The 576,716-nt window shown below is 37.0% G+C and overlaps 22 protein-coding genes across 41 annotated transcripts; 10 read left to right on the forward strand and 12 right to left on the reverse strand.

The window, feature by feature from the left end:
* Positions 1-38,218: 38,218 nt before the first annotated feature.
* On the reverse strand, positions 38,219-54,448 carry ppm1a (protein phosphatase, Mg2+/Mn2+ dependent 1A). 3 transcript variants are annotated; one of them, XM_005801101.2, is made up of 6 exons: positions 54,078-54,447; positions 50,295-51,148; positions 50,078-50,195; positions 46,913-47,024; positions 46,736-46,793; positions 38,219-39,947 (listed from the first exon to the last, which is right to left on the reverse strand). In XM_005801101.2, exons 2-6 carry the CDS (start codon positions 51,129-51,131, stop codon positions 39,918-39,920), a joined length of 1,155 nt encoding a protein of 384 aa, XP_005801158.1. In that variant the 5' UTR covers positions 51,132-51,148; positions 54,078-54,447; the 3' UTR covers positions 38,219-39,917. The 3 variants fall into 3 exon arrangements, with proteins under 3 accessions (XP_005801158.1, XP_023208626.1, XP_023208625.1); XM_023352858.1 differs by lacking the exon at positions 38,219-39,947 and adding an exon at positions 46,401-46,615 and having other exon boundaries at positions 54,078-54,448; XM_023352857.1 differs by lacking the exon at positions 38,219-39,947 and adding an exon at positions 46,401-46,644 and having other exon boundaries at positions 54,078-54,448.
* Positions 54,449-60,927: 6,479 nt separating this feature from the next.
* dhrs7 (dehydrogenase/reductase 7) lies at positions 60,928-66,714 on the forward strand. Its single transcript, XM_005801102.3, has 7 exons — positions 60,928-61,220; positions 62,063-62,215; positions 62,312-62,418; positions 63,108-63,347; positions 64,034-64,156; positions 64,233-64,448; positions 66,432-66,714. The coding sequence occupies exons 1-7, from the start codon at positions 61,091-61,093 to the stop codon at positions 66,471-66,473; spliced, it is 1,011 nt and encodes a 336-aa protein (XP_005801159.1). The 5' UTR covers positions 60,928-61,090; the 3' UTR covers positions 66,474-66,714.
* A 1,519-nt stretch (positions 66,715-68,233) lies between these two features.
* Positions 68,234-83,673, reverse strand: pcnx4 (pecanex homolog 4). Of its 2 annotated transcripts, XM_023353259.1 has the most exons (12): positions 83,534-83,673; positions 80,978-81,758; positions 79,396-79,575; positions 77,355-77,893; positions 77,162-77,262; positions 76,194-76,316; positions 75,689-76,049; positions 74,404-74,415; positions 72,604-72,707; positions 70,175-71,268; positions 69,025-69,211; positions 68,234-68,635 (listed from the first exon to the last, which is right to left on the reverse strand). In XM_023353259.1, exons 2-12 carry the CDS (start codon positions 81,676-81,678, stop codon positions 68,384-68,386), a joined length of 3,654 nt encoding a protein of 1,217 aa, XP_023209027.1. In that variant the 5' UTR covers positions 81,679-81,758; positions 83,534-83,673; the 3' UTR covers positions 68,234-68,383. The 2 variants fall into 2 exon arrangements, with proteins under 2 accessions (XP_023209027.1, XP_005801191.2); XM_005801134.3 differs by lacking the exon at positions 74,404-74,415 and having other exon boundaries at positions 68,384-68,635.
* Positions 83,674-93,035: 9,362 nt separating this feature from the next.
* LOC102227854 (leucine-rich repeat-containing protein 9-like) lies at positions 93,036-131,383 on the reverse strand. 4 transcript variants are annotated; one of them, XM_023352281.1, is made up of 32 exons: positions 131,320-131,383; positions 131,073-131,136; positions 129,444-129,662; positions 128,050-128,190; positions 127,895-127,958; positions 127,730-127,800; positions 124,123-124,305; positions 123,083-123,238; positions 121,824-122,026; positions 120,663-120,794; positions 120,044-120,223; positions 119,837-119,951; positions 118,453-118,588; positions 118,242-118,373; positions 118,037-118,164; positions 117,208-117,384; positions 117,008-117,127; positions 115,513-115,704; positions 115,284-115,409; positions 114,171-114,311; positions 107,847-108,024; positions 107,542-107,762; positions 106,533-106,655; positions 106,318-106,448; positions 106,127-106,232; positions 105,278-105,417; positions 104,241-104,377; positions 102,221-102,438; positions 100,340-100,408; positions 97,445-97,570; positions 94,245-94,431; positions 93,036-93,229 (listed from the first exon to the last, which is right to left on the reverse strand). In XM_023352281.1, exons 2-32 carry the CDS (start codon positions 131,130-131,132, stop codon positions 93,069-93,071), a joined length of 4,473 nt encoding a protein of 1,490 aa, XP_023208049.1. In that variant the 5' UTR covers positions 131,133-131,136; positions 131,320-131,383; the 3' UTR covers positions 93,036-93,068. The 4 variants fall into 4 exon arrangements, with proteins under 4 accessions (XP_023208049.1, XP_023208048.1, XP_023208050.1 ...); XM_023352280.1 differs by having other exon boundaries at positions 94,245-94,434; XM_023352282.1 differs by lacking the exon at positions 93,036-93,229 and having other exon boundaries at positions 94,342-94,431; positions 102,271-102,438.
* A 1,667-nt stretch (positions 131,384-133,050) lies between these two features.
* Positions 133,051-162,298, forward strand: rtn1 (reticulon 1). Of its 3 annotated transcripts, XM_023352778.1 has the most exons (9): positions 133,051-133,578; positions 145,080-145,715; positions 146,585-147,244; positions 157,999-158,206; positions 158,286-158,424; positions 158,499-158,568; positions 160,035-160,081; positions 160,150-160,208; positions 161,461-162,298. In XM_023352778.1, the coding sequence occupies exons 1-9, from the start codon at positions 133,365-133,367 to the stop codon at positions 161,501-161,503; spliced, it is 2,076 nt and encodes a 691-aa protein (XP_023208546.1). In that variant the 5' UTR covers positions 133,051-133,364; the 3' UTR covers positions 161,504-162,298. The 3 variants fall into 3 exon arrangements, with proteins under 3 accessions (XP_023208546.1, XP_005814952.1, XP_005814953.1); XM_005814895.2 differs by lacking the exons at positions 133,051-133,578; positions 145,080-145,715; positions 146,585-147,244 and adding an exon at positions 151,173-151,450; XM_005814896.2 differs by lacking the exons at positions 133,051-133,578; positions 145,080-145,715; positions 146,585-147,244 and adding an exon at positions 155,308-155,412.
* Positions 162,299-162,493: 195 nt separating this feature from the next.
* On the reverse strand, positions 162,494-198,850 carry tdrd9 (tudor domain containing 9). Its single transcript, XM_023352449.1, has 35 exons — positions 198,673-198,850; positions 189,006-189,076; positions 188,602-188,672; positions 187,249-187,470; positions 184,884-185,006; positions 184,412-184,492; positions 183,140-183,304; positions 182,945-183,048; positions 182,747-182,863; positions 182,531-182,615; positions 182,238-182,295; positions 182,037-182,141; positions 180,706-180,803; positions 180,491-180,622; positions 179,636-179,798; positions 178,010-178,073; positions 176,033-176,096; positions 175,908-175,952; positions 175,683-175,736; positions 174,005-174,121; positions 173,801-173,908; positions 172,964-173,064; positions 172,709-172,879; positions 171,406-171,517; positions 171,081-171,296; positions 170,587-170,676; positions 170,250-170,507; positions 167,658-167,825; positions 166,628-166,698; positions 166,447-166,556; positions 164,920-165,016; positions 164,694-164,832; positions 163,607-163,725; positions 163,460-163,532; positions 162,494-162,772 (listed from the first exon to the last, which is right to left on the reverse strand). The coding sequence occupies exons 1-35, from the start codon at positions 198,786-198,788 to the stop codon at positions 162,674-162,676; spliced, it is 3,987 nt and encodes a 1,328-aa protein (XP_023208217.1). The 5' UTR covers positions 198,789-198,850; the 3' UTR covers positions 162,494-162,673.
* On the forward strand, positions 191,275-196,466 carry rd3l (retinal degeneration 3-like). Its single transcript, XM_005816485.2, has 3 exons — positions 191,275-191,722; positions 192,871-193,200; positions 195,766-196,466. The coding sequence occupies exons 2-3, from the start codon at positions 192,899-192,901 to the stop codon at positions 196,097-196,099; spliced, it is 636 nt and encodes a 211-aa protein (XP_005816542.1). The 5' UTR covers positions 191,275-191,722; positions 192,871-192,898; the 3' UTR covers positions 196,100-196,466.
* An 883-nt stretch (positions 198,851-199,733) lies between the features above and the next one.
* kif15 (kinesin family member 15) lies at positions 199,734-218,514 on the reverse strand. Its single transcript, XM_023352260.1, has 35 exons — positions 218,339-218,514; positions 218,076-218,106; positions 217,165-217,351; positions 217,008-217,084; positions 216,869-216,906; positions 216,692-216,789; positions 216,263-216,442; positions 215,334-215,543; positions 215,126-215,251; positions 214,075-214,197; positions 213,855-213,990; positions 212,792-212,883; positions 212,509-212,718; positions 212,253-212,430; positions 211,850-211,991; positions 210,684-210,825; positions 209,559-209,726; positions 209,355-209,483; positions 209,175-209,280; positions 208,145-208,310; positions 207,922-208,072; positions 206,809-206,894; positions 206,637-206,715; positions 206,466-206,552; positions 206,280-206,384; positions 206,062-206,184; positions 204,968-205,114; positions 204,789-204,881; positions 203,478-203,642; positions 203,236-203,339; positions 203,089-203,155; positions 201,959-201,996; positions 201,726-201,858; positions 200,247-200,378; positions 199,734-200,160 (listed from the first exon to the last, which is right to left on the reverse strand). Exons 1-35 carry the CDS (start codon positions 218,355-218,357, stop codon positions 200,086-200,088), a joined length of 4,143 nt encoding a protein of 1,380 aa, XP_023208028.1. The 5' UTR covers positions 218,358-218,514; the 3' UTR covers positions 199,734-200,085.
* Positions 218,515-219,470: 956 nt separating this feature from the next.
* On the forward strand, positions 219,471-229,637 carry tacc3 (transforming acidic coiled-coil containing protein 3). The gene is made up of 17 exons (XM_023352286.1): positions 219,471-219,588; positions 220,726-220,888; positions 221,032-221,159; positions 221,687-221,724; positions 221,808-222,708; positions 223,084-223,126; positions 223,214-223,343; positions 223,426-223,484; positions 223,561-223,691; positions 225,959-226,037; positions 226,123-226,242; positions 226,339-226,406; positions 227,069-227,112; positions 227,222-227,382; positions 227,468-227,574; positions 228,262-228,382; positions 228,470-229,637. The coding sequence occupies exons 2-17, from the start codon at positions 220,727-220,729 to the stop codon at positions 228,533-228,535; spliced, it is 2,358 nt and encodes a 785-aa protein (XP_023208054.1). The 5' UTR covers positions 219,471-219,588; position 220,726; the 3' UTR covers positions 228,536-229,637.
* A 1,456-nt stretch (positions 229,638-231,093) lies between these two features.
* LOC102228622 (fibroblast growth factor receptor like 1) lies at positions 231,094-278,129 on the reverse strand. Its single transcript, XM_014469545.2, has 7 exons — positions 277,870-278,129; positions 277,106-277,195; positions 247,298-247,570; positions 237,097-237,165; positions 236,328-236,612; positions 233,243-233,596; positions 231,094-232,116 (listed from the first exon to the last, which is right to left on the reverse strand). Exons 2-7 carry the CDS (start codon positions 277,188-277,190, stop codon positions 231,710-231,712), a joined length of 1,473 nt encoding a protein of 490 aa, XP_014325031.1. The 5' UTR covers positions 277,191-277,195; positions 277,870-278,129; the 3' UTR covers positions 231,094-231,709.
* Positions 278,130-282,656: 4,527 nt separating this feature from the next.
* zfyve28 (zinc finger FYVE-type containing 28) lies at positions 282,657-312,447 on the reverse strand. 3 transcript variants are annotated; one of them, XM_005801139.2, is made up of 15 exons: positions 312,105-312,447; positions 296,559-296,699; positions 294,284-294,421; positions 293,988-294,190; positions 291,895-291,984; positions 291,727-291,816; positions 291,547-291,648; positions 289,544-290,157; positions 287,667-288,489; positions 286,716-286,811; positions 285,788-285,951; positions 285,590-285,706; positions 284,744-284,845; positions 284,533-284,636; positions 282,657-283,501 (listed from the first exon to the last, which is right to left on the reverse strand). In XM_005801139.2, the coding sequence occupies exons 1-15, from the start codon at positions 312,138-312,140 to the stop codon at positions 283,370-283,372; spliced, it is 2,952 nt and encodes a 983-aa protein (XP_005801196.2). In that variant the 5' UTR covers positions 312,141-312,447; the 3' UTR covers positions 282,657-283,369. The 3 variants fall into 3 exon arrangements, with proteins under 3 accessions (XP_005801196.2, XP_023209144.1, XP_023209145.1); XM_023353376.1 differs by having other exon boundaries at positions 284,744-284,848; XM_023353377.1 differs by lacking the exon at positions 286,716-286,811 and having other exon boundaries at positions 284,744-284,848.
* A 2,399-nt stretch (positions 312,448-314,846) lies between these two features.
* On the forward strand, positions 314,847-324,086 carry cfap99 (cilia and flagella associated protein 99). 2 transcript variants are annotated; one of them, XM_023352473.1, is made up of 15 exons: positions 314,847-315,076; positions 315,556-315,700; positions 316,051-316,145; positions 316,220-316,326; positions 317,162-317,321; positions 317,854-317,934; positions 318,282-318,341; positions 319,027-319,113; positions 319,200-319,288; positions 320,557-320,761; positions 321,385-321,526; positions 321,614-321,765; positions 321,832-322,037; positions 323,052-323,229; positions 323,303-324,086. In XM_023352473.1, exons 1-15 carry the CDS (start codon positions 314,873-314,875, stop codon positions 323,372-323,374), a joined length of 1,983 nt encoding a protein of 660 aa, XP_023208241.1. In that variant the 5' UTR covers positions 314,847-314,872; the 3' UTR covers positions 323,375-324,086. The 2 variants fall into 2 exon arrangements, with proteins under 2 accessions (XP_023208241.1, XP_023208240.1); XM_023352472.1 differs by having other exon boundaries at positions 323,052-324,086.
* Positions 324,087-324,703: 617 nt separating this feature from the next.
* LOC111612135 (sushi, von Willebrand factor type A, EGF and pentraxin domain-containing protein 1-like) lies at positions 324,704-334,008 on the forward strand. Its single transcript, XM_023352161.1, has 9 exons — positions 324,704-324,937; positions 326,689-326,862; positions 328,193-328,331; positions 328,410-328,498; positions 328,697-328,760; positions 330,211-330,299; positions 330,390-330,502; positions 331,587-331,743; positions 332,757-334,008. The coding sequence occupies exons 1-9, from the start codon at positions 324,751-324,753 to the stop codon at positions 332,912-332,914; spliced, it is 1,170 nt and encodes a 389-aa protein (XP_023207929.1). The 5' UTR covers positions 324,704-324,750; the 3' UTR covers positions 332,915-334,008.
* Positions 334,009-340,485: 6,477 nt separating this feature from the next.
* Positions 340,486-342,590, forward strand: mrpl35 (mitochondrial ribosomal protein L35). The gene is made up of 4 exons (XM_005801103.3): positions 340,486-340,589; positions 340,780-340,945; positions 342,095-342,239; positions 342,324-342,590. Exons 1-4 carry the CDS (start codon positions 340,559-340,561, stop codon positions 342,513-342,515), a joined length of 534 nt encoding a protein of 177 aa, XP_005801160.1. The 5' UTR covers positions 340,486-340,558; the 3' UTR covers positions 342,516-342,590.
* A 2,202-nt stretch (positions 342,591-344,792) lies between these two features.
* Positions 344,793-357,561, reverse strand: LOC102219642 (receptor expression-enhancing protein 1). 2 transcript variants are annotated; one of them, XM_023352265.1, is made up of 8 exons: positions 357,379-357,561; positions 354,108-354,180; positions 353,947-354,023; positions 352,491-352,611; positions 352,032-352,145; positions 350,775-350,934; positions 348,990-349,210; positions 344,793-345,817 (listed from the first exon to the last, which is right to left on the reverse strand). In XM_023352265.1, the coding sequence occupies exons 1-8, from the start codon at positions 357,543-357,545 to the stop codon at positions 345,746-345,748; spliced, it is 1,005 nt and encodes a 334-aa protein (XP_023208033.1). In that variant the 5' UTR covers positions 357,546-357,561; the 3' UTR covers positions 344,793-345,745. The 2 variants fall into 2 exon arrangements, with proteins under 2 accessions (XP_023208033.1, XP_023208034.1); XM_023352266.1 differs by having other exon boundaries at positions 349,002-349,210; positions 357,379-357,560.
* Positions 357,562-360,907: 3,346 nt separating this feature from the next.
* chmp3 (charged multivesicular body protein 3) lies at positions 360,908-364,726 on the reverse strand. The gene is made up of 6 exons (XM_005801105.2): positions 364,557-364,726; positions 364,080-364,140; positions 362,608-362,787; positions 362,408-362,529; positions 362,215-362,329; positions 360,908-361,192 (listed from the first exon to the last, which is right to left on the reverse strand). The coding sequence occupies exons 1-6, from the start codon at positions 364,599-364,601 to the stop codon at positions 361,050-361,052; spliced, it is 666 nt and encodes a 221-aa protein (XP_005801162.1). The 5' UTR covers positions 364,602-364,726; the 3' UTR covers positions 360,908-361,049.
* Positions 364,727-366,271: 1,545 nt separating this feature from the next.
* hspa4l (heat shock protein family A (Hsp70) member 4 like) lies at positions 366,272-382,329 on the forward strand. Its single transcript, XM_005801107.3, has 19 exons — positions 366,272-366,646; positions 368,276-368,333; positions 369,067-369,207; positions 369,296-369,418; positions 369,875-369,974; positions 370,979-371,112; positions 371,193-371,437; positions 372,465-372,541; positions 372,623-372,774; positions 372,864-372,970; positions 373,616-373,749; positions 374,725-374,921; positions 375,860-375,934; positions 377,614-377,757; positions 379,557-379,682; positions 379,760-379,867; positions 380,363-380,482; positions 380,556-380,717; positions 381,348-382,329. The coding sequence occupies exons 1-19, from the start codon at positions 366,540-366,542 to the stop codon at positions 381,516-381,518; spliced, it is 2,481 nt and encodes an 826-aa protein (XP_005801164.1). The 5' UTR covers positions 366,272-366,539; the 3' UTR covers positions 381,519-382,329.
* Positions 382,330-382,694: 365 nt separating this feature from the next.
* On the forward strand, positions 382,695-392,713 carry plk4 (polo like kinase 4). Its single transcript, XM_005801141.2, has 15 exons — positions 382,695-382,914; positions 383,865-383,960; positions 384,235-384,330; positions 385,081-385,195; positions 385,986-386,916; positions 386,998-387,086; positions 387,804-388,060; positions 388,531-388,635; positions 388,716-388,818; positions 389,631-389,780; positions 389,852-390,080; positions 391,046-391,148; positions 391,221-391,358; positions 391,445-391,551; positions 392,370-392,713. The coding sequence occupies exons 1-15, from the start codon at positions 382,885-382,887 to the stop codon at positions 392,479-392,481; spliced, it is 2,661 nt and encodes an 886-aa protein (XP_005801198.1). The 5' UTR covers positions 382,695-382,884; the 3' UTR covers positions 392,482-392,713.
* Positions 392,714-395,105: 2,392 nt separating this feature from the next.
* On the reverse strand, positions 395,106-434,416 carry itpk1 (inositol-tetrakisphosphate 1-kinase). Of its 2 annotated transcripts, none has more exons than XM_023353079.1 (11): positions 434,196-434,416; positions 433,646-433,811; positions 428,609-428,633; positions 417,264-417,389; positions 412,043-412,160; positions 404,008-404,106; positions 403,883-403,923; positions 401,621-401,831; positions 399,452-399,519; positions 398,145-398,307; positions 395,106-396,827 (listed from the first exon to the last, which is right to left on the reverse strand). In XM_023353079.1, the coding sequence occupies exons 2-11, from the start codon at positions 433,738-433,740 to the stop codon at positions 396,556-396,558; spliced, it is 1,218 nt and encodes a 405-aa protein (XP_023208847.1). In that variant the 5' UTR covers positions 433,741-433,811; positions 434,196-434,416; the 3' UTR covers positions 395,106-396,555. The 2 variants fall into 2 exon arrangements, with proteins under 2 accessions (XP_023208847.1, XP_005801165.1); XM_005801108.2 differs by having other exon boundaries at positions 401,666-401,831; positions 434,196-434,415.
* Positions 434,417-441,931: 7,515 nt separating this feature from the next.
* On the reverse strand, positions 441,932-470,592 carry btbd7 (BTB domain containing 7). The gene is made up of 11 exons (XM_023353146.1): positions 470,256-470,592; positions 463,957-464,162; positions 458,493-459,635; positions 449,845-450,053; positions 449,042-449,117; positions 447,897-448,057; positions 447,038-447,181; positions 446,116-446,305; positions 445,835-446,013; positions 444,400-444,804; positions 441,932-443,686 (listed from the first exon to the last, which is right to left on the reverse strand). The coding sequence occupies exons 2-11, from the start codon at positions 464,036-464,038 to the stop codon at positions 442,934-442,936; spliced, it is 3,342 nt and encodes a 1,113-aa protein (XP_023208914.1). The 5' UTR covers positions 464,039-464,162; positions 470,256-470,592; the 3' UTR covers positions 441,932-442,933.
* A 5,244-nt stretch (positions 470,593-475,836) lies between these two features.
* unc79 (unc-79 homolog, NALCN channel complex subunit) lies at positions 475,837-537,768 on the forward strand. Of its 7 annotated transcripts, none has more exons than XM_023352961.1 (51): positions 475,837-476,192; positions 480,219-480,339; positions 485,706-486,019; positions 488,117-488,287; positions 489,189-489,284; positions 489,374-489,429; positions 490,358-490,487; positions 490,574-490,638; positions 493,689-493,777; positions 494,118-494,158; positions 495,310-495,335; positions 498,111-498,340; positions 498,432-498,603; positions 499,979-500,209; positions 501,199-501,389; positions 502,753-502,876; positions 504,139-504,279; positions 505,346-505,561; positions 507,373-507,600; positions 509,136-509,277; positions 510,417-510,496; positions 510,571-510,719; positions 511,752-511,909; positions 514,360-514,541; positions 514,895-515,096; positions 515,172-515,354; positions 516,929-516,997; positions 518,243-518,580; positions 518,672-518,854; positions 519,544-519,706; positions 520,619-520,768; positions 521,500-522,720; positions 523,564-523,665; positions 524,423-524,539; positions 525,633-525,735; positions 525,821-525,961; positions 526,063-526,101; positions 526,168-526,280; positions 526,459-526,544; positions 526,824-526,997; positions 527,703-527,771; positions 527,853-527,963; positions 529,732-529,836; positions 530,177-530,254; positions 530,363-530,452; positions 530,543-530,718; positions 533,656-533,839; positions 534,519-534,722; positions 534,804-534,881; positions 535,747-535,788; positions 537,070-537,258. In XM_023352961.1, the coding sequence occupies exons 1-51, from the start codon at positions 476,171-476,173 to the stop codon at positions 537,256-537,258; spliced, it is 8,085 nt and encodes a 2,694-aa protein (XP_023208729.1). In that variant the 5' UTR covers positions 475,837-476,170. The 7 variants fall into 7 exon arrangements, with proteins under 7 accessions (XP_023208729.1, XP_023208730.1, XP_023208733.1 ...); XM_023352962.1 differs by having other exon boundaries at positions 475,838-476,192; positions 495,307-495,335; positions 518,291-518,580; XM_023352965.1 differs by having other exon boundaries at positions 475,838-476,192; positions 485,865-486,019; positions 495,307-495,335.
* Positions 537,769-547,960: 10,192 nt separating this feature from the next.
* On the reverse strand, positions 547,961-573,919 carry prima1 (proline rich membrane anchor 1). Its single transcript, XM_014469547.2, has 4 exons — positions 572,892-573,919; positions 568,742-568,883; positions 562,608-562,740; positions 547,961-549,132 (listed from the first exon to the last, which is right to left on the reverse strand). Exons 1-4 carry the CDS (start codon positions 573,174-573,176, stop codon positions 549,033-549,035), a joined length of 660 nt encoding a protein of 219 aa, XP_014325033.1. The 5' UTR covers positions 573,177-573,919; the 3' UTR covers positions 547,961-549,032.
* Between the last annotated feature and the right edge of the window lie 2,797 nt (positions 573,920-576,716).

A 576,716-nucleotide genomic window follows, 5' to 3' on the forward strand; every position in this document is an offset into this window, starting at 1 on the left:
AAATTAATATTAGTTTCGGCTTAATTTCTGCTCTCAATATGTTATTTTTTCAGAAAAAGGCCTCTTTCTGAGCAAACTCCGGTTAACAATTAATTGATCACTAAATTAGTTGACTACAATTAATCATTTCAGCCATAAGCATGCAGCTCGATTGCAAAATCTGCCAAAAACAAGCCAGCGGAAGTAAAAACAGGTGAAATATCCTTTATGATGAGGAAATGTGTTTAAAAGGAGCACCAACACTAACGTGGGAGTTGCCTTCACTGTGAAGGGCAGGAGCTGGGCACATAGCCTGTATTTTCTGGACTCCTAATGTCTGTCATCTGTGCTTTATTGATGGCTTATGTCAAATGCCATGCTGACAGAGCTCATTAGGATGAAGGGAATCGTCTAGGTAGAGGCAGGAGAAGGCAGAGCTGATCTCTGTGTGCGTAATGCTCACCACTGTACCTAGAGGGTGATGCCTCTGACAGCAGGGAGCTGAGAGGGCTTTGTGTGAGCCGGGGTGAGGGAGAAATGTGCATGTGTGTTGATGTCATTGCTCGAGTTAACGGGTGTCACCGAGCAGGTCCCCGCTTGATGTCGGGACTCCAAACACAACTGACAGGCTGACAGTCATATCTCTTTCGCCACTCGCACATGCTCAAATATTTATCCGCACACGGCCCGTCTCGGAGACTTCGGCAGGCTTGTGCTGCAAGGACAAGGCCCAGCGGAGCCTTCAGAGACCTTCAGAAGATTGAGTCAAATGGTTTCCTCGCAACTTCCTGTTCTTCTGCAGCCTGAACATTGCTTTCCAACGCAATTCCATTCGATTCTAATCTCTCTTCTCTGCTCCGCTGGGGCTTTCTACCATTTGATTTTTTTTAAATACTTTTTTTTTTTCAAAATGTTTTTTAGTTTGATTTCTTGTTTTTCTTTAGGTCTGTATCCTCTTTCTCTTTCTCCTCTCTCTCTCTCTCTCTGAGATCTAGGAGAGGAGGTGCACACAGGCTTGATTGACAGCAGTAAGACCCTCCTCCTGTCTCTGATTGGTTGTTTAAGCACTGAGCACTCGGAGAAGGTAGAGGAGGTCGACTTTTCCCCCAGATTTCCTGTCTCAATTCAAATCCAAATTCAAATTTACTTTATTAATCCCAAGGGGAAATTAGATATTATACTCGTATTACACTGACACGGCAGTTTTAATAAATAAATATGAAAACAAATATAAAAGTTATATACAGTTTAACATGCACTGGTAGGTAATTCCATTAACATTTCATACAGGTTTTGTATATATTTATCGAAGTGGATTTTTCCGGTAGAATTTCAGCCAATCAGTGAACAGAAGAGAAGTTGCGACGTAATGACGTCGATTTTCTGCGCTGTTTTAGAATTGTAGCCTATTTGTGGTTTTAGCCGTTGAAGCCAACAAAGCCGTTCAGACCGCGTTAGCCCCGCTTCCAGATATTGAATTAACATTAACGGCCATGTTGTTCGGATCGGCGCTTCCCGCTGTTCTCAGTGGAGAGCGGTTGTTTACAGCGAAGCCAACTTCCGCTTAGCTTAGCATCGATCCGGCGCATTGCATACGTAACGGCTAAACGTTAGCGATCGGGTAAACAAGAGCTGCGCCGATCACGCAGAACGAAATATGACATCCAAACACACAGATAAGTCATTGTGTATGCAGCCGAGGCGCCGCTTTCGCTTTTTATATGTTAGAAAAACATTTTACACATCATCATTCAGTGATTATCCTCTGATAGCTGGCAGGCTGGGGGTCTGATACTGCTCTAAACAGCTGAATCCATATTCGCTTTGGCCAACGGCATCGCTGATGAGCTCAGACTGTTATGTGACATCTTAATATACTGATTAAAAATGCATGTTTGGAGGGTGAGCAGAGAGGTGCTCCCGGTGCTCCTGCCAGGGAAGATTAAATCAGTCTACTTAACAGGCATGCTGGGGATTGGGGTCAGTGTAAATGAGAAAGCTGGAAGAAAACACAGAACACGGCGAAATTATGATATCTGAGTAGAGAATGCATTATCTAAAACAAATCTGTGCTGAATTAGAGAGACAGTTTCAGCCGAGTAACACAAAAAAACAACAAATCAGTCTGATCCAGAGGTTGGAGTCAGTCATGAATGGGAGATAAGTGCATCGAAAACCCATGAAGAATTGGATCCAAGGCCGTCAGCATCCAGTTTGATCAACATGCTGCCAAATAGTTTGGCAGAGCAGAATCCATCAGCAGCAGGGAGGCTGATTAGGGGAAAGTCATAAAAACCGGTGGGTGAATTGAGATCTGGGAGGTAGCATGGTGGCGTTCCAAAGAGACGCAGCTGTTAATCCAATCATCCCAGAACCAAAGTCCACACAGGAACCAAGCTGAGCTAATTAATGGTGCTGCTTTGTTTGTGCCAGACACACACACTCACACACACACTCACACACACACACACACACACACACACCTTCACATCCACAGGTGGAGGAAAACAAACAGAGCAGGGAGGGGAAAACATCCCAAAATGTCTTCCTTTTAACCTCAAACCCAAACAAACAAAACAAATGAGATCTTTTTACTGTCTCAGTGAAATAACCTTTAATTAATCTTAAAATATAACATATTTTGGCTCAATAGGTCATATATTTTATTAATTTATTTATAATTTAGATGCTTGAAGCTTTACGAAAGAGCAATATTTGTTTATTTTTGTTTGTCTCAATTGCAGAGCATCTAAGGATTAAACTTTCAAACACTTCAGCAGGGTTTCCCTCAGTGTATCATAAGCCTGGCGGGCCACCAGGCTTTACTTGTGCCCCCACCAGACTTAGCATTGTTAATTTAGTAGTTTTTTTGTATGATTGCCTTTTTTTTTAAAGACTTTATAGTTGGTGTTTAGGTATTAATCTTTCAGCCTTCCAAAAATGCATAACTACTGAATGATATTTTTAAATTTCCTGTCAACTTTAAACATTTTTAAACTCAAAAAAGCGGCAGATGGCTGGATGACTGCCGTAGCGCCCTGAGAACCGGGCTAAGCAAGTTTTCTGGGGGAAACTTTGACTTCAGGGTATGATAACATCGTGCATTTGAGGGGAGCTACGATTTTGTTTACAAGTTTACAAACCCTCCTTTGTCAGGTATGGAAAAAAAAAAACCTTTGCTTTCCTCCTTCATTTGGACACAAATTTTATGCAATTCAACAGAAAAACAAACTGATTTATTCAGGGGAAACATGAAACATAAAATCTACAATAAGTGTCAACCTACTTGATCTTTTGGACTGCACATGATTTCACTCGTCCTAACAAAAATCCTATTTTCACTTATTATGATGCTATCATATCTATCATAGGTACCTATCATACCTTTTTGTTGATTTTCTATTGTTTTTCTTGAAATTGCAGCAATGAAATTAAATTTTGGTTTCATCAGATCATCACTCATTGTCCCACATAACAGGAGAATGAGAAAAAATGTGCAAAAGCAAATAAATTATTTGAAATCTTACAGTATTTAGAAGTGATTAGCTTCTTATCAGCTGGTTTATTAAAAATGTTTCTATTTGCTAAAGTAGTGAAGAGAGAAATGATTGGTAAAAGCAGAGACCTTCACAGAAAAAAAAACCTCAAAGTTGCAAAATATACTTTTGTTAGTGATTACAGTTTTCTAAACTTCTGAATGTTCCAGTGAGACTCAACTGGAAAGTGGAAATAACATAATTTCACCTGAAATCAGATACGATTTCTGACAAAGTGGTCAAAAAAATAATCAGAAAAGTTATCGAAGAGCAACAACCAACCAGAGCCAAGAGGCGGGTCTTAGTGCTGTCAATCATGCGCTTTGTGGCCCTTGTTTTCTGCTGCGCTGCAGCTGGCAGAGCCTGTCAGGAATGCTAATGCTAGTTAGCATAGCCATGCACTTTGCTCAATCAAAAACAACCAATCAGAGCCAGGAGGAGGGTCTTAGCACTGTCAATCAAGCTCATGTACTCACTGCTCAATGTGCTTATAGTGGAGAAACAGCTTACTGTTACGGGAATACGTTTATCCGTCGTCATCCTTCTGACATTAAGGTGGAGGAGATTGCTCTTTTTACGACGTAACAATTTTAGCAAATGTTTAAAAAACATATTTTTAAATAAAAATCACTGCTCCTTTAAAGGGTTTTATAAAAAACCTGGATTTCTGTATAAAGCTCAGTGTAATCAGATAATGTTAAGATTTCTGACTCACGTTCGGACGCACAGTCCTGAAATTATGAGAATGATCATCTATACTAAGCTAAAAAGGAACATCTCAGCAGCTTTTGCATGCAGTGTTTTTCTTCTTTTTGTACGTTGGTGGGTTGCTGACAGTTTGCAGCGGCGCTCCAATTGCTTTCAGAAACACTGACTGTCACGACCTTGTGCTAAATAATACAGCTTTACAGAGAGCAAGGGAATTTTCCTGCGAGCACAGGTGTGCTCCGATAGTCTCATAAGCCCGCAGGCGGCACAAAGAAAGAAAGATACTTCCATGGTGAAAAGGAACGGGGGAGGCACAAAAGTGCAGACGAGGATCAACAATGGCTCCTTCCTCGGGGAGGATTCGGTTTTGACCTTCAGGCGCAGCTTCAAATGAACGCGACTCCCGAGGAGGAAATCAAAAATCCCGATGACCCTGAATCCCTCCACCCTTCTCCATTGAATGGAAAATGTGATGTTTGAAAAACACGAAACACGTTTTCAGACGAGCAGAGAGACAAAAAGTGGGCCGGTGAGGCCTCCCAAGCAGCGTCAGCACCAGCAGCGACACTCACTTCTCTTTATGCATTCAAATCTGTGAGTACAAAAGCGCTATAAACACCTGAAATAATAATAATAATAAAAAAAAGAAACTGAATGATGTGACTGGGACTCAGTATCTTTCATTGACCATTTAATTGCACAATTTGATATTTATGTAATAAATTTGCTTAATGGAAACAAGTTTCAGAAAAATTCTCGTTTTTTTTGTTTTTTTTTGTTTAAGTTTTGGCACCAGTAAGAGGTGGATTATTTCATTGTAATCAAAACTGGTTTATTTAATAAAACTGCAATGGAAACACTTTTTCTGCATGATCAACAACCAGAAGTTGCCACTTGTGAAAACCGCAAAGAAGAAGACGGGAAGTTGTAGAAGGATCAAGCGCTGCATGTTTTTAATGACTTATTGCATAAATAAACTTGTTCCCCTGTGATTTGAATTACTTTTCTTATTTAATGAAAACATAGCAATTGCAAAAATGTGTTTTTTCTACAAATTAAGAGAAATATTGACAAAGTTTTGGCTGCTAAATTGAATGTGAAGCTTCTGCTTTAAGTTGTTCTTGAATGATGGACTTCTTCCTGCATCTGCACCCTTTACTGAAGTCTCAATCAATCAATCAATCAATCAATCAATCAATCAATCAATCAATCAATCAATCAATCAATCAATCAATCAATCAATCAATCAGTCTAGTCACTCAATTCACAAAATTTATCATTAATTCACAAACACAACAACGAGTGAAAAGGAAGCAGAAAGACAAAATAAATCTTGTATAAATCTGCTCCTTTCTCAGTAACAACAAAATAAACTGTCCAAGCTGTATACATTAAATAAACAATATAATTTGCAAAATAATATATTATTCTCATTATTTACTCATTATAATTTAAGACGTAAACATTTGTTTCTTCTAAAGTGTTTTGAATTGATTCATAGTCCAGCATTTTTTAGCTCCTTGTCCAAATTATTCCATAATTTTACTCCGTAATTCACTTTTGTTTTAAAATACTACGGACAGCTTTACTTTTTAAATAATACTTTCTTCTGTTATTTCTATTACATGAGCTGCAAAAAACATAAAATCTTACCAAGTATTTTTGATCCACGTTCTAGTGCAAATATCTTTGTACACTAGAAATAAGACAAAACTAACTTACAAAACTGATATATTTTTTAGCAAGATATTATTATTGATGGAAAAGTTCTAGTTCAACTGGCAGATTATTTCACTTATAACAACATTTTCCCATGTTATACGTGAAATAATCTGCCAGTGGAATTATAGAGCTTTTTAAATCAGTTTTAATGAATTACTGATTTACAAAAAAAGCTCCTATATTTTGCTAAAAATTTAAGCGCAGGTTAGTTTTATCTCATTTCAAGTGTAGTAAGATATTTGCACTAGAAACTGGACCAAAAATACTTGGTAAGATTTTTAATTTTTGCAGTGTAGTTCTAAAACATTATATACTTTTATGTAGTTTTTGTTTTTTGCATTTCAAATGAGATTTTCAATTAAGTTTATGATCCAAAACAAAATCCTAAAAATTTTACTTCCAACCTCAATAAAATTGGGGGGGGGGGGGGGAATCTTTTTCTTGTTTTGTTTCTTGTTTTTAAATCTGGTCGCTGTGCCTTTCACCCCCTAACCTGATGCCGACCTGGGCATCTGCCCAAGTTGTGCAAAAACGTCTGAGGAAGTGTAATCCGTGCAGCTTCTTAATCCGGTTCACTGCAGGGGTCATCTTGACACGCAGTGATGGGTTGACAAGCTAAGTGGCCAAACTGCTGAGTCAGGAGTTAGACGGGGTACTTACACTGCAAAAAAACAACTAAATATTACCAATTATTTCTGAACTAGTAGTGCAGATATGTTAGTACACTTGAAGTAAGACAAAAGTAACTTTTCACCAAGAAATAGGAGTTTCTTTTAAGTCAATATTAAGTTTTAGTTCCATTGAGAGATTATTTTACTGATAACATGGAAAAAATGTCTTGTTCTGCTAGCGTAACTACCACTTTTTCATCAATATTAAGGAATTACTTACTTAAAATAAGCTTTTATATGTTGCCTAAAACTTACTTTTAATAATAGAAAATACTTCGTAAGATTTTGCGTTTTTGCAGTGTAAGTCAAAAATTCCTTAATATTAAAAAAGGTTTTGGTTCAACATGCAGATTTTTCTCTTATTTTTCCCATGTTATAAGTGAAATGATGCCAGTAGAACAGATACTTTTAAAACAAGCTCATACGTCTTACTGAAAAGTCACTTGTAAGTTAAAACTCTCTTATTACAAGTGTAGAAAAATACTTACACTAGAACACGTGTCAAACTCAAGGCCCGTGGGCCAAATGTGGCCCGCCGCAGCTTTTTATGTGGCCCTCTGCAAAAAATCTGCAAAACTCACTCAAAGTTCACAAAATAATTCACACAAAATCAACAGATACCCACATTTTTTTCTGATTTTTATTGAACATTTTTCTCTAAATTGGTCAAAAGCTTTAGTTTAAATGATTGCTTCCTCGTGTTTCTTAATAAAACTACAACTTGAAGTCAAGTTATAGTCCATGACTGATACAGCAATTAAAAAAAGTCACGTTTAACATCACATGTTAGGACAAATATCACAAAAATTCCTTACAAATATTTAAATTAGAGCCACAAAATCTATGATTTGATTTTGATTGCTAAAAAACAAAAACAATTGCATAGTCCTGTATGGACTGATCAGTGTGAAAAGATGTTCAATATGATTTAATTTTAAGAAACACTTACTGAATGATGAAACCAACAGCTATTTCTTGATATTTTAACAGTTGAATTGGTTGTATCAACAATCTGGCACAACTGTCTCTTCAAGAACATTTAGGTTTTTGATTTGGCCCAAAATGAAAATCAAACCCAAGAGTCTAAACCCAAATACTTGGTGTAATTTTGTGTTTCTGCAGTGAACTGGCCGAGGAGCGGAGCCGCAGGAAGTGTTTTCTCACGAAACCTCAATGAATCCATCAGGAATAAAACACCAAATCTCCACACTTCACATTGAGATAATGAAGATTTTCGCTTTCATACATCTAAGGCTGAAAATCATGGAGTCTCAATGCAATACGACGCGCTGCAGGCTCAGAAAAATCCTGCCTGTCCTTGTGTGTCACTTACCAGCCACGGGAAAAGATTTTTTTCCATAATTTTGCTGATAGCGCAAAGTGTCTCCATGAGGCTAATGCTTTATGTCAGATTCTATACAAACTGCTGGCATATTAGAACAAGCGGATCCACCTTTACTTCCCCCTTAAAAAGGCTTCTCCTCCTGCCTGCAACACTTAGCAGCAGTGAGGTTTTTAAAGCATCAGCGCAGTTGAAAAGCTGATGACTGAGTTCTGAGTAGAAATCCTCCAGCGTTTCTCACTGGTTTTGTCTATTTTCCCCCCCTCGTTTTATTATCAACACTTCAACGAGGAGGTGAATTGATGAGAAGAGCGACGAAGGGAGGGTTACACGCAGAATAAAATAATTTTTTTTAAAAACAGAGAAGGAGTGCCAGGCTGGAAAACTGGCATGCTGCAGTTGTATGTCAGTCACCTAGCAACAAGTTCTCCCTCCCTCCACCAAATCACTTACCCCCCGCTTTCCCCGTCTCCCGCTGAGCTCTCTAATTCAACAAATCTGCTCCAAATGTATGGCTGCGCCTCCAACAAAACGCATTCTGGGCTGTGGGCCTCCGCTGAACGCGGCACTCAGCTGCCCATTGACCAGAGGGGCCTTTCTCTGCACACACTAAAGAGCGGTGGACAAAGACCCTGAAAGCAGGGGCAGCTCCACAGAGAAAACATTTGCTTGTAATTGTGTTTGACTGCATAATGAAAATGATGTTCTTTTTTAATTTGGGCTTGTTAAGGCCACACTATTTTCCTCTGGTCACCTGACTATTGTAAAGAAGCAGCCCTTCACTTGGCCTGCAGGCCGACCAGGGGGGAAAATATTGAAAATGCTCCAAAGACCTCGCCTCTCTTTACTTTAACCCCTCTTGTGTTTGAAGTGTTCTCTGGTAAAAAACATAAATATGTGGACTCTGTTCATTACAGGATGGGATTGAGTCCCCCCTCCTTTTTTTATTTTGCAGAGAAAGATAATGACAACACACACACACACACACACACCCGCTCAGCCGGAGCTGTGAGAAGGTTAGCATTCCTGCTCCTTCTTCAGTGAAGCAGACCATTAGTGGACCCAAAACAGAGCTTCAATGGCCACATTCACATCCAGCGATTATTTTGCACTTTTTAGCCCCCCATTTCCTGTTTCATCGGCGTGTTTATCCACATTCACGTCTCACTCGGCAAAGGTCGCGGGCTTCAGGTGAATGTTTAATCCTGCAAGGCTGCACTGTGACACTTTTTAAGAAAAAAACTGGGTTATATCTGGTTTTCCTTCATGTCGCTCTCCTTTAATATTCCAATCCTGTAGCATCCGATTCATGTCAGAAACTGATGCACCTCTGAACCACCACTGGTTTCCATTAATCCACCTATGGACGCCTATTCAGTGATTTAATCAGTTAAAGTTGGGCTCTCGTTTTAAGAGTCGTCCCCTGGAAACCCTCTGACAAAGCACAAGTCGTCTGAGAGGTCGCAGGTAAGAAGTAAAAGCTCCGACCGACTTGGACTAACGTTTAAGTTTTTGTGTGCCCAGGAGGCCTGAGTGTCAGGGTTAACCCCGATGGTTACCCCCACCTTTTCTCTTCTTCTCTTCTCTTTCAGATGAAAAGATCTGTTTAAGTTGTTAAACTTCACAGCAGTCAGAGAACTGAGAGAAACCAGGTATGAACAACCAGGTGATGATCAGCTCTCCTGATCATCACCAAACAAAGTCAAATATGAGTTTTAACCAAATTAGATTCAACATTTTGGGGCTTTTCTTCAATTGTTGTCCATTTTAAAATGGGAATCAGTTGTTACGTATTGAACAAGTCAGTAACATCTCATCTTTAACATCTGTGCACAAACAGAATTCATTAACATTTGTATTAAGTGTTAAATACATTTGTTTTTAAACAGAAATAAAATTTTCTTGTGCATCGTGCAGTAATTCAAATATATCTCCATCCATCCATTTTCTGTACACCTTTGTCCCTTAAGGGTCAAGAGGTGCTGGTGCCGATCTCCAGGTAACGGTCCGGGCGAGAGGTGGGGTCACCTGGACAGGTCGCCAGTCTGTCACAGGGCTCAAATATATTTCAAATCTCATATTAATATTTATGTGAATATTCTGTAACTTACACGTCTGTAAAATTATTTTTTCAGCAGTTTAAGATGAATCTGAGTGAACAAACCTAATTGTGGAGTTCCTCAAAGCTCCATTCTCGGGTCACATTTATACAACTTATGAAGAATCATAAAATCTTCTTGTATACAGTTGATTTTAAAATGTTGAACATGGGAATCAAGTGTTAAATATTTACCAGGTCAGTACATTTTGATCTTTATCGGCTGTGGTCAAACAGAATTCATTACCTTTTGTATCAAGTGTCCATAAATGTGTCTATTTTCAAACCGGAATCCAATTTTCTTTGTACATCCTGCAGTAATTCATATATATTTCAGTTCTCACATTAATCTGAATTAATCTTAATGCAAATATTTTGTAACTTACACAGCTATTAAGCGATATTTTTTAGTCAGTCTAGTAGGAATCTGAGTGAGTAAACTTAATTTGTGGGGTTCCTCAGGGCTCCATTCTCGAGTCACTTTTATTCAGTTTAGTAGGATTGTAAAATCTTCTTGTATACAATCACATTCAATAAGAAATAACATTACTGAATCAGTCACCAGGTGAAATACATTAAATTCATGTTTTAAAGTCTTTATTTATGTTAAATACAATGATTATCCCCTTACAGTTAATAAAAATATCACATTTGAGATTCAGCTCTTAAATCAGAACAACAAAAATCACTGTTTTAATAATGTAACTTATGTTAAATACCTGTTTAAATGTTATTTACAAAAGGTACTTTTAATCTGCCCCATTGGAACACAAATTTAACTTCCTAAATTCACCTTTTGCTACAATGTGTTATTTCACATATAACAAGACATTTTCTGAACACATTTTCTTTAATCTTGTGTTGTCTTTCCCATTTTGAAGAGCAGCCAAAACATATAAACATTCATTAAAGTAAAAAATAATGTGTAACTCTTCACTTTCCCTTCAGATGATTTTTTTCCAGTAGGTAGATGCTGCTGCAAAAAGATTCATTTAATTTAAGGTTTTTTACACATCTTTACCAGACTGAAGATAAACATGCACTGGGCTGTATTTTAATTCACAAACTCCTGATGAGGAAATATGAAAATATTTACAAAATGCTAAAATCTTAAGCAAGTTTTGCAGTTCAGGATTTTAATATATGACATATGGTTTTGGTTTTATTAGCAGTTAATGACATAAACAAATCAGAGGAGTTACTGTTTGGAGCAGAAGATTCAGTTGTAACCATATAATGGTGAGAAGACAAATAAATGTTTAATTAAATTCATATATTCAGTTCAATTTAATTTATAAAGCCCTAATTCACAATGAAAGCCATGTCAAGGTCATTTTGCAAGAAAAAACAAAGAAACATTCAGTTTCTACACAGAAATGTGACGTAAACCGAGTCTAATTCAGAAAGCAGTTTAAAGGTTATAAAAACAACAAAGTTAATTTTAAAACACAACTGTGCAGTTTAGGTTTTAAAATAATTTTAAGCATAGTTCTGGATTCATTGGCAGCTAATCTGCACCAAGTATTTTATAAGATTTATCAGGAGGTGCAAAATGGATTCTGTTGAAATCAATAAATAAAGTTATTCACTGAAACGGTACTTTTTTTTTTTTTACAATCAATATAAAGAAATTATTTACTTACAGCAAGCTCCTATGTCTTGCTAAAAGTTACTTGTAAGTCAGTCTTATTTTCTTTTAAGTTAAATGAATGGATGAATATATTTTAATAAATAATCTACCAATGGAAGTAGTATTTTTTAGTAATATTAAGGAATTATAGACTTAAAACAAAGCTCTCATGTCTTGCCAAAAGGTTACTTGTGAGTTAGTTTTATCTTATTTTAAGTGTAATAACATGTTTGAACAAGAAACTAGAGTTTGTGTTTTTACAGTGCAGAAAATGATCAGTTTGGGTCCTGCACTGCAAAACCCCAAAGTCTTGAAAATAATTTTTGTCTAGTTTCTAGTACAAATATCTTAGTACACTTAAACTAACTTACAAAAGAAACTTTTCAGCAAGATAAAAAAGATTGTTTTAAGTAATTAATGCCTTAATTTTGATTTTTTTTTTTTTTAAATACCACTTCCACTTGCGGATTGTTTCTTTTATAACATAACATTTTTTCCTATATTATAAGTGAAATAATGTGCCAGTGGAACTAGTAATTTTTCATCAATATTAAGAAATTATTGACTTAAAACAAGCTCCTTTATTTTACTGAAAAGTTACTTGTAAAATTAGTTTTGTCTTATTTAATGTGGACTGAGATATTTCCACCAGAAGCTACAAAAATGCTGGATAAGATTTTGTGTTTTTGCAGTGTATCGTCCCAGTTTGTGCTGCGACGGTGTAAAACGTCGGATGGTGCCAGACTGGAGGGTCTGGGCGTCGCCCTTCCCTCCAAAGATTAACAACTTCCAGCTCCACATCCATGAGGCTCCAAATCTGCCAACAAGTGAGGACGACTGCATGTCCGCCCACGTTTTTAATATAAATTTTATTCTGAGGAACAGAGCGGGTACTTTCATCATAAGACCAAGGTGATCAAAGTGCGGCCCGGGGGCCATTAGTGGCCCTTGGACTGATTTTGTGCGGCCCCCATCTGCAATTAAAAAATTATACAAATTTAGCCCATAGATGCAAATGGAGACTTTTAATGTGTAATCAGGGTCAAAATTGTTACCAACATAATTTTCTTACACAGGAAAATGTAAAGTGCAACACAAAGTATTTGTGTTTTATAACCAAGTTTTAACAGAAAGGAAAATCAAGAGACTTCTGCTGAAAAGCCACCTTCGCTGCACAAAAATCAGCTTTTATTCTTTATTTAACTCGGCTAAATACAGCAAACGCTTTGGAAAAAAGTGACCAAAATCCTGTTCTTATTACTGAAAGTAAATTTATTCAACAGAGCTCAAAAGAAACAGAAAATTAAATTATTTGGTTTCAATACAGCAAACATGCAAAATTATAGTAGTAGTAAATTTTTGCCCAGAAGTTTTCTAGAAAAAACTTGGAAATGACTGAATTTCAAACATACAGTAGAGGATTAGGACCACTGAAAAAAAAAAACAATGAATTCTGCCTTTAATCTCAGAATTATAAATTAAATTCTGAGAACATTTTTCACAATTTTTTCAGAATTTCTGAAAAAAAATGTTCAGTTTTTTCTGAGTTTTTGTTGGAAATTACTCCTTTTTTAACCTACAATGGCTCTAATACACCGTTGTAAAAATTGCTTACATCGGCTACTTTATTTACTTGATTTTAGCTTTTTTTTCTTCTTGGCCCTCCAAGACTTTTGAGTCTACATTTCCTGTCCATGTGGCAGAAAGTTTGGACACCGCGGTCATAAGAACTGATTTCTCTGCTCTTAAGAGGAGCAGAAAAACAAAGATTATTTCTGTGGCGGCTTTTGATGAGATGCAAACGCGGTCCGAGCCTCGAGGCGTGAACATCCAGCTCAGTTTCACGATACAATAAACTCTTTGATGTGGAAATTAGTTGAAGGTTACAAACGACTTTCGCTTCACGAAATGAAATAATTCGATTTTTCCCTTTAACACTGCAAAGGTTTATTCTGAGACAAAACCTGCTTCAAAAACAAATTCATACCAGTAAAAAAACATCTCAAAGGAGGATTTATGTCTGAAATATAAACTTTTATGATATTTTAAATGAATCATTATATTAATTTACAGAAGAAGAGCCTTTGAAGAAGAGAACATGCAGCCAGCTGGAATAATAAGTGGGTTTAGCTCATATTACATTGCAAAAACTCAAATCTTACCAAGTATCACTGGTCTAGTTTGTAGTGCAAATGTCTTAGTTCACTGGCAATAAGGCAAAACTAACTTACAAGTAACTTTTCAGCTTGTTTTAAGTCAGTAATTTCTTAATATTGATGTAAAAGTTCTAGTTTCATTGACAGATTTTCACTTATAACATAGAAAAAATGTCTTACTAAAAGGGAAATAATTTGCCAATAAAACTAGAACTTTTTAATCTATATTAAAGGATTATTTACTTAAAACAAGCTCCTATCTTGCTGAAAAGTTACTTGTAAATTAGAAATAGACAAAAATACTTGGTAAGAGTTTGTGTTTTTGCAGTGTAAATGGCCTAACATAGATTTTATTTTATTTTATTTTTTTAAATTTAGGTCACTGTTATAGGTAGAGTACCCACAAATTGTAAAAGTAGCGCTACTTCAATATATTTTTACTCAAAAGTAAAAAGTAGCCATAAAAAAATTACTCAAGTAAAAACAAAATAGAATTTAGTAAAAAATCTACTCAAGTACTGAGTATCTGATCAAATTATCAATCATTTAATATTTAAAAAATACATGATCAGACTGATCAAAAATATAAAACTAAGTGGAAATTTTTGAATTTTAAGAACCAAAATGACAATAATTCATATACTTAACAAAAAATAACAAAATCAGACCAAAGAATTTTTTTCTAAATCAATTTCTTCCAATGAAAGATTTCCAAAACTTTAACAAAAACTGCAGGCGTGTCTGTCTGGTGAATTTTTGTTCTTCATTCAGTGGGTAGAAATTCCAGAAATTTTACCCAAGAATAAAAAGCGCAGTGTAGTAAAATTACTCCTAAAAGGACATATTTTCAAAAAAAATGTTACTCAAGTAAATGTAATTGAGTAAATGTAACTAGTTACTACCCAACGCTGGTTATATAACTCTGGTTAATGTAACAGAGAACAAAGTTTTTAGTCTCTTGTTGGTGTTTAAATCTCATAATAAAGAAAATTCTGGTCTAACTTTAATTTATTTGTTAGCTCACTTCCAGGCTAGCAGGTTAAAGTTTGCATGAAGCCTTTTGACTCACGTTAGGCCCATAAACGTGGAGTTTGTTCAGGTTCTGATGTCCTACCTTCAGCTTCATCCAGCTTCTCCTCCCCCTCAGTGTTTCCCCTCTTTCCTCCTCCTTGTTGTGTGTTTTCATGATAATTGGCAGCAGTTGAACTGCGAGCCATAAATCAAGAAGTGCAGAGGGTATTAATGAGTTGGACCACCCAGGGGAACTATTTTCCCCGCACTTTCCTCGCGGACAATGCGGGGCTACTTGAGTGCGCCGCGGCCTGAAAACCGTGAATGAACATTCACAAGAGCAGCGCTCCCCTGCTGCCGCGTTTCCACCCGGCTAATGGTCGCAATAAGGACCGATTAAGTATTTATTCTGGAGGAAGCTGAAGCGGTCTGGACAAAAACAGATCATTCTGTTCAAACATGTTTGGGTCACAAGAATGAAGCTGTTGTAGAAAAAGTTAAAAGCTTCATCCAGTGTTTACGACAAAGCCAGATATGTTCATACAGTAAAGATGCTTCATCTGGTTTTCCCCTGATTTATTAGTCTGACAATAAATCAGATTAAAACTTTTTGCTTTACGTCAGCTCAGTTTAACAAGACTGCAAAAACACAAAATATTACGAAGTATTTTTCTCTCGTTTACAGAGAAAATATCTTAGTATACTTGAAATGCGACCAGAGGTAGAGTACCCAAAAATGGTACTGAAGTAAAAGTAGCACTACTTCAACATATTTGCACTCAAGTAAAAGTAAAAAGTAGCCAAGAAATTATTCAAAGGAAGAGTAAAACAGTATTTGGTAAAAGGTACTGAGTAATTGATCAAATTATTAATCATTTAATATGTAAAAATTATCGTCAGATGGACCAAATGTAAAGTTAAGTTGACATTTTGGTATTTTAAGAACAAAAATTGATAAAAGTATCAAAAATTAACAAAATCAGGGTAAATAAATTATTTCCAAATCAGTTTCTTTTAATAAAATAACTTATGAAACTTTAACAAAACTGCAGGTCTGTGTCTGTGTCTGGTGAATTTTTGGTTAAAACATGTTTGTTTTTTCTTCAGTGGGTAGAAAATCCAGAAATTTTACTCAAGTAAGAGTAGAAATACTTCATAAGATTATCCATCCATCCATCTATCCATCCATCCATCCATCCATCCATCCATCCATCCATCCCTTGGAGGGGTCGGGAGTTGCCGGTGCCTCTCCAGTTAACGTTCCGGCGGGGTCACCCTGGACAGGTCGCCAGTCTGTTGCAGGGCAACACAGAAACAAACAGGTCCCACAACCATGCGCACACACACACACACACACACACACACACACACACACACACACACACACACACACACACACACACACACACACACACACACACATACACACCTAGGGAGAATTTAGAGAGACCAATTAACCTGACAGTCATGTTTTTGGACTGTGGGAGGAAGCCGGAGTACCCAGAAAGAACCCACGCATGTACAGGGAGAACATGAAAAATCCATGCAGAAAGACCCCGGGCCGGGAATCGAACCCAGGACCTTCTTGCTGCAAGGCAACAGCTCTACCCACTGTGCAGCCCACTTCATAAGATTACTCAAGTAAAAGTAAAAATACTCCTGAAAATAATTTTTTTCAAAAAAGTTGCTCAAGTAAATGTAACGAGTTGCATTCAGCACCGAATACGACAAAACAAACTCAAGTAACTTTTCATCAACAAATAAGAGTTTAAGTCAATAATCTCTTAATATTAAGGAAAAAGTAAAACTTCCACTGGCAGATTATTTCACTTGTAAAATGGAAATAATGTATTTTTATAAGAGAAATAATCTGCTTCAGGAATTATTTACTTCCATTAAGCTCTTACATCTTTATAAAAAGTTACTTGTAAGTTAGTTTTGTCTGATTTCAAGTGAACTAAGATGTTTGCACAAGAAACTATTTCAAAATACTTGGTAAGATTTTGTGTTTTTGAAGTGTACATATTTATATCCATATATCTCTATATGTCTAGATATCTACACCTATCTATAGCTATATAGCTACATGTTTACATATAGATAAAATAATTCACTGCAGATAACCCTGATGTTTTATTGAATCTTTATTCTTGGAGGTAACGTTTTGTTAACTTAAAGCTCACATCTGAAAGTAAAAACCCAAATTTTTTCCTAAAATCCTTTTAAACATTCCATCCCAAAATGTCTCTCTATAAATAAATGTTTTCTCTCCATTAAAGCCGACCCTCTGCAGCGAAAGTAGGCCTATAATTGTCTTCCATTATGAAACCTCACAACGCTAGACCATTGGCTACTAAAATACCAAGGTTAATCTTGATTAAATGTCTTCCCAGGGCACAAAAAGCATGTTTTACATAAAACATCCTTCAGGGGGGATTGAGGCGCGATGTTAAAAAGATATATAAAATATTGCTGATGGCAAGGCCAAGCATCCCAACTCTGAAATGAAAGGTATCAAAGAGATTAGAGGAAAACCATTACAAATCAACGCGCCGCTAATATGCCCGCGCCTGCCCTATTATCTCCCCTTAATTCCAGTCACACAAGCAAGACAAAGCTGCAACTTTAATCTTTCCTTAAAGTACATTTTAAGATTCCACATGAATACTTATCGGCGCATAGGCAGTACTTTAGCGTTTTCCCCTTTGTGCTCATTGTAAAAGGCAAGTTGAGCCGCTCACAATGGGCAAAGTGCTGTTTTCAGAAGTCAAAATGGACTTCCTACATAAAAACAGGCTGCAAAGGTGAATGTCAACCAGAAATGAATTCACACTGGTCCTTTTCTTACAGCTGACTTTAAGCTTTACTAATCATTTCTCTGTGGTTAAATAGGCTTTTGAAGGGCAGGAGAAGTCCAATTAATTCAGCTGTGGAAATGCTTTTGCACAACCAGCTGTGTCTCTGTCCTCCCAAAGGAAATCCTCCTGCAGGCTGAATGACTTTTGTTCCCTTACACTCACCCCACACTCCAAACGCAGCATCCTTCTGCAGGAGAGAAAAAATATTTCCTCCCACACCTGTTGCTGAATTGTGTTTGCGTGCAGACTGGGAGATAACGCCGGGCTTTATTCAGCCGCCGTTTCCTTCGCTCTGAATGGGGAGCTCCTTTTCACGGAAAAAAAAGACGACAAATTACCGTAATCATCACTTCTTCCAAACAAAATGATTCCTGTTTTTTTTTTTTTTTTTTTGAGGAAGGAAAGTCACAGGATGTTTTAATGACTGCCGCACACTGCAAAAACTCAAAACATTACCAGTTACTTTTAGTCTAGTTCCTACTGCAAATATCTCAGTTCACTTGAAATAAGACAAAACTAACTTACAAGTAACTTTTTAGCATCAAAATGGAGCTTGTTTAAGTCAGTAAATCCTTGAAATTGATTAAAAAAACTTTGACTAGACCACTCCAGAGCATTTTTTCTTGTATTTCTTAAGACACAATCACTGCATTTATGTAATCCTCATTCCACTCTTTGTGTAACTACAAGCACCAATTTCCTGGACCTGTGTTAAATTAGATTAGTCATTTTAAATTTGGTAAATTTTTATCACTTATTTTGCATTAAATATTTTTCTCTGTCATTATCTTATAGAAATCAGTTCTCACAACATGGTTTCTGTCCTTCGTTTCCACATTTTGATGATTATAATTGAAATGTAAAACCAATAAAACATTTAAACCCAGAAACTGACATATCTTTAGGTATTTTCTGTTGTCATTTTGCTGATGTTTTTAAGTGCATGTCTGTTTCTAACACTGTTAATTTGAGTGTCTAGCATATTTATTTATTTGTTCTTTTCAAGGGGTTTCTACAAAACATAAATGTAAACATCAGTAAAAAAAAAAAGGGAAAACAAAATATAAGATTATAGTGGATTACAGATTATAAAAGCCTCTTCCTGTGTTTGTACCTGCTCAGTTCTGGTTGTTTTCCCAGCTCATCTCTTTCTTTAACTTTCTGTTTAATCCAGCCGCTTTTCTAACAATCTGTTAAGTTTATTTTCCAGTTGAATTGAACAGGATAAATGTCGCATTAAAGGTAATAAAAGGTCAAAGTGAGTTTTTCAGGCTCTCAAGTTTTATATCAGGAAAACTCAGCATTATAATAGGGGTGCCTACACCTTTAAGAGTGTCTGCTTCTAACATTTTCGTTCAGCAGAGCTTTAAATTTCTGGTACTGTCAACTCTCCTGCTGAGCAGAACTCACTTTATACTGACAGACTTTATTTTTTATGGTATAAAACACCTTTTTTTTTTCAGAACTGCTTTCTAAAGAAAAAATATCATAGATTAAATGTTTTTAACTATAAATTTATGAAAAACACTTAAATTACAGATTATTTTCATCTCCGGGTTGAAAAGAAATCCACATGTACATGTAATCTGACAATCCATTTCAATACATTTGAGGAAAAGTCACAATTTGTTTTGGTTTTTGCACGGACCATGCTGGAGACACGCCAACAAATGATGTCAAAACTTTTTGCCAAAATTCAAAACTTTTGGTTGTTCAGGAGGCAAAAGTTTTATTATTTCCAACTTAAATGTAAAATAATTATGTTGTGTTCTTTACCTGCTCAGCAATTAATTTAACATGCAATATTGTAATGAGTCAAGGTGAAACTAATTCAAAAAGCATTTTGGAGGTGTAAAAATTTTCTTTTTGGTTTGACCATTTAATCCATTTCCAGCATCAACAAAAAGCATTTTTTCTGCATTTAGCCAACTGTAATCTACCAACATAAGCTTTTCAGTAAAAAGCTATTAGATGTGTGTGATCTTAAGCGTAAAATTAAATAAAAGAAAAACCTTTTGAAGACAGTAGATTAATTTGTTGGTTCAAATCAGTCCTAAAACAGGTGTGTCAAACTCCAGTCCTCGAGGGCCGGTGTCCTGCAACCTTTAGATGTGCCTCTGCTGCACCTGAATAAAATAATTAGGTCATTAAGGCTCTGGAGAACTGATCTACACAAGGAGGAGGTAATTAAACCATTTCATTCCAGAGTTTTGTACCTGTGGCACATCTAAAAACTGCAGGACAGCGGCCCTTGAGGACTGGAGTTTGACACCTGTGTCCTAAAAGCATCATTGTCACAGATTTGTGATCGGCGGCCACACAGGATTATTCCAAGGGCCACAAACAGCCCCCGAGCCACACTTTGGACACCCCTGATGTTGGATGTTTCCGCATGTTTTGAAAATTTTTCACTGGCTGCAAACTAATATTCAGTTCAGCTCAACAGAAACAGAGAAACTGCTCAGCTCAGTTGGTCTGTTCTGCTTTATGCAGTAAATTGCGATGCGCTAAATGAGGACGATGGCTGTTGTGTGAAGTCAGAGAACAGACACAATGGTTGATAATTGCTCAGGCTTCAACCACTTATTGCCACATGTGGTTGAGTGCTTGGAGCTTTTATTCTTGGAAACAAATTTCAACACAAAAAAAGGTCAGTTGTTTCGACACAAGAGTTGATCCTATTAGTTCCCCTGGGAACATAAACGTGGTCTGGAGATATACAGTACAGTGTTACAACATAAAAACTGCAAAAACACAATATTAACAAGTATTTTGATCTAATTTCTGGAGAAAATATTGTCACTGCAAAACACCAAATTTAACAAAGTATTTTTAGTCTAGTATCTAGAGTAAATACCTCAGTATACTTGAACTAAGTCAACTTATTAGTAAGATATAGAAGCGTATTTTAAGTAAATAATTTCCTGATATTGATGAAAATGTTCATCAATACGTTTTATAAAATATCTTGCTATAAATGAAAAGGTTGAACAAGCACTTTTATGTCAACATAAAGGAATTATTTACTTAAAACAAGCTCCTTTATTTTACTGATAAGTAAATTGTAAGTTAGTTTTCAAGTGTACTAATATACTTGCAATCGAAACAAGACTAAAAATACTTGGCAGGATTTTGTGTTTTTGCAGTGTTAGTACACTTAAAATATGACAAAACTAACTTACACGTAACTTTTCATCAAGAAATAGCAGTTTGTTTTATATATAATAATCTAAATAATTCTTTAATAACGATTAAACAATATACAACTTCCACTGGCTGATTATTTCACTTATTATTTCAAGATATTTTCCTCTATTATAAGTGACATAATCTGCCAGTATAAATACTTTTTGTACTTTTTCATCAATAGTAAGTAATTAATGACTTAAAACAAGCTCCTTTGTCTTGCTGAAAAGTTACTGGTAAGTTAGTTTGTCTTATTTCAAGAGTACCAGGAACTAGACAGAAATACAGGGTAAGATTTTGTGTTTTTGCAGCGCAGAGCTGATGCGGTTACAAACAAACATGGTCAAAAAAAAACAAATAAACTGGAAAAACAAGCACCTGCTTTCTTCTTTGAAAACTTTCTCACCAGTCTGTGAAGCACCAAAGAATCGAAGGATGGACCAAGAAAAACATAAACCTGACTCTTCTTCCATCAAACCCCCTGGCATCGAGACACATTTAAAGGCTGACCTAAAGTCTCCTTACATGTAAAACCTCTTGTAATTTATCATCACACACACACACACACACACACACACACACACACACACACACACACACACACACACACACACACACACACACGCACACACACACACACACACACACACACACACACGCACACACACACACACACACACACACACACACACACACGGTGGAAATACTGTGACAGAGGCAACAGCAATGTTCTTAAAGTGGTCCAGTGGAATATGGCAGGAAGAAATAAAAGTGCTGTTGATATTAGTCCTTCATAATTTACATACAGTGTTTGAACCCAAGAGGATAATATTTACAGTTGAAACCAGATTTTATATAAAGATACTTATCTCACCGTGTCACATTAAATCAGGCTTATGAGTCACAATCACCAAAATTACTTAACAGTAATGAGGGATGGAAACGTAACAATGGTGATTGTAACCAAACATTTTGTGATTTCACATCTGATAGTCCATTACACTCGGTTTGATTGGGAACCAAAGTTTCAACATTTGTTTGGTTTTCAGCTGGTGCGATTCGCTTTCAAACCGCACCAAGTCAAATGATTCAAGCTAAACGAAAAATCAGTTCCCCTCCTCGCCTGTTGTGGCGCTGCACCAAGAACCACTGAAGGAAAAGAACTCTGAAGAAGACATGAGCGCAGCTTCCTTCTTCGCAAAAGGTAAGCAAAACAGAGAGGCGTCAGATTTTAGAGGTTACAGAATTTCTCTTTTGTTTTTGGTAAAAAGTACGAGCCATGTCTCCCACTAGCACTAGCTTTGTTTTGTTTGTATTTACCCAGAATACCTTGTGCTGTAGTCCATTTCCTGGTTTTAGAGCAGTCTCTGTTCCGCTTGGTGTCCACATTTGAATTCAAACCGCACCAGAGTTCACTTCAACCGCACCGAGCCCGGGGGTTTTAGGCAGACCAGGATTGTATGAACAGATGAACACGGCGCCTTCAGGTACTGAATTTACAGCCAAAAATTAGTCATGAAACCTTCCAAATTTTAAGAAAGTAATTTTAAAAAACTCATGTACATTTTTTTTTGTTTAGCAATTATTTATTTAATATTTAGTAAAATTTATTTGCTGGACGTAGAAAACTTTCAGTCTGCGAATGTAAATATTTGGTTTCAACTGTAGTTTTGGCTTTAAGCTAACAAGAACAACACTGGCAACAAAAACAGCAAAAAGATCAAAACATGGGCAAAATGACACTTTTAATTATTGAGTATTCTAATGTGCAACTGGGGTAACAGCAAATTAAAATATTTGTTGCCCTTACTTAGTTAATCCTGGGCCTTCAGCAGTTTGAGCCTGGAAAATAGAAATAATGTATTTAACCTGCCTCTCGTTGTCCTTCTCTTTCTATGGGCGATGTTTAACACTTCAAGTTTGAACTCTGCTTTGCAGAAAATGCTCCTGTTTGTTGACCAGAGCTGGTCAGGAATATTAAACTGAGCTTCTTCCTGTTTAGTGGCCTGAAACTTCATATTTCTTCAGTATTTTTCAGGCTCTGCTAAAGTAAAACGGCTGCGTCTTTCAGAAATCTTTTGGACATCTTCCTTCGCTCAGCTGATTCAACCAAAAACAACTCAACTCTTTCTGAGCTTTTGCTTAGTAACACTAAGGTTTTAAAAACCCCATTTTGAAATTAAGCTAAATGTGTAGCAGCTAATTTATCCCATCAAAGCTGCATGTTGTTGCAAGCAACACACAGTAGACGATACACTGAAGTACTGTTAGAGCCAGGGGCTTTACACACACTCCTCATGGAAATTTATATCATTAATATGAGGATTTTAAGCATCTATTAAAACCCTTCTGAATGTAACTGTTGTGTTTCTGTGCAAAGTTTACATTTATTGTGGATTTCTTCCAACTCACAAAGAGTCAATTAACGCTGCACTTCAAAAAAGCACTAATTTACCAACTATTGTTGGTCTAATTTCTAGTACAAATATCTTATTGCACTTAAAATAAGACAAATCTAACTTAGAAATAAGTTTTCCTCAACATAAAGGAGCTTGTTTAAGTCTATTATTCTTTGACATTGATGAAAAAGCGCTAGTTCCACAGGCAGATTATTTAATAAGATACTTTCCTATGGGTTTGTTTTTATCGAACATTAGAAAGTTTTTGATAAACTGAAACATCATGCTGTTTGTTTGACCCTGTGTGGATTAGAGAAAATTCACAATAAATTCAACTTTGTGCACCAGTAACTTGATTAAAGAACAGCTAATTAAAAAATCAAAATAAACAAAACATTAATATGAATGAGGAGTGTATGGAAAGTTCTGACCAGAATTGTGTCTAACTTTGTTAAAGCAGCAAATGCTTGCTTAATGTTTTTGATATTATCTCCCGTTTTAGCTGAAACCACGGAAGAATAGGATGCCAGGGTCCTGAGGGGGAGAAGAGCAGGTGAAGATGAGCTGAAGTGTGTCGACACAGATGGAGGAAGGGAAGGCATCATGCAGGAGCAACGACTCAATCACAACGTATTTGCATGCAGCGGCGCTCAGACTGCATGCAGAGGAAATGAGTAGGATCTGTACACTGCAAAAACACTAAATCTTAGTACACTTCAACTAACTTACAAGTACATTTTCAGCAAGATAGGAGCTTGTGTTAAGTCAATAATTCCTCAATATTGATGACTGCTAGTTCCGTTGGCAGGTTATTTCACTTATAACACCTGAAAAAAATTCTTCTTATAAGTGAAATAATCAACAGTTGAGTTTGTTTTTGCAGTGTAGAAAATTAGTATTTGGGTTCTGCACTGCAAAAACAAAACCTTACCAAGCATTTTGGTCTAGTTTCAAGTAAAAATATCTTAGCACACTTAAACTAACTTACAAATAAGATATACACCTCTGGAAAAAATTAAGAGACCAATTAAAATGATCAGTTTCTCTGATTTTACTTTTTATAGGTATATGATTGAGTGAAATGAACATTGTTCTTTTATTCTATGAACTTTAGTATTGCCTGGAATACTAAACTTCAGGCAAAAATTTTGTATTTATTTGCAGAAAATGAGAAATGGTCAAAATAACAAAAGATGCAGAGCTTTCAGACCGGAAATAACGCAAAGAAAACAAATTTATACTCATTTAGAAACAACAATACTAATGTTTTAACTCAGGTAGAGTTCAGAAATCAATATTTTGTTTTCAATGGATCTGCTCTGGTGGATTATTTCACTTAAAACAAGATGTGAAATAATTTGCCAGTGGAACTAGTACTTACTAATTAGTATTAAAACAGCTCTGTTCTTAGTTTTGTCTTATTTCAAGTGTATTAAGATATTTGTACTAGAAACTAGGCCAAAAATACTTGGTAAGATTTTGGGTTTTTGCAGTGCATAAACTCAGGAGTAGCATCCTGAGACTCTGTGGGGTTTAATTAAAAGTATTAATGGTTTAAGGATCCACAGAGTCCATGTCACAGCAAACCAATGAGAGAGAAGCATGTTAGAAAAGTTTATGAAGGAAACAAGCTAAAGAATGTATCATGATTTTAAGACAAAATGAAAACAATTATGGATTGACAGAAGACAACAGGGAAAGTGAAAAGAAATGCACACAAATTCATTCAGAGGCATCTAAACTTTAAATTGAGTCACTGATTGATGTGAGAAAACATTCAGGATTTGTTTATGTAAACACAGACATTCTAATGGTTTTTGGTTTTAATTGTGATAAAGAACTACAATGGCTGCATGTTGGTACTGCTGCCTTGCAGCAAGAAGGTCCAGGATTAAAAATTTAGGTTCGGGTTTGTTCTGCAAGGAGTTAGCATGTTCTCTCCTGATACTGCAGCTTCCTCCCACAAACACAAAAACTGTTACGTTAAATCATCTCCTAAACTGGTATGAATGTGTGCAACTGTTTCTCTGAGCTTTTGCAGAATGCTTCATTTTATTAACAATGCAAAACACTGACAACTTCAGGTAAACACTGCAAAACCACAAAATCTTGCCAAGTATTTTTGGTCTAGTTTAGTGCAAAAATCTTTGTACACTTGAAATAAGAAAACTAACTTACAAATAACTTTTCAGCAAAATATGGGAGCTTGTTTCAAGTCAGTCGTTCTTTAATATTGATGAAAAAGTTCTAGTTCCACTTAAACAAAACCTTTTTCCCATGTTTTAAATGACGTAATCTGCCAGTGATACAAAAACATTTTTTTCATTGATATTGCAGAATTATTGACTTAAAACAAGCTCCTATATCTTGCTAAGAATTTACTTGTCTTATTCTAAGTGCATTAAGTAAGATATTTGCAATAGAAACTAGACAAAGAAAACACTTGGTAAGATTTTGTGTTTTTGCAGTGAATAAGTTTTTACTTCATTTTTAAAGAAGAATGCATCTAAGAGAACAGACTATCAAACAATAAATGATCAAAAGATCATTACAGAGTGATTTATGGGGCATTTCAAAAGCTTACTGAGTAGAAAAGGATCGTTTACTTTAAAGGACATGCGATTAAAAACGCAGACTTTTGATCCGAGGACCTCTGGGTCATCAGCATTGCATGTTTGGATAATTGCAGGAATATCATCTGCACAACGTCAGCTAAATACAGAGTCACGGTGAAGACCTTTCCTCACAGATCTGATCAAAGAAGTAAAAGGAGGCCAGTTGTCATGCAGAAAGAGGAGGATAAACAACAAAAACTCAGCGCTAAAGAAGCGCAAAGGGCCTCCTGGAAAGTTGACTAGAAGGGAAAAAGTTGCACATGCAACAGGAATAATGGCAGCGTTTGGAGCACATGTGCAAAAACCAAAATCAGAATTCTGAAATAAAAGTCAGAACTATGAGAGTTAGAATTTTTTGTTTGTTTGTTTTGTTTTTTCAGTGTCGTCTGTATACTTGAGTACAGTTTTTGGGAACTGTACACAACTATGTATACGTTTTAAAAGTTTAATTACTAAAATAAATCAACATTTTGATTACATTTTTAAATATTGAATCAGATCTTATGATTATAATCTCAGAATTCTGACTTTTTTCTCCAAATTTTTATTTTTATTTGAGAAAAAAAGTCAAAATTATGAGAAGAAAAAAAAATCAGAATTCTGAAATTAAAGCCATAATTCTGAGTTTAAATTAAACATTCTGAGGGAAAAAAAGTCTAAATTTTGAGGGGGGGGAAAAGTAATAATTCTGAGACTAACATCACAAATCTGAGGGAAAAAATCTGAATTCTAAAATTAAAGTCAAAATTCTGAGAAAAAATTTAGAATTTTCAAAAAAAAATCAGAATTCTGAGATAAAAGCCAGATTTTTTTTTTTTTTTTCAATGGTTCTAATCCTCAATTTTTGGCTACACCCATATAAGTTTCATTTTCTAAAATGTAATTACTGAAATAAACATTTTGATTACATTTTTAAATATTGAATCAAATTTTATGATTATAATCTCAGTATTTTTTCTCAGATTAAAATCAGAATACTTTTTTTCAGTGACCCTAGTCCTTTTCCGTATACTTGAGTGCATTTTTTGGCTAATCTACTCATCTCTGTATGTAACTTTTATTAAAAACAATAATAATACTGAAGCTAGTGAACTTTTGACATTCTATGAATGTAGATAAAAGCAACATGTGCATTTTAATGTCCGTCTTCAATGTTTTTGCTCCCTGGAAGTTCGGACAACCAGTGAGTTATTCTGAGCTCGTTTCTTCTCTCCTTTCCACACAATGAAATATGAAGGGAGAAAAAGAGGCGGATATAGTGGGCAGCTGTCAACAACTTCCACAGCTTCCCGCCACAGCTGATCAATCAGCCCCATATCTGAACCTCAGCAGCGCCGAGCCGCTGGCTACAGCTGACATTAATCCTAAATCTTTGAGTCAGTGCAGAGGAATGACGCGGATGGTGTGACTGAATGCTGATGCAGGCTCTAACAAGCGAAGGTGCTGATGCTAATGAGCGAATCTGTGGCCCTTTAACGAGCTTGCATCATTTGATGTCCTAATTTACAATGAGCTTTGTGTCTCAGGGCTGCAGGATAATGAGCTGGACAGGGATTCCCAGGGCAGCAGCTTGTGTAACCCATCTCATGCTGTGGAGGGGCTCGGCTGCAGCCAGTGCTGGAGAGCAGCAGGGACAAATATTTCATATCAGTGGGAAGGGAAGGGAGGGAGCATGTCAGGCCGGCTTGATATGATTGTTTGTACACACCAATCACACAATCGCTGCGTTCAAGTGAGAAAAGCTTGTGTTCTCTGTGACAAACTGACCTCCGGCAACAAGAGCACTCAGAGAAAGAGGAAACAGAGAAGGGAAGCATGGTGAGCGAGCTTTAAATGAGAGACACGACAACTTGACCTGGATTTGGGGAAGTACAAAAAGCACAGCTGAAAAACAGATTCTCCACCTTTTTCAACTCGGCCCCGAAATAGGGATGCTTCAACACCTAGTTGATTAGATTAAAATTAGTTCTGATTGATTAACAAATAACGTCTGTTTCAACAGAAAACACAATTTTATGCTTATTGAGAGTATTTAACACAACTGATACAAAATAATGTTTTTTTTTATTCAGCACAAAATGAAAAATTAGGCCTTTATGTAGTGGCAAAGACAAGAAAACTCAAGTTTTTTAAGAAAATGGCGGCTTAGACGATTGACAAAATCAATCAACTTTAGATTAACTCGTGAGCAGAGGTGGGTAGAGCACCAAAAATTTTACTCAGATAAGAATAACACTACGTCAACACTACGTCATATTAGTAAGAGTAAAAAGTAGCCATCCAAGAAATTATTCAAGTGTAAAAAAGTATTTAGTAAAACGTCTACTCAAGTACTGAGTAACTGATCAAATTATCAATCATTTAATATTTAAAAATGACATCATCAGATGGACCAAAATATTAAATTAAGTGAAATCTTTGGTATCTTTTGGTAATCTTTTGGTAATCTTTTTCCAAATCAGTTTCTTTCAATATAAAATTTATGACATTTTAACAAATTTTGGTCAAAACATGATTTTTCATTCAGTGGGTCGAAAATCCAGAAATTTGAGTAGAAATACTTCATAATAAAATCACCCAAGTAAAAGAAAAAATACACCTAAAAGTAAATTTTTTCAAAAGAGTTACTCAAGTAACCGTAACAATAATCGATAACTTTTAACCCTTCTCCGAATGAAACAAATCCATCATCTTCACCGAGGAGACCAGGATCCGTCTCCTGATGTTCTCTGAGGCAAATTAACGAATGTGGAGCTCAGTGACCTCGGTGTCGAGACCGTGCACCAGCGCGCCCCCACCTCCTACTGCCGCGTCTGCACGGCTGCATTAGTCAGGCTCAGATGGGTTTTTTTCCGCCATGAGTATCAGAGCATGACATGCGCTCAACAAAGGCAGGCAGATGACGAGCCGGCTCCCATTCGACGCCGGCCTCGCAGTTTGATGTGCGGGAAACATGAGGGCAGCGTGAGTCATTATGGATGCACAGGTGGCCCCGGATCTAATGAGTCACATTCAGTTCTGACATGCAGATGCTTCACTGAGGCATGCAAACGGCTTTACACGGCTTATTTTAGGTGAAAACTGTCATTCTGTCACATTTAAATTAGCTTTAAATCCTGGACTCAAGAAGTAAATGGGTCATACTGACAAAATACAAAATCTTACCAAGTATTTTTGTTTGGTTTCTCGTCCAAACATGTTTGCACCGTTGAAACGAGACAAAAATAAATATATATAGAAGCTTCTTTTAAGTCAGTAATTCTTAATTTATTTTGAGGTACAGTAAAATGAACAGGAATATGAAACAAAACATGTTTTATTTAATTACAGTTGGTAGGTGATATATTAAATTGAGATAAGGGGAATGACTAAATAAATGCTCACTTCTTCCAAAAAAAAGAGTTTTTGCTTGAAAAACTATTTTTTACCAAAAGTATTGGTAAACACATATTACCTTTGTCTTTGAAAATAAACAGTTAAAAATTAGTACTAGTTTCATTGGTAGATTTATTCACTTGACATGGAAAAAATGTTAAGAAAAAATCTGCTAGTGAAACTAGCACTATTTCAACAATATTAAGGAATTACTGACATAAAACATTTATTGCTAAAAAGTTACTTGTAAGTTAGTTTTGTCTCATTTCAAGTATACTAAGATATTTGCATTAAAAATTAGACCAAAACTACTTGGTAAGGTTTGGTGTTTTTGCAGTGCAGCACGATCAGAGTACCAACTTTTAGATGATTAATACGTCAACATTTTGAATCCACTCCACTCTCAGATATGCATTAGTCACACTGAGTGATTCAGCTGTTTCAAGTCACTCACAGCTATTAACTATTAACACTGCCCCCCTCTGGCACATACAGCTGCATCTCGGTAAATTAAAATATCATCAAATTTTTATTTATGTCAGGAATTCACTACGGTGAAACCCATATGTGGATTTGTTACAGGATCTATTTCTGTTCATATTTATGATTATAGCTTACAGCTAATGGAAAATTTGAACAATACACAGAATCATCAAGTGGCTGTATCTAAATATATTATTTGGAAAGTTGAGTGGAAGGAAAACTGTTGTCAAGAAAAAAACCACAAGAAACAGGGTCAATGTTTACGTGTCCTCAAATCTAGAGTCAGGAAATTTTTAGGTTTTTGTTTGTTTGGTTGCTTTAATTAAACTCTAACTCATTTACCCAGAAAGTCCAGTTTGGTTTGAAGAGGTGAAACCACAATCAAACTTTGGTGCGGACCAAAAACGGAAACTCTGGTCTTTGGTTTAATTTCTGGTGCAAATATCTTAGTACACTTGAAATAAGACAAAACTAACTTACGAGTAACTTTTTAGAACTATATAGGAGATTGTTTTAAGTCAATTATTCTTTGATATTGTTGAAAAAGTACTAATTCCACTGGTAGATTATTTATCTTTAAAAATATTTTCAAAAATCTGCGACAAAGTATTAGGACCATATTAACAAAGTAAAAAACAATAAAATCCTAATATTATAAGAATAAAGTCAGAATATTACAACTTTATCCTGGAAATATTCTGAATTTATTCTGGTCCTTTTAGTAAAAATCTGCCAGTGAATCCAGTACTTTTGTTTTTTTAAATCAATGTTAAGAAATTACGGTCTTAAAATAAATTCTTATGTCTTGCTAAAAAGTTATTTGTAAGTTATTTTTGTCTTATTTCAACTGTATTAAGATATTAGCACTGGAAAATAGACCAAAATTATTGCTAAGATTTTGTATTTTTGCAGTGCCTGGATGTTTCTTTCACTTGATGCATCTGAATTTCACTGAAAGCAAAAAAATTCAAGATGTTTTTTTTAAACACTTCATGTGACAACATTCAAGTTGCGTCTAGCCGCTGCGCATTTATTCGCCAGATCAGGGTGTAAATATAACAACCGCCGATCAATTTATCACAGGAAGCACAACAATTCAAATTACACATGATCTATTAAGTGCCTGCCACTGAGCACCATTTGAACATTTGACCTTCTGGCACGGCTCATGACATTATGTTGGCATTTAAAGTAATCCCTCCCCCGGTTCCTAATCCCGGTGGCCGCAGACTGCCCTGACCCTCCCTGGGTTCGCGCCACTTCCATGCTCCCACCACGGCTCACCAGCGGGGAGGTCAAGGAGCCAGACAGTGCTGTGAAAAAATGTTCACCCTCTCACTCATTTTATCTGCTCTTTCATTTTTAAGGAGGAAAAAAAGCAACCTGGTTCAAAAAAACAATTACTCCCTAGACCTGCACTGCAAAAGGACAAAATCTTACCAAGTATTTTTAGTCTAGTTTCTACTGCAAATGTCTTCGTTCACTGGAGAAAAGACAAAACTAACTTACAAGTAACTTTTCATCCAGATAGGGGCTTGTTATAACACAGTAATTACTTAATATAGATGAAAAAACACGAGTCCCACTGGTAGATATTTTCTTTAACAAGACATTTTCCCATGTTTACGTGCCAGTGGATCTGGTGCTTTAGTTCTAGTTCCACTGGCAGATTATTTCACAATCGTTACCTAGCAACGCTAGGCAAGCCCAGCCCGTCACCTGGCAACCCAGTTCTAGTTCCACTGCAGATTATTTCACTTATCAAGCCTTTGCAAGTATTCAATCATTCGAGGCGGAATTGGAGTATTGAACTGCGAAACTGAAACTGTTCTCCTAAATTGTTTTTGCCAGTTTATTCGTGGCTTCTACTTGATCGAGTCGAGCTAATTTGTCTGTGAACGTAACCCACCTGGTTGGCATTTACAAGAGTTGGAAATAGCTAGCTTAGAAACCGACCCATACCTCCTCCCTCTTTACGTGTTGATCAAATTACCACTTTCCCTGAAGTCACACCACATGATTTGTATCACTATGTCATAAACAGCGTTTGTCATTACACCAGAGCAGCATGAAAAGGTACAAAAGACGAGATGCTAATCTGTTTTTTCCATACAAGCTAGGCTACATGACGGTGGGCATTGTTGCTAATAGTTACATGCGTACCTTCTCCATAATGCGATATTTGATATATTTCTAACCATACCTACTTATAAAGTATATGAATGTTAATCTTCTTACTTTATAAAAAGTGCTGAAAATTCGCGGTTACACCGAGGGCTGACAGTCACTATGATTGCTGCTATGTTTCCTCATTAAAAGTTGAACAATAAAATGACAAATTTGGTTTTCACCCTTGCATGTGCAGCTGACCGCGACCACTTTTAATGTGAAATTTACTAAATAAAAGCTACCAGATGCCCGCTTTTTGACAGGTTTACTGGAGCGAATTGGTAGTTTGACGTCCATCATGGCGGAGCGGGCCGAGTTCTGAAACCGTGACGTCACGCGCAAAGGGTCAATAACAAAACTTTTTTCCAATGTATTAGTGAAATAATATGCCAATCGAACTAGAACTTTTAAATCAATATTAAGGAATTACTGACTTGAAACAAGTTCTTTGTTACTTGTAAGTATTAGGAACGTATTCTTCTACATTAGTGGAATATTGATAAAGTTTTGGAATCGCAGTTTCTGTGGTTAACTTGATTTGTCTAGAATGGCGTTGTAAACATTTCCAAACAGATTTCAGGGACTTTTGCTTTTCATCGTTCTTGAATTTCTTTATATCAGGGTATATACGTTGCTTTTCTGAGAATTTTGAATCTAGTTCCTGTTGTCAGCAAATACAAATGACTGATTTTAAGATCTTGCAGAATCAAATTGAACCCAGTAGAACGAGAATCAACCTTACTGTAAATACTGTGTGCATAAACAAGGAATTTTACTTTGGTTTCAAGCTCAAAGTTTGAAAAAATGGGCAGATAATTCAAAACATTTTCACTTGGGAGTTTAAGTTTTGTTTTACAGTCGGATCAAATCATTTGTGAACAGTTTTTTTTTTTATATTAAAATGTAGTTATTTGAAACATTTAATTCAGGGCTGCCCAACATACAGTTCGGGTGCCGTTTGTAGCCTTTTTTAATGATTTCATTAATAGCAGAGATTTACTGATTTTTACTGATTCAAAAAAATAAAAATGCAGACAAATCAGCATTAAAAGGGAAAACTTAAGCAACAACATAAATTATTCATCTCTTTTTAACTACATTTCTTGCATTCATTTGAATTTGATGTTATATAGCATCACAAACGGCTAAAAAGGAGGGTTTAAATTACAAAAGAAAAACTTGGATCAAGTTCTTTTAGCCCAGAATACATCAAGCATAATTTACAGATTAGAGTATGTTTCATTTAAATATTGTGTAGTTTGTTTTAACAATAAAAAGGTTTGGACACTGCAAATTTAAGGGCAACAAAAAAAAAAGCAAAAGGAAGAAATACAAAAGGAGGGAAATATTTTTCACAGCACAAAGCCACAAAGATGTTTTATCAATCATAAACGATAGTTATGAGAAAGACAATTCAACATGGAATCAGAACTAAGCATTTAAATTTCTTGGAGAAAATCCCCAAACATGCCAGATGTTGTATAAATGATCCAATAACTGCATTAAACGACAAGTAAACACAATATGGAAGAACTGCTGCAATCCTTTAACGTCTGAGTGAGAAAATAATCAGTTTGGTTATCTGAATAATACTTCACTTTCAGATGCAGAGAAAGTTCAGACTGTCGTTCTGATCCCCCATTCATCCTTTTGCAGCTGTAGTAATATAGTGCAGCTTTGTCTGAACAACTCATTTATTTACCTGTCACACTCCGAGAAAGTCTCGCTAAAACAAAGGGAAGATAAAGAGTGATGAAATATGAGAGGTACAAGATGACAACCCATTTATTTAGTAATACATTCTGCAAACTAGAAATTTTATTCAAACTTCAATGGCTAAAAAAAATTAAAGAAAGGAAGGAAAAGAAGGAGAAAATTTAAGGAGAAGGGAGAAAAATGCATCTATTCACAAGCAAGGAATGCAATTTGTTCAATCGACAACACAAATAATACAATTTAGTTCAGGGAACAAAGCTTTTTTTTTTAAACATTTTTTTCTGTCATTCCTTTGGAGCTAGAACATAATACAAAATATACAGTTATTGAACTTTGTAAAATCACTCACAGAGGCCTCTGAGAAGCATTTGAATCAACACTGACAATATTTAACTACAGCACTCTAAAGCTATTCTTCTATGTGATCATAAATAGAGCAGGTACATTAATGTATGTATGCACACCTTGAATGCTTTACGAGGTTACCATGTTCAAAACACTTGCATTCGTTAAATGTATGACATCATTTGCATTGGAAATAAAAACAAGCCTCTGACTGGGATCAGATGTGGCGACACGGGCAGAAAGTTGTACCTTGTGACAGATTCAGTACCTTAAAAAATAAAGTAAAAACAAAAACTTTCCAATCTGTAAGCTGTAATGTCAGCAGCAGTATTCATCCTCGTAGTGTTCTTTTTTATTTAATTTTATTTTTTTTATTTGGTGGAGGTGGAAGGGCAACAACTTTACACTGCAAAAACACAAAATGTCACCGAATATTTCTGCTTAGTTTCTAGTGCAAATACGAAACTAACTTAAACTTTTAAGCAAGATGTAAGAGCTTGTTTTAAGTTAATAATTATTTAATAATAATGAAAAAGAACTACACTGCAAAAACACAATATCTTATCAAGTATTTTTATTCAGTTTCTTCTGTCTTAGTACACTTTAAATAAAGACAAAACTAACTTTACAAGTGATTTTTCAGCAAGATAAGAGCTTCTTTCAACATTTAATTCCTTAATTAGGATTTTTATTTTAAAAAAGTAATAGTTCCATCGACAGATTATTTAACTTAAAACCTGAGAAAAATGAAACTATAACAGAAAAAGAAATTCACAAATGGAACTAGTAAATTTAAAAAAAAAAAAATCAACATTAGGGAATTAAATGTTCAGACAAGCTCCTGTATCTTTTTGACAAATTAATTGTAAGTTAGTTTTGTCTTATTTCAAGTGTACTAAGATATTTGCACTAAAAACTAGACAGAAATACTTAGTAAGAGTTTGTGTTTTTCCAGTGCAATACTTAATTCACTTTTAATGCTGGAAAAGTGTCGCCTTATAAGTGAAATAAGTACTTTTTTCTCATCAATATTGAGGAATTATTGACTGAAAACAAACTCCTACATATTGCTAAAAAGTTATTTGTAAATTAGTTTTGTCTTATTTCAAGTGAATTAAGTTATTTGACCTGGAACCTAAACCAAAAATACTTGCGAGATTTTGTGTTTTTGCAGTGTAGGAGGTGAAAGGGGACAACATGAGATTTGGGTAAGGCAAATCGGTGAGCTTATTCATGAGCTGAAAAAAGATCAGCGAAGTGAGGCTCGGGTCACCCAGCAAGGGGACGAAAAACCACCACTAAGGGTCACACAGTAAACGCCACGACACAGGTACATCGATATGTACATGAGGGGCGCGAGCATTTAAAATCTCTCTAGTCTGCTAGGTACTCCTCCATACAAGAATATACAGGATGCATTCCAGGCAACCAAAGGTAACTCTGTAAATAGCTTTATAATTTATTTTATACAATAACAAAATTAGATGATTAGACAGATGATCAGTGCATATGACTACTGTTATTTACTTAGTCGCACAACAATCAGCAACTTTCTGTGGATGTTGCTTTGGCATGCTGCAGCAGACTGCAGAAAAGCGGCCCGCCCACTCAGCCGGGGGTCGGAGGAGGTTTGATGACACGAAAAGAAGCCAAGAGGCATTAAAAATAATTCACACACTGCAAAAACATAAAATCTTAGCAAGTGTTTTTGTAGTTTCCAGTGGAAGTATCTTAACACATCAGACAAAACTAACTTAAGAGTAACTTTTCAGCAAGACATAGGAGCTTGTTTTAAGTAAATAATTCCTTATTATTGGTGGAAAAAATTCTAGTTCCACTGGCAGATTTAATTTATAACACGATAAAATGTCTTGTTTTAAGTGAAATAATCAGCCAGTGAAACTGGAGCTTTTTCCGCCAATAACAAGGAATCATTCACTTAAAACAAATTAATATATCTTGCTGAAAAGTTATTTGTAAGTTGGTTTAAGTGTACTAAGATATTTGCACTAGAACGTAGAGCAAAAATATTCTTGCTAAGTCTTTGTGTTTTTACAGTGTATGACCAGTTTTTCTTTTCTGCACTGCAAAAACACAAAATCTTGGTAAGATTTTGTGCAAATATCTTAGCACATTTAAACAAACTTACAAATAACTTTTCAGACAGATATATGAGCTTGTTTTAAGTCAATTGTTCCCTAATATGTATACATATTTTTGAGTACTATAAATTGTAACAGGACATTATTATTTCAAAGGTGAAAATAGTACTTTTCCATCAATATTAAGGAATAATTGACAAAATAAGCTCTTATATCCATCTGAAAAGTTACTTGTAAGTTAATTTTAGGGTAATAAAATATTTGCACTAGAAACAGACCGAAATTACTTGGTGAAATTTTGTGTTTTTGCAGTGCAGCATCGGGGAGTCCCACATCGTTGTGGCTGATCTGCTGTGTTTTCTTTCCTCACGCTTCCTAAACAATTACATCATCGACTTAAAGCGAACGTCACACAGATGAGCAGGTCTAAAACTCAGGGGAGAGTTGGAGGGGTTTCTCTGTGGGCCAACGACGATGCTCATACACTGCAAAAACACAAAAACTCACCAAGTATTTCAGTCCATTTCTACTGCAAATATTCTAATACACTTAAACTGACTTGAAAGTAACTTTTTAGCTAAATTTATGAGCTTGTTTTAAGTCAATAATTCCTTAATATTGATGAAAAATTACAAGTTCTACTGGCAAACTATTTCACTTTTAACATGATAAAAATATCTTTTTATAAGTAAAATAATCTGTCAGCAGAGCTAGCAGTTTTTCCATCAGTATTAAGGAATTACTATCTTTCTAAAAAGTCACTTATAAGTTAGTTTTGTCTTATTAAAAGTGTGCTAATATATTGACACTAGAAACTAGATCAGAAATACATGAGATTTTGTGTTTTTGCAGTGTAGTTAGCAGAAGCTACCTCAACCACTTTATTTTATTAAATCGAACCCTGAACTATGGCATTTCCCACTTTTAATTAGGTAATCGGGTTTTTAAAAAACAACAAACAGGAACTAAAATGAGCTAAAAGTCGACCAAAACTACCAGTAAGATTATGAGGTATTTCAGTTCATCAGAAACTGTTTGGGATCATTCGTAGTTCATTTAAAAGAACGGCAAAAGGATGAATGGGCATAACACAAATCTTTGCTAAAAACAAAAATAAAATAAAAAATAAAGGTTGCATTAGTAACTTAATAAACTGTTTTAAAAAAAAAAAGCAGGGCACTCCCTAAGTTTGACTTCTGTAAATTATACAAGCAAACATTTGTTCCTAATTATAAAATAATGATGCAGAAGTTGATACCTACCAGGTGTGAAGGCTGGCAGGTGTTAGACATCTAGTGCGCTTAGATACAAGCAATGCAGAGCAAATCAAAAGAGCTGCTTGACCAAAAAAAAAAAAAAAAAAAACAACAAAATACACTTTTATATACAATAGATATCATCTTTGCTCAAACAACTATTTGAGCAAAGATGATATCGAACTATTTTACAGAATGTAGGTACAGTTCTTTACATTTTTGAAGGAGTTAAACACACTGCAGTTCAGCTGTTTTTATCTTTATGTCGCTTTGATTAAATAATTCACTAAATTTTATTAGCAGTTTATAAGCCGACCGGTTCTGTGGAGCTTAACATTCAGTATTTCTGAACTAACTGAACTCTCAGTCTTAAAGTTTAATGCTGCTTCAGACACATTAAACTGATTCTTCTTATCCACACTAGCGCCCCCTGCGGCCACCTAGAGAAAACGTTTTTTCTTTTTTACCAAAAACACCAGAGAGTACCTTTAAAATCCAACGAAAATAAAATTTGAAAATTAAAATGTGTGGTTCTTGTTTACACTGCAGGAGTTCGGTTGTTGTGTTTTTCCTTTTGTCGAATCAGTAAGGTCTTTGGCGGGTATTTTATTTTATTTATTTTTTTGCCACAAAAGCACAATAGGAAAGCAGCTTGAAGTCTGATTTTTAGGATTTAACTACTCACCACAAACAGAAATGTGGTGAAGTAGTTAGGATTGTCTTTTTGTTTTCTTTTAAAGATAAATTAAGGATTATAAATTTAGTAAATTATTACTCTGTTCTACATTAATGAAACATTTACAAAATGATTAGAAGAAAAGCTGATTTCACATTTAGGCTAAATGGCATTTAAAAAAAATACTCAAGCGAAATGATTTATTCCTCAAAAAAATTAGGCCAGAAATATTATATACATACAAAAAAAATCATAACAATGCAAGACAAAAAAGAAAATGGCAGAAATCTGAAATAAAACCATTTCTCTTCAAGAAATACATCTACTGTGTTGTTAAATACATGTTTAGTCAGTGAATTATTTAGTTATTTTCTGGGGGAAATTAGAAATATATATCTATATATATTAAAAAAAAATTTACCCACATAAACAGCAGCAAACTCTCTGCTGTGGTTTATGGTTAAGCAGGACAGATTTAAGTGATGCATTTGTTCTTGGTTCACATAAAGACCAGGAGAAATAAATAGTCTTATTAATATAAGAGCCAATGGTTTCTCTTTTTAAAACATTAATCCTAGAAAATCAGTGCTTAAAACAGTTCAAATCAAATTATCTGACAAGGAAACCACAGAAATTAATTGGCAAAGGCTGTAATAAAGATTAAAAATAATATATGGCACCTATAGTGGTCTACTTGGATGTTTAGGAATTAGTTTTTCTAAATATGACAATATATTTATAAATTCAGGCCAATTTGGGTTAACTTAGTTCATTACAGAATAACAGCATCTATATATTTTTATCCAAAGCTGTTCCGAGTTAAAGCATGGCGGTTTCTGGGGGGCGACTCTTCCCTTAAACTCCAGCTCCATACAAAAATCTACACACACACACACACACACACACACACACACACACACACACACACACACACACACACACACACACACACACACACACACACCTGCAAGCATCTATCCACACAGTCAACACCAGTCGGTAAATGCCTCTTAAAAATGGACAAAAATAACGATTTTTCCACTTCGTTCTGTCAAACTGCCATCATTATTATTATTATTATTAGAGTGTGTACAGAAAACCTGTTATGAAAGTAAAATAATCAAAACAAAACTGATCAGGATATCAACTGTTTGATATAGAGAGCTTACTGTGCTGTCAATTATACAATTTACCCGTTTCTTAAAGGAGCATAGACTAACCGGAGGGGAAAAACAGGAAAGTGTTGCAGAAGAAAGTAAAAAGCAGAGACATTGTGCCTTGCAGACGCTGCGGTAATATTCACTGAATAAACATTTGAATTTCAGAAGAGCAGAAAAAGGCAGATAGTGCATAAAAAGTTATCTTTTTTTCCATTTCTTTCATTTTTTTCCCTCTCTCATTCTTAAACTTAAAATCAAGCTGCATTAAATACAGGCTGTTTGTACAGGACAATTGCACTTCACAAAAACAGAAATATACAAACACACAAGGAAATGTGAATCAAATTAATTACAGCAAAAGAAAATCTTTACTATTCAGGCGGATTATTAAAAAAGAAACAACAACAAAAAAACCTGTGGACTCACTTGTTGTGGATTACTTTAAGAGAAGAATAATAAGGAGGGTGAACATAAAAAGGGAGACAAGATGGTGGGGATCCTGAACTCCAGAGTGGACTGGTGCTGCACTATTCCAGGTTTGTGTGCATGCAACTCTTTCTCCTTCTTTTCCTCCTCCTCCTCCTCCTCCTCCTCCCATGTATTCCCTTCTTAGAAACCAAAAGCTCAGAGTGACGGAGAGACAGACTGCTGAGCTGAGCTGCAGTGGGTCTTGAGAGGATGGTGGTTTGTAAACTCTATGTTGTGTTAGTGGTAGGAAGGTGTGTTACCACATGTCGTCTGTAGATGCCGAGTCCTTGACAAGAGAGGAGAGGAAGGAAAAACCCTTCAGACTTTGGCTGTACACCCTCCAGATCCCCACCGAGACCCGCACAGCTTCCGGCATCAACGGTGCAAAAATAAAACACGTTTCTCCCCTTTCTAACACAAATTTATGTTCATCATTCATCAGGATTAATTTCTTCTAATGAAAATTTTGATTTATTGTTGTCACGATAAATTCCAGTTAATATCTGTATTTTTTCCCCACTGTTTGCTCAAAGAGAGTATGTGAAAATATGATTATTTAGTTTTCTGTCAGGATAACTAATTTTGCTGGACAATAAATTGTAGAAGTTATTGCAAAAAATGATAATATTGTTGTTTTGAGACAATTTTAAAGTAATGTAATAGTAATAATGGCATAATAATGAAAGAACACATTCTTAAAGATGAATAAACTTTAAATTCCAACAAACATTTAACACTGGAACTGGAAGACGTTTTAAATATCCTAAATAAATAAACAAAACAACAACAAAAAACTAATAAACTGAATTATGTAAAAGGTCTAGTTTAGACCAAAACACCAGACTGAAGAATGTTGTCATCCAATTTTTGGTAGAAAGAGAAAAACGATAAATCAGGCAAAAAGAAATTATTGAGTTTGTTTTAATTTATCATGTGATTAACTGATTTATTGTTTATTGTGACGGACCTACGCATTACAAACGGGAATGTTTTTTCATAGCAGAAATTGTGTTTGTGGGGCTTTAAATGCTGCGACACGCAATTACAGCCATACAGTTACCTAAATATTTATAATCCTCGCTTTTATAGTATCACAAAATATTGTGATAAAACGTAATGTCCATGCCGCCCACTGCGGTTACCAGCCATAAACATTATGACAGACTGATAGAGCTGGGTGATTTGGCTTAAAAAAAAATCTAATTTCAACACATTCCGACACTAATAAATTTTTTTCTCGCTTTCTTTTCTAAAACAAAAACTATTTTCAAAAAGTGGCTTTTATTCCAATCATGCACGATGGAGTATTAGAGACAGGCTACGAGATGTTTTGTTTAATTACGAGAATTTACTCACAATATTAGCAGAAAAAAGACACAAGTTTACCAGAAAGTGTCTTAAAATTAAGAGAAAAAGCTTAAGATTTGAGGTTTTGAAGTTCTGCTACTGATAATATTTTCATGCTAATTTGTTAAAAGATTAGTATTTCTGTTGGTATTTCTATTAAGTGTTAACTATTATCTGTAAAACGTATACCAAAGTATAACTTCATAAGATGCTAAACATTTATTTTGAATTTTTTGTTATTTTCCATGTTTGAATTCTCATAAAAGTTCTACTTCATCCTCTTAATTTTACAACTTCAATCTCAAATTATTCCAACTATTGGTGTAAGACTGTATACTTGTAATATTATGATTGTATTCTCGTAAATAAATATAAAATAATATAGTTGTAGAACTGAGCTGAATTCGAAGTTCAAATAAATATTGTCTTTAAATGGGCGGTGTTATGTGTTTTCCAGGCACAAGGAGCCATTTTATAGCATGACTATGTTACCTTTAGTTGTTATGAAAACATATATCAAATATGACTTAACAGAAATATGACTTTGATATGACACACCTTGAAATTAAGCCTCTGTCTGTATAAGAAGCTCAGCATCAGGTAGTCATCACAACATGTCTCCTCTATTTAGCAGCATTTTTACCAGAGTTTAACTGATTAGTAGCTGCTGTAAGGAGCTCTGCAGTTCCACGAGGTGTTTGCTAATTGCTGCTGGCTAGTCTGAAGGAGCTGAGTGTATTTAAGTGTTTTGCTTTTTGGTGAGGGGTGAAAAAAAATTTATTGAAAAAGAAAAAATCATAAAAAAATCTAAAAAAAAGAAAAATACTTCAGGAAAATCAAGAAAGTTGTTGACATATTGTTAGAAGCAGCCCTTATAAGAGCAACAACACACAAAAAAGAGGTTAATTCTTAAGAAATATTCAGTCTCAAAACTTTGGATAATAATAATCAGTTTTATAAGAAGTTAATCTGAATAATAACAAATCTGAGGAACTTTTTTCACAGCTAAACCTGCTAAAATATCCTGCACCTTGTAAAAGGAACCAAATTTATAATGTTTACAGGCTTATAGCTGAAATTTTGCTAACATTTACTTTTATTTCTTCCTGTTAAATTGACATGTTTAGAAAACAATTTCATATAAACCACTAAAATGTTTCAATTATTCACTGTGTTAACATCTCTTTGTGATTGTTGACCAGGAGAATAAAACGCTAGGTTAAATGTAAAAAGATTTAAGCAGCAGTTTTGTTCTTATAACACTAATATATTTCTCTAACAGCTAATGCAAAAATAAACTGCAGCAAAGTAGAGAAACTAGAAATAGAAAATTTTAAAGAATTAGAAAAAAAATAATTTGATGAAGAAGACAAGGATGGGACTTAAACTTAAACACAGATCAGGATTGCCAACAAAGATTTCACCACAAGGAGCGCAGAAAGAAGATTTTCTATTCAACGAAGGAACCAGACAAGATTAACAGGTTAGACCAAAGCATTAGTATTCAGAGGAAAAACAACAAACTGATGGAAAATTCAACAAAAATACCTTGATAACACATTCAGCATGATTCTTACACAATTCTGGTTACTTTTGCTTCAGGAGCAACAAGAAATCCACCAAACGGGGCGAATGTTGCTCACATTTTAACCAGAAAGAAAACATTATCTTTTTAAGCGATCATCTTAGAAGCAGATTAGATTTTGAGGAAGAGGGAGTGGATATCAAAATAGCATTGAAAATACATACAAGTTTTTCAACATGAATAAAACATTTGTTCTGTTAAGTTTCTTAAAGCTTGTGAAGAAGCATCAGCGCTCTTATTGAGGACTGAGCTGTTAAATTACTATTAATTTGACAGATTTAACATAATTTTATCTGGCTCAGCTGTTATTGGTGATCAGAGGGTTAAACATTGAAAAATATAATTTATTTTCCTACAACATTGATTGGTTTCAGGTTTTTCACCGGGTTGGACCAGAACACAAACAGATTCTGTTGACCAATTTAAATGTATATGACACTTTTAGATTAATGTCCTAGAAATTAATCCCCAGAAGTTCTTAGGAAATGCAGATAAAAAAACAAATACACACACAAAGGCATAAAATTTAATGTCTGCTCATAATAAGCAAAAACATTTATTTAGGGTTTAATTCAACCATGTAATAAACTCCACCACCTACAGTGTTTACTGGTCTGCTTGGATTATTTTTTAAGTGTGTGATTCATACAAAGTTTTAGGGTCACTATTCAGTTCAGAAACTATTTTTAACTTAGAAACCATTTTTTCTATTCAGTCGATCAAGAGAGTCTGTCTAAATTATGCGACTGACGAGAAAAGACGATAAACAAATATTACATTTATAAGGTTCCATACTGTATCAAACTGCATCAGTTTATATTTAAATAAAAGTAGGTTTGCGCATAAAATTACGCAACTTAATTTCCAAGTATTAGGCTAGCATGGCTTTAGAAGAAAAAAAAAATCAAATAATTATTTCAAATATAGTTAAGCAGAGTAAAATTGATTCAAATCTCCCAAGACTAGGAATTGCAATTCTCTATATAATATTTTTTCTGCATCTCTAATTGGTTGTGTTGATTTGTTTGTTCAAATTCTTGTATTTAAATACAAAATGTCTGATGTTTGACATCACAGACTTCACAAAGTTGTTTTCTCATTATTATAAGAGTTGCAGAAACCCTCAAACACAAGAACTCGCTGTTTTCAATCTGAACAGCCAAAAAAACCTTTATGATTTTTTTCTGAGTGTAATAAACATTAGAGGAAGGTTATTTTAATTTGTAAATGAGAAAAATCTTGTAATTCCTTCATTTCTGTTGGATTCAAACCTAAAATCAAAATATTTAGAAATTGCTAAATTTTTTAACTATTATTTTATGTCTTAAGAATAAAAGAGATGGAATTGGCTAAAATCGGACAAGAAACCAGGCTAAACATGCAGAAAAACTAGAAATATATATCTACAGAAATCTACATATTTAAATTTTTATTTAACTTTATTCAATTTGTTCACCTAAACAACAAATCGTGGTGTGGTGCACCACGGAGTACCACACAGTCGTATGCTCGAGCCTCTATTGTTACAGTTCATATGTGGCAGGATTTTATTTCAACAATATTATAAATGTGAAGTTTGTATAAAATTGTTTATTCATTCTTTGCCTTTATTTTGTTTAGTCAACAAGCTGTTTCTCCAGACATTTATTGGTGTTTTAAGTTCTGTTATGCTGCTCTTGGCAGTTGGCGGTTACCATAGTAACTGGTAACCGACAGCTCCTCCTGCTTTTTCTGTCACCGTTATTATTAGGTTACGCTCTGTATGTTCTTGACAAGTATCGTATCTTAAAATATATTTTTGGACAAATTTTATAGTGTGCAGTGTTTCAGGAATAAAATTGCTATTTTTAAGTATGTTTTTAAATGTTATTATTGTTAATGTTGCCCATTTCAGCTATAATGATAATAATAATAATTTTTACTTTATTCATCCCAGCAGGGAAATTATTTCGCAGTTACAGCACACGACAGGAGCTGTGTCTGCAGGCAGCCAGCTGAGCCGGCGCCATTTTTTGAAGAAGGACATGTGGCAGAGGTCGTCAGGACCCGCGACGTCCACGGGTCTAAGGCCTCCAAACGTGGGGCGTGCTAACCCGCTGCGCCACCACAGCACGCCCTGTTTTATTATATTATTATATTACTATGTTTTATTATAAAAATGTTAACTCCTTCTAACTTCTATAACCAGATGGTAATACTAGTAGTTGGCAGACCTTAAACATAGAAAGTTTACACGTACATTCCCATAAAGTTAGATTTTTAAACACATTAACGTTTTCATTTCTTAATGAATCATATTCAGATGCATTTACTGATAAAGGATATTTAAAACCAAAAGTTTATGGAAGTTATTTCTTCCATAAAATACCATTACTAAATTACTGCACCAACGAACACAAGGTTAAAGAAAAGCCAAGTAATTAATCCAGAATGGCCTATACAATGCAGAGAGGACTTTAAGGTAAATAATCTATTTGGGATTTCCACAGAGCTCTTATTAACAGACTGTCATGCTTAGATATTACCGATTCTTCTGCTATATTTAAATGTTTTACAGCATTTTTATACATGTACATTATCAAACTCAGAAACCTGTTATGTAATATAATCAAATAGCTCAGGAAAGAAGGCAAAAATTTAACCACACAGTCAGAAAAGGAGGACAGGAATGTGAAAATCACCATCATAAAATGAAGTTTTTTCTCTAATATTGTTCCAGATATGAAAATTAGATTTAATTGAGACTACACATGGCTCAATATTTTTGTTACCCAATAAACGTAACGAAATTATGCAACACAACACATCTGGTTTGACAGGTATTTAAACAAACATTAATTACCACATTTAAAAACATGATCCACTCTAGTGGTGTAACTCGAACCTTAAATACAAATATAATTAATTAATGCTTTGGTTAAATGCTGATTTACAGTGCCGTGAAAAGTATTGAACTTTTACGCATTTTTCTTAGTTGCATTTAAACTGCAAACGTTAGTGTACTTTATTGGGATACAAGCAGAAGTGAAAGAAAAACAATGAATAATTATCAATGTTTTGTTCAACCAATTTTTGCTGCAGGATTTCTGTCCGTTTTTTAGCTCTAGAGACAATAATTTTCTCATTTTGCCACAGATTCTAGGATGTCTAGACTTTGACTGAGCCGTTTAAACTAGGAATGCACCGATTTATTTTTTACACTTTTATACCAATAAAGATATCTGAGATTTGGTGGATATCGGTCTGATGCAGAAAAATAGTGCTGAACAAACTTAAAACATTTTCTTTTTTAAACGTACTGAATTACAAATTTATTTGATAGATTACTGCACAAATAGAGAACACTTAAATAAAAAATAGCTTCACAAGCTTGGTCAAATAAATAAAACCAACGCAAATTTAATTTGTTCAGTCAATGTAAAATAAATGATAAAGAAACTGAAACAATAGCTTAACTATCCTGGTCAAACATGTAAACAAAGAAACCTTTTTTCAAATGGTTCAGAAATATAATGCAAAATAAGTAATAAAGCATGACATCATTCAGAAAAAGCATAGAGTTAGACAGAATAGATCTAATTCAGACATACTGTCACAATACCTGAGTTTTTTTAGATATTGAAGCCGATACAAATATTAATATTGAATCAGAGTATCAATAATTTTAACACATTTATTCAGTTCCCACCTGGGTGCTTCAAGAGGCTTTTAAATCTTGGAAAGTTTATAACCTAAACGTCTTTGGTCTCCATGATGCCATTTGTTCTCTGACAAACCTCTGAAATGAACAAACTATTCTGAAAGTCGTTAGTTGCACAATATTTTATTTAACGATATGTGAGCATAGAGGACTGAATACAAATTTTTATTTTCTTCACATCCATGCACTACTTTGTGCTTTCCAACGCATAAAATCCCAATAAAATTCACCAAGGTTTGTGGTTCAGCGGTTAGGAATGTTTTAAGACACTGTAGATCATCTTGTTGCAGCGTCAATCCATAATCACCCAGCCCATGAATCACTGTGTTTAAAAGAAAAATGTGGATCTTCCTAGATATAAAAGCATGCAACAGATAGACTTTGAGCTTTGCTGGTCACACAATCACAACCATGCAGAGAGCAAAAAGAACTGGATACTTACAGTGTCATCGCTTCGGTACGGGTTAAGTTTGTTGTACACTGCTTCAATAACACTTCGTCTGCAGAAACAAGGGTAAAACAAATCATTTTAAAACAAAAAAATCCTGTTTTTAAGATAATAATTTATTGGATATCATAACAAAAAGCCCAGTTTATCATAGCAGAAGGTATCGCTTACTTGCTGGCCAGCTCTCCACCAGGAGGGAGGTTCGGGATGCTCTCAGACGCTAACGTCCTCATAACGTGGACCAAATCTGGGATGCCTTCATCTCCCTGCTTTTTGATTATCTCTATAAGAAAAACACAGGAATGTGCGATATGGCATAAAATTAATATCACAATATATATTGTGATGGGTGGCATGCAAAAATGATACATATTACGATATAATTTGTATAAAACATACAATAGAAACAGAAAAAAAATCAAACATATTTGTATATATTTTACAAATACAAAAATATTTAACACTTGTTTTTGTGGATGTTATTTGTATTTAATGTTTGTAACTGTTTTGTTTTATGCTGCTGCCTATCACTGACAGGTCCTCCTTAAAAAAAATCTGATTTTAAAGGAGACCTGGCAATGATAGGCAGCAGCATTATCTCAATAGTGACTACCTTGTTAAATCAAAGTTAAATAAATAAGTGAAAAATGTATATCTAGAAACACAGTAGCTATATTGTAATGGATTTTTGTGTCAAATCCTGATTTTTCTTTCCAGTGTTGACTGGAACTTGTAGTTAGCTGCATTGCTGGTATTCAGTGAGCTGCATGCTTCGTTTTAAGGTGGTAAAGCAAACGGCTTGTATGTCCTCTCTTCCACATACTTCACAGATTACATTTTTATGCTCCTGGTCTGATTGTTTAATCCTCCAGCGGTGTTAAGAGACAGGGTCATTTAAACTGCATACATTTTTTAGTCTGTGTGCAATTCAGCAGAGTCGCACTGTGCACTTTTACGAGGTTTTCTTTTTGTGCTTTCAGAAAGACACCATCACCTCGCCCCACGGCGCTTCCCCGCTGTCCGACCGTGACATCTGCCCTGCTCCTCCTGAGTATAAACCGATTTTGCATATCCAATTATTAATATCAAATCACGAAGAGAGAATCTACTTTTTCTTTTTTTTTAATATAGAAAAATCTTCTTACTAAGATTGTTTTAATGCTCTCACATGTTGGCCAAAATGTTTAGGTGTAAATTATTTCCAACTGAAAATGAGATCCAGTCATTCTTACGCAGGGAATTAAGTAAATAAAAAAATGATTCAAAAGATCATAGTAAATCCAAAATGCAAAGAGAATATTGCTTGAGCAATGCGTCGTTTATTACTTTCCTGCTAAAAATAAAGTATGTAATAAAGCAGTTACATTCAGTTTTCCAAGGATACGGTTCACACAGTAGCTAAATGTGACCTAAATCTGATTTTTTCAAGGCTAAATTCAGATCTTTCCACCAAAAGAAATTTTAAAAATCCAATTTATTTTGAATCAAGATATGTTTCCAATTGCATTCAAAGCGTCATGTTGCATTTTATCTGTCTTTTATGCCACTGATGTCAGATAAGTGTCATAATTCTGCACCAGAAGAATCCAGACAAAGTAAATCCAGACGTATATCGTTATTGATTTATTTCTTGACATAGAAAGGGATAAAATGGAGAGAAATTGGTAGGAAATGAGGGTTTGAAGCAGAAAACTGACCTGCAGCTCATTAAAAGTTTGTTTTCACATACAGACTGAACGAGGTGCGGCTACATCTGATGCTAAAGATAAGAGAAGCGGCTTGCTATGCCCCCCTGGCTCTGGTATTTGTGTAATCTATTTGGGTGATCAGTTGGTCACGATCCTTAGCTTTAGAGAAATGGTGTGACGCATTTCCAGTGAAGCTAAAGCAATGCCTTAAATAGTTATAAAAACATTTGTTTTAATAGACGTACATGTTTAAAAGTGCCTCAGAAATCACATTATTAGTATTTAAACGATTTATGCAGGCAATAAGTTAAGATTTCATAAAAATTAAACATTTTTAAAAGATTTAAAGAGGTGGTTCGGTTCAGTCTATGCTAATCCTTAACTGACAATTTTACACATGTACATTTCTAAATATCCTCCTCAACATATAACCATAAATCAAAATGCATAAATTGAACACAGCTTGATGAGAAAGCGAAATAAATACACTGACCTACTGTTAAATCTCAAAAAACATTAAGAAATGATAAATTTTAATTACCATACATTCTCTATTAACAGCAAAGATTTCAGCAAAGGTAATAGAAACAAATGCTGAACCAATTTTTACTCAATGAAGCAGTTTACGTTTATATCAATTTACCGATCGTGTAGAGTCAAAGAGAAAAACTGCAATCCTTTTTTAACTCAGTATGTCTCAAACAAATACAGTAAAATATATGTGGATCAAAATGTTTTCTATATCTGTTAATGCAGGTTTTTCCTCCTAAAAAAATCAGTTTTAGTGTCAGATTAATAAAGATTAATTCCTCCAAATAAAGGAACATTAGGATCAAGTTTTCATCTCTATATTATGAGAAACAAACTTCTCAGGCTGTTAAGACTAAATATTATTAATATCAGAGTTGGGTAGTAACTAGTTACTAACTAGTTTACTTGAGTAACTTTTTGGGAAAAATAACTATTTTTAGGAGTATTTTTACTTTGCTGTACTTTTTACTCTTACTTAAGTAAAATTTCCAGATACAAACAAGTTTTAATCAAAACTTTACATGAATAATTTTTATTTTCATCTCAGAAATACCAAAGTTTCCACATAATTTTATATTTTTGTTTGTCTGATGATATAATTTTAAAACATTTATTGAAGTTTTAATCAGTTGCTCAGTGCTTGAGTAGCCTTTTTATCAAATACTTTTATACTTTTACTTAAGTAACTATTATGGAATATCTCTACTCTTACTTGAATAAAATTTGGGGATTTTCTACTCACTAAGAGTAACTTCACTCAATAAATAAAAATCTTGTTTTAACCTAGACTTCACCAGACACACACCTAAAGTTTTTGTTATTTTTATAAGTTTTATAATTAAACAAAAATAATATTTTGAAAATGTTTATTTTGCCTGATTTTGTTATTATGTTATTCATATGAATTTCTTTCAGTTTGGCCTTTAAAATAGTCAAATTTCCACATAACTTTATATTTTGGTTCTTCTGAGACTTTATTCAAGTTTTAATCAGTTACTCAGTACTTTTTTACTCTTATTTGAGTAATTTCTTGCATGTCCACTTTTTATTTTAGTGCTACTCTTGCTTGAGTTTTGCGTTCCCTCCCTCTGGTTTTTATTATATCAATGTTTCGTACCTTCTACTCTGGCTTCAAGATATTTGTCCAGCTCCGCCTCACGTTTCACAGCTTCTGGAGAAACCTTTGGGGCCCCAGGAAAGCAGATTAACACAACACTCATATTGTCCCGGCTCCCCTGTGGAAAAATACATAAATAATAAAGCAGCAACGTAAATCAAGGATAAACCAGGCAGCGCGTTAACATGTCGGTGCAGGTTTGGCGGACGTGTCATACCTTGTACAAGCAAGTGTCAACAATCTCATTGCTGACTTTTTCAAGATCCTCTGTAACTTCCAGCCTTGACCTCACAAAGTCACAGAGTTCCTCGTTGGCCATGACATCCCAGATGCCATCACAAGCAAGTATAATAAATTCATCTTCCCCCTCGCTTCTTTCTATCGCGTACACTTCAGGCTCTGGGGAAACGAGCTGCTCTGTTGGGCCCTTTCCATGGACACACTTGTAGTCGAAGTCACCCAGGGCTCTAGACACAGCGAGGGAGCCGTTAACTCGCTGGATCATGACCGAGCCGCCGGCGTTCTGGATCCTCTCCTTCTCCAACGGGTTGCTGGGTTTGTGATCCTGTGTGAAGAAGTGCACAGCTCCCCCCCTGCTGAGGAGGCCCCGCGAGTCTCCACAGTTGATAAAGTAGATATGGCTTGGTGAGATCATCACACCTACTGCGGTGGAGCCGCTGCGGTCCACGCCATGCTTCTTCTCCGAGATGGTTCGCATGTGTTCGTCGATCTGTAGGAATCCCGTGCGGATGCCGTTCTTCACGCTCTCCACGCTGGTGGACTCCTGTATGGCGCTTTGGAAGTCTGAGTTGCTAGTGATGTGCTCCAGCAGGTGCTCGCAGCAGTACTTAGCTACCTGAGAGCCAGCGTGCCCGTCGTACACGGCGAAAAACGACCAGGGGTCGAGGCCGTGGGGAAGACCAATCACCGCAGTGTGTGCGTCTTCCATCTCAACCCGCCAACCCTGCATGCTGCTCAGCCCATACCTCAGGTGGTTACCCTCGCCATGGGAATTGTACTTTTCCATCTTTGGTTTGTCCAGAAATGCCCCCATTGTGTCCCTCCAACAACCTGAAAAACAGATTCAGTGAAACGTTGCAAAAGATTAGTGATTTTGTCATCAAAATGTGTTAAAAATGTGCGATTAATCGGGTATTCTGACGATTAATCGCATTAAAAAATTGGCAAATTCTGCAGATTTTTTATCTGACCGCTTAAACATTTTTAAAACGGTATTGGAAATACATTAACAAAATTCAAATAAATAATAAAATAAAGCAAACTGCAACAACATGACACTCCTTTAGTGAATCATCATTTAATAGAAAAATAAAGCATCTACATCTAAAACAATACTTTTACTTTTTTCATAATAATTGAATAGCATAAGGTGCTTGATAAAATATTTGAATCAGGTGAAGCTAAAACAACATCTTAGAGTACTGAGTAGAACATATTTACAGAAAAAGATGCAAAATGTATATTTTTTGCACAGTTTTGGTTTAATTACTGCTCTAAACATGTTATTCTTTCAAAAATAGGTCCTATTCTCCAGTTACCGATTAATTAATTGCTAAATCAGTTGACGGCTATTTCAATAATCGATTAATCACAATTAATCGTTTCAACCCTAACTGGAAAGCATCAAAACTGCTGTCTAAAGAAAACAAAAAACATCTCATATGTTTATGTGTCCACACATTTAACAACATAACCATACAGAAACATCCCGGCAGTGTAGAACATCCAGACTGTTTTTTAAAATGACAGAAAGCTTGCAGTTTGTTTTAATCCTGTGGGTAATCCATACACCACCAAAGACAACATCCAAGGAGCCAGAGAGGAGGACAGATTTTCCTAAAGGCCAGCTTTGCCTAGGTAGCATGGCATTCTCGCAAACAATGTGCCATATGTATGCATAGCTTAGCCGTCATGCTGCAGCTAAGCTATGCATTCCCTTTCTGCAGCTAGAATAAGGCCAGGATAACGCAACATGTTTGACAGAAGCAAAACTTCCAGATGAGAGATTCAACTCTAATCAGCTTGTTTGGACATAATGTTGCTTTCATCATAAATGCTTTTTATCACACAGAAAACCAAAGGTTGAAATGTGTTTCTTAAATTTCATGTGTGAAATGTCTCTTTAACGACATGAAAAGTGTTGCTGTTTTTATTTAGGAGTAAAACTTTAAACTGTTGGCATTTTTTAAGGCCTATTAAACACACCTGATCAACCAAGAGGATTCACATTTTCAATAAAAAAAGAGAAAATTCAGGAGTGAATTTCCAGTTGTCATTTGTACACCAATTATTTTATTAATAACTACCACTGCCTGTGCTATCACCTGAAAAACAGAGCTTTTATTTGAATTAAAGTTTTTAAAATTTCCAAAGACAACAGAAAATAAACTTAAAATATCTGAAATATCTTTTGTAATCCTATTTTCACTCCTGTTAATTTCATAGTTTGATGTTAACCATCTTTGATTTACCTGAAGTAGATTTTATCTTTTTAAAATCAACCAAGTAGTCCGTTAGCTTGGGTTTTCAAACACTCATATTCTAAAAAAAAATGCACTTATTTTATATGTAAACACATGCTTACCGTCTTAGGTAGAATATTCTTTGTTACTGTTTTTAAATGATGCATCTATATTATAGGGTTCAACCTTTTTAATGAGTAAAGGAACTCATATTTTTACCACTAAAAATGCAGAATATTCATCAAAGATCATTTGTAGATGATTTTATGGTAATGTCTCTCAATATTTTTGAACAATATAAATTGTTAGTGATTGTGCATCTCTATTTTTCCCAGGTTTTAATGTAACCTGATGGACATAAATGGCTTAAAATGTTAAACACTCTAATGGCTTCGATTTTTTTTGACTACACTCATGATCTTGGCATCATTTAAGTTATTTCAATGCTTTTTAAAATTTTAAATAATACATTTTCAACTAAAATTGTTCTTAGCATACCACCAATTCACAACAGATGTCATATCAAATTGCTGTACAAGTCAGATTCAATTTATTTCCAAAAAATAGAAAGAATGATTCCAATTGATTCCAAATCAAACTAAATTACATAAATTCAAAAAGTGTAATTGAATTTAGTTCAAAAAGCCAGTTGGTAAAACGTTATTAATCTAAAGAAGCTGATTGACTTTGCAGCAACCTCTCCTCCTGACCAAGTATGTTATGGCAGCAGACGGTTGATTGTTTTGACACACAACTCCTGAAAGCTAACGCCTATAATTAGTTATCGTTCTTGGAAAGAAACTCGATCAGCTGTTCAAATATTAAGTCAAGAGAAATAAAATAGGTATTATGTCTACAGTAGTAGAGTGTAGTTAATGTATGAAGTGAGTTAAAGCAAATAACACGTCTCCGATCCATCTGTGGCAGCAGATTAGCATCTTGAATGTTGAATTCAAAGCTCTGTTCTGTCTAAAAATAGTAGACATGTGTTCACATTTTGACTACTTATTAGGAACGCTGTCGGTGCTGAAAACATTCAAAATCTCACAGAGAAACTAAAGTATTCAAGTTGAATATTGAGGAAATGACAAGCCTCGCTCCACCGGTGATCGACTTAATTTTTAGACAGACATGGGTCCAACCCTGAGGCTAGAGTTTGCTACCTGAGTGACCAGTTTGTTGGTAACAACCTGCTCAAATACCACAGTTCCGCTTGTGGTGGCATGAACTGGTTCCCATACTGGCCCAGTTCAGTCAGGATCAGTTAGGCCCGCTGGATGAAGGGCTAGCCCAGAATCAGATAAACAAACAGCCCTGCCAGTGTGCGGCCCTTGACCCTTGTCCCTCTCCACTAACTCTGACAGGCCTTCTCACCCTGTTGTGCTAACGTAACGTTAAAGCAGACAGAGCCGCCAAAGCTGGCCTAATCTAACGTCGATACGCTAATTTAGCATGGAGTGCTAACTGCCCGGCTATCCCCCAGCAGCTGTCGGCCAAAGAGTAAAAAAATTACTTACCAAGCAGAGAAATTATCAGATGACAACAACGAAATGTGCAATAGGGACCGAGTGTCCGCAGTTACCACCAGAAGGTGTTCAACGACGAAATGTAAGGGTTAGCGGTGGCTAAGCTAGCTAGCCTACAGCTAGCAGTGAACTGTCGTCACTCAACACTCAGTGCATATAAACTCTGGAACTGTGCTCCCTCTTTACGCGCTCCCGTTTTGCATTACATTATCTCAGCTTTTGAGCAAAATAATAAGCTCGGCTCTTGTGTTTCTGAGGGGGAGAATCAGTGTACGGCCAAGCCAGGGAGGGAAGCTGAACCGTCTGCCCCAGCCTCTCCACTTGACAGCTTGACAGCTCGGTAGCTAGCGTTAGCTTGTGAGACGCCACGGGGATAGGACCCGGATGTTCCAGACTGCGTCTATTCGAAAACATGACATCATCATTGCTGTTCTGCTGCAACCCATGTGCACGGAGAGCGTTACACAACGCTACATCTAAACCACAATGTCACACTTTTATATGTATGTGGTGAAAATAGTAATGTAAAAATCAAAATGTATTTAAATCAATGCTTGATTGGTATTACATAGCCTACTCGTGTAGGCAGATTTAACCCTGTGAGTGACGTAACATTACTGTTTTTTAACTGCTGAAGTGCATTTTTCTGAACAAAAAGGTATCATTTGTGCACATCATGGTAGTTTCTATTTCCTTATCTTAACAAATTGCTAATTATTTTGGACATGCAAGTTTGTCTTACACCAAATCAGGAGATGCTGCTGCTGCTGACCCTCCCACTTGTCTGTCTCTAATAGTCAGGTTAAGAGGCAGCAGGAGGGGCTGAACCAGAACCAGGCTGCTGGTCTAAGTATTTCTGATAACATTACTAAAACTGCAAAATAAGATGGCTGTTCAAAGAGCTCTGTATCCAAACAAACTAACGTAAAGCTTAGTGGAAGGAAAAAGTGTGGTAGAAAAATGATTGTATAAAAAAACTACAGCTGTTATTCGTTGCTGTTCTGTTTCCCTGCTGTCTAAAGTAATTTTTTCAGCTGATTTAACCACTTTATTTGGAAATGAAGGTTGGAGAATCTGGAAAAGGAGCGAGGAGCTTCAGGATCTGAGATGCTCGTTCTTCACAGGCTGATCTTACAATTCTTGCAAAAGAAATCTCAAAATGTATTGAATGCATATCCTGTTCCGCCTAATAAATAAACAAAAATGTGGCCATACAGTTTACTGGTCTTTTGTAATATTTTAACATTCTGTTAAACATATTTTGAGTTTTAAAACCACCAAAACAACTTTTTGGATTTTATTACAACAAAAAAAAAATAGAATTTGATTATATTCTAAGTTTTAAAATGTATTTAAGTTGTCTGCAGTTTACGTAGCTATTTTTGTGTAATTAGAAATATGAACTAAATTATAAAAAATTGTAGCATGATAAACTTAGCTTTTTATTAGCTGACTCAAAACCACACAAAGGTGGTTTATGATGCCACTGATTGTGAGATTATGGAGCAGTGGTTTTGACATTATGTTATCTAAATAGCTGAATATGAAAGCTTCATTTAAACTTAAACTCTTAAATAATGCAGCAGCTTTACAAGATCAATAAGATCCCACACACACACAGAGAGAGACAGAGAGAATTCAGGAAACATTCTTGCTCTTCATTGATAAACATTTTAAGATTTTAGAGATTTTTCAGGCATTTTTTGCTGATTTTACAGCATTAGCTTCATTATTATTGGTCAAATTCAACTTAATAATTTCAGACAGTCTAAACATTTTTAACAATGTAACTAATCAATTTTTTTTTTTATGTTGTTCTTGGTGTTAGAACAAAAACATGTAAATGTAGATTTACAATATATTCTGTCCTGTTATGAGAGTCAGTTTGTAATTGTTTTGTTTTGTGTAATCTAATTGATTTATTGGTACTTTAGCACTGTAAATTGATCAGGCTTTTATTTACACATTTCTGATAATTATTGAGTCGGTAAGTGATATATTTCATTAAATTGAGATAACGGGTCGGTTTAAATAAGTGTTCACTAATTATTTAGTTCTTGCTTATGTGTTTATGTACGCACATGTTTTCTGTTGTCTTACTGGTTTCTTGATTTCTTTATTTTTTAAAACCTGCTTGAAATAAAGAAATAAGTAAACAAAATTAATTAATTAAAACCTGAAGACAAATCATCCTTTTTCAAACAAAGCCAATATTTATGATTCCAAGTCAGGGTGGAAAGCCCAGATTATGCATAACTATAACGTAATTTTTTAGTATAATGAGCGAGAAAATAAATTGAAGAACCGTAAAAAAAAATTAATATTAGCATCAATGCAGCATCTCTGCCAACCTTCAGATTAAAAAGTTTGGGTTCAGCTGGAGTCTCTTTGACTCAGTAAAAGCCTGTTTTCCTTCCAATGTGCTGATCTGTCAGAAAGCAACTTGGCGTTGGTCACTTACGTAACCTCTGCTCTGTGGGTGCAGACGAGATTCGCCCTCTTGGTGCTCCTGTCAAACTGAAACCCCGCAGTTCAGCTGAACTTATCTGAACCATAATCTGATCCAAAACAAAAACAAGGACACGCTCTCTCAGAGGTCGCACGAAGCTTAGAGTGTCCATGAAAACACAAAGTCACAATCACAATTTAAATTTCATCATAGAAAGAGAACTGCAGCATTTTTATTACTACCAGTGAAATCTTAATGTGAATTATTTCTGAGTTAGTAAAAATTGTATCTCTTTGTAATGTGTGAAGTCATGGGAAAATTAGGACACTAACAAATATTTCAGACTTACAAAGACTTGTACACAGAAATATTTCCTATTAAAGATAAACTATTATGCAAAATTCATATTTCCCATGTTTTTATACTTCCATTTGGGTCTAAATTGTGTCTAATAACAGCCCAAAAGTTGGTTTGGGCTGTTTCTAAAACATAATGTTTTTAAAACATACCTTCCTTGGAAACAGTAATAAAACAAACCACTTCATTTTACTGGTTTGGGGCAATAAAATTGGTTTATAAGAAATTAAAGTTTTTTGGTGTCTGGAAAATTAGCAGTTTCAAAAACCTCCCAATTGTTGAGTCTCACTAAGCTGTTACCTAGCAACGTCAGCAAAGTCTAGCCCATCACCTAGCAACCCGAGCTGAGCTCCAGAACGTTTGGTCAGCTGGTTTTATTGCTGTATGTGCTGTACAATGGCTGCTGGAAAACACAACAAGTGTTTCGTTGTTGACTTACCATCCAGAAACCACTTGCTGCATTCTTGTTGGTTGTGCAGGAGGCTCCACCTCTGCTTTTCAAAGATGTATGGCTGTATAATTGCGCATCTGTTAGCACCCATTTTCACATATGAGTGTAAATGTTGAATTCCAGCAGCTTATTTGGATATAAAGTGACAAGACGCCCTAAAACAGCTCATTCTGTTTTGTTGAATGTTCTAAACTCTGTGTGCGGAGGAATAAAGATCTCTGCATAAAGAAAATTAATGTCTGATATTTTTTCACAAGTGTATATCCACAAAATCTATGTAATTATTAATTGAAAAGGAAAAATCTGCCACTGCCTCTTTAAACTCAGTGCAGCGTAGAACATCCTGTACATCTCATGTCTTCATAGGGCCGAATAAGTTGGTTTTATTTCTCTTTTCTTTTCTTTTTTTTTTAAATTGAGAGCTCCAGGATGAAGACATTTATTTACTTCTTGGTAATTTTCTGAAGAGGACACAGCGTTAAAAATGTAAATCAGTTCTGTGAGGCTGTAAGATCATTTTAGACATATAGCAGCATGAACATCCTGACTGCCAGGGGACTGTTTGTCCTGAGTGGGACACCACCAGTAACAGGATACGTCCCAGTACATACACTTCAAATAGCATGCTGAGCTGCCCTGATGCACATCATGTGTCTAAAATTAACTAGATTTTTAAAAGAAACTTCTCACTGAACTGTACTCACAGTTTGTGTTTAAAATAGCAGCAGCAGGCCGACATCACCAACCAGATTCGTTACTGTCTTTGGCAGAATCATAATTCAACATGGTGTATTATTTACTACTAAGAGTAGAAGATTAAGAAACACCAGACTCAGCAGTTATGACATGTATTTAGCTGAAACTGTGTAACTTCATTAATAAGTAAGTAAGTAAGTCAAGTTTATTTATAAAGCGCTTTTCACAGACATCAAATCACAAAGCGCTGTACAATATAGATCAACCTTAAAACCATACAAAACATAAAACCAAGATAAGAAACAAAATAAAATCAAGACATAAAAGCCTGGGAAAATGAAAATGTTTTTAGCTGCTTTTTAAAAATCTCCACAGAGTTAGCAAAGCAGAGCTGCAAGGGCAAACTGTTCCACAGCCTTGGGGCCACCGACTGGAAGGCCGGTCCCCTTTAGTTTTTAACCATGTTCCTGGAACGATAAAAAGATTCAGACTTTGAGAACGAAGACCATGAGCTGCAGAATATTTAGTTAAAAGCTGACAAAGATAACCAGGAGCCTGGCCATGTAATGCTCTGTATGTCAGCACAAGAACTTTAAAACGAATTCTAAAATCAACTGGGAGCCAGTGGAATGAATATAGAACCGGAGAGATATGACAGAATTTACTGGTTTGGTGAGAAGTCTGGCTGCTGCGTTCTCTATAAATTGCAGACGTGAAATTGAGGCTTTATCCAGGCAGTTAAAAAGGGCATTGCAGTAGTCTACAGTAGAATGAATGATTTTCTCTAGGTCAACTCTGGAGACCATTTGTCTGATTTTAGAAATGTTTCTTAAATGAAAGAAACAAGAACAGGAAACAACCTTTATGTGTGAGTCTAAACCTAATGATGAATCAAATGTGACACCTAGATTTTTACCTTTGATTTTACTAACGGGCAGAAGGATGCAATTGTCTGGCTGATATTGTTGTGTAAGTGACTGGGAGCAATAATCATAGTTTCTGTCTTACTGGTGTTTAAAACCAGAAAGTTACTGGAGAGCCAATCACTGCAGGACAAACATTGGACGAGGATGGTCATAATAGCTGTTACAACTGATAATGATGCTGTTTGTTGTTTGAAAAAGCAGGAGTCAAACAAGTTAAAAATTGACATTTATGCTACATTTACTGGTTTTAGTGCATTCTTCTTTGAAAAAATGGTAATTCCGGACATTGTTCAGAAAGTCAACATACATTGACTTAAAAAAATATTTGGATTGGTGAAATATATTTAAAAAGTACAGAACTGTTTGACAGATAATAATATGATATAATATATTTCTCTCAATGCGGAGAAGGAAAACTATTTAATATAATATAATATATGTATTTATAATTTATGAATTTGACTATCTCCAGAGACCTGAGAGGACGAATCACTCAAGCAGACAGCAATGAAACATAAGCCTGATTGAATTATTTGAACTATTAGAAATATGTGTTTAAGATTTAATAAGGTTTAAGTTAGCGAATTTACACTTATTTTATGAAACTTTATGTAATAATATTTGAAAAAGAGTAAAAATGTTTGGACTCATCTGCTTTGAAAGGTCAATGTTCTCCTTTCATTTCAATAAAATTTTTTTATTCATTTATAAAGATATAAACACCAGATGAATAACTGAAATGACACAACTCATCATGAATTATGTAAAATGCCAAATGAAATGAAATAATTGCAACTTTTTTATTCTGTTAGTGACATGTAAAATCTGTTAAGTAGAAATTTTAATCTTTAAAATATTCAAACTCTGTATAAATGTTTTATACTTACCAGGAAACAGCAATAAAATAACCACAAACATGCAATCTTTCCTAATAATACACTCATATAATACAGTCATATGATAAATAACCTATTATATTTTTTGTATTGTAAAGGCACATTGATGCTTGAGATTGTGATCCTTTTTATAAGAAATGTTTTACTGAATAGCTGAGAACCATGTCCAGTTTTAATGATAATGCGTAGCCTACAGGCATTTAGGGTGTGGTATGTTGTTGCCATGGATGCATAAACAGTAAGATATAAAATGTTTCCAAATACAATGCCCCAAAATGAAAACTTTTGGCATTTTATAACATTTTTATTATCAGGTTAGATGTTTTTAATTAAGTTTTAATTTGTCTGATTGCATATAGGAAGAAAAAGAAATGAAAATAATTCACATCAACCTTAACATGCCATCCTTAAATCAAAACATGGTGGTGGCAGGATCATGCTGTGGGTATACTTTTCTTCAGAAGAGACAGGAGAGTTGGTTAATATTAATAGGAAGGAGCTAAATGCATAAAAGCATTACCTCCTCAGCATGACATGAAGTGTTAATCATCCATTCATTAAGGTCAAGTGTGTGGCAGAACATGCAGAACCTTGGCCTAGTCAAAGTTCTGATCTAAATCCAACAGAGCATATGTGCTAAGACCTGAAAATGGATGTTCACAGATGTTCTCCACCCATCCAGGTGAATATTTCTGTCTCTATTTGTGCGAAGGAAGAAATCTAACCCACAAATTTTAATTTATTTATCAAGGAATAGTGCATGCTAATTAACATGGGTACATTAAAGCAACCATGTGTGCCAGATTTAGCTACAAGGACTAATTTTCATCTGCTGATTATAGAAAATTAAAGAAAAACAATTGAGATGCACATGGAAGGACATGCGTAACATATAATTTACAGCAAATTACAAGAAATGGTTTATAGTGGTACAAATGAGCAATTATAAAAATAGCTAGTTAGCTGCAGTTCATTTGTAGTTGGTTCACAGAGGCTTAATAAAAATGCTTTCCAGACTTTTCAGATTCATAAAGCACTTTGTGTTAATATATGAAATCCCATTAAAACACATGTTCGTGCCAAGATGTGAAAAAGTTTAATAACTGGCTAGCTAAATAGATCGATCTTAATTTTGAAAATATTACAGTACAGGAAGTGACGTCATTACAGATTATCTTCCTCTCTGCAGTTGTTTTTTTATTCTCCGTGTTGAACTCCTTTCCTGACAAATGGATTGGTGCTTTTGCTCCCTCCTGTGGAGTTTTATTCTTCTGTGTTTGCTCGTCCACGTCGTGTGTTTTATTTTTGGGGACGCAGACTTAACTCTCCAGCTAGCTAGCTTAATAGGACACAAACCAGGTGAGATCCGGTCGCTGGGAACAGTGGGAGCTGTGGGAGGGTTGCGCCTGTTTTGGATCGACACAACAAATGTTGAAGATAAAAAACTGTTTCGCAAAACCAGGAAAGCCAATAAAATCGGCATTTTTCAGAATAACAAATGCACAGTTGTCACGTAACATTTGCTAAAACTTACTTGCGTCCCCGCTATGCTGCCTTTGGAGCGAACAGTTAAACAGGAAGTTGTCCCTTCAAAATAAAGTCATCGCGACTGAAACAGGAAGTTAACCATGGTTAAAACCATTTAAGAGTCTAAGTCATTTGTACGTTGTAGTCAACCAGATTCTGCGAAATCTGGTTGACCACCAGATGTTTATATTTCATATTGAACTGTTGTCAGATTCTGTATAATTATTGATAAAATGTGTAACATGGATAAATCTACTGTTACTTTTTCTTAGTGTTATTGTTTATGTTTTTAATTTTAATGCTCAGTATTTATATAAAAAACATTTTTAAAATACATTTATTTCAAAGAGATAAAGTTAAAACAAAAAATGAAATATTGTTTCCGAAAGATGGAAAAAAAATGGGCCCAAACACTGAACCCTGGGGAACTCCACTGGTTAAACCAGTTGAGTATATTTCATTTATTTACTAGAGCTGTTGATTTTTTGTGATAAACTCTAAAATAAAGACTTAGATACTGAAAAATGTGAACATAACTACAGAGCCACCTTTATCTTTAGGATTTCTTACTTAAATAATAGACTGAGATATGGTAAATAGTTTAAATTTAATTCTTTCTGAATTAAAATGTTATATTTTCCAGATGAAAGTTGTTTTGTTGTTGTTTTTCCCAGAATCCAGGCTGAGAGGGCTGGTGGTCTGGGTCACCGGAGCCTCCAGTGGGATTGGAGAAGAGTTGGCCTATCAGCTGGCGACGTGCGGGTCTCGACTTGTCCTGTCCGCTCGCCGAGAAGACCAACTGAACCGAGTTAAACAAAAATGTCTGGGTGAGTTATTCGGTTTTCAAATAACTTTCCTAAATGTCCAAGAATTTTTATTTAAACTAAAATAACACAAGTTTGGTTTTTCATGTCTTCTTCAAGAGATCTCCAGCCTCAAAGACGAAGATGTTCTTGTTCTTCCTCTTGATTTGTTGGACAGGAAGTCGCATGAGGAAAAAACAAAAACTGTGATTGAATACTTTGGATATGTAAGATCATCAAATTTTTTGCATCCAAAGGAGAAAAGTGTTCTTATCTCCTTTCACAACCAAGAAACTAGTTGAGAATACAAATATTTTACAAGCGGGGTAAGACATTTAAAACTATATTTAAAACTAAACGTAAGAAAGGTTTTAAAAGCATCTATAGCAAGATGTACTTACAGTGTTGCAAAATAAATCCATTTTGATACCACAGAAAAACCTCATCCTAGCGCAAATACTGTTTGTTTGTTTTTTTTATTTATTTTTTATTTTTTAAATTGGGGTGTTTCCATTAAGCAAATTTATTTTCAGAATTTCATGTTTGCATACTTTTATGGTAAACTGAAGCACAGCTAATGTCAATGACAAATAGTTGTGGTCCAAGTACTGACCCCTGAGGAACACCCTTCACTATGTATATCTATACTTAAATGTAAAGCAGTTTATGTGGAGTTTTTAATGTTATTTAACCAAATAGAGATATAATGACAAACATGAAAAAGCAACACTCAGCTTCTATGCACCACAAATCTGGAACAAACATCCAGGAAACTGCAAAACAGCCGAAACACTGAGTTGTTTGTTATACAAATAAACTTGATTGGTTGATTGAGTGAGGACAGGGTCAGTTCCACTGTGTGTGTTTCTGAAAATTAGATTTTAAACTCTCGACATTTCCCAAACCTCCTCCTCAGATTGACGTCCTGATCAACAACGGGGGGCGGAGCCAGCGCTCCCTGTTCCTGGAGACCCGCGTCGAGGTTTACGAGGCCTTGATGGAGCTGAACTTCATCGGCACGGTGTCTCTGACCAAGCAGGTGCTGCCTCACATGACACAGAGAGGCAGAGGGAGCGTGGTGACCGTCAGCAGCGTGGTCGGCCTGGCTGGGGCGCCCCTATCCACAGGATACTCTGCCAGCAAGCACGCGCTGCAGGTGATGGGATTTCAATCTGTCAAACTTTACTGGACGATAAATTGTCCCAGAACTTATCGCAATAATCAATAATATTGTTGGTTACAGACCTTTTTCAAGTAATACAATAGTAATAGTGGCATAATAATGTAAGTTCTGAACTTTGTAGCTGACAGCCATCTTGGTGGGCAGTTGCCATGACAACAATAAGCAAGTCACAAGCTGAGAATTAGCTCTCGCCTTATTCCTATCTAAACATGATAAGTACCTCACATCTATTACTCAGTTACACCTTTTGAGTACTTTACCCTCCTCTGTGTAATACTAAGATAAATATCGGTGATATTTACTGCAGTACTTATTGCCAAACTACCAAAATTAGCTGAGCTAATGTAGCTTTTTTCTGCAAGACATTTTAAATATTCACAATAAATAAACCAAACAGCAGAAATAACAATTAAAATAAACGAATAAGTCTCTGAAAACAAAATTGTCCTTAAAATAAGGCTATTTCAGACAAAATCACCAGACTGAAGACTTTTATCATTCAGTTTTTGGTAGAAAAGAGAAAAACGCTACATCATGCAAGTGAAAATTATTGAGCTCATCTTAATTTATCATGCGATTAACTGATTATTGCCTTGTCATAAATCTAAATTATAATTACCAGCGTAACTAGAACCTGTTTTGTGGCTTTTCGTCCACAGGGTTTCTTTAACTCTCTTCGAACTGAGCTGACAGACTTCCCAAGTATCCTCATCAGCATGGTGTGTCCGGGTCCAGTTCAGTCAGACATCGTCAACAACTCCTTCACTGAAGAACTAAACAAGGTAACACATTTTATTTTCTCTCTATGCCTCCAATTACTTGGCTGTTTCTGCTTTCTCTAACTGTTTTCCTCCCAAGCCTGTGGCCGTAGTCGGCAGCCAGGAGCACAAGATGTCGACGAGTCGCTGTGTGCGTTTGATGCTGGTGGGAATTGCAAACGGTGTGAAGGAAATGTGGATTGCCCAGCAGCCCTTCCTGATGTTTTACTACGCCTGGCAGTACGCACCTACAGTGGCCTGGGCCATGACCAACCAGCTGGGCAGGAAAAGGGTGCAGAACTTCAAAGCTGGTGTGGTACGTTTGTTTTCAACACTGCTAAAACACAAAATCTTACCAAGTAATTTTAGTCTGGTTTCTAGTGCAAATGTCTTAGCATATGTGAAATAAGACAAAACTAACGTCAAAGTACATTTTTGGCAAGATATAGGACCTTGTTTTAAGTCAATTATTCCTCAATATTCACAAAAATGTATTAGTTCCATTAGCAGATTATTTCACTTATAACATGGGAAAAATGTCCTGTTATAGGTGAAATAATCTACCAGTGGAACTAGAACTTTTTCATCAATATTAAGGAATAATTTGTTTAAAACAAGCTCTTACTTATTGCTGAAAAGTTACTTGTAAGTTTGTTTAGTCTGATTTCAATTGCACTAAGAAACTAGACAGAAATACTTAGTAAGATTTTGTGTTTTTGCTGTGAATGTATTGCTCTCCTCATCATTATTCTGCCACCATCGTGCTTCAACATAAGGATGGTGAGTTCAGAGTGATTTTGCTGCCAGACGTACAGGGCCATCCCAAGCCTTTTCGGGGCCCTAAGCAGATTTTTTGGGCCCCCTATACCAACATGTCAACATCAGATGTTTAATCACTCCTAACCTTTTAGGTGTGTAACATGCCTGCCATCATTAGCATTATTTGTAATTAGCTTAACATTGTACCGATGTTACTGTAGCTGTTGATTTTAACCTTACAAGAGTAGCTAACTAAAAAATATTTGGATATTATTTTAGATATTCAAAAGTAACATTAGCTAATCTACAGTATTTGAATTTAGTGCAACAGGTTTGATATCTTATATTTCCACAACAATGGCAGCAGCCAGCAACAGGAAGATATTTACATATTATTTGTCTTAATATAGAAATATTGTTTTTTCTTTACAAACTCAAGACCTTTTTGGTGTAGCAACTCACAACTCTAGACTTACATTTTTTAATTTGGTCATCCTCCGTTTAACTGCCTGCTTTGTATGCATGTTGAGGGATTTCATAAACAAATAAATTGAAAAAAGAAATAATTTTTCCATGTGTTTACATTGTACTGACGTTATTATAGTTGTTGATTTTATATACATATATATTGTACCCTGCCAGGGGGTCTTTTTGTGGGCTCTAGTGTCCCTTATTTTTTGATAGTAGGCTGACAGGAAAGGGGGAAGACATGCAGCAAATATCGCGGGACCGGGAGAACCTGCGACGGCCGCGTCGAGGACTCAAGGCCTCCAAACATGGGTCGCGCTAACCACTACGCCACCACGGCACTCCTCATGGCTGTTGATTATTAACCTTACAAAAATTAACTAAGTTTTATCCTTAACTTTTTGTATGTGTTTATACATAAAATATGTTTGCATTGGCCAAATAAATGTACAGTTTGAGATTTAAAACATAAATTTGCTCAATGGAAGCACATCGATTTGAAAAAACAAACAAAACCAAACAAAAGTAAAGTTCTTCCATTGGATTTCTCTTTAATCTCAGAATTCTGAGAATAAAGTCATAATTCTGACTTTAATCTCAGAATTCTGACTTTAATCTCAGAATTCTGAGATTAAAGTCAGAATTGTTTTTTTTCGGTGGCCCTAATCCTCTTCCGTATATTCACGAGTGATTTTGATTGCTTCTCTTATTTAATGTAAACAACGGAATTGGAGAATTGTGTTTTTCGACATTAGCGGAATATTGAGACGGTTTTGCACAGATTTGTGGTGGAAGCGCAGCTACAATGACGTACCTCTACCAGAAACCCGCAGCTTCAGGAGAGTTTGAGGCGTAATGGGAGGAAAAGGGAAGAAATCTACCAATTGAGAAATATTTTTCAACATTGAAGTCTGTGTATTTAAAGAAATGTGAGGGTCAAGTTTGTGGCCACGGAACAATTACTGGAAATTTAAAAATCTCTCATTCAGTTTTCATCCTTGAATGAGAACCATTCTGATTTTGTTTACCACTGTGCCAAATCGGAGCTGACAGGCGGCCCTTTCTGTTGCAGGACGCGGACTCCGCATACTTCACTAAACCAAAAACCTCCTGAAAGACGACGCATCCTGAAGGGGAAGGACTCTGCCGCATTCCTGACGCTGGCTGTTGTCTACCAGAAAAGATTTAAGGGTGAAGGATAGCTTTTTTGAAAGCTCGGCACTCCTTCCAGCCCAAATGTAATTTCTCTTTTAGATGAAAATGTTTAACCTTGCCTGAAGACCATATAAGTAAGAATGATAATGTACTTGTGCTGACCTTTCCGATGCACAATAAAATCAGTTTTTGTAACCTGATAATGTCTAAAAAAACATTTTTTTGCCAACATTTTATTTTTATGTACATTTACACATATATAAAAATCACTTTGTACAGAAATCTGTGGACACATTCCTTTGAACGCCTGTAAACAGCTGATTGTAAACAAAAACAATAGCACTGACATAAAGAGAGCAAGATATTCCCAAGGCACATCCTTGATATCCTGAACAGAACATTCAAATTATCATCCCTTTTTTTGGTGACATGGAGGTGAAATCAGAAAAATGTGGAAAAAGTTAAATAAAACCAGATGTTTTCCTAAAAAGGAAGCGGATTCTCTTTTCAATTCTAATAGATTGAGATGTGCTGGACTCAGATTTTGGCATCAAATGTTTCTGTAATGCAGCATTATGTAATAATAAATGCAAAATCTAATAAAATTCACATTTTGTAATGTCACATTTTGTGCTGATTATTTAAAAACATTATTTTTCGAAATAATGTAATGTAATAAAGGATTAATCTATTTTTTGATCATACTAATAATTGTACTTCATAAAGCAATCATGTTGTAGATTCAATAACCATTTAAATTGAAACTTTGGTCAATAACTTGGTCATTTAGTTGCGTTTTATCCAGAACTCGCAGTATTAACCTACATGTAAAAACGATCCAATATGCGTTTATTACATTTTGCGTTATATTTAATGCTGTTTTAAAGTTGCGGTATGTCACTTTAACATTTGTTGGAACTGTCACCATGTCATGAGAGATAATCTGTGAAAAGAAAAGATCATCGATCTCCTCCACCTCCTATCTGAGCTGCTACTGACGTCTGAAAAAATGCTCCGCCCTCGACCGAAGACAACCAATCAGAGCCAGGAGGGGGGTCTCAGCACTGTCAGGCCACTTCCTATTGGCTGCCTAATGTGTCAATTGTGGAGAAATAATTTATCATTACAGAGAAATCGTTCACCGTCTTCTACGCTAACGAGCCTAGCATACACATACTCTTCTAGCTGCAGGTAGCAAGGAAGGGATTGTGACTGACAGCATTAAGACCCGCCCCAAGGCTCTGATTGGTTGTTTCCAGTTGCCACTGGGAAAAGGTGGAGGAGATTTTTAGATGACTTGTTTCATGACAGACAGCTTCAACAAATATGTCTACTTTTTATATAAAAGTTACATACTGCAACTTTAAAGATGTTTTATTATATGTTAAATCCCAATTTTATTACATTATTACATAAAGTGGTGCTACAGTTTCTGTTAAAATGATTAAAAACTCCCACTTAAAGCTGCAGTATGTAACTTCTTAAAAAATATATATATATTTACATATTTCCTAAACTTGTAACTATGTCATGACCTTATGAGACAGATAATGTGTTAAAAAAAGAAATTAAGAAATCAAACTCCTATGCTAGAAACTCTGATTGGTTTTCGGTCAACCAATCAGAGCGGCAATAGTAGCTCAGGGAGGAAGTGGAGGAGATGAATGTTTTCACCTATTTTCTGTCTCATAACAACATGGTGACAGTTTCAACAAAAATGTAAAAAACATTATTTATAAAAGTTACATCCTGCAGCTTTAATAAGAAAGATAATGGGTGTCCAAACAGAAAACAATGCACAACTTCAACAGCTGAGAAACAAACTGAGGTGTTTTCTTTTGAAACGAAGGCGCCCTGAGGGACTCCAGGTCAGAGGCAGGGGAAGTGGAGTGGGGCGGAGGAGTAGATGGGGTAACCCAGCGGCGGGTCAGCGGCCTGAACTGTCAAGTTTCGGAGCATGAACGGGTGAGCCTGGATGCTGTACCGCTCCTCATCGTCGTTGGTGGCGTACAGGAGTTCCCAAGAAAGGTTTGCCCACTGACCTCTGACCCCCTCTCCGTTCAGACGGCCGACCTGCACCAGCTGCTCCTGCAGGGACAGGACCCGACCCGTGTAGGTTCCCTGAGGACGGAAGACAGACAGCGTCTCTGAAAACTAAACCCACAATGTGTCCCAGAGCTGGGCGGTAACTAGCTACATTTACTCAGTAACATTTACTGCAGTAACTTTTTGAAAAAAGTACTATTACTTTTACTTGAGTAATTTTATTATAAAGTATTTCTTCTCTTACTTGAGTAAAATTTTGGGATTCTTTTCCCACTGAATGAAAAACAAGTTTTAACCAAAAATTCACCAGACAGACACACCTGCAGTTTTTGTTAAAGTTTCACAAGTTTTTTTATCAAAAGAACTGATTTGGAAATAATTTATTTAGCCTGATTTTTTAAAATTTTGTGTTACTGCTATGAATTATTGTTTTTAACATGATGTAGCAGAGATTGTTCAGTTACCATGGTGAGGTCGTGTCCCAGGGAGAACAGGAAGGGCTTCTCCTGAAGGACGCTGTCGTGCCAGCCTCTTTCCGTCACCAGGCCGATGTACCAGTCCCGTTCATATTCCTCTAAAGTGCTGAACAGTTCCTCTGGGGACTCCATCGGCCCGAGGCTGGCCTGGTCAAAGAGCAGCTTGAAGCTAAACCTGTTGGAAGAGAAAAACAGGCACACATCTCTAACAGGCTGTCAAATCTAAATTTTGGTTATGGAAGATATAATATTTGGAAAATCCTTATTTTTTTCACCACTGTCTTTTGGTTTTAATAGTTCAGGGCAGTCATCTTGTTCTAGCTTCTATTTATTTGAACTTTGAGTTCATGTACAATTAAATTTTTTAATAATAAGACTAAAGTCATAATATTGAACCAGAATATAGTTGTAATATTAGGGGAATTGAGCAGTAATTTTATGAGACCTCCAATACAAAAAACTCAATTAAAATGAGGAATGTTGACACCGCCCTGTTACCTAGCAACCCCAGCTGAGCTCTGCCCATTACCTAGCAACCCCAGCAGAGTTCCAGAACATTTGGTCAGCTGTATCACCCATAAACCTGTTCCCAACCTGTTCAAGGACGCATAATAGGTCACCTTTAAGAGTTTTCTCTGGCAAAACTGCATAATTTTTCTGCTTAGATTATGATTTTATTCTCATAATTAAACAAAAACGTTCATAGTTTCCCCCCAATACTACCAACTTGCAACTCAGAAGGAATTATTGAAATAAAAGTCACTTTTTGATCGACCTGGAGGAGAAGAACAGACAGGAAAATCAAATTTTTGTTTTGAAAATGTTTGGGTAGGCTATGCGAAGTTGTTTTGTCCAGCGGATATACAGAATGTGTGAGCAGCACCTCTTTGTTTGTCTCTATAGGATACTTGAAAAATTGTAACGTTTCCAAATAAAAAGACAGAAATAAAAGCTACTTTTTGAAAATATTTTTTATAATCTGTAGCCTCTTTTTTCAGAAAAGAAAAAAAACAAGAAAGAAAAATTAAATCAGATATTGAATCTGGTAGGAAGATAAAACGGTACATTTTATTTTGAAGCCGTATCTCCCAGCCCTATTCTGGTCCCATTAAAACCAGGTAAAATCAGGAGCTTCTACCTGAAGGCCTGCAGTGTGAGCTGGTAAAGATCTTTACTTGAAGACAGCCAGTCCAGTCCCTCCGTCCACGGCACGTCTCCGCAGTACAGCCTGTAGATGTAACTGGGGCTGGTGAACGCCGACTCCGCCCCCACAGAGATGAGGCAGGACAGCGCCACCTTCACGTGCAGCTCCTTCAGAACCTCGTCCTCCTTCAGGGCTTTGGTCATGTCCTCCAGGGGTTCCCCCTGCGCCGCCAGCCCAAAGCGCCCCAGGCTGAAGCGAAACCATTCCTCCGGGAACAGCTGCCTGAGCGACAGCAGGCGGGACGGGAGCAGCGGCGCCGTCCTCCAAACCGGAGGCAAGTTGAACACCTCCGACTGCGGGCAGCTGAAGTTCAGGTGAGGGCTTTCTCTGAGCACCTCCGGGTTTCGGCCTCTGTCCACCGCAGGCATGCCGATGCTGAGCCCCAGAGGCTGCAGCGGCTGCAGCGCGGACAGCGCCATGTTCTCAAACAGGCTGTCCATCTCAACGGAGCCGGGCAGCGAGGCGCCGGTGTGCAGCGCCGCGTGTCCCCGCTGCGCCTCCGCAGTCACCAACGCCACGGTCCGCCGGGCCGGCTGAGGCCCAAACAGGTCGTCCTCGTCCGACCAGTCCCCGAACGACGTCAAACTGGAGCTGTCCTGTCTGAACCTGAGAGAGGACATGTTGGACTCCACCACGACAGCCTCGGACGGTGGGTTACATGTGGTCTGAGCCAACTGGGAGGACTGGGACTTCATGCCTCCGATGGTCGACCCGACCTCGCTGCTCCACAGCAAACCTTTCTGCCTCTGCACACAGTTCCGCAGCAGCAGCCAGGTCAGCGCCTTCATGAAGTCCTCCTGCAGTTTCCTCAGGTTGTCGTGGGAGTCGATGATGCCGGAGAGGACGTTCCTGGCGTCAGAGTAGACCCGGACCGCCAGCGCGGCGCAGGGCGTCAGCGCGTTGCCCCAGTGCAGGTTGAAGCCCTGGGTGAAGCCGAGCCGCTCCGGGCGCTCGAAGGCGGCCTCGAACACCTCATCCACCCGACGGGCCTCCACCGTGTGGCAGGACGTCTCCTGCAGCTCCAAACCCTGCAGCAAAGAAAAACTCATCTAACCTTAAATTTCAATTCAATGAATCTGTGTACACTGCAAAAACATGAAATCTTACCAAGTATTTTTGAGTAATTTCGAGTGCAAATATCTTAGTACACTTGAAATAAGACAAAATGTTGTCTTCAGTAAGATATATAATCTTGTTTTAAGTTAATTATTAATGGATATTGATGATAAAGTACAAATTCCACTGGCAGAATATTTAACTTTTGACATTTTCCCATTTTATGAATCAAATAATCTGCTAGTCGAACTGGTACTTTTTATCAATATTGACTTAAAACAAGCTCCTATATCTTACTGAAAAGTGACTTTTAATTTAGTTTTGTCTTATTTCAAGTGTACCGAGACATATGCACTGTACTCAGTGTACTCAAATAAGAGTACACTTTCAAGTAACTTTTCAGCAAGATGTGGGAGTTTGTTTTAAGTCAATATTTCTTTAATATTGATGGAAAAGGTACTAGTTCTATTGCCAAATTATTAAACTTATAACAGGACATTTTTTTCATGATACAAATGAAAATGCCATTGGAACTGGTACATTTTCATAATTGTTAAGGAATTATTGACTTAAATCAAGGTCATATATCTTGCTGAAAACTTACGTTCAGGTTTTTGTCTTATTTCAAGTGAACTAAGATATTTTAACAAAAAAACTAGAATAAAATACTTAGTAAGATTTTATGTTTTTGCAGTGCAGCACCAATTCTCAGCCAGATTTAATGCATTTAATGAAATACAATTATGTGAAAAAAAGCTTTTACAGTCAGTGTGTTTTCATAAACACATTTGGATTCTTAAGGAGTTTTCCCACCAGATAGTTTATTAGACTTGGTTCCAAAAAAAATATCCCATTAAGCACCTTTTGCTATGCAATTATTAATTGATTAATGCATAACATGGTCACCAGATCAGCCTTACACTGTAGTAATTCAAGCATATTATTGCATTCTAAGCAATATTTTTTATTTTCCAATTTAAAAATTTATCTATTTATTTATTTGCACCTATTAATGTATTTTTAATAATGTATATAACAATTTAAGTGGTTAAAAGGAAAATGTGCAGAATGTGCCAAATTTTATGTACCCAATTAATCGTCAAAATAATTGATTAATAAAATAATAGTAACAGCTCTAATAAAATAGAGTCAAATTGAGCTCATAATGCAAATTAACAAGAGGTTTTCTAACTAAGGAAGCCCAGGTGAGTCCTTTTTGTCCACACCAAGCATATGGCCACAGTGAAAAGGATTCATTCACTAAACACCTGCAGTGACCATTAAAAGCAGAAAAACCTCTGTGGTACCTTAATGTTAACTGTACAGTAGCCGTATCCTCTCTCCAGGATCATTATCCAAACCATACGGTCCTGGAAACGTCCCAGAAAATGAGAGCCTGGGGCGACAGAACCTACAAACAGAGAGCACATCATGAGTTGCCTGTGAATTGAACGTATGAGGAGGTGTGGCGTGTAATCCAAGGTCAAGAAAGGGGGAACACACAACATGCACTCAGCCTAACTAACAAACAAACGCATCCGTTTCATTTTTCATCAGCTGCTGCTCTATGTGGCGACATTACTGAGCAAACAATCACATCAATAAACACGGAAATCTACACAGAGCTTAAACAATCAATTGGATTAATCATGATTAATCGATTATTGAAATTATTGTCAACTAATTTAATGACAAAACCCAACATATTCAGAGCCGTAATTAAGCCAAAGCTGTATAAAATATGTATATATTTTGCATTTAAATGAAATACACCTTTGTCTTGAAATACTTTCATCTTTTACCCAAATCTCCTCAAATGACAATTTTAGCTTCACGAAATTTATTAAACTTTAGGCAATAAAATTTTCATTTTCTTGAATAACAAAATAATTTAATTGTTTATTTGCACCTTGTAATGTATTTCTAATATCATATTAAAAAACAAATTGTTAAATGAAAAATATGTCAAATGTGGCAAATTATCCGATTAATCGATTAATCATCAGAATGATCAATTACTATAATAGTCAATAGTTGTAGCTCTTGATTGAAACATTAAGCCTAATCTAACCCTTAGCTGTCCATCAGTCTCTCATTTAGATGGTGCAGGACTTTGATTTCTGCAGACAGAAGACAGACATTTATTTCACCACAGACCCACAGCAGAGCAGCAAGGTTAAGGGAGCTTTTGTTTTACTATGACTAGTGCCTGCGTGGCTCAGGGATAATGTTGCGTCCCATAATGACATCTAAGAATAGTTCCAGCAGCTACATCATGATGGAAAGCGACAGACTGAGCAGATTCCTCTTCCTGCTCACTGCTCCATAGCCTCCAGTGTGAGCAAAGCTAAAGGAACAGTACAGACCGCCGTCATTTAACAAGTCGCCATTCTAAATAATACATCACCGCCACAGCTTTAAAGCTCATGCGAAACAATAAGGTGAAATTTTTTGATCACTTTTGAATGGGCATTCCAGAAATATCAGCTTCCTGTTTGTATGTGTATTTTTTCCCCATTTGGGCCGTTCTGATTGAGCGCAGAGTATATCGCCGCAGCAGTGTAGCTCAGCCTCGGAGTATTATGCGGTTAATGTTGCGGAAACATTCGGATGTAATGAATACAGATCAGAGCGGTTTTTTTGGGTCACTTCACAGGAAACTCAGCGCGATGATGTAAGTCCGCATTACCGCCAGTACTTGAAAAGGCTGCTCACAACCGAGTTTCTTTTTGGTATTTAACCATGTGAGATGGGACGCATACGATCCCTGCTCAACCCAGAGGGTGTTAGGTCACTAAAGTATCTAAGAAATTATTTTCTGAACTCTCGTTGAACTGTTTTTTGTGCTACAGTGGAAGGTAAACACTCGGGCTGAAACAATTAATCGGATTATTCGTGATTAATCGATTATTGAAATGATCATTAGCTAATTTAGTAACTGATGAATTGTTGATTGGAATATACAGACTCAAAAAAGGCCTGTTGCTGAATGAGTGACATATTCAGAGCAGTAATGAAGCCAAAACTGTACAAAACTATACACATTTTGCATGTAAGATGAACAAAAACTTATATGTGCTCCTCCAGTGGCACAGTTTTGGATTCACCTGGTACAAATTCTGTAAAAAAAAAAAAAAAAAGAAGTATTAATCAGTTAATCCAAAAAATAACAAATTAAGTCAAGCAGAAAGGGTAGAGCTTTTCACATGTTGATGTCTGAAGTATTTTTTAGCTGCAGATGCATCTTTTGCTACAAATGATCAAGAGCTCACCAAATTAATGAATAAATTAATGTGTTATTGCATTTTAGAGAAAAAAAGTTAATTTTCTTACTAGTAGTAATTGAGTTGTTTATTTGCATCTTTTAAGATATTTCTAATATTGTAGAAAAAAAGAGAAATGAAAAATCTGTAAAAGGAGAATTTTTTATTTTTATCATCAGATTAATCTATAGATTAATTGATAGCTAAAATAATTGTTAGTTGCAGCCCTAGTAAACAACAAAATGGGCCGTGGATTTATGGGACGTGCTGTCGTCTTTGGATTGTTACTATGGCTGCAACTAATGATTATTTCAGTAATGGATTATTCTAGCAGTTATTCTGATGATTATTTTTTTATTTAACCACTTAAGCTTTTTATACAATATTAGAAACACATTAAAAAGATGCAAATAAACAAATAATTCAATTCCTTTTCAAAATAATAAAACAAAATGCATTAACAAATATTCCTTTAGTGTTTTTATCTTAAATGCAAAATATATATGTTTTGGCCAGTTTTGACCGAATTACTGCTCTGAATAATTTTTTTTTTCAGTAAACAACCTTTTTTGAGTCTGTTTACTCCAGTTAATGATTGACTATTAAATTAGTTGACTCATCGTGATTAATCGCTTCGTAACACAATAAAACGATTAATCGACTTGTTAAACTGGGTCGAATTGTTACATTTTTAACTACTAGCAGTTGTATTCTGATAGAAACTGCAAATAAACAAATTAAATTCCTTTTTTAAATAATAAAATTAACATTTTATTACCTAAAATGCAATAACATAGTATTCCTTTATTGTTTTTATCTTAAATTCAACATATATATGTATTTTGTACAGTTTTGTCCTAATTACTGCTCTGAATATGTTCGTTATTTCAGCAAATGCCTTGTTTTTGAGTCTGTACTAAATTATTTTACAATTATTTCAATAATCAATTCATCACGATTAATCGTTTCATTAAAAAAATCAAATGATTAATTGGATTGTTTAATTGGGTTTTGTTGTTACATTTTCAGCTATGTTTGTATTCTGATGCAAATTACATTCTATGAATCAAATTTTAAATACAAAATAATTTTGTAGAAAGAACAGAGAAGGCATGCACGACCCACTAACCGAGTGAACCGCTTGCAAAGGCCGTCGTTAGAGCAGAGGCCAAGCTTCCACTCATCTGCTGGTAGAAGACGGAGTCCGGACAGGGACAGGCCATCCCCACTGGGCCTGGCCAACTGCGCTGTGGCCTGGGAAATCCCACGAGGAAGATGGGCAGGGTGAAAAGGGGCAGCAGGGGGGCAGCGAGCACGGCAGAGAGCGTAACCACAGCCAGCACCAGCGGCCACAGCGAGGCGTTGAGAGCCAGGAGAGTGCCGGCCGACTGACGCCGCTGCTTCTTCTCTGTCCAGGACGTCACCAGGACAGTGAGGGTGAACTTCAGCTTGGCCACGAACTGACCCAGTCTGTCCATCAACAGACCCACCTGGGTTACAAATTTAACACCATCAGGTCTGTAACATAAGCGCCTTCAAATATGTGAATCTGTTATTGCAGCAGCACAATCTCACACTTCGATGTCTCAGACATCGAGGGGAAACGTTAATTTGTTGATTTATGTTGAGCTCACCAGAAGAAGCTGAACTCCAGTTCCTAAGGCGTCCCATCCGGGTAGGGTTTTACTTCCAGCTGCAAGCTGCACTAAGATCACCACCACCATCTGCAAAAGGGCGTCCTCTGAGCTCTGCCACACCTGAAAGGCAAGAACTACCTGTATTCAATGACCCCATCTTCATAATTATGAAAGTAGAGAGAGTGGAAAATAGAAGAGAGCACGTTTTTTTTTCTTTGGCCTCTGAGAATCTGGAAGAAGTTATTAAAGAAATCAGCCATATGAGCTGCTGCTTGCCACGCCTCCAACTCAACGTTTACACTCAAACATGAAAACGGCTCCAAACAGATGCACAATTATACAGCAGTACATCTCTGAAAAGCAGAAGTGGAGCCTCCTGCACAACCAACAACACTGCAAAAACACAAAATTTTACCAAGTATTTTTGGTCTAGTTTCTATTGTAAATATTTTGCCACACTTAAAATAAGACAAAACTAACTTTCCCTACAATTTTAAGGAATTACTGAACTAAACTCCAATATCTTGGTGAAAAGCTATTTGAAAGTTAGTTTTATCTAATTTCAAGTGTGCTAAGATATTTGCACTCAAAACTAGACAAAAATTACTTGGTAAGATTTTGCGTTTTTGCAGTGAAGAATGCAGTAAGCGGTTTCTGAACAGTTTCAAAACACTTGTCTTTTCCAGCAGCCATCGTACAGTAGTAAAACCAGCTGACCAAACGTTCTGGAACTCCGCTGGGGTTGCTGGGTAACGGACACAGCTCAGCTGGGGTTGCTAGGTAACAGGCCCTGTGCGTTTGTGACGTTACATTCGGAAAGTTTTGAAACAACAAATTTTCCAGGTGCAAAAAAAACATTTTATTGCCAGAAAATGACTCTTTTTTTTTTTAAGCATTTAGTTTTTTTTAGAAGCAGCATGGATGTACAAATCAGGCAAAATCTCCCTATTCAGGTGTGTACGTACCACTCTAAAGGCTCGCGTCAATCCCACACTGACGGTGACACTGTGGAGCAACCGCAGAGATTCGTCCATAGACAGAAAAGCAACCATTGCAAACGGAGACACTGAAGTGGGACACAGAGCAGGTTCTGGTCAGTCGCATCTCCATGCAAATGTTCAGCATAAGAAAATGAAAAGCATGCAGCCAGACGCTCACCAAGATAAAGTAGGACTCTTCGGATCGCAGCAACTACGTGTAACCCTCTGCTCTTTTGCTTGAAGCTCTGAACATTGGACATTCCTTTAGGGTACAAGGGATTCAGGAACATCCCTGCAACTACATAAGCTCCCTGGATCTCTCTGAGAGCCCAGCAGAGAGAGAAAAGTATGATGAGGAGGTAGCTAACCAGACCCTGAGGTTCTGTAACCAAGACTTGGGACTGAGCTGAGCCAATGAAGTGATGCAACAGTCCAGCCTCCGCCGTGGCCGCCGCCAGCAGGCTGGAAAACAGAAGCAGCTCCCGGCAGCCGAGGCTCCAGCCGAAGGAAGTGAGAGGGAAAGATGGCGACCCCCCGCTGTGAACTCTGTGGTCCCTGAAGGAGGTTCTCTGGCGCCTGCAGAGCGCGCCGACCTGGCTCAGGTCCAGGCTCAGCAGAAACCCGGCAGAGGTGGAGAAGAGGACAACGCCCAGCGATGACGGGATGAAGTAATTACAAACAGCGACGCCAAAGGACACGGCGCACATGAAGAGCAGCCTGAGGGACACGAGACACGAACCAGAGACAGACCGGTTCTCACATCAGTTCACTGGGACAAATAAACAAAACTAACAAAATGAAAAAAATTCAGTAAAATACAAACTAAACTGTTATCTTTAAACATTATAACTAAAGCTGGCCATAAACAGATTTTATCATTTAATTTAACTTTTTGTTTTTGAACACTGCAAAAACACAAAATCATACCAAGTATTTTTGGTTATGTTATTACACTTGAAATAACCAGATTTGGGTAGTAACTAGTTACATTTACTCGATTACATTTACTTGAGTAACTGCAGTTTGTGTTGAAGTTCTTAAGTTTTTATTGAAAGAAACTGATTTGGAAAATTTTCTTTAGCCTGATTTTGTTCTTTTTTGATACAAATTATTGTCACTGTGGTCCTTAAAATACCAAAGTTTCCATATAACTTTCCATTTTTTCCGTCTGATTATGAAATTTTTAAATATTAAATGACCGATAATGTGATCAGTTACTCAGTACATGAGTAGACTTTTTACCAAATACTTTTATACTCTTACTCGAGTAATTTCTTGGACAGCTACTTTTAACTTTTACGTGAGTAAAAATATGTTGAAGTAGTGCTACTCTTACAGTTTTTGGGTTCTCTACCCGCCTCTGGAAATAAAACAAAACTTACAAGTAACTTTTCATACTAGAAACAAAGTCTTCCAGTAGTCTACCTCAGTCTAGTTCCTGCCTTAGCAGGAAGTAAGACAAAACTAACTTAAAAGTAACTTTTCAGCAAGTTATAGGAGCTTGTTTTAAGTGAATAATTCCTTAGTATTAATAAATATTAAGTTTAACTGTGAGATTATTTCACTTATAACATGGGAAAATGTCTTGTAAGTGAAATAATCTGCCAGAGGAATTAGTACGTTTTTATTAACATTAACTAATTATTTACTTAAACAAGCTAGTACAACTTGCTGAAAAGTTTTATCTTTATGTCTTATTTCAAATGTGATAGGATATTTGCATTTAGACCTAAACCACAAATAATTAGCAAGATTTTGTGCTTTTGCAGTGAAGATTAAACTTTTGGAAAATCTGGATTAATTTTTAAACAATGCAGTCCTCGTGTTTCAATAGTTTAGTTCAACACCATCCTGTTTGTATTACAGCTTCTACTAATTTGGACTTTGAATTTTCTTTGACTGAAGTATAAAGATTTTATTATCAGAATAAAGTCGCCATATTCGGATAATAAAGTAGTAATTTTATGTTTTTTAATTAAAAGGAGGAATGTTATACCTCGATAGAAGATTTTGCAGATAATTCTTAATAGAAATAATCGATCTATCAGGTGTGAAAACGCCCTACATCTCAGTTTGTTCTCCTCTATTTGCAGTGCAATTAAATAACAAACTGATTGGTTTTACCAAAGATAACGATGATGTGATAAACAACAATACACGTCTTCTGTAAGTGACAAACGGTTGTAGGTCATCATGGAGGCATATTGACCAGGATTTACCTGATGTTGCTGGACATGGGTGAGCCTCCCAGGCCAAACACCAGAACCTGCTCCATTCCCCAGAGCAGCAAGGCGTCAAGCGGCGGCAGAACCCCCAGCGCCCAGAGCACCGGCAGGAAGACGAAAACCACGTGTAGAGTCTGGCTGGCCAGCTGGAGCTCAGGAACAGCGTGGGAGAACCTACACGAAATGTTAACATCACTGTGGCTGAAGCGATCAATCAGATTAATCGATTATTGAAATAACTTAAATGATCAATCATTAACAGTCTCAAAAAAAGAACACTTGCTGAAAAAAGGAAACATATTCAGAGCAGTAATTAAGTCAAAACTGTACAAAATAAATGTACATTTTGCATTTAAGAAAAGAAAACATGTCTTTAACTTTTATTTAATAAAAGGGTTTTTTTACATTTTGTTAAAACTGTCACCATGTTTTAACAGTATAATGAGACAGAACTACCTCCTCCCCGAGCTACGATTGCTGTTTGAAGAAAAGTGACGCTCCTGGTTAAAAACAACCAATCGGAGCCCAGGAGGGCTCCAATCGGCTGTCAATCAACCTCGTGAAAGTGCTGCTAAATGTCCTAATGGTACAGAAACAACTTAATGTTCCAGAAAAAACATTTATCCGCCATCATCGGTGGCTATGCTAACTAGCATTAGCATTCATGACAGGCTCTGCTATCAAGAAGACGTTGCAGTGTAGCAGAGAGAAAGTGTGTGTGGGGGGGTGAGCACCACACACAAGCATGATTCATGATTGACAGCGCTAAGACCCTCCTCCTTGTTCTGATTGGTTGTTTCTCGTTAGCATCATCTGTGTCAAACCATACTGTGATGTCATGGTGACAGTTTCATCAAATATGTAAAAACTCTTTTTATAAAAAGTTACATGCTGCAGCTTTAAACATGTTTTAGCCAAAACTCCTCAAGAGGCTTAGTTTTAGTTTCAGCAGGCTCAAATTCACAAAAGGAATGCTACAGTATCGCACTTTAGGCAATAAAATTTATATTTTCTCATTTTAAAAAAGGAATTGAATTGTTTATTTGTATCTTCGACGCATTTATAATATTGTATAAAAAGGCTTAAGTGATCAAATGAAAAATCTGCAGACTGTGCCAAATTTTTTGTCAATTTAATTGATCGATCATCAGAATAATCGATTAGTCAATTATTTTTGATTAATTGATTGATGTGATAATTTTTTCCAATTAATTGTCAGAATAATCAATTGATCTGATAATTTTTTATCTGAAAAATTGTTGGAATAATTGATTAACTGGATAAAAAATATATTTTATCTGATTAATCAATTATTAATCAGAATAATCATTTAGTCGGCAATTGCGATTAATTAATTTATCCAATTAACAAATTAATCTGATCATTTTCCCCCAATTAATTTTCAGAATAACTGAGTAATCTGACAATGTTTTTATCTTATAAATCATCAGAATAATTGATCAATCTGAATTAAAATATATATTTTATTCGATCATTCGTCGGAATAATCGATTAATCTGATAAAATTGGAGGTTTGGAGTTTCCTGAAAATGAAACCCTATGCGTTGTTGCTCACCTGTCAGCCAAATCCACGGCGATGAAGATAAAAACGTAGAGCGGCCGGGTGAGCGGCGTGATCTCGTACGTGTCCTGTGCTTGGAAAGTAGCCGTCTCTGCGGCCGTATTTACGATGAGGGAGTATTCGGCTATACACAGAGTCACCCAGCTGAGGACAAACACGACAAGGGAGGCGCCGGTGCTGCCGTACAGAGCCGTCAGTCGGCCCAGGAACACGTACCACGTCCCGAAGCCGCACAGAACTCCAGCTAGGACCGTGTGCAGAACCACATTCAGGCCGAACCGCTTCCCCGGAGCGATGAATCGCACCGTCTCCGGGCTGATGCATTGGGTGAACTCCACCTCCTCCTCATCAACCAGGTTGTTGGGCGCGCCAAGTCTCTCCACTACTGTGCCGCTCCTCCGTGCAGCGTGCAGCGCCAGCGCCTGAACACCTGCTGCAGCTGCGAACATGAGCATGCCAGAGAGAACGGCGGCATAAAGCTCCTGGAGCAGCTGCAGCTGGCAGAGCAGCGTGCCGACGCCGCCGAACAGCCATGGCGTCAGGAACAAAACCGCTTGGTTGACGTATACGTAAGGCGGGGCACAGTAGCCTAGCTTGAAGCGGGGACCCCCCAACACGGTTTGGGGGAAGCGCTTCCAGAAGAACTCTTGCTTGTACTCGTTAAGAAGGGGCACATCTGGCCCCATTCTGACCATTCCAGAAAGGGTGGCAGGTCATCTCCACGGAAACGGAGGAGGCATCGCTGTCATTATCTCGGCCATGTAGGGCGACTCACCTGGAAAACAAGAAACACTTCAGTCACATTACAGACTAGAGGAGAGGAGAGTATCCAAAAATGTACTAGAGTAGCAGTACTTCAACATATATAAAGTAGCCAAGAAATTACTCAAGTAAGAGTAAAGCAGTATTTGGTAAAAAGTCACATTTTCAATCTCTCAATATAAAAAAAATTACATAATCAGATTTGAGTATTTTAAGGATGAAAATGACAATAATTCATATAAGCAACAAAAAAAACAGGCAAAAGAAAAAAATTCAGTTTCTTTCAATATAAAATTTATGAAACTTTAATAAAAACTGCAGGTGTGTGTCTGTCTGGTGAAGTTTTGATTAAAATATGTTTGTTTTTCACTCAATGGGTAGAAAGTCCAGAAATTTTACTACAGTAAGAGTAGAGATGCTTCATAGTAAAATTACTCAAGTAAAAGTAAGAAGTACAGCCTAGTAAAAATACTCCTAAAAGCAAATTTTTTCAAAAGTGCAATTGAGTAAATGTAATTACTTAATTACAATTACCAATTGACTAGTTAGTTAAAGAGAACTAAAGGTGACTGCTTATGTTCATTAAACAGGTTAGGACAGATCTATGGCCTATACAAATCATGTTCATTACGTTTTTTTCTCTCATTATCTAAAATATTCTTAGATAATGAGATTTCAGAGCTGTTTTAGGGCCTCGTGTCACTTTAAATCCAGATAAGCTTCTGCTGGCCGCTCCCCCAACTCAACGTTTACACTCACACATGAAAATTGCTGCAAACAGATCCACAATTATACAACTGTACGTCTTTGAAAAGCAACAGTGGAGCCTCCATCACAACCAACAAGAATGCAGCACAGAGACCAATCCAGGACATGAGCTACAACTGTACTAGCCGCTCAACCTGGGTTAAGGAGAAAAAAACTGGATGGTCCAGAGGCCTCAACATTTTTCATTTAATTTGGAAATTAAGGCAGCAGAACTTCAAGCTCAAAGTCAGAGAAGGAGTCCAACAATTTGCACAACAAAACAGTAGTGAACTTTGAGTTTCAATCTGCTGGCAAGCTCTATGGAAATACTGGTTTTATTCTCCAATAAGTTTTGGTGCCTGCCCACACTGCAAAAGATCCTCCATGCCACGCCGCATTGATGCAGTAACCGCATAAATGACTCCTGAAGTGTTAAATGATTAAACATGTTTGTCTAATATAATGTTGTAATTCTATTTAAACTATAATGAGCAAAATAACTAAATACAACGTAAAATAAGTCAATATATTAGTTTAATAAATTAGCTTTTCACTGATAACATATCGAAATGCACCTGTACAGGTAATATAAGCTAACCGGGGCTGTTTTTTTTATTACCATGTTGCTAGTGTTTAGAGGATTTGGATCAGAACCGAAATCTAAATAATAAATTTTTTCTAATGTGTTAATTTTTCACATTAAATAAATCTAGAATGATGAATTTAAAAGGTGTGTGAACCTGGTTTGTTCATGTTTCTAACGTTTCTGAGCAAAAACAGCAACTGCTGCTGAGAGACCAGAGCACAACAGAGCAACAAGATGCTCTGATGGGAGTCCGTCTGCTTTAACACATTATTACAAATATAACAACACGGTGACACCAAGCCAGGTTTGTTATTACAGATAAAGTGGTCTCAAAAGACTGAACCTTTGCTAGCTCTGTGGCTGAAATAACGGAGGCAGACAGCGCCTTAATCCGCTAACTTCTCACAGAAATAGCTAAAACACAAAAGGTTTTGAACAATGAGAGATCAACTTACTATCAGGGGGATAAGGACCAACGGCAAAGACCCTGTAGTGATACTTTCCACAAGATAATTATGAGGTTTGAGGGGAAAAACAGCCTGCAGCTCCCAGTATTAACATTAGCTGCTGGCTAGCCATAGCACAGCTAACCGACAGCGGCATGATACGCGGTCAGACTTTGACCAATCACAGTGCAGCTTACAGGAAGGAGAGGACTCTGATTGGTGTAGGATTTTTAATCCCGCCCACAGAGATCTGCCCGTTTATCAACCAAACACAATAAAGACAATCACAAATCAGTTTGATCTCAGCTATAAAATACATTAAAAACACTTCATACAACTAGAAAAAATATACATATATTTTGTTCTAAAATAAAATAAATTAGCAAAGAATCATAAATTTTACATCTCGTTTATTTTGTATTCATATTTAAAGTATTAAATACATAAAATGTTTGAAAAGAGTGAAGATTGTCAACTTTTCATTTTTTAATTATTCATTGAAATAGAACAACAAAAGTGCTGCTATACAACAAATTTACAAATACAGTATTATAAAGGCGCAAGGACTTTCTATAGGAGGGTATAAGGAAGTTTTTTTTAAAGTTTAATTTAAGAAGTGCATTTACATGCTGGAACTAGTCAAAAATATATTAAAGTTAGGCTTAAGATGTAAAAATTTTAAAGCGTACAGTCACAAAAATTTATTAAATGAAAAAACTATATATTTTTATATATATTTTTTATCCCTTCATAAAAGTTTCTTGAAATTGCAGTTGTGATGGTGATGCTGTAGGAAGGATCTCCAGTAGCAGTCAGTCCTGCAGCGAAACTAAAGAAGCCTCTGACTGAAGAAAGTCGTTTGACCTCACAAATGCACATTTAAACCTTTTGGAAAGCTTTCCCACAATGACTGAAGCTATTATAACTGCAAAGAGTGAACAAAAAAATCATATTAAACCCAATTTACATGTGTGTCAGGATGAAGAAACACACTTTTGGTCAAATGTAATAATGAGAAACATTGACATGACGCTCCCTGATTCAGTCTGAATATTCATGTTTGTGTGAAGGAATAACACCAATCAAGAAAAAGGTTATCCCTATTCACAATTATATCAAATGTAGTTACTTGCACCATTGTATTTAAATCCTGATTCTAATACTCTTGGCTCAGAGGTCATTTGTCTGTATTTGTAACGTATTTAATCTAAAAAAAGAGGTGCAAAGAACAAAATATCACCATAAAACAAAACAAAAAAGAGAACAATTTTGATTTAATTGCAGATGTTTCAGAGGTCAGGAGGGTTTTTTTCTGTAAAAAGCAACTCTTTCTGCTCTGTGTGTAAGACAATCCATCAGAAGAAAGATGCTTGTCAGTCCTGACAGCCCTCGTTTAAATCTGTAATCCTCCCAACACTTTAAGAAATATGTTTTCAACACTTAAGTCAAGGAGAAATAATGCAAATGTCATGATTTATAAAAGGCTGTCAGAAAATTGCACAAAAAGCTTATCTGACAAACCAGTGAAGAATGATTTCTGGTAAATTTGCAGAAAAATTGGGTATTTCTCAATTGTTTTCTTTTCCCATAAACTTTTTTCTCCTTTTAAAGAAGCAATACGCTTTGTGGGATTGAAATAATGTGATGAACGGCACACAAGTTCAATCCTACAATAAATGACACGCAAGGTCAGAAATAAAAAGCGGTTAAGATTTTATGCTTCTGTGAGATTTGCTCTCATCCAAAATGTCTACACAAAATAGAAGCATTTTCCCTTTTCATCCTAATTGTCCGTCTCCAGTAGCTCTTTATTCCACAGGAAACAAATTACAGGAAAATGACAAGCGACAGCAATAATTCAATGACACACTTCAAAAGAAGCAATATGGCAAGGCAGGATGTATTTGTGAGAATAAAGGAAAATGAACTTGGGATATAATATGCACCTTTTGAGGACAAAATAATTTAGATTTTGTTGATGACTTGCAGAGGGGCGTTTGGAGCAACTAAACGGCTCCTCTTCACAAACCCTCAAGCAAAACACTTCTGGAGTTTCTGCAAAATAGAGAGCAGCGCTTAGGAGGATGTTGCTTTTATGCATTTAAATTACACTGATTGATTGATAGTTATATAAGCATCAGCTTAAAGGTTTTAGGTGTTGATATGAAAATAGAGTAGACGTAAAAACAATCTGTTCAAAACTCTGTTATAAAAATGTAATAATTTCTTCTATTTTAGTTTGATCAATAGATATAATCCCTCATATTTAATAAGATTCTATTACCGCCGATATCAGACCCAAAATAAATCTGGTAATAAAGAGCAACACAAAGTTTTCACTCTGTAATATACAATTAAAATAAACTAGATGTGAGCTTTTAACACTTTTATGACAATTTATCTCTACTATGTGTGAAAATGCTCAACTGTAAAGAAAAATAAACAGTTAAACAATTATGATTTAAATAAATGGCAATGGAGGGTACCCATTCCTGGAAAGGTGTTCAATGTAAAAATGTAAAATCTTACCAAGTATTCTTGGTTTAATTACTACTGAAAGTATCTTATTACGGTTTAACTTTTCGGCACGATGCAGAAGCTTGTTTTGAGTCAATAATTATTTTCTGAACTCCAAGTCAGCAACAAAACTCTTGTCTATGTCAGCAGCCATTCTACAAAACCAGCTTTAGTTCCACCGGGGTTGCTAGGTAACGGGGCTGGACTCCACTGGGGTTGCTAGGTAACAGCACACTGCCTGTGGAATGTGACTTAACTACTGGGAGGTTTGTGAAACGACTCGTTTTTCAGACACCAGTAAACAGTGGTGGGAAGTAACGAAGTACAAGTACTTCATTACTGTACTTAAGTACAATTTTCGTGTATCTGTACTTTACTTAAGTAGATTTAATAATGGATACTTTCTACTTTTACTCCACTACATTTAACAGTAAGTATCTGTACTTTCTACTTCACTACATTTCTATATAGCGTTTCGTTACTCGTTACATCCAAGACGCATTTCAGTTTTTTGATTTGTTCGTTAGTTTGAAAGTATCCAATGGCGAGAGCAGAATCAGTCCGCTGAACCAATCCAAAGCGGGAAATAACCATTAGGCCCTCCCTCAAGAAGAGCAGCACAGTATGCAGGACCTGCAGAATCATTAACTCCCAGAATGGAGTCCAAGGATAGTCATCCTCCAGAAGACCTGCCCCACCCATGGCCTTATTTAAAAGATTTCTTTGAAATAACTGGGTCAAAAAACGCTTCCTGGAGATTCCAATGCCGCCTTTGCCTTCCCCGAAAGCATGAAATTCTATCTTTCAAAAATTCACCATCAAATTTGAAAAAACTTATTGAGGTAAGTTAAGTTGCTAAACGCTATCGATGTTAAATTAATTTGTGTTAGTGAAGTTTTATGTAATCTTAGCAAGCTTTTTGTTGAACTCGACTGCAGTAAATAAATACGATTACTGTATATTGTTATAAGCTAGCATGAACTTGCAAGTAACAGCATTGCTCATTAAAATGGTACATTACTGATTTATTAAAACTAAATACGATAGGTACACTTAATGACATTATATAAGCCGTTAGGTATTATGGTCGGCAAGTACTTTTACTTTTAATACTTAAGTAGTTTTAAAAGCTTGTACTTTCTTACTTTTACTTAAGTAAAATAATAATGTGGTACTTTGACTTTTACTTGAGTAAATTTTTGTCTGTGTATTTGTACTTTTACTTAAGTACATTGTATGAGTACTTTCTCCACCACTGCCAGTAAATATTACCTTACTACCAAAAAAACAGCTGGGTGACGTTTTTTAAGTGCTTGGGCTATTTTTAGAAACAGTGCAGTCCCAAATGGGAGTATAAAAAAATATAAAAAAAAGGTCCCATTTAAGAAGCTTTGGCTTTTTGTGACACTTTTTGCAGTAGGATGAGGGGGTGTTCAGCTGTATCAATTTATAGTATAATACAAAACTGCAACAAAAATGCTTTTTCCCCATCACATGGGTCACATGATCAACAACTGGATGTTACTACTGGCGGAAAAGATGACAGGAAGTAGTTTGAGGATTATGACACGGCAAGTTTCTTATTTGATGGAAACAATTACAAAATTGTGTTTTTTCAACATCAGCAGGAGATGCGGTTCCATTACAAATGTGAGCAAAACTTTGTCGATATTCCGCTAATATCGAAAAAACACAATTAAATTAGAAACGCAGTTAAAGTCACATGTGAATAAGCTTGTTTATGTGGTAAGTTGTTACCACATAAACATGCAACGCCATTTTCCTCCTATCACTTCCTGATGTCTTCTTCATCATTTCTGCCAGTAGAAAGATCTGGTTGTTGATCGCATGACTCGTGTGATGTTTCCATTGCAATTTTGCGAAATTCACTAATTTCAATACAGCTGGAAAACCACCTCATCCAAGCACAAATATATTATAGCAAAAAACATGTTTTCTTCTAAATTGACATGTTTCCATTGAGCAAATTCATCTTCGTAATTCCAGCTTGTAAATGAAAACAAAACATTTTCTCGTAAAACTGTGCAAAACCTTGTAATTGCGATTACATTGACCATATAACTGCGCAATTTGACATTTAAAAAATAAATCCACTTACTGATAACATGGCAAGTTTGAAAAAAATTGTTTTTGCTAAAACATTTTTGGCGCATGCATGAGGTGGGTTTTTTTTGGCCATATTGAAATTGGTTAATTTCGCAAAACCATAATTGAAATACTTGTTTTGCATCACAAAAGTCATGTGCGATGGGAAAAGTTTAAAAGGACCCAAGCTGCGCAAAACTTCTGCGTTTCCATTGACCATACAATTTCACAAGTTGGAGTTACGAAAATAAATTTAACTTAATAGAAACATAGCAATTTCAGAAAACACTATGATGAGGTGGTTTTTGTTGCCCGTACTGAAATTTGCTTATTTTGCAAAACTCCAATGGAAACATTTTCACAGCTTCACATGATTAACAACCAGATGTTTAAACTGGATCAAACCAGAAAGAAGACGACAGGAAGTGGTGGTAGGATGAAAGTATAACATGTTTTTGAGAGATGACTGCATAAACAAACTTATTTTACTGCATTTCTTATTTAGTAGAAACATCACAATTATAAAATTGTGTTTTTTCGACATTAGTGGGTGGTGTATTAAGGAAGTTTGGTCTGCAATTGTAATGTAAACGAAGCTAGTGATGGCACACCTCTAATTCACTCCTGAACCTGAGTGGAAATACGCCCCACTCAGCAATTATTCAGTCTTAGACTAATGGTGGCTCTGAATCTACAGACACAGCAAATGCACGGCGCTACTGGACCAGCAGTAATGGGCGCCATACAGACCGTGTGTGTGTGTGGTGAAGACTCTACCAGGGAAAAGAGGGGGTGGCATCATCTATAACTGATTCACAACATGCACGAACATCTCTAATTATGAATGTACATCACAAGTGCAGCGAATAACCACTGCCTCCTCTCCGCCTCCCGAGCCATGCTCCATATCAGGCCCATGAAAACATAACCCGTCACATTCCATCCCATTAAACCAGCTACGAGCCATGTGGTCCGCTCACGTGGCGCAGCGAGGGGAAGACACACAGAGCGGTGCATCTGGGTTCACTCAAAGGTGATGAATAATTCAAGTTTTTTATGCTAATGTCATTTTAATGTAAGAAACACTGACAGATATGCAGATCTGCAACATACTCTGGAAAGCGGTAAGTCCACTATAGGCTCCCGCTACCCACAGCATAATTAAAAACAGTTATATTTATGACATCCATGGTGCACATACTGTACACACAAATAAAGCGTAATTATCCCCTGCAATACCTAATGCATTAGAGCACTCACACTGAGCCCCCAAATCTGTGCTCTGAGTCCATCAGCTGCCATTTGATGTCAGGCACAGCAAGGTAATGGCAGTGCACTCACTTGCGAAGTCATTAGCCCCGCTTAATGCTGGGAATTAAAACAAATTAAGTGAAGTTAAGTACATGCATTAGAGAAGCTTGTTTGGGGGAGAGCTTTTCATTTTTCTCCTCTCCAGAACTGGTTCTGGACGCCTAGCAAAGCCAGGAGGAACAAAATGGAAGAGCAAGATCTGCTGCTCCAACTGATGAGTTACCGCTTCAGAGCTGGAGGAGGAAAAAAATCACTGATTAGTGGCGTTACTGGAGCTACAAGGACACCTAGCGGTCATGTTAACGGCACTAATCACGTTAATCCTGCTGAGGATTCAGCTGGCGGCACTTCTGGACCAAACAATTAAAAAATATGGAAACAACTAGACAGAGAATTGTACTCTACACTGCAAAAACACAAAGTCTTGCAGAGGATTTTCGTCTAGTTTCTAGTGAAAATATCTTTTCAGCGGCATAAAGGTGTTTATTTTAAGTCAATAATATTTTAATATTGATAAAAAGTGCTATTTTTTCACTAATAAAATGGAAAAAATGTCTTGGTAAATGAAATAATCTACCAGTGGAACTAATACTTTAAAAAAAAATCTGTATTAAGGAATTACTTACTTAAAACAAGTTTGTATATTTTGCTGAAAAGTTACTTCTAATTTAGAGTTGAATTATTTAAAGTATCTTAATCAAGTTTGGACTTTTTAGTACTGCAGAAACACAAAATCTTACCAAGTAATTTTAGTCTAGTTTTTAGTGGAAATATCTTTTGGTGCGCTCACACCAAATGCGTTACATCAAAAACGCGTCCCGACGCTTCAAGTTGGACGAGTGTGCACTTTGAATGCAGACTCTTGACATTTTGTTCTACACTAGAGTTTCACGTGTCTGGTTTACATTCGAAGTCTATATGGAGGCCTGTTGATGGCGTGTCAGCTCTAGCCGTTACTTTCCTTTGGACGCTCTTGACGCGTCAAACGCTCAAAACGCGTGAAACGCTCAAAACGCTCTACACGGTTCAAATCACGCCACACTAGATGGTCGAAAAGCCCTCGACGCGCCCCCACATTGACTGAATGTAAACCAGACGCGTCTGACGCTCAAAATGCTTTTGGTGTGAATGCACCATTAGTATACTTGAAATAAGACAAAACTAACTTACATGTAACTTTTCAGCAAGATGTAGTAGCTTGTGTTAAGTCAATAAGTTGCTACAGATTTCTTAAAACTTACTTCCAAGTTAGTTTTGTCTTATTGCATGTGTACTAAGATGTTTGTACTGGTAAGAAGACAAAAATTACTTGGTGAGATTTTGTGTTTTTTGCAGTGTGCCCTCCTGCTTTATCAGAAAAGAGTGAAAAATGTCAGAGTGAATTGAATGTATATTTGAAGCATCTATTTGTGAAAGATTTGACAATAAAGTTTACCCAAATTCATTTAGACAAAAACATATTCATTAGTGTTACTACACCCATTTAAACTCTTCATCTTGCTTATAATTTAAAAATAACAAACACTGAAATTATTAATCCGATTAATTGCTTATTTTTTAGTAATTGTGATTAATCGATTATTTCGATTAATTGAGGTAAATTGAAATGGTCAACTAATTCAGTAAATGATTAATCGTTAACTGGAATACGGAGACAAAAAGGGCAATTTTGTAATTAAATTGCTGTAATTAAGTTGTAAGATGTGTACCAAAATATTTGCACTACAAATAAGACCAGAGTAGTTCATAACATTTTATAATTTTGCCTTGCAACATGAATTGGATCGGTTTTTATTGTGCTTTCAAAAGACATTTATTATGAAATGATGCTTTATAGATAAACTATATTGAACTGAATTCCTTTGTTTGATCAATAACTATATTTTCCATTAGATTTATCAATGATGAACAAACAGAAACATCTTTTAGAAATGATTAAATGCGCCCGTCGGTGACATGACTGGGGCTGGCTTTCCGAAAAGAGGCTAACAACATGAAACCGACGATCTCTGAAATCCATTTGGACCTTATTCAAGATTACATCTTCATCTGAGTGACTGCAGATTATTGTCCACAGAGAGGTGTCCTAAAGCTGGATTATCCACTTGTTGGGGATGCGTTTGACCCGATGGATGAAGCCTGCCAGCCTCACATGCTCCTCCATCTGTGGGTGTTTTTTTTTTCTTTTTCTGCAGCTTGTTTGGAGCTGAAATGACACCAATACCTCTCATCCTCAGATTACATGGTTAGTGATCCACATATGTGGGAAAAAATTAAGTCAGAGATTTTGAAGGAAATGTACTGCATGTCAGAGTCCAGTGACCTAATATACCCCCAACTGAAAGCAAGTTATTCATTTCTAATTAGAGCTGGGCGATAAGGCTTAAAATAAAATCTGAGATTTGTTCATACCAGATCTGATTTTAATACTTTTCTTTTTGCTCACTTTTTTTCTAAAAACAGAAATGAGAAAAAATATGATCAAAATGTGTTTTTATTTAATCTGTTAATTGCACGACAGAGAATCTCAGTTAATTTATGAGAATATAGTTATAATATTAGCATAAGAGATGCAATTTCTGCAGAAAAAAAGTCTTAAAACGTGTTTTTAAAGAGAATAAAGTTTTTAGAGTTATCAGGATCGGATGTGACCAACTCTGTTCACGTGACTCTTTCTTCAAAACACTCAGTCGTTTGACAGATTAATTCAAAGTCCTGAAAAAATACAAAATATTACCAAATATTTTATATAGCTTCTTTTGCAAATATCTAAGTAAACAGGAAATATTACAAAAGTAACTGAAAAATAACTTTTTAGCAAGATATAGGAGCTTATTTTAAGTAAATATTTCCTTAATATTGATGAAAAAGTGCTAATTCCACTGAGAGATTATTTGACTTATAACATGGGGAAAATATATTGTTATACTTGAAGAAATCTGCCAATGAAGCTAGTACTTTTGGTACTTTTTCATCAATACTATGTAGTTATTAACTTAAAATAAGCTCCTGTTTTATACTGCAAAGTTACTTGTAAGTTATTTTTGTCTTATTTCAAGTGTATTCAGATATTTGGACTCAAAACTAGACAAAGAAATACTTAGTAAAACATAAGCTGATGCGTTCAAAAAATAAATATTCTTAACTATAATCTTTAAAACAGATACTGAAGTATAACTTTACAAGATGCTCAATTTTAACTATTTCTCATCTTTTGTTTACGACTTTCTTCTGCTAACATGACTTAATTCTTGTAAATTAAAACTAATAATTGTAGCCTAGTGCTAATATTTCATCGTAGAGTTGACCTGAAATTCAAGTCTAAATAAATAGAAACTGTAAAAGATGCCTGTCAAACAAGATAGCCGCCTTGCAGATGGTGACATCACTCTGAACTATGGAAACCCAAGGAGTGCATTGGCGCAAAAAAATAAAAATAAAATCAAATTTGTAAAAAATTAGGATATTCCAAAATGAAATCTTCAAAAACCAAATAGTTGATAAATCAATAAATCTGATTTATCACCCTGTTGCATTACAACGTTCACATGAAAATAAAAACAAAATGCAATCAAACTAAAACCAAACAAGCACAGTTGTTTTTATTGATTCATTCAGTGAACCTGTGGTTCTGGTCCTGTTTGCGACAGGAGGAGCTGCCGTCAGAATTTGGTTCTGCGGTCAGAGCGTTGCTCTTCATTCTCCTGCTGTGTCTCAGATTGGAGTCGGCTTGGCTGCTCCGACCCACATTTGCCATTTTTTGCTTTTGACCTGATTCAGAGATCAAAACATGGTGAGCATTAGAGAGTCAAAGGAAACCGTATCAGCTTACTTAGCTGTGAAAAATATTTGCTCCCTCATGGATTTTTTTTTCTGTTTGTGCTTTCATAGTTGAACAAATTTGAATTTCCCACAAAAAAGAGAGTAAATGCAATGCAAATAACAAAATCGGACCCAGTATTTTAGGTCTAGTTTGTAGTTCACTTAGTTCACTTAAAGTCAAAACTAACTTACAAAAAACTTTTCATCAAAACATACAGTAGAAGCTTGTTTAAAGTTAATAATTCTTTAATACTAATATAAAAAAGTATTTGTTTCATTAGCAGATTATTTCACTTATAATGTGGGGGAAAATTTGTTATAAGTGAAGTAATTTGCTAGTATTTTTTCAGCAATGTTAAGGAACTATTTACTAAAACTAGCTCCTACATCTGGCTGAAATAGTGGAATAAGATATTTGAAGTAGAAACCAGACCAAAATTGTTTGGTAAGATTTTGTGTTTTTTATAGTGTGTAAAAATGAAGTTTTTAAATCATGAGTTTATCACTGGAAAAACATACAAAAAATTACTAACTATTTTGGCCGAGTTTCTAGTGCAAATATCTTAGAAATAAGATAAAAGTAACTTACAAGTTATTATCATTCTTAGTATTTTAGGAAGATATGGGAGATTGTTTTAAGTAAATAATTCCTTAATATTAAAAAATGAACTAGTTCCACTGGCAGATTATTTCACTTATAACAAGACATTGTTCCCATGTTGCAAGTGAAATAATCTGCCAGAGAAAATAGCCTATTTTCATCAATATTAAGGGATTACTGACTTTAAACAAGTTCCTGTGTCTTTCTGACTAGTTACTTGTAAGCTAGTTTTGTCTTATTTAAAAGATATTTTCACTAGAAATTGACCAAAAACATTTAATTTTGTGTTTTAGAAGTTGCACATCCTAACATAATTTGGATCATCTTTTAAAAATGAAGCTTATAATTTTCTTGCACACTCACTCTTCAAGCGGTTTGTGTGATGATTGTCGTCTGCGCTGGTTGGCGGGGTGCAGTGGCCGAGCGTGATGCTGTGTGATCCGCTGTTTATACCCGTTCCCCTCAGAGTGGTGCTGTGCAGCAGAACAGGCACCAGTCCAGAAGGAGAAATATCAGCGGAGGAGAGCTGTGCTCCAGGGTGCTGAGCGTTCTGCTTTGACACAAAATATTTTAAAAACATGTAGCTTTAAATAGAGCTGGACAATAAATCAATTATACATATATATCATGATAGACATGTGATCAATATCAATAGATAATACATCTGATAGAATATTCAATGAATTCTGATCCAGAACCGCACAGCATTCTGGGAGATGTAGGCAGAGGAAAGCCTACAGCTCAGGGGTGTCGAAACTTTATGTCATACGGCGCAAAATTGTCATGTCAAAAGTATTTGACACCATAAAAGCAAGCAAATAAAGTAGCTCGATTTTTTTTCAGAATGTATATTTTTGTAGATATAAAACAGATAAGGTATTTTTATGATAGATTTAAAAAACGGAGACTTTCCAAAAATACAAAAAGAGACTCGGATAGTGAGCTAAATCTCAAAGATTTTCTAAAAAAAAAAAGTCAAAAATTTCCAACTTCTATAATGTGAAAAGTCAGACACTTTTAACATTTGAAACTCGAATATTTCCAATTTTTTTTCTAGAAAATGTACCGGAAAGTTATTTTTAGGGGGAAAATTTACTCCTCTTTTTTTATAATAGCCCTAATAAGCTGTCGTACATTTTGCACATTTGCTGTGTTAACAGAAAATAATCTAGTTTTCAGGTTATTTTTGGCTAGACTGGACAAATTTATTTTCAGTAATAAGAACAGGATTTGGGGCAAATTTTTCAAAAATGTTTGCTATATTTTATGAAGTTTAATAAAAAAAAGTTGACGTCGGTAAAAGTTGCCTTTTGTTTTACCTAAAAATATTTTACCTTTTGTTAAAGCTTTAACTGCTCAACCTCTCTAGGCCAGCTAAGCAAAGTTGGTGGAATCACTTCTCTCACTCTTCAGTTACCTAGCAACTCTCTCACTCTTTGGTTGCCTAGCAACAACCTGTTGAGTAACTGGCACAGAAGCAGTTTAAGGTTCCACCACTGTGTGCCTCACAACTAATTCAAAATAAAAAAATTTCCTGCTTTTTCCTGTGGATAAAACAGGGAAGTTCTGGACTCAGGTTGGCAGTATTTCAGATTTAAAACAAAAATTAATCAATAAATATTGATATTGACTAATATGAAATGCTTATATCATGATATGCAGAGATGGGTAGACTACCCAAAAACAGTAGTCAAATAAAATTAGTGGTACTTCAATATATTTTCACTGAAGAAAGAGTAAAAAGTAGCCGTCCAAGAAATTACTCAAGAGAAAAAAGTTATTTGGTAAGAAGTCTACTCAAGTAAAAATCAAATTATCAATCATTTAATATTTAAAAAATAAATCAGATGGACCAGAATATAAAGTTAAGTGGACATTTTGGTATTTTAAAGTAAAAAATTACAATAATTCATATAACTAACAAAAAATAACAAAATCAGGCAAATTAAATTTTTTTCCATATCAGTTTCTTTCAATAAAAAACTTTAAGAAAAACTGCAGGTGTGTGTTTGTGTGGTAAATTTTTGGCTAAATCATGTTTGCATTTCATTCAGTGAAGTTACTCACAGTGGAGAGAGTATCCAGAAATTGATACTTCATAATAAAATTACTCAAGTAAAAGTAAAAATACCCATAAAAGTACATTTTAAAAAAAGAAGTTACTCAATTAAATGTAATTGAGCAAATGTAACTGGTGATTTGTTTGTCGGCCATATTGTCCAGCCCTGGCTATGGGTTTAAGAATGCAGATCTGAGTTAAAGCATGAGTGAAATTGTATGAAATGATCCTTTAAGTGCCAACAGGGTCAGATTAATGCCTTTAGCTTCACCCATATGCTTTATTTTCTCCTCCACCCACCCATCCGGGAGAGCTTGGCGATTAGATTGCTTGTTGTTCCACATATATAAGCATCTTACAGGGAAATAGTAATTACTGCTCATCAGTAACAACGTTCAGATTCAGCAGCAGCAGCAGCTATAGACAGAGCAGGGAAACTCATTGATGAGCGCCACTAAAAGGACGTGTGGGTATTTTAATGAGGAAACACGGGATCAGCGATCTGTCATTTCCATACCAACGATTAACGAGCAGACAGAGTCACTGTGACCCGGCTAATACTGGCTAAATCCACTGGTGCATTATGGGCCAGGCACATTTCATCTAATCAGCAGGATGATGCTAGCAGGCTGAGGCTGCTTTTAATTCAGAGCTGCATTACGGCCCCCTGCTCCTCATTACGTCAGCAGATCAGCCAAACTCACACAGTACCATCTGGGTTTCCCCCAACATTTGATCTGGACGTTTGTTTGTTGACGTTTTGTTTTCCTCTTCTTCTCTGATTTAGTCTAAGTGAAATAAATGTTCATTTTCACAGCTATGTTGATGATATCTATTGATGTCTATCAATGAGCCAGGAGCAACTTCTGTAGTTCAGCTGTGTTTTCTTCAGCTTAATCAGCAACAGGGTTTCCCCCAGTGTATTATAAGCCTGGCGGGCCATCATGCTTTACTTGGGCCCCCACCAGGCTGAGCATTGTTTATTTATTTAGGTCTTTTTAAAATGTTTGCATTTTTTAAGACTTTATACTTGGTGTTCAGGTATTAATCTTACAATCTTTCAATAACACATAAATATCAAGTGATATTTTAAATTTTCCTGTCAACTTTAAACATTTTTTTAACTTAAAAACACAAGGAGTTGCTGGATGAATGACTGCCCTTGCACCCAACCACTGGGCTTAACAAGTTTTCTGGGGGAAACTTTGAGCAACAAGCAGAAGTTTTAATTAATTATAGAAATAATCGTCAACTAATTTAGTAATCATTTAATCATTACAGACTATATACACATAACTATATACATATATTCCATACATTTTGTCATTTTGATTACTGTATATGGCTTAGAGATAAGGAAAACACCAAATTTAAGTGTTTCAGAAAATTAGAATAATGTGAAAAAATTATAGCACATTCACAGAAAGTCCAGTGGAATGAAAAAGTGTGTACCAGCCACAGAGAAAACCGCAACGTTAAAGAAATACTAGACTTCGTCTCTCACATATTGTTCTTCATGCAGGAGTTCGGCTTTCATCCGTTCCTCCGCAGTGACGGCGACTCCATCCAGCATCTCCACCTGCGTCAGATGCAGAATAACCTCTAATCTGTGCTGAGAGTTTCTGGCAATCTGAGGACAGACAGAAGACGAACACAGACCAGTTTAACCAGTAACAACATACTGAGAACAAACCACCCTTCTATTAACTCAAATAAAAAAAAACAATATGCAACTGAAACCTGACAGATTGCAGCTGCAGATTAAGACATGTGGTGGATACCAAGTATTATTTTTGTCTAGTGTCTAGTGAAAATATCTTACTATGCTTGAAATAAACCAAAACAAACTTACAAGTAACTTTTCAGCAACATAAGTGAACAATTATTTAATATTGATATATTAAAAAGTACTAGTTCCAATGGCAGATTATTTCACTGTTAAGACATTTTTTCCATGTTATTATAAGTGAAATAATCTGCCAGTGAAACTAGTACTTTTTTATATGTCAATATGAAGGAATTATTAACTTAAAACAAGCTCCTATTGTGTACTGAATTGCTACTTCTAAGTTAGTTTTGTTTCATTTCAAGTGTACTAAGAAATTTGTACTAGAAACTAGACGAGAAATACTTTCCAAGTTTCTGAGCTTCTGCCTCACAGAAGGCTGCTCCCTCACTCAGCTCCTTCAGACTAGCCAGCAGCAATTAGCAAACTTCTGGTGGAACAGTGCATCAGCTGAGCTCATTATAGGAGCTACCTCTCAGTGAAACGCTGGTAAAAACATCATGAAAGGGTTAATAATACAGCCACGTTATAATGACTTCCTGAAGGCGGAGCTTCAGAAAGAGCATGAGTTTTTAAAGAGACAAAGGCCCAATTTATTTTAAGCCATATTTGGTAACAGCTGAAGTTAACATAGTTACTTGATTGTGATATAAAATGACACACTGTGCCTTAAAACACATAAAACTGCCCTTTAAAGGAATTATTGACTTAAAACAAGCTCCTATATCTTGCTAAAAAGTTACTTGTAAGTTAATTTTGCCTTATTGCAAGTGTATTTGCACTGGAAAATACAAAAGACACTTGGTAGGACTTTGTGTTTTTGTGGAGTGGGTGCCAATAGCACCCAGCTGACAGATGGGTGCTCAGGGCACCTTCTGGTCGAAGAGCAAACCCGCCTGAACTTCATGTTCCTGTAGGATGCCGCCGCTGCTGCTGCATGCTACCAGACATGCATGGAAAGGAGCAGGGAACGGCGTCTCCTGAGATGATTCTGGCAGCAGCAACGCCCCGTGAGGAGAGAAAGGGAATGGGGTCAAAGCTGGCACAGCTGAGTTTGACCCCGTGGAGAACACCGGACCGGAGCTGCAGACTCCAGATGGGTGATGGTGCCGAAGCATTTGGTCTCTGATGCAAGGCAGTTTGAGGCGCAGCAGACGGCCCATCCTGTAATCACTTAATTTAGAGTGTGGGATTTTGGTCGTGAGAAATCGAGCTTGTAAACCATGTTTTAGATAATTTGTTTGTGAGTCAAAGAGTTCAAAGTAAGGCTGGACGATACGGCTTAAAAATAGAATAAAGGGCGTGCCGTGGTGGCGTAGGGGATAGCGCGACCCTACGCCTACGACCCACGTTTGGAGGCCTTGAGTCTTTGACGCAGCCGTCGCAGGTTCGACTCCCGGACCCGACGATATTTGCCGCATGTCTTCCCCCTCTCCTTCCCCCTTTCCTGTCAGCCTACTGTTACTTAAGGGACACTAGAGCCCACAAAGGACCCCCTGGAGGGGTAAAAAAAAAAAAATAGTAATAACTTTTTTTTTCTCGCTCTCTTATAAAAAATACATTTTAAAAAGTGGCTTTCATTTCAGTGAGTTGTATTACGGAGTGTAATAATTGTGACAGTACAATTATTATTGTTTAATTAAGAGAATATAGTCATAGCATTAGCAGAATAAAGACGCAATTTTACCAGAACTGTCTTAAAATTACGAGAAAAATTCATTTCAATGAGAAAAAAGCTTGGATAATTAATTTTTTGTTATTTTTTGTGTCGATGTTCTCATAAATAGGTCTGTCACAATAACAAATTTTGCTGGATAATAAATTGTCCCAGAAGTTAAACAATATTGTTATGAGACAATTTTCAAGTAATACAATGGTAACAACACAAGAAACATTCTCAAAGATCAATAAACTTTAAATTCTAAGAAATATTTAACACTGGAACTGGAAGACATTTTAAGTATCCAAAATAAAAATAAAAAAACAACAGAAACAACAAATACAATTAATTATAAGGTGTCTGTAATCAAAACTTTTCGTCAGAAAAAGAGCTAGTTGAGACCAAATCACTTTGTTTTATTATCCAGTTTTTGGAAGAAAAAGAGAAAAACAATAAATCATGCAAATGGAAATTATTTACTTTGTTTTAATTCATCATGCGATTAATTAATTTATTGCTTATTGTAACAGGCCTGGTTCTCATAAAATTACAACTTCATTTTCCCTATATTACAACTTTATTCTCGCATTGATTCAACTGTATTACTGTAATATATGACTTTACTCTCGAAATTTAAAAAAAAAGATTTAGACTGGCACTAATAAGCCATCATAGCATTGTAAAAGACGTTTGTTAAACAAGATGGCCGCCCTGGATATGTTGACGTCACTTTGAACTATGGAAACCCAAAGAGTGAATTCATGAAAATTAAATCTAAAACCAACAATTTTGTTAATTGAATTTATCACCCAGTCCTGCCTCAAAGTGTCCTCTGCCCGGCAGATTGTGGATTCATGTCACTAAAAGTTCGTCCCAGTGGAGGAAAAAAAACTCTAGTTCTTCATAAAACCTGATTTGGTTTAATGGACAATCTAAAACTCAGTAAAACTTACAGGATTTCCAGTTATAGAGAGTTCGGTCAGGCAGGGAAGAGCCCCTAATTTGTGGAGTTCTGTGACGTCCTGCGAAAAAGTAAAGAAACAACAACTAAGTTTCTCCTTCACTGCAAAAACACCAAATATTACCAAGTATTTCCATTCTAGTTTCTAGTGAAAATATCTTAGTACACTTGAAATGAGACATAATTAGCTAAGCTAGCTTACATTTTGCATGAAGACATGTCCAGTGGTTTGGTGAAACTAAAACTATTAGTTGACTAGAATGACCATCGTTACATTCAGAGGTAAAAAAGGGAAACTTGCACCCCAGTTGTAAAGTACGGGAGTGGTAGTGTCATGATGTGTAGGAGGAACTGGTGCACTTCACAAAATCAATGACATCAGGGGTAACACTGCAAAAACACAAAATCTTACCAAGTATTTTTGCTTAGTTTCTTGTGCATATATCTTAGTTCACTTGAAATGAATTATATGTTGCTGAAATATTTTCAGCAACATATAAGAGGTTGCTTTAAGTCATTAATTTCTTAATATTGATTCTAAAAACATACTAGTTCCACTTGCTGATTATTTCACGAATAAGACACTTTCCTTATGTTACAAATGAAATAATCTGCAGAGAAACTATTACTTTTTCATCAATGTTAATGAACTGACTTAAAACAAGCTCCTATTTCTTGCTGAAAAGTTACTCATTAGTTATTTTTGTCTTATTTTAGGTGTACTGACATATTTGTATTATAAACTACAGCAAAAATACTTGGTATGATTTCATGTTTTTGCAGTGAACTATTATTCTAAGTTTTTCCTTCGCTGCAAAAAAAGCAAAATCTTACTAAATACTTTTACTGTAGTTTCTTGTATAAATGTCTCAGAACACTTGAAATAAGACAAAAATAACTAACAACTAACTTAAGTTAATAATTTCTTAATATTGATTAGATTATTTCACTTGTAACAAGACAATTTTCTCATGATACAAGTGAAATACTCTGAAAGTGTAACTAGTATTTTTTCATCAATATTAATGATTTGTTGACTTAAAACAAGCTTCTGCATCTTGTTGAAAAGTTAGTTGTCAGTTAGTTTTGTTTTATTTCAAGTGCACTAATATTTTTGCAGTAGAATCTAGGCAGAAATAGTATGAAAGATTTTTGCTGCGTTTTCCACGGCTCCGATTTAACCTCGTCTCCTCTTTGGCTGCAGCCTGCAGTGCCGATAATGGAGTTGTATGTATGCAAGCATGAGGGCAGAACCTTTCAGAATTTAGGAGGATAGAGGATGGAAGAGATTACACGTGTGAGCTCGTGTTAATCTCATGGGAATTTGGGCACGCAGTGCGCCGCGGAGGGGCGGGGGGCCGTCTTTGATTCCCGGCTTTTTGCCGCGACTCGACACCCCCCACGGCGAGCGCCGATGCTCCGGGATGATTGCTGTGTTTTATGTCTTAATTGAATGCAGGAAAACATTAAGGAAGTGAGGGGGAGAAAGAAAGAGGCAACAAAAGTGCAAATCACTCCCCCTGGGTGAGGAGCTGCAGGCTGAGCAGCTGATTACACGTTGTCCTGATTGTTCCTCTCTGCCTTCATACGCACCGCCATGACCTTCAATCAAACTTGATTCTCCTTAATACTACCCCTTGCATACCACAGTGGGTGGTAATGGCTCATGATTACTATACTTTATGCCTACTTTGCAAATGCAGAAAAAAGTAATACTGAATAAAATGCATTCTGAAACATCTGACACATGTAAAGCAATCAGGAAAAAGTTGGTAAATCAAAAGGTGACTGTGACCTTCCTTTGGAAACTCAAGCAATCTCTTTTTAGATTGGATCTGCGGTTTCATTTGAATTCTCCTAAACGACAAAATACCTGCAGCTTGTTCACGTTGAGGAAGAGTTTGTGCAGCTTCGTCAGCGTACCGAAGTGGTTCAGATCCCGGATGCGGTTCTCGGCGAGGCGCAGCTCCTGCAGGGAGTTGTAGCTAATGAACGAGTCCTTGGAAAGCGATTTAATCCGGTTTCTGTCCAACACGAGTTCCTTGAGCCTGTAGAGTTTCTCCAAACCCTCCACTTGCCTGATTTCATTGTCTGAATAATAGAAAAATACATAAAGTGCAGAAAGTAAGGAAGTATTGTGATTACCTTATCTACTAGTGTCACTGAACAAAAGAGAAAAGAAATTAACATTTTTTTCTCAGAATTTTGACTTCAATTTTGGAATTCTGACTTTTATCTCCTAATTCTGAATTCAATCTCCTAATTCTGAATTTAACCTGAGAATTCTGACTTTGTTCTTCAGAATTCCATTGCAGTTTTGTGAAACACATTTATTACATTACAGCTGAAAAACAACTTCAACAACTTTGTATCAAAAAAACATGAGATTTTCTTTCAAAATTGGAGTGTATTTTCCTAGAAACACAGCTAGTGTTACCAACTGAGAAACCAGAACATAATTTAAAGCATGGACATAATTAAACAACAAGATAGTGACTGTGCAAAAATATTATCAATGGGAGAGTTACAAGGCAAAAATCATCCATTTTCTTACACTCTTATCCCATTGGGGTTGGCAAAAACCACTGCTGACCAAAAAGAAAACATTTTACAACTTCCATAAAAAAGTGAAAAGTTTGGGAAGCTATCCAGTGGATTGTTAAGACAAAAGTAGGACTTTTTGAAAGGTGTGTATCATGTTACATGGGTGTAAAACGACCAGAGCACTGCAGAAAAACATCAGATTTCCAAACACGGTGGGAGTAGTGTAATGCTCTGGGACGATTTCCTGTGAATTGTGTTCTCTAGCAGAAAAACCTGATGTAGAATAAGCATAACCTCCAGCGTACTTGTTTCAAGCAGCAGGACAATGTTCAGTTCATCCCTGAAATGCTTAAAATCAAGATTCTGAACCAACTTAGTTAAAGTCTGGACTTCAGTGTAACTGAAATGCTGTTCATGCTTGAAAAAACTCAAGTTCTGGATGTCAGTTGTTGCTCCAACGGTGCCTCAACCAGTTATTAGGTTCTGATTTGGATATATATTTTCATTAATAAATAAAATCATTTAGTTTTTTCTCAAGCTACACTGCAAAAACACAGTCTTACCAAATATCTTTGGTCTAGCTAGTAGAAATATCTTAGTACACTTGAAATAAGAGAAAACTAAATTACAAGTAACTTTTCTGCAAGATATAGAAGCTTGTTTTGAGTAAGTAATTCCTTAAAATTGATGAAAAAGTACTAGTTACACTGTAAACAAAGTCTCTAATTAAAAACATTTTTGCTGCGTATATGGGAGATTAGTTCACTTTTAACATTGGAAAAATGTCTTGTTATAAATGAAATAATCTACCAGTAGAACTAGCACTTTTTCATCTATTTTAAAGAATTAATTCTTTAATTTTAAAGAACTAAAATAGATGAAAAAGTTACTATTTCTTGCTGAAAAATGACTTGTAAGTTAGTTTTGTCTTCTTTTAAGTGTAATAAGATAAGATTTTGTGTTTTCGCAGTGTACCTTTGTCTGACTTTAAAATTCATTTGGCAATCAGAAACATTTAAAAGTGAAAAAGGAGAAAAACTTTAGAGGACACAAATAGTATGAAGAGCTTTGTTAACTGCAGCTGTAAAACAACAAAAACAACTGAAATCACAGAAAAGCTAAAAAGCAAATGTTCCAAGATAAGTCAGAAAATAAGAACGCAAAGGTGGGCAAAGAAAACACATCAACAATCAAAAGCTTTCAAAAGCTGTTGTAAAGAAAGTCAGTCTCTCTTTTCTTTGTGACCCGTCATCCAGCTGGCCTGCGGTCCATGGGAGGTATTGCTCTTTTACAGCTCACCCCGTCCTGACCACTGTGAGCGGGAAGGGGGCAACCTGAGCCATACGTACCTTGGAGGAAGAGCGCTTTAAGATTGGTGAGCCTGCTGAGCTCCAGATTGGCCATATTGGAGATGCCATTGTGACTCAAATGGAGCACCTCCAGGCTCCCCATCAGCGGTTCCAGCCTTCCGCAGGGCCCAGAAAGCCTTAAAGACAGTCACAGAAAACCAGTTAGCAGCTCTGGCCTCATTCTGCCTCCTGCTGCTGCATTCAGCTGCACAGGCCTTACAGGTGCATGAAACTCTCAGCAATCACAGGACAAACAAACAAAGCAGCAACTCTCACAGATCTCCTTGTATATTGATAAAAACAAATTTTTAAATGTTCACATTTTACGTAAAATAAAATTTAAAAGATTACTTTAAATGTTTGATGTTTGTATTAAAATGCATGAAAACCTGCCTGTACTGTGACACATAGCGGCTGCATTGTTTGGTCAGGGCTGCCCTCTAATGGTGTGTAAAAGACAAATAGTTTGTTTCTCGCCGTCTGAACTGCAGAAACACAAAATCCTACCAAGTATGTTTGTCTATTTCCTGGTGAAAATATGTTATGTAATTTCAAATAAGACAAAACTAACTTTCAGGTACATTTTTAGCAATATATAGGAGCTTGTTTTAATTAAATAATTCCAAAATCTAGATTTTTGTTTTTTTGACGTACTGATTCCATTGGCAGATTATTTTACTTACAGTAAAAATGTCTTGTGATAAGTGAAACAATTTTTTCACTTATCAATATAGATTTCTTTAAAATCAATATTGAGGAATAATTGATGTAAAACAAGCTCCTACATCTTGGTGAGAAGTTACTTCTAAATATGTTTTGTTTTATTCCAAGTGTATTAAGATATTTGGTTACAAAACTAGACCAAAAATACTTATGAATGACTTCATATAAGAACAGACGCTGCCTCAATTTTAGGCAACTTTTCATATGTGTTCTTAGCTGATTTGTGATTGTTGACTTTTTTTCAGCAAACCTAAAAGAAAAAGTTGTAAAAATGGTCATATACTTCTTTTAATTTTGCGTTTCTATCATATCACCTGTTAGGTCTGGATGAGTTCTGCTGGCCGTACCCACTGGAGTTGACTTTGCTGTGCAGAATCTGTTTGTTTGACCGAAGAGCTAAAGTCTTCTGCCTCGGCAGAATGGACTTGATGTGGTTGTGGTTTAGATACAGCATCTGTTATAAAAGAGTTAGTAAAAATGTCTTTATTAAATTGTGAAGAGTGTGTATTAAGGATTCAAGCAATTAGATTAATGGTTACTTAGATTAAAATTAGTTCCAATCGATAAACTAATAAATTCTGCTTAGACCTGCTTTCATTGTTGTAGTTTGGCCGCCATCCAGCAGAGGGCGCCGCTGGTCATCCTTAAGTAGAGCCAGTGACGCCTTAGCAAAGATGGTGGCCAAACTAGAACGGGAAAGAGAAACGGTCCAGAGTTCAATCTGGGATACAAAATGCAATTTATGCGGCTCTATTTTGACATTTAAACACTCGACCAACTCCTTAAGTCACCTTCTCATTCAAAAATTACTGATCTGCTACGAATGAGAGGATGTGATGACACAGAAGCGGAGGAGCTAACGCAGAAAAATAGTTTATCTTTTATTTTTCTACACCGCAACTTCAGATGTTCCAGTTTTGTTATATTTGATAAATACTTATAAAAAACAACATAACTTAATGTTTATCCAGTCGGTTTTTACACAAAAACTGTCAGAATATAACAATGTGTTTCTTAAAACACATTGTTTTAAGAAACACATTGACGTCCATTTAAGAAAATGGACGTCCATCAATTATTTGCTTGTCAAACAATAAGATCAATAAACTTTAGACCAACTCACTAATCAGTAACTTGCATACCTAGTCGGTATGCTTTCTTACTTTGACGTTGGGCAGGTAGATAAGGCCTGAAAAGGATGTGAGGTTGTTATGCTCCAAGTTGATGCTGCACAGGTTGGCAAATAAGTCTGGACACAGGTCAACCATCCTGTGGGACGGGGGAAGGCGGTTTGAAAGCTTTATTCATTGTGGGAGTGAATAAAATGTCAAACTCGACTGTTTCAGATTCGTACTTGATGGAGCAGGACTGCAGGCTCAGATGGGTGATTTCTTTGTAGTTTGAGTGACCAAGCTTCTCCACTACAGAGTCAGCGGTCAGTCTTCCCTTGAACATCATCTTTGCACTGTCACACTCGCCTAAATCCTGCAGAAAACACAAACAAAATAATGTATAAAACTTGTTGTAAGGTGTGAGATGATACGGTAGTTGTGGGTTTTTGGAGCTTACCACTGCGGTTCCATCCAGAGCTCTAAGGAACGGTAAATGGAAAACAACGTATATTCGATAGTTTTCCAGTATCTCCGCTATGGGATTCCCATAAAGATCCAGGATGATTAGATTTTCCAAAGCCTAAACGAAAAAAGTGAGTTTAGACATCTCTAATAATTTAATTATTTGAATAGGGATGCAAGTTATAGATTGATGTGTTAGTTGACTAATTATTAATAGATAGGCAATTTTCTTAAAAACCTGCGTTTTCTCTGGTGTCGACTGCACAATGGTGCATTAAGGACATTGTAGATAGAAAAAAGGAGTAAATATCCACCAAAAAACCTCACAAATCTAGAGAAGAATCTCAGAAATGTTCTAGAAAAAACTCAGAAATTTTGCAGCTCCAAAAGTTGAAAATTCTGAAATTATTGTCAGAAATCCTATTTTAAAAAAACAATGAAATGTCTGAGCTCCACCAGTTGATGATTGCAAAACAAAACCCTCATAAATTTTTAGATTGATCTAAAAAAACATTTTTTTTGTTTTTTGGTGGAAATTTGCTCCCATTTTCTATCTACACTGGCCCTTAATACACCTTCGTACTCATCCCATAACAACGGACTACATTTTTCATAATCTGCTGACGCTGCTCCGTCATGCAGCACCTCTGCTGAATTGGCGTTTTGAGGTGAAACCTGTTTGTCGAGTCTTTATATTTATAAAAAAAGGACCGCATAAAGTGCATTTTTCATCTCAAACAGGACTGTCTGGACTTTTGTTTTTTGTTTTGGTATAAAGGCACCGCCATCTTTAATTCCATGTCGACTGTCTGACTCCGTTTAAAGATGACCAGCGGCGCCTTCTGCTGGATGGCAGCTGAAATCCAACATTACAAGAAGGTCTAATAGAAAACGGCTGTTGTTAATCAATTGGAAGTTATTTTAATCTAATAAATTATTAATCAACAGTTAATTGTAGGCGGTTAATTGTCCACATCCCTGTATTTTAAACAATTTTTCCTCACTTTAAGAAAGTAGATGTCTCTCGAAGTGGAAATCTGGTTGCCTCCTGCATAGAGCTCAAGGAGAGAGCGAACGCTCCTGATGCCACTCGTTGAAGTGATGCAGTTATTTTCAACAGAGAGATGAGTCAGAGCGGGCAGCTGGTTCAGAACCGGGCAGTCCAGACTGGAAAGATGGTTCCCATCTATGCTCAGCTTTCTCAGGCATGGAAGTCTTGCTAAGCCTAAATAAACAGGAGGGAAAATAAAAACATATAAGTACAGAGTCTGAGCTGATCAGAGGAAGTGATGTGGAGAGTGGGAGGAACCGTTGAGTGAGCTGATGCTGTTGTTGTTCATGGAGAGCTCCTCTAACTTGAGGCAGGTGTCTAAGCCGCTGAGTTTGGAGATGTTGTTGTCGTTGAAGGAGGCCCACCGCAGGTTCAGCAACTTACTCAGATTAACCAGTTTGAAAAGTCTCTGGTTGTCAAAGTTCAAGGTTGTGATCTGCTCAAAAGTTGATGCCCACAGGCAAATAAAAGGACATATGAAATATAGATATTTATAAAACTAGAAATGTACATAAAGAAACACATTCATCTTTTATTTCTCAATGAAATTAAATCTAACTAAACATTTCTTGTTTTAGCTTAGATAGAATTATCAAAACTATTTCTACTTCCTAAACGACAGAAAACGTAGCAAGAACTTTTTTTCTAGTTTACTTGAATTCAAAAGTTTGTGACTCAAATTAACTCAGATGTGTTGGTTTACCTGTCAGACGTTTGTGGAAGGAAACCCAAAACATTTGACTCAAGTCATACAGTTTAAAAGACAGTTTAATAGACTTCCGGATGGCGGAGAAGCGAGCAACAGCATAAATTTCGAGCTCCCAGACGGTCGAGTTACCCCCGACAAATAATTCATAAAACACCGTTTTTTAATATTTACATGTCATGTCAGGGAGTAACAAGAGGAAGACAAGAGGAATTCAGCAAGAAAGCGCGAAAGAAACTGTTGTTTTATCGAAGGAGGTCTCTGAAGGTAGCAAGCTAGCAGCGGACAAAGCTATGGATGCTATGGGAGCTAACATCCTTGCAGAGCTGAAAGAAGTTCAGACGAACCTTAAAAAACAAATCACTGACCAGTCAGGACTCATAACAAAAGAAATGTCGGAGTTTAGAAAAGAGATGGGGAAACGGCTTGACGACATTGATGCAGACCTGAAAGACGTAAAGAACAAAGTAGAGGAGGCTGAGCAGCGAATAACCGAAGTAGAGGAATTCAACATGGACGTCAAAGACGTACTGAGCCACACGCTGCAGCTACAAGAAGACCTACAAACACGTCTAACAGACCTGGAAGCCCGTTCACGTAGGAACAATATTCGTATTTATGGGGTCACAGAGGGAGAAGAAGGCGACAACTTGCAAAAATTCATAGAGAATTTCATTAAAACTGAACTCTCCCTCACGGACACCACACTGGGCATACAGCGCTGCCACCGGTCACTCGGACCCAAACCGCCGTCCGGCTCCAACCCCAGATCCATCGTGATACATTTTCTGGAGTATACTATGAAGGAACTTGTGGTCCGTTCTGCATGGGGGAAGAAAGTGATACAGCTGAAAGGAAAGCGTGTGTTCTTCGATCAAGATTTCCCCAGTGATATCCTTGCTAAACGTAAAGAATATAATCCCATCAGGAAGATCTTAAAAGAGAAGGGACTTCGCTTCCAGACCATGTACCCATCCAGACTTCGTGTGTTTTATCAGAACGGCACGGTGATTTACAACAGTGCACAGGACGCGTCTGACGACATGAGGAAGAGGAACATGTTTGAAGCGGCGGGTAAACCAACGGAGGACGCCTCCCAGCCCATGCCGGGAGCCTTCTCCCGGGGAGGAGTGGGCGGAACCCAGCGGTGGACCCGGGAAACGCGAGTGAAACACATCCAGGAAAAACTTAGGGCCTTCAAGCGCAACGACAACACCCTGTAACCTTCTTGTGAATTCCTCTGTAAAGTACCAGTATTACGGACGACCGCAGATCTGGGAACAGACATGCTTTCTCCATGGGCGCTGCCATGATGGACGAGAGACGAGGGGCAGCACCGCGAGGAGCCCCCTGGGGTTCCAGGGACTCTCCTCACTACTCTGAAGGTGGAATGGTACTTCACTCTTGGAAGTCACGTATGTTATGTGTTTTGTTGTTTTGCAGACCCCCCCTTGTTCACCAGAGCACCTGGAAAATAATAGGTATTTCTTTTTTTGTAAACTAATGACAGAAGTGAAACAACAATATAAGGTAATTACTCTTAATGTTAACGGCTTACATAATCCCATTAAAAGAGGCAAAGCTCTTGTAAAGATGTAACAAGAAAAGCAAGATATAATTTTTTGGCAAGAAACACATCTTTCTACTGCTGAACATGAAAAATTACGTAAAATGGGGTTTAAAAATGTGTATTTTTCTTCATATGCAAAAAGCAGCTCTAGAGGAGTAGCGATTTTATTGTCCAACAGGTTGAACTTTCGGTTTTCCTCACAAATTAAAGACAAAGAAGGACGGTATATACTGGTCAAAGGATACATAGATCATAAAGAAGTAACCTTACTGAATGTGTATAGACCACCCGGAAATAATACACAACTTATTAAGAAAATTTCTGACATGATCGCAACAGAAGTATCTGGGATATTGATGTGCGGGGGAGACTGGAACGTTCACTTAAATCCTTTTCTGGACTCAACCAGCAAAATTACAAAGGCTCAGACAGAAGCAATATACATTAAAAGAATGCTTAAAGAATTAGGGTTGGTAGATATATGGAGGAACTTGCATCCTCGGGATAAAAAATACACCTTTTTTTCTCACTCTCATCAGATGCATTCAAGATTAGATTATTTCTTTATACAAAATGTTGATAAACATAGAATAATAAACTGTGACATCGGGGTGAGAGATATATCTGACCATGCGGGGTTGTATATGACTCTTCACCTGGATAATGATTGTAAAGAAACCCTGTGGAGGCTTAATAATAGTTTATTGAATGATACTAAATTTGGCAGCTTCGTAGAAAAAGAATTCAAAGACTATATGGACCACAACAACACGGAGGATATTTCTCCCTGTATCTTATGGGATGCAGCAAAGACTGTTTTGAGAGGGAAGTTAATTATGTGGTCCTCCCATAAGAAAAAAGAAAAAGAGAAATGTTTAAAAGATCTTACTATAAAATTAAAATCTTTAGAAATACAGCATATGGAAAATAATAATGACCACACCCTGTTACAAATAAGAGAAACAAAACAAGCCCTAAACTGCTTATATGAAGACCAGTTAGAGAAAAAAACTAAATTTATTAAACAGAATTATTATGAAAATGGACCCAAATCAAAGAAATTTCTGGCCTGGAGAATACGTAAACAACAAACTGATAGATTTATACAAAAAATTAAAAATCCAATAGATAAAATGACACACCACTCTCTAAAAGATATTAAAAAATCTTTTGAATTATACTACACTCAACTATACACACAGCCTCACGCAGTAGACCCGTCCTCAGTGAGAGCATTTCTTGCCTCACTGGATTTACCATCGATAGGAACAGATCAAAATAATAGGCTAACACAACAAATAACTGAGGAGGAGATTAATAAAGCAATTTCAAAAATGAAAGGGAATAAGATGGCAGGTGAGGATGGCTACCCGGCGGAGTGGTATAGACACTTCCGAAAATTATTTACTCCTCTGCTTAGGAGTTGCTTTAATCATATACTTTCTGGAGGGGAAACACCACCATCTTGGAGAAGAGCAGTGATCTCAGTGATTCCTAAGCCAGGTAAAGATAAAACAGAATGTGGTTCATACAGACCAATATCAGTTTTAAACATTGATTACAGGATATTTGCAACAATATTGGCTAAAAGGCTCGAATTCATAATTCCAGAAATTACAGACGCAGACCAGACCGGTTTTGTTCACAACAGACAAACCCATGACAATGTGAGACGGGCTCTTCACCTCATAGACCAAATGAAAAACACAGAATCGATAGCTGTTAGTTTAGATGCAGAAAAGGCGTTTGATTCAGTGAGTTGGGACTATCTTTATTTGACTTTGGAAAGATTTGGCTTTAATAATCAAATTATAGGTTGCTTTCGGTCTCTGTATGAGTCACCCTCTGCCAGGATTAAGGTGAATGGGGATTTATCAGATAAAATACAATTAGGAAGGGGCTGTCGCCAAGGCTGCCCCCTCAGCCCCACGTTGTTTGCGCTTTTTATTGAGCCTCTAGCACAGGCCATCAGAGAGCACAAGGATATTATGGGTGTAGCCATTAAAGGCACAGTGCACAAGATATGCCTCTATGCCGATGACGTGCTCGTATTGCTAACTAACCCGGAAGTCAGCCTACCTAATCTTCTGTCTTTACTCAAGACATTCGGCACTTATTCAGGGTATAAATCCAATCTACAGAAAACACAAGTTCTCTCATTTAATTATCAACCGTCAGTAAAAATTCAGAAAATGTCTAGGTTCAACTGGCACAATACATTTATAAAATATCTGGGAATTAAAATTCCTGTAGAGTTATCTAATCTTTTTGAATGCAACTATATCCCACTGACAGTAGAGATTAGGGCAGATTTACAACGTTGGTCTCTATTACCCATGAATCTACATAATCGAATAGATATAATAAAGATGAACCTTTTACCAAGGATTCTTTATCTTTTTCAAGCCTTGCCTATAAAAGTACCTGACAAACAATTTCGCGATTGGGACAGAACAATCTCAAATTTTATCTGGGCTAACCAAAGACCGAGAATAAAATTCCAGACACTACAGCTGTCAAAAGAAAGGGGTGGATGGGCTTTACCACACCTAGAGGACTATTACAGAGCAGCGCAGATGAAAGTGTTAGTGGGTTGGTGTGACCCAACATGTGAAGCTAAGTGGAAAGAGATAGACCTGTCTTACAGTGATATACCTCTACAATCCTGGCTCGGAGATCGTTATCTTATTAAAAAACATATAGATTCTGACCTAATACCCTTATGGATAAAAGTACCATTGGACATATGGCATAAAATATTAAAGCAAGTAAAGACTGAAAGAAATGCTCGAATTTTAAGATGGCCAGCTTATGATAGAAATTTTCTCCCTGCAAGAATGGATAAGAGATTTACACAGTGGTCACAAAAAGGCATAACAAGTTATTGGAAGATGACAAAGAATAATGAATTAAAAAGTTTTAAACAACTTCAAGATAACTATAACCTGGAAAAATGTGACTTTTTAAGATACCTCCAGTTAAGACACTACTACAATAAAAGTATAAAACATTTGGAGGAGGACGAGAATGGTATACTTAAAATCCTATTAGATTCGAGCAACGGAAGACCTCCCAAAAAAACGGTATCCAAACTATATGCATGTCTACAAACGGAGAGGAAATGTAATACAACATATATTAAGACTAAATGGGAAAAAGAAGCCAAAATAACAATAAATGAAGAGGTTTGGTCAAATATATGCAACTCTGTGATTCACACGTCAAGTTCTGGCCTGTGGAAGGAATTTTCCTGGAAATGTATGGTGCGTGTTTTTGTTACACCTGATATTAAAAGTAAACATTGTAACGATACTGAAAAGGCAAAATGTTGGAGGAACTGTGGGAATGTATCTGCAGGACATTTTCATATTTTTTGGGAATGTATTAAGATTGCACCCTATTGGTCGGAAGTGATAAAAGAAATCAACACTAAAATGGACTTAAATTTATGTTGTGATTTTACTGTGGTTTTCCTGGGTAATTTACCTCAGGAACTGAAGAAGTCTGATAGATATCTTCTACTAATATTATTAGCAGGTGCAAAGAAAGCTATAACTCGCCGGTGGCTTGATGTGGAACCACCGTCATGTTTGGACTGGAAGGACATAATTGAGGAAATTCACGCCATGGAGAGACTGACCTTTTCATTAAGGCTTGCCACTTATAAATACAATAAATACTGGAAGAAATGGATCACTCCTCAGAGCCTGACACCAACTGTATAATTTATGTAATTACCTATTTTCTTATTTTTGTTTTTTCCTTGTTATCACTCAACTGCTCCTGTCAAACTAGCTGCTCTGTAATTTTTTTTTTGTTAGAGGGGGGTCTAACTGTTCAATGTATGTATGTGCGTCTCTAAAACTGCAAAAATAATAAAAATAAAGTTTAAAAAAAAAAAAAAAGAGTTTAATAATCGATTAATTGTGATTAATCAATTATTGAAATTACCAAATGTATCTAAACTTTGAATTCAAATAATTCAAAAAGATTTCTAAAAAATTCACGCCAAGCTTTCTGGCATTTAGCAAAAATAAATAATTTTGGTGATTCTAACTAATCTAAAACAAGAAAAGTTTAGTCTGATTTAACTTCAGACAGTGAGGAAAAAAATTGTCTCTTTTTATTCAAAGTATGTAAATATCTGATTCCAACTGTATATTTTACCCGAGAGGCCAAGCTGAACACAACTTAATGGCTTGGAGGACCAAGAACTGTGGCATCCCACCACTAACTAAACTTGAACTTTTACAGATGCATATTTGGAATAACTGTCTGAAAATGAATTCCTCTTGCTGTATCTTACCTTTGCCATCCAGTCGGACTCCAGTTCTCTGCCGGGACCCCAGGGAGCCGGACCCAAACTGGAAAGGAGCTGAGCAGTCGACAGCAGGCTGAGGCATCGAGGACGTTTGCTGTCGGTACGGGACTGGGCCAGAAGGGCAGCCTAGAAGCATAGCCAGCAAGTCTAAAAACAGTACCGCTCCTTCACGTTTGCTCTCATCATACAGGAACCTTACAGCAACTCGACCAGAGCAATGACAGACTGTTATTTCTGCAGAATAATAATTCTATATCTATAAACACTACACAACTACAAAGAAGAGCTGAAACGATAAATAGGATTAATCGTGATAAATCTATTATTGAAATAATAATCAACTAATCTAGTAATCAACTAATTGTTAACTGGAATATACAGATTCAACAAAGGACAATTGCTAAAATAACATGCTTATAGTAAGTAAATAAGTTGTAGTAGTTAAGTCAAAGCTGTACAAAATAATTTGCATTTTCACAAATAACTCTTTATCTGTAAATATGTTTTACAAAGAACTCTTCAAATGGCAGTTTTAGCTTCATGGCGCATTTAAAAAACATTAAGGTTTTTGAAATGGTTAATTTTCCAGACACCAAATATATATATATATATTACATATTTCCAAAAAAAGTGAAGCTTTAAGTGCTTGAGCTGTTTTTAGGAGTACAGACCCAAATAGAAGTATAAAACATGCAAAATGTGAAATTTGCATAATAGTTCCCCTTTAACCATCATCCTCAGATATAACCAGGTTGCTCAAGATGACTTTTGTTCCCGTAAGAAATAATATCATTTTTAGATTCTTTGTCTGATATTGGAATTAGCCTGGTGATCTGAAACATGTGGGATAAATGGAGGAAAATATCTTTTCACTGCCTACATATAGAAGAACTATCCTCATTGCTGCCATATGTTGAATATGATCTCATTTTATATTGGAACAACTTCCAAGATGTGCATAGAAATCAAAGTTAACGATGAGATTCATGTTGTTTTGAAGTGTTGCAACAAACTAAAGATGTAGCGAAACCTAAATTTGTTTTAAATTGATAAATATTTTGCTGCCCTCACAAAAAAAAAGGGCCACAAAATCTTTACCTGGCTAATTTTGACGTCAGCAACCATGTGACAAGCTTCCCCTGCCTCTTCTTCTGTTACCATCACTCCATTGAGGTGTGTGAGGGTTGCAACACGGAGCAGTACGGTCATTTTGACCGCCTCTGGCTGGAGATAAAAAAAAAAAAACATTCACACATTCTTTAAATCTTGGAGTGCTTTACTTCTCACATGCTGCGTGTGACATTAAGCTTTTCATCCTGCTCTGCACCTTGGTCCACGGATTATATCTGGTGTCCAGTTTCTGTAAAGCAGGAGTGTGTTTCTGCAACACAGCCGTGTCTTCTCGGACTTTGGTCAACTTATTCCAGCTGATGTCGAGCTCTCGGAGCTGCCCTAAACTCTGCAGCCCCTCCAGAGTCACCAGCTCGTTAAAACTAGCATCCAAAACCTCCAGGTTGGGCTGAGGAAACAAGCGACAAGTTTTTATTCGTTCAGCCTCTAGAGTTTCTGGGGTGTTTTCACACATGGTAGTCCAGTAGTCCAGTGATTGGAAACCAAAGTTGCAACATTTGTTACATTTTCAGCTGGTGCAGTTCACTTTCACTCTGTCCAGTCTCCAACAAACCAAACCTTTGGAAAAATCTGTTCCCATCCTCGCCTGTGGTGGCGCTGCACCAAGAACCACTGCAATAAATGACACGAAAACCTCTGAAGTACACATGAGCACAACTTCCTTCTTCAAAGAATGTAAACAAAAAATGGAGTGGCGTGAGATTTTAGCATTTGTAGGATTTCTCTTTTGTGTTTGGTAAAAAAACACGAGTCATTTCTCCTGTAGCGCTAGATTCACACATTTATCTTGTTTGTATTTACCCAGAATGCCCTGCACTGCAATACACTTCCTGCTTTTGGAGCGATCTGCGGTCTGCTTGGCATTCACATATGCATTCGAACCACGCCAGAGTTCACTTCAAACCTAGGTTTCACTCTTTTGGTGTGCATCAGTTCGATCGGTGAAAATTCTGATGCGTTTGGTTCCCCAACTGAACCAGACTTTCTAAACAAACAAACTAGAGGCAAACTAAACAGGGCAGACCTTCACACCAGCCCTGTTTAGTTCACTGTAATCAAACTTTAGTTTGTCTAGAACGTCTGGTTTGTTAGGGGAGCTGTGAATGCCTAACTATGATGTGGACCAAAAAAGTGAACTCTGGTCCAACTACAAACCTTGGTCTCAGTTCGGTTGACGGAGACACACATGCATTTGTAGTTCGAATGCATGTGTAAACGCCAGAGATGGAAAACAATGCAGGGTAAATACATCTTAAAATGCGTGAGGCTAGCCCTTGCAGGAGAAATGCCTTGTGGTCTTTTGCCAAAGACAAAAGAGAAATCCTCCAAACACTAAAATTTGGCGCTAACCCCATTTTTGTTTACATATCATGAAAACGAAAGTTATCCTCATGTCTTCTTCGGAGGTTTCTGTGTCATTTCCTTCAGTGGTTCTTGCCGCAGCTCCACCACAGACGAGGAGGTGAACAGGTTTTTCAATAAGTTTGGATTGTTCAACAGTGTGGTGTGAAAGTGAACCACACCAGCTGAAACTGTAAGAAATGTTGCAATTTTGGTCTCCAATCAAACAGAGTCCACCGAACTATCAGGTGTGACAACCCTCTAAATGTTTCTCATAAAACTGCTGCAATTTGGTCCTTTTGGGTGACCCTAAACACACTATTACATTGATTTTATACGACTATGTTTACCATGTGAGAGATGTCATCAAGGCGTGTGAACTTATTAAAGCTGATGGTGAGATGTCTCAGAGCTGAGAGGCTGGAAATCTCTTTGATTTTACTCAGACTGTTACCATGAAGGTTGAGGACCTGCAGATTCAACACAGCAGTGACGGATCACTGAGAGGGATGTGAAAAGAGCTAAACACCTTCAAACACAGAGGCATTACAGTGATCTGACTGAGGATGTTCGCTCTGGCCACACTCAGCAGGGTTCTCTCATCAAGGCTCAACAGTTTTGGCTGCGGCTTCAGCATGGGATCCATGCTGAGGGCGGCGACGTCCGCGGTGGCGTCTTCAGAAAGAGAAACATCCCTCTGTCCACAGCGGCGCAAGTCTTCTCTGTTCTAATAACCCATCAACATGTTCAGGTACAGAACTGTTGGTCAATGCAGACTTTAACAGTAAAACAAAAGACATACATTTATTTTTATGTATTGCTGAGCTTTAATGACATGTTTGAGCTGAATTTAGTAATCATGCAGCTGATTTGGGCCAAATATATTTTAGACATTTGGGATTTTATAACATGCAACAGCAGAGATGTTCAAAAACAAAATTTGTGCTCTCACGTTTGAATTACTGACCCAAACAGAATAAAAATTATAGATCTTGACATCCACATTATTATTTGATTAATGGACGTTGGCAAATTGCATCTCGACTGCTTTTAGCTAGCTCCATTGGCAGATAAATTCACTTATAACATGACATTTTCCCCATAAGTGTAATCATCTGCCAATGGAACTAGAACTTTTTCATCCATATTAAGGAGTTACTGACTTAAAACAAGCTCCTGTATCTTGCTGAAAAGTTACTTCTAAGTTAGCTTTGTCTTATTTCAAGTGGGCAACGATATTTGCACTAGAAACTAGACAAGAATACTTGGTAAGATTTATTTTGTTTTTGCAGTGTAGAGAGCTTAAATATCCAACCAGAGTGATGCCAGAGGCTTTTCAATTGTACAAAGATAAGTCAGGAAACAAAGACTCAAATTACCGTAGTGATATATTCAAAGTGTATGACGTACTCTGGCAGGATGAGCTCATGGTCAAATACAAACCACTGCCTTCGGTGGTGGGGCCCACCCTCAGCGCTCCGAGGCATTCTCGCTGACTGTGGTCTCTCTAAGGAACAAACACAAAGAGATCCACAGAAACTGACCGGCTGCAAACGTAAACTCTGAGCTGGGTTCAGGGAATACCATCGCTTCCTGCAGAGCTGCCCATGGGGTCCAAGTATTGGTACACAGAGTAGACGTTGGGAAAGCTGTTTCCCAGTTCACCAGGATTAGGCAGGCTGTTACCCACAAACACCTTACAGACAATAACATGGCCTGCAGGGGAACCATAAAACGTCAGCATTTAAAGCACGGAGAGAGGAGGAACCAGGTAATTTAAATAAAACTGTCTCACCGTGTCTGAAAGGGATTTTATCTGACATTTGCTTGGAGTCACATTGGCTGGCCTGCTGCAGCAAAAACTGGATTCTGGGCTGTTCAGAGACAGCTAAACTGTTGGATAAAGAGACAGCAGCCTTTCTTTCTAAACCCTGGAAATACAGAAATACACAATTAATCAACACTAGGCTGAAAAGTAATAATAAAGAAACTGACACTTTGCTTCTTTGCACAAGAGTGTTAAGAAAAGCTTTTATCTATTCTAAGTGGTCATTGATTTGAGCTCTGAAGACATGATCTTTTTATATATTACTATTTTTAAAATAGTAAATCAACTGAAGCAAAATAAATTAATTTACAGTCCCCTATGAAAATATTTGCTCCTTAAAATTCTTCACTTTTATTAGGGTTGAAACGATTAATCTGATTAATCGTGATGAATTGATTAATCGTAAACTCAAAAAAAGGCCATTTGTTGAAAGAACAACAGTTTAATTAAATCTCACATGTTGATATTTAGAAATATTTTATTTTTTAGCAGCAGATGCAGCCTTTGCTACAAATAATCAACTGTTATTCCATTTTAGGCAACAAAATATTTATGATTTAAAAGAGAAATTTAATTATTTGTTAATTTGTATATTTTAATGTACTTCTAATGTTATAGAATGTGCTTTTTTGTCCAATTAATTGATTAATCATCAGAATAATCAATTACTAAAATAATTGATTATTTTAATCAATTTGCTAGTTGAAGCCTTACTTTTTATTGGAATTTTATATGATACATAAAAATGTACTAGAACCATTAGTAAACTTGAAATACAAGAAAACATACAAGTAACTTTTCAGTAAGATATACAGTAGGTGCTTGTTTTAAGTCAATACTTTCTTAATAAAATTGCATGTCAATTGGGTATGATAATTTGTTTTAACTTATTTTCTTTTTTCTTGATTTTGCTTTTGTCTGTTTGAAATAAACAAATAAACAAACAAATAAATAAATAAATATTTATCAAATTAAATACTAGATCCACTGGCAGATTATTTGATTTGTAAAGTTGGAAAAATGCCTTACATGTCAAACAAATATGCCAGTGGAACCATTTTATCAACATTAAGGAATTATTTACTTAAGATAAACTCCTATAATTTTCAGAAAAATTACTTAGTTCTGTATCATTTCAACTCTACTAAGATATTTGCACAAGAAACTGGACAAAAATACTTGATAAAACTTTGGGTTTTTGCTCTGAATACATTAAATTTTGTAGTAGTGACACGGTGCAAAAAAAAATCAATGGTAAAGAACATTTTGATAAAACACTGCATGCTTAATTTTCATAGCAATTAATCTGTATCAAACAAAACCAGTCAGTTGTTTCTAGCAGCTTGCTCACCTTCATTTGGTTTGTGGTTTTGAAACCCTCCTCTAAAATACACAAAGTTTCCTTGATCTCACTTGTTTCAGGGCCAGCTACATAGAATAAATATTCCAGTCGACGTCTGCAGTTCCTGTTTAAAAAAAACATGTTTTTGTTCCACAGCGTGAAGTGTAGACATGCAGAGGCTTTAAAAGGCATTACGCTGTCATTTTCTTTACTCACTGTAAGACGACAACGGATTCTTCTGTGGAAAGAAGGCTGTGAAGTTTGTCTTCAAAGCGAAGCCTCAAAGCGCTATTGTGGATGCGGAAAACCCTGTTAATCTTTATGTCTGCGATCCTAAAGCTCGCGTAATCGGATGGAGAGAAGCGGGAGAGCAGCAGGTTGCGACAGGAAGTGTACCTGTTGGTTTGAAAACATAAAACAAGCTTTTATCTGCTCTGTGCAGCTTTGACCTACTGCAAAAACAAAATCATATTCTAGTCTATCTTGGCCTATATTACTACACTTGAAAAAGGACAAAACAATTTAATACGGCCTTGTATTTAGTAAATAATTCCTTAATGTTGATGAAAAAGTACTACGTTTCACTGGCAGATTATTTCATTTATAATCAGACATTTTCCCCATGGTATAGGGTTAAATAATCTGCCAGTAAACTTTTCCATCGTTATTAAGGAATTGCAGACTTAAAACAAGTCTCAAAAGTTACTTGTCAGCTAATTTAGTCTTATTTCAAGTGTACTAATAAGATATTTGCACTAGAAACTACACCACAATATTTGGTAAGATTTTGTGTTTTTGCAGTGAGAATCTTGTTTATGAAGATCTACACCCATACCATGAGTCTATGGGGCAGCCCTCCTCCAAACGAATATTTCCAACACTTTCCAGCTCCACCAACAAAAACTGAACCAAATAATCTGTCTGCTTTGTGACTTGGATCAGTTCCTGCTCATACCAGGCCTGAACCCTAAGCACACACACAAAAACAGCCATTGTTATTCATGCCTGGAAAAGGTTGCATGTTCTAATCTAAAACGTTCCGGCCCGATAACCACAGCAGTTACGTTTAATTACAACGGTGCGCACTTCTTTGTCTGTATTCCGCTAATGTCGAAAAACTGCGGTGTTCCCATTAAATAAGAAATTAAATAAAATCACAAGTAAAGACGCTTGTAACTGAAAATCATGGCATCTGTAAACATTTACATGAGACTATATCCATAATTGAGCCATGGCGGTGGCGCTCATCATCTATCAGCCATCTTCTTCTTCTTCTGGCAAGCAACGTTTGAATGTCCCTTACCGCCATTAGCCATCAGAGGAGACGTTAGCATCTTATTCAGCCGTTGGCGTGAAAAGCCCCTTATATTTGGGAGCGGCTACCTATGCGGCGTTTTAAAGAAACGCCATTTTAACGTCCGTCCTATTCAATCTCCATTTTGGCCACTTTACAGAAGAGCTATTTTTAGTATGACACACAACTTTTTATGAACGGTGCGATGCCGTGAGAGCTCCGGGAGCCAGCTAGACATTGTCCGGGGGAAAAAAAATCATCTTCCTCCTACTACTTCCTGTCTTCTTCTTCTTCTTCTTCTTCGTGGTTTTCGCCGGTAGTGACATCCTACCTTAAGAAGACGAAATTGACAGAGGATATAGTTTTATTATTATTATTATTTTGTTAATTTTAAAATCTGTGTAATATATAGCAAGTCGGTCCACACTCCATTCCAGTAGATGGCGGTAATGCACGTCTAAATGTGCTTGCCAACGGCTAAGATGGAGAAAGAGAAGAAGTAGTGACATCCTGACGTCACATCATTCGTGTGATGCAAAAAATAATTTCGACACGGCTGAAAAACCACCTCATCCTAGGGTAAAAGCTTTTTACCGAAAAACGTGAGTTTTTTCCCGAAATTGGCGTGTTTCCATTAAGCTAATTCATTTTCGTAATTCCAATTTGCGCAGTGTTTTGTTTGATGGAAACGTAGCCTTTTACTCATCCATCCTCCTGGTCCATCGCTGCAGTCTTTCCCTCAGTGCTTCTATCTTCAGCAGTATTTTGCGCTCCACGCTGTTAACGTCCAGGTTTGCTCCTTTAGTCAGAGCGTCTTCCTTCATGTTTCCTCCTTCCAATTCAGTCTCCATCCTACTGCCAGGACTCTTAGGACTTTGTGGCATCATGGAGAGTTCATGTTCAAGCTAAAAATGACACACAGTGCGGTGAAAATAACTTATTACTATAGTGCTTAAAAATAAAATCTTTTTTTTCCCCACACCAGATCCAATTTACAGTTTTAATCTGGCCAGATTTCTTTTTAAAAAAAGAAATTGCAAATGGCAGCTTTTATTTCACTCATCCCTTATACGGAGAATTAGGGCCGTGCTAATGAAATCGAGAATTTTTGTTAAATTACGAGAAAATAGTCATTATACTAGGAGTAAAGACAATTTTATCAGAACGTATTGAAATTACAAGAAAAAGTCATATTAAAGAGAAAGCTTTGATAAAGTTATCACGATCTAACATATTCAGATCATTTCATGTGGTTCTGTCTTCAAAATATACATTTATTTGCTCAGTCGTTTCAAAATCCTGCTACTGATAATACTTTGATGCTGATTACGTGTTAAAAGATTTCATATTCCCTTATCTGTAAAACCTGTAAAACTCAGAAAATGCTCAGCATTCCTCATTTTATTTTTTTGTTATTTCTCGTGTAGGAATTCTCATAAAAATATGACTTAATTCTCCTAGTGTTATGATTTTATTCTGGTAATATTTTGACTTTGTTCTCATATTATTTTTCAACTCTACTGTTGTACAAATTCATTCTTGAAACATTACGACACGATTCTCATGATTTAAAATGACCTGAATTCAAAATCCAAATATATAGAAACCGTAAAACAAGATGGCCGTCCTGGGCCCTCTGGCGTCTGAACTACGGAAAACCAAGAAATGCATTGGTGAAGAAAAGTCCAGATTTTCCAAAAATTTAATCTTCAAAAACCCAAAAATGTGACAAATTGATAAAATTAATTTAGCACTTATATACAGATTTTGCATTTTTGTGACATATATTTGCTTCAAATCATCATATAAATCGTGATGTGAGACAAATATAACTTGAATAAGAAAGATTTCAGAAATACAAGTGGAAACAGCTCAGATCAGTGGAACCAGATGATTCATTTCAGATGAAGCTGACCTATAGGTAAATAATTATTTAACATTATTTAGCAAGCAGTGCTTACACTTTTGAGGGTGTGACTGAGAGTCCGGATGCATTCCTCAGGCAGCTTCATCAAGCATTTCTTCCTTTCCTGTAGAGCAACCTGGGTCTCTCTCAGGTTCCTTTGAGCAAGGCGAACACGCATGTTGTAGTACATCAGTTTCTTCATAACTGCAGACTTCAGAGGAAAGAGGCAAAAATAAAAAATAACTATAAAATGTGTGTCAATTAAATAAATAAAATGTTTTGCCTCTCATCAGTTGAAGATTATAGCAATAAACACTACATTATATCCCCACAGTGCTGTGACTAATGGTTATTTTGGCAATCGATTAATCTGAAAAGAAATTTGGCATGTTCATCAATTCTTTTATTTAACCACTTAGGACTATTTATATAATATTAGAAATACAAAAGAAATAATTTAATTTCTTTTTCAAACAAGAAAATAAACATCTCATTGCCTAAAATGCAATAATAAAAAAATGCTTTCAACATCAACATTTGAACAGAAACCTTTCTGTTTGACCTAATATCAATACAATGTGGGGCTGATCTGTTACAACTGAATAATAATTGGATACTAAGAGGTTATTAATATAATTTGTTTTGTCCTAAATGCCACTTTTGGAGTTCTGGGTAGAACATATTTACAGACAAAGGTTATTTTAATGCTAAATGTATGAATTTTTTTAAACATTTTTGGATTAAATAATTACTGCTAAGACTGTGTTGTTCTTTAAGCAAATTGCCTTTTCTTAACAATTACCTCAGTTAACAATTAATCAATAAAAAAAAATGAGTTCATAATTATTTCAATAATTAATCACGATTAATCCAATTAATCGTTTCAGATGGGAAACAATCGGTGAATTGTGTTTAATCAACAATGCTCCATCATTCAGTGAGTCTTACATTTTATATATATTTTCTTTGATATGTTCATCTTTAAATTGCCGATGTTTGGTTTCCAGTTTATGGTTTCATCAACCATGTTTACACGCTCAATCGCAACCCCATCAACCCACCAACAGATCGGTTGACGTCTTTCCGTCTTAATACCTCAGCAGCATCCTTGATTTGTTTGCAGGAGACATCCCAGGTGTCTAGTCGCTCCAGGCCCGGCAAGTGATAAAGGATGTGTATACTGTAGTTGCACAGCTGACACACAGGGTTCGAAGCCGAAGTGGGATCGTTCAGAGCTAGCTCTTTCAGACGGGGCAAACGGGCCAGGTGGGTCAGTTCCTGTTGGAGCAGAACACAAAGACCACATAGAAGATGAGACTTTTGTTCTCCATCAGGTTGGTTTGTTCTTAGAGGTGACCTACACAAAACATCTTCCTTACGTTTTTTGCACAAAATAATTTTTAGATGAAGAGATTTTATTCTGTCTAGTTTTTTAGGGCCTCTTCTAAACCAGTTGACCGAACATGCTGGAGTTCTGCTTGGGTTGCTAGGTGTCGTGGAAAATAAACTATTTCCAAGCACTGTTCAGGTAAAATCAGTCAGGTTTATTCATGAATTGTGCACAACTCAGTGAGCTCACAGGACAGTCAATAATGAAGCAAGTCTGAAACGGAAAGCTCTGCCAGGAAGACAACACATGAGTTTTGTACAAAGAGATAAGGGATCCAAAGCCTGGGAAACAGACTGGTTCCCATGCAGCTGGGGAAAAACAACGTCCAACCTTGTGCATGTAACCCAAACAGCTTTAACTTGGTGGGAATATACAGAACTTAGAATAAACATATAGCAATACAACTAGCAGGTGTGACCTAATTGTAATTTTTCCACATCACTAGGTAACGGGCCAGTGCCCATGGGAAATAACTCAACAAAACAATAAATCAGAGTTAGAATTCCTTTTAGTGCCATTGAGCACAAATAAAGCACAACGAAATTTTAAAAATAGTTACTCAGTTGTTCTGTGGTTCAGAACAACTGGGATGTTAAGAATAAATTTATAAGTAAATAAATAAATACAGATCAGTTTTTAGGTGGATTTGCTGTGTTCAGTAAAACAACAACTCTTGGTAAAAACTGTTTTTTAGTCCGTTTGTCCTTGATCTTATACATCCCATAAGTCTGCACCGGAAGTGATCTGCGCCATCTTAGCACACATGCGCAATGGATAGCGGACCCATGGCTTCCAAACCAACAAAAAGAAAATATGTGGACAAGCTTAACCAATGCGCGAAAAAATGATACATTAAAATGGCTGCTGGTATTTAACAAATGTAATTTTAAATACTGTACAAGCATGCTTTTAAAATCAATGTTTTTGATCAATGGAACCAGTATGTAGCCTCTGTTTTGCTGGATGCACACTGGAAACTCAAGTCTAAATATCAGAGAGATACTGTTAGATGCAAAAAGACATTCTTGGAGTCTGCGGTGAAAAAAGATGCCACACTGAGCTGAAAAAAGGTTTGCTTTGACCCCGCAGTTATTAAACTTGTCTCTGCACAGTCAGAGACAATAATTACATTCCTGCAAGCGAAGCTGGAGCAGGAGAAAAGGTGAGTATCGAGAAAAGAGCTGCGGCGTGAAGCCGATCGAATCAGGATCAACAAAAATTTGCGTTCTGTCGAAATGACCTTGTTATGTTAGAAACGACTGTGTGCTTTAAAAGACAACGGTCTATGCAGCTGAATGCAGGTAAAAATGTCAAGAACATGTAAACCTTTAGGAGATTTTAGCTATTTAAGTAAAAGTTCTTTATTTGTGAATCTGTGATTAAAAACCTCACTATTCTGCTCAGCACAATCGGTGCAAAATACCTGAAATATCTGAAAATCTCATCTAACAAAGACCGAAATAGCTCAATAGAAAAGTCTTATTCTGGTTTCTAATAAAACAGAGACATGTAATATATACATATTTGGCTATATAAAAAGAACCTTTTATTCTTCTGTTTTAGAGGTTATTTCACTTCATAACATCTGAAAAAGTAGAGAGTGGCACACCTGTTGGTGGGGACAAATTTAAGTCCAGAATGAAAAAGGAAAAAAAATCTCCTTCATGGCATAGATTCAACAAGTTATTGGAAACATTCCTCAGAGTCTGGTCCATATTGACATGATAGCATCGTGCAGTTGCTGCAGATTTGTTGGCTGTGCATCCATGACATGAATCTCCCGTTCCACCACATCCCAAAGCTGCTCTATTGGATTGAGATCTGGTGACTGTGGAGGCCATTCGAGTTCAGTGAACTTATTGTTCAAGAAACCAGTCTGAGATGATTGGCGCTTTATGACATGGCGCGTTATCCTGCTGGAAGTAGCCATCAGAAGATGGGTACACTGTGGTCATAAAAGGATGGGCATGGTCAGCAACAACACTCAGATGGGCTGTGGCGTTGACACGTTGATCAGTTGGTACTAATGGGCCCAAAGTGAGCCTAGAAAATATCCCCCACACCACTACACCACCACCAGCCTGAACAGTTGATACACAGCAGGATGGATCCATGCTTTCATGCTGTTCATGCGTTGATGCCAAATTCTGATCCTGCCATCCGAAGGTCGCAGCAGAAATCGAGACGCATCAGACCAGACAATGTTTTACCAATCTTCTATTGACCAATTAATGAGCCTGTGCAAATTGTAGCCTCAGTTTCCTGTACTTAGCTGACGGGAGTGGCACCCGGTGTGGTCTTCTGCTGCTGTAGCCCATCCGCCTCAAGGTTCGACGTGCTGTGTGTTCAGAGATGCTCTTCTGCTTAACTCGGTTGTAATGAGTGATTATTTGAGTTATTGTTGCCGTTCTATCAGCTCGAACCAGTCCAGCCAGTCTCCTCTGACCTCTGGCATCAACAAGGCATTTACCCCAAAGAACTGCTGGATCACTGGATATTTTCTCTTTTTCGGCCCATTCTCTATAAACCCTAGAGATGGTTGTGCATGAAAATCCCAGTAGATCAGCAGTTTCTGAAATACTCAGACCAGCCAGTCTGAACATGGCATGGTTGTTGGTGCCAGTCACTTAAATCACCTTTCGTCCCCGTTCTGACGCTTGATTTGAACTGCAGCAGATGTCTTGGCCATGTCTACATGCCTAAATGCATTGAGCTGCTGCCATGTGATTGGCTGATTCCATATTTGCATTAATAAGCAGGTGGACAGGTGGACCTAATAAAGTGACCGATGAAAGATAGCCACACGTTTGCGTGGCTATCTTTTCCATTGACTTCCATTGACATTCATTTCTACACCCTAACCCTAACCCTAACCAAAACTCAATTCACACCTTAGTCCTAAATCTAACCCATGACCAAGAAACAGAGTTTCCCCTTATGGGGACCAGGCTTCGGTCCCCACTAGGAGCAGTGGGTCCCCACAAGGTGGGTCCCCACAAGGTATGTGTCAGGAAAATGGTCCCCACAAGGTATTAGAAACAAACGCATACACACACACACACCCACACACACACACACACATATACAAAGCCTTGCATCTTTACAAATTACTGGGATGCTGAAATTATAAACCACACTCCTCTGCTCTTCCTGCTGAAGAAATTATCTGAAAAATCTAAACTGACCGAGACTCCTGACAAATATTTCGAGATGCCCTTTTGTGAAACCAAGGATTTTAATAAGATTTGAAAAAACAAGTAAGCATACTTTTAGGAGAAAGAATCTGAAGGATGTTTTGGTTTTCAGTCTCACCTTAAAGGAGCTGATCTTGTTCCCGGACAGATTGAGAATCTCAAGGTTGACATTGGGATCAAGGTCGTGGCCTAAAAGAGAGAGAAATGAAACAAGCATTCAATTATTTTATTTCTCTAAAAGCTCCATCAAACGTTATAAAGAGAGAGGATTCAGCAATCCCACCGATCTTTTCAATGGAGTTATCAGAAAGGTTTAGTTCCTTCAGATTCTTCATCGTCTTCAGGCCCTTTGGGGATAAATTACAAAGCAGCCAAACAAAACGGTAAATAAAATGAATAAAATTCAGGCAGACAGAAAACACAATTCATCGTTCCAACCTGAATCTTTGTGATGCAGTTATTATTGAGCCACAGATTCGTCACGTTGACTTGCAGTTCTAAATTCTTTATTTCTTGGATCTGATTATCATACAGGTAGAGTCTTTCCAGCTGGTTACATTTCTGCAGGCCGCATATCTCCTGCAGTAAAGACAAGTTATTATCACTCCATGCTGGTAAAATCTTCTAATTTAAACGTTTCACCAAATAGAAACACCTCTTTACAGGAACACAGACAATTATAATTATGATTATTGGGTTTTGGTCAATTGGTGCTTCAATCATCTCGTCTTTAATTTATATTCATTTGGTTTTGCCCTGTTCTATTCATCCTAATTCGATTAATCGTGATTAATCAATTTTTTAAATAATCGTCAACTAATTTAATAATCAATTAATTGCTAAAAATGTCCATTTGCTGAAAAAACAACATGCTCAGAGAAGTAATTTGGTCAAAACTGCAGAAACATATACTGGCACATTTTGTATTTAAGAATGAATATCGCTGAAATCTGCTTGAGGATATTTCTTCTACAACAAATCTGAAATGTCTTTCTGAGTTTCTTAAATTAGCTTAAATTGATTAAGCTATCAAACAACAAGCACATTTGAAAACATACACTAATTTATCACAATATACATAAATTAATTCTACAACAGATTGTTAGAGCAATACTAATAAAGATAAAATAATACAATTACGAGAATAAAATCATAACAGCAGGAGTCAAAATAATATGAGAATAAAGTTGTAACAATATTACAATAAAGTCACTGTATTACGAGAATAAAGCTGAAATAATACAAGAAAAAAGTCAACATTTTGAGAATAAAGGAGAACAATCGTACAAAAATGAAGACGAAATAATAGGAGAATAAGTCCCAATATTTCAAGATAATATATAGTTTGTAATATGACTTTATTCTCAAATTAATTTGACTTAGTCTCATAATTTTATGACTTTATTCTTGTAATTTTATTTTTCATTAATAGTAAACTTAATACGCCATCTTAATATGGTGTATTAATTATGAAATGAAGTCTAATAATCAAAAATGATGAGACTTCATTTTGGTTTAGCTGCATTTTTTACATCTATCCACCAGACGGCGCCACTTCCTTCAATCGAAACATGCAGCAAAATGCCACACTGCTTCCTGTTACAAAAATACAAGTGTGTTTTGTTATTGATATTGGATAATGGTGGTTTGTGTGTGCATGTGTGTGTAGGTGTGTGTGTGTGCGTTGGGGTGTGTGTGTGTGCGTTGGCGTGTGTGTGTGTGTGTGTGTGTGTGTGTGTGTGTGTGTGTGTGTGTGTGTGTGTGTGTGCGTTGGGGTGTGTGTGTGTGTGTGTGTGTGTGTGCGTTGGGGGGTGTGTGTGTGTACAGCTTACAGTGAGACGGCACTGAACGATCCAGAGCTCCTGGAGCACCGGACACAACTCCAGTCCTTCTATCTGTTTTATGCACTGGCCCACAATGGTGAGCTGGGAGAGATTCGGAAAGCTGGAAAGCCCGATGATCCGGGGTAAACCAGAGAAGAAGATCTCCAGGGACCTGATGCTGTTCCCTTCAGTCACTATTTTTTCAAAGGACAGCCCATTCATCAAGCACTGCCCAGAGAAAACAAACAGATTTACCTTAGCTTTCTTCTTTCAGAGTGGAACGGCTATACAAAAACATACAACTGCAATGTAGAGCTGAAACGATTAATCAGATTAATCGATTGCTGAAAAACATCGTCAACTAATTAAGTAATCGATTATTCGTTAACTGGACGAAACAATTTTTAAAACATCCCAGCTGTAATTAAGCCAAAACTGTACAAAATAATATACATTTTCCAAAAAAAAACCCAACACCCTTACTGTAAATATGTTCTACCTATTGCTATCCAATTATTAATAAGATAATCAAAAAAATCAACAGATTAGGTCTACACTATACTTTTTCACATGTTAAAGTTGTAGATGCATCCTTTGCTACAAATAATCAAGCGTTCCCCAAAGGAATGCTATGTTGTTGCAGTTTAGGCAATAAAATGTTCATTTTCTCATTCAAAAACGGAATTGAAATTTGGGGATTATTTTTAGAAATTTTCAACAAATTTTTGAGTCTCAAAAGTTGAAAATTTGCTAGAAAAAAGCAAATGAAATTTAAGATTGATCTCAGACATTTTTACATCCAAATTTGGAATTATCTGATTCTGAAAAGTAAATAAAAAATCCTAGAAAAAAACAGAAATTTTGAGATTAAATTAAGATATTTTTTTAGAAAAAAACTTGGAAATTTTAGAAATTTTCAGGTTAATCTCAGAAATCCTGCAGAATTGTTTGTTTTTTTTATTTCTAAGTTTGAAAATCAAAAATTTGCTTGAAAACCCCCCCTGATATTTTTAAATTAATTTCAGGTATTTTGGGGGGGGAACTTGGAAACTTCTCAGTTTTAAAAGTCAAAACATTTGCTAGAAAAAAACATATAATTTAACTCAGAAATGTTATGCAAAAAACCTGAAAATTTCTCGATATGAAAAATAAGAAAAAATCCCAGAAATGTATAGATTAATTTCAGAAATTTTTAAGAAAGAAATTGGAAATTTCATCAGTTTCAAAAGCTAAAAGTTATGCTAGGAAAAAAACAATTAATCTAAGAAATGTTATAGAAAAAAATGAAAATTTCTGCACATGAAAAGTGGGAAATTAGCTAGAAAAAATTTTGAAATTTTTAATTTCAGAAATCCTCTAGAAAAAAGTGAAAATTTCTAAGCTTGAAAAGTTGAAAATTTGCTAGAAAAAAAATCTCATTTGAGATAAATTTCCCAAATTTTCAAAAAAAAAATTTTTTTTAACAATTTCAGAGTTTCAAAAGTAAAAAAATTTCTGAGTTTCAAAACTTGCTGTCATGTGGATTAGAGAAAATACACAACTCCAACCTGCGGACCATTTCTTGTTTTGTAAAGTTGATTTTTTTTTTGTTGCGTAATCATTCAGTTCCTGCTCAGTTTGATCTGTTTTCTTACTCACCAGTTTTCTAAGCACCGCCTCCTCCTCAGAGCATTGCTTCTGTTTATTCTTGAGCGACATAACTCTACAAAAGCACAGAACACATCTTATAATGAACTAACAAAAGACACAACGGAGGAAAAGAAAAGCCGAACTAGCAAGTTGATGTTAACTCCACAGGCTAAACCTCCAACGAACACTAATTTTCTCAGCCTTAATTTATGCGCCTCATTTAAGCGAGAGAGGCGCTGGTATAAATAATACACACATGTCCGTCTTTATGGAATAAAATCCGCCCTGTTGTCCATTGAGAGGACCCTTCGCAGCTCGTATCCAGGCACAGCGCGTCTGGTTGCTAAGGGAGACGGCTGAACCTCCTCTGAGCTGCCAGGTGAGGGCGCCACACGGCAAGCTATTTCTCCTGTAAAAAATCGAACATTGAATTATGGCAAGCCATTAGAGTATTTAATCAAATCAAACTAAAATAGTCGCGTTAGAATTCTTCTTTGTTAAAATTTAACTCGTACAACTTAAAATGTGTATTTCAGATTTACTACAGCTGATATTTTACAAGAAATGTTAAGTTCATGGTATTTCAAAATTTATGAAATAGTAGTTGTGTTAACACGTGAGCCAACCGTTCAGATTTAAACAAAAGAGAACACTTAAATACAAAACATTATAAATCATTATTCACACACAATAAAATGTCATTTGGGATGTGAAACCAAGAGACTAAATAAAATACTTCAACTATAAAACTAACTAGTATAGATAAAACATTAAAATTCTTTTAGGGTCTGGTGATAATTAAAATAATAAAGAAAACATATAGAAATTAAACTAATATTATTTAATTGGATACAATTAAAACTGCAGTAGGACAAAAAACCGTTGTTTTTTTTTCTCTTTTTGCCCTTTCACAATTTAGGTATTCCTCAATTTAAAATGCATATTTAGATAACCAAAATATTTTTCTCCCTATCAGATTATAATAGGAAAATGATCAACAAATAATTTTCTTCCATTTCAGAGTGAACTTTATAAATATCTTAGCTTGACTCTTTACAAGGATAAACTCACATTTCAAATTCCCACAATGTATTGATTATTGATTATTGTGTTAAAAAGCATCATAAAATGGGAGTTTAGTCCTTTACTGGATCTGATTGTTTGAATTGCAAAACATTTGGACTAAAACTGAAAGTTACTTTGAGTCAAACGATCTGATTTGTGTTGCAACAGTGGCCCCTGGGTGAAGAGCCATGTAGGAAAGCTAATACTCCTTCAGAGCCATCCAAGAAATTACTCAACTAAGAGTAAAAATGTATTTTGTATTCAAACTGGTCAAATTATCAATCATTTAATATATATATATATTTTAAAATACATAATCAAACGGACCAAAATATAAAGTAAAGTGGAAATTTTGGTATTTTATGGAACAAAATGACTATAATTCATAACAAAAAGTAACAAAATCAGGTAAAAGAAAACATTTTTTTCCAAATAAGTTTCTTTCAATAAAAACAGGTATATAACTTTAACACAAACTGCAGGTGTGTGTTTGTGTTTGGTGAATCTTTGATTAAAATGTGTTTGTTTTTCATTCAGCAGGTAGAAAATCCAGAAATTTTACTCAAGTAAGAGTAGAAATACTTCATCATAAAATCACTGAAGTAAAAATACTTCTAAAAGTACTTTTTGTTTTAAATTACTCAAGTAAATGTAATTGAGTAAATGTAAATAGTTACTACTCAACTTTGTACTCATTATGTGATAAATCAACTTGACATACAGATGCTTAAAAATGCCAAGCACAGTGCTCTTTCAATGTATTTAGGTTATTAACTAATTATTATTTATCAAAGTCAAATTCCAACTGGCTTTCATATTTCCGGGAGGTGATTAAGTGCAGATTATTTCTGCAGCCGATGTGTTTGCTGACAGTCTGTTTATTATGAAGGCGTGAGTTGCTTTCGTGTGTTTATCCCACATGGAGCCAAAGCCTGAGTCTCCGGCATGACGTCAGCGTCGGATCAGTGAACTAAAACAATCAACCTCACTCCCCTGCTCCTGTTCCCAAACCGACCGCAGAGGCTCCGCTACAGAGACCCGGACTCAGCGGACCCGGGTCCAGCAGCTGCGTTGTTGTCATCGACCCCCCGCTCCTCTCCTCTCCTCTCCCCTCCATCCATCCATCCCCCCCTTCCTCCTCCGCAGCTCGGATTGTCGGCGCGACCATCCGGCACCGATACATCCAGCACCGACAGGAGCGGGAACGGCACCGTCTGTCCGACCAGAGGAACCAGCATGTCAGCTGCTCAGCCCGGCGAGGAGCTCGGCTCGGACGGGAGGTGGTTCGGGGACGACCGTGAGCCGAACGGCCTGTTCGGAAACACGGCGGCCAGGTTCGGGGAGCCGAGAGGCGGCGTCGACGCGACGGCCGACCTGGATCACCAACAATTTCATCCTTTCCAGGAGGACGGGAAAAGGCCTTCCGTTGCTATGGAAACTGCATCTACAGGTAAAACTTGTTGTTATGGTATTAGATATAAATATTCAGGCATGTATAAATAGCGGAGGTTTGATTTTGGGTGCCAAAAATAAAAACAAAATGCGTCGCTCTTCCGGTGTAAACAGACAGGAGCCAGTTTGTCAGATCACCAACAGGCGGCCTTTAATTTTACTCTGAAGGTTAAAGGGGACCTTAAACTTTAAACCTTAAAACAAACTAACTAAATTAAAACACTGTTAAGACGTCGATCAGCAAGAAAACGGAAAACAATGGCATCTCAACCAAATCCAGACAAACCCATCATGGCAAAATAAACAATATGGTCCCAATTATTGGTCCAATATAAACAAAACATTAACATATCTCCAATAATAATATTGATATGCAGTCTCAATATTATTGAGACTGCATAAGACTTTATATAATACTTATATAAGACTTTAATTAGTCTGAGTTTATATCGTAATGTAAGCCAAGTTCTGTTTACTGCAGATTTGTGTTTTTGTTTGGGAGACTGAACTCAGTTTGAAGTCTCTCGTCCTCTGCTCTGCTCGGGTTGCTATTTTTAATCCTCCGGTAGCTTTTTATTCGCTTGGTGAGCAGAAGTAGAGCCCTGAACATTTTATTCACGAACCCACTGAAAAATTTATGATTATGCTTTTTAAAAAGAAGAGGTTGGGGGTTTGGTGGGCGTCATCTTGTCCCCTCTCAGGCCCCTTCTGTTGCTGGTCAAAAACCAATGATTAGTTGAATTTTATTTTTAAAGGGGTAGTATTTATTTACTATGTATTTAACATTTTACTATGTTACATTCTGTTATAGTTTAATATATATATTAAACTATAATATATATATATATATATATATATATATATATATATATATATATATATATATATATATATATATAAAGCATATTGTAAAAGAAAATTGAATTCGCAATTTAACGCTTTGAAATTGGTTCTCTATCTCTTAAAAAAAACTCTTTCTGATATTCCCGCCTTCAAACTGACAGTCCTTCATCAAGCAGCTTACGCTATAAGTTATCAGTCATTTCATGATCGTACCGATTGACTCAAAATTAATTAATAAGCGTCTATTTGCTTAAAAACTTGAATTTTCTCTTGTATCAAGAGCTTTAACCGCCTTTCCGTATGGCTAAATTTGTCAGAATATGTTGACGATCGACCCTTGGATGAAATAGCGCGATTACACCGAAAATTAAGAAGCTTGCCAAGTGTTTATATTTCAAAACAGAACAGCATACAGTGCATTTTCCACCCCACAACCACAACGGACTCGACCGTTTCTCTTTCCCGTTCTGGCCGCCATCTTTGTTTCTACATCAACGGCTCCGTTTCAGAATGACCAGCGTCGCCCTCTGATGGATGGCGGCCAAACTACAACAATAAAATAACTCTAATCGATTAGAAAATAGTTTTTTTAAAAATATATATTTTTGATCCAATATACCATTAATCAAACAATTACAAGCAAATTAATTGTCTCCATTCCTAGAACTCATTTTAATAGGAGTTCTTATGATGAGCGCAGCCATAGTTTGTCAGGGAAATTAAACTTTAAATACTGTATTTTTTATTTGTATTTTTAATTAAAGAAAATTTAAAAAACTGAATCCACAGTGAAGTATCTACTAAGCTTTAGTCTTCTGAAAAGTCAACAGAGTGGGTGCTCTGCTCTCCCAGACAGGCTGTGTAGGTGAGCGCAGACAAACACGGTTTATTTTGGTTCCTAAAAGGAAAACAATAGTCTGAGGTTGTTGTTTCTTTTCTCTGAACGGTCAGAGGGGAATAATCTGCTCCGTGTCTTTGTTCTCAGTGAGACAGTTGCATCAGATCCTGCAGGGCGAAGGGGACATGTTCCTCCTAACCAGCTGTAGTTTCCTCTGATCTTTAGAAACACCACATAGTTCCAACAGCCTCCCTACACAGAGCATCATTAAAGTATTATTTCAAAGCCTGGGTATTTTATTTATTTATTTTGACGCTAGAAAAGACACTCAGCCTTATCTGTCTGATGTTGCATCTCTGGATAATCGATCAATGCCTGTCCTAAATCCTCTTCGCAGCAGTGATCTACCTTAGATAGTGCTGACTTCATGTGCACTAAATCGTGTCAGGGCTGAACCTTTTCCTCAGATTGTTATAGTGCAGCATACTACTGTAAAAAAAACTTACAAGAGTAGACACTAACTTAAAAATGTCTATGCTCATCTCTCAGATTTTTCATATTTCCATTAGACACTTGAATTTCAGGATGATGGTGATTTTTCAAGATGGCTGCCATTTTTGAGCCTTTAAAAACAATTACCATAAAATGTTACCCACTTTCATGACTTTGACTAACTTTATGTCACATTATCTGTTTTTGACTTTGGCCATCATATTTGTACAACCTTAAAGTAACAATATGAAGCAAAATCATAAACAAAAGACTTTGCTGTTTGCAAATCTCACACTAATCGTCATCTGGAAAGAGATGAAGATGTGACAGAATGAGATCTCCTAATGGTTAGCATTATCCTTTTGTTTAGCATTAGCTTCTGCTAATTGGTTTTGTTTAGTAGTTTAGCATTAGCTTTTGCTAATTGTTTTGTGTATAGAGCAATTTGGTGTTAGCTTCTGCTAATATTTATACGTGTTTAGTGGTTTAGCTACTGTGTTAAAGTTTTGTCACGTCCAGGAAGTGACTGGTCCTGGGTTTAAACTGCTGCTCTCTAATTGGAGATTTAACATTCAGTTTGTCACTGAAGAAAAGGTAAATATGAAACATAGACTTGTTTGCTTTATGTATGTAGACAAGTAATAAAGATTTTATTGTGTTCAAATATTTAAAATCTCATCCATTTCCAAAAGATTTTTTTTCATCCTAAAATCTAATCAATTCTGAAATAATAAATTATTTTACTTTACCAGTGAGCTTTACAACAGAAAAAATATGCTATGAAGTACATTCATTTTGAAAATTAGAGTATTGACACTTTAATTGGAAACTGAATGTTTACATTGAAACTAATCACATATATAAATCAATTTAAATGTCAGACAATAAACAACATCAAAGAGTTACAGTAAATAAAAACAAGACAGCCCAAACAGAGCACACAAATTTTATTTTGGTCAAAACAAAACTTCTTTAACAGTTGTGTTAAAAACATTTTGTCAGCCTATTACTCTTTCTTCCTATTCTTCTCATTACTTAAATTTTAATAAGCATCACATTTCAACTCTGTATTATTTAAATAACCCCGAAATAAAATAAACTCCTTCAAGGTTTCCAACATGCACTGAAATAATCTAAGCCCAGCATTAAATCCCTATATAAAGTTCTACCACTCTATTAAATTGAATACTTGCTCATGATTTATTCATGCTTGATTTCAAAAGCTTACCGAGTTCCAGCTTGGCGGAAAAGGATAATTCACTTTCAGGAGGATTATTTGACACATATTGACTTACATCTGTTTGAAACCATCTTTAGAGTTGTAAACGTTGCATTTGCACAATTACAGGACCGTCTGTGATAATTTCCGCAAAGTAATGCAATAATAATTCTGCATGGGTGAAAGGTTAATAAAAGTGCAAAATGTCACGTTGTTGAGCGTCTGTAATGTATGCTGAGCTAATGTGCGACACTCTGCTCGGACAAACACCATCAGTCACCAGAAATCTCCTGTAATCCAGCGCCTGATCGGTGGATTAAGCCGCGTCTTTGCATCGTCTTTGACAAGGACAGAGCGGCAGCCTGCATGTCTGCATGTCCGAGTCCGTTTTCATTTCTTTGAGACGGAGGAAGCACTTAGAGAACTCTGCATAAAACAGCGCGTCTGCTGAGAGCCGCTCCTCTGCCCCTCAGGGGAAACTGGGTTGCGGGATCTTTTCAGACACAGACGTAAAGTAACAGCTTAGGCTCCGTTCACGCTGCAGCCTCAAGTGACTCAAATCCGATTTTTTTCTTTTCGCCTTAACGTGACTTGTGTCTGACTTTTTCACGACAGTCCGAACAACACAGCCCGGATTTTTCTTTTCCCCTCAATGCGACCCAGACCACCTGGATATCCAATCGTTTCATATGTGACCTGAATCCTAACGGTCAGGTCCTGAACGTCATTGACGCTCGACAAACGTCACCATTCTGCGTCCCGATACGCGCAAGCGGGAAAAACAAAACAAAACAACAGTCATGTCGGACGGTAAGGAGGATTAAGTTGTTAATATGCTGGCTCTGTTCAGACAACAACTTCAAAATCATAAGATATGCTACACCGTTAGCATCCATGTTTACTTTCGCAAACACCGAGCACGCTCTCTATGTGTGACGTTATTGCGCTCTCTACTGCGCATGCGGGGACTCTTTCATGCCCTTTGCAGTTCAAGTCGCATATATTTGGAAGTGTGAACGACCACGCCAAAAAAGTCCGATTTGACCCCCCCAAAAAAATCAGAATTGAGAATGTGAACGTAGCCTAAGTGACACTGCAACTGACGACTATTTTGGTAATCAATTATTCTGATCGTTAATCAATTAATCAGATTTTAAAAAATCGGCACATTCTGCAGTTATACTTAATAACAATATTACTCAAGTAAGGTAAAACGTACATTGCAGTAGAACCTTTTTTTTTCCAATAATGGAAATGAAACTAGTTACTTAGCATCACTATACGCGACCTTAGCCACACTTCCAGTGACTGTAAAATTGCGCAATGAAAATTTGCTTATAAATTTTGGGGAAAAATAAAAAGTAAATCCCATTTTTTAAGAAAAACTTTTTACACTGTGATGATTTGTGGTTTTTTTCGGCTGTATCAAAATTAGTGTATTTCGCAAAACTGCAATGGAAATACTTTTTTCTCATGACGGGTCATGAGATCAACAACAGGATGTTACTACCTCAGGAAACGATGAAGAAGACAACAGGAAGTGGCATGAGGATGATTTTTTGAAACTTATCACATTAATAAAGTTATTCATATGATTTTAACTGTATTTCTTATGTATTGAAAATACCGCAATCGAGATTCTTTTTTTTTAAATATATTTATTATATGAATAACCAAGTTTTTTTGCACATTTGCAGTGAAGTTTAAAATGCTCTGTGGCGCCGTATCATCCAGACGAGTAAATTTAAAAATATATATATATCTGATCTCATGCATTTATCCCACATAACCTCCTTAAAAGCCATTATCTGAAACTTGATGCCATGTTTACGTCCATCTCTTCAGAGCTCTGAGGTCTCTGTAATCCCTGAGCAGACTACTGCCAAACTCCTCCTGGGATTACAGAACAGCTACTATCAGCAGCAGAAATATCAGACCGATTCTGCGCAAGAGTAAACTCCACCAGCCTCCATCTATCCTACCTAATCTCTGCTGAAATGTAGGTTTAAAGTCGCATTTAATATGCGGTTCTGACCCAGAAAACACATCTGCAGACAATCTAGATCCTCCCCCTATTCTCTTTGTTCATTCATAAAGCCTCTCCAAGCAAGAAAAACACAATCAATACAGAATAAAGCACATAAATTCAGCTTTAGATTAGCTTTGATGTATTTATTTTTCTCTGTCTGATTCATCTTTCACAAAAGCTGGTGGAGAAAAACGTTTGTCCTGCATGGCTTTCAGTGGTAATGGTGAATACGGCATCGTAATTGCGTGTCCCTGTTTTGTTGAATCGATGCAGCAGAGCACCTGAATCTCTCAGCTGCGTTATCGACCTCTGCTTGAAGTTTTGTTCCTGCGTAAAAAGTTGCCCTTTTGTGCTCCTCGCATCTTCAGGTTGTAAAGTGGAGCAATCAATGCATTAATAACGAGTACAGAACAGAGAAGAGTTTAAGTGGTTTTATTGGGTCTTTCTTAAACTAAAATTAAAGTAACATCAGTTATTGATGTTTAACTGGAAAAAAAAAAATCATTTAGAGACTTCAGGATGTTTCTGCTGATTCTTATGCGTTCATCTTCTGGAGAAAACCCACATTTCTCCTGATTTTTCTTAAATTTTCTCTCAACTTTTCTGCGTCAGGTCCCTGTGTTCATCAACTCTGGTATTCAAGAACCAAATCAAAAGTTTTTAAGGTTTATTTTTCATATAAAAACTAGAGTTTGGCATCAGCAAAACTTTCTGGGACTTGAGTGAAGTCGGCCTTTCCTTTCTTCGAATTAAACGAAGTTGGTCTCAAATGTTAGTGCAACAAAAAAAATTGTTAGCGCCACTATTATGCCACTACCGATGAATTAATTGTTACAATAACCAAACAATGAATCCATGACTAAAATAATCATTCATTGCATCCCTAAATTAAAACAACAGTATAAATACTTTACAGTAGCTCTGCTTCCTGTTGCACTGTCCATTCAGAATGTAGAAATATTTGTTTTTTCAACACACATTCAACTCTTCTGGAAGAACACCAGAAACATTGCGATTTACCATCAAAAGGCACAGATGGCTGTGAAAGAAGAGCCCAGCGAGTGTCTGGATGGATTGTTTTCCACAAGGTCAAACTGTGAAAGAAGACTCCTGAAAGATAACACCACAGCTGATGGGGCCCCGGACGGAGTAACGTGTTCGCTACCGAGACGCAGAGTCACATATGCTTCTGGGAAAACATGGCCGAACGCTTTACTGGTCTCTGATGTAAGCATAAGAGAAGAAAACGGCTCAAATCTCTTTTTGAATCTGCTCATTTCTAACAGTTTGTACTTCAGGCTCTTCATTAAGGCTGAAACGATTAATCGCGATTAATCAGTTATTGAAATAATCATCAACTAGTAATGTTACAACAATAGTCATATTTCGAGTCAAGATATAACAATAAAGTCGTAACATTATCAGAATAAAGTCGAGATAGTGAGAATAAAGTCATAATATGTTTGAGAAGTCAGAATATTACATGAATAGCATTTTACTATTTTAGTAATCCTACAACTTGATTCTCATCATTTCAACTTTAGTCTCTTAATTTTATTTTCTCAGTGTTGCTTAGTTCTGAATTGTAACAAAAATCTTTAAAAATCTATAGAATGTGCCAACTTTTAAATCCGATTAATTGGTTAATCATGAGGATAATCGATTAGTAAGCTATCAGCTAGCTGCAGCCCAATTCTTCCTGGTAAGTCCTTCCTGTTTTGGAGCTCCAGCCCTTCACGCATCGTCTGGGCTGCCTTGTTTTTAGTCAGTTGGCTGATAATTGGGAGCCTCTGCTTTGGCCTTGCACAGCCTGTCGCTCTGCATTAGCCTCAGAGCTGCACTGCATGCAGAGGACAACAAAAGGACTTCCCCTCCACCAGGACATATTTATCTAGCCGCCCCGTCCCTTCAGCGGCCGCAGCATCACAACACAATTCCCCCGTTGTCAAGCCCGATTCCATCCGACTGCACTGAAGCGTTCATCTCAGCCTTTTTAGGAACCTAAATGCCCCCGATATGCAACAAGTTTGTCCAACTGAAGCGTTCATTAGTGACATATCTGCAGGCTTTAAGCTGCTGGAGCGACTTTATGCAACTGCTGGGATGTTTATCGCGCTGCAGTGTGCAAAGGTTTGATGAGAAGTGGGTGGAGGGATGTTCGCCTGTGGTCAATCGGATTACGAGCCGCTCCCAGAGGTCACCCGTCTTTGAGCGTGTAGTGGCTCTGAGTGCTTCCTGCTGCACGGCACTTAAACATGCAGACAATCAATGATGATGGTGATGCTTCTGCCGGGGCGGTGACTGAAGAGAATAAGAGGATCAGAGGTGCGCACGGACATTTTGGGGGGAAAGAGCTCAAGTGGGGCAAAAATGGGCACCTTGTGACGTAGTAGTGTAAAATTTATAGCAGCACAGAAAAACCATCCAGATTTCTGCATGAATATGATATGAATGTGAAATATAGTATGTGAAATTATTCTTCCAGAATTAAGATCAATGAGAGTAACCACAATTCCCAAGAACTGACAACTAAATTACTAGGACTGAAATGATTAATCGTGATTAATTGATTATTCAAATAATTATCAACTAATTTAGTAACCAATTACTTAATTTAATCCACTAATTAAATTGTTAACAGGAGTATAGAGTCAAATACGTTTCATTTTCTTTAAGAACAATCTGAGAGCAATAATTAAGCCAAAACTGTACAAACTATTCATTTTGCATTTAAGATCAAATAAAACCTATTTCTGTAAATATGTTTTAACCAAAACTCCTCAAGTGGCAGTTTTAGCTTCACCTGGTTCAAATTCTGTACACAACAATCTATAAATCACCTTTTGCTATCCATTTATTAACTGATTAATCCAAAGATTAATCCAAAGCTTTTCACATGTTGAGAGTATTTTTTAGCTGCAGATGCATCCTTTGCTACAAATGATTAATTGTCCACTAAAGGAATGTTGTGTTATTGAATTTGAGGTAAAAACATATTTTCTTTATTTAAATTTTTTTTATCATATCTTTATTTATCATATTTAAAAATGAACTAGTTTGTTTATAGGCATCCCTGAATGCATTTCTAATATAAAATAAAAATGGCTTAATGAAAAATCTGTAGAATTTATAAATTTTTTATCCAGTTAATTATCAGAATAATCGATTAATTGATAACAAAAATAGTCGTTAGTTGCAGCTCTAATAATTATTTACAAAAAGTGTGGCGTTGGTAACCTAAGCTTTTATATACAAATATGCTATACACTATACACACATAAAGATTTCCAAAGGGCACTTTTCTGTCCATGTATATACAGTACAGACCAAAAGTTCAAAAAAATAAAGGGAACACTTAAACAACACAATATAACTCCAAGTAAATCAAACTTCTGTGAAATCAAACTGTCCACTTAGGAAGCAACACTGATTGACAATCAATTTCACCTGCTGTTGTGCAAATGGAACTTTGTACAGAACAAAGTATTCAATGAGAATATTTATTTCATTCAGATCTAGGATGTGTTATTTGAGTGTTCCCTTTATTTTTTTGAGCAGTGTATATATATAGCAAGCTTAAATAAAAAATCTGCAGGATGTGCCAAAGTTTTTCTTTGGCACATCCTGCAAAAGATGTGCCAAATCTTTGATTAATCGTCAGAATAATAGATTAATCAATTATTCTCTTGCAGCCCTAAAAGTTTTTTACAAATATGTTCTGCATTGGTAATGTATATATATATATATATATATTTTTTAAGTATAGTTTTTTTTAGTCCAGAGGAAAATGGGTCGGGGCTCTAGCGCCTCCTAGTGTCTATGACTTTAACCAGACATTCAGGGCGAGCAGCTCACAGGTTCTGCAGATGCTGTAGATATTCTCCCTTCAAAGTGTTCCAGCCTGTTTCGCCTCCTGTTTCGCCCCGACCCGGGCGTGGCGTGTTTACGCCTCGGTTCTGATGTATTGTTAATGATGGAGGAAGCAGCAGAAGGGAAGCGAAGGCTGGTGGGGCTCTTTAGAAAGGAAGCTAACGAAGGGACGGGACGTCCTGACTCGTCTGGTCTCCTGTCCATCACTCTGCGTCCTCAACAGCTGACCCTCCTTTTTCACTCTCTGCCCCACCAGAACCCCACATCCAGCCCAGCAGGAGAACCGGCCTATTTATAGCAGCAGCCGCTGGCCTGAGGAAGCAGAGGGCTCACTTTGTGTTTGACTCGTAAACAGCAAACTGGAATCCAGTCGCTCAGAGATTCAACTAATTTTAATATTTATGCTGACTTGATTCATTTTTTCCACCAAGATGGAAATCTGAGCTTCACTTCCTGTCTGCAGTTTAACTGAACACTGCGAAACAAAAAATCTTACCAGGTATCTTTGGTCTAGTTTCTAGTGCAAATATCTTAGTACACTTGAAATGAGATAAACTCTAAAGTAGCTTTTCAGCAGGATGTAGAGGCTTGTTTTGAGTAAATAAATCCTTAATGCTAATGAAAAAGTGCAAGTATAATTGGCAGATTATTCCACTTATGGGAAAATGTCTTGTTATAAGTGAAGTTATTTGCAAATTGAATCAGTAATTTTTCATCAATTTTCATCAACTTCTTTCTTGCTGAAAACTTACTTGAAAGTTAGTTTTGTCTCATTTCAAGCATACTAAGATATTTGCACTAGAAACCAAAGATGCTTGGTAACATTTTGTGGTTTTGCAGTGTAAGAATGTGTCTGACTACATGGAAAACGCAGGTGATGCAACACAAAACAACACGCGGTTTCCTGTTTCCTTCAGGCGTCTGAAATGAAGCAGCGCTCCGGCTTTCTGCTACCGTCAGTCCTTCACAGACTGCTGTTGTGTTCAGATGTGGCTTTTTGGGGGTCCAAACAATCCTCCTCTGTCTATTATTGCGCACAAGCGGCCGCTGTGTGAGCAGGCCCACAACCAGACACGCAGTGTGACTGAGTCCCAGCCTGTCAGTCAGGCTGCAGCTGAAGCACATCTTTGTTTCACTGAACGGTTTTTTTTTATCGGACTCTGTCTGCTTTGACCCAGAGAACACTGCAAAAACACTAAATCTTACCAATTATTTTTGGGTTAGTTTCTAGTTCAAATGTCTCACTAGGCAAAACTAACTTAAAAGTAACTTTTCAGCAAGATAAATTAGCTTGTTTTATGTCAATTGTTTATATTGGCTGATTATTTAAATTATAACTCGGGGGAAATGTCTTGTTATAAGTGAAATAATCAGCATGTGGAACTAGAACCTATTTATCAATATGAAAGGTGGACCTATTATGTAAAATTCACATTTTGCATGTTTTTTTGCTTCCATTTGGATCTGTACTACTTTTACAAACAGTTCAAGCACTTAAAAAAAAAAAGACTGGCTGCTTTTGGCAATAGGTTAATGTTTTTTGGTGTCTGGAAAATAAGCCGTTTCAAAAACCTCTGGAATGTAACATCACAAATCAACAGGCAATGCCCGTTACCTAGCAACCTTAGCAGAGCCCGTTACCTAGCAACCCAAGCTGAGCTCCAGCATATTTACCTCTGTATGCGCTGCTGGAAAAGACAAAGGGTTTTGTTGTTGACTTATCATCCAGAGACCACTTGTTGCATTCTTGTTGGTGTGCAGAAGGCTCCGCTTTTGCTTTTCAAAGATGTACGGCTGTATAATTGCGAATCTGTTTGCAGCCATTTATATGTGTGAGTGTAAACGTTGAGTTGCGGGGCGTCGCCAGCAGCAGCTTATTTGGATTTAAAGTGACAGGAGGACCTAAAACTGCTCAGAATGGGCAGAACTGAGCAGACTAAAATCTTAGAATGATTTTGTGAAAAAGTTTAATAAATAGGTTTTCTATAGACCATAGACCTAACCCAAGATGTTGAAGGAAGTACAATATGTCTTGTCACCTTTAAGGAGTTGTCTTAAAACAGCTCATATTACTTCCTGAAAAATTACTTATAAGTTAGTTTTACCTAAGATATTTTCACTTGAGACTGGACCAAAGATACTTGGTAAGATTTTGTGGTTTTTAAGTGTTCGGATTCTTCTCCTGACTCCCTCTGCCCGTTTCTGCAGGTGATCCCATGTCTGGCCTGTTTAGGAAACCCATGAATGACGACGGCGACGTGTACACCTCGCTGATGTCCAATCAGGCCTCCTACCTACCGGACGACCTGAAGCCCTCCAACGCCCTGGGCGACTTCACCGGCGACGCCTACAGCTTCACCTCCAAAACCAAAACCGCTTCCAATTTACCCGACGACACCCCGAAGTCCCTGCTGGGCTCCGACAAGACGGAATCCTACAACTACATGGATATCAGCCATGGGGAGGAGCGCCAAGGCAGCCGGGCCTCCGCTGATCTCGACCTGGTGGGGAGGTACATCGATAACAACCCCGAAGGAGACGAGGAAGATGAGGAGGAGGAGAACCTGGGTCCGGCGCTCGGCTCCCACTCCTTCCCCTACGTGGAGGATCCGTCCGACGAGGAGCTGAACGACTACCGCTCCTACCGGAACCTGGGCGGCACCCCGCAGACGGCCAGCCCGGTGAAGATCACCCTGACCGGGTCGTCTAAAGCCGAGCCGCAGCAGCTACCCCCGTCGGTCGGTGAAAACGTCCTGAGCGTGGGTCAGCAGGGCGTCCCCACGGTAACCCTGTCTGAGCCAGAGGATGACAGCCCCGCCTCCACGCCCAACGCTTCACCAACAAGTAGGTGCAGAACAGAACCCCTCTTAGTACCGACAGAATAAACTTCACTGGACGATAAAATATCACCATAAACAATTTATTGTCCATTTTCCTACAATGTGATGACAATATGCCCTGTCAAATAAACTTAACACTGAACTGGGAAAACGTCTGAATATTCAAAATAAATAAACAACCAAAACAATATGGATTATGAAGTCTCAACAAAAGAAAATTGCCCTTCAAAACATATTACAGGAATGAAAATTCCCTTTTTACACATTTTTACACTTCCATTTTGGTCTCAACAGCTTCTAAAAAAAGAGCCAAAGCACTAAAAAAACAACAAACACCAAATGGTTTTCTGGCATTAAGTTAATGTTTTTCAGTGCCTGGAAAAGGAGCTGATTGTTACATCATAATTGATGGGCTCACTCCCATTACCTACCAACCCAAGTGGAGCTCCAGCACGTTTGGTCAGCTGGTTTTACGACTGTATGTGCTGCACAATGGCTGCTGGAAAAGACGAGTGTTTTCTTGTTAATTTACCATCCAGATATACCATCTGTTGTGAAACAGACTTTAAACTCCATTCAAAAAGGCCTTAAAAGTCTTAAAAATAGAATGTGAAAGATTTTCTGCAGGGTTGCACCAATTTATGTGTGCCAATTTTCTTAATTTTGGGAGATTGGTGATCGGCCGATACGTACATGTGAAGCCAATTTTAATCAATCTTATCTACCTCAGTAAAAGTCTAAAAATCTGCCACAAAAATCAAACTTTCTTGGAATATTTAGCAACATTTCAGACAAAGACATTGGAATCGGCTTTTTAATAATCAGTAATCTGTAATTGGTGCACTGATAGTTTTCTGCTTTCTCTGTGAACAGGGAAACAGTTTTCATCTGATGACATGTTCAAGGTTGAATCCGGAAAGCCTGCAGCTTCCAGAAACAACGCGGGCCCAAAACCCAGGAGCCGGGATCACGAGGGCAGCAGCGCCGAGTCCGGAGACTCGGAGATCGAGCTGGTCTCCGAAGAGCCTCCCAAGCCGCGCAGCAACCCATTTACTGAGGCTCCGAAGAACAAGGCGACCAGCAACCCCTTCGACAACGCCCCGGTGGCCAAGGCCGGGCCGGGCCTCGCTGCCGGGCCTGCAGCCTACAGCATCCTGAGGGAGGAGCGGGAAGCAGAGCTCGACAGCGACCTCATCATCGAGTCCGCCTCCGAGGAAAGCCCCAAGAGAGAGCAGGGCATCGGCGGCCCCAAGCAGGGAGCCACCTCTCCGTCCCCTCTGGTCTACGCCGCCAGCCCTCCCCGCAGTCACCCTGAGGTGGCGCCGGTCCAGCCGCCGGCCGCCGAAAAGGCCAAGAGCGCCGTCAGAGCAGAGGAGGATCCTCCCAGCAAGCCGAAGCCTCCGACCGCCGCTGTGCCTCCGGAGGTGAGATCAGAAAAGCCCCAGCCGGGCGACATGCCGCCCCAGCAGGGCAAAGGAGAGCTGGGGAAAGCTGCTGTCGCCGCGCTGCTGCAGGGATTCAGCAAGCAGAAAGGTTGGTGCTCAAATCTGCAGTTCAACTTAAAGGCACACTGCAAAAACACAAAATCTTACCGAGTACTTCTGCCCACAAATGTCTACAACGGCAAAACTAACTTACAAGTGACTTTTCAGCGAGACATAGGAGCTTCTTTTAAGTCAATAACTCCTTAATATTGATGAACAAAAGTTTTAGTTCCACTGGCAGATTACTTCACTTAGAACATTTATTTCAAGTGTACCAAAATATTTTCAGTAAAAACAAACAATTGTAAAAGGCTGTTCTTTTACTGCCAAAATACAAAATATTAAGAGTTTTTTGGGGTCTAGTTTTCACTGGAAATATCTTAGTACACATGGAATAAGTCAAAACTAGCTTTTAAGTAACTTTTCAGCAAGAAATAGGAGCTTAAATAATTTCTCAATATTGATAAAGACATACTGGTTTGATTGACTGATTATTTTACTTAAAACAAGATATTTCAAGTGTACCAAGATATAAAAAAATAAGAGTTTTTATCTAGTTTTCAGTGCAAATATCTTAATATACATCGAATAAGACAAAACTTGCAACTGTTTTCAGGAAAATAGGGGACCTTATTTTAAGTCAATAATTCCTTAATTTAGATTTTTTTAAAAGTTATTGCTCTATCAGATTATTTCACTGATAACATTTCACAGTTAAATAAAATGCCAGTGAAACTAAAACATTTTCTTCCATTTTAAGGAAATACTGACTTAAGAAAAACTCCTGTATCTTGCTGAAAAAGTATCTAGAAATTAATTTAGTCTTATTTCAGGTATTTTCACTAGAAACTAGACTAAAATACTTTGTGTTTTTGCAGTGTATAAACTGTGACGTCTGTGAAATATAAAAATACTTGGACCTTCCTCTGAGTGGGAGGAAATGCTGCTGCTGTGCTCGGTTCACATATACTGCCCCCTGGTGGAACATAAGGGGGAAAATAAAACCCTTCTCATTAGAGGTGGGAATTTATTCAATAGTTTATCATTTATTGTAAGAATTTCTATTTAAATTCCAACTAATAATGTTTAAAACACATCAAAACTGTCCTGATTGGTAAGTTTATACTATTTTTGTTAAATTAAAGCATCAATAAATACAAATGAGTTTGAAAATACAGTTATAGTCTAGTGATACAAATCATGTAACCAGTGTCCTAAAGAAACTTACAAGAGCATTATTTGGGGATATAATTGACGTGACAGTCAGACGGTTACCTTAAAAACTAAGAATAAGTTGTTTTTATGGTCACTAGTTTTACTGTTACAATAAAAACGCAAAATATTGTGATAAAACTTGGAAGTCCACATTGTCCAGCCTGACTGGGAAAATGCTTTTATTTGCATGTTTTACCTTATTATTATTCAAAAGATGAGCAGGTAATGGTGTTTTAATATTGATGTTCTGACTCCATAATTATTTGATGTTAAAACTGGGTCAGTTTTCTGTTGCATCTTCCCTTCAAATCCGACTGTTCAGACATTTTTCTGCCTCTAATCAAACATAATGCAGGTCTGCATGTGAACATTTATGAATTTTGCATGAATTAACGGTCGTGCAGTCCTGTTTTGTTTTGATCAAACTGAAAGAAGGTTCTGGAATCACACACACAAAAAAAACAGGTCATGTCAATTAATTTCTGCACCACTAGAGGGAGCAGCACAGCTTTGTTGAAGATCATCAGATATTTATGAGGTTGGTCAGAGCACTTCCCCACCAGCTGCTATAGCAACAGTGAGAGGTTGGAGCATGCTCAGTGTGGGCCGTTGCCTTCGCTCCTGGTTGGTGTTGGCATGGAGGCAAATGAGGCTGCAGAAAGCAGAAGGTGTGAGGTGTGACAGTCTGCAGGGGAGGGGAGGACTGGACCTCAAAAACGGCATCGATTCACTCTGAAACGAGTGTTAAAGCAAACCAGGATGTCGCTAATATCTTAGCGACATCCTGGTTTGCTTTTCCTTTTCATGTTTAGCACTCCAATTGCAATCCAAATGTGGTCCGAGGAGGAGAAGCACAAACACAGCTGAGCGGCGTGCAGAAACGTTCCGTCTTTACCATGAATTATTAAGATCTGCGCCTCCATTACAGCCGAGACATAATGAAAAAAGAAGGAGGAATTTATAGCAACTGTAATCTTTATATAAATAGGAGATCTGGATGTTTGCCATGCTGCTGCTCTCTTTATGAAACACGTTTCCATCCCGTCTGCTGAGCCATGTGACAGCAGACTGTGATACACCAATGAAGACGCTGCGAATAGGGATTGTCAGATTAATCGTGATGAATTGATTATTGAAATAATCATAAACCTATTTAGTAATTGATTAATTGTTAACTGGAGTGTAGAGACTCAAAAAAGGCCATTTGATGAAAGAACATAACAGTAATTCAGACAAAACTGTACAATAATATATAAACACTTAGCATAAAAAAAACACCTTTGTCTGTATATATATATATATTCTAGAAGTATTTTTTAGCTCCAGATGCTTTATTTGCTACAAATAATCGCACGTAAACAAAAGGAATGCTGTTACTTCATTTCAGGCAATGAAATATTTATCTCCTTATTTAAAAAGGATTTTAATTATTTGTTTATTGGCATCTTTTAATGTGTTTCCAATTGTATAAAAAAGAAATCTGTACAATGTGCCTATTTAAAAAAAAAAAATCAGATTAATTGATTAATTTCCAACTACAATAATCTTTAGTTTCAACTCTAAAATTATGCTGGATGGATTTACAAATATGTGAGGCACTGGTAAAAAAAAGGCTTTAAAGTTTTTTTAAAGAGCAAATTTGTTTTTGAGAAAATGTATTTCTAGTATTAAGGCTTTAGAGGTTAAATGAAAAATCTGTAGTATTGGTCTATTTTTTTATTCGATTAATTGCCAACTAAAATAATCATTAGTTACAGCCCTAAAAATTACTTGGGGCACTGGCAATATTGGCTTTTACATCTTTATAAAAGAATTTTGTTTATTAGAATATTTATTTATAATATATTTTTTAATTGACTGTAGAGGTTAAATTAAAAATCTGCAAATGTGCCAGTTTTATAAGCAATTAATCGATTAATCACCAACTAAAATCATTGATACATTCCTAAAAATATGTGGGGCACTGGTAATATGTGCTTTTAAATCTTTAAAAATTTATTTTGTTTATTAGAATTTTTTAAAGTTAATTCTCTTTATAGTTAAAGACAAGCAGTTTAATGAAAAAACTGCAAAATGTACCAGTTTTTTATCCGATTAATCAATTAATTTCCACCTAAACTGATCGTTAGGGATGTAACTATTACCAAGCCTATATTGCTAATATAGGCTTTTATAAATCTTTAAAAACTGAAATTTATTTGAAAGTTATTTCTAATAAAAAGGCAAGCGACTAAATGAAAATGTGCCAGTTTTTTAATCCAATTAATTGATTAATCGCCTAAAATAATCGTTTGTTGTATCCCTAAAAATGATGTGGGGTACTGGTAATATAGGCATTTAAATCTTTAAAAATTGTTTTTTTGAAATTCTTAGTTATTTTTAATACTGTAAAGACAAAAAGACAAGTGGTTAAATGAAAAATCTCCAAAATGTGCCAGTTTTCTTTTTTTAAATCGATTAATCGTCACAGTAACTGATTCCTAAAATAATCTGCAGTTTCAGCCTGAATGAGCCTCCTGAACATGGAGGCATGTTTTGGTGCGCCAGTGTTAGAAACTGAGGATGACATGGAGATTTTTTTTACTGAAACATTTCTTTACGAGACAAAAGAGCGTCCACCGCAGCCACCCTCTTCCCCCCGGGCTTTAAATCATTGCATGGACGGTTTGCTGCAGCAGATTCGATGCTGTGCTGTTTACGACGTGCCCCCCCACTCTCTCTATCCCCTGCTGCTCCTCCCTCCCTCTCCTCCACAAACACACCGACACACACACGTACGCGGCGCTCCACAGCATCAGTCTTTGTGCTCCGAGAGTCAGCAGCACCTTGGAAACCTCTCCTCCCTCCCTCCCTCCCGTCCTCAGCCTCTCTCTCACCGCATCCTTCCCACCATTCATGCCTCTCCGTGGGACGACCGACTGAGCCGCTCCTGCCGAAGAGGAAAGCGCGAAGAGACAAAGCGACGGAGGGATCAGCAGCATGCAGGCTACTGCAGACATGACGAAGAAGGAGTGCTTGTGGAGCAGCTGGAAGGGCCAGGGTACTGACGCGTTTCTGTGATTTTACAGCCGGTTTGCATGTCGCCTCCAGGCAGACAGACTCTGTTTCGTGCATGCACACGTTCGGCTTCTAATAGTGACGTTTTGCTCCTTTATTTTTGCATGGGACACACCCTTAGTTTGTATCTGCACCCAGAGGAAACAAAGGCGGCGGTGGAAAATTGCTCCATCTGGTTTGGGTGCATGCTGGTACCGATTGTTGACACCCTCCCCGCTGCGCTGGGCGGCCGTTTTCATATGCTCCCATTTTTTTCTCTTTGCTTTGGGGGGGCGAAACGAGTGCCAGACCGTCGGATGGTGCTGATAGACCGTCTCCATGGCAATCAGGCCACACCCATCCTGATTACATCAGCCCCATATCCTAGGCCACCACGGCGGCCTGCAGAGCGTCCGGCAGGGGAACGTTTCCGCCAAACGGAGAGAAAATGGCGGCGCTTTCAGCAGTTTTGAGCTCAGCTCAGAATAACGCATTCATTGTGCTACAGCGGCGGCACATTCTGGCTTCACGCCGTCGAGTTATTTCAAGAGTTAACGACCCCTAAAGACCAAACCTCCCCGTGTAAAGACGCACCAAATAAATGCTGATGGGAGCGAAGAAGAATCGATTCGATTTATGTTCTCCCTCTGAATCACGCAGAGTCATTTTTAAAGCTGCAGGGTTTTTGTTTAGTCATCCTTCCTGCTGAGCACATGACTGATTCAGCATCAATACACGAACGGGCCGAGTCAGACGAATACGTCCAATAACCACAATCCTCATCTTTTATACACAAAAACACCGTTTAAATCTGGCTGCAGCACAACTATAACTAATTTCTAACACGTTTTCTTTCAAATGAATCACTCAAAAGACAGAAAATAACATTTAAATCCCAATTATGTAAATAAAAGCAGCTTCACAGTATTTATTCAAGACACAATCTAACACAATGCAACTAATATTCAATCACATGTATAACATTTAATCATTTATTTATTTACTGGTATTTCCATTTTATAACTAAGCTGAAAGGAAAAAAAAATAATGTAGTTTTCTAAATATTGCACAAAATATCTGTTTCTCTAAGCAGTAACTGGTTTGTATGACAGCGTTTCAGAATATTTAATAATTTAATATAAAACATGAACTAAATGCTTTTACTGTGAACCAATAGAAATGACTCCACTGCCACTAAAAGTAAATCAAACAAGAAACATTTAATAATTTTTAAGTAGTATTTTAATTTCATAACAAAGCCAAAGGGAAAGAACTCTAAACTAATGTTGATATTGTAACCAGCTCAAGGATTACTACTTTTTAATGAATTTATTTATTATTTATGTCTTTTTTTAATATTTTTTAAAGAAATTAAACAGAAAAACAACCCCCAGAGGTTTACATCTTCATGTCAAAAACTAGAAATGTTGAAAACTTTCAGCTGAATATTTCCTTTCTAGCATCAAAAATAAAAATCTGAAAGGGGAACCTAGTATGGAAAATTCACATTTTGCACGTTTTTATACTTTCATTTGAATCTCTGCTGCTTCTGAAAACCCAAGCGCTTACAAAAAAACCATCCAGATGTTTAATGGATGAAAGTTCACGTTTTTGTTGCCATTCCTAGTCACATTCTGTTACCTAGCAACCCCAGCTGAACCCAGTCCTGTTACCTAGCAACCCAAGCAGAGCTCCAGCACGTTTGGTCAGATGGTTTTACTGCTGTATGCTCTGTACAATGGCTGCTGGAAGAAACAAGTGTTTTGTTGTTGACTTATTATTCATAAGCCTCTTGCTGCATTCTCGTTGGCTGTGCAGGAGGTTTTACTAATGCTTTTCAAAGTGTAAAAGTTGACATGGGGGGCGTGGCCAGCAGCTACCAATTTGGATTTTAAGTGACAAGACGCTTTAAAACAGCTAATTCTGAAAGGAATAAAGACTAAAATCTTATTATCTATTAACGAGTTTGAGCAAAAAATGTAACGAAAATGATTTGTTTAGGCCATGGACCCATCCCAACCTGTTAAAGGAAGCATAACGGGTCACCTTTAAAGCAAAAAGCCTCTAACTGACTATAAATTCAGTAACATCTCTGCTCAGATGAGGCGGTCCCAGTGTTTTTTCATGCCTTCTCTCCGTCTGGCTCGTTTGAGGCCACAGTGATGTCGTTTGGTGGTTTAATTAGGTCAGGCTAAACTACTTTCACTACAGAACCGGGGAAGGTGGGGCGGGAGATGATATTATTGTCAGCTCTGTTAACGGTTTGATCTGGTTTTGGCTCAGAGTGAGAGCTGAACTCACCAGGCCTCTCTGGTTCTGCCTCCTACGACTTTAATGGCTCATTTTTCTGATAAGGACGACTTTCAGTGAGTTTCTGCAGATTAAATCATGTTCAGAATGATTTAGTTATTTACACACTCCAGCTGGAGGGATTTCATCTCATATTTCCTTCTGATTCTCTGCATTAAAGAGAAGCTTTCAGGGAAATTCATGTCTGGAAGTCCTAAAGTTGATCAATATGAATATAATGTGAGGTCTTGGTTTGAATAATAGATTAGTTTAGGTTATTTTATCAGAAAATCTTTAGGTTTTGCCCATTTTAAGAGAAAATCAGATTTTTTGTCAATGCAGTACAACTAAATTAATGGTACAGCTCTGCTTAGGGCCTTCATAAACAAACAGTCAAAACATACAAGACTAGACAGAAGTATAATCTGGGGAAAAACTTACATAATATCTAACTTTGAATGATTACAATAACATGTTCAACTAGAGTTAAATGGATTTACTTGAATGTAGGGTTCTAGCTAACTATTATTTTAGTAAATTGGTTATTTTATCCAATTAATTGGATAATAAATTGGCACGTTTTGCTAATTTGTCATTTAACCACTTAAACCTTTTGTATACAATAGTAAAAATACATTAAAAGATGCAAATAAGCCATTCAATTCCTTTTTTTAAATAAGAAAATAAACATTTTATTACCTAAAATGTATGTGTGCGTTCAATCATTTGTAGCAAAGGATGCATCTGCAGCTAAAACAATAACTCAGTCCTTTCTGCTTGACTTAAAACAGTGTAGGGCTGATATACTGATTATTGTATCAATTAAAAAATAACTGGATAGAAAAAGTTGCCAATAGGAGATTTTTAATTGTAAATGCAAAATGTACGGTATTTATTTTTTGCAGAGTTTTAGCTTACTTACCGCTCTGAGTGTGTTCTTCCTTCAGGAATTGTCCTTTTTTGCATGTAAAGTCTACATAACGATTAATCTTTTATCAAATTAGCTGATTAATCGATACATAACGATTAATCATTTCAGTTCTATTACCAACAAGATGATTAAAATATGAGGTTTTGGTCTGAATAATGTATTGGTTGGGGTTATTTTCTCAGAAAACCATCTTAAGGACATTATATTTAGCTCTATTGCAGAATATTTTGGTCGTTTTATTTAACTATTTGCTTGCAGTTGAACGATTTTTGTCCTGCATGATAAAAACAAAGTGTCTGCGTTTCTGTGCTGTTTGGGTTTGGAGCCGAACGATGAGCGGCCGGTTCTCCACGTTCAGAGCGATATGAATCCCAGAGGAACGCTCTCTCTCTCTCTCTCTCGCTTCGTCTCTCGGTGGGGAGAAAAATGGAGCACGGTTACTATGGTAACTGCATCAGGCGGATCCCCTGCTAGTTTGAAAGGAGCTGTGCAGTTGTTGGTTTCAAGCGGCGACTTGAGTTTTGGTGGAAGACCTCAGAGTCGGGATCTGCTTGTGGACCAGCCGCGCCCCGTCCACGTCCTCCTCCCCTCCACCCCTTCTTGCTCAGCTGCATCCTGATTGGCTGGCGGTGCCGGCGCCCCTCCCCTGCCGTGTACAGGGGGGGGCCGCCTCCCCCTCCAGAGCTCTCCTTTTGTCCGTGAATAAAGCAGCTGCCTCTTTCCTTGTTCAGCCATGGGAGCCGCAGGTCAGTACTCACTTCTGATACAGAAAAAGCTTTTCAGTCACCGAGTTTCTCCCTGCAGCGTCGGTAATGTTCACGTTCATGTCGGCGTGTGTGATTATTTACTCTGTGCCTGTGTGACTGTGACAGAGCATCTCCACTCAGATCTCTGCCCAGTTGGTCAGAGGTGCATGTGCAGCAGCAGTTGTTGCTGAATGGCTCAGCTGTCCGTTGGATCGCTTCACGTGCCGCAGCAGCAGCAGATTATTTAAAACCCGGAGAGAGCCGTGTTACCGTGCAGCACCAGCCAGCCTTTCTGGCTTCCACAGAGTAAAGATGGCCGTCATCACTATGCTGCTCACAGCTCTTCAGCTAAAATTAGAGCGGACATGAAGGCAAGCAGAGAGACACCCAGGAGGCAGAAGCAGCAAACCTTCGTTCATCTCTGATATTAAACTTCAGAAGAAGTTGGCACGTTTCCCTGGCTTGCCAAAGGACGCATTGTGAACCCTGGTTGAACTGAAACAGGCCTGGATTCCCAGAAGCTGTAACGCTACACTGAGCTAATCCTCAGTTATCACATCTTCTTCTTCATCTTTGGCAGTAGCTTTGAATTTCAGGCCCCAGCACCCAAAGATGGCACTGCAGGAAGAACACCGGCCTGCAGACGCCACATTGTGTCCGTTCATCTTTTAAAAAGCCAAGCGGTGGCGTTGATGCCTCGTCATACCTCACTGCAGACCGCTGTGGCTCCGGGTCGCGGCAAGCCGTTATCAACGATCTGCTGATTGTGCTGCTATTTCTGCTGCTTCCCAGACCTGCAGGTTAATCATTAACAGTCCTGGGAGCAGCAAAGCGATCGTTGCATGTATGCGTATGTATGCATGAGACCAGACCAGGTGATCCAGAATCCAACCAACACACCGACATGAATCCATCTCAGCAGGTTACAGCCAGTAATCATTTCCTGCAGAGGCTGATTAACACTTAGCCAAGGTTTCACCAACTCAAACCTAAGACATTTTAAGACCATTACGAATGGATTTTAAGATCTATATTTACAAATTAATGTATGAACTTTCCATCCAACTGGTAACAAATCTGCATTAGACAATAGATGCAAAAGAAGCTAGCTATGGTACGCTAGCAGTTAGTCACAGAACGCAATGAAGATGTCTGAATGTTGGCGAAAATATTTAAGGAAATAAAATTCCATTCTTCTTTCCATTTCCTCTCTTTTTCCTCTTTCTTCCTTTCCCCCTTCTTTTGTTCTCTCATCCTTCCATTCAGTCTCTCCATTCTTGTTTCTTATTTGTCATAACAGGATTTCTGTAGGTTTCATCAATTTGCGTTTAAGACTTTTTAAGATCGCTACAGTGGAATTTAAGACCTGTATATCCACAGACCTGGCGATAAATTTGCATTTATCCATAATAGATACTAGAGAACTAGCAGCTAGTTAGCGGTTAGCGTCACAGAACACATTGAAGATGTCCAAGGGTGACTCGATCTTTTGCCTGACAGAAAAGTCCCCACGAGAAAAATAAACTACATAGAATATATAACTAAATATTCATTCCACAACATTCAAGACCTGTGATTAACATATTTAAGGTCAACTTATATATATTTTTTGAAATTTAAAGGGGACCTATTATGCAAAATACATATTTTGCACATTTGTACTTCCATTCAGGTTTCAACTGCTTCTAAAAACATCTATCCATTGTTTTGGTAATAAGTTATTGTTTTTGGGTGTCTGAAAAATGGGCCAAATCAGAACCTACCCAATTGTTGGGTCACAATCAACATGCATTGTGTTGTTACCTAGCAACCCAACATGAACTACAGCATGTTTGGTCAGCTGGTTTTACCACTTTATGGGCTGTACAATGGCTGCTGGAAAAGAGAACTGTTCTGTTGTTGACTTACCATCCAATGTCAATGTAGCACTTTAAAAAAAGGTTCAAAACTGCACCAAAGTGCTGCACAAAAAAGATAATAAAATAAGTTGATGAAAAGAAAATGAGAAATATTACAAGAGAAAAAACTTCACTACATTCTTTTTGGTTGTGCAGGAGGCGCCACTTCTGCTTTTCAAATATGTATGGTTGTATAATTGCACATTTGTTGCAGCCATTTTCATGCGAGTGTAGCGTCGAGTTGGTGGGCGTGGCCAGCAGCAGGTTATTTAGATTTAAAGAGACAAGACGCCTTAAACCAGCTCAGAATAGGCAGAACTCGCCAGACTAAAACCTTTTGAACACGTTCAAAAAATTTATTGAACGTGTTTTGTTTCGCCCCTAGATCTATATCAGGACCTGTCCAAGGAATAGGTCACGTAATTTTGGATACATGAATTTGAGACGTTTTAAGGATGCGTGAGCGTCCTGTTGGGTGTAGAAATGAATGAAACCTTTGCGCCATCTTGTTGAAGCTGGGTTAAGCTGCAGCTCCCTGAGGATGCTGGGTTATCAACGGCTTCCAGTGGTTTGACCCAAATATGATCTGTGCAGCTCACAGCGGAGCCCGCCCGTTTAAAAGGCTCATTCCCGGTAATTTGTGGTTGTGGATCCTGACTGACCTCCCTAATGTGTGCTTCCTCCTCAGCAATCGACCTCCTCTACTGGAGGAACGTGAAGCAGTCCGGCGCCGTGTTCAGCAGCGTCCTGCTGCTCCTGTTCTCCCTGACCCAGTTCAGCGTGGTCAGTGTCGGAGCCTACCTGGCTCTGGCGGCGCTCTCCGCCTCCATCAGCTTCAGGATCTACAAGTCTGTGCTGCAGGCTGTGCAGAAGACCGATGAGGGGCATCCATTCAAGTGAGGGGACCGATTGCCGGCCTGGGAGTCGTTTTGACTCCACAGAGGCTAAAAAGATATTTTATGATTTTGTTTCCAGGGCTTATCTGGAGATGGAGATCGCTCTGTCTCAGGACCAGATCAGTAAGTACGCCGATAAGATCCTGCTGTACAGCAACACCTGCATGAAGGAGCTCCGCAGGCTGTTCCTCGTTCAGGATCTGGTGGATTCTTTGAAGGTTTGAACGCCGTCATTGCTTTTCATTTTATTGCTGTTGAGATGAAATGTTTGCTTAAAGATGGCTGTGTTTAGTTTGCAGTTCTGATGTGGCTGCTGACCTATGTGGGTGCACTCTTCAATGGCCTGACACTGCTCATCCTAGGTGAGATCATCTCTCTGATGCACTGATGATGACTCACATGATGATGTCTTTCACTGTCATTTGTTTTGTTTAAGCCACTTAGACTTTTCTACAAAATTACACTCACTTTAGATTAATCAGGATAAAATCCACTCTAAAAACCAGCTTTCTCTCTCATGCCTCTATTGACATTGTATAGGGAACCTGATGATAGTTCCCTCAAGAGGTGATTTCTGTTTAACTGCAACATATAAACTGATCTACTGAGCAGTTTGGGAAATTATGGGATTAGTTTGAGGTATTTCCAGGTTTGGATAAGTCTGGAACAAGAAAGCAGTATGGAAAATATTTAGATTTCCAGACTTTATTCTTTATCCCACTGTCTAAATGTTGTGTCTTTACTTCTGTGTAGGGCTGCAACTAACGATCAAAGTAATTGATTATTCTAACAATCATCGATTGAGCTGTTGACTATTCTGATGATTAATTGATAAATCCACTATTTTTGTGATTAATCCGATAAAGAATTAACACCTCCTTTCCTTGTATCCTTTATTCTGTCCTTGCATAATTCCTTCTCCACTTCCTTTTTGCTTGGTTGTATCACTTTTCTCTCTCAGGTTTGTTTTATTTCCATCCTTCCTTTCCTTCTTCCAGCACTCCTTCCTTTAATAATCTGCATCACTTATTTGTCCTTCGTTCCCTCCTTCCTTGTGTGCTTCCTTACTTGTATCCTTTTATTTCCTTACATCATTCCTTTGTCCTTTTATCCTTCTTCCTCTTGCCATGACCTTCAATCCTTCCTTTTTTCTCAAGTCCTTACATCCTACCCTCATTGTTTGTTATTCCTTCTTCCCACTTTCCTCTCTTCTCTTCCTCATTGCGTTTTTCTTCCTTCCACTCAATCTTTCCTTCCTTGTTTCTTATTTGCCATAAAGTTCCTGCAGGCTTCACCAACTCAAATTTAAGACTTTTCAAGACCACTATGAATAAAACTTAAGACCAATATTGTCACAGAAAAATGTTTGAACATTAGCGGTAGCCTCGAGTCACAATGTAATTAAGATTATTCTGCCTGATAGAAAAGTAAAATATTACACCGAACATACAAGATTAAATATTCATGTCGAGACAAAATTTAATAATATTAAAGGTCAACTTACATTTTTTAGTTTAAGACATTTTAAGGACATAATTTTATATACATTTAAGTGTTTTAAAGGATGCACATACAAGTTTCAATCTTAAATTTATTAGGATAAAAAATGTTCTGAATCCCTGCTTGAACCATAAGCAAGTCGTTAACAGTTTTTGTTGTTTTTTTTTAAAACCAGTCTGTTTATGCTGTCAATTTACGTTTGTTTACGATAAAAAAAAAAGAAAAAAAAGTGTGCCACTCTTTATAGAGTTTCTTCTAACTTTTTAATTTGGGTAAGATCTGATGGGCTTTTTCTTTATTAACTATTCCTCTTTATATTCCTCTACAGCTGTGGTGTCCATGTTCACTTTGCCTGTGGTTTATGAAAAACATCAGGTAAGAGCAGAAACATCTCGGTTCATTCCCGGTTTGGAAAAACTTATAACAGGTCTGTTTGTTTATAGGCGCAGATTGATCAATACGTGGGATTAATACGGACTCAGGTCAACTCTGTGGTGGGGAAGTGAGTAAATGCAATGCCAGTTTTTATTTATTTATGACTATTTTGCTTTGTTAGGTTTAAATTAGACTGAAATAAGATTAGAGAAGAACTTTTTATTCAAATTAAAATAAGGTTTTACTCCTTTGCAACAAGAACCTCATGATCATCTTCCTTTGTTTTAATATTTAAAATGCTAAATTGTTTACATGCTTCCTGGGATTAAGAGTGCTTTTGCACCTGATAGTCCAGGAGATTCATTTTGATTAAGAACCAAAGTTGTAACATTTGTTACGTTTTAAGCTGGTGCATTTCGCTTTCACACTGAACTGTGTCAAAAAAAAAACAAACCTTTTGAAAGATTGTTCCCCTCCTCGCCTGTGGTGGCGCTGCACCAAGAACCACTGCAGGAAACAACAAAAACCTCCGGAGAAGACACTGAGTTCAACTTCCTTCTTCACAAAATGTAAACATAAATGAAGTGGCACCAGAATTTTGAGGTGGTAGCATTTCTCTTTGGACATTGGTAGAAGAACACAAGCCATTTCTCCCTCTAACGTTAGACTAGCCTGTTTGTTTTGGATGCATTTCCCAGAATTCCCTGGGCAATAGTGTACTTCCTGCTTTTGAAGCACCAGAATTCACTTAGTTTTAGGTGGACCAGAGTTCACATTTTTGGTCGTCGTCAAGAGTTTGTTTACGCATTCGCAGGGCATTCTGGGTAAATACAACCAAAACAAACGTGCGAGTTCTGCGCTAGCCGGAGAAACGGCTCCTTGTCTTTTACCAAAGACAAAAGAGAAATCCTGCCACTGCTAAAAATCTGACACCACGCCATTTTTGTTTATATTTGTGAGGAAAGAAGTTGTGCTCTTCAGAGATTTTTATGTCATTTCCTTCAGTAGTTCTTAGTGCAGCGCCCCTACAGGCAAAGAGGGGAACAGGTTTTTCGAAAGGTTTGGTTCGTTTGACTCAGTGCAGTGTGAAAGCGAACTAGCAGCAGCTGAAAATGTAACAAATGTTTCAACTTTGGTTTCCAACTGAACCAAGTCTACAGAACTATCAGGCGTGAAAACACCCAAAAGCAAATCAAATTAGATACTTTTTACAATCTCCAAACTTAATTTTACAGACAAAAATTAGCCACAGTTCAACTTTATTCATCTTCTTAACCAAACATTGAGTATGTATGAGATTTTACCCGTTAAAATAAAACCTTACCTCAAGTTTTTTCCTGAAAACGACGCACCAAATCGCTCTGTGTTTTTCTGTCCAGGATCCAGGCGAAGATCCCCGGGGCCAAGAGGAAGGAGGAGTAATCCTGTCCGTGTCACCTTGAAGCTGACGGTCCGGTCCAGCTCCGAGTCGGGCTCCCGGCTGAAGGGCCCGATCATCATCTGTGGGGCGTAGTGCTTTGTCATCTTGGTGTTCTCTAAAGCATCCACTGGAGAAGCCTTCACCCTGTCTATAGCAGTCCAACACTAACACACAGTCACAGTACGTGTATAATCCTGCTTCTAGGTAGACAACTACACAACTCAAAGACAAAAAAGAACCTGTTTGTGTTGCTTATTATGAAGTGCATGAAGTCGAGCCTTGGGTAAATAATATTTGATATCTTTTGTGCAGTTTTGAAATCACGCTACATTTTTGCTTTGCAGTGTTTAACCACAACTTGTAATGGTTTGGCCCCAAGAGGCTGAAAGCCCACAGACTTCCTCCGCTGCCAGTGTTAAATACTGCTTCATGTCTCTGAGTTAGCAGTCGGGGCTTTTCTCAGTACGTCAATATAATATATAAATAATAATAATTTCCTTTCGGTGTTTCCAAGCACAAGATAATTTACGATATGCGTGTTAGATGTGGTAATCGTAGGGGTTTTGCTCTTTGTAATAATCATAAGGAACAACACACGCGCTCACATTAGGTACTGTTGTACAAGTATGAAGACAAGGTGATATTAAGCTTGTTTGAATAACTGTCCAACTTTGTATTTTGTTTAGCTATACTCTGTAGTTCTTTAGACCCTGGACTCTAACTATTTGCACTTACAGTATGTATTTAATTACAGGAATAATGAACAAATAAATGTACCTTGATGTAACACCTCTTCATCCACCTCACTGGTTCTTCCTACCAGATTAAGTGAGTCTCTGGTGAAGCTCTCATCTTGAGTCTTGGTTTGGTGAGCTATAAATACGAAGCTTTGCTTCTGGCACTGACACACAGCAGAGTGCTGCACAGACATATTTAACTCGAGTCAGGGGTCACAACGAGCCTGTTTGAAATAAAGACTGACAGGACTCATCTGTTGCAAACAACTATTTTTACTGCAACAAAATTGGCATCAACTTAAAACAGCTCTTTGAGGTAAACAGGAAACTCCTGCAGTAGAAATAAAATACAGAGCCACTAAAAGTCTTATTTGAACGTAAAAATATTAAGTTTACGTCTAAAACAGATGCTCATTATTATCTGTTTCGGTTTGTTTAACGATTGAGCAAAATGGGTGAATGGAGCTGGAAGAGAACACCTCGGGCCTCTCCACTTCCTCGTTCTGCAATGTCCATTCTGAGAGACGGGTCGACCTGCAGGTCAAGGACAAGCTTTAAGACAACGGATCAGAACCGCAGCAGCAGCAGCAGCAGCAGGGCTGGAACAACTAATCGGGATGAATCAATTGTTAAAGTACATCTTTTAATGTATTTTTATGAATGAAAAATCAGAAGAATACCATTTTATTTTATCCGATTAATTGTCAGAACAATTTATTTAATGTCAGAATAACCAATTAATCAGCAGAATAATTGATTATTCGTCAAAATTATCAATTAATCAGGAAAACAATCAACTTCCTGAATAATTAATTAAGTGTCAGAACAAGCAATTAAATGTCAAATTAATTGATTAATCATCAGAATAATCGATTAAGTGTTGGAATAATAGACTAGTCATCAGAATTATTGATCAATCGATTAATCGTCGGAATAAGTGATTAATTGTGAGAATTATTGATCAGCAGACTTATCGTTTATGAAAATAATTGATCATCCGATTAATTGTCAAAATTATAAATTAATCATCAGAAAAATGTATTGTCAGAATAATCTATTATTGACATTTAATCAATTATTCTGATTAAATGTCAGAATAATTGATTAAGTGCCAGAGCAATTTATAAAGTGTCAGAATAGTTGATTGTCTGAATAAATTGATAAATTAATTGATAGTTAAAATAGTCGTTGGTTCCAGCCCTACACTCATCAGTACTGTACCTGGTCCCACTTTCCGTAGTTCTCGTGGTTTGTTGGAGTGACAGCTTCTCTCGGAGGAGACCTGATGAACAGTCTGCAGAACAAACAGAACCCGTGTTACCGGTTCTGTTGAAGTGTCAGCGTTTTCTGTGCTGGCGTGTGGCTGACCTGGTCAGGCCGTCCCGGCAGTCGTCCTGCAGCTGGCAGATCCTCTCAGGGGTCAGGTGCAGAGTGCTGCTGGGTCCGTTGCACAGCAGGCTGTTGATGGCCATCCGTAGAGCGTTTATCTGAAGGAAAACAATCACACACATCAGTAAAAGAATGAAAAAAGGCAATGGCTGCATTTACATTTACCACAAAACTGCGCAAATTAGAATTAAGAAAAATAAATTCCCTTTATGGAAATACGCTGATTTCCCAGAAAACAAACGTTTTCCGTAAAACGTTTGTTTTTCAGCCGTATCACAATTGGTGCTACAGAAAAACCTTTTCACGTCACACAAGTTACACCAGTTTGTAACCGGCTTTTCACAGGCTAAGAGCTGAATGTGCTGTAAACATTAAAATATATTTAAATTGTTCATTACTTAAACTGGGGTTATGAAATTCAAAGGTGAAAAACTTTAAACTGACAAACTAGATCAGTAAGCTTAGAAAATCAAAACTAGACACTTTGTGTCAACATTAAACATTTAAAAGTGTGGAAACTTAATATTTAATAAATACGTAGAATTTAGAACAAATAATACTTCTGCCGATTAATCGGATAAAGAAATTGGCATATTCTGCAGATTTTTCATTTAAGCTTTTTTCTACAATATTACAAATACATTAAATATGCAAATAAATAATCAAATTCATGTATTAGATGAGAAAATAAACATTTTCTTGCCTAAAAGGCAACAAAATAGCATTTGTTTAGTGACTTTTAACCAGGTGGAGATAAAACTACGCCACTAAACTAAAACATAATTAAAACCAAACGGTTTTTAATATATTAAATGCAAAATGTGTATTTATTTTGTATAGTTTATTTTGTACTTTGGCTCAATTGTTGGTGTTTTTTTTTAGCAAAAAGCCATTTTTGAGTCCGTATACTCCAGTTAACCCATTACTAAATTAGTTGATTACTTTAATAATCAATTAATCACGATTAATCCGATTAATCATTTCAGCACTAAAAAAGTATTACTGATTGAGTCTGAAATATGTTTTTATTAACATTTTTCCTGTTATCACTGATGACAGTCGTTACCTCAATGATGTCCATGACATCAAACTTGACGTCGAAGGCCAGTTCGATGTCGTTCTCAGGCAGGATGGGCTCCTTCGTCAGGCTGTTGAAGCCCAGGCCGCAGAGGGCCCCGGTGTAGTAGCTCCGCTCTTCGTTTGTGCTGCATAAAGGTTAGAACGGCTGAGCAGTCATCCTCACTGAGGCCTGTTGCATATTTAGCTGCAGCAGCATGGTGGGGTGAACAAACCGTAACTCCATGACAGGAGTGAAGAGCATCATCACCAGACCAGGCAGTCCAGGAATGTCGGGCAGGATGGACGTATCATTCAGCATAATTTGGGAACCTGAGAGCAAAACATCGATTTATCGCCTTCATCCACAGAGCTGATGTACTCTGAGTTTACCTTTTCCACAAGAGATAGACGATTCGTACAGTTTTCCCACTGTAAAATCCACACACTACTGAAGCGTTTTTAAGGTAAGTTTTTAAACTTTTCCAGCACCAAGCTAAACAAATTACTGTATTTTTCAGACTATAAGGCGCTACTTTCTTGCAGCTTGTAAGCCGATGCGGCTTTTCTGTGGATTTTTCTGCAACCACCAGGGGGCTCTTTAGCAGGAAGTGAATCATTGGAAGTCAAAATTGGAAATCAAACAAGAAAGTGCTGATTTTCATTTAGAACAAGCGCATGCTAGCAGCAGGCACGACGGAGAAAAGTTTTCAAACCCAAACCACCTCATCATGGAAACAACACAAAGAAGTTCATATGATGCAGCTTTTAAGTTGAAGGCTATCGATAGCCAGACAGATCGATAGCTGCTGCACGTAAGCTCGGCGTTAACGAATCCATGGTTCGGCGTTGGAGAAGCAGGGCTGCGTCCTTAATAACAGATGTATGAAGACGCAGCCCTCTGTTGCTTTCTTGTGAAGAACTGAGAGCGGCGGAGAGACCAGTGGCTTATCGCCCGGTGTTGCTTTTAAATGTACGTTTCTAGTTTTTGTTTTTAAACTTTGTGGGTGCGGCTTATAGTACGGTCCGCTCTATAGTCCGCAAAATACGGCAACTAAAAAAATTACATGTTCACTATTACACGTTAGGATTTATTACTGTTATTAATAATGTATTGATAGTTTTCTACATCCTACAGCAGGAACAAAATAAACTAAAATATGACAAAATTTTATGTTTTGAAATGTCTCACCTTTACATCCAAAAGGTCTGAGAACAAAATACTAATTTAACAAAAAAAAATCCCCCAATTTCAATAACATTTAATATAAAAAATAAGACAATATTTATTTAAATTTCACAGGTTAATAAGTCATTAGGACTAATAAATATTCATCACATTGAAACAATCCAAACAAATTTCAAGACAAATTACCTTCTTAAATTAAAGTATACAATATACAAAGTTAAAAAAAATCTCTAAAAAATGTTCTCGCTAAGTTTTCTGGCATTTAGCAAATAGAAATAATTTAGGTTATTCTAACCAACCTAAAACAAGAAAACTTTTGTCTAATTTAACTTCAAGAAAATATGTCTCTATTCGTATGGAAATATCCGGTTTCAACTGTAAATTATGTTTTCAAATTAAGGCTTTTAACTAAACGTTAGATTGCATTTTTACATCAAGTACTTTCATGGTTTTTATACATAAATCAAGCACTTTCCAAACCTTGAAATCACCTAATTGAAATTATGAACCCTGTGCATGAAAACACAGTGATACAGTTTAAGCTTTAACATTAAGTTATTTTTTTAAACCGAACCTGAAGTGTTGATGGCCACCATCCCGGCCGTCATCATCCTCTGATGTTTGAAATGCGGGTTTTCATTCAGAGTCACGCCGTTGATGCTGCTTTTCTCTGTGGAAACGGTCCTGCAGGACGACACGCCGCTCGTCAGCAAACGTCAGGAAGTTTAACTTTACTTTCAGCGCTAGATTCTTACCTGTAGTGGGTTTTCCTGCTCAAACTGTAGAAGTTTGTCTGGTAGGAACTTGAAGGTCCGGCCAGATTTACCTGAATAATCAGAAGAAAAGACAGATTTATCAGACAAACATTCATGCACTCCAGGAACCTGAATGCAGAAAAAGTCGGTGAAATGTTGCCACCTAGTGGACAACATCTGTAGTAGAAGCGATAATGTTTTCCATTGCAACTAACTTTTCCAAACTAAAATTACAAACTTTTTTCAGTTATTAAAATATCCGTGTTTTCGACAAACCATAAACTAACATAATTGTGAAGTTTGCAAAAGCAATGTGTAGAGCTGCAACTAACAATTGTTTTACTTACTGATTATTCTGTTAATCGATTTATTAGACAAAAAAATTTCATTCAGGTTTTTTTACACCATGTTAGAAAAAGATGCAAATAAAAAAAATAATTAAATTCTTTCTTTAAAGTAATAAAATAAACATTTTATTGCATAGCATTCCTTTGGGGAACCTTGATTGTTTGTAACAAAGAATAAATATGCAGCTAAAAAAATACTTCCAGCATCAACATGAAAAGCTCCGCCATTTCTGCTCTACTTATCAATAAAGTGTAAAGCTAATCTTTGGATTAATTGATTAAAAATTAGATTTTTCTTTTTACATTTGAACTAAGTGGAGCTAAAACTATTCCACTTGAAGAGCTGTGGGAGGAACATATACATTTTTTTTAATCTTACATGCAAAATGTAAATATTTTTGTACAGTTTTGGCTATTTTACTGCTCTCAGTATGTTTCAGCAATTAGTCATTTTTGAGTTTGTATACTCCAGTTAATCACTGAAATAATCGTAAACTAATTTAGCAAACGATTAATCGTTTCATCACAATTAATCGTTTTCCAAAGATCTGTAATTATAGTCGTGTTTCTCACTGCATCTCCATTTCACTGGGGACTTAAAGTGTTTCCAGTGATTTCACATTTACTGAGCTCCTTAAAGTTTCTGTTGCAGCTTCCTGACAACCAAAGCAAACCGTTCTTACGTTTGTTTTGGAGCAGGACTTCGGGGTACTGGAGAGCTGAGTGAGCAGAATGTTGATGGTCTCCTCGTCTTCCTTCTTGCGGGCCCTCCAGGACCGGTTGGCAGAACTGGGGCCGTACATTCCTTTCTCCACGTCGTCGTACATCAACAGCAGGTCTTCATGGCTTTGCTGGAACAGACAGGAAACATAGTTTTATCATTCTATCCACATAAATGTTGCAGTCTGTAAAACTTTCCTCAAAATCTGACTGAATGGTTAATATGAAAAAAAGGGAGAAATTATTTTTGGGTAGAAATTACTGCGTTAATTAGCATTGATTAGCTATGACCAGTGCTGAAACAATTAATCGACAAGAATCGATTATTAAAATAATTAAAATGAATAAATGCTCAAAAATATATTTTAAAATGCATTTAAGTTGTACGTCTTATTTGTGAATATACTGCATATCGTATTATGTGTTCACTCTGCCACCGGATATTTTTTAAATGCCGTATTTTCCGCACTATAAGGCTCACCTAAAAACTTTCAATTTTCTCAAAAGCCGACAGTGCGCCTTATAATCCGGTGCGCCTTATATATGGACCAATATTGAGCCACAACAGGTCTCGCAACTACGGTAAGCAGCCGGCGACGTCATTTTCCCCGTAGAAGAAGAAGCGCGCGGTGCACGCTGGGTTTTGTGTAAAGACCCCAAAATGGCTCCTATTAAGAGACACGCTTACGACGCAGAGTTTAAACTCAAGGCAATCAGTCACGCAGTAGAACACGGGAATAGAGCAGCAGCGAGAGAATTTAACATGAACGAATCAATGGGTCGGAAGTGGAGGAAGCAACAGCTGTTCATTTTGGGAACGAACGGAGTTTTCAGAACGCTGGTTTGTAATCTATTAATAAAGTTTGACTGACCTATCTGACTATTTTGTCGACATTCCCTTTAGCGCAGCTCCATCTAATGGATGCATAACATAACCTCTACTGTAGCGTCTATTCTATGCGCCTTATAATGCGGTGCGCCTTATGTATGACAAAAGTTTTAAAATAGGCCATTCATTGAAGGTGTGCCTTATAATGTGGTGCGCCTTATAGTGCGGAAAATACGGTAATTCTTTGATATTTTAACAGAAAGTAAAGTTTCTAAGCTAACCCATTAATTTTATAGATTATTTACAAATTTACTTTTGTTTAAATATGAACTGATGGACTTTGATACAGTATGGACCTAATTGTTCTAAATGAATGTTTTATTTATTTACTCCATCTTTTCCTCTTGTAATATTATCTACAGAAAGTCGTTTTAAACCGTTTAAAAACTTTTTTTTTCTTTATCGAATTGTGACACTAAAAATCAGAACAGAATCGCTAAACACTGAAAGCTTCGCTTCTCTATGGATTGAAAGTTAACTAAAGTATGCTGACTCAAAAAGAGGCAATTTGATTACAGAACAAAATATTCAGAACAGTAATTAATCCAAAACTGTATAAAAAACCCCAAACATTTATGATGAAAAACCTTCTTTAAGTGTAAATGTGTCCTACCCAGAACTCCTCAAGTGGCATTTTTAGCTTCACCCGGTTCAAATCCCTTAAAAAGATCCTTAAGCAGCTTTTTCTATCCAAATATTACATGAATAGATCAAGCCAACACTGTATTGATGTTAAGTCAAACAGAAATAACCGAGCTTTTCACACGTTGATCTTAGGAATATATTTTAGTTGCAGATGCATCCTTTGCTACAAATGATCAAGCATTTACTAAAGGAATATCGTTGTATATTGTATAAAAAATTAAGAGTGCATCGATTTATTCCTTTAATTTTGGGAGATCAGCGATCGGTCGATACTTAAACGAGAAGCCGATCTTATCTACCTCAGCAAAGGTCTAAAAATCATCTGTTCTGCAGTGAGAACGTCTGACTGATTGACCGGCCCACCAGGTCACGTCTGCATGTTTGTAGTTAACAATAGTCCCGCCAATGTTGCCAACTCGGCAATTTCTTGCTACCCTTAACATTGAAATGTAAGGCAGAAAAATTAAAATGAAAGGCAGAAAAAAAATGGTATCTGCCAAAATCTGAATCAGCAGGTCAGGTTTTCTAAATAATCGGCGATCGTCCAGAAAACTGCCATCAGTGCACCCCTATAAGAAATACTGGACTGATTCAATTTAAAATCTGCTGAATCGAATCAATCAATCATTTGTACAGCACATTTCAGCAGCAAAGCATTTTTAAGTGCTTTACATGATAAAAACACAAAATTACAAAGATGTAGAACTCAGTCAATAACTGAAATATTAAATTTTGTCAAGTGCCATCATTACATATCAGAATGTTGATTGATTTTTCATTGATTATGTTTCAAAAGGTGGGGTTTAAGTCTAGATTTAAAGGAACTCAGTGTTTCAGCTGTTTTCCAAGTTTGTTCCAGATTTGTGATGCATAGAAGCTGAATGCTGCTTCTCCATGTTTGGTTCTGGTTCTGGGGATGCAGAGCAGAACCAGAAGCAGAAGACCTTATTTATTTTATATCTGATAACTGATCAGGATAATTAAAAGATAACTGATTAAAGTAATCGCAGCTCGATGGTACCTGAGAATCGACGTTCTCCTCCACCTTCACGGCGTGGCCCTCCTCCACCAGTATGTCCACCACGCTGGTGCTCTTCGACTCCTTGTTGAGCAGCAGCTCCACTCGCATGACGCCGTACAGGATGGAGTAGAGCGACACGATGACCGACTGATGCTTCACCATGGTGACGAAGCAGTCGCGGGCGCGGCTGCTCCACTTGTTTCCCAGTATGATGGACTGGGCTGACGGGCGCATCCCAGCAACCTGGAACTCATGGGCCTGAAAGAGGAGCAGAGATGTGGGGTTACAATCATTTTAAGCTTCATGGAGGTTTAAGTGTCCAGGATGTGAAGTGAACCTGAAAGGGCTGAGCCAGCAGGTCGGATGGAAGCTCTCTGAGGCTGCTGCTGAAAACAACGGCCGTGTTGCCAAAGTCCAGAAAGAAAACCTGAAAAATGAAGGAAAAACGTTTCTAAGTAAACTCAGCATCTGTATCACTTAATGCAGCTTCAAAATATCCGTTTAATATAGAGCTGCAACTAACGGTGTTATTAGTTATCAGTTAATCTGATAGCCGTATTTTCTGGTCTACAGAGCGCACCTCACTATAAGCCGCATCTACAAATAAAAAAACAAACAAACTGGAAACGTACACATATAAGCCGCACCGGGCTGTAAACCACTGGTATCTCTCTAAGTTTTTCACAAGGATGCAGCAGAGGGCTACGTCCTAATAAATCTGCTGGATAATTCACTTCTTGCTAAAGAGCCACGGATCTGTGGCAAAAAGCATTACAAGAGAAAAGTCTGAGGAAGAAAAAAACTCTAAAATTGATCCTGATTGGTGTTCACCTCCACTGTGTTACCGCGCATGTACAGGATCTTGGCCCGGTAGTACAGACTCTCCTCGTTGGTCTCAGAGTACGGCGCCAGACACAGCAGATTGGGGTAAAGCGACACCGTCACAGGAGACAAAGTACATTTGTTGATCTCCGCTGTCAGACGCCGCTGCTTTCCCAAGCTGGCTTCATCCGCTGGGAACCCCCAGAAATGTCCCACATCTATCACCTGCAATGAAATTACCCCCCAAAAAAATAATTTCCATTTCACTTTAGGAGAAAAGCATCTAAATTTTTTATTATTTTTTGGTTTGTGAAGCTGTTAGGAGAGGACCGACCTCCGTGATGTTCACCACAAACAGGCGGTTGGGCGGCAGCCGGTCGGGGTCAAGCTTGGTGCAGACCGAGTCCATCAGGGAGAGAGACTGGCTCTGGATGTCAGCCGACAACCTGTCCATGAAACACAAACAAGTTACAAACTGAGCACATTCTGCACAAACATGCCAGATTTAGGGAAAGAAAATAACCCATCTTATAGTGGGTTTTATGGACGGGAGTTTGGACACAATGGACCCAGAATAATTGACATGACGCCACATGTAGGCCCGTCAGAATAGCAAATTATTATGAAGCTATTAAGATAAATAATAATATTGTTGTTTTGAGACCATTTTTAAGTAATATACAGGCCATAATGCAAGAACACATTCACTAAGATCAGCCAACTTTAAATTCTAATGAACATTTAACACTGGAACAGACTGATCCGTCATGCAGCTCAGCTGAATGAAGGTGATGATTTTAGGAGCTGGACGAGTGTTTATATTTTAAAACAGAACCGTATAAAGTGCATTTTCATCCCACATCGGACTCTGTCTGTGCTGTTTCTCTTTCCTGTTCTGGTACAGCCGCCATCTTTGTTTCTGTATCAACGGCTCCACTTAAGGATGAGAAGCGGTGCCCTCTGCTGGATGGCAGCCAAACTACAACACTAAAAGGAAGTCTAAGGAAATGTTATTAGTTAATCGATCCAAACAAATTTTAATCCAAGGCTGCGTTCACAGTGCAGTAATGCGACCAGTGTCTGATCTTCTTATGACAGTCCAAACAACAGATCGGACTTATCAAATGTGACCCAGGCCACTTTGATGTCCGGTCGTTTACGGTCAGGTCCTGAACGTCATCAACACTCGACCAACGTCACTATTCTGAGTCCTGATATGAGCAAGCAGGAAGAAAATAACAATCATGGCCGACGGTAATGAGGATTAAGTTGTTACTGTGCTGGCTCCGGTTGGACAACAACTTCAAAATCGCAAGCTATGCTCCACCGTTAGCATCAACGTTTACTTCCGAGCGCTCTCTCTATGTGTTATTGCAACCTCTACTGCGAATGCAGGACACTTTCTGTCAGTTTGCAGCTCACACTGGAGAACACATACAGGACGCATATATTTGGACGTGTGAACAGTGACGGCAAAAAAGAAATTGAATTTGACAAAAAAAACCTGAAATGGGTCATTCAGGCTGCAGTTTGAATGCAGCCTAATAGACAATTAACTGCTGTTTGCATCGCTACTTTCAGGAGGTTAAACAGACACGTTTGGGTCAAAATGTGACAGTATGACAACTGAGCTGTACCGTGAAAATTTCAGGTGAGCCAATGATCTCCTCCCTGTGCAAAACTCGATCTGTTCAGAAGGATAGGTCTGCAGCTCCATTTTAAAGCTCTTATGGGCCATCTGAAGGGCGAGCGTCACCTCAGGCAGCACACCCGAATCGTTGGAGGTCCGGTGGAACTCCACATAAGCTCTGATGACACACAAGCAGGACACCAATTATTGTAACAATAAAAAAAAACTTCACATGAAAGAAAAACCCAAGTGATGTTTGTACCTGGAGCAGTCGAAGGAGACAGTTTTCACCTGTCCACACAGCCGGAACAAAGACTGCAGCTGCTTATAGTAGAGGAAACTGTATGGAGGGAGGTTTCTCACCTAAAGAACAATAAATAAACAAAACTCAACAAATAAAGCCAAAGTAAAAATTATTCCCAAAATTATGAAAGCGCCAGTATTATGCATTTTGTGTAACATAATCAAGTAATTATGTTACCTCCAGTTGTTATAATAAAAATGCATATATCAAATATGAATTCAAAGAAATTTGACTACATAACTTAATGTCTTGAAATTGGGCCTCTGTCTCTTTAAGAAACTCCTCCTCTTTCTGAAGCTCATCACAACATGGCTCCTCTATTAACCCTTTAGCAACGTTTTTACCAGAGTTTTACTGAAACGTAGCTCAGCAGTTCCACCAGGTGTTTGCTAATTGCTGCTGGCTAGTCTGAAGGAGTTGAGTGGGGGAGGGCTGCTCTGTGAGGTGGAAGCTCAGAAACTGCAGCTCTGAGGAGGAGCTGCGGCTCGAAGGCGGGGCTAGGTCCACCCAGGCATTTTTCCCAGCTGAATGGTTGCCATGCAGATTAAACAATTTCTCAAACATGCCACCAAAGAATCAAGGAAACACTCCAGGTATGTTTTTGATGAAGGAATAACATTATAACATGATTTAAAACTCAAAAAAGTCAATTTTACCTAATATTGTCCCCTTAAGAAACAAAATAAACCTGTTGAATCACATTTTATTCAGTAACTACAGACATTTTTTTTAGAATTAATCAGCAAAATCAAATCCGATTCTCAGGTGTCGTAACTCTGACATAAACATTGATACCATGACTGTTGTTCGAGGGTTAAAGCCGTTCAGCTCTTTGCAGGCCTGCCTTTCATCGATCTCTTGCTGGAAAAAGTAGTTTGGGTAGAAGGCGCCGGCAATGACGATCTAAAACGCAACATTAATATATAGTATAGTAATAAATACGTCAACAGCTCATCTATTGTGCACAAAAATCACAGAAATCCTCCAGCGAAGGCTGACCTGCAGGATGAACTTCTGCCTGTTTATGCTTGTGTTGTCTGGGGACAGAGAGTCTTCTGGGACGTGCATGTTGAACTGGGACATGCGTTTCTTCAGGTCTTCGTACAACTCTGCAACCTGGAGAACAGAGTAAATACGCTGCCTGTCCAAAACACACGCACTGACCGTATCATAAAACTTATCCTGAGGCTATGGAAAAGACGGTAATGTGCTTCAGCAGGGTCAAATTATTGGCATCTTTCATGCAAAAAATGCAAGAATAATATGGAAATTAGCTAAATTTGTTTGAGAACTATCCAAGGCATTATTAGAAATTGGAAAAAAGAACTAATATGATCGGCCATCGTTTAAATGTAACAAAAGTAGAAATCACATCTATGTTCAGTAGTGAAAGTTAGCAAGTTTCTACCTGCACCAAGTGATAAAAACTCAAGAGATTGTGGCTGAACAGCTGGGCAGTTTTTGAAAACTAATAAACAAAATGCAAAATGGGGGGAAAAGGATACAACTTGCAAGGAAACATAAAAATTTGACTATGAGGAAATTTGAGAATGCTGTGTGATCTGATGAGCCCAGATTTATCTTCTTCCAGAGCGATGGGCGCAGCAGGGTAAGAAGAGAAGCAGATGATGCATCTAACAAGCAGTACTGGTAGAATATTCATGATCTACCTTGTGACTCAGCTGGAGTCCCACAAGGCTCAATACTTGGACCGATCTTATTTAGCCTGTATGTTAATGATTAACTGCAAAAATACAGTTACATGCAGATGATACCAGCGTCTCACCAGCTGCGTTTGCATTAATCATAAAATTGTGCAAATTGAGGTAACGCAGGATTTCTCCCAGTGTATTATAAGCCTGGCGGGCCACCAGGCTTTACTTGTGCCCCCACCAGGCTAAGCATTGATTATTTATTCAAGTCTTTTTAAAATGTTAGCATTTTTACGACTTTATAGTTGGTGTTCAGGTCTTCCAGTCTTTCAATAACACATAATTATCAAGTGATATTTTAAAATTTCCGGTCAACTTCATACATTTTTTAACTCAAAAAAACAAGTTGCTGGACGAATGACTGCCTTAGCATCCACCCACCAGGCTTAGCAAGCTTTCTGGGGGAATCCTTGATTATGGGAAAACAAAAATGCTCATTTAAAAAAAACCCCACAATTTTCAATAAAGTGGTTTTTCAGCTTTTGAAAAGCTGCGATGAAAACACTTCTGTCACAAGATCAATATCTGGATGTTACCAACGACAAAAACATTGAAGAAGACAGGTAGTAATAGGAGGATGATGTTGTTTTTTTTCCCAGATAATCTCTAGTTGGCTCCACCAGTGCTCTGGTGGATCCTTGGTACATACATGCTACATACAGGCTGTGTGATGCTCTCACAGCGTCACATAGTTCATAAAAAGTTGAGCCATTTGAACATTTTGAATCAATAATTCTCCTGTCAAATCGCAGGCCACAAGTTTCCTAAAATGCCAGAAACGTTTCTGTTCCCAAGTTTGAGGGGTTCAACTCTCACCGGAAACAAGTCTGACCATTTTTGCGCAAATGTCTGATTATTGATTGAATTGAAAACATTTGATTTTCCCAATTATGTGAATTTCAACTGCATTTTTCCTTGAAATGCAAATAGAAACTAAATGACAAAACTTTGCATAATGTCTGCACCTCTCTGATCCTCTTGATCTGAATGAAGTTCTCTTTGCCCCAGCTCAGCTCATCCTGCAAAAAAAAAAATCCAAAGAACATCGGCGTTCATAGGATAGAGAAATCAACGTTCTGGTATTACTGGTATAGATAAAGAAGCACTAGCTGAACTGTAATTAGCATCTCTATTTGCAAATTTCAAAGCTTCTTGAATTTTCTGATAATCATACATGTATGCACAGTTACCTTTGGGTGTCTCAGTTGTCCTTTCTTTTTGGCGGAGTACCACGCCTAAACAAAATAAAAAACAGTTTTAAAACAGACACAACAGAAACATCAGATTTCACATGAAACACGCGACATAAAATCACCCTGAAGGCATTGACGACGGCCATTGAGTCACTTGGTGTGCCACGGGCAAAAGCCAGCTTGCTCCTGAAATCATAGGAAGAGTAAAACATTTTGTACCATAAAATAATTTCTCAGGCAGTCACAGTTTGAAGTAGGGCTGAAACGATTCCTCGAATGATTCAAGTACCTCGTTTATTAAAATTCCTTTAATTTACCCGTCTCGACGCTTCGTTAATTTATGTTTTATTTAGTGCACCGTGTTCCGGTTATTTGCGTTGCGCAGCGTTCTCACTTCCACGTCTGAGTTGTTGATGAAAGCTAAGTGTTAGCAGAATAACGTCCAATTTTCAAGTTTGGTCCGTGGGGATTTTATTGATTGATGATAATGCCCGGGATTTCATCGTTTTAGGGGACCAATAGACATCCTTAAAATGACTGGCGCGATGCCTGGAGTACGGCAGCCTTTCTCCTCCGGGAGCTGCTGGTTAAAAGCAATCGGCGGGAAGAGCGCTGCAGGAGCATTATAGTATACTGAACACAGCGGGCGGCTGAGTAGTTGATGTTACAGTGTAAGTGTAACTTTACGGACAAACCGCACAATACATTTCTTATTATCCAGGTCTCAACAAACGGGTGGCGGAAATCATTGTGGCGGTACATGACTTTGACGAACTAAGGTGCCGTAAATATCCCGTACTGCTCCCCCAGTTCTTACTTTCATCCCCTCGTCTGCCGGTCGTACATTAGGTTTGTTCGTTTGTCTTTCCCCCCCGGCTGTCCTCTGGTCTATTTCCTCCCATTCACCCCCATCTTACGTTCGTTCGTTCGTTCGTTCGTTCGCCTGCCCCCCACTCTCCACCTCAAACCTCCCACTCCATGCGACATTTCCCGTATTCTCAAACCCAAAGCTTGACAGGTATGGGGCAACGTGAGAATTCATCTATTAAACTGACTGAAGATGAATAGATAAACTAAAAGCTGGAGCATAGACATTTTTTATCTGTGAGCCTGCGTCTTTATTGTTAAATTGAATATAATTTCAGATTTTTATATTACTTCAGGTTAACTTAGAAAATGAGCTATTGTTGTTACAGGTTAGTTTTCTAAACTACAAAAACGTAACTGTTGGAGATGCTCAAAAATAAACAATTGGACTGATATCTGATAGTAACACCAGTGTTATGCCAGATTTACCAATATTTTGTCATTTTCTAAATCCGATTACTCGATTAATAGTAAGAATAATCGATAGATTCCTCAATTACTAAAATATTATATTATATTAAAATATTATAATTTACAACAGCCCTAGTTTGAAGTATTTGTTACAATTTTTTCCCCCACCTACAAAGAATGGAGAGGTCTTACATTTTTATGGCAGGTACACATCAAATGTGAGAGTCGTAAATTAATTAGCATTTTATTACATAGAAGGAGTATTTGATCTCCGAGCAATAAGCACAAATACTGGCTCTCACAGATGTTTTAGTTCATCTTTAAATTGTAACTAATGCTTTTCCTTCAGTAAAATTCAAGCACTTTTGAAGAATTTTCAAGGTACATTTTCAAACTTTTCCAGCTTGGAGATAAAAACTGTACAAATTAACTAAAAAGGTAGTTTTAATTTACTGCTGTTATTAAAATTTTTATTTAACAGTCTGCAGCAGGAACAAACTAAAATATAACAACATTTTACAGTTTTGGTGATTCTGACATAAAACAAGAGAAGTTTAGTCTAATTTAACTTCACAGAATTAGAAAAACAATTATCTTTTATTATTAATTGTATAAAAACACTTTCCAAATGTAGGCTTTTAACCAAATGTTATGTTATATTTTATTACAAAACTGTGCAGTTTAAACATCAAGCATATTATGCAAATCAAGCATTTTCAGACTTTCTGTACAAACCTCCTGAGCTAACCTTCAAATCTTTTGTTTTGTTTGCTTGAATAAGTTATTTAGCATTCCATTTTTATTTTTATGATGCGACTCACCTGTGGCCTGCAAGCTGCTGCATGGCCGGAATGGCAAAGAAGCTCTTAAGAGAATGAGATGCAGCTGAAAATAAAGACAAACCACTGTTTAAAAACTTACTTATACAGATTACAAACGTATAAATAATGAGTAAAGTGCAGAAAACTTAAAGGCCGGCTGCATTTCATGTTGCACCAAGTTGATCAGAAAAACAATGAGGCAACCTAACACTTAAATGCTGCCTACACTGATGTAATTCTAGTGTTTGGAAAATATCTGAGGACAAAGAAAAAGCTTCTAAAATTAAACATGATCAGGGTTGTTTTATTAAATTTACAGAGCGTCCGCGGCTAAATATTCTGTCCATCATGTACCTTTAGAGGAAGGATATGGGAGAAAAAAGGTATAAAAGAAAGAAAGAAGCGTAGAGAAAAGCATTTCCCTGGAGGCACAAACACACTCAGAAATGTCTTTTAGCTGAAAATGAACAGGTCATAGTAACACAATTCGTTTAATTGAGCCATTTCGCTCCCAATTTTTGCATCACTACATGCAGCCTTCTTGTTTTAAGCAACATGTTTCTTCTGATTTGAAGTAACATTAACAGAGTTATTGAACAATGAGTCCAACAATTTCAGATTAGTAACGACCATTACTACTTAAATTTAAAACCTCCATAAACTACCAAAAACAAAACCATTTCATAGCTTTCTAAACTAATTTTACCTCAACTTTAGCAAAAAATAAATACAGAGGTATTACTTCAGTACTAACCCTTTTATAGTAAAGAGTTACAAACTACTTTTTAATCACATTAAGTTAACATGGTTTTATAAATTAATAATGGCTTAGATACTCTTATAGCCTAAATCTATTATAAAGCTAGAGAAGAAACGGAATTTGAAAAGTTAATACAGAGATAGAAGAAGAAATAAGTGGAAAAACATCAAAATTAAGTGAAATTTAAAATCCAAAATTTAAAATCTGAAAGTTTTGGGGGTTGCATTTATTGTTTATCTTAGTTACTGATTTATCAGTTTTATTGGATTAAAAAATGGCACAGTCTACTGACTTCATTCAACTACTTGACCTTTTTTTTTTTTTTTTTTTTTTTACAATATTAGAAATACATTAAAAGATGCAAATAAACAAATACTTGGAGTCCTATTTTAATTAAAAAACCCAAACATTTTATTGCCTGAAAAACAAAATTTTGTTCCGTACTGAATTTGAACCAGCTGAATATAAAAGATGCCACTAGATGAGTTGTGGGTAAAACAGTCAAATGTGTTTTTATCTTAAATGCAAAACGTATATTTATTGTTGTAGTTTTCTCTTAATTAGTATTCTGAATATGCTGGGGTTTTTTCAGTAAGTTTGCTAAATTACTTGATTATTTCAATAATCGATTAATCACGATTAATCATTTCCGCTATAGATGTATCTAAGACTTTTAAGGCCAATTACTGAAACATCTGTACTTTTTTAAAGCTGGCAAAAAAAAGTGTAGAAACCAAAAACTAAGATGAAACATGGAGGGAAAAACGGAGTTAACATTTCTCTGTGCGTTTTTGCACCCGAGTTGCTGAGCAAGAGGTCGTTGAACAGCTGTAAACCTGTGGAGATGGTCAGACTGCCTGACTGACCTATGATGAGGCATTCATCCATACAGCCGAAGACATGGCCCAGAACAATCATCTTCCCCAGATTAAGGTCCACAGGCAGGTGAGCCAGAACCCGGCCGAGAAAGGTCAGCTCGCCATCCTCGCTTTGATTTTTGCCGTCAGTTTTCGCGGACAGCGCGCCCATCTGAAGAATTAAACATCCAAGCAGCAAAAAAGACACAGATACTCCATTTGATGTCACAGAAGTTTAGAAAAGAGAAAAAAATTCTTGATTCTTTCTTTAGAAAACCTTACAACACCCTCCTAACATACCAGATTATGAACAAGACTAAAGACAATTACTACTTAAATTTAAGACCTGCTTAAACTTTTATGAAAAAACGTCATGCACATGACTACAACAATAGTTTTAAACTGATTAAATCAATTAAAAAAAATTTATTAATCATCAAACAACTGATTAATCAATACAAATAGATTAATTGGTTAAATTAATTGACAAACTGACGATTGACAATTAATGGATTTTTTTATCGACTGATAGAAATAATTTTGTTTTTATCGATTAATCAGATTTTTTGAATTTGAATTTTGGAAAATCTAGATTTTTTGGGGGGGGGGGTTTAATAGTTTGGTGATATCAGCACGCTCAAGATGGCCATCTTCTTTGACAAGCATCTTTTCCAGCTTCTGTTTATGTAGATTTTGAATACAGATCAACTGAACAGCAAAATACAATAGCCAGCCTAAGATTTTTCGATTAATCAATTTCGATTAATCAATCACCTGCTAGTAGGGTTGGGCGATTAATCAATCACGATTGATTAATCGCCCAACCCTACTAGCAGGTAGAATCATGTTTAACACCTGCTTTACCTCTATGAGCTCAAGAACGGTCCTAACAATGTCAGAGAGGTTGGGAGGAGAGAGCGCAGTGGACAGGAGGGAGCGAGGGTCTCCCATGTCCAGCAGCTTGACCTTTAACAGGATGGTTGACAGAGGAGCAAGCTAAGGGGAGGGACAACATGGCGGTTAAAGTTGGGTTCAGAAAGCATTTATGGCAAAAAAAGAAAAAAAGGCTCTCCCCTCACCTGCATCTCAGGAATCATATATTCAGGGATTTCGTTCGTCCAGAAAGCTTTGGTCACGAGACGGTAGCAGAAGCCCTTTGACACTCGGCCTGCCCTCCCTGTCAGGAACATTTTAAACAGACAAACATTTTGCAATCACAATATACAAAAATATTCCCATAAAATCACTGATTACACAAAAGAAAGGCGTCACATTCATGGTTTTCTATTTATGTTTCAAAATCAAAAATAATGTACTTGTCAAACTGAACTAAGTCTCTTTCCATGGATTGGTCAACTGAATACTGCAAATGAAAACACAAAAAAGGAAGATGTCAGATATTTTTGGCCTGAAATTAGCATTTAATTGTTCCTGGAAGAATGTAGAGAACAACTTCTAAACTTTAAATGTTTAGACCAAATCTGAATGGGACAACTGTATAGTACAGACTTTTATGTTATTATTATTTTTTTTAATCTGTAAACAGTTTTAATTTGTGAAACCATTACTCTGATAGTGTGATTTAAACATGACTTTTGGCTTTAAAACTACCTTATAGGTGACTATTTTGCTTCCTTGAAGAGGTTAGGATAGGACTATGGCCTACATAAAAAAAATTTTCATTACATTTTGTGCATAAAATCAGACTTAGATCATCAGATTTTAGTCTTATTCTGATTTTATTCATCAGAATGAGATGTTTTAGGGCCGCTTGTGACTTTAGATCCAAATAAGCCACTGCTGGTCAAGCCCCCAAACTCAACAATTACACTCACATGTGAAAATGGCTGCTAACCTATATGCAATTATACAACTGCATATAGTTGTATATGCAGTTACAACTTTGTACAACTTTGAAAAGCAGAAGTGGAGTCTCCTGTACAATGAACAAGAATGTAGCAAGTAGTTTCTTTTCCAGCAGCCATTGTACTGTGCATACAGCAGTAAAACTTGCTGACCAAACATGAAGCGAGATCCACTGGGGTTGCTAGGTAATGGGCTCAGCTCAGCTAGGGTTGCTAAGTAACAGTGCAGTGTTCAATATGATGTAACAATTGGGAAGTTTTGGAAACAGCTCATTTTTCAGACACCAAAAAACATTAACTTATTGCCAAAAAGCAGCGAGGGTTGTTTTTATAACCAGTGTAAAAATGTGCAAAATATAAATTTTGCATAATCGGTCCCCTTAAACACACCAATCCCAAACTAAAAGAAAAGTTTCAGTTTGTGAATCCATGACTATACTGAGTTTTTTTGTTTTCTTTTTCTCATAAAAGTTTCTCTCTTATTGATCCAAAATTGCAAATAATTTCTTTTGAGTGGCCCCGGCTCTCAGCTGAAGTTAATTCACCTTTGCGCTGGTTGCAGTTGGTTTTGGACGCCCAGGTCAGACGCAGAGACTGATAATTAGTATCTTTGTCACACACCAAATGGCGGGCCAGGCAGAAGTCAATAACTGTAAAATGGGGAAGGGGCGCAAAAATCTGTTATATTTAGTCCAATATAGGGCAAAGAAAGCTATGATTAATGATAAATAATGAATAAGAAGCACCGTATTTAACATCTGACACAGTCACCGAACTCTCAGCGATGTTGGTAGAGAGAATCACCTGAGAAGGTAAAAAGATTATTAAATACAGGGATTACTATGAACCTCCTCTCTTCTATCAATAATGACAGAGCTGAGAATAAGAAATCAATTCTCTGCTTTAAATAAAAATGGACAAAGTAATTTGTCCATTTTGAATGCTTGTTACAAGCATTTACTGCTAAATGCATGTAACAAGCCAAATACCATACAGAAATTTCACAGATGGCATATGAAGTGAAATCAGCAGCTTTTACCTTCCTGTACCAAGGGACCGGAGACAGGAACACACCATTCTGCTCCTCCAGAGTCACGGATGAATGAAGAGGATAAACCTGCAATCTGAGCCGCAGAAACACATTTAAAAACATGGAAGTGCCCATTTCCTTTCTCCAGACAGAATCTGCTCATCTTTTTGTTTTTATATATGCAAAACAAGGTAAAAATGATAAAAATAAGTAATATTCACTCACCTTTGGTTGGCAAGCTTGGCCAAGCTCTCTTGCATGCAGCGTATCTCATGTATGCCAGGAAGGAAAACCAGAACGCTTCCTCTTTCTGACAAAGGCTTCCCACCCTCCTCAACTTTGCTACTCGGCACATTTATGATAATTATACTTTCCGATTAACAATTAAAAGTTGACTAAAGCCTTAATATAATCAAGCCTCACCTGAAATCTTTGCCCTCCATCTCATTAAAGCTCTGGATTAAACTGATGGCAAGGTCGTACATCTTAGGCGAGATCAACAGGTCATCCGGATGCGGCGGCTCGATCTGATTTGGACCCACAAACTTTACATATTAACAGCTTGGATTAAAACCACGAGAACAGAAGTGTTGAAAATTTATATTTAGATCTATTCACCCGGTAAGGATACAGTTTCTGAAGGTCATCGAGGTAAAACTCTTCGATTGTGAAGGGTGCACCCTCCACTTCATACACATAAGCAGGGCTCATCTTCCCCCAAATGGGCGTGGCAAAGTACTCGGCGAACTCTCTGCAGTTGATGGTGGCTGACATGAGGATTATCTGCCAAAAATACATCGTTTTACAAACACAAGTTGAAGCAGGTGTTTCTTGGATGCACTAATCATTGATATATATCGCTGGATTGGACATCATGTGGTTATCGTGTGGCACACATGCGCTACTGCTATGCATGAATAAACAAGTTCAAATTTAAGACTTTTTGAGGTTGTTTTGAATGAGATTTAAGACCAATATAACCACAGAAATGTATAAACTCTGTCCAGCCAACTGCCAATAAATTTGCACCTACCCAGGACAGGCACAAAACAGCGAGCGAGCTAGCAAGGGTTTATTAGCACCTAGCTCAATCATCAGTAGAGCAAGTGTTTAAATTGGCCAATCAACCCCCGTTTTGTTCATGCGACCACTTATTAATAAATATATATTTTTTTAAATAAAAATTTGGTGTTGATTCCTTATACACTTGAATGTAATCTCTCTTCTGAAGGCTAGTGGAGCTGTTGTCAGTCGGTTTCCATGGCAACGGGTCTGCATGTTGCGTAAAGCTGACATAGAAAGCATGGGAAAAAATTAAAGATGTGATTTTAAGTTGTTCTTCACTTGTGTTTCTGCATTACTTTCTCTTTGTTGTGACGCACTGTAGCCGCTGTACCTTCTAATAAATTATAAAAACTGCACTAATATCCTAATTTGTTCAATGTACGTGGCGATATTCATAATACTCAAATAGAATGAAATGTTTCATAAATTGTTCGTTAAATTTTACCAAACTATGGCAGCAATTACAGCAACAATTATGCAAAAATTGACATAAAATATAAATATTACATCACTTGTATCATCCGACTTCTCTTGCATCTTTGATAGAACAGAAACCAAAGTCTCATCAAAATATCTAAGAAGAATGCATTTTACGTTTTAAATCATCACTTTTCTCAGCTTTAATTCAAACCACATTTTATAAAAATCAGATAAGAAATACGGGTGGCACAACCATTTTTGAGGCAGATTCCTGCTCATCCCGCTTCAGAACAGTGTGGTTCTGTTTGTATCACCCAACGTATAGTAATGCAGCCGCGTGTCATTAGCTATAGCAGCTAATAAGTGACATCCTATCCAGCAATATATATTGATGGCACTAATTACCTTGACATGACGAGAGTTGGAATGAAGGAGTTTTCTCAACACCAACAATAGAAAGTCCATCTCTTCGCTGCGCTCATGAACCTTGAAGTCAAAGTCAGACACACAAAAAGACTTCAGCACATATTCTGTACATTCTTATATATCTTTTTTTTTAAATATTATGAGAATGGGGGCAGTTTTCTGTCGACACACTAGAACTGAGCACTCCAGAGTTTTGTGTGGTCTTTTTTTCCCACAAAAAAAAAAAATCTCTGGAAACATGCCCTCAGGTTTCACTCAACATTTACTCAGGCAGCAGGTGTCCAGTGAAAACAAAGGGCAGTATGATAATATGTAATTAAACTGATATAACATGAATAATATTCCTCAAAACAAAACAAAAAACACGACAAGAAAACACCCGAGACATAATTTCTGGAGGACAGGGTGATGCAGGACAAAATGCATAAAAGCAAATCTTCTGTCCACATACCTCATCTACAAAAATGTGAGAGTACTCTGTGAGAGATTTGGCCAACACCAGCTTTTGCAGCAGAACCCCTGTGGTCATGTAAATTAGTCGAGTGTGCTCTGTGGCCATTTTCTCCAGTGCAACCTAAAAAACCCAAAAAATAAAAACAAACACAGTTATAGCTGTAAACAGAATAGGTCAGTCAGTTGTTTTTGCGGAATGAAATTAAAACGATAATATTGCTGTTTTGAGACCATTTTCAAGAAATGTAATGGTACAACACCCTAAGTCCAGTCCTCAAAAGTTACCTTCCTGTAACTTTCAGATGCATCCCTGCTCCAACACACCTGAACCAAATGAACGGCTCGTTACCAGGCCTGTTTAGAGCTGATCCTGGTCTGTTGGAGTAAGGATGCTTCTAAAAGTTGCAGGATGGTAGCCCTCGAGGACTGGACTTGAGCAACCCTGCTCTAAAAGACCAAAACACTTTCATTTCTAGCAAACATTCAACACTGGAAATGGAAGACATTTTAAATATGCAAAATAAATAAACAGCAAATGAAATGGAAACTGAAGTCGCTGTAAACAAAATTGTCCCTTCAAAAATGTATTAGTTCAGACAGATGCACTAGACTGAAACCTTTGGTAGAAAGAGAGTCAAGAAAAAAAAACAATAATACAAATGGAAATGATCAAGATTGTTTTAATTTTTTATGTAATTAACAAATTTATTGCTTTGATGACATACAACTCGTTTCATTTGTGAAAACCCTTGTGGTTGTAAATTCCCATGCTAGTTATATTTGCATTTAATTGTTTGAAAAGATGAAAGATTCGCCTTCAGACATCTGGAAATTCAGCTCAAGAATGAATCAGACTTCTGAAAGTCTACATTCCTTTTCCTGATATATGTAAACGATCGACCTGAAGACCAAATACTCTGGCATTAACTAATATAAGTACCACTGGTAATCCAAACTAACCTGACACAGGAGGTTGTGTCTGATTTAATGTCAAAGAGTGGAAACAAAATGTGTCTTTATACAGTGTATGTAAAAATCTGGACAAGCAACAAATGTTACCGGAGTGAGGAAGTCATAAAAAAAACAAAAAACATCTCATTTGAGTGCTGACTGTCTTTCTCCCACCGACAGTGACATCATCCATATCTCCAGAGGAGAATAAGCGGAGGAGAATAGTTATTTTAAGACACACCATTTCAGAGCTGTGCACACCACAGCCAGACATTCTGGCAACAAAGCACTCAAAAAGGTGTAAACACGTGAAAACTACAACTTATTGGTGATAAAACAGAGGCAGTGAAGGCTTTTGTTAAAAAGACTACAGATCTAATATTATGGTCATCATAATATTTGCAATCACTGTTGCACGTTCTATCTTTAAGCAGGGTTTCTGCAGGTTTAACCAACTAAAATTCAAGACTTTTTAAGACAATTATGAATGACATTTAAGACTTTCAGCACAGCAGAAATGGATAACAAAATTTATTGTAAATAAGTTGCATGGATTGGCCACAGAAGTGAGCCAATGACGAAGAACATTGTTCAGCTGATAATAAATCTGCTCTTACCCATGATGGGCCTAAAAAAACCTAGCTAGCTAACTAGCAAGAATATATTAGCAGCTAGTTACCAGTGGCTTAATATGTTTAACAAACTTAAAAGCAGCTTATTATGCTTTCTTGAACAGGTGAGGATAGGTCTATTAGCAATACAAAACATTTTTTGCACAAAATAATTCTTAGATAATGAGATTTTAGTTTGCTCATTTTGAAAATGAGTTGATTTAAGGAGTCCTGTCACTTTAAATCCAAATAACCTGCTGTTGACCATGCCCCCAACTCAACGTTTACACTCGCACGTGAAAATGGCTGCTAAAAGATGCGCAATTATGTAACTGTACATCTTTGAAAAGCAGAAGTGGAGCCTGCTGCACAACCAACAAAAATGGAACCAGTGATTTCTAGATAGTAAGTCAACATATAACTCTTCTCTTTTCCAGCAGCCATTGTACAGCACATACAGTTGACCAAACATGCTGGAGCTCCACTTGGGTTGCTAGGTAATGGTCCATTGAATGTGAATTACTCTGTAGGTTTCTTAAACTACATATTTTCCAGACACCAAAAAACATCAACTTATTGCCAAAAACAGTTTGGTGGTTCTCTTTTTTTTACTTTGTTCATTTTGGTTGTTCTTTTTAAACACTTGGGCTGTTTTTAGTAGCAGTTGAATCATAAATGGAAGTATAAAAACAAGCAAAATGTGAATTTTGAGTAGTAGGTCCCCTTTAACACTCATTTTTGCTTCATCCATCCATTCATTTTCTAACACCCTTGTCCCTCACAGTTCACAGATGTACCAACCTGATATCCCACCAGACTGCCCAGGATGCACTTCCTCTGAGCGGCCACCCAGCGAGCGATACTGGTGGCTCCAATCTTGCGTGGCTGCGTGACCACGATGTTGCAGGAGGCGGTTTTCTCATTGTAGTGGTCCAAAATGAACTGCGGCAGCTGTGTGGTCTTGCCACTGCCTGTGGCTCCTCGAACGATCACAACCGAGTTGTTTTCTATGAAGGAAATCAGCTAGAAGCAAATGAGGATAGTTAAAGTGAAAACTGCTGGAATAAATCATCATGTCACTGCAAATAACAATGAAACAGACATTATAGTGTATTGGTGATCGTTTTAAAACATATTGTGTTTGTCCAGAAAGTGAAACGGGGTCGATATTAAAAACCAATGTTTATTTTGATTTTCTTGACATTTGTGAGTGTTTCATAAGGGTGGGGGCTGCCCATGTGGTATTTGTTATACAATATTAGAAATACATTACATAAATTACTTTTTACAACAAGAAAATAAACATTTTATTGCCTAAAATGCAACAACATAGAATTCCTTCAGAGTAAGCGTGATCACTTATAGAAAATGATGCATCTGCAGCTAAAAAAAATATTTCTAACGTGAAAAGCTCAGATTTTTTATTGCTTGACAGAAGAGTGTAAGGCTGATCCGTTTATTATTTTGTAGACCAACAGCGCTTAATATGATTTTTTTTTCTTTTTACAGAATTTGAACGAGGTGAACCTAAAACTATTACATTTACGACATTTTGAATAAAACATATTTACAAAGAAAGGTGTTTTTTCATCTGAAATGCAATTTATACATATATATGTACAATTTTGACTTAATTATTGCTCTGAATATGTTTTTCTTTCATCATTTGACCTATTTTGTGTCTAAATATTATAGTTAGTGATGAATTAATTACCAAACTAGTTGACAGTAATTAAAATGATCAATTCATCCCAATTAATCCAATAAATTGTTTCACCCGTATAGAACATATAATACTGGTAAATATCGACTATCAACCATAACAGCAATATTATCCAACATCGGTTAAAATCCTCATATCTATGCATCCTTAATGGATGTTCTAAGCTGATTTATGACAATATGAAATTATATTTTACTGACATTAGAAGGTGAAAAGAGTCGACGCTTGAGTAACTCCATTGGTATTCACCACACTAATAACACTCAATGGGGGCTTTTGCTGTACAGGCACATATAAAACTAACTGCACTTCTTTGAAGCAAACATCAAGACTTAGTGCGCTTCTTTCCTGAGGACATAATGTCAATTTAAGTAAAACTCTGCAATGACCCAAAAAATTAACTACAAGAGGAAAATGCATTAGTGCCTTACCTGCTCCTTGTCTTTGGTTATGGGTAAGCTTGGGCATTCAAAACTGGAGCAGGGAGAAACAGGAGGAGGACCTAAACATTCAGCGTTTCAAAACAGTGAAGGAAGAGGTAAATTTACAACAATCTAGTACTGTATGTGAGTGGAATCTACTATTTCAAAGGCCATCATGTAATCCAGTGTTTCCCAACCCTGGTCCTCAAGGCCCACTGTCCTACATGTTTTAGAGATTTCCCTGCTTTAATGTGCCTGATTCAACTGATTGCAGTTCAACAAACGCCTGTTAATCAGTCATTGATTTCATCAATTGAAATCAGCTGGACTGAAACAAGGAAATACCTAAAGCTTGCAGGGCAGTGTTCCCTGAGGACCAGGGCTGGGAAACACTGATGTAATCTATTACTCACTCCTTGAAGGTTCTGGGTTTTGGATCCTTCCAACATCAGCTTTCTGGCTGGAATCATCGGGTTTAACCGGACTGAGAAAAGCAACAGAAGCAGTCACACATTTCTATTCTAAACTTCTACCTTTATGTCCTAGTAATCAATCAATCAATCAAATTTTATTTGTATAGCACATTTCAGCAACAAGACATTTCAGCGTGCTTTACATCATTACAAACACAGAAACACAATGCAACATAGAATCAATAATCAAAACAAAGCATTAAGTCAAGTTCCATCAATAAATTTGTAATTAATTACATTTCAAATACAATTCTAAACAGGTGGGTTTTTAGTTGAGATTTAAAAGAAGTCAGTGTTTCAGCTGTTTTACAGTTTTCTGGAAGTTTGTTCCAAATTTGTGGTGCATAGATGCTGAAAGCTGCTTCTCCTCGTTTGGTTCTGGTTCTGGGGATGCAGAGCAGACCAGAACCGGAAGACCTGAGAGGTCTGGAAGGTTGATACAATAACAGCAGATCTTTAATGTATTGTGGTGCTAAGCCGTTCAGTGATTTATAAACTAACAACAGTATTTTAAAGTCTATTCTTTGAGCTACAGGGAGCCAGTGGAGGGACTTTAAAACTGGTGTTATGTGCTCTATCTTCCTGGTTTTAGTGAGAACACCAGCAGCAGCATTCTGGATCAGCTGCAGCTGTTTGATTAATTTGTTGGACAGACCTGTGAAGACGCTGTTGCAATAATCAATACGACTGAAGATGAACGCATGGATGAGTTTCTCTAGATCTGGCTGAGACATTAGTCTTTTAATCCTGGAAATGTTCTTCAGGTGATAGAAGGCCGACTTTGTGACTGTCTTTATGTGGCTCTGGAGGTTCAGGTCAGAGTCCATCACTACTCCCAGGTTTCGGGCCTGATCGCTGGTTTTCAGTTGTAATAACTGAAGCTGTGCATTGACTCTAGATCTATAACTCTAGATCGTTCCTCTTTAGGTCCAAAAATAATAACTTCAGTTTTGTTTCTGTTCAACTGGAGAAAGTTTTGGCACATCCACACATTTATCTGTTCTAAGCATCTGTTCAGTGATTGGACATTCAGCGTTCAGTAATGCAGTGGTTACATTTGGGTTGCTAGGTAACAGGCCGGGCTTGGCTGGGGTTGCTAGGTAACGGCTTAGTGCCCTTCCATTGTGACTTAATCTGGAGGTTTTTGAAACGTTTCCATTTTCAGACACCAAAACACAATAAATTATTGCCCAAAAACAGCTCTGTTTTTTTAAAGCCTGTCATAATTACTTTTGTTTGTAATTTTAAGACTTTGTTCTGGGAAAATTGCATCGTTATTCTGCTAATATTATGACTATGTTCTCGTAATTAAACAAATTTTAAAAAGTATAGTAGTCCGGCTTTAAAGCAACTCTCAGGAGGGTTAAAATAAATAAAAGCCACTTTTTGAAAATATTTTGTCATTTGTATTTTTTTTTAAGTAAGCAAGAAAAACAGATTAAAATTCAAAAATAACTTATTAATCCCAAAGGGAAATTAAATGTTGTAACTCATCAATTCAGATTCTTCAAAGTGTTATTGTTGGCAGGAAAGTTTTCCCAAGACAGTCTCATGAAGAAGATGGTCATACTTGTCCATAGTATTCTTGATTTTATTGTTATTATTATTATTGAATATAGTACAAAAAATAAATCTAATAAATTTTTAAGCCATATTTCCCACAGGCCGGTCACAATAACACATTTTAATGGATAATAAATCATCCCAGAAATTATTGCAATAAATGATCATATTGTTATTTTGAGACCACTTAAAAGTAATACAATGGTAACAACATAACATTCTCAAAGATCAATAAACTTTTATTTCTAGTGAACATTTAACACTGGGATATTTTAAATATCAAAACTAAATAAAACAATGATTTATGAAGTTTCTGTAAACAAAATTGTCCTTCAATTAAAGGGCTAGGTGGGACCAAAGGCCAGGACTGGAGACTTTTAATATCCAGCTTTTGGTAGAAAATAATAAATAATGCAAATGGAAATTATTGAGCTTGTTTAAATTTAATTTAATTAATTGCGACATGCCTAATTTACCACACTCGCTACTTTACTCAAACTCTCTCCTCCTCTTGCTATCCTTTTGAATTTCCCTCTGGCGCGCTCAGCCAGGCCGTTTGCCCTGTGGCCTGAGGAACAACGCGCCTTGCAGTGGGAGCAAGCCGAGCATTTCAATGCAAAAACAGACAGCAATAAGAGGGCTTGAGCAAAATACACCCACGGCTTGTGAGCACACATGCACTCTCATCCTCTTTCTCTCCACTGCACACATATCGTGGAAGCTACAAAGCAGCTGACCTTACAACAAAGCTGCACACTGCACAGAGGAGAGTGAGGTGAAAGGATAGGAGAGGTGACAGCTCTTAGTCAGTTAGCAGCGTGCGACTAACTCTCACCGACAAAGTCTGTGTGACGGGAGCAGTGGGAGGACAAGACAATCACCGCACAACGGAAAAAAGAAAAGAAGGAGAAAACAGTCCAGGACTGCAGCCGAAACTAAGCATTTACCACCAAAAGAAGCAGGAGGAAGAGGTAACTTTGCTACCGTAGATTTATAGAAGCGCAACGCTGGAGGGTGCACCATGTGAACAGCTCATCTTTGCCAAGTCTCTCAAAAGCTTACAGCAGAGTCAGCAGTGCAGTTTTGTTTCACCAGTGAGTACAGATTTATTTTCTTTGAAATTTCAGTCTTATGTGCATGTGCAAACCTCTTCTGACGCCCTAAGGGCTCTGCTGTGTATTATTCAAAACACCACTATGCAGTTTTGATGAGGCTGACCTTGGACCCCGCAGGCGGTAACAGAAAGAGTCACACAGACAAATCTGGGACAAATCAGAGCGCCGTTTGACTTGAAGTGAAAACCGTCATCGAACCGATCAGACCAGAGGTCACATTGCTCATCTGTGTCAATATCACAAAAGATTTATCAAAGATTCACTCAAAATACTGAAATATAGCTACAGTACAGCTAGAATGGGTAACCGTATTAATTGTCAACTAATTTAGTAATTGTTAACAGACAAAAAAGGCCAACTGCTGAAATAACATATTTAGAGCAGTAATTAGGTCAAAATTGTACAAAAAATATAAATATTTTTAATTTAAGATTAATAAAAAAGCTTCTTTGTCTGTAAATAAGTTCCTCCTCAAGTGGTATAGTTTTAATTTCGCCTGGTTGAAATTTTGTGGAAAGAAAAACTTTATTAAGCCCCTTTTTTTGCCTTATCAGTTAATCCAAACATTTATCAACTGTTTAGCCCCACATTGTATTAATGTTAAGTCAAGGAGAATGGGCTTTTCGCAAGCTGATGTTAGAAGTTCTTTTTTAGCTGCAGATGAATCCTTTGCTACAAATAATCAAGCATACACTAAATTAATTACATTTTAGCCAATAAAATATGTTTGATTTAAAACAGGAATTGAATTAATTGTTTAGTGCATTTCTAATACAGCTCTAATATTGCATAAAATAAGTTTAAGTGGTAAAATGAACAATCTGCAGAATGTGGAAGAATTTTTAAATCCGATTAATAGTCAAACATAACTGATAGAATAATCTATTACTAAAATAATTTAGCTGCAGCCATGCATTTTAAAAATTCTAATCCAATTAAAAAATACTTTATCCCAAAGAAAAATTTAATAAAATAATAAAAATAATAAGAGCTTCAATAAAATAAAATAAAATAAAAACCCAATTTTAGACATTTTTTTCTACGGAAAAGCACTTTACATGCAACAAAATTTTACTGTCAAAAGTAATTACTTTATATTGAAGACAGATTAATTCTCATTTCCTCAGTTTTCAGGGCCTATCAGCATAAAGAGCAATGCCTCTGTTCGGCTGGATGAAATGGCCGAATCAAACGCGAGCACAGACTCGATCACCAAGCAGAGTGGAGCCTGCGCCCGGCCATATGTTGCTCACAGAGCTGCTGTGGCACGTGGAGGAACGAGAACGTCTGGCGAGACAACTGGAGCGGGAGAACAGGCTGGCCCACAGCGCCCTGGGTCTCCGCTGGTTCCAGAAATACCCCAAACTACGAACCCTCGTGTCATCGTCAGAGCTACACCAGCTAGAGTTCCTCTGCTCACAGGTTCCACCCGTCGACACAGCCGCAGTCGTCTCAAGGTTGTTTTCTTGTTTTTATGTCAACAATATTCAGCTTCAACTATATCAGCACAATTTAAAGCCAAGGTCAGCCCTCGGATCGCACATTTCCCCTTAGACACTTAAATTTCAGAATGGTCGCCGTTTTTCAAAATGGCTGCCGTTTTTGAGCCTTTTAAACCAAGTATTGGCATAAATTACCTATTTTCATGTCATGGACTAACTTTATGTCACATCGTATGTTTTTCACTTCATTCATCCTATTCATACGACTGTAAAGTAATAACAAGTAGCAAAATTGGATGCCAAAAATGTGAGACTTTGCTGTTTGTAAGTCTCACACTGGTCGTCAACTGGAAGGAGATAAAGATGTGAGACACAGACCAAAAGGCAGTTGTCTTAATGGTTAGCGTTAGCTTTTGCGAATTCTTTGCTGTGTTTAGCAGTTTAGCATAAACTTCTGCTATTTTTTAATGATTTAGCACAAGCTTCTGCTAATTGTTTTGTATGTTTAGTACTGCAGCATAAACTTAAGCAAATTTTCTCATGTGTATTTAGGAGTTTAGCACAAGCTGGTGTATGGCGTAGACTTCTGCCAATTCTTTTGTTTGTTTAGCGATTTAGCATTTGGTTCTACAATTTTTTTGTTTGCTTAATGGTTTACGTTAGCTTAGCCAAGACTCTTGTTTGGTGAATTAGTGGTTTGTGTACCTAACCTTTTGGTTAGCTGTGCCCATCTTAACAACAATGACGGCCACTTTGAAAAAATGTCCACCAGAAAAAGGAAACAAGATCAAGAAAATGTATATGATTTTTCCGGTTCCAAATATGTAGACTATGATTTGACACCAAACGCAATACTACAAATGCCAATAGTGCAAAATAAAAAATAAAATTCCATGGCAACCATCTTGATAAAAAATATATGTATCAGTAAATATTATTTCTATGACTAATTATGTATGATTTTTCTCAAAAAATATTTATCTATGATAAATATTTGCAAATTTAATAGAATTTTTTCCCCCTTGACCATCTTGAATTTTTCAGTAACATATTTTTCATAAAAGCAAGCAAGTTATGTTCTTGTGTCCACATGTAAAAGATCTTACTGAAATACTCAATTATCTGCTGAACTGGACGATTAATTAGAGTTTAATATGTGAACATGAAAGGTCTGAAAGGCTTCGTGTGGCGTGACTAGAAGGGTTTCCCCTCAGTTTTTAGCTAGAAAGGGGAAAAATTATGAAGAGCACATGGCTGAGCAGCGCTGTGACCCACTTATCACACAAAACAACTCACAGCCGGGTCATTAATGTGCGCTTATATAACCAAAACATAAAAAAAAAATAGAAATAGCACTACTGAGATGTTTCTGTGGCCTTTTTATGAATCTGTCCCATCTTAAAAATGCCATTCTTCAGACAGTGTGTAGGGATATAACTTAAAAATAAAATCTCCCAGATCCAATTTTGCTGTAATGCTATTATTATTTTCTTGCTTTCTTTACTAGAAAAGAAAATTTCACTTTTTGAAAATATTTTCAAAAAGTGGTTTTGATTTCTATCATCTCTTCTGTGAGTTGTTCATTTAGGACACAGGTGTCAAACTCCAGCCCTCAAGGGCCGCTGTCCTGCAAGTTTTAGATGTGCCTCTGCTGCACCACACCTGAATAGAATAATTAGGTCATTAGCAAGGCTCTGGAAAACCTATCTACACAAGGAGGAGGTAATTAAGCCATTTCATTTCAGTGTTTTGTACCTGTGTCACATCTAAAAACTGCAGGACAGTGGCCCTTGAGGCCTGGAGTTTGACACCCCTAATTTAGGACCAGGCTACAATTTTTTTTTTTTTGTTTAAATATAAGAATATAGCCATAATAAAGAAGGTTTTGCCAGAAGAACGTCACAAAATTACAAAAAGTCGTTTTGATGAGGAAAAAAAGCTTGAACAGAATTATCTTGATCTGATATGAGTCAGTCTGTGTGGTACTTTCAAAATAGACAATTATTTGCTCGTTTCAAAATCCTGCTACTTATAATAATTAGATGCTGATATCTTAAAAGATTAAGAGTTTCTGTATTTGTAAAACTTACAAAGTATAACTTCAAAAGATGCTCTATATTTCTATTTTTTTATTATTTTAAGTGAGTTCTCTTGAGACTACTACTTCATTCTCTTAATATAATATTACCAGAATAAAGTCATAATCAGTTTATTTTCATATTATTTTGATTTTATTCTGATAAAACTTTATTTGTGTAATATTATAACTTTATTCTCACAATATAAAACAAATATTAAATCGTAGTCCGGTCCTAATACTGCATTGTAGAACAGAAGCTGTAAAACATATTTCTCAAACAAGATGGCGGCCCTGCATGTGCAGACATCACTTCAAAATATGGAAACCCAAGGAATGCATTGGTACGAAAGAAATCCAGATTTTCCAAAAAATTTGATCTTCAATATCAAAACTGATTTATAAAAAAGAGAAGGTAAAAACCATAATAACTAGAGGCATTAACTACATACTGATTGAAATAAATGGTAAAATAAAGTGTCATTGTTACTAAATTTTAACAGGTTTCGCGAAGTGATCACCACCAACGACGTACAACCCTGGGAGCTGGCGACCGTCTTCAAGCACATCCTGATCAACTTCCTCAACCAAAGACAATATATTGAAGAAGAAGGTCTATCAATGGAGGTCTGGAGCAGCCAGTACAAGAAGCTGGGCTCGGTCACTCCCATAATGCCCCAGGGTGGAAGTCATGAAAGGGAAGAGATCCCAACGGTCTCTGGGTATGTGGATCGGGCTATGCGCCACCCAAGTTTGTTCACACCCAGCAGGATCTGGGATCTTCCGTACTACTACCCCGGGCCTCTGAGACCCAAAGGAGAGAGTACAACACTGTGAGAAGATACAACCCAGTGTGGAGAAATGTGAAAATGTTCTGTGATATGCCAAGGATCATTTCTGTGAAAGATATTTCTCCCCCAACAACTGGTTTAGGTTCTACTGAAAACCCCTCGTTTGAGTTTGTATTGTACCAGAGGGCTGTAGCAATCCTGTAGTAACTGAGGATAGGTTTGTAAATATGAAGAAAAGACTTTCATTATTAACGTTTGAGATTTTTTCTGTCTGTAGTTTTTAATGATGCAAGAAATACAAAAAAAAAGTCACCATTTTCCTCTAAACATTTTTTTAAATCTCCAGGGTCTCGCTTTCATTATCCAACATACCGCAATGACGTAGGACTGGACAATAAATCAATAACGTATATCAGGATAGACAAGTGATCAATATCAATAAATAATGCATCTGATAAAATATTCAATACATAGAATATTCACTGAACTGCACAGCATTCTGGGAGATGTAGGCAGAGGACAGCCTTTAGTCTCTCAACCTTTCGCAGCTTGGTGGAATCAACTAACTCGCTCACTTTTTGGTTACCTAGCAACTGTCATTCTTTGGTTACTTAGCAACAACCTCTTGAGTAACTTGCACAGCAGCAGTTTCAGGTTTCACCACCGTGCCTCAAAACTGCTTAAAAGTGTGGAGTGAAAACTGTGCATAAAAGAGGAAAGGTCATCGGTTTGATAGTATTTCATATATTTACAACTAAAAACCGATCAATAATTTTCAACAATCATTGATACAGACTGATGTGAAAGTCTAATATGGTGATAGGTTTTCCCAGCCATGCAGCCCAGCCCTGCAATAAATCATTAAAAAAATATTTAGTTTAGGCTGTCATGTCAGTGTAGCTGCTTTGTAATACCATTTTAAATTAAAATTTAATGTCCAAGTCTGTCGCAATAATCATTAAATCAAATACTCTCATGGTAGATTAAAATGAGCTTGATAATTTCCATTCTGATTGATATTTTTTTAATAGTAATTTTGTTTAGAGCTATCAGAATCCATTTTATTTATGGTTGTGTATGGTTTTTATTTTCTTTTTATTTATTGTTTTGTGTTGTAGAGTTGTTGTTTTTTTGACTTTTTAAAATGTCTTCCAGTTGCAGTGTGGAGAGTTCTGTACAAAATTAAAGTTTATAAGGGCAAACTTCCACTTTTATTATATTACTATTATATTAGTTGAAAATGGTCCCAAAACAATATTATTGTTAATTGTAATAATTTCTTGGACAGTTTATCATTAAGCATAATTTGTTATTGTGTCAAGTATAACCTCAACAGATGACCTCAATTTCCCTATGGGATCAATAAAGTTTAACCAATCCTAACCTAAGTCGCAAAAAGCTTGATTTCCTTTGACACCATTGACAAAGGAAGCAGGGCTCGGTCACATATTATAGGACTACAATATGTTTATTTATGTTGATCCAAGACAGAATCATCAGGGATAAAAATGCAATTTTTTTAAAATTTATGTTCTTTATGACAAAACTTTACTTTGGACCTTTGGTTTATTTCCAATTAAATTCAGAACTTCCTTGTGAAAACTCATGCCACAAACCAAAGTTAACTTATGCTGTACTATAAGGAAATACGGCTATGTGACAACAATAATTATCCACTAGTAGGAAGCTGCTTGTAGTTATTTTGGCTCAATCAGGAGTCACAAGTACCAGTCAAGGGAAAACCTCTCACAAATCTCTAGAAAGGTACAATAAACGTTCATTTTAATGATCAAAATTCACTTCTCAAACTGTTTTAAATATCTATAAACCAAAAACCATCTGATATGATGAGCGACCACTAGATTTTAGCAGGAGCATGTATCTTCATTATAAAAGTAAAAGATTTTTCTAACAAGCATAGTTTAATGAAACAATATGAACTCTGTCGCACATTTAATAATTTTTACAAAGTAGTAATTATTTGCAGGAACTTAATTTTTTTTTTATTATGCTCGGGTTTACGGTTTATTACATATTTCAAGGTGAGCTGAGGGGCACAAATTAATCCAGAATTTGGGATGTTAATTAGATATTTCTGGTTTCATTAGAAATATTTTAATGGTTTCGCAAATCAAGTTATATTTCTTTTAACACTTTTTTACTAACATTGCTAGTTTAAACGTGAAACCATACATTTTATGCTACAAGCTGTAAATTTAGAGGACAAATAAATATATAATTTATAGTTAGATGTTGAACCATGAGCGGACTTGCCATTTACGTTTAACAAATAAATTTTAAAAAGCGGTCGTCCACTGGCTGTTAATGCCTTGAACAGAGTGCTAGGCTGCTACCGTCCGCAATATCCCGGCACATAAAGGAAAAAGGTGTAGGAAATATTGGTGGGGACTGTCCCCTTCATGCTAGAGTTGGTGTGGACATGTTTACACCAGTCTTTCAGGAAGCTACGCCTATTCTTTCTAACTCAACTGGAAGCACAGTAGTTTCTGAAACCGCCGAACCAGACCATGTGCAGATAGCTAGCTAGCTAGCTAGCTAGCTAATGCTACCACCAATTAAGCATAAAAAGTTCGTTGCGCATTTTAATAATTTTTCTACCTGGTTTCTGCCGGAGTAGAATTTTCGGTTTTGGTCTCTTTGAGGTTCAGTGTAGCGAGTGTGGTCCCCGATGTGAACCACTTGGAAATCTGTTCCCCTGTAAAGGTTGGCTTCATGGTGGAAGCGGCCGGTCACTCGCCAAGTTCAGCGCCAGAGAGACAGGACGGATCCACGACGACTGACGTCATCGCGCAAGTTCAGGTTCGAGTTGCTAAGCAACAGATCTGGGCTTAGATCGGTTGCCAACCGATTTATTTTCTTCCTTTAAAAAGGAGAAAAATAACATGATGCGCAGTTTGAATTGATTCATTTTAGATATTTGGTAAATAGTGATTACAAGCCTATATAACACTGGATCCGCGACTTTTTTCCTCCTAACTTTAAGATGTTTTTCCGGTAAGGATTGCTTCTTATTTTTGATATTATGACTATTTTCTTAGGCTGCACAGTGGAGCAGCTGGTAGCACTGTTGCCTTGCAGCAAGAAGGTCCTGGGTTCGATTCCCGGCCTGGGGTCTTTCTGCATGGAGTTTGCATGTTCTCCCTGTGCATGCCTGGGTTCTCTCCAGGTACTCCGGCTTCCTCCCACAGTCCAAAAACATGACTGTTAGGTTAATTGGTCTCTCTAAATTTTCCCTAGGTGTGAGTGTGTGTGCATGATTGTTTGTCTCTGTCTCTGTGTTGCCCTGCGACAGACTGGCGACCTGTCCAGGGTGGAGGTAGGCACCAGCACCTTCCGACCCCACTAGGGACAAGGATGTTAGAAAATGGATGGATGGACTATATTCTTGTATTCAACAAAAATAAACAAAAGGAATTCTCGTACCCTGGCCCTAATAATCCATCATGGAACTCACAATAGGATTGATTGAATTAAATAAATATATATATTATTTTTAAGCTGTACCGCCTATCACTGTGGCAAATTACAGAATGGATGCCATCTTAGAACTATTCCCTTTTTCAGATGCAGAAAGAACCACTTAATCTTCTATAGAACCCACCTAGCATAGGTTTTTCTTGCAATTTCTCTTTTTTTCAACTAAATCAAAAGATTGCAAGAAGTTGTACACAAAATTTAATGATTAAAAAAAACAGTTCACAAAGATGAAACATACTGGCTGTACATCTTAATATGATAGAACAATAAAATGTTAATTAATGAGGAGATCTGTTGACCATTACAGCACCAGACAACAGTATTTAAACATTTGAAACATCAATAGATGTGCCTGAGAAAAAAAGTGACCAAAATAAACCCAACATGTTTCTATGACAGCTTGTTTCTCTGCAGGATATTGGGGATACAAGTTTATTTCTGCCAGAATTTAATAAGAAGATAGCTACCACAACTGGAATCACAAAGTTGGATAAAAAAATATATAATTTGATTTGAAAACTTTAAGTCGAGACTTCACATCATGTCCGGCGGCAGGATCGCAGAGTCGTCTCGCATCAGGCTGATCTCAGTTCTGAGTTTTTCATTTTCCTTCAAAACAAAAGCAGTAAAAGCAGTAATTTTGTTGATGCTTTCGTATTTTATCCCACCAAAACTTACATAACAAGAAAGTTTACCTCATGTAGTCTAGTATTGTCCTTTTTCAGTTTGACCAGGTATTCAATCCTCTGTTTGTGGTTCTTATGTCCGACGAGTTTTCCGTTCTCCTCTGAGAGTTTTTCATTCTGCCTACGCAGAACCTCGTTCTCCTGTCAGAAACAGATTTTACGTAATCAGTGATGTTTCTGCTGGTCTTTATGGAAGAAGATATGAGAACACTAATACTTTAAATATTCCCTTCTTCCTCAACATCATCAGTAAAAATCAAATAAGAGCATTTTGATGTGGTGGTTCATTTATGTTTTTGTCTTTTATGCTTGTCAGATAGAGAAACCTACAGAAGACGATTAAGGCCATCGAGGGAAAAGAAATTAAAACTTTTTTTCTCAGAATTTTGACTTTAATCTTCTAACATAAATCAGAATTCGGAAAAAAAAAATTCTGAGAAAAAATTATTCTGAGGAAATTGAGAGGGGAAAAAATAATTCTGGGGGAGACAGTCAGAATCCCGAGAACAAAATTATTGAGGAAAAAAGAATTATTGAGGAAAAGGTGAGAATTCTGAAGGGGGAAAAAAATTCTGAATTCTGAGAAAAAATTGTGAGAAAAAAAAAGAATTCTGGGGAAACAGAATTCCGAGAAAAAAAAGAAATGAGGAAAAGAATTCTGGAGGAAAAAAGAATTCTGGGGAAAAAAGAATTCTGGAGGAAAAAAGAATTCTGGGGGAAAAAAGAATTCTGGAGGAAAAAAGAATTCTGGGGAAACAAAAGAATTCTGGGGGGAAAAAGAATTCTGGGGGAAAAAAGAATTCTGGAGGAAAAAAGAATTCTGGGGAAACAAAAGAATTCTGGAGGAAAAAAGAATTCTGGGGTAAAAAAGAATTCTGGAGGAAAAAAGAATTCTGGGGAAACAAAAGAATTCTGGGGGAAAAAAGAATTCTGGAGGAAAAAAGAATTCTGGGGAAACAAAAGAATTCTGGGGGAAAAAAGAATTCTGGAGGAAAAAAGAATTCTGGAGGAAAAAAGAATTCTGGGGAAACAAAAGAATTCTGGGGGAAAAAAGAATTCTGGAGGAAAAAAGAATTCTGGGGAAACAAAAGAATTCTGGGGGAAAAAAGAATTCTGGGGAAACACAAGAATTCTGGGGGAAAAAAGAATTCTGGGGGAAAAAAGAATTCTGGAGGAAAAAAGAATTCTGGAGGAAAAAAGAATTCTGGGAAAAAAAATTCAACGTGTATTTTTATTTTTACAGTTTTGCCTTAATTACTGCTTTGAGTATGTTGTTCTTTCAGAAAATTACATTTATTTTCTTGAGTCTATGTCCGCCGTGAAACAATTCATTGATTACCAAATTAATTGACGATTATTGGAATAACTGATTCATTCCGATTAATCATTTCAGTCCTATTCAGAAGTATTACCAGCAGGGTGCCAGTCATTGTGCATGGCCTTGTGAATTTCCACTGTTTTGTCTTCAAACTGATCTCTGGTTCTTACCTGGAGGAGTTTCTCCTCGTCATGAACCCTCAGGTTTAGTTCTCTCAGCTCCAAGCAGCGGTTCCTCAGCTCAGTCGTTAACTCTTGAATGCAAGTCTGAGACTGAGCAAAGGAAGATTCCTGCTCCTGCAGTCTAAGTAACAGAAACGAAAAACAAACCTGGTCAAACATCGAGCATCGTCAAAATATTAAAGTAAAGTCAGGATTCCTTTCACAAATTACTCAGCGCTTACTTTCTTTGAGCAGCAGACAGCCTCTGCAATATTTGGTTCTGGAACAGAAAAATCGTGTTATAAATAAGTCACAATAAATCAATTAATATCATCATAAATTAAAATCAGCTCAATAGTTTTATCAAATAAACAGGCGGTTCTGCTTGTTTTCCCTGTCTGAAAACAGTCGTTAATAATTTTGAAGGTTGATTTTGTGTACAGAAATTTCATAATCCATTTTACTTATTCAATAATATTCCCACAGTGAAATTCAGGAACTTTTCAAGCATTTTCAAGGTAAGTTTTCAAACTTTTCCAGCACCACATTGGAGATAAAAACAATCCAAACAAACTAAAAACAAGACAGTTTCATTTCACTTTTATATATGATATGATTTATTACTGCTATAAATATTTTTTGTGGTCGTAACCAAGATAAACTAAAATATGACGCGTTTCTATTTTGAAATGTGGTCAGAGAACAAAAAATTCCCCCAAATTTAATAACTTTAATGTATAAAATTCAATATGATCAGTAAATCATTCAGCCATTAGGACTAATAAATATTCACCACATTGAAACAATCAAACAAATCGTGTAGAGGAAAAGGCAAATTTTCAAAACATGAAAAGAAAGTAAAAACAATCTCTAAAAAAAGTTCTTTAAGTTCTCTGTCATTTAGGTAATAGAAATAATTTTGGTAATTCTAAGTAACCTAAAACAAGAAAAGTTCAGTCTGATTTATCTTCAGAGTGAGAAACAACATGAGTCTGCGTATTTTCATTAAGTGTTTAAAAATATCTGGCTTCATCTGCGAATAAACTTTTCCAAATTTAGGGTTTTAATAAAATGTTAGATTGTATTTTATTACAAAACCATTCAGCCCTTCAAGGACTTTGTTTGAAAATCAAACCTTGAAAATACTTAACTGAATTTAAACATTTTCAAGGATTTCAAGCACCTGTATGTACCTTGTTTATTCTTTCAGTTATGTGAAGGTTTTTATTTCTGTTTTATTTATTGTTTCTGTTTATTCTTTTAGACATTGAAAACTGTCTCAAAATGGCAATAATATCGTTTATCGCAATAATTTCTGGGACAATTTCTCTTGAAGCAAAATGTGTAATTGTGAGTGAATAAAGATCCAGACCTTTTCTGCTTTCTCCTCCTCCAGCTGCTTCAGCACAGCCTGCCGAAGGTCTTCACCCAAATCCTCACTGAAAAAACAGGAAGATGTTGTTTAGTTCCTCTGATAAAAGGTGAATAATGGTGAATGTATTCAGTGAAGAAAGCCAACCTATTTTTATTTCCAGTCAGAGTTAGCTGGCGCTCCTTGGTGTAAAACTTTTCAAGCAAACCTTGGATCTCCATTCGAACTATTTCTTTCTCTCTCAGCTCCTCCTGGAGAAATGCACAATATGAATATTGATAGTATTAAAATTCAACCATGATATAAATACATTCACGTGGTCTGAAGCTGAAAGGGTAAACTATAAGTCATTTTTTTAAAAGTAGGTACAGAAATAATTTTGTTTGCACCTTGAGTCTTTGGATCTCCTCGTTTTTGGCGCTCCTCTCACCGTTCAGCTCGGCTAGAAGAAGCTCCATGGTCATCATGGAGGAGCGCCGGTTCTCCAGCTCTCGCTCCTGGCTCTCCAACACTTCGGTCAGATCTCTGTTAAAGCTCCCAAAACCACAGGGAGTCTGAAGCATGGAAAGCAAAACAGATAAATATACACATGAATGCATGGACAGGGTTTCTGCAGCTTTCAGGAACTGAAATGTCAGACTTTAAGACCATTATCGTGACTAAAATGTACAAACTTCATCCATCCAACCGGCAATAAATTTGCGCTTAGCTAGTAATAGCTTATTAGCATCTAGTTAGCGGTAGCCTCAACCACCACAGAATGTAATGAAGATGTCTGAGTGCACTTCAAACTTTTGCCTGACAGAGAAGTCACGCAAGAAAAAAAATGACAAAGAATATACAATTAAATAGTTCTGCCACGATAACATTAAAGACCTGTTATTAACATATCAAAAGCCAACTTACTTTTTTATAATTAATTTAACACATTTAAAGGCCTTAATTTTAGATTAGGGCTCAAATGATTAATTGAATTGATCATGATTAATCAGATTAATCTAAATATTTGCGATTAATCAATTTTTGAAATAACTGTCAACTAATTCAGTAATTAATCGCTAACTGTAATATACTGAAGTAAATATGCTAAAAGATCAGAATATCCATAACAATAATTGAACCAAAATTGCACAAATAATAATAATCTTATTTTGTAGATAAGATTTAAAAAAAACTTTATAAATTTGTTCTACCAAGTGGCATAGTTAAATCCTCACCTGGTTAAAATTCTGTCCAAAACAAAAACTCCTATTAAACATCTGTTGCTGTCCAATTATTAATTGGTTATTGCAAAATTTAGTCAAGTAAAATGCAAATAATAAAACATTCATTAAAGGAATGCTGTTATTTAAAAAGGAACATAATATAATTATAAGGAATATAATTATTTGTTTATTTGTATCTTTTAATGTATTTCTAATATTGTATAAAAAAAAAGCTTAGTGGTTAAATGAAAAATCTGCAGAATATGTAAATTTTGTTATCCAACGAATCAATTAATCATCTGAAAATTGTGGCTTTAGTAATTACCAATTATTAAATCTATTATTTTAGTACTTGATTAAATAATAGTTGCATTCCTATTTTAGATACATGAATATAAGACTTTGTAAGGATGTGCAGACAACCTGATGATGCATACGCTTCATCAGCGTATCTATTGGGATGTTAGCAATATAACCAAAACAAAGAGTTTTTACCCTATTTACTGATTTAGGTGTGACCGTCGCCTCAGTGGGTCTGAATCCTCCATTTCTGACCGTTTTCTCAACAGCCTCTTGCTGTTGTTGCACCTGGTAAGAAAAACATTGTGGTGTTTTGAGTCAATCATGACCTTTTTTGTTTGTCCTGTAATAAAAGGTTAACAAATAAAGTTTACCGTCTGCTCTAGATTCTTTATGATGAGCTCTTTTTGCGCTGCTTGCTCCTGTGCTGCATTCAGGAGGCTTTGCTGCTCACCGCAGACCTTCGTGAGTCTCTCAACCTCCTCAGTAGCATAAGTTATTTCTTCCTGCAACACCTCAACCTACAAAAAAAATACAAACTTAAGCAACTGTATTAAACAGCAAATAATTATTAAATAAGAACAAAACAGTGCTGCTTGTCACAGGCGAAAGTAAAGGGAAACTTTCACCAGGTTAAAAGTAAGGCTGGGCGATAAATCGATTTTATCGATCGATTGATGAAATTTTTGATTTTTAAATATTTATTATTTTGAAAATTAGTCTTTTGTAGGGTTAGTAACTCTTTTGGTCTCCATAATTTAGAGTGATGTCAGAAGGTCCAAGGAAGCCATCTTGTTTTATAAGCGTCTTTTACAGCATTTTTTATTTAGTTGGACTTTGAATTCAAGTCAACTCTACGAAAAAATATAAGGGTACGTGTTTTTTATAGCAAGAATAAAGTCTCATAATTACAAAAATACAATCATAGATATACGAGAATAATTTCATATGATGATGAAGTCAAAATAACGAGAAATTAATATTACCAGAATAAAATAAAAAAGTTGTAATGTAATGTAAATAAAGAAAGAAAGTTAATAATCCAAGCGTTTTTGTTTTTTTTATATTAGAACATCTTTTTTCACATAATTTTAAGACTTTCTTCTGGTAAAATTGCATCTTTATTCTGCTACCATTATGACTTTATTATCATAATTAAACAGAAATTCTCACATCCTGACTTTAATAGTCTGTCATACAACTCACAGAAAAGATGACTGAAGTAAAACTTACTTTTGAAAATATTTTCAGTCATCTGTAATTTCTTTATTAGAAACAAAAACAGCAAAAAACAATCAATTAAAATCAGAAATTGGCTCTAGTTTGAGAGAAATCTAAGATTTTATTTTTAAGCCGTATCACCCAGCCCTACTTTGCCTCATTAGAGTAAAATGTGTGCTTAAGGCAGATTTCCGAGAGTAAACTTTGCTTCACGCACATTAACAGAATTATAATCTCAGTAGATTACCTCTATCTTGTTGGACGCCATCTTTTTCTCCATAGTTTCTTTCAGTTCACCGATTTCAACCTGCATCTTCTGGTTCTGCTCTCTCATGTTGTCCCTTTCACAGCAGGCAGAATTATACTTAGCCTGGAATAGATTTAATTATCACATTAATTTAATAAAAACTGCCAGAAAAAGCAGTGAAACAATGAAAACTGATTATCTAAAAAGAGGAAGAGCACCATCAGGTCTTCAATGTCTCCAGACAGATGGACGATGTTTTCCTCCTTGTGGCTCAGCTCGGCACGAAGATCTCTGGTTTGGTTCATGAGGTCTAACAGGACATCCTGATGAAGAGCACAGAGACGTATTCGGACACGCAGCCGACATACAGATATCGCATTTTACAGCAGAAGAATTCGGTTTACTTTGTCGTGTTTAATCTCCTGCTCCAAGCTGGTAATCTTTCCGTTTGCAGAGGTCAGATTCTGCTCCAGATCAGCAAGTTTGGATGACTTAAAAACAAAAAAGATGAATTAAAACTGTGGATTATTCTTAAGCCAAATATGTGTTGTTTGCAGACTCTTATTTTGACCAACCAGGTTTTGATTTTGTAGCGTTAAATCTGAGCCTTGTTTTCTGAGCTGTGTGTTCTGCTCCATGGTTTCAACCAGTTCCCTGAAGAAAAAGAAACATTCGACATGTTGGTGTTTGAGTTATAATAATAAAAATAAACACTGAAATTTAAATACTCAAGAGTCAGAAGCTCACTTCGATGTGTTTTCTTTGTTTTCCTTCACTTGCGACAACAGACTGCTGGTGCGCTGCAGCTCAGCTTGCAGCAAATTATTCAAATCCTTCAACAAAAGGGAAAAAACATCAGAAACAGAACAAGAGCTGTGACTAACAATTATATTAGCCCTCTATGGCATGACTTTTTATTTTTGTGGGGAAGAAATATTTTCCTGCATTCTTTGGGAGCTTGGTGGTCCCTAATTACATGTCAATCATAAAATCGGACTCTGACACCTCCTGGAACCAGATTTGGGTTTGTTGCCTCAGGGTAACATTGGTCTAGAACACCAAGATTGTCTACACTGATTATGAGAAATGAAATACAAATCAAACAAAAACTATATTCATAAAAGAACTATTTTTTGGACAAAAATATGTCAAAAATCATGCCCCCCAAAAAATAAAATAAAGGAGCAATGTGAGGTACAGCTATGTGGTTTGTTGCCTGAGGGCAACACCACGCCATAGAGGGTTAGTATTCTATAAATCAATCATTCTGGTGATTAATCAATTAATTAGAGACATTTTTCACTGAAGTAATAAAAATAAAAAGATAATTCTGTCTCTTTTTAAAATAAGAAGATAGACATTTTATTGAAAAACGTGATTCCTTCAGTGAACACTTAATCAACTGTAGCATCTGCTGCAGCTAAAAATAAAACTTTTAACATCAGAATGTGAAAAGCTCAACCTTTTTTGCTTGACTCAACAATACACAGCAGGAATAATTTGTTTATTTTTGAATTAAGCAAGCATAGCAAAAGGTGCTTAAAAGGAGATTTTTTTTTTATGAATTTGCATTTTGTGTAGAACATGTTTAAAGAGCTCTTTTTTTTATCTTAAATGCAAAATGCAAATATTTTTTGTACAGTTTAGACTTATTTATTGCTCTGATTGTGTTGTTCTTTCAGCAAATGGCTGAATTTCTTCAGTCTATATACTCAAGTTAACAATTAATCAATTGCCAAATTAGTTGATGATTATTTCAATAATCGATAAATCACGATTAATTCGATTAATCGTTCCGGCCCTGAACAAAACATGACTGGATTTCAGAAAGATTGTTGTAAAGTTGAGAGTTTCCATTACCAGGATCTCCGCTTTGAGCTGGTCGACCTCTTTCTGCCTGTCGCGCAGCTCCTGTCGCGCCTGATCAGCATCAAACTTGGCCTCAGCCTGCAGCTGGTCGAAGGAATCCTGCAGAGTTCGGTGCTGTTCCAGAAGCTGCTCCCACTCCAGTCTGGAAAAAGGATGCAGCAAATTTTAGCACATAAACACATGAGAGCAGAGAGCACATCGAGCTTCGGCTTACTGGACTTTGTCGAGTTGGAGCTGGGTGCTGATCAGGTTGCTGGAGAGCCGACTCATCTCTTGTTGATGCTCACTCTGAGTTTCTCTGAGCCCTTTCTTCACCGAGGCCAGCTCCTTGTCGGACGACTGCAGGACCAAACGCAGATCTTGGATCTCGCTCCTCAGAACTGAAAGTCAGAGAGGAAGCCATCCTGAGCTGAAGTCAAAGCCAGGGGTTCTGCAGGTTTCACCAACTCAAATTTAAGACTTTTAAAGACCTTTTTAAAACCATTATGAATGGAATTTAAGACCCATTTCTCCAAAGAAGTGTACAAACAATAAACTTGCACTCACCCATGACGGGCACAAAAAAGCTAGCTAGCTAGCAAAGGTTTATTAGCAGCTAGTTAGCGGTAGCTGCAACTGTCTTGAGTCACAGAATGCAATAAAGATGTCTTTAATTTGCCTGACAGAAAAGTTCGGTGAGAAATAAACAAGAATACAATTGAATGTAGGATTAAATAGTTCTGTCATGACAAAAATTATGGCCTGTAATTAACATCTTTACGGCTGGTTTACTTTAAGAGCTTAAGATATTTTAAGGCCTCATTTTACGTACCGTACATGGATTTAAAACTTTTTAAGACCACAATGAATTCAATTTAAGACCAATTTCTCCAAAGCAATTTACAAACTTTGTCCAACAAACTAGCAATAAATATGCACAAACGTGCAGGAGTTCTGCTTGGGTTGCTAGGTAACAGGCTGGGCTTCACTGGGGTTGCTAGATAACAGGGCAGTCCCTGCTGATTTGTGACGATACATTCTGAAAGCTTGTGAAACGGCTCATTTTCCAGACACCAAAAACCATAAACTTATTGCCAAAAACCTAGTTTTTTTTAAGCACTTAGGCTGCTTTTAGAAGCAGTTGAGACCCAAACTGAAATATAAAAACATGCAAAATGTGAATTTTGCATAATATGTCCCCTTTAATTTATTTTTGAGGAGATAAGATATTTTACAGCTTTAGTTTTAGACTTTTTAAGCCTCACCGTCTGCAGCTTGTTGTTCAGACTGAAGGCTCTGCTGCAGGGCGTTAACCGTTTCCTGAAAGCCGAGCTGATCTTTGCTCCTACTGGCTCGTTCTGCATGAAGTTGCTGCAGAGGATGCATGTCAGACATGACTTAGAGACACAAAACAAAATTTAAATAACTTCAGGTGTGACTCTTACCTCCCCTTTCTGGGTTGACTCCTGAGAAATCACAGCGATCTGCTCCTCCAGCTTTGCAATTTGCTTCAACAACTTGCTGTTATTCATCTCCTCCTCATTTAACTGTGTTTGGACACGACTCACTTGATCCTGGATGACAAACATTTAAAGGTTAAAGGAGGAGCTCTGACTGCTGCATGTAAAAGACAACCTGCATTAGCGCACCTGAACGTGACGCAGCTCTTCTGTCAGGGCCATCTCCGTCATGTCTGACGGAGGCTGCTCAGACCAGATGTCTTCTCTGTCGTTTTCAATCCCGTTCAAATGTTCTGGACTGGAGAGCGGAATGAGCCGCGACCGCAGGTTGTATGCTTTAGTGGGCGTGGTAAGAATCTAATAAAAAAAAAATAATAATAATTTTAAAGATGTTTTAAAGACGACACACAGATTTGGCTACAATATTTTCCAATATTTCACTTCGATAGCATGTCTGATGAGAAGAATCATGAAGTCGAAAACAGATTTTTACATGAATTAAAATATATTTTCTTACTGTCTGACAATTTTTTTTCCCCATATTTGCTAAATACAAAAAAAGGTTACTTAGTTACATATTTTTAGTTTTTTTGAATCTGCACATTCTACAAATTTTTCATTAAAATATTAGAGCCTTTTAATGCAATATTAGAAATACAAGATGAAAACAAACAAATAATGAACAAATTTGCCAAAAATGCAATAAAATAATATTCCTTTAGTGTTTGATTATTTGCAGCTAAAAAAATATCCTAACATGTAAAAAGCTCAACTTATCAATACAGTTTATTGATCATTTTGTGGTGATTATTTTTTCGATTAATTAATTATTGGATCGCAAGAGGTGATAAATACAAGGTTGTTTTTACAGAAGTTAAACTGGGTGAGGGGGAGAACATGTTTACAGATAAAGAGGTTTTGTTGTTTGTTTTTTATATCTAATCTGATTTTATCTTTTTTTGGATTAGCAACTGCTCTTGCTGTGTTGTTCTTTTAGCAAATTCACTTATTTGAGTCTGTGTACACCAATTAATGATAAATTGGCTACTATATTAGTTGATTATTTTAATAATAAATTGTTGCGACCCTTTTCAGCCAGTATCTTGGACTGATTCACACACTCCCATCCTGTTTATTCTTTTATACGACTGTTAAACATTCCTCTTTCTGGCATTTAGCAAACGCTAAACCTAACTGACATAAAACAGGACAATTTTAGTCTGATTTAATGCCAGACAATGGGAAACACAGCTATGTTTCTTCTGATAAAGTGAATGTAAACATTTGGTTTCAGCCATGTCTCTACATACTCACCTTTATTGTTTCTACATGAATCCTGTTGAGCTCAGAGACTTCGTGTTTTTTGCATGCATGAGTGGCTTCCAAAATGTTTTCCAGGTGCCTGTTGGACTTCTCCAGGTATCTTTTGTCAGACTGCAGCTGAGACAGCTGTTTCCTAAAAACACAAACCTCTGAGTCAAACAATGAACAACTCACAGGATTCATAAGTGAAATAAATCATTTCCAAGGCAGAACATCTGCAAATAGAGTCAAAAGATGCTAACTTCTGCATTTAATTACAATATAAAAGTGAAATAATATTTCTCACAGTTTATTTTGTAGTCGACAGCAGAATACTGAGTGTAAAATTAAGAGTTTATGTTTGTGAAAGACATAAACGCGAAGAAACCAAGAAAAATAAATCTATTCTCAGACTTTATTCTGCTACATATTATTGATGAGGATTCAACACTAAGCTCATGAAAAGTTCCCTTTTAAAAACAACTGAGATTTTAATACCAAACAATTGTAACACTTATTAATTTATATTATTTGTGAGTTAAATATATTTTTATCCATTTTACTAATATCCATTGTCACTCCAAAAAAGGATTTCTGATTTAACTCGTTTTTAAAATACATGCATCTACTTTGTTTTCTACTTCAATATAAAACTACAATTAATATCAAAATGTTCGCAGCAAAGCTGGTTAGTTTTTTGATTGCTCCTTCATGTAGCACCTCGTCTGAATCAGCCCTATAAGGGTAAAACTTAAGAAGTTCGTCGGTTGCTTATATTTCAGAACAGAATCGCATTAAGTGCAGTTTTCATCCGGCAACCGACTCCGCTTCGACCGTTTCTCTTCCCTATTCTGGACGCCATCTTTGTTTCTGTCAACAGCTCCACTTAAGAATGATCAGGGCGCCCTCTGTTGGACACAGGCCAAACTACAACAAGAAAAGGTCTAAGAGCCCGGTATTCATTAATTAAATGGAATTAATTTTAATATAAAAAAACATTAATCGACAATTAATTGTAAATTTATTAATTCCATTCTTAATAAATACACTTTTTTCAGATCTTGTTTGTCAGTAAAGATTAGTGGGTACACTGTAATCTTTCTTTACATTTGTAATTGACTAGTTTTATAAACTGTCTTTGTGCTTTCATTTTCTAATTAATTTAATTTTTTACTTACTTCGTGATATCTTTGTACTCCTCAAAAGCCTGCAGGACAGCTGTGAGGTCCGACTGTTTCTGCAGCAGTTTAGCGTTCAGCTTTTCGATCGTGGCTGCAGACGCAGAATCTGTCGCAGACGAAGTTGAAGCGGCCGTAGAAGCTGTGGAGGAGCAGCAGGTGATTAATAAAACTGGATGTAAACAATATTCTCCAAGATAACTGTTAGAAAAATTATCCTCCTGTTCATTTACTCATGAGTTTATTTTACAAGTTATGTTTTCATATTATTCTTTTCATATTATTCTTTTTATATTATTACTCTCATATTATTCTTCTTTTTATATTTACTTAACTTCTCTTTTTGATTCTTTGCAGGTTATGACAAAATAAACCTATCAATAACTGATGCCAAGAGTTTTACCTTCTGTGAGTTTTTCTGACTCCAGCGCCTTTCGAAAGGCTTCCTCCAACTCCGCTGCAACTTGAGTGGAAACTTCTTCACATTTAATCACAGATTCAAGAGATCGCAGCAGACGGTTCTCTTCCCTGAGGCTGTAATTCTCTGCTGCGTATCGAGTCATCTTTGGATGATGGTCAACCTTAAAAGCAACAATCTTTTAGATAATGAAATTATCCACATTAATCCGTATGGGAGAATACTAAAATCTGATTTTTACCTGATCACCTAAGATCTTAACCTCTTTTTTCAGCTGGTCAATCAAAGCCTGAAACTCGGCGTCCGTCGTTGAGCTTTCTCCCGCCTTCAGCTTCTTCTCCAGACGGGAGATGTGGTCTTCTCTGAACCTGATGATCATTCTGCTGGAGTGGATGAACTTGTCTTTCTGGGTCCAGGCCTCTTCCAGCTGAGCTACCTTCTTGAGCAGGATCTGATAAACGGTAAATGAAGCCGTCAGAACTCGCAGCCCAACAGCTTCCCAAAGTAAATTAAAATCCCTTCACCTTCTTCTCCTCGTTTTGCTTCTTCCACAGACGCACAGCAGCCATGTACTTCCCTTTATACAAAACATCCTGCTGATTTTCAACTGATGGACCTGGAAGGAGTTTAAGAACCAGAACCCAGTAAGGCTTGAGTGGCATCAATTTGTAAGAACATTTGATTATTAAAATATTAAAACGATTAATCTGATTAATCAATTATCAAAATAATCATCAACTAAATTAGTAATCAGTTAATTGTTACCTATAGTATACAGATTCAGGTTATTTGCTGAAAATAATAACATATTCAGAGCAGTAATTAAGCCAAAACTGTACAAAAATAATCCCTACATTTTGTATTTAAAATAAAAATATAAAACCATTTCTGTAAATATGTTATAAGCAGAATTCCTCAAGTGGCGTAGTTTTAGCTTAAGGAATGTGTGTTATTGGATTTTAAGCAAAATTTATTTCTGATTCTCATTTAAAAATTATATTGAATTATTTATTTTAATTTTTAATGTATTTTTCATACAAAAATCTGCAGAAAATGCCAGTTTTCTTATCTGATTAATCGATTAGACATCAGAATAATCAATTACTAAAATAATAATTATTGCAGCTCTAATGCATTTTAAGAAACAAAAGATTAAACCTTTCAAAATTCAAATAATTTTTTTTAACTAGTGATAACTAAAAATAAAAGCCAACAAACTGTTTTAAGTCTTTTATTAGGAGTTTTTTGTGTCATAAACCAATTACTTTTATTTTAGAAGGGGCTACTTGTCCCTATGAAGTCAGACATTATAAGCAATGAGAGATCTGAACATGTACATTAATATAAGAAAAATATGGACACCCCATTAAATGTTCAATTCCTGACCAGGAAATGTTCTTGTATTATTGCATTTTTAAATTTTTAATCTCTGAAAGACAAAATGGCTCAATTGCACCCAAACAAAAAGATCTGACCTAATAGTTGGTGTTAATCAGGCTCTGATTTCATACTTTTGAGTATTGACTTTGAAATTGTTGCTTGTGAAGTTCCTACTTGGAAGGATGCGATTTATTTGCATGTTTTTACCCATGAAAGGCTGAGGTCCTCTTGGTGTAGAGTCTCCTGCTGAAGAGGTCAGAGCCTGAGCAAGCTGCTCCTTCAGCTTCTTCACTTCAGCCTGTAACTGCTTCACATTCCCCTGTGTGTCCTCATTAATAACAGCCTGCAGGAAACAAGAATCCCGAAAACGCTTTAACAAAACCACCGAAAGGTCTGTAGAGTTATGAGAGAAGGAATGATGAAACACCTTGTTCTTGATCAGCTTTGCTCTCTGGGCAAACTGCAACGTGGACAACGTTTCTCCAAAACACTTTGAACCAGGGTGAACATTAGCTATGATGTAGGTCTTTGCATTTCCTCCAAGAGAATCCTGAAATAATAAAAAGAAATGTAAACAGATACCATCCTATATGATCATTGAGAACTAGGGATGCAAACAATTAATGTTTTTTTTTTAATTTAAATTAGTTAAAATCAATTAACTAATAACGTTCGCTTATATATTTTTAGTGTTGTAGTTTGGCCGCCATTCGGCAGAGGGCGCCGCTGGTCATCCTTAAGCGGAGCCGTTTACACAGAAACAAAGATGGCGGCGTGGTGGTTATGAAAGCCTAACGGTCGAAACAGAGTCTGGTTTGGAATGCAAAATGCACTTTATGCGGTTTAATTTTGAAATATAAACACTCGACGAACTTCTTAAGTTATCACCCTAGTAGCATTTTTATGGTAAATTAAATAGCAGCGTCAACTTGGCATTAAAAAAACTACTGATGTGCTACGATGACAGAGAAGCGGAGGGGTGACGCAGAAAATTTGTAACATTAAGGGAAAAAACACGATGCTAATAAACGCGGTTGATTTAATGGAGCAAAGTTTTATCATTTCTCCAACCGCAACTACATACGGTAGTTCTGTTGACGTGGGATTAACTGTTTCACATATTTTATTATTTTAAACTTTTATTTGCCACTCAGCAACTTAAAAGTTTCTCTTTTTGTTATATTTTATAACAAAAAGTTAGTCCGGTAATGTGAGAAAAACACAATTTTTGTTTAGTCTGTATTTAATACAGCTGACACAAAATAATATTCTAATTTATTTACTTTAATTCAGCTTATTACGAAAAATTTTGCCCTTCATGTTATGGAAATACAGAAGTTTCCTGGAAGAGACGAAAACTTAGGTTTTTAAGAAAATGTCCACTTATCAATTAATCATTAGTTGATTTATAACTTTAGATTAACTCATTAATAGATAACTTGCATCCCTATAGAGAACGCAACACTACAGGTGCTTACTTTAAGGAGGAAGGTGAGTTTAGAGTCCCTGTAGCAGATGTGTCTGCTCTTTCCATTGGACACATCCACCAGGGCCATGATGACCTGACCCAGGCACATGAGGGAGCGATTGATGCTGCTGGCCTCCTGCAGAAGAGGACCAGACGCCATTACAAACGAGATTTAAAAAATAACAACCAGGACACGATTATCCGACAGAAAGCTGCACCTTGAGTCTGGACCCTTCAGCGTGGGTGTCTTTCTGTCTCTCAGATCCAGCCAGATCCACCAGGTTGAGCTGAGAACGTCGGATGTTCACCACCTCGTTGCGGGACTCCTTGGACTCCATCGTCATGGTGAACACGGCGTGAGATCTGGAGGACTCGCGGTTCATGGAGGTGGAGGCCACACGCCGGTTTCTCCAGCCCATAGAAAGAACCTGCAGGATTTCAGAAGCAATGCAGGCTTTTTATCCTCCCCAAATAGTAACATTTACATTTTATGGTACCGTAAATTAAATAAATACAGAAATGTGGAGCCTATATGACTGCATGTAAAAAATATTTTTTTTATAACTATCTGTTTTTTGTTTGTAAAAACAGAAATGAACTACATAAAACAAACAAAAGTCAACGAGATTAACTATATAAGTGTAGCATTATGTGAAACTACAAATGAACATTACAAAAGCTTGAGACAGTGAATAAAGTGGCATCCTCACTAAATGTTTTATTCTTCATTATAAATTATGTTTACTATGTTTTTCACATTTATTCCAGAATTTGAAAAATAAGTTAATCTCTAAATTGACTGTGAATGTTATTTTTTCCAGAATTTGAAACATCCGATACCATCTGAACACATTCTTGGGCGGTTAGTTATTTTTCTACAATCCGGCTTTTTTGCCATTTCCTTTTTTACAACGGCATTCACCTGTTTATTGCATTTCATGAGTTTTGCAGAAAATAGTTTTGAAATGTGGTGGAATGATTAACTGCATTGTTTACAATATTTTTGGGGAATTAAATCCCCTGAATATTTGATAATAATGAGCAACTTTTAATTGTAACGGTTTAATCTTCCTTCTTGTTAATGAACTGAGACATTATTGAGGCTTTACTGTAACCTGATTACTGTCGATGTTGTAATCTGTCCTACCTGATAAGCTTCAGCTGCTGAGTTAACAAACTTCTCCACGGCTCCTTCGACAAACACGCCTTTCTTAATGTTCTCCCTGAGGAAAAGGCTGGCAGACGCTGAATCCAGCAGGTCGTAGATCTGTTCGTTGTAGATCTCAATAAACGAACATTTGCAAAGGAAACTCTTGGATTTTCCAGACTGTTTTAGAGGAGAATAAAGAGCAACGATAAGTAGAAACAACCAGATAAATAGACAGTGCTATGAAAAGTGCCTTGATTTGGATTTTTTATTCCTTTAATAAATTAAATCAACTTTTGCAAACTGCTTTTTGTATACACTTGTGTTATCTTTGAGATTAAAAACTGTTTAATCTAATCCGGAACATTTAACTGAGAAAAAAAAAGTTACGCTTGTTCAGATTTCTTCTTCCTGGGTGTTACTACTCACCGTTTCCACTTCTCTGTCAATAAGAAAAAACAGATACTCGAAACTTCGCGGTATGACCCCCCTCAGCTCGTCTGTGAAGTTGTCCAGCTCAGATGGACCTGCAACCAGAGGAAGACAGGTGTGACTTTGGTTCTGTCTGATGTTTCAGTGCAAATAGCGACGGCAGAAAATACACACCGAGCATGGTGAATGTTTTTCCTGAGCCTGTTTGTCCGCTGCAGAATCAAAACAGGAATCTCATCAACAGCTGAATTGAGGCATTACATGCAGAACTACATGTTTTTTTATTTCATAAAGTAAATGATATAATACTTACTAAGCAAATATAGTCCCGTTATATCCATTCATGCAAGACTCAACTATATTTTTGGCCACACTGGTGAAAACAGAATCCTGTTGCAGAATAAAAAACAAACATTAAAGATGTAGATTTATCCTTTATGTTTATGATAAACTGACTAAACATCCCAGACCTGAGATGTGTCCATGTCGGCCACATGGTCGTAGATGAAGGTCCGTGGTTCTGGCTTTGAGAGCAGACGGATGGTGTTGGGTGAGCTGACGTTCAGACACAGACTCTGATCCCCATCTGTGGTCAGTCCAGTACCCTGGGTCAGAGGTCGCACTCGTACAAAGACTTTGATGGAGTCGCTGTCCCCACTGCAATGCAACAAAATAACAGAGAATCATCCAACGGGCTGGCTGAGCTGCAGAATAGGGTTAACAAGTGAACATTTGATGCTGAGTGGTTTAAATTAGAATCTCTTCGCTGCACTAATTTTTTTTGAAGTGATCACAGAACACTGAATTTCTGTATTTTTTCTCCACAGAAATAAAATTATACACTCAGGCTCAATACGGGTGACAACTATTTGAAGACAATTTATTCTGCATATCCTACTGATGCTTAATTGGACCGAGTCAAGCATCTTATTTCAAACTAGGCCTGTGCAATATGGCTTAAAAATAATAAATAATAATCTCTTCTTTAAAAGAAATTACAAATAAAAAAAGTATGTTCAACAACTTGCTTTAATTTCAATCATTCCTTCTGGGAATTTAGTATGAACACAAACAAAAATAATCAAAAACAAAACAAAGTGCCCAAAAAGGAGTAGATAGAAAATTTATTCTCACTACCCAATATTTAACATTAAATTAAAAGTATAAAGATGTATTTTCTTTTACATATTTGATACTATTCAGTTCAAATAAACTTCTACAAAAACACTTCATGACTCAGCTCCACACGTTCATTCCAGCTGGATTACTATACATATTGATATATTCCGTTTGTGAGTTCATATAGGTAGATTTTGTTCTTTCTCTGCACGTCTGTAAAAATAAAGAGCTTTATCTGAGTCGTGTCCTGAGCATTTATTACCTGGCAGCAAGAAGAGTTGAATCTCCAGATCCTGAAATGACAAAAGAAAAAATGAAGTCAGTCATATTAAGTATTTCCCAAGTCAAGCCAATGAGGAGTTACAACAGATATCCGTGGAATCAGTCAGAAATATTACAAAACTTGTTTAAAACACACAAGTTTTAAGCTAGCAGTGGATTTAACTGCAGTACCGATACTAACAGAGACGAACATTACTATCCAGGTGAGCTAACCGAAAAGAAGGTTTCGAACTCCAATCTTACCTTTTCCACCGGAACTCATTGTAGCAAACGTTAATAAACCACACAGAGTGAACCGTATGTTTGTCTTCAAAGTATCTGGAACTACAAAACTACAAGACTTTAGCTAACATTGTTTACATCCTTCAAAATTGGCGGGCGGACTCGCTCGTCTTCTTCTTCTTCTTCTTCTTCTTTAGATTTTAACGGCAGCTTGCATCCATTTACGTTGCACTACTGCCCTCTATTGACTCCTACCATCTGCACCTCAAATTCTCTTAAAAATCCCAGTGTTACTCGCTCGTCTTTCTCTTTCGTCGTCGCTATGTACAATCCAGCTGATTGGTGCGCCACTGCCCCCTACTGGCCTCATTTATATTTTTAAAAAGAAAACAATGCAACAGGAAACACTTCACAAAAAATATAATGTAATTTAACTTGTATAACTGAGCAGATTAAAGGAGATGTTAAATTAAAAGAGAGCTTTAAATAAATTGTATTTTGGTACAACACTTCCTTACAAAGTTATTTTACTTTAAAAAAGTGTTGAAGTAAATAATTATTACCGTATATTTAACCCTTAACAAATGAACCAACTTTTATCATATTTAAGGTGAAATGCCTTTTGATCTAGTTCTGAAACTCCTTTCAAAAAATATTCATAACGTTTCAAGGGAAAAAAAAATTTGTTTTGCTCACAAATCACAGGAATTGGTATTTGTTTTTACAAAAGGTTGTTACAACATTAAACTTCATACATAATTTTAAAATCAATTTTGTTTACTTTTGTGAGAGTGGATAGGGAACATATTTGGTCCTAGTGTATTTTTAAAATTTAAAATTTTTTAAATCATAATTTAAAAAATAGAGCTTCTTAACTAAGCCAGAATAGACTGCAATAAGGAAATCAGGATCATCTATAAAAGGAGTTCAAATAACGTCCCGTCATGAAAATAACTGAATGTTTATGAGAATTGTGTGGTAACCGCAACCCCACACCTAGTTGGATCAAACACTATCTTGGAACGTCTGTCATCTTTGGATGAGCCCTTTCATATGATTGGATAGCCAACCCGGAAGCGCATCTTGTTTGAACGTCAGGATCAATTTGATTGGTGCGTTTCATGACTTTTAAATTCCAAACGGCTGCGCGTGCTCCAGACACTGGAGAGGGATTTTCAAATAAGTAGTAATCGGTATTTACTGGTGATACTACCGTCCATACATCCAGAAAAGGTCTTATCGTTTCAACCTGAGTGTCCAGTATTGTTCAGGTATGTGGTGAATTTTGACCCTATAGTAATTCAGTGTGTAATGGCTTTGAATTGTTTTCTCAGTTTAAACTGGTTGTAGTTTTTCCGTTAACAGTTAGCCTATTGCTAACTGTTCTTGACGATGTCTTTGTTAAAGTAAAAACTTGTACTTTCCGCCGTGTTGAAGCCTAACTTGAATGGGTGTTAGTGGTGAAATGCACCGTAAAAGTATTTATAATTAAACAGAAAGGAAAACATGAGATCGTTCAGCGGATTGATTTATTTTCTGATCACATGCTATACGGCTTCACGAGCTATTTTCAGGGTTTCAGTCTGTAGTCATATCAATACGCCTCTTTATATATAATATAATAAAAACTGTTAAGTATATCTATGGAAAGTGATTTTTGTTGTGTAGTCTCATGTTTTTTTTCTGAAATTGAAAGTTGTCCGTTTAAGTAATGATTTCGGTGCCCCCTGGTGGTCATATCGTGGCAACGCAGTTTTATTATTTTTAACCTCAACAATTAGTTGAAATTTCACTTTTTGGTGATGTACTAAGTGACATTTTAGTTAATTTCTGTTTTGCAAACAGCTACACTAACACAGCTTTGATCTTCCAGTGTCTCTCTTGTTTTTGTTTTCTTTATTGTCCTTCTCACATAAACTGCACGCCCATACCCCAGGCTATTTTGTGAATCAGTTCAGATGCTTCATAAACAGCCTTCCTTCATATCAAAAACCTACAAGCATCTCCATTTATCTCTACATTCTAACTAAATGGCTTCATATTTACCTTTTTATAAATGGGTGATACCAAAATATTCAGACCAATTTAAGAACCATAGCATCAGGTTACTATTTACCATTGCACAAAAACATTTTCCTATCTTAACTTGACTATATTTTCTTTCTTCTCCTGAAAACATCTAAGTCAGAGATTATGTTCTCTTTCATTTCCTTAAAAAAAAGGTCTTCAAATCAAACACAACAGTGCGGCCTCAGTTTCTTTACTCTGTGAACTACAGGATCACTCTGCTGTCACGAGCCTCAACAGGAAGAGTCTTATCATCTGCATGCAGCTTTCAGAGTGACGCCTCAAGCAGAGTGGCATTAAATCTCCCATGAAACGTCATTTTGCTTCTTCTTGTCTAACAGGATGAGTTCTGTGGATGCCAAAGAGAACTCTGCGGTCATCCCAGCAGGAAAGCACAGCAGCTTGTCTGAGGACATATTTTCTCTGGATCAGCCCACAGGGAGGTCGTCCATCCTGCGTCATATGGAGAACCTGCCCAGTAAGACCGTGCCAAGGGACTCCAAGGTACAAAATTGTTAGTTAATTCATCTAGCACAGCATGTGGCTTCAGATCTACGGGTTATTAACACAAGTCAGGTTTAGAATAATGTTTTTAATAGATTTTGCAACAGGTGATCATACTTCCCTGACTAAATGTCTTTGTTCAGGTTTCTTTTCAGACCCCCAGTAGAGATCCAGTGACTAGAAGGATTCTTTCCCCCAGAACCTCCGTCGTTATGCCCAGAGTGGACGAGAACATGAAAGTGATCGGCTCTTTTAATTTGGAGAAATTGGAGTAAGAAACAGATTTTATGCTTCCAATATGTCTTTAAATAAAACAATAAGTCTGCCACTAACACACTTTACTGGTTGACGATTTGTCCCAGAAATTATTAGGATAAAATTGTAAACTTAAGACACTATTTTCAAGTAATATAATAGCATGATAATGGTGCAAATTCACCCTTTTTGAAACTAATAAATTCAAAACTTTTTACACAGGTCTCTGCAGTGGAACTGGAAGATACTTTCAATATCCAAAATAAAACAACCAACCAAAAGCAATAAATAAAACAGAAATGTAAAACACATATGCACCATTATTCCATGCGCTGTCTTAATTATGTTGTTCTTTGCAGGAATACAATACTTTGATTAAAAATGAAGCTAAAAAAACAACTAAAACATAAATAAAACAATGTCTCTGTAAATAAAGTTGTCCTTCAAAAATACTTAGAATCATAACGGAAATTATCAAGTTAATTTGAACTGATCAATTACGACAGGCTTAAATAACAGTTTTTTTTTTGTGTGTTTTTTCAGCGCCTCACCACATGAACCAACTGAACCTCCAAAACAAGGTAATTTATCTGAAAAAATAAACAATTTACCTTATTTTGTCCTGTGTCTAAATCAACCGATAATAAATTTACTCTCCCATCAGATCCGTCATCGTTCCCCGACGACAACATGCCGATTCAGAGCAGGGGCGACTACCAGCTGGATTTTGATAACCTGGACGTCATCAACCCCTTCCAGGGCTCCAAACAGATGGCGCTGTCTCCCTTCAGGCCTGCCGATGATCCCAGTGAGGCCCGGCAGAAGCCCACAGAGGAACCGGGAGCCGAAGCCCCGCTGGACGACACGCTGCCCTTCACGCAGTCTGTGGAAAACTCGCTGGCAGATGTCTCCACAGAGAGCAGCGTGGTCATAGTGAATGTGGCGAAGGCGACGGAAGAACAGGACGTCATCTCAGCTACTCCTGATGAAAAGCAACCTGGTGACGTGTCTGCAAGCACAGGTCAACAGGACGCATCGGGCAGTTTCACCGAGGACGGCTCTCTTCCAGCAAAGGGATCCTACAAGCTGGATTTTGACAACCTTGACACAATGAACCCTTTCCAGACAGGAGGCTCTAAAATCCAGAACTCGCCTGTTGGAGTTGGAAGAAAGGCGGCAGAGGATGATCCACCTGCAGAGGAAAGCAAACCCACTGATGAGGAGAAAATCCTTCCTCCAGAGGGGCCAATCAAACTCGAGTTCAACTTCAGCGACGTCGCTGAAGTCAAGCGGAAGCCGCCGCCTAAAAAGCTCGGCAAGAGATTCACCGACGGAAAACGTAAAGAATTAAAGCCGGCGTCTGATTGTAAACCATCTGAAGAGTCCGCTGGGAAAGCCGGACCTGGACACGCTGCTGTGCCCAAAGCTTCTTACTCCAACTTTGAGAAGTTCGATGATCCGAACTTCAATCCATTCGGTACCAAAACGAGCATCGCCGACTCTCCGAAGGGCAGCGGCGTTCCCAGCCCCGTGCAACAGGAACCGGACCCCGCAGAACAAACAGGGTTCGTACAGGTCCTGGAAATCCTGGAAAATCCTTGAATTTCAATAAAGTGTTTGATATTCAATTTGCACAGTTTTATAGCAAAATGCAATTTTATGTTTGATTAAATTTAATAATTTATTACAATTATTTACAGTTTAAACCAAATATTTTCATACACCAAATAAAAATTCACCAAATAAATTTTTTTCTTACTGTCTGAAGTTAAATCAGACAAAATTTTATTTTTATTTTATGCCAACTAGAATTACCAAAATTATTTATATTTGTTAAATACCAGAAAACTTGCAAAGAAAACATTTTCAAAGATTTTCTGTAACTCTGGACTCGATCTGAGCTGGTTTTTTTTTTTTTTTTTTTTACTTTTTCCCTGCAGGGCTGCAGAGATGTTGCCTCCTGCTGAGCCTCGCGACGCTTCGGTGAGCAGTGATTCAGTTTGCTGCAGCTCTCAAACTTCCTTCTCTCTTTGCTTATTTACACAAACTTAAATTCTCCTGAAATGTCAGATGGGGAATCGCGTGGTTCTGTCAGAGAAAGACCTGGACGGTGAAAGCAGCAGCTGGAAGCCCCAGGTTCCCTTCGAGCATCAGATGAGCCCTCTGGACTCCAATGAAGAGTTTGTTCCTGGAAGCATGTGTGAGTGAACGCTGCTGCTCTCCTGGTGCTGGAAAGTCGTCGGACACATATTTGTTTTTACTTTACTGCTGTTCTGTTCCAGTCATGCCCAACGACTTTGATGAGCAGATTGATTACCTCGAACAGTTTGGCTCCAGAGGTGTAAGTACAGCACCTTAGCTAAATTATCTGCATTTCTGCTGTGAGGATATTTAAAAGGTTTTTTGTCCCTGAGCAGTTTAAGGAGTCCGCACTGAGGAAGCAGTCATTGTACCTAAAGTTTGATCCCCTTCTGAGAGAAAGCCCAACGAAACCTGCAGGTCCTGATGCTCAGCTGCTCTCTGCTGCCCCTGCTGGCCTTTCTGCACGGTACGCTTGTACTACTATCTTCATTTACGCTTATTTGTTGCCAATGGATACTGGAGGAGACCCTTGTATACAGTACAGACCAAAAGTTTGGACACACCTTTTAATTCAATGAGTTTCCTTTATTTTCATGACTATTGACATTGTAGATTCACACTGAAGGCATCAAAACTATGAATAACACATGTGGAAATATGCACTAAACAAAAAAGTGTAAAACAACTGAAAATACCCCTTATATTCTAGTTTCTTCAAAGTAGCAACCTTTTGCTGTGATTACTGCTTTGCACACACTCTGCATTTTCTTGATGAGCTTCAAGAGGTCGTCACCTGAAATGGTTTTCACTTCATAGGTCAACCTGCCCTGTCAGGTTAATAAGTGGGATTTATTGCCTTATAAATAGTCATGAAAATAAAGAAAACCCATTTTAATTAGAAGGTGTGTCCAAACTTTTGGTCTGTACTGTACATTACACCACCCATAAACATCTAAAAATATTTTATCAAGGATAAACACTTGACAATACTTGTAACCTGTGTTTAATTTAAAAAATATCAATCCATCCATCCAACATGGATGGATGGATGGATGGATGGATGGATGGATGGATGAATAGCCCTTTTTAGTCAACTGCAGTTTGTTTGTCTAGAAAGTCCAGTTTGTTTTGGAAAGTTGTGAACATGAAATCAAACTGATGCGAACTCTGGAACGTCTGAAAACCTCGATCTCGGTTGGGTTGAAGTGAACTTTGGTAAGGTTCAATGCCTATGTGAACGCCAGGCCGGCCGGCAGACTGCTCCAAAAGCAGGAAGCGAACTGCAGTGCAAGGCATTGTGGGTAGAAACAACCAAAACAAACGTTGATGGGAGAAATGGTTTTTGCCAAAGAGAAATCGTACAACCACTAAAATCTGAGCCTGCTCCATTATTGTTTACAGTAATGTCTTCTTCAGAGGTTTTTGTGTCATTTTCTTCAGTGGCAGCGCCCCCAGAGGTGGGGAGGGGAACAGGTGTTTCAAAGGGTTTGGTTTGTTTTGACACAGAACAGCAGCAGCTGAAAATGTAACAAAAGTTGCAATTTTGGTCTGGAGTCTATTGGACTATCAGGTGTGAAAATACTCCAACTCTCCTGTCAAACGTTATTCCATGTGAGAGGCACATCTGCTGTGGAAATTATTTTTAACAAAGAGTAAGAAAATTTGTTTCAAAAACCAGAGAAAGGATACATTTTCTCTGTCAACATTTCTTCTAAGGCTTTGCAGTGGTTACAAAACGGATTGCAAGCATACACGTTTTCTTTCATACGGGAAATGAAACATTCAAGGACGTTCATGGGAGACAAACAAGAAACAATTAAATGACTATTGTAATACAGAGTTCAGAAAACTTTCCCATGAGCAAAAACCATAACACTGTTACACGTTGATTCACTCATATTCACTGTAACCTTAACATTTCCATCAGACATCTAAACTGTAACTTTTAGAAGTAGCTAAAGCTTTAGCTACTTTATGTGAAAATCAGTTGCAGTGTTTAGCCGTAAAGGTCAGAGCTTCAACATGTAGGTGTGGTTTAGGTTACAGAAGGTCTGGAATGTCGTAATGGAAGATTTATAGGAACCTTGTGAGTTTCGTCTCTCTGCTATTTAAAGGGATCCTGCTCCAGCAGGAATGACCCTGACCTTTATAGAGTTATGTGTTGCTAAAATAAAAGCAGAAATGTTGTCTTTAAATGACATGAGTGAAGATTTTGTCAGCTTGTTGAAGCAAAATTGGGATTTTAATGAGCTGGAGCGCCAACATTGTTGGGTTTTAAAGGTGGCAACAGTTTGAAATGGGCAACTTTTTCCATAAGGGATAAGATGTATCTGGGAAGGAGCAGTTTTACTGAAGGTTTGGCCAAATTAAACCGGTTTATGTGAGAAAAAGGGAATTAAGTGGCCAGGCTAAAAATGCTGCATGATGAAATTTAGATCGGCTTCTGAGGAACAAAATGAACATCAGAAGCATTGTTATGATGCGCTAAAGTGTCAGAAAGAGTAGGAGCTTCTTAAAGAGACGGTGGCCAATTTTAAAACGTCAAATTAAAATTATTTTAAGTTATGTTTGATATCTACATTTTTAACAACTCAACATAATACACTTTTATAGCACTTCATGTCTGGAAAATGCATGATACCCATACTTTAACCTGCTAAGTTAGGAGTGAACTTCATCTTCTACCACAACATTCAGTTTCTTTTAGACATTAACATTATAATTATCTTACAGGTTCAGTGAAGCAGAGAAGGAGTCAGCCGGACGCTCACAGAAAGATGTTTTCAAACTGGTGGAGGACGTAGCAGCTGCCGTGAGTCTCAACCTGAATCTGAGTAAAACAGTTTGGTGTCGGAGCGCCTGACTGGTTCCCGTCCTGCTCTTCTTCTCTGTCTCAGCCTCCAATCCTGCAGAGTCTCATCCCTCCGTTCCCCAAACCTGCAGAGGAAGCCATTATTGAGGTTCTGAAGTACAGCCAGAAGGACATGGATGCCGCCATTGCGAGGGTGCAGGCAGAGGTTTGTCTTTTTATGTCACTCTGGTTCTGTTCTCACTCGTTAATCAGATTTAATCTTAAAAGTAAGATGATACTTACTTTGGCCTTTTTCGAACAGGCCGAGGAGAAAGAGGAGCAGTGGAACGCCAAGGTTAAAAAGCTGCAAGGCGATGGTCAGGAAATGAGGTGAGCTTTGAATGCTAACTTTGTTTTTTTGCTATTACAAACTTCCTAAGCTGCTTGGAATTAGTTTTTAATGATATTTAGGTCTAGAAAAATAAAAATTGTTAAGTTTTCCTACTCAAGTCCTTATTCTGCATCTTTATCTACTTTAAAATATGGTAAATACATTGACAGTACAGTAACCACACCATCTATGTACTTCAGTATGAATGAAAAACATTTATAAATCAATATTCATTATTGCTTTCCAAATTTTTTAAATTCAGCTTAAAAATCAGAATAACTAAAAATAACTAACATGATTACTTCTGCCATTTCTCAGATTCCCTTTTTATTCAATTTTAAACCTTATTCTGTTTTTTTAAGTACTTTTCTAACCAAAATGTTTTCTTTTTGTGTGTGTGTGTTTTTAATTGGAGCCTTTTGGTAGTTTATTATTTTAAGATTCTTTTTTGGGGGTGGGGAGTAAAGTTTTACAGTTTTACAGCATATTATCAAATTGCTCCTCTTCATTTATTTTCTTCACTTTTACGGATCTTAAAGTAGTTATTTTAATTAAGGACCACTTATAAAACCACTTTGGATTTTTTCTTGTTTATAGAACATGAAGATAGTCAAACTGAATTATAATCTCAAATTTCACGTAAAATATTTTTCTTCAATAGAAAAGTAATGGCAGAGTTCGAGCTGCTGATTGCAAATATGAATGGTGAGTTTATAAAGCACATCTGATTTCTTTTATTTTATTTATTTTTGCTCTGGTTTTGTCTTCCTTAAAAACCCTAAAAGCATTTTATTTTTCCTCTGGAATAAATTAGCCAGTCAGGAGAAGGAGAGGGAGGAGGCGCAGAAGAAGCTCAGCCAGGCTCTGATGGAGAAGGATCAGGTCTCCGGCGACCTGAACGGCATGGAGCGGTCGCTGGGCGACATGTTAAAGAGGCTGGAGAAGTACAAAGAAGTGGTGGAGGGCTACAAAAAGGTCAGATTCTCAGAGGAAGAACGCTACCAGTTTGGTTCTTGATGGCAGCAAAAAACAAATAAAATCCTTTTTCTTCCTCTGCCAGAATGAAGAGACGCTGAAATCCTGCGCACAGGATTACTTGGGAAGGATAAAAAAGGGCGACCAGCGCTACCAGACACTGAAGGCTCACGCCGAGGAGAAGATCAACCTGTAAGAAGCCAAAACTTAAATTTGGTTTTAGCTACGGCATTAGCAACCAACACATTTTTTTTTTCTGTAGAAAATATTAGAAATACTTTTAAAGATGCAAATAAACATCAATTCCCTTTTTAAATAAGAAAATATTATATTGCCTAAAATGCAATAATGTAGCATTCCTTTAGCCTACACTTGTATTTTTTAGTTGCAGATGTGTCCTTTGCTTCAAATAATCTTCTACCATGTGAAAAGTATGATGGCGTATTAGGGCATCATAGATGGAATTAAAAAAGAACAAATTTCTGAAATATTTTAAAAATTTCTAAAATTTGACTTTCAAAAGTCACATTTTTCGAATTATTTTGTAGCAAATTTTAGATTTTTCAAACTGAATTTTTCAAGATTTGTTTTGTATAAGATTTCTGAGATTAATCTCTAAATTTGAGTCTTTTTATTATTTTTTATTTGCAATAACCCTAATAATTGTACTAGTATTTTTTAGTTCTTGATTAATTGCAGCCGTTATTTTTTATTTTTATTTTTTTACAGCAAATGGCCTCTTTACAGTTCATAAGGTTTGGTTAACAATTGATTACCAAATTGGTTGGCTATTATTTCAATAGTCCATTCATTGCTGTTAATCAGATAAATAGTTTTGGCTGTAGAGACTAAAATTTACTCTTTTTTTTTTTTTTTTAGCGCAAATGAGGAAATTGCTGAGGTCCGATCGAAATATAAGGCGGAGCTTTCGGCTCTGCAGGCCCAGCTGCGGCGGGAGCAGCTGAAGACTCAGTCGCTGGAGAAAAGCCTTGATCAGAAGGTGAGTGATCTTCAGTGTGAACTGATTTATATGTATATTTTTTAAATTAAAAGAAAAATTTTAAATCTCCATGTGAATTTGTTTCAGGAAAAAGAAGTGGAGGAGCTCACCAAGCTCTGCGATGAGCTAATATCCAAAGTGCAGAAAGGTTGAACTCAACTGTAAATACTTTTTTGTTTCTGCTTCACTTTTCTTTGTTCTGTTTTGTTTTAATAGACTGTATAATAAAGAGAATTTACAAATTTCAATATTTTCTCTTAAGTCTCGTTTTATTTAAGCTGGTACCACTAGAGGGCAGTGTTAGGCTTAATTTGTAACATGTATCCAGTAGTTAAGGACGCAGATGTAACATTAGAGCATCGTTATAGTTTTCTGTGTTCGCCGTTCCGTCCCGTCATCTGTGTGGAGCCAACGCTCGTTCCTGCAACTAAACAACACAAAGCTCCCCTTCTTCCCCAAGCAATCACAGGCTCCTGTCACATCACTCCCACAGCGGGACAATGCGCTTCCTGAATGGTGAAAAGAAACCCTACCTAGATTGGACCTGAATGAGGCTGGAGGGGGAGAAGATGCTGCCGGCTCGGTCGGTCTAAACGTCAGTCATCTAAAGAGCCACCGGGAGACTGGGACCTGTGTCTGGACACGACCGACCCGGCACTCTGCGTCACCCACGGACACTTTAACCCATTCAAAGGGAGACAGGATACTGGGGCAAACCCCCACATGATCTCATTCTGCACCCCTAACCAACAGGAACAGATTCAGAAGCACATCCTAGTTTTTTTTTGTTTTGTTTGTTTTTTTAAAAAAAGCTTCTTTCAGTAATGAAATTTAAAAACTGAAAGTTTGATAATTTGTTACCACAGTGTGACCAGGTCACACGATTATGTTAATTTTAAGGTTAAGCAGTACAAATGATGGGAATTCTGTTTCTCGTAATTAGAATAAAGCACAAGACCGATGTAAAAGCTACAGCTAACTTTTACAAACTTAAAACTGTTACCATAGCTGCGTTTCCATTACAAACGTGTACAAAACTGTTGATACTCCACTAACGTTGAAAAAACGCAATTCTGCAATTGCAGTGTTTTCATGTTAAACAAGAAATGTAATTAGAATCACACATGAATAAATTTAAGCGATAACCACTTGCTGTCCTGTTGGTTGTTTCCTCCAGTAGTAACATCCGGTTGTTGATCACATGATTCCTGCGCAAAGGAAGTGTTTCCCGAATTTTGAAACTACTTCACCAGCTGCCAAAAACTTTTTTTTTACATTAAGCAAATTTCCTTTTGAAATGTCAAATTCCTCTATTTTAAGGCTAATGGAAATGCAGCTCATGTCACAGTAGTTTCCATTTACATATTTTGAATTAGGGCTGTTGTAAACAAATATTTTAGTAATGGAGTGATCTATTAAAATAAAATATTGGTAAATCTAACATAACAGAAGTATTACTATCGGATATCAGTGCAAGTCAAAATTTTCATATCTGAGGATCCCTAACAATAACTTCTGTAGTTTAGAAAATTAACCCGTAACAATGGCTCACTTTCTAAGTTAACCTGAAGTTGTACAAAGATCTGAAATTATATTAAATTTAATGATAAAGAGGCAGGCTCACAAATACGCTTATAAAAAAATGTGTATACTCCAGCTTTTCGTTTATATATTCATCTCCAGTCAATTTAATAGATAAACTCTCACCTTGCCCAGACATTTATGGCTCTTGTGTTCATGTTAGCGACGGGATTTGACGCCTTAGTTCGTCACAGAAACTCATCTACCAGCTGCGTTCCGCCACACATTTGTTGCGACCGGGGTAATGTGAAATTTATTTTTCCGGTTCGTCCGTAAAGCTACGCATCTAAAGCACAGCCGCCCGTTCAGTTTATCTGCTCACCTGTATAAATAATCCCGCCGGCAGAGGAGAAAATCCGCCGTACTCCAAGCATTCCCCCCCCCCCCCCATCATTTTAAGGATGCTTATTGGTTCCCCGAAAAACGACAAAAACCCAGACATAATCAGTAAAATCAGTTATCAGTAAAATCCTCCCAGGCCGAACTTGAAAATTGGACGTTATGCTGCTAACTCTTAAGATTTCGTCAACAACTCGCAGGCGGAAGTGAGAGCGCTGCGCAACGCAAATAACGGCCCGGCGGGAACACGGTGCGCTGAATAATAAAACATAACTTAACGAAGATTCGAGGCAGATAAATTTTCCTCGAGGAATTTTAATAATAGAGGTACTCGAATCACTTGAGGAATTATTTTGAATATCTTTTTGATATTTAAAATGCATTTAACTGACAAAAACCCCCATAAAATTAAATAAATTATTTTCAAGTTAATGAACTTTCAGTTAACTTGGTGTAAAATATTTGCAGCTTGTGACTACAAAATATATCCATGACATTTTTTGAGCTCCTTTCAGTTGACCAAAAGTGCTGGAGTTCGCTACTTGGGTTGCTAGGTAACAAAGCTGGGCGTTTGGGGTTGCTAGGTAACCTAGAACACCTAGAAACATTAACAGCCAAGAAACTGCTTTAAAAAAATAATTTCAAAAAAACCGCTTGGGCTGTTCTTTAGCAAAGATTGAGGCCCAAATAAACGTTCAAAATGTCCAAGACAATGAACAAAAATGAAAAATTACATACAGAAAATGCCTACATACGGGCATAAATTGGTTTAAAATGATGAATTCAAAGGGTACAATACACAAACGGTATACTTTATTAATATTACGTAGATACGAAAAATGACTTACTCTGAAAAATAAACCTTTGATACATTTTTAAGAAAATAAATTAAATATTCTGACTACAGCTTAATAAACTGTTGTTGGATAAGGAGGTGGTCTCTGCCGGTTCGTCCCAACATGCTAAAGTCTAATAATGGGAACCTACAGAAAGAAAGTTAAATAATAAAGATTACAGAGGACCAGAACAGTTTACATGGAGGGTGGGAACACAATCCTTCCACCCTTTGCAGTCTTTGGCAACGTCTGCATGCCATAAACAGCTACCAGTGGGAGTGGGATGGAGAACGGTAGTGGTCAGCATTCCTAACAAATGCATCTTTAACAAACACAACCTGAGTCGGAGCTTTAAACCAGCCCTTCTGTGAACCTTTAGTACCCTTTTCGTTTGCATCCTCCGCGCTCGTCGGACCCAAATATCCGTTTAGGAAAACCCAAAGTCGGCGTAAAAGTGGTGTGAGCTTCTAACAGGTAGAAAAAGCACCAGAATGTGGAAGTTTTGTTGGGTAACACACACTTTTCTGGGTTTTCCAAGCAAGCGTTCTGGAAAGAAGGATGGCAGTTCAGGCTAACACTGAAAATGGATGTGCTGGTGCTGGTGCACCTTCCCGTCCACGTGGGAGTGGGTGTGCGTGTGGATGTCCGTGTAGATTTTGGGGTAGATTTTGGGCGGGACGCTGGGTCCGGCCTGGCTGAGGAGCAGCTGCTGCTGGGCCAGGTAGTCCTCGTAGTTCAGGCAGTCTTTATCCGGGCTGGAGGACGGCGCCGGGCAGCCCCGGTCCCGCTCTCGGTACGGCGTGCGGTGGGTGCTCTGCGTCGGCGCGCCGCTGGGAGGCGGGCAGTGCTTCCTGCTCTGGCAGAACCACAGCAGGACCGTGGCGAAGATGAAGACTATTCCAGCCGGGATGCCGATGATGACGGGCCAGGGGAGGGAGCTGGTGTTGGATGGGAGCAGGGACACGGGCGGCTTCGTGTCTGCAAAGGGAGGAAACATAAATACGGAAGATCACAACCTGATTCATGAACTCATGAATAAATGGCTGCTTAAATATTGCAGGTGTTGGTTTAGAACATTTACATATGACATTATAATGCCTCAATATTACATTAGAACTACCTTAATATTTAACTCCCTCCACAGATTCAGTGTCAGATTCAAATTCCTCAGAAAAAAACAGATTACTTTGAACTAAAATCTGCCTGAGGTGTGAATTTCATGCTTACACTGCAAAAACACAGAATCTTACAAGGTATTTTTGATCTAGTTTCAGGTGCAAATATTTTATTACAGATAAAACTAAATTATAACTAACTTTTCAGCAAGAAATACAATTTTCTTATAAGTTAATATATAAGTTAATAATTCCTTATTATTGATTAAAAAATTACTACTTCCACTGACAGTTCATTTTACTCCTAACACTCATAACTTTTGAAAATTTAAAAAAGTCCATTTTTTTTCCTTTTCAATCTGAAAGTTCATTGTTTTTTCTAGCAATTTTCTGAGTTTTTTAGTTCAGAAATTTCAATGTTTTTTTCCCTAGACAATATGAGAATCTCAAAATCTCTGAGGTTTTTTTGAAAAATCCTAATTTTGAGATTAATATTTATTCTTAAAAAATCTGATAAATTTCAGCGTATTTTCTTGCTAATTTTAGAGCTCAGTAATTTTCCAGGTTTTTTTCTACATTTTTTTTTTTTAGCTTGATCTCAAAATTTCTCTTTTTTCCCCCCACAAATCTTTGACTTTTGGAAATCAGGAATTTCCAAGTTCTTTCTAGAAAATTTCTGTGGCTAATCTAAATATTTTGGAACTTTTCTCACAAATTTTAAGCTTTTCAAGCTCAGAAATTTACAGGTAATTTTTTTTTTTTTGGGGGGGGGGGGGGGGGGGGGGGGTAGAATTTTTTTCGACTCTGAGGTTTTTCTTAAAAAAAAAAAAAAAAAACAACTTTTCAGGCTCAGACATGTACAAGTACAGTTTTCTAGAACATTTCTAAGATCAAGATAACATTTTTAAAGCTTTTTGGGTGGAAATTTACCGCCCTAATACTCCACGCCCTAAAGCAGCCCAGTAATGGAGCAGCATCTCGGCCCTCACCTGGCAGCACCGTCAGGAAGGCGCTGCGGAAGCTGTATCCCATGGTGTTGGCGCCTAAGCAGATGTACATGCCGGCGTCGTCCTCCTTGGCGCGGGTAATGAGCAGCTTGTTGAGGTAGGAGCCGTCGGGCCGGGACCACACCTCCCCGGTGGGCAGCACCACAAACCTGTGGTCCCCCACCTCGATGGTAGAGTTGTAGCGGCTCTCCTCGTGGGACTCCACGCGCTTTAGCCACTGGATGACCGGCTTCACGTCGCTGCGCACTTTGCACTGGAGGGACGTGGTGCCCCCGTAGTCCACCGTGGTGTTTACCGGGTGCGTCCCCGTCAGAACCGGTTTGGAGCTCGTCCTTTCTGCGCAGACGCAACGAAAAGAACCGTCACAAACATTGTTTAAGTCTAAAGTAGGGACGCAAATAATTTATCGTCGACTAACGTTTTAATTGTTTAAATTTAATTCCGATCGATTAGCTAATAACGTCCGTTTAGAGTAGACTTTCTTTTAGTGTTGTAGTTTGGCCGCCATCCAACAGAGGGCGCCGCTAGTCGTCTTTAAGCAGAGCCCTTGATACATAAGAAAAGATGGCGGACAAACTAGAACGGATAAAAGAAATGGTCCAAACAGAGTCGGGTGTGGGATATAAAATGCGCTTTATGCGGTTCTATTTTGAAATATAAAGACGCAACAAGCTTATCAAGTCACCACATTAATGGCGTTTTTATTAAGTAATTACTGAAGGCGAAGATGTGGCAATAGAAAAGCAGAGGGAACATGATGCCAATAAGCACGGTAGATTTTGAGGGCTGTTGTAAGCTAAAAGAATAGAAATGTCCTTTTTTGTCACACAATCGGAAAATTTCTGTGCAACAGCAACAACGTGACAGGAAATACGATTAAATACACTCACACAAAGATAGAATATAACATGTATAAAAAGACACAAATAAGGAATAAAATAGTGTACAGTAAGGGCAAAATTTAAATATATTTACCATGTAATTATAAAATACTTTATGTTATGGGAAGACAGTCTGCCCTCTTATCCATTAATCGCTAGTTGATCAATTAGATATAAGTTTGTTTATTTTTTGGTCATTTTTCAACTCTCCCAGACAGAAAATAAAGAAAAAAAACTTAAATAAAAAAAACCCAAAACACACAAAACAAAACTAATACAGAAACAGATAAATTATATTTAAACCCCTGTCAATGGCAAGAAGAAGTAGTGTAGGTAGAAACACAAGCACTGCATCATCAAAATCAAATCAGCAGAATCTTTCCGGTATATTTTTCCTAAGACATATACTGGGGTTCCAGCTAAGTCAGTAGACAAACTCATAAAAGAAAAACAATCAAACCTCATTCTATTTGTTTAGCAAATTATTTTCATACTCTTTTATTTTAATAGTGAAAAACACAGTTTTAACTCCTCACAACAATCAACTCATGAATCGATAACTTGCATTCCTCGTCCAAAGTAGCCTAAAGGTAAGAGCTTGTAATTGAGAGAGAGGCAGGAACAGCACATGTAACACAAGAAGTATGTGTGATTAGCTTCCTCTCCGTGCTCCTGGTTGTACAGCGCTGCGCTCTCGGGGGGGTTGGAGGGGGCTCTGGCAGACAGCTGGGCTGTAATCAGCTCCAGATTGGCTGGATGGTCCCCTCCCTGAACAAACAGAGGGGCACCAGCCCTCACTCTGACTGCTTCCTCAATGTGCTTCTCATTGCTGAGAGAACATTCATCCAGACCTGCTGATCACAATCTGACTGCAGTGAAGGAGAGAAGGTTTGTCTGCAGACGCAGACCTGCGGTGGTGCCAATTTGAGTCTATTTCCTGCAGCTACGAGCGCTTTGTGAAAGTATTTACACTTGGGCTGAAACGATTAATCAGATGAATAGATTATCGAAATAATCATCAACTAATTTAGTAATCGATTAATCGCCAACTAGTGTACAGACTCAAAAAAGGCAACATGCTGAAAAAACAACATATTCACAGCAGTAATCAAGCCAAGGATGTGATTTTTTTTTTTTGGGATACATTTTGCATTTAAGATGGAAAAACATTCTTTGTAAACATGTTTTAACCAAAACTCCTCAGGTAACAGTTTTAGTTTCACCCAGTTCAAATTACGCAAACAAAACCTTCTATTAAGCAGCTATTGTTGTCTAATTATTAATCGGAAATAGTCAACAGGTCAGCGCTACGCTGTATTGATGTTAAATCAACAGAACGGGTTGAAGTTAGACGTATTTTTTTAAATGCAGATGCATCCTTTGCTACAAATGATCAACCAATGGAATGCTACGTTATTGTATTTCAGGTAATAAAATGTTTTCTTATTTAAAAATGGAATTTAATTATTTGCATTTTCTTGAGTATCTCCAATAGTGAATAAAATAAGTGAAAGTGGTGAAATGAAAAATTGGTATAATGTGCAACTTTTTAAAATTCGAATAATTGATCAAATATTTGAATACTAAAATAATCGTTAGCTGCAGTCGAAGTCAGATAACAACAAAATCAAACTTTCTGATCTGATACTAATAGATCTGTCACAATAATCAATAAATCAATTAATCACACAATAAGTTATAACAAACTCAATAATGTCCATTTGTATAATTTATGGTTTTTCTCTCTTTTATTTATTTATTTTTATTACCAAAAACTGGATGATAATCTCTTCAGTCTGGTGCTTTGGTCTCAGATTGTTTTGAAGGATAATTTTGTTTACAGAGACTTAATTCGTTTTATTTATTGTTTTGTTTATTTATTTTGGATATTTAAAATGTCTTCCGGTTCCAGTTTTAAATGTTCATTAGAAATTAAAGCTTATTGATCTTTGAGAATGTGTTCTTGCATTATTACCTGAAAATGGTCTCAAAGGAACAATATTATTGTTAATCGCTGTAAGTTCTAGGACAATTTATTGTCCAGTGAAATTTGTTACTGTGGCAGGCCTAAACACTGCACAGCACCTACTCCTCACCTGTCTACTGAAACATGGTGGTGGCAGTATCATGACCCTGGAGCAGCTTTTCTTCTATGAATGACTACAGCTGGTTTGGTTGATACTCACGGATGACTTCGACCTTGTACGTGGCGTTGATCTCCCCAGCCCGGTTGGAGACCCTGCAGGTGTATTTGCCGCTGTGCTCCGGCACCACATTCTTCAGACTCAGAGTCCACTTCCTCTGGCGGCCCTCGCCGACTTCCTGCTCAGTCAGGGGCCGGTCGTCCTTCAGCCACACGATGTCCGGCCGAGGGTTTCCGCTGGCTGAACACTTGAGGCGCACCGTGCTGCCCACGGGACACGCTATCACCCTGCGCCTCATCTTCTCCGGCTGCGTGAAGCGAGGACGAGCTGCCAGGGGGAAATATTTAGTTTGAATATCCAAAGATTGAGAGGAAATAATTGGGTGGGCATTTATCATATTTTTTATGATTTATTGTAAAAATGTTTATTAATTGTTGTCATGATAAATTTCAGTTAATGATGTTAAGTATAAAAAAAAATCACAACGGACAATATGATCGGAAGTAGGTTGGTAAATAGATTAGCTTTACTAATTTAGCTTAATTCTGAAGGCAATTGATTTTCATTGGGACTATCAGAGTAAAATACATTCCACAACGTTCCGATTTCTATTAGTAAAGCAAATGAAAGCGGCCGTGTATAGAATGATTTTCCTTAAACGTCACACGTACGAAGCCCCTTTGTGTCGGTCCATCGCGTAAAATCCAGATAAAACACATTATAGTCTGTGGTTGGAAATTGACAAAATGTGGAGACGTTTGCAAGACAGTGCGGTTTGTTAAAAGCAGGACATTAGACTTGGAGTTCTTACCCAATTTGTCACCACCTGGTTCTGGTTCTGCTCCGTTCGCTGGTCCTGAATTATCAGAGCGAGGGTCATCTGCAGACACAAAAGGAATAGAAATATGTCAGCGCACGACTACATGACAGGAAAAGGCCTTTATTTCTACATTATCAAAAACTGAATAAAGTTTTTATAACTTAAATGTGAGACCTATTATGCAAAATTCACTTCTTTCTTTGTGTTTTTATGCTTTTATTTGTGTCTCAGCTGCTTCTAAAAACAGTCCAGAAGCTTAACAAAAACCACTCAGCTGTTCTTTTGGCAATAGTTTTTTTCCACTAAAAAACAATAGTGTTTTTTAGTGAATGGAAAAGAAGCAGTTTGAAAATATTCTGAATGTTGAGTCATATTCTATGTTACCTAGCAACCGCAGAAGATCCCAGCCCTGTTGCCTAGCAACCCCAGCGGCATTCCAGCATGTGGCAAGTATTTTGCTTTTGACTTACTATTTAGAAACGACTTTCTGCATTCTTGTTATGTATAGTTGTACAATTAAGCATTTGTTTGCAGCCATTTTGAGTATAAACGTTGAGTTGGGGGGCGTGGCCACCAGCAGCTTATTTGGATTTAAAGTGACAAGACGCCCTAAAACAGCTCATTCTAAGAGGAGCTAAAATAATTTACCAGACTAAAATGTCATTATCTAAGAATGATTTTGTGGCATAAATGTGATGAATTTTTTTTTTTTTGTAGCCCACAGGATAATCTTAACATGTTTAAGGAAGCATAATAAGTCAAAAACAAGCAGCACTTTTAACATCTGACCCTGTTACTGCTACAGAGTCAAACTGGCCTAGAAATGAGTTTTAAGACTCTCTGCGCAGGCTGCATGCTGGGGTCACACTCTGCTGCATTTGGAAGTAATATGATCGTTTTTTATTAAGCCCTGTTAGAGCGGACAGCTGGAGTTTAGTCACTGGCTGACATCATGCAGCCCAGCTAAGACCGGGCTTAAAGACGTTATAATGACTGAAACTTCATCCACATTCGATGCTCTGCAGACAGAGACATTAAGCAGAAGGTACATCCACAGTCAGCTTTTCTAACCAATGCATTCTTAAAATAAAATAAAAGATAAAATAAAAAAAATAAGTGAATGTATTCATTGCGACTCAACGTAACTATTTCTACCTTCTGTGACTGATTTTAATTTCTGGCTCTGCTGGATTCTTCCGCATCGAGTCTGACTCACTTTATTCCCTCCTCTTGGTTTGATTGGGTCAGGTAAAGAGGCCAGATGTGACTTCTAACCCCCGCCGCTCTGCCTCCCTCTGAGAACCCTGAAACCGTCGGAGCTCTCCTGGGTTCTCTAGGTACAGGCCCTCCTTTGTTTGTCCCCTGCAGCACCGATCCCAGCCATGATGTCATGGCTATTTGGAGGGGCTTTAACTGGCCAACGATAATAACCAAAGAAATATTTCCCTCTTGCTCACTTGGGCTCTCCACATTCCTGCCGGTTCCTGAACTTCCCAATCTAAACAGATCCTGGTCTCGAACTGCCGGGGTTTTCTTTCTGACTTCATTTTTTTTTCATTGAATTTGTTTCCTCTCTGCTTTTTGGTGACTTTAGGGAACAATGACGCTCTTTATGCATCTGAGCCGTTAAAGCTATCCCGTGCCACTATTGTTTTGGCACAATGCAGGCTCAGAAAGCTGCAGAGGTGGGACGTTTTGAGGCCAAACATATACATTTAGCTGTTTCAGAGATTAATTTAGTGTGATGGAAAGTAACCAAAAGCTGATTTTTATCACAAATAAAAGAAGCAAGGAGTTTTCTGCTCATTTCTCACACTTTAAGCCTGAATGAATTTTAGTGAGACATAAGCAGAAAACTAACTGATTAAGACTTATCAAAAACTTTGTTATGTAGGGCTGCAAGTAACGATTATTTTAGTAATCAATTATTCATCTGATTAATCTGATGATTAATCAACAGAATTGATTAATGATCCATCCCCAAGTAGGAAATGGTTGGGGATTAGGACTGAAACGATTAATCGGATAAACTGTGTTGAATCGATTACGGAACTAATCGTCAATTATTGGAGTAATCAATTATATCGATTAATCAATATAATCATTGATTAATCTGATGGGTAACCAATTACTCAGATAAAAAAAATGGCATATTTGTCAGATTTTTCACTTAGCTATTTACATTTTTTTATACAAAATTAAAAATACATTAAGAGATGCAAAAAAAATGTTTCCTTTATTAAATAAGAAAATACGTTTTATTGCCTAAAATGGAATTTAGTGAACGCTTGATCATTTGTAGCAAAAGATGCATCTGCAGCTGAAATATAGTTCTAACATCAACATGTGAAAAGTTCAAGCCTTCCTGCCTGACTTAACAATACAGTGCACTAATCTTTTGACAACTTTTTCTATTAACCAATTAATGAATAGGTAGCAAAAGGTGGATAAGATTTTTTTTTTCTGTACAAAATTTGAATTGGGTGAGGTGAAAACCACTTGTGAATTTCTGAGGAAAACATTTTTAAGTTGTTTTAATCTTAAATGGAATATATATGTATATATTTGTACAGTTTTGGCTGAATTACATCTCAGAATGTGTTGTTCTTTCAGCAGTTGGCCTTTTCTGAGTCTGTGCACTCCAGTTAACAATTAATCGGTTACTAAATTAGCTGACGATTATTTAAATAATTGATTAATTCACAATTAAAGCAAGTTAGTAAGCCATTATAAAATAAATATATTCACTGATTATGTGTAATTAATTTGAGTCAAGGTAAATAACTATCTGCAACATTTATAGAATCTTATTGCCTTTCTAAACGACTGGTAATAATCACTTGCAAAGTGGAAAAGAAGAGTTATAAAACTGATAATTTCTATACATTTTTTAGTTTAATTGGCTTTTTTTGACAGGCATAGTCCTGCCTCCATCCGGTAGTTGTTAAAGTCCTGCAATCATCTTGTGACGTGAAGCAGAGCAGTTGAAGTAGGCAAAAGGTCAGCTCTGAGGTGCTGGTGCTCACCACATACACCAGTAAACATTACAAGAATCTGGATCCAAATGCAACCTATTCTGAGGCTGAAAACTTCAAGTTTGTTAAAAGGCAATTTTGATCCAACTCGAATTCATTCATGATGTCCCTGCAGTGTTTGTGGTCTGACGCCATCTTTTCTCACTTCATTCACAAAACCAGCCGCAGGAAACGGTTCCACCACACACGCTTTCTGCTGGCTGAGGCACAAGATCGAGCCAGAGGAGAGATTTTTATATCAGAGTGGGCTCAGGGGATGGCTGGGCATTAGGACTGAAACGATTAATTGGATTAATTGTGATGAATCAATTATTGATATAATCATCATCTAATTTAGTAATCGATTAATCGTTAACTGGAGTATACAGACTCAAAAAAAGGCCATTTGATGAAAGAAGAACACACTCAGAGCAGCAATTAGGTCAAAACTGTAATAAAATGTACATATGATTTGCGTTTACGATAGAAAAACAACATTGTATCTAATTGATTAATCGTCAGAAGAATCGATTAATTGACAACTAAAATAGTCGCTGGTTGCAGCCCTTTCGGGTTTATGTGACATCCTGAGAAAGCTCAGCACTGCGGCCTTGCATCACCTAAAAATAGCTAACACATGCGAACATCTGGACGTTTTACTCCAGATGGGAGCAAAATTTAAAAAAAAAAGCTTCACGAGAGCCAACAGGAGAACTAGATTTTTATCTAGTTTTACAGTTAAACTAGATTTTAACTGTGGACAGCTGACAGATTATGCTAATCTGCAAAATGGCGACAGCAAACATTGGGATAAAACACGTGAATACATTTTCTGAAAATGGTATCTTCTGTTGAGTATTCATTGACCAATCAATGTACACTAATCACTATACAGCACTTTGACCTTTTTGAATTATTCACCTAGAAATTAACCAAAGTATGAAAAAACTAAAATCACTAATAAAACTAACACTATTTAACTAGTAATAACTGATATAAAAACTAGCAAACACACTTTAAAACTAATTAAAATTAACTAAATTAGACAAACAAAATGTCACAACAATATAAAACTAAACTATAATGAAAACCCCAAACTATCATAACCCTATTAAGTCTTTGTTCTTGTAATATTATGACTTTTTCTGCTAATTAACTAAAAACCCACAGTCTGGACCTAATATTCAGACAACAAACAAATTGAATCTGCAAAACACAATTGTCAAACAAGAAATATAGAAACACAAGGAGTGAATTAGTGAAAAAAATCTGCATTTTCCCCAACAAATCAATCAGTAAAATTTGATTGATCAATAACATTCGATTAATCAGTAAAATCTGATTAATCAATACAATTCGATTAATAATTCAAATTTGATTAATCAGTAAAATTGATTTATCTCCCAGCCTCAGATTTCTGTTTCTGCTCTCATGTCCGTCATCCTGCTTCAGCTGCTGGCTTATCGTCTCTCATTTGTTTTTGCGTTTTAATCAGATTACAGGGCCTCATTGTCAGAATCCTGTCAGTGTGCAATTATCATGAGCAAAACTTTCCATTAACTCAGCTAATTAATTTAGCTGCCTGCCAGTATGTTTCTCCAGAAGATCTGAGAGGAGTTTATTTATTTGAAGTTGTGTAAATGAGGGGTAGCCGACTCCCTGCGCAGCATCCATCAACCATCATCCATCACGCCGCTTTGTTGTTTCTTTTGACTCACAAAGAGAAGAGCTGCAGTCGGTCAGGACGACTGGAACCTGGCAGCGCTTCAAGAGCATTCCTTTGCAAACAGAACCAGCAGAGAACTGAAAGAGGACGGTGAGGAGACGGGGCGGGGGGCATGTTCTGTTCTAGAGAGATTTCTTTCTTCCCATCTGTCCTCCCAACAGCTATCTGAGGAATCTGGTCCATCAGCGCAACACGGCGCCTCCTCAATCCCTCCAGCTGGCTGTTTGGGCCCTGTTTGGATGGGGAGTCCTGACAACTGGCCCCATCAGCCCCCAAGGACCCCGTCCAGAGCATGCAGCGACTCCTGTGTCCTCTGCAGATTAAGTCCCAGCAGGTTTTATCTCAGCTTTAGCATGGGATTGTCATATTAACATTTACAAGACTGGAGGTAATGTTTATGTCTGCAGGGATGATGTACTGCAGAGCAGGGTTATAATAACTTTGGGTTTTTCATTATGGTGTAGTTTAATAATGTTGTGTCTTTTTGTTTGTCTAAATAAGTCATATTTAGTTTTTAGAGTGTGTTTGCTAGCTTTTATTAGTTATTATTAATTAAATATTGCTTACTTTTAGTTGGGTAATTTTAGTTTTTTCATACTTTGGTTCATTTTTAAGTGCAGAATTAAAAAAGGTCAAAGTATTGTATTGTGATTATATACACAACATTTGGGTAGTAAATACTCAACATATGACACCATTATCAAAAAATATGTTTGATTATTGTTGAACGACCAAATGACTGGTGTTTTCTGGCGTTTTCTCCCAACGTTTGCGGTCGCCATTTTGCGGACTAGCACAAACACCGCAAGGAGGAATATTGAATACCGTAATTTGGCGACAGCTGACAAATTTCTTGTATTGGGAAAAAATATCAATTTCATATCAGTTCAAAAGGCTAATAAATAGATTCATGAACACAAAAACAAACAATTTATCTATGATTTCAGTGTGTTTGTTCCATAAACGTAAGATATAGTTCTTGTAATAGTTTTTCCACATTAATTACCGTTTGTATTAATTTTTGTTGACAAAAATGTTTTCTCAGTTTCAGTTTTTGTTATTTCGAACTATAACTTTTGTAATCTCACGGGAATGAAGTTGCAGTTTTATGAGAACTACCAAAGCATCTTGAGCATCTTTTTAGGTTCTACTTTGGTATCGGGTTTGCAGCTGAGGAAACACTTCATCTTTTAACGTATCAGAATCAAATTATCATCAGTACCAGGACTTTGAAACAACCGAGTTCAAAGAAACGGCCTTCAAAGAAAGAACAAAAAATTTCTGATTTTGTTAACTCTAAAAACATTTTTACCCAAAATTAGGAGTGGGCATTTATCGTATCGTTTATCATTTATTGTGAAAAATTTCTAATCATGATAAGAATTTTGATTTATCGTTGTGACAATTTCAGCTATTTTTGTTAAATAAAACAAAACTCACAGAGTATGATCTGAAATGTTATTTTCTCTACTGTTTAATCCACTACAGTGTCAATAAATATCAGCAAATTTGAAAATATGATTAAATGTGGTTAAATGTGTGTGAAGTTAAAAGACATAAATCACTTTTTTAAGTAAATGACATCCTGAAGAAACCTATTTAAAATGGGAATCTTTTTTGTTTTTGTGGTTCTATGAAGGCTGTTGAATTTTAGTCATACAGTTTCTAAAAAATACTAAATAAATTTTTAATCTTTAACGTTATCACAATAGTACCCCAAAATATTGCAATAAAATTCATATCACCCAACTCAAAACTACTTATTCTCACAATGTTAATGTTTTTCTATTAAAATTGCATCTTTATTCTGCTAATATTTTGAATATATTCTTGTGATCAAAGATTAAAATAAAAGCCTCTTTTCGAAAATGTTTTCTCTCCTTTGTAATTTCTTTTTTAGAAAAGAAAATGAGAAAAATAAATCAATCGGAAATCATATCTGGCATTGAAAACAGCAGTGTGTGTTTGGTCTCTCTTTTCGCTCTTCGCCACATGAGGAAGAGGAGGAATTACAGCAGAGAAAATCTGGATTGAGAGGGAAGCCAGAAAGCTTCGATACAACTCCATAAAGGGCAAAAAGCCTCCTGATGAAAATCAGAAGAACTGATTTTCTCAGCAGGTCTTCAGATTAAATATGTGATGCAGCTCATTCCAAAGAAAACCGTAGAGTGTGAGAAGAGCTACAAACGTAGCCGGGTCGGACTGACTGCTCACCTCCAGGTTCAGATTTGGGATGATTTTATTTGGAGTTGGGAAAGTTTTACATTGTGTTTGGGCTGAAAACTATAAATCAGATCTGGCAACTCTGCCGAACGTCGGCATGTCTGTTATTTGTGAGAGTGACATTGGACTTTGATGTTGACGTTTAACGAAGACGCGGCTCGCCACGAAAACCTGCTTCCTGAAATTTATCCACTTTGGAACCAGGTTTAAAAAATTATAATTTTTGGTCTACCAGGACACTAAATCCATGTGGATGCGAAGCCCAAACTAGAGCTGCAACTAACGATTATTTTACTTATAGATTAATAGATTCTGATGATTAATCGATAAACAGATTCTGACAATTAATCAATTAATCGAATAAAAAACTGGAACATTTTGCAGATTTTTCATTTGAGTTTTTAAAATATGCAAATAAACAATTTAATCCTTCTTTTAAATAAAAATGAAACATTTTTATTGCCTAAATGCAACAACATATTACTCCCATGTAGCAAGGGACGCATCTGTAGCTAAAAAAATACTCTTAACATGTGAAAAGCTCAACCTTGTCTGCTCAAATTATCATCAGTGTACGGCTGATCTATTGATTATTTTGATAATTGATTAGATAGCAAAAGATTAGATAGCATTTTTTAACAGAATTTGAACCGGGTGAAGCTAAAGCTGCCATTGGAGAAGATTTAATTAGACCATATATAGAAAAGTAAGTTTTTTTTATCTTAAAGGCAAAATGTATAAATTTTTTGTAGCGTTATTGCTTAATAACTTTTCTGAGTGTGTTGTTCTTTCAGCATATAGCGTTTTTTGGCAATTAATTGATTACTACATTAGTTGACGATTATTTCAATAATCAATTATCAGGCTTTACCCCAGTATATTATAAGCCTGGCGGGCCACCAGGCTTTACTTGTGCCCCCACCAGGCTAAACATTGTTTATTTAAGTTTATTTATTTAAATATGTGGCTGCTGGATGAATGACGTCCTGGCGCCCCAACCACAGGACTAAACACGTTTTCTGGGGAAACTTTGCAATTGATCACGATTAATCATTTCAACCCTATAGAAACAACCATATTCTCTCATCATCAAAGATTTCAGCAACGCCTCTCCACTCAGGGTTCATTTTTATTTAAAACAAGAACTGCTCTGAGCCTGAGTGAACGGGTATCTGTAACGTAAAAACCCAAAGGGCGATGTCTGATACTGTTTAGCAGAGCTCTGTTGGCAACCCTGGCATTACAGATGGCTGTGCTCCAACATCTTCAGCCTCTAATTTAAACACAATCAGCTGACACCCAGGCTTTGAACTTGCTTAAACCATGCTCTGTGCACGCCGCGCTGCATCAACCGGCGTTTTCTGCGTTTCCTCTGATGCACAGCCGTCACGAGGTCGGGGTGAAACTCCTCCTGTGAGATACAGCAGACTCTGGGGCTAATTAGGCATCTTAGAGTAATTAGACTAAACACAGCCTTCACGCTCCACTCCACTCATTCATCGTGCTGCGCCCCGGTGAAGAGGAAATGCACTGTACCCAGACTGGGTCAGAGCGTCTCTAATCCTGGAAGCCCTGCGCAGAGCTCTGAGGCAAACCGGCACTTTAACACTGAATGTGGTTCTTATTGTGGACCTCCTGCACACAGGCAGCCTGGGGAAAAGGAAGAGCTCAAGATCCAACTGAGTCACAGAGGATGAAGCAGCATGAAACAATATCCCAGGCTGCTGTTGACTTTGGACACAGAGAGGTAAAGAGCTGCAACGCAGGCAGAGGCGAGGGGATCAGGCGGTAAAGCGCCAGAAATCTGAATGATGATGTCTTTAACCAGCGGCACGCTCTGCAGGGAAATTATGTCGCATGTCAGAACCAGAACTCTTCCTTTTAGTCCGGTAGACTTGGGTCGATTGGGAACAGAATTGCAACATTTGTAGGAATGTCATGATGAATTTTGCTGGACAATAAATTGTCCCATTAGTTATTGTGATAAACAATAATTTTGTTTATCAAGTAATGTAATGTAATGGCATAATAATGCAAGATTGCATTCATGTATTTCAATAAACTTTAAATTCTAGAGAGAATTTAACACTGGAACTACAAGACATTCCAATTTAATTCAATTAAAAAAATATTTTATTGATCCCAAATGGTAATTAAATAAAATTTTATTAAATTTAAAATGACATTAAATATACAAAATAAACAAAACAACAAATAAATTGAATTATGGAGTCCCTGTAATTAAAATTGTCATTCAGAAAATGGCTAGTTGAGACCAAAACACCAGTCAGAAGACTTTTGTCCAGTTTTTCATAGAAAGAAAAAACAATAAATTAAGCAAACTAAAATTATTGAACTTATTTTAATTTATCAGGCGATTAAATTGATTTATTGCTTAAACATTTGTTACATTTTAAACAACCCAAACGAATCAGAAAACCTGCTTACCTCCTTATCACTACAGCTGGGCATTACACCAATTTCATCCATTAATTGAATTTTTGGTTTTTGAAGAATTAATTTTTTGAAAAGTTGGATTTTTTCCACCAATGGGATTCCATACTTCAGAGTGATGTCAGCGCACCCCGCCATCACGTTTCACAGCTTCTATTTATTTGAACTTTGAATTCAGGTCAACTGTACGACAAAATATAAGGGACAGACTAAGATATTTTCTGATCTTTTTAATTACAAGAATAACGTCTTAATGTTACAAGAATACAGTCGTCGTGATACGAGAGTAAAGTGTTAATGTTAGGAGAATTACGTTCTAATTTTATGAGAACTTAAACATGAAAAACAACCAAAAAATTATTTATTCAAGTTTTTTCCTCATTAAAAAACCTCTTTCTCATAATTTTAAGACATTCTTATTGTCAAACATTTGCAGGTATTGCAAATATTCCCAAATTAGCACTGCAAAATCTGTAATTTGGATTGTAAAAAATCACAAAAACAATTTTAAAAAAATCTGGAAGGGACCGATCAATGTGAAGAGATGTTCAATATTATTTAATTGTAATTAGCACTTATTGAATGCGGCGACTGCCACGTATTTATCTTAACAGTTTGTTAATGGTTTTCATCAACACATTCAGGCACAACCGGCCCATTGAGAACATTGTTCTCGACAAACCAACCAGAGTTTGGCTAAACTGAACCAAACAGGTTTGGTGTGAATGTAAACCGAACACCGTGGTGTGAAAGCACGGTTAGGGCGCGTACCCACCGATAATGATCAGGGTGTAGTTGACGTTGACGCTGCCGAAGCCGTTAGTCGCCTGGCAGTTGAAGGTCCCGGCGTCGTCGGCCTCCACCTCCTTGATCTTCAGGCCCATCCGAAGCACGCGGAAGCGAATCCAGCCGCTGTGAATGATGCGTCCGTCTTTGGTCCACCGGATGAAGGGCGGCGGGTCTGCTTCCACGGGACACGGCAGCTTGATGGCGCTTCCCAAACGGGCCGTTTGTCTGTGGGTGACCCGGTCCGAAACCCGAGGAGGTCCTGAGGAGAAAGAAGAACAGAAATATGACATGATTAGGAAAATGGAAAATTCTTTGGGGATTTGCTTTTATTGAACCACATTACAGTGTTATACCATCATGAAGAGCCACAACATCTCAATCAAATTAAAGTCTAGACTTTGACCAGGTCACTACAGAAGTTTGTTCTGCTGGTTTGAGGCTTTCAGAGGTGAACTTTCTGTCCCGCCTTGGATCATTGAATTGCTAAATATTGTAGAGGTGAACCAATAAACCAATAAATTTACTTAAAACTGGATCATTGGCAGATATTTACAAGTAAAACTGATCTTATCTGCAAACATTTAATAATCAGTCTCTGTCTCCTTCTGCTTCGCTGTAAAGTATCTTTTAATTGAGTTGAATTAACAATAATCAACCCTCTGTTGCCAAGTGCAGCCTGAAGTGACCCAATTCAGATATTTTTTTGAAGTAATGTGACCTGTATCAGATCTTTTCATGACAGTCTGAACAACACAGGTTGGATTCTGTTCGAATGCGAACCAGGCCGCTTGGGTACCCGATTCAAATGTGACCTAACATCCGGCTCGCATTCATCTGACCTGAACGTCACTGATACTCGACAAACATCACTGTTCTGCATCCTGATACACACAAGCGGGAAGAAAAGCAACAACCATGACGGACCATAATGAGGATTAAGCCATTACTGTGCTGGCTCCAGTCGGACAACAACTTCAAAATCATAAGCTATGCTCCACCGTTAGCATCCAGGTTCACTTCCACAAACACTGAGCACTTCTTCTTTATGGCGGCTGGCAAAACTCTGGACACGCTGATGTTATTGCGCCCTCTATTGTGCATGCGGGACACTTTCAGGTCGTTTGCAGTTCACACTGGAGAACACATACAGGTCGCAAATATTTGGAAGTGTGAACGGCCACAGCAAAAAAAATCTGAATGGACAAAGAATCGTAATTGGGTCACTTCAGGCTGCAGCGTGAACGCAGCCTTAGAAAGCTACATTTAGCAACTTTTCACACAATCAGTGTTGGCCAATATCATAATTGGCAGGTCAGGCTTCTTAAAGGTCAATGATTGATCAGAAAACTGCAATAGATGAATCCCTAAAATTTTGCATTGTTTTTTGAACAGAAAAAATAACATTAAGATAAATTTTACATTTGAGTCCAGGGTTGTAGGTCGGCGCCAAAAGTTGCTTCCAAATAGGGTGAAGCGATAAGGTCTTAAGGTTTCATCACAATATTTTGTGATAACGATAAAAGTGATGATAAGAAGTTTATTAATTCTTTTAGGTAACTATAACACAAAAATCATAACCACACAAACACAAATACTGCTTTTGAAAAACATTCCCATTTATAATCCACTTCTCTAGAACATCAGTCACTTAAAAAGCATGATTTATATCTGTAACAAAATTGAAAGTGAAAAATTCCTAAAAGATACTAAAGATAATAATGGGCCGAGTATTAAGCCTTGGGGAACTCCGCTATTGATCAACAAAATGGCCACTGATCAAGAGATAAAAATCTTACCTTTGGTAGAGAGAACAACCAGTACAGGTAGTCTGGCTTTTTGTTTCTCTCTCTAACAGTAGGCAAAGAGAAAGAGTAAAGTTTGTCTATTTTCTGCAGATTAGCCAGAAATCTTGAAGTCAGATTGTAATAATTGGGCAAGCCGTGTGGTTGCTCCGTGAGCGGAGAGGGTAAACTGTTCTGGCTCTCGTTCTCCGTTTGGCGTGCAAAGATCAAAGCCATGAGGCGGTTTGGCGGCGGCGGGGGAGCGAGATGGACAGCAGCCATTTCTCCAGCTTTTAATTGGCTCAGGGGTGCTCCCTCAGATCCGGTGCAGCGGACCGGGCCGAAACGCCCTGTGATGGTGTTAGAAAGCCTGAACAGAGCCCCCCAACCCTCCAACACCACTAAAAGCCAAACAAAACCCTGAATCAGTGAGCGGAGCAGACACACAGGAAAAACAGAAGCCTGAAGGGGCGACTGAGGGGGAGGCGTGTCGGCCAGACCCTGCAGCTCCACACAGAGCCCAGTCTGTGCCTCGGAACAAACGGCTGGCTGGGTCGCAGTAAAAACAACGCGCAGGGTAAGTACACACTGCCTCTCCAACTCACACAGGGCCGCATTCCTTTGGCGCATTTCATGCATATATGTGGCAAACAGTGTGGTGGCAGGTAACGCCATCCACACACGTCTTCAAATCAAACAAAATTGGTGTCAAACTTTTTGTGCAGCAACAATTTTTGTTTGTGCTGCTATTATTTTATGAATATGAATGTTTCCAGAGATCAAAGGTCAACCAACCCCCCCGCCCCATATTTATAAAACCACAAATTTGGTCTCAAGTCAAATATTCTAGCTAAATTAACTTAATGTTGATCTCTGGTGACGTCTGGAAACTTAAAAAAAAAAGAAGATGCATTTTCCATGATCATGTGTTACCTAAAAATACTATATATATCAAATATGACAAAAGAAATTCTACTTCCTGGTTTAGCACCTTGGAATTGAGGCTGTCGCTTTAAAAACTCCTCCTCTTTCTAAAACTCCGCCTTCAGGAAGTCATTCAATTTCAAAATTCAAAAATACTTGAATTGATCCAAAAGGGAAATTAAATGTTGTCATATTAGTTCAAATTCTTCAGAGTCACAACATGGCTCCTCTATTAACCCTTTAACAATGTTTTTGCCAGCGTTTCAGTGAGGAGTAGCTCCTATAACAAGATCGGCAGATGTTCCAGCAGATGTTTGCTAATTTCTCCTGACTAGTCTGAAGGAGCTGAATGGGGGAGGGCTGCTCTGTGAGATGAAAATTTGGAAACTGCAGCCCTGAAGAGGAGCAGCGCCTCGAAGGCGGGGCTAGGGCCACCCAGGCTTTTTGCACACCTTAGTGGTTGCCATGGAGATTAAAGGATTCATCAAACATGCATGAAATAATCAAAGCGTCACTCCAAGTGTGTTTTGGATGAGAAAAGAATATTATAACATGATGTAAAGCTAAAAAAAGTTGATTTTACATAATAAAATCAATGCCCCTTTGGATGCACAAACTAGCATAGATGTAGTAAAATTAATTTATATCAATTTTGTTTGATTTTGTAAATGTGGCCAGAGAGGACAAGTTGATCTCTGGTGATCAATTAAAACTTTTTTCTTTAAATCTTAAAAATTAAACATTTTTTGTTGCACAAATGTAGCATGAAAGTTTGTGGAGTTTTCTATGACTTTTTATTTTTGTGTTTTTATGATGTAAAGCACTTTGAACTGCCTAGTTGCTGAAATGTGCATTGCAAATAAACTTGATTGATTGATTGGTTGATTGATTGACTCCATATTTCACTTGATTTTTGTAAATGTGGCCTGGCTGGTTGACCTTTGATGACCTCTGGAATCACTTGTTAATATCTTTTAAATGGCACAAACTAAAACTGCAATAATTTTAGTTAAATTACGGGACTATAGACATAATATTAGCAGAAGAAACCAAAATTTTATCAGAACATCTTAAAATTAAAGAAAGAGAAAATTGTTTTAATGAGAAAAAAGCTTCTCGAGATCCGACGTGACCGACTCGTGATTTTTTTCTTCAAAATAGACTCAGTTGTTTGTACAGTTGCTTCAAAGACCTGATACTGATAATAAATTCATACTAATTTGATAACTTCCCTAGATTCTCAACATTTCTTTGCATTTGTTATTTTTTGTGTAGGAGTTCTCATAAAAGTACAACTTAATTTTCTCAATATTTCGACTTTATCCTTTTGATTCAAAGTCCAAATAAATAGAAGATGTCAAACAAGATTAAATCACTGGGAACTATGGAAGAAAATTCCAGATTTTCCTAAAATAAAATTTTCCCAATCCAAAAATTAGGTTAATTGATGAAATTCCCTAATCGCCCAGCTCTAATACCTGACAAGCTGAGTGATAAAACCCAGAGAAGCAAAGAGTTTTATGTGACATTCAAACCAAGCAGCTCATCTCTGAGTCTTTATCAGCCGTGAATTAACAGAGTTTCTCCTCCTCCTCTCCTCACAGGACGGCCTCTTCTGGTCTGCAGCAAGCAGGAAATTAGAACTGTCACTGTTTCTTTCTGAGGAGACGCTGCAACCGCAGTATTTTTGGCTTGAATTTCACTGATTTAGCGGAAGAGACGAGAACTGAGGCATTCATTGCTGCTCCTCAGCAGGATCTGCTTTGAGGCCTAAAACGGGTCAGAGTTTGGGCTCAAACTGCTCTGCAAAAATGTATTCCTTCAACAAATCGGCCTCATTCATCTCCTCCTGAAAGCACATCGTGAATTAATGTCAGGCTGACAGAAGCAAGTCCTGATTCATGTCCAAGGTCCATCTGGAGCAAACTGTCAGCGCACTTTGACCCCGCTCCAACATTTCTTCTGTTAATGCTGGAAACACGTTCATGACGGATCAAATGTCCTCCTGGGAAACATTAAAAGAAACCAAAAAAATGTTTTTCTCCACTTGACAAACTTTTGAGATGTTTGTGGAGCATTTCCCACTGAGCGTTAATTCACACCAACCTGTCAGCAGAAGGCCAAGCATTCAAGAACCAAATCAACATAAAATAACCTCAGTATTTGCCAAGAGGTGGAAATCAGCACCGATTTCAACACCAGGAGCTAGAAATATTTACAAAGTGTTTCTTGTAAGCATTCTTTCAGCCAGCTCACCAGCAATGTGCAGCAGCATTTGAAGGAGTGTGCCTAACACTCTTCTAGCACTGGTAGAGTTCATGTATAATCAGGTATATTTGGTGTTTGAGCTTAAACAGTTTGAAGAAACTGTAAAAATTCGGACTTGAACTGTATTTATAATAGTGAGCATTTACAGAAACAAACATCTTAATGTTTAAGATTAAACAATAATCTTAAACGTTATTATGCAAATTTAACATTTTGCATGTTTTTTGTACTTCCATTTTGGTCTCAACTGCTTCTAAATATAATCCAAGTACTTAAAAAAAACAAACACCAAGTCGTTTTTTGGCAGTAAGCTAAGGCTTTTTGAAGTCTAGGAAATGAGCCATTTCAAAAACCTCCAGAATGTAACAGCCGTTACCTAGCAACCCCGGCGGAACTCTGCCCATCATCTAGCAACCCCAGCAGAGCTCTGCTGTCACCTAGCAACACAAGTGGAACTCCAGCACATTTGGTCAGCTGGTTTTACTACTTGGTGCATTCTTGACGCTCCACTTCTGCTTTCCAAAGACGTAAGGTTGCATGACTGAGCGTCTGTTAGCAGCCATTTTAACGTGAAAGTGTAAACGTTGTGTTGGAGGCGTGGCCAGAAACAGCTTATTTGGATTTAAAGTGACAAGAGCCCATAAAACAGCTGAAAGGAGCTCAAAATAGGCAAAATAATAAACTAAAATCTCATTATCTAAGAATTACTTTGAGCAAAAAATTTTATTAGTATGTTTTTATAGCCCATACATCTGTCCTAACCTGTTCAATGAAGCATTTAAAGTAAAAAAATTAAAATATTCACTGTTACTTCTCAGTGTTTTGAACAGTTTTGCACTAACACACTAAAAACACTCTGGCTGCCGATCCGAGCATCAGGAATGTGACACAAATGATTTCCTCCTTGCCTCTCCGCTCCCAAACAGCTTTTGAAGTTCCTCTCAAAAACAAGGCACGGCGAGTGCTGAAATCAAGGACGCGGACCGAATAACTTAATAAGTATTTGCGTTGCAAGCGTGATTGGCATCTCTTCTTCTCCTCCTCCGGCCTCTCAAGGACAAACTCATCCAGCCTTGGACTTAAAAGCCTTGGAAGCACAACGGAAAAAATCCAGTTGAGAGAAAATTGGAATATTTCTCCCTTATATGTTAGCCTGAGAGATGAACAGTTCAACATGTGCGGCTCGTTCCGACTCCAGTGTGGAGGTAAAACACACTGAAGTCCTATTGTTCAGTCTCATGAGGAGCTCTGCTGGTAGCTGACCTGATAAATGGAAAGCTGACTCATGACCGACTGGTGAGATTTTCTAACTGCGCGCTCGGATTGTTTGAACTGTTAGCTCGCTAAATGGAGAAAGATACACATGACCATATGGGCTTTCCCGTACTACGGCGCTGGTAAAGCGCTCCTTATTATAGCCAGGCTCCATGTGTGAAAGGAATCTTTCATAGCTCAGGAAGGAGGAGGAGGAGGAGGCCTGGCGACTCCCAGAATTAGCCGTATTTTTCTTTGCTCAGTTTGGTGATGGATTATTTTTAAGAGAAAGGGCTGCATTCAATAGGAGGCTTTCTCCAGATTGGGTCTAAATACAGACTTTTTTTAAAGCCAGGGTCAGGGAGCGGGTTAATGAGAAGTCGCTCCAAATAAGGGCATATTTAGAAAAAATGTTCAGAAAGAAAAAGAAGATTAAACCACTAGGGTAAAAATTTACTTTAATCTTTGATTTATGACCTTAATCTCAAAATTCTGATTTTAATCTCAAAATTCTGTCTTAATTCTTAAAATTTTGACTTTAACCTCAAAATTCTGACATAGGGTTAGGGTCAAACTTTTGGCTTCATTCTCAAAATTCAGACTTTTTCTCTGATCAGAATTGTTTAAATTGTTTATGCACCGTCAGATAAATCTAGTCTCCAAACTTAAATCAAGCAAATAAATTTGGGAGAAATTTTCAGTGTGGATAAAATGCGGATTTATAAATCCTACAACAGGAAAGAAACAGTTGTGATTATTTTGCTAACAACACAGCTGACATACACCAACAAACATTTGGTTATGTATTTGGACTTTGACATAGATGGAAACGGAATTAGGATTCTGAGATTAAAGTCAGATTTTTTTTTCAGTGGCCCTAATCCTCTTCCGTACGTGAACAATACACAGACGTGCCATTTATTTTCTCTTTTAACTAAACACCTGTGGATTTGTAGAGTTGTGTACCTGCTCTTCTCTGTGGTCTTTCACTGCAAACATCTCAATGAAACGCTGATAGGCGTTCAAACAGAGAACACCTGGAACCGGAGCCGACCACAAAGAGATTCACAGGATAACGCACGCACCGCTGTCTGCTTTCTTACGCTCTTTATGCCACTTTATTCAGAGAATGCACAGGCTACTACAATATGTTGATTTATAACTGGGATAAACATGGTATTTAAATAAAGAAGGAAATACATGGAGAAGACTTCCTGCTACCAGGAAAGAGACGGTTAATGCATCAGGGAACTACGTCAAAAAGTATTGCATTGTCTTCAAAAATAATGTATTTACTAGTCAGTTTATGTAACATCTTGGATACTGGAAGTCTTTCTGCTACAATATAAGGTTTTTGACAACTATGTTAATATTTCTCTTGTGAGATATCTGAAGTTTCACACCTATTTCTTTAGGATATAAACACCCCACTAAGTTAAGTGCAAAATGCTGGAGGCAAAACAGATCAAACATTGGCTTTCTCTCCCTTTTGTGTGAAATGAATATGACAGAAACTTTCTGTAGGAAGGAAAGAAAGACACAAATCCATCCAAACTATTTGGACTATTTTTAAGTTGTTTTGATGTGGTAATATCGCCGTCTGACAGGTTTGGTTGTGTCTTCTTTTGTGTCTGAAGGGTAAATAAAGGGCTGTTTCATGTTTCCCCATCTCCACCCAACACAAACAAACACATGAATACACTGATTTCCAGTCAACACAAAACACTTGTCTTTTCCAGCAGCCATTGTACAGCAGTAAAACCAGCTGACCAACACTCGTGGAGCTCCACTTGGGTTGCTAGGTAACGGCACGGTTCCAATCGATTGGAATTTTTTGGAAACAGCTAATTTTCCAGACACCAAAATATATTAACTTATTGCCAAAAAAATATACAACTGGGTGTTTTTTTAGTGCTTGGCTGTTAGAAGCAGTTGAGACCGAAATGGAAGTAAAAAACAATTTAAAAAGGGGAATTTCGCACGTGTCCCCTTTAAGGATGTTTAAACATGTTTTCACTGAAGCTCACTAAAGGTGTACATATGCACAATTTTAAATTAAAATTATTTTTTCTTTTTGTACATTGGATTTAAAAAAAAAAACTTCAACTGACGTCAAATATAACAATTTGTTATATTATGATTTAATAAAAAATAAATGTAGATATTTCACAAACAAGTGTTTTTAATTAAGTTTAGTAAGTAGAAAAATCAGAAATCCCCAGTTTTGTAGATGGGGCCAACCTTTACCAAGGTAAAATGCCATCATCTTTTCTTACTAAAACTTCTCTAAATATGCTCTTTTTTAACCTCAGCTGCATCCATATTTGCACAAGTAACTTCCACAGACAGATCTATAGCTTCCAAATGTTTTTAACCTTATTTATGATATTTCTAAAAGGTTTATATCCTGTATAATGGAAAAAGAAATCCAAATTATATTAGATTCCATGCTCATTTTGTCTGAAACTGCATCAGCTGCTGTGATATTCACGCTTCTGATTGAGACTCCCAAGTTTAGCACTGACAAACATATTACAATATAAGCGTTTCATATCAGTCGATATCAATAATTTTTGATATCAATAATTACTCATTAGTTTTTTTCAGTATCTGAAATACTTCCAAACTGGAGATGTGACCTTTCCTGTTTTATCCACAGTTTTCACTCCACACCGCTGCTTTTTTAATTTTAAACAGTTATTTAAGCAGAAGTGCAAGTTACTGAACAGGTTGTTGCTAGGTAACCAAAGTATGAGAGTTGCTAGGTAACCAAAGAATGAGTAAGTTAACTGATTCCACCAACCTAGCTTCGCTAGCCATGAGAAGTTGCACCACTAAAGCTTTTCTCTGCCTACATCTCCCAGAATGCTGTGCAGTTCTGGTTCAGAATTCAGTGAAATTATTCAATATTCTATCAGACGTATTAACTATCGATGCATATTGTTATTGATTTATTGTCCATTCCTACCCAAGTTTTAGCTTTATTTTGATACCAAGATTACTGAAACAGAGTTTGTGATTGCTGAGAAAAACTAAACCAGATTGAGTATGTTATTTTAAACATACTTCAGAAAACCCTTAGAGCTTATGAAAGCACAGAAGAAGAAATAAAGAGATGAAAGCTGGAACTCGAGTCCCATGCTAACGTTGAGGGTCTGGTGAAAGGGAAAGGTGGGGCAGACAAAGCAGCTCTGCTTCTGCGTTTCACTATACGTTTCACAAGCGAGAGATAAAAATCAGCATAGAGAGCTGGAGGAAAAGCAGGAGGGGGAGCGTCGGCTGGGTGAGGCGCGGAGTGGCAGGCGAGGCTGTTCTGACAGCAGCGGCGCAGCAGAGGGTGAAGAATGCCTCCTTTTCTTACCCCTCCAGACGTCCTGCCCGCCAGCTTCACCCTGTCAGGTAATCAATACCGCTTATTTTCCCCTCTCGGCTTTCCAATCAATAGATAAGAGCGGGCTAAGACCGGCGGGGACAATGGCTCTTTCTTTGGCACCATCAGATGTGGGCTGAATAGCACCCGCTTTGGTGGTGGGAATGCTACGGGAGGAGCTATTGGGTGACCAGAAAAACAGCAGGAGGGGCTGGAATAAGAAGAAAAGGGAATAAGATGCTCTGGCTACCGTACATCTATCTCATTAAAGGAGAATCCCTGGAATAACTTTGCCGCCTGTTTGAAGTGAAATGTGCGTCTGCTCCTGAAGGACTCCTGCCGACCGCTCATCAAACGAGCAGCAGAGGAAGAAAGACGAATGACTCCGGCGTCATAAAGCTCCTGGAAACATCTCCATCACGCGGCCAGCCCTCAACAGGCCCTGCTGCGGACGCTTTGAACTCTAAGCTACTATATTTCATTAAGCCTGGCTGCCTTCTCCTGGCCTCTGCAGGACGGGAAGGGCGTGCACGTGCAGGCGCTCACGTGCACGCCCTTCTGTCGCTTCAATGAAACTAAAACCCAAGCTCCACCTCCAATAAATCAGTCTCCATTCACCTAGAGCTGGGTGATACGGCTTAAAAATAAAATCTGATATATTGGTGGGTGATACAGATTTAGGTTTATTGCGATATTTTGTGGTAGTATTATAATAACGATGAAAGCGATAACAAGGCATTGATTAGCTAATAACCACAGTTATGGCTACCATTGGTTTTAGCTGTTAAGTTGTCAACATATCTGACATATAAAATAAAAAGGGACCCAGTGCCTTGCTACTAATCGTCAACACTACAACAACTAGATAACAAGGTCAGAAAAAAGTTTAAATTAAATAAAAAAGAGGGAGGGAACATAGTACAGTTATGCTAGCTTGACTCTGACAACCTGAACATGTAGATGTGCTGAAATTTATTATGAAAATAATAAATCAAAATCTTACTATAGGAAATGTATTATGATAAATGATAAACGATACAATAAATGCACACCCCTTTCCCGATTTTTTTGCCCACTTTCTTTTCTTAAAAGAAAATATAGAAAATATTTTCAAAAAGTGGCTTGGCTTGTGTTTCAATCATCCCTTCTCTGATTTGTGCAACGGAGAATTTGGGCAAAAACGTAGGGCTGGAGCTAACGATTATTATACCAATCGATTAATCAATTACTCTGACAGTTAATCGGATGAAGAAATGGCCAATGTCATTCATTCACTTAAGCCTTTCAGTACAAAATTAGAAATACGTTAAAGGATGCAAATAAACACATAATTAAACACATTTGATTGTCTAAAATGCAACATTGTAGCATTTTTTCCATAAATCTGAATCAGGTGAAGCTAAAACTAATGCCACTTTTTAGCTAAAACATATTTACGGATAAAGTTTTTTTCTTAAATGCAAAATGTATATTTTTTTGTACAGTTTTTATCTTAACTGCTGAGTAAATGTATTCCTTTCTTAACCAATTTGCCTTTTGTGAGTCTGTATATTCAACTTAATGATTAATCAATTACTAAATTAGTTGATGATTTCAAAAATCGATTCATCACGATTAATCCTATAAATCTTTTCAGATCTTTTCTAGTTCCACCTTCAACAAATCAGAACGCATTCACCCATTTCCCAATAAACATGTTTTCTGTTTATTTGTGAAGTTTGTTCAGACGTGGGTAACCTCCCAGAAAGCTAACCTCAGAACAGATACACATTTCTATCAGGCTGCATCTGTTCATTCAGCTCATTGTTTTTAAAGGAAACAGCCCAGAAGACAACATGAACGCTCTCTTTCACATTAACCCAATGAGATTTCCCTCAGAGTCTTTACTTTTCCAAACTCCTGGAAGTCTTTGGTCCTCATGGAAACCTGAACAAACAGAAGCACGTTTTTCAAAAAGAAGAGTTGAGTTGGAAAGGGTCACTGCTCTTATTTTCCCAGAGCAAAACCAACGTAACTACTTTATTTTCTTTGGAAAATAGCCAGAAGAGTTTTTAACAGGTAGTTTCTGCTAACAAGAGCAGAATCTGGTTCTAAAAGATGGATTAGATCAACATCATGAAGGGAGTTAAGAAACCGGCTAAGAAATAAATCTGGGATAAGACGATTCTCATAGGTCACACAGATCACTAAGTTATTGAACCCTTTAACACTGCAGAAAACAAGACAATTAAAATTTCAAATGATATAACTGATTAACAAGGAAAAGATTAAACTAGGACAGCCAAAGATTAATTTAGTAGTTGATTATTCTGACGATTAATCATAAGTGGAATCAATTAATCAGATAAAAAAAACTGACATTCTGCAGATTCTTCATTTACCCACTTAAGCCCTTTTATTCAACATTAATACATTAAAAGTTGAATAAAAACAAATTTAATTCTTTTTTCAAATAAGAAAATACACTTTTTATAGCTACAAGGTTTAAGTAATAAAAGACTATTACCTAAACAAAATAGATTTTTATTCTTCTTTTCACCGAATTTGAACCAGGTGACGCTAAAACTTCAGGAGATCTGGGTAGAACATATTTTTAAGGAAGGTTTTTTTTTTATCTAAAATGAAGAATATATTTTGGACAGTTTTGACTTAATCACTGCGTTGAGAGTGTTGTGTTTGAACAAATGGCACATTTTAGAGTCCATATATTCCAAATAATTAATCAATTGCTAAATTAGTTGATGATTGTTTTAATAATTGATTAATCATGATTAATCTGATTCATTTCAATATAACAGTAAATGAAATATAAATCAATAAAATATAATGTATAATTTGCACAGTTTTGGCTTAGTTACAGCTTTGAGAGTTTGTTTTTCAACAAATGGCATACTTTAGTGTGTACAGTCCAATTAATGATCAATTACTAAATTTGTTGATGATTGTTTCAGTAAACGATTAATCACGAGTAATAGTTTCAGTTCTACTTTTAATACAAAACCTGTTCATTGTGAAATGTTATAAATCAATAAAATATCCTAAATGTGAGAAAACAGAGTGTAAGCTGACCCAGACTCATGCTGTCTCAAAGAGAGCTCACAGCGAGTGGCCCTCTGGTCGCTTTATCTCACTCCATTAGGCTAAGGCCTGGTGCAAACACGGGGCTGAGTGTGTGCTCAGAGACACTTATCAGGACAGAGGAAGGCCAAGCAGTGGAGAGAGAGAAACAAAACCAGGCCAAGGAGGCAGAAACGCAGGCCGTGGGTGTGAGGAGATCAGGCTAAGATGGCAGAGAGGCCTCCAATAACATGCAGCTCCTACAGAGAGAGGGGATTAGGGCGGCCAAGGCGGCAGAAACCAGGAATCCCAACAATCTCACACCCCGACTCCTGGCTCAGACTCAGCTTCAGCCACATGACACACTCCAACAGACCTTCTCTCGGTCTCTCAGCGACACCGACCAGCACCTGTTTATTACTGGCCGCCTAATTTGTTTCACGACCAGCCGACCACTTGGTGGTAAACAGGGTGCTGTGAAACAATCATACTCCTCCACTTCAGCTGTGGACAGTTTCTTACATATCAGAGCACAACTGATAATTGTTTTAGAAATTGATTCTGACGATTAATCACTTATCCTGATGATTAATCGATTATTCTGGTGATTAATCGGATAAAAATTGGCACATTCTGCAGAATATTTGTATAAAAAATTATTTAACTACTTAATTTTTCATACAATATTTCAAATACATTAAAGTGTGCAAATAGACAATTTTGGTATTTAGCCTAAAATACAATGACATGGCATTAATTCAGTGTGCTCTTGATCATTTGTAACAAATCTGCAACGGAAGCAATAATTTTTTTTGATTAATCAATTAATATTTGGATAGCAAAACAGGCTTAGTAGGAGTTTTTATTTTACAGACAAAAATAATAACTGGACTGGGTGAAGCTGAAACTATGCCACTTGAGGAGTTTTGGGTATACCAGATCTACAGACAAAGAATGTTTCTTGTAAATGCAAAATGTATATATTTTTGTACAGTTTTGGCTTAATTACTTATCCAAATATGTTCTTTCATAAAGCAACCTTTTTTGAGTCTGTATACTCTAGTTAATGATTAATTGATTACTAAATTAGTTGACAATTATTTACATAATAGATTAATCACGATTAATTGTTTAAGCCCTACTTGCATGTACAGTCTGGTTTATATTTTCACCTATATTTGAAAGAAATAAAGATCTTGGTTTTGACTCAATCCAGGACTTTCCGATTATTAGTTTTCAGGAAGTTTGTTGTGGATTTACAGGATAGTTCTGCTTCAAATTAAGCTATTTTTTCTCCCCCAACACGTGGTCTCACATTTTATACAAGACACTTCCGTCTCTGTGCTTCACAGCTGGTCTGAGGCTCGTTTTTCTGGAATGAAGTATTAACTTTATTTTATAGGATCTTTAGTCACATTGATTACTGCAACAGTAAGATATAAGACAGATGTTTCTGATCCGGAACGTTGCTGCTGGCGTTCTGACTAAAACCAGGAAAACAGAGATCATCACCCAGTTCTGAAGTCCTTGTACTGTCTGTTTATTACATGTTTAATCATTGGTTACTGTGTTGTTTTTTTATAGAGTAAAACACATTGAAATGCCTTCTTGTTGAAATGTGCTATTGACCCTTTGCAGCTACGTCACTTAATCATTCGGGGCCATGATGGATGTCGGAAATGAGGATCAGGAGTGTTGAACAGAGCGACTGAAGTTGTTTTCCCAAGTTGTTTTTGCTAGTTCATTCATGTCCTACGACTTTCAATAAAGGCCACTAGTCAAAACAAATCCAAAAAAAAAAAAAAAAGAAGAAAAAGAAACTGACCCGTACCTTCTCCCTCCTGACGTGTTGATCAAATTACCGACTTTGCCTGAATTCACGCCACGGTTTATGTCATAAACTGCGTTCCCTGGAGCAGCCTTTAAAAACGTACAGAAGACGAGATGCTAACCCGTTTTTCCTCAAACATGCTAACTGACAGTGCGGCATTGTCTCCATGGTTACTAGTGGTTAGACGCGTACATTCTCTATAATGATATCTTTCTAATCCTCCTTATAAAGTTTAAGAACGATAATCTTCTTACCGTATAAAACGTATTTGCTGCAAATCCGCGGTAACATTGAGGGCTGCCAGTCATTATGATTGACGGCTGCTATCCATGGCTGTATTTCTCTTCATTAAAAGTTAAAATGACAAGTTTGGTTTGTATCCTTATCTTTTTCTGCAGTCGACCGCGTAGCATCCTGTGACCATTTTTACTGCGAAATAAACTAAATAAAAGCGATATTAGGCTACCAGATGTCTGTTTTTAGACTAGCTTTAAAGGAGCGCGTTGGTTGTTTTGACGTCCATCATGGCGGAGCGGGCCGAGTTATGGAGAGCGTGACGCAAAGGGTCAATACTAACACACCTGACTTGACATTTTGTTGTATTCAGAAGCTTCTTTTAGCATCGTGCGGTCTGCTCCCAGGGTGACTTACTCTTGCTCTTTGGATCTCACCATGCTGCTTATTTTCACTTCAACAGTCAGGAGCACAACAAACTAAACATTAGAGATATAAACAGGGCTAACATCCTTCCGAAAATGCTGAGTAATCATGTGTATGCTATAAAACGTCAGAGATTTAAAGTGTTAGGAAATGTGAAAAGCTGGGAAAAAACGAGATCCATTCCCACCACATCTTTACTGTGTTTTTCTGCTTCAGTGTCTTTTAAAAGTCAACAGCTAGGTGTATCCTGCCCCCACCGGCACCTTCCTCCTCAAACTTTGCTGCATTCCACAGTTTGGGGGAATAAAAGTGTCCAACCTGCATCTGGCTCATTGTGTACCGTGACGGAATGACGCCGGATGTAAACAAGGATGTTTTGAAGCAGCTGAGAGCGGCTCATCCAAGTCTCTGTCTGTTCTGGCCTCTTATTAAATCCCACTGTCTACAGGAATCTTAAAAATAAAATCTCTTCATTCATTCAGACTAGATCCGATTTAATTATTTTTTTCTTGTTTTCTAAACAAAAAATGTATTTCTGTCAGTTGTACGTCAGCGTATCAAGGCCAGGTTACAAGAATTCTTGTTTAATTGCAATAATATAGTCATTATTTTAGCAGAAAAAAGAAAAACATCTTACTAAAAGGGAATTTAATGAGAAGAGTTAAACTCTGATGTGACCAGCTCAGTCTGTGATTCTTTCTTCTAAATAAATTCAATTGTTTTGCAACTGATGATAAACTGATGCTGATGTGTTAAAAGATTAAATATAGAATAGAATAGAATAGAAGTACTTTATTCATCCCAGCAGGGAAATTACTTTGCAGTTACAGCATAGAGACAAGACACAATAACAACTACCACTGAGTAGCAGTTGTAGATAAAATACAAAATAAAATATAAAATGCTATGAATTGTAAAAATATGAAATGCTGTTAATATAAAAAGCAACTTAAGATCAGTCCTTGCAAAGATTTTTTAAAAATGCAGATATGTATATGTAAATATATGTACAGCAAGTGCGCCATAGTGCAGTTGTGCAAAATCGGACTGATTAGTGCAGAACAATGATTTAGCTTTTATTGTACAGTGAGATGGCATGTGGCAGGAAGGATTTCCTGTATCTGTCCCTACGACATATTTCTCAAAATATTTCCTTAGCTGTAAAACCGAAACCAAAGTATAACTTCACAACATGCTCAACATTCCTCATTTTCAATTTTGTAACTTTTGTGTTGGAGTTCGCTTAAAATTATGACTTTATTCTGGTATTATTACAAATTTATTCTGTTAATCTTAATGTTTTATTCATGTATTGTTACAACGTTATTGTCGTGTGACTATCCTATTACTACAACTTTATTCTGATAATATTAACACTTTACTCTTGAATTATTACGGCTTTATTCTGGTAATATTAACGTTTTATTCTCGTATTATTACAAATTTATTCTGTTAATAATGTTTTATTCTGGTATTATAACAAATTCATTCTGGTAATATTAATGTTTTATGTTCATATTAATATAACTGTCATACAGATATTCTTTTTTGGACTCTACAACTTTATTCTGCTAACACTAACACTTTATAACCGTATTATTTCGACTTTGTCGTACAACTTCATTCTGATAATATTTTGCTCTATTTCAGTGTTATTATGACTTTATTCTGATAATATTAATGCTTAAATCTCATATCATTTCAACTTTATTCTGGTAATGTTAACACTTTAAATTAATCCTTATATTATTACGACTGTTTTATTCTTGTTTTATTGCCATTTTATTCTGGTAATATTAAAGCTTTATTCATGTTACATTATGACTTTTCTGGAAATACTAATGTTTTATCCTTGTATTATTACAACTTTATTCTGATGATAATAACACTTTAATCTTTGATTATTATGACTTTATTGGCCTGTTACTACAACTTTATCCTTGTATTACGACTTTGTGTTATTCTTGTTTTATTACTACTCCATTCTGGTTGTTAACGCTTTATTCTCGAATAATTTTGGGTTGATATTCTGATCTATGGAAACCTAAGAAATGAATTGGTGAAAGAAAAATCCAGATTTTCAAAAAAAAGAAGCTTTCAAAAGCAAGTTGTACATTGAGAATCGACTAATCGCCCATCAGGACAGGAACTTTTCACTGACGATGACTCCGGTGATCAGGAGAAAACTCTGGAGAGCATTTCACACCGGCGCCTTTGTCGACAAGGTCTTTTCAGGCTGCAGCAGCGACAGACTGAGATGTGGCAGGACTGTTTTGGCAGAATGAAGCAATTCAGACAGAGACAGGAGGAGAGGAGTCAGGGAGGAAAAGAAAGAGCCAAAGACGAGACAGAGGGCAGAACGGGGGGAGAGACGAGGCGAGACAGGCGAAGGTGGGGGGAGGAACTGGGAAAAGCTCCCACTGACAGCAATGGGGCCTCTTAACAATCCAGGAATATTGTCTGAAATCAATCTGTCATCATGGAGCTGTTGAGCCTGTCGTTATGGTGTGCTACTCGCCCTTTCACAGCGACAATTTGTTCAGTGCTCTCCAGTCCGCAGAGGCGGAGGTCACGGCCCGCGATCCGTCTGTCTGCTGAACTACTGTCCGCGCCGGGTTGTACAGTCCTTTAATCTGGACGTCCAGCAGAAGAGGAGCCCGCTGATGGACAGAACAGAACGGCTGCTGGAACCCAGCGTTCCAATCACTGGAAAATATTAGTCTGCAGCAAAGCAAATAACTCTACCAGTCCGCACCTAAAGTCTGCAGCCCCCCAAAAAACTGGATTCATCTTCTGAAATCTCCTTCAACAAACAGCTTGTTTACATACTTCAGTCTGTGCAGACGAACTGTCGGGAATTCCTCGCATAATGCATCATGCATGACTGAAAACAAACCAAACAATAAGAGCCAATTGAACAAATACTCATTTATAAAAGAAACGCACAGATCGGCTCTGCATGCACGCAGTCTGCACACTGACCCCAGCCGTCCAAACTCCTGTGCATGGTGAGGAAATCATATCAGTTCCAGAGCATGATGCAAAGTTTCAGTCTGGTATTTCAGTAGCTCCGTTGTAAAATATGACGGATTACATCGCGGAATGGTTTTTCCTTCCTTACCTCTATTCATTTCATATTTTTCCACTTTTACAGCAGCAATTCAGATGAAATCAATACTTATTAAAGGGAACGTATTATGACAAATTCACATTTTGTACGGTTTAATTTGGGTTTCTACTCCATCTAAAAACAACTCAAGCGCTTTTAAAAAAAGCACCCATTGTTTTTTGGCAACAAGTTATTGTATTTTGTTGTCTGGAAAATGAGCCTTTTCAAAAATCACCTGGTTTTAAGTTACATTCAACAGGCGCTGCATCGTTACCTAGCAACCCGTGTCAAGCATAGCCTTGTTACCAAGCAACCCAAGCGGAACTCCAGCACGTTCGATCAGCTGGTTTTACCGCTGTATGCAAAAGTCAGGTTTTTTTTACGCTGACTTTACCATCCAGAAACAACTTCCTGCATCATTGTTAGTTGTGCAGGAGGCTCCACTTCTTCTTTTCAAAGATGAAAAAGCCGAAGTATACAAAGATATATAATTGTGCATCTTTTTTCAGCGAGTGTAAATGTTGCGTTAAGGGGCGTGGCCAACAAGAGGCCCTGAAACAGCTCATTCTGAACGGAGCTAAGAATGATTTTGTCTACTACAAAAGCAGAAAGCAGAAAATAGCGCAGGCATTCTGGGTAAATACAACCACAACAAACGCTTGAGTGTAATGCGAGCGGTAGAAACGACTCGTGGTCTCTTACCAACTACAAAAGATAAATCCTACAACCACTAAAATCTGACGCCACTCCAGACTTGTTTACATTTCGTGAAGAAGTAAGTTGCCCTGAGTGTCTTCTTCAGAGGTTTTTGTGTCGTTTGCTGAAGATGCAGCGCCACCACAGGCGAGGGGGGAAGCTGTTTTTTGAAAGAGTTTGGTTTGTTTGACACAGTGGAGCGTGAAAGGGAATCGCACCAGCTGTAACAAATGTAACAAATGTTGCAATTTGTCCCAATCAGACTGAAACTACCAGACTATTAGGGTGAAAACATCCTTAATGAGACACAAAATGGAGGCTCTAGAGCCATGTGAGACCCGGAGCAATGTGAGTTTTCCTCCGATTCAGTCGGAGAAAAACTGAGAGGATGTGGGACGGAGGCTCATTCAGGGCTCGTTATCCCCTGGCTCGACTTTCTTCAAGCCCAGCCAGCCATCGCTTTTGCCACCACCATAACATTCAATCAACCTTTTAACTCCCAAGCGGGAGTGCCGGTTGGTGTGTGAGGGTTTTGTCAAGGCTCCGAAGAAAGGCAACAGAAGAAGAAAAGAGACAAAACTTTCATAAGCCTGTGAAAAAGCGAGGCGCCGTCGTCTGAATGCCGAAGGAAGCAAAACAATGAGGGGTCTGATGGCGCGCAGACAAACAGAGACAGAAACTTCATCCTCAACTGATATCCAACAGGTACCAGGCGGCCTGATTGGACTTCTGATAAGTCTGCAGTGTGATTTCAGCAGGCTGCGGCAGGTTTTCCTCACACTGGAGGAGCTGCTGCAGTTTAAATCAGCTTTTATTCACCAAGATTACAACAACAAGTCCTGAACGTGTCCGAACCTGCTCAGTCCAATCCGCAGTCAGGGTCATTATCGCATGAAAGAAGCAAAGACATTTTTACATTATGGAGTAAAAAACAACAGAAAAAGTCAAGAACTATTTAAAAGTTGTGTTTAACTATATTAATATACATAATCTGTATCAAAATTCGCATGGAGCAACTTTCATCATGCATCTAAACAAACAAGACTCTGAATATTTATTTATTTAGCAAATTAATTATATCTAATCAAGTATTATATTCACAATCAGGTCTTATTTCTGTCAATTTAATAAAGACTGTAACATTGAAAGACTATTTCTACAGAGTACAAAGCACGTTTTCCGAAGAAGTAGATAAGTTTCTGAATGTTATCTAAGACGGAAAGGGTTTATCTTTAGTCAGAGGTTTACCGTTCTCTCAGGAGTTTATAAAAAAAATGTTGCCTCCAAAAACAAAACAAGAATATGGAAGAAAAAGGGGAAAGCGTTAAACATTTCCAAACCATTTTTGATCTCACACCGGAAAAAACGCTATAGATGAAAACAAAAACAATTTACGTTCTGGAATCAAACCCTCTGAGAACAGATTCATAACTTTTTCCTCAACCCAACTCGACTTCGCTCTGTTCGATTATAAAGGGCTGCGTTGAATTACATTTTACTATTTAGTTTTGGTAGTATGAGCTGTTGACGAATGCCATCTATGGAGGAAGACGGCAGAATATTTAGATTTCCCAATTCCACTTTCTGAACCATTTTAAGGAAGGTTTGCTTCAGCTTATTTTTACAGTTTTGACCAAGATAGTCAACCTATTGATTCTGTCAGTTATTTATTTTACATTGGCTGTTTATACTCCTAATTGGACTAACTGAATAAATTAATGTTGTTTTTACACATTTGTCCAAGCTTGAGAATCTATTGGTGTGTTTAAGTCCTTAATGCAAAGTTATCAAATAAATTAGTAATTTACTGCATTTATGTCTGTGTTTAAAAAAATGTTTAAAGTCAGTTTATCACTTTTTTCCTGCACCGGATCATTTCAGCTGATACTAAAACTCATCTGTATTTGTATCAGAAAGTATTTGTATCACTCAATTACTTGACAGAATTCAATATTCAATACAATAATCCTAATGCTAGTTAAACAAGTTTGGTGGAATAAACTAACTCTCTCACTCTATGGTTACCCAGCAACTCAATCACTCGATGGTTACCTAGCAACGACCTGTTGAGTAACTGGCACAGCAGCAGTTTAAGGTTTCGTCGCTGTTCCTCATAACTGCTTAAGAATAAAAAACGAGTTGGAGTGAAAACTGGATAAATCAGGAAAGGTCACGCCACCAGTATGGTAATTTATGATAACAAAAAATGTGCCACTAATTATTGATATTGATTGATAAGAAATGTTTATATCATGATACCTGTTTCAGCCTTATCGTCCAGTTTACGGCGTCCAAATATAAAAGAAAACATTGTCACTATTATCATTATGAGCAGTACATAGCTCTCATGTGATGTCAACTTTGTAGCTGACAGCCATCTTGGTAGGTACTGAAACTGTCATGACAGTTGCTATGAAGTTGCTATGACAACAATAAACAAGCCACAAGCTTAGAGCTAGCTCTCGTCTCATTTCTATCTAACTTATAAATATTTCAACTATTATTTGATTGCAATTTTTGAGTACTTTACCCACCTCTGTGTGACACTAACCATCAGTGATATAGATGCAGAACTAGCAAAATTAGCTTAGCTAATGTAGCTTTTATCTGCAAGCTACTACCTGTATTTACTCTGCCAGTTACCAGAGCCTTGTTATTCATGTAAAGAGTCTGTACACTGGCTGCAAAGCTTTCCTCTTGCACATAGTCAAGACAAAGGCACCGCAAAGCCTACCATTTTGGCGCTAGCCTACCAAAACGGACCATGCCGCATCCAGTTCAGACCTACGTATCCACTTCCACAAACTTAATGTGACTAATAAATACAGATCAGTGGAGATGAAGCTTCTTGCTGTGGATTGAGCCCACATTAACAAAGGTTTTTGGGTTCCTGCAGCACATAAAACCTCGTGATCTGAATCATACGTCAGAGAGCTTAAATATACAGAAAAAGCAGAAACAGTTTTCCTGCAGAGGAATGAACGGGAGCAGAAGTTGGAATCTGATCATTCCACAGTGACCGAGTGAACAGCTGTGGAGGAGGGAGGGAGGACTGGGTGGGAAGCATCTCCAAAAAAATGGGAGAAATGAGACTAACGCATCAAACTGTGGGTCTGACATGTTATTGAAAAGGCCACTTGTAAGGTCCAACCAGGACCGACGCTCTTTAACACCAAGCAGCTGTCAATTAACCACAATCTGGTATTCATAGATCTGCTAAATGGAGCGAGTTGGTCTTGAGAAAGGCTCAAAGTCAATTATCATCTGAATGGTAATGGCTGCGAAGCGTTCCTGGAGGTTAGCGGGAGCAAACGGGAATTTCATTTAACGGAACGTGATTCCATTCAGCCAGGCAGGAAGAGTGTGTGTGGTCTGAAAACACGCCCAGAGGCAACAACCCAAACAAGCTAATGAGTCTCCCCCCACCCCTACCTACACACATAAACAAAGAGATGCATGGGGTTTCTTAGAAAAAAGTATCATCCAGCTGAGAGCAAAAACTGCAGACAGCAACATGTTGAAATTCCACATGAATGTTAATTGAAGAGCTCGTTAAACGTGGTGAATGAGGAGAGAGAGCCGTTCTCTGGTACTTTATGACCCAGCTAAAGCAAACACGCACACTGACCTCCATTATGACTACTGATCTTTTCCTTTCTGTCCCCTCACTGGGGTGAAGTTTGACACATTCCTCGCTCCAAATATTTCCTCTGCACTGACAGAGCGTTGAAAGATGGCAACATGGGTTGTTGCAGCTGCGGGAACGTTATTCTAGAAGGATCGGAGCGTGAGGAATATTATTTCCACCTGGTTAGGAAGAGAGGGAGTTGGAGCGAGAGCCTACTGAGGTTTCTTTTATAGGACGTCTCATTCTTCTCACTTTTCTCAGGCTAATTTCAGCAAGCTTAAATGAGACCATTATGCAATATTCACATTTTGCACTTCCATTTGAGTCTAAACTGCTTCTAAAAACATCCCAAGCTCTTAAAAAAACACCCAGCTACTTTTTGGCAATAAGTTAAATGGGTTTTTTTGTGTCTGGAAAATGAGCCCTTTTAAAAACTTCCTGAATATTAAGTCACAAATCAGCAGGCACTGCCCGTTAACTAGCAACCCCAGCTGAGCTCCAGAACGTTCTGTCAATTGGTTTTATGCGTCATACAATGGCTGCTGCAAAAGACAAGTGTTTTGTTGTTGTCTTCCCACCCAGAAACAACTTGTTCTACCAATGTGTAACGTATAATTGCGCATCTGTTAGCAGCAATTTTCACATGCGAGTGTAAACACTGACCTGGTGGGTGTGGCTAGCAGCAGCTTATTTGCTTATTCTAAAAGGAGCTAAAAACAGGCATAACTGACCAAAATTCTGACCAAAATTGCAACATTTGTTACATTTTTATCTGGTGTGAAACACTTTCACACTGAACTGTGTCAAACAATCTTAACTAAAAACATGTTCCCCTCCTTGCCTGTGGTGGCACTGCACCAAGAACCAAGAACTGCAGGAAATGACAGAAACCTCTGAAGAAGACATGAGTCTTCAGAAAATGTAAACAAAAATGGAGTGGCGTCAGACTGCAGGATTTCTTTTTTGTCTTTGAAAAAAGACAAGTAATTTCTCCTGTTAGCGCTAAACTCTTGCGTTTGTTTTGGTTGTATTTACCCAGAATGCTCTATGCTGTAGCCCACTTCCTGCTTTTGGAGTGGTCTCCGTTCACATATGCATTCAAACTGCACCAGAGTTCACTTCCAAGGTTTGTAGGTGGACCAGAGTTTGTTTCTCTGGTTTGCATTAAAGCTTGATTACTCATTCAGACCTTTGCAAACAAACTGGACTTTCTAGACAAACAAACTAGAGTTGGATTAAAACAGCTCATTATCTAAGAATGATTTTGTGAAATAAATGCAATGAACACATTTTGTCCTATACTAACTTGTCCCAGGAAGCATAATTGGACACTTTTGATCAAATTTGGATCTTGCTCATTCCCCCTCAACAGTTCTTCTCGCACACACATACCCTCCTTTCCATCTGCTAATAGATGGTATATATGAGAATCAGAAGTTGCTTAAAATTAATTACTGCTGCTCTGTCCAACGTGGGGGACCAGCACACACAATAATCCAGCCATTGTTCTCAGGGAGTATGGAGTTGAGAGAGGCTGGGTGGGAGTAAAGGTCAGTCATGCCTTGTTTTAACGACAGCACATTAACTTAACCCACTTCCTCTGGCTTAACACTGGTAATAAACCAGAGGAAACACAGCAGAGAGCAGGACAAAAGATTGAGTTGTGTTGTAGAAGAGAGGCAGGAAAGTTTTGGTGGAAGGCATAGAGACGTCAAAATCAGAGTCTGATAAAATGAAAGGAGCTCAATTTTGGTTTTGTTTCTGAATCTCTAAGCTGCTAGAAGAAAGAAAAAAAAACACTTTTTATTTTTAATAGAGCCTCCACCATCTTACTCCTCAGGAGCTATTTAAAAAATAAGAGGTCTTCTGGGCTTATTGTTGCAGAGAAACAGTCTCATTATGCTGAAAGGAAATGGAAAACTGCGAGCGAGCCAAACGGCTCTGAGATTTTAGAGGTCCTGGCACCGCGTTTATCTCACTGTACCTGATTGTTGGGTGATGTAACTGCCTATAAAATGTAAACTTTCCACAAACAAGTTTTCAGGGCTCCAACTCTCACAGAAAACATCAAAAAACCGAGGACAACAAAAGCGCCGGCCTGTTTGTGAGTAATTCATTAGTTAGCTCAACCTGGTGGAAAACAGACTATCTCCATACGTCCAGCCAAATGCATTCTGGGAGTTTATTTTTATAGCGATGGAGAAAAGAGAGAAACACCAAATGTAACTTAGACAGAAAACCAATAAATAGGTGTTAGTAAGTCTGTTGTTGTTCGGGCTGATTGCTCTTTGGGCGATTTGGCTGAAAAAGCTCCAATTTCTTCATATTAGATACAATTTTCATACTAGATACAATTTTAATCTGTTTTTTTCTTGCTTTCTTTTGTAAAAAAATAAATTATGAATGACTGAAAATATTTTCAATCATTCATTCTGTACACTGTGTGACAGAGTATAGGGCCAGCCTCAATTATCAGATGACAGTCATAATATTAGAATAAAGATGCAATTTTACCTGAAAAAAATACAACAAAAAAAGTCGTTTAAAAGAAAAAGTTTGCTTAATAGGATCTTTTGGTTTTTTACAAAATTTGAACAAAGTGAAACAAACTACCACATTTCAGCAGTTATAGGTAGAACATTTTTACAAACAACTTTTTTTTTTATCTACCGTAAATGCAAAATGTACATATATAGAATATTTTAGCTTAATTACTGCTCTGAGTGTATTGTGATTTCAGCAAATGGCATTTTTTTTGAGTCTGCAAGCTCCAGTTAACGATTAATCAATTACCAAATCAGTTGACGATTATTCCAATTACCAATTAATCAGGAACAGGAGTCCTTTAATTGTCATTGTGCACAAAAGAAAGAACAACAAAATTTAAATCACGATTATTCCAATTAATTATTTCAGCCGTAATATTTACAAAGACTTTTTCTCATCTTAAAATACAAATGTATATATCCTTTGTATAGTTTTGGCTTAATTGCTACTCTTGACTGTGTTGTTCTTGCTGCAAATGGTATTTTTTTTCCCGTCTCTAAGCTCTAGTTAACGATTAATCGATTACCAAATTAGTTGACAATTATTTCAATAATCGATTAATCACGATTTGCCAGATTAATTGTTTAAGCCCTAATATTTCATCTAAATACAAGTGTATATATTTTTTGTATAGTTTTGGCTTAATTACTACTCTGACTGGGTTGTCTTTTCGAGTCTGTATGCTCCAGTTAACAATTAATCAATTACCAACTTAGTTGAAGATTATTTAAATCGTTGATTAATCATGATCAACTAAATTAATCATTTAATAAATAAATAAATTATGTGTGTAATCAAAGTGCTGTTTGAAGGTGTCATTTTTGCTAATAAATACCGTTTTGGTCACCTTCACGGACCCGGTAACACATGCCTACTGTATCCTTTTATTATTCTAAATATATGTTTAGGCTGCATTCTGTACTGAGTGCAGCCCAGCAGTCCCTGAGACTGTCACCACATTACTGGTTCTGCTGGGACACATCACTGGCCACCTTCTCCAGCTGCACGAAGGGGTGGGGGGTGTTAGGGTGGCCAATCCCAGAGCTGCAATAGTAAAATAAGAGAAGGACCCACTGTGTTTGTGTGTTTGTGTGTGGGCGTGTGCATGCGTATGTGTGTGTGTCGGGACTGCCTGTGGTATGAGGGCAGGGCTCTTGTGTCAGATGTCTCCTGATGACTGACAGCAACAGGCCTGAGTCCTACCAGGTACCAATACACTCAGCTATCAGCAGGAAAACAACATTTTTGGAGGTTTTTATGGTCTCACACGCAGGGTGTTCTTTATACACTGCAAAAACCCAAAATCTTACCAAGTATTTTTGGTCTACTTTTTAATGAAAATGTATTAGTACACTTGAAATAAGATAAAACGAACTTATAAGTAGCTTACAGGAGGAACACATGAGATTTTTTAAGTCAATAATTCCTTAATATTGATGAAAAACTACTAGTTCCACTGGTAGATTATTTCATTTATAACATTGGGAAAATGTTTTGTTAAAATTGAAACAATCTGTCAGTGGACATAGCACTTTTTCATAAATTAAGGAATTATTTACTTAAAAAAAACTACTTACAAGTTACTTATAAAGCTAGTTTTTTTTTTATTTCAAATATACCAAGATATTTGTACTAAAACTAGATCAAAAATACTTGGTAAGAATTTGAGTTTTTGCAGTGTGGATGCTCATTAAGTTTTGTGGTCTAAATCAATATTCCATGTTATGGTTCCAGTATGTTATAAATAAAATAATCTGCCAGTGGAACTTGTACTTTTTTCATCAATATTTAGGAATTGTTTACTCCAAACAAGCTCCTACATCTTGCTGAAAAGTTACTTCCAAGTTAGTTTTTTCTTACTTCAAGTGTACTAAGACATCTGCACTAGAAACTAGACTAAAATAGTTGGTAAGATTTTGTGTTTTTGCTGTGTAAATTCATTCAGGACTGTCAGAGACATTCTCAAACACTGTTAATTTTATGGTGACGGTTTTACAGCTTCCCCTGTCTCTAATGCACTATAAAGTTTGCAGTCCAGCTGTTGCTTTGGGACTGCAACACAGAACTCTGTGTATCATTTGGCTCTTCTGGAGGAACTGTCACATATTTACGGTTTATAACTTATCATGTGCTAACCACATCTCTGCCTCGTGTGCATCTGTTTCAGCATCTGCAGCCGCTTCCAGAAAACAGCAGGCTGCCCTACTAAACCGCTCCATCCGCCATGTCACCGGCTTTTCCGACATATGTTCATCTGTAAACATGGAAAATTGCCGGTGTAATCTGATTTGGAGTTGTTTACTTTTGATTCAGTTGTGCCGTGCAAGTCCGGCTGCCAGGCTGTGAATGAGGCATTGTCTGCAGACAATCTCCAATCTCTGCTGCAAGTTCACTACATGCAGGTACTGCATCTATCAGACACCCCTTCAGTTAATACCGACACATTGAGCCTGTAGGGAACATGTGTCAGGTAGGGGTGTAAGTTATCAATTAATGTGTTAATCTAAAGCTGATTGACTAGTGATTAATTGATGAGCGATAATTTTCTTAAAAACCTGACTTTTCTCTTGTATCAAGAGGGCCGACTATTTTTCCACAATCTAAATTCTGAAATTAAAAACTGCAAATACACAAAATCTTACCAAGCATTTTTATCTAGTTTCTTGTACATTTAAAATAAGACAAAACTAACTTATAAGTAACTTTTCACCAAGATACATGAGCTTGTTTTAAGTTAATAATTCACTAATATTGATGACAGTGTACTAGTTCCACTGGCAGATTATTTGACTTATAATCGACTTACAATGGGATAAATGTCTTGTTATACAGACAAATAATCTGTCAACCAATACTTTTTCATTAATATTAAGGAATTATTGACTTAAAACAAGCTCCTATATCTTACTAAAAAGTTACTTGTACGTTTGTTTTCTCTTATTTCAAATGTACAAAAAATTAGGCCAAAAATACTGAGTAATATTTTGTTTTTGAGTAAAAAAAAAAACAAGCATATTTTTACATTTTGTGTCGACTGTATTAAATACTGACTGAATAAACAGGAAATCTGTAGCTTTCTCACATTATTAAGCTGATTAAGTATAACAAATAAGGAACCTTTTAGATTGTTTTATAGTAAAATAAAAGATCAAAAGAATAAAATATGTTAAACACAAATTCCCCATTAACAGACAAATGTTCATACAGAAGTAGTCTGTTGCTCTTTAGGAATGTTAAAACTTTGCTCCATTAAAGGCATTAACTCACAACAGACCTCAAAATCAACCGAGCTTACTGGCGCCATGTTTTTTCCCCCATCATGTTATAAATTTGCCCGTTATTCCCTCCTCTCCGCCTCGACTTCATAGCACATCAGTAATTTTTAAATAAGAAGCTGAAGCCGCTATTGAGGTGATAACTTTAGGAGCTCACTGAATATTTATATTTAAAAACAGAACCGAATAATGAGCATTTTCAACAAACACTGGACTCTGGACCGTTTCTCTTTCTGACTCGGTGTTCTGTTCTCTACGCTGTAGAGTAGCATACGTGCAGTGAGTAGTACGCATGCGTATTTAGAAGTCCGCGACGTTTAGAGGTGCTCTCAGTTCAGCGTACGCGTAAAGATACGACAAAAATAAGTCAATAAATCGTTTTAAATGATAACTAGATGAATGTACATACCTTGTCGTGCAGGGTCTAGCTGCAGCTGCCGTGAAATACATAACACGCCCCGTATAAAAATCGCCTCCCTGCTCCTTGATGATGGTCTGACTAGCTAGCCGCTAACTCCGGATCTCTTACAGTTGTTAATAAAGTGTATGACAATCTAACTTCTACGTCATGATGTTATGTGACTGATTAAATAAAAGCATGAGGTAATGACAGTGTATACTTGTTTGACAGATATAGCCCTCAGTTTGTGCTTCGCGTATGACGATCTGGCAGAACAACGGCCGCCATCTTTGCTCTGTATTAAACGGCTCCGATTCAGTTACCAAAGGCGCCCCCTGCTGGCTGGCGGCCAAATTACAACACCAAGAGAAAGTAAGCCGACGTTTAATTAATAGACTGGAACTCATTTTAGTAAAAAACAAACCATTAGTGGACAATTAATAATAAGTAGATTAAATGTTTCCTTCCGTAGTGCCAGGCATTTGATTTTCCTCTCATCAGGAAGGCAGTTTGAGCTTTGACTCATGCCACAGAGGTTAGTTGCTCACAAAGCAACAGTTTGACAGTGGCACCATGAAACGGTTGGACCGGAGAGTTCCAGTCTGCTCTGTGTTTCATAGTAAAGCCGCCTGATGTGAAGCAGCATGTCTGCAGCCTTAGCAGGGCTGGACTCTGTTCTTTCACCCGGGAAGCTGATGGATGGTGTTTGTTTAGTTACGCTGCAGTTAAGCTCAGGTCAGGGCCAAGCCAGGGCCCCCTCTCCCTCCCTCCGTCCATGTTGACTTTGGGCTCTGCTTAGAATTTTTATTTTTTGTTTATTTATTTTTTTTAAACTCTTGAACTTTTTCCATCCCTGGCTGCTCAGGGGGGAGAAAGCACAAGCGAAACTTTCTTCACACTGACAGGAAACCAGTCAGTGAAGCTGCTTAATGACGAGGACGTTTGCAACTTGCTTTTAAAAACATTCAGAACATTTGTGAGTCATTCCCCTTACCTCTCACACAGTCGGTCAGCAACATGGCCTCAAAGACGAGCAGCACAATCTTCATGACGTCCATACTGTCCAAACACAGATTCATAGTCCCTAAACCAGGAAAAACACATGAGCAGCTCTGAGATTAATAATCTTGGTGAACGATATGATTAAAAAAGCACTATTAGCTCTTATGCAATGATTACACTGCAAAAACACAAACTCTTACCAAGTATTTTTGTCTAGGCTTTAGTGAAAATACCTTAGTTTGTTTTAAGTCAATCATTTCCTAATGTTCATTAAAAAAGTATAGCTCTCCTGGTAGATTATCACACTTATAACCAGACATTTTTTACATGCTATAAGTGAATAATCTGCCAATGGAACTAGTACTTTTTCATAAATATTTGAGAATAATTAAGCTCCTATGTATTGCTGAAAAGTTATTTGTAAGTTAGTTTTGTCGTAAGTCAAGTGTAACAATATATTTGCACTAAATAAGGCCAGAAATACTTGGCAAGATTTTGCGTTTTAGCAGCATATTCTAATACTAAAATATTAAAAATAATGACGATTCTACCAGCATGTATAAACATGTTCATGCCACTAATATACACTCTTTGATTGTTTGTGTCTTTAACAGACATCATGATTACAAAACAACACAACTGAACCAGAATTTCATTTTAAAATAACAAGTATAGCACTGTATGAATATTCTACGTGTATCCTGCAACATTATGGGGGTTTTCATGTATTTACATTTTTGTGGCAATATTACATACCTCGTTAGTGAGTGTAGGAGGTCAGCCTTGCAGCAGTCCCCTGACAGAAACTCTTTCAGCTGAACTTCGCGTTGAATTCATGAATAAAGCTGACAGCGGTCCGCAGTCCGCTAACAGCGCAGCATGGCTGCCTGCGGCGGGTCAATAACGGACTGTCAGGCGGTAGGTTGGAAAACAGCGAGCAAACACAGCCCGAAAAAGCGTGATAGCTGAGAGGAAAACCACCGCTAGTCCGGTCCGTTGTACGGTCCACACTTCTCCTGGACAGACTGACTGTTGTGGAGTTCGGGGAGCGAAGACTTGTTGACTCTCCCACCGTTTCAGCGGCGGGCCAATCACAGCCCGCAGTCTGGCCAATCACAGTCCGTCAAACCGTCCAACCGTACGTCAACGTCGCCGCCATATTGGGAGTGGCAGTTTCGTTGCAACGTATAAAACTTTATTACTATTATTAACAAAGTTTAAAAGTTTTACATCCATTAATTAACAAAGACGGGTAGGAACTACCTACATTTACTCAATTACATTTATCTTGATCTTTGGGGAAACAATACTTTAAAGAGTAGTTTTTACACTGCTGCACTTTTTGCTTTTACTTGAGTAATGTTATGAAGTAACGTTACTTTTACTAGAGTAAAATTTCTGGATACGCTACCCACTGTGAGTAACGTCACTGAATAAACAACCAGAAATTCACCACACAATACATACTTGCAGTTTTTGTTAAAGTTTCACAAGATTTATATTGAAAGAACCTGATTTGAAAAAATATTTGTTTTGCCTAATTTCATTGTTTAATAACTATTTATATGAATTATTTTCATTTGGTCTTTAAAATACCACATTTTAAAATATTAAATGAAAATTTGATCAGTTCCTCAGCATCTGAGTAGTCTTTTTATTAAATGTTTCTTTTAAAGTAATTTTTTAGATCATTATGTTTACTTGTATTAAATTTTTGAAAACTCTGCTCACCACTGTTACTGAATTCACACACAAAAAGAATAGCTGAAATAATTACGGCTTAATTTTCATAACTAAAAGCTCAATAAAATCCCTAAATGAACTTGTATTATCGCATGTAAATATAATTCATAAAAAATTGCTGATTGTAAACAGTATTTTTTTTAATAGTTTCCAATCTGTCTCGTGTTGATTTCTAAGAAGAGCTTGCCTCTAACAATATGGCGGACGCGCAGACGTGTCGTGTCTACGGAACAACAAAAGCAACGAGACGTTTCTGTCCGTCTCGCTGTTCATCTTTCAGTGCTTTTCATGTTAAAACCTTTAGTCTTAAGGACGGGTTACAAACAACAGATTTTCATTATAGTACAAAACACAGAGAGTAGAAAAATATTTACATCTTTGACACACCAACCCCCGCCTCAAAATACTAGAATGCACTGCCCCCTTCTGGCAGATTATCAGATTGACCGAAGTTCGGCAGTTGCACCATAACAACCGACCGTTAATTTTTCATCTCCGGTTTAATTTGGAGATGTCAAGTCTTTTAAATACTTAAAAAAAAAAAAACAGAGTAAAAATTGATACAAAATCTCTCAGATTTATTCCAAATCTGTCTTATTTTTATTCTAACATGTTTAAATGTTTTCTAAAATCCTAATATTAGTTTATAATTTATACACGTCTCACGTTCAGCGGATCAAATGAGGAATCAAGACAACAGGATCAAACAGAAAAGTTATTTATTTCAATATACATCCCATTTAAAACTATATAACATTATTTATTTGTTGAATATTTTACACAGCTCTTATGGAAACGAATTAAGACCTTTACAAAATAAGACAAAGCTCTGAAATAATAATAAAAATAACAGAATATCCCACTCTTCACTACTGCATGATTCCTTGTCTTTACATCATAGTAATTACAGTTCCATGTTATCTGCATTCTTTATAAAAGAAAAAATTAGTGTTTCAGAGTTAAGTTTGTGTGTTTTTAGATGCAATGAGGGTCGCAGGGTGATTAAAGCCTGAGAAGCTGCTTCAGGTCAGAGCAGAATGGACAAATTAAAAACTTATCCTTAGCATTAACTGGAGGTTCAAATCAGCATCTTTACTCAGAAAAACACATGATTTATATTGTTACCAAAACAGAAATGTGTCCAAAATAACAGCAATGTGTTTAGAATTTCCATACAGGTAAATTCATTAGGATTACTGCCCTATTATGAATCAAAAATGAAGAAAAATGTATACATTTTTTACAGAAATTCAGGAATATTTAATGTATATAAGCCAGAGGTGTTCAAAGTGCGGCTCAGGGGCCATTTCTGGCCTTGAGCTACTTTTTTGTGGGCCCCCAACGGCTGTTCAAGAAAGATACAGATTTATTCTTTAAACTTTTTATTTTTAATCAGGTTTGAATTATTGAATGTTGAGTAAAACACAAATAATTCATATTTTTAGGACCACATTTCTCTAGTATGTAGAACCACTTTTACTTTTACTGAAAAGTTGACTTTGACGCACCCAAATCAGCATTTATTTATTTTATTAAAGAAAGAAAGTGACCCAAATCTTGCTTTTATAACCAAGAATTATTTCTTTAATCAAGCCCAAAAAAATCTGAAAACTGGACGCCGTTTGTTTCATAAAACAAATGTGAAAAATTATTTTACATTTTTGGATCTGTAATAATAATAATAATAATATTAATAATAATAATAATAATAATAATAATAATAATAATAATAATAAAAGTCTGCCTACTTTGCTTTATTTAATTTTATTTTATTAATTGGGATTTTCACTAAATGGTTTTGGTCCATGTAACAAAAGAAAATTGTACACCCCTGGTACAAATTGAAAACTGCTCAAAGATTTCAATCAGCGAATAATTTCATTTTTTTTTTGTGACATTTTTCTTCCTAAAATTAACTTTTATTAAAACTATTTCAACTCACTACAACCTGCTGCTAACATTCAGAATAATCAGCTCTGTGTGTTACTGTTGTTGCGTCTGTTGGTTTATTTTGCTCTGCTGCATTTCACAGTAAATTATTAGTATAATTTATACCAGAATTAGTTTTTATTTTGCTGTTATTTTGAACACAAATGTTTCTGAAAGAAAAATGTCTGCAACCAAAATATCAGAGGTCTGTCTCATCGTGTGCAGAAGCGTCGCAATCAACAATATTGCACCAATAAAGCGACGAGGAAGTGAAGAAAGATGGGCAGCCCTGTATTCCTGCAAGGCTGCACCTGAGAGTTTGAGCTCCAAAAGGTCAAAGGTTAACCACAGTGAAGGGATGCTCTGCAAAATCACAAAATCCTACTGAGTATTTTTGGTCTAGTTCCTACTGCAAATATCCGACTGCATATCAGGGCCAACGTTCTACAATAAATAAAAATTAAAAGAGGAGGAGGAGTAAATTTCCAAGACAAATTCAGAAATTCTGAGATCAATCTCCAAAATTTATGCCTTTTTTAAGCCAATTTCAACTTTCCAAACGCAGAAATTTCAGAGTTTTTCATAGAAAATGTTTGACATTTCAAACTGAAATTTCTGAGCTTTTTTGTAGAAAATTTCTGAGATTAATCTCAGAATTTGATTTTATTTTCTAGATAATTTTCAACTTTTCAACTAAGAAATATTCAAGTTTTTTTCAGAAAGATTACTAAAATTAATCTCAGAATTTCTGAGTTTAATTTTCAACTTTTCAACAAAGAAATTTGCAAGTACTTTTTTTCTTTAAAAAATTCTGAAATTAATCTCAAAATTTCAGCTTTTTTCTCGGAAATGTACTCCTCAGTTTTTCGGTCAGTCTTCAACGGCCCTAATCGCAAATATCTTAGTACACGTAAAATAAGACATCAGGCAACTTAGAAGTAGCTTTTCTGCAAGATGTAAGAGTTTGTTTCAAGTCAATAATTCCTTACTAGCAATGAAAAAGTTCTAGCACTACTGGCAGATTATTTAATTGATAACAAAACATTTTCCCATGTTTTAAGTGAAACACTCTGCCACTGGATCTATTATTTTTCATTAATATTAAGGAATTATTGACTTAAAACAAGCTCTTCTATTTTGCTAAAAAGTTACTTTTCAGTTAGTTTTGTCTCACTTCAAATGTACGAAAATGTTTGAACTAGAAATTAGTAAAAAATACGTGGTAAGACTTTATGTTTTTTCTCAGTGCAACAAACTCGATGCTAAGTTACGATCGTCTCCCAAACACAGTTAGACATTCATCACGTTAGAAAAACTAAACTCCTCACAAAGCTCATATCAAAAGATACCTGTGTTTCAGTTTCAGCCTGCTGAGTTTGTTTAGTGGCTCTGTTGCTTGCAGATAGAATCATTATTTACATGGTGGTTGACTTACATTCGTCTGATCCGACCCGTAAGGATGGGCAATAAATCGATTTGATCGATTAATCGGATTTTTGGCTTTTGAAGATTAATTTTTTGGGAAATCTGGATTTTTTTTACTAATGTGTTCCTGGGGTTTCTATCATTCAGACGTGAGCGCGGCCAGGGCGGCCATCTTGTTTGACAAGCATGTTTAAAGCTTGTATTTATTTGGATTTTGAATTCAGTTTAACTCTACGATGAAATATAAGGGCCAGGCTACAATTTCATTTAAAATTAAGGTCATAATATTACCAGAATAAAGTCGTACAACAATAAAGTTGAAGTATTACCAGAATAAAGATGTCATTTTAGAAGGATGAATTTGTAATTTAATGAAAACTCTGGCATGAAAAGAAACAAAAATTAAAATGTTCAGCATTTTGTGAAGTTATACTTAAGTATCGGTTTAAGATGTGAAAATAATTAAAAAAAATTTAACATGTCAGCATTAAATTAGTATCAGTAGCAGGACTTTGAAATTAATGTTTCTATTTAGAACAACAAACTGATCTGCTCATGTCAGATCCTGATAAATAGAAGTCTTTTCTCATTAAAATGTATTTTCCTGTAATTTTAAGATGTTCTTTTGGTAAAATTGTGTCATTATTCTGCTAACATTATATTATTCTCATAATTAAAAAACATTTTGTAGCCTGGCTCTGATACTCTGTCGTACAGTTTGCAGAAGAGATAATTGAAATACAAATATTAATTTATTTTTTAGAAAAGAAAAAAATTGGAAACCAGATCTCAGATTAAATTTTGAAGCCGTATCGTCCAGCTCTACTGATCTGAGTTCTGTTGGAGCGCCAGCACCGGGACACATGTGGGAAGCTCACAGAAGCAAACAGGAAGCTTGATTATTCACACCTGCAGAAGAGAAAAATGTTCTGATTCTGTGAAGCAGACTGCAGAGCGATTGGACTTTCAGTTCTGCTGACGCCTCGGCATTCCTACAATCAGACCCGAGGTTCTGGGCTGGACTCTCCGCTCCCTGCGGCTGAGGTCAGCAACTACAATCATGACCTTTAAGGATTATCTGGAGCACTGTGGAGTGAATCTGTCCGTTGCATATTATGCTCTTGGAGCAGACGGTGTGCTTTTTGGTTCTGACCTGGGATCAGATGGCGGGCTTGTCGCTGTAGAAAGGCGTGACATGAAACATGTAGCAGTGGGTGCAGACCCGGACGGGCTTCACCTGGCCGTACCGCGGCAGCGGAGCCGAGTGGGATGAGCAGCGGGAGCAGAAGATCTGAGGAGAGAGAGAGTAAAATGTTAAGCCAGTGTTTTTCACAGTGGTGGCCACAGGAGGGCGCTAGAAATTTAAAAAAATGATCTAATACATATTTTAAAAAGATTTTTTACCAGAAAGTTAATCTATATCTGAATCATTACATAAAAACAAAAACAAAAATCTATCTGTTTTTAATATCTGGAAAATGAGCCATTTCAGAAACCTCCAGAATTCGTTACCTAGCAACCCCAGCCAAGCCCAGTCCTGTTACCTAGCAACCCAAGCTGAGCTCCAGAATGTTTGGTCTGCTGCTTTCACCACTATACAATACTATATAGTAAAATAATTAATATAAATAAAGATAATAAAATTAGGCAAAAGAAACATTTTTCCAAATCAGGTTCTTTCAACGTAAAGCTTCTGAAACTTTTTTTCCAATGGCTGCTGGAAAAGACAAGTGTTTTGTTGTCGACTTGTCATCCAGAAAACACCTGCTGCCTTCTTGTTGGTTGTGCAGGAGGCTCCACTTGTGATTTTCAAAGATGTATGGTTGTGTAATTGCTCATTTGTTTGCAGCCATTTTCATGTGTCAGTGAAAAGTTGAGTTGGGGGCGTGGCCTGTAGCAGCATACTTGTATTTAAAGTGACAGACGTCCTAAAACAGCTCATTCTGAAAATAGGTCAAGACTCTCATGATCTAAGAATAGTTTTGTGCAAACAAAATTAATAAATATGTTTGTATAGGCCATAGACCTATCCTAACCTTTTCAAAGAAGCATTACAGGTCACATTTTAAAAATACAAGTGAAAATAACTTTTTTGTGTATACCACCCCCTCCACAACTAAAATTAGAATGCACGAGGCAGCATTTATGCTAAACAAATGCAATAGTTATTGAATAGTGAATAAAAGTGAGAAAATGTTTTTTTAAGAGTCAATATTTTGGGTTTGGAAAGGGACATCCTGTCCAGAAGCTAATGCTATTTGGGGTCACTGTTTGGGGACATTAAGCTACACTTTAGCTAGGGAGCTAACAGGAAGTCCTAACCTTTCCACAGCTCCTACAATGATGCTTCCTGCGAATGACGGTGAAGGGAGCCTTGCAGGTGATGCAGGAGTTGCAGGCGTCGTCGGGGACCCAGTCTGGAGGATCTGCAGGGGAAAGGAAGAGAAAACATGCAGCAGAAATGCCACCAGCTGAGAGGAAGACGAAGAGGAGTGCGCTGACTGTAACACTTATAGTTTGTGGTTCTGCTGACCTTCAAACTGTCCTTCCCGGGCTTTGGCTGCCAATTCTGATGAAGAAATAGTTTCCTGACAGAGAGCACAATCCTCCAGCACCGCACTGCGCAGAACGGGGCCTACTGGGCATCACAAGGGACACATTTTAAATGGTTGCACTTAGTTCATGATTGAGAAGGCCTACACTGCAAAAAGTCACAAAATCTTACCAAGTATTTTTGGTTCAGTTTCAGTGCAAATACCTTAGTACTTTTCAGCAAGATATAGGAGCTTATTTTAAGTTAAATATTCCTTAATTAAAAAAAAGTTCTAGTTACATTGGCAGATTATTTCACTTATAACAAGAAAATTTACTTATATGTTAGTTTTGTCTTTTTAAGTGTACAAAGATATTTGCACTAGAAACTAGACTAATGTACTCCTTTGGGAAAAAGGATAAAAACAATGAATCCAAAAATAACCAAATCAATCTCTAAAAGTTGTTCTGAAAAAGCTTTCTGGCATTTAGCAAATAGAAATAATTTTAGTAATTCTAACCAACCTAAAACAAGAAATGTTTGGTCAGATTTAACTTCAGACAGCGAGAAAAAATAAATCTCTTTTTATTAGGTGTATAAATATGTTTGTATAGGCCATAGTTGCAAAATATCTGGTTTCAACTGCAAATAACATTTTCCAAATTTAGATTTAATCAAAGGTTAGGTGGAACTTTATTACAAAATTGAGCCTTTGAATATCAAGCACTTTCAAAGACTTTAGACATAACTCAAGCACTTTTCCAAAGTTTCCTTTTGCCCATCTTTAATATACAAACGCATTTTCCTCCACAGCACTGAAAGAAAAATATTAAATCCACTCCTCACCCTTTTTTTGCTTATTGTTGTCTCCTTGCTCGCACTTCGTCGCCATTACTTCAAAGAGAGTCTTCAGGATGCTTCGCAGGTCGCTGGCGTAGTTGGTCTGCAGCTGATCGGCGACGCCTGCATCACACAGAAACATTGATGCATCATGTACAACCCGGAGGTGCGTGCCGCTGCAGCTCAGCGAGGGAGGAACTTCACCTGATATGCAAACGAAGAGACGGTGGATGAGGTCACTGCTGCTGTGAAACCGGGAGCGGATCTTGCTCCTCGCTGCCACCCTGGCGTCCTGCAGCGCCAGCCTGATCTCCTGCTGGTCCAGGTCCTCCGAAGTCCCTGAGCTCGGAGTCAGGCTGCTGACGGGGCTGAACAAGAAATACAAAATTAACTTTTTTAATCTGAAGAATGATCTGATCCTGCATAAATTTGGCTGCTATTGCGTCGGAAACCCCAAAGATACTGAACTTTGACATTTATCGTTTCAATTGGCGACTGAAACTGATTCAGGGCTGAAACGATTAATCAATGATTCATGTTTAATCTGATTAATTGTGATTAATCAATTACTGAAATGATCTTCAACTAATTTAGTAATTGGTTAATTATTAACTGAAGTATTCACAGTTAAAAAAATGCAATTTGCTTACAGAAAAACATATTCAGAGCAGTAATTAAAACAAAGAAATGCAAAAAATATATACGACATTTAAAATAATAAAAAAAACTCTGTCTGTAAATATGCTCCACCCACAACTCCTGAAGTGGCATAGTTCTAGCTTCACTCAGTTCAAATTCTGTAAATAAATTTAAAAAATCTTATAATAAGTAACTTTTGTTATTAATTTATGAATCAGTTGAAGCAACAATTATTCAATCAATCTACAAATAATTGAGCATGAACTAAAGGAATGCTGTGTTGTTGCATTTCAGGTAATAACATGTTTATTTTTTTTATTTAAAATGGAATTGAATTGTTCATGTGCATATAAAGGCTGAAATGAAAAATCTGCAGATTGTGGCGATTTATTGTCCAATTAATCGTCAGAATAATCGCTAACTAAAATAATCGATAGTAGCATTAAATCTGAGCAGTAGATGCATTTATTTAGCGGGGACAGGAAGTCATTACCTTGGAGTGTAAGCACTGCTCGACAGACTACATGTGGTGACCGACACACTGTCGCAGTCACTACCTGACACAGAGCTGAGGGGCGACTTCTGAAAACTAAAAACAACCAAAATAAAACAAACAGAAATAAAGAAGGATACGACTGATAATTGGTCAAATAAACAGAGGAATGTTATAAGTCAAAATAAAAGTGAAATAATAAGACAACGAAAAAGGACAGAAAGAAAAATGTGGCGCCTTATTTATGCACTGCGAAAACACAAAAGCTTAGCAAGTATTTTTGGTCTAGGTTCTAGCGCAAATATCTTAGTTTACTTGAAAAAATTAACTTACAAGTAACTTTTCAGCAAGACAAAGAAGCTTGTTTTAAGTCAATAATTCCTTAATATTAATTTTTTAAAAAGTTCGACTTCCACTAGCAGATTATTTGACAAATAACAAGTAGGGCTGGACAAAAAAGGTAATAACAACTAACTAACTGTTTAGTTACCTAGCAACAACCTGTTAAGTAACATACGCAGCAGCAGTTTCAGGTTTCCCCACTGTACCTCATAACTGCTTAAAAACAAAATTGAACAGCTTGGAGTGAAAACTGTGGATAAAACTGGAAAGGTCACGTCACCAGTTTTGTCGTATTTCTGATATTTGAAACAAAAAACTAAGATTGATATAGACTGATGTGAAACCCTTATGTTAAGTTTTTTATAATCACTCTGGATATCAGTAGCCTGGACTATTGTTACCCAGTAGTCCAGGCTACTGATATCCAATGAATTCCTTGGGGGAAACCAAGGAACGCATCGGTGAAGTAAAAAAAAAAATACAGATTTTCAGAAAAATTACATTTTCAAAGCCAAAAGTCTGATTAATTGCTGAAGCTAAACAAAATATACTTGGTAAAATTTTGTGTTTTTGTAGTGAGAGTAGTCAAATTATCCTACTGAAACAAACCTGAAGCATCTCCTAATGTCCTCCTTGGGCTCCTTATTGTCTATTCTGTCGTTGTCCAGGTTGTTCTCTCGCTGCCGGGCTTCGCCGGCTTGCTGCCTCCTGTCGTGGCTCAGTTGGCGGCTGAACGTTGACGCTCCCTGGCCTCCTCTGGAGCCCCGACCTGGAGCCACCAGACACTTGTCACAGAGCAGCGAATCTGAGCGCTCCGCTGGCGGATCCCCAGGGCGGCAGGCGGACGGGGGAGTCTGCTGGGCGAGTTCGCCCTTAGCGAACCGCTGGTGGGCACGCGGCGGCAGCTGGCAGGCAGCGGACTGGATGACGGCGCTGGACGCCGGCCTCTTGCAGTGTTTGTCCAGACCCAGAGCCAGGCCCAGCTCCAAGCCGGCGGTATCCGAGGCAACGCCACCGTCTTCATGAGCGTCCTCGCAGCTCCCGCAGCACACGCAGGAGTTCAGCAGACAGTGAGTGGCCACTAGAGGGCCGCAGGGCTCGATCTCAGATGCAGCGGGCCGGGGCAGCAGCAGCTTGTCCACGGCCAGCTCCGTCAGGCTGGGTGAGCGCGGGTTGAAGATGACGGTGGCCGACAGCTTCATCCCGCCCATGCGGTGGGCGATGACCTCCGCCGTTTCCGACGCAGTGCCCTCTAACCCCCTGTCCCAGCCGTTGCTGTAAGGCAGCGGCTCATTGCGGGGTGCGTGGGAGCAGAGGGGGCGTTTTGCCGTGGGACAGGGCTGCTCCGACGTTGTGGCAGAGCTCCATCCGTTGATACCAGAACCGGGTCCGGGTTTCTGCTGCAGTGGAGGCGTCGATCCTTTAGGCAGGGCTGGACAATAAATCAATGATCAATGTTAACACATAATACGTCTGATAGAATATTCACTGAACTCTGATCTAAAACCGCACAGCATTCTGGGAGATGTAGGCAGAGGAAAGACTTAACCTACTCAACCTCTTAGGGTTAGCTAAGAAACATTAGTGGAATCAACTCACTCAGTCTTTGGTTACCTAGCAACAACCTGCTGGGTAACTGCCACACGTTTTGCCTTATTACTGCTTAAAAATAAAAAATAACGGCGCGGAGTGAAAACTCGATAAACCCACCACCAATCTGGTTGAATTTCAGATATTTAAAACAAAAAAGAAAATACAAATTTATGGATTGATATGAAATGCTTATATCACGATACGTTTTTCATCCATATCGTCCATAATTTTATGAGAACTCCAACATAAAAGTAACAAAGTAATTATACAAGTTTTTGTATAATTAATTTACAAATTAATTTAGTTAATTTCTAAATTAACTAAATTTGAAAGAAATTATTATTTTTTTAGATTAGTGAAATAGTTTTTTACTTTTTTTACATAATTTCAAGATGTCCTTCTGGTAAAATTGCACCCTTTTGTTGTCAATGTTATTATGATAGAATTCTCATAATTAAACAAAATTTCTCATAGCTTCACCCTAAAATTTACCTGCACAATTTAAGGGACAAAAAAAAAGAAGGGACAAAAAAATGTTTGGTTTTTTTTGTAATTTCTCTTTTTCAAAAACACAGCAAGAAAAAAAAATAAAAATCTGAGATTTTATTTTTAAGATGTATTGTCCAGCCATAGAATAAAGTAGTAATCTTATGAGAAATAAATTAATTTTCCAAGCTTTTTTCTCATTTAAGTTAATTTTTTTTTGTAATTTCAAGATGTTCTTCTGGTAAAATTGCATCTTATTTCCGCTAATATTATGACAGTATTTTTGTAATTAACACAAATTCCGATACTCAGTCGTACAACTCACAGAGGGACTGAAAATATTTTCTAGAGAAAGAAAATTTGTTTTATTGGAATTGGTTCTGGTAGGTTTTATTTTCCAGCCGTACCTTTAGGAGACACGATGCAGCTGCCGTCTCCTGCCGCGTCGACGTCCTCCATGAAGAAAACCCGATCCTCCTCCTCCACGTAGACGCCGGTTCTGATTCGGTTCGCCGCCATCCTGCGTGGCGACGCCTGGGTGCTGGAGGCCCCGCTGGAGCCGGCGGGCTCCCCCCTGCTGGGCCGACGGGCCGGGGACTGGCCCTGGCTGGGCGGGGACAGCAGCGTGGACATTTCGTCCCCCACCCTGTACACCATCATGTTGAGCTGCTCCAGCTCCTCCTCGTCGTACTGCATGGAGCAGGCTAGCTCCGCCTCCTCCGCCTCCTCGCACAGCAGGCCCTGCTCCGGCTCCTCCTCGCCGTTTTGGGTTTCCACCTCCTCCCAGCCGCTCTCCACCTCCGCCAACTCCTTGTCCTGATCAGGGGAGACGAACACGGGGAGAGGGTCTTCTTCCCCGCTGCCCTGCCCGTTGGAAGCGTCGTTGGCGAGGCTATGGGAAGACGGGTTCTCCTGGACCGGAACCGGGATGCCGTTTGAGGCCAACTCCCCGTCCTGGGAGATGCACAGGTTCTTCTCCAGACTCAGCAGCTCCTCCTCAGTCAGAGTCTTCAGGAGATCTCTGCAGGAGGAACCACAACAAACTTCACACTGCAGCCTGAAGTGACCCAAATACAATTATTTTGTATAGTCAGTCACCTGAATCTGATGTTTTCATGACAGTCTGAACAAAACAGATCGGATTTTTTCCAATGCGACCCAGGTCATTTGGACGCTTATTACCGATTACTGATCTTTAAAAATCCTGACCTGCCGATTCAGATTTTGGCAGATACCAATTCTTTTGTTTGAAATGTTGCTAAATAAAGCAAGAAAGTCGCTGAGTTGGCAAAAGTGGGGTGACTATTGTTAACTACAAACATGCAGACATGAGCTGGCGGGCCAGTCTGTTCGTCAAACCTCTCTAACAAGAGAGCAGAAGAGGACAGAGGGTGATTTTTAGACTTTTGACGAGGTAGAAAAAAAATCAGGTTCACATGCAAGTGTCGGCCGATCTCAGGTTGGTGCCCTCCTAATGCTTATGCTAGCTAGCATAGCCGCTAAAGAGTTTGATTTTTTTCACAAATTATCTGTCTCACAATATTCTGTCACCACATGGAGACAGTTTCATTAAATATGGAAAAAAAAAAACATATTTTTGTCAAAGCTATGTACTACAGCTTTAAATGTTCCATGTATTTGACAAACGACTTCTGCCATTGTATCTATGAAACCTGCTCACCACAGTTACCGCAGAAATCTTTCCAGCTAACACCTACTTTTCAAACATGTTGAACATACACGCAAAACTGCGTCTATAAATCTGGCTACGGTTTAGTAAATCACATGGCAGTTTTATCCTCCTCCCAGTATTTTGTACTTTCTAATGATCAACATATGTTTTGCATATCCATGCAAACATATTGATAATAACTATAAATAATCCTTATTTTGCTATGCAATCTTGATGTTTGTGGAAAATGGTTTGCGCCCATCAACACTGCAAAAACACAAAATCTTAAAAAGTATTTTTGTCCAGTTTCTAATGCAAATATCTTAATACACTTGAAATCAGAAAGATAGACTTACAAGTAACTTTTCAAGAAGAAATAGGAGCTTGTTTAGGCCAATAATTTATTAATATTGATTAAAAAGAACCAGTTCAACTGGCAGATTATTTCACTTATAACATGGGAAGAATGTCTTGTTATAAGTGAAGTAGTCAGCCAGTGAAACAAGTTCTTTATCTTCAATATTAAATAATTATTTACTTAAAACAAGCTCATATTTCTTGCTGAAAGCTATTTTTCTCTTGTTTCAAGTGTACTCAGATCTTTGGTTTAGAAACTGAAGAGAAGTTACTTGTGCTTTTGCAGTGAAATTTGTATCGTTTTTTATATATGCAGGCCTTTCGAAGATCAGGCCTTTAAAGCGCTGTGACAAAGACGGAAGGATCTCTTCATGGATTTACCTGATTTTCTTCAATAAAGTGCGAAAAGGCCTGAAGAGCTCCGACATGTCCTCAGACTTCCGGTCGAGGTTAAGAGGTCCCTCAGGATAAACGACCAGCCCACTGAAAGCATGAGCAGCGTCCTGTGAGACGCAGGTGGGACGGAGCGGAAAACATCGACGGGAAAACGGGAACACTTACCAAACAATGGCCAGTCTGGGAATGGTAAACATCAGAGCAGGTTCGTAGTCATCGATCATGTCCTGGGTTAGGTAGCCCAGCCTGAGTGCCCTGAAGGTGACGGAAACACAATCAGACTCTGACTAAATCAAAAGATTATTGGAGGATGTTTTTCTACTGTAAACTCACCGTTCAACAGTTTCACAGAAGAGGACAATCACCTCCTGCTGCACGTCGTATTCTTTGGGACTTTTCACAGGCACCATGGCTGACACGTAGCTGAAACAGAAGAAGAAGAGTTAGGCTAAAAATGTTCAAAAATTGGCAAAAATGTTTCTTTAGTTCTGATGGAAACATTTAAAGTGGTAAAAGGTGATACACAGTCGCTGTGTTTGTGCAAAGATTTGTCAATACTCCACTAATGTTGAAAAAAATACAATTTTGCAATTACGGTGTTTCCATTAAATAAGAAACACAATTAAAAATCACACATGAATAAGTTTGTTCACGCAAACTTATTCATGTTTGGATGAACCAATGATTAAAAATCGGGCAGCTCCATCATCTTCCTACCACTTCCTGTTGTCTTCTTCATCGTTTTTGCCAGTAGTAGTGTGATGCAAAAAAAAGTGTACCCATTGCAGTTTTGCAAAATACACTAATTTCAATATGGCTGAAAAACCACCTTAAGCATCTTAATGAAAAACAAGTTTTTTTCCGCAATTGACGTGTTTCCTTTAAGCAAATTTATTTCAGTATATCCAATTTGCGCAATTACATTGTGATTGGAAACACAGCGACTGATTAGGCATGAGTTACAACATTTAATTTCCCTTTGGGATTAATAAAGTATTTTTGAAATTGAACTGAATAACATTCTGACCACAGAGAAGTAAACTGGGTTCGACTATGTCCAGAACTGCATCTCTTGTGGGGCGTTTCCAGTGTGGATCGATGGATTTATCAAAAATCCACTTCTGAAACAGTCGTTTGGTGAATATGTAGTTTCAGGTTAAACATGGGAATGCTTGGGTCATTCCTCTGACATCTATTTAAGTAAAACATAGACACAACTTGGAACTTTTCTAGAGCATTTTTACACCCAAACACAGAGCATGAGGTGTTAATATGGCTTCTAAATTCTTTACATTTCAATCCAATCATGTATCAGTCGGATGTTTTGGGCAAAGAAGTCAGAATTTGGGAGTTTCTGTCTCCCAAATTCCAGAACTTAATGAACATTTTTGTGCCTTCAAAGGTCTAACAATGTCCAAACCTTCATATAGATCATTTGTTGCAATAAATTTCTTATGATACAAATTTTAATTCATTGTTGCCACAATGAATTGCAATTAATGATGTCTAAAACTGCCCGTATTGTTGCGATTGTTAGTTTTGCTATTTTCTCCACCGTTGGTTCAATGAGAGCATCAATACATGTCAATAAATTTTAAATGTAGTTACTGTGTGCAGCTTATTGATAAAAAATTAGGGCTGGATGATTTGGCAGAACATTTTTTCAAAGTGTTAGCATTTTATATCATTTCAGATAAATAATTGTCGATATGATTATCATTGATACACTTTTTTGTTTTAAATATCTGAAATTCTGCCAAATTGGTGGTGTGAATTTTTTTGTTTTTGCCACAGTTTTCACACCACACTGTTTTTTAAAATTTTTTCTCACTTTTAAGCAGCTATGGAGGCACAGTGGCAAAACTTAAACTGCTACAAGTCTGTTGCTAGGTAACCAAAGAATGAATCAGTTGCTAGGTTACCAAAGAACGAGTGAGTCAGTTGATTACACCAACCTAGCTTAGCTAGCTGAGAAGCTAAAGGCTTTCCTCTGCCTACATTTCCCAGAATGCTGTATGATTCTGGATCGGAGTTCAATGAAATTATTGAATATTCTACCACATGTATTATCTACTGATATTGACCATGTGTCTACTGCGATACATAATTGATTTATTGTCCAAGCCCTACTTCAAACCACATTTCTTTATGTGACTGACTGGCATCCTAGAGAAATACATTACAAATTGGAATGTTTTTAAAGACTAGTATTTGTATTTGTGGGGCTGTGATTGATGTGTCACAGTCATACAGTTACCTAAAAAATTTTTATATATTCACTTTAATCGTTACCACAATAGTACCACAAAATACTGTGATAAAACTAGGTAAATATCGCCTATCAGTAATGGATTCTGTCAGTAAATAGTCATAATGTTATGCCTAATTTAGGTCCAATAATGCAATATTTATGATCTCTCGTTCACCTGAGCTCAAACTCAGCGAAAAGACTGTCAAAATGTCGTAAAGCGTCCTTCATGCGGTCTGTGTAGTAGTTGAGGTCTCGCAGGGCCTGGTCTCTGGTGATGCTGCGCACCTCCTCCAGGCTGCGCGTCAGGTCTTTCGCCAGGGGTCTCATGGCGATGCTCTCTATCTCCCTGTTCATGATGATGGAGCCTGCAGCCAAACACTGGACAGGAACCAGTTTACAGCAATTTCAGCTCCACCACTGGATTTCTGCAGGTTGTTTTCATCCCGACTGAAGCAAGAGGGAATTGCCTACCTCAGCTCCGAACCACAGCTGTCCCGCCAAGTTGTCATGGCGAATCTCCTCAGGGAATTTGACGCAGAAGTCTCTGTTGGCGCGGTCGTTGGGGATACATTCATCCATGATCTGGCTGATGATGTTCAACACGTTGTCCTGCAGAAAAGCAAAGAAACACATTCTGTTTTTTGATTGAAACTAGGTTTGCTAGATAAATTAAATTAAAACAAGCTCAATAATTTCCATTTGCATTATTTATAATTTTTCTCTTTTCTCTCTATCAAAAACTAGATAACAAAAGTCTTTAGTCTGGTGCGTTGGTCTCAACTAAACCTTTTTTGAAAGACAATTTTGTTTAGAGATGCTTCGTAATTCATTTATTTGTCGTTCTGTTTATTTATTTTCGATATTTAAAATGTCTTCCAGTTCCAGTGTTAAATGTTTGTTAGAGTTAAAGTGTATTGATATTTGAGAATGTATTCTTAAACTATTATGCCATTACCATTACATTACCTGAAAACAGTCTCAAAACAACAATATTATTGTTTATCGCGATAACTTCTGGTACAATTTATTGTTCATTAGTTGCAAACCCTAGTTGCAACTAATGATTATTTTATTGATTGATTATTCTGACAATTAATCTGATAGAAAAATTGGCACATTCTGCATGTTTTATTTAAACTACTTTAGTCTTTTTATACAATGTTAGAAATACATTAAAAGATGCAAATAAACAAATAATTTAATTACTTTTCTTTTTTAAACAACAAAACAAACATTTTATTACCAATAATCCGATACCATACCGTCCCTTTTGTGAATTTGTACCAGGTGAAGTTAAAACTGCCACTTTAGGAGTTTTGGCTAAAACATATTTCCAGACAAATGTGTTTTTATCATATCGATTTTTGTACAGCTTTGGTTTAATTACTGCTCTGAATATGTTGTTTTTTCAGAAAATTGCATTTTTTGAATTAACAATCAATAAAGTAGTTTGTTTAACTTTCTCCTTACTTTTAAATTTTCCAAATTTTCTTAGGCAATAAAAGTCCCAACTTTAAACTTCTGAGAGATCCATGAAGTTTTGAAGTTAAACTTTCCAACAGCTTGGATAATATTATGAATCTTCAATCTCTAATTCAGAATATCTTTTTTAATCTTTCGTAATTATTTTTTGTTATGTAAGTAAGACATTATAAAATAAATACCTTCGCTGATTACTTGTAATTAATTTGACTGAAGGTAAATAAATATTTATCTGCAATTTATGCAGAACCTTGTTGGCTTTTTAAATGAGTGATGATAATCACCATCTCAGGGAAAAAGAATTATAATATTTATTATGATTTATTTGATGCATTTTGTAGCTTAAACTAGCTTCATACAGTCCTTTGCTGATTGTGATTATAGTTCAACTGTTTATTTTGGAAACATCTCATTGAAAGGTTACAAAAGGAAATAAAAGAGTTTATAAGAATCAACGTTCTCCATTTGCTCTGCAGTTGAAACCAGAAAAAATACGGAATAAAAAGCTCCTTTCTGAACTTAATATTTGTAATATTTCACCAACTGCAACTTGGCTGGAATGCATTAACGGCTGATTTAATCTGGCTGCTCACTAATCAAATAAAACATTAAACTGACTGATGCTGCACAAGGCGACAGCTCAGCAGAGTGAAGGAAACCGAACAGTCGGGGATCAGGTGATGACCTTATTAAGCGTTTTCTCCCTGAGACCTGCTGCTGCTGCAGGTAGGAGGCACAACAAGCCACGAGGAAAACCTCCCTCACAGCACAAGCAGTTCAATAGTTTACCATGATTCAAATCTGAAAACTCCTCCACATGATGCTGAAATTCTGGTTTTGGCCCGATCTCTTTGTCTAAACATAGAATAAAATCTGTGGCTATGAAATCATTAGCTATAAAAAGCTTTCTTCTTCTGCAGCTACTGACGCAGAGTCCGAGATGAGAGACGGCCGACGCTCGCAGACGGATCCAACTTATCTCATCAGTGGAAGTGCTTCATACAGGAATTCAGCCAATCAGCTTCCAGTAAATCACTCATATCACCCAGCCTGCATCCTGGGATGAATAAGAAGCACACCGACTGTTCTCATCGCGGGAAGCAAACTCTCAGCAGGTGATTATGTGAATGAAAAAATGGCTCAGAATGAAACAAGCTGGGGGTCAATTTATCTCCACGCCAGCTTTGCTCCACTTAAAGCCTATTTTTATGCCTCGCTCTGGAACCCAGAGGAAGATTGGACTCCATTGGTGGTTTGCACTGACCTGGCAGGACCGGAACTGGTTGACCAGCAGCGTGCATCTCTGAGGGTCCTTCCTGCCGTCCAGGCTGTCCAGCTCAGTGGCCACCTGGTTGAGCTCTTCGTCGGCATAGTAGAACTGGGCCAGAAGCTGCGGGTCCGTCCTCTGTTCAGAGGGAAACACAGGCAGAACAACCGTTTACAACACAACACCACAAAATTCTGGTTTTAAACTCAGAAATCAGACAAATCTTTTCCTGTTTAAAGGTGGCCTATTATGCTTTTGCTTCATTTAACAGGTTAGAATTGCTCTATGGAGTCGACAAAACATGTTCATCACATTTTTTGCGCAAAATAATTTTTAGATTATGAGATTTCAGTTTGCTCAGTTCTGCCTATTTTGAGCTCATTTCAGAATGATCTGTTTTAGGGAATCTTGTCACTTTAAATCCAAATAATTTGCTGACGGCCACGCCACCAAGTCAACGTTTACACTCGCACATCTTTGAAAAGCAGAAGCAGAGCCTCCTGCACAACCAACAAGAATCCAGCAAGTGATTTCTGGATGGTCAACAACAAAACACTAGTTTTTTTCTAGCAGCCATTGTACAGTGCATAAAATAGTAAAACCAGCTGAGCAAATGTGCAAGAGCTCTGCTGAGGTGGCTAGTGTTAAGGAAAATGATTATTTAATGCTAAAAATACACTTAATCTTACGACATGTGTAAAGGGATAGCCAACACTTTATTTGGAACAGTTTTCTGTTGAACATTTGGGAATTCAGCTGAAGAAGCAGGACAAAGCAGGGCCTTTTTTTCCTCCCCCTTTTGACAGACACAGCAATAAAATTTACAATTCCGAGAGAGCAGAAGAGACTTCTTGGCGCCTCTCCCTCGTACCTGGCGCGGCCCAAGACGAAGTCGTCCGCCCTTTCACTTAGACAAAAACCAGACATCGGGGCTGTGATGAGGGGAGTTTCTAAGTTTCTAATTGGTCAAAGAACGGAACGCCTTGACTGCATATATTAAATAGGGAAACACCTCTTTCATTAAAAAGTACAAGTCAGCAAGCCAACGGAGAGGTTTTTTTCATCTTTTCCTCCACGTGGGCGCCTTTGTCTGTCTTATGTGTTTCGTGTTGTCTGTTTCGTGTAGTCTGTATAAAATGTATATCTCTGTTCCTCTGCAGCTTTGTTGTCGATTGTTTTGTATGAGATTAAACTCTGTGATCTGTGACGTCAACACGCTTTGTTGTTGTTTCGTTTTAGCAGCACGCGGTCGCTGCACGTCGCCCATGGAGAGCGTCACTCGTCAATCCCGGGCAAGATTAAAGAGGAAAAGAGCCAAACGTTTTGTCCAAAGCTAGCATTAAATGATCCTCTTTTTTAATACTAGGTAATGGGACTGGGCGTGGCTGTAGTTGCTAGGTAATGGAATGTAACTTAACATTTGGGAGGTTTTGAAACCCCTTGTTTTCAAGACACCAAAAAACAGCTTAGTGGGTTTTTAAGCATTTAGGCTGATTTTAGAAGCAGTTGAGACCCAAATGGAAGCATAAAAACTTTCAAAATGTGAATTTTGCATAATAGGTGTCATCTAATAACTTTAAGACTTGTAGAGGATGCGCCGACACACTAAAAACGACAACATCGGAGTGTTGACTGTAGCTCACTGCTGGGCCACGTTACCACATTCACGCCCAAATAGTGAGGAACACACTGGTTCAAGTTGGCTCCATTAACTGCCTAGAATGAGATTGAACTGTGAAGAAGGAGCTAAACAATGGTAACATAGTGTAGATCAGCATTACGTTTAGCGTCTGAACTTTTTAATGTGGCGTCTGAATATCTTAACAACTCTGAAAACAATGAACACTTCAACACCAGATACATGGAGAAAATGGAGCTCATAACTTCTGTTTTGTAAAAATAAATAAATAAAAAGAACAGGTAAAGAAAAGTTGGACAAGCAGTCAGCCTTTAAACATGCAGGTACTGCAGTTTAATATAAAGAGTGGCTGATCTGTAGAGACCTACATATAATCAGGGAAGTGGGCCAGTGTATAGGCCATTTTCCATAACAACGGGCTGCTGGGGAACTCTGCTGATTTATGAGCAAGAGATCCTTTTCCTACAAGTATGCAAGAGGATTTAGGAGGAAAAATTATATTAATCCTAACAAGAGGAGTTAATTAGAGTTAATACACTATGAACACCTCCCAGAAGAGTTTGGATGTCTAGTCCTAAGACAGGATTTGTGTCTTTATCTCTCACACTGAATGACAGTGTGAAGAAAAAGAAAGACAAAAAAAACACTGAACAGAAGGGGTAAAAATTATTATTACTAAAAAGCTAGTTACAACAAGTTATTGATTATGAGTTGATATAAAACGGATTGGTGAGTCATTGATGAGCGGCCATTTTCTTAAAAACTTGAATTTTCTCTTGTAAAGTGACGATTGACCCGAATTTGGGACCCGAATTTATTCTAAATTCACCTATGGTATGTTGGGGGTTTTACGGGATTTTCTTCAGGAATCGGTTCTTGTGTGGTGTGTTGCTCCTGCCGTGTGGCTGGACACACGAACCGACCGAACCTGTTGGACTTTTATCGGCTCGTTTGTGCTCACAGAGGTTTGGGAAATCGGTCGAAAATCCTTAAATCGTGCCGTGTGAACCAGACCTAAAACTCACAAGCTACTCCTCTCCTCTCGTCTCGACCTCTGCCCTAACGCTCTCCGACTCTGGTCGCTATGGTAACGTTTAAACATCCCTTCAAAATAAGATACAAATGCGCAACAAAAACGAACAATTTACTTTGTAAAAATTTTTTTACCCACAATAACGGCAAAGTAATGGGAGCCCTGAGCTCGTTTCTCTGCAACGAGACGGTCCCATCTGGGAGACAATGACACCCGAAGTGTTGCTTCTGTACCACAGGATGCTTGGTCTCTATGTGGCGAAGCAGTTTGAAGCTTCATTGCCTCATTAACGAGCCGATCGTCGCGTATTATTTCGAGCCGGCTTGGAATGTGGGAATCACCTTCCGGTCCGGGATAAATTCCTTCTCTTGTCTCTTCTCTGGGCCTTTCCCCTTCCCAAAGAAACTTTCTAAATACATCGGATCTGTTTCTTACTCATTTTGCTGCTTGTGGGCTCAATGTTGGCGCGCAAGACGTAACCGACAGAATCCGGTTAAAGGATTTTCAAAATAAAAGATCCTTCAGACTCAAATAATACATAAAACGAAAATATTTAATTATTTCTTGTGCGGCGAACACTGTTGTAAAAGATAACATCAAAATACCTTTTAATGTCAACATTAAAAGGCCAATTTAATTTAGATTGAAATTAATTTGACTGGAACTAATTTCAGTCTAATAGACCATTAATCGATCCAACCATCTCCACTAAAAACTGATTTGAGAATTACAGGACAACAAAAATACCTCAAGGCGACCTTGAAAGAGTCTGATGTCTCTTAAAAATGGGACAAAGATGCCAAAAGGCAAACCACAGAGTCACAGTAATGACCTGGGACCTTTACAGGACAGTCTGACTGTGCTGCACGCTGAACACTGGAGTGCTGCACCAGTAAACTGGCTCATCTCACTCGCAATCATTACTCTTTCGGGCGGTTTTCCTCGAACATGCTGGTGTTTTCCTGAAACCTCTTGAGTCTTTTTCCCTGAAGTTTGCAGTGTTTCCTGTAGCGTGACACCCCACTACCCACCCCTACACTGACGCTTGCTTTTCTCAGTGAATATGATATACGCTGCACTTCCCTCCTTTCCTCTCATCAATAATGAAACAAACAGAAAGGAGAAAACATGGAGATTTGACCAACAGCTGCCACATTGTGAGGAGGAAACAATGATGATCACGCAACCTTCAAAAAGGTTGTTACTTAAAGATGACATACCGAATTTTGTATTATTTTTCCTATTTAATTGATTGCACACTGAATTGAAAAATAATTAGCACGTCTAAAGGCAACTCACACAGGCAGATCAGAGACGTTACAGAACCCAATTTCTTTTCCTGTTCAAAGACCCTCAGTGGGTTTTATTCCAGGCACGGCTTGCCGTAAAAAAAATAAAAAGCTCAGCTTATTTCCCAGCTCAGCACTCAAACTGGCATCGTTTTACCAGCAAACCTCAATCACACAGAGCAAATCATTAAAACAGCATTACGTTCTGTTCATGGGTGAATGTTGGGAGTTGTGTTTAGAAAGATACAATGGAAGTGAGGAACAGAGAAGGTGTATAAAAGTGAATCAGTAGCTGCATTTCCATTGACCATATAATTGTGTAGTTTGTCCTAGAAATCTGTTTTTTGGGGGGACCAAAATTGCAACATTGGTTATATTTTTAGCTGGTGCGGTTCGCTTTCACTGCATTGTCAAATGAACCAAATCCTTTGAGGAACCTGTTCCCCTTCTCGCCTGTGGTGGCGCTGCACCAACAACTACTGAAAGAAACAACAAGAAAACCTCTAAAAAGACATGACAGCAACTTCATTTTTCACAAAATATCAGCAAAAATGGAGTGGTGTCAGATTTTAGAGGTTGTAGGTTGGTAAAAGACCACGAGCCATTCCTCCCGCTAACTCTAGACTGTCAGGTTTGCTTTGTTTGTTTTTACCCAGAATGCCCTGGGCTATCTCACTCCTGCTTTTGGAGCAGTCTCAGGTCCTCTTGCATCCACATATGTATTCAAACAGTGCCAAAGTTCACTTTGATTGAACCGAGACAAAGTTTTGTAGACGGACCAGATTTCGCTTTTTTGGTTCAATTAGGCATTCACACTTCCCCAAACAAACCAGATTTTCTAGGCAAATGAACCGTAATTGGATTCATGTGGACGAAACAAGACTGGTGTGAATGAACCAGTTGGCTGCATCCACCACTGGTGGAAACCATCTTGAACATTTACAATAAATCCCTTGTGTTTTTGTGATTGAATGAATGCGAATGGCTAATGGGAGAAACCAAGATAACCACATCTGGCGGTCTTTACATTTACATCTAAACCCAACCTCTGAGCATCATTAAACTCAGTGACATCAATTAAAGAAGAGGCTGATTTGACTGGACATCTCTACAACAATGAGTGAGTGTGTGGTACAGAATAAATGCCACGATGACTAAACAGGAAACAGGAGTCGGAGACAGTGAAGAACCCTCCTTCCAGCCCAGAAACAGCCCACAGACTGATGGCATGTTGGAAGCATAAAGGCGGACACTGAATGAGGAAGAGGAGTTGGAGACAGTTGTTATCCTGTCGTCTCCTCCTGCTGTACTCCTCGCGCAAGAGGAAACATTCCTGCAGCATTGAATCATGGTGGGGGAGTCAAAGACGGGCAATGTTCTTGGAGAAAGATCTGGATGAAAGCTGCATGCTTAATCTACGTTGGATGTTTGTCCACCGTGGATTTGAAAGGAAATATGTTTTTCACCCCCAAGTCTACGGCTCATGTGATCGACCTGCAGCCTGTTGCACCAGCTGTTCAAACTTGGCCTAGTTTAAGCTGGAGCGAAGAAGAAACAGACAAACACTGAGGTGGAGCTCCCTCATCGCTACAGGAGTATCTGTACCAAATAAATGATAAAAAGGCCTTTGAAATCCACGGCCTGTCTCGACATTAAGCTGATAATAAAAAAAAGACTTGTATACAAGTAAAGCATTAAAAAGAAAGTTGTCTTAGTCTAAGCTGTCTGGGCTCCATAAACAGCTTTATTTGCAGTCCATTTTGATTAGTTTTGACAGAGAGAGCAGTAAATGCAAAACAGAAACCGCTTAGTAACTTAGCTGGATTTCCAGGCTAAAGGGGACAAGTCTCTGAAAGTGACTTATTATGCTTCCTTGAACAGGGTAGGAGAGGTTTGAGCTATGCAAAACATGTTCATTACATTTTTTCCCCACAAAATTATTCTTAGACAGTAAGAATTTAGTCTACCGATTTTGAGCTTCTTTCAGAATGAGCTGTTTAAGGTGTCTTGTCACTTTAAATCCAAATAAGCTCTTGCTGGCCACACCCCCAACTCAACATTTACATTCGCATGTGAAAATGACTGCAACAAAAGCACAATCATACAACCGGACATTTTTGCAAAGCATTAGTAGAGCCTCTTACACAACCAACAAGAATGCAGCAAGTGGTTTCTGGATGGTAAGGCAACAACAACCAATGCAAACCGATGTAAACCGATGTAAAGCGGTAAAACTAGCTAACCAAACATGCTGGGAGTAACGCCTGGGTTGCTAGGCAACAAGGCTGAGCTTGGCTGGGGTTGCTAGGTAACGACACTGTGCCTTTCGAATGTGATTTGACATTTAAGGTTTTTGAAACGGTTCATTTTCCAGACACCAATATGTAAAATCAACTTTTGTGAACTTTACATCATGTTATGTCATTCCTCCATCAAAAATATACCTGCGGTGTTGCCTTGATTCTTTTATACATGCTTGAGAAATCCTTTAATCTCCATGGCAACCATTTAGCTGTGCCAAACCCCTGGGTGGATCTAGCTCCGCCTTCGGGATGCAGCTCCTCCTCAGAGCTGCAGTTTCCAAGCTTCCAAATGTCCACCTCTCTCATTGGCTCCTTTGGACTAGCCAGCAGCAATTAGCAAACATTTGGTGCTGAGCTCATTATAGGAGCTACTTCTCAGTGCAACACAAGTATAAATGTTGCGAAAGGGTTAATAGAGGAGCTATGTTGTAACAACTTCATGAAAACAAAGTGTTGGAAAGAGCAAGACTTCTTAAAGAGACAGAGGCCCAATTTCAAGACGTTAAATTACAAAATAAAATTTATTTTCAGTCATATTTGATATATATGGCATTCTTACAACAACTGAAGTTAACATGGTTACTTGATTGTGGTGCAAAATGGCACATTTTGACTGGAAAATACATAATACTGACCTAAAAACGGCTTGGTGTTTTTTTTTAAGAACTTCAGCTATTTTTAAAAACACCAGAGACCAAAATGGAAGTATAAAAATGTGCACACAATACAAATTTTGCATAAGATCCCCTTTAAAAGTAATAATAGCATAGTCCCAACTCGGATGTTCAGTTTCATGGCCTTCCCCCACTGATTATAGTCGCATTATTCCATGGACTTGGCCAGCTCTCCAAGTTTAATAACAATTTGAAGGTAAAGCTGCTGACATTTTACAAATGGTTTCTGGAAGAGATGCTTAAAAAAAATGGTTATGACTTCCAAAAGACTGTGTAAAAGTTTCCTGAATCCTGAACCGTCAAGGTGCATCATCATCCCCACCGATGACAGCTTCACCTCACATTAGAGGTGAAATGATTCAGCAGATTCGGCTCGTGTCTGCTGTGGCGTACCAGTCGTCCAGGGTGACCTCTTTCTGAATCTCCCTCCTCTGCGGTCACAAACCCTTCATTTCAGAAGGCTAAGAGCCCACAAGTTCACCCAAAGTGGCAATTACAGTTGAGCCCCCTCAATAACAGAAACTCACAATGACTCAGTGAAACATTTTGCGCCTTTTTTTGTTTCAAATCAAGAGAGCAGGAGCCTCTCTCTGCTGTACGATCGAGGTTTTCATCATATCGACCAGCTCTTCATCCGCGCCACTGATTCGGGGCTTCATTTCCATTCAGACTGCACAGACGATGACGGCTGTCAGGCTAATGCTTCCTGAGCATCCGCTGCAGCGCCGCATGCATGCTGAGCCCACTTAAGGGACTTATGAGAAACCTTGGCTTTGCCCTCCATACTCTATTCCAGGCTCAATTTGCTGCTTTCTGGCTTCCTTCCAGAGATCAGAGTCAAATATTGTGTAGGGAAACCAGTTATCTCTGGCAGTCAGGCTAAAAATGAAACGCTGGGTTCAGCCAGTTCGGGGTTTTTTGTTATTTAAAGCATAAGACACAATTTCCTTCATCATTTATATTCAGTTTGTGAGAAAACTCTGAGAATGCAGGCGTTTGCTGAAGCAGTTGTGTTGAGTCACTCCTTTCAAGTTCAGCCTCCATCAGGGCTTTACCTCCTACTACAGAGCTATTGTTGGTGATTCTTCAACCAGAAACTCTGTACAAAAACCTTTCAATGTAGATATCTTAAATCCATTATTTGAATGTGCTTCTACGGAAGGTTGAAGCACATTCTCTTTGACCATTAATGCAACCATTAAATTGGTTTTCCGTTTTCCAGATAAGATACAGTTGGTCTTCTAACTATTTTTTTTAAGAAAGTACTCCTGGCTGAGAGCCTGTATTTAGTTAATACTCTTTCCTGGATGAAGCCAGGAAACTAAACTATCTGTGTTTTACACCCCTGACTCAGTTAGATTGGGGTACAGAGTTGCAACATTTGTTAAATTTTTAGATGGTGCGGTTCGCTTTCAAACTGAACTGTGTCAAACGATCCGAACCATTTGAAAAGCTTGTTCCCCTCTTTGCCTGTGGTGGCGCTAAAACAAGAACCGCTGAAGGAAACGACCTGAAAATCTCCAAAGAAGACAACGAGTGCAACTTCCTTCTTCACGAAATGTAGTTTGAGAAATGTCCTTCTTCTCAAATTACGGTAGAGAACTCTGGTTCACCTACAAATCTAGCTCACAGTTTATGTAAAGTGAATTCTGGTGTCGTTTAAATGCATATGAACACCAAGCGGACTGGAGAGCGCTCCAAAAGCAGGAAACGTACTACAATGCAGAGCATTCTGAGTAAATATAACCAAAACAAAAGCACGAGTCTGGCAATAGCCGGAGAAATCCCTCGTAGTCTTTTACAAAAGAGAAACAACTTCTAAAATCTGATACGTCTCCATTTTTGTTTACATTTCATGAAGAAGGAAGTTGCGCTCAGTGTATTCTTCTGAGGTTTTTGTGTCGTTTTCTTTGTTGGTTTTTGATGCAGCGCCACCACAGGTGAGGAGGGGAACAGGTTTTTCAAATGGTTTGGTGTGTTTGACTCAGTGCAGTGCGAAAGAGAACCGCACCAGCTGAAAATTTAACAAATGTTGCAATTTCAATCCCCGGTTGAACCGAATCTAGACTATCAGCTGTGAAAACACTCTAATCTTGGACCTGGACTGTTTGTCTGGAAAGTATTGTTAGAGGAGATTTGTTGTAAACTTGAATTTTTTAAATACACTGAACTAATCTGGAATGAAAGCGGAGACTGGAGACTCGATTTAACTCATTGACTTAATATTATGAGCATGAGCTACCCATCTGGACTGATGGCATAATCTGTGCGATCGCCGTCTGATCTCTGACAGCTGACCTAATCTGCTGTTTGGACCACAGCAACGACCCAACCATGTGCCCATCTCATCATACGGCAGACAGGGGTAAAATAAGTGTCCGCAGAGGATTTAGATGGATAGAAGTCCGGGACCTCCTGGCGGTTGTGGGACAACCCCCATTTCCAACAACCAGAAGGACGTTCTTATGCAAGACGTAATCTGGTTATACAATCCAGAATTGATGCTGGCAGCGCAGGAAAACCACAATTTTAATCTAAAAAACCTCCCCAAAAAATCTAACGGCTTGACACCTTTTATATAATCACTCAATGCATGAACAAAAAGATGATAAATTGTGACTAAACTGAAGGAAGTGATTGAATTTAAACAAAAATATGGATCTGAATGATTCATAACGGAGCTATTTCTGTCCACAGCGTCCACCGTCATGAAAAGTGACAGAGTGGGCAACGTCCAGGCTGTCCAAACTCAGACACACTGACAGCCAAGATTAGCACTGAAATGTGTGTGTGACTGCTTTCCGTACAGGACGGCTGCAGACAAATTGGTGTGTTTGGTCCTTAATACTTCAGAAGTATCCACACTTTTTTGAAACAAGTTGTCCAAAAGATAAAGTGTCTTTTGAGTTTGTTTGTTTACTTACAATCTGATGTATATATTTTATTGGAAAACAAAAAACACCAACTTTCAATTTGTTATTTTGTTTTGTTTAAAGAAAGATTACATTTTATTTCCAATCTTCTGAGAGGAGCCAAATTACATGCGTGTGTGCACAATGCATGACACTATTACATTGCTCATTGCAATGAAACAAAATCAGGGCTTTTTGGGAAGAGTTTAGTAATGTAACAGCAAAACTTATTTTTAAAAATAGCATTTTAATAGGCCACGCACCATTTATCTTGGGATTATATAACTTTTTGATAGATATGTCTCTTGCAGGCCAAACAAAATATTGCACTGTTTTGGAAAACAACAATCGTTCTTTCTGGCCCAAAATAAGCGCAGAGACAGTTTTTATATCCTGGCTGCTTCTCAGCCAAAGGACACCTTGGATTAATGCTTTATCATCATCAGAGACCCAACAGGGGAGGCTTGAAGCACCTCTGATCAAAGAACGCAGCAATTACTATCAGTGGAAACAAGGTGAAGAAGAAGAGAGCAAAGGTCAGAATATCGCACCTTAACTCAGGGTTTGTACACTACTACAGTAAAATTCAAGCACTTTTCAAGCATTTTCAAGGTGAGTTTTAAAATTTTTCCCAGCACCAAATACAAATAAACTAAAAAATTACAGTTTCAATTCACTATTATATGATATCTGTAACTGTTATTAGTATTTTTTGTGGTAGTTTTATTCATTCTACAGCAGGGACAATGTAAACTAAAATAAAACCTTATGTTTTGAACAGTTTCAAATGTTTCTAATCACCTGACTGGTCTGAGAACAAAACACTGATTTAACAGAAAATAAAAAGCCCACAATTTCAATAAGTAAATCAAGTCATTACGAATAAGAATTCATTATGTTAAAACATTCAAAAATAAATTGTGTTAAGGTAAATGATCCTTCTCAAATTAAATGCTTAATATGGGGGCATTTTTCTGCCATCATTCGAGAGCACACGTTCTCCCTACATCCAGTGGGGGGCGCAGGTTGCTACAATCGATAGTAGCCACACAGGCCCATCTGCTAGCAGGAAACAAACGCACCCAGTAGAACACTTTCATTCTATTGGCTGAGAGGTTGCCAGGCGACGGTACTTTTTTGTTCCAAGTGTGAGCAGAGAGGTTTGGAAACAGAGATGTGATCCTAGCAGAGACAAGTTTTGAGCGCAAGGAGAAAGGCTTGAGAAAGCACAGTGAATATTTGAAAGAGAGCAGAAGTTTGGAGTACAAGCATTACAAGTTTGGAGAACAAAAGACACGAAATCCTGCTTTCAAACTGGAGATGTGTGCTCTCAAATTATGGCAAAAAAAAGGCTTAAACACAAAGAGAGTCATAAGAAAATCTCTAAAAAAGAAGTTTCTTGCATTCAGCAGATAGAAAATTTTTTGGTAATTGTATCTGACATAAATTAACAAAAGTTTACTCTGATTTAACTTCAAACAGTGAGAGAAAGTGTATGAAAATATCTGGTTTCAATATTGTTTCCCAAATTTAGGCTTTCAATACGTTAGATTTCACTTTATTATAAAACCGTGTATTTAGAATATCAAGCTGTTGATACAAAAATCAAATTGAAATTGAAGCATTTGTAAGGTTTTCCAGCAGCCATATGAATCCTGTTTACTCTTCTTCTAATTTATCTTGGTTTCCTTCAGTCCCCACCCTGGCACACCTGGGACAGTAGAGGTCCATCCATCCTGCGGTAAATTTATAACTGGTTCTCAATCGCCAGATCCGACTCAGTCTGTGCTGGGATCAGCTCTGTAAATCCCTGCAGCCGAAACCAAATCAATTACCACACGGCCGGTGGGTAAGCAGAATGGGAACTGCAGAAACTGTCCTAAATATGAAGCCACAACGCTCACTCTCCCCCACTGTCTCCAGAAACCAGAACCAGAACCAGCTGAGAAGGACTTACTCAGTTAAGTATTGTAATTATCCAACAATCAAGGCAAGAACTCATCAAACTTCCTACAAAGTTAATCAGAGCTGCACCTGGAAACTGTTTTCATATTAAATGATGTTTCAGGCTAAAACGATTTTATCTAAAAATCATCTAATTATCAGTAACACTGATGCCATTTCTTTTCTCAGTCATCTAAACAGCAGAATATACAGATCTGTAAAAAATTAAGTGCCCAGTACACTGAACCCCATTGAAAACCTCCTGGTTATTCCACCAAGTATTGATTTCTGAACTCTTCCTGAGTTAAAACGTCAGTATTGTTGTTTCTAAATGAATATAAACTTGTTTTCTTTGCATTATTTGACATCTGAAAGCACTGCATCGTTTCCGTTATATTGACTATTACTCAATTTCTGCAAACAAATAAAAAATTGTTGCTTTGAATTTTAGAGACATACCATCAGTAGTTCATAGATTAAAATAACAATGTTCATTTTACTCAAACATTTGCCTATAAAGAGTAAAATCAGAGAAACTGATCCTCTTAAGTGGTTTACATTTTTTTCAGAGTTGTATTTGAAAACAACACAATCAATTACGGCTGAAACGATTAATCACAATTATTCTTGAGTAATCTTGATTAATATGTCATTATTCCAAAAAATTACAGAGGATTTCATTTGTGAAAAATCTGTATTTTTTCACCAATACTCTCCTTTGATTTCAGTCTACCAATCGTTTTGTTTTACAAGCATATTTTACAGCTTGTATTTATTTGGACTTTGAATTTAGGTCAACAACAAGAAGGGATGACTGAAGTAAAGGCAGGTGTTTCAAAATATCTTACGTTATTTGTCATTTCTCTTCAAGAAATACATACCTCAGACGGAAATTAAACTCAGAGTTTTTAGCGACTGCTAAATTAGCTACCGACTACTTTAGTAATCAATTAATCACAAATGAGTTGATTAATCGTTTCAGCCGTATTGCTTTAGATCTGATTTTTTCATCATTAGGTCTGAATATCTGTGCTTAATCAACTTTTTGCTTAATTGTATCTTTATCTATAATTTAAACTCCTAAAAATGGAAATAAAATGGTAGCTCTCTAACAATAAAAACAAATTTCTTGTAGTAGATATTTATCTAAAATTAAAAAACAAATTTTGCGGCTCAAAAAAATTTGATTTGGCTGGACTGATGGTAAAAACGTCTCTTTAGGTTGTAAAGGTTGCAGGTTCTGAATTCATGGAGCACTTCCTGTTTACAATGTGGTTACCATGGGAACCAGCACCTCTGGAACTCCGTTACACCTGAGTTAAAAACTCAAACACACCACCTCCTTTTTCACACCCAGCCTGTTCAAACTCTGGTAATCTGCTTATAATAGTTTCAATAACACGTTTTTAAAAATGTCTTTGATACTTTAATAGGAATAAATTGTGTGATAATAATAATAATACAGGTGGAAAGAGGAGGAAACGTAACTTCCTGCATGCTGCTCTCCCAACAGTCTGAGCCGGGATTATGTAGCAGGGGGGTTCAAAACAAAAAAAGCCTTTCACCGCGGGACTTATCCAGGGTGGAACAGAGCCGCTCTGGAAATATCAATATCCCTGCTTCAGTCAGCTGCGCGTGCTGATTCAGCACTTTTCTATCTCCAGGAGTACGTAGTTCAGAGATAAACTGCTTAATGTTGATTCGCAGCGACTAAACCACAGCCTTCAATAATAAAACATAAAAAAGGGAGAATATGACGGGATGGGTGTAGATTGCTTGGCACTCCTCTCTCCCAACTTTTTGGTTTCTTCACTCCCACAGACAGATGCATGATTCTGGTAAATCGGAGGGAGGAAGGCTGTCGTTTGGCAGAAAGGAGGGAGGCTGATGTAAACTCCCAGGAGTTATTACGCAGGTTAACACTGATGACCGCTAAAGAAAACATGACTTAGCAGTAGAAACTAACTGACGCAGGTGTGTGGTCAAGAGCAGGTGGATAATATGTAATCAGAGCTCTTTTTTATCTAATCCTGCATGACATAACTTCTGCAATATTTATTTAATATCAGCTTGTTTGTCTAATTGATGCTCATGATCAGAGTAAATAACTTTTATTAATTCTGATTTAAACCTCTGCAGTGTCGGTATTAAAATTGTTATGCTGCTTCCAGCTCTTGGCATGCTCTAACTGTGGGTCGAAATTCCACACGGCCTAAAGTTAACAAAACGTTTAACAGGAATTTGCGCCCTGGAGAGACGTCCACACGTTCAGCCAAGCTTCCCTGCTGTAGTCGGAGTATTATTGAACTGTTCGCCTAACGAGACGACCAAGCCTTTAACACTTCCTCTGCTGTGTCAGGTGGGTTTCTGAGTCATGCTAATTCAACTAAAAAGTTCACATCTAAAAGGTGTCCATATATAGGTATGCAACAATAAGCAATAAATCAATTAATCGCATGATAAATTAAAACAAACTCAACAATTTCCATTTGCATGATTTCTCTTTTCTCTCTTTTTACCAAAAACTGGAGGATAAAAGTCTTCAGTCTGATACTTTGGTCTCAACTAGTACATTTTTTGAAGAACAACTTTGTTTATAGACAATTTATTATCCATTTTATTTGTTATTTCTGTTGTTCTGTTTATTTATTTTGGATATTTAAAATATTTTCCAGTTCCAGGGTCAAATGTTCATTCAAATTTAAAGTTTATCGATCTTTAAGAGTCTGTTCTTGCATTATTGTGCCATTACCAACACTTCAAAACAACTTCAAAACAGCAATATCATCGTTTATCATGATAACTTATGTGGATAATTTATTATCCAGCATAATTTATCATGACAGTCCTATTTATTAGGCTGAATGTCTTTTTTTAAAGTTTTGAATGTACCATTAATTTTAAAAAATCCATCCCTAATTTTTGGACACTCACTTATTGGTTTTATAAACTTATTACAAATGAATAAGAAATTAATACTTCCAGATATATGAAATCCATCAAAAAATCTCCACTGTCCTGCATCTTCTGCTCCAATGCCTCAATTCAAAGGACTCAATCAGGAAGTTTAGCAAAGGCCTGATCATTAACCGTTCCTTTAATTAAGGTGTGTTGCATCCAAAAGTTGCAGATAATATGCAGAATAGAGGTACTAAGTTGGAAAGAAAGTAATGAATGAGGGAAAACAAACGAAAATTATAAATTTTGAGCTTTAACTAAACATTTTACTGAAAGCCTAGCTTATTTACTGGATGACAATATTTTTAATCTGTTGAATTTTGCTGCAGATTTTGTTTTTATAGCCTGAAGAGTTAATTGGTTACATAAAAAAGTAAGTTTAAATCAATGCAAATATTTATAAGATCTAATGTGCTTCTGGTAGTAACAATTTCGGAGATATAGTTCACATAATTCCGTTGTTTTAGGTTTCAGTTGATATTAATGTTTGATAATTACATGTTAATTAATGTCAAACTGATAAATTATTAAAAGAGAATCTAATCAGCTTTCAGTCAGCTGCTGGATGAGGTGACTAAACCAGTTTGAGCTGTCAGGCTCCAACAATGAGACAAAAACATCTCACCAACAACAATAAAAGCAACAACAACACCAACAAAGGGACAGCAGCTTGTCAAACATCAGGATCACAGCTAATGTTAGCCGGTCTGCAGCAGAATCCATCGGGATGAACCGCATCAGAACCGGGTCGGGGCAAGGCTGAGATGGCCTGACGGTCCGCAGAAACTCACCTTGGGTTTATAGAGCCACTTTCTGAAGCGGTTCATGGCTCCTTCCTTTGTCACAGCCCCTCCTCAGCTCTCCTCTGCCGCCCGCCCGGTCGGTCGGGAGCCTCACGGTGACGGCGGGCTGCTAACCCAGCTAGCTGCGGCGGATCCGCTGTCAGCCGGAGAACCAGACACGGTGTACGGTTGGTTCTCCGAGTCTACACCGTGGATGTGGACCGGAACAAAGCACATCTACGGGGAGTTATTCCCATTTTCCTCTTTTCCGACGCTCAGTCTGCCTCCTTCCCCCGGACACTAACCGACTGACGGATCTGCTCCGCTCTGTTCTGTTCTGTCCCCCCGTTAACGTTACTTCATGACGGTCACGTTGACAACAGGCCCCGCCCTCTTTCCCTGCGATGGTGCCTTCAGGGACCGCTTCGACCAATCAAAAGCCACCTGTGACTCTACCTGTACTGTACCACCCAACAAACCTAAACCGAGCTAACAGGTTCTACAGGGTTTTGTTTGGATCAGGAAATCCATTATTCTGCCATAAAAACTGCGTCTTTTTGACAAAGGTGGGCAGAGTACCTAAAAATTATACTCAAGTAAGAGTTGCACTATTTCAACATATTTTTACTGAAGTAAACGTAAAAAGTAGCCATCCAAGAAATTACTCAAGTAAGACTAAAAAAGTATTTGGTAAAAAATATACTCAAGTAATGTAACTGATCAAATTATCAATGATTTAATATTTAAAAGTTACATAACTAGACACACCGAAATATAAAGTTAAGTGGAAATTTTGGTATTTTATGGTAGTAACAAAAAATAACAAAATCAGGCAAAATATTATTTTTTCTCAAATCATTTTCTTAAAAAAACTAAACTTATGAACTTTAATAAAACACAGATCAGGTGTGTGTGTGTCTGGTGAATTTTTGGTTTAAACATGTTTGCTTTTCATTCAGTGGGTAGAAAATCCAGAAATTTTACTCAAGTAAAATTAAAAAGCAAAGTGTAGTAAAAATACTCCTAAAAATGTTTTTTTTTTTTTTTTTCAAAAAAGGTATTCAAGTAAATGTAATTGAGTAAATGTAAGTAATTACTACCCAACTCTACTTTTTGATAATAGAATGATCAACATTTGCTATGTCTTACACACTAGATCGAACGTTTATTTGGTTTAATTTAGATCTCTCTATTACATCTCAATAAGTGGTTCAGAAGATGGTCTAAAACTGAAGTGTCGTAAAATCTGACTACTTTGTGTCAAAGTAGACACGTTTTAAGCAATTTTCCTTGTTAGTTTTCTATTCTAAAATACATCTTATTTCATAGTTCTCATGTGATGTCACACTTCTGGAAACTTTGTAGCTGGCAGCCATCTTGGTAGGTATCTGTAACTAACTGTCATGACTGTTGCTTTGGAGTTGCTATGACAACAATAAATAGGCTACATTCTCTGTCTCATACAAGTCAATCCTGACAGCAGTGATTTTGTTGATATATCTTTCTCTTGCACATTGATCAAAATGTTAATATATTTATTTTTGTTAGTCTCAAAGCCATGGTCCATCTATGCTTTGTGCTGCGTTTGCCTATCAAGATGATGGTTCTGTAGCACAGGTCACTTTTGGTTCAGACTTGTGGGAACTATGTATATTTATCCCTTCTTTTTTGTGTTTTTAAGTTTTAAAAGTTCTTTAAACGATTGTCTATAGATAGTTTACATTGGGTTTGCACAGATTTTACACATCACAGACATTCAGTACATTTTCTTTATTGAACATTGTCATCTGTATAAAACCTTAAGCTTTGGATAAAAAAATATGTTTACTTTACTTATTACCCTACTAATTTATTAATTTATTTTCCTTTTTATATTATTATTATTCTGTGGTTTTGAGTGACTCAGTTGGTGCCTAATATCTGTATAATAACAATAATAATAATAATAATAATAATAATTGTATTTACAATAACCACTAGGTTCATCAAAGTGCTTTACAATGGTTAGATTAAGATAAAACATATAAAACATAAAACATGAAAGGTTGACGGAAAATAAAGTTAAAAACATGTGTTGAACGTATATATCTTCAGTCTTGACTTGAAGAGGCCCAGGTCAGAGGTCAGTCTTTTTTCAGAGTTTATTCCAGAGTTAAGGAGCTGCCACAAAGAAGGCTCGATTGACCCAGTGCTTATATATTTAGTCCTGGGTTCTGCCAAACGGCCCTGATTTGAGGACCTTAATGTCAGTCATTGCACACAGTTGAAAGATCAGATAAATAGAATGGGGCCTGACCATAAAAGCTATCAACACTAACATAAAAAATTTAAAATCTTAGCTAGCTGCCCGAAGCCACTAACATCTACAACAACTCTTTGAACAATCTTTGATAAAAATGAGCTAAAACAAAATGTAATTTCCGTGTTGTAGAAAATCAATTTGAATTTCCAGCAGCACGTGAAGGCAGCACCCAACTCGCACTGACGTCAGCTCGTTTTAACTGTTATGGCGGCCAACAAAGGATCAGGATGCCGCGATGATAATCAGCGTGTTGTAAAACTGCGAGTGACTTTTAAAGACTGAGACAAACATCTATACTATAAAAAAAAATACACATCTCCGTATCAGACAGAGCAGGCGGGTCTCTGCTGGGTGTCACAGCGCCGCCATATTCAGAGACAGCGCTGTGTACGTCAGTTGCTAGGCAACGGCTGGAGACGCTTTCTATCCAAACCTTGAATTTTTCTTGTGGTGGCGAAAAGCTGTTCTTGAAGCAATGTCTACTGAAAAACAGGCAGTTGGAAGAAATGTTGACGGTCTTCCGGTGAACCAACTAGCAACAGACTTATCGGATGATTTAAAAATGTCATCCGGGTTCGGGTCTCTAGTGAAAGTAGCATGCATGCTGCTCGATAAGTTTTCATCGGACCCCCGATGTGTGGACGAGTTCGTAGAGGATATTTCCACGGATCTACAGGGGGTACATAAAGTTTAAACTCACACTAATGCTGGAGATTATTACTACGACTGCATATTAGAGCCATTGTAGATAGAAAGGAGTAGCACATTTCTGTAAAAAAAAAACTCAGAAATTTTGAGATTAATCTCAGAAATCTTCGAGAAAAAATATTGGAATTTTTTTTTTTTTATTTGAAAGGCAGAATTTTTTGCATTTTGGAAATTTTCTGAGTCTCAAAAGTCGAACATTTTAAGCTTTTGTCCAGATTTTTTGTAGAAAATTTCGGATTTTATTTTTTATTTTTTTATTTTTGACTTTTCAAACTCAGAAATTTCACTGTTTGTTCTTGAAAATTTATTAGATTAATCTAAATGTTTCTGTTTTTTATCCTAACAAATGTTTTACTTTCCAAACTTGGAAATTTCCACGTTTTTTCTAGAAAATTTCAGCTTTTTTTGTTGGAAATTTTCTTCTTTTTTTCTGTCTGTTATCTGTTGCAGAGCTTTGATCCTCTGGAGAGTAAATTCATCCTGAAAGTTGTTTCTGGATGTGTTGAGTATGAAAAGCTGCTTGATATTGTTATCAATACGTTCTATGGTCAGCATAGAAAGTGGTTGTGCAAAAGTGACCGCAACCAGTTCATCAGTAAGTAAACTTTAATATCATCCAGTGGCGACCCCAATGGGGGACCGGGGGCCACGGCCCTCGCTTCAAAAATGTTGGCCACCCCACTGGCCATATTAAAAGTAATTATTTCTTCAATAAAGAAAGAACCAAATAAATGAAGAAATGTCTAAAATTAAAAATTAAATTTTCACTGGCCTGCTCTGGCCACCCCATAAAGATTTTCTGGGGGAGTCACTGGTATCATTGACTGCAATGATAATAATAATAATAATAATAATAATAATAATAATAATAATAATAATAATAATAATAATAATAATAATAATAATAATAAAAGGACCTCTGACATGTTTGTTATGTGCTTTCAGTTATCTGCTACCTCTGCATGTTTTCTCTTGATGAACTTGGACTTGAACATTTTAGCACCATAATTAAATCTCTGGGCCACTGGAAGATGCACTTCGTAAGTGTCTGAACCAGAAAACAAAAATATTAGAGTGATCAGCAGATCAGCTATGCTTCTCTCTGTGCGTTTAGTTTCTAGACTTTTTCTTCTCAAGCATCACCACCTGGGTACAAGCAGAGTGGAACACATTCTATGATCCTGAATTTGTGGAGAAGCACTTAATCGCCAATCTGCTCAGGTAATAGAACCTGAGAACTACGGAAGAGTGTGAGGGTCAAACAATATTCTCCAGATTCTGATTTTAAGCTGAGAATTCTGACTATAATCTCAGAATTCTGACATTGTTTAGAATTTCGACTTTTTCTCAAAATTTTGTCTTTTCTTTTTTTTATTTTTGTTTTTTTAGAATTTTTACTTTTTCTCAGGATTGTGACTTTTTTGCAGAATTCTGACTTTTTCTCAAAATTTTTATGTTTTTCCTCAAAAAAATTTTTTTTTTCAAAATTCCGACTTTTCCTCAGAATTTGGACTTCTCAAAATTCTGACTTTTTTTTTTGCAGAAATCTGATATTTTTCAAAATTTTGATTTTTTTCATAATTTTAACTTTTTCTCAGAATTCTGCCTTTTTCTAAAAATTTCGACTTTTTCAGAATTTTGACTTTTTCCAGGAATTAAGACTTTTTAGAATTTTTACTCTTTCTCAGAATTTCTACATTTTTCCCTCAGAATCAGAATTGCTTAAATTGTTTCTGCTATCAGGCAAATCTAGTCTTAAAATTGAAATCTACCAAATAATTTGAAAAGGCTTTCCTATAACAAGGCAGAAACAGTTATGGGATTATTTTCACGTACAAAAATACATACATTTTAGAATGTTTATATTTTTTGGATTTTGATAGAAATTGATACAAAATTAAAATTCATATTTTTAAGTCAGAACTCTGAGAGAGAAAAAATCAAAAGTTTGAGAAAAATTTTGATTTGGTGGCCCTAATTCTCTTCCATCGTTTACTGACGAGAATTTAGATCAATTTACTTCAAAGTCAAAGCAACGTGTCTGTGTGTCCTGCAGGTGGCGCCCTGAGATCAATCATCTCATGGATCAGCTTTCAAAAAAAGAAAGGAGAGCTCGAACTAAACCCACCCAGTGTCAGGATTTCATCCTCTCCAAAAATAAACTGCCAACCCCACCCAAAGAGGAGCTGAGCCCTCTGCCAGACAAGTTCACACCAGTCAGGATCACATTTATTCTAACAATATTCAAACATTTCCTTCAGCAGCTCAGTTTAACTGCTCTGGTTTGCATTCTGATACCAAATAGGAAAAAAATGTCTTAAATGTTGATATAGGCAGAATAAACATCCAGGTAGGCAACAAATAATGATGCATGTGTAAAAAAATAATGTTATTTTTTTTTAACTGTGAACTGTAATAATTTCATAAACAATGCATCCCATTTTAAATTTAAAAGCATTATAAAATGTTATAAAACCCATTAAAGCCCATCATAATGTTTGTGTTTTTAAAAACCAACATTCAACAACTTTTCAACAATGTCATTTGTTACATTCTTAGTTTATTGTTGAATAGGTCATAATATTTAGGTTATTATTTTTTTTTTTTTTTAGCCGTCAAGCCTTTTTGACTTGACACTTTTGGTCCATGAGAAAAAAAAGTTTGATTTAGAGAGTATATGTTTAAGTTATTTGCACATTTTAGGCAAATATCTCCCAGTGCATTAAAAGTTCTGCTTTGCTTCTGTAGGTACCAAGCAGTACTTACATGACTCCAAGAGAACTGCAGAAAATACAGGAGTGTAAAGAGAAGAACCAAAAAAAGGCTGAGGTACAACGTCCGTTTGTCATCTTGAGATCTGATGACAAAATATGGCAAATAAATTAAAATTTAAAAAGTGTTTTATTGAACCCAAAGGGAAATTAAATGTTGTAAAAACTCACATTCATTCAAATTCTTCAAAATTATTGTTGATAGTATGAAAATGTAAGTAAAATTATTTTTTTTTTTTTACATTTTGTTATGATTATTGCTTATTTAGACTGAGATACGTTTTACAGAGTAGCAGCATCACGACCCAGAGAGAAACAGTCCAGCTAGTAAACATCTGCAGCAGATGTAGAGATTATTTTACAGACTTCAGTCTCACTTCCACATCTGCATCTTTCCAACCCCAGGAACTTCTGCATGCGATCCACTTCACATGTAGGGATCCGGAGAAATCAGAAGAAACGGAGGTACAGTCACCTTATTTTACTTTATTTTTTATTTGTTTATTTGCTATTTTATTTATTTACTTATTTATTACATTTTTTCTTATTTATTTATATTGCTTTCTTTTCTGAGCATAGAAATGACTAATGACAGAAAATATTTTCAAAAAGTGGTTTTAAAATAGAACTCATTCTGAGTTGTACGCCAGAGTATTAGCCTGATTCATTTTTGATTAATTGCGAGAATATAGTCATACTATTAGCTTAAAATTAAGAGAAAAAAGTCATTTTATGAGAAAAAGCTCCTAGAGTTATTAAGATCTGACATGACCAGATCAATCATTTCAAACTCATGCTAATTTGATGCCGGTGTGCTAAAAGATTAATAATTTTGTTATCTGTAAAATTCACAGCAAAGTTCACTGAAATGCTCCACATTACCCATTGTAATCTTTTACTTTTTGTGTTGGACTTCTCAAAAAAATTACTATTCCATTCTCCTTTATTGTGACTTTATTCTTGTAATCAAAAGAAAAAGTAGCCCTAATATTCAAAGTCCAGATAAATGGACGTTGTAAAATATGCTTGCCAAACAAAAAACCTAGATTTTCCACAAATTAAATCTTCAAAATGTGATTAATTGATGAAATTGCTAACATTGTACATCGTAAAGCAGAATAATTAATGTCTGCTTTGTTTTCTTTTGCAGAGTGTGATTTCCCAGATTAAGGCAGAAGGCAACGCCAAAATGAAGTCTGAGTCTTTTCAAGCAAGAAGAATTTCTTGCAGTTTTAAGGTAGTAATTAAATTACCTGTTACACCTGCTGCACTCCATCATCGGTGTGTAAGCCGTCCACAAGGATATTTCTCTGATTATTCCAGGTGGTGAGCCACCCAGTCAAGCTTAATAATGCAGCTATTTGGAGAAGAGAGGCTTTGCATGACCGTCTGGTGAAGGAGGAGCTGCACAGGTAATGAAAAACATCCAAAAAATGTATTAATGACATAGATAGATTCAGTTAGCTTGTATTACAATTTTTCCCAGTCGCTTTGTGCGCATTTCTCTAATCATTTTTGACATTTGCAAAACAAATAATTCATTTCTCAAAACAAAACACTATGGATTACTTTCCTCAAAATCCTTTGTGCATCTCTCAAAACTAAATGTCTGTGTCAATGAACATGTAAGTCCTTGTTTTGTTGTGTAAAATATTCATCAACAAGCAGCTGCAGATTAAGGATTTGTACATAATCTGTTGCATGATGTACAAAAGCATTTCCAACTTGTTCACAAATGTGAGGAAAAATGTTTTGAAACACAATGATTTAAAGTACTTTCGTGAATTTCAATTGTGTTCTGAGAAATTCACCTGAAAAACTAAAAATATCTGTACCTAGTTATAAATATATTCTGGGCCTCTTTAAAGTTGAATGTAGCTTCATAAAACAATACATGAGGGAAGAGTAAAATAGGGATGAATCGATTAATCGTGATTAATCGTTTGTTGAAGTAATTGTCAACTAATTTAAGAATTGATTAATTGTTAACTGGAGTATACGGATTTGCTGAAAGAACAACATTCTCAAAGAAGTAATCACCTCAAAGTTTTAAAAATATAAACATTCTGCATTTAGGATATAAGAAAAACTTTGTCTGTAAATATTTTGGTTTACCCAGAGCTCCTCTAGTGGCAGTTTTAGCTTCACCTGGTTCAAACTCTATTAAAATGTCTTTTGTTAAGCATCTTTTGCTATCCAATTATTAATCAGTTAGTCAAAAAATAATAAACAAATCAGCCCTGCACTGTACTGAAGCAGGAAGCGCAGAGCTTTTCACATGTTGATGTTTTGAGGCTACAACCGATCAAGCGTTCACTAAAGGAATGTTGTATTTTTTAAATTTTGGATAATAAAATGTTTATTTTCTTATTTAAAAATGAAGTTAATTATTGTTGATTTGCATATTGTAATGTATTTCATTGTATAAAATATCTGATTAATCGTCAGAATAATAGATTAATCAATAATTAAAATACTCATTAGTTGCAGAACTAACATAAAACAAAACATACAGCATGAGTCAACTTGTGGAGTAACTTTAAATAATTCTGCAATTTACCCAGTAGCTGTTTGTTTTAGCTGGTTTAGTTTGGTTAATCAGCCTTTCTGACTCTTCATAATCAGATATAAATGATGTTGCTTCGCTCACCTGATTCGAAGGAAACGACTGTTTTAACAGAATAGAGGAACTGGTGCAGGGATCGACAGACCTGTCGCCTTTCCTGCAGCGGCAAAAGGAGCTGGAGGAGCGGGAGCGCCAGGAGAAGAGGCAGAAAGAAGAAAGGACCCGTCTGGAGACTCAGATCACCGAACAGGAGATAGCTCTGAATCGCCTACGGATTGCTGAGCAAAAACATGAAGCTGTTCAGCGCAAGAAAGAAGAGGTGCGTAATGATCCTTTCATGGAGTTGAGAAAATGTCTTTATTAGGGCTGCAACTAATGATTACTTTAGTAATTGAATATTCTGTCAATTATTTTGACGATTAATCAATTAATCAGACAGAAAATTGCCACTTTATACAGATTTTTCATTTAATTACTTAAGCCTTTTTTATGCAATATTAGAAACACATTAAATTATATACAATCATACATAATTCCTTTAATGAATTTGAACCAGGTGAAGTTAAACTACATCACTTAAAGATTTCTGAGGAGAACGTATTTTAAGACAAAAGATTTTTATCTTGAATTCAAAATATATATGTATTTTGTACCGTTTTGACTTAATCACTCCTCTGATTGTGTGTCTTTCAGAATATTGCTTTATTTTTAAGACCGTATACTTCAGTTAATGATTAATTGATTACTAAATTAGTTGGCAATTATTTCAATAATTGATTAATCTGATTAATCATTTCAGCCCCAGTTTTTACAGAAGATTACACGGCACCTTAAAGCACGAAGACACGCTGGGGATCAATTACACAAAGCAGTCAATTGTTTATAACTCTTTGTCACAGATGGTTTTGTAAATAAGTTTTAAAATATCTTCTTGCCCCCCAGACTGCTCGCATCATGCAAAGATATGCAAAAAAGCGGCTGAAGGAAGAAAAGGAAGTAAGACACATAGTGCAACAAGTGATGGAGGACAGGATTAACTTAAAAGTAGCTCAAGAAAGGAGCAAGAAAATAAAGCAGAAAATCGGTACGCCTTGTCCTTTGATGACATAAAGAGAGCAAGTTTGCGATTCGTCACTAACTAACTCTGGTGATCTTAACGCACATTTCACAGTGAAAGAAGTATCAGAGGAAAATCAGGAGCTGCTTCGCCAAGCCCTCGAGGAACAAGAGGAGGAGCTCAGAAAAAGGTTTCAAATCGTCCACGAAATTCGCGCCATCAAGTCGCTGCATATCGTCAAACCGAACAACTTCAACGACACGGAGGTAAGTGGATTTCAAAGCCGGCGTGGTGGATCCCCGTGGGACCGCTGAGCCGTCTGTCTGTGCCAGACTGCAGGCTATGAGCTGCTGGGTGAGATGTCGCTGGCCGAGCTGAAGGAGAGGCTGGCGCTGCTGAGGCAGAACCAGCAGAAAGAGGAGGAGGAGCGACGCAGCAACATCCTGCAGGAGAAGCTGAAGAAGCAGCAGCAGATCCTGGAGACGCTGGACAACATTAACCTCTACAGCCAGCTGCTGACGAAGGAAGCAGCCGACAGGTTGGCTGACATGATTCATCAAATTAATCGTGATTAATTGATTATTAGAATCATTTACTAAATCAGTTTATTTAGTAATAGATTAATTGTCAACTGGAGTATACAGATGCAAAATAAAGCAATATACTAAAAGAACAACATATAGAGAGAAGTACAAAATATGAATACATTCTGCATTTAAGAGGAAAATTTACTTGTCTGTAAATATGTTCTACCAAGAACTCCTCAAATGGTATAATTTTAGTTTCACCCAATTCAAGATAGGTTTAAAAATCTAAGATTAAGCATTTTTTGCTATCCATTTATTAATTGGTTAATTAATTGGTTTATTAATTGGTTAATCCAAAAATAGTCAGCAGATCAGCTCTATGCAGTACTGGTATTGAGTCAAGCAAAAAGGTCTGAGTTTAAGAAGTATTTTTAACTGTAGATGCATCCTTTGCTACAAATAATCAACTGTTCACCAAAGGAATCCTATGTAATTACATGTTAGGGAATACAATACTTATTTTCTTATTCATTTTTATTTGCATCTTTTAATTTGTTGCTAATATTATGTAAAAAAAAATATTAGGAATATAAATAAAAATCAACAGAATGCGACTGTTTTTTAAAAAAATTGATTAATCGTAATAATTAAAATAATTATTAGTTGCAGCCTGAATCTGAACATAAATGCACATTAAATTATTCATGTTTCATTACAATTTTCACTTATGGGTCTTTTGTTGTTTATGTATTTATAAAGGGACAATACAAGTAACATAATATGAAAATTAATCGTCAGAATAACTGATTAATCGATAATTAAAGTAATCATTAGTTGCAGCCTGAATCTGAACATAAATGTGATACATTACAACTTGCACTTATGGGGCTTTTGCTGTTCATTTATTTCTAAACTGACAATGCATTATATGCCAAAGTTAGCCATAAAGGCTAGTTTTCACCTGTAGTCCCTCAGGTGAAATGTAACACATTTAAGTGCAATACAACCGTTTTGGCACCTTGCAGGAAAGAGGAACGGCGTGTCCAGCAGGAGCTCCTGAAACAGGTGGTGGCTGAGGACAGCACCATTGTGGCCCTGAAGAAGAAGCTGGAGGATAAGAAACAGGAGTTACACAAAGTGAAGGAAACTGAGAGGAGCCGGGCCAAACTCAGACAAAGGTTCGCCAGCAGAGCGTCCATTCAGGTGAGTTTCCTGCAGGGATCCATCAGTCTTCCTGCTTCGACATCAGTTGTTCTCCTCTCCTTCCTTCCCCCAGAGAGAGTCAAGGGAGACAACATGGGAGGAACTGGAGCAGAGCTTAGCCCACTACGTTCAGGACGCTGAGTGATTCAACCTCTTTGGAGAAAAACACGTATAAACATGTGAACGATGCTCCCTGATATGATTCATGTTTCATCTTACCATCATTTTTAAACCATTCTGACTCACTTTCAATCCATTAAATCTGATTAAAAACGTCCCAGTGTGCCTGAGGTTTGTTCACAGAATCACAAGTCGTTGCACCATTTTTGTTTTAAGACCATGTTTTTGTTTCAGTTCCTCCAACAGCTTCAAGAAGCAAGAAAAGGTGAAAACAGGACGTGAACCTTCAACCTCTGACTCATGGGATTTTTCCAGATCACATCGTCCACTAACGTTACTCAGAAAGAACAGGATCATCCTGACTGCTCACTGTTTTCCCACCAGCTTAGAGAAACAAATCGGAATTATGTTAACATATATGTTGCCATACAAAGACAATAAGCTTTATCTATAACGGCTTTCCATACAGTCAGGGTTTAAACAGAGAAACGTTAAACTACTTGAAACACAATCAATTAAATGATCAAGTCAAGAGAACAGACAGTTAAAACAAGCAAATATTAATAATAAAACATGAAACAAATAACAGTAAAATAAATTAATCACTTCCAGAGAATGAGGAACTGTGAAATAAGGAACTGAGCGAAGGTCACAAGATGAAATACCAAAATATGTTTTTTGCTCATTTTAGGATATCATGTATTTGCTGTGGTTCATTCTGTATGTTACATAATGATGTCAAGAAAAATATGTAAACACTTGAGTAAAAAGATTTGTGTAAATAAAAAAATATACATCATAAATGATTGAAATGAATAAAAATTTTTTTTGCACTACATGAAATAAACAGAAAAATGTAAAAACAAAAAAAAGAGATAAACATAAAATATATAACATGAATGTCTGATTTGATCTGAACAGGGTTGGATGAAAAATTATGGATCCATACATAAAATATATAACATTGGAAATAATTTATGTAAATAACAAGTATGTTACATAATAAATTACTGTTGTGGAAAATAATATAACATTAAAGATTTTGATGTCTGATCTAAATAAACTACATACATGATTATTTAAAAATGTTGCATAGACAATGTATTATATGACAAAGTTTTGGCATATAATAATTTATTGGCGGATACTAATAAAAAATATGTCATATAATAAATGGATGGTCTAAATGAAAAAATATTTAATACAATAAATAATTATTTGAAACAGTAATATTTAACGTAAGAAATTACTGACGTGAATAAAAAATGTGAAACATAAGTAATTGAAGAATTGCTGAGTGTCTTTTGGGGCCGCGGCGCCCCTGCTGGCCGCTGCCTGTAACTGCAGCAGCTCCGGCTCCTGCCCGTTTTCTCTCGGTTTTAACCTCCAAAGTAAAATCACATGACGCGCATTTTGTCATATGACAGCGATGAGAGAGCTGATTCTTGGCTGAATAAGGTTCTGGTGTTTTCAGAGCCGCTCCGGGATGAGATGCTGCAGACGGACCCAGGCTGGAGGTTCGGGCTGACCCGCAAGAGGATGGACCGTCTGCGGCTCCTGTCTGCCCTCACCGCCGCTTGTTTCATCGGTGAGTTTCAGCAAAACAGGGGAAAAAGCAGCGGATTATTTTTCAAAGAAAAATAAATGAAACTCTAGATTCGGAGACAAAGTAATTTAACCCAGATTCTACAAAACTCTGATTTTGTTGCGAATATTTCTTCAGATATTCTTTTAATAACTTGCTTGAAACTATTTTATCTGACTCTTTTTAGGTTTTAATCACAATATTATACATCTAACGGCATAGTTAGAGCCTTTTCTTTAGTTTTACTCACAGTAGAATAACTTTATACCCCTAAACGCTCTTATCTTTTAGTCGCTTTTACAATTGCTTGAATATTTTTGGAGGTTTCTGACCATCACATGACTCCCCGCTGCTGAATAATTGAATTTTATGAGGACGGTGGCTCCTATTCAAGAAATCACTTAAGCACATACCTTCTGTGATTAGCGCCACAATATGGGCTCTGTTTGCGTTTCTACCTGCTGCCTCCACTTTAGCACGCAAGATGGATTTCCTACGGAAGTTATTCACCGCAAACATTTATCCAGGTGGTAAAGTCAGATCTGGCCATTTATCATTGAGCTCCAGTCATCTTTAGTCTAAGTCAGGGCTTTTCAAAGTGTGGGGCGTGGATCTCCTGGGGGCGCCTGAACTCTTCAGGGGGACATGAGATGAGGAACAAAAATGAAAAAAGAAAAACTAACCGCAATCAACTTCACCAAGCTAAATAGACACAAAATTACTAGATTTTTAGTACAGCTATGGTGAGTAAAGAGAGTCTGGTTTATGATTATTGTTTAAATATGGGATTTTCATGGTTTGGGTCGGAAGATGCTACACTATGGTTGTGTCATTTGTAAAGTTATACAGTGAAAAATAAACAGGAATATGTTTTGTTATTTAGCCTGTCATAAGAGCAAAAAAAATGGTGATTTATTTTTCAAAGTCATACTTTCTTTATATCTTTTTATAAAGGTTACAGTTAGCAACAATTTGCTAACTGTGAGTTAGTTAGCAAGGTATATGATTAGCTTAAAACAAATATGTTATTAGAAAGCTAACTATTTAGCTTAAGACAAAATAATTATATAGCTAGCTATATATTTACTTTGAAGCTAAACATGTATTTATCAAGCTAAATAGTTAGTTGGTAAACTAAATAGTTAGCTTCGAACTAAAAATGTATGTAGAAATAAATATTAAGTTTGGAAGCTACATATTTAGTCAGGAAGCTAAATATGTAGCTTCAATCGAAAATCTTTATAAGCAAAATATTTATTTTGACTAAAACAAATATTTAGTGTGCAAGCTAGATATTTAGCTTTAAACTAAATATTTACATAGTAAGTTTAAGAAGCTAAATTTGTATTTAGCTAGCTGTATATATTTAATTAGCTAGCTAAATATTTAATTTGAAGCTAAATATTTAGCTCACCAGAAAGTAGTTTATAATCTTAGAACAGTAAATGACAAGGCAGGTGAAGCATCATATCTTGTGGCGCTACGCGTAGCTAAACCAGGTAAATCTCAACAATAGTGAAACGTGTCTGACTGCAACATCAAGTACAGCAACAACAAAAAGTTTATAGAAATATTAGCGATAACATATTGAAAACTAAGTTTAACTGAGTAGATTTTTGGTCGTTTATTGAAGACCAGGCTGAATGATGCAGACCAGTACACATCATTCCTGTGGGTTTTATAGGTTGGGTATTCATGTACTGGTCTTGTCAGACAGCTGTTTGCCGATGGATGACCGGGTTCTTCTCCCTCAGGCTTGGTGCAGAGCCAGACCACGCTTGCCCCTGCTGTGATGAACACCACGGTGGTGCAGAATGCCACCGTTGTGACTCCAACACCCGTGATTTTCAGCAGCACCACCCCAGGCTGCTTCAGTTTCAACGCTTCTACTTGTGAGGCCTGTGCGCCAGGGTCACAGTACGACAACAGTGAGTCAGTGGTTCTGAATTTACATCAGTCGGCTACTTTTTTCAGACTAACAGTGGGCAATTATTATATCGTTTAACATTTATCGAGAAACATTTCTTATTGTTTTCATGCAAAATTTCTGTTATTTATGTTGAAAATGACCTAAAAGGCTTCCTCGAACAGGTTATGATGGGTCTATGGGCGATAGAAAACATGTTCATTACACGTTTTACACCAAAATAAGTCTTTGATAATCAGATTTTAGTCTGCTCAGTTCTGCCTATTTTGAGCTATTTAAGGGGCCACGCCCCCCGTGGCTGAAAACGGAAACACAACTGTCTCTGAACATTATACAAACATTTTTTTCTGAACAGCAAGTCAACAACAAAACACTTGTTCTTTCCAGAAGTTGTTGTGAAGCACATTCAGCAATAAAACCAGCTGACCAAACAAAATGGAGCTCCACTTGGGTTGCTAGGTAACGGCTCTGGGCTCAGCTATGGTTGCTAAGTAACGATTAAGCACCCACAAATTGTGACATAACAATCGTGAGGTTTTTGAAACGGCTCACTTTCCAGACATTAAAAAAACATTAACTCATTACTCCAAAGCAGTGGCTTTCTGAAGCGCTTGTGGTAATTTTAGAAGGAGCTGAAATCCAAATGAAAGTACAAAAACGTGAAAATATTTTTTTGTCATCATAATCCTTGTTATTGTCACAGTAATATCACAAAATATATAAATCCATATCGTCCACTGCCACCTTCTACATTTGTAACATGTTTTCTGTCTCAGTTCTCTATGACGGCCATTTTGTACAAAAAAAAAAAAACATAGTAAATTTCTGCCAAAAAATTCTCAGGAATTTCCTAGAAAATCATGGAAATTTCTCAATTAGAAAAGTTGGACATTTGCTAGAAAAACAAAAATATTAATGTGAGATTCATCTCAAAAATTTTCTAGAAAAAGACTCGGAAATTTGTAGATTAATCTCAGAAATTGTCTACAATTTCTAAAATATTTTTAGAAAATTTTAGATTTTTCAAATTTGTAGTAAATTTTCTAGAAAAATCTGAAATTAAAAATTTCTGAAAGTCAAATTTTGACTTTTGAACAAAGTTTTTCCTTGCAAAGTTTCAACTTTTCAAACAGAAAAATGTCGAAGTATTTTTCTTAAAATTTTCTGAGATTAATCTAAATTTTTTTTTGTTTTTCTGGCAAATTTTAACTTTTCAAACTCAGAAATATTTTGGCATTAAATTTACTCCTCTTCTCTTCCTATCTTCAACAGCCCTGTTATGCTGTCGTAGATTTCTCCCTAAATGAAGAGTCTTTTCTCTGCCTCCTCAGACACGCTGCTGTGTACGTGCTGCCCTGATCCTGGGCTCTGTATATTTCCTGGAGCCTGTCTTCCATGCAAGACAGGTTTCTATCAGCCACTGGCAGGACAGCAGCAGTGTCTGGCTTGCAGTCGGGGCTCCTACACAAAGTAAAACTTCATATTGCTAAAACTAACCCCTAAAGTTTTATTTTTTATCCTTTAGCTTGTTTTTCTCCTTCCTTCCAGTTTCACCGGGAGCCCATTGTGCCACCCCTGCCCTGCTGGGTCCTTCAACAACAACACGGCTGCAGAAAGCTGCACAAGCTGTTCCCCAGGTATGTGTTTTACTTTTTTATCTAAAAGTCATTCCTGTGTTATAAATCAGTGACAGAAAATCAATATGAAGACGAAAGACACACAGATTCACTTCGAAACCCAGCTCAAATATGTGGAAAACATGTTTACAATACTGCAATCTAAAATCAGATAGAAACCGTGACTCAGACATGTTATTTTCCACCTTCTGCTTTCAGGTTTGTTTGCATCAAAGCTCGGCTCTACTTCCTGCACACCATGTCCCCAGGGAAGCTTCTGCAAGTAACTTGTTCTTATTTATATTTTTGTTTGTTTTGTTCCGTAACCAGGACCCAAAATGGTCAAATGTTTGTTTTTGTGCAAAAAGGGGAAGAAATAATCAGTTATTCAACCTCTAAATTGAACATCACATGCTTCCATCCCATGGCTGTATTTGCCCCCACACGCCCACACACACACACACACACGCCCACACACACACACACACACGCCCACACACACACACACACACGCCCACACACACACACACACACACACACAGACTGAACAGCTGGGGTTCTGAGTATTCACTGCATAAAAATCAAAGCGCCGTGTATTATCTCGTCTCGGTTTGTAGTTCAGCCTTTGAAAGAAGCTTCCTGTCTGAGATTCTGCAGATGAATTTTTTTTTCAGCTTCCCAAAGCGTTTCCGAGGAACTCTGTGTGTTTTATTTGTTCTGTGCATTTTTGTTTATTTATGCACAGTGGTGCTTTCAGTTGCTGAATAAAACACGGTCATGCAAAGTAGACTGGATCATTATAACTAATTAGGTTCTGTTAGGCTTCTGCACATGGATTATCATTTCATCGATCAAAACAGCTTTAAAGTCAGGAGAACTTTGACACTTCCATTGTTTTTTTTTGTTAATCTTTCTTTAGAAGAAAATTTTTCACAGCATGACCCACTTTCTTTTCTAATTAGCTTTACACTTTGATCTCTTCAAATATTTCTCAGATTTAGCAAAAAGTATCTGAGTTTTTTTCCCCCAGAAACCGAACAACAAAGACCTGGTCACAATTCCATTTGTTGGAAACAAATGCATCTTTAAAGGGGACCTATTATGCATAATTCACATTTTGAGTGTTTTTATTCTTCCATTTGAGTTTCTACTGCTTCTAAAACCCCTCCTAGCACTTAAAAAAACACCCAGCCTTTTTTTGTCACTAAGTTAACATTTTTGGTGTCTAGAAAATGAACCATTTCAAAACAACCCCAATTTTTTAGTCACATTCGACAGGCACTGCAACATTACCTAGCAGCCGTACTTGCACTCAGCCCTGTTACTTAGCAACCACAGTCCGTCAAGTAACTTTTCAGCAAGATATGAGTTGTTTTTTTAAAGTAAATAATTCCTTAATATTGATTTTAAAAAACCGTTAGTTCCACTCGCAGATTATTTCAGTTATAACATGGGAACATGTTGTTTTGAGTTAAATAATCTGATAATCTTTTTTTTTTTAAATCAATGATGAGTTATTGACTTAAAACAAGCTCCCATATCTTGCTGAAAGATACTTAGTTCTGAATGATTTCAGGTGTACTAAGACATTTTCTGTAGAAACTGGACCAAAAATAGATTTTTTGTTTTTGCAGTGTAGTGAAGACCCTTCTTCGATCTTACTTATCGCAGCCTTGAAATCCAGTTGGGGTCTTTTTTTAAACAACCTTAAGCATCTTTTCTTCTGTCGACAGTTCGTCTGGTTGCACACAATGCCCGATGTGTCCTGAAGGAACAGAAGCTCTCCAGACCGCTGCTAAAGACTGCACCCCCTGCCGACCAGGTATTCACATTAGTATTTTCCTGCAGTTTGTTTTTAAAAAATCCAACAGAAAACAGAGGAATTGTTGTGAATCCAGTTTGGTTTCAACAGGCATGCACAAAGCTTCCCATCAGACGATGTGTCAAATCTGCAGCAGTGGCTTCTACCAGATCCTCTGGGGTCAGGAGAGCTGTGACCTCTGCCCCGAGAACCACTACTGTCCTGTGAGCGCCGCACACTCTCAGAACAAACAATGGTTGTACTGGAAGAAATGCTGCGTCCAGTTGTACTCAGAATTGGGAAATTCGGACTCCCCAGTTGGAAAAGTCAATTGGAATACCCTCAAAAGTCATATTTCCCACTGGGAAGATATGTGCTTCAATATGGCTGCTTCTCACATCAAGAGTAAAACATATTTATCTTACAAAACACATATGAAAAAGTCAGTCTAAAATTCAATATTACATGTTGCACTTGCAACTTTAAACTGAAAAAAAAAATGTGTTTGTTTATGGAAAGTAAAGCTTAAAATAGTTTGTAAGAGCAATTGCAAACAATGTTTACGGCGTCACCATGTTGAAATTCCGACTTTTTAGAGAAGGGGTTTTCTGCAGATTCAAAGTTGCCGTTTCTTAAAGAGTGGCTACTTCCAGCAGCAGAACTCTTTCGGAAACTTACAGAAATCATCTGGGGTGACTGCTTTAAAAAAGATTAACAAGAAAACAAGAACTTAACAATACAATTTATTTGTCTTAAGGCCAGTATTACTTTTTGATTGTTTTTTAATATCTTTATTAATTTTTAAAAACTTCTTATGTCAGTTTCACATTATTTCATTAACCAAAAGGTTATCAGCATTTAGCCCTCCCTACATAAAAACAACTTGGAAAAATCACAATGTTTTTTATTAAAACTGTGATTTATTGTCTTATTTTGAAAATGTAACCGGATGTTCTGTGTTAAGAGAGGCGGGAAGGGAGAGACGCCGCTAATGTTGGACCGGCTAATCTTCCTACCGTTACATATTTAAGTGCTAATAAGTCTTCTGATATCATGAGTTATAACAGCAAGCTCATGAAACTAAAAAAAAAGACAAAGGAAAGTCCGATGCTAGCGAAGTAAGCTAGCGATATTTTAAAAAAGAAAAAAGTCGAACGGTTAAAGTTAATTTCGTCCAATCAGGAGAGGTCCTCGAGAAAGCTGTTACGTCGGGTGTGACGTCAAACCCAGTTCAGGGTTCCCACTTCCCAGACAACTGGAGCGTCTGCAGAATCTCTTCGTTGTATGACGGAGCGGTTGTTCTTTCAGAGCCCGGACGTGAACCCCATTCAGTGTCCGAGCGATGCTTTCTGCCCCAAAGGCAGCACGGCACCGGGTTACTGCATGGAGACGTTCTTCAGGAAAGCAGGGGACACCTGTGAACTGGCGCCGGTTACTATCGCTCTGTTGGTCGTCGGAGGGGGCGGTGAGTGGTTGGTTTGAACAAAATGACAGAAGTTAGAAAAATAAACTGAAATAAATTAATCTATTTTTTGTTTTCGAAGATTATTATTATTATTATTATTATTATTATTATTATTATTATTATTTATTTAATGCACCCCTTGGGTTTCCACAGTAAGGTGTGATGTGAGCGCGCCTGCGGCCGCCATCTTTTTTTTACCATCATGTTTTACACTTGGTAAAACAAGCTTCTATTTGAACTTTGAATTCAAATCAACTCTACAACAAAGTATAAGGGTCAAGCTGCTACAATTGTTTAATACAATAATAAAATGATAATATTACAAGAATACATTCGTAGTAATATATTACCAGAATAAAGTTGTAATTTTATGAGAACTTCAACATGAATAATAAAAATTAATTATACAAACTTTTTTTCTCATTAAAACAACTATTTTCTTGTAATTTTGATTTTAATATGTTCTTCTGGTAAAATTGCAACTTTATTATGCTAAAACTATGACTATTCTGTTATAGTTAAGTACAAATTCTCATAGCTTCTCCTTAAAACTTCATCTTACAATTTACAGAAGGAATGATTGAAGTGAAAGCCACTTTTTGAAAATATTTTCTATCATTTGTAATTTCCTCTTTAGAAAAGAAAGAGGAAAAAATGTTATTAAAATCAGAAATCTTATTTTTTAGTGATATCACCCAGTGCAACTTTCAATACATCTGAGACGTCTCTAAATTATTTTAGTATATGTTAGGTTTGTGTTTTTCTTATGGAACCGTTTGTTTTGTAACTCATTGCTTCTGGTTTTGTTAAGCGCAAACAGGAAAACATTTAAACTTTCTGGAAGAAGTGGTGATATCAGAACATATTTCTTCTTTTCTTGTTTTATCTTCATACGTAACTGGATCTTATGTGGCACAGTCAGCTGCTAGAAGTTAAAACATAATGAATAATCAGAGTCATGCTGAAACATCAGTGCAGTCTTTGATTGATCACTTCCTGTCTCTGTTCTTCAGTGGCTTTGCTCCTCATCATTTTGTTGGTTCTACGTCGACGCCGGGACTCTGACAGAGAGCTGGCAGTCGCCCGCGCTCCTCTACTACGCAAAGAGCGTCCTCAGGGTCGGTACTATGGCCTACCCTGCGACACGGAACCAGTCTATGCCGGCTGGTGAACCCTTTCCAAACTGAACTGTAACTTCAAAGGTGACCTATTATGCTTCCTTCAACATATTAGGATAGTTTAATGGCCTACACAGAACATGTTCGTTACATTTTTTACATAAAATCTTTCTTAGATAATGAGATTTTAATCTGCTAAGTTCTGCCTATTTTGAGCTGTTTTAGGTACTCTTGTCACTTCCAAATAAGCTCAACATTTGCAGTCATATATGAAAATGGCTGCAAACAGATGCGCAATTATAAAACCATACCTCTTTGAAAAGCGTTAGCAGAGCCTCCCACACAACCAGCAAGAAGGCAGAAAGAAGTTACATGATGGTAAGTCAACAACAAAAAATGTCTTTTTCAGCAGCCATTGTACAGCGCATGCAGCAGTAAAACAAGTTGATCAGAAGTGCCGGAGGTGGTTGCTAGGTGACGAGCGGAACTCTGCTGGGGTTGCTAGGTAATGGTGCAGCACCCTTTGTGACTAAAGAATTGGGATGTTTTTGAAATGGCTAATTTTCCAGACACAGCTGGTTGTTTTTTTGTTTAGTTTTTTATTTTTTAAACTCTTGGACTGTTTTAAGAAGTTGAGATCCAAATCAAAGAGCAAATGTGAATTTTGCATAATAGGTCCCCTTTAAAGTTCTGAACTGGTGCCTGAAAACACTTTAGTTACCTAAAATGAGAGCGACAAACAGAGGTGAGTAATTCTGGGATTTGCGATGTCATCTTTTACAAACCGTTTAACTGAGAAAAACAGCCTCTTAAAGTACTTTAATGTTGGATAATTGGAGTGAGTTTTACTTTAAAATGTGGTGGAAAACATGTTTTTTTTATTATGGAAAGAACTTTTTACACAGTTTCATTTCATTGTTAGAGAATAATAAAGGCATTGTTCACTTCAGTTAAATTTATCCCACATCCAGCTGTTTGGATGCATTCAGTGTGCTGTAAAAAATTTTTGTGCCTTTATATTTGACTTGTTTTTTCCTTTGGAAAATTATCTGCTGATTGCTGTTTATTTGCTTATTTTGATGTATATTATGTTGGATGTTTCATTTGTGGGTTTTAAAAGTAAAATAAATAAAACATTTTATCTGTTCTCAGTCTAGAAATTATGACTTTTTGCGTACATGCTGGACCAAGACGGAACTTTATCTGTAAAAAGTCAGAACAAGAGAAACACGGTGCAGGTTCAAGATGAAAATATATTCTGCTATCTGAAAAGCCATCACTGCTACAACCCATAAACACTTTTGTCACAAAATATATATTTAATCCCACAGCACTGAACTCATACTCAGAGGAAGCAGATCTAAATATTCATCCAAAGACTGTGACAAATGGCGCATTTGAAGATCAGATAAGCATGTCTGCAGAGGAATGTTTCCATAGGAGACCGTCAATAAATCAAAATATCAACAGAGGATTTCAGGAAGCAGAAGCTGCTTTCAAGGTTTTACACAAGCAAAAACTGGATTTCCTTTTAAATTTAATAAGGGTCAGGGATCTTTCCCCCCCTGTTTTTGTAAAGAAAGGATAATTAAATAAACAAATCAAGCTCATGGGATACTTTTCCACTTTATGAGCCTGACATTTCTCTAATTTTTGTGTTTTTTATTGGTACTTTTCAAGGGAATTTAAGAGTTGTATTTTGGATGCTCTAATTTTCTAGTTTTACTTATCTTTGTAGCTACCTATTTGAAAGGGACAAAAGAAGACAAATGAAGTTGAGGAAATATGTACATACATCTGATAAACAGCTCAGTTTTCAGTTTATCATTTAAGATATTGCAGCTTCAGCTCTTCAGAAATCAACTTAATGATGCTGCAATTTTGTTTTTCTCTCTGGTATTTTGCATAGATTAAGCTAAAGAACAAATTATTTCTGTGCTAGTAGTGACATGTCTGAAGATTCCTTCAGTTTAGGAGGTTTTTATACCTGGATGTCTGAAAGTTCAGGGTTAAATTCTTCTGAAAATACTCAGATACGAGAGTGCATAGAAAAAAAACTGTACTTCAGAAACTCTGGACTAAGGGATTATAGAAAAGCATAGCAGCAGGGAAGTAAAATACTAATAAATAACTATTGACAATGAAAATTAAGAAAGTCCACTAAAAATCCAAAAGTTTGATTGTAATCTCAAAATTCTGAAATTAAATTCAAAATTCTGAGAAGATTTTTTTTCTCAGCGACCCCAATCATTTTATTTTGAAAGTAATTCAGTGCAGGATAAAAGGAAAAATATCAGATATTCACCGAGACGTTTCGGAGATTCCGTAAATAACTGCAAGTGTTCTGCACTGAACGCTAGGGGGCAGTAATGTTCATCTAGGTTAACTTTACAATCGAATGAAAGAAATTTGCCCGACTGCTGCTGGTCGCTCTGAAAGGTCGAAAAAGGCGGAAGAGGCACGATCAGACTGTGAATGGTTGGAAGGATGTCAGAGGGAAATGTATCAGGTAGTGATTTTGCGGAAATGGAAGAGGGTGCTGATGATGTGGATAATGAAGGACCTTGGCATATTCAAAAAGCTAAGCATAAACGGAAAAAATCAAGACAACAAATAGAATCATCTGTTTCAGAGGCTGAAGGAGAAACTGTTACGATGTCAGAATTTAAAATAGTTCTGAAGTTTGTCAAAGAGGGTGTGTCCTTTGGTAAGTGGAATCCAATAAAGCTGACAAAAGAAATCAATTCACTGGTTGGAAAGGTGAAATTTGTTAAAATATTAAGAGATGGATCGTTATTGATTATCTGTAATGATATTAAACAAAAAGAAAGGGCGCTGAATATAAAAAGAATCTTTGGTGAGAATGTGAGAGGAAGACTTTTGGATGACAAGAAGTATGTATGCGGAGTCATTTCGGGGATTCCACCTGATGTACCAGTTGATGAGATAAAGTCTAATGTTTCAGGAGGGAAAGTGGTGGAAGCCAAACGATTGAAAAGAAATAAAAATGGAGAGAGGAGTGATAGTTTTTCTATCATGTTAAAATTTGAAGAGAACAGTCTGCCAGATAAAGTGTTTGTGGGATATTTGAGCTATGATGTCCGACCATTTATTCCTCCGCCGCTGCGGTGCTTTAAATGCCAGAAATTTGGACATATCGTGGCAGTGTGTAAGGGGAAACAGAAATGTGGGAGATGTGCTGGGGATCATGAGTATGGGAAATGTGAGGAAGGGGCTCCGCTGAAATGTTGTAATTGTGGAGGTGAGCATAGTTCAGGATTTAGGGGATGCATAGCTAGTAAAAGAGCTGAGGAAGTTCAGAAAATCAAAGTCACTACTGGCATTACTTATGCAGAAGCAACGAAAAAAGTTCCTGTTCAATCAATATTATACCCAAAGAAAGTGTCTGGAGGAGGAAAAGAAGGATCTAATTGTTCAGAATGCTCTAAGATTAAAGGTGACACTTTACTTATGACAAAGGAGGATTTTGTATTGTTCATGGTAGAAGTTGTTAACTGCACTGCTCAAACACAAAGGAAAACGGAAAAAATTCAAATAATAGTGAAGGCAGCCCAAAAGTATCTTGATTGTAAAAATGTTAATTGGGAATCAATAAAGAAAAAATTAAATGAGACACAATCTTCTCAACCTCAATCATGCAGTGGCGGCCCCTCTTCGTTATGTTAATTATTTTCCAGTGGAATGCAAGAAGTCTTATTAGTAATGGTCTAGAGTTTAAGAAATATATTTCAGATTTGACAGTTAAACCTCACCTGATTTGCATTCAAGAAACCTGGCTTAAGCCTCATCTGGATTTCAAAATTTCTGGGTATACATCAATTAGGAATGATAGAAAAGAAAGACAAGGAGGGGGAGTAGCAACTTTTGTACTAGACAGTATAAGATATAAAGTGGAATCAATAGGGGAAAATTATGAATCAATAGTTATTAAGATTTGGATAGAAAATGACCAAATGTCGGTGATAAATTTTTATAATGCTAACAAGAAGTTGTCCATTCAGAATCTCAATGAAGTAAATGATCAAAACGTAGGTAAGACTGTATGGTGTGGTGATTTCAATTCTCATAATATTTTATGGGGGAGTCTTAATACAGATGTAAATGGATTGACTGTTGAAGAATTTCTTGAGTTACATTCTCTGGTTTGCCTTAATGATGGCAGCAATACTAGATATGATTGTTGTAGGAATTTAAAGAGTGTTTTAGACCTAACATTGGTTTCAAATACATTAGCTGGAATTACTTCTTGGGAGGTGATTGATTCTCCAATGGGCAGTGATCATTTTCCTATTCTAGTTTCAGTTGGTTCTGAAGTGATAAAAGAAGAGGAAGGACAGATTCCAAGATGGAAGTTAAGTAACGCTAATTGGGAGTTATTTAAAAATTTAGTTGATAGTCAATTTAATAATCTGGATGAGAATTTGTTTTGTGATGTGGAGATGTGTTATTCAAAGATTAAGTCTGTCATTATTAATGCAGCTGAAAGTTCAATTCCTAAATCAAAGGGAAGAGGAAATAAAAAGTCTACTCCATGGTGGAATAGCAATGTAATATTGCTATAAGGGGAAGAAATAAAGCTTTTAAATTGGTAAGAAGATGTCATACCTTTGAGGCACTAATTCAATATAAGAAAGCACAAGCTATAGTTAGGAAGACTATTAGAGAAGCTAAGAAGGCTTGTTGGAGGCAATACTGTAATTCAATTGGAAGAGAGACCAAACTGTCAGAGGTATGGAGAGTTATTAAGAAAATGAATGGTGTTAAAAAGAGTTTTTCCGTACCGGTTTTAGAATTAAATGGGAAAATAGCGGTTAGTAATAAAGAAAAAGCTGAATTATTAGCAGTAACGTTAATTAAGGTGAATAGTTCAGAAAATTTATCTGAAGAAATGAAAAGTAATAAATTAGATTTATTGGATGGAAATCCAGAAGTTACTACTAGGAGAGAAGTCTCAAACCAGGATTTAGATATGCCTTTTTCTATGTATGAGTTAGAAAAAGCTATTAATAATGCTAAGCAATCAACTCCGGGGAAGGATGGAGTGTGTTATGTAATGCTCAAAGATTTTAAATATTCATCTCTTACTGTTATATTAAAATTGTTTAATCTGATTTGGATGACTGGGAGAATTCCGGTAGAATGGAAACAGTCAGTTATAATTCCCATCTTAAAACCTGGTAAAAATGCAACAGACCCATCAAATTATAGACCTATAGCTCTTACATCTCAATTAGGGAAAATAATGGAGAAGATTGTTACTGATAGGCTTTATTATTTTATTGAGAGTAAAAATAAATTTTGTCCATTCCAGAGTGGTTTTCGTAAAGGGAGAAATACGATGGATGCAGTTCTGTGTCTAGAGTCAGAAGTAAGAAAAGCTCAAGCGAATAAAGAGTTAGTGATAGCTGTGTTCTTTGACATTGAGAAGGCATATGATATGTTATGGAAAGAAGGATTATTGATTAAATTAGGGAAAATTGGTATAGGAGGTAAGATTTATAATTGGATTTTGGATTTTTTGTTTGGTAGAGAAATAGAAGTTCGGGTAGGGGTGAATTTCTCTTCTAGATATGCTGTTGAGAATGGTACCCCCCAAGGTAGTGTGTGTAGCCCAATTCTCTTTAATATTATGATTAATGACATTTTTGATGAGATAGATAGTAGTATAGGCAAATCTTTATTTGCAGATGATGGTGCTCTATGGATTCGGGGACATAATCTGGTTTATTTACAGAAAAAGATGCAGGCTGCCATTTTGAAAGTGGAAGGTTGGGCTAATAAATGGGGTTTTAGGATGTCAATCGCAAAGACTCAAGTAATTTGCTTTTATAGAAGACATAAGGAAGTTAAGTTGAATCTTTATAAACATAAACTTGAACAAGTGAAAACAGTGAAGTTTTTAGGTGTCATCTTTGATGAAAGCTTAACTTGGACACATCAAATAGAATCAGTTCAAAATAAATGTAAAAAAGTGAATAATTTGTTAAGATGTCTCTCAGGACAGGAATGGGGAGCTTCAAGAAGTGCACTGTTGGGAGTTTATCAGGCGCTCATGAGATCTATTATGGATTATGGGTGTATAGCATATATGGCAGCTGCTGACAGTCATTTGAGAAAACTTGATAGTGAGCAAACACAAGCATTGAGGATTTGTTGTGGAGCTTTCAGAACATCGTCTTTAGCTGCTTTACAAGTAGAAACTGGTGAGCTTCCTTTAAGATTAAGAAGGTTGAAATTAATGTACATGTACTGGGTGAACCTACAAGGACATAAGTGTGATCATCCAACTAAGATGGTGCTGAAGGAATGTTGGGAACATCATAAATTAAATTGTAATAGTTTTGGATGGATTGGGGAAATAAAGGCAAAACAGCTTGGTTTAAATATGCTCCAGTATAGTGCTACAGTTCCTCAATCTGAAATTCCTCCATGGTTATTTCTAACTCCAGAAGTTGATCTTCAATTAAATGAAATTCTTAAAAAGGGAAAGACTCCAGAATGGGTTGTAGTTAATAGATATTTTGAAAGATATAAAGACAACATAATTATATATACAGATGGATCTAAAGATCCAAATAGTGGTAGAACTGGGGCAGCAGTGAATATCCCACACCATAAAGTCTTGATTAAGAGGAGAACAGCTGACCATTTAGCTGTTTTTACAGTTGAATTATCAGCCATCATATTGGCCTTAGAATGGTTGCTTGGTAATGATAATAGGGAAGTAAGTACATTTATCATAGCATCAGATAGTCAAGCAGCATTATTAAGTATTAAATCTGGTAAATCTAGCAGATTAGATTTGATATTAAGAATATATCAATTATTAGTTCATCTTCATAACAATAAATGCTTGGTTCAATTTGTCTGGATTCCGGCTCATGTAGGTATAGAAGGAAATGAGGAAGTAGATATTCTAGCTAAGCAGGCCTTGAAATCAGATATTGTTCATCTGAATATTCCTTTGAGTAAAAATGAGGGTAAATCTATTATTCAAAAAGAAATTATTAAGATTTGGCAGGAGCTATGGGATAACCATGATAATGGGAGACAACTATATACAATTCAAAAGAGTGTGGGAGATAGTAATTATATGAGTGGAAGGCGGAAAGAGGAAGTAGTTATGTCTCGACTTAGAATTGGACATTCTGGACTTAATAGTTCGCTCTTTAAAATAGGAAAGCATGAGAATGGGGCTTGTAATTATTGCAATCAGGTGGAAACAGTGGAGCATGTCTTGTTAGAATGTGATAAATACTCAGAGGAACGCCAGATTTTAAAGTCGTTACTAAGCAGAAAGAATATAGGACTGTCTATGATTAGTCTATTAGATAATAAATCAAGTTATGTTAGAAATCTCTTATTTAGGTTCTTAAATAACACTGGGTTAATGAGTCGTATTTAGGATATGAACAAGTATTTGTGTGTATGCCAGTGCATGCTCATGCATTAATTCAGGTATTAATGAGTGTGTTAGGATGTGAATTTGCACATCCTACACATCATTGAGGTGGATTTAATTCCCTCTGAGATCTCTGATGACCACACTCCAGTCTGGTAGGTGGCGGTAAATGCACCTTAAGTTGGATGCCAGCCGCCAATAAAAAACAAAAGAAGAAGAAGAAGAAATTTGCCCAAGTAGGACACCGTAGGTGGGAATTAGAAAAGAAGAAAACATGGCGGCCGCGGTGGTCAGAAGGTTGTCAGGTGTGTTTTTGACGTTTTTCTTCTTGTTTCTGTGTGTGTTAAATTTGTCGATTTTATGTTGTTAATGTAATTTTAGGAAACACTTTGTGGTCTGACCCGGTTAGCTTGGACGTACCGGTGGTTACTAAAGTGGGGAAAATCTGCTTTTTCTTCCCCGTTATGTTTTATGATGTCTCCGTTTTTGTACCAGGGCTGCTGAGACCTCTATCCCGCTCCGTAGGAACCAGTTCTCCTCAGATCCGTCTGCTGTCCGGGTTCAACCGGGCTCAGCCTCTCTTCGGAACAGTTACAGCCGCTGTCTGCGCTCCCATCCGGGCTATTACGGCTCAGACGCCCCGCTACCCCCTCCTGCAGCGGTAACCGTCTATTTATTACCATTTTATACGCGGTTTTTGTATTTCACGATAGTTATATTAATTTTTGATTACCAAAATAGAGAAATGCGTGTAAAAAAGAAATAGGCACAGGGCATCCGAGATCACAGCCGAAGACTGACGACTTTACGTCTGAAAGTCGGATCTCTTTAATCAACGTCATACCCACCTGCTAGCAAAGTCATCAGCTTTTTAGCTCATAAAGTTGAGATTTTATGGAGATTTATTCAAAGGAAAGGAGAATTTACAACCTCCTAGTCGTAAATCTGACCCACCAGCACCCTTACAGAGGGACATAAACCTCCATATTGAGCACATTCTGCATTTTATTCCTCACAACTGCAACGAGAAGAGATAAAGTGTCAGCAGTCCAATTTCTCTCAACAGCTGTGAATAGTTCATAGCGATTAGCTGTTGTTTGGTTGTGTTGCACAAGCAGCAGTGAATGGAAGCAGCAGAAAGTCTCACTTTTCTCCACATAATCAAATGAGGACAACCAGTCACCTTTCTCACAATCATGTAGCACAAAAACATTAAAGATACACTTGTTGGATTGAATGAGTGTTAAAAATACTGAAATATGATTTATTTATTTGGTTCAGAAGGAGGGAAAATCATGATAAATGAACAGAGAAAAACATTGTGAGGAAATGCTATTTATGTAATCTGCAGACATCAGAGTAAAGCAACAAATTCTCACCTGAAAAACATGATGCATGATGCATTGTTTACTCCCTGCTCGATCTGTCTGTGGTAGTTGTGACTAAAAACTGTTTTGTCTTCAATTGTCAAGTTTCAGTTGTTCTCTTAATTCTAATATTCCAGTTATTAGTATTTTGCAATAGACAGTTTTTAGGTGGTTTTGGAAAAACCATGCTATTTACTTCCACTGATCTACATCCCATATTTCCCTGGAAAAAAAATTCAATATTTTGTCAAAGTCGCAAATTTGCAAGAAAAAGGTAAAGTTTTGATACAATTAAAGGCATAAATTTACAGTGGTATGAAGTGAGAAATTTAAAGATTGAAAAGTTGCATATTTGCATCAAAAAGTGACATCTGGATATTTTCCTAAGTATTTACATTTTCGTTCCTTTCTATTTTACTTAACGTTTCTGTGTGCTGTTTCAGGGTTTCAGCTGTGGTTCCCAGCCTGACCTGGCAACCCTGCAGAAACTTGACATATGTCAGCCTGAAGAAAGGAAAGAGGAAAACAGTAAGCGCGGTGACCGACCGGTTTATGCGGCTGCACTGTGGCCTTTGGATCAGGCGCAAGGTGTGCCTTTTTTTTTATTACCTGTCAGAAACTCTAGTTTCTGCTTAAATTGCATTTAACAAAGAGTTCTTGCCCTCTGACCAGGCTGGGTACAAGAAGAAGCTGTGGAAGAAGCTGCCCGCCAGACGAAAGCGCTTGAGGGAAATTGTTTTCTGTAACAAGACTCAGTGCAGACTCCTGGACAAAATGACCTCTTCTTACTGGAAACGGAGAAACTGGTTCCTTAATGATCCATATCAGAAGTACCACGACCGGGTCAACCTCCGAATAAAATAATGCTCTAATCCTAAATGCAATGTAATAATATCAAACATCCATATTGTTGTCAAAATAAAACTTAAAGTCAAAACATCTCATACTTGTTCTTTGAAGAAAACTGGACAGAAACCATCAAATGTGCTGTCTATTTTTTTTATTATTGTGTATGAAGTTGTTTGGAGTCATAAATCAACAGTTATGAATTATGTCATCACATCTTTGCTTTTTACTTTGAGTTGACATCAATTAGTTACTGAAGAAATGTTTCATTCTGGCCTGCCAGAAAAATTGAAGGACTGAATTGGATTTACAGTCGTGAATAAATTAGGACACCCTGCTAAAGCCTGTGTTTGCTAATATTTAATTTTGGGACATTTAGATATTAATCAGGGTTATCAATATAGAAAAATAAATATTAAAAGAAATGAAAGCGCTGGTAAGTTTGATAGGGAAGAGGTCTGATCAGTGATCAGTTGAGTTAGTCTAAAGTTGATTGATCCTAATCTACTAATGATTAATTCATAAGCTGTCATTTTCGTAAAGACCTGAGTTTTCCCTTTTATCAAGAGTATGGTGGCAATTTCTTTTATTATACGCTGTCCGTCATGCAGTTCGGCTGAATAAGCACTGTTGATGTTAAACTTAAGAAGCTCATTGATTGTTTATATTTTAAAACTACCACATAAAATACTTTCTTTATCCCACACCTGACTCTGTTAGGACCGTTTTTTCCCCCAATTTGCTTCGCCCGCCATCTTTGTTTCTGTATTAACGGCTCCGCTTAAGGATGACCAGCGCCGCCTTATTCTGGGTGACGGTCAAACTACAACACTGAAAGAAGGTCTAATCGGACTTATTTCCAAGATGCTAAAATAAGTCTTCAAAGACCTCTCAGAATCTACAGCAGGATCTTGCTACTGTTGATATTAAAAGCAATATGAACACGTTATGTAACGGTTGAAGTTAGCGACATCTCACTGCTAGCATATCTTCGCTAGCTAAGTAGCTAGATTTTTGTGGCGATCATAGGTAGATGCAAATTTATTGGCTGGACGACGTCCGCACATTTCTGTCACAATACTAATCTTAAATTCCAATCATAACAGTGTTAAATTTGAGTTTTTGAAACCAGCTGAAACCTTGTATTTGGATACAAGAACAGAGGACATTTTTGACACAAACCAAATGTCCGGCTCAATCTAATGAAATTCATCATGAAAAATTTAAAGTAGAGCCATTTTAAACTTGAAAATGGCCCAAAACATGCCGGGAAATTCACAACGAAATGACTGGAATCTGGATCTCATTGAGCTCCTGTGGGATTTTTTCCTGTGTTTATTATGTAAAACAATGTACTTTTTCTTCTTTTAGAGCAAAGAAATAATTTTTGGGGGTGTCCTCATTTTTTCACATGACTCTAAATGTATGAGAAAGCTGATTTTTAGGTAGTACAACCAAATACGTTATGTGTCTACAGAGAAACTAAACCAGAGTGGCTTCACATAAAATCATCAAATGTTCATAAAAATTAATATCATGCAGAAAGCTTGAGCATTAAATTTAATGTATGGAAATCACCTCCAACACTATCACTGACTGCACTGACACATGATTAGAAATATCCTGCTTCTTTTCCACAATTTAATCCACTGAAAGAACAGTTTAATGTGCATAATAAGTATATCTACAATATCAGAGTGAATGATGTAAACAGAACAGTTGTACCTGAGAAGCTTCTGGTTTTTTTTCTTCTTTTACCACCGTAAAAGATACAGATGCAACCATGTAAGATTACTGCACACCAACACAGTGAAAATCAGGTTCGGGCTCAGTGAATAAACTACAACAAAAAGCGGCTCAGGTCACCAGGAGGAACAACCAGAGTGTGCAGAGCTGCTCAGTCAACAGCAATAAGTGATTTCAAACATAAAAATTCACTTCATTTAGCAGTTTTCAGCCTTAAAGGTGACCTATTATGCTTACTTGAATAGGTTAGGATAGATCTACGGGCGACACAAAACATGTATCATGTAATCTTTCTGAAAATATGAGTTTTTAGTCTGGAGTTCTGCTGGGGTTGCTAGGTGACAGGGCTGGGCTTGGCTGGGGTTGCTAGGTGACAGGGCTGGGCTTGGCTGGGGTTGCTAGGTGACAGGGCTGGGCTTGGCTGGGGTTTCTAGGTGACAGGGCTGGGCTTGGCTGGGGTTGCCAGGTAACAGGGCTGGGCTTGGCTGGGGTTGCCAGGTAACAGGGCTGGGCTTGGCTAGGGTTGCTAGGTGACAGGGCTGGGCTTGGCTGGGGTTGCCAGGTAACAGGGCTGGGCTTGGCTAGGGTTGCTAGGTAACAACGTGGCGCAAATGTGACTTAAAAATGGGGACGTTTTTGAAACTGCTCCTTTTCCACACACCAAAAAATATTAAGTTATTGCCAAAAAATGGCAGAGTGTTTTTTTTCTTTTTAGAAGCAGTAGAGACTCAAATGGAAGTATAAAAACGTGCAAAATGTGAATCTTTCATAATAAGTCACCTTTAAATTTCTAAATCTTTTAAGAAATATTCAGTCTTTAGAAACCAAAGTGATTGTAGTGAAGCACAGACGAAAGAAATCAAACTCTTAAAAATAATAGTTGATAAGAAAACTGAGCCACAACTTTGTCTGAGGGCAGTGATGTATATTATTGACATAGTGCAAATAATTTTGGGCTTCTGTTTCTTTAAGGCCCACAGAGAGAGAAAGAGACAGAGAGAGGTAAACGTCTGATAAGTGGACAATGAAAGCATGGATAATTTCGTGAATCACAATAAATAAAACAAAACAAAAGCAGTGTTTTGTTTGAGTCCTCGGCTTGAGTCTCGTTCCTTCTCCATGGTGATGATTTCCTCTAAAGTACATTCGTAAAAACTAAGACCAATGACGAGGAACACACATGCAACCACCTCTGATATATAAAAACAACCAAAAGCATGAGATAAAGTACGCAAACTGTACATAAATACATATTTAAATGCAAAGTGTCTGTCAACATGGAGCGACCAAACCTCGTTCCTCTTAACATCATGAGCCACTGGGGTTTATATATATATATATATATATATATATATATATATATATATATATGCTGTGAATTAGGGGTCTTCGTAGGTCACTTTGGTAAAACGGCATTTCAAAGCAGGGCTGCTTCAGTCGTGGAGCTTCTAGCCATTCGGTATTTTTACTCGTTGCAGCGAAGGCAGCTGGAGGAGACGGCTTCACATGGCTTCGTTGTTTGAAGAAAGAGCACTCCTGGATCTTGTGAGAGGCCTCAGGACTCTAAGAGGAGGCTGGAAGCACAGAGGCAGACGGAGTGTGATCAGACCGGCTCAAGCTGCCGCCGCCATTTTGGATCATGAAGCTCAGAAAAAAGGTTCATTTTATTGTTTTTATGTGTAAAATCAAATAGAAGACTAAACTTATGCAAACTGTTTCAGTTGATGACAGAAATCTTTGAAGTCAACTGAAGCTTTTATATCAAAAGGTGTTCAAAAAGTAAGGTTCAGGGGCTATTTGCGACCCTTGGATTGATTCTTGTGGCCCTCGACTACAATTCAAGAATAAATTAGGACAAAACTTCGACTTTTACATCAAAATCTACTTATAAAAATGCTAGATGCGACACAAATGATAATCTTTTCCAAGCTTTCTGCTTTCCTACTGTTGTCATGGTTACATCTACTCCTTGTACACCTTGTCTGCTTTTTATTGCTATACTAAAACTTAGCTATATATAGAAAGTGTTTTCAAATGAAGACTGACCTAAATCAAAGAGAAAATATTCTTTTCAGTTTTCTTCAATCAGACCAACTCAGTCAGTCAATTTGCTTTTCATATAACAAGGAAAAAATTTAAAAATAATTTGAAGTTTTGGATCTATAAGCCTATAAACAAAAATAAATAAATGAACAAAAAACATTATCATTTGTTTACTTAAAATAGTTTATGCTTATATTATGGTTGAATAGGTAAAAAAAAAAATCATAAAATTTTTTGAGATTTGGGTTTTTAAAAAGGATGTTTCTTTTCAGATGACTATTTCTGGACAAAATGTTCAGGACTTTAAAGGCAATACTTGTCAATAACAAAGTAAAAATCTAATAAAAATATAGATTTACAAAGTCTCAATTCAAACTCTTGTCTTTCAGTAAATCATAATTTTGAAAACAACATGACAGTCATAATCTAAATCAAATAAAATACTATTTCTGTGTTTTTTCTTCTTTAATTGAAATGATTTCTTGAAATTGTCCTTAAAAACAGAAAAATAAATGTAATATTATCCACATGTTTATGTAACCACTGGAAATGTTCTCGTTTACTTTCCTGTAATGTTTCTGTAAATCTAAGTCTGTTTTGGGTATCATCTTTGTATTATATCACAAATAAGCAACAGCCTCCATATTAAATAAACGTCACTCCACTCCACAAAGCACAAGGTTTATATAATATAGCTGGATAAAACACAGCGGCAGGCACTTCACGTCAGAAATCTACTGCAATTTTCTATGAGAAAGTGGGGAAAACTGTATGGAACAAAACAATATTTTCCTCAGTAAATGTTTGTTTAATGGGGTAAAAGTTTCACTTTACCAAGAAGCATTTTATGATCAGAAACAGCAAAGAGCTCTCTTCACCACAAACCTCTGAATAAGTCAATTGGAGCCATAACCTGGAGCCAGGATTAGCATAATTTCATCATAATCCAGCTACAACCAGGTTCGCCTCACAAGGTCTCTGACAGAAGACTCAAAAGAAAACATTTCAAAAAGCCAGTAACCTGGAGTCAGCTGATGCCATGTTTTACACCCAGCCTCTACGAAAGCTCACTGCACAAGACTCCACTGCTGAAGGAAAAGCTGGTTTTAAGTCCGGCGTAGAGCATTTAGAAAAGCCAAACACGTCAAATAGGCTAAGCTAAATGAGATAATTTGCTTTGTGTAGCTTTTCTGGCTCTAAACAAATGTTGTTTAGCTGGACTAAAAGCAAAACTGTCTCTCTAGGTTGTAAAGGTTTGATCTAGAGAGCCACATTAACAGCTAAGGCGGGCCAGGTTTGGCCCCTGAGCCTTGAGTTTGACACATCACCAGGAGGTGAGAGCATCCCAGTAAAAGGCTGTTAAATAAAACAGCACATTTTTATAAGAATTAGAAAACTAAACTGGGGAGGACTTTCAGCGAAATGATTGAGAAAGATGTTGACTTGTTAAATACTTGTTTCCCCCTCCACATTTCCAAACATGAGTGATCACTGATGCTTTTAAATCGATGTAAATGCATACGAGGTTAGTGCGTTACTGCAGAGATTCTCTGAACAGCCGCACTCAGCAGACCGACTTCTGGACTGAGAGGATCGCTTAAAGATGCAGCTGCAGAAGTTAGTGCGTTAGAGGACGACAGCGTATCAGGGCCGTGGAAGAAGAAAGGAGCAAATTTCCACCAAAGCACTGAAATATTTAGATTAATCTCTGAAATATTCTGGACAAAAAACTTTAAATTTTCTGAGCTTGAAAAATAATTTTAAAAATGATACAAAAAATTTGAAAAATCAAAGATTTGCTAGAAGAAAATTCAGAAATGTTTTAGAAAAATTTGGAAATTTCTGAGTTTGAAAAGTTGACAGAAAAACTGAAAGAAATTTGAGATTAATCTAAGAAATTTTCTCCTAAAAAACGTGGAAATTTTGGAGTTTGAAACGTCAAAGATTTGCTAGAGAAAACTAAGAAATGTTCCAAAAAGGAAATATCTGGTAGAATTTGGTAGAAAAAAACTCTAATATTTGGAGATCAATCTCAGAAATTATCTAGAAAAGAATTTAAAAATTCTGAGTTTGAAAAGTCAAAAATTTGCTGGGAAAAACAATAAATTTTGAGATATATCTCAGAAATTTTCTATAAAAAAAAAGCTTAGAAATGTTCAAACTTGACAAGTTGAAAATTGGCCAGAAAAAAAATCTAAATTTTGAAACTAATCTTAGAAATTTTCTAGAAAATAACTTTCTGAATTTCTGAGTTTCAAAACATTTTTGACTTGGGAAATTTTTATGAGTTTTAAAAGTTGAGACTTTTCATCTTTGGAACTTAGAAATTTCCAAAGTTCTTCAGGGAATTTTTTGAAATTGTCAAAATTTCTGAGTTTTTTGGAGCAAATGTTAAACTTTTCAAACTCAGAAATTTCCACGTTTTTTCTTGAAAATTTCAGAGATTAATCTCCAAATTTTCAAGGTTTTTGCAACGTTTCTGAGATTTTTGTCAAAATCACTGAGTTTTTTTTCTCCAACTTTTGAAACGCAGAAATTTCCATGTTTTTTTTTTTTAATCTCAACATTTCTGTGTTTTTTTGGCATAAATGTGCTCCTCCTTTGTTTTTCCACCCGGACCGGCTCTGGACCGGCTCTGGACCGGCTCTGACCCGGCGTCGTAGTTCCCATCTGGGTTTGCCGACAGGCAGCAGCCGCGCTCACCAGGCTGCGTACCTCCGGAGCTCTCCTCTTGCTCATCCTGAGCTGCGGGGAGCTCGACGTGGCCTGCACCTCCTTCCCCGGCCCTTCCTCAGTCTGCTCCTGAGCTGCAGGACTGGCGGGCGGAGCGGGAGCGGAGAGCGGGCCGGACTGGGGCAGAGCCAGAAACTCTGCGGAGTCCAACTGCTCCAAGCCCAGAACCTCATACTCATTCATGTCAAAATCTGCACCGTGGAAAAACAGACGTTGGTGGAAGGATGACGAGCAGATGAAAGTCGGGTTTGGATGGGATTACTGCCACTGAACTGGTTTTTGTGTTTGGTGGAAACTTAAAAGCTCAGATAATAAGAAAAACCGCTGGAAGAAACCATAATGAGACACAGAGCAATTTGTTGGAGCACAAACTAGCATAAAATTTTTATTACTCTGCAAAAACACACAATTCTCCCAAGATTTTAGTCCAGTTTCCAGTGCAAATATCTTAGTAAACTAGAAATGAGGTCAAACAAATGTATAAGTAACTTTTCCTTAAGATATAAGAGCTTGCTTTATGTCAATAATCTTTTAATATAGATTAAAAAGCACATACGTGAAATAATCTGCCAGTGAAACTAATAATTTTTCATCAATATTAAGGAATTCTTTACTTAAACAAGCTCCTATTTCTTGTTGAAAAGTTACTCGTAAGTAATGTTGTCATATTTCTGGTGTACTAAGATATCTGTACTAGAAACTGGACCAAAGAAACTTGGTAATATTTTAGTTTTTGCAGTGTATTCAGTATTTTTTTGTTCCTCATCTCCATTTTATCTAATGCAGTGATTTCCTAAAAAAACCTCATTCACTTCAACTTCTGCAAACTATTTCAGCTTATTGCTGCTCTGAGTTTGTTTCCTTCAGCACATTTATGTTTTTGAGTCTTTATACTAAAGATAAATCGATTATTAAATTAGTTGATTATTATTTTAATAATCAATTTATCACGATTGTTTCAGCAAGAAGAATAAAGAGAGGTGGACGATATGGACTTTTGCAGTACTCAGAGTTGGGTAGTAACTCTGAGTTACTCAATTACATTTACTTGAGTAACTTTTGAAAATTGTTTACTTTTAAGAGTATTTTTACTACGTTATGCTTTGTGTAATTTTATAATGAATTATTTCTACTCTTACTTGTGTAAAATTTCTGGATTTTCTACCCACTGAATAAAGAACAAAATGTTTTAACCAAAAATTCACCAGACACAGAAACACACCTGCAGTTTTTGTAAAAGTTTCAAGAGTTTTTATACTGAAAGAAACTGATTTGGAAAAAATTTCTTTGGCCTGATTTTGTTATTTTTTGCTACTTATATGAATTGTTGCCATTTTTGTGCTTAAAATACCAACATTTCCACTTAACTTTACATTTTTGTTGGTCTGATTATGTAATTTTTTTATATTAAATGATTAATAATTTGGTCAGCAGACTTTTTACCACGTACGTTTTTACTTTTACTTGAGTAGAAACATGTTGAAGTAGTGCGACTTTTACTTTCGTTCAATTTTCTGGTACTCTGTCCACCTCTGGTAGTACTATTGTGATAAAGATAATGATTTAAAAAACCTATTTATTACTTTTTTGCAGGACGGTGACTGCATGGTAAAGCATTCATAGCGCCTTGAAGATGCAATTTAATTAAAGTTTCTGGTTAAAAATCACAGGTTGTGAATACGGAAGCAGAGCATTGTAGGTGCTTTAAACCAGTTTGTGATCCTGTAAAGCAGCAGAGTGTTTAGACCGTCTCACCCTTGTGGCTCTCTGACTTGCTGCGGATGATGGGTCTGGTTCGGTGCTGAGCTGCGGCGGGCTGGGCGGCGCTGGGTCCGGTCTGGTTCGGGTCAGACTGGTAGGACGACAGATCCTGCATGCTGAAACTCCGTAATCTGTCCGACAGAACACCTTGACCCTAAATCGGAGACATCAGGCTTTCTGCTTAAATCCAGTAGATATAAATGCGTAACTGCTTAAAGGCTTTTTGTTTGAAGAATGTAAATTAAATCAGGAAGGTCAGAAATCGACAGAAGCTGAGAGCGGATGTTTACATTTTCCTGATGGTTTTCTCCAGGTAACGACTTAATTTCAAAATGACTGGTGTGTGTGTGTTAAATGGGATTTAAAACACACACCAATCATCTTGTAAATACAAACTTTGTTTTAACTCGTTATCTTAATAAAACGGATGGAAATTAACTTATCTCGCAAAAACAGGAATTCTACTCGTTAATTTGAGAAAACAGGAAATTAATTCTATCTTGAGAAAACCATAAGGAAATACTCTTGAAATAAGTTAATCTCGAGAAATCAAACCTAATCTCAAAAAACTAATTTTGTTTTCTTGAGATTGACTTGTTATCTCAAGATATTTCCTGTTTTATGAAATTAACGAGTAAAATTCAGATTTTTGCGAGATAACGAGTTAATTTCTAACTGTTTTCTTAAGATAACGAGTTAAAACAAAGTTTGTTTTCACAAGATGAAATTAACTCTTTATCTCGAGAAAGTGGAAAATTTACTTATCTCGGGAAAACCATCTGGAAAAATATATGTGGAAAATGTCAGCTTTCAGCTTCCGTAGAAAACACTGCAAAAATACAAAAATCTTACCAAGTATTTTCTAATGCAAATATCTTAGTGCACTTGAAATAAGACAAAACTAACTTACAAGTGGCTTTTCAGCAAGATATAGTTTATTTTAAGTTAAAAAAAAAATCCTTAATACCGATAAGAAGTATTAGAGCCACTTCCAGATTCTCATTTCTTCATGCTATAAGTGAAATAATCTGCCAGTTGGATAAGAACTTTTTCATCAGTTTTGAAGGATTATTTACTTGAAACAAGCTTCTATAATTTGCTAATAAGTTCCTTGTAGGTTTTGGTTTATTTCAAGTGAACTAAGAAATTTCACCAGAGCCTGGACTAAAACTACTTGGTAACATTTTGTGTTTTTGCAGTGTTTTTCTACCCTTCAGCTAATGCTAACTATGTCTGCATATTGTGTGTTACCTTTGCAGCAGCCATAACTGCAGCTGTGGCTGCAACATTCAGTCCTTTCCTCCCAAAATGCACCAATGTGTCGTAGCTTTTGTCTTTTGCTTGGCAGATGTACTCATCGATGTCCTTAAAATAACAACATAAAAAAACATTTTAAAATTCCCACTTGGAGATTTTCCCTCGTTATCACATCACTCAGCTAGCTGCTGCCATTTCTGATCCTGAGAAAAACAATTTATCTGTTTCCTGAGGTACCTTGAGGGGAAAAAAGCGCAGCAGAAGTGGAAAAGCAGCGTGACATTTCCTCTCACTCCATCATCAAACACATTTTAATGGCTAAAGTGGGAAAGAAACTTGGCATAAAGGGACTTTTGTTCTTAGTCACTTAATCTTCCAGCCTGCAGGCTGAAAATCTGTGAACTTTAGAGGACACAGCAGAAAACAAAGCAAGATAGAGGAAAGGAGCTTCACCTTTTCTTTTGAGGAAAGCGTGGGATGGACGAACTTCCTGTACAGCACACTGGAGCCCTTGGTGTACGGCGACAGGAGCCACACAACGAAGGCTATCTTCAGCTCGTAGTAGAAAGGAAGCCTGGAAGGACAGAAACCGTGTTCAGTCAAAAACTACTTTCCTCTCAGTGTTTAAACTTAATTATTTCAGCTAAATACAGCTAAAACCAGAAGTTTGTAAACACAAGGAAACATTTTTATCCTATTTTTTACTGCTTTTTCAAAGTCAAATGTTTACATAAACTTTTTTACGGCTGGTGTTTTATTGGGGACATTTTCAGGATTGTAATAGTTTTGGGTTTTTCATTATAGTTTGTCTAATTTAGTTAGTTTTAATTAGCCATTAAAGCGTATTTGTTCGTTTTCATTAGTTATTGTTAGCGAAACATTCTTTATTTTTCTTAGTTTTATATACTTTGGTTAATTTTTAGGTGCAAAATTCAAAAAGGTCAAAGTATTGTATTGCGATAATGAACATCAATTGGGTAATGAATGCTCAACAAAATTATTATTGAAAAACCAAATGATCCTGATGTTTTCTCCCAACTTTTGCTGTCGCCATTTTGCGTACTGGCACAAATGCCACCAGGAGTACAGAGTCCCGACAGCTCATGTGAACGGCTTATGTGGGGGGAAAAAAATTTAATTTTTGCCTTTCAAACTGTTTAATAGTTCGAAAGGCTAATATTAAATAAAGCAAAAATATTAAATAGTTCCAGTTAGTTATAATTTTTCTCCATTAATTACAGTTTTTATTTATTTGCAGTGGTTATTTAACATTTTGCCGCCTCTAGTAAATGTTTTCTCACTTTTAGTTATCTATTTGAAAAACCTGTTCCCCGTCCTCACCAGTGGGGGCGCTGCACCAAAAACCACTGACCTAAACGACATGAAAACCGACATGAGTGCAACTTCCTTCTTCACGAAATGTCAATAAAAATAGAGTAGCATCAGATTTTAGCGGTTGAAGGATTTATCTTTTGTTTTTGGTAGAAGAACGCGAGCCGTTTCTCCCGCTGGGTTTGTTTTGGTTATGTTTACCCAGAATGCCTTGCGCTGTAGTCTGACTTTCTGCTTTGACATTCACATTCGAACCTTGTTAGAGTTCACTTTAACAGACCTGGGTTTTTAGCCGGGTTAGTTTTCTTTTTTGGTCGGTATCTGCATTCACATCTACTCAAAAAACCGAACTTTCTCCACAAACGAGCTGCAGTTCGACTAAACTAGCTAAACAGAGCTAGCATGAATGCACCTAAAGATGCTTTCACATCCTATATCTGATTCTGAAGATATTAATGACACCTCTCTCTCATTATTGTGGCCTTTAGCAAATAGAAATAATTTTAGTAATTCTAACAGACCAAAAAAAGAGAAGTTTGATCTGATTTAACTTGCGTATCTTTGTGAGCCGACTTACCAACAAAGAAACATATCTGTAAACACCTCCACTGTAGTAAAAAGGGCGAATATTATCCAGTACATCATCCATTTCACCTGAAAAACCAAAGGAAAGTATATTTAGTCACACAGAGCAGCAGTGTACAAACCAGATTTAGTTATTTCTGAAACTGTACTTACATATTCTCTCACATCTTTTGTCTTCACAGCCTTATAAGACGAGTAAGCAGGATATAGAGTACCAAAAACAAGTCTAAAGGACAGAAATGGTTCAAATAAATCCCAGTCCAAATATGAATGAATCATATAAAATGAGGACTTAAAACAGATTAGAATATAGTACAATGAAATATCGTTTACTGTCTCACAGCGGGGAAGTTCAGGTTTAACATGTCAACCTTTAAAAAGGCACCAATCATGATTAATAACTGAGTCAATTTCTCCACCAGTTTTAGGAAATATCTTAAATCTAGTGCGGAAATGATTAATCGCATTAATTGTGATTAGTCGGAATAATTGTCAACTAAATTAGTAATCGATTAATCGCTAACTGATGAATCTAAAAAAAAATACTATTGGGAAAAAACCAACATACAATTGAGTCAAAATGCAAAAACTTTTACATTTTACATTTAAAATAAAGAAAAAACAATTTGTGTAAATATGTTCAACTCAGAACTCCTCAGGACGAAGTTTTAGCTTCACCTGGTTCAGATTATGTAAAGTAAAATCTATTAAGCACCTTTTATAAATCAGTTACATTTAAAAATTCAACAGATCATTCCTACTCACTCAAGCAGATTTGATTAAATTTGATTACATTTAGTTTTAGTTAATTTTATTTGATTAAAATTAGCTCTAACTAATAACGTCAATCTGTTACTGTTTTATGATTTCAACAATGTTGCTAATGTTTGTTGTTTATTGTAAAGGTTTATGTTAGAATTATTATTTTTTAGCTGCAGATGCATCTTTTGTTATAAATAATCAAATGTAGGCTAAAAGAATGCTATGTTATTTTATAGGCAATAAAATGTCAATTTTCTTATTTAAAAACAGAATTGAATTATATGTCGGTTTGCATATTTTAATGTAGTTATTTTGTAAAAATGCTTAAATGAAAATGAAAAATATGCTGAATGTGCCAATTTTTATCAGATTAATTGATTAATCATCAGAATAATTGATTACTAAAACAATCGTTAGTTGCGGTCATTATATCTCCTCGGCTTCTTGCTGAGTCAAACAGCAAATTGTGTGCAACAGTTCTTTAAATATAGCCAATCCAAATGAAGCAGAGACACATTTCCCCACCACAGATTTGGCTTTGCAAGCTGCCCAGCATGCAAAAGATAAAATTAGATTTTTTTTCTTGAAATTCCTCTGGATTTGCAGCAGACGCCTGCCCGCCATGCAGGGTTGTGTTTTGGTGACACAGATCAGGACGAGATCAGGTTACTGACCCACATCACATTGCAACCTTGAAGCCTGCCTGGTCAGCCAGCTAACGGAGATCAACAGAACAAGGAGAGTCAGAATATCAGCTCTTCTGATTAACAGCCGGAGCTGAGGAGCTCCAGCTTGTAACAGGATCTTATATTCTAAATTTAATTTCTGGACTGTTCCAGGCTTGGTGACCCAGCTGTTTGTATCCCCCCCACACGTCACTGTCATCACGATAACTGCAGTTATTGAAGGAAAATATCACCATGAATGCACAGGAAGGATGCAAACAATTAATCAACTTACAATCAACTGTTGATTAATTGTTAATTTGATTCAAATTAGTTCTAACTGACTAACTAATAACGTCAATCTGTTACTGTTTTATGATTTCAACAATGTTGCTAATGTTTGTTGTTTATTGTAAAGTGAGATGCTTGATCTTCCACTCGTCGTTATTCTACATTTGAATTTGTTCTTAATAACTCACCTGGTTAAATAAAGGTTTAAAATAGCAATAAAATAAAACTTAAAGTCCGCTAAGACCTTCTTTTAGTGTTGTAGTTTGGCTGCCATCCAGCAGAGGGCGCCGCTGGGCATTCCTAAGCAGAGCCGACCGTTGATACAGAAACAAAGATGGCGGCGGGGCCTTAGCAGAACGGTAAAGAGAAACGGCCCAAACAGAGATCAGTTTGGGATTCGAAATGGACTTTATGCGGTTCTGTTTCAAACACTTCACAAGCTTAAGTTATCTACCCAGCCGCGTAAGAGGTTCCTGTTTCTTTATTTAATTTAATAATGTGAGAAAAACACAGTTATTTGGTTGTTTTTTTTAAATTCAGCATATTATGAAAATCTTAGCCTTTTAGGTAACTGGAAGATGGTTGGCCTTTGACATACAAGAGAAAACTCAGGTTTGTACAAAAATGGCCGATTATCAATCAAGATCTATAAGATCAATCAACTTCAGATTAACTCATGAAAGCCGCAGTATGTAAGTTTTATAGTGACGTATAATATGAGACAAATAATCTGTGAGAGAAGCTACTGCAGAAACACACCGTTTCTGACCAAAAACAACCATTCAGAACTGGGAGGAGCTTCTTAGCGCTGTCAATCAATTCATGTACTTGCTACTAAATGTGGTAATAGTAGATAAACTTAACTTACCAATACGGGAATACTGTTTATCCGCTGACATTGGTGACAATGCTAACTAGCCTTAGCATTCACAGCAGCCTAACAGAGAAGTGGGAGGGGGCGGGATGTTCTAAGACCCGCCTCCTGGCTCTGATTGGTTGTTTTGTAGTTAGCACTGGAAGCACTGGGAGAAGGCGGAGGAGCTTGATTATCTGTCTCTGACCATACTGTTATGACACGGTGACAGTTCAAACAAATATTTAAAAAATATGTTTTTATAAAAGTTACGTCCTGCAGCTTTAATCGATAACTTGCATCCTTCCTGCCAAGACATTTTCAAGTGTTGCAATGTAACCCGAGAAGACTGAGCCATCCCCTTTGTACCACTTCCAATCTGGGACACAAACACCGAAAGACCGCTCCTGTTGTTCAGAAACACTAGTGACCTTTCGGCTCCTGTCACCTCCGGATGATCTGACTCATCCCCAGCACTGTAATGTATAACTCAGTTGCTTCGTCATGTTTGTAAGAATCTGCCTGATAAACACAAAGAGCTGTTGGCTGCAGAGCGCTGCCTCAGAAATAGAACAGGTCTGCAGGCCTGGCTCAGCTTCCTGCTCAGGGTCCAAACTGCAGTCCTGCTCAAAACACCCTGTTCAGTGAAAAATTAATATCCCGTCACCTGATCCGCTGTCGCGTTTGATTCTGATTAAATTAGGCTGTTGGAGGAGATTGCGGGGGCCGCTGCACCGTTACGGAGAGGCTCAGACCCGCTCCAACCCGTTTCTGTCTCATTCCTATAGCGCTGAAGGTATAGACGGAGAGAAATGGAGGAAAAAAAATAAATAAAACGAATAAAACGACTTACACCACAAGTCTAGAGATGATCCAGGAGACCATTGCGCTGGGAAGGCGACAGGACGCGCTGTCTGCGGGGAGGAGTTTCCTCCAGATGACAGGCGCGTCCACAGGCGGCGGCGTCTGGACGCACACAGGCTGCAACGTGATGCATGCAGGACGGGGCTGCAGCTCCATAGATGGCACTGTTGCATTGCAGCGATGCACACCGAGGCTTCATGGTTACGGCGGAGTACTGGGAGTACTGGGGCTACGCTTAGAAAATAAAAATAATTATGAGAATAAAGTCATATTATTATGAATTCATTCTCATCTTATTACGACTTTATTCTCATATAATTTCGGACAATATTCTCGTAATATTTCAACTTTATTCTCTTAATATTATTTTTCCTCATTTTATTGGGATTTTATTCTCGTTACATTTCATCTTTATTGTTCTAGTTTTACTTTTTCCTTCAAATTTTTACGATTTTATTCTCATATTTCGAACATATTCTTGTAATATTTCAACTTTATTCTCGTAATAATATTACATTCTCCTCAGTGCTATTTTATTCTCGTATTTTTACTTTATTCTAATAATTTTATTACTTTTTCCTCATATAAATTTTTTTTCTCGTAATATTTCGACTTTACATTCTCGTATTATTTCAACAATATTCTCATGACTATTCTCGTATTTCTACTTTATTCTCATAATTTTACCACTTTTTTCTCATATTATTATGATTTTATCCTCGCATTATTTCGACCTTATTCTCGTCACATTTCAACTTTATTGTAATATTTACCCCCTCATAATACGACTTTATTCTCGGATTATTTCGTCTTTATTGTCAGAATTTTATTTTTTCTTCATATCATTTCTACCTTATTTTTGTAATATTTCGACTTTACTCTCTTATTTCCACTTTATTGTCATGACTTTCTTCTCATATTATTAATATTTTATTCTCGTGTATTATTTCGACCGTATTCTCGTAATATTATGACTTTTTTCCTCATATTATTTCAACCTTATTCTTGTATTTTTATCTTATTTTATGAGTAAGATCCTCATATTTGGTCATACTGGTTAAATGAGTTATGCATAAATAATAATGTTAATAAATATTGAAGAATCAACCAACTGTGAATCTACAGAAAAGTCATGTTTTTAAGTGCTGTTTACTTCAGAGGATACAGAGATACCTGTATGCAGGGGATACATTTATCTGCCCTATAAACTATGAACAGATTCATTGTTAGAGCTGCAGTATCGCGGCTTTGTCCAGACTGGAGCCTGTAATCCAGAATAAAGTCCGAGTTTCGGTTTCAGGACAACAAAAGCTTCAGTGGAGGACAGTAGCAGGTGGAAACCCAACACTTCTGTTCTTTTTAAAAGCTGAGTAAATGTTTGGAACATGCTGACCCCAAGGCGCATCACATCTAAGAAAATCATTATGTAGTCTTATAAAGTCACAACTAACGATTACTTTAGTTATCGATTAATCTATTCTGATGATTAATCGGATAAAAAAATAAATCGCGTACTGCAGATTTTTAATTTAACCTGCTTTATACAATATTAGAAAAACATTAAAAGATGCTAATTTCACTGCCACGCATCTTCCCTCCTGTCGAAAAACTGACACAGTTACAGCAACAACATGGAAATAAATACCGGATATTAATATCGGCCCAGTTTGGACTGATACCGATACGTTAAAACATGACCAAAATAATCCGATACCGATATTAATGCCGATATGTCACACAGGTGTAGAACTGGCATTTTTCTTAAAAGTTTATTAGTTTTTGTCCATCCACATAGAAAAATTATACACACAATATTTAACGATACACATGTTCTGCAGTAACCAGTAGCTCTACTTTCTTTGCATTTTGGAGAAAGAAAACTACAGCGACTCAAAGTCAAACGGTGAACAAGCTGAAGCTTATTGCAAAACATGAGTACACTGCAAAAACACAAAATATTCCCAAGTATTTTTGGTCTAGCTTCTATATTAGAAACTATATCTATATCTAGTGCAAATATTTTAGTCCACTTGAAATGAGAACTAACAAGTAGCTTTTCAGCGAGATGTAAGGGCTTGTTTTAAGTAAATGATTCTTTAATATTGCTAATATTGTAAAATTGCTAGTTCCACTAGCAGATTATTTCACAACATAAAAAAATTTTGTTCTAAGTGAAACAATCTGCTGGTGGAACTGGAACTTTTTCACAAATTAAGGAACTATCCACTTTAGAAATTTGTTCTAAAATTAGACCAAAAATACTTGGTAAAATGTTGTGTTTTTACAGTGAGGATGTTCTTTATACTGAGCAAAAACACAAAAATCTTAAGTTGTTTTGGTCTAGTTTTTATTACACTTGAAATCATACAAAACTAACTTACAAGAACTTTTCAGTAAGATGTAAGAGCTTGTTTTAAGTAAATAATTCCTTAATATTTATGAAAAAGTACTAATTCCACTGGCAGATTATTTCACTTATAAAAAGACATAAGTGAAATAATCTGCCAATGGAACTTTGTACTTTTTTTATTTTAGCAATATTAAGGAATTATTTTATTAAAATAAACTCCTATATCTTGCTGAAAAGTTACTTGTAAGTCAGTTTTGTATGATTTCAAGCGTACCAAGAAATTTGTACTAAAATTAGACCAAAAATACTTGGTAAGATTTTGTCGTTTTGCAGTGAGGATGTTCTTTATTTAGCGCAAAAACAAAAAAATCTGAGGTTTTTTCTAGTCTGGTTTTTATTACACTTCAAATAAGTAGTGTATTACTTATACACTACTTATAGTGTATAAGTATTATATACTATAATATGTAAAATAAATTATAGTATAAATTATAAAATTATAATATACTTTACTATAGTAAAGTAATAATAAATAATTACTTTATTATTTACTTTACTTTATTAAAGTAAATAATAAAGTAATTATTTACTTTATTATAAGTAAATAATTACTTATTATTTATGAGAAAGTTCTAGCTCCACAGGCAGATTATTTCACTTATACAATGAAAAAATGTCTTGGTATAGATGAAATAATATGCCAGTCAAACTAGCAATTTTTCATCAATATCAAGTAATTATTTTCTGAAAATAAGTTCAATACGTTATGAACGTATTTCAGTGTTTGCATTATAAACTAGACCAAAAATACTTGGTAAGATTTTGTGTTTTTGCAGTGTAGAAGTAGTATTTTAATGTTCATAACACTCATGAGCACGAAAAAAACAACAGATATATTAATGTAAATAGAAACAAATGAAAGCTCTGCCCATCACCTCTAGTGTTTCAGATATCGTTGGCGAATTAATTCCTGGTAACTGAACAAAAAGTTTCCTAAAAGATTAAAAACTTCCTCCCCAGCTGGTCAGTTTGGGTCATAAACACTGACATAGGAGAGAGAGAGTAACCACTGTAGGCACAGAAGGCTGATCATACTTACATTATATACACCCCCATAAACCTTCTGATTGACTTTGGAGAATAAAGACGTTGCTAGAGTCACTGCAGATAACAGAAAACATCACCTTTTTAATCAGGCTGGATTAAAAGAAACAACTGTTGAAGCACAATGTTAACCCAGGTGACGATGAAGCGGAGGATGCTCAGCACTGGAGAAATGTGCAAAGTGACTCTAACCGCGGCGGGGAACTCTAGCTCCTCAGAGCCGCCAGTCTGGACTGCATGGCTTCGATGTCTTCCTCCGACTCTTCGTCCGAAGCAGCAGCTGAGGCTCCCGGAGGCTGCAGGTCCGGAAGCGGCTCCGTCACTTTGCTTGGAGCTTTACCAAGAGCCCCTAAAGGACCAGAGCAGAACCAGACACGTTCAGCTTCTCTGGGTAAAATTGGGTTGTTTTAATTAATATTAAGAAATTAAAACCTAGAGAGTGGTTGGGCCAGGATAAGAGATATAAATAAAGAAAATAAAATTCTAAAATTATGAGAATAAAGTCAAATTATTATCAAAATAAAGTCGTAATAATATAAAAAAGACATATTACAAGTACAAAATCTTAATATTACCAGAATAAGATCATACGAGAATAAAGTCATAATAATAAGACTTTATTCTTGTCATGTTAGAGAATTTATTTATTCTATGTGAATAACATTAAAATACTACCAGAATAAAGTCATGAAAATGCAAGACTAAAGACATATTATGACTTTATTCCTATTAAAGTCTTATTAATATGAATAATATTAACATGATTACTCATATTACATTATTACCAATAAAATATTGATAATATTTACATATAATAACATTTTACCAATAAAATATTAATATTTTAATAAAATAATAGTTTATTGTTATATTAAAATAACATTTTAATAATGACATATTAATATTTTCATCAATATTGAGGAATAATTTTCTTAAAACATAATTATTATACTCTTAGTAATTAGGACTTTATTCTCATCATATAAATCCTAATTACATTCTTTGCTGAATATATTAGAAATGACATTTATTTATTCCACAAGAATAAAGTCTTAATGAGAATAAAGTCATAATATTTCCAGAATTGGGTCGTAGTAATCCAAAAATAAAGTCATAAACATATGTGAGTAAAGTTGTAATACTATGAGACACATAAAAATGTATCACGACTGCGGTAAAATGAGGAATTTTGAGCGTCTTGTGAAGCTATACTTCAGTTTTTTAATAAGAAAATACTTCATCTGAAGCTGATGTGTTTATTCTGACCTTCTTCTCACAATTTCATTTTATTTTTCTTATCCATGCCCTAATACTCCATCATATTCCACAAAGCAGAAACATGCGTTAATGTTTTTTCTTTAAAATCCCCACCTGCTGTGATCTCAAAGAGAATCTTGTCAACTTCCTCCTCTGCTGCTTCCTCCATCTCCTCTCCGTCTTCCATGCTCTCAAACGTGTCCTCCAGCATTTCCTCAATTATTCCGGCCTAAAAGTTCAAATCTACGATGAATTATATTTGCTTTAATGTTAGCAAATATGAATCTTAGATTGTAGTTTGTCTGACCTTCATCATCTCCTTTGAAAGCTCCATCATTGTGGCCTGGATCTCTGGGATTTTAACCAAGTTCTGCATGACTTTCATGACCTCTGTGCTCTTCTGCAGCGCTCCAGCTACTCGAACCACAGCTGGAAAACAAACAGACGTGTTAATTAACCGACTGAGCGGAAGACAACGATCAAGGCTGCGCTCCGTCACTCACTCACCCAGTTGATTCTTCATGCTGAGAAGCACCGAGTTCATCTGGGCTTTGGAGGCGTAAAGTTTTGTGACGGCCCGTTTCGACTGAATCATCTCCTTAGCGAGGATGACACAAACATCTTTCTGTCCCTTTTTGGCAGCATCTTTGATGGAGCGTTTAACTTTCTCCTCCTCTCTTTGAATATCTGGAAGAAACGGGCATGAAAGCAACAATCGCCAGGAGCAATTTAAATCCCAGAAATACACAACATTATTAGATCAATAAAATCATATCAACAGCTTCAGATTTAATTAAATATGTTCTGTTTAAATCTGAATTATAAAACAATGCAGTCAAATGAAGTTTATAGTGGTGAAATGTTATCAAAGATGGTCTTTGACTTGGCAGAAATCTTCCTTCTGGATTGTTGCTTTTGCTGTTTTCTTCACTGAGAGCATTATTAAAGATCAAATATGACTAAATTCAGTTACTGTGTGCAGATTAGTGATAAAAAATAATGCTTCTTTATGTGACTAGTATCACGAAGAAGCCTATTTTAAAACAGGTATGATTTTTGTAAGCAGTGTTTATATCTGCAAGGCTTTAAAGTTACAGTTGTCTTAACAATAAAAAGTCTGCAAAGAAGTTGTATATACTTTTATTGTTGTCACAATAAATACCCCACAAATATAGTAATAATATTTGAAGTGCACCTGTAATTTCTAATTTAAAGTTTCTTCCTCTGAAATAAAAACACAACTAAACATATCATATTTAAACTAGTAGAAGAATTCATTTTAAAAATAATTTAAAAACATGGTGCAGTCATAAATTTTTTTAAATAAAACTATTAATATTTGACATAATTTGTGAAAGATATTCCAGTTGCTGATTATATTCAAACAACCTTCCAAACTTGCTTAGGAGGAGGGATTTCTGTAAAGTTACAATAAACTGGGGGTCCTTAAATAAAAAAACTTTTCCCTCAGTTAGTTTTATAAGCAGTATTTGACTCTACTACTATATTATAATCAGGACTGAACTGTAATGCAAATAAGTAACTTAGAAACTGTCAATATAAGAGATTTCTGGATGTGAAATGCAGTTATTTTACTTTCAATGTACTGTGTTGTAAATTGCTACATAATAAAGTGAAAGGAATTTATTGAACAAATAGCAAGTATATTATTACCTTTATCCCAACTAATATTAAGTTACTCTCATTTGCTCTGTTTACAACATGAAAATCTGACTAATAGTTGTGTATGTCAAGAAATTTGAACAAGGTCCTCAAGCTTTTTAAACAAATAAAGCACCTTTACCGTCCAACATTTCGATACAATATTAACATGATGACAAATATGTACAAATTTTACATTAAAGATTTGTTTTGGATACTCAAGTTAAACTATATGCACTCTTATTTAATGCTTGTAAACTATATGCAGTTGCAGTTTTGATGTAATTTGTTGCTATCCGATTATGTCCAGGGCTTACCTCGAATTTGTCTGTCAATGACTCTCATCTCCTTTCTGATTTTTTGAGACCACTCATTAATCTGGAACGACACATTGAAAAACACACTAAGTTATAACACCAATAAAACCTTATAATATTTATGTACCTGTATAACTGGCCTAATGTAAGAGCAGCTGAAACATCATCTGGGTTTGTTTACATTGATGGGACTGACAGCTGATAGCAGCTAGCATGTACGCTAATAGACATAACTTCCACAACATTGAATAAAAACACTCACAACCAACAACAGCGGATTAATTTTTAACAGGACATAAGTCAGTTATTGGGTCAATAACAGTAGCAGTATTGGTATCAAGATAAATATTACCGTTAAACTTGCGGTGGTTATACTGACAACTAGCGTTAGCTAGTTAGCTAAAGACGCTCCAGCAGTTATCTAACTATGAGCTAAATTCAACCAGACAGTCCAGATATTCACAATAAAGTATTTACCAGTTCTTTGGGGGGTTTATCCGGTGTCCTGCCGAACAGCCCCATGTTGTGTGTTGGGTTTCAACCGTACTAACCTCTCTGACTGACGCTAGCTAGCTGGGAGAGGTTGTACTACGAGCACTTCCTGGTGTCTAACCCCGGGTCTCTACGGCTGCGTTCCAACAGGAAAAAATCTTCAGTCCCTACGGTTCTCAGCCACTAAACAAGCCCCGCAGTGTTGAAGCGCGACAGAAACCGAACGAGACCCTTACGACAAGAAAGTTGTGTTAAAAAAACAAAACAGAATCCAGCCCAGAAATGCAACTGAATCAATACCAGCGACTCTCATTCTCACAGTTTCTAAATTCTGATTAAATAAATTCTAATTCTAAATTATCATCCAGTATGTCTTATTCTAAGTTATTAACATGCTGGCCCAGCGGGTGAAAATTGTATTTTTATCACCATAAGGATTTTGATTGATCGTTATCATCATAAACATCAGTTATTGATACTAAATGAAAAAACAAAACAAAATTGACAGTATGATCGGAAATGTTATTTTTGCTATTTTCTCGGCTTCTTGTTCCACAAGAGTATCAAGTAAATTCCAAAATGTGATTAAATGTGTGCAGTTTAGTGATCTAAATCAAACTTTTCAAGAATAATATTTCTGTCTGCTATGAATGCAGTGCAGTCACCATACTGTAAAATATTTAATACCAAAAAACCTCAAACAAATGTATATATAATGACAAAACTTTGTATATGTATGTGTGTATTTATACGTCTAATTACTATTCGATAATTATATAGACCTTGTCACAATAGATTGTCGCAAAATTATTGGCTTAGTTGTCCTTACAAAATTGATGAGATTAAATCATTGATCCCAAAGGGTATCACTAAAGTATTTTTTAAAATAATAAATAATATTTAGTAATATTTAATATAGTATTTAATATTTATTATACATGTAATTATTTAATAAATATTAACAATAGTTATTTAAATACTACATTTAATAATAATTTATTTACATTTTACAAATACTTAGTGTTTAAGTAATGTTATTTAATATGAATAAATTAATTAATATTAAATATTATTTAATATTAAATTTAATAAGCAATGGTGTATTTGTGTGTGTAAAATGAATTCAATTCAGCTCAAAAATACTTTGGGATCAATATGTTATTAATTCCTTTGGGATCAATAAAAAACATGAAATCATTTTTATTTACTTTTTACTTTTAATTCACTACATTGATGTATTTAAGTAATAATAATAATAATAACTACTACTACTATTATTATTAATAATAATAATAATAATAAACTAAATAAGCATGTGTGTGTGTGTGTGTGTGTGTGTGTGTGTGTGTGTGTGTGTGTGTGTGTGTGTGTGTGTGTGTGTGTGTGCGTGTGTGGGTGTGTGTGCGTGTGTGTGTGTGTGTGTGTGTGTGTGTGTGTGTGTGTGTGTGTGTGTGTGTGTGTGTGTGTGTGTCCGCTCTGAGTTAGGTGAGTGAGGACAGAAACTCTCACCTGACCTGATGAATTCACAGCAAACGTGCTCGCAACGTCACCGTCTCGCTTCAGTGACGTAAACAAGCTCCACTTTCAGGGTGAGGTTCTAGATTGTTCTGTGATCGATTGGCTGAGGCACCAATGACGTACAGCACAGCGAGCGCGGCGCAGCCAATCAGCGCGCTCTGGGGGCGGATTCGAGAAGCATCCTCACAGTCAGCGGCGCTGGGTGATGCTAGGGCCGCCTCGGAGTTGGAGAATCCGCTCTGGATCTGGTCTCTTCGGGGATTACTCTGAATGAGTTTGCTATAAACAGCTCGGCTTACATAAGAGCTTCTAATTCACTTTTGTTCAGCCCCGGGAGGCCTGGATTTGTTTGCAGAACTGGAGAACTAGTCACATTTTGTGTTTTGCCCTTGTGTCGGTGCGGGTTTTGCGCAGGAAAACTCAGAGGGAAGGTGCATTTAGGTGCTCATCATGTCAGTGGTTGGCATCGATGTGGGTTTCCAGAACTGCTATATCGCTGTGGCCAGGAGCGGCGGCATTGAAACGGTGGCCAATGAGTACAGTGACAGATGCACACCGTGAGTATTAACGCCGAGCAGCATCATGGACGCGGGTTGTTACGCAATATTTAGCCTAATGGACGCTCGCTGCGTGCTGTGATACTCATGAATCAGAGGTTCTTGTGTTTCTGAACTCCGGGCCAGGTAGAGGTCCAGGCCTGGTGCTGGTGGTTTACTTTAAGAAGCAGTAATCTGAAGTTAAACCTGCAGCCGGTGTCGCTCTTTAAACGCTTCATTTAATCACTGATTATGACAGGAGTACTCTCTGTAGCTTTCTAACATCACACGGCGACATTGGGTGTTGCATGACCCTGAAAGGCTTTTCCACATCCTTAAAATTCTCCAGAACCGAGCCCAGAAATGCAACGGAATCAGCCCTTCGGCGATGCTCACTCTCATCCAGGATGTCAGACATTTTTCTAAGTTATTAACATGCTGGCCTCAGCGTGTGCAAACTGCATTTACAGCAGCTTCTTACAGGGAAGTGCAGCTGCACTTGACTAAATGGAGCAGTGTGTTTTTTTGTGGCAAGGTGAAACTAGGGAGTGCCAGCCAGTGGGAACTGGATCCCATCACACTGCGGGGACATTTATCGTATCGTTGATCATTTATCGTGACTAAATCCTTATCACAGTAAGATCTTCTGATTTATTATCATGATAAATTTCAGTTATTCATGTTAAATGCAAAAATCAAAACCAACAGCATGATTGGAAATATTATTTTTGCTATTTTCTCCACTTTTTGTTTAAATATCGCCAAATTCAAAGTTATGATTAAATGCATGTACTATGTGCAGTTTAGTCATATAAATCACTTTTTTTTAAATTAAGAGGCTTCCTGGAGAAGCATGTTTAAGATGAGAATGTTTTTCAATGATAATAATTGTATTTGTGGCGCTTAAATGCTGTGCAAAATGATTTATTATCTGAAAAATAGATTTTTAAAAATCATAATATTTATAGTTATCACAATATTACTATAAAATATTGCGATACAATTCTAAAGTAACACAGCAGCCGTTACAGTGGCATGATAAAGTATTTAATCCATTACAAATTTCAGTAAGTAAGTGTCAGTAAGTATTGGTTAAATATCAGTTAAAAGCAATATTAATATCAGATGTTGATACTGGAGCAAATTTTCATACCAGTGCCTCCTTAATTCTCGGCATTCTGGCATGAATGCTGGCTGGTTCCCAGGACATTTTAATTAAAATATGAACTAATAAAAGTTAAGGGGGGATTACTGTTATTACAAATAAGTTTTAATAGGCTTTTACTCCAAATACAAATTCAAAATCACATTTTGTGTTTGCTCTGGTTATTTTTTTTATATTAAAATGAGTTTGATGAAGTGTGACACACAAAACTAAAGGAATATGCACAAACTTTTTCACAGTGCTGTTAAAGCTGATGATAGTTCCTCCGGGAAGTTCCTGTTCCTTGTTTCAGACAAGATGAGTTGAATTTTGAAGGTGAACTGGTTTATCTCACTGCCCTCGTTTGTGGCTCTTCCTCAGACTCCCCTGTTGCAGTTTCCTAATCTCATCACTCCTTGTGTAAAATATTCAGCTCATTGCTTCTCGTTTTGCACCGACGCAGATTATATCCCTCCTAACGTACTCCTGTGCTCCGTTGCATTTAGGGCTTGTGTGTCTTTGGCCTCCAAAAACCGGATGATTGGAAATGCAGCCAAGAGTCAGGTAAGATCAGTCATTGCATATTGTCTTCTACTTGTATTCTTCCCCAAACTTCATTGGCTACATTCCTTAAGTGGTGTAGTAAAAAAAATAAATCTCCTATTAGCATTGTTTTATAAATTGGTTAACTCAAAAATAGTAAACAGATTTACCCTTCAATGTATTTATAAGTCAAGCAGAAAGCGCTGAGCTTTTCACGAGTTGATGTTAAAAGTATTATTTAGCTGCAGATGTATTTCTTGCTACAACTGATCAAGTGTACACTATGTTGTTGCATTTTAGGCAATACAATTTTTATTTTCTTACTGAATTACTTGTTTATTTGCATCTTTTAATGTATTTCTAATATTGTACAATGAAGACTTAAATGACAAAACTGCAGAATGTGCTAATTTTTTCTGATTAATCGATTAATCGTCAGAGTAATTCATAGATTAATTGATAATTAACATCATCGTTAGTTGTAGCCCTACAATGAAAATAATTGCAGTTGTGGTTTAATTTATGGTCACAGGGTTCTTTTAGCAAATGTTTCAATCTGTATACTCCAGCTAATGCTTATTCAATTACTAAATTAGTTAGCAATTATTTCGATTAATGACGATTCATCTGATTAATTGTTTCAGACTTAATGGCAAACAGGGGTCCAGCTCACTAGCAAGGTGTACCTAACAAAGTGGCAGAGTCTTTATCCTGTATCTAAAAGCTCAAAATGTTTCTCCTGTTTTTCTACCAGGTCATAACAAACTTTAAAAACACTGTACACGGCTTCAAAAAGTTTCACGGCAGAGCGTTTGATGATCCGTTCGTCCAATCAGAGAGGAGCAAGCTGCCTTACAGCCTCGACAAGCTAGCCAATGGAAGCACTGGGATTAAGGTGGAGCGCTTTACAACGACACACCGTGGTCCTGTAAATTAACCGTTTGCAGATATTTCCCCTGCTCATCGTTGTGAACCGTTTCCAGGTGCGCTACCTGGATGAGGAGAAGGTGTTCACGGTGGAGCAGATCAGCGGGATGCTGCTCACCAAACTGAAGGAGACGTCAGAGAGCGCGCTGAAGAAGCCGGTGGTGGACTGCGTGGTTTCTGTGAGCGATGCAGACTGATGTCAGCTTTAGGCCTGTTGCTATAAGTAATAATCAATTAATCACGTGATGAGTTAAAATGAGCTCAATAATTTTCTTTTTTTTTATTTTCTCTCTTTTTCTACCAAAAACTGGATGATAAAAGTCTTCAGTTTGGTGCTTTGGTCTCAACTAGCCCTTTCATTAAAGGGCAATTTTGTTTACAGAGACCTTATAATTCACTTTATTTGTTGTTTCTGTTGTTTTATTTATTTATTTTGAATATTTAAAATGTCTTCCAGCTGTCAGATTGCATTACCATTATATTACATGAAAATTCTCTCAAAACAACAATTTTATAGTTTATCGCAATAACTTCTGGGACAATTTATCGACCAAAACTTGTTATGGTGACAGGCCTAGTCGGCGTAACTCAAAGCTCCAGGGAGATTTCCTGAACTCTGGCTTCTGGTTTTTCAGGTCCCAAGTTTTTTCACAGACGCAGAGAGACGGTCAGTCCTCGATGCGACTCAGATTGCAGGGCTGAACTGTTTGCGACTGATCAACGACACCACAGCAGGTCAGAGTTGTTTGGTTTATGCTGAGAAAAAGCTGAAGGAAATGTTAAAGATGACTTATTATTCTTCCTTTAATTGGTTGGGATAAGTCTAAACATGTTCATAAAATTTTTTCCACAAAATCTTTCTTAGATAATGAGATTTTAGTCTGGTCAGAAATGCTTATTTGGAGCTGTTTTTGCGCGTCTTGTCACTTTAAATATCAAATGTGAAAATGGCTACAAACAGATGCGTAATTATACAGCCATACATTTTCGAAAAGCAAAAGTGGAGCCTCCTGCACAACCAACAATTTAATTATCATGGGTGTTTTTGTTATTGACGCTAGTTTTGTTTTTTGGTGAAATTTAAAGAAATAATGATTGTTCATCCACTATAAACAAAATTAAATACATGCTGTATTGCTGAGCTAACTATTAAATAAGGGGTTAATTGCTATATGTATGTATTATACAAATAATAAATGTAAGATTATGTAGGTGGACAAGGAGTGGGAATATTGAATATGTGAAAAAAATATGTAAGTTTTGACATTATTTGTTTAATTAAGGATCCCCATTATTCTACTACTATAGTAGAGATTATTCTGAAATTATGCTTTTACAAACTTTATAAAAAATACTTTTTATTAGTATTATGCTTCATACTGTAAGCATTTTTTTGCACATATTCAAAAACTAAACAAGTGGTTTCTGGATAGTAAGTCAACAACTAAACATTTGCTGACCAAATGATCCGGAGCTCAGCTTGGGTTGCTAGGTAACGGGGCTGGGCTCGGCAGGGGTTGCTAGGAAACAGCCTGTGGAATGTGATTCAACATTTGGGAAGTTTTTTTAAACTGCTAATTTTCCAGACAAAAAAAACACATTAATTTATAGTCAAACAATAGCTGGGTGGGTTTTTTAAGTGCTTGGGCTGTTTTTAGAAGCAGTTGAGACCCAAATGGAAGTATAAAAATATGAATTTTGCATTACAATGATCCCAATAAACACTTTATTCTGAACAGTGGCGTTGGCTTATGGCATCTACAAACAAGACCTCCCTGTGCCTGAGGAGAAGCCCAGGAATGTGGTGTTTGTGGACATGGGGCATTCATCATTCCAGGTCTCCATCACTGCTTTCAACAAGGGGAAACTCAAGGTGAACCTTTCCCTCAGCCTCATGTTTACACATGATTTTCTGATTTGAAGTTGGGCTCAGTCGTCTCGATCGTTCGTTAGGTTCTCGCCACAGCGTTTGACCTGTACCTCGGAGGGCGTAACTTTGACGAAGCCTTGGTGGATTATTTCTGCGAGGAGTTTAAGACAAAGTACAAGCTGAACGTGAGGGACAACCCGAGGGCTTTGCTGCGGCTGCATCAGGAATGCGAGAAGCTGAAGAAACTCATGAGCGCCAACTCCTCTGACCTTCCTCTCAACATAGAGTGCTTCATGAACGACATTGATGTTTCCAGCAGGATGAACAGGTCAACACCCTTGGTATTTCTTTTAGAGCAGAGGTGTCCAAAGCACAGACCGGGGCCCATTTGTGGCCCTTGGAGTAATTTTTTTGTGGCCCCCAGCTGCAGTTCAGGAAAGATAAAACTTTATCCCATCCAGCACAGATGGCGGATGCAGATGGAAACGTTTTATTACAATGGATAATGTTCAGTACGACACAAAGTATTTGTGTTTTTGTAATACAAGGCCTCTACACCAACTTAATTTTAAGACATTTTAAGACTATTTTGAATAGCATTTAAGACCTATATCTCTAAAGAAATTGTACAAACTTCATCTAGGTGGCTGGTGGTAAATTTGCATTTACCCACTATAGACACAAATAACTAGCAAGTGAATATTAGCAGCTAGTTAGAGGTAGGCTTAACTATCTTGAGTCACACTTAGGTAACCTTTTGTATCACCTTTCGAGCAATTCTAGCCATATTTTACACAAATCTCCTAGACTATGTCATGATTAGGTAAAGATTAATGACCACATTTGAGTTAAAAATTCTTGTTTTTATGATTATTTATTTAGATGCATATTCTGGACACATTATATTGAATTTTTTGACAGATTATTGTAATCTAACCCCTCCAAAAAACACAATAATAATAGCAAAGTTGGTGGAATCAGCCAACTCACTCTTTGGTTACCTAGCAACTCGCTCACTCTTTGGTTACCTAGCAACAACCTGCTGAGTAACTGACGCCGCAGCAGTTTAAAAGGATTCGCCAACGTGACTCTTAACTGCTTAAAAATAAACGACAGCGTGGAGTGAAAACTATGGATAAAACAGGAAAGTTTTTATATATTTGAAACAAAAAACTAATCAATAATTATTGATATCAACTGATATGAAATGCTTATATCATTATATGTTTCAGCCATATTGTTCAGCTATAATTTGTATATAAAGGATAGGATATTTGCTTAGTAATACATACTATTTTAATGACAATCTTTAAAAGAACATTGTAATCTTAATATCTTTCTTTGTGTGTCTACAGGACTCACTTTGAAGAAATGTGCGCTCAGTATCTGATGAGAGTGGAGACGCCGCTGAAAACAGCCTTTGAGCAATCAAGTACGAACATTTGAAAGTATTATCTCAATCTGATAACAAGCCAGGGTTTTTCTCGGTATTCTTTGTGTGTTTTTTTAATAGAGTTGAGTCGGGACGACATCTATGCAGTGGAGATTGTCGGAGGAGCCACGAGAATCCCATCCATCAAAGAGAGAATCACCAAATATTTCTGCAAAGACGTCAGCACCACGCTGAACGCTGACGAAGCTGTAGCCAGAGGCTGCGCGCTTCAGGTGGGAATCCTCTCTGACAACAGCAGCCGACTCAGGAAATTAGCCTCAGCGCTTAACAACCCTTTGTGTTCTTCTGCTTTTGGATGCAGTGCGCAATTTTATCTCCAGCGTTTAAGGTGCGGGAATTCTCCATCACGGATGTGGTTCCGTTTCCGATCACTCTGCGTTGGAAGTCGCCCACAGAGGATGGACTGGGGTAAATATGTAGTGGTAGAAGCTAACCCAGTTAGCACCATGCTAACAGCTGATACTCTGCAGAAGGTGACAACCACAAAATAGTAGGATCAGGCTAATATTTTTTTAATTCCGATAATAAAGTCAAAATAAATATGACAAAAAAGTCATAGTATTACCAGAATAAAGTCATATGAGGAGAACAAAGTTGTAATTTTATTAGAACTTTTACGCAAAAAATGTAATCAGGAATGTTGAGTATCTTTTGAATTTTACAAGTTTTACAGAAAATACAAAATCTTTTAACACATCAACATCTAATTAATATGAGTATCAGGATTCTGAAGTGATGTTTTTCCAAGCTTTCTGCTTCTGGTAAAACTACGTCTTTATTTTACTTACATCATGACTAAATTCTTGTGATTAAACAAAAATTCTTGTCGCCTGATCCTATTTCTCCGTCGTCTAATTCACAGAAGAGATTACAGAAATAAAAGCCACTTTTAGAAAATATTTTCTGTCATTTGGAATTTATCTAGAAAAGAAAGCGAGGAAAAAATTATTAAAATCGTATCTGATATGAAAGAAAATAATTTTTTTTTATCTGTATCGCCCTAACTGAAGGTTTTTTTTCCGTTTCCTGACATTGGCTTTTCCTCTGCTGCAGAGAATGCGAGGTTTTCGGTAAGAACCATGCTGCTCCATTTTCCAAGGTGATCACGTTCCACAAGAAGGAGCCCTTTGACCTGGAAGCGTTTTACAGTAATCCTCAGGAGCTCCCCTACCCGGACCACAGGATAGGTACTGGTGCTGATTCTGCACTTCTGCTGCTCCTGCTTTTACAGAAAGAAAACCTTATCTACAGCACTATGGAAAAATAGACAGCTTTACTCTGTTTTTGCATTTTTTTATTAGACCTGAATGTTTCAGATCGCGAAATATATTAATATTAAAAAGAGTAAGGCTGAAACAATAAATTGGATTAATCCGATTAATTGTGATTAATCTGATTAGTCCTGATTAATTGTGATTAATCACGATTAATCTGATTATTCAGGATTAATTCATCGTTATTAATCATGCTTAATCACAGCCAATTAATAATGACTACTAGTATTATTCATGATTAATCGCAGTAAACTGATTATTGAAGTAATCGTAAACTAATTTAGCTATTGATTAATCGTTACACAGACTCAAAATAAACCATTTGCTGAAAGACCAACATATTCAGTGTAGTAGTTAAAGCTCAAACTGTACAAAAAATAAATTCATCTTGAAGTTAAGACATATTTACACATAATGGTAGTTTTTATTTTCATCCAAAACTCCCCAGGTAGCATAGTTTCAGCTTCACCTGGTTCAAATTCACAAAAGAAATGCTTTTATTAAATTTTAGACAATAAAATCTTTATTTTCTTATGTAAAAAAGGCATTTAATTATTTGCTTACTTGCAATGTATTTCTAATATTCAAAAATTTGCTAAATGTGACAATTTTTTAAAATCTGATTAATTAATCGTCAGTTTAACTGATTAATCAATTAATCGTTAGCTGTAGCCCTAATCACAGTTACTTCTTAATCTAACAGTGAGGAGCAATTATTCTTTCACGTTATGGCAGGTCAGTTTTTTACTCATAATAAATTAAATGCTAATTTGAAAACTGCTTTTTCTATTTATGTTTGATGCTCTGAAACATTTTAATTTCACTGAGTGGCAGGTTGATTTTTTTTACAGTCAATAATCTGCTTTTCTTCTCTCCATCTGCTATCAGGTTGCTTTTCAGTGCAGAATGTGGTTCCTCAGCCGGACGGAGACAGTTCAAAGGTTAAGGTCAAAGTGCGCATCAACATCCATGGCATTCTGAGCGTGTCCAGCGCGTCGCTCATAGAGAAGCTGAAAGGGGAAGCGGAGGACATGCAGATTGAGCCGGAGCCACTGGTGCAGAATGAAGGCCGAGCAGAGGAGCAGGTGAGGTTCTGATCTCCACCATGTTACACTGAAAGCTGCCAGTGCAAAAAGAAAACAATATTCTGTGTTAAAGGCGTCTGACACATGGAAAAACGGTGCAGCATTTTATCTTAGATTTAGACAGTAATGGTCAAACTCAACCAAGTTTTCTTTTACCTTGTATCAATAGTTTCTGACTGTCTTTTAGAGTCCTTTCAGAACCTGAAAATTTTCAGAAAAATTGGTCTATTTTTCAAATTGTTAAGCGGTTAATCACAATTAATCATGATTAATCGATTATTGAAATAACGTCAACTAATTTAGTAATCAATTAATTGAATACGCAGACTCAAAAACAGCCCATTTGCTGAAAGAAAAACACCATCAGAGCAGTGATTAAGTCAAAACTTATTTTAAAAAATTGCTTTTAAGATTAAAAAAAATTTCTGTAAGTATGTTCCACCTAAAACTCCACAGCTGGAAAATTCTGTGAAACACAAAATAGCTTTTGCCACCTAATAAGTAATCAGTTAATGCAAAACAGTTGTCAAATAATCTACAACTAAACGTTCACTAAAAGAATACTACGTTATTGCATTTTAGGCAATAAATTATTTAATCAGAAAAATTGCTTTATTTTAATATAAGTGATTAATTGTGACAAATTGTAGTTAATCGGATAAAATTCTTCAAACAGGCCAAATAAATTATTGTAGGAAATAAATCTAAACAACTATTACAACCAGTATGATTGAGTCTGACACAAACCAGTAAATTTAGGGAAAAAGTCACATTAATCTGGATTTTCTGTCCTGCAGACTCAACTTGTTCTCATTTCTGCGCTATGAATCTTTGAAAACAGCAAAGATAATACAGTTTGTGCCACTAGAAATATAAGAAAACATATAATTTATGTTTACTGTAGCTGGCATGAAATAACTGAATGTGTTTTGGTTTAGAGCAAAATGCAGGTGGAGCAGGAGGGTCAAAGCCAGGCGGAGGGGCCAAGTGAGGACGGCAGCTCCAGCACTAAGGTCAGTCAAGGGTCATTTGGCACAAACAGGTTTACATTCAGTCCACATTCAGTGGACTGTTTCTGACAGTGTTTCAAGACTGCCGTGACATGCTAACAGCTCAATTTCTGGTCATATTCTTTACATCAACATTACCTGTTCCTGCAAATCCACGTCATTTGCTTTTGCCACTCTTCATTAAGTCTGTCTTGATGTACGGTTAGAAAGCCGAGAAGAGAGATTAGGGTGTATACGCACCCTTAAATTCATGTATCTAAAACAAAACCCTTAAAATGTCTCAAATTTATATTAAAAAATGTAAGTTGGCCAAAATTACTGTAATCACGTCTTAACTTTTTGTGCTATACGCCATTTATTTTCCTTAATTTTGTAACTCTGTATTCTCCGTTTAGATAATACTTCTTATCACTATCATTCTCTGTTTTTGTTAAGTTGCCTCCATTGCACTGTAATATATTGTATTTAAATCGACTGTACCTTGAGGGACTACACATGAAAACTAGCCTTTACGGCTAAATCTGGCATGTTATGTGAATTGTCCCTTTTGAAATAAACAACTTTAATGTAGTTTTTTTTCTCTCACAGCACTTTTTAAATTTGAGTCGCAGACATTACCTTCAGAGGCTACCACTAACTGGCTGCGAATATTCCCTTGCTAGCTAGCTAGCTTTTTTTTTTTTTACATCTGTACGGCCCCAAGGTCTAGGGGTTCGGGGGATGTGACATAAAGACGTGTCCAGAGAAAACAAATGGAATTTAAAAGGATTTATTACAAAAGGATGGTTTCACAAAACCAAAACACAATTTAACTCAATTAACACTCAAAAAGGACTAAAACTAAAGAATGTTAAGTGCAAATTAATTTACAAAAATGTCCAAACAGGTCAGTCTAAAGTAAACTCAAAATATCCCAAAAGAAAAACACAAAGGGAATACTAACTGGAGCACCAAGCCTCCCAAACACAATCTTCAACATTGAGTAGAAGCAATCAAGATCAGAGTCAAAACTGCTAAGCAGAACAAAAATATGTCAGCAGAACAAAGTTCCTCCAAACTGGCCAAAACAGTCAGTTACAAGCAAGCAGGCAGCCAATCAGGAAGGAGTTTTCCCTCAGCTGAACCTGCATAACAAAAAAAGAGCTGGAGGCCAGGGGCTATAACAACGTCCATCATGGGTTAAGTGCAAATTTATTGCCAGTTGGCTGGACAACGTCCTTATTTGCCTTTACGAGGTTAAAGCCATAGAGAGCCATATTCAAAATAAGATAAAAAATTAAAACATACTTTATTGATCCCAGAGGGAAACTAAGTACAGTGTGTGAGAAGCACACAGCTGCTGCCAAGAGCTGCAAACAGACCCCAGAATTTTCAGGTTTTGTGATGCTTGATTGTATTGCAGCGATTTTCTCCAACCATCCCCTGCATTTATAGTGTTTTCTATCTTAAATTTCTTTTAAGGTGGCATTAAAAATGTCTTTAAAAGTCTTAAATTTAACTTGCTGAAACCTGCAGATACCCTGGAGATGCTGGAGTCGTCTCTTTGCCTAGATGCTAATGAGATGATGCAGGTCTAAAATACATAATTCACACTATCTGTACTGATTAATTTAACTACATGGAATAATATTTCAGCCACAAGTCTTTTTTTTCATGAATGTGCATCCGTTGTTTTGTCCAAGGAAGGGGCAGCTGCAGAAAAGCAGGATGCAACAGCTGGAGGCAGCAAGCCAAACATCAAGGTGAAAAGTATTGATCTTCCCATTGTGGCCAACAACATTCGGCAACTGGACGGAGACGTTCTTACCAACTTTGTTGAGTATGAGGTGAGAGATGCTGCCGTTAAAAAGCTGAGTCGTGATTTCTGTGCAAAATATGAAGAATATGAAGAAGGTGCTAAAGGAGAACATATAAAACTGTTTTCTGCCTCAGAGAATTTTAATTGTGTAAAAGAAGAGTCTGCATCAATTCACAGAATGTAACGTGATACTAATAGTAAGCAAATAAAGTAGTCTTTAAAAAAAACAAGAATTTTGCATGCTTGCTGTGTTACAAGAAATACATTTAGTTTTCAAATTTTCTTTTGCTCAGTTGAACAAATTTATTCTCATCATAAGAACAGGGTTTGGGTCACTTTTTAAATTAGATAAAAGCTGATTTAGGTTCAGCAAAATTGACTTTTCAGTTAAAGTTGCTGGATAAACTTTACTTACTATAAAAACTTGTTTTTCAAAAGACTGATTCTTTTTGTTGCATTTAGCATTTTCCATAGTAGGAAAAGTTATGTCAGTAATAGAGCTGAAACGATTAATGGTGATTAATCATGATGAATTGATTACTGAAGTAATAATCAACTAATTTGGTTGACTAATCGTTAACTGGAGTGTAAGGACTCTAAAAAATTTAATTTACTGAAAGAAAGACATGCTAGTTAAGCAAAAATGTACAAAAAGAATTATATTTTTTGCATGTAAGTCAAAAAAATATTCTGTCTGTATACATTTTCTACCCAGAACTACGGAAGAGGATTAGGGCTACCGAAAAAAAAAAAAAAAGAATTCTGAGATGAAAGTCAGGATTCTGACTTTATGACTTTAATCTCAGAATTATGACTTTTTGACTTTAAAGTCAGGATTCTGACTTTCATCTCAGAATTATGACTTTAATCTCAGAATTATGACTTTAATCTCAGAATTATGACTTTAATCTCAGAATTATGACTTTATGACTTTAAAGTCAGAATTATGACTTTAATCTCAGAATTATGACTTTATGACTTTAAAGTCAGAATTATGACTTTAATCTCAGAATTATGACTTTATGACTTTAAAGTCAGAATTATGACTTTCATCTCAGAATTATGACTTTAAAGTCAGAATTATGACTTTATGACTTTAATCTCAGAATTATGACTTTATGACTTTAAAGTCAGAATTATGACTTTATGACTGTAAAGTCAGAATTATGACTTTATGACTTTAAAGTCAGAATTATGACTTTATGACTTTAAAGTCAGGATTCTGACTTTCATCTAAGAATTATGATTTTAATCTCAGAATTATGACTTTATGACTTTAATCTCAGATTTCTGACTTTATGACTTTAATCTCAGAATTATGACTTTAAAGTCAGAATTATGACTTTAAAGTCAGAATTATTTTTTTAATTTTTTCGGCGGCCCTAATCCTCTTCCGTACAGAACTCCTCAATTTCTTTGAAAAAAATCCCCTTTTAAGCATCTTTTGCTATCCAATTATTAATCAGTTAATGCCAAAAATAATCAACAGATTAAAAGCCAGGTTTTTTTTTATCCTATTATCCAATCATCAAATTAATCGCTAGAATAAACAATTACAGAACTGATTGCTAGTTTCATCCCTAGTTGGCAAATAATTTTATCCTGACTACAAATAAAGAATCTCTTTCTGCATCAACCACCTGGGCTAAATTTGTATCATTCATTAGTTGCAGAAAATCAGTCAATTGGCCACAAATGGCCCCAGGGCCACATGTTGGACACCCCTCACTTGCAGCAACTTTTAATTAGATCCCAAGAAATGTTTATTCTCTCAGTTTATGTTTTCTTAGCACTGAATATTTTCATTTTTGACTTTCTTCCTTCCAGCGACAGATGATTTGCCAGGACAAACTGGTGAAAGAGCTGAACGACGCTAAAAACGCAGTAGAAGAGTACGTGTACGACCTGCGGGAAAAGCTCTGCGGGATTTATCAGAAGTACATCACCGAGGAGGTAACTTCAACATTTTCACTTTAACAGCACTTCTTAGATGGAGCAGGCGGACCGACGCAGTTCTCCTTTGGTAACAGGACAGTAACCGGCTGACGCTGATGCTGGAGGACACGGAGAACTGGCTGTACGAGGAGGGAGAGGACCAGCCGAAAAACGTCTACGAGGAGAAGCTGGGCGCGCTCAAGGTTTCACCTCATCATCGCACTTTCAGATTGCAACGCACTCCCTCTTCGGTTACCTAGCAACAACCTGTTGCGTAACTGGCACAGCAGCAGATTCAGATTTTTTCCACTGTGCCTCATAACTGCTCAAAAATTTTAAAAAAGCAACAGAGTGGAGTTAAAACTGGATAAAACAGGAAAGGTCACAACCCAAGTTTGGCATTTTTTCAGACATCTAAAACCAAAACCAAATCAATAATTTGATAATAATAATAATAATTTGATTTCTACAAAGAAATTACTTTATTTATTTATTTGTGTTGTAAATTTTTTAATCTGGAACCTAAGTCCAAATTTCGTACCATAAACAAGCACGGTGGTATGGCAATAAAAAAAATCCTTTAATCCTTGAATATGAAAAGCTTACATTGTGATAAATTTTTCAGCCATATTTCCCAGATCTACTTTCTATTCTACTTGGAATCTGCTGTCTTCATTAATATAACGTAATTTTGCCAGATGTTTGGTGAGCCCATTCAAGAGCGGCACAGAGAGAGCGAAGAAAGGCCAAGAGCTTTTGAAGAACTGGGGAAGAAACTGCAGCTCTACATGAAGTTTGTAGATTCCTACAAACAGAAGGTAACAGAAGGTCTTTAATTATCTCCTAATGAACCTCAATCCTGTTCCTAAATGTCTTCTTCACTTTCCAAAGGACGAACGATTCTCACATTTAAGCCCAGAGGACGTGAGCGCTGTGGAGAAATTTGTGAATGAAAGCATGGGCTGGATGAACAACAAAATAAATGCACAAAGCAGAACTGCAATAACTCAAGACCCAGTGGTTAAAGTAGCAGAAATCATTGCAAAAATCCAGGTATGGATAAATATTTTACAAATACTCCATTAGTGAGTTTTACATTAGGGCTGAAATGATTAATCTGATTAATCACCATAAATCAAATATTGAAGTAATTGTCAACTAATTTTGTAATCAATTAATCGTTAACTCAAAAAAGAAAATTTTCTGAAAGCAGAAAGTTCAGAGCAGAAATTAAGACAAAAATAAATATTTGTTGTTTTTAAGATTAAATTAAAAAATAAATATTGTAAAAATGTTCGACCCAAACTCAGGTGGCATAGTTTTAGCTTCACTGGTTCTAGATTGATGTTATTCATGTTAAGTCAAACAGAAAGTGCTGAACTTTTCATATTTTGATGATAAAAATATTTCTCTGCTGCAGATAATCAGTTTAAATAATCAGGTATACACTAAATGAATGCATTTTAGGCAATAAAATGTTTATTTTCGTATTTAAAAAAGGAATTGAATTATTTATTTAATTTTTTGCTAATGTTGCACAAAAAATGTCTTAAAAGAAAAATCTGCAAATTTTAAAATTCTGATAAATCGATCAATCACTAAAAGCAGTCGCTATATTAACTGATAACCAGCCCTATTTTTGACATGCCCATTTTACTAACTTCCTGTTTCTATCCAAACCAGGAACTGGAGGATGTTTGCGGCTCGGTTGCCAACAGGCCAAAGCCGGTTGCAGAGGAGCTGTCCGACGTTGGCGATCAGGAGGCTCACAATGGCCCCACAGACAGGCAGGAAGCAGACGGGAAGGGAAACCAGCAACCAAAGCCTGGAGCGAAACACATGGAGGTGGACTGAGGAGCGGACTCTGACAATCATCCTTCTCCATCATGCCCCTCCTAGGAAGTAGAAAAATAAAGCAAAATCTGGGCGAAACGTCTCAGTCGTCACCAGCCTCCTCGGTGGATTTTTTCGTGTTCTCTCCCATCGGACTTTAAGCCTTCAAACCGTTTATTCCCACGTGTGACAGTGCTGTGTTTTACTCTCTCACATCTTCCACATGCAAGTAAAAGAGTTCTGTAACTGGTTAAATTCAGATTATACCATAAAGATCCATCCACTACCACCAGTAATCCCAAAGACCAGTAAGAATAATAAGTACTGTCCAAGCAACTGTTAATGCAGAACAATTAGTTCGACTGCGAAAATACAAATCCTGTATATGTATCTGTTTTTATTGGGTTAAAGTGATGCTGATGTTTAGAAACTGTAAATATGATTTTAGTAAATAAAGTCAGGCTGGATAAATATAAATGTCTTTTTCCTAATGTTGCAAAACCATATTTATTCAGTAAAATCCATGTATCCATGTATATTTTCATGACTTCCTGTTTTTTAGTCATAAAATGCAAAATTAGCAACAATTATTTAAATCTAAATGAAAAAACGACAATTTTTTCACATTCAAGAGATCTATTGTGCCTCATCTCATGGCAACTGAGGACTGTCTCTCAACAAAATGTCAACATCTTCCTTCTCCAACAATAACAACTGTAAAATCAAAAGCATTTTAATAGCTTTGAATGAGAAGTTTAGAAACAAAATCTATGCAAAGGAGCTTAAAATCATTTAGAACAGCATGGTTTTAGTTTTTCCTCTATTACAGCTTTATGCATTAACTGCTCTTATATAACCAAATCCTAGTATGTTCAAAGAAAAAAACAAAGATTACATGAAACACTATGAGACTTTCCATGTAAATGTAATTTTATTGTTTTTTTATATACAATATTTGTAGTACAGAAATAAATTCACTTTTTGAAGTCATTCTAGTTTATTACGGTGCAATTGCATATAAAAACATTAGTAATTTACCGTGTTATTTGTGTTGTTTCTCTTTATTCACGTTTCATGCATGAATTCGTGACAATAACGCCATTCAGCTCAGATGTCAAGCAGCGTTGACGTTTCAATAATTATGTACGGGCCCTTTAAATTGGGGCGTGGCCAGGACTATTGTTGCCAAGACACGTAGATGTGACGTAGCCACAAAGTAACGGGCGGATATTTTCAAAATGGAAGAAATGTCAGAGTTTTGGAGGGGAACGAGAGCGCTAAGTTTCTTTACCTTCTGAGAGCGGCTATTCCGGGCCTCCATGATTTCTGTCGACCGAGGATCATTTTTGCAAACCGGCGCTGACCTGCGAGATCGAAATCCAGCAGGATGAGCGTTTCAATCGGCGACAAGATCGAGGTGGGTCCCTTTGTTAGGCTAACGCACGCAGCTCGCGCTGACTGGGGGTTGGTGTTCTTACCGAGCGTTACAGCAACTACTGCTTCAAATACGCAGCGAAGTAGATTCTTAGCACCGTTTATCTAAGTAGAAACGTCTATGAATTGAAAATAATATTTTTACAAATGTAATAGATGGCGATTTATCATCGTAGGACAGATATTAGTAGGCTGGAATCAGTTCAAGCTAACTTAACCTGTTGTGGTAGACGAGAAATTGCTATGGTGTTATTGTTGTTATTATTGGCATGATCGAGACTATTTCATTATAATGAGCAATAATAATGTATCTATTATGCCATTAATAATAATGACAATAAGAGTAATATGAGTAATAATAATAAACATATTATTATTTTATATATATTGATATTATGTTGTACTATATTCGAATGAATATTATATATATATATATATATATATATATATATATATATATATAAATATGTGTTTTTGGTTGGTTACAAGACGCTCTCCTGGTACTCCTGGGACCTCATCCGTTTGTAAACAACAAGCTGCCTGGAAACGGCAGCTTGTTGTTAGCAGCTTGCTCTCCTCGTTAGCGGGGAGAAAGCCGGGATAATTAAAGGTTTTGATTGGCCAGATAACAGCGTCAGGTGTTTGACAGTTGTGGTTTGTTGTGGTGGGATTTGGTGTCCTTAGCTGCTGGAGTGACCGTTCCTTTGAGCATTCAACATGTCGCAGGTTAGAGGGACATTGATGTTTGATCAGATTATAGATTATTTCTCTTCAAGTTTCTTTGGTGATGAGGAGGACAGTGTTTCATGCCTTGAAGCCGTTCATATTGAGGTACATGCGTTTAAAGATCCTGCTGCAGGATTTTCAATAGTCATCTGAAGTGAAAATATTGTAAATATTATATTTATTGTGTATTTTTCCTTCTTGTTGTAGGATTTTAAAGTCCTCACCCTCCTTGGCAAAGGCTCTTTTGCATGTGTTTACCGGGCAAAATCTGTTAAGACTGGACTGGAGGTTGCAATCAAAATGGTAAGATAATTTTGTCTTAGAAATACAAGCTGTTGCCAGCAACAGACAGTTGAACTGTAAATTACAACAGTTGGGTTATTAGACTTTAGTTACCTCCCAAGGGCTTCTCCTGGTCCCCTAACTACCCAGAGAGAAGCTCTCGGTTGGTAACGCCTTGTTGTCTAACAGATTGGCTATTAGCTCCAGGACTCAAACACTGCTGGCAGCTCAGTCCCACAGTGCTTGTTAGTCCGTTGTAGAGGGGTATAATTACCTGTGATATTTCCATCTGCAGATCGACAAGAAAGCGATGCACAAAGCTGGGATGGTGCAACGTGTGACAAATGAGGTGGAGATTCACTGCAGACTGAAGCATCCTTCTATCCTTGAGGTAATGTTTGCAGGTGTAGTTTATAAGTGTTTAATAAAATTATTCATACCATATTTTCATGTAGAGTTTTGTGATGTGAGGTTTGTGATTGAGAATTACAATCAGATATTTGATTAATTCCCCCCTACTATATTTACGTTATCAGTACTTTTTTAAACAGCCACATTCTGGAAAGCACTGGGAAGCCAGCTGACTGGCAGTGTGTAGCTAATCATTACAGTAACTCTGAACACGTCTCTTATATCTCATTCAAAAAACACAATTTTTTTTTCAGAAATATTTAGTTCACAGTTTTTTAGGTAGTGACCAGCATGAACTACACACGAGATTATCCAGAGAAACTGGATGTAGGGATTACACAGGAATCTTAGATTAAGACTTTAGTAATCGATTATTCTATCAATGAAAAGTAGGGAAAAAAAGTTGCCACATTCTGCAGATTTTACATTTAACCATTTAAGCTTTTTTAATACAGTATTAGAAATCTGTTAAAAGATGCACAGTTAGCAGTTACTTCCTTTTCTAAATAAGAAAATCACAATTTTATTGCCTAAAATTCCAAAAAATATTATTTCATAATGTGTGCTTGATTATTTGTAGCAATAGATGCAACTGCAGCTAAAAAAATACTTCTAACATCAACATGTAAAAAGCTCAGCCTTTCTGCTTAACATCAATACAATGTATTGATCTGTTTATTTATTTATTTTTATTAATAAATAAATAACAAAATGTTTTTTTTCCCTAAAGCTCTACAATTACTTTGAGGACAGCAACTATGTGTATCTGGTGTTGGAGATGTGCCACAACGGGGAGATGAGTCGATACTTGAAAGAGAGGAAGATGCCTTTTTCTGAAGATGAAGGTGAGCTGCAAGTTTTCTCATACACTGCAAAAACACTCAATACTACCAAGTATTTTTACTCTAGTTTTTAGTTCCAATATTATAGTACTTTTAAAATAAAGTAAAACTAACTTTAATTAAACTTTTCGCAAGACATAGGAAATTGTTTTAAGTCAATAATTCCTTAATATTTAATTTTTATTCAGGCTGTTTCACTTATAACACTTATAACCTTCATCATTATTAAGAAATTATTGACTTAAAACAAGCTCCTTGTTACTTTTAAGTTAGTGTTGCCTTATTTCAAATGAACTAGCTAACTACTTGGCAAGATTTTGCGTTTTTGATGTTTATTTAAAAGCTGCAAAAGTAGTATGTTCCAGAAAGCCTGTCTCAATAAGCAATTAAAAATCTAATTGCTCAATAATTTCCATTCTGATGATGATTATTGTTTTAAGAAAAATTTTGTTTTCAGAGATATCCTAATCCATTTTATTTATGGTTTCTGTTGTGTGTGGTTTTTCTTTCTGTTTTATTTATCATTTTTGTTTATTGTGCTTTATTTTGGATATTTAAAATGTTCTCCAGTTCTAGTATCTAGTGTTTTTTTTTTTTTTTTTTTTTTTTACAAAATTAAAGTTTATTGCTCTCATAAAGAATTTGCATTATTAGTTGAAAATGGTCTCAAATCAACAATGTTATTGTTTATCGCAATAATTGCTGGAGCAATTTGTCATCAAGCAATATTTGTTATCTGACAGGCATGTGTTCCAGTTAGATTTTTAAAACATTTATTTGTTTGTTTCTGCAGCCAGACACTTCATGCATCAGATCGTGAAGGGAATGCTGTATTTACATACTCACGGCATCTTGCACCGCGACCTGACGCTGTCCAATCTGCTGCTGACCAGCAACATGAACATTAAAATAGCGGACTTTGGCCTGGCCACTCAGCTCAAGCTGCCCAATGAAAAGCACTTCACCATGTGTGGGACTCCCAACTACATCTCCCCGGAGGTGGCCACCCGCAGCGCTCACGGCCTGGAGTCCGACGTCTGGTCTCTGGGCTGCATGTTCTACGCCTTCCTGATGGGCCGCCCTCCGTTTGACACCGACACGGTCAAGCACACTCTGTCCAAGGTCGTGCTCGGGGACTACGAGATGCCGAGCCACGTTTCGTTAGAGGCTCAGGACCTGATCCACCAGCTGCTCCAGAGGGACCCTGCGCTGCGGCCCAGTCTCTCCGCCGTGCTGGACCACCCATTTATGACCCAGAACCTGCTGGTCAGGACCAAAGAGCCGAGGCTGGGCGACGACAGCTCCATAGACAGCGGAATCGCCACCATCTCGACGGCGTGCACGTCTTCCGTTTCCGCTAGCAGCAGCACCCGCCTCCATCAGCGAACCAAGCACGCGATTGGTCCGGCGCTGCCGAACCGGATGACGTACATTCCTCCACGGCAGCCGAGCAGCTTCGACGACGGGGACGGGTCTCGAGGACGGGCTGCTCACGTCGGAGAGACCGGTCAGCCGTATTCCAGGTTCCTCCGGAGGGCTCACTCATCGGACCGCTGCGGTTCTGCAGAACCAGGGCTGACCTCCTCGCACCATGAGATGGGCAGATGCCATTCAGAGGAGACTCTGTCGGCGGTGGGACGGCCCCTCTTCCCCTCATCCTCCACTCCTCATCCGTTTTCAGACCATGGCAGGCTTCCCTCCCCTCCCGTCAAACAGCCGGCACAGTAAGACCTCTGCCTGTTGGTCGGATCTCTTCTTCGGGTCTCAGATTGAGATTTATTGAAGCGTTTCACTTTGTGTTTCAGCTCAGGATATCTGCCAGCTCAGATGGTTTACCCACCAACCTCCCAGTATCAGGACCTGGATGGAGTTTCTAACTGGCTCAACAGTGAAGGTAGAGCTTTGATTTTTAATCTGTGGGTGTGTTCGGGATTAATGGTTTATTAGGTTAAAATTAGTTACGCTTAGACCTTCTTTTTAAGTGTTGTAGTTTGGCCGCCATCCAGCAGAGGGCGCCTGCTGGTGCATCAACTTCTCAACCTAAAATTACTGATTTTCTTCAGAGGCAAAGATAATATGACAGAGAAATGGAAGAAATAAAAATTGTAGCAGGAAGGGGAAAAAACATGGCGTCAACAAGGACGGTTGATTTTGAGGGCTGTCATCCAGAGCAACCACAAAAAGTAGTTGTCTGTATCAATACATCTCTTTTCACATATTTTATTCATTTCATCTTTTATTTTTCTATTCAGCAACTTAAGATGTTTCTGTTTATTTTTATATATAGGTCGAAGTTTAGTAATGTGAGAAAACCACAAATTTCTGTTTATTCAGTTGGTGTTTCATACAGCTAGTAATGTTAAAGGTTATGGGGGGTTTTTAATTTGGCATATTATGAAAAATGTAGCATTTTGTGTTTTGAACAGATGATCGACTGTCTTCATTGAAGAGAGATTAATCAACTTTAGATTAACTCATAAATCAATAATTAGGGTGTGTGTTTGTTAAATCCCTCAGAGAAATTTTAAGGGTTTTTCTTTAGAAATGATAAAACTGTTCATCAGACGCCTCAGAGTGTGAGGTCAAAGTGTCGTCGTGTTCTCTGACTCAGGGTCCGGCCCGAGGCCCACAGACGGCAGCGGCGGCAGCTTCCACAGCAGAGGACCCCCCGGGGTCCACAGCTCCTGGTCCGAGCCCGCGGGCCGAAGTCTGCAGCCGTATCCCGAATCGTCCCGGGACATCACAGCGGGAACAGACTTCCAGCCTCCTCACAGCAGGGAGCAGAAGAGGAAAACTCTGAGAGACGTCGTGTCTCCACTGTGTGCCCACAGACTGAAGCCCATCAGGCAGAAAACCAAAAACGCAGTTGTAGGTTGAGATTCTTCTTTTTCACACTCTCTCTGACTGGCGGTGGGCATTTATCGTACCGTTTATTGTGAAAAAATTCTTTTCATGATAAGAATTTTGATTTATCGTTACAATAAATTTTAGTTTGATGTTTAATAATAAAAAAAACAGATCAGAAAGTTATTTGCTTTTTTTATCCACTTTTTGTTCCACCAGATCATCAGTAAGTTTAAAAATATGATTAAATGCAGTTACGTGATATAAGTCACTTTTTTTAAGTAAGTGGCATCCTCAAGAAGCATATTTGAGATGAGAATGTTTTTCACAATATTTATGTTTTGGCCGTATGAATGCTGTAATTAAATATTTATTACCTAAGTAAAACAAGTAAATTGTTTTTTATCATAATCTTTGATTTTATTGCAGTACTATTGTGATAATAAAGTCCCTGTCGGCCACCTTTATGGTAATGTCTTGTTTTATTCTTGCAGGTCAGCATCCTGGAAACAGGTGAAGTCTGCATGGAGCTTTTAAAATCCCAAAACGGCCAGGAAAGGGTTAAAGAGGTCCTGCAGATTTCCTGCGATGGCTCCATGGTGCGGTCACACGACGCACGCTTTGCTGTTTGCATGTTTTTCAGCATGTTGTAACCGTGGTGGTGTTGCTGTTGCCGTAGGTGACGATATACCAGCCCAATGGCGGGAAGGGGTTACCTGTGCTGGACCGGCCGCCAGCGCCCCCAGAGGACATTCTCATCTGTAGCTACGACGACCTTCCAGGTAAACAAACACAGACTTTATTAATATCAGGAAATGGCAATAAATACAATAAACTACTGGGTTTATATGTGAGTTTTAAATACTTTAGTTGGATAGTTCTTGATTGAAACTTCACAGTTTTGTAATAAAGTGCAATCTAATGTTTGATTTAGAGCTTAAATTTGGAGAACATTTAAAGTTGAAACCAGATATTTCCATAAACCTAATAAAAATACTTAAACATTTTTTTTATCACTGTCTGAAATTAGACTAAATTTTTTTTGGTTAGAATTACCAAAATTATTTCTATTTGCTAAATTAAATTTTTTTTTGTAACTTTTTTTATATTGTGTTTAAACATTTAATTTGAGCAGGAAGGTAATTTACCTTCACGTAATCTCAATGAATATATATTACTAATGACTCAGTAACTTATTGATATGTGTAACTGAAATAATTATAGTAACATTATATAATGTTACTATAATGTTATTGAAATTATGGGATTTTTTTGGTAAATTTTGGTTTTATTTTCAGACCATTTAGGTGTACAGAGTGTGTGAGGGAGATATTTCAAAACATTAAATTTTCTTAGATTTAATGTTTAAATCTAAGAAACATTAGAAGAAACTGTAGAATCTAAAATATTACCACAATTCATTATTAATAACTGTAATAAATTATACCAGGTATAGTTGTACATTTGTATTGTCTTATCTACGAAGTTTGGTGCTGGAAAGGTTTGAAAGCCTACCTTGAAAGTGCTTGAAAAGTTCTTGAATTTTACAGCTAAAAACAGTTCGAACTGATGCCTTCATAAACTTGTTTCACAGAAAAATACTGGAAGAAGTACCAATATGCCTCCAAGTTTGTGCAGCTTGTAAAATCCAAAACTCCTAAAGTGACTCTGTACACCAAGTTCGCCAAAGTGATGCTGATGGAAAACTCCCCGGACGCAGACCTGGAAGTCTGTTTTTACGACGGTGAGTCCCAGATGTTGGGCAGATGTTGGGCCGTCGCTGCAGAAGAGGCTGACTCTGACTCCGTCTTTTAGGAGCAAAGACCCACAAGACATCAGAGCTGGTGCGAGTGGTGGAGAAGAGCGGGAAGTCGTACACGGTGAAGGGAGAAGTGGGTCTGAGCGGCCTGAGCCCGGAGAGCAGGCTCTATGTGGAACTGTCCAACGAAGGCCATAGCATGTGTCTGTCACTAGAGGCCGCCATCACGGCGGAGGAGCAGCGGAGCGCCAAGAACGTCCTGTTCTTCCCCATAACGATTGGCAGGTAGAGAGATGCTTTTTTATATACATGGAGGGATTCTTCTTCGTTTTCTTCTTGTTGTTTTTCTTGTTCCCATTCTTCTTCTTGTTCTTTTTGTTTTTTCTTTCCTTCTTCTCGTTTTTCCTTGTTGCTTTTTGTGTTCTCTTCCCTCGTCTTTCTTCTAGTAATTTTCTTTTTGTTATTTTTCTTCTTTCCTTCTTTTTTTTGTTTGTTCTTGCTTTTTCTTACCCATTTTTTTCTTGTTTTCTGTTTTTGTTGTTTCTTTGCTTTTCCTTTGTCTTGTTTGGTCCTGGACCTGCACAGCGACCGCTGTTTAAGAAAAGCACAACACATCACAAAGGACACTTCTCACCCCGGACATTCTCTGTTCACACTGCTGCCTTCAGGCAGAAGATACAGAGCAACCAGAACAAGAACCAACCGTCTCAGAGACAGATTTTACCCGATAGCAATAACAAAACTAAATGCAATCAAAAACAACCATTAATCATCATAAATGATGTATGTGAGAATGTGGCTGTTCTTACTTTTTTTTTGCCAGTTGTTTGTTGATTCTTGCGTTGTGTGTGAATTGTGAGAGTTATTTTTTGTTTTTGGGCATGTGCACCGACTGATGGCACCCTTTGAATTTCGTTGTCCTTGTGACAATGACAATAAAGATTTATCTTATCTCTCTCTCTTATGCTTTATTTTTTCTTGTTTTTGCTCTTCTAGTTGTTTTTTTTTCTGTTTTTCTTTTTCTTCTCCTTGTTCTATTGTTTTCATTATTTTTGCTTCTTGCCCTTGTTTTTATTGTTCTTTTCTTTCTTCATCTTCTAATCTTTTTCTTAGAAGAAAAAAAAAAGATCTACTACTTATTTTGTTTTTGTTCCTTTATATTTTCTTCTTGTTTTGGTCTTGTTCTTGTTTTCTTCCTTCTTGCTCTTCTTCTTCTACTGAGGAGTCATTCTGTGTGTTAATCTTCGTAGGAGGCCGACCAGCTCAGAGTCTTTATCCTCCGGGTCGGCGCCATCACGGCCGGTTCCTCCCGATTTGGCGACGCCTCCTAAACCTCCACAGATCACTCCTTCAGTAAGAGTCGCCGGCTCAGCATAAAGCCACAACAATCCAGATCCAATCTGCAACGATCTAATTTATTTTCAGATGATTTCCTACGACGGGTCGGATTTCACCTCAGCCAGCTTGAGTAAGAAATGCTCCCCGGTCCGACAGGACTCGGTACAGAGCGCAGGAAAGGTGGTGAAGTCGATATTCGTGCCCAACATCGGATGGGCATCCCAGGTAAATAAAAAATAAAAAATGATCAGGATAGTCTCTGATCTGTTGATGGCTGCAGCTGTTAAAGCATCGGGTTTGTGTTTCTGAAGCTGACGAGTGGAGAGGTGTGGGTCCAGTTCAACGACGGCTCCCAGCTGGTGGTGCAGGCCGGGGTCTCCTGCATCACTTACACGTCTGCAGAGGGCAGAGTCACCAGGTGGGAAACAAACTGATTTTAGTTAGTCTAAAGCTGGTTGAGTTGATGATTAATTCATAAGCGGCCATTTTCTTAAAAACATGAGTTTTCTCTTATATCAAGACCACAACATAAATAGCGCTTTTTTATAATGTTGAATTTAAAATAAAACATAATTACATTTTAACATTATTTTTGTATCAGCTGTATTAAATACTGACTGTATAACACAAATTTCTCTTTATTTCACATTAAACTTAAAATATATTTATAAAATATAACAATAACCTCATAGGTAGCTGAAAAGAAAAAGATGAAAAGGATAAAGTAATTCCACGTGGACAGAGAAATGTTCAGACATGTCCTGTTTGTTTTTGCTCTTAAAGGAATGATAAAACTTTGGTCCATTTAGTGAATTAACTCAACCCTAAAACCAACCGTTCTTAGCGGCGCCATGTTCTTTTCCCCCTGCATCATGTCACCATTTTACTCCGTCACCACATCCTCACCTTGTAGCAAAGTATTTTTGACACTTAAGGAGTTTGTCGAGTGTTTATATTTCAAAACAAAGCCGCATAAAGCGCATTTTGTATCCCATATCGGACTCTGTTTGTACCATTACTTTGTCCCGTTCCGCCATCTTTTTATTTCTGGCTCCACTTAAGGATGACCAGCGGCGCCCTCTGCTGGAAAGTACAACAGTAACAAAGGTCCAAGCGGACGACATTAGTTAATCGATTGGAATTCTTTTTTTTTATCTAATAAAACATTAATTGACCACCAATTGTTTGCATTCGTACAATAAACAACCCAGGTTTTAAGGCGCATCTCCTCTGCAGGTACAAGGAGAACGAGAAGCTGCCTGAACACGTCAAAGAGAAGCTGCACTGCCTCTCCACCATCCTCGGCCTGCTGGCCAATCCGGCGCCTCGTCACGCGCATGCGCATTAGCCGTCTGCAGAGAACCCCACGTTAGCATTAGCAACCTCCAGATTGTCGCCGCTCTGCTGTTGCTGTAAATATTCTGTCTGTATCTTTGCTCTTTTCTTTCTTTTTTTACATGTACAGAAGACTGATTATGTAAAGATTTTATTTTTATAAATGTTGTATAGTGTCTAAAATAGACGTATTGCAAAGTTTTCCTGTCATATGAACTTGGTAATGCAATAAACATCTGGAGGTGGAGAACTAGAGATCTGATTGGTTTTCTCTTCACAATTTATTATAATTACAATATATTTGCTATTAAATGTAAAAGTGAAACTACACTTGAAACCAGAAATGTACATATACTGAATGAAAAGATACGTTAGAGACTTCTTTATCTCACTGTATGAACTTAAACATTTCAGAAATGTTTTTAGAAAAAACTGGAAATTTCTGAGTTTGAAAAGTTGAAAATGTCTTGGCAAAAAAGCTTGGAATTTTTTTGGTCTTTTTTTCACTTGACTGTTTTTTTGTCTAAAGTCAAGTAAAAAAATGGCTACAAAACAGTAAAATTTTGAAATTGTCTAAATTTTCTAAAACGTACAAGGACATTTCTGAGCTCAGAGAGTCAACACGTGGCTAGGAAAAAAAAATCTTTTTTTGAGATTGACCACAAATTTTCTGTCAGAAATGTTCTAGAAAAAATAGAAAATTCCTGCATTCAAAAAGTTAAAAATTTTCCAAGAATGTTTTCGGATTTAATGAACCTTTCTAGAATTTTTATTGTTCAAAGTCAAAGATTTGCTAGAACAAAGCCCTGAAATTTTGAGATTACAGTATTTTCCGGACTATAGAGCGGACCGTACTATAAGCCGCAACCACAAAGTTTGCTTTTAAAAAACTGGAAACTTACATTTACAAGCGACACTGGGCTATAGGCCGCTGGTATCTCCACCGCTGGGTTTGTCACAAGGACCTACGTCTCCAACGCCGAACCATGGATTTGTTCACGCTGAGCTTACGTGCAGTACTGCCAGATCGATAACCTTCATCTTAAAAGCTGCATCATATGAACTTCTTCTGTTTCCCTGATGAGCGGGTTTGGGTTTGAAAACTTTTCTCCCTTGTTCTAAATGAAAATCAGCACTTTCTTCTTTGATTGACCAATTTTGACTTCCAATGATTCCCTTCCTGCTAAAGAGCCCCCTGGTGGTTGCAGAAAAATCCACAGAAAAGCCGCACAGGGTAATAAGCCGCATGGTTCAAAGCGTGGGAAGAAAGTAGCGGCTTATAGTCCGAAAAATACGGTAACCTCAGAAATGATTTTTATTTATTTATAAACCATCTGAAATTTCCACTTTTGTTTTTCAGAAAAAATTTAATTCTGGCAGAAATTTAATTTCTTCTTTCTACAAGGGCCTTGTAAAATTTGACATTTACCAAACTGAATTGTTATTCTAAAACAAGAGACACTTGGTCTTATTTAACTTCAGTTACAAAAATAACTTCTGATTTCACTTGTAACTAACCTTCCTTATTAAACACCTGAATGATTTAACAAAATCAGGTCACCATATTAAGACAACAGAGGTTTCACATGTTTATTTTTGCCTGTTGTACTGGCCCTTTAATTAAAAAAAGGTCAAAATTCTGGATCTTAATTACAGAACTCTTACAAAACATACTATATGGAATTAAGCCTCGGCGCATATAAACATTATACAAGACACCCAAGAAGTAAACATTGAGGTGAAGCTGGGAGCAGGAAACAGTCTGGGCTGCAGATTATTTTCACCGTGAAGAACAGGAAGTACAGGGAAGCATTAGATTCTCCTGACAACGCTGTAGTTCGGATCACCAGTATAGATTTAAAGGTTCTGGCCCAGAGAGATGCTGATGAGGAAGCTGCAGAGACAATTAAATGGAAAAGAAAATGGGAGGAATGATCTCCAGGATTCAGGCTCAGAGGAGTGCAATCATTTACAGACTGAACCGCGGTTCTGGTTTGATTTGATCAACATGCGAGCCATTTTACTGTAAAATATGCTCAAAAACATCACTGCTCTCAGTTTATTTATATAAAACATTTTCCCATAAAATCTCAATAAAATAAAGTTACTCTCATTAGATGTCAAGACAAAAGTATAAACAAACCAGAGTTAAAAAAAAAAAAAAAAAAAGAAATCACAGTGAACACTGGGAACAAGAGCTGGACCTCCTCCCTTCACACGGATACAGCAGCTGGAAGAGGAACCGGGTCAGAACCGAGCTCAGCGAAGCGACAGACAGGAGTTCTGCAGGAGAGGATGAGTGACAGGAAAACAGATTCTTCCTTAAATCATCCAGACCAGAAGTTTTCAAAGTGTGAGAGCAAATAGAAAACTGTAATCCATTTCATCAATGTTGTTTCTGAAAATCTGTTAAAGTTACTGGAGGTGGTTTACCTGCTAAAATACCAAAATACCTTTGGCTGTGCTAAATATTTAGCTTCACTCAAAATATTTAGACTGAAGCTAAATATCTAGCTTCAAATTTAGTATTTAGTTTGAAGTTAAATATTTAGATTCTCCTACAAAACATTTTGTTTCACATATTTAGCTTTATATGAAAAGCTAAATATTTAGCTAAATATGTGAAACAAAATCAAATATTTAGTTTGAAGGCAAATGCCTAAATATTTGTGTTTAGCTAAATGTTTAGCTTGCTAACTAAACATTTAGTTTCAAACTTGATATGCAGCTTTAGATTAAGTATTCAGTTTGCTAACTGAACACTTAGATTGAAACTAAATATTTCGCTTGTTAACTAAATATTTTGCTTAATACTAAATATTTTGCTTCAAACTACATATTTAGTTTCAATCTAAATATTTAGTTTAGATTTAACTAAATATCCAGATTTGGTTCAATCTAAATATTTAGTTTGAATCAAATATTTCGGTTCACACTAAATATGATTCGCTAACAAAACATTTTGTTTCAAACTCAATATTTTGCTTGCTAACTAAACATTTAGATGAAAGCTAAATATTTAGTTTGAAGTTAAATATTCAGCTTCCTAGCTAAATATCTAGATTGAAGCTAAATATCTAATTTGCAAAATAAATATTTGCTTTAAGGTAAACATTAAGCTGGCTAAGTAAACATTTAATTGAAGCTAAATATTTAGCAGCTAACTTAATATTTCGTTTGAAACTGACATTTATAAATAAATGAGTAATACAAAGAAAATATGATTTACATTTTTTTGCTCTGCTAAATGACTCAATTATTGCCCCATAGTGGGGCATCTTAACATCCAAACCATGAAAATCCAAGCTTTAAATAATCACCAGAAATGAAACTGATTTAGGTTCTAAATATTTACCCATTTGTCTCTAGCTTTATGAAGTTGGCTAAATGTTTGTGGATTTTTTTTCTGAGGAGCTCAGGCGTCTCACACTTTGAAAATCTCGAATCTTTTAGTTTATTGTTTTAAAGTGACACGCTCGTTTAAGGAGACGATCCACTGGAATATCGGAAATCAATCCTGGAATTTCTTTGCAGACATGCAGAACGGGGAATGTGGTCGCAGAGAATCAACATCTGGAGCCAAACAGCTGCAGAAACGCCACCAAACTTGGTCACGTGATCACGGATGTTCAACTCTTCTCTCTCAAACTAACTTCATGGCACTTCGAGAAGAACTCCCTTCTTCTGACCCGACAGCGGCCCGCAGGACCGCGGCCCGTCGCATTACGGATGTGCTTCAGTCTAAGCGTTTGGCGGGATCGGGCCGTTAGCCGCCGTTAGCTACCTCGCCTGGACTCTTTCTTTACAGCGAAACTGAACTCAGCCGTTCGGTTCCCAAAGGTTCACATTACAGTACTGATACAGTCTCATCGGACAGAACCAAATGTACAAAAAGGCAGAGAGGAAAGAAGCTTACACCCAATCACCAACAGTTTCAGTAACCACAGAGGAAAAGGCCTATTTTTGATTAGATACATTATTAACATCATAATTACTCTGATTATTATTCATCTTCATTATTATTATTATTACTGTCACCACTGTGATTTGCTGAGGAATCAAGCGGGCCGGGTCGGGCCGGGCTCAGTCACTGGGAGGAGGCCTTCGTAGCTATCGTGGAGACGCAGTGCTGCTGGAAGTTGGGCGACACGGCCGAGTTGCAGCCCAGTCTCTGCAGCTCCTTCCCGCGCACGCTGCTGCAGCCGCACGGAGCCTGGGGGCCGGCGCCACCGGCGCCGCCGCTCACCGTCAGGCCTTTGGGCTGATCTCCGGCAGGAACGAAGTCCGGGTTGTGGCTCTGCAGGACGCCGCTGATGTGGCTCAGCAGGTCGTTGAAGAACTCCGGAACGCCTTCATAACCTGGAAGCAGAGAAACGCTCAGGAAACGACGAGACGGTGCTCATTTTACCAAAAAACAGCAAAAACAAGACAATAGTAATCATATTCATTGGGTTAATAATTTTAGTTATCAATTAATTGATTGTTTCTGACGATTAATCAATTATAATGATGATTAACTGATAATTCTGATGATTAATCGGATAAGACAACTGGCACATTCTGCAGATTTTTCATTTAAATCTATTTTATACCGTATTAGAAATACGTTAAAAGATGCAAACAAACAATTTAATAACTTTTTTGAATGAGAAAATAAACATTGTTGCCTAAAATGCAATAATATAACATTCCTTTAGAGGATGCTTGATTATTTGTAACAAAAGACACATCCACAAATATAAAGTACTTCTATCAACTTGTGAAAAGCTCAGTTGATTATTTTTGGGTTAATTGATTAGTAACTGGATAACAATAGGTGTTTAAGATATTTTTTACAGACTTTGAACTGAGTGAAGCTGTTGCACCCGAGAAGTATTGAGTAAAACGTATTCATAAACAGAGAACAGTCCTTTTTTTCTTAAATGTAAAATGTATATATTTGTACAATTTCGGCTTAATTACTGCTGACTGTGTTGTTCTTTCTGAAAATGTCCTTTTTTTGCATAATCCGGTTATCAATTTATTGATTGCTAAATGAGACGATAATCCCAATAATCAATTAATCACGATTAATTGTTTCAGCCCTATTACTGACATAATTTTCTTACTATGGTAAATACAAAGTATGATACAAACTATTTGTCTTTTCATAACTAAGCTTTTATAATAAGTAAAACTATCCAGAAACTTCAACTGAAAATTCAAGTTTGCTGCATCCAAATCAGATTTGGGTTATTCCAATAATTGATTAATTGGATTAATCACGATTAATCCAATTAATCGTTCCAGCCCTGGTTCTAATAAATCAATTAAAAGCAGATTTGGCTTCACCAAAATGTACTTTAGAGTGTAAGTCAATGAGTAGATGTGGTTCTTCAGTGATTATATAAAAAATCTGCCTTTCTTTTATCTGATTAATCGATTAATCATCAAAATAATTGATAGAATAAACAATTCTTCAGCTAAACATGAGCTTCTGGAACATGAACACCCCATGTTAATTGGCTACAGGGTAAACTAGCGCTTAGGCCACTCTGATCTGAAACTGCTCAGCGCCACAGCAGCGACAGGAAGTCGTCATTTTTAAACGGCTGCGACGAACACCAGAGCGAAACGCCGCTCCAGTTCCTGAGCCAACGACCAAACAGAGATGATTCAGAGCGAAGCCGCACGTACCGGGAAACGCGTTGATGTCGATGACCGCGTGCTGACCCGTCTGGTTGTTGATGATGACGTCGATGCCGAACAGGGACACGCCCAGCGCCTGCCGCAGCGACCTGGACAGCTCCCTGATGACATCATCGCAGGGCGGCTGGGACACGCCCTCCACGTTCTCCCTCTGAGGCCGACGGGAGGAGAGTTAAAAAAAACAAATATTACGCTCTTCCAACAGTGAAATTCAAGGATCCAAGATCTTTCAATGCATTATTATATGATACTGTTTATTACTGTTATTATTTCTTGTGATGGTAAACTAAAATAAAAGCAAAATGTAATGTTTTGAAATGTCTCTCTTACACGCTTGACTGGTCCGAGAACAAAACACTAACTAAAAAACCAAACCCAAATTTAAATGAGTTTATTAAATGTATATAACATAAGCCAACCTTTATTTCTATTACACAAATCATTAAGTTATTGATATGTTACAAATATTAAAAAATAAAATAAAGTAAATTTCCTGCCAAGTTTTATGTCATTTAGCAAATAAAAATGACTTTGGTGATTCCAGGAAAATTCAAGCACTTTTCAAGCATTTTTCAAGGCAGGGTTTCAAACTTTTCCAGCCCTGCATTTGGAGATAAAAAATAATATAAGCAAAAAAACAAAAAAAAACAAAACAAAACAAAATATATATATATATATATAATTTGTTACTGTAAACTAAAATATGGCAAGATTTTCGACTTTAAAAAAAAATCCCAACTTTGTTTAAAATATAAAATGATTAATAAGTCATTGAGCCATTAGAAATAATAAATACTAATTAGTATTTATTAGTATTCAGTATTTATTATTAGTATAAATACTAATAATAAATACTGAAAGAATCCAAATAAATCATGTTAAATGACCTTTCTGCTCAAATTAAATGCTTAAAAACAATATAAAAAGAAAGTTACAAAAAACCTCTAAAAATAATTCTTGCTAAGTTTTCTGTCATTTAGCAAATAGAAATAATTTGGGTAATAACAACTGACCTAAAACGGAAAAAAATAAATAAATAAAAAAATCGGATTTAACTTCAGACTAACGAAAAAAAAATGAAATGCGTCTTTTTGAAAATATTTGGTTTCAACTCAAGTAATGTTTTCTGAATTTAGGTTTTTAATAAAACGTTAGATTGCATTTTTATTATAAAACTGTGTAGTTTGAATATGAAGCACTTTCCAAACCTTGGAAACACCCAATTGAAATTCAAGGATTTTCAAGGATTTTCCAGCACCCGTACGAACCCTGAATAAAGAAACACAGAGACCCACCGAGGTCAGGTCTGAAGACGACTCGGGTTTGGAGACGTTGTGGCTGTTGAAGAAAATGGCTTTTCTTTCTGAAAGATGTAGAAGAAGAAACAAAGAAAAACAAAAGATGAGTTTCACATCCCGGCCTGCAGGTGGCAGCAGAGGTCAGCAGTTACAACGAGTCACACTGGAACCCAAAGCGAGTCGCTTTAAAATACTGATTGGTTAGATTTAGCTGCTTTGTGTTTGATTTGACACGTCAAATGTTGATTCAGAAAGTAAAATTTGAAAGAAACACAAACATGACATTTATGTTACACTGTGGTTCTTCAATACGTTAACAAAATTCACAAACTGCACTTTAAAGAAGAATCTGCAAAGTGAACTTTTTAAGTTTTTTAAGTTTAAAAGTTTTTCCAGGTGTTGAAATGTAGAAGATTCTTCATGCAGGAGGAACTGTGATGAAAGGATGAAACTGCATTTTAAACCTTCACTTTCCGTCTGTTTTTATGCATTATTTCTATTTTTCTGAAGATGAAGAGGAAAAAATCTAAATTCATAATGATCAAAACGTTTTACAACACAAACCAAAAATGTCAAGTAGACGAAAGTCATGGATCACAAAACAACAAATTTAAATATGAAAAAAAAAGAAATTTACCTGCTAAATAATAAAACAAATAAGAAAATGTTTAATAAAATAAAGTTTAATATTTGTGGTGGGGCTGAATTGATTAATCGATAAATGAAATAATCATCAACTAATTTAGTAATTGATTAATTGTTAACTGGAATATAGACTCAGAAAAAGCCATTTGCTGAAAAAAACAACATTCAGATAATTCAATAATGAAGCCAAAACTGTACAAAATATATGAACATTTTGCATTTAAGGTATAAAAAGAACAAAACCCAAACATATTTGTCTATAAATGTTTTACCAAAAACTCCTCAGGTGTCACAGTTTTAATTTCTCCTGGGTCAGATTTACTAAAAGAACACCTGTTCCTGTCTTTCAGGCAAAAATAAATAAATGTAATTGAATTATTTGTTTATTTGCATCTTTCAATGTATTTCTAATATTGTATAAAAATGCTTAAGTAGTTCAATGAAAAATCTTTAAAATATACCAATTATTTTATCTGATTAATCGTCAGAATAATCAGCGGAGTAACCGTTAGCTGCAGCTCTGGTTTGTTGGTGTCTAATTTCGTGTTTTTTGAGTTTTCTCTGTTTCTCTCCTCTGTGGTTATTAAGAGACAAAAACCTGTTATTATAGCTGTGACTACAGATGATTTTAGTAATCGATTATTCTATTGATTATTGTGACGATTAATCGATTAATCAGATTACAAACATTCTGAAGATTTATCATTTAACCACTTAAGACTTTTTTTATACAATATTAAAAATTCATTAAGATTCAAATTAATAAATCAATTCATTTTTTAAATAAGAAAATAAACATTTTATTGCCTAAAATGCAACAACATGACATTCCTTTAGTGAATTTGAACCGGGTGAAGCTGAATCTCTGCTGTTTGAGGAGTTTTGGGTGAAATAAATTTACAGACAAATGCGTCTTTATCGTAAATGCAAAATGTATATTTATTTAGTACAGTTTTGTATTAATTGTTGCTGTGAGGTTGTTGTTTTATCACCAAATCAATTTTTTTTCGAGTCTGTATACTCGATTAATCGTTAACTGTATACTTCAATTAACAATCTGATTAATTGTTTTGGCCAACTTTCAGAGTATTTAAGAAAACTATTTGTTCTGTTGAACCAAATTACTGCTATTTAAAATCATCCTGAGGGCCCAGATGGCCCCCAGTATCTAACTGGTCCAATCCCAGTGAGGATCCTGCTTCAGACTAAATTTCCCTGCTGAACGTAACCGTCTGTGTGCAACGACAAACAAAGCAGCTTACTACACTGCAGGTGAAAACGCTTTGCATGAGGGCCTCTACCGTGCAACATGCAAATACGGGAGCCATCCGTCCGGGGGACAGCCCTGCCGCTGAGGCTCCGTCCTGCTGCTGAGGAAAAGCCGTGTTTACTCTGAGCAGGGCTAAAGTCTGCTGCAGCCCTTAAAAGGCCAACAGCTGCAATCACAGGGACATTCAGAGCCGCTTTATGAGCTCTTTTATTGGGTGATCTGAACAAGCAGAGCAGATTGTACCGACGGACCGGTGTGGATGTGCGCCGCCTCTGGACTCCTCAGCCGCTGCTCACCTGCAGGCCCAGCAGGGAAGTTCTTCAGGGAGGGCCTCTCCACCACGGTGTAGGAGTCCCCCACCACAAACACCTTGTACAGCACCGCGTTGTGGTTGATGAAGCTCTGGATCACACACGGAGGCTTCACGTCCTTCAGGTCCTCTTCGCTGAAGATAATGGCCATCTGAGGAGAGGAAAAATGTTAAACCTGAACCCACATCAGTGCTGTTCGCCGTTTTAATGGTTTATTAGATTAAAATTAGTTCCAATGTATTAACTAATAGCCTCAGTTAGACCTTCTTTTGGTGTTGTAGTTTGGCCGCCATCCAGCAGAGGGCGCCGCTGGTCATCCTTAAGCGGAGCCAAACAGTTGAACAGAAACAAAGATGGCGGCCATGCCAGAACAGTAACCCGTAACGGTCGAAACAGAGTCCGGTTTGGGATTCAAACTGCACTTCATGCGGTTCTATTTTGAAATTTAAACACGCAACAAGCTCAATAAGTTTTCCTTTAAAACCGCTGCGTGACGAAGAAACGTCAACTTTTCATCACAAATGACTTCTGCGCTACGAAGGCGAAGATGTGGTGACAGAAAAACGAGGAAATGACGGAGCACCGTTGATTTTTTTTCTTTTTTTTTCTTAAACTTTATTTATTGTAATAAACAACAATACAAATGTACTGTGAACAAATCTCAGGAAGATAATAACAATAATTTACCAGGGGGAGCATAAAATAAAGCAAGAAGATAAGAAAACGACAATAAATATAAATATGTATATAGGAAACGGAGCACCGTTGATTCTGAGAGCCGCCGCGAGTTAATGACGCACTTCGAGTTTTAAATTTCCTTCAGGAGCAACAACAGACTTTCTGTACAAACATCTCTATTCACGGGGAGTTTAAAATATTTTACAGTTCTCATGTTTTATTTTTTATTCTTCAACCTAAAGGGTTCCTATTTTGTTATATTTTAAGTTTAACAATGTGGAAAAACTACAGTTGTCAGTATTTAGTACAGATGACAAATAATGTTTAAGTGTAATTATTTATGAAAAATTAGCCCCTCATATTATAGAAAGCAGAGCTGGACAGTAACTAGTTTCACCTTAATAGCATTTCTCATTCAAAAATCACTGATGATCGAGAAGCAGAGGAAAATTGTAACATGAGAAACAACATGGCGCCAGTAAGGACGATTGATTTTGAGGCCTGAGTTTTAGCATTTCATGGAAGTTTAAACTTTAATTCAAGAGCAAAAACAGACAAACTGTCTTTTCATGGGAAGTTAAAAGTTTCACATGTTTTATTGTTTCAGAGTTGGGTAGTAACTAATTACATTTACCTGAATAACTATTTTGGGAAAAAATACTTTTTTTTTTTTTAGAATATTTTTTCAATACTGTACTTTTTACTTTTACTTGATTAATTTTATTATGAAGTATTTCTACTGTTACTTGAGTTATATTTCTGGATTTTCTATCCACTGAATGAGAAACAAACATGTTTTAACCAAAAATTCACCAGAAACAGACACACACCTGCAGTTTTTGTCAACGTTTTATAAGTTTTTATTGAATGAAACTGATTTGGAAAAAAATCTTATGCCTGATTTTGCTGTTTAATAAACTATTGTCATTTTGGTCCATTAGGTTATGTAACTTTTAAACAGATGATTGATAATTTGATCAGTTACTCAATACTTGAGTAAACTTTTTTACCAAATACTTTTTATTTTTGAGTAATTTCTTGGACGGGTACTTTTCACTTTTACTTGAATACAATTTTTGTGTACTCTGATTATTTTCATTTTTTTATTTTCCTGTTCAGTAACCTAAGACATTCCTGTCTTGTTATACTTTATAACTATTTTTAAATTTAATAAAGTGAGAAAAACTTTTTTTTTCTAATTATCTAGTTAGTATTTAATACACAAAATGTTTTTGTTTTTTAAATTCAGTATATTATATAAAAAAATTAACCCTTTATGATGTAGAACGATGGTGAGCCCTTTTTATGCAGAAGAAACGTCAGGTTTTTAGGAAAATGGCCACTTATCAAGTAATCAGTCGATTGATAGGATCAGTCATCTTTAGATTAATTAATCGATAACTTGCATCCCTAAAGTGGAGCAACAATGCTGCTGGTTTCCTGTTCATCTCATTCTGGTGTTTGAACAGAGTTAATGGTCAATCCCAAGGTGTTCCAGTATCTACAGGAAGTACAGCTTCTCACCTCATGGGAGTTGGTGCCATGAGCCACACGAGTTTTGCAAACTGTGGAGGAAATTCGGATGGTCAGAACTCAAACGGATCTCCAACGGAGTTCATAAAAATCGTGGATAAAGGATGGAGACTCACTGAAGGGGAATGTGAGACCCTGCAGCTTGATCTGCTCCAGAACGTCCGGGGTGCACTCCGTGTTGAGGACCATGAACGGAGGAGAGCAAATCCTCTCATCTAACAAAAACAGAAGAAGAAAGAGGGACATGAGGAAACAGATTATACCAGACAATTTAACCACAAACATTTAGCTAACTTCACCAAGCCTGTGCCAGAATGGATAGAGTTTTAGTACCTGAAGCTATAATTTTTTTTTTTTTTTTACCCCTCCAGGGGGTCTTTTGTGGGCTCTAGTGTCCCTTATATGACAGTAGGCTGACAGGAGAGGGGGGAAGGAGAGGGGGGAAGACATGCAGCAAATATCGTCGGGTCCAGGAGTCGAACCCGCGACGGCCACGTCGAGGACTCAAGGCCTCCAAATATGGGTCGCGCTAACCCCTACGCCCCCACAGCACGCCCCAGTACCTGAAGCTATAATTTGAGTTATTTAGCCTGTCATAAGAGAAAAAAATAGAGCTTTATTCTTAAAAATTAGACTTTCTCCATATTAAGCATTAATTTACAAATGTCAGTCTCAAAATAAATATTTAATTAGCAAGTTAAATATTCAGTTAAACAATTAGATACACAGCTAAAGTTTTAGTTAGCAAGGTTAATATTTAGCTTCAAACTTTTTAGTTTCAAACTGAACATCTGGTTTGAAATTAATAGACAGTTAAATAGTTAGCAAGCTAATTAGTTTCAAATTAAACATTTAGTTAGCAAGCTACTTACTGAGGAGTGTAGACTATACATATTTTGCTTCAAATTAAATATTAAGCTTTGGCTTCAAACAATTACTTAGTTGGCACACTAAAGATTGAGCTTAAATATTTAGTTAGCAAGCTAAATATGTAGCTTCAAACTACACAGGTAACAAGCAAATCATTTAGTTTGGAGCTAAATATTTAGTAGGAAGTAATTCGTAATCTTAGTAAATGACAAGGCAGCTGGATCATTATATTGTGGCGCTAACATTAGTGAAACGTGTGACTGGACAATCAAATCCAGCAGCAGGAACAACTTTACAGGAGCCTTAATGTTTGTGGAAACTGATCTCTCTCACACATTTAACATTGTTCTGAGCCGTATGCAACGAAATTTCGTTCTGTATACACCCTGTGCATGCAAAATTATAATAAAGTCGGTCTAAGTCTACGTCATTACTGCTCTCATCATGCCCTTTAAAAAGCCTTAATTATGCCTCTGGATTGAGCTGAAATAAACTTTAATTACATGTTTATTTAGATCAATTCCAAAAACCAACACCATTGGTGAGCTTGTGAAATGATCCACGTTTAATCAACAGAGATTAAAAAATTTATTCATTTTGTCAAACTCCAAATGCATAACTTGCCATATAAAGCCACACTTTCATTATTAATTATTATATTAACTTCCCTTATTGTCCTGTCAATGCCAGACTTTGTCTTGTTAGTTTACTGCTTCTTACTTTTAGTCAGTCATTAACAGAATAAATTTGTGATATTAATAAAACAACCATTCAAATTCAGATGAGGGTTTTCAAAGTTTTTGAAAACAGAATTTAACTTCAGTTCCACTTTCTTCTCAAAGATATTTAAATATAAATATGAGTTTTAAAGTTATTTTATGTTTCTTCAAAACATGTTTTGACATCAAAAATAAATAAAAACGAATAATAAAAGAAACTTTAAGACATTACCACATTTAAACACAATGGGTTTCATTGGTTTATATGTAGAAGAAATAGTGGGGAAATAAGTTTTTTTATAAGTTTTTAATGGTATATAAACACATCAATGCTAATGTATTAAACTCTTATTAAAAGGAAAGATTTGAGACCAATAATAAATAAATAAACTAACAACTAATTACGTGAAAGGAAATGACTGATTTCAGTGTGAAGAGTCTTTTAGAAGAAACTTGAAAAGCATACATACATAAATCTGATGTAATAATAGTTAATAATATTGTTAATATTACAACAGTTGCAAAAATATAGACTCCGTACATCTTCACTTTGTCACATTTTGTTTAGATGAAGCTAAACAAACTGTAAAATAAAATGCAGCTTTAAAAATGCAGTGCTGAACTTGGGAAACATTTGAGACTTGAAGATAAATATATTAAACATAAATCATTTTGATTGTAGCAAAATAGTTGCTCTAGCTTTTCGCTCATTAGAAATCTAATAAAGGTTTGGGACATAAGCCCCAAGAAACAGGCAAAACTTTCATTTCAAAAGAACAAGCTGCACAAAAAAATTAAAAATAAAATTGGGGGAAACCAGTCAGAAAAATATAATCGGTTCATTTTTGCGTTTAAGTTTCTCATATCTGAATAAAACCTAAATAAAACCGAAGCAGGAACAATGTGAAAAACATAGTTCCTCTTCCTGATAAAACCGGAAATGATTTGCAGCTGTGAACATTTCAACACCTGACTCATACGACAGGCAGGTGAATCAGTCATGCATGCGTTATTGTTTTAAATGTTTTCACCATTAAACACACCAGTTTGTGACTGACTGGACACCCTGGGGTTATGCAACCGTTTCAGGAGGAACTGCACTCCCAGCGCGCCGTGGTTAAAAGTCATCAGGTCTGTCAGCCTCCCATTACGGCTAACGCTCGGCCTCTTTCCGTGTTATCTCTAGCAGACGACAATAAAAGCCTGTTTACATCATGGTTTGCATCACTTCCTGCAGCAGAGAGCTCCCAGCAGGAGTGAACCGGATCCAGAGCGCTGCATCTATCTGCTCGCTGCGCGCGTCTTAAATGAAGTAAATATTAGCTCAGATGAAACCGAACACCACAGCCTGGCCTGTTTTTATGCAACAGACAGCAGAAGCTGTGAAAACTGAGTGTTTTTTTAAACAAAATGGATAAACAGGTGATAATTATGACTTTTCTCATAATGTTTCTATTATATTCCTGTATTATTTATTGAAACTTTATTCTCGTAATATTCTGACTTTCTGTTGTAAGACTTTAATCTAGTCACGTGGCTTTAATATCGTGATTTATTTATTTTTCTTATCCTGGCTCTAGTGCTTTGTCAGATGCACTAAAAACAAGTTACACAAAGTTTAAGTCAAAATGTTGTCTTGAATTTGAAAGGAAGCAGTGAAACCGTAAGTACACCCCCTGACTCATCAAGGTATTTGAGGCACACCTGTAACACAATAGAGAGGTGATGACCTTTGTGAGCTGCGGGTTTGAAGCCGGGGTCCTCCAGCTCTGGGGATTTAACTATACCAAAGTCAGCAGAATCCCACTGAGCCGGAGAAGCTGCTGCAGAGGAGCGAGGGGAACCAGCAGCAGTTACTGCTGGGTTAGTATAATTTAAAAAGTAACAAAAATAAAAATAGATTTTAAAATAGTCACATTTTACAGCTTTTTTTTTATTTCAGATTTTTTCATTAGTTTCTACAACATTCAGGACATCAGTGCACAAAACATTTTCCATGAATGAGTTTTTATTATTATTATTATTATTATTATTATCTCTATGTTCACTTCTTTCACGATTTTTAAGCATCTGGACCAAATTCAAAAATACTTGAATTAATCCCAGAGGGAAATTAAATGTTGTTGTATTTTATATTATATAATTTCCATCTGAGTTACTGTAGATGCTGATGGCCGTGGGCAGGAATGATCTGCTGTAGCAGTCAGTGCTACTGTGGCTCTGAGGAAGCATCTGACTGAAGACACTCATTAAGAGGGTTTCTGTCCATAATTTTCTTGATTTTATGAGGAATCCTTCTTTGCACCATCATCTCCAGATGTTTCAGAACCATCAGATCCAGTTTAAAATGGACGGACAAAAAAGGTGTTAAATTTCCCTTTATTGATTTCTGAATGGCATTTATCTGCAGATTCGTTTTCGATGAGCAACAAAGTTATCAATACATCACACAATCAATTTCTGATGGTAGTTAACTGATAAAAGCTGATACAATGTAAGATAGATTTTATTTTGGTTTCTCTGAGCTTTTTTTCCTACTTGCAATGACAGAAACATCAAGTTAAAACAGAAGCTGGAAGCTTTGCTAATCAATCCTTTTTACATTTTTTGCTCAAAAACTAACAGCTGCCTTATTTTAGGCGTCTGAATTAATCTCACTCTCACAGTGAATATGTGTGCAAGAAATACCAGTTTTTATATTCTTTTAATTTTTTCTGTATATTTTTTGAAATACCATGTAAACTGCTTTTAATCCCATGAAACACATTGATATTAGGCAGATTTGTGAGCATAAAAGCAGCATATGAGACATTTAACGGTGATCATATTAATGTTTTTCTTTTTAAAGAATATATTTTTAATAAGTTCGCACAAAAGAAATACTGCAAAAAGACAAGAAGTTGTTTAAATAAACTGTAGACAGTTTGCAACGCTCCATTTGATGACAAGTTCAGAGAAGAAGAATGACGCTCGACGACTCTGAAACCGGTTCTGATTCTGTTTAAAATGAGTTGGAAAACTGTGGAGAGTCATGAATAACCGCTTGATGTTCCACAGACAAAACACCCGATGCTGCAGCGTCCACATTGCATCAGCAAACCACGGGGGCTGCTGGTGTAAAGACACGTCAAACAGCCGTCACACGACTGAAACCTTGTCAAACAGAAAGCGTTTCAGGTCCAGAGCCGACGATTGATGGTAAAGAAAGGAGGGAGCGGGAATGCTGCGCTCTGCCGGAGGATCAATCTGCGGTTCTGTCTAAACATCGAACGCCTGGAGGAGACCCAACAAAGCCGAACAACTCAGTCATCAAAAGTCTGTCAAACACCTGGAGGCACGCTCAGACCTTCAGGCTGTGAGGAAACAATCATCTCATTTACTTTTTATTTTGCTTTCTAGCTCGCTCACAAAAATCCCCTCAAAAAACTTCCTCCTTTCGAAGAACCGGGACTCCGCTCAAAATGATGAGTTATTAAAATAGGGAAATCTGACCCATTTCTGCTATTTTACCAAATAGTTCAGTAATACTCATTTATCAAACAATGAGAGACAACAGAGTTTCCATCCGTTTGCTCATAAACTGCTGCTTTGATGCATCCATCTAGACTTAAAAACACAAAATCTTACCAAGTATTTCTGGTTTTTAGTGCAAATATCTTAGTACACTTGAAATAAGACAAAATTAGCTTACAAGTAACTTTTCAATGGGAAGGAAATACTTCCTTCATATTAAAAATAGAACTAGTTCCACTGGCAGATTATTTGATTTATAAAAAGACATTTTCCATGTTACGAGTGAAATAACCTTCCAAAAGAACTAATGCTTTTTCATCAATTTTAAGGAGTTTTTTTACTTAAACAACCTAGTATATTGCACAAAAGTTACTTGTAAGTTAGCTTTGTCTTTTTTAAAGTGTATTAAGATATTTCTAGTATAAACTAGACCAAAAATGCTTGGTAAGATTTTGTGTTTTTGCAGTGTATTTCAGGTGGAGATCATCGGGATTCAGGAATATTTGTAAAAATTAAGCTCCTTATTTGTTTGTATCACCTCTTTGCTTTACTCCCTTTTATTTGTATAATCTCGGGTTAACTTCCGATTGTTTGGTTTGATGCTTTTAATTTGACAGGACAACTTCCGCTTTAAGCATTATTGAACGGCAGCTTAGCGAACACAAGTTGTAACTGAATTTATAAAATTTAGCTTGACAGTAGTATAATTTTAATATTGAGCGGTTAAAACTGTGCATTTGTTTTATTCTATACAAAAGCTAAAGTAGTTTTGTGACTGTAGCCAATATTTTTAATTGTAAACGTTACTTCTAAGCTACGAACGTTACAGTTGTAAGATGGAGAGGAAACATTAAACGCTATTAACTTCACACTTACAGTAAAGAGCTTCTCGAGCGTTTATATTTCCAAACAAAACTGCTGCAAGTGTATTTTTCATCTCACACCAGACTCCGCTTGGACCGCTTCTCTTTAGTGTCTTGGTACCGCCGCCATCTTTATTTCTACATCAACGGTCGGCTCCGCTTCATGATGAGCGGCAGCGCCGTCTGCCGGATGGCGGCCAACTACAACACTAAAATAATGTCTAACAGACGCTATTAGTTAATCAATTGGACCCCATTTTAATGTAATAAACCATTAAATCGACGATTTACTGCAAGCCGACTAATTGTTTGTACCGCTACCCTCTGGAGATGAGGGGATCCTCCTTTTAGGCCTGGGTTGCCAAGGCAGCCGCTTAAGGACTCCAGAACCCAGTTTAAGCCCAGTTCATCACGAACATAACGACCAAAATCCTCTGACATGGCTGTGATCCACTGAAACCAGCCTGCGACAGTGAGACAAAACGATGCAGATCGGCTCTGTTATGAAACAAGCCATTGCATCTGTTTAGACAGAAAAAAACAAAGAAACGGCTCCTCTTCTTCTTCTCCTGCTTCTATTTTAGGAACACTGAGACACATCCGACCCGCCAATCCAATGCTCCGACTCCAGCCTGCAGCCCCTTGCTCTCAACAAATAATTTAAAGGTTTACGCTCCCTGCCTTATAGGGAGGTGACGGGATGTGATTTCCCACCGGGGAATGTGGCCCCTGTCGTCAGCGACCCGCAGGCTAAAACACACTTTATGGGCTGATCGGGAAACGAACGACTCCAAGCCCAGTTTACAACTTCAGAGGCTCTCCTGTAAACAAGGAGAGGAGTTATGGGTTCGGAATTAAAAAGTAGAAACCAAGCCAGAAGGGACCGGGTTTTAAACAGCAAACTTTGCACGAATCCACAGTAACAGAAAATGTTTTGGTTTAACAGAGGACAGAAGCTGCGAAACAAATTTCCTTCACTGATCTGCTTACAAAGTACGATGGACACCAACTGAAAAGCCCACAATGGTTTCTGAAATCAATAGTAATATATCTTGACACGTGATCAATATCAATAGATGTAATATTCAATAATTTCACTGAACTCTGATCCAGAACCCCACAGCATTCTGGGGGATGTAGGCAGAGGAAAGTGAAGATGTGGGCTCAAGCAACTCCAGAGGCGACATGAAAAGCCAAATCTGGAAATGCACTCTGGAACAAAAAATCTGACCCAGTTACACCAGTTCTCACAGTTCTGTCAGGAAAACATACCAAAAAAATCCACAAACTATTGTGAAAGGAGAAGCTTGTGAAACATTCGACCCAAATCATACGGTTATGCCAAATGATAAGAAAGCGTGAAAAAATGTTTAAATCTGAAGTCAGAAGAATCTAAAAAAAAATCTTTAACAAAATCTCTCTCATCATAATGTATTTAGAAATTATGTTGGTAACCACACTTGACCAGAAACAGGAAAAATGTAATATGATCTAAGGCTACAGGAAGAAAATGGCTGTTCATGGTAAATATCTGGTTTCAGCCTGACGATCCAGAACTGGGGCACTGAGAAAAAAAAGAGAAGAAAAATACAAAATTCTGATTTTAATCTCAGAATTCTTATGTTTTCTAAAAAAAAAAAGAAAAAAAGAAAAAAGTGACTTCTCCCCCCCCCCCTCCCCCCCAAGAGGTCTGACGTTAAATTCAAAGTTCAGATTTTTTTTTCTCAGAATTTAGAATAAAAAAATAGAAAGAATTCTCATTTTGAAAAATTCTAAATTTTTCTTAAAATTCTGACTTTTTTCTCAGAATTCTGACTTTAACCTTAAAATTAAGTATATATTTTTTCTTATATATATACAGTATATATACTGTACGTACAGTATATATATATATATATATATATATATATATATATATATATATATATATATATATATATTTTTTTTTTTTTTTTTTTTTTTTTTTCCCCAAAGAATTTTGACTTTAACCAGACAGGCAATGTGATTTTGCTGATGGATGATGAAACTGCAAAATTACAATCCCTCTGTTACGGAAAAACTTGCTTAAATCCAACATGTTCCTCGTCCTCCTTCCTTAATTTCTTTAAAGAAATCTACAAAACTCTCTCTTCCGGCCTGATTATGCAGCAACAAGCGATTCTTCCGCCAATCAGCAGCGCTCTTACCTTGCATACACTTTTCTATTCTGTGGACGAGCTGGTAGGACTTGCAGCGGTCCAGCAGGGTTCGGATGGCAGGGAGAGGGTCCAGGACGATGGTCTCAGGGTGTGCGTCAATGTAGTCCTGAAAATGGAGATGGAAATAAAAACATCTGGAATCATTTACAGGTTTTTAAAACATTTATGATCCAAGAGAATCAGGTTTTAAAGTCTACTGGCAGGGGCTAATGTTCATGATGTAAGACCACATCACAGAAATTCTTCTTAAATCGCAATAAAAGAGATGATTTAAATGAGTTGGAGCTTGTTTTATGACCATGACGAGTTTGCAGCTCCTCTCTGTTGCTTCGATGTTCCCTATATAACCAGATAAGAAAATAGCAGCGTATGAAGACTCATGACAGCCTGGTTACGGTCAGGGTTCAAACACTGTTCCCACAGTAAAACTCAAGCTTTTCCAAGGTAGCTTTCCAAACCTTCCAAGCACCACACTTTGGAGACATAAACAAAACAAATTAACTAAAATAAGACATTTTCACTTTACTCTGACATCATTTATTACTGTATTTTACATTCTACAGCAGGGAAAGGTAAACTAAAATACAGCAAAATTTAAAGTTTGGAAACATCTCTCTTACATACACACCAGCAATTTCAATAAGTCATTGAGCCACTAGGAAAAATAAATATTCATTACACTGAAATAATCCAAACAAATCATGTTAAAGTAAATTACCTTCTTTTCAAATTAAATGCATATAAAGAAAGTTACAAAAAATCTCTAAAAAATGTTCTTGCCATGTTTTCTGTCATTTAGCAAATATGAATAATTTTGGTAATTCTAATTAACCTAATATGAGAAAAAATGGTCTGATTTAACTTCAGACAATGAAAAAAATTTTTTATTTGTTGTATGAAATTATCTTGTTTCAACTGTAAAGAATGTTTTCCAAATAAATTTTTTTAATCCATCGTTAGATTACACTTTACTACAAAAACGTCCAGTTTGAATATCCAGTACTTTCAAGGACTTCAAACAGAATTCAAGCACTTTCCAAACCTTGACAACACCAAATTGAAATTCAAACATTTTCAGGGATTTGAAGCCAAGCGTAATTAGAGTTGCTTCGGCTCATGGAGAGGACCAGGAGGTTTCTGTATCCTGAAAACTATAATTTTCAACTTTTATTTGAAGTCTTGACATTTCTTGTTTGTTCACCTCCATTATGTTTTCACTACTCCGTCCCCAATCTGTTGCTGATTTGTGCTTTTCTACCACAAGCAAAAACCACGAGCCACCTTTCCGCTCACACATCCGTCCCTGGATATGTAAACCTGAATCAGAGCGTGGCTTGGTCTGCGCTTGGCAGATCGCTCGGTGCTCGCCGGCGGCTCTGTGGAGGTTACATCACTGCGACTCTGTCTGCCGGCTGCTCGGTCAGCATGAGGTCGCCTGCTTTACATAACCACACGCTCTTTCTCCGCTCCTGCCGTCTGTTTGTGACTCTGCTAACTCTCTCCACACCCAGCAACCCCCCTCCGCGTTCAACAGATCCGTCTGCTTGGATCTGGTACTTCAGAATCTCTACTGGGGCGGAAACGATTAGTATGGTTAGTCGTGATTAATCGGTAATTGAAATAATCGTCAACTAATTTACTAAAAGATTAACCGTTATCTGGAGAATACAGTCTTAAAAAAGGCCCTTTTTTGAAAGAACATATTTAGAGCAATAATTAAGCCAAACTATATAATATATATATTACATTTAAAGTAAGAAAACGTTTATATACAGTATATTGTACCCAAAACTCCACAAGTGGCCTCATAGTTTTATCTTCACCCGATTCAAAGTAGCTAAAGCAATGCCATGTTATTGCATTTTAGGCAATAAAATGTTCATTTTCTTATTTAAATAAGGAACTTGATTGTTTATCAGCATCTTTTCATGTATGTCTAATATTATATAGATTTAAATAAAAAATCTGCAGAATGTGCCATTTCTTTTTTCTTTGTTTAAAAGGAGATTTTTTTACAGTTTGAACGAGGTGAAGCTAAAACTGTACCACTTGAGGACATCTGGGTAAAACCTATGGGGTTTTTATCTTAAATGTAAAATGCAGTTTCCCCCAGTGTATTATAAGCCTGGCGGGCCACCAGGCTAGACTTGTTCCCCCACCCGGCTTAGCATTGTTTATTTATTTAAGTGTTTTTGAAATGCTTGCAATTTTTAAGACTTTATAATTGGTGTTCAGGTATAAATCTTCCAATAACACATAATTATCAAGTGATATTTTCAAATTTCCTGTCAAATTTAAACATTTTTTAACTCAAAAACATGACAGGCTGCTGGATGAATGATCCACCGGACTTAGCAAGTTTTCTGGGAGAAACCTTGAAAACGTATATATGTTTTGTACAATTTTGGCCTAATTATTACTCTGAGTGCGTTGTTCTTTCAGCAAATTGGCTCTTTTGATTCCAGTTAACTATTAATCGATTACTAAACTCGTCCACGATTATTTCAATCATCAATTCAACACGATTAATCGTTTCAGCCCTAATGTTATACAAGTCCAAGATGCAGAAACTCATCAGACCTTCTGAATCTCAGAAGAAAAACAGAAGAACGGAGAGGAGAGGGGGAGGCGAGAGAAAAGGCTCTTCAGCAGGTGCTGCAGGAGAGAAGCAGCCAGACGTATGTCAGCGTAGGAGTAGGAGAGGCCTGCACATGTTTCTCTGTTCTGGAGCAAATCTCCGCGCTGGAGATCAAATACTTTCAGTCTAACACATAAAATACATTCAGGCACATTTCTGCATTTACATCAACAGACACCAAATGGGTTGGATTTACATCAGGCAGTAAATCCACCAGAACACAGTTAATGTTTGTAGAAACCGGGTTCGGGTCTTCCGCCGGCTCCAGAGAAATATTCTGCATTTATTTTGCAACACAGAGTGCAGCTCTAACCTCTGAGTCACCGCAGAGAAACCAAGCATGACATTTTGTTTTAACTAAAGAGCTATAACAGAGAGGAATGCTTCTTCCTCTGCAGCACAAGGATTCATTAAAATAACAGCAGCATGATAAGAAGAAAGGAGCCAACACTTATAATTTACACAGATCTGTAAACACGGAGAAAACCCAGGATTGGTTTAACCCGACCTGTTCTGCTCTGAGAAATACCTTTTAACAAAATGTACTCTGATGAGTCAAAACATTATAGCTACGTTTTTCTTTCTTTTTGTTTTCTTTTACCAAAATGCGACACAAATTAAACATTTTCACGGCAGGGGAAAACTGATAATTCCAAGGGGAAATTGCTTATTTGTTGAAAGCATCTTAGGTGATAAATACAAAGTTTGTAAAATATATATATAAACCTAAGAGTGAATAATAAAAATTGAATTGTTCAAAATTACTAGATATAAATAAATAAATAACAAGCAATCAGATGCAATATATTCTTCAATAAATAATCTATAAATGAGCGCAGAAAATATTTGAATCAAATAGCACAGACTTGGGCATTGTAATGCGCTGTACAGAAAAGAAAAGTGTTTTGTTGTTAACTTTTCATGCAGCAACCACTTGCTGCATTCTTGTTGGTTGTGCTGGAGGTTCTACTAATGCTTTTCAAAGATGTACGGTTGTATTATTGCGCATGAGTTGGCAGCCATTTTCACATGCGAGTGTAAATGCTGAGTTGTGGGACGTGGCCAGCAGCAACTTTAGATTTAAAGTGACGAGATGCCCTAAAACAGCTCAAAATAAGCAGAACTGACCAGACTAAAATCTTATTATGTAAGAATTATTTTGTGCAAAAAATTTAAAAACATGTTTATGTTAGAGACCTATCCTAATCTGTTAAAGGAAGCATAAATATCCCACTGACTAGCAGGCGCCATGATGGAGAGTTAATTGATGCTATTTACCTGCCAGTGGTCATAATGTTTTGCCTTATTTGGCTGTTTGGGTGTAACTAAGCTTTATATTCTCCTTGAGTACCACCACTTGTACCAGAACTACAGAACGCTGCGCTCTGACTTCCTGTTTGTCCTCCCAATGGTGTCAGGAGAACCATTAACATGCCGCCGATCACCATCCCAGTTTCTATGAATCCGCCGGAGTGACCGGGTCAAAGTCAGAGCAATAAATTCATTTTACACCATCTGCTGCTCTGCCAGCTTCACAAACAGCAGATCGTAACCCGTGGGAGGATCCTCACCTCGGATTTCCAGGTTTACCAAGTGCTGAAGTTCAGCCGATGACGTTCCTGATTCCCTGAACTGGGACCAGTTTCAGATGAAAATATGAACCTCATAAATGTTTACTGTCTCTGGCAACAAACAGAATACAGATACGGACCGGCAGCAAATCTCTCAGACTGCTGCCGGGTCTCATGACCCTTAGAGGTCGCCACATACTGGGCCGAGTTTTTTGGATCTCGCTGACCGGGATTTATTCTGCTTATGGCTCAGTTAAAGCACAGCGTTACATAATCAGAGTGTTCACAGCCTCAGAAGAACTGATTCTTTGGAAATTTGTAGTTTTTTTAATCTAGAAAAGTGGTGACACTTCCTTTCCCTCATAGGTAAGGCTTTGGTGACTGCTGTGTAGGGGTGGGAATGTATCGCATTGTTTTATCGTGAAAATGTTCTTATCCTGCCACAATAAATTTTAATTATTGATGGTAAATAAAAGAAAACTGACAGCAGAGAAAATGACAAAAATAACATTTTTAGAGAGTTGGCTTGTCAGTAAAAGCTTGGTTACAAAAACACAAATACTTTGTGTTGTACTTTACATTTTCCTGTGTAAAAAAAAAAAAATGTTGGTAATATATTTTACCTCTATTACAAATTAAAAGTCTCCATCTGGACCTAAAGGCTAAATTTGTATAATCTTTTTAATTGCAGTTCGGGGCCACACCAAATCAATCCAAGGGCCACAAATGGAACCCAGGCCGCACTTTGGACACCCCTCCTATATCATTATCACAATAATACCACAATAAAAGTCTATATCACCCAACCCTGCTGCTGTGTCGACCCAGTATGAACCCAGTTTAGTTCCAGTTAAGAATTAAGCTGCATTTTTTACAGTTTGGTAGTAAAATACTGAATAGCTGCCATCTTTAAAATGTCTGCATGTGAACTTTTTATTTTCTTTAATTTTGATCCACTGGATTTGTGGATTCTATTGAGACTTTGTCCACAAGTTCATACCTGTACTCTCTGGACCTGCAGCACGGCTTGTGAATCGTTCTGGTCCGCTTCCAGAATGAGGTCGGTCAGTTTGTGGATGATGAGGTCCAGCGGACCCTGGTCCTCCAGAGGCTGGCTGAGGTCCAGCTGAAGGCAGAAGAAAACAGGAACAAGCCCCTCTGATCAAAACAAGTCCGTCAGAAAAGCTGTTATTTTCAAAAGGTGTTGTGTTTTTAACTACGAAGACAGCTGGAACAAACTGATTTTAAAAAAACTTCAATAATTCTTGAAATTGTAAAACTGAAACCATTTAGTAGGGTTCAAACGATTAATCCCGATTAATCGATTATTGAAATATCGTCAACTAACTTAGTAATCGACTAATCTGCTTTGCTTTGCCAAAATTGTGCAAAAAATGTAGACATTTTGCATTTAAGATTAAAAAGTGTTCATCTGTAAAGAGTTTTATTATTATTCAACTGAAATAATGTTATGTTGTTACATTTTAGGCAATGAAATGTTTATTTACTTATTTATAAAAGAAATTGAATTGTTTATGTGCACGCCTTAATGCATTCTAATACTGACACAGAATATCAGATTAATCGTCATTTATTTTCTCATTTCAACAAGGAATTGAATTATTTGTTCATTTATAAATACACATGGCTTATAAAACTGTCTTAACTAAAAAATTTGTAGGATCTACTTTTTTTATCCGATTAATCGTCAGAATAACTGATAACATAATCGATCACTAAAATAATTGTTAATTGCAGCACTAGTATAAATTGATTTATTCAGTCAGTAGAATTGATTTATTTTCATTGTTTCTTATGAAGCATCCTCCAGTATAACACCGGTTAGATTTGACCACCTATACATCGTTCTTCTGCAGAAACTGGGAACGTAAAGGAGGGATTGTGGGAGTCTGGAGCGAAGAGAAAAAAGCAAAACCTTTCCAGCAGAAATAGCAGAATTTTTTTTAAAGCTGTGCTGATATTTATACAGTTTCCATCAGACACAGTGTTGAGGAACGAGCCAGCGCCGACCAGGACTGAGACTGAAGCCGCAAGTCTTCACCAGGCTGCACAGTTACTGCATTGCAGTAAATATGAATATAAAACTGAATCTAAATATCAAATGTCTGTAATATCGAAATCATAAAGATGTGCTTGACGTTTCACAGCTTTAACTGGCTTTTCTGCCCACAGCCGAGATAAATCTGACATCAGAAAGAGTAGTGGGAGGATAGAAGACAAGGAAATGTGGAATAAATGTAACTGATTTCATCATCATTATAGTATTTAGCATTAATATCTAAATGCAGCTTCTTCCTAACGTCATACAGCCTCCAATGATGAACGAGAAAACCCAGCAGGAGAGATTACTGGGAATAAAAGCTGCAATTAGGGCAATATAGTTTAAAAATAAAATATCAGCTTGTTTTCATATAAGACATGATTTCCAATTGTAATAGATTTGTTTTCTGAAAAAGATATTATAAATGACAGGAAATATTTTTTAAAAGTCTTTTTGTGATTTGAGAATTTTTGTTTAACTACAAGAATATAGTCAATATATTAGCAGAATAAAGATGCAATTTTACCAGAAGAATCTTAAAATTAAGAGTAAATTTAAATTTACTGCGATGTATTAACTGTGCAGAAAAAGGTTGTTTTAATTAAAACTTGGATAAATAATGTTATTTTTTATGTTAGTGTTCTCATAGAATAACAACTTCATTCTGCTTATTGTAATGACTTTATTCTGTTTATATTAGTAGACTTGTATTATTTCAACTTTATCGTCATGTGACTTTATTCTCATATTTGTGCAACTGCATTCTTGCAACATTATGACTTTATTCTACTAAAAAAATTAAATAAATCCTTGCCTTATATTTTATCGTACAGCTGACTTGAATTTAAAGTCCAAATAAATAGAAGCTGCAGATGTTTGTCAAACAAGATGGCCGCCTTGGGCGCGCTGACATCCAAACTATGGAAGCCCAAGGAGCGCAATGGTGGGGGAAAAAAATCCAGATTTTCAAATAATTAAATCTTCTGAAACCAAAAATGGAGGGATTGGAACTAGAGTAAACAAGCTTCAAAAGTACCTAACGCTCTTTGTAAAAATATTTTTGCATTTCTAAGAATAAATAACTTTAAAATTCAAAACAAACATTCCTGCAGTGCCAGTTTGTTTTGACCTAATCACCTGTTTCATAAGACATTTTTATTTGTTGTTTGTTAAGACTAGAAAGCATTAATTGAGGAGCTGTAAATATGTTACAGCTGTTTCTACAACTATCTGTAAAAAGCCTCCCAGCCTCCCTCTGGCTGATCCTACAGGGCTTATTCAAAAGAAACAAGAAAACACCTCATTAGCATTCGCCTGAAGCCCAGCAGTGCAGAAAGGCTGCCTGAACATACCAAGCAGTGAAGAAGCTCGGTTAGAACCGAGGGAATAGTAAGCACACATGTGATGTAACAGTAGAAACAGGAAGGACAGGCTGAGGCCTCCACTGATGCATAACTGGAGTTTCCCTAACTAAAGTTTGTTTTACACGTGGGTCAGAAAACTGCATTAAAGCAACTGCACATAAACTAATCAGCTAGCAGGGCCCCTTTGGATCATTAGCGAACAAAAACAACGGAGCCACACCTGTGCAAACAGGCCAGAGAGCAGCAGAACCCTGCTGTTCTTTGTCCCGTTCTGACTCTGAGTCAGCTGATGGTGAATACACACCTTTGTCACACAGGTGTGGATCAATGAAGGAGCTGTAAACCTGTACAGTTTCAGTTGGTTTAGGGGCAAGCGCAGCCAGCGCTGGTTAATGATTGTGAGAGGTGTGAGGGATAGGTGACTGATTACAGTCCGAGTCCGACCCGAGACAGAAGGCTCCAAAGTGATTCCTCAAGGTGGAAATGGGTTACAATTGCTGTGTAGAGTTAATGTATACAGAGGGTGTATGGAAACTTCCAACCTATGTTTTATGACGTCTGACTGTTTTATTATCTCCCTTGATAACAGATAGAAACGAGCTTAAACTAAATCTGCCACGAGGCATTTTCTATTAATGTTTTTTCACCTTGTCCTTGTTTTAAATAAACTAAACAAATTAACATAAACGGTACACTTTGCCAGTACAGAGTTGGTATCTTAACATCAATTAAAATCTGACTTTGAAGAATGTAACAACTGGTACTCGGGTTTAGGGATAAAACGATTAACTGTGATTAATCTATTATTAAAATAATCAACAAATAAATTAGTAATCAATTAAATGCTAACTGTCATATGCAGATTTTAAAAATGCCATTTGCTAAAAGAACAACATAGTCATAGCAGTCAAAGCTGTACAAAACATTTGCATATTTTATGGGTTCAACTAATTATTTTTGATTATTCTGACGATTAATCGAATTTAAAAAATTGTCAAGTTCTGATGATTTTTCATTTAAACCCTTAAGTTTATTTTATGCAAAATTCAACATATATTAAAACGATTAAAATATGTCATCATTCCTTTTTATATAAGAAAAGTCACCTTTTATTGTCACAAGGCAACACAGCGTTGCTTTAATGTACACCTGATTAATTGTAGCAACAGAAAACCCAGAGAACATTTGTTGCTAAACATATTATTGTTGTAAATTTTCCTTTTAAATCTAATCAGTGGGTCGTGTTTCAACATGAGGAGACATGTCTGAACAACAGTTTTACGCTGACCCAATTTCCCAGACTGCTTATTATGTTACATTATCTTGTGGTTTCTTTCTTTTTCAAAGGTATTTGGTTTCGTTCCCCCTCTGCTTGCAGAAACACGCCTACAGGCCAAAGTAACATGCAGACAACTGCTGCAGAAACTCACAGATATACTGAAGTTATTATGCCAATCGGTGACAGACATACCATAATGGGGCGTTTATAGTTGCGTAAGCATTCCAACCCTGGAGTCAACTTATATTGGGGAAGTTGCCAAATACAGTGAAACAATGCACTAACATCCAAATAACATAATTAAACTGGAAAACCTGGGCTACAGGCTACATTTATTTAGTTGCTGTGCAACTAAATAAATGATTACATATCAGATCATAAAGCTCCTCCTTGTCAAACCCAGTCAGCACTTTTCTGTCTCTACAGATACGTCGATTTATGCTGAACGGACAACTTTCAGCATTAAGCTTCCAACAATATTTATCTCAACGCTCCACACCAGAGTATTGAGAAGGTAGAAGCTGCAGAATAACAGAAATTAAAATAAAAATATACTTTTAAACTTGTAAAAAAATATGCTTAAGTCAGTGGTTCCCAAAGTGTGGGGCGCGCCCCCTAGAGGGGTCGCGGTGCTATTGCAGAGGGGCCGGGGGTGGGGCCGTGGGAAGCAGTATGGATGAATGAAAAAAAAAAAACACAAACGTGTTTCACTGTAAAGATGGTTTGTAGTTTGTTTTGTTGCAACCTGAAGTGTGAAATAAACTTCAGTGGAGTTTGAAAACAAAATATGTGTTTAGGTTTATGTCTGGTTGAACGATGTGTGTGCCCAGTTTATTTATTTTTTTTTTTTTGGGGGGGGACCCAGAAGAAAATCTTTGGGAACCACTGGCTTAAGTGGTTAAATAAAAAATAAAAAAATTATTTATTTTATTTTGGTTATCCGATTAATTGATAGAATAATCGATTATTAAAATATCCATTAGTTTCAGCTATAAAATGTATTTTTTGTACATAATTACTGCTCCAAGTATGTTGTTCTTTTAGCAAATATTTTTTTTATCTGTAAACTCCAGTTAACAATTAATTACTAAATTAGTTGACGATTATTTCAATAATCGATTAATCATGACTAATCGGATTCATTGTTTTATCCCAAATAATGCATTAATGCAACAAACTCAACTTATTGAGTTTGTTGGTACCAAAATTTACCATACTTTAAAAGAAGCCATTTAATTTCCTTTCTGCTCCTGGAAATCATTGGGAATCTGTTCTTGGGTGTCTGAGGCCAGCTGTTTCGGAGCAGCGGTGATGACTTGCCATGACGTGCTTTTGCTTTCTGTTTAGCCAGCAATGTTAGAGTGATGAGGCCTGCTGGACCCGAATCTCTAATTCCACCGAGGCACGGCTTTTAATCTCCCGCTTACACAACACAGAGGGCCCGTCCAGGGTCTGGCCTCTCCATAAAAACAGGACTGTGCAGCAGTGGGGAGGAGGTCATCACCCGCTCGCAGACACATTTCGTAGACAAATTGACCCCGCTTTAGAGTTCATGCTGGAGCTCAGCAGAAAAGTCTGGCTAAATGCTGTAAGCAAAAACGTCCGATGACGTTTTACCGTGTCTCAGTGGGAATAAAAAGCAGAGCTGGGCCTTGGTTCTGATGGACAGAACAGAAAACAGGCAAATGACGGTGAGAGAGGGGAGGTCAGGGCTCAATATATTTCCAGTTTTGATGAAAAGCCGCTGTGGGGCTGAGCTGTGCCCAGAGAGGAAGACTACAGCCTTTCCAGACCTCCTCAAGCCAGCATCACTGGGCTTTTTCTAGTTGCTAAAACAATCTGATAAACCATTTATTTTGTGTGTGGAATGAGGCAACAGACGCCTTCAAGAAGAAATAAACATAAATACAATATCTAAGCATCATAGAACACGTAAATTATGAAATATAAAATTAAATTGCTGCTCAAGAGTTGTAATCTTTCAAGGAAAATATTATTTGAATTGAAAATAGTTCTTCAGCATTAGCTTCCGACAAATATTGTGTTGGTGTAGCGCTTTAGCGTTAGCCTCCATAAAAACCTTGTTGTTATTGCACATTAGCATTAGCTTCTGCTAAATACAGTGTTAGTATAATGTTTAGCATTAGCTTCTGCTAAACAGTGTTTGTGTAGAACTTTATCACTAGCCTACATAAAACTGTGTTGGAGTAGCACTTTAGCTTCCTTTATTGTGTTCATATAGCACTTTAGCATTAGCTTCTGATAAATACCATGTTAGTATAACATTTAGCAGTAGCTTCTTCTAATAGCTGTGTTAGTTTAGCACTTTTGCTTTTACTATACATTGTGTCAATATGACATTTAGTGTTAACTTCTGATAAATACTGTGTTGTAGCGTTTTAGCGTTAGCCTCTGTAAAAACTGTGTCAGTATAGCGCATTAGCATTCCACTGAATCCTGTGTTGGTATAGCACAGTAACGCTATGCTATACCAACGTTAGGCAACACAACATTGTGTATAGTGTTTTAGCATTAGCCTCTGTAAAAACCATGTAGCTATAGCAATTTAGTTTCTACTTAATACTGTGTTGGTGTAGCACTTTAGCAGAACTAATGCTTATAATTAGTGCTTCAGGGTAATTTTTTAGTTAGCGGTGCCCACCACTGCTATAGTGACAAATATCTGTTGTTTATCTCAGTTTATTTTTTATGATTCTGGTTTGAAGCAAATGAAAACTCAAAATTCTGTTTCTAGGAAAACCACAAAGAAGACGTCCAACTGGACTGGTGCTAAGCGGTCCAAACTCTTCTTCTCAGATAAAAATAAAGTTTATATTCAAGTTAAAAATCAAGGTTTTAGAGTCTGGCAGAAATACGAGAACATGAGAGTGGCATGAAGGATTTCCCCTGAAACCATTAAATCCTCCAGGAAGGTTGAGCTGGGATCTCATTAGGCTAATGGGATCTCTTCAATACTCCAGAGTCCAGCAGGAAGAAGACTGCGCTCTGTGATGGTGATGAAGCTCAGAGTAAAAACTGGATCAGTAGCAGGTTAAAGCGAGCTCTGATGCTCCACAAGCGAAAGATGTTATCGTCTAAATATTATTAGGAGAAGGTTTTGCTCCACTGGGTTTAAATCCACAACAAACCAGGCCTGAAGTGTTTTAGTGAGTCACTGTGCAGAGTGATGAGTAATGCTGCATGTCACAGAACAACTTCCTTCTTCACAAAATGTAAACAAAAATGGAGTGGCGTCAGATTTTAGAGTCTGTAGGATTTCTTTTATTTTTGGTAAAAGGCCCCAAAACATTTCTCCCACTAACTCCAGACTCTCACATTTGTTTTGGTTGTATTTACCCAGAATGCCCTGCATTATGGTCCACTTCCTGCTTTTGGAGTGGCCTCTGGTCCGCTTGATTTCATATATGTATTCAAACCACACTAGAGTTCACCTCAACCAAACCGAGACCGAGGTTTTGAGGTGGACCAGAGTTTGCTTTTTTGGTCCGCATCAGAGTTTTATTACAAATTCACACCTCCACAAACTAACCGAACTTTCTAGGCAAATGAACTGGAGTTTGATTAAAGTGGACTAAACAAGGCTGGTGTGAATCCAATCAGACAGAAAATACATCCTGAAGAGGGAAAAAAAACCTATAAAAGTTGCTATGGACTATTAGCCGCAGGACTAGCATAACTGTGATAAAATTGTGATTTATAGTCTGGAAATACAGTATATAAGATTGGTAAATATCAGTTATCGACCAGGTCAGCACAATTAATATCAGATATCGATATTGGCTCAATTGTTCATATCTGTATATCTCTAATAATAATTAATAAAATTAATCATTTGCTTTCAAAATTTGCATGCATGGCACTATGCCTGTAACAATAACAAATTCGCCTGGACAAAAAATTGTCCCAGAAGTCAATATGATAAACGATAATATTGTTGCTTTGAGATCATTTTAAAGTAATATAAAGGTAATAAAATAAAAATGCAAGAAGACAGTCTTAAAGATCAATATATTTTAAATTCTAATTAACATTTAACACTGGAACTGGAAGACATTTTAAAATATCAAAAATAAATAAACAAAACAAACTAAGTATGAAGTCTTAAAACAAAATTGTCCTTCAAAAAGGGGCTAGATGAGATCAAAGCACCAAAATGAAGACTTTTATCATCCAGTTTTTGGTAGAAAGAAATAAAAATGAAAAACAATAAATCATGCAAATAAAAATGATTGAGTTGGTTTTAATTTACCATTCCATTAATTGCTTTATTGCTAGTTGCGACAGGCCTAAATGCCATTGAAAGTATTGTATTCCTGCAGTATTTTCTATTCTTGAATTCTTTTTTTTACTATTGTTGGAGACATCGATACTGCAATTCAATATATGATGAAGTCCTAGTGATAAATGTCATTAATCACCTGATTCTCAACAAAAAAACCCTCTAAGAAGCCAGAAACCACTCACAGAAAGCCTAACGCGGTCAGAGATCATCACTGCTTTTCTAAACACTTAGAGTAACGAGTTTCCTCAGACTGAAACAATAAAAAGTCCTCTCTCTGTGAGTGAATATCGGATCAAAGCCGGCACAGTTAATCTCATCAGCTCTGACATACCGACAGGCTGCTGTGTGGATGACGGATGGATCCACGCACTCAGGAGCTGCAGGGGCAGCAATAACGGGACGCAAACACAAGTAGAAAGCAACAGGAAGATCTGAGTGTTTCCGATAGTCATCCAGAACTTTTTTTGTTTCTATCCGTGTCGGTCCTGAGGGGCTCAAAGTGGACGGCTTTCCCACACTGGAAATGGAAACACAAAATGAGATCCCCGGGGAAGCCAGATTTGGCAAAGAAAGGGTGAGACCATACCCACAACCAACACCCCGGGGCAATAAAACCTACTGGATAATACAGGGACTGAAACGATTAATCAGATTAACCATGATTAATCAATTGGCATCTAATTCAGTAATCGATTAATCTGTAACTGGAGTATACAGCCTCAAAAAGGCCATTTGCTGACAACATACTCAGAGCAGTAATTAAGCCAAAATTATACAAAACAAGATAAATAAACCTTTGCCTGTAAGTTGTTTTACAGAGAACAGGTCTAAAACCATCTGCACACACGGAGACAGTCAAAAATAACTGGAGATCTGTGTAGATCTGAAACAATTAATTGTGATTAATCAATCATTTAGATAATTGTCAACTAAATTAATCATTAACAGACTCAAATAAAGACCACTTAATGAAAAAACAACATAATCAGAGCAGTAATTAAGCCAAAACTGTACTAAATATACACACATTTTGCATTTAAGATTTAAAAAACACCTTTGTTTGAAAATATGCTATTCCCAGAAGTCCTCAAGTTAGAGGAATGATATGTTGTTTAGGCAATAAAATCTTTATTTTCTTATTTAAAAAATGAAAATTATGCTAATATTAGAGATACATTTTAAAAGTATGTTTTAAAAGAATTTCTAGTATTAGTATAGAATTAGCTTAAGTGGTTTAATGAAAAGTTTTTACTCAGATTAAACTGATTAATCGTCAGAATAATTGATTACTAAAATAAATGTTAGTTGCAGACCTGGTTAATATTAACAAGTGAGAGCCCAGAGATAAATTATCTCAATTGCAATTGTTTCCCTTCCTGATTCAGTCAAGTTTGTTTGGTTTATTTCTGACTCTGCTGATGATTATTTTCTTCATTAGCAGAGCAAAAACAGTCTAAAAGCAATAAACGGTGTTTATTATGTTCTATTGGGCTAAAACCAAACATGAAGATGGTAAACGAGCTGCTTTAAGGATTTATTTTTCCGTGGTTTGCTTATTGTTCCAGGGTCGAGCCGTCACCGCCAGGGTCAGCTGGTCTGTCTCTCTCCAGGGACAAGGCCAGCTGATTAGACTGAAAGAGACAAATCATCTCCTACCAGCTTCCTCTGAAGGCTGTCAACGCAGCAGCTGTGAAACCGTCCGTCTTTAAAGCTTCAAATGAAACGTGAATGAGCAAAACAGAAACGGGTTTTATCTGCAGTAAACATCCTGCTCTTACTCCGCTAACCCGGCGGCGACCCAAACTCTTTCTGTCAGGAAATGTTTCTGACACACAAATCTTCAGGCCTGACGAATGGAGGCAAAGACACGCCTTATTTAAACACAAAGCTTTATTTAGATAGTCATGAAAAAAACACCACAGTAAATATTTAGTTCTTTTAGAAATACCTGTAATACTAACGATTATTTCACTAATTATTAATCAATTTTTTAAATGAATTTTAACCACTTAAGCCTATTTTATACAATATTTAAATATGCAAATAAATTCAATTTTTAAATACTAAAAATTACATTTTATTGCCTAAAATGAAATAAAACAGAATTTCTTTAGTGAACACTTGATTATTTATAGCAAAAGATGCATCTGCAACTAAAAAATACTTCTAATATTTGTCCTTTCTGCTAAGGGCTGATCTGTCGTCTATTTTATTTCTATTACTGACTGATAATTCAGTAGCAAAAGGTTCTTAATGAGAGTTTTTCTTTACAAAGTTTGAACCAGGTGAAGCTAAAACTATCCCACTTGAGGAATTCTGAGTGAAACATATTTACATATAAACATATTTATAGACAAAAGTAGTTTTTTATCTTAAGAGCAAAATGTATATTTATTTCTTACAGTTTTGGATTAATTGCTACACTGGATATGTTGTACTTTCAGCTTTTTTTTCACTAACCAAAGTCTGCATACTGCCGTTAATGATTAATCGATTACTTCATCAGTTGATGTTATTTCAACAATCAATTAATCACGATTAATCTAATTAATCACTTCAGTTCTACATAATATTTTTTATAAAGCACAATGTTTTCTATCTAATAAGTAGTAAAATAGATCTGCAAACATTTCTGCCACTTTTTAGTTTCAATCTTTTGCAGAAATGCAATTAAAAAATTTAAAACAGCTAAGCTGCATTTTTTAACTACATTTATATTAAATTTTTGTTAATTCTTTATTACATTCGGACGGTCAGGAGAGCTGCAGGTTGCAGATCTTTGGTAAAGACAACGGATTCAGTGGACAACAGGTAGATTAAACGTCAGTCTCCCATCGTCCGAGTTTCGGACCCGCTGTCTCCCAGAAGAGACTTGGAAACAAAGCACTGCTTACTTTGGGACCGTTCCCAGAACTTGTTGAATCCTTTTATATAATCGCAACAGCGGGAAGAAGAAAATAACTTTCAGGAAGGGATGAAAACAACGTAGGAAACTCCAAACTCCCTCAAGAAGAAAAAAATGAAGACAAGAGTCGGGGTTCCTCTTCGGCTGCAGACTGGCTGCTGTGTTCAGTTAATCATTCATAACTTCATTCTTTACTTCCATCAGTTTACCAGGATCTAATTACTGCTGAATATGTAGGAGATAAAGAGAATAAGCCCTTTCAACACCAATATCAGTGCCGATAATCTGTCAGTTTGAAGAACTGATGTTTTAACACGGATTAATACTCTCCTCCTCATCAGGAGCTGCTTACACGTCACACAGCAGAATCAAATCATCAATTAAATCAGACAAAACAAACAAAAGTTGAACAAAAAGATACAGATCACGTACCTGTACGACTTCTATTCCCCTTTTCCTGAAAAAAAGAAAAAGAAAATGTCATTAGTTTTATTCTAAAACGAGTCAAATATAATTTATTACCATAATTATGTCACCCATATAAACATCAATGTCATGTGATGCCAATAAAAGTTATTAACTGAATGGTACATCAGGTACAACAGAGTCCAGTGTGGGATGCAAACTGGACTTCATGCGGTTCTATTTGAAGTATAAACACGCAACAAGCTCCTTAAGTTTCACTTTAAAAACGCTACGTGAGGAAAAAACGTCAACTTTTCATTCAAACATGACTTTTTCTGCTACGAAGATGTGGTGACAGAAAAGCGGAGGAAATAACGGAGCACGGTTGATTCTGAGAGCCGCGAGTTAATAACACACTTCATGGAGCCAAGTTTTAACTTTCCTCCAAGAGCAACAACAGACTTTCTGTGTAATCATCTCTATTCACGGGGAGTTTTAATATTTTATTGTTTTCATGTTTTATTTTTTCATTCGGCAACCTAAGAGGTTCCTGTTCTGTTATGTTTTATGTTTAATAAGGTAAGAAAACTAGAATTTTCAGTATTTGATACAGAGGACAAATGATGTTTTTTTTTATTATTTGTGTAAAATTTAGCCGTTATAGAAAGATGAGTTGAGTTGTTACATTTACTCAACATTTGAGTAACTTTTTTGAAAAACATTTACTTTTACAAGTATTCTTACTCCGCTGTACTTTTACTTTTACTTGAGTAATTCTATTATGAAGTATCGTTACTCTTACTTGTTGAAAACACAAGTTTTTAAGAAAATCGTCGCCTATCAATTAATTGTAATTTATCAATCAACTTTATATCAACTCATTAATCGATAACTTGTATCCGTAGCTCACACATTTGCAGGTGAGAGGAACTGAAAACCGGTCGAGCCTTGGTACGGCTCAGCCGGTCCAGCTTGATTTACAGCGCCATGGTAACAGCAGCGTGGCCATTCACAGCTTTGCAACAATGCAGATATTTAATCCTGCAGCTGGCGGGTTTCATGTGGCGTGAATGGAGCCTCAGTTTCAACCCACCTCAGATATGGAGATCACTTCGCTCTGATGCATTGTTAAAGAGGCAGAGGGAGAAAATCTGGAGGAACCGGGAGAAAAGTCTCCCGTCAGAAAAAGTATTTCCTCCGTTTCTGCTTTTTACCATCACATAAAACGTTTCAGATCATCAAACACGTTTTATTAAGATTATTTAGTTTACTAAAACCAACATGGCCACATGTGAAAAATTTGTTCCCCTGTTGTCAAATCATGAAGTATCTCATGATTAACCACGTTTTATTTTGAATAGAAGAGTTCAGTTTCACATCCAGGTTACTGTAGATTCAAATAATCACCAAAGCAGAACTTGTCTGACAACACGAAGTAGGCTAAAGGGTTTAGAAAGCATCTTCTTCCATTGACCATATAATTGCGAAATTTGTCATTTCAAAATCAATGGAAACATAGCAATTTTTTTTTTAAAAAGTTTTGGATCAAAAGTTTTGGCACTAGAATGCAGTATTTTTTTGTGGGCCTATTGAAATTAGTTTCTCGCAACTAATGGAAACACTTTTCGCATTACATTAGTCACATGACCAACAACTGGGTGTTACTACTGATGAAAACTATGAAGAAGAAAACAACAGGAAGTAGCTGGAGGATCATGTTTTAGAGACAAGGTAAACTTACTCATGTGTGATTTTAATTGTTTCTTTTATTAAGGGAAACACCACAACTGTGAATTTTTTTATTTTATTTTTTCCAACACAGAAAGGCATTAACGCTGAAAAATTTTCTAACATGGCTGAATTAAAACAATTCTTCAAAGAAAACTTGGCTAAAACTTTTCCACAGCCATCCGAAGAACCATTTTTGATAAAAACTTATTTAGACCCTCAAGTTCTTTTGTTTGTTTGTTTGGTTTTGGAAAAAGACCATTTGTAATTTTTTATTAAAATTTAAAGCAGGAAATATATTATTTGTGCAGAACCAACATTTTATTTAGATGGGCATGTCACAAAAATATTTAAACAAAGTTTTCAGTTTAATAAAAAAATATGAAAGATATAGAACATTATTGGCACTTTTTAGTGTCATTCTTATTTATAAATGCAATAAAAAAACAACTGAACTGCATTTTCTTAATTATATCTATATTTTTAAACTTTTCATTCCTTATTTTAAGCTAAAGGTCATTAGGAGCCGCAGGTTGCAGATCTGGTTTATTACTTATTACACACACTGTAAAAACATAAAACTTTACCAAGTAACTAACTTAAAATAATACAAAACTAACTTTCAAATCACTTTTCAGCAAGTTATAAGAGCTTGTACTGGCAGATTATTTTATTTATTACAAGACATTTTCCCCTTGTTATAAATGAAATAATCTGCCAGTAGAACAAGCACTTTTTAAAATCAATATTAAGGAATTATTTGCATAAAAGCAGCTCTTACAACTTGCTGAAAAGTGACTTGTAAGTTGGTTTTGTTGTATTTTAAGTGCACTAACATATTTGGTCAAAAATTAGGCCAAAATATTTGGTAAGATTTTGTGTTTTTGCAGTGCAGGGAAACATTTCCCATTTTATAAATGGAATATTGACTTGAACACTGAACTCTGTATTTACTCAACCCTCAACCTTGAGCGAGGATAATGGCGTACCTAGTAACCGCCTGCAGTAATCTGGTGTTTTATTGACAGAAACAAGTTTAAATGTTTACATCCGCTGTCGTGATTTAACGTGTGCGGGTTTGACCAGGTTTAATCTCATCAACCCTGTTAAAGAAAAACCCAGCGACCTTGTCAAGATTAGAACCATTTTAATCAAACATTCAGACTCGACTGCGCCGAAGGCCGTCGGATCTGCAGCGAACACCGCAGACAGAAAGCAGGCAGCTGCTCCTGACCTGCAGGATTTACCTGCAGCTGCAACAGACAGGACCCAGAAAAGACGAAGACAAGAACGACTAAAACTGGAAAATCTTCCTGTGATTTAAACAAAAAACAACAACAAAAAAAACTGAGTCTACTGCAGATATCCAGACACATCAGATTGTTATCAGTCGAATCATTTCCTTCCTCCTGCAGATAAGTTGTTGCTTAACTTTCTCGGTTCAGAGAGAAGAACCTGAAGAAGAGTTTCAATGAGTGGAGGCAGTTAAACTGGTGACAGAAACATTTCAAACACGGTTTTTAGGTCAAAAGAGACAAAGCCGGCTAAGATTCATTTCTAACATTGTTCAGTCTGTGTCTATGGGCAGCAGACTGAGAAGAGTAGATAAAAACTGTATTATTAATCTCAATTTTGCCTGCATTAAAGCAGGCAAAAGAAACAGTTTTTCTAAATCAGATTTATTCAAAATAAAACTGCAGGTGTGTGTAGTGATATTTCATAATTTATCCAAAATTTAAAAACACAGTGAAGTAAAAATACTCCTAAAAGTAATTTTTTCCCAAAAAGTTACTCGGGTAAATGTAATAGTTACTCCTCAATGCTGCAGGGGAGATTTGGATGAAGGCAGAAGGTGTTTGTGGGGCGTTTATGAGGAGATTAAAATTGTGTTTGTTGGATTACGTTCAGATAATCTGAGCTGGTACAATCAGGTCAACACCGCCACCGCAGGAAAGGTGAGAACACACTCAGCACTCCTGACCTGCGACCTGCTTAGGGAGCATCCCCGGCGGAGAAAAACACCGCTTCACATGACAAACGAAACGTCGTCGGTCTCGTTTTTTAGGAATCCCACAGCTCAGATATGCAGCAAAAGCCCTTCAGCCATGTTTGTGACAGGAGATAATGGAGGCGTTGCCCTGCCCTTCCTTATTCCAACTGACAATCAGTTGAACTTATCCAAGAAAATCACAGCGCTCTTTGTACCAGTGAACGCACCGTTACTGGTGGAAACTCTCCAGAAAAACACAGTCCATTAATAACGCACAGGAATCAAGCCTCGACAAGAAACTCCCCTACTGTTGCTTCCCTCTGGATATTATCTTCTGACTTTCAAAATACTGCAGTTTAAATAATGGATTTAACGCCAAGCTGCAACGTTGGAACTGTTCACAAATCAGAGACGTGTAACAGGAGAACCAGAGAGAAGACGGAGAAGCTTTGGGAGAGATTAAATGGAAAATAAAGAGTGAGGATTTCCTCATGGAGTCAGGACTGATTTCAATCTGCAGCCATTTAGATGGAAAAGCATTAAAATGCAACTTCACAAGAGTGGAAATTAAAGAAAAAGTTATAGGTTGAATGTAAGAGAGGCCAGAAAAGGAAAAGGTTTGGGGTTATTCTTGGAATTAGTTTGCTTTGGTGGCAGCTGAAAGTTTGAAACACCACAGTGTGTAAAGAAAAATAAACAACATTCATTTATTTATACATTAAATAAATAAATTTTTTTAAAAATCATCAAAAAGTATGAAACTAGATAAACAAAACTCCCACCTGTAAAAAATATTTAATAAATAAAACACCACTATGCAAAAAAAATAAAAATAATTGAAAAATGAAAATAACATATGAGGTGTAAGAAAAATAAAACTAAATAAACACACCATGTGTAATAAATAAATAAAACATGTAGTTAAATAAGGTGCTAAAATCTGTAAAAAATAAATAAAATAAAACTAAAATAAAAAGTGTAAAATAAATGAATAAAATGACACTATGGATAAAAAAATTAAATAAAATGCTTGTAAAATATTAATTAACAGCACTGTGTAAGAATAATTGTATAAAAAATAAAAATAAATCAGTACATTTAAAAATAAAAAATAAAGATAATTAATTTAATAAAATTCCACCAGGTGTAAAAAATTAATACATTCATAATAATAAAAAACACTGCAAAAAAAGTATAAAAAATTATAATAAAATGAAACAAAAAATGAAATGCCACCATGTGTGAAGCTGAGAGGAACCAGAAGATTTCCAGACTCTTCAGTTGGTTCCAACCTCCTGCCCCACCACCCGGTATCAGACCCAAACCATCCCAACAGAACCACCAACCTGCAGAGATCCGCGAAGGCTTGGAAGTTCAGCTTCTTCATCTTCTTCTCGCTGAGCCAGTATCCCACCCGGCGACCCCTCAGGAAGGTCTGCATCCTGGCTGCGCTGCTCGGGCTCCTCTGGGCGGAACTGGCGGAGATGATGGTGAAGATGATGGAGGCTCCACCTGCGGGGACGGGGCAGGAAGTCAGCGGCCAGCCAACCAACCACACGGGCGGGGATAACCACCAACAATCAGTCCCGGGAGGAGTGGACCTAACACTCCTGACCCACGCAGGAGGAGCTTTCTGCTTTTATATGCTGGGTGTCTGGACACGCGCGCGCGCACGCTCATTCCCTCCGCTGCTAACGGCTAACGCTAGCAGGCTAGCTGTTGTGACTCTGAGAAGCTAACTTTAGCTAGCTGCTTCCCCACGCTGAAACCCGCTTATCCGAACCTCAGATGCTCGTCCTCGCTGCGTGAGAAGATCACACAGCCGACAGCCAGCTGCTAACCAGCGGATAAACTAACTGACTAGACCAGTTAGGGAGGACCGCACCGCTAACCAACCTGCAGGTTTAGCTCCGGGGGTCGGTCCGTGTTTTCCTCGGGAACTAGCTCAGAGACCGGTCCATGATCCGGTCCGAAGACCGCAGAGAGACCCGAGGAGACCGAAGACGGACACGGCGGAACCAGGCACAGATGTTCCCCGTGTTTCCCTCTCCCTGTCTCCCTCTGTCAGCTTGACTCACTGCACACACCCTGGGTCCTGCTGCTGCCTTCACTGACGGCACGGAAATGACAAAATCCTGGGAGCTGACCGCGCACACCCCGGGTCCTCCTGCTCCAATAATATCAAACCAGATTCCCTTCTTTAGTTTGAAAATGTTTTGTTTGGTTTCATAGATAGAAAGACTCCTCTGTCATATTTCTAACTCCAACCTGGTCTTATTTTTATTTTTATTTTTTTTGCCAAGCTTAATGTCCATAAAAGCAGAGTTGGATAGTAACTAGTAACAATTTACTCAGTTACATTTACTTGAGTAACTTTTGTTTTTCTCACGAGTATTTTTACTACACTGTACTTTTTACTTTTAGTAGAGTAATTTTATTATGAAGTATTTCTTGAGTAAAATTTCTGGATTTTCTACCCACTGAATGAATCACAGGTGTCAAACTCCAGCGATTATGTAATATTAAAAAACATGATCTACTCAATACTTCAGTAGACTTTTTGCCAAATACTTTTTTACTGTTGAGTAATTTCTTGGACGGCTGCTTTTTATTTTTACTTGAGTAAAAACATATTGAAGTGGTGCTACTTTTATTTGTGTAAACTTTTTGGGTGAAAAAAGAAACTGGGACCTTCTGCTGCGTTTACTGTCAGCTCAGAAATAAAACCTCTATCAGGTCGATCTGAGTTCACACAATCTGCCTGTACTGTAATGGTTACCTTTCTCTTTATCTTATCAACATACTTATGCTATATAATAAAAAATATACCCCTAAAACTCCCATTATAAGGTCGACATGTTTTGGTTTATCTGCTTTTCGAAAACTTAAACAGGACGTAAACAAACAAACGGAGAAAGTTAGCTGTTAAATATGTAGATGAGACTCAGTAAAAGCGATAGTGGAACATAGAGGATAACCTTAAAGAGCTGTTATGGAACAATAACGCCACCTGCTGGAAAACTGGGTCATTGGCGATGTTTTGAAATAAATAAAATAGATAAAAACGTTTAGTTTTAGATTTAATTTAACCAAATTTTTCTACGTACCACACTAAAAATATGTGTTTTTTTAAGTATAAACGGCATTTGCTTCCTCTTATTCTTTAACTTGTAAGTTATACCCAACTAGTTTATAGTTTAAGTTATGTTTAGTACAATTTAGTTTATTTTCAGAATACAATTTCAAGGCACCAAAAAAGAAAAAAACAGAAAATTTAAACCAAATTTGTAGAAAGATTAAAAGTCCATTACATTCATTGTAAGATGCAGTGAAGTCCAGTTTATAAAGTTTGTAAAGTTTCTGCTTTTTCACATTAAACAAGACAGAAGATGTTTGAATCTAATTTTAGTTCCTTCTTTTAACTCCACATTCTTAGTTCAACTGTGGATTTTTGTCATTCTTTATTTTACAGAATGTTGCACCAAATATCTGAAAAAATCTTCTGCTTCTTCAAAGCACTGCAGGCAGTGAGAGTATTAATGAGAAGTAAGAAGGGGAATCTGTATTTCTGCAATCCTGTCTTCCCTTTACTGTCTCGTAAAGAGACAGTAAAGTACTGAATAGTTTTAAAAATCTTCTCACTGGTAAAGCTCTTTCACAGGTAATCAGAAATCTGCTGATCTGCAGGTTTATGGGTTGTTAGAGTTTCTAAAAGAAGAATCAAAGGAAGAGCTTTAAAATGTAAAATGATAAAATCTTACGCTGTTATGTAGATTTATATGTGTATTGTGAAGATAACTTGGTTATTAGGTATAAAAATAGGGCAAGCAAGAATAAGCTTGGCTTCAGCCTGTTCCTTTCTTGGTAAATTATGGGTTTGTTTATTGTTGTTTTATTTTCTTCTTTGTTGTTTTCTGTGTTTAATGTGGACAATTTACCAAAATTGAGTGATTGATTGATTGATTGATTGATTGACTGATTGACTGATTGATTGATTGATTGATTGATTGATTGATTGATTGATTGATTGATTGATTGATTTTTGAGTAATTATGTTCCTTTTCTTATTATGTTGGAACCAACACCCATAAACCTGATCTGATTCAATAATTATGTATTTTAGGCACATAGTGTCATTTTATAGCACAGTCAATAATTATGTTAGCTTCAGTTGTTATAAAACTGCTGTATATATCAATGACTTAAAGCTGCATTATTTAACTTTTATAAAACATGTTTTTCACATATTTGTTGAAATTATCAAAGTCTCATGATGGTATAGGACAGATTAAAAAAAATTTAACTCCTCTACTTTTTCCCAGTATTAACTGCAGAAATACACCACTCAGTCAGAAACAACCAATCAGAGCCAGGATCAGGGTATTAGCGCGGTCAATCACTCTTGTGTACCCTCCACTAGCTCTTTGCTACGCCACAGCTGGTTCACCACGACGTAGCCTGCAACAACTGCTAATGCAAGCTAATCACCGATAAATGGTTTTCCTGGAACAGTGAGTTCTTGCTACGCTATTAGCACATTCAGCAGCATGTACACAGGCATGATTGACAGCACTAAGACCCTCCTCCTTATTCTGATTGGTTGTTTTTGACTGGAAACGGTGCATTTCTTTAAACTACTCAATCTTTTCACAGCATATCTGTCACTTAACAATCTGTCACAAGATGGTGACAGTTTTAATAGACATGTAAAAAACCAACATATTTTTGTAAAAGTTACATACAGCAGCCTTAAAGGTGCAGTTTTTACTTTTATAAAAAGTATTTTTTGAACATATTTGTCAAAACTGTCACCATGTGGTGAGAGTTTATTAAGTGACAGATAATCTGTGAAAAGATCGAGTTGTCTGAAAAATAGTCAAAAGCAACCAATTAGAACCAGGAGGAGGGGCTTAACGCTGTCAATCAATGTCATACTTGCTGCTAAATACGCTAATGGCGGAGAAACAACTTATGGTTACAAGAAAACCGTTTATCCGCCATCAGCGTTAGCTATACTAACTAGTATTACTGTTCAAAACAAGATTTGCTGATAGGGAAAAGCAGAGACAAGAATTAAGACTGGCTCTGATTGGTTGTTTCTAGTTAGCACTGAGAGAAGGCAGATCATCCTTTTTATTTATTTTATTATTTATTTTATTTATTTACTTTTGTTTTTTTTTTTACAAAAGTTGCATACTGCAGATTTAATGTAAACTGGCGAAGAAGCAAACTGACATCATTCCTATTTAATACATAACATTAACTTCTATACCACAGCTTGCCACCAGGTGGAGCTGTGAGCCGAGATAACTTGCTTTTGTCGTCTTGTACCTCCTATTCCTCAGGGTAAAAATCAGACTAGAAAAAGCTCTTCAGATGGATATGATCACTGTTGAGTGTTTGAGTCGATGTTTCATCAGGTGTTTTTATGTTCCACAGGAAGCTGAAAACAGGAATTCCTCTGGCAAACAAACTAACGAGGAAGTGCAGAGTCTTGTTAAAGGCCAAAACAATAGAGCAGAGAGCAGGCTGCAGGGAGTGCAGAGATGCTGAGGGAGATGCGGACACATCTGCAGGAGCTTCAGACCCTGCAGCGATCAGACAAGCTGAGACAAGAAGCTGCTCTGCGCTCTCAACTCTTGCATAAACTGCAAAGAAAGAATTTGCTCTGCATGCATGTTCTCCTTAATATAATGGTGTTACTGTTACTTTAAGAAGGATGTGGATATTTTATAAATTTCAACAGTACTGATGAATTAAATTTATAGAAATGTGTTAAAATAAATTAAGAAATCTCCACATTTTTACCCTCTTACATTACTCAACATTTTGCTTCTTTAAACCTCGAATATTAGGCGAACTACAGGCTGTTGGCGCACATAATTTGTAGTTTATTCAACCGAAATCGTCACAAGTTCATAACAAGACGATCGAAGCTAATAAAAAGAAAACAAAGCTAATGAAACAGTTTTTTGATGAGCATCGACTGCTGGTTCTGTAGGAAAGACTGCTTGGATTATTTATAATTATTTAAGGTCCTTTAAACCCTCGTTTACATCCAGTCTGACCTCCTCTAGTGTAGAAGCCAATGACGTAAAAGTCGGAAAAATGCGTCATCACCCAGTTTTGAGAAAAAGTTTTCTTTTTGCTTATAAAATGAGCCGTTTCAAAACCTTCCCGAATGTTAAGTCACAATGGAAGCGGACTGCGCCGTTACCTAGCAACCCCAGCATAGCCCAGCCCGTTACCTAGCAACCCAAACTGAATTCCATCGCGTTTGGCTAGCTGGTGTTGCCACTTTATGGGCTATATAGAATAATAATCACTGCTGGAAAAGACAAGGGCTTTGTTATTGACTTACCATCCGGATAAGGTTGTATAATTAGGATCCCTGTAGCCATTTTCATGTGCTAGTGTAAACGTTGAGTTGGGGGAGTGGCCAGAAGCTGCTTAATTAGATTTAAAGAGACAAAATGCCCTAAAACAGCACTTTAGAAGATTAAAATCTTATTATTTAAGAATGATTTTGTGCAAAAAATGTATTTAACATGTTTTTTATAGGCCATAAACCTATCAGCCTGTTCAAGGATCAGTAGAAAACCCGCTCACATAGAGGATATTTGACAAAAGTATGAAATTATTTGTAAAAAGATTAAAGGTGAAGTAGAGCTGTACCTGAAAAATGACAGTAACCCAGAACATGCATTTCTGTAGGTAATATTTTTCTATGTTTTTCCAGATATGATCATTTCCTTTCACATAACATTTTAATGGTGAAACAAGAACAAAAAAACAGCCCAGTCATATTAAAGTGTTTATTTTGAGAAGTTGACCACTGTGATGCACCTTCTGAGGCAACAGTAGAAAAATAGATTCAGTGAAACTAAATGCAACTTATAAATCTACAAACAAGGTATCTAACGGTAGCATACAAGTACAATGTACCTGTTACAATTCAACACACATCCATCCGATGGTTGATTTTTTCGTTATTTTTCTTTTTAAAAAGCTGCTAAATAACACTGTACACAAAACGAGCTACATGGGTTTTCAAATTACTATCTGATGCATGCTGGTTAGGTGGTAGAAAAGAGCTTGCATAGACATCAAAGTCACTCCTCCAATAAAAGGCACTGACTCCTCTACAGCACAGAGCAAAACGCCTGGGACTCAGTGGAACACTGGCCTGGAAAAATAATTATTAAAAGCTACCAAACATGAAGACGGGGAAGAATCTGGAGTTTTGCATTTTTTCCCCATGAAGCAACTTGCTGGAGAAAAAAAAAAAGAAAATACTTTTCTGCTTGGCAGCTCTATCAATGCAAAGCAGAGAGGAAACATCCTCACATCATCTACAGCTAAAAATAAATGTCCTTAATGCATAACATTTATGAAAAACGTCCTAAACACAATCTTTTTGTTTTATAGCACACATTCTCAGTGAGAGTTTTATGACAAAGACGAGCACACAGTGTTCTTCACTACAGTAAAAACACACAGACCTTCAACAACCACCAAAATGTGACAAACTATTAAAAAAACCACAAGCGATCTGAATGTTTTGGACTCAAATCAATATATACACAATTCCTCGTTGGAGACCTGAGCCAGCACGGGCCGACTTTGCGTTACCATCGGTTACATTTCAGTTTGAGATGCAGGTTTTTTTGTTTGCCGTCTTTCTGTAAGAAACGAGAAGTACGGAGCTACAGCTGCAGCCGGTCTCCAACTACATATTTAACAGTTATCAACACTGCATGTGCATCCTGTGCTAATGAGGTTTGCAAAAGTCCTGATATGTACATTTGGACTTTTTTTTTTTTTTAAATGTGAGAGGAAAATGCAAAAATGAATAAATCAAACCTAGAGAGTCAAAGTGAAAGACTGAAAATGTTTTTATGTGAATAAATGACGTTTGAAGCGCTTGTTAAGGCTTTAAATGTGGTTACTTGATGCTAGACAACGCCTTGGACTCTGATTTGTAGCACAGAGATTTCAAAACACCTGACTTGCTTCTGATTGGCTAAAAGGTTCCAATAAGCCTCTCTGATTGGCTAAAGAGTTCCGATAAGCCTCTCTGATTGGCAGAAGGTTCCTACAGTTTTGTTTGCTGCAAAAACGATAATCACAGCACGCAGATGTTCCTTTCTTCACTTTTGTCACTCATTACTAATGAGCTACACTCAAAAAGCACAAAATATTACAAAGTATTTTTTATCTAGTGAATCTTAATCCGATTGAAAAAAGACAAAACTAACTTCTAACTTTTTAGCAAGATATAGAGTTATTGTTGCGGCGTTCAGATTGGAGTAGATCAATGCTTTTAATTTGAATTAATGAGTTACAACATTTAATTTCTCTTTTTGCATCAATTAAGTATTTTTAAATTGAATCAAAAGAACTAATTTCAGTGGCAGATTATTATTTTTTTGTTTATTTTTTGAATAAGTACAAAAAAAACACAGCATGAAGCATAATGTCATCATTTTTGTAATATGTTTAAAAAGGAGTGAGTGGTAGTATAAACTTATCAAAATTCCCACTTGTTCCACTTAAAACATTGGAAAAATGTCTGGTGTCCAAGCTAGCAAACCTTGGGCTCCCATCAGCCACCTGCAGTTGGATCCTGGACTTCCTAACAGGTCGCTCCCAGAGGGTCAGACTGGGCCCCCACACCTCCACTGCTCTGAGCCTGAACACTGGATCGCCACAGGGTTGCGTGCTCAGCCCACTTCTCTACACCCTCTACACTCATGACTGTGTCTCCAACCACCTCAGCAACAAGATCATAAAGTTTGCAGATGACACGACTGTTGTTGGTCTCATCTCAGGCGGGAAGGGGGAGCTGGAGTACAGGGATGAGGTGAAGCGGCTGTCAGAGTGGTGCAAAGTCAATAACCTGCTCCTCAACAACTCCAAAACAAAGGAGCTGGTGATCGACTTCAGGAAGAACAAAACGGACATCCAGCCTCTCACCATCAGTGGGACCTGTGTGGAGAGGGTCCCAGTGTTCAGGTTTCTGGGCATGGAGTTGGAGGACAAGCTAACCTGGAGCACCAACACCAAGGAGCTGTTGAAGAAAGCACAGCAGAGACTGTACTTTCTGAGAATACTCAAGAAGAACCGTCTCCCCTCAGACCTGCTGCAGGCCTTCTATCACTGCTCCATAGAGAGTGTGCTCACGTACGGTCTGTGTGTCTGGTACGGCAGCAGCACATCTGTGGACAAGAAGGCGCTCCAGAGGGTTGTTGGGGCAGCAGAGAGAACCATAGGCTGCCCCCTCCCCACTATGGAACAGATTTACACTTCCAGGCTCCACAAGAAAGTTTTGGACATTTTAAATGACTCTTCACACCCTGGCCATGGTCTCTTCCAGCTGCTGCCATCAGGCAAGAGATACAGAGCAATAAAATCCAGGACAAATCGCCTAAAAAACTGTTTTTACCCAATGGCAATCATGGCACTAAATTCAAAGGCATAAGAACTTCTGCTCTTGACACCACTTTGTTATAAATGTAAATTCTGTTGCGACATCTCCAGGCGCTGCAACCATCTTCTGATGTCTATTTATTTCTCATTTTGTACTATTTATTTCTTTATCTTTGTATATTATGTTTATACACATAACCTGCATCTTAACTCGAGTCGAGCAAATCTCAATCTCGTAATCTGTTGATGACAATGACAAATAAATCTTATCTTATAAATAATCTCCCAATGGATCAAGTACTTTCTAAAATTGATGTTAATAAATTATTAGCTTAAAATAAGCTCATATATCTTGCCGAAAGGTTATTTGTAAGTTAGTTTGTGTCTCATTGCAAGTGTACTAAGATATTTGCAGTAAAAACTAGACCAAAAATTACTTGGTGAGATGTTGTGTTTTTGCAGTGTACTTCCTGTCAGAGATGATCGGGGTGAGGACGTGTCGTCAGAAATGCTACATGAAGGAAAAACCAGCAGAGTGGATCTATGTTCTAACTCTACGTTTTGTTGCATCACTTCCTCCGAGTCCGTGTGCTGCTGTTACTCTGGCTCATAAACTCAGATTAAATGTTTCCGCTGATCGATGCGTCTCCTGCAGACCTCTAGCTGACCAAAATCGAGAAAATATTTGCGGAAATCCGCATGAAGCCGGGAGCAGAGCGGCTTCCTGTCTAAACTCTGTGTGATGAGAGCGCAGCGCTGTAGAGGTAGGACAGAAGCAGCTACAGCTAGAGCTGGGCGATTAATTTATTACGCTTTTGAAGATTTAATTTTTGGAAAATTATTTGATTTTTATTACCAATGTGCTCGTTGGGTTTCCATAGTTTAGATGTTAGCACGCCCCAGGCCGTCATCTTGTTTGACGAGCGTGTTTTACAGCTTCTATTTATTTAGATTTTGAATTCAGATCAACTCTACAACAAAATATTAGGACCAGATTCTGATTTTTTTTATTCCGATGACAGAAAATGCTTATTTTGAAATAAAAGTGGTAAAAATGAAAAACAATCGCCCAGCTCTAGCTACAACCCTTTTCTCTGACTCTTGTACACACACACACACACCCACACACGCGCACACACACACACTTAGTGCTCATCGCATTTTTCCCTTTTCCCTTCAACTCAACCCCGGCTCCTGAACTGGGGTTAAAGTGCAGATTTCTTATAGGGGTAGTCCGGTTTGCTGGGCGATCTGCGGTCTCTGAGGAGTTCTTCGCCTACACTGTGAGACTGCTGGAGCGGAACCGGACCCGACGGATCTCCGCCCAGAACCATCTCCTCTGGAGCGTCTCTGGGTCTCTCTTCGTAGCAGTCCATGTTCCCACTGGGGGAGCGTAGATGACCCAAACCGTGGGTGAGGTCCGTCTCGTTTGGCCGCCCCTTCGGGAACGGACCCGCCCTTGGCTGCGGTCCGGACGGACTGGAGAGGACGCCGTCGTGTCTCTGGGATTTTAAGCTGAGGACGTCCAGTCGCAGCGGGTCCGGGGCGGTCCGTCCCTGCAGGTGGCCGTGGCTCTGGCAGTCAGAAACGTAAGGAGGGGGGTAGGAGCCGGACTGCGTGCAGCTGTGGCTGTAGAGATCCGGTCCTGCGAAAGCGGGCAGAGGATGGGCGGAGGTCGGGGTCGCGGGTCTGCAGGAGAAGTCGTACAGGTCGGGGAACTCCGCTTGGGCCTCCAGCTTGGGTTCTGGAGCGTGCCTCTTGCAGGAGTGGTCGTGTCCAGGGCCGTAACCGTGGCTGAGACGCGCAGCAGAGCAGGGCAGGTGGTGGCCTGAAGGGCCCATGGGGCTGTGAGGGTCTTCGCCCTCCATGTCGGCCATGTGCTGCTCCCTCAGAGACATGACCGAGACGCCGAGCGCGATGTCCGGCATGAACTCCCTCATCATCGGCTCCACCCCCATCTGATCAGGAAGCAGACACAACATGAACAGATCGAAGGAAACTTCTCAACTGGAGCACAAGATGTAAAAGCAAGAGGCTTCACGCTAGGACAGAAACGATTAACTGGATTCATCAATGATTAATCAAATAATGAAACAATGGTCAACTAATATAGTCATTGATTAAAAGGAGAATACAGACTTTAAACAAAGACCAGTCGGTGAAAGAACAACAAAGTCAGAGCAGTAATTAAGTTAAAACTGTACAAAATATATACATTTTGCATTTAAGATAAAGAAAATGTGTCCCAAAATTAGGGCTGAAACAATTAATCAGGATTAATCGATTATTGAAATAATTGTCAACTAATTTAGGAATTGATTAATTGTTAACTGGAGAATACAAACTAAAAAAAACATTTTCTGAAAGAACACAATCAGAGCTGTAATCAAGCCAAAACTGTAGAAAATATATGCATTTTACATCATATATGCATTTTACATCATCTGCAAATATGATCTACCCAAAACTAGGTCTGAAACAATTAATCAATTATTGAAATAATCATCAGCTAATTTAGAAATCAATCAATTATTAACTGGAGGATAGGGCTTAAGTTATTAAATGAAAAATCCGCAGAATGTGCCAATTTTTGTATCCGATTAATCGATTAATCGTCTGAATAATTAATAGAATAACTGTTAGTTGGAGCTTTATTTCACAGCACACTTACCGCCTGCTGGTTTGACAGCAGAGGTCGGCCCATAGCCTGGGGGTTGGTGCAGTCTGGAGGCTGGGATCTGGGTGCCGAGGAGTACTCTGAACCGCCATGTTTGGAAGCAGCGTGGCGCTGGATCAGGGTCCGGTTGCAGGGGTAGGAGAAGGAGCGGGTCGGGGTCGGCATGGGAACCCGGGGTCGCCAGCCCCCTTTGACCTGGGCGTGGCTGGGCGTGGCGGGAGGGTGGTAGGGAGGAGGCGGAGGAGGCAGCGGAGGGTGGAAGCCTGCCACTCCTTCCAGGTCCATTATCATGCTGTCCATAGCCGGACTGCTGTTGACCCGGCAACGGCCCACTTGACGAAGGGCCAGAATCGGACTCTCGTCTCCAAAACGCTCATCTGGGAAGAACTTGGATGGGTTCTGAAAGCAAAACAAAGAAAACAAAGATCAGGGCTGACACAGTTAATTGGATTAATCCTGATTGATTATTGAGATAATTATCAACTAATTTAGTAATCGATTAATCGCTAATTGGAGCAAACAGATTCCAAAAACACAACACAGAGAAGTAATTAAGCCAAAATGGTACAAACAAATGTATACATCTGGCATTTAAGATAAAAAAAAAACTTTCTGTAAATATGTTTTACCCAGTGAAAAGTTTTTTATGTTTTTTGTTGCATATGCAGCTAAAAATGATCAAGCATAAACTTAAGGAATGCCACGTCTTTGCATTTTAGGCAATCAGATATTTGTTTTCTTACTAACAAAAGAAATTATATTATTTCCATGTTACATGTATTTTTAATATTGCATAAAATGAGCTGAATTAATTTTAAAAATCAGCAGAATATGCAAATATTTTTTACCCAATTACTCGATTAATCGTCAGAATAATCGATTAGTAAAATCATCGTTTCTTGACAGGAGAGAAACGAGGATGTCACTGAAACATTTTCTCTCCTGTCAAGAAGTGGCATTACATATTTTCCAGCCACATAATTCCATTTTATAGCACAATCAAGTACCTATCTTACCTTCAGTTGTATAACTTAAACAAAAAATTGACTTTGCAATTTGACGCCTTGAAATTGGGCCTCTGCCTCTTTAAGAAGCTCCTACTCTTTGACAAACAATACACCTCCATTATACAGTTTTGAACTGTTCTTCGGAGTATTGGACTGAGAAGTAGTTCCTATAATGAGCAATGCAGACATGCAGTTCCACCAGGTGTTTGCTAATTGCTACCAGCTAGTCTGAAGGAGCTGAGTGGGCGAATTCCTCTCTAAGTCTAAGACTGAAGGATTTCTAAAACACTCCAGATATGTTTTTGATGAGGGAATAACATTATAAGATGATGTAAAGGTCAACGGAGTTGATTTTACATGATACTGCCCCTTTAAAGAGGTTTGATTTTCCCCTGGAGAATCCTCCTGTTTGCTGGGTTTACCTGCAGCAGCTCCGTGGCTCCATCTGCAAGGCCAAACTCCCTCAGCACCCTCAGCTGCAGCTCGTAGCTGACCGTGGCTCCCTCGCCACAGTTCAAGGCGTAGGCCCGCTGGACCTGCTCCGTGTGCCTCAGCTCATGCAGCCTGCGGATCATGTCCTTCACCACAGACAGAGGAGGCACTGGAAGAAGCACAGAGCAGAGATACCAACAATATACCCGCTGCTTTTCTACCTGCAGACATTTTGGTGCACGTTCATTTATTAACTCATTCGTCGCCCTGCCTGGTATTTCGTTGGCCACAACGGAGGGAGCCGTGCTGGAGCTGCCCGCCATTTGCTGGTGGTTGATCATGTGACAGCACTGAGGCACGGCGTTGTTCACCATGTAGAGAGTGTCCGGGACGTTGGACATGCGCACCAGTCTCAGACGCACCAGGTCCGTCTGCTCCACCATCATCTCATCAAGCACAGACTGAAGTCATGTAAAAAAAAAAAATACACGTAAGAGAAAATAACGGACATGATTAATCGTAGTAATCGTGATTAATCGTTTACTAAATTGTTTGATAATTATTTCCATAATCGATTAATCGTTAACTGGAGTATGCAGACTCGAAGAAAGGTAAAAATGCTGAAAGAACAACATACTCAGCAGTAATTAAACCAAAACTGTACAAAAATATAAACATTTTGCATTTAAGATAAAAAACACAACCTTCTTATGTTCTACCCAGAACTCCTCAAGTGGGACAGTTTTAGCTTCTCCTCAAAATGTGTAAATAAATAAAATAAAATCTCCTTCTCACATGTTAGGAGTATTTTTTTACTTGCAGATGCATTCTTTGCTACAAATACTTTTTAGAAAATAAAATGTTCATTATGTAAAAAAAGGAAACATTTGTTTATTTGCATCTTCTAATCTAATTATTTGATTAGTCGTCAGAATAACTGATTACTAAAAATAATTGTTAGTCGCAGCCCTAAAAATAACAGTCGAAGACGGATTGTAGATTTTCCTGGTCTGTTCCACCTGACTGACAGCTCTCTTAATAACGCCTCTCACTGCTCTGCAGACATGTTCATTAATATTCATAGACCCGGGAAGGCCGACAGGTCGTAATGAAAATTTGCAAATGGACCCAAAAAAATAAAAAAATAATTTCCATCCTGATAATGAGACTCTTGGTGTATTGGCCAGTCTCACCTTGGCTTCCTCCACATAAGGAGAGAAGAGGCGCGGACGGACGTAGATCCCTGCATTCTTCTGCCGCAGCCAGGCGTTGGCCTTGCCCCCCTCGGCTGTGGGCAGCATGTCTGATGGAGGGGTGCTGATCAAACCCCTCTTCAGCTGTGAACAGAGATCAACCGGTGTAGCTCACAGTGTTTAAAGATGATTTATTATGCTTCCTTGAACAGGTAAGGACAAATTTATGAGCTATTAAAACCATTTTATTAAATTTTTTGCACAAAACCATTCTTACACAATGATATTTTAGTCAGCTTGTTCTATTTTGAGCAGTTTTAGGGCCTCTTGTCGCTTTAAATCCAAATAAGCTGCTCAAGTAAACGTTTACACTCGCACGTGAAAATGGCTCGAAACAGATGCAAAATTATATAACCATGCATCTTTAAAAGCAGAAGTGGAGCCTCCTGCACAACCAACAAGATGTAGCAAGTGGTTTCTGGATGGTAAGTCAACAACAAAGCACTCATCTTTTCCAGCAGCCATTGTACGGCACACACAGCGGTAAAACCAGCTGACCAAACGTGCTAGAGCTCTGCTTTGCGTTGCTAGGCAACAGACTGGGCATTGCTGGGGTTGCTAGGTGACTGGTAGTGCCTGCTGATTCGTGACTGAACAATCAGAAGGTTTTTGAAACAGCTCTTTGTTTAGACACCAAAAAAACATCAACTTATTGCCAAAAAAACAAGTGTTTTAAGCCTTTAGCATGTTTTTAGAATTAGTAGAAACCCAAATGGAAGTACGAAAACATTCAAAATGTGAGTTTTGCTTAATAAGGTCCCATTTAAAATGCTAACTGAAGTAGAGGAGGAGTACTGACAGCGTCGGCGAGGACGTCACTGTTGGGAGGCAGGATGTGCTCCGTCCGAATGAAGGGCAGGAGTGGAGAAAGGATCTCCCTCAGCTCCTCCACGTCCAGGTCTCGCCTTTTCACGCCTCTCTTGTTGACGCTGTGGGCTGTGCCGCTCAGCAGGTTGGGCTCTGGGTTAGCGAAGACGGAAACAATCAGCTGAATTCATACAAAAACACATAAATATGTAGGGCTAGAACAATTAATCGAATTAACCGTGATTAATAGACTTGAAATAATCGTCAACTAATTGGTAAGTCCTCAGGTGGCATAGTTTTAGCTTCACCTACTTCAAATTCTGGGGAAAAACATAATAAATCCGATTAAAATCCAAAAAAGTCAACAGATTATCCTTGCACTGTATTATGGCTGAAATGATTAATTATGATGACTCGATTTATTAATCGACTAATCGATAACTGGAGTACTCAGACTCATATAAAACAACATATTCTGAACAGTAATTAAGTCAAAACTGTACAAAACAGATATAAATTTTGCATTTATATGCAAAACCCTTTGTCTGTACACATATTTTACTCAAAACTCAAGTGGTGGATTTAGCTTCACCTAAAGAAATTTGCTAAAGAAATGTTTTTTCATTTAGGTAATAAAATCTTTATTTTCTTATTTCAAAAAGGAACTGAATAATTTGTTTATTTGCATCTTTTAGTGTATTTTAATACTGTATAAAAAGTGGCTAAATGAAAAGACTGTAGATTTTTATCATTTGATTAATCGAGTAACTAAAGTGATCGTTAGTTGCAGCCCTAGAAATACGGTTATTTATTTAACTAAAACTATGATTTTAATGCCACAAAGTTTGTAAACAACTAATTTAGTAAAACATCTTCTTAAATATGGCCTCTCCTGCAGCATGCATCATGTTTCTGGAGCCACTTGGAGCATTAACCCGACAGCATCTCATTTATCATTAGGCTAGAGCACAGTGACAAAGCCAATGAAAATTAGGCCACTTTATGTTGACTCCATTTCTGAGGTTAAGCCTTTTTTCAGCTCTTAAGTGTATTTTTTGGGTCTTTGGTAAGTGAGCAATTTCCTCAGAGCAATTAGGGGGGAAGCTGAGAGGGTAATTATAGAGTGTATTATCTTACCCCTGTCTGCCATCCTCTTAATCAGCTGCTGCTCGCCCCACTTTACGACATACTTCAGAATGTCCTGTTCACTCGCCTGGGAGGAAAACCAAGGAGAGAAATGAGAAGAAGGAAAGGACGGAGGGGAAGAAGGGGAAGGAGAGAATAGAGAGGAAGAAAAGGACACAGGTGAGAAAGGAAAGGGAGAAAACGTAAGACATGGACAGGACAAGACACAGGGATGGGAGGAAAGGATATAAGAAAGGAAGGAAAGGATGAAAGAAAGCAAGGAAAGGATATAAGACAGCGAGGAAAGGATGCAAGAAAGCGACAAAAGGATGCAAGAAAGCAAGGAAAGGATATAAGACAGCGAGGAAAGGATGCAAGAAAGCGAGAAAAGGATGCAAGAAAGTGAGGAAAGGATATAAGACAGTGAGGAAAGGATATAAGAAAGCGAGGAAAAGATATAAAGGGGGAAAGGAAGATGGGAAAGGATGAACAGATGTGGGAAAGGATGCAGAGAAGAGAAAAAGATGTAGGACAAAAGGAAAGTGACAAATTAAGAACAAAACCAGGTTATATTCTGTAAACTGGTAAAATCGTATCGTTTGAAATGAGGGACTCTGAGTCCCAGTTAAGCTCCAGCCTGGTTGGTTGCATCACAGCACGTTTCCTCAACCATCTGGTCAAGAGTTGAACTTGTCTTGATGCGATCATGACTCAGATTCAGAGCTCAAAAGCCTCTGACACGTTGCACGCGTTAAGAGTCTCATCATCTGGATAACAGCAGAGCACAGAACAAGCTGAAAGGTGTGGATGTTTACCTGCAGGTAGTCAGACTGAATGGCGTTGAGAAGGTGCTCTTTGCCGAGCTCGTACAGGACATCAGAGGTCACCACCTGGCTGAACTCCTCACACAGGAAGTGCATGGCCTGCCTATGGACCCACTTGGAGCCGTAAGGCTGGGAGCTCCACTTCAGGATGGGGACCAAAGAGTCCAGGGACAAACTTTCCACAACGATGTCCTCGCACCCTGACAGAGGAAAGAAGCAGTTTATATGGCGATATTCAGTCCAAGGGCAGATTTCCCCAGAAAGCTTGCTAAACTCAGTGCGCTAGAGCAGTCATTCATCCAGTTGGCCGCCATGTCTTTGAGTTAGAAAATGTTTAAAGTTGACAGGAAATTTGAAAATATCACTTGATAGTTGTGTGTTATTGGAAGACTGGAAGATTAATACCTAAACACAAACTATAAAGTCTTTAAAAAATGATTAAAGAAACTAAAATAAATAATGCTTAGCCAGGTGGGGGCACAAGTAAAGCCAGTGGCCCTCCAGGCTTATAATAAGCTGTGGGAAATCCTGAAAAGCACAAAAAACCCTCAAAAACCAAATAAAACACAGTTTAGTAGGGCTGCAACTATCGATTATTTTAGTAATCAGTGAAACTGATTATCAAATTAGTTATAATTTTTGTAGTAATTGATTAATCGGTTATTCTTACGATTAATCTGATAAAAAATTTGGTAAATTCTTAAGATTTTTTACTCAAGTCTATTTATACAATATCATACATACTGTACATTCTAAGATGCAAATAAACAGATAATTTAATTCATTTTAAATAAGTTATAAAAACATTTTATTGACTAAAATGCAATAACACAGCATCCCTTTAATGCACGCTTGCATTAAAGGATGAATCTACAGCTAAAAATACTTTGAACATTACTGTGCTCAGCCCTTTCTGCTTGACTTAAAATAAATACAATAAGGTTGATCTGTTGATTTTTGATTACCATTTAAAAACTGAATAGCAAAAGGTGCTTAAAAGGAGATTTTTTTTGTACAGAAGAATTTGAACCAGTTGAAGCTAAAATTATGTCAACCTGAGGAGCTTTGAGTTGCAGATGAAGGTTTGGTTTTTTACACCTTAAAAGCAAAATACATATATGTTTTTGTACATTTTTATCTTAATTACTGCTCTGAATAGACTCTATATTCAATGATTAACCAATTTCTAAATTAGTTGACAATCATTTCATCAATTAATCACGATTACTCCGATTAATCGTTTCAGTCATACAGTCCGTCCTGCACCGCTGCCAGACCATCAGCAGGTTTGATTATTTTTCACTGTCCCATGGAGCCACATCCCTCCATGCTGCGTTTCCTAAATCATAGTGCATACCAGAGCAGCAGGCAGCGGCTTTACCCTGCAACACACCAGCCCACAGAAATGCTTTGATACCTTGACGTGTTTCAGTCTCAAGCTGCCTTCCTCTCACCGTGTTAAATAAACACAGCCGCTGCCAGCACACAAACACACCAAGCAACTGTGGAGACACGTGTGTACATAAATCAAAATTGCATTAAAAGCCACAGAAGGCCGAGGGAATTATGTACGCGCTGCTCACAGCATTGGAGGGGGAAAAAAAGCTAAACAATAAAACAAACTGCGCTCTGCAGATTTAGCCAGCGCCGGCTCCAGCAGTAAATCTAAGAGGGATCCATTTAGACAGAATCAGACGTCCATTCAGATTAGGCACATCTATGCCAACACACAAAAGAGTGCTTTCACATAGCTTGTTTAACACATCGGATTGGACGTCCAAAAGCTGCTCCTAACTTAAATAGAAACCTGGAAAGTTTTAGATTGCGGCCGGTCTCGTCTTTAATCTCTTTTATGGGGCAGCAGCATCGCTCCTCGGGGACCATCTTATCTTAAAACAGAAAATTTAAGCTGCACTTCTGGCCAAAAACCACTGCTTTGAAGACGCAGCCTGGGAAACTGGCTGCTATACGTTGGAGCGGAAACCCAAGGAGTCTAACTGCAGGTCCAGCAAAGGCAGCGTAATGATCAGAATCAGGACTATTAACCAATAAACTGCCAATAGATATGTCACAACAAGATATTTACCTAAACTATATATAATGTGGCATAAAATCAAGCTAAATTTGCCATTTTAGAACAGTTAGGGTTAATAAAATGATCTCTATTTGGCAGAAAAATAAACTAGACGTCAGGGCTGGACAATAAATCAATAATATATTGAAATAGACAGTATGACACAGATAATATATGGAAGAAAAAAAATAAAATTAACTGGAAACAACCAATTAAAACCCGGATGCGTCTTAGTGCTGTCAATCTTGCGCTCTGCTACACTTCAGCTACCATAGCATGTTGTGAATGCTTAAGCTAGTTAGCATAGCCACCGACAATAGCAGATAAAACTGGTTTTCTGTAATGGTCAGCTGTTTCTCTGCCATTAGCACATTTAGCAGCGAGTATATGAGGTTTATTGTAGGAATGCGCAACATATACTGTATCCGGTAGAAATGATAGAAATTTGGCCTATGATTGAGATCTGCAGTCTACCGGCTAAAGGCGGTAATGCTTATTGATGACGTAACGGCTTGCATCAAAACAGAGCAAGCAGGAAGCAGCGTGGCTGAGAGCGGAAGAGCAGAGCCCGTTAAAAAGTCAGGTGCAAAAACGTCAATTATCTGGACCTGGTTCGGATTCAACCTCCCGCGGTCTTGGCGTGACGCTCAGGAGGAACGCAGCACATGTCACGGTCAGCCGACGGAGGGGAGAGGGGTAAAAGCTCTGTAGGATCGGTGCGACCCCTGCTGGGAAAGCTCGTTGAGTCCAATGGATCCCGTTTCTTACCCTTCCCGCTGTTTTAGTGCGACGCTCAGGAGGAGAAGGCAGATGTCACGGTCGGACAGCGGAGAAGCACCATGGGACTGGGTGACTTTCCGAAACCACAAAAAGAAAACCTTGTAAAATCGCACAGTGCTGGACCGAGCATAGAGCAAAAAAACTTGTGGGGTTTAAATGACTTCATCTCTTAAGACCACAGGAAGGTTGAAGAGTAAAACCGGGAGCAGAAAAATGTAATCTGTAAAGTGTGAGGAAGTTAGAAAATGCAAGTAATTTGCCAGGTTTCCCTTAAAATGGGAATTTTTTTTAAAGACAGACCTGGTAATGATAGAACTCAGCATAAAGCAAAACAGTTACAAACATTACATACAAATAACCTGTTTATAAGGAGTATTTAATTAGTGTTAAGTTTTAACACATACAAATATACACATTCCACTCAGTTAGCTTTTTGTTTTTATTGTAAGTTGTACACAACTCATATCGTGATAAATATCGTTACCACAATATATCGCAATATATATCACAATATGAATTTCATGCCATATCCCACATACTTGGCTTAAGACCCGCCTCCTGGCTCTGATTGGTTGTTTTTGATCTGGAGCGGTACATTTCTTCAGACGAACATAGTAGCTCATGGACGAGATCGATGTTTTCACAGATTATCTGTCTCATATTATTCCGTCACAAGATTTTTTAACAAATATCTAAAAAACATATTCTTAATAAAAGTTGCAGATTTAAAGCAAAGACATGTGCCTCCATCGTGGGCAGCAGCAGACGGTCCCCCATGTGGGACAAGACAGCAGCGGGTTCTGCTCTGTAGGTCCATTAGAACCCACATTCCCAGCCTGGCTTTTAAAGCGCAGCACTTTTATTATGAGCATGAGATTAGACTCAGTCTTATATCTAACACCAAGCTTCCCCTTTTCTCTCCACAGGGCGGGACGCCTCCTTTACAGAGCTTAGCAGACCCACAGCAACTTCAGATGTTTTCACCTGAAGCCGTTTCCTGGCGCGCAGTCCCAAAAGTAAAACATCACATGCGTTCAGTAGTCTAAACAAGTCTGCTTGGAAATCATTGGATGATTGCTGAGGTGCTGCGGCTTTAATTAACAGTCACAACACACAGCAGACAAAGTGTAGGGCAGGGAGGGAGGTTGGTTTCCATCCAGAAGCTCAGTGGCGTACTTTAAAATGAACACAGCTTTTAATTCAAGTAAAATGTAATCCTAAATGGGATGCATGGGAATTAATATGGACAATCAAAGCCTTGGAGAAGCAGAGCTTCATATTGTCAAAGAGAAACGGTAATGAGTTCAGGAGGGGGAGGACTGTGACAGATTAGAGGGTTCTGTCCCCGACACGAGCCTCTCTGCTGCCTCCTGAAGGAACCTGGGAGTCGCTGATGTTTGACATGGCGGACCTCATACTTAACCAACGTACGGCAAGATGATTTGTCATTTAAGCAGGGTTCGCATACTTCTCCCACTGTTAAATTCAAAAAATTTTCAAGGTAAGTTTGAAAACGTACCAGAGTTTGGAGATAAAATAATACAAATGGACCAAAAAGACAGTTTCAATTCAATATTATATGATATAATTTATGTGTTTTCAATATCTTGTGAATAGTATTACAGCAGGGATGAAGTAAGGTAAAATACACATTTTATGTTTTGAAATGTCTCTCACACACATTATATACACCTGACTGCTTTGAGAACAAAGATTTAATGTAAATTTCAATAAGTTTGGCATATAAAATATAAGCTACCTTTATTTCAATTGGACAGATCAGTAAGTCATTGAGCAATTACGAATAATAAATATTTAATACTCTGAAATAGGGTTGGACAATAAATCAATAATATATGTCACAATAGACTTGTAATCAATATCAGTAGATAAAACATCTGATAGAAAATTCAATATTTAATATATACAATATGGGAGATGTAGACAGAGGAAAGACTAGATGCTCAACCTCTTACAGTAAGCTGAGAAGGGTTAGTGGAATTAACTCTCTCACTCCTTGGTTACCTAGCAACGCTCTCACTCTTTCACTACCTAGCAACAACCTGTTGAGTAACTTCCGCAGCAGCAGTTTTAGGTTTTTCCCAGTGTGTCTCATAACTGCTTAAAAATAAACAGTGTGGAATGAAAATTTAAAATTATTTCAGATATTTAAAACACAAAATTAAGTCAGTAATTATCAATATAATCAGATATGAAACATTTATATCGTGACCTGCTTTTCAGCCACATCGTCCAGCCTCTCACTGAAACAATTCAAACAAATTGTGTTAAGGTAAATTATCTTCCAGTTCAAATTAAGATATTTAAGCGCAGTAAATAAAAAGTGAAAAGGAAATCTCTAAAAAAAAAATTCTTGTTCATTTTTTCTGTCATTTAGCAAATAGAAATAATGTTGGTTATTCTAACTAACCTAAAATAAAAAGTTTATTCTGATTTAACTTCAAAAAGTGAGAAAAAAACAATTGCATATAAAAATATTTGGTTTCAACTGTAAAAAACATTTTCCAAATTTAGGCTTTTAATCAAATGATGCAAAACTTTGCAGTTTGAATATCAACCACTTTCCAAAACCTTGGAAATAAGTAATTAAAATTCAAGCATTTTCAAGGATTTCCAGCACCCGTGTGAATCCTGATTAAGGTTTACAGCGTTGCAGAATGAGCTCAGAAAGACGGCAGCAGGTCACATTCGGTGATCTGTGCAGAACAGAGTAGATCACCGGTTGAGCAACCACAATGACCAACAGGGTGACACCCTATTATTTACTGAAATATGCCTTTCAGACAGGCGAGAGTTTGAGTTATTTACATCGCCTTTAACCCTTTGAAATCATTTCCAACATCTGTTCCTGCGAGATGTCTCGTCTTTCTCCTCAAACCAGATGTTTGTTTTAAGCTAAAAGAGTCGCATATTTCCACTCAGTCGGATTGCATCATCGATGAGAAGGATGAAGCGTCTTTATAAGTAAATGAGTTGGCTTTATGGATTAGTGTGCAACTTTGCATGAACAGATGCTAAACCCATTAAACTACGTCTGCTGAATCTAATTAAAGCCACAAGGAACATCTGCAGAGAGTCCATGGAGCCAGAACAAACCATTAAATGCCTTTTTAATACGGTAAATAAATCTGAATAAATATTATTGGGTTTTCTGTGGATTACATAGCAGAAGGTGGTAAAATATGCTAAAAATCATTTCACACATTTTAAATGAAAACGAAATGTTTGCACAGATGGGTTATTATTATTTTGTTTAATGTTTTGGGAGGAAAATATCGCTGTGATAAGAACAAACTGATGTTTTCAAAGTTCAAATTTTGATCATGCAACTGGAATTGCTACTTTTTTGTTACATCTATATATGAAATTATATTTCAAAATATGATCTAATGCAGTTATTTTGTGTCGTCTGTGGAGTTTTTGCACGTCTTAAAGATTTTCTACTTCCCAGAATTCCAGGGTTCTCAATCCTTTATGTTCACTTTAAATATAAGAAGCTAATGTTGAATTTATGTCAGAAATGTTTTTACAAAAGAGAGGTTTGTAAAATGTTTCATATTTAAGGAAGAAACATATGGAAAAATGTATACCTGGGAAAAAAGGAAGAAAGCAAGTATAGAACTAGGGAAGGAAGGAAGGAGATGTATAACTAGGAAACAAAGAATGAAAATATAGCACTAGGATAGGAAGAAAGGGAGGAAGGGCGGAACGAAGAAAAGAAGGAAGGAAGGAAAAAGGAAAGAAAGGAGGAAGGATGTAAGAAAGGAAAAAAGGAAGGAAGGTTATAGTTTTTCCCCATTAATTACCATTTTTATTTGTTTCAGATGACAAAAATGTCTTCTCAATTTCAATTTAAATTTAAATTATTCCGTTTGTTTTAGTCAACTACTGTATAATAACCTTGGTTGAAACTTTATTTCGTTGTGACTTTTTGTTTGTCTAACTTAATTTTATTTAGTTTTTAGAGTGTGTTTGCTAGTTCTTTATAGTTTATATAGGTTGAATGTTGTTAATTTTCAACAGAAGATACAATTTTCCAAAAATGTGTTGAAATGTTGTTGAACAACCAACTGACTGGTGTTCTCTTTCAGCTTTTGCTGTCGCCGTTTTGCGGACTAGCGTAAATGCCGGCAGGAGGAATAATGGTGGACCATAATTTGACGTAAACTGCTGTGTGACAGAAATAAAAAAAACAATCTATTTCAGAACAGTTAAAAAGGATAATAAATAGATTTATAAACACAAAAACAAAGGGTATTATATCTAGTTTTATAAATGCACGTTATAGTTCTAGTTAACCTTGGTTGAAACTGCAGCGCTCACACGTAGGCGGAGCGCGCGTTAAAACAGCTGGTTCAAGTCAGAGCAGGACGCCAACCTTTAGCGTGTAAAACGGTGCAGGGAGTCAAAGCGACGTGTAATCTGAGTGGAGATATAACGGCGATAAAGTGTTGACGGAGGCTCTAATGCATGTACCAGATGTCCGCTCCCAGAAGCTGCTTGTTGCAATATGTTCCCGCCAGGCGCAGCACTAACACCGCCTAATATCTCACTTAGTGATGCTGAGCAACCCGCGTTTTAATCTGCATAGTCAGCGCTGAAGGTTAGACACAACATGTATAAAAAAAACTTTTTTAAAAAGGCTATAATTAACGTAGAAAAACAAATAAAATTGAGCCAGATGTGACAAAAACATCTCATGATGCAGCAGATGCTGTAATTAGGACGTGCAAATCGATTCAGGAACTCGAGCAAGGATGATTTATGTTATCGCACGACGGGTTGAGGGTTTATTTCAGCGGTAGTGACCAAACAGGAAGGAAGGAATTACTAAGGAATGAGACCAAACTAACAATTCACTGGATTACACAACACAATACATCAGCAAATTTACAGATCATAAAAACTCTGGCTGCGCTAAACCTCAAACAACTGGTCAAAAACACCAGAAGAGTGGAAACAATAAAAGACAAAGAGACTGGTGTGTTTAAAAAAAGTAGGGAAGGAAAGAATGAAAGGATCGAACAAAAGAAAGAAGGATAGAAAGGGAAACGAAGCAAAAGAAGAATAGGAACAAAGAAAAGAAGGAAGGAAGGACCTAGCAAAAAGAGAGGAAGGATAGGAACAGAGAAAGAAAACATAGAAAAGGAGGAAGAGAAGGCACGGAGAAAAGATCTAGCAAAGGAAGGAAGTAAAGATGGGAAAGAAGGAGTAGAGGAAGATAGGAAAGACGGGACAATAGGAACAAAAGAACTAACAAAGGAAGGATAGAAAAAGGAAGGATGGAACGGAGGAAGGAGCGATGAGCAGGGAAGAAGAATAGGAAAGAAGGAAGAGGACAAAGGAAGGATCTAGCAAAGAAAAGGAAGAATAGCAAGGATCCAGGAAAGGAAGGAGGAAGAATAGAAAAGAAGGAATAATCTAGCAAACAAAGGAAGAAAATTAAATAATTTGGAACAGGTGAAGCTAAAAATGCCACTTGAGGATTTCTGTTTAGAAAATACTTACAGATAAAGGTGGGTTTTTTATTTCAGATGCAAAATGTATATATTTTCGTACAGTTTTGGCTTAATTACACCTCTGAATATGTTGTTCGTTCAACAAATTGCCTTTTTTTAAGTCTGTATTCTCTAGTTAAAGATTAATCGATTACTAAATTAGATGATGATTATTTAAATTGTCTGTTAATCACGATGAATCACTTCAGCCCTACACAGATCTCTGGTTAATTTCGCCGTCTCCGTGTGTGCAGATGGTTTCCTACCTTGAGCCAACATGCTGAACTCCAGAAACAGTGCGATGTGGTAGAGCTCCATGGCCTCCTCCGTGCGCGTGCTTGCCCCCCTGCACCCTGAAACGAGGGCCTGCACCTCGCCCAAACTGCACGACGACGGGCTGCCGCGCAGCACCAGCCCCAGGTCCACCACGTCCGTGTACATGCAGTGGAGGATGACCTGCACGTATTTCCGTGGGATGATGGACTCGTCCAAAACTATCCTGGTGGGCGTCTGCAGCGTGCGCTCCGTCATTTCCTCCCCCGTGCGAATGCGCCTCTGTAAAAGGTTCCTGAAGAACGGCGAGCGCGCAGAGAGGATGGCCTTGTGGGCCCTGAGGTCCTCCTCTGGGGTCGCCCCGCCACCGACGCCGCCTCCTGAGCCCATTGGCACCGCGGCGACCGCCCCTCTCTCGTTGGAGCCGTCGATCATCTCAGAGTCAGAGGAGAAGCTGAGCAGAGCATCGTAGTAGCACATGTAGTCAAACAAGCCCTTCATATCCGCTTCCAGGGAGTTGGGCGTACCGAACTCCTCGCTGAGCTGAACCAGCACGTCCACGTTCTGCAGTCGGCTGTCCTCGGCTCCGCCCACCCCGAACTCCCCCGTGTACAGGTAATGAAGCAGAGCGGAGAACATGGGCACGTCGATGCCGGCCGTGTCGACATCCATGAGGACCTCGGCGCCATAACCGGGAGAAGAGGACAGCAGGTTCTTGAAGAAGGGGCAGCGGGCGGCCAGGATGGCGCGGTGAGCCGGGAAGCAGGTTCCCTGGAAGATGAGATCCACGTCAGTGCAGTACTTGTGCTGATAGAGCGCGGCCAGGTCGCGCTGCAGGCTGGGGGCCTCGGCGCGGGCCAGGCTGGCCTGGAAGCTTAGCTCCTTGAGGGCGGCGGTTCCCTCATACTCCTCCACCAGGGCGTTGGTGTCGCGGACGTCCCAACCCGACAGGAGCTCCCGCATCTGCCGGGCGTGGTCCGCTGAGCGGCTGGACTTCCTCCTTTTGATAAACCGCCGTTTGAGCGTCGCCAGACCCAGGCTCTTCTTCTTCCTGTCCGCCGGTCGCTCATGGCCGTGCTCCAGGCTGTACAGCTTGGACTCCCAGCCATAACCCTGTTGGGAGTACGAAGACGTTCCTGGAACAAAAGCACAGGAAGAAATAAGAAAGGAGGAAACGAAGTTTCGCTTTATTTTTAGGGGTGCGCTGATTGCAGTGGCTGATTAACGATCTTTATAAAGCTTTATCTGCCGATTCCGACTTTGGCCGATAATGACCTTTTTGTCTGAAATGTTGCTCAATATAGTAAGAACGTCATTGAGTTGGCAAGAGTGGGGTGACTATCGTTAACAGCAAACATGCAGACATGACCTGGTGGGTCAGTCAAACCTCTAACAACAAAGCAAAAGAGGACAGTGGTTGATTTTTAGAGCTTTGCTAAGGTAGATCAGAACTATCAATCTCATCTAGATCAGCTTCAAGTGGAAGTATCGGCCGATCTACAAAGGTTTAGGTGCACCCCTACTTATCATCAGACATTCAGATTTTCAGTCAGGCATTTTGAAACGCGAGTGAAAAGTCGGGCTATCTGTTAAAATCTGCTAAAAGTCTGTTGATTATTTTTTTGGATTACATTTTAGTAACTGGATAGCAAAATGTGCCAGGCGTTCTTATCCAACATCAGTGTCTGACCTCAAAAATGTGTCTCTGGAAGAACGACCAAAGAAAGACTTCCTAGCAGATTTAAAGCTGTAAGAGCTCCAAAAGTTGGGCTAGCATCATTATGAATTCTAATTTACTGAGATGCAGCGGTATGTTTATATCATTGATATGAATTGTAGTATTGTCTGACCCAGAGATGAGTGTAAGCTGGAGCTTTGGTTTAGTTCGCTTCAATCAAAATCCAGTTTGTTTATCTAGAAAGTCCAGTTTGTTTGGAGAGGTGTGAATACACAACTTTGATGCGGACCAAAAAAGAAAACTCTAATCTGCCTGCAAACCTCGGTTAAAGTGAATTCTGACGCAGTTAGAATGCATATGTGAACGCCAAGCACGCCGGAGACAGCTCCAAAAGCAGGAAGCGGACTTTAGCGCAGGGCATTCTGGGTAAATGCATCCAAAACAAACGTGTGAGTCTAGAGCTAGAAGGAGAAATAGTTTGTGGTCTTTTACCAAAAAAAACCAAAAAACAAAAACACTGAAATCTGACGTTACTCTATTTGTGTTTACATTTTACAAAAAAGAAAGTTGCACCCCATATTCTATTTCATAGGTTTTTGTGACATTTCTTGTCGTGGTTCTTGGTGCAGCGCCCCCCACAGGCGAGGAGGGGAACAGATTTTTTTAAAGGGTTTGATTTGACAGTGAAATGAAAAAGGGAACCACATCAGCTGAAAATGTAACAAATGTTGCAACTTTGGTCCCCAACTGAACCAAATCTACCAGGCTACCAGATGTGAAAACACCCTTAGTACTAATCTGCTAAAAGGGTCCAAGGTGATGTGGAAGCTAGCTTTTTGTTAAATCTTGGCGTGAGCCTCTGGGTATGATTTATTAATGTTCTCTGGAGCCTGTGTGGGTTCTCTGCAGACATTTGGTCTTCCTCCCACTGTCCAGAAGCTCTCCATTAGGCTCTAAATTACCCACGAGCGTGTGTGAATAACCTCTGTGTTGGCTCCACAAGCCTGAACAGAACCAAAACGCCACTCATGGGCAACCAGTTGTAGGTGATTCAATAACAAATAAGATTTGATTGAGTTTCTGTAGTCATACCAGAGGTACTGCTGCAGGCAGACACACAGAAACACAACCTGCCTCTGGCATTCCCTTGCAGGTCGGGCGCACACTGCCTGATCAGGCACCTGGATCACATTCAGCGGCAACGCAAGATATCCAGGATCCCCGTTTCTTTTGATTTCAGAGCACAAATTGGTTCCTCACAGAGTAACAGCCAATCAAGACGCTGTGCTCCTTCGTGAACTTTTAGGGCTGCAAGTAAAGATTATTAGTCTATCAAATATTCTGACGATTGATCAAATAATCGGATTTTAAAAATTTGGCAAATTTTGCAGATTTTTCATTTAACCACTCAAGCTTACTTTATATAGTTAAATTAAAAATAAAAACAAACAATTAATTAAATTCCTTTTTGAATAAGAAAATAAACATTTTATTGCCATAAATGCAATAATCTGTAACTCCTCTAGTGTACACTTGATCATTTGTAGCGAATGATGCTACACATGATTTAAAAACATGCAAAAAACTTATCAGTACTCTGGGGGATGATCTGTTGACTATTTTTTGGACAAAAAGGTGCCTAATTAAAAGGATTTGAACAGGTGAAGGTAAAACTAAGCCACCTGATGAGTTCTGGGTCGTTTTTTCATATTTAATGCAAAATAAACATATTCTGTGTTCTGTCAGCAAATGACACGTTTTAGGATCTCCAGTTAATGCTTATCCAATTACTAATTTAGTTGACGATTCTGTTTGATAATCGATTAATCATGATTCAGCTGATTAATTGTTTCAGCCCTATAAACTTTAAGCCATTCTCACAGATTTAGACCAATCTGTTCCACTAAATGGCAGTTATGTTGGGCTTGAGACAGCGTGGGTACGTCAGCGGAGGCTCTGCCAAGGAGATCCTCTCCGCCTGACCTCCTGTCAGGATCCATCAATGTGACCCACATAGTAATCACTGGAACTCTGAATCATCTGTGGCCGGGCCAGATCAACTGAGCGGCTCCAGGACAGCGCAGGCAATGAAGATCATTTGGCTCTTCTAACAATACATTCACTCTGAAGTTCCCCCCCGCCCCTGCTCAAAAGAAACTGGGGCTCGACTCATTTAGAAACCGAAACTTTAACCTCTCAGACGAAGCTCATGATAACTCCACAGGAAGATCAAAGAAGTCTCTTTCTCTTCCTTCAAGAAGACAGTCAAGGTTCAATTCAACTCTAAAACCAGCTATCACAGCAAAATAACAGCCTGTTCTGTCAGAGAAACAGTTTAAAACCAGGGTCACATTTCAAAGGGCTGCTTTGAAATGTGTACCTCTCATTTAATGTTTAGGGCTGAAACGATTAATCAGATTAATCGTGAGGAATCAATTATTGAAATAATCATCAACTAGTTTAGTAATCGATTAATCGGTAACTGGAGTAAACAGATGTTTTAAAAAGGCAATTTGATGAAAAAACAACATTCAGAGCAGCAACTAAGCCAAAACTATGCAAAACGTATATTTTGCATTTAAGATAAAAATGTACATTTTTAAGATGCCTAAAACTAAGCTAAAGCATCTTTTCAGTTTCAACCCGTCCAAATAAACTACCGTAAAGAAATGCTGTCATTGCATTTTAAGCAATAACATATTTATTTTCTTATTTAAAAAAGGTTCTGAATTATTTATTTACATCTCAAAATGTGTGAAACAAAAAATCTGTAGAAAGTGCCACTTTTTTAAAATCTGATTAATCGATTAGTCACAATAAGCGAGAGAATAATTGGTTACTAAAGTAATCGTTAGCTGCAGCACTAACAAAGCATAAAGTCAAAAAAACATACTGTGACCACAAAGAATCTAAAATAGAGCTGAAACAATTAATTGGATTAATAATGATGAATCAATTATTTAAATAAGTCACTACTTTAGTAATCGATTAATCGCTAACTGGAGACTCAGAAAAAATCCATTTGCTGAAAATAAAACAGAGCACTAATTAAACCAAAATTGTACAAAAATATTTTTCACCCATACAAATTAACTAAAAGAACGTTCTGTTGTTGCATTTTAGCCAATAAAATATTTATTTTAGTTAAAAAATGTAACTGAATTATTTGTTTTTGATTGCACCTTTTAATGTATTTGTAAAACTGCATAAAAAGGTTTAAGTGGTTAAACGAAAAATCTGTAAAATATGCTAATTTCTTTTATCCGATTAATCGATTAATCATCAGAACAAATGATTACTAAAATAAGCTGCAGCCCTAATAAACATACCAAGCAAACATATTGTGAGTCCACAGGGTGTAAAATAATAAAAAATACCTTTTGTGATGTCATTCTGGTCAATGAGATTTGAAATTGCATTTCTTTGCTCGCCTGCCTTTGACTATGCTTCAAAACAAGGCCAAGCGGCAGAGAAAGGCACATGGAAGCGCCTGCTAATGCTCCAGCCTCGGCTCTATGAGTCAACAGCCTGGTTCAAGAGCTCTTATGCACAAAATTATTCACCTCCTGCACCATCAGTTGCCATGGAAGCAGGTTAATCTAATCTAAAGTGTGAGTAAGTGCATGGCAGAGCCATATTAGTATGCATTTGTAGGAAGGATAGACATATATACTGGTTCATTACGCAGAAAAAAAAAAAAAAAAAAATCAGGTTTTTAACCTACATGAGAAGCGACAGAGATAGTTTAACGCAGCATGGAGAAGCTTAAATGAACTTACCTATAAAGGTCTGCTGCGTCTGCATGTTTCCCCCGATGCGCGGGGAGCAGGAGTGTGGATAACTGGATCCATTGGCCCCCATCCTTACGTCTCTTCACTTGTTGTTTGGGGGGCCCCCCGGGTGCTGAGTCATCCTGCTCGGGCCTCAGCTGTGGGGGTCGGGCATGGACCTCCTGAACCCTCCTCCAAGCCCCAGGCCCCGGCCGCTGAACCCCGAAAAAAATCGGGGAAAGAGAACAAATAGAAAGTTAAAGTCAAACTGCGTCTAGCATCTCAATTCCATCAAATTTTTGGTTTAATTTTTGGTATATCTGTATTTGTTTTCCACCAATGCACTCCTTCCACAGTTCAGAGTGAATCACGTTGTTTGACATCAGGTCAACTTTACGATGAAATATTAGGGTCAGATTTCCTCTTTTTAATATTACAAGAATACAGTCAAACCATTAGGAGAATAGAGGTGAAATATTACAAGAATAAGGTGTTAATATCAAGAATAAAACCACAGTTTTTTACACAGTACAATTAAATAATTAAAAACAATCCTAGTACTTTGCTGTATAACTCACAGAGGCGATGAATGAAATAAAAGCCATTTTACAAAAACAAAAAATAAAAATTTAAACTGGAAATAAAAATTTAAGACTGAAAAAAAAGTTTTGGAACCGAGAAAAATTTTTCAAAACTACTTAACAGATTTCAGGTTTATGTTCTGTTTCAATTTTTTTCAGCTTCAAACAATAACAATCTGATATTGAACAAAGAAAATGTTGAAACTACTTTTCAGATTTGCGGGAAAAAACCCAACTAAATTCTGCAAAGTATTTGTAACTCTTTTTTTAGTTTCAAATTTTTTTTTTTCATATTTTTGTTTCAAAATACTTTTTCAAAAAATTTTTTTTAGTTTGAACAAAGTTTTTCTCATCAGTCATTTGTGATTTCTTTTTAGAAAAGAAAGTGAGAAAGAAAAAAATAATCAGATTTTGTGCGAAACAAACGGTATATTTTATTTTTAAGCCGTGTCGCCCAGACCCTGTGAGAGATAATGAACGCCCGGCGGCGCCAGCGTTGACGAGGCTGAACAGAGAAACACCTAATTACATCCATCACCTCCTTTCAGCCACATTGATTTTACTGCAGCGATCAATCATAGCCGTCCTGGCTGTTTCAACGGCCTGTGTGGATTAAAAAAAAACACATTCTGAGGTTTTTACTTCAGGGAGTTTTCCTTCTCAGATCTTCGTGTTTAGGCTTTTATCTGCAATCTTCAACAGAGACTTCCTCTTCCTCCCCTCAGGAAACTGATTGCAGTCAACAACAAATCTAATGCAGATGTAGCTTGGCTTCAACTTTAAAACAAACAGATACACAAACACAGGACATTCCAGTCCTATGCCCATTACATGGTAATGGTGGAGCATGAATTTAGAGAATCAGAATTAATATTTTAGGTCATTTGAAACTGTTTTTAGTGTAACAAGGCGACAGGACAGGTATTGGAGTCTGCCACCTGCAGTTAGGTGACAGATTAATTCAGCAGCACCTACAGAGAAGTGGAAACAGATTTAAATACAGCCTTTAGCTCTGACTGCAGGTAGGTGGAGAGAATGAATAGTATGTGACGTCAACCTGATCGTTAACATGTCATGATCACCATAAAATCCAAAGAATCAACTGGGACCAGACTGGACTTTTTATTTTATTTTATTAACAAATGACAACGAATGAACCAAGGCTTTACTGATTAAGTTATTATTTATAGTCTTAAATAAAAGCAGATCTTATTGTAGGAAGTTGTTGGCATTCATCTACAATTCCAGTAAAAGTTTCCTTTTTTTTTGTGATCATTTGAACGCCTCATTTTTGAGAGTGCAACAAGCAACTGATAAGTTCACAAACTGAAAAATGTACAAAATTATAGGCTCAAATATATATATATAACTTCACGCATTAATATGTGTTTAAACTTCCCTCAGTAAGTGACAGAGAAACCCAAACAATGACGCGTGTTTAGAATCCTGTTGGAAATCCCAGAAGTGTCTAATGTTGAGAGGACAACAACTTCTGACCAGAACGAACTAACCTACCAATGAACCAATGAATGAATGAATGAACCAATGAATAAAACAAACCAATGAAAGAATGAATGAATGAACCAACAAATGAACAAAACAAATGAACAAACCAACATACTAGTGTACCAACAAACCAAAAAACTGAACCAATGAATGAACAAATGCACCAATTAACAAATTATAACAAACCGCTAACAAAACTCACCCAACTTTTATCAACTGATCCACTTTTTTTCTATATTTAGCAAAATTTCATACAAAAAATTTTTAGAAAATAGCAAAAACAAAATTCCCAATCACACTGTCAGTTTTATTTAACATCAACAGTTGACATTTACCATAATAAATCAAAATTCTTACCATGATAAGAAATTTTTCACAATCAATCATAAGCGATACCATAAACGCCCACCTTTACAACACTTTGGAGCCAAACAAAAGAACCCAAATTCAACTTAAGCAGCAGAATTATAACAGCCTCATCCAGGAGTTTATTACTGAGACCTGAATCTCCAGTAAAGGTGCAACTTTAAGACCGCTTTCTGCACATTCAGGCCTCAATAAAGAGCTGTTGGTTGCGTTTTGCTCCCAACAGAGCTGGTTTAGTGTTGCAGACACAGTTTGAGCTGGACTATGCGTCCCTAATGAGAGGTGACATGAGACACTCCCTGCCCCCTCACACTTCAAGCTGCTCACCTTGTATCAGCATTTCCCTTTTCTTCCTGTTTTAAAACACAATGAAAGGCTTACAGAACCAAAACACAAACTACAACTGGATCTACCTGAAAATGCATGACACAAGGAGAGGATTCATTATTCAAATGACTCGCTGGGGCCCATCAATCATTAATGAGGATTTTCTCATCATGGCGAGAGAAAATGGGAGCTGGAAGTATCTTTATAACCTGAGAAATCAATTAGCTAAAAAAAAAAAAAGAAGCACATCTTCAGTGTTCATTCATGAGAAGCTCATTCAGTTTAACATTGTTGGAGTGTAAATTTACAGTTTAGCTGCATCAAAACCTGTAACATGACCTGTGAGATGTGGGCATTGTGTGCTTGGCAAAGCCAGCTGGACAGAAATAGTGAGTAATTATAGACTCGGTTTGACTCGGGAGATATTTGATATGATCAGATGTGCTCCAAAACGAGGTCATAAAACAGAGCAGCGCAGGGAAACCAGAACTTTCTAACAAAGAGTGACCTCCAAAGCTGTGACGTGTCGATCCACACATCATCACACTGCAGGAGAGGACTGCAGGTGGATGGGAAAACGGTTCACACCGTTCCCTGAGAAAGCAGGATGACTGCAGGGACGCCAGCGACAGGCTGCTCCAATCAATTAAATCAGTTTCTCATTAGGCTGATTACAGGCCCGACTAAAGGAGGCACAAAAAACTAAAAGAATCAGAAAATACTGTAAATAAAAGGCTGAAACGATTAATCATATTAATCGTGATTAATCATATCAATTGTGATTAATCAACTATTAAAATAATCTAACAAACTTGTTTTTTAATCAAATTACTTTGATTTTTAATCAGTTTAATTGTAATAGTGATAAATCAGATTAATTATAATCAATCATTAATGTGATAATAAGATTAATAGTGATTAATTGCTTATTGAAATAAACTAATTTGTTTTTTTAATCAAATTAGCATAATTTTTAATCTGATTAATCATTATTAATAACGATTAATCGGATTATTTGCAATTAATCTGATTTATCACAATTAATCAGAGTAATTATGATCAGTCATTGAAATAATCAACTACTCATTTGCAAGACCAAACCGTTTTGATAAAACTAATATAGTAATCGATTAATCGTTAATTGGAGGATACACACTGAAATAAAAAGGTCATTTGCCGGGGAAAAAAACAACATATTCAGAGCAGTAATTATGCCAAAACTGTACAAAATATATAGATACATTTTGCATACAAGATAAAATAACGCCTTTGTCTGCAAATATGTTTTATCAAAAACTCCTCAAGTGGCATATTTTTTAGTTTCACCTGTGTCAAATTCACCACAGAAAGGCAATTGTATTGCATGTTAGGCAATAAAATGTTCATTTTCTTATTTAAAAAAGGTAGTAAACTATTTATTTGAATCTTTTAATGTATTTTCAATATTCTATAAAAAACACTTATGTGGTTTGAATATGCCCATTTTTAAAAATCTGATTAATTAATTACTCGTCAGAATAATTGATGACAATAATAATGGTTAGTTACAGACCTAGAATAGGAACAATGAAATGGTAAAATCTATTTAAGTCTTCGATGACTCACGGAGAACAATTAACAATACAAACTGCTCCTCTGCACAGTTCCCCTTTCAACGTAGACAGTCAGCTGGTCGCGTTTAGCTCTGGAGGCCATGAAACAAATCCAAAAACATTGTTCTACCAATAATTTGTTTTTAGGATCTTTCGGAATAAAAATTACTGCATTCGGGGAATGAATCTCAGGAAACAGTAACATTGTTTTGTTCTCCATTCAGCCAATCAGAGAAAGGAGCATCCAAAGCCGTTTCAGATACTCAGAGTTTACTTCCTTTAACTTCATGCCAAGTTTTGGTTTTTGAGGATAAAACTTCAACAATTACAGTCATCTAATGATCAATGCAACAGCATTTAGCCTGTTCAACTAAAAACATTTCACAGAGGATCTGAAACAATGGCCGGGAGTGGATCCACAATTTCAGAGAGATTACTGCAGGATTATCACAGCCTGCATATGGCTCCTCGCGATCTCAAGATAACTGCTCCTCAGAGAAGTCACTTTAAAGGTCTATGCAAATCTACTTTTATTTAATTAACATATAACAGACAAGAGAGCTCTGCAGATCAGTGAGGGAAGCAGAAAAGGTCAGAGAAGTGTCCAAACTTTTTATTTCAGAGCAGCATTGATGGAAATTGTCATTAATGTTTGAAAATAATAATAAATAATAAAGAGTCCCGATCAGTCCTCACCCTCATCCAGAGCTGTAGGGTTCAAACTAACTATTATTCTAGCAAGTAAGTGATCTTTTTTTTTTAAATGGCACATTCTGCAGATTTTTTGTTAACTACATAATCTTATTTTAATACGATATTAGAAATACAATAAAATAAAAATAAATACAAATAAACACTAAAAACATATTACATAAAATGCAGTACCATAAGGATAATCTAGTGATTATTTTTTAGATTAACTGATTAATGATTCAAAAGCAAAAGGTTCTAAATAGATTTATTTTTACAAAATATGAAACAGCTGAAGATAAAACTATGCAAATTGAGTAGTTCTAGGTAAACATATTTACAGAAAAGCTTTGTTTGTCAATTTTAAATGCAAAATGTATGTATTTTTAGAGCAGTTTTGGCTTAATTCATTGGTATCCAAACTTTTTGTTATTAGGGCCCAAGTTGCCAAACTGAGAGAACCAAAGGGGAACAACTATATACATACATATACATACATATATATATATATATATATATATATATATATATATATATATATATATATATATATATATATATATATATAAGATAATTTTATTGGTCTGAAAAAATCTCTCCCGATACTTGCAAACCGAGGGGACAAACAAAATTCTCCAGAGGGCCACAAATGGCCCCTGTGCCACACTTTGGACATCCCTCCATTAATTATTGTTCTGGATGTGCTGTTCTTTCAGCCTTTTTGAGTCTGTGTACTCCAGTTAATGGTTAATCGATTACTAAATTAGTTGACCATTTTTTTCAATAATTGATTAATCACGATTAATCGTTTCAGTCCGAGTACTCCCCAGTCCTTCCTAAGCATTTTTTGTTTTGCTGTGTCTTCCTCAAACCCTCTCAGTCCTTCTCAAATGTCGTCAAACGACCTCTGACCTCTTTAGTGCTGCACAGTCTGTCAGTCTACCTCTCCAAGTCCCTTTTTGTCCCCATTAGAAAGGGTCAGTAGTCCCTCTCAGGACTCTCTAGTCTCCCTCTTCCGTCCTCCTCAACACTCTTCAGTTCCCCCCGGTCCAGTTCGTCCTGTCTCAGTCCTCCTGACACTTCCTCGGTTCTGTTCAGTCCTCCTCGGACCTCCTAAGTCCCCCTTCAGTGTAATTAGCAGCAGCTCTTCAGCAGCTAGCTTAGCTATCTGTGGCTTTAACTCTTCGGTGTTTTCCTGGAAGCCGAGGAACATCTGTTGAACAGAAACCGTTCGGATCGTATTTACCTGGAACTTCAGAGCTTCCTGTCCATAGTTTGCTCCCGGATCACAGCGCAGTTCAGTCCGGTCCAAGTTGTCTGATCAGCAGAGGAAGGGAGGAAAAAAAAGCTGCTCAGCTCCTTCTTTCTCCAACTCTGCTCATTACGCTCCGATCGACGTCATCCACCAAATTAAACCGTAAAAATGCGTAGCCTTTTCCACTTCCGTCGACTTCCCCTCATTTCTCAGAATCTATCTCCACCTAAAACTGAACTAAAGCTTTATTTAATCTCGGTTCGGCTCGGTATTTCCCCCACAACGCCTTGTTGGGTGGTTTTTACGGCCTATCCCGAAGCCAACGAGTCCAAGCTGGCTGAAATGAAATCACAGCTTCCGGTGTAGCGTTTCAAAATAAAACTTAACAGTGAATAGTCGGAAACTATCTATGAACGCTAGTCGAATATTTAACATCTACAGTTAACCTTAATACATTTCTAGTTTTGATACAGATAAAACATTTTAAATGTTAACGCATTAACATTTGGGTGTGCTTATTCTTAACTCCGGAAGTGAAATGAAAGCTCCGCTAACTTGACAGCTTCTTTCGCTCTACTTGCAGAAACGAACATAAGAACTCATAGCAGATTGGCCAATTTTTCATTTGCGAGCGCCCTCTAGCGATTCTTTACATAAATTAACAGTGGAGAAAAAGTACAAGACTAATTTATTAATTTAATTTACTAATTAATTCATAAACAAAACTTACCAAAGTGCTCAGAGATGTAGCATATGTCTTAATATAGATTTTTACACTACTAGATTTTTACAATACAAGTCTGTTTGCTTATCAGAGACAGACATTTAGGAAATTAAAGTGCGATAAGGCAATTATTGCTCGCATGTATTGCGTATAAAATATATAGTGATTTTATATTATTAAAAATCAAAACAAACACCTACTACCTCACATATAAGTATGATAGTAGCGATTTAATGTGTTTAATTAATTTATTTGCCACTGCAGATCATTTTTTTGCATCCTGATGAGGGCGCCAGAATGCACCTAATACACTGAGGTTCAATTTCTGCTAATCAATAGAGAAATCAAGATGGAGGTTTGTGTAACTAACTTGTGTAAAGCGACCCTGGATTAGTACTGGAAGTGGTTATTTAGTGTTACTGCTGAAAACAACAGAAAATGACAAAACAATTAATTTTTCCAGGTATCTTTGGTAAACAGAAGTTTAAATATAGATTGAATTAGTTTGTAACTTGCAGCAGCATATGTAGAGATGCGTGATTTTCTTGAATGAGAAGAATCTGATTTGGCAACAAATTGATTTTTTCTTATGACAAAGTGACAAGTCATGCAATTATCACGTTTTATTGCTTTGTCTGATTAGCATTGAATGCAATTCAGTCAACAATTAAACCATCCTCTTATTCTATGTTACACTTAGGGTTTTATTTAAAGCCAAATCAGAAATCTAACATATTTTGTGCTTTTCCTGCAGCCACACAAACTAGACCACTGGTGCTGCCTTAATGAAGCCTTTTCCTGTTATTTTAAGTGTTTTTGGTTCATGGAAGTGACTCCTCCTCAGATGAACGATGGGAACTTGTTAAAGTTGATCCTATCTGCTTGTGCCTCAGGGGATGTGGAAGGGGATTCATGCAGAGACATTTCCTTTAAGTTAAAGACACGGACTGAGAGGCGAAGCAGGAAGGATGTCTTCCATCTTCAGGAGAGCAACACTGACCAGGACGCTCTTCATGAAAACTGCTCAGCAAAACCAAAGGGAAACCATCTACAGCAAACCGCCGAAGGAAAAGATCAGCCCAGCGGTAGGACTGACTGTTTTCCAGTTTGAGCAAATCTGTTTATAATAATGTTCTAGGAATGTATGACAGCAACTTAGGGCCATTCTAGACTGAAAAAAATAAAAAGGAGGAGGAGTAAATTTCAGCCAAAAAACGCAGATAAATTCAGAGATTAATCTCAGAAATTTTCTAGATAAAATGTTGGAAATTTCTGAGCTTCAAAAGTTTAAATTTGCTATAAAAAATGTGAAATTTTGAGGTTAATTTCAGAAATATTCCAGAAAAAACTATAAAATAATTAATTTATTAGTTAATTAAAGTTGAAAAATTGTGTGAAAAAAAAATAGTCAGAAATTTTGAGACTAATCTCAGAAAATTTCCAGAAAAACTTGGAATTTTGTGAATGTCAAATGTTGAAAATTTGTGAGAAAAAACATCTGAAATTTTTAGATTTACCTCAGAAATTTTCTAGAAAAAAACGATAAAATTTATAAGCTCCAATAGTAAAAATGGGCTAGAAAGAATAACAACAAAAAACAAACAAACAGTTTAAGTTCAGATTTTTTTTAAATAGAAAAAACAAGGAAGTATTTGAGCTCCAGAAGTTGAAATTTAGGAGCTGAAAAATTCTTAGAACTTTTTGAGAAAATACTTGTAATTTTTTGATTGTCAAAAGATAAAAATTTGTGTAAAATCAGTTTTTTGTTTTTTTTAGATTAATCTCAGAAGTGTTCTGAAATTTTGAGTTTCAAAAGTTTAAATTTGTTTTTACCTGTGAAACACAGAAATATCCATGTTTTTTCCAGAAAATTTCTGAGATTAGTCTGAAAATTTCTCAGTCTTTTGGCAGTAATGTACTCCCTTTTTTCTACCTAAATGAACCCTAATCCACTGTGGTATAAATGTGATCTGTAATATGGTAGTTTTCATGTAAATTAACATGAAACATTGCTAAATTAACCACGTTTTAAGATCCACTGGACCTACAAACCTGTTTCAGGAGAGCAGAACCTTTTCTGAGTTACTTTATTGGCTGTAATGCGATGAACTCAAGCGGACACTCTGCTCTCCTCTGCAGAGTGGGGGAGATGTTTTATTCATTCTGCAGGCTTTGGCCTCTGAAAAGGATCCAATGATACGACTGCAACACAGCAGCAAACATTTACGCCACTATAAACCTGCTGATCTGTCCTCTGGGACCGGCTTTTATAACCGGTTAGGAATACCAGAGCAGCGAGGGAAATTTCATGGAAGGACAACATATAACTGTGCATGTGGTTATGAGGTGTGAAGACACAGAAAAATAAAAAATTTTACCAAAAAATTTGGTCTAGTCGCTAGAGAAAAATTCAAACATCTTATTACACTAAACTAATTTACAAGTAACTTTTTATCAATATATAGGAGCTTGTTTTGTTAATTATTCCTTAATATTGATGTGAAAAGTTTTGGTTCCACTAACAGATTATTTCACTTTCAGGAAAAAAGTTCTAGTTATAAGTGAAATAATCTCACTTATAACTAGAACTTTTCATCAATATCAAGGAATAATTGACTTAAAACAAACTACTATATCCTGATGAAAAGTTGTTTATAAGTTAGTTTTAGTGAACTAAGATATTTGCATTAAAACTTGATTCACATGCTTGTGTTTGGGTAACTAGGGTCCTGCACTGCAAAAACATAAAATTTTACCAAGTATTTTGGTTTGTTTCCAGTGCAAATATATTAATACACTTAAACTAACTTACAAACAACTTTTCAGACGCCTATAGGAGCTTGTTTTAAGTCAGTAATTTGTTAATATTGATGAAAAAGTTCTGGTTCCACTGGCAGATTATTTAACTTTTAGGAAAAATGTATTGTTATAAGTGAAACAGTCAGCCAGTGGAAGTATAATTAAAAACATTAAGGAATAATTAACTTTAAAAAAAGCTCCAATTATTTGTAAGTTAGTTTTGTCTCATTTCAAGTGTAATAAGATATTTTCACAACAAACTAAACCAAATTACTTGGTTTAGTTTGCTTTACATGCTTTTTTGAGACATTAAATCACTGTAAGTGACATATATAATTGCTATTATGCAGTTTTAAATGTTTATCACACAAGAAATTGAGAAAAACTTCAGATTATGTCTGTGCCTGCGTTGCAGCAGTCGGCCTTTGCCCTGTGTGTGTTTGGGACGGCCCTGTTGGTGCCGGCTGGATGGATTCTGCATCACGTCCCAGAATACCGGCAGAGATCGACTCCCTGACATCCGGAGGAAACCAAATAAACATCAAATTATTCTGATTTAAACAGACTTTCTGTTTAATCCGTGTTTCAAATCTGTCTCATTTTAAGTTACTGTTTCTCAGGACTTTTGTTTGTGAAAAGTGGTTAAAAAAATAAACTTTACTGACACAGATTCAGACAGAAGTTTTTTATTTACACGTTATGGAAATTTTGTGTTGTTTAATTTGACATTTAGTTGTGTCTAGTCAAAGTATAGTTTTAAAAATCTAGAATGTAATTACGGATAGTCAGAAGAAACAGGTTGTATGATAAAACTGCCTTCCATAAGTCATCAGTTATAACATTTTTCTTCTTTGTGGTTCACAGGTTGGATATTTTTTCATGACCTGTGAATTTACTTTTCATTCGCTCCATAAATGTGTTTTATTTCACCCAATATCGAACATCTTTCCTAGATTACATATATTTATTTTAAGCTTTACGGCTTTCTGGATCATTTTAAATGTTTTTATGAGATGTGAGCAGAAAATCATCATCATGCAGAGAAATAAAAACTTAAAAACATGAATATGTGTGAAGTATATTTATTTAATAAATTCAGACCTATCTATCTATCTATCTATCTATCTATCTATCTATCTATCTATCTATCTATCTATCTATCTATCTATCTATCTATCTATCTATCTATCTATCTATCTATCTATGTTAGAAAAATTCATATTTTTGAAATTATTATTGATTTCCAAACTGTAATTTTGCTCTTTTTGTTGCTTTATTTGTTGCTTCTTCCTTACTGAGCGGCTTTCCAGGGGATGTGGAAGCAGGATTCATTTCTCTCGTTGTTCCATCATCTTCATTTTGTTATTGAGTTTTTCAGTTTATAGACAGATTTCACACTAAAACTCGTCCCAGGAAATTGTTTTCTTTGCATTATTTGAGCTCTGAAAGCGTTTCGTGTTTCTTGTTATTTTGACCGTTTCTCATTTTCTGCTAAGAAATATTACATTTTTGCTTGGCGTTTCAGAGACATGTTGTCAGTAGTTCATAGAATAAAAGAATAATGTTCATTTTACTCAAACATAAACCTATAAAAAGTGAAATTACAGAAACAGATCTCTTTTTTTTCCAGAGGTATATATCTGCAAATAATTGTCAACTGGAAATTGTTCTCAAAATATATGAGATTTGTGGAAATCTATAACTTTCTTTGTGATATTTGCCTTGATTTTTTTTTTTAAAGTTCATATCACAATGAAGGAGTTTCAGACCTTAAAACTGAGTCTTGGAGCTCAAAATACATTTACAACAATAAGGCTCACAGACTAATACAATATATTGGTAAAATGTTGGATTTTATATCTGCAGACATTAAAAAAGCATCATAATGTTGGTGTAAGATTAAAACAGGTAAAAAACCATCTGTTGCATGTTCATTCCTCTTAATCTGTTACAAGTCCTGACGTGTCCAGCGGGTTGTTTTATGTAAAATAAGCGTCAGGGTTTTCCTTCCTGTTTTCAGCTCATTGGGTTGTTCGGATTCTTGAATGACAATTTGTCAAATCCGGATCAGTCCATTTGGAAAGGGATGCAGAGCCAGAACCCAGCCAGCATTTCCCTTCATATCAGCAGCATACAAATTAAAAACATTCCCGGGATGGAAACTTGAGCAGTAAAACGGGTTCTGGTTTAATTTTGGTTAAATGTGGATGTGTGAAACCGACGCAGCGCAGCGCTTTGTCCGCGGCGCAGATGGTCCAATCAGACGGAGCCTGGCTGGAGGAAAGGGCGCACGCATCCAGTGAGGGAAACACACCACCGGGAGGGACATTAAACACCAAAACACCTGACAGTCCGGGTTTATGTCTCCCGAAGTGTCTGCGAAATGTCCACGAAGGCAGAGCAGTGTGAGTACCGGAGCGTGTGCGTGTTTCCCTCCCCTCTCTCATCCCTGTTGGTTCTGGAGAAATGTGATTTAAAAAAAATTAAATTTAACCAAGAAAGCGACATGAGGGGGATTTGGGAGCTGTCCTTGGTGATGAACGCGTCCTCTCACTGCGGAGGAGGAGGAGGATGATGATGATGTTGGTCGCGGTGTTTCGTTTCCGTGTGAATGATTGACGTGTCTGCGTGGCGTGAGGATGCTCTCAAGGTCGAGATGAAAGGTTCGGTTCTGACAGGATCAGACGGTGGGATTTTGGTCCCTCAGTGTTTAAATCTGTTGCTGCAGAGATTTTCCCTTCATTTTAAACAGGTTGCAGCTCTGCTGCTGCTGCCGTAGAAACAGGAAACCTGGTCAGACGTTGCGCCTTAAAGTTGTCTGTTGCTTTAAAAACAAGAATCCTGTTGCTGTGGTTTTACTAAAATACCCCAAAATAATATTTATTAAAACCTTAAAGGTCAGTGGTTCTGTTACATATTAATATTTAGAGTATAAACAGACAAATAATATATTTTTCTTGCTGTCTGACATTAAATCAGAGTTAATAAAGTTTCATTAATAATATTTTTGTTTGATAAATGCCAGAATAAAAGGAGACAGACAGAAATATTATGTTTTTAACTCATATTTGTTGCTGTGTTTTAATGTTTTATATAAATAGGTCTCTCTTATAAACTATAGGTTGGATGTTAATGAACAATATATGTCAAAGTTTTTATTAATTATGAGTCATATGTTTATAAATTAACCTTTGCATAATTAGTGAAATCCCAGGGTATGATGTCTCACATTTCAAACTTGATACTTTTTGTGTGACAAAATGGAAAATTCAAAAATAAATCACACCAGATATCCAGAGATAAACATATTTAGGTGTGAATTGAGTTAATTGACTCCAGAGAAAAAGAAGCAAAAAGTCTTGTGAAAATGTTAGCTGAAGCTGCTAAAAGAGTGAAGAAAATAATGTTTCAACTTGGACTAAAAAAAAAAAACACTGAGTGAGGAAGAAGCCATTACTTGAAAAGCAATATTAAAAACTCAAATTAGAGGACTGCAAATACACATCTGGGAGAAATATCCTGCAGGCTGATGAAGCTAAAATGTGTTTGTCCAGGATGTTAGCTAAGTTTTTCAAGTTATATAAAACATAATAATGCAAATACAGCCTCTCAAATTTCTAAAACACATTTCACACTGGAACTGGAAGACATTTTGAATATCCAAATTAATAAGAAGACAAAATAATCAATAAGTTGGATACTTAAGTCTTTGTGATAAAAAATTATCCTTAAAAATGGGGCTTATTGAGACCAGAGTGAAACTTGTTGTCATCCGGTCTTTGATAGAAAGCAAAAGTCAAGAAGAACAAGCAATCATGTGAGCAATTATTGAGCTTGTTTTGCAATTAATTGCAACAGGCCTAGTGGAAGCATCATGTTCATCTAAACATCTAAAAATCTAGCTTGGATGCAAATCCATCTTCCAGATCGACAGAGACGCCTAATCGTAGCATGAAATTAGCTACAAACTGACTTAATGCCAGAAAAGTTAATGCTTTGGTGCATCCGTCACAAAGTCTGAGACGAATAGAAGAACGGTGGGAAGAGATGAAAAGATGTGCGAGTAAAGAGGCCTTGATCAGTTACACCAGTTCTGTTGGGAGGAATGGGCCAAAATTACTGCAAACTATTATGACAAACATGTGGAAGGAAAACAGAATGTTTGACCCAAGTTATATGGTTTAAATTAAATATTAAGACGTATGTGTAAACCTCTGAGTTTCAAGAAAGTTAACCCTCTCTCGTATTGTTCTGGCATTCAGATAACAGAAATTATTTTGGGAATCCTAAATGACCTAAAGCAAGAAAAATAAAATCTGATTTAAAGTCAGAATGTAAGAAAAACTGTTAGGTGTGTTTTCAGACAGTGCAGGGATGCAACTATTCTGACGATTAATCGATTAATCAGATAGTCTGATCCAATATTAGAAAAACAATAAAAGGTGCAAATAAACGATTTAATTTCTTTTTTAATTTAGAAAATAGGCAATTTATTGCCTAGAATACAATAACAGTATAATAGCATTTCATTAGTGAACATTTGATCGTTTGTAGCAAATGATGTATCTGCAGCAAAAAATGTAAAAAGGTAAACGTTTTCTGCTCAACTTAGACTTAGACTTGTACTTTATTGATCCCTTGGGAAGACTCCCTCAGGAAATTGAAGTTACCAGCAGCTCCCAGGCAAAAAACAAGGATAACACACAGTAAGCAAAAGTGCAAAAGAATACAAAATACAAATTAAATACTAAGGTACACACCAAATGTGAGTAACCAAAATCTTAAATTATGCAAGAAACAAGGAATAAGAATATAGAATATAAGTAAATATAAATACAACACAAAAAAAATATAAGAATTTGACGGATAGATTGACCAGTGATATCGTATTGCACTATGTGGTTTGACCTGATAAGTATGGAGAAAAATACAAGGGGTCATTACTCCTTCCACCCTCTGTCCTGTGTCACCTCCCCCCACCCAATGAGGAATTGTACAGTCTGAAGGCATGGGGGACAAAAGAGTTCTTAAATCTATTGGTCCGGCACTTAGCATCAATACAATGTAAAAACACATTTGTAAATTTATTTACAGACAAATCTTTTTCCATCTTAAATGTAAAATGTGTAATTTTTGTATAGTTTTGGATAAATTTTTGCTGAGTATGTTGTTCTTCCAGCAAACGGCCCTTCTTAGTTAACGATTAATCGATAACTAAATTAGTTAATGATTATTTTAATAATCAATTCTTCATGATTAATCGTTTCAGCCCTAATACAGTGTATATAAATATCTGCTTGCTTCTGTGATTTAATCTCTTAGGTAGAGTTATGGCATGGCTGGCAGCCTTTATTTTCAGGGTTGGTCATTTACAGGTCAGAGAGTAAGAGTCTCTGCTGAAGCAACAGAAACCGGGTCAGCATGTCTCTGTTTCAACTCTGTTTATATTTCAAAAACAACAAAGTCCCATAAACACCACAGGGAACAGAAGAACACAGGCAGCCAGCTGGGCTTAGTGCTGAAATGTCCCACAGTGTCATGCGTTAAAAGCTCCTTCCCACGTTCACACAGACCAGATTTTCCCAGCCAGTACTGGGACTTGAACCAGTAGCCTTTTGACTATGAGCTAGCAGGCTGCTGCTGCTGCTGCCTCCTCTAGGGGTTGCAGTGACCTTGCTGCACCACGTTAAAGGTCAGCTGGTGCAGCCATGGGAACAGAGAAACGGTTTAAATGTAATTAAAACATCCACGTTGTGAACTGCAGAGCTGCACAAGTGGATCCCTGCCAGGCAGCAGCAGAAAATCTACATTTAAGGCCCAGAATGTTGACTCAAAAGTAGCCGCGTGCCAAACAACCCCAACGTAAAATCAAGCAAATAACGTTGCACAATTTTGTTTATTTTTAATTTTTTTTCTAAGTGGATATTTATTGTCAGTTCAAAACTTGGAAGGGAATTTAATGCTAATGTATTAGTAAGTAAATTAAAATAAAAGTTTCCACCAAAAACTTCTGAAATTTAGTGATTTATTTCAAATATTTTTGAGTTCCAAAAGTAAGAAATGTTCAACATTTAAAACACAGAAATTTCCTAAATTTTTGTAGAAAATCTCTGAGATTAATCTCAAACTTTTTGAGTTTTTTGACAGAAATGTACTCCGGCAAACTCCAGATGCCATGTTTGTTTTGCTAACAGAAAGCCGCTGTTGTTTTGAAGGATTCTGATTGGCTGACAGGTTTTAGCTTTGCGCCACACTGCCCCCTATGGGTTTGGCATATTTAAAACAACCTTCAGGGGCGGATTTGATGGAAACGCAATTTTATTCCTGAAACGACGTGGCGGAGATATTTGTTATCATCACTTATGTGCAGTTCTGTGTGTTTGTGTCGAGATAAAACAGTGATTTCTTACTCTGCTCTTTATTTTGTCTAGTTGCCTCTAAGATACGATACTTGCAAGAGTATCACAACCGTGTGCAACACAATATTTACCCTGTGCCCTCCGGAACAGACATTGCAAACACACTGAAATACTTTTCCCAAACCCTCCTCAGGTAAGTACTCTGAGTGCATAGTAAGTATACATGAAGTACAACACATTAGATTATTCCACAACACTGCTGAAAGGGATGACAGTGACACCATACCGAGCATGACAGGAAGTGGAGTAGGATTTGTGAGGAAAGCAGCATATTTGAGTCTTTTCAGGGTGTTAGCGTAGAGGTAGATGGTGATGTTTATTGATTCAGTGCTCAGCTGCCATGAGTTTTCCCTCGCCTCGTCCTTCCCAGGGGGGTGAGGGGCTGCTGCTCTGACTGTGCAGCCGGAGGGTCATCCTGCTCTCCTGGGTGCGGTGAAGAAGGAACAGTGTGTTATTTCCTTCTCCAGCGGGGTCAAGCAGGCAGCCATTTTAGACACATCCCATCTTAAGATGTGTCATTTCCTCATTTTTGTTATCTTAGTTGCAGGGATTTGAGTTTTCCTGGCTGGCCTTGTCTCGTCTTCTCTTTTTAGCTAACATTTGCCAAAAAAAACGGGTGACTTTGCATGCTCCACTGAAATTATTATTATTATCAGCTGATGGTGCAATCTAGAGATTAGAGATTGGCAGCTGGCCTCAATTCTCCACTTTATTCCTCAGGATTATTCCTCTGCTGGAAGCTCCCAGCACAAATCGAATCCACCTACACTGTGAAAACACAAAATCTTACCAAGTACCTTTGGTCTAGTTTTTAGTGCAAATATCTAATTACATTTGAAATAAGTAAGTAACTTTTCAGCAAAATATAGAGGCTTGTTTTAAGTCAATAATTCCTTAAAATCAATTAGAAATGACTAGTTCCATTGGTAGACTACTTATTATGTGGGAAATATTTCTTGTTATAAGTGTAATAATCTGCCAATGGAACTGGTACTTTTTCAGCAATATTAATTAATTATTAAGTTAAAATTAGCTCCTGTATTTTGCTGAAAAGCTACTTGTAAGTTAGTTTTGTCTTATTTCAAGTGCACTAAAATATTTGCACTAGAAACCAGAAATACTTGGTAAGATTTTGTGTTTTTGCAGTGTGAAGTCAGTTTTTTTGTCAGTCAGCCTTAGTACAGCTTTGATGTCTTCCTTTGGAGCGGGCTCTTAGCCTCAGATATGCAGAGTAAATCCCTCTGCCCACCATTAGACGAGCCGAGTTCCTCTGCTGGGACTCTGGGATCCTCCGTACACCTGCGCTTCCTGCGGCCGGGCGTGGAGGAAACCAGAAAAAGGAAACAAAGACGGGCGCAGGGAGCATTTATGGTTGGAGAAAAACAGAAAGTGGAGTTGGCAGCTGATTCCTACAAGCTAACGATTATTTTAGTTATCAAGTATTCTGACGATTAATCAGCATAAGCCTTAAATGAAATTAGCAGATTTTTCATTTAAGGCTTATTTATACAATACTAGAAATACATTAACAGATGCAAATTTACATTATTTATTTAAAATTCCTATTATAAATAATAAAATACACAGTTTAAAATGGAATAACATAGCATTCCTTTAATGTATACTTTTTTTTAACAGAATTTGAACTATGTAAAGTTAAAAATGCCACCTGAGGAGTTTTGGACACAACATATTTACAGAAAAAGATGTTTGTTTTTTGTTTCACTTAAATGCAAAATTTATTTTTTTCCACAGTTTTGTCTCAATTACAGCTTTGAGTGTGTTGGTCTTCCAGCAGATTACTTTTTAGTTGAGTCTTTTATACTCCAGTCAACAATTAATCAATTACTAAATTAGTTGATGATTATTTCAATAACAGATTAATCAGCTGACTCATACTAGGGCTGCATCTCCGGATTATAATTCATATCAATTATTCTGGCAATTAACTGATTAATCAATAAATTTTTGTTTTCATATTTGGCAGATTTTTCATTTAAGGCTTATTTACACAATATTAGAAATACATAAAAAATTGCAAATTAACATTATTTATTTTAAATTCCTATTATAAACAAGAAAAATACACATTTTATTGCCTAAAATGCTTGATCATTTTTACCATTACAAGTTGATTATTTTTGGATTAAATTATTGATAATTGGATAGCAAAAGATGCTTAATGACTTTTTATGTGTTAATAATTAATATAATTAATATTAATATATTACGAAATTAGTTTATGATCATTCAAATAATTGATTAATCGTGATTAATCTGATTAATCGTTTCAGCCCCTAATTCTGCAATTAGCTGCAAAAAATGAACGAATTATTTTTTTTGCATCTGTTTCCTGAAAGATGAGGGAAATCGGAGTTTAGACTTTAAGACTTCATTGTAGCCATTCCCACACGAACACGTCCATTGCTGCACATATAGTGAGCACTGTAGAGTTTTACAGTGTATGTATGTCATGTTTCTGTATCAGTGCATTCTACATGTGTTTGGTGTCCTTTATGTTTGCAGTTCTTTCTGTTGTCTGTATGCGTGGGTGTGTGTGTGACTCATAAGTGTTTTCTCTGTTTGTATATGTCCACTGTGTGAGTGTGTGTGTATGGGTGAGAGAAAGGGTGTGTGTGACTGTTTATGTCTGTGTTCATTGTTCAAATTAATGATGTTTTCTCTCTGATGAACGGGCAGTGAAAAAGTCATACTCTGAGCTGCAGACTCTCGTTCACCCAGTTTGAGCCAACACTGCAAAAACACAAAGTATCACTAAATATTTTTGTCTAGTTTTTCCTGCAAATATCTTAGTACACTTTTAAAAAAAACTAACTTACAAGAAAGTGTTTATCAAGGTAAAGGAGTTTATATTAAGTACTGGTTCCACTGGCAGATTTTTCTCTTATAACATGGAAAAAACAGCTTGTAATAAGTTAGAAAACCTGACATTTTTTATTTTTATCAATATTAAAAAAGTACTGACTTAAAAGTGACCTATGTGGTTCCTTGAACAGGTTAGTCTATTGATTAAACAATAATCAATAGACTGTTCTTCAATTTTATTTTTGCACAAAATCGTTCTTAGATAATGAGCTGTTTTAGGGCGTCTTATCACTTTAAATCTAGATAAGCTGCTGCTGGCCACGCCCCCAACTCAACGTTTACACTCGCATGTGAAAATGGCTGATAAATGATGCACAATTATACAACCGCTCATCTTTGAAAAGCAAAAGTGGAGTCTCCTGCACAACCATCAAGAATGCAAGGAGTGGTTTCTGGACGGTAAGTGGACAAGAAAGGATTTCTCTTTTCCAGCAGCCATTGTACAGTGCATACAGCGCTATGCTGACCAAACGTGCTGGTCCTCTGCTCAGGTTTGAGCTTGACTTTATTGAACGTAGGGTAATAAAAGAATTAACAATGTTAAATACAGACAAAACAAATTTAAAACAAAAGCAAACAAACAAAAGAAGAACAGTAGTAAAGTACATTTACATGTTCAAATGAGTGGGTAGAAGTATGAACTTATTTTTACACCCACCCCTCTTACATCTGTAGCATCATCTAATAAGTTACTATTCATGTTAACTTCAGTTTAACTTGGGTTGCTAGGTAACGGGCCGGGCTCTGCTGGGGTTGGTAGGTAACGGCAGTGGCTACTGACTTTGACGTTCAAAAACACAAAGTCTTACCAAGGATCTTTGGTCTAGTTTCTTGTGCAAATGTCTTAACTCACTTGAAATAAGACAACGCTATCTTACAAGTAACATTTCAGTAAGACACAGAAGCTTGTTTTAAGTAAATAACTCCTTAATATTGATGAAAAAGTTCTAGTTCTGTTGGTTATTTCACTTATAATTTGGGAAAAATGTCTTGTTATAAGTTAAATAATCTGCCAATGGAATTAGTACTTTTTAAATCAATATTAAGCACTTATTGACCTAAAACAAGCTCCTATGTCTTGCTGAAAAGTTACTTGTAAATTAGTTTTTTCTTCTGTCAAGTGTACTAAGATATTTGCACAAGAATCTAGACCAAAAATACTTAAGATTTTGTGTCTTTGCAGTGTAGAAGCAGTAGGAATTTGAAAGGATACAAAAACGTGCAAAATGTGCCTCCTTTAAAACAAGCTCCTACCTGCTGAAACGTTACCATTAAATTAATGAACTAAGTTATTTGCAGTAGAATCTAAAAAAACCACCTGGTGTGATTTTGTGTTTTTGCAGTGAACAGAGACTCGGCTCTTGCAGAGTATAACTTTGAGGGGATCAGTCCGATGCTGTACTGTATGTTCTGCTGTTAAATGTAAAAACTGCCTCTAAATCCCCTTTCTCACTTGCCTCGGACTCTAGATGCTGTAAGTCTATTTTTTGAGTGACCTTTAAGACAAAGTAGATTTAAAAAGAAAATCTGGGCTCTTGTCATTTAAATCCCAATCATTCTTGCCTGATAGAACAGAGTTTATAATGTGAATTTTAAAAAAAGAGCAATGCTCTCTGGCCCTCCCCTCTCTCCTCCCTCCACACTCAACCCGACTAGTTTTTGCTTTTGTTCTCCTTCTCCCAAAGTCCAATTTGTCCACCACCTTCCCCAGGGGACAGCAAACACAATTGTCCATCCTGCATTAGCTCACAAACATGATGCTACCAGTCATCTCCCCCCTTCTGATACAACCTATTCCTTTGTCATTAATTCTCTACTGTAGATTAGTCGTTACATCTATTTTAGAAACCTGAATCCATATGCCTGTTGGATCTCATTATTTCTCCTGATGATACTGGTGCAGTATCATAACGTATGCATACGGACATTATCTCTCTGGTGCAATAAACATGTGCTGTGACCTAGGAGCACTTGATCTAACCTCACACACATGTTTATTATTGGCTCAAGCATGTTTCAAAAGTGTCACCTCTGTATTTTCCCGAACCAATCTGGTGTCACTCCCATCCTTGACAGCCCCACAAAACATGAAAAAAATTATTTTAAATTGCAAAACTCCACCTCCAATTGGCGTTTATTTTTGCACGGCAGCTGCAGGCTTTGCTTGATTGGACTACGGCAGCCATTGAGGGACAGTCCTTTGCGCTGTCCCTTTTTGGAGAAGTATGGGGTTGCCACTGAAAACATGCCATTTTTTATATTTTTGCTCCTTGTCACCAGATACGCATGAGATGCAGTGATCATTTGCAGTTTGTGCTCATGTTTTTCTTTTATATTTTGTTTTGCAAGTCAAAACGAGATTAATTGAATTTCTGAACGGATGAAGCAGGGAAAAATGTTTTTGTTCTTTTTACCCGTGTCTTTCAGCGACACGCCAACAGTGAGACACTGCATCCTATGTGGGGTTTATCTGGGTTTGTTTTTTTCTATTTACGCTGTCTCTGTAGTGCCATTTCAATGTAATGTGCTGTTTTTTTGTGTCTTTGTTGTCTCTTTTTTTCCCTTGTTCCCCTCTCCTACCCTCCCTCCCCTCCCCTCCCGCCCCCGGAGCAGCATTCTGTCCCGCACAGGCAGGAAGGAGAACCAGGAAGCTTCCAATTCGGCCGTGCCCATGACCATGTGTCTTTTTCCTGTGCCATTCCCACTCACCCCATCTCTAAGACCACAAGTCAGTTCCATCAACCCTACAGTTACTCGCTCCCTCCTTTACAGCGTTCTGCGCGATGCCCCGTCAGACCGCGGGGGGCAGGGGCAGCAGAGTCGGGACGCTCAGCTCTCAGAGTACCCCTCTCTGGACTATCAGGGCCTCTATGTGACCCTCGTGACCCTGCTTGACCTGGTGCCCCTGCTGCAGCACGGTCAGCATGGTGAGTCAAGGCCCCAGTGCTCCACTGTTTGTCATCATCATCCTCGAGCCGCCTGGCCTGCATGAAGCCACTGCTGCTTTTTTTGGCCTCGTTTTTGGAGAGAAGTCCTGCTGAGGATCTTGAGGGATGCATGGGGTGCTTGGGAGCACGCTGGATCCTGTCAACTTTTCATAAGCCATTGGATAATCCAGACATAATTACGCCTTCTCTTCTGTGCATCATAACCTGACTGCATGTTGTTGTTATGCAAAAAATTGATTGGGAAAAAAAAATGTTTTTAGACACGTTGTCATGTGCAAATATAGTCTAATGTAATGTTTTTAGATGCATTCAGAACACACCTGCACTGCAAAAACACAAAATCTCACCAAGTATTTTGGTCTAATTTCTACTGCAAATATCATAATACACTTAAAACAAGACAAACTCACTCAAAAGTAGTTTTTCAGCAACATTTTTTAGCTTGTTTTAAGTAAATAATTTGTTAATAGTGATTTTAAAAATTAGTAGTTCCATTGGCAGATTATTCCACTTAAACAAGAAATTTATTGATGTTATAAGTTCTTTTATTTGGAAGTAGAACAAGTACTTTTACATCAGTATAAAGGAATTATTTTCTTAAAACAAGCCTTTATATCTTGCTGAAAAGTTACTTTTAAATTAGTTTGTCTTAGTTCAAGAGTAATAAGATATTTGCACTAGAAACAAGACCAAAAAAAGTTGATATGATTTTGTATTTTTGCAGCATGAGAATGATTCAGAGTATAATTAGGGCTGCAACTAACAATTGTTTTAGTAATCGATTATTCTGACAATTAATCGGATAAAAAATGGCCACATTCTGCAGATTTTCAAGTTCATTCTATACTAAATATTTGAAATACATTTAAAATATGTTATTTTTTAAATGTATTTTGGATATCACCATTATTTTAATTGTTAAAATAAGAAAATAAACAATAACAGCATTTCTGTGGTGTATGTTTGATCATTTGGAGAAAAGGATTCATCTGTACTTTTAACATCCACATGTGAAAAGTTGAATCATTTTTACTTAACTTAATACAGTGTATAGCTAATCTGTTGTTTGTTTGTTTTTTGGATTAACTGACTAATAATTAGATAGCAAAAACACAACATTTTACCAAGTATTTTTGGTCTAGTTTCTAAGGTAAATATCTTGGTACACTTTAAATAAGTTTTTAGCAAAAGATTCAAGCTTATTTTAAGTAATTAATTTCTTGACATTAATGAAAAAGTAATTGTTTGTCTGGCAGATTATTTCACTTACAACATGGGAAAATGTCTTGTTATAAATGAAATAATCTGGCAAACTAACAATTACTTTTTCATCAAAATTAATGAATTAATCACTTAAAATAAGTGTGAATTTCTTGCTGAAAAGATTTATATAAGTTAGATAGATCTTATTCTAAGTGTATTAAGACATTTGCACTATAAATTAGACAAAAATACTTCTTAAGATTTTGTATTTTTGAAGTGTGGATAGCAAAAGGTGCTTAATATAATTGATATTTTTTTCACATAATTTGAACCGGGTGAAGCTAAAAATGAGGGGGTTTTATCATAAAAGCAAGATGTTTATATTTTTGTACAGTTTTGGCTTAATTACTGATTTGACTGTGTTATTCTTTCACCAGATTACCTTTTTTTGTCTGTTTACTCCAGTTAACGATTAATCGATTACTAAATTAGTTGACTATTATTTCAAGAATCGATTAATCACAATTAATCTGATTAATCGTTTCAGCCCTAAGTATAATCACTCTGCTCTGCACCACACCTGCATCACAGTATTTTATAAAACTAAGCTCTAAAGCATGAAAAGCCATCTTCTAGATTAGATTTCTCTGATTTGTACCTCAGAGCGTTTTGCAGACAGCTAACTGACCTCAACAGCAGCTCTTAATCCTGTTGTTTTTTGTTTTCTGTTGCTGTAATATTAAATAAATGCCATTCATGTAACCCAGTGGCTGCATACAGTATCAGGATGCTGTATGCGCAGATGATTGAATGCGTGTTTGTGTATCTCTGTCCTTTTTTGTTTGTTTTTTTGCCCTCTCTATTTCTCATCAGATCTGGGACAGTCCATATTTTACACAACAACCTGCCTTCTTCCCTTCCTCAGCGACGATATTCTCAGCACTTTGCCCTATACAATGATCTCCACCTTAGCCACATTCCCCCCCTTCCTCCATAAAGACATCATCGAGTACCTGAGCACCTCTTTCCTCCCCATGGCGATACGTGAGTACGACCTAAAGACGGAGGATTTCAAAAATCATTCACATCCCGTCGTTTTTAAACTTTAAGCAAATAGAAAATACTGAAAATAAACATTTGAAGCAAACAGAAAATAGTCTGAACAGTGCAGTGATTCATCAAAGATTATTTCCGTTTCTGCCTTTTTGTTTTACTTAAACTAATTTTGACATCAGGCAAATAAATAAATAATAAAAAGAAGTTTTTAATCGACTATTTGAGATAAGTAATTTCTACCTAAACTTGTTTTAATTCAGCCACATTAAAAGGTTTTAGAACATGAATGAACTTTTTAGACACTGAATTTATAGCATCATATTTTTATCTTGTTCAATTATTTATACAATTAAAAAAAAAAATTAAATTCACTTTCAAAATTTGCCTGCAACTTCTTGATGAGTTCATCATATTTGAATTTTAACTATTTTCTTATCTGTTGATTATTTCTTTTTTTAGTTAACCAATTAATAATTGGATAGCAAAATGTACCAAAGTGGATTTTTTTTTTTTTTAAAGAATTTGAACCAGGTGAAGCTAAAACTACGTCACTTGAGGAGTTCTAGATAGAACATTTTAACAGATAAATACGATTTTTCTTATCTGAAATGCAAAATTTATATTTTTTTACACACTTTTGGCTTTCAAATGGCCTTTTTTAAGAGTCTGAATAACTAAATTATCGATTACTAAATTAGTTGACGATTATTTCCATAATCGATTAATCATGATTAATGTGATTAATCGTTTCAGCCCTACATTAAAATGCAAAAGAAAAACAAGTTTAACTATAGGTTAAGCAGATTCAGTTCACCATGTACAAATATAATGTGTAATAGTGTCTTTGTATCATAAAAGTGATATTTTAAGTATGTCCTTCTGTGTGCAGTGGGATCAACTCGGAGGGAGGGCGGAGTGCCTGCCTACGTCAACCTGTCGGCCTCATCAATGCTCATGATCGCAATGCAGTACACCTCAAACCCAGGTAACTGCCATGTTGGCTAGTTTGAAAACTGCACAGTTAAGTGCTCCTTTATCTGTTTACTTTAGAGCACAATCTCTGCCTTGTTCCAGTTTATCACTGTCAGCTGTTGGAGTGCCTAATGAAGCACAAACAGGAAGTGTGGAAGGTAAACAAAGCACTCCCTTTCCCATCTGAAGCAGACATCTGTGTAAAGATGATCCTTATTATTCTCATTTGGTAAAACAAACTCTGTCACAGAACAAAAAGTTCATTTCTGCTACTCATACATGCAAATTGTTAGATTTAATGTGTGTGGAAACATATCTTGAATTTGTGATTAATCATTTCACCAGAACTGAAATGATTAATCAGATTAATTACTTTCATTGGAAGAATAGTGCATTTAAAAGATTATTTTAAATTGCAATCCAATGCACAAAAACACATTATTCCAGGTTTAAAAGGCATAAAAGTGTCTGGAAAATAAATAACACACAAAATACACAACCTAGTCAAATTTTAGGCCATTTCAACCAACACAGTCAATGTTACGCAAACATAAAATCCAGACAAGACAAAACAATATCAAAGAGCAATGGAGGGTTACTTACATATTAAATAAAAATAAAAATATTTTTCCATTACTTCTGCAACCAGTTTTACGGAAGGAAGAGCAATAACTCTGAGCTGATATTAAACATTGCTTTGTGAATCCAGGATATAAATATAAATAACTTAACTAACAGGACACAAAATTGTTGTGAAAAATGTAGAATATTTAGAATAGGTTTCAGTTTCTCATACTTCAACAGAAATCATTCAGAAATTTTACTGAAAACCTTTCATCAGAAGAGTGAATAAATAAATTTGAATGATTTCTGGAAAAAGAAAAATCTAAAAAACACACTAATTTGTTAATGTTTGGGTCACTCTAATGCTCTCTGGTATACCTGCAGCATAAACCAAATTCAGTTTGAACTTGAGAAAATAAAAGTTAAAACAATACAAAAACAAAATAATATTTTCTTTGTGCGTCCATTACTCTTTACCTAAAGCGGAAACATAAAGCTTTTTGTAAACATTTTCTGTTTTAGGACCTGCTTTATGTCATATCTTACGGCCCATCCCAAGTAAAACCTCCAGCTGTGCAAATGCTGTTTCACTACTGGCCCAATCTGAAGCCACCAGGAGCCATCAGCGAATACAGAGGGCTGCAGTACACAGGTTTGATTCCCTGGAGGCCATATTTGCTATTTTAGATGTGAACAAACTGATTCAGTATTCAATAATCAAAATTTTCATTTGTTCAGCCTGGAATCCTATCCACTGTCAACACATCGAGTGCCATAATGCTATCAACAAACCTGCAGTCAAGGTAACAAAAAAAATCTGTCGCATATCTCACTAGGGCTGAAATGATTAATCACAATTAATTTGAATAATCATCAACTAATTTAGTAATTGATTAATTGTTAACTAGAGTATGCAGATTATAAAAAAGGCCATTCAGTTAAAAATAAAAAGCCACATTTATAATAGTAATTAGAAATGTGGCTGAAGTGGTTATATGAAAACTCTGCAGAATGAGCTAATTTCTTTTTTGATCAGATTAATCGATTAATCATCAGAATAATTGATAGTAAAGATTATTTTATGATGATTAATCAATTAATCGGAAAAAGTTTTGGCAGATTCTACAGATGTTTTATTTAACCACTTAAGCCTTTTTATATAACATTATAAAATTAAAAGATGCACATAAAAACAATTCAGTTAATTTTTCAAATAATAAGACAAACATTTTATTGCCCAAAAGCTAGTAACATAGCAATGCTTTAATGAATTTGATCCAGGTGAAGCTAAAACTATGACGCTTAAGGAGTTTTAGGTAAAACATATTTATAGACAAAGGTGTTTTTATCTTAAATTAAAAAATTATGCTTATTTTGTTCAATTTTGGCATAATTACTGTTGTGAATATGTTTTTTTTTAGCAAATAGCTTTTTTTTTTAGTCTGTGTACTACAGTTAATGATTAACCGGTTACTAAATTTAAATCTAGGCTAAAAACCTTTTGAACCATATTAAATTAAACATTGACCAACATATTCAATGTCTATCAGTTAATCATGATTAATCCGATTAATCATTTCAGCCCTAATCAAATAGAATAACCGTTTACTAAAAATAATCATTAGTTACAGCCCTATGTTTCACCACTTACAATGATAAATTAGCTCCTGTGTATTTAAGGTTTATTTTCACCTTTTGTTGTCCTCTCAGTAAACACATGAGGCGGTGGCAACAACCGCTTTTCTCCACTCAAAGCTCACAGATTCTCTGCTTTATCATCCCCGCCTGCCTTGACTCAACTGTGCTCCAAACTGACAAATAGAGTTGGAATGGGGCAGCAGGGATGGGGGCTGGATTTCAATTACCGGGAGCAGGAAGGCGGCATGGGGGAGGGGGCCTTAATTGGAAGCGGTGACCCTGTGCAGCCCTGGAGGACAGGGTGGCATCCAGTGAGCACAGTAAATTACAGTGCACCATCTGAACATTGAGGCCAGCAGCGTTTAGCACAGACTCAGGCACAGCATATGCACACAGCCATTGTTATTGAGCTTTAAGGAGCAGGTAAATGTGTCCTGGTGTTTTATTTACACGATCTGTTTAGTGCGGTAGGACTGAAACGATTAATCGGATTAATTGTGATGAGTCGATTAATCGCATACGTACTAAAAAAAGCAGATTGCTGAAAGAACAACATACTCAGAGCAGAAATTAAGCCAGAACTATACAAAAATATGTACATTTTGTATTTAAGACAAAAAAAAAGACGTACATAAACTCCTCAAGTGGCATTTTTTGATTCACTCGGTTCAAATTCTGTAACATTTCTCTATTAAGCACCTTTTGCTATGCAATTATTAATTGGTTGATACAAAAAATAACCAACCGGTCAGTATTAATGTTAAGTCAAGCAGAAAGAGCTGAACTTTTTATATGTTGATGTTAAGAGTGTTTTTGTAGCTGCAGATTTGCCATAAAGGATCCACTTAATGAGCACTATGTTGGTGTTATTTAGGCAAAACTGGGTTCATTTTCTTATTTTAAAGAATGAAATGAATTATTTGTTTGTTTGAATCACTTAATGTACTTCTAATATTGTATAAAAAAGACTTAATTAAAAAGATCTGCACAGTGTACCAATTGTTTTATCTGATTAATTGATAGAATAATCGATTAATCGATGAGTAAAATAATTGTAGGTTGCAGCCTTACATGGGGAAATTTTAATTTCACCATAAAATTATTAGGATTTAAAGATCCAATTTTCTAAACATTTAAATAAGGCTGCACAATATCAAGGAGACATGAAAAGGGATACTTGTGAAAATGAAACTGGAGATTTTTAATGTACATTTTCCAGAGTCTTTTCTTATTTTTCCTTCTTTGCATTTGTCCAGCAGATCTTTGTTATTTTTAGCATTTCCAAGACCAGAAATATGCATCATACTTGGTCATTAAAATCAAAAAAAGTCTATAAAATGGGCTAAAATATATATAGAATATGCACGGATGACAATTGAAACTTAATGTCTGGTCAAATATTGCGTCTAAGAAGTACTTTCACTGCAAAACCCCAAAATATTACCAAGTATTTTAATCCGGGCATTATCATAAAACAATTAAATCCTCTAGGACCGAACTTGAAAAGTGGGCATTATGCTACTAACGTTTAGCTTTCGTCAACAACTCATAGGTGAAATTGAGAGCGTTACGCAACGTAAATAATCAACTGGCCGCAACATGATGCACATAACTTAACCAACCTTCGAGGAAGGTAATTTCCCTTGAGGAATTTTAATAACAGAGGAACTTGGCAGTAGTAGTACACATGAAATAAGACAAATGTATAAATAACTTTTAAGCAACATATAGGAGCTTGATTTAAGTAAAAAAAAACCTTTATATTGATGAAAAAATACTAGTTTTAAGTTAAATAATCCACCAGTGGACCAAGACATTTTTCCAATATTGTAAGTTAAAATATCTTGCTCCGTTGGTAGATTATTTCACAAATGACTAGCACTTCTTAATCAATATTAAGGAATTATTGACTTAAAACAAGCTCTTATAGGTTGCTGAAAAGGAACTTGTAAGTTGGTTTAGTCTAATTTGAAGTGTACTCAGATAGTTACACTGGAAATTAGACCAAAAATACTTAAGTAAGATTTTCTGTCTTTTCAGTGTTGTAATTGTGATATGGTTCAAATGATAATGACGACTCAATATTTAAACATTTTATAAACATTATGCCTAAAATTTCCACTTTCAACAACAATAGAAATCTGTCATCTCGTGAATAAATTGTCTGTATTAGAGCTGGAAATCCACACAGCCACTGTATTTGTGACTCTTACAGATGTGCATAGACCCGACTCTCTCTGTAGCGCTGGGAGACAAGCCGCCACCTCTTTATTTATGCGAAGAGTGCAGCCAGAGGATCGCTGGGTATGCATCTGCTTCACCTCTTTTCTCCAAAACAAACACACAATCATTGCAAACTCACATCTCCTGTTGCCTGCAGGCTCATTGTTCCTGTCTCCACCTCAGCCAAAGCACAAAGCCAGGGTTATGTAATTCCCCTGTGCCGCTAATGAGATCATCATCACAGAAAAACGTGCACTTGTTCCTCATTTCTCCAGAATGTAGACGATTATAATTACATGGCTTTGCAGGATGCTTAGCAGTGCTTATGCTCTGTCGGGAAGCTGAATTTGTTGTGTTTAAGTCTGTGCAGCATTTCACCTCTAAATCATGCAACGTTTTGTTATTTCTATGACCTTTGCAGAGATCATCCTGAATGGCTTGTTGATGTCCTATTGCCACAAGGTGAGCATGTACAACAAATAAACAGTTTAAGATGGATTACTCATGCATAGCAACGGTTTTCCATACAAAACACTGCAGCCAGTATGCCGTATTAAAGCCTTGTTCACTGCTGCCTCAAACTGTTTTAAGGTTATTTCTTTGGGCCTTTCAGTAAAAACATTATTTGCCCCCTGACAAATTTCTTTTTTGTGTGTTTTCATAAAGAAATTTTAGTACTAGACAGACACCTTGAGTTAGTAGATAAAAAAAATTGCAGTTTTCACATGATTAAATCTTTTACGAGAAGCAAACCTCTCCAGCTATCTAAAAATCTTCTTAAAGTATGTAACTTTTATTAAAAGATATGTTACGTATTTATTAAAACTGTCACCATGTTGTGACAGTTAGTTATGAGACAGATAATCTGTGAAACGATCGATGTCTTCCCTCTTCCCACAAAAAACAACCAATCAGAGCCAGAAGGAGTGTCTTAGCGCTGTCAAGCATCCTCATGTATGCGCTAATCAATGTGCTAAAGTTGGAGAAACATCCTAGCATTACAGTAAAACAGTTTATCCGCCGTCATCAGTGGCTATGCTAACTAGCCTTAGCATTCTCTACAATCTGTGGTAGTGTCTGCCTAGGGAGGGAAAGGAGCAGCGCTGCACAGAGAGTGATTGACAGTGCTAAGACCCGCCTCCTGGCTCTAATTGGTTGTTTCTAGTTTGCACTAGGAGAAGATACGTTATCTGTCAGCACATTTCAATAAATATGTTAAAAAATATGTAAAAGATGATACAAAATGTAATAAAATGTGAAACATTAGATGAGGACAGATTCCTCATTTCATCACCGAGAGCTAAAACAATTTAAATACATAATTAGACAAAGAAATATATAAATATATATCTGTTGCAACAAAGGTTCAAATGATTGGCTTTACATTTTAAGATAATCTGTTATTACATTTTAACCCCTTTAGATTTCCCAACATTTGTGTTGCACTTAAGAGAAATGAAGTTTAAAGTGTGACAATAAAAAAAGAGGCAATATGAAATGAAAATTTGTTTCCATTTATTAATCATGTTTTTAATGTTTAGAATTGATCTGTCATGACATGAAAATATTTGTGTTTTCTAGTTTTTCATCATTCTTTATTTTCTTTGCAGCAGAGATATCTGCCATTTGTCAAAAGAAGGTAAGCTTAATATTCTTTATATTCACCGTGATCTGTGTTAATACATCTTGCTGTATTTTTTTCTATGCAGATAAAGCCATATATTTACAGAAGTTGTATTTAAGGACACATTAACTTGTCTCCTCTCGCTGCTGGGCATTAAATCACGCTTCCTGTTTACAGTCACTTAGAATTACCAAATAATTTGTATTTGCTAAATGCCAGAATAATGACAAAGAGAAGGCTTTTTAATTGCTTTCCTCTATATACATTGGGATTAAGAAATTTGTGATGTCATAACTTGACATCATTGATAGCTGTTAGCTTAATTCACAACATTTGAGTTGAATGGAGAAACATATACGGGCAACTACAGATGCTACTTCTGCATGAACATCTGTCTGTTCTTGGGGAATTAAATGCTAATTTTTTTAATCCTTTTTTTCTTTTCAGCAGATGTTCCTGTTTTTGTTATATCTTATAAATATGACTAAGAATAATAATGTAAAAAAATCAAAATAATCTATCATCTGACACAAAACCATGTTAAAATGTAGTTATGTTTTTGTTAAATTCAACATATTAAGAAAAATTTTGCCCTTTATGTTATGTAAAGACCTATTTGATACAAGAGAAAACTTAAGTTTTTAAGAAACCTTTTCATTAGTCATTGCACAAGATCAATTAACTTTAGATTAACTCGTTAACTTGCATCCCTAATTTAGATAGGTTAACGTTTGCAGCCTTTTGTTGATATTAGCTTATCAATCTATTTAATTTAATTACATCTATGTAAATGTGTTCAAGACATTTTCTTATCTAAAATTATTTTATTCTGGACTAAGAAAGCAGCACACCCCATTTCAAACGCAGCTGCTGCTACTGGGCCGTGATGTTTATTTGCTCTTGCTGAATGCTCTGCCACAGGCTAAGTGCTCCCTGCTGGTTTCCACGGAGACTCAGGTCTCAGGTAATCCTGTCAGGCCCATGTTGTCTGTGGAAACAGCTGGGCTCCGCCCTGGTTTGTTTGTTCAGCACCATGTAATCCACATCCTTCCTTGATCACTCTGAGGAATTAGATTTACACCTACGCTGTTGTTATTAAACGGGAACTCTACCTAAAAATACAACATGCGGCCTGCACTGCAAAAACACAAAACCTTACCAAGTATTTTTGGTCTAGTTTCTAGTGCAAATACTTTAGTACACTTGAAATAAGACACAACTAACTTGCAAGAAACATTTCATCAAGAAAAAGGAGCTTGTTTTAAGTAATTAATTCCTTAATATTGATGAAAAAGTACTAGTTGCACTAGCAGGTTATTGACATATAGCAAGACATTTTTTCCCATGTTAGAAGTGAAATAATCTGCCAATACTGAGAAATTATTGACTTAAAAGAGGCTCCAATATTGTGGTGAAAGGTTGCTTGTAAGTTAGTTTTGCCTTCTTTCAAGTATGCTAAGGTATTTGCACTAGAAAGTAAACAAAAAAATACTTTTAGGATGTTTTCCCACCTGATAGTCTGTTAGGCTTGGTTAGAATGGAAACCAAAATTGCAATGTTTGTTATATTTTCAGCTGGTGCAGTTCACCGTCACACTGCACTGTGTCAAACGAACCAAACCTTTTGAAAAACCTGTTCCCCTTCTCGCCTGTAGTGGCGCTGCAGTAAGAACCACTGAAGGAAACTACATGAAAACCTCTGAAGAAGACACTGAGTAGCCGCATCTTCCTTCTTCACAAAATGTAAACAAAAATGGAGTAGCGTCAGATTGTAGCGGTTGTATGATCTTTCTTTTGTCTTTAGTAAAAACTACGAGCCCTTTCTCCCACTAGCGATAGGTTTTGTATATATAGTACAGGCACATTACAACTATTACTCGATTAGCTTAGCTAATTTAGCCTCTTCTGCTATCTAAGAAGTATATTATACATGTACTTACTCTGCCGGTCACCAGAACCTTGTTATTCACACGAAGTGTTCGTACGTCCTTTACAAAGCCGTTGAAACACTGATTGTATGCGTCTTGGTGTTCATTAAATAGTTGATTATATCGAAGTATGAGATCGGAGGCAGCTTGTCCACATCGTCCGACATGTTTTCCTTCTCCGTCTCATGCAGATCGATCCAGACGGCAGCCATTTTGTCCATGTATCTTTCTCTCGCACATTGGTCAACAGATCACACATATTTTCTTTTTGTTGGTCTGGAAGCCATCATGAGTTCATTATGCATTGCTCATGCACATGCCTTCTAAGATGACGCGGATAACTTCCGGTTTAGTCTTGTTCACTTCCTGCTTACAGAGTGGCCTCCAGTCCACTTGGATCCACATTCGAACATAGTTCGAATAGTTTACTTTAATCGACCAGACCAGAGTTTGCTTTTTTGTTCTGCATTAGAGTTCGATGTTTAAACCAATGGGACTTTCTAGACAAACTTTGATTAAAGCGGACCCAACAGGGCTCAGATTTTGTGTTTCTGTGTGTCGCTGATGAATGTTTTGTCGTTGAACGCTGAATGAAGCTGCTCTCCATCACATGACGGATGTGTTAATTTGATCGGCAGCAGTGTATTCCTCTAATGGTGCCAGATAAGAGGCTGATCAGATTACCATGCCTCCCTTTTTATTTTTAGAAACCTCCAGCAACTGACATGTGCTGTTTTCTCACTTTGATGTGCACAGGTTTCCAATCAGAGAGTAGTGAGCTGATTAAAAAAAAACGTGGTTGTTCACATCAGAAATAAACAGTCTTTGCCTCTTCCTCCTCCCACTCCTCCTTTTCCTCGCAGAACTGCAGCTCTCATGTCAGGAGGGCCGTGGTCACCTGCTTCTCAGCCGGCTGCTGCGAGCGCCATGGCAACAGGCCCGTCCGCTACTGCAAGCGTTGCCATGTCAACCACCACAGCAGCGAGGTGGGGGCTGCGGCGGAGACCCATCTATACCAGACCTCGCCCCCCCCTATCAACACGCGGGAGTGCGGTGCGGAGGAGCTGGTGTGCACGGTGGAAGCTGTCATTAGGTAAAAACGCAGATCTGCTGCGGTTCTGTAATGTGAAATCATGGGGATGCGTTTTGTTTTCACTCCTCTTCCTCTCTTTAAATGCGTCCAGCCTTCTGAAGGAGGCAGAAATCTATGCAGAGCAGCGTGAGTTTGAGCTGAACAGGCGTCGTCAGATGGGCCTGTCCGCCTCCCACCACTCCCTGGACAACATCGAGTTTGACAACAAGGAGGACGACCAGCACGACCAGCGGCTCCTCAGTCAGTTCGGTATCTGGTTCCTGGTGTGTGTCATCAGCAAGGGAGGGAGGGGCGATCACAAATAAAGATAAAATCTCTGATTTTTTTCCATACCAGATCCGATTTTTATAAATTTTTTCTTCTCAAAACTACAAATGGCAGAAAATATTTTCAAAAAGTGGTTTTCAATTCAACTATCCCTTTTGTGTGTTGTACAACGGTTTATTAGTCCCAGGCTGCAACTAATGATTATTTTAGTAATCGATTATTTGAATTATTAATTGATTAATCGGATAACAAATATTGGCATATTTTTCATGTTACCACTTAAGCTCATTCTACAATAATATTAGAAATACATTTAAAAACACTTTTGAATAAACATTTTAACACCTAAAGTGCAATAACAGCATTCCTTTAGTGAATGTTTGATCATTTGTAGCAAAGGATGCATCTGCAGGTAAAAATACTTCAAAAAGTTCAAACCTTTCTGCTTGACTTAATATCAATACAGTGTGGAGCTGATATGTTTGTGTTTTGGATTAAACAATTAATTGGATAGCAAAAGATGTTACATTTTTACAGAATTTGGACTGGGTGACACTAAAACTATCCCACTTGAGTTGTTTTTTTATTTTTGCACATATTTTTGGCTTAATTACTCCTTGGACTGTGTTCTTCTTTCAGCAAATGGCCTTTCTTAGAGTCTGCATACTGCAGTTAACGATTAATCAATTACTAAATTAGTTGACGATTATTTCAATGATTGATTAATCACAATTAATCTGATTAATTGTTTCAGCCCAGAACCAGAAATCAGGGGTAGAGTTAGAGCAACTTGACGTGAACAGCTGTCTGTGTAGTTCATTCTTCAAAATATACTCACTTGTTTCCACAATCACTTCAAAATTCTACCAGTGATAATAATTTGATTCTGATATGTTAAAATACTCAGTATTTCCTTATCTGTAAAACTTGTAAAACTCAAAAGATGCTGAGCATTCCTTATTTTAATTTGTTGGGGTTTTATTTAGTCTGAGTTCTCATAAAAAGAACAACTTCACTCCTAATATGACTTTATTCTGGTAGTATTATGACTTTATTGTAATTTTATTTCCAGAATAAAAATAAAATTGTAGCTTGGCCTTGATATTCTGTCAGAGTTAACCTGAATTCAATGTCCTTACAAATAAAAGCTGCAAAACATTCTTGTCAAACAAGATGGCCGCCGTGGGTGAGCTGACATTGTTCTGAAATATGGAAACGCAAGGGGTGGGTGAAAAAACAAACCCATATTTTCCAAAAATTCAATCTACAAAACCAAAATTTTGATTAATCAATTATTTGATTGAATTTGATTAATTCCCTAGCCCTTGATCCAGAGTTACCTGCTCTGACTGGTTCTTATTGTGTGTTCAGGTGAGCCTGTGCACGCCCAATGAGATCACGCCTACGGAGAGCCTGGCGCGGCTCGTCAGCATGGTCTTCCAGTGGTTTCACTCCACTGCCTACATGATGGACGATGAAGTGGGAAGCCTGGTGGAGAAGCTGAAGCCACAGTTTGTCACAAAATGGCTGAAGACGGTGTGTGAAGTGCGCTTTGACGTCATGGTCATGTGTCTGCTGCCTAAACCGGTCGAGTTTGCCAGGGTAGGGTCAACACTAATGATCTTCATCATCATCTTGCATTCACTGCAAAAACAAAATCTTACCAAGTATTTTTGTCTGGTTTCCAGTCCAGATCTTAGTACACTTGAAGCAATATAGCACTAATTTAAAGGCGACTTTTCAGAAAAATGTAGGAGCTTGTTTTAAGTCTTGAATGTTGATTTTAAAAGAAGTACTAGTTCCACTGACACACTCTTTTACTTATAAGAAGACATTTTCCCCATGATATAAGTGAAAAAGAAATCTACTTCAAACAAGCTCCTATATCTTGCTGAAAAGCTACTTTTTGTCTTATTCACACACACAAAAAAAAAAAAACTCTTACCAAACTGTCATTTTGGTCTAGTTTTTAGTGCAGTGGAAATAAAACAAAAAGTAACTTTTCAGCAAAATGTAGGAACTTTGTTTTAGGTCAATAACTCCTTAATGTTAACAAAAAAGTACGAGTTCCACTGGCAGAGTATAACATGGGAAACATATCTTCTTATACTAAAGTAATCTGCCAGTGGAACTAATTCTTTTAAATCTAGCCGGTTGCTAGGTGACGAGCGGAATTCCGCTGGGTTGCTAGGTAACAGGGCAGTGCCTGCAAGGAGTTTGAAACAACTCATTCCACAGACACCAAAAAACTTTAATTTATTGGAAAAACAGCTGGATGTTTCTTTTTTTAAGCGCTTCAGATATTTCTAGGAGTGGTAGAGACCCAAATGGAAGTACAAAATTGTGAAAAATATAAATTTTCCCTTTAGAACAAGCTCCTATATCTTGCTGAAAAGTTACTTGTAAGTTAGTTTTGCCTTATTTTATTTTACACTACTAACTAAACCAAAATTACTTGGTAATTTTTTTTTTTTTGCCACATTGCAAGTGTACTATGATATTTGCTGTAGAAATTAGACAAAAATACTTGTTAAGATTTTGTTTTTTTGCAGTGTTTACTCACAGCTAATCACCAGCGTCTTCTCCCACAGGTGGGAGGTTACTGGGATAAGTCATGTAGCAAGGTGACACAGCTGAAAGAGGGTCTGAACCGGATCCTGTGTCTGATACCTTACAATGTGATCAGTCAGCCGCTGTGGGAGTGTTTCATGCCGGAGTGGCTGGAGGCCATCCGCACCGAGGTGCCTGACAACCAGCTCAAAGAGTTCAGGGAGGTGCTCAGGTACAAACGTCTTCTGCTAACAGTTGAGTCTGTGCCTGTCGGGATAACAAATTTTGCAATAGTTATTGCGATAAACGATAATATTGCTTTGAAACCATTTCCAAGTAATATAACAGTGATGCAAGAATGCATACTCAAAGATCAACAAACTTTAAAATCTAATCCACATTTAACGCTGGAACTGGAGGACATTTTAAATATTCAAAATAAATAAACAAAACAACAAATAAAATGAAGTCTCTAAAAACAAAATTGTCCTTCAAAAAATGTCTTGTTGAGACCAAAACACCAAACTGAATACTTTTATTACCCAGTTTGTGGTAGAAAAAAGAGAGAAACGCTAAATTATGCAAATGAACATTATTGAGCTTGTTTTAATTTATCATGAGATTAATTGATTTATTGCTTATTGTAACATGCCTCCTTGTGTCCTTGCTACACTGGCCAAAATTATTAAGCTGACAAGACTTTTTTTTCCAATTAATGAAATAATCTACCAGTGGAACTCCTACTTTTTGCTAATTTTAAGGAATTATTGACTTAAAACAAGCTCCTCTGTCTTGGCTAAAAGTAAATTGTAAGTTAGTTTTATCTTATTTCAAGTGCAGTAGGATATTTGCACTGGAATCTAGACCCAAAAAACTTGGTAAGATTTTGTTTTTTGCAGTGAAAGGACTTCTTGTATGCAGTATTGGACTACCATTACTCTTAAAATAGACACCTTGATACTTGAACGTGCAATTTAAAATGATTTTCAGAACGCACCCGATGGTTATTCTGCACAATAAGGACAAGAAGTGTCCATTTGTTGTTTATTACTATTGATTAATGGTGTGTTATTTTTGCACAGAAGTTGTGCTTTCTGCACTGCAAAAACACAAATATCTTACCAAACATTTTTGTCTAGTTTCTAGTTCAAATATCTTATTACACTTGAAATAAGATAAAGCTTTCTTAAAAAGTAACTTTTCAGCTTGTTGTAAGTCAGTAATTTCTAATTATTAATTCCTAATTATTGACTTAAAAATGTACTAGTTCTACTTTCAGATTCTTTTACTAAAAACAGGAAAAATGTTTTATTAAGCAGTTATTGACTTGAAACAAGCGTCTAGCTCTTGTTCAAAAGTTACTTGTAAGTTATTTTTCTTTTATTTCAAGTGCACTAAAACTAGAATGAATTTACTTGGTAAGAGTTTGTGTTTTTGCAGTGAATAAGACAAAAAAATAACTTAAAAGTAGCTTTTCATCAAGATAAAAGAGCTTGTTTTGTCTTATTTTGAAACTAGACCAAGATTTTTGGTAAGATTTTACGTTTTTGCAGTGTATGGACCTGATTTTCTGTTCTCTGCTCCTCTGCCTGCAGTAAGATGTTTGATATTGAGCTGTGCCCCCTGCCTTTCTCCATGGAGGAGATGTTCGGCTTCATCAGCTGCAGATTCTCCGGCTACCCGGCATCGGTGCAAGAGCAGGCTCTTCTGTGGCTGCATGTAAGAAAACACACACAGGTCTGCTCTCCTCCTGCAGCTCCGTCCACAGCGAGTGTGAATTGAACAGGTGTAACCGGGCATGAGAGTCCGGTCGGGGGCCCTGCTGAATATGGATCTGGGTCACAGACTGAGACTGATGGCGGCGGCGGGGGATTTGGGCTTTCATCCCATATGCACTCACAGTTTTCTGCATGTACACATGGAAGAGTTTCATGATTTCTGTCTCAGATTTTATCAAGAGATTACTTATGTTTCCTTTCAGAAACTGGGTCAAAATCACATCAGAAAGAGCAGCTGCATGTGCAACAGACTTCATTTAAATGACAAATTTTATATGTATGTGTAGGGCTGCTACTAACGATTATTTTAGTTATCAATTATTCTGACCATTAATCGTTTAATTGGATTTTAACCTTTTATATACAATATTAAATATATTAAAAGATGTAAACAAGAAAATAATTCAGTTTCTAATTTAAATAAGAAAGTGAATATTTTATTGTCTATAAAGTGGTAAAAATGTTTTGTTATAAGTGGAATAATCTATCAGGAAAACTAGTGCTTTTTATCAATATTAAACAATTAATGACTTGAAACCTCTTAAATCTTGCTTAAAAGTAACTTTTAAGTTAGTTTTGTCTTATTTTAAGTGGACTAAGATATTTGAGCTAGAAACTAGACCAAAAATACTTGGTACTTGGTAAATACTTGACTTAACATTAATATAATTTAGGGTTGATCTGTTTGTTTTTGTGTTTACCAATTTATAAATGGATAGAAAAAGTTGCTTAAGAGATTTTGTTTTAGAGAATTTGAACCAGGTGAAGCTAAAACTATGAAAGTTGAGTTTTGGTAAGAGCATATTTACAGACAAAAGTTTTTTTTATCTTTAACGCAAAATGTATTTAGTTTTTGCAGAATTTTCTAAATTACTGTTTTGAATGTGTTGTTCTTTCAGCAAATGTCCTACTTTTGAGTCTTTATACTCCTGTTAACGAGTAATTGATTACTAAATTAGAGGATGATTTATTGCAATAATTGATTAATCACGATTAATCGTTTCAGCCCTATTTCTCAGACATACTGTAAGCTAGCCTTGTTTACAGATTATAATTCTGCAGATAGCAGCATTGAAAATTTAACAATAGGTAAATATTGAATTGCATTTTTTGATAAAAGTAAGTAGGACTCAAATTTGTTCCTTCTTAAGATGTGCAGATGCTAAACCTTTGAATTGGTTTCTGTGTTTTGTTTGGACCAAGGTTCTGTCAGAGCTGGACATCGTTGTGCCTCTCCAGCTGCTGATCGGGATGTTTTCCGATGGCGTGAACTCGCTGAAGGAGCTGGCCAATCAGAGAAAGGCTCGCGCCTCCGACCTCTCTGGCAACACCGGCGCTCGCCGGGTGAGCAGGACGACAGATTTATTAACATTGATGAAAAAGTACCAGTTCAACTGGCAAATTAATCCACTTATAACGTGGACAAATGTCTTTATTACAAGTGAAATAATCTGCCAGTTGAACAAGTACTTTTTTTGGTCAAAATTAAGGAATTATTTATTTAAAACAAGCTCCTGTATCTTCCTGAAAAGTTACTTATAAGTTGGTTTTGTTTTATTACAAGTGTAATAAGATATTTGCACTAGAAACTAGGCCAAAAATACTTGGTAAGCTTTGGTGTTTTTTGCAGTGTAGTCTTAAAATGTTTCGATTTTTATTTTATTTATTTAGATTTTCCAGATTTGAACACATAACCACACAAACGCATAACAATGCACAATAAAACACACAAATAATTACTGTAAATAAATAATACTGAAAAAAAAGAAAAAAGAACTTTAAAATGACATTTGAACCAGTTAAAAAAAATGTAGTAAGATATTTGCACTAGAAACAAAACTACATGGTAAGATTAGGTGTTTTTTGAAGTGTAATCTTAAAGCGTACAGATTTTTAAAAGTTATTTATTTTGATTTTCCAGATTTATTCACTTAACCACACAAACATAGCAATATAAAAAAAACATCAATAAATAGATAAGTAGATAATACAAAAAAGAAGAATTGACTTTAACTGACATTTTAAAAAGTAAAGAAAAAATACAAATAAATAAATAAATAGTCTAAAATATTTGCACTAGAAACTACTAGACCAAAAATAATTGTTAAAATTTTGTGTTTTTGCAGTGCAGGTTGCCCACATGTATTTTCTTCTAGATATGTATTTTTATCACTCACTGGGACGTGCTGTCCGTTGCCACGGTAACCACCACTCTCTAAAAATAGCCGTCTTGGAGGGTCTTAATTGGAATTGGCTGCGATGTGACATTATGTCTACATCTTTACCAGCGAACGGCTCTTGATTTGTGCTGTTCAGGATTAAAGAACGTGTGTAAAAAAGCAAAGACGGCTGAAACATGAAGGTGAAAAATAAGTTTCTGTTTGTCTGATGGCGGTCCGGCTCGTTTTAGGTGAGCGTCGTGTCGGATCCGGGCCGACGCGGGCAGCACAACACCCTTAGCCCGTTCCCCAGCCCATTCAGGAGCCCCTTCAGGAGCCCGCTGCGCTGCAGCCCCTTTAAGAACCTGGGTCACGCCACCGGAAACTGTGCCTTGGACCTGGACTGTGACGACGATGACATGAACCTCGGCTGTTTCATCCTCATGTTTGACCTCATCTTAAAGCAGGTGACACATAAAATCATTAATTCATTCTTGGAAAGTTTTATGTATGACTGGTAAAAGGCAAACCCTGTTATATTTCTAATAGTTTTATCAGATTCAGAAATTTACACACACTGGGATTACTATACATTTACATGGGACATATTATGCAAAACTCACTTTTTGTTTTACTTCCATTTGGGTCTCAGCTGCTTCTAGCACTTAAAAAAAACACTCAGACGTTTTTTGGCATTAAATTAATGTTTTTGTTGCTGGGAAAACAAGCCGTTTCAAAAACCGACTGCTCACATTCCATGGGCACTGCGCCGTTACCTAGCAACCCCAGCCAAGTCTGGCCCCGTTACCTAGCAACCCAAGCAGAACTCCAGGACATTTGGCCAGCTGGTTTTCAACACATTTTCACTCCCGACTCGTCATATATTGACGAGTCGGGACGAGTTCTGACCATGCGTCATATATTGACGCGAAGGGTATTCCCTTCGCGTCAATATATGACGCGACGATTTTGACGATTTTGGAAGGTTCCCTCAGCGTCACATGTTGATGCGTCAGGAAACCACTTTGCGCCAATAATTCACGAGAAGGGCGCTCCCTAAGCATCAAAAAACGACAATCTGGTTAGGGTTGGGGGAAAAGTTATGGTTAGGCTTACGCTTCACCCCTCGCATCAATTATTGACGGGTAGGGGGTACCCGACGTGTCAACATGTGACGCTGAGGGACTTGCACAACGTCAATATATGACGAGTAGGGAGTGAGAATGGGTTGTGGTTTTATATCTATTATAACAAGAAATGATCTCATTTTAAAGAGTTTTGATCATGTTACAATGGGTTTCTTGATAATCTGCCAGTGGAATTAATATTATTTAATTAAGAAATTGTTTACTTAAAACAAGCTCATTTTGCTAAAGAGATAATTGTAAGGTAGTTTTGTCTCATTTCAAATGTACTCATATGTTGCATTAGAAACTAGACCAAAATACTTGGTAAGATTTTGTGTTTTTGCAGTGGAAAGTTAAAGCTTTGGCACATATGAGTTTTTCAAATGGAAAATGACCCTAAAACTACTAAAATAGTCTCAAAGTGGCTTTAGGTCAATGAAAGTCAGTGTTTTGATGAAACGTGTCATACAGTTCAAAATTAATTCTGCCAAATTCTAAAGAAATGTGCGTGAGCCTCTGAATTTTGAAGAGTGTAAAAATAAATCACAATCATAATAAATCAAAGTCTCTCATATAATGGTGTGGCTTTCAACAAATAGAAATGATAGTAGGCCTGTTGCAGTAATCAATAAATAAATTTATTGCCTGATAAATGAAAACCAGCTCAATAATTTCCATTTGCATGATTTATCATCCTTCTTTCTATCAAAATTGGTCTTCAATTTGTTGCTTTGGAGACTTCATAATTCATTTTATTTGTTGTTTCTGTTGTTTTGTTTATTTATTTTGGATATTTAAAATGTCTTCCAGTTCCAGTGTTAAATGTTAATTAGCATTTATAGGTCACATTTGAGAATGTGTTCCTGCATTATTATACCATCACAATTATATTATTTCAAAATGGTGTCAAACAACAATATTATCGTTTATGGCAATATCTTCTGGGACAATTTGCTGTTATTATGACAGGCCTAAATTAGGAAAATAGAGACAGAAAAAAAAAGTAATTATCCGGTTTCAGCTGAACGCAGTAGCTTAAATCTACACACACACATTTCAGTTCCAGCGCGGCCCACAGGTGGGATCTTTAAATTTGTGTCGCACTCCACTTTCTGCCCCGTTACGTGTCTGTTTCCCCCATGCCGGCGCAGATGGAGCTGCAGGACGACGGTGTGATGCTGGGTCTAGACAGCAGCCTGGGGAAGGATATTGTCGGCATCATCAACAACGTCTTCCAGGCCCCCTGGGGCGGATCCCACACCTGCCAGAAGGATGAGAAGGCCCTTGAGTGTAGCCTGTGCCAATCCAGCATCCTGTGCTACCAGCTGGGCTGTGAGCTTCTGGAGAGGCTGACCCCCCGGGAGGAGATCCGCCTGGTGGTGAGACGCGCATAAATTAACCTTGCTTTATGTTTAAGCCCTGCAGACTCCTTGTCTCAACCATCAAATACCTCCATCTACCTCGGTGTCGGGTAGTAAGTAGTTACATTTGAGTGGTGATACTTCATAATAGGACTACTCGGGTAAAAGTATAAAGTACAACGTAGTAAAATTGCTCCTAAAAGTGCATTGTTTTCAAAAGGTTAGTCAAGTAAATGTAACTAGTTACTACCCAACTCTAGAGTCATTTGCGAAGCAACTTGAGTAACTTTTTGGAAATAATTTACTTTTAGGAGTATTTTTACTTTTTACCTTTACTTGAGTATTATGAAGTATCGCTGCTCTTACTTGAGTAAAATTTGGGCACAAACAAGAAGTCTTGATTTAACTTAAATGCTAAATAAGTCTATATCTCATACAGTTGTTTTTTTTTAGTCTGTGAAGTTACTCACTGTAGGTAGAGAATCCAGATATTTTACTCAAGTAAGAGTAGCAATACTTTATAAAATACTACTCAAGTAAAAGTAAAAGTCGTAAACACTCATAAAAGTAATTTTTTTCCAAAACGGTCCTCAGGTACAAGTAACTAGTTACTACCCAACTCTGATCAAATGACTCCAGAGTTGTGTAGTAACTAGTTACTTTTACTTGAGTAAATATTTGAGTATCTTTACTACTCTGTACTTTGTACTTTTACTTGAGTACTTTTATAATGAAGTAAAAATTTATTCTTACTTGAACTTAATCATAGGTGTGTTTATATCTCAAGCACTTTTTGTTTTTTCTTCATTCTGTGTAGATACTCACAGTAGGTACAGTATCCAGACATTTTACTCAAATAAGAATAAAAGGTACAATGTTGTAAAACTACTTATAAAAGTAATTTTTTCCAAAAAGTTACTCAAGCAAACTAAGTAACTGTAACTAGCTGCTACTCTACTCAAATGATTATAGATTTGTAGTCTAGTTACATTAACTTGAGTAGGTTTTTGGGGAAAAAAATTACTTTTAGGAGTATTGTAACTATGCTGTACTTTTAATTTTCACTTGAGTATTTTTATTATAAAGTATCGCTTCTCTAATTTGAGTCAAATTTATGGATTTGTAGTAACTAGTTACATCTACCTGAGCAACTTTTTTGGAAAAAACATATTTTTAGGAGTATTTTTACTACATTGTATGTTTTACTTTTACTTGAGTCATTTTATTATGAAGTATTTCTACTGTTTCTTGAGTAAAACTTCTGGATTTTCCAAAAATTAAACAGACACAGAAACACCTGCAGTTTTTGTTAAAGTTTCATAAGTTTTTTTATCTAAATAATTTTTATTTTGTTCTTTAAAATACCAACACAAATACCAGGAATGAACCCCACATTTGACTCATTATTCAAACCGTCTTTCAGCTTCTTCATTTAGTGACATTTTCCTGAAAAAGAGTTGGGAAAGTGAAGTTCAGCTACACTATGAATATAAGCGTCAAGACGTGATTCATCACGCAGGAGATTAACAATGACACATTTTCTGTCTCTTTAGGAGTCAACGGACTGTTTGGAGGACACATTGATCCCGTGTCAACCAGACTTCTCTCTTGGGACGGAAAATGGAAGTGAGGAAGGAGAAAACCCAAGTGAGCCGAACAACGACAACCCCAACAACCATTCTCCTGAGAACCCAGGTCTGGATCAGTCTCACTGTGGCTGACTTGAAACAGAAACAGAAACAACTGATGCCTTTATTTGTCACACTTAGATGCAGTTTATAGATGGAAAAAAGATTAAAACTTGTCACCCACTTAATTCACGGGCCGTGATAAAATAAATTTGTTTGGTTCAGTTTCTCCATCCTTACTCAGGATTAATTACGGTTTGAACAAGATGAAGTAAAAGATCTCATAAAACATTTTATCCCCATTTAAAGAAATTCAAAAACAGGTGAGAAACAAAGTCACTGATACATATCGACCTGATAAAGTCTTCATATCTATTTTTAAGGTTGGAGAAAAGCTCATTTTAAGGTGGTTAGTTTTGCCACCAAAATAACTCAAAGACAACATCAATGATCCAAAAAGCACACATTTTGTGGCCTTTTTAAAATTTGATCTACATTTTACAGTAAAAAGTCAAATGTAATAAACAAAAAAATATATAATTTTGTTGAAATCATTAAAATAATAAAATTTTTATTTACAAAAACAGATCAGTAAGTCATTGTGGATACAAAACATGATTGTGTCAGCATACAGTTTGTAATTTTTTGGCAGGACGCTGCAAGGATTTTCTTCTGAGTAAAATCAGCTCAATAATTGTGATTCTAGCTTCTATAAAATTAGGATTAATGCAAAAACTTTGTTAAACTAGATCTAAAATGCAAAGCCCACATTTTGCACATCTTCTTCTTCTATTTGGGTCTCAACTGCTTCTAAAAAACATCCAGCTGTTTTAAGCAGGAAGTTCATGTTTTTTGGTGTCTGGAAAATGAGCCGTTTCAAAAACCTCCCAGTTACTGAGTCATATTCCACAGGAGCTGTGCCGTTACCTAGCAACCTCAACAAAGCCCAGTCTGTCACCTAGCAACCCCTAGCAGAATTCCAGCACCTATATGGCCATGTACATTTGAATAGATGAAAGAAAAACAACTGAAAACTGTATATTTTTTTACATATTGAGATTCACTGCTCTTCTGCTTAGTTTACCATTTTACATTTTTGCATACGTTTATTGTTTTGCGATGTCCAACTTCATCACCAGAGCCTCGTTTACAGGAAATTTGTTTATTATTTAGTTGAATTGTGTTAAATCGTTTTTTTCCTTCCAGCCATGAAGAACAACTCTGACAAGAAGTTCTCCTACCAGCAGCTTCCTGTGTCCTTAAAGCTGATATACACCATCCTGCAGGTAGCTACTCTGAACCAGTACATGCTGGTTTATGCATTTTGATTGTTAGTCATGGATTGTTGCTGTGTTGTCAGGAAATGTCCAAGTTTGAGGAGCCTGACATCTTATTTAACATGCTGAACTGCCTGAAGATCCTGTGCCTGCATGGAGAGTGTCTGTACCTGGCCTGCAAGGATCACCCGCAGTTCCTGGCCTACATCCAGGAGAAGAAGCTCATCCCCAGGTGGAGAAAGGACGCTGGGGTGTCCAAACCTTTTGGCATACGGGCCAAAAATGTCAAGTTTTATCTTCTCCAGGCGCCACAACATTTTTAGGACTTCTAACTATTTTATTTTGGTATTTTTACTCGCTAAATAAACACAATATTTTGATGAAATGAGCAAAGCAGTCAAATATCTGTAGTTCTTTGTAGGCTTAAAACAAAAAAGTCTTGCAGGTTTGCCAGATTAAAACAAAGCAAAACAGCAAACCATAAATCTTTCATCTTTTTCTGGATTTTTTGTCTCATTTTAGCGACAAGAACAGTTCATGGCTCACTCCTGTTTTATTTTCCAGTGTGCATCCCCAGGTCTGCATTTTAATAAAAGCTACTGGATGTTTTTGGTCCTTATTACTAATAAATTAAATTAAAAGTAAAACCCCGGATAAATACTTTTTTTTTGCACGTTGCTTTTTCCATTTTAAGATTTTAACCACCAAACCAAGTTTAGGTTTTTCTTCAAATGTGAAATTTGTTTTTAGTGCCACGAATGGCCCCCGGGCCGTACTTTGGACGCCCCTCTAGGCCTGTAACAATAAATCAATTAATTGCATAAAAAATTAAAAGAAACTCAATAATTTTTTTTCTCTTTTCTCTCTCTTTTTACCAAAACCTGAATGACAAAAGTCTTCAGTCTCAACTATTCCTTTTTTTTTGAAAGATAATTTTTTTTACACCAACTTCATAATTAATTTTATTTGTTGTTTCCGTTGTTATTCATTTTGGATATTTCAAATGTCTTCTGGTTGCATTGTTTAAGTTTTCACTAGAATTAAAATTTTATGGATCCTTGAGAATGAGTTCTTGCATTATTATGCCATTATTGCTACTATATTGCTAGAAAATGGTCTCAAAACAACAATATTATCATTTATCGCAATAAGTGCTGAGACAATTTATCATCCAGCAAAATCTGTTATGGTGACAGGCCTGCACCCCGGTTGGTCTGGTTAGTTTCGGGTCGCTCTGTGACTCCTGGTGCGTTCTGTGTTTCAGCCTGTGGTCGATGCTGAAGTCCGAGTTCTGCCAGCTGGCCTCGCTGGCCGTGCCGCAACTCCTCCACGCGCTCTCACTGTCCCACGGAGCCGACATCTTCTGGAAGCTCATCAACACAAACTTCAACAGCAAAGACTGGAAAATACGCTTTGAAGCTGGTGAGAGAGCTTGATTGTTAGTATCCTAATCTTTACTGACATTAATATAAATATATATATACGTATATACTGTATACTGTATATTATTAAATATTTTCCCAAGCAGTACAGGGAATTAGTAAACTAGTGTTTTTATGTTTTGCCAAATGAGACGTTTTAGGATTTAGAGCTGAAACTTACAATTATTCTGATGATTAATTGATTACTGGCATATTCGGCTGATTTTTCATTTCACCATTTAAGCATTTTGTATATTAATTTTTAAAATGTATTTCCAATATTAGTATTATTTTTATTTTTTTTTAAATAAGAATAAAATATTTTATTACCTAAAATGCAATAATATACCATTACTTTTAGTGAATGCTTGACTATTTGTAGCAAAGAAGCTAAAAAACATACTTTTAACATGAACATGTGAAAATTCAACCCCTTTTACTTCACTTAACATAAATAAAGTAGGGCTGTAAATAAAGTGTAGGGATGATCTGTGTCTGTTTTTTTGGATTAACTGATTAATAGGTAGTAAAAAGTGCTTAAACAGATTTGTGGCTAAAATTTTGCCAGTTGAGATTTTTTTTCATCTTAAATGCAAAATTGTTATATTTTTTGTAGTTTTTGGATAATTACTACTTTGACTGTTTTGTTCTTTCACCAAATTTCCCTTTTTTGTCTCAATACTCCAGTTAATGATTAATCGATTAGTAAATTAGTTGAGGATAATTTCAATAAACGATTAATCGTGATTAAGCCGTTTACTCGTGTCAGTCCTATTAGGTTAGTAAATAATAATGGTTATCCTGCCTTATTGCAGATGGAGAGCCGCTTTACAATGTTGACACAAAGCACTAGGCAAATGATATGGTGACAGTAGATATCTGGGTTTATTGGCAATAAGTAGAAATAACACAGATTCAGCAACGCTTCAGAAAAAGAAGAGTTTCGGAATTTATTAAATAAGACTTTCTATGCAGAAACTATGTATTTATCTAAAGTTTGTGTCAGAATTATAAATGTACACATCTTGGCATTATTTTCCAATATATTTCAGTCATAAATGGCACCAACAGGCTTTCAGACCGCTGCCTAAACTCAATTGTTCTCCCATACTGACACCTGGTGGTCAACATCAGATTTTCAAATGTTTCTAAAGCAGTGATTCTCAAAGTGAGGAGACAACTACCTCCAGGGTATAACATTCAATGATTGCACTTATGTGGGAATTACAACATTTGCCTTTAAAAAATGTATTTTTTGAAATACGTGAAATTAAATACAAGGAGTATTTGTGATTGACTGGCTGCTCAAAGAAAAATTCTCCATGGTTTCTCTGCTGTTTTGAGAACAACAGAGAAACGATTGATGAGAATGACTTTGTTTCTCTGAAAGTCTTGAGGGTTTTTTGTTTTTTTTTTTAGATTGAAGCGTTATGTGTGGATTTTGGAGATCTTTAAGTCTATTTCATGTTGTGTAGCAGGTGCTATTCAAATGGTTTCTTGATTCTACTGGTCACTTTAAAATTATATGTATAAAATAAAAATACATTGACTAAAACACCATAAATCATCTGTATTAAATGAAATGCTGCTGGGCATGTTGTAGAGATGCAAGTTATCGATTAATGAATTAATCTAAAATTGATTGATTTTATAGATTGACTACAATTAATTAATAAGCGGCCATGTTAAAAAAAAACAAAACTGACTTGTAACTCTTTCCAGAACATGAAGGGCATTTTTTTTATAATATCCTGAATTTAAAATACATATATATATGTATATAAATTTTTACATTATTTTGTGGTAGCAATACGAAGTATTGACTAAATAAAAACATTTCGTTTACTAACATTAGTAAACTTAGACATATTTATAAAATGTAACAGTAGAGGCCCCTCTTAGGTTGCTGAATAGAAAAATAAAAGATGGAAATTATAAAATATGAAAAACAGTTAACAGAGAGACGTTCATGTCTGTGGTTGCTCTTGAAGGAATGTTAAAACTTTGCTCCATGAAGTGCTCTAACTCACAAAACCCTCAAAATCAAACGTTTAATTCAACACAGCTAAATCAGCGCTATCAAAATGAAACATTAGCAGCTTGTCGAGTGTTTATATTTCAAAACAGAACCGCATAAAATGCATGTTGCATCCCACACCGGACTTAATTTAAAAATTTGGACCGTTACTCTTCTGGCTCCGCCGCCATCTTTGTTTGTTTCTGCGTCAACGGCTCCGTTTAAGGATGACCAGTTGCGCCCTCTGCTGGATGGCGGCCGAACTATAACACTAAAAGGACTTTAAAGCGGATGTTTTAGTTAATCAGTTGGAATAAATTTTAATCTAATAAGGCATTAATCGACTGACTATTAATTTGTTTGTGTCCCTAGCATGTAGTAGCTTCTTTCCTCTTATTCACAGTTTGTTCCTGATAATTTTTCTTTCTCTCTAGTCGAGAAGGTGGCGGTGCTGTGTCGTTTTCTGGACATCAGCGCTGTGACCAAAAACCACCTGCTGAAGTACTCCTTAGCCCATGCTTTCTGCTGCTTCCTGGCCTCGGTGGAGGACGTCAACCCTTCGGTGGCCACCAGGGCCAGACTGCTGCTGGACACCATCAAGAGGCCGGCGCTGCAGGTCAGCCGATAGCAGAAAATAACTGATATGTAGGAAACATTGGGGTCACTTTTTTCTTTTTTGTAGTTCTGCAAATCAAATGTTTGTCACGAGTAATGTCCGAAGTTTTTATTTCTTTCTGAGGAACTATTTGTGTAAATTTATATGCTGTTTCAAAGCTTATAAAGACTAGAAGTGTCTATTTTTTGTGAGTGTTCACCTTTTGGTCTACATGAACTAATTTTGTCTTTGTCAAATTGCTTAAAGGAAGAGGTGGACAGAGTACTCAAAACTGATATTAGTGTGTGGACGTCTTGATCAATATTGAGTAAGATGATTTTTCTGTTGTGTTTGTGAACCTGTTGGCTCTGCAGGGTTTGTGTCTGTGTCTGGACTTCCAGTTTGACACCGTTGTCAGGGATCGGCCCATCATTCTCAGCAAACTTCTCCTGCTGCACTTCCTGAAGAAAGACATTCCTGCTCTGAGCTGGGAGTTTTTCGTCAACCGCTTTGAGACGCTGTCGCTGGAGGCTCAGCTGCACCTGGATTGCAACAAGGAGTTTCCCTTCCCCACCAGTACGTAGTCGTCACGCTTGATGAATTACAGCCGATCGTCTTTACAGATTAAGGTTTCTCTTTTCTTTTTCTCAGCGATCACAGCTGTGCGAACCAATGTGGCGAACCTGAGCGACGCGGCGATGTGGAAGATACGGCGGGCGCGTTTCGCCAGGAACCAGCAGAAGAGCGTGCGCTCACTACGTGACAGCGTGAAGGGAGGCCAGGAGGAATCGAAACGCACCTTTTCCCTCCCAGAGTCGCTGAGCAACCGACTTCGTGAGTAGAACAAGACGATACATCTGACCTTTGACCTCACTGCGCTGAAACCAGCAGTCAGACTCTGTCACCAAAGACCTTTAAAGACACAAGACTCTTACAAGCAGAGCTGAGTAGCTAGAAACATTTACTCAGTTACATTTATTTGAGTAAGTTTTTGGGAAAAAAATTACTTTTAGGAGTATTTTTACTACATTTTACTTTTACTTGAGTAGTTTTATTATGAAGTATTGCTACTCTTACTAGAGTAAAATTTAGTCTTACTTGAATTTAATTGACGTGTGCCTGTATTTCAAGCATTTTTTTTTATTCTGTGAAGTTACTCACAGTAGGTGAAATTTTACTCAAGTACAAGTAAATGTAGAATGTAGTAAAACTTCTCATAAAAGTATATATTTTTAAAAGTTACCCAAGCAGTTTTTTTTACTTGATTAATCAATTAATCAGATAGTTGATTAATCAATTAGTTGATAACAAGTATTTTAGCAATCATTATCAACTAAAGATTACTAAAATAATCATTAGCTGCAGCTGCAATGTTCTGGGATGAGGTCATATAGCCAATAAAGTTTATCCAAACTATTGATAATATTGACACTAAGTTGGCATCAGTATTGAATCAATACTAACATTGTGAGATCTGAGCAAAGCACACAGTTCAAGTGAAAAGTCCCAGTAGAGTAAAGAAAACTTAATATTTACATTCCATGAGAGTGGGACTGAAAGGCTCTTTCCTGGCGTGCAAACATGTGGCGACTGGATAGCATCTAATGGTTTTTAATGGTTTTTATGGAGAACTGGTGACTTCCCCAGAGGCGGCTCCAGTTTCCATTGAGAGCGTTGGACATTTTCCCTCCCTTACTCTTCTCCTCTAGCCTGGTAGGTCTTGGAAATAAATCCTTTAAACTCTGAAAACATACCTATAAGAAAACCTTAGTTACTCTACATTTGTTTTGACTGCATCAAGTTTCCCACTGATAATTTCCTTTAAAGCAATTTTTATAACAGTGATTAAATGTTTTAGTGTAAGCTTACAGTTTCAATAAAAGGTGGAAAGCTTTTTATTATTATTTTTTTTACCAAGGGGGAGTGAACAAATAAATAAAAAATTTTAAAGTCTTTTATAACAATTTTTTTTTTTCATGGACATTCAAACATTTTCTGGAGATTTTTCTCATTTATTTAGAATAATAAAAAATTTAATATTTAAATTTTTTGTCTTTGATGCTGATTTCTGTTTTGATCCTGTCCATTTGACATCTGATAAATATCTCTTTTGAGTTACTTCTGTTACAAAACTCACTATTTATTTCCACAAAGTCCAAGCACATTTTTTAAGTTTGAACTTTTTTTTTTTACCAAGTTAGTGCTGCTCTTTGTGGTAAAATAAGGATGAATTTCCTTCAATGCCATTCATTTGCAAACAGTCTGACTTGTATGGAAATGTCATGGTTTTTGTCTTTAATCATACGTTTTCATTATGTTTTTATTATCACATGTTCAAAGATCATGTGTCCAGTTCCATCGCCTCCTGTACATTTTCCTAAATTTTGTTCTTCATCTGTGGTTTTTAGCACTAAGACTTACCAGGCAAGAGCAATCTGCACCAGCACTTGGAGATATGATAGAGAAAGTCCTGCCAGGTAAACTACAACCCAGATCTGAAACATACTTATATATTGTACCATATTTGGGAGAAACCAAGTCATTCAGTCTAACATTTAAAAGTGAAAATCAGAGCAATTGAGCTTAGGGATGCAACAATTAAATAACTTATGATTAATTGTCGGTTAATAGTTAAAAATTAGATCTATTAGTGTTGTAGTTTGGCCGCCATCCAGCAGAGGGCGACGCTGGTCATTCTTGAAAGGAGCCGTTGATGCAAAAACAAAGATGGCGTCGGGGTGAAGAGCAACGGTTGAAACAGTCCGGTTTGGGATTCAAAATGCACTTTATGCGGTTCTGTTTTGAAATATAAACACTCGAAATGCTTCTTACGCGACAACTTATCAATTAAAAATCAATGAAAAACGCGGGGGGGGGGGGGGGGGGGGGGGGGGGGGACGCAGAAAATTTGTAACACAATGGGAAAAAAACATGGCGCCTAGAAGCACAGATGACTTTCAGGGCTGTCGGGCGTTAAAGCACTTGAAGCAAGGTTTTAGCATTTCTTCATACTTCTGTATGAACGTCTCTCCGTTCATTGAGAATTATGTGTTTCAAATCTGTTATCTATTTTTCTATTCAGCCATAGAAAAATAGTGGTGATTGTTTTGTTTTATTTTATAAATGTAGCTTAAGGTTAGCACAATGAGAAACCTACAATTTTCTGTTATTCAGTCAGTATTTAATACAGCTGACAAAAATAATGTTATTTTAAAAAATTCTGAATATTATGAAAATCTTATGGAAAGTGTCTGCCTTCTTGACACAAGAAAAAAACTCCTGTTTAAGAAGATGACCACTTGCATGTGCATGCTTATTTATTTCTTTATTATTTATTTATTTATATTCAGTCATACTGAATTACTTTCATCATTCTAGTTATACATATTTGATCGACTTTATCTGTAATTTGTATTATTTATATTTAACACCTTAGATGGAGTGGCTTGTCAGCGAATAAGCAATTTTCCCTTTGGATCTATTCTATTCTAAATTCGTTGAGTTTTAACATTTAAAACGAAAATAATTAAGATGTGCTCCTTTGCGAACAGATTGCTGCTCATTTGTTTTTCTTTCCCATTTACATACCCCATAAACTGTGTTTATGCTCCATGATTGTGTCTCCATTATCCCTGAACTGGTTGAGTTGACTCCCCCATCTCTGTGCTGTTACGCCCCTACCCACCCCGCTGCTGCTCCCTGTCCTCTCCTCCTCCCTGTAGCACGCTTCCTCCTGCACTTTAACCCTGACGCTTCAGCACCTCTTACAGGCCAGACTCCTTCTCCTGAGGACGACACCATAATCAGAGACCTGCTGCCCGAAGACGCCGGCATCGACCACCAGACGGTTCACCAGCTCATCATGGTACTCATGAAATTCATGGCCAAAGACCAGAGCAGCGCCGACGCTGACATCAGCAGCGCCAAGGCGTTCAACACCGTGAAGAGGCACCTGTACGTGCTGCTGGGTTATGATCAACAGGAAGGCTGCTTCATGATTGCACCTCAGAAGATGCGAACCTCCACCTGCTTCAACGCCTTCATTGCTGGGATTGCACAAGTGACTGAAATCTGATTTAATTTTCCACTTTTGCATCACTTCATTGTGTTTGAATTGTAAACAATGTGATTCTGACTGTGGTTTCCTTCAGGTGATGGATTATAATATCGGTTTGGGAAAGCAGCTGCTCCCCCTGGTGGTCCAGGTGTTGAAGTACTGCGCTTGTCCTCAGCTCAGACACTATTTTCAGCAGCCGCCCCGATGCTCTTTGTGGGCTTTAAAGCCACATATTCGGCAGATGTGGCTCAAAGCTCTGCTTGTTATCCTCTACAAGGTATTTTTATAAGAAAAAAAATACAGCACAGAAGTCATTTACAGTCATGGTTTCTCAAACTGAAGTATCTCGGTAAATCTATATTACAATTCAGTATTTTCAACCCATTTTTTAAATCGCAATTCAGCAAAAAAGTTGCATGAATAATTCTTGGTATTTTAAAGTAGTACTTTTTTTATAACTGAGGTTTAAACTTTTTAAAAAAAGATCACAAGTTTCTCACAGTAGTTTTTGGTAATTTGGTAAGTTTGAGTTACAGTCAAAGTGAGGAAAAAATATTGCCTCTTTTATAGTGTTTGGTAATTTCTGGTTTCAACCATATTTATTCAGCACCCTTCACATTTAAATAAAAATAAATTAAACAGTTATTGCAGGGGCAAAATCTCCAAATGAATATTTAAGAAAAATTACAACCTCTAAAACGAGACCAGTTAGGCAGTTTACAAAATTACTGGTTGTGCTGTTATTGGCACAAAATAACAAGTAATACAATATATTTTAATTTAGTTTCTTCATGTTGATTTCAACGTTTTATTTATGATGATGAGACGAGATAGTCCAAAAATCCGTAGAAATAGAAGAAATTAATAAAAAACGTCAGGAAGCAGCAAATATCTTCAGTCAGAAAAATTAAAAACTGTAACCTGGGTGGACTCTGAACTACAGAGCATGTACTTATTGTGTTGCAGTACCCTTATCGAGAGATGGATGGCAGTAAAGTGGTGCTTCACCTGGTGCACATCACCATCAACACCCTGAACGCTCAGTATCACAGCTGCCGTCCACACGCCGCCGCCGGGCCGCTCTACAGCGACAACTCCAACATAAGCCGCTACAGCGAGAAGGAGAAGGGTAAAAAAAGAAACACTTTAATAACTCGGCCATTTTATCAGTCGTTAATAACTACTGATTCTAAGATCGTGAAGCAGAGAAGCATTTTCTGATTGGTTGTTTTAAAAATCATAAAATACACTCCACAGAAACCTGTGAATTTTTCTAGCATATTTAGGCTTATGTGGATATTTAATAACAAAATAATGACTTTTTGAGATTTTCTGTAAGATCTATGTAAATATAAATTCACATTGTAAATTTTTTATACTTCCATCTGGTATTAATTACTTCTAAGTCAACCGAAATGCTTAAAAAACTCACCCAACCGTTTTTTGGCAATAATTTAATATATTTTGGTGTATGGAGAATGAGCCATTTTCCATACACCATACAATCGACAGATGCTGTGCTGTATTTGTTGATACGTATATTTGGCTGAGGTTGACTTAGCAATTACAGCCAAATCCAGCCTGTTACCTAGCTACCCAAGCAAAGCTCCAGCACATTTGGTCAGCTGGTTTTACCAATGTACAATGGCTGCTGGAAAAGACAAGTGTTTTATTGTTGACTTACCATCCAGAAACCATTTGCTGCATTCTTGTTGGCTGTACAAGAGGCTCCACTTCTGCTTTTCAAATCTGTACAGTTGTACAGTTACACGTTATTTGGCATCTTTTTTCACTGTGAGTGTAAACGTTGAGTTGGAGGCCATGACGAGCAGCAGCTTATTTGGATTTAAAGTGACAGAATGCCCTTAAACATCTTATTCTGAATGGAATGAAGGATTAAAATTTCATTATCTAAAACTATTTTGTGCATAAACGTAATGAACATGTTTTGTATCGCCATGGACCAATCCTAACCTGTTCAAGGAAGTATAATACATCATCTTTAATAAATCCCATGTCCTGTATTGTTTCTCTACGTCAGAGGAAGACAGCGTCTTCGATGAGTCAGACGTCCATGACACACCGACTGGAGCTGCCAACAAGGAGTCCCAGACATTTTTTGCCCGTTTGAAAAGGATTGGAGGCAGCAAGTCTGTGAAGTATCAGCCAGTGGAGCTGAACGCCAAGAGAAGTAAGAAGTTTTCACCTTTATAAACCACATCAGTAGCTGCGTTTGCAAATGTTTGTCTATATTCTGCTAATGTAAAAAAAAACACGATTTTGCAGCTATGGTGTTTCTGTTAAATAAGAAATAAAATGAAAATCACACGTAAATAAGCTTGTTTACGTGATAAGTCATTAAAAATAACAGCAGTGATGGATGGCGCCAGCGCTCATCATCTATTAGCCATCAGACGAGACGTTAGCATCTTATTCAGCCGTTGCAGAGATGATCCGCTTATACTTGGGAGCAGATACGTATTCGGCATTTTGAGGAAATTGCATTCGGCCATTTTGCAGAAGAGCTCTTGATTCAACATGTTATCATGACACGCAACTTTTTATGAACTTTGTGATGCTGTGAGAGCTCTGGTGGAGCCAGCTGGACAATGTCCAAAAAAAAACACCAAAACATCATCCTCCTACTACTTCCTGTCATCCTCTTCGTGGTTTTCGCCAGGAGTGAAAACTGGCTGTTGATCACGTGACCCGTGTGATGCGAAAACAGTGTTTCTGTTACAGTTCTGTGAAATATGTCTTTTACGATACGGCTGAAAAACTATCTTAGCAAAATTTGCGTGTTTCCATCAAGCAAATTTATTTTCATACTCCAAACTTGTGGAGTTTTGTGTTTAATGGAAACACAGCTTGTGATTTCAGGAGTCCCTTTCTCCTCATCTTCATTTTTGTTCTGTGCGTCAGGTGAAATCGAGCTGTCGGAGTACCGTGAGGCCAGCGCGCTCCAGGACAGCATCCTGCACTGCGTCAGGGAGGAGAGCACCAGGAAGAAGCGCCTCCAGGCCATGCATAAGCAAAAGTCTCTGGACATTTCCAACACGGACTCCATCCTTTTCAGTTTGGACGAACACCGCAGGAAGTCCTGCATCGATCGTTGCGACTTGCAGGCGCCCACTGCGGTCCTCTCCTCGTCCCGCAGGCACCAGGGTAAGGGATCCTGCGATGGTTCTTCGTTTCGGGTTGATCCCGTGGATCGCCGAGGTTCCCGTGGTGGCCAGTCGGACACGGCCAAACCCGTCATCCCAGAGGTCCGGCTCAGCTGCATGGAAACGTTCGAGGACAAACTGGACCAGGGCTCGTTAGAAGGGTCGGCTCAGGAGAAAGAGGACCAAGACCTCATCGACCTGTCGTCAGACTGCACCTCCATTCCAGAAAAACACTCTCTGCTCTCCATGTCCGACAGCGACTCCTTGGTGTTCGAACCGCTGCCTCCGCTGAGGATCGTGGAGAGCGACGAAGAGTTCGACCTCAACACCATCATTGGCTCCAGATTCAGCGGGAGTCCGAAGGTCTTGGCATCCCCTGCTAGCAGCAACACGTTGAGGTTGTCTCCTGTGGTTCAGGTGAGCTTTGAGGATTGCTCCAGTGAAAAAAATGACTCAGAGGCTGTGGTTGGAAAAGAGCCGCCATCTTCAGAGAGGAAACTCAAAGGTTTGACTCAAAGCGCCTCTTTAGAAATCCATGAACGCCTGGAGAACGTTTCCTATGAAAGCCCGATGACCTTGAAGCAGAAGAGAGATCTACTGAGGAAGACTCCGAATGTCCCCGACTCCTCGTTAGACGACTCCTCTGTGATTGGCTCCAGTCCCTCCGGCAGGACCGTCTTCTTGGACATCCCGGAGGACAAAGCCGAGCCGCTTTCCTCGCCAGAGAGAAGCAAGACAGACAGCAACGACGAAGAGGAGGATGGAGATGACGAGGAAGATGAAGACATGAGGGACGAAGCCGACAGCGAGCCCAAACCCGACAACGCAGACGATAACGACGAAGCAGAGTTCAAAATCCAGATCGTTCCCCGGCAGCGGAAGCAGAGGAAGATCGCCGTCAGCGCCATCCAGAGGGAATACCTGGACATTTCGTTCAACACGTTCGACAAGCTGGGAGGAGAGGCGACGACTGAGACGGGTAAGACTCGAAATAAAATGGTCATTAGCTCAGCTTGTTGGAAAGGAACACTGGAACAAATCTCTAATAGTTGACACAGATCCCTGAGGTTTTTGCTGCAGTATGTAACTTTTAGAAAAAATATATTTTTACATATTTGTTGGAGCTGTCATTAAGTGATGAAGGTATGAGACAAAGTATCTGTTTATTTTCCATTGTTTTCTCTCAGTGCTATCTAGAAACAATCAATCAAAGCCAGGAGGGGGTCTTACCGCTGACAATCACTTCTCTAGTAGAACCTGTCAAGAATGCTCAGTCTAGTTAGCATAGCCACTGATGACTGCAGTTAAATGGTTTTCCTGTAACTATATACTGTTTCTCCATCATTACCACATTTAACAGCGAGTGCATGAGATTGATTGACAGCGTTAAGGCCCTCCTGTTGGCTCTAATCGGTTGTTTTTAATTGGGAGCGGTGTATTTCTTTAGACACCAATAGTAGCTCAGGATGGAGGTGGAGGAGATCAATCTTTTCACAGATTATCTCTCTCATAACAAACTCTCACAACATGGTGACAGCTTTAACAGATATTCCTCAAAACCTATTTGCATTTCTAAAGATGTCCTTGACGATTTATAGAAATTTAGTGCATATAATTAATCTTACGATGATATTAAGGACTTAGAATGCTTTTTTTCCTATTTTTGGAGCATAAACCCTTTATTGTGATGGATAAAACACACTTTATACTACATTTGTGTTCTGTTGTTGAAGCTCTATTCAGATATTGTATTATATATAAAGCAGAGTCAGAGGAAGTGCAAATATATTGTAATGCATATGTTCTCTCCATTTCCCTGCAGATCACAAAGGCATGTCTGCGTTGGAAAAGCCCAGGGAATCGGCCTCAGCTCCAACTCTTGAAGCTGCTCTGCCTGAAACGAGCCATCGCTCCTCAGTGTCAAGTAGGAATCACAAACTTCTCCACAAAATCTGTCTGTAGAACTTCTAAAACCATTTCCGATATTCTTAAAAATACATAAAACCCTTTTTCTCTCTGAATAACTTTAAATTTGGCTTAAATGGGGACTTATTGCATAAAGTTTACTTCCACCTGGGTATCAACTACTTCTTAGAAAAAACAGCCCAAGTGCTTAAAATAAATCACACAGACATTTTTTGGCAACAATTTAATGTTTTTTTGGTGTCTGGAAATAAGCCATTTCAAAAACCTCCCGATAAGTAACATTCAATGTATATTCTGCTGTTACCTAGCAACCCCTGCTGAGCTCAGCCCAGTTACCTAGCAACCCCAGCGGAACTCCAGCACATTTATAAATGAACTTGTTTTCTCTCCCCTTATTCTGGCATTCAGCAAATACAAACAATTTTGGTAATCGTAAATTGTCTAAAACAGGAAAAGTTTAATCTGATTTAATAATAGACAGTCAGAAAAACAGGGTTGTTTCTTTCTATACGATATGTGTTAACATTTGGTTACAACTCTTAAAATATTGTCACCTTCCTAAAATAAAGGCCCAATAATGTCAAGAGAGATTTGCCAAAAAAAAAGAAGATTTTTTTACATTTGGCAAAAAATTACTTGGGTCATTACTTTAGAAAGGTGGCCATATGCAATTTCAGATTGTAGAACTAACAAAAATAAGTCAAACTAAGCGTTATGTGACTGTTAGTATTTCTTTTGTCTTGTGTGACCTTCAGCTCAGTACCGGCAGGCGAAGCGAGGCTCTCTGGGCGCCCTGACGATGAGTCAGCTGATGAAGAGGCAGCTGGAGCACCAGTCCAGTGCGCCGCACAACATCTGCACCTGGGAGACCGGTCAGGACTTTTCTCTGTAGCAACGAAACGTTTTCAGGAAATTACATAAAATGAGATGTAGGACTGAGCAACAGATCAGTTTTGATTAATCTAATTTGTATTTTTGAAGATTTAACTTTTGGAAAATCTGGATTTATTTCTTTTTTTCATCAATTCACTCCTCCTTGGGATTTCATTGTCAGCTCACCCGAAACGGCCATCTTGTTTGGCAAACATGTTCTATAGCCTCTATTTATTTTGACTTTGAATTCAGGTCAACTCTGCAATGGTAGTATGGTCAGGCTTAGATATATATAATCAAATTATTGAATATCACCATCATCTGATGGTGCAAACAAATGTTTATTTTGAAGAAAGAACCAGATGATCTGAGATGCTCACGTCAGACTGCGATTACTCTACTCAAGCTTTCTAATTCTGGAAAAATTGTGTTTTGACTTCATTCTCATAATGAAAAATCTTAATAATTCCCATAGTAAAAAATTATGAGAATTATTAAGATTCTCGCAGTACAAGTTTGTTGAGTGGTACTACTTTGTAAAGCTCAAAGAAGACATGATTGACATCAGAAATCAGATTGTTTGATGGCGTATTAGGACCATTGTAGACAGAAAAAACTAAAGAAGAGTAAATTTCTGATAGATCTCAGAAATGTTCTAGAAAAATGTTTCTGAGTTTCAAATTCTAAAATGTGTTTAAAAATAATAGAAACTTTTTAATCTCAGAAAGTTTCTAAATAAACCATGGAATTTTCTGAATATGAAAAGTGAAATTTTGCAATAAAAAACTGAGAAATTTCGAGATTAATCTCAGAAATGTTCTAGAAAAACACTTGGAAATTTGTGAGTTTCAAAAGTCGAATTTTTTTACTTTTGGAAGTTTTCTGCATGACTCAAATTTCCACATTTTTTCTAGAAGAGTTCTGAATTTTTTTGGCAGAAATTTACTCCTTTTTTCCTTTTCTATCAACAATGGCTTCTAATCATAGATCTGGTAGGGAAAAAAATCAGATTTTTTTTTTATTTTTTATTTTTATCGCCCAGCCCTACTGAGATGATAAAACAAGAACTGAACCACGTCTTCTCCTTGGCAGGTCCCACAAAAACCAGCTTGCTTTCAGCGCCAAGCACAGTCAGCATGTTTGTTCCGGCACCTGAGGAGTTCATCGACGAGCAGCCCACCACCATGTCTGACCGGTGAATAATTCATCGCCTCCACCTGGATGAAAACCAGAGTTTGATACCCAGAATCACAAGTTATATTTGTTGTTCCTCGCCTAAGGTGCCGGGACTGCGCCGCCGTGCTGGAGGAATACGATGAGGAGACTCTGGCGCTCGCAGTCGTAGTTCTGTCAATGTTCATCCACCTGAGCCCGGATTTGGCTGCTCCCATGCTTCTCGACATCATGCAGTCTGTGGGCAGGTAGGGCGCTGCAGCTCCATCCACACACCACTTCATGGTTTCATAACTGGCTCATGCATAATTCCTCCCTGAGTCCGAATCTGATGCTTTGACCTCTGTAGGCTGGCGTCGAGTGGTAATTTCTCCGGACAAGCCGAGAGGTAAGACAGTTTCAAGCCTCAGGTGTTCAGGTGTGCATGCAGAAATACTTTGTTTCTGTTTTTCAGCATGTTGATCCCTGGAAATGTAGCAGGCGTGGCCAAGCAGTTCCTGCGCTGCATGTTTCACCAGCTGGCCCCTAATGGCATCTTACCGCAGCTCTTCCAGAGCAACATCAAAGGTCTGCTTCTACTTTTTACCCAAACTCAGTCTGAAGCCTCGTACACACCTAGCTGGGTTTAAAAAAACAAACAAATATCTCCACCAGATCAATAAAAAAATATACAGTATATCCACCAGCAATTGATTTCAAAAATCCTACAGGGAATAAAATCATTTCTTTCTTAATATCTTCACAGATGGGAGTTTCCTGCGAACACTTGCGTTGTCTTTGATAGACTTCAATGAGCTGAGCTCTGTTGCTGCTCTCAACATGCTACTTGAGGTACAACCAGCAGGGGGAGCGCTTGTCAAACAATAAGCTTTTCTTGGCTCTGGCCGCAGAAGTCTTTTTACAACAAGAAACTGTCTAAACATTTCAATAAACATGTTAATGTTTATTGGTATTATTGTTAAATAATATAAAAAGATAACTCCTTGAGCTGTCTTCAACCACGTCATTACATCATAAACACTGATAAATCAGAACTAAATGATCACCTAAGTGGAAATATTCTGTGTTAAAAGAACTATATTACATAAGCCTTCTTTGTGTTTATCATAGGGCTTAAACAACAAAAAGAGTCTACCAGCAGGGGGCACCATGCTGCACTGCCTGGAGAACATTGCCACCTTCATGGAGGCTCTCCCCATGGACTCTCCCAGCAACCTGTGGACGACCATCTGCAACCAGTTCCAGACCTTCCTCACAAAACTGCCCTGCGTTCTTCCTCTGAAGGTAGATATCAACTCTTCCGCTCACTCAGTCACAGGCTGATATGCTTTAATGTGATTACAGCTGAAGGAAAAAGCATCTAGCGGTGTCCTTGTCTGGTTCAACATTAGAGTCTTAAAATTGTAATTGATTTGACTCTGATGCTTTTAACCTTGGATGTCAAATTAGTCAGCACGCAACATCCAGGAACAGGACCAGATGTTTGGGTTTGAGCGCCGTTTTTTAAAGCATAATAACAACCTATGGTGGTTAAATATGAGGCTGAAATGATTAATTGGATTAATCGTCAACTAATTTAGCAATCAATTAATAGTTAACTGGAGAAAAGGCCAATTGCTGATAAAAACAACACTCTCAGAGCAGTAATTAAGTCAAAACTGTAAAAAATATACACATTTTGCATTTGTCTGTCAATATGTTTTACTCAAAACTCCTCAAACGGCGCAGCTTTTGCTTCATCCAGTTCAAATTCACTAAAGGAATGATATATTATTGGATTTTAGACAATAAAATGTTTATTTTCTTATTTAAAAGATAAATGGAATTGTTTCTTTACTTTATACCTTTTTAGGTGTTTTTAATATTGCAGTGGTTGAATGAAAAATCTGTAAAACGTGCAATTTTATCCGATTAATTTTCAGAATAATCGATTGCTTGACAGAATAAAATAATCGTTAGTCAAATACGTTGCAACGTGTCTCTCCACAGTGCCCAATGGATTCCAGTTTAAGGATTATTATTTGTCTTCTAAAGATCCCAACTACAAACGCAACTCGGGTAAGTTCAAAGCAAAACCTTTGAAATGTAACTAGATGTGAAATTTATCTTTTAAAGGTGAAACGTGTTGAAATGTTGCAGAGCTTGCTGGAGCCTTTCTCTAAGCTGCTGAGCTTCGTCATCCAGTACGGATCGTTCAGCCTCTCCTACCTCGTCGAACTGTGTGGACTTTGCTATAAAGCCTTCAACAAGGTGCTGTTGTCAGAAACCTCTTCATGTCCACACAGAGAAAAACAAATAGTTTGAAAAATTCAATGCTGCAGCCTTTCATTTTTATTCATCTTTCTAAAGAAATGTTTTACATTTTAATGCTATTTTTTGATATTATGCTAACTTGGAGGATTGTGTTGTTAGCAGTGACACCCCTACTGGGGGCCAGGAAGGGCCATTGTCCCCTCTTAAAATACCCGCTGCTCCTTTTTACACCAGAGTGGTGTAAGAGTTTGAATACTTACCTTGACAATGCTTGAAAAGTGCTTGAATTTCACTATGGAAAAAGTGAATCAGAGGGCCAATTAAAAAGTGGGTAAATGAATCCGGTTTGGCCCGGGGGGTTAGGAGTTAAACCGGTTTGCTGCAATCTGCTGGCTTCTCGCTCATCACTTTTAGGTGACTCTCCTGCTTCCCCGGCTCTCCACTCAGCTAGAAATGTGGCCTCATGTCAAAGATGATGAAGTAAATAATCAGGCGGTATTGATTGACGAGATTAGTTTGTGTGCCGGAGGAGGTGATGCATGGGGCATTTCTTTGTGACAGAGATGGAGCTTGCCCTGGTCTCCGCCACTGTCAGCACCGCATGCTTTATGTCGCCTGTTGTATTGATTTTCCACTCTGTTTAATTTCTCACCTTACAAACACTGCAATTCCAAACCTGCAGCTGCTTCAACAGAATGTGTTGGACTCCAGCAATGTTTCTGGTCCTGCTGTCAAAAGGACCAGCACCACAGGCAGACATTTTCACTTGTAACATGGGAAAAATGTCTTGTTATAAAAAATCTGCCAGTGGAACCAGTACTTTTCATCAATATTGTGAAATTATTGACTTAAAACAAGCTCCTATTTCGCCCTTAAAAGTTACTCGTAAGTGTAACACCTGTTTCTATTTACATAACATACAAAATATTATAAAACAAAGAATTTAAAGAAAAGGAAAATTCTAATAAAATTCTATTTATTGACATAGTGTCAATTCACAACAATTGTTGCCTCATGACACTTTGCAGAATTTTTTTTTTATATTTAAATTCAATCATACATACATTCCAGTTGGTCCTAGTTATCAAACCATACAATAAGCTTACTTAATTATTCAAAGTAGTTTAAGAAGTTTCTATAATATTAGATTAGATTGCATCTAACATTTCTCATCTCATGCACCATTTCTCACTGCTGCACTGCACACTGTTTGACCAGACCGTCTTACCGGAGCTTAAGAACAGCCGCTACATTTGCTATTTACCAAAACGGCACGCTCCATTAACTTTTAATTATAAGAGAGCGGCGAACAGGTACGCGCATGGACACACAGGGAGAAACGTCAGTTGTGCAGGAGCAAAAAGAGACATGAGCAAACACGACCGCAAAGAGGAAGCAAGAAAGAGAGAGACAAACTGTAATATGACAGTGTGGTTTGTAAACAGGCAGCTGGGCTTTGTGTGGAAGGGATGAACAAAGAGAGCAGCCCATCCTCAGGGAGGGAGAAGGCAGCCTGACAGCCTCATCTGAGCTGCCTGGGACTCTGGGAGGAGAGATCTGGACTGGCCTAAATCTACTCCTCAGCTTCACTATTCTCACTCTCCCTGCCTGCCCTCCGCTCCCTCCCGCTGCCTGTCCTTCCCCCTCTTTTCAAGCCACAGAGTTTATGCTTTCCACGCAGCATGAGTAAGGAAGAGTGATAATAGAAAAAGGCAGTCTTGCTGCTCCAGTACATTTACTCGCCTCTTCATCCCCTCTCATCCAGGAGCGAGATAAGTTCTACATGTCCCGCATTGTGGTGTTGGAGCTTCTGCAGGCTCTCAAGTTCAAGTCTCCTTTGCCTGATACAAACTTGCTACTGCTGGTCCAGGTAAAAAAAAAGAAGAAAAGATCCATTCATTTTGGTAAATCTGTCTAAATCGATTAATCGGATTAATCGCGATTAATCTAATTTAGTAATCAATTAATCATTAACGTAATTTGGTGAAAGAAAAACACAGTCAAAGCAGTAATTAAGCCAAAACTATACAAACAATACATACATTTTACATTTAAGATAAAACAAATCCTCAAAATATGCAGAAAGTGACAGATTTTATCCGATTTATCAATTAATCGGCAGAATATTTGATAGAATAATTACTAAAATAAGTGTTCCAGTCATAGTAGATAATGAATGCAGCTCTTTAAAATGCTGTGAATGTTGCCAGTTTGTTTGTGCAGATATAGGAACGCGTCTGGCAGAATCCACCATCATCCAGAAGCACATGATCTCCACGCTGCCGGGGGTGAGACATAAAACCGTGTGTGCTACAACACTATTAAGCCGAGCCCAATAAAACAGCAGGAAGAACAGACGGACCTCTATAAAGTTAAGCTGTTTTCTTCCCCTACAGTGTACGACTGCAGCAATGGAGTGCATGAGGCAGTACACCAGTGAGCTGCTGGACTTCATTGCAGATATGCATACTCTAACTAAACTAAAAGTATATCTTACCTCACCGGTAGATTTTTTAAATTATTATTACATTTGATCTCTTTGGTGGTGTTTCTCATTTTCTAAATTAACTTTTCAGAACCACATGAAGGCGTGCTGTCAGCCGCTGCATGAGGACACCTTTGGGGGAAACCTGAAAGTGGGTTTGGCACAAATTGCAGCCATGGAGATCAGCAAAGGGAACCACCGGGATAACAAAGCTGTGGTTCGGTATCTGCCCTGGCTTTACCATCCGCCTTCCACCATGCAGCAAGGGTGAGAACAAGCACATCGAAACCCGTCACTCACTGAGGCCGGATTCTAATAGTGTTTATAGAGTAAAGAAAGGGGAAGGGACTTTTCACTGATGCAGTAAACAAGCTTCACTTGCAAAACCCCCTGATAACATCATAAACATATCAAAATAAAAAGGCAAATTCTGTTAGAATTATTCTGAAGTAGTCAAATTTAAACAAAAATAGAATATTATTAAAAAGTTACACTGTTTTAAAGCTTTTATTTCTGTCAGGTATGATGGATTTCTGCTCCCAGATGAAACTTTAGATTAACATATTTAGTGCTGAAACGATTAATCGGATTAGTAGTGATTAATCAATTGTTGAAATAATTAGCAACTAATTTAGCAATTGATTAATCACTAACTGTAGCTTTAAAAAAGGCCATTTGCTAAAAAAAATCTTCATATTCAGATTAGTAATTAAGCTGAAACTGTATAAAATAAATATAAATTTTGCATAAAAGCTCAAATTGTTGCTGTGCAGTTAAGAGGGTGCAAACCAAATGTCATTATGAAGTGTTGAACATGCCTCAACATCCTTATTAGGAGGACGAATGAGCCGGATGACAGAGGCACATGTACCACTTGCTGCCTTAGGATTCCAGTTCAAACCTATAATAAAATAAATGTTTATTCAGTTTGTTATATTCACCCGTCTCTCTTTATTTTATTACTGTCATGCATCACTATTACTTATGATCTCCAAGGTTAGTTTATATAAATGTTTTCTTACTAATTGTGGGTTTTCTAGGGATTTCAGTACAATTATCCACTAACATAAAGGAACATATTATTTTACAAGAATTATCTGACTAAACTATTGTTGCACTTTCACCACAGTAAAGTCATTCATCATAATTTTTAAAGATAAGAGATCAAAGTTCTCCAACATTACGTCTCTTGCTGGTCTAAAATAGTCTGGACCATGAGGTGTAATAAATCAATTTATGTACGTTTAGATTTCTTTTTTAGCCTGCATCTTGTTTGGTTCTATTTTTTAAAGTATATATACAGCACAGACTAAAAGTTTGAACACACCTTCTAATTCAATGGGTTTTCTTTATTTTCATGATTATTTATAAGGCAATAAATCCCACTTATTAACCTGACAGGGCAGGTTGACCTATGAAGTGAAAACCATTTCAGGTGACGACCTCTTGAAGCTCATCAAGAAAATGCAGAGTGTGTGCAAAGCAGTAATCACAGCAAAAGGTTGCTACTTTGAAGAAACTAGAATATAAGGGGTATTTTCAGTTGTTTTACACTTTTTTGTTTAGTGCATATTTCCACATGTGTTATTCATAGTTTTGATGCCTTCAGTGTGAATCTACAATGTCAATAGTCATGAAAATAAAGGAAACTCATTGAATTAAAAGGTGTGTCCAAACTTTTGGTCTGTACTGTATATAATTTATTTAACATGAAAAGATTAACAAGAGATTTATATATGACTGAATTGTTGCATTTGTGGTTTTCCGTACCTGCTGCAGCATAAACTGTTTTAAACCAATTATCCATTATTACTTTTAAACCCAATCCTTTTTGGAAAGCTAACTGTAGCATCGTACTTTGAGCTAAATCACAGCAAATAAACGGTCGTTTACATGCGATGCCTGGCGGACCACCTGGGGGCGCCCGCGGACCACCAGTGGTCCAGGAACCACAGTTTGCGAAAGATCTAAAGCAAGTAATGGTCAACGTCATATTACTTATTGGACCTGTTCTAGTTATTACTTCTAAGCGACTACAAGTTATTCCTGCAGTTCACATAGAGCTGCGGTTACCGAGATGCGGAGTTCTGCAAAGAGACATAATTCTTCACAGGGGGTTGATGTAAATATCCATACATGTCACCCTGTGTCCAGTTTGAGTGAAAGGAGGTGCGTGTGTTCCCCGCTGAGAAAAACTAAAAAAGCAAAGCAGTGACGGCGTGCGAGGCAACACGCAGAGGCTTCAGCTCTGTGATTGGTCCGCTCTGCCGGCTTTAAATGCATAAAGTATAAACCTATCTTCTATAAACCTATATTTTAGGAATAAATTATTTTCCTTAAAACAAGCAATGCTTAGCCTGGTGGGGGGCTAGTAAAGCATGGCGGGCCGCCAGGCTTATAATACACTGGGGGGAAACCCTGGAAATATAAGACAATGTTGATGAAACCTGAAGAAGCGCTGTTTTCAGGCCAAAGTTTGAGTCACCCACATCTTTACTGCATCCTGTGACGTGAAGCGGTTGAAGCTATCAATGACTAGCAGCTGATATATTTCTGTTAGCTAACCAGGATAAGCTAACTTGCTAACCACTGCTATAAAAAGAAAGTTGGCTAGCTTTATTAATTCCATCTTGTAAGTGCAAATTTGTTGCCAATTTATTGTCTTTTGTACATTTGTTGTGATACAGATCTTAAATTTTGTTTATAATGGTCTTAAAAAGTCTTACGTTTTAGTTGGTGAAATCTGCAGACATCGTGTTTCATAAATAATCGTTTTTAGTGATATAAAATGGAGTTTATGTGGAGATGAAGGACCAAAACGCATCAAAATGTATTTGTTTTGCCAGATGTCCAGCTACATGTGGACTGGGCTTGAATCTAATAGCATTTATTTGAAAAAAACATTAAACTGTGGCAGGGAAAAAAACAGAAACACAATAAATCTATAATGGCAACAATAACCTTTTACTGCACTGTAAATAAGATTGATTACATTGGTTGGATCAGGAGTTTTCCCAGTGGCTCGGTCTCTGAATAATTTACAGGGCTTCCACATCAAGTGATGCTTACTAAAGCCAGCTGAAATTATCTTGGCGCATCAGCATGGCTGCCTTCGTGAAGGCAGAGTGAGAGGATGATGGATGCGGCGCCCGCTTCCTGAGCCGCTTTGTTAATCTGAATTCACTTTCTGTTTCCTGCTTGCAGGCCAAAGGAATTCATTGAGTGCGTGTCCCACATCCGTCAGCTGTCCTGGCTGCTGCTGGGGTCGCTGACCCACTGCGCCCTGCACCAGGGCTCCACCTCCTGCATGCCCATCCCGCTGGACGCCGGCTCCCACATCGCAGACCATCTGATCGTCATCCTGATCGGCTTCCCGGAGCAGTCAAAGGTCAGGATGACACTGATCTGCTCACACTGTCGCTTACTAGTCAATTCAATTCTGGTTCATGAGTAAGTCTCAGAATTAATTATTTAATCTCACAAATCTGACTTTAATCTCAAAATTATGACAGTAATTTCAGAAAAAAGATATTTTTCTCAGAATTATGATTTTCTCAGAAGTATGACTTTAATATTAGAAATATGACATTTTTCTCAGAATTGTAACTTTAACCTCATAAATATGAGATTTTCTCAGAATGTCTTAATCTCAGAATTATAAGATTTTTCTCAGGATTACAACTTTCTCTCAAAATCTGACTTTAATCTTAAAATTATAACTTTTCTCAGAATTACGACTTCTATCTCAGAATTATGACATTAACTTCAGAAATATGAGATTTTGCTCAAAATGACTTAATCTCAGAATTATGATTCTAATCTCAGTCTTTTGACTTTAATCTAAAAATTATGATTTTTTCCTCAGAATCGTGATTCTAATCTCAGAATTAGGCCTTTTTTTCAGGAGTATGACTTTTTATAATCAGAGTTCTGACCTTAATATTCTGAGGTTAAAGTCAGGATTGTTTTTTTTCCACTTCTGTAGCTGAAAAGTTTGAAAACGTTAAATTTCATGAATTTTACTTTGAGGCAACGTTTTGGACACCTTTTTCTCCCGCCGTCTGCAGACGTCGGTGCTGCACATGTGCTCCCTGTTCCACGCTTTCATGTTCGCCCAGCTGTGGACCATCTACTGCGAGCAGGCGGCCGCCGCGCCGTCGCTCCAGAACCAGAACCAGACCGAGTTCTCATCCAGCGCCATCCTTACGGGCCTGGAGTTCTGGAGTCGGGTTACTCCCAGCATCCTCCAGCTCATGGCCCACAACAAAGTGGTAAGAGTTCACCTCCTGTGATGTCATAAACTCTTTTCATGTCAGATTATAACAGATTATATTTTCACGTTTGTCTCTCAGATGGTAGAGATGGTTTGTCTGCATGTCATCAGTTTGATGGAAGCCCTGCAGGAATGCAACTCAACCATCTTTGTGAAGGTTTGATTCAACTTTAATTATTTTTTAAAAAATTATTAGAGACTTCAACTGTTTTTACCTTTTGTCACACTTATTTGTTTCTGATCATCAAACTGATTTTAGTATGAGACAAACATAATCCGAGTAAATCTGATCTTTTCCTGGCTTTTAAAATTAAGAAATCGCTTAAACAGAACCCGTCTGGCAGCAGGAAGTAGACTTAAAAAATATCGGGTGGAAAACAGTCATTGATATCAATCAGTTAGCGCTAAAATCTTGGTTCTTAAAGATTAAATTTTTTGAAAATCTGGATATTTTTTTCACCTGTCAGTTCCTTCTATAGTTTGGAGTGATGTCAGCATACCCAAGGCGGCCATCTTGTTTCACAAGAGTGTTTTACGGCTTCTGTTTATCTGAATTGAGGCCAACTCTGTGATGAAATATTGGGGCCAGGCTGGGTTATTTTTAATTCAGAGAATCAAGTCATAATATTACCAGAATAAGGTCACAATTTCATGTTTTTTGACTTTTTTTGTGACTTCTTTATAAGAATTTACACAAAAAATTAAAATAAGGAATATTGTGCATTACAAGTTTTACAGATAAGAAAATACTTCATCTTTTAACACATCAGGATCAAATTACTATGTGTCCATTTTGAATAAAGAACTTCAGACACCAGGATTTCTTCTTCTGGTAAAATTGCGTCTTTATTCTCCTAATATTGTGACTATAATCTCGTAATTAAACAAAAGATTATTATAGCTTGACCCTAATACTCTGTCGTACAACTCCGAAACATCTAAGTGTGTCCAGAAAATTAAAAACAAAAGAAATTTTTACTTTTTTACATCACTTTACATTCATTTTCATTCCTTTTTTTTAGTTAATTCCAATGTGGCTGCCAATGATTCAGGCCAACCTGAAGGTAAGACTTCCACACTAAATTCAGTTCAATTAACATAAAAAAAACTATATTTATCCCAAAGGGGAATTTAAATGTTCTTGTGACTTATATAATCCAAGAATTTTAAGAGTTATTGTGGATGGTGATTCTGTGGGCAGGCAGGGTCTCCTGTAGCAGTCAGTGTTGGAATGAGTCTGAAGAGACCTCTGACTGAAGGTGTTTCTGTATTAAAGTCTCATGACTGTAACTTCATGCTAACACCTCAATTTCAGGGAAGCAGAGACAATATTCTACCTGAGCATGTTCTGAATGAGACCCTTATTTGTTGGCAAGCTCTGATAATCCACCTCATTAGCTTTTGCCACTCTATAAATTTATGTCTGGTTGTACCGTAGCACCCTCAGAGTATTTTTGTATCCAGGCCAGTCAAAATGTAAGGGGGCCATGGCCTCCCACTGGGAATCACCACTGTGGCTATAAAGCTCTGCCAAGAGATGTTGGAGTAGGGGACATGGTCCCTTAATTGAAAGGGGAAAAACATGTTTCCATTGTTATGCATAATAACAAACTGTCCAAAAGTTTTTAAATTAAAAAAAAAATCATCCCAGCTGCACAGCATCAACCTCAACCAACCAAAGAATATTAGCAAAAGCTGACAAAGAATGAACCAGAATGTTGTCAATGTCTGCTACTCCACCTCTTTTGCTTTTGCCACTCCTCTTTAAATTTCTGTCTGGCTGCACAGTAACGCCAAAAGAAAACGTTTATAACGGTGTCCGGGCCAAGAAAAAATATTTTCTTGGTCTGGACACCCAAGAGGGCACTGCCAAGAAAAAATAAATAAATATACATACTGTATATATATATATATACTGTATACTGTATATATATAATACTAATATAATTGTATTAGTTAAATTATTTATTAATTCACATATTTATTTTGTATTTATTCATTTCTTGGGTTTTACATTTGCTTTTATTTTTTCAAGAGGGGGCCATGGCCTCCAGCTGGCCCCCTTTTGGGAGCGCCACTGTGGTTAGTAAGCTGGATAAAGAGATGTTGAAGTAGGGGATATGATCCCTTGATCATAATAAAATAAACAAAACAAAAACACCTTGTTGCCATGGTTACGCATTATAGCAAACCGTCCTGAGTTAAAATCATTCCTGCTGTACAGAGTGGATAATTGTCCAAATCTGCAGTGACTCAACTTAACAATACGAACAAAAGTTGACATTTCTAGAAGAATAATCAGAACTTTTACACCATTTCAAACAGATCTGTCTTTTTTTTCCCAGCATCTGTCGGCGGGGCTGCAGCTGCGTCTCCAGGCCATCCAGAACCGGGTGAACCACCAGTGCCTGCAGGGCCAGACGTCCGGGGCACCGCCATTCGCACTGCGCAAATGGCTACAGTGCACCCAGTTCAAGATGGCGCAGGTGGAGATCCAGTCGTCGGAGGCGGCGTCGCAGTTCTACCCCATGTGACCTATCGGCATGCCGCGGTTGGACCATGTGACCAAAAATCCAACAAAACGGGATCCACTGATACTGTGCTGGATTAATTTTCAGAAGGAAGCATACTTGTACAGCAAACCGTTGCTATTTTAAAGTAGTTACTGTAAAAGTGGTGATTAAAAGTTGGATAAATGTTTTTATTTTGTGCCTAAGAAGGACGACTGTGAAAACTTTCTATTGTTGCTAAAAAGCAAAAGCTTCTGACTCTGTTAAGCTAAATCAAGTTTACAGATTGACTTTTTAGTTTTTGAAGATTTAATTTATGGATTATCTGGATTTTTTTTTTCAACCAATGCTCTCCTTTGGGTTTCCATAGATCAGATGGGCGGCCATCTTGTTTTAAAGCTTCTATTTACTTAGACTTTGAATTAAAGTTAACTCTACAGCTGAATATTAGGGCCTGGTTACAATTTTTTTTGTGTGTGTTTACATCATAATTTTACAAAAAATATAGTGATTCAAAAATAGAGCTGAAATAATAATATTACACTGCAAAAATGCAAAATATTACCAAGTATTTTTGTTTAGTTTCTAGTACGAATATTTTGGTAAACTTGAAATAAGACTAAACTTAAAGTAACTTTTCTGCAAGGTTTACCGGCTTGTTTTAAGTCAATAATTCTTGAATGTTGATAAAAAGTACAAATGAACTGGCAGATTATTTAACTATAACATGAGGAAAATGTATTATTAATGGAAAAAATGCTTGTAAAAGTGGCAGTTCTTTTATATTCAAGAATTATTGACTTAAAACAATGTATTTCTCGCTGAAAAGTTACTTATGAGTTAATTTGTCCTATTTCAAGTGTAATAAGATACTTTTACTAGAAACTCGACCAAAAATACTTGGTAAGATTATGTTTATTTACAGTGTAGTGTGAGAGAATAAAGTAATAATTTTATGGGAATTCCCACATGCAAAACAAAAACTTAAATTGAGGAAAGCTGAACATTTTGTGAAGTTATACTTTGTTTTAATTCATTTTTAACATAAATATTTATTTTTAACACACTGGCATCAAATTGTTAGCAGCAGCAGGACTTTTAAACGGCGTTTACTTCAAATAAAGAACGACACACACTGACGACTCGACTTTTTTTCTAGTAATTTTAAGAAGTTTTTGGGTCTTTTTTCTGCTAACATGATTAAATTCTTGTAATTTAACAAAAATTCTTGTAGCCTGACTCTAATACACCATTGTACAACTCACAGAATGGATGATTGAAATAAAAGCCACTTTTTGAAAGTATTGTCTGTCATTAGTGATTTCTTTGTGTAATAATATGACTATTTTTGAAATATGACTTTATTATGACGAGTAAATTCTGGTATTTTCAACTTTATTTCTGTAATGTGACTTTATTCTCATTTTATTTCCACTTTATTCTCATTATTTCTGTAAACTTTGACTTTATAATCAGACAACTTTATTCTCGTACACTATCCTCTAATAATTACAATTTCAACTTTGTTTCTATAACATTACGACTTTATTCTCGCATTGTTTCAACTTTATTAATGTAATGTTATTTTATTATTGTAATATTGACTTTTAGTTTTTTACTGTATTCTCGTGTTCTATACCTTGTATTACTTTATTCTGATAATATTATGACTTTATTCGTACTTCAACTTTATTCTTGTAATGCTACAACTTTTTTCTAGTATATTATTATCAGACGACTTTATTCTCATTATTTTGACTTTATTCTCGTACAACTATTCTGAAATAATTACGACTTAATTTCCGTATTTCAACTTTATTATTGTAATACTACAACTTCATTCACATAATTGTATCTTATTTTTTTATTTCTTGTTAGTATGGCCCTAATACTCTGTTTTACTTTTTTATTTCTAGAAAATAAAGCAAGAAAAAAATCGATTAAAATCGGAAATTGCATCTGATATTATTATTTATTTATTTTTTTTTCCATTTTTAACCCACATCCTTGTCGCTTCATTTTCAGGCTGGATATTAAACTTTTTTCTTTTTTTTTTTCTAAACAGAGGGTCATTTTGTATGAATCGCCATCCTCATCCTCCTCTTCCTCCTGCTGGAAAATTCAAATGTGACATTCAGCCCCTTTGATGTCCTCGCAGACGTGGAAAATGTCCAGTTTACCATAATGAAGGTGCGATTAAATCAGCTCAGGCGCCTGCAGGATATATTAAAAAACAAAACAAAAAAAATCCCTGACATGGCGGGCAGAAAGTCTGAGATGCTTGTCGGACTGTCAGTCACGCTGCCTTCCGCCATCAGCGCTCAGATCGATCAGAGGCCGATCGGGCCGCAGCAGCAGCGGCTCGTAACTCGATAACACGGAGCCAGACATTGGAGGTAAACAAGAACATTTGGGTTGTTCCCCACTCCCAACCTTACCTGCTGGATCCACCCTGGCAGCAGCAAAACAGATTGGCCCCGCGCATATGCCACGCAAACACAATTACCTTTTGGACTAATGAGGTTTGTTGTGATTAAGCATTGTTGTCTAACTTTGTTACCGCAAAGCTCTTGTCTGAGAATAACAGATGACATGACAGCAGGGCTAGAAAGCGGAGCAGAGCATCAATCTTTGTTTTCATCTTCATCCTTGCTGCAAAGATTTCATTATCGAGCTTTAAGATGAATTATATGGGATGAAATAAAGACCATTTTTCTCTGGCTAAAACGTAACTTTTTTTAGTCCATTTATGTTTGTTAAAACCAGAGTTGGGTCGTAGCTAAGTTACTTTTACTTGAATAACATTTTGAGAACGCTATACTTTTTACTTTTACTTGAGTAATTTTATCATAAAGTATCGCTTGAGTAAAATCTGTGCAAAAAAACCCCAAGATACTTTAACTGTTGGTCTACAGGTCATGTATTTTTACTCAAGTTAGAGTAGAGATACTTCATTTAAAAAGTATTACAAAAGTATAACTACCAAAGAAAAAAAAATCCAAAAAAATACTCGAGTAAATTGAACTTGAGTAACTTGATCAAGTAACTCTAGAGTTGGGTAGTAACTAGTTACATTTACTTTGTTACATTTACTTGAGTAACATTTTGGGGGCAAAAGTACTTGAGTACGCTGTACTTTTTACTTTTAATTGAGTAACTTTATTATGAAGTATTGCTACTCTTGAGTAAAATTTGTGAAAAATCAAGTAACTTTAACTTTAACTGTTGGTGCGTCTATAGGTCATGTATTTTTACTCAAATTAGAGTAGCGATAATTAATTTAAAAAGTATTATAAAAGTATAACTACCCCAAAAAATTCTAAAAAGTTATTCAAGTAAATTGAACTTGAGTAACTTGGTCAAATAACTGTAGAGTTGGGCAGTAACTAGTTACATTTACTTGAGTAACATTTTGGGGGAAAAGGTACTTGAGTACTTCTTACTTTTGTTGGAACCAGAGTTGGGTAGTAGCTACTTAAATTTACTCAGTTACAACTTTTCTTTAAATATGTACTTGAATACGTTATACTTTTTACTTTTACTTGAGTAATTTTATCTTAACCTCCTGAGACCCGGGCTTTTGTTTGATTTGCATTTTTTATGTCTCCTTACTATTTGGGATTAGTATGACCTAATTTTAGTTGAAATTAAATTTTAGCTTTCTATGTGCTCTTGAACTATGTCAAAACCAATGCCCTCATATGAGGACAATGGGTCTGTTTTTGCATATACATTTCTCCTTGTCATTTGGGATCATAAGGACCCAATTGGCCTAAAAATGAAATTTCAGCTTTCTACAATAAGTGGTTTTCTCAAAACCCAATGTCCTCAGACGAGGACATTGGGTCTATCTGTGTGACGATAAGACCATTCAATCAATGTTATTATTTACATCTGTGTTTACAAAAATGTAATGTCCTCATATGAGGATGCAGGGTCTCAGGAGGATAAAGTATCGCTACTCTTGCTTGAGTAAAATCTGTGCAAAAAAACCCTAAGAAACTTAAACTGTTGGTGCGTCTACAGGTCATGTATTTTTACTCAAGTTAGAGTAGAGATACTTCATTTAAAAAGTATTGCAAAAGTATAACTACTCAAAGAAATTTTTTTTCCAAAAAGTTACTCAAGTTTTTAACAAGTTACAACCCAACTCATATTAAATAACAGAGTTGGGTTGTAGCAAGTTATTTACTTGAGTAACCTTTTGGAAACAATGTATATTTTTACTGCGCTGTAGTTTTTACTTTTGAGTAATTTTATTATGAAATGTCGCTACTTTTGAGCAAAATTTGCGCACAAACAAGAAACTTTACTCTTAATTAAACTGTAGATAACTCTGTATATAAAGCATTTATTTTATTTTCTTTATTCAGTGAAGTTACGGTAGAGTGTCCAGAAATTTTACTCAAGTAAAAGTAAAACGTAGCCGTACAAGAAATTACTAAGGTTAGAGTAAAAAGAATTTGGTAAAAGTACTAAGTAAAGATCTAATTATCAATCATTTAATATTTAATTAAAAGTGAACATTTTGGTATTTAAATGACAATAATTCATATAAGTAACAAAATTATTGTTAATTATATGTACAAAATTATTATATAACAAAATAGGCTAAATCAGGCATAAGAAACATTTTTCCAAATCAGTTTCTTTCAATAAAAACTTTTGAAACTTTAACAAAAACTGCAGGTGTTTGTCTGTTTCTGGTGAGGTTTTGGTTAAAACATGTTTGTTTTTCATTCAGTGGGTAGAAAATCCAGAAATTTTACTCAAGTAACAGTAGAAATACTTCATAATAAAATTATTGAAGTAAAAGTAAAAAGTACAGCTCAGTAAAAAATACTCATGGAAGTCCATTGGTAAAAAGTTACTCAAGTAAATGTAACTGAGTAAATGTAACTACTATGAAAACATGTTGATGTAGTACTACTCTTACTTGAGTACAATTTTTGAATGACAGTGTGACTAATAAACATGGACAAACAAAATCCAAAGTCCACACACACACACACACACACTCCGCTGTGACCTGCTGAATCAGACTGCAGCGTCTCATCAGTCCTGCTCATCAAAGCGCCTCTCTCCTGCTGCGCCCCCTGCGTGGGTTACCGCGTTTTCAAGTGATGATGGATGCAGGTGTGTACGTGCATGAGTCCGCCGCTCGTGCACAGGTGTGTGCGCGGGTTTAATCAAGCCCCCCCTTTGCTCCGGGGTTGCGTCTGTCAGCCACTGCCACCGTTGTGATCGTTTGAACTCGCAGGCCCTTTTCCGACAGAGCGCCTCTCTCTCATTAGCGGCAGCTTATGCAATCAGAGTCCCACAGGTATCCAGCTCGCTCCCCGCCCCGCCCGGCCGCCTCCTGGAGGTCCAGATGGGAGGCTGACCCGATGAGCCGGCAGCTGGAGGCACCGAGCTGGGGTAATTAACGCCGGCAGACAGAGGTGTGTGACGGTCCTTAGACGTTGTAAAGGTCAGTTTTGCTCCGGAAACAGGTGGCGCATTGTAGTAATCGATTATTCTGACGATTAATCGGGTTTAAATATTCTGCAGATTTTTAATTTAACGACTTAAGCCCTTTATGCACAATATTAGAAATAAATAAATTATTAAATTAGTTTAAAAAAGAAGAAAAAATTATTTTATTGTCTAAAATGCAATAATATAACAGGCAATAAAATGAAGAACAAATAAAAGTAACACATAGCAAACAAAATAAATAAAATTATGAGAATAAAGTTGTAGGAGACTGAAGTCATAAAATGAAAATATAGTAATAACTTTTCAAGAATAAAGTTGTAATATTACAACTTTATTCTATTATTATTTCAACTTTATTTTTGTGATTTTATGATTTTATTCTCTTGGTACTATTCTCATAAACTTTATTCTCCTAATTGCATGACAATATCATCATAATTTATTTATTTTTTATCTTCTTAGCATGGGTCCATGCTAAGTTCCTTTGTGTACGCTCCATTATTTATAGCAAAGGGTGCATCTGCAGCTAAACAGATACCTTTAACATCAATATGTGAAAAGTCCAACCCTTTAATCTGTTGATTATTGATTGGATACTTAATAATTGGATAGCATGAGAAGGTAAAACTATTCATGCACCTGAGGAGTTCTAGGTAGAAATGTAAAACTTATATATTTTTGCACAGTTTTGGTTTAATTACTGCTCTAAATATGTTCTTCTTTCAGCAAATTGCCTTTTTTAGAATTGTGTTCATGATTAATCGATTACTAAATTAGTAATTAGACGATAATTTTAATAATTGATTAATCACGATTAATCGTTTCAGCCCTTGGTTAAAGAATGTACATTTCAAAGAGTCTAGATGCGCTCTCTGCACTGAAGTGCCCCTTGAGAGCCTTGAAAATTTGTTGAGGCGGTTACAAACCCTGGTACCCCCTGCTGAGCGCTGTCACTTTGCCTTTATTACAGTCAAATCCACAGCTCCCTGGCTGGACAATGCATGAATGTTTAAATTGCTCACAGTGTCCACTGGCATCACCATCAACCCCCATCGAAAGCAGGGAAGGCAGAGTACTCTATAGCTCCTCTTTCGCATTTTAATTCATCGGCATTACTCTTCACTGGTCTTGTCCATCAGACAGGTCTGATCTGTGCTTGTTTTGCACCGCGAGCTACAGTTCATGTACACTTAGCGTAAAAAAAATTAAAATTTGTGTTTAGTCTGTCCATTTTTAAAATAACAATGCTTCTTTACAATACAGTTGGAAAGATTGTTTATTTCCCCTTAAATGGTGCCACATTTCTAAGGAAAGTTGTCCCACAGAAAACTTTTCAAAACTTCTCTGTTAATGTCAAACAGCTTATTTTGCTGCTGACTTTTGTTTGGAGCCATTTATTGGAATGAATGATGAAAATATAAAAAAACAAGCAGACACATTTTCTACTTAATAATGTATTCTAGGGTGCAAGTTGTCGCTTAATTACTGCATCTATCTAATTCTAAAGTTGATTGAGTCAACTAACGGTTCAGTAGAAAGCGGCGATTTTCATAAAAACCTGAATTTTCTCTTATATCAAGAGGATCGACCGTCTTTTCATAATATGCTTAATTTAAAAAAAAATCATTAAGTTTTAACATTATTTTGTGTCAGCTGCACTAAATAGCCTACCGACTGAATAAGCAGAAAAACATTTTTCTCCGCTTTTCTGTCATAACATCCTTGTCTTTGTTGCACATCAGTAATTTTTGACTGAGAAGTTCATGCTACTTCGTGATGCAGTTCGGCTGTATTAAGGTAAAACTTAAGAACTTGTCGGGTGTTTATATTTTAAAACAGAACCGCATAAAGTGTATTTTATATCCCAAACTGGACTCCATTTTGACCGTTTCTCTGTTCCGGTCCGCAATGGTCCAGCCGCCATCTTTGTTTATGTATCAGTTCCGCTTAAGGGTGACCAGCGGCGCCCTCTGCTGGATGGCGGCCAAACTACAACACTAAAAAGAGTCTCTAAACGGACGTTACTAGAAAATCCATCGAAACTAATTGTAATCTGATTAACATTAATCGATATTTTATCGGAAATTGATTAATAGTTTCAATCCGTGCTCTCTAAAAGGGAAGATAAAGGAAAATGAATGAATATCAGCTTCTATCCAATGAGGGCAAGCTTTGTTTTTCCGGTGAGACAGATGCTATCCCACAGCATTACACTGCCTTCACCAGCAGCTGTTAGGCTTTGATAGAAAGGACAACCCTGCAGCTGAACCCACAAATGCAACAAATGTTGCACCAACAGTATAAAATCTATAGCCAAGAAGCATTTTTTCAACAAGAAAACTGTAAAATTTACTTCATTTTTTAATGTTTATATGGTCAACCTCTTTGAGATGTTTTTTTTTCTTTTGTTTAGATTTTCTGATATACACACAATCGTTGATGAAATCCTGACTGATCATGTAAGTTTTCTGTGTATTAAAACCCCCCAGTACTGGTCTGGTAGGTAAGGTTCATTAAAGATGCAATGTGGAGACAGACTGGGGGCATGTCCTCCACTGTGTGTGTGTGTGTGTGTGTGTGTGCAAAGTGGACTAAAACAATGTCTATTCTGTCATTTTATCACATGCCAACTCGTTCGCTTTCCTCTGAGCAACTAAAAACGAATCTGCAAGTTTTTCCACGTTGTTATTTACAGTTTTATTTACAACTCAGCAGTCTCACTGCTGAAAAACTCAGCAGTGAGATCAAGTTTTGCACATATTTTTTTTATCTGTTATAATGCACAAATTTTGTGTGTACTATTGATTGCCATATATACATTAATGGCTTGCTCCATCAACATGACAACATTTACATGGATCTAAATGGTAGCACATTGAGAATTACTATGTATAAACGTCTGAGCCGTTACGCTGTACATGAATCAACAGTCCAGAAGGCAGATATTTAAATATCAATATTTACATTCATGCATCCATCATTTTTCTCATATAAGTACATGGTGGGGTATACTGTTAGCTAATACTTGTGCATGGTTACATGCAAGCATGTGTTTAAATTTCTTTTCTTCTTTTCTTCCAAAATTCAACAGTTTAGCCAATATCTATGCATCTCTGACATTCACAGACTCTTATCTCAAAGCCCTCATCTGCATGCACACTCGCATACAGACAGATACTCACATCCAAACGCATTCACACTCACATGCATGGACACACGCTGCTTTAACGTTGAAAAAGAAAAAGCAGAGCCGTTGTGTTTTTCCACTGAAGATGTGGAGGATGGCTGTGACAGCACTGAGTCACAATCCTCCCTGCTGTGGAAATCCTCAATGCAACCTGATCCTGTTGCTATTGGATAAGTCTTCAGCCACAAAGTCAGCCCAGCACTCACATCCCCTGTTTCTGCAACTACAGGCAAAGCTCAGTGTAAGATGGAAAAAATGAAGAGTGTCAGATTTGGACAAAACATGGCTGAAGGCGTCGGGCTTATGGAGAGGAATTTGTTCCAGTATTGTTGCAAATAAAAAACTAAAATTAAAAAATGTTAATTTGAAAAAGAAATTCTATGACAGAGTATTAGGGCAATGCTAAAAAAAAGAAATAATAATGAGAATGAACTCATAAGGGAAAAAAGTTGTAATTTTACAAAAGTAAAGTCAAAATAATACAAGACAAAAGTCGTAAAAAGTATAAAGTTATAATACTTAGAGAATAAAGTAACAATTGTATGAATATAAAGTTGTAATTTTACAAGAATAAAGTCATAGTATTATGACAATAAAGTAATAATATTATGATAATAAAGTTGAACAAGAATAAAATCTAAATAATGTGAGAACAAAAATTATATTAGCATACGACTTTTTTCTTGTGCAACTTGATTATGGTAAATTTATTATTATTATTGTTATTATTATTACTATTATCTATAATAAAATATAAATATTTGGGCCAAGTATTTTGGCCCAAATACTTGTTTCAAAATTTTTTATTAAAAAAACTTCAATTTACTTAGTAATTTACAATATTTATCCAAAAGTTGTGCCAACTTTTTGCAGTTTGATACTGTTCATATTTTATTTATTTATTTGTATATATTTTATGTTTTTCCCTCCAGAAAGATTAAGACTAAATTTGACAAACTTTATTCTTTTCAAATCGCACGTTCCACATTTCTGTGGGCGGGACTTCCTCCAAGGGTTGGCAAGAAGACTCATTTCTACTGTTTGATTGGCTGTTAGCAACAGCATTTCTATTGGTCAGCGTGGACAGGAAGTTTTGGTCCTTGTTTTTCAAAATAATTTGAAATAATTTGAAAAAAATAAATCTGAAAAAATGTCAAACTGCATTAACACATATTGTATGTTATTCACAAAACATTTTTTGATTGAGATTTTTTTTCAAAGTTTAATTTTTGAAATACATTTTTTTCCAATAATTTTTTTTTTACTTATGTCTTTGCTCACAATAATATTGGAACTAATTTCTCTCCGTACAGGCTGATCACGTGACTGGAAACAAACCGTTAAGACTCCGTCACCGTCTCCGTCTGTACTCCGTCACTATTGCGTGACGGAGTACAGAAAAAAACGTCTGGAAACACACATTCACATAGCACATCATAGAGGCTGACTTTAGTCTTTAAATCTGGTGAGCTGAAATACAGACATGGGAAAATCTTGATTCCGTAGCTTTTACAACCACCATTAGCAGCAACAAAGCAGAGGTTTAGTGTCTTTTACATTATTATTGCCCAAACTGAAAAAAATAGGTGATCTCACTTTAAAAGATGTTAATTTGTCACAAGTAAACAAATTGAGGTTATATACAGTATATTTTCTTATATACAAGTAAATATATTAAGTTTATTAAGTTGTCGTGTTAAAAAAGCTTAAATAAACAAGTTTTACAAACTTAATTTTATTACATAGAACAAATTTACTTTTTTTTTTAAAGTTGGAGCTCCATTCTGTCTTATCACTGCAACCCTCTCTGAAATTCCCAACCAACTTTTCAAAAAGGCTGAAGCCTGGAATTTGACTAGGCCATTGTGAAACCTTGATTCGTCTTATTTTTCAGGCATTCTTTTGTAGATATGCAGTTGTGTTTGCAACTTATAACAATATGTTTTTCCAGTGTTATCAGTTACATAATCTGCCAGAACTATCTCTTTTTCATCAATAGTAAATAAATATTAACTTAAAATAAGCCTGTATTTTATACTGAAAAGTTATTTGCAAGTTAGTTTTGTCTTATTTCAGGTGCACTAAGATATTTGCTAGAAACTAGACCAAAATTACTTGGTAAGATTTTCTGTTTTGCATGATCAGCAGCACCTGGCTGCTAATTTTCCTTATAAGTCCAATGTAAGCAGGGACCTAACTTCTTCTTTCCTTGTCTGTATCTCAACACCCAGATTGAAAAACCAGAGTCTCAGCAGACTGACAGGAAGATCACTAGTGATTAACATAGTTTACAAATTATTTGCTTAAAAAAACAGAGCAATCAAGAAAAAAGACAAATTCCTCAAAATGTCCAAGATTTGTAAGCATGTGTGTAAATTACAGGACAGTTTTCTTTAAGTATAAAAATAAATTTGAAGATAGTTAAATAAAATAAATAAATGAATGACTTAAAATATATTACAGGGAACAGAAGTCTCTTTTTTTGGCGTGGTAAAACAACCAGGACGTCCCGTGTTGATGTTGCTGCTCTTTTTCTCTGTAGTTATTAATTTCTTTATATTGCATAGTCAGATGAATCCACATCTCAGAGGCAGATCCTGCCTTTCGCAAAGCGTGTGGTAAAACGGAGAACAAAAGGTGGACACCGTGACAGAGAGGAGGGTTATAAAAAAATCTTTCATTCTCTGTAAAAACATCATGCATGTTGTTGGTTTCCCTGTCTGGTTGCCTGTTGTCTCTCTGCAGACGTCAACAGTGCGTGAGGTCTGGATCTGCTGCAGACTGGCAGACAGCTCCTCTCCAGCCTGCAGCCAACCAGCCTGTCAGCAACACTTGCTGTTACTAAAAGCATAATGCCCAGTCTGCTGTGCCACTTTTGACACCACAGGGAGTTGTGGATCCTGTCTCTCTGTCTTTTCTGCTCCGATTTTGCTCTGCTTTCCATCTTTTTTCAGCTCCTCTTGAGCGAAAGGGCATCGTCAGTCCGGGCTAAATGCCAAACAAAGAGGAGAGGTTTACCTGTCTGAAAGCTTCTGGTGAACTCATGTTGCGCTAAAGGTTGGAAAGGGCCTGTTGTTTTCAGGAGACATGATGTAGACATGATGGTGTTTACTTCCTGGACCAGGAGAAAAGTCTATACCACAGTGTTGTTTGTACCCATGGCCTTCTTGTTGCGGATGCTCATGGCGTACTCCCCGCGACTCGTCCCGTTCTCCTCCTTTCGCAGTGGTTTCCTGCCAACAAACACAAGGACAAATTCTGAGGCATAACGTTCATGTGTCATTACAATTTCCAGTCTGTTTGTCTTTATAGGGGAGACATATTATGTAAAATTCACATTTTGGACATTTTTGTACTTCCATTTGGGTCCCAAATGCTTCTAAAAGCTACTGGCAATAAATTCATGTTTTTTTAGTGTCTGGAAGATGAGCCTTTTCAGAAATCTTTGAATGTAACAGGTCACAAATTAGCAGGCACTGGCCTTCACCTAGCAACCCCAGCAGAGGTCCGCCTGTTACCTAGCAACCCCAGCAGAGGTCCGCCCGTTACCTAGCAACCCCAGCAGAGTTCTGCCCGTCACCTAGATACCCACGAACTCAGCTAAAACATGTTTGGTTACCTGGACAATATTTGCTGGAAAAGGCAAGTGTTTTGTCCCTTTTTTTGTGACCTTCTTTTACAGGTATCATTCAGTAGATTTCTATATACAATTATCTTAAACAATCCATATTATAACAATTTATTTTTCCCATTCATTTTTTTACAACTGAATAGCAAAAAATGTGATGTTTTAATTGTTGATTTTTGTGTTTTATGGTGTAAAGTACTTTGAACTGCCTTGTTGCTGAAATGTGCTATACAAATAAAATTTTATTAGAATTTTTTTTAACTCCTGTCTTGGTTCTGACTTACCATTCAGAAACCACTTGCTGCATTTTTAATTCTACATTTTAAAGATGTACGGTTGTATAATTTCTCATCTGTTAGCAGCTATTTTCACGTCTGCGTGTAAATATTGAGTTGGGGTCGTGGCCAGCAGCAGCTTGTTTGGATTTAAAGTGACAGAGCCCTAAAACAGCTCATTCTGAGAGAAGTTAAAATTAGTCAAAACTGACAAAACTGTAATGAAGATGTCCTGTATGGATCTGTCCTGACCTGTTCAAGGAAGCACAATATGTCAAGTTTAAGATGATTTGATTTCTGCAGCTCCTCTCCTGGATTTGTTGATCTGGGCAATCCTTCCTGTAAATAAGCTCAATATTTAAAGGTGAATTTTGCAAGGAGACAGGAGTGGAAAAATACATCACCATGCAGCAGATATGACAATTACCTACATGGACTGGTAGATGTAATTTCCCCTCTAAGTAATAAGCATGCAAGGCTGTCAAAACAGCTTGGGAAATACATGACATGTAATATTTGTGCTCCACACTAAACTCCATCCTTTTTGTGAGTAAGGTCTGCTACAAAATGTAGCTACAACCCATGATCCCTTCGTCGCTAATAGCCGTTTCACTCAGTGTAGCCCTTTTCATGCACTCCATAAAGCCTTTTTGGTTATATTATATTTGTCCAGTGTACTGTGGCTTTTCATCAGCCCCCTCAGCCTCTGTCCCCACACAGGCTTATGTAACTTGGAGACAGATCTGAATACAGTGAGTACAGTCATTGTCCAACTCAGCACTGTACTTGGTCCTGACCATCAGAGCAACATTCTTACTGTGTGTCTCGTCCTTCGTCCTCATGGCTGAAAGCTCAAGTTAATATTCTGTTTAATTCTCCAGAAGCAAAAACAAAAAAAAAAGTTGTTTGTGAGATAAATGAAAAGCACAGTATGGAAGAAAACAAATATAACCACAGCAAAACATGGTAGTGGCAGCATCATGTCATAGGGAAGTATTTTCCCCAGCAGTGAAGCTGTTCAGTTTCCAAATGCAGATCAGACCAGACCAAAGAAAACTTGTTAGAAGCTACAAAAGACTTGAAACTGGAAACTGGGAGAAGTCAAAGACCTAAATCCAAACAACAATCTGTGGCAAGACTTGAAAATTGACATTCCAAGATATTCTCCAGTCAGACTGAGTTCAGCTATTTTGTGGATCTAAGGTTAACAAATAATCTAAATGTGAAAAGCTAGAAGACTTACAGCTATATTTCCAGAGGTTTTACAAAGTAACGGCTCAGGAGGTTGAATATAAAGGCAAACCACAGTTTTCAGTATTATAATTGTATAAGATTTGGAAAACCATGTGTAATTTTATAACATTTCATAATTGTTAACTAGTTTGTGTTGATCGACTGCATGAAATTCCAATAAAACGCAATGAATATTGCAGCTGTAATGTTACAAAATATGGACAAAAGGGACTGACTATGAATACTTTTTCAAAAGTATGGTAAACCTTGTGGTATAGTACAAGTCCATTCAGTATAAGTCAGTATAAATTGCCTTCAATTTAGTTTAAACAAGCTCTCGTCATAATTTAACACCTAATGTTTAATTAAATTTTAAATGAAAGGTATTTATGATTGTAATCATTGTGGAAAAAATGGTACAGAGATACATAGACAATCCAGTATGGGGTGACGTTTGTAAAGTTAACAAATTAGCAGAAATTATTTGGTTGTTTAACCTGTCATGAGTCCATTTTTCAAAGTTATATTTTCTCCATATTATTCATTTATTTACAAATGTTGCTGTTTCAAAATAAATATCTCATTAGCAACATGAATATTTACCAGTTCTAAACTAAATATTTAGTAAATAAGCTAAATAGTTAGATTGCCAATTAAATATGTAGCTCCAAACTAAATATTTAGCTAACAAGCTAGATATTTTTTAGCTCTAAACAGTGTGGCAGTGGATCCATTGGTAAACATCCCACGTCCTTTGTTTTAAGCTGAAATGTTTTACACATTAGGAGGAAAAGAAACAGTTTATTTTTAAAGTCCACTTCCGGTTATCGGCAGGTGAACTTGCATTAGCTAAATATATAAATATAAAATATTATAAAATAAATCTTCAACTTAAAACGGCACATTTTATGTTTTAAGCTGAAATGTTGTACATATCGAGAGGAAAAGAAACTATGCTGAAGAAGTAACCTGAGCAACAACAGTCACGCCAGCAGGAGTTGCTACGAAAACTTTTATTTTGGTATCCCACTTCCAGTTATCGGTAAGTGAACGTGCATATTAGCTAAACATTTATCTCTGCGCTAGCTAGATATTAAGCTTGCTAACTAAGTAGCGTGTATCTTGGAGCTATAAAATGTTACACAATAATTAATATTTAACTTAAAACGACACAATCTGTTTTTTGAGCTGAAATGTTGTACAAGTCGAGAGGAAAAGAAGCAATATTGAAGAGATGCCATGAGCAACAGTCACGCAGCAAGAGTTGCTTCCCTTTTATTTTGGTAGTTTATTTCCGGTTTTCGGTAAGTGAAAATCCATATTAGCTAACCATTTAACTCCGAGCTAAATATTTAGTTATTTATCTTCGAACTAGATATGTAGTTTGGGGAAAGATTCTAGTGTTTTTGACTTGGTCTAGATGAGCTTAGCATATGTTTTCAAAAATAAATATGTAGTTTGAAGCTACATTTAGTTGTAAAGTAAATATTTAGCTTGCTAATTAAATATTCATTTTGAAACTGTGACAATTATAAATGGATAAATGAAAGATATGGTGAAAATATGACTTTGAAAAATTAACCCTAATTTATTTCCTCTTATGACAGGCTAAATAAACCAAGTTATTGCTATTAATTTTTAACTGTGTTGTGTAACTTTACATACGGCACCCTATAATCCTGTGCTTTTTAATAAATTCAAAGTTGCATTCTTTTGCTGAAGGTCATGAAAGTTAGCGAGAGAGAAAAAAAAGCTGTGAACAAAGTGTGAGACGATGACTAAGACTTGTGTCATCTGGCTGGGTTTGTATCAGAGCACACCAGGGACACAGGATGGCCATGTAGGACAGACGCTGCCTGCTGTGACCATGTGGACGCTCAGAAATGAAAGTGCCCAGCCTCAGGGTGGAAACACATTCTGCTGTTGGGTTTGAGATGCCGCACTGATGCAGCTGTAGCTCTGGGAATTAGGATAGACCAGAATTTCACCGATGGATCCCACAAGCAGCCAGGGAATTTCCCTACTTTTCACGTATCACAACAAACCTGCAGCTCCTGAAAGGATTTGAATCTCCAATCAATGACCAATTCTAACAATAATCTTGTAAATTGGAAATACTAGCTCCCACATACAAAGTCAATTACAACTTTAAAAAGTTTAAATAGTTTTCTGACCCAACTAAGATAACAAGAGTGATTGATTTATGATGTTCCTTTTAAGGAGACCCATTATGTAAAATTCACATTTTGCATTTTGTTGTGGTTCTAGTTGAGTCTCTACTGCTTCTAAAAACATCCTAAGCACTTATAAAACACTCAGCTGTTTATTTTATCAATAGGTTAATGTCTTGGTGTTTGAAAAATGAGCTGTTTCAAAAAACCTTTGGAAGATAAAATTACCAATCAGCAGGCATTACCAGTCACCTAGCAACCCCTGCAAAGCGCAGCCTTTTACCTAGCAACCCAAGCAGAACTCCAGCATATTTGGTCAGCTGGTTTTACTGCTCTATGTGCTTTACAAAAGCAGCAGGAAAATACAAGTGTTTTGTTGTTCACTTAACATCCAGAAACCGCTTGCTAAATTCTTGTTGGTTGTGCAGGACACTCTACTAATGCTTTTCAAAGATGTACGGTTGTTTAATTGCACTGCATCTGTTTGCAGCCATTTTCGTGGGTGAGTGTAAACGTCGAGTTGGGGCCAGCAATAAGTTATTTGGATTTAACATGACAAGAGGCCCTAAAACAGATCAGGCAGAATGATTTTGTGCTAAATATGTAATGAGTATGTTTGGTATAGACCTATCCTAACCTGCTCAAAAAAGCATAATATGTCACATTTAAATTCACTACAGCTGTGAATATAGGAACAGCCTTCAGTGAAACATGGTGAGGGCAGTATCATTCTGTCAGGATGCTTTTAAGTGGCTGAATATGGAGTGGGAGAGTTTAATATGTAGCATTATACTTCCATCTATACATCAGACTAACAGTCTGGAGCTGAATTGTAGCTTCACAGACACTCAAAAATCTGATAAAACATACTCTGATCAAGACTTGTGCAGAAAGCCATCATCTTCAGACTCTAGACTGAACTGAAATAATATTTGAATTCTGCAATTGTTAAACCATAGCCAAATGCAAAATTTATAGCTGAGGTATCATGATTATTTTTTTATTTAGACTCATTTAAACAAAGTTCAAACTCTTTGAACGTCATGACCTGCTATATTTCTGAAAATGTAAACAAAAGGTTTGAGACAATAATTCTGATCCTTTTAGTCCACGCACACGCATTATAAACAAAGTTAATTTAATTCACCGATTTCTGCTTACAGCTAATGAAATATAGAATATTATGATTTTGATACAGAAATGTTTAACATCTGCTGAAAGTTTATTTTCAAAATGTACTTTTAATTTGGCGAACAATCCCCAGGAGAGCACATATTAAATTAATGAAATGCTGTATTGTCTTAATGAGAATGATTAAATTTAAGTAAATAAATATAATTAAGTAGCTTCATTAGATCCAACATTTAACAAGCCACCATTTATGGTTCCTTATCCTTCGTCTCACTGAGGCTGCTTGTTCATTTCTAATCCCTCCTCGCCCAAACCTCATGTTTTGCTGACTGCCTTCTTTTATCTTTATCTTTCTCATTAAGTAAATTGGTCCTGCTGACCTCAGCATCTTTTTGTCTGTCTCTCCTAACTGTTTGGCGCACTGCCTTTGCCGACTCAAACTGTACTTGTTTAAGCTGCAGAAAAAGACCCAAAAAAGATTTTTTTTCCTGATAAATATATTATTTTACTCACAAAAGCTTAGCAGAGTTACAGAAGCAGTGCTTTTTGCAGTAGTTCTCTTAATTACTTAATTGAAGTAAATAATCAGAGGCAAAGCAGGCTTATAAAAGCTGTTTATGTGATGTTTCATGTGTCATTCTGGATGGAATTTCAGGTTTGTTTATTTTCCCCAGGATGTAATCTCTCCACGGAGTGACCATGTCACTTCGGGCCACCGCACGGGGCCACAGCGCCGGGCCCTCGGAGCGACCTCTACCCGGCCCTTCAATAATAAATGTCATGCTGTCGGCATATGGCAGGTGGCAACACAACCCTTCACAGGTGAGATGAATATTTCATGTCAAAGCTGTGCAATCACAGCGCACACTTTCCTGTTTGAAGTTTGGGGAATGGATGGTGGAGAAATTGGGACATGTGTTGAGCTGTTTACAATTACACCGGCCATCTGGAAATTGGAGTAAAAAGTAGAAATATTAAACACAGGCTGTAAAACGTGGCTTCAGTTTTGATGCTGCTGGGTTGGCAGTTTTAATAAATAGCTGAATAATGTGTTGGCAAATATGCGATTATCAAGGTTATTACAGTTAACTAAAACTAATGAAATAACAAAAACTAATATTGAGAACATTTTCATTAACTGACAGAACTAAAATGGTAATTAATGGGGAAAAACTATAACTAACTGGATCTACATTGTGTGTTTGTAAGACTAACTAAAACACACCGAAATTATAGACACAATATTCTTCGTTTTCGTGTTTCTGAATAAATTTATTAGCCTTCCGAAGTGATGTGAAATTTATTTATTTATTCCCCTGCAAGAAGTTTGTTGATTAAAACTAACTGAATTAGACAAACAAATTCAAAAATCTTTTGTATTTTCTGAACGCCTGAACAATTAGAGAAAGAAAAGATTACATATGTGCTGGAGCTCTGCTTAGGTTGCTAGGTAACAAGTCTGGGCTTGGCTGGGGTTGCTAGGTAACAGCGCAGTGCCAATTGACTATGACTCAACAATTAAGAGGTTTTTTGAAACAGCGCATTTACAAACACCAAAAACATTAACTTTTTACAAAATAAAACTATAACGTAAACCCCAAAACTATTGCAAACCTACTCTACACGCTATTGGCCAGTCTTTGAAAAGCAGCCAATCCAGGAGCAGCATTTGTTTTCCTTGGCGCTGATTGGTCTTACCCATCTCAGTTTTCAGTTATGAAAAAACTAAAACTACTAATGTAACTCACAAAAACTAAACTGAAACTAAACTACATTTAACTAGTAAAAGATGGCAAACACACTGTAATAGCTAACTAAAACTAACTGAATTAGACAAGTTCAAATTCAAAATTTTTTGTATTTTCTGAATGCCAGAACAATGAGAGAACGAAAAGATTACAAATGTGCTGGAGCACTGTTTAGGTTGCTAGGTAATAGGCCTGGGCTTGGCTGGGGTTGCTAAGTAACGGCGCAGTGCTCCTTGATTATGACTCAACAAGTGGGAGGTTTTTGAAACAGCGCATTTACAAACACCAAAAATATTAACTTTTTACAAAATAAAACTGTAAAACTACCGTAACCCTATTCTACACGCTATTGGCCAGTCTTTGAAAAGCAGCCAATCCAGGAGCAGCATTTGCTTTCCTTGGTGCTGATTGGTCTTACCCGTCTCAGTTGTTGCCTTTCCGCCAGTATGAAAAAACTAAAACTACTAACATAACTTATAAAAACTAAACTGAAACTAAACAACATTTAACTAATAACAACTAATAAAAGATAGAAGACACAGTCTTAAAAACTAACCCAATTAGACAAACAAAAAGTCGCAGCAAAACAAAATGAAGTTATAACGAAGAAACCCGAGCTGTTATAACCCTGGAGATTATAGTTTTTTTCCCCCTGTTTGCGGTTATCTGCTTGGGGTTGAATTATCCTCAGACGAGCCTCCCAGAGCAGGGAGTGATTAGGAAAAGCATTCATTAGTCAGATGGTTTGGGTTTCATTTGTTTTGGCTTCGTAGATGGCCAACTGCCTGGACTGCAGCATCATGTCTTTTGCTTTGGATGGCACAGCAACACTGAAACGCAGCATGTGTCTGAATCCTTTGCACACTCCCTGGTGGTGTTGACTTTAGAAAAGGATTGTATGGAAGTTGTTTTTCTGCTTCAGCCCCTTTGCTTCTGACAGATGACTGGCAGACTGAGATTATAAGAACTAAATAAAGGGTAGCAGGGCTGGGACCTGCAGAGCTGGCTCATCTTCTGTCTGTGATGCTCCGGCTTTGGCCCTCAGCCAGTTGGTTTTCACTGGGAAAGCCCGGACCACTGAGCGGCTGGAAGGGCTAAATATAACCAAATGTGTTCTTCACAGTGACAAACTCTTTCTCACATTGTTACTGACCAAGACGCTGAATTACTGCCTTCGCTTGGTTCAGTAACAGGGGCGTGAAAAAGCTCACTAATTTCAAATAAAATAATAAAATAAGAGATTATAATTGCAAAGAAAGTAATTAGATTACTGTTAATTCCACACAAGCAGACTGCGTTACTGCGTTACAAAACCATGATTTTGTTTGTGAATATCGGCTTATTTAGTGCTCTGATTAATGATCTTTTTTTCAGCAAACGACCTTTATTGAGTCTCTATACTCCAGTTAGAGGTTAATCGATTACTAAATAATCAGTTAATCACAATTAATAAAATTAATCTTACTCCTCACAATAGAAAAAAGGGTAATTGAACAGTTGTTTGCAATTTGTAGTCTGTAATGGTACAATAATTTTGACTATAAGATGAACAGAGTCAGCATAATGGTGCTAAAAAGAAAGTTTTGTACAGTTAAGCTAAGCTAAACAGGCAAGAAAAATTTGCCTCAGGGTTCCCAAACTTTTCCAGACAATTCTACAAAATATGTAAAGAAACATTGAATTATCTTTACATATTTTTTCTCACTTTTATTTATCATTCAATAATTATCATATTTATTTAGTGTAAATGCTCCCTCTGCAACTGCAGTAAATTTAGATGAAATTATAATTTTATTGTACCACCCTTCTACAGACTGTGGCCCCCCCACAGAGAGAAATCTAGACACGCCCCTGCTCAGTAAACACATCACATCTGCCCTTTCCTCTGGATGATCAGAGCGCTCATGGCATCACACTTTAACCCGACCAGCTCATCTCGCGGGTGGTGACTGATGAATGCGTAATGACGCAGTCTGGAGCAGAGCATGATGAAGCCGGCAGTCTGGGGCCCTGGCAGCTTAAGGACACAACCTGCTTCTCGCATGTATAAAAGATGTGGTCTGCCACTGAATGACTGCGCAAATTAATCCATAAATAATGGCTTGGGTTTGGAGCCCCAGCTCGTATTGCGACGGCACGTTCTTACCACTGCTGCATTAAAAATGGTGCCTGTTGGCTACGGGAGGATGGAGAATTGCATTAATGAATTCCTGAGCCAACCACCCATTACTTCCACACCCTGACTTTGCCCATTTGTTGTTTTAAATAAAGAGGAGGTGGAATAGGTTTCTGCTGAGGAAAGCACACTTAATACACGTCCATAAATATACAGAGGAATGAAAGTAAATATCTTTAAAACTGCATAAATAAATTACAGAATAGCTCCTAATTTAAAGGCTCGGAGCCTTTCTCGCATGAAGTGTCAGATCCATGTTTGCTCCATGTTTTATTGAGAGTGTAAATCTGCCAAATTATGCATGTATGTGTGTTAGATGTTTGTTTAGGGATGAGGGCATTTACAGTTTTTGCTTAGTCACAGTTTTATTGTTTCACACCAATTAACCTACTTTAGTATCGGATAAATCTGAGCAAAAATGAAAAATAGGTTTAAAATTATGATTTTATTTATCGAGAGAAAACTTAAAATAAAAACAGCTACGGTAAATGTTACACCCAGATCATGAAGTTGGCTAACATATCTTATAAAGATACACAATATGTTCTGAAAATTAAGGGTGCGTTCACACCAACCCTCTTTAATCCGCTTTAATCCAACTCCAGATTTTTTTTTCTAGAAAGTCCGGTTCGTTAGGGGAGGAGTGAACAATCAATTGACCAAAAAAGTAAACTCTGTTCCGTCTAAAAAGCAAGGTTTCAGTTCAGTTAAAGTGAACTCTGGCATGATGCTAATGCTTATGTGAACGCCAAGCAGGAAGTGGACTACAGAGCAGGGCATTCTGGGTAAATAGAACCACCATCTGGAGAAATGGCTCATAGTCTTTTACCAGAGACAAAAGAGAAATCCCACAACCGCTATAATTTGACGCCACTCCATTTTCATTGACATTCCATGAAGAAGAAAGTTGCATTCATGTCTTCTTTTGAGGTTTTTGTGCCACTTCTTCCTGTAGTTCTTGTTTCAGCGCCACCACAGGCGAGGAGAGGAACAGGTTTTTCAAATAGTTTGGTTTGTTTGACACAGAGCAGTATGAAATTAAACCTCAGCAGCTGAAAATGTAACAAATGTAGCAATTTTAATTCCCAATCGAACCGAGTCTACGTGAAAACTGTCAGATGTGAAAACACTATAACAGTTAAGAAACAGACTGACATCTATCCGCCATTTCTAAAGCTTTGGGATTCCAGCAAACCCCAGAGAGAGCCATCATCTACAGAGAGAGAAACATGAAACCTTCTCAGAAGTGGCTCTCCAGTGAAAATTACTCCAAAAGCCCATCTGTGACTCCTCCAGGAGGGCTAAAAGAAATCCCAAAACAACATAGAAAGTACAGTGCTCTAGTTAGGTTTATGTTTCAACAGTAAGAAAGAGAGAAAAGTGACATCCATGGGTGAGATAGAAGACTAAAACAAAGGAACGTCTCGCATTTGCAAAACAAAATCATCTTAATGATCCCAAAGAGTTTTAAGATCTGTGGACTGACAAGAAATAAGGGTAACTTCATCAGACGTCACATGTGGGGTACACCAAGGTTTAATCCTGGGCCCCTCCCATTTAATATGTTCCAGTTAGGTCAGGTTATAACATGTTATAAGAGTAGCTACCATAACTATGCAGATGATACACAACTCTATATTATAATGTCACCAATTGACTCTAAACCCATTTCGTAGATGCTTAGAACAAATCAATGTGTGGATGTGCCAAAACTTTCTCCAGCTGAACAGAAACAAAAATATTCTTTGGACCTAAAGAGGAACAATCTAGAGCTTCAGTTATTACAGCTGGAAACTAGCAGTCAAGCAGTGAACCTGACCGTTCAGAGCCACATAAAGACGGTTGCAAAGACAGCCTTCTATCACCTGACGAACATTTCCACAATTAAAGCACTAATATCTCAGCGACATCTAGAGAAACTCATCTGTGTGTTTATTGATTACTGCGACAGTTTCATCACAAGTCTGCTTAAAAGATTAATTAGACTTGGACGTTTATAAATCACAGCTTAGCACCAAAATATATTAAAGATATGCTGTTGTTGTCTCAACCTTCCAGAACGCTCAGGTCTGCTGGTTCTGGACTAGTCAGCAGAACCAGAACCAGAAGCAAACATGGAGAAGCAGCTTCTATGCACCACAAATCTGGAACAAACTTCCAGAAAACTGCAAAAAACTAGAACACCAATTGAAAAACCCATTTGCTTAGATCTCCCAGTTATCCTGTAACTGGAAAATAGATTAAATATACTCCGGATTGCAACTTATTGTCTCTCTTTATGTAGCCACTGAAATCTAATGCTTTTTATTTGTTTATTGTGTTATAATTTTATCATGTTAAATTCTTTGAATTGCTTTGTTGCTGAAATTGCAACACAAATAAACTTGATGATAATAACACAAGAAACGAGACAACAGAAATGTAAACAAACACAACAGGAGAAATAATGATTCAATAGGTTTGAGAACAGAATCAAACAATAGAAAAGAGGTTTTCAAAGTAGATTTATAATTAAAGAATAAAAATAAATCTCAAAGGAATGAACTAAATATAAAAAGCAGGGACAGACAAATCCTAAAATAAAGCAAAAGAAAAATTCATGAGATGAACAGATAATAGAAAATCAATGAAATTATTTGAAAATTACTTTTTGTACTTACTGAGTTTATCTTTGTCTAATTACATGAATTTATTGTATGAATGTGACAAAAAGAAGCAAAAACAGAAGAAACTTGTATATTTTTCACTAAAAAGCAGGATGTAAACAACTTTTGCTTGTACTTTTATCTGGAGGTCAGAGAATCTGTGTGACAACTCGTAGCTAAAGCCGCTCAAAACAAAGTCTGAATCTGTTGCTGCTGCAGGCGCTAAGCTCAACTTTTATCTTTTAATTTGCAGAATGGTAAGGAAGCTCAGAATGCTTTGTGTTGGGAACCCAATTCTTGCCTCTTTTGTTCACATTCACAAAGCCGGTCCAAAGCATTAGTCACATATGGAAATTGTTCAGAGCGATATTGTTTGCTGCGTTTGCTGTTTGGTTAATCACGCTTACGAACAGGCCTTTCGGATCTCCTCTTCTTAATTATATAACTTGGATTTTGTTTTGTTTCTTTATTCTGGGCCCAGTTCTTCTAATTATCACATCTGTAATGTGTCCTTGTTTAAATACTAAATTATTATTCATCATCTGTGTATTAAATAGATCTGCTGTCCTCTGTTGATGTGGGATTTCCTCCCTGCGCTGCACAGTTTGTTTAACGATTAATTTTATTTAATAGATTTGATCTGCGTTTGGACTCTCTCCATCGTTTCAGTCTACACTTTGAGAAATTACAGAAAAACTAGAAATTGAGAGGCTGCAGAAGGAAGCTGGTGCTTTTTAAAGGCTTGTAGCGATTGATTCTTGTAACCTTTGTGACTTCTGTGCCTTTAGCAGAGTGACAAAGGTCAAAAAAGCAATTAATAAAAATTTGCCTTTAGATTTAGGCCTGTCACGATAAAAAGAAATGGCTGGCAATAAACGATACTATTGTTGTTTTGACAATGTTCTACTAATATGATGATAATGGGGTAATAATGCAAGTTCGTCCTCTCAAAATTCAATAAATTTAAATTTTCTAAAGGACACTCCAGACTGGAACTGGGAAATATTTTAAATATCCATAATAAATAAAACAAAAACGACCAAAAAATACATAAAACAGAGATAAAAACCACACACAACAGATACCATAAATTAAATGGATTACCCTGCAAAAACACAAAATCTTATCAAGTTTTTGGTCTTTTTTCTAGTGTATATGTCTTAGTTTGGTCTTTTTTCAAGTAAACTAACTAAAAAGTAAGATATAGAGGCTTGGTTTAAGACAATAATTCCTTAATATTGATGAAAAAGTTCTAGTTCTTTGGCAGACAAATTCACTTCTAAAATGTCTTAATATAAGTAAAATATTCTGCCAATGGATCTAGTACTTTTATCAATATTAAGAAATTATTTACTTAAAATAAGCTCATATTTCTTGCTGAAAAGTTACTTGTAAGCTAGTAGTGTCTTGTTTCAAGCGTAATAAGATATTTACACTAGAAAATGGACCAAAATTAATTGTTAATTTTTGAGTTTTTGCAGTGTAGTTCATTTATTGCTTATTAAAACCGGCTTAATTATATGCTGGACAGTGGAAATATCTGGAACATCTAAATGAAATTGTTTTGGGGAGAAACCCAAAATGTTTTGAAATCCAATTTAGGACAGATTTCTTTTTTAGTTTTCCAAATATTGGAATTTAAACAAAAAAATGAGTTTCAAGTTCAAGGTGCTTTACACGATAAGAAGAGTTTCCTCTAACCTTTTGATAGCCTTGTAGCAGATGATGATGGCAGAAAGGAGGAAGACGACTGAGGCACAGCTCACTGTCCCAAGCACTATAACGTCCACTTCCGTCCACCAGGGCCTCAACAACGGCACCATGGGCTGTGCCACTGAGAAAAAGGAGAAAAGAGAGAAAAAATTAAGCAAAATAACAGGTGCAATCGATTAATCGATTAATTCTGACGATTAATCAGATGAAACATTTTCACATTCTGCAGATTTTATCTAACCACTTAAGCTTATTCCATGCTAATATTAGAAATAAATGTTAAAAATATACCGTGGTTGGTTTACTATAGTTATGGAATCATGTGTTACTAAATTATTATTGTATTTGCAAAATATTGTAAGCAGGAGCTTATTCAATGATGTGGAAAAATTATATATTTTAAAATAGGAAAATTTAATGCTAATTTAACTAATTCAAGTAATGTAAATAAATTTAAGAATGAAAAATCACCTTAAATGTAAATTTAAAGTGCAGCGGCAACTAACGATTATTTTAGTAATCAATTAATTATGGTGATTAATCGATTTAACATTCTACAAATTGTTCTTTAAACACAGGCTTATTCTATGTTAATGCTTGAAAAACATATGGAAAACATTATTTTTACAACATATTTATAATATTAGTGTTATTTTTGTTATTTAGATGAGAAATTAAACATTTTGCTGCCTAAAATGCTGCCTAGATTTTCTTTGGTGATTATTTGTAGCAAAGGAAGCATCTGCAACTAAAAAAAAAATACTTTTAGCATCAACCTTTTTTGCTTGACTTAACATCAATAAATTTTAGGGCTGATCTGTTGAATGTTTTTAGAATTTACCGATTTATACCAAAATGTGCTCAACAGAATTTTTTTTTTACAGAATTTTTTTAGTTTTTCTTAATTTAAATGCAAAATGTAAATATTTTTTGTGCAGTTTTGAATTAATTACTACTTTAACTGTGTTGTTCTTTCACCAAATGACATTTTTATGAGTCAGTCAATGATTAATTGCTTACTAAATAAGTTGATGATTATTTCAATAATCGATTAATCACGATTAATCATTTCAGCTCTGAACAAAATGCAGAAAACCATATAAAATATTTGAGTTTTTAAGCTTTTTTTTACCCAGACCAGTAGGTGAGCAGCACGGATGCTCTTGTGGCCTCGCCTGTTCTGCAGGTCTTAGGTTCAGCGTTCAGAGATATCCAGCCTGACACCATGAATCATTTAGGGACCCGTCAGCCCCCCTTACACCAGCACTCTTGTCTACACCAATTACCGTTGCAAGAACCTCCTGCTCTTTCCACATTAGATCCGTGGAGTCGGACCACTCGCCGGGATGTTGTGTAACGTTACGTGCCTCAGCAACTCCTGCTTCTCTCTACTCATTATGCAGAATTTCATGCTAGTTGCCTGCAAATGTTTATCACCTTTATCACCTTGGAAATACATCACACAACCTAAACAATAAACTAATAACTCTGAATATGATGTTTTTTAAGCCAAAACAATAAATACTTCTTCTCTAAGTTTTGATTTTCCAGTGCAGCTCATTTCCCCGGAGTGAAGCGATGGCTCTGTCATAAGTCGCTGTAAATTTAAAAGCTCGTATCTGCCAAACTCTCATTTTAATCCTGCGTTTTATCACCGGCTGAAGGCTCTCATTCAGCCAGTGTTAAGGATCTACCGCAGCGTGATGAAGCTCCAGTCCTTTGAATTAACCATTTTTAGCACACAGACTCTTATTCTCCAATCTTTTATTACCTCCTTTTAGCAGACAGATATGGTCCCAGTCATTGTCCTAGTTTTTCATGTCGGTCATGCATATTCGATGCATTTTTAAAGACTACAGAACTTCAGCTCTAAGACCTCTTCAAATCAGGTTACACAAGGAATATCAAGATAATTACGCCTCTACGTAGTAAAAAACAAAAAAAAACAGCCCTCTCTTAAAATAAATTATTCATGCCGTCTCCACCTCCTGCAAACAGTTCTGTGTTAAGTTAGGGGAGAATATAAATTGGACCACTTATACTTTTTATGATTTGCTGCTGCTGCTGCTGGACGCTGAAAACATGCGGATGCAGCACTCGCAAGGTCCATGTGCCACTGGGCACAATTGGGCGTTCAAACCCCCACCTTTGGTTGCAGTCAGATGGCCATGGCAGCACTCATGCAGTGACCTTGACAACAAGCACTGAAGGGTCTATAACTCTTGATTTTTAACTCTCAGGGTGGGGAGTGCGGGGAAGAAATCCATCTACATTGAGCGGACAGAAAGAAAATCATTGGGAGTGATAGATTAAAACCTTCCTACCCACTGATTAAGTGCTCTTCTTTTCTCGGGGATAAGAGGTGAGTGATTCCAAAGTGTAGCGCAGAAGAGCTGCACCATCAGCTCCGCCTGTCCCATATTTCAACGCTCTGTTTTTCTGGATGCTTGAGATCATATAATTATATAAACTTTCAGCAACAAATGCTCAGATTAATAAGATGAAATTTATTTCCAAACGCTTGGTTTTTTTTTTTAGGGTGAATTCAGATTGTTCCTGTTCAGTCAATCCAACTCTAGTTTGTTTGCGTAGAAAGTCCGGTTCGTTTGGGGAAATGTGAACGCATAATTGAATTCTGAAGCGGACCAAAAAAAGCTAACTCTGGTCCGGCTAAAAATCTCGGTCTCGGTTTGATTAACCCTTTAATATTTTAATTAAATATCGGCCTGAATATTTTTGCTTATTTTAGTTGTACGCAGTTCTTTAAATGTCCTGTGAGTAAATATGTTTATATATATATAAATATATATATGTATTATATATAATATATTTGCCCATTTATCCATAACAACTGGAACTTTCAATATCTAGCAAGTTATTTTTGCCATTTAATAGCGCGCCCCTCAGATTAATTGCACTCCCTGCTATGGTGGGAGTGAAATTACCGTAATAACCTGATATCAGCTGGAAAGCGCAACGTCTCCCCTTTCAGAAACCGTTGGAATTTTTCAGATGGCGCAAAGTGTGGCGGAATTACGGTACTGCAAATTTGGCTGGATTGTCGCCAATACGTTCGATCCGGAAGGGTTAAAGTGAACTCTGGTGTGGTTTGAATGCATGTATGAACGCCAAGCGGACCAGAGGCCGCTCCAAACGCAGGAAGTGGACTACAGCGCAGGGAATGCTGGGTAAATACAACCAAAGCAAATTTGAGAGTCTAGCACTTGTGGAAGGAAGGGCTCATTATTTTTTACCAAAGACAAAAAAGAAATCCTACTAGATTTTTTTCTTTTTTACATTTTGTGAAGAACGTCTTCTTCTGAGGTTTTTGTGTCATTTCCTTCAGTAGTTCTTGGTTGAGCGCCACCACAGGCGAGGAGGGGAACAAGTTTTTTAAAAGGTTTGGTTTGTTTGACAGTGCAATGAGAAAAAGAGCCGCACCATCTGAAAATGTAACAAATGTTGCAACTGTGGTCTACGTCAGTGGCCCCCAACCTTTTTATTACCGCGGACCAGTCAAGACTTGGCAATTTTGCTGCGACCCGGGGGGTGGAGGCGTCAGATAATGCTTCTGCATGTTGGTGTTCCTGCTAAGCCTTCCCCTCTCCCCCCTTTACAACAATCTTACAACGTCCTGCAGTGTGTGGTGTGTTACGTGGTGGTGTGTTGAAAATGGTTTCTTTCGCCTGACTTTAGTATTTATATGAATTATTTTGATTTTAGTCTCTAAGATACCAACATTTCCACATAACTAGGCCTGTCATGATAACAAATTCTGCTGGACGATAAAGTGTCCCAGTAGTTACCGCAATAAACAATAATATTGTTTTGAGACCATTTTTAAGCAATATAATGGCAATAATGGCAAAATAATGCAAGAACACATTGTCAAAGATCAATAAATTTTAAATTTTAATTAACATTTATCATTGGATCTTGGAGACATCTTAAATATCCAAAATAAATAAACAAAACAACTAATAAAATAAATTATGAAGTCTCTGTAAACAAAATTGTTCTTCAAAAAATGGATAAGTTTAGACCAAAGCACCAGACTGAAGAGTTTAATCATACAGTGTTTGGTAGAAAGAGAGAGAAAAAACAATAAATTGTGCAAAAGGAAATTATTGAGCTCGTTTTAATTTATCATACGATTAATCGATTCATTTTTTTATTGCGACAGGGCCATACATAACTTTACATTTTGGTCCGTCTGATGATGTAATTTTAAAATATTAAATAATTGATGTTTTGATCAGTTATTCAGTACTTGAGTTGCATTTTTACCAAACACCTTCTTTACATTTACTTGAGTAAAAACGTTTGAAGTAGTGCTACTCTTGCTTCAGTACAGTTTTGTGTTAATATCTGGTTTCTGCTGGTTTTTTCACTGATATACCAGCTGATATACCTTCACAGTGTGAGACGATTCGGCCCCATGAGGGGGAGAAAACTGCCGCTACAAGCAATAGATCAGCACAGATGTACTGTAAGAGCCCAGTGTGCATTAGCACCAATATGGTCTCTTCATGCTGCCGGCTAAACTTTGAAGGTGGAACTGCTGCACTGTTTCATTAGCACCTTATTAGCGAATAAAACAAACTCCTTTGTGTTATGATCGGGGGCGGCGGGGCTCTTCACGGGGAAAACCCTACCACTGAACCTCTGAGCATGGCGGCCCAGCAGGCTTGGATTTCTCAGACAGTTGGGTACTCCCTAAAGTCAGACCCAGCATAAATTAGTCCTGTGTTCAGCTGTCAGCATCCTGCTGGCTCTATTACATGCACAGATGCAAGAGTGCAAAACTGCACTCATTGCACTAATCTCAAAGGGGGGCTGATGGTACATTTTCCCCCCTGCGCAAAAACAGAAAAGCTCCAAACATTTTCCTTAAACTTGTTCTATTACTTGAGGTCCATACTCAAAAATACAAAATCTTGCCACGTATTTTTGGTTTATACACTTGAAATAAGACAAAACTAACTAAGCCAGCTTACATCTTGCAGTTAATTCTTGGAGACATTCTGTGGTCTGATGAAACTAAAATCATTGTTACATTCAGAGGTAAAAATGGAAACATGCATTCCAGCTGTAAAGTACGGGAGTGGTAGCATCATGCTGTGTAGACGTTTAATGCAGGAAGAACTGGTGCAAAACCGACAACATCAGGATGAAAATGCAAAAACAAAAATCTTACCAAGTGTTTTTGCTCTAGGTTCTAGTACAAATGTTTCAGTGCACTTGAAATAAGATGAAACTAACTTACAAGTAACGTTTTAGCAAGATACAGGAGATTATCTAAAGTTAATAATTTATTAATATTGATTTTAAAATGACTAGTTCCTGTGTCAGATTGTTTCACTTATAAAAATAATTTTTTCCCATGTAATAAGTTAAATAATTTGCCAGTGGAAGTAGTACTTTTTAAAATCAATATTAAGGAATTTTACTTTTTTAAATTTTTTATTAAGGAATTTTTTACTTAAAACAAGCTTCTATATTTTTCTGGATAGTTTCTTGTATTTTTTTTTGTCTTATTTTATTTTTACTAAGTTATTTGCACAAGAAACTAAACAAAACTGCTTGGTAAAACGTTATTTTAGTGCAGTGTATTGGCCTGGCCATTGCACTGCAGAAAACAAAATCTTACCAAGTATTTTCATCAAGTTTCTAGTGTAAATATCTTAGTACACTGGAAGGACAAAACTAACTTCCAAGTAACTTTTCAGCAAGATATAGCAACTTGCTTTAAATCAAAAATTCCTTAATATTGATGGAAAAGTACTACTTCTACTGGCAGATTGTTCATTTAAAACACAGGAAAATTAAATAATCTGCAGTGGAACAAGTACTTAAGGAATTATTTATGTAATCCGATATCTTGCTGAAAAGTTACTGAGTTAGTTTTGTCTTATTTTCCAAAATACTTGAAATTAGACCCCAAATACTTTTTGTATTTTCCAGAGTTTTGACTTGTTTGTGGGTCAGAATCTGTCAAAATTTGACAACTAAACATGATTTTGTGCCCCATCAAAATATTTTTTTTAAAAAATCAATAAAAAGACACATGAAAGAAAATAAACCAGTTCTTTAACTCTAGTTGAGCGGATTCGAGTTCTTACCTGTGGTTCCCAGAAGCCGAGGAGGTGGTGGAGGAGGCGGAGGAGGAGGGAGGGGAGGGTATCTCCTACAGTGGCACGCCACCTGGCACTGTTCGCCAACTTTCTCCGCCACCGTCCACGAGCATGACCTCTGGATCTCTCCCTTATGGCGAGGGAAAGCAGAAGAAGAGAGACCGCGTTACTCAGGAGTAGCATCAGCAGTGTACACTCAGCAGCACCGTGGATTTCCTCCTCTCAGCATTCCTTTCACATCACAGCTCCACTGTTGTTGTCACTGGGGCTGCTGTGTGTGTGTGTGTGTGTGTAGTACATGCAGAATAGTATCACGTCGACGGCTGCTGCTGCTGCTGCTGCTGCTCTCCCTGTAAGAAACCACCCACCAGCAGAGTGGGCAGCAGGCTGCCCCGAGGAGTGTGCGTGGGTGGACTTGGAAACTCGAGCAGATCACATTACACATGAACCCTGGCAACACTGCGTGCATGTGGAGAACATCTCACTACTATCTGTAGGCAGCTGCAAGGGGCAAAGGTTAGAGTGGTCATCAGTAACATATGCCTGCTGCAGGGATCCTGGTGGGAATGCTGCAAACAGAAAACACAACTGGCTACTTCATGTTCCCAGAACAGGAGAGCTGATTAGGACTAATTAGGACACACAATTAAATATTCAATACTTAATTTCATCTTATTTAAAAGATTATGTCTGAACAAGTTACTTAATTAGGCTAAAACTCAAATTAATTGGAAACGATTAATCATGATTAATTGGTTTCATAACTGGTGACTATGTGATCTTAGACCTGTTCTGTTGCTGAAAACATGCTATACAAATAAACGTTCATCATTCATTCATCAAATAAGCGTTCATAATTATTCTATTATTATTATCGAAGTAATCTTCAACTTCAGTAATTGATTAATCGTTAACTGGAGTCACAATTTGCTGAAAAATCTACATGATCAGAGCAGTAATTATGCCAAAACTGTACAAAAATATATGCATTTTGCATTTAAGATAAAAAACCCCACCTCTGTTTGTAAACATGTTTTACTCAAATCTCCTTAAGTGCCGTAGTTTTAGCTCCGCCTGGTTCCAATTCAATAAAGGAATGATGTGTTACTGCATCTAAGGCAATGAAATGTTTATTTTCTTATTTTAAAAAAGGAATCATGTGTTTATTTGTATCATTTAACGTATTTCTAATACTGAATGAAAAAATGCTTAATTTTAAAATGAACAATCTTTAGAATGTGCCAATTTTCTTTACATGATTAATCGATTAATCATGAGGTTAATCGATAGTTACAGCCCTAAAATTAACGTTTTAATCATTAATCAAAACATTTCAATAAAACTGTGGGTAATAGCTAAAAACTATCACCAAGCCCCCAATACAGGGATGTCCAAAGTGTGGCCCGGGGGGCCACTTATGGTCGTTGGACTGATTTTGTGTGGTCCCAAACTGCAAGAATTGTAAAAAAGTGACCCATCCACCACAGGTAGTTGATGCAGATGGAGACTTTTTATTTGTAATCAGGGTAAAATTATTACAAACATAATTAGGGCTGCAACTAATGATTATTTTAATTATTGATATCAATTATTCTGACGATTAATCGGATAAAAAATGGCCACATTCTGCAAATTTTCCATTTAAGCTTGTTTCCATAATACAAATACATTAAAAGATGTTAATAAACTAATAATTCATTTCTTTTTTTAATATAAACCTTTTATTAACTAAAATGCAACAACATTCCTTTAGTGAATAATTAATTATTTGTAGCAAAGGATGTATCTGCAGCTAAAATATACTAACATCAACATGTGAGAAGCTGCTGATTTATCATCAATACAGTGTATGGCTAATCTGTTGATCCTTTTTTGGATTAACAAATTAATAATTAGAAAGCAAAAGGTGCTTAATTGCTGCTGAGTATGTTGTTCTTTCAGTAAACATTTTAGAGTGTCTATGCTTCAGTTATGATTAATTGATTTGATAATCGATTCGTCACGATGAACTCGATTATTTGTTTCAGTCTTTTTATCAACCTCATTTTTTTTCAATGCAAAAATGTTTAGCACAACACAAAGTATTCATCTTTTAATAACTAATTTTTTGTAATAAGTAAAACAATTAATCCAGACTTTTACTGAAAAGTCAACTTTTCTGCACCAAATCAGCTTTTATTTAACTTATTAAAATAGAAAGTGTTTTGAAAGAAAGAGACCCAAACCCTGTGCTCATAACTGAAATTAAAGTTGTTCAATCGAGCCCAAAAGAAATGGAAATGACAGAAATAATTTCAGTGAGATGCTTCTTGCAGCCAGTCTTTGACGTCGATCAGCCTGAGGAAAGTTTGAACTCTTCTCACTTTCAGCCATGAGACGTTTGAGGGGTTCAGGTTGTTTCAAATCCCCATTCCTGGATTTTACATTTTTTTATTCTCACCAGTTCTTAGTGGATTTATAGAAATATTTTGGTTTGTTTCCATATTTCAGGGCCCACTTCCATTTTAGTTTTCTTTTTTTTTCTTTCTTACAGATGGTTCACATTTTCCTTGAGTCACCTTCTGATACACGATAAAACCCATGATAGTTCGCTGAAGCTGGTCAGATCTCCCAGCTGAGTCGAGGTTATTTTCCTGCAATGCTGATTTTTTTGTTTACATCAAACATGTCCTCTGTCCTGAGAAAACTTTAACTTTCATCTCTGCCAAAAAACTTAAACTTAGCTTGACAGTAGCAAGAGCCTGATAACATTTTAGGTTTAACAGAGACTTCCTTTGGCATGTTGCGGCCTGCTTTTGAGGTTAACATGCTTGGATGGTCAGATGTAGCTGTGTTAGCAGTGATTCTGAATGTCTTCTTATTTTCTGAACAGAAGAAAACCTGATTTTAAGTTCTTTTGAGACCTATTTGCCTTCTCTTTAACTGTCGGTGCACCGATTGCACCTTTGTGGCCGATTACCAATCTTTAACAAGCCTGACCTGCCGATTCAGATTTTGACTGATACCAATCAATCGATCCAATAATTGATTCCTCACGATTAACTCGATTAATTGTTTCAGCTCTATTGCCAACATAATTTTTTTTCAGTGCAAAATGTTTAGCACAACACAAAGTATTCATCATTTTATAACCAAGCTTTTCTAATGAGTAAAATCACATTTTTCTTATATTTTAATATTTTAATATTGACTTGACGGGGCGGTCTAGTCAAACTTTTCTCACAGCAGAGCACAAAGAGGACAGTGGATAATTTTTTGACTTTTTGCCGAGTTAAATAATATTGGTTGATAATATTGGCTTCACATGTAGGTATCGACTGATCACCGATCTCCAGGAAATAAGGAAATCGAAGCTGATTTATTGGTGCACCCTTCCTTTTAACAGCTTCCTGTCGCAATAAATTAATTATAATAAATTAAAAAAAGCTCAATAAATTCTGTTTTGTTGATTTATTGTTTCTCTTTTTAGACCAAAAACTGGATGTCAAAACTCTTCAGTGTGGTGCTCTGGTCTCAAGTAGGATCATTTTGTTTACAGAGACTTCACAATTCATTTTATTGGTTGTTTCTGTTGTTTTATTTATTTTGGATATTTAAAATGTCTTCCAGTTCCAGTGTTAAATGTTTGTTAAAATTTAAAGTTTACTAACCTTTGAGAATGTGTTTTATTTCCCCCATTATATTACTTGAAAATGCTCTCAAAACAAAGATATTATTGTTTATTGTAATAACTGCTGGGGCAATTTATCGTCCAGTTAAATTTTATATTGTGACTTTCTGGTGTTTATTCTCACTTCAGGAATAGGGAGCATCAAACTAAACGTGTTAAACAGTGAAAACCTCCTTCAAAATACAGAGTGACATTGTACTCCTCATGTGCGATAGATGCGAAAACCTACTTTTGCATTTATTATGTGGAATAAACGTCATTCATGATCATTAATAATTGTTTCATTTTTTCTGTATTGAAGCTAAATATCGAAAAATGTTTTAAAAACTAGACTATCTTCACATGCGGAGAGTAGCAGCTGCAGCACGATGAGCATAAACAGACCGCTGTAAGTTAGTTAAACATGCAACTCCAGTTGGATCGGTGCCGCCCGCTTCCCCCCTTCATGCACCTCAACGCGATGCTTACCTTGCATGAGAGTAAAAGCTGTGACAGGAGGCAGTGAGCGATGAAAAAAGGCCAAAAACTTAAAGTAAATGGCATCAGATCTCGGAGCAGCATTCCTCCTGCGCTGTTCTCGAAGATACTAGGAAGCGTTTCCAACAAATGAATGCAGGAGTATACATAGGCTTGAAGTGTTTGCGAAATAACCATCCACCCTTTCCACTTCAGCGGCTGTAGCTGTGACAGGCGTCTCCGGGAATAGTTTATGCCCCAATCATTTTCCTCTTCACATCCCGCTGTCGATCGCATAGGACAGGCGAGCTGGTGGGATGAGCAGCAAACCCGCGATCATTCACATCTCCAAAGTAGTTTTTTTCCTCTTTTTTTAACCCTCCTATCTCTCTCTCTGTGTGTGTTTGTTTCTCTCTCTCTCTTTCTGTCAGATAGCGACCTGAATCATGCCACTGCTCCGCGCAGTGTGAGGGCGGTGGACGGCCCAGACCTTACATTTCTCCGCGGCGGCGAGGAAGAGCGCAGGACGAGCCGCTCAAGCCATCCAAGTTGAGGAGGAGGAGGAGGAGGAAGAGGGAGAGAAAGAAGAGGAGGAGGGGAGATCTTAAAATCGAGAAGTGAAAGAAAACAGAGACGGGTCCTCGCAGCGGCATCACCTCAACTTCTCAAGGCAAGATTCGGGATGGGCGAGTCCGGAGGGCAGTGGCGCATCTCCACTCACCTCAGCTCCCCCTGACACGAACTAACCCTCCTCCTCCAAAACACAGGCAGCAGCTCCTGTGGTTGGCTCCAAAGCAATCAGCGCAGGCTTTCTTTCTCTGTTTATGTTTCTCCCTTCCCTCTCTCTCTCTCTTTCTTTCTGTCTGTCTTGCGTGTTAAAGTCATGTTTGATGCGCTGCAAACTCCCAAAAGTGGGCCGGTATAAACACTGATCCAAACTGCCACAATAAAAAGAGTTTCATCTTCTTTTCAGTCTAAATTTGGATGTTGAAGTCCAGTTCTTACCGTAAACTGAAAGCAGGATCTGACATGACTTTCTTCAAATTAAAGCTGCAGGATGTAACTTAAATTTTTATTTTTTTTTTACATATTTGCTAAAACTGTCACCATATCTTGACAGAATAAAATAAAAGAAATAATCTGTGAAAAGATTGATCTTCACAACTTCTACTCTGAAAAATGTACCAAAAACAACCAATGAGAGCCAGGAGGATGACCTTACCACTGTCAATCAACCTCGTGTACTTGTTGCTAAATGTGCAAATGACAGAGAAATCTTCCTGGACATCTGCCGTCATTGGTGGGTACGCTAATTAGCTTGAGCATTCACAGCAGTTTTTGCTAGTTATAAAGAGTTGTGATTGATGGCACTAAGACCCGCCTCCTGACTCTGATTGGTTGTTTCTAGTTAGCACTGGGAGAAAGTAGAGGAGCTATTTTTTATCTGTCTTAGGCCATCACAACATAGTGACAGTTTTAACAAATATATAAAAAAATATATTTTTTAAAATAAAGATTACTGCAGCTTTAATTGCAGGAAAACAACAACATGATGCTGCCACCGACTTTCAGTTGGGGTGCAGTTTTCCTCGTTTTCCTCTAAATGTAACAAATGTGGCCATTGCCTTAAGCAATTCTGCACTGTATTCTGCTCAATACACTATAAAAATAAAGTTAAATAAAACAGAGCAGGCACTCTAGCACCACCTAGTGTCTATCTGAGCATGTCATTATAGTCGAACACTTTAACCCAACTTGCATCAAACCTCAAAACACGCCTCCAAAAATCAGGATCTTCTTCTTTATTTTGCACTTTAGGGTGATGGCTTCTTCCTTCCTGAGCGGCCTCTCAGTTCATGTTGACACAGGGCTCATTTCACTGTGGAAAATTATAAAATTATACTAATACTAACATCACCTTAAAATAGTTTACTCTGTTTACTCACACACAGACTGGACAGAGTATCTATCTACTTCCTGAACAGATGTTTTAGCAAATGAATGTGGCACCTTTATGCATCTGGAAATTACAGCAAAGCACAAACCAGTCTAGTGTAGATCCTCTACCTAAAGTCTAATTTCTTTAGATCTCTGTTTTGACACAAAGAAGGAGTGTGTTATTGAAATGTTGCCTTAAATGCATTCACAGGTTTGATTTCCTTTGACTGCAACGCTATGAAATAACCAAAATAATATTTTTTATTTGGGCTTTCCAAAATTGTTTAATCTTCTAAATTATATTCAAAAAGTACAAATATTTCTAATTATTCTGGCATTTAGCACGTGATCCAGAAGAGAAATTTCAAGCAATTAATTGATTGTCGATTAATTGTTTATTAGATTAAAATTAATTCCAATCATTAACAACGTCCTGAGAGCTTCTTTTAGTGTTGTAGTTTGGCCGCCATCCGGCAGAGGGCGCCGCTCGTCATTCATAACCGGAGCCGTTGATACACAGCCAAAGATGGCGGCGCTCTACCATAACGGCGAAGAGGTAAGGTCCAAACAGAGTCCGGTTTGGGATGAAAAATTCCCTTTATGCGGTTCTGTTTTAATAAATATAAACACTTGATACGTTTCTTAAGTTAGCAACTTAGTAGTTTGACAGAGTAGAGTCAATTTCTCATTTTAAAAAAATACTGATTTGCTATGAAGGTGATTACAGAAAGGCGGATAAAAATACATGACGCCAATAAACACGGTTGGCTTTCAGCGCTGTCTAAGTTTAGTAATGTGAGAAAACGATAATTTTCTGTTAATCAGTATTTAACACATTTGACAGAAAACAAAAATTCAAATATAATGATTTGCCTTTCTTTTAGCATTCAGCAGGTGAAAATGTATTTCTTCATGTCATGGAAAGAAGTTCGACCCTTTTGATACAAGATAAAACTAGTCGATCGATTTAACCATTGAACTTTAGATTAACTCATTAAAGATAACACGCAGTCAGACAGTGGAAATGAAAGGTTTTCTTTTTCTGTGCTGTATGTAAATATGTGGTTTGGCTGTAGTGAATAGTGGGTGATGCTGTGGGGCAGAGTGGAAGATATGAGACAACAATGGGTGGATTTTAAGAGTGGAGTTGCATAATGTTGTTGGTGGTCTTCTCTGGGCACGGTTATGAAATTAGCCCCCAGTCATACATGGTACCAGGGAGCCAACGTGACATTCAAACGTCTGATTGACAACGAGAATAAAACCCTGATCCTCAACCAGAAACCTGTAAAAATCTGAGATTTTTCTGCCTTTTTATAAGCAAACAATAAGCAGAAATGCTTCTCCTACTCTGCCGAGCGTTAGAAAATGGATATTTTTGCACATCTTCAATAAGTTGCAGTTTAATGTCCTCTCTCCTCTCCTGGGGGTTTAAATATTTGAAACGGGAGCCAACCGAGTCTGCTCAGTCCAAATAATTTAAATAACATCCAAGCCTACGATTCAAACCGGTTTGGATCAAGATCAGTGAATTCAGCAACCAGCCCTGCAGCCTTTTGTTGTGGCTGAGCATTCATCACATGTCTTGCCTATCAAAAAGCACTTCACAGACAGTAATGGGATGAGCTCATACAAAGAGCTGTGGATGACTTTTAGAGTGGAAAATCCTCGGCCATTGCATGTTAGGCTGCATTTCCAGAGCTTTTTCAGAGTTTTGAAGGATAGAACAAGCTTGGCAAATAGTCTGCAGTTCCTGCTCATCCATCCTCTCCAGCAGTCAGTCCCAGTATTGATTATCTGACAAGAGGAAAGCTCTACATCCTCCTGTTTCCTTCCTGCTACCTCACCTCATTCCGACAACCAGCAGTCTGGCACAACATACATCACGGCCGTATAAAC

This window comes from Xiphophorus maculatus, chromosome 19 (genome assembly GCF_002775205.1).
Source record: "Xiphophorus maculatus strain JP 163 A chromosome 19, X_maculatus-5.0-male, whole genome shotgun sequence".
Lineage (NCBI taxonomy): Eukaryota > Metazoa > Chordata > Actinopteri > Cyprinodontiformes > Poeciliidae > Xiphophorus > Xiphophorus maculatus.

Coding starts and splice junctions, on each gene's coding strand:
- cfap99 (XM_023352472.1), top strand. CDS start 314,873: ATGTCTACTGAAAAACAGGCAGTTGGAAGAAATGTTGACGGTCTTCCG. Junction 318,342..319,026: donor AGAAATCAGAAGAAACGGAG/GTACAGTCACCT, acceptor TTTCTTTTGCAG/AGTGTGATTTCCCAGATTAA. Junction 319,114..319,199: donor GAATTTCTTGCAGTTTTAAG/GTAGTAATTAAA, acceptor TGATTATTCCAG/GTGGTGAGCCACCCAGTCAA.
- unc79 (XM_023352960.1), top strand. CDS start 476,171: ATGTCCACGAAGGCAGAGCAGT. Junction 502,877..504,138: donor AGGCTCTTCTGTGGCTGCAT/GTAAGAAAACAC, acceptor GTTTGGACCAAG/GTTCTGTCAGAGCTGGACAT. Junction 533,840..534,518: donor GCTTCCCGGAGCAGTCAAAG/GTCAGGATGACA, acceptor CGCCGTCTGCAG/ACGTCGGTGCTGCACATGTG.
- plk4 (XM_005801141.2), top strand. CDS start 382,885: ATGAGCGTTTCAATCGGCGACAAGATCGAG. Junction 388,061..388,530: donor AGAAAACCAAAAACGCAGTT/GTAGGTTGAGAT, acceptor TTATTCTTGCAG/GTCAGCATCCTGGAAACAGG. Junction 391,149..391,220: donor CTCCACAGATCACTCCTTCA/GTAAGAGTCGCC, acceptor ATTTATTTTCAG/ATGATTTCCTACGACGGGTC.
- prima1 (XM_014469547.2), bottom strand. CDS start 573,176: ATGCGATCGACAGCGGGATGTGAAGAGGAAAATGATTGGGGCATAAAC. Junction 568,884..572,891: donor AGCTTTTACTCTCATGCAAG/GTAAGCATCGCG, acceptor CCTCGCCATAAG/GGAGAGATCCAGAGGTCATG. Junction 562,741..568,741: donor TCGGCTTCTGGGAACCACAG/GTAAGAACTCGA, acceptor CCTTTTTCTCAG/TGGCACAGCCCATGGTGCCG.
- rtn1 (XM_023352778.1), top strand. CDS start 133,365: ATGTCAGCTGCTCAGCCCGGCGAGGAGCTCGGCTCGGACGGGAGGTGG. Junction 133,579..145,079: donor TATGGAAACTGCATCTACAG/GTAAAACTTGTT, acceptor CCGTTTCTGCAG/GTGATCCCATGTCTGGCCTG. Junction 158,569..160,034: donor CCTGACACTGCTCATCCTAG/GTGAGATCATCT, acceptor ATTCCTCTACAG/CTGTGGTGTCCATGTTCACT.
- itpk1 (XM_023353079.1), bottom strand. CDS start 433,740: ATGCAGACCTTCCTGAGGGGTCGCCGGGTGGGATACTGGCTCAGCGAG. Junction 404,107..412,042: donor AATAGAAAAGTGTATGCAAG/GTAAGAGCGCTG, acceptor TGTTTTTGTTAG/ATGAGAGGATTTGCTCTCCT. Junction 398,308..399,451: donor CGTCTTCAGACCTGACCTCG/GTGGGTCTCTGT, acceptor CGTCGGCCTCAG/AGGGAGAACGTGGAGGGCGT.
- kif15 (XM_023352260.1), bottom strand. Junction 212,884..213,854: donor AGGACCTCAGCCTTTCATGG/GTAAAAACATGC, acceptor AACTCCTTCCAG/GTCCATCAGTTGAAAATCAG. Junction 212,431..212,508: donor TTAAGATCTTAGGTGATCAG/GTAAAAATCAGA, acceptor GTTGCTTTTAAG/GTTGACCATCATCCAAAGAT.
- tacc3 (XM_023352286.1), top strand. CDS start 220,727: ATGAGTTCTGTGGATGCCAAAGAGAACTCTGCGGTCATCCCAGCAGGA. Junction 227,113..227,221: donor GCTGATTGCAAATATGAATG/GTGAGTTTATAA, acceptor GGAATAAATTAG/CCAGTCAGGAGAAGGAGAGG. Junction 228,383..228,469: donor AGAAAAGCCTTGATCAGAAG/GTGAGTGATCTT, acceptor AATTTGTTTCAG/GAAAAAGAAGTGGAGGAGCT.
- mrpl35 (XM_005801103.3), top strand. CDS start 340,559: ATGGCGGCCGCGGTGGTCAGAAGGTTGTCAG. Junction 340,590..340,779: donor GGTGGTCAGAAGGTTGTCAG/GTGTGTTTTTGA, acceptor TTTTTGTACCAG/GGCTGCTGAGACCTCTATCC. Junction 342,240..342,323: donor GCCTTTGGATCAGGCGCAAG/GTGTGCCTTTTT, acceptor CCCTCTGACCAG/GCTGGGTACAAGAAGAAGCT.
- btbd7 (XM_023353146.1), bottom strand. CDS start 464,038: ATGGGGGCCAATGGATCCAGTTATCCACACTCCTGCTCCCCGCGCATC. Junction 447,182..447,896: donor GTGACGTCCTCGCCGACGCT/GTCAGTACTCCT, acceptor CTCTGTTCACAG/CTGAAGAGGGGTTTGATCAG. Junction 444,805..445,834: donor GAGCCACGGAGCTGCTGCAG/GTAAACCCAGCA, acceptor TTTTGCTTTCAG/AACCCATCCAAGTTCTTCCC.
- chmp3 (XM_005801105.2), bottom strand. CDS start 364,601: ATGGGGCTGTTCGGCAGGACACCGGATAAACCCCCCAAAGAACTG. Junction 364,141..364,556: donor ATAAACCCCCCAAAGAACTG/GTAAATACTTTA, acceptor GTGTCGTTCCAG/ATTAATGAGTGGTCTCAAAA. Junction 362,530..362,607: donor CAGCATGAAGAATCAACTGG/GTGAGTGAGTGA, acceptor TTTGTTTTCCAG/CTGTGGTTCGAGTAGCTGGA.
- zfyve28 (XM_023353376.1), bottom strand. CDS start 312,140: ATGAACCGCTTCAGAAAGTGGCTCTATAAACCCAAG. Junction 291,817..291,894: donor TTCTGTGAAACTGTTGAACG/GTGAGTTTACAG, acceptor CGTCACCTTCAG/GGCACTCAGGCTGGGCTACC. Junction 284,637..284,743: donor CCGGGAAGGACAGTTTGAAG/GTCAGCAGAACC, acceptor TTTCCCCTGCAG/ATCCTCCAGACTGGGTCCCC.
- LOC102228622 (XM_014469545.2), bottom strand. CDS start 277,190: ATGAATCTGTGTTTGGACAGTATGGACGTCATGAAGATTGTGCTGCTC. Junction 247,571..277,105: donor GCTGACCGACTGTGTGAGAG/GTAAGGGGAATG, acceptor CTTTCTCCTCAG/GACCTCCTCGGGTTTCGGAC. Junction 236,613..237,096: donor ACCAGGTGGTGACAAATTGG/GTAAGAACTCCA, acceptor TCCCCCTGGCAG/CTCGTCCTCGCTTCACGCAG.
- rd3l (XM_005816485.2), top strand. CDS start 192,899: ATGCCTCTGTTCGGCTGGATGAAATGGCCGAATCAAACGCGAGCACAG. Junction 193,201..195,765: donor ACAGCCGCAGTCGTCTCAAG/GTTGTTTTCTTG, acceptor AAATTTTAACAG/GTTTCGCGAAGTGATCACCA.
- tdrd9 (XM_023352449.1), bottom strand. CDS start 198,788: ATGAAGCCAACCTTTACAGGGGAACAGATTTCCAAGTGGTTCACATCG. Junction 173,065..173,800: donor ACCCTCGAACAACAGTCATG/GTATCAATGTTT, acceptor ATTGTTCTTTAG/GTGAGAAACCTCCCTCCATA. Junction 162,773..163,459: donor ACTACGGAAAGTGGGACCAG/GTACAGTACTGA, acceptor CTTGACCTGCAG/GTCGACCCGTCTCTCAGAAT.
- dhrs7 (XM_005801102.3), top strand. CDS start 61,091: ATGGATTGGTGCTTTTGCTCCCTCCTGTGGAGTTTTATTCTTCTGTGT. Junction 63,348..64,033: donor CCAGCAAGCACGCGCTGCAG/GTGATGGGATTT, acceptor TTTCGTCCACAG/GGTTTCTTTAACTCTCTTCG. Junction 64,449..66,431: donor AGAACTTCAAAGCTGGTGTG/GTACGTTTGTTT, acceptor TTTCTGTTGCAG/GACGCGGACTCCGCATACTT.
- LOC111612135 (XM_023352161.1), top strand. CDS start 324,751: ATGACGCGCATTTTGTCATATGACAGCGATGAGAGAGCTGATTCTTGG. Junction 324,938..326,688: donor CACCGCCGCTTGTTTCATCG/GTGAGTTTCAGC, acceptor CTTCTCCCTCAG/GCTTGGTGCAGAGCCAGACC. Junction 331,744..332,756: donor GTTGGTCGTCGGAGGGGGCG/GTGAGTGGTTGG, acceptor TCTGTTCTTCAG/TGGCTTTGCTCCTCATCATT.
- hspa4l (XM_005801107.3), top strand. CDS start 366,540: ATGTCAGTGGTTGGCATCGATGTGGGTTTCCAGAACTGCTATATCGCT. Junction 372,775..372,863: donor CCAGAGGCTGCGCGCTTCAG/GTGGGAATCCTC, acceptor TTTTGGATGCAG/TGCGCAATTTTATCTCCAGC. Junction 374,922..375,859: donor AAGGCCGAGCAGAGGAGCAG/GTGAGGTTCTGA, acceptor GTTTTGGTTTAG/AGCAAAATGCAGGTGGAGCA.
- ppm1a (XM_023352857.1), bottom strand. CDS start 51,131: ATGGGGGCATTTCTGGACAAACCAAAGATGGAAAAGTACAATTCCCAT. Junction 50,196..50,294: donor TTGACACTTGCTTGTACAAG/GTATGACACGTC, acceptor ATTTTTCCACAG/GGGAGCCGGGACAATATGAG. Junction 47,025..50,077: donor TCTTGAAGCCAGAGTAGAAG/GTACGAAACATT, acceptor TTTTTCTTATAG/AGATAATCAAAAAGCAGGGA.
- LOC102219642 (XM_023352265.1), bottom strand. CDS start 357,545: ATGGAGCTGCAGCCCCGTCCTGCATGCATCACGTTGCAGCCTGTGTGC. Junction 352,612..353,946: donor ACAGATATGTTTCTTTGTTG/GTAAGTCGGCTC, acceptor CTGTCCTTCCAG/GCTTCCTTTCTACTACGAGC. Junction 345,818..348,989: donor CTCCGGAGGTACGCAGCCTG/GTGAGCGCGGCT, acceptor CTGTGCTTCCAG/CCTCCTCTTAGAGTCCTGAG.
- LOC102227854 (XM_023352280.1), bottom strand. CDS start 131,132: ATGTCGCTCAAGAATAAACAGAAGCAATGCTCTGAGGAGGAGGCGGTG. Junction 114,312..115,283: donor CTGACGTCAAAATTAGCCAG/GTAAAGATTTTG, acceptor CTATGCTTCTAG/GCTGCCCTTCTGGCCCAGTC. Junction 107,763..107,846: donor CAGCATCAGCTCACTCAACG/GTTCCTCCCACT, acceptor CTGTTTATTTAG/GCTTAGCAAGACTTCCATGC.
- pcnx4 (XM_023353259.1), bottom strand. CDS start 81,678: ATGGTCAGAATGGGGCCAGATGTGCCCCTTCTTAACGAGTACAAGCAA. Junction 79,576..80,977: donor GCCGTGGATTTGGCTGACAG/GTGAGCAACAAC, acceptor CATTTCGTGTAG/GTTCTCCCACGCTGTTCCTG. Junction 71,269..72,603: donor ACTGTACAGTTAACATTAAG/GTACCACAGAGG, acceptor TCTTTGCTGCAG/GGTTTGGAGCTGCAGGAGAC.